Source organism: Artemia franciscana, chromosome 7 (genome assembly GCF_032884065.1).
Source record: "Artemia franciscana chromosome 7, ASM3288406v1, whole genome shotgun sequence".
Lineage (NCBI taxonomy): Eukaryota > Metazoa > Arthropoda > Branchiopoda > Anostraca > Artemiidae > Artemia > Artemia franciscana.
This window is the reverse complement of record NC_088869.1, coordinates 229,775-739,634: the sequence shown is the minus strand read 5'-3', so window position 1 is coordinate 739,634 and position 509,860 is coordinate 229,775. Positions and strand designations below refer to the sequence as shown.

The following is a 509,860-nucleotide window of genomic DNA, read 5'->3' as shown; positions in this document are numbered from 1 at the left end:
TTTGGCAGCTAAATCTCAGTTGCAACATTAAAGTTAGCTCAGTAAAACTTACTGGGAAAGGAATTTTTTTGACTTTTATTTATTGAAGATACAAAAAAAGAAAGAAAAAATACAATAAACCGCACTAAAACACGGGGTATTTTACGCACAATAAAAGGTGTTTCTCTAAATCTTGGATGGGGGTAACTCCTTCCTCCTCCTAATCAGTGCCACTTCGTTGTATGTATGCAATTGGATTTTGTGTCTTACAGAAGTTTTCAGACTGATTTGCCAGACAGGAGAACAAAAGTTTCAAAAAACCCTTTGGGATTAGGCCTTTAGAGAAAAAAAAGCAATAAAATTAGGTTTTATTCCATATATCACACAGCCTACTACTGTTGGTTTTTATATTGGTATCTTACTTTGACTTAGGTCTTCCCACGCCGGCTGGCTCGTAAGGCGACAACGATGCCCTCTTTATGACGACCTCTCTTGCGCTTTTGGCAATAGTTCTTCGAGTGACAACCTCAACAGCACGGGATCCTTCTGAGTGCATTTGCCTAGTGCTGTTTTCTGTCGCTGGCGTATTCTGATACTGGGAGGAATCCAATACCAAACATCGTGGGGTAGGCGGCCCTCACCCATCCACACCATGTCACCCCAACAACACTATAGGTCAGTCATAATTCTATTGATCACGTGTGGCTGCTTTGTCTTTCCACGTATAAAGGCGCTATTGATCTTGTTAGTCCACTGGATACCAAGGATGCGCCGAAGACAGATGTTCTCAAAACCCAAGTTTCGCATCCGTGCATTAGTACGGAGAGGACGTTAATATTGAAGAGCCGGAGCTTGAGCTTTAGGGAGTATGCTGCATTCCTCTACACATTTCTTAGTTTATTAAAGGTACTTCCTGCGCTCGCAATGCGCGTGGTAACTTCCCGCTCAAGGTTTCCGTCACATTTGACGAGACTACCAAGGTACTTGATCTCTTCAACCTCCTCTAGTGCATCGGATCAGACTTTGAGTGGTGGGACAGTTATGGCATCGATGTTGTTTTGCATGACTTTTGCAGTTTTTTGAGCTGTTTCTCACCTGTGAAGTTATGTATTTGAAGTATATAGTCAACGAATATAGCGGATAGCACTGGGACAGGATACATCCTTGGCGAACACCAGACTCCACACAGAATCATTCTGTAAGTTCGCCATCATCAGTTTGCACAGGTCATAACAGATTCTCTTTTAACGTGACAATCATACAGAGAATCGTGTCGGAGAATCGAAAATACCGTAGTATTCTCCATAGTGAGTCTCTTTGGACTGAGTTAAACGCCTTCAAAAAGTCAATGAAGGAGTATCAAAACAGCTCACGATCTCCCTGGTCGAAACCTATGCTGCTCATATCTTAGAAATGCGTGGACTTCTGACTGAACGCGGTTAAATAGTACTTGACAGAAGATTTTACTCCTGTAGACTTTAGAGTGATGCCTCGCCAGTTATTGCAGTCCTTAGTTCTGCCTTTTTTTTTTTAAAGATCTTGACAATAACCCCTTTTCTCCAGTCGATGGGAAGATTTCCTCAGTTTTCTATATCTGAGGAAGAACCTGGTGAAGGGGCTCGGTGAGGACTTCAGCTCCATACTTCAAGAGTTCAGGCTTTAAGTAGTCAGATCCTGCAGCTTTGCCATTCTTAAGATAAAAAAAAGATCCAGCAATTTTAGGCCATATCAAATTAACCCTAAGTCTCGGAACGTTGAGGGATCTAAGTCCCCTTGCGTCCAATGTTCTTTTGAAATAAAGCAAAGGCTTTTAGATCCTTCATTTGCTGTTAGGTAACGACAGAAGTAGAAATAGTGGGTTATCCCAGATTTTATCACAAGTTCGAGTAGTTGAAGCCTTAGCTATCCCGACGTCTTTCCAGACCTGCTGGCGAGTCTGCCTATTTTTGGTATGATCATTTCTAAGACCATTACCTCTTCCGCTGTTAATTATTAAGAAATGGAATCAAACTCGCGTTGATAGAACCTAAAGAATCCTAAACGAGCCTTAAACGGTCTCAGATTACCTTCTTTATATATTTACTCGTCCTTCTCTAGAGAAAGTACCCTACGCTGTAGCGAAATTTCTGCCTTTGTCGCGCTGACTCACCTAATACATCTATAAAAGCATTATCGTCCTCCCCCTTCCATTAATATTGTTTATTGAAAAAAAGACGAAATTTCATTCCCATTGAGAATGCATAAAAAATTAAAAACACCCCTTGAACTTTTCCCGTTTGCCCCCCTCTCTATATTCTTAATCATCCTTCTTTAGAGCTCACGGCCTACGCTGGAACGAGCCTCGACTCTTTTTCAAGTGAGTGACCTATTTATCTTCAAAACCATACCTCCCCGTCGATTGTTTGAAAAAAATGAAACCTTGTTCACATGGAAGATACATAAAGAATCATAAGAACACCTTAAACATTCTGATTGCCCCCATCTTACATTTTTAATCATCCATTTCTAGAGCATATACCTTACGGCGAAAACCTTACGGAGGGACGAGAGCAATTATGTGATATACAAAAGTGAAGGACACTTTGCTTAAAGCAAAGAAAAATGTCGAAATTCAAGAGTTTATTTTGCTCCAGGATAACTGTTATAAATTCTTTCTTGTTTCAAGGCAAAATCTCTTCTCTGGATAAGTTTAAAAGAAGAGGGGAGCCATTTAATGGAACTGGACGTCAAGGAAATTACAAAAGAAATTCAAAAGTCATCGGCTAAAATGTTTTTCAGAAAACTATTTTGGAAATTGAAAAGTATAAATAAGGTATTTTAGGCATGAATAAAAGGCAAGAAGTAATAGTTGTTCCAGCGCTTCCAACAATAACAGTAAATCACAAAAAGAAATTCTGAATTCAGTGGCAATTTTTTTTTTCCGAATGCTGTTTTGAAAATCCAAAGCAGCTATTTTAGGCAACAAACAAAAATGAAAGAAGGAATAGTAATTGTAGAACTCAAGGAATAATAATAATGAAAAAGATGTATGTAAGGGATCCTAAGGACCCAGGCTTTTCCTGCCTAAATCTTAAATTTTCCTGAATTTTTGGGCACTTCTTATTCATACTATCAAGAACAGTTTATTTTTATCTACCCCCCTCCTCCTCCTTAAAAGAAAATCTGTGCATATACTTGTTCAACCGCATCTGTAGGTTTGTTTATAATAAAGTAAGTATAGTCGTTAACGAAACCGATACTTTACTGTTTAAGTTAGTCTTATTGGGACACTTTGAAGTAATCAAGATTGGAAAAAGAGGATAGGGGCTAGGAAGGTAAACTACAGACAATCAAGATGTGTTTCCTGAGATTCAATATATTTGCCCCAAACAATACGCAATGCCCAAAAACTAATTCATCGTCTTCTTCTATGATAACTAGTCTGTATTGTAAGTTCGAGTACTCTTAAAACTACGTTACTTCTTCAAGAGAATGCGAGCCAACATTAGACCATGAATTCTTATTTTTTTCAGAATAAAATAGAAATTATAACTCTTTAAGGGAGAATGAGAAAATCAGAGTAGTCATAAATTTTATACTCCAGCAATAAGACAGGCGTTGAGGTGACACTTTCATCCCCTACCCTCCAATTATGAATTTTTAATAATTTAATGTTTTAATTATTGTTTATAATTTCTTCAATTATAATATATTTTCTAATGTATAATGTGCTCTATAATCTGGTCTTATTAGCATAAATACTTATTTTATGAATTATTAGTTTAACTACATATTTTTCCTCATTATTTTTATCTTATTTGATATTACTTTGCTCTGTAAACTCAGCCAGTGACCTATTCTAAATGGGTACCTGAAGAAAACTGGGGAAGGTAAACAGGAAGGGTGTGCGAAAGCACAGGATGGCTAGCCCCCTTCCCCCTCCCATTGCTTTCCTGGCTTAAGAGCCCCATGAAACGGAGACCAACACTGCAAGTAGGGACTCTGAAGTCCAATGCCGTATTCTTTACCTTAATCTTTACTTTTATTTATTACTATTTTCAGGACTGTGGAGTAGGAGTTTTAGTAAATTTTTGCTGAATGGAGCCGGAGTTGGAATCGGTGTTTTGAAACTGTGTGGAGTTGGAGCTGGAGCCGGTTGTTATTTATAAAATTTGGTTAAATGATGCTTTAAAACAGGGCTTTGGAGTTGGTATCGGAGATTTAGTAAATTTTTGTTGAGTGAAGTTGGAATTTGAGTCGGTGCTTTGGAAATGTCTAGAGTCGGAGTTTGAGTCAGAGTTGGTTTTTTTATAACCTACTTCACAGTCCTGTTGTTTTCTAATAATAATCTGTTCTCTCTCTTTTAATGTACTCACTTCTGAACCTTTTTTTTCTAGAGTTTGATTGAGAAGAGGATTCGACCGTGGATAAACAAAAAAATCGTTGAGTATATTGGAGAGCCAGAACCAGTCTTAGTCGAGTTTATCTGCACGAAAATTATGGGCCACAGTTCAGCCCAAAGCATTCTTGACGATGTTCAAATGGTAAGCTTTTTAAATATTTTATTCTCTATGCATCATAAGTTTAATATATCCTTTCCGACGCCAAAATAACCAAGTCCTCATTTTTTTGTTATTGTGTCGTTCTTTTACTATAGCACTCAATGGATTGCTATCCAACAAGTCCATACTGAATAGTTTTTAATAATATTATCGGTTATGCATTGGTTTGTCTGTTTCATAACTGTGGAGTACAGTTCAGTCCAAATTATATCTTTAGCGACGTTTGAATGATAAGGCTACCAGTACTTTATTTCTTTATACGCCCTAATTCTGTTATCAAATTTCAGACGTCAATATGACCCAGTTTATTATATGACCCAGTTTTCTTATTCTGAGAATTAGTGTTAAAGTGTTTCATGTGTTTGCATCTTTAAATAATAATAAATTTTATTTAAAAATTATTAATAATTTTATTTAAATTATTAATAATTTTATTTAAATAAATAATACTTTAAATAATTTTTTGGAAGGCATTTTTAATAGTTCCTCGTTTCAAAGTTTTGAAGACATCTTTGGTTGTCTGTTAGTCTATTTGTTCGGAAACTGTGGCCCACAGTTTAGCCCAAAACACATTTTTGATGACGTTCAAATAGTAAGTCTCACCAGTACTTAATTCCTTTGTACACTTTGAATTTATTTATTTATTAAATTAAATTTATTTACTCTTAAATTTCGAGTGTCAATATGACCAAGCCGACCTTTTCTTAATTTTGAGAAAATTGACGTATTGACGTTTTTTGACGTAAAAAAAACAAAGTATTTGACGTTTTTGCATCGAACGTTTAATAACTTTTTAGAAGTCAGTTTTAATAATCCTATACGGCAAAGTTTTTAAGAATATTTTTTATAATCTGTCCGTTTATCTGTTCAAAGACTGTGGGCCACAATTCAGACCAAAATACAGTCTTGACGACGTTCAAATAGCAAGCCTCGCTAGTGGTTTATTCCTTTGTATACTTTGAGTACCAAAGTTTAGACGCCAAAATGACGTGTTTGCATGGAACGTTCAATAATTTTTAGAAGTCATTTTTAATGATTCTATGTGGCAAAGTTTTTAAGAATATTTTTATTAACTGTTAGTTTATCTGTTCGAAAACTGTGGGCCATAGTTTAACCCAAAATGACCAAACAGACTTTTCTTAATTTTCAGGGTTTGGTTTTGACGCACTGGTATCAAATATAAAACAATCTTTTAGAAGATTACATAAAAAAAACTAGTTTTTTTAACTGAAAGTAAGGAGCGACATTAAAACTTAAAACGAACAGAAATTACTCCGTATATGAAATGGGTTGTCCCCTCCGCAATCCCTCGCTCTTTACGCTAAAGCTTTTAATTGTATTAAAAAGAAGAATTGTGGCAAAGAGTCAAACTTTAGCGTAAAGAGCGAGGGATTGCGGAGGGGACAACCCATTTCATATACGGAGTAATTTCTGTTCGTTTTAAGTTTTAATGTCGCTCCTTACTTTCAGTTAAAAAAACTAGTTTTTTTTATGTAATTTCTGAACGTTTTTAAATTAATGCATGTTTGATTTTGGCTCTCCACACATAAATTATTAAAATTAAATTTGCATATTAATTCCTTTTTTGGCTAAATGGCTTTCTCTTAGTTTTGATCAGACGATTTTGAGAAATAAGGGATGGGAAAGGAGGCCTAGTTGCCATGCAATTTTTCGGTTACATAAAAAGGCATCTATAAATTTTTATTTTTAACGAATTTTTCTATTAGTAAAAAATATACGTAACTTAAGAATTATCTTACGTAACAAACTTTAATATTCTTTAATTTTTATTATGTATATGAGAGGGTTTGTACCCTCGTCAATACCTCGTTCTTTACACTAAATCGCAAGTTTTGTCCCAATTCTTTAAGAATGACCCCTGAATCAGAAAGGCCGTAGAATGAATAGTTGAAATTACTAAAAATACTATAGCATAAAGAGCGAGGTATTTATCTCTTCCTAAATACCTCGCTCTTTATGCTAAAGTATTTTTAGAACCCCTCACATGCGTAATAATCTCTGTTCGTTTTAAGTTTCAATGCTACTCTTTACTTTCAATTGAAAAAAAATTTTCCATGTTTACTTTTTCATTGTTTTTTTATAGTAATTTTAGAAAATCCTGCGCCCTTTTCATTGAATTTCTGTTCCCCCATGACACATTTCTCCATGGAAAGATCCTCCCACATAGCCCCCTCCCCTCAAACCCACCCCCAAAACCAAAAAAAAATCCCCTGAAACCGACTGTACACTTCCCAATAACCATTATTATATGTAAACACTGGTCGAAGTTTGTAAGTTGCAGCCCCACCCCCAGGGACTTTGGGGGAGTAGGTCATTCCCAAAGACATAGTTATTATGGTTTTTGACTATGCGGAACAAAATGGCTATCTCAAAATTTTGATCTGTTGACCTTGGAGAAAAAATGAGCGTGGGAGGGGGCCTAGGTGCCCTCCAATTTTTTTGGTCACTTAAAAAGGGCACTAGAACTTTTCATTTCCGTTAGAATGAGCCCTCTTGCGACATTCTAGGACCACTTGGTCGATACGATGACCCCTGGGGAAAAGAAAAAAAAAAAAAACAAAAAAAAAAACAAACAAATAAACACGCACCCGTGATTTGTCTTCTGGCAAAAAATACAAAATTCCACATTTTTGTAGATAGGAGCTTGAAACTTCTACAGTAGGGTTCTCTGATACGCTGAATCTGATGGTGTCATTTTCGTTAAGATCCTACGACTTTTAGGGGGTGTTTCCCCCTATTTTCCTAAATAAGGCAAATTTTCTCAGGCTCGTAACTTTTGATGGGTAAGACTAAACTTTATGAAACTTATATATTTAAAATCAGCATTAAAATGCGATTCTTTTGATGTAGCTATTGATATCAAAATTCAATTTTTTAGAGTTTTGGTTACTATTGAGCCGGATCGCTCCTTACTACAGTTCGTTACCACGAACTGTTTGATATTTTTCATAAATCTACCTTAATTATCCTCGAAACTACAGTTTGTAATAATTACCGAGGATATTGTATGAATTTTGCTTTCGGATGATTGTTGCGTATAAATCAGACATAATAATGGCCTTTCCTCAGTTTTCTTCGTAGTTTATTTTATAGACGTCATAAAAATGATGTCTGAAGTGTTTCAAAGGCGATGAGTTTGTCTGGTTATGTTTTTATCAAAGATTGAAAATCTGTCCACTCTTTGACCGGTTGATACCTTTAACACATGCTAGTTTATGTTCCAATTATATTTTTTTTGTGTGTCAAAAATGAAAAAAAAACAAGAATTTATATTTTCATTTTATACAAGATATGTTAATTGCCTTTAAGCAGGATAAAATAAATGAAAAAGGGCATCAGAAATAATTTTAATATTTATTTATCAACAATGTGTAATTGCAGCACGCCCTCATTCAGACCAATAGTTCTTCGATGTTTAATTTCAAAATATACTGGACATGGGACGTTCTTTCGTGGGAAACGGGGGAAAGTATAAAATGCAGTGTCTGTTGCAAAGTCAGGCAGTTCTTAAAAAAAATAATAATGATTGACGTCCTCATAAACGTCATTAATTTATTAAATTTATATTTTATAAATTTAGTAAATCGACTGGTCCGCTTTAACAATATGTACGATAACATAATATTTGGTTATAACATAATAGTACTGTTAATAGTAATTATAGCGTTATAGTAACTATTTTTTAATAACAATGTTATTCGTGTGTAGCAATAACATAGTATTATAGTTAATTTTTTAATTATTAAAATATAATTGTGTACGTCCTCATAAGCATTGTTTATGTTTTAAATTTTTTTTTAATAGTATAATATTTTAAAATAATATTACAGCAACTACAAGGTTTGAAATTTGTTTACGGTTAAGTAGCAAGGTAAATCGGAAGACACTTTAATCAGCCAGGTTGTCAAAATAGCGTATCTGTAAGATTTCATGACGGCTTGGGGGATCAACTCGAAGCTATTTTTTTTTTTTTTATAAAAGTTAAATATTTATTGTGAAAACAGGTATTTCATCGTATCAATCAGGATAACCTGGCAGTAGGGGTTCGTGCTTGAGTGTAAGTAATTTTTGTACGATGCAATATTACAGTTATAAACCAAGTTACAATTTTTTATGGTAGGAGGGGGTGCGAATAGATGGTCAAATGGAAAACTGATTAGGATTGTCTAGAATATAGTTAACCAAGATGTACAAGGGAATAAAAAGGCCATAAGTATTTCAAATTTGACTACCAAAAAGAATTCGAATATGAATCCTGACGACCTCATCTCCAGCTGTGGCATTATCTGAGAGCTGGGCTGATAAACATTATTTATCGTCTTAGTATAGGCATTTCCCCTTTAATTTTGCTGATCTAGTTCAGAATTGTATTTGCCTAATTTGCATTGATCAAGAGATAAACTTGTGTTTGTCATGAGCTGGTATCTCTACTCCAAAATTAACTCGCATAGTCTATGATTGTAGCTGCATATGGGGAATGGGAAAACTCTAGAAAAACTTCATCGGTTTGGTTCATAGAAAATATTGGATTAAAAATATGCCAAATTAAAAGTATTTTTGAGATGTTTAACCCTCTTCCTTTGAAACTGTGTCTCCTCCTTTTCTAAAAGACGAGCACAAATGAGACGTTCAAAAGCCATTCTGATCAAAGCTTTATATATCTATATATATAAAAATAAGTTGTCTGTCTGTGGATGGATGGATGGATGGATCAGGTGACGTCACCTGAAAAAACTGGATCAGGTGACGTCAAAACTGAAAAAACTACAAAAAAAACTAAAAACTAATAAAAAAATAAAAAAGCTAAAAAACTAAAAAAACTATAAAGGTAAAAACCAATAAAAAACTAAAAAAAAAACTGAAAAAACTAAAAAAAGGCAAAAACTACAAAAAAAAACTAAAAACTAATAAAAAAAGTAAAAAAGCTAAAAAACTAAAAAAACTAAAAAAACTAAAAAAAGGTAAAAAACTAAAAAAAATAAAAAATAAAAAAAAACTAAAAAAAAGGAAAAAACTGAAAAATAAGCTAAAATAAAGGTAAAAACCAATAAAAAACTAAAAAAAAAAGGAAAAAACTAATAAATGACGACACTCAAAGAGAAAGCGACCAGGACAAAAGGAATGTTCGATTAGCAATCAACAAAGCACCGGGACACAGGGAGTATAAATGACGACCAGGACATAAGTAAAAAAAAAAAAAACTATCTATATATATAAAAATAAGTTGTCTGTGGATCTGTGGATCGTGGATCAGGTGACGTCACCTGAAAAAACTGGATCAGGTGACGTCAAAACTGAAAAAACTAAAAAAAGGCAAAAACTACAAAAAAAACTAAAAACTAATAAAAAAAATAAAAAAGCTAAAAAACTAAAAAAACTAAAAAAAGGCAAAAACTACAAAAAAAACTAAAAACTAATAAAAAAGCTAAAAAACTAAAAAAACTAAAAAAAAGGCAAAAACTACAAAAAAACTAAAAACTAATAAAAAAAATAAAAAAGCTAAAAAACTAAAAAAACTAAAAAAACTAAAAAAAGGTAAAAAACTAAAAAAACTAAAAACTAAAAAAAACTAAAAAAGGTAAAAACTAAAAGAACTAAAAAAGAAAAAAATAAATGACGACACTCAAAGAGAAAGCGACCAGGACAAAAGGAATGTTCGATTAGCAATCAACAAAGCACCGGGACACAGGGAGTATAAATGACGACCAGGACACAAGTAAAAAAAAAAATTAACAAAACTAAAAAGAAGGTAAAAACTACAAAAAACTAAAAAGAAAAAAAAACTAAAAACTAATAAAAAAACTAAAAAATCTAAAAATCTAAATAAACTAAAAAAGAAAAAAAAAGGAAAAAAATAAAGGAGAAAAACAAAACTAAAAAACGAATGTATATACAGACCGGTACACCGGGATACAAATGACGACCGGGACACAGGGAATATAAATGACGACCGGGACACAGGGACACAACTACAACGGGGACACCGGGGGAAACAGGGGGATATAAATGACGACCGGGACAAAAAAACTAAAAAGAAAAAAAAACTAAAAACTAATAAAAAAACTAAAAAATCTAAAAATCTAAATAAGCTAAAAAAGAAAAAAAAAGGAAAAAAATAAAGGAGAAAAACAAAACTAAAAAACGAATGTATATACAGACCGGGACACCGGGATACATGACGACCGGGACCCGGGACACAGGGAATATAAATGACGACCGGGACACAGGGACACAACTACAACGGGGACACCGGGGGAAACAGGGGGATGTAAATGACGACCGGGACACCGGGACAGGGAATGGTCGATTAGCAATCACCATCAACAAAGCTCAAGGGCAATCATTAGAATCATGAGGTATAGATCTGAATACAGATTGTTTTCCCATGGACCATTATATGTTGCATGTTCAAGAGTCGGTAAACCTGACAATCTATTTATATGCAAAGACAATGGGACAGCAAAGAATGTTGTATATTCGCAAGTTTTACGTAGTTAAAACCATATATATATATCTATCTATATTCACAGGTGGGACATAGGGACACAACTACAATGGCGCGTAACTATTATGGCGCGTAACGACTTACGCGCGCGGGGGGGCTTGGGGGGGGCGCGAAGCGCCCCCACCAACTAGGTGTTGGGGTGGCGCGAAGCGCCACCCCAACAGCTAGTATATATATATATATATATATATATATATATATATATATATATATATATATATATATATATATATATATATATATATATATATATATATATATATATATATATATATATATATATATATATATATATATATATATATATATATATATATATATATATATATATATATATATATATATATATATATATATATATATATATATATATATATATATATATATATATATATATATATATATATATATATATATATATATATATATATATATATATATATATATATATATATATATATATATATATATATATATATATATATATATATATATATATATATATATATATATATATATATATATATATATATATATATATATATATATATATATATATATATATATATATATATATATATATATATATATATATATATATATATATATATATATATATATATATATATATATATATATATATATATATATATATATATATATATATATATATATATATATATATATATATATATATATATATATATATATATTAGGGTTTGGGACTAAGCACTGAATTGACCCTTATTTTTATGCAGTCACATGGATATTACCTAAAATTAAGGAATTATTCTAATAAAAATGTTGTAAACTAAATTATTATTTTTGTTTTACAAGCCAATTAACGAGGCTCATTCAAAAATGGGACTAAGAAATTCTCTATTTTCGAGCTTCTTCCTCCGTTTAGGTAAATTGAAATGTTTATTATCATATTATTCATTTTGAAATAAAGTATTCTACTATATTCTTCCACTCAATAAGAGAATAATCAAAGGAAAGCACCAACAATATACTTTAAAACCGCACTCCCTCTCTTACAGTAGTGTCAATTGTGGGGGGGGGGCATAAGCCCCATTGAATTTTTCACGCATTTCAATCCTAGATTTTGAAACATACATTTTCTAGTATTCTCACTGAAAAATACCTTTTTAAGTATTTTTATTATTAAAGTAAAGAATTCCCCCACCCCCTAGATCAAAAGAAACATTTTGTCCTCTTACGTTTTCATAAATTTACGCCTCAAACGGTTTGTGTGTTAAAATCTAAACCAGTCATGAATCTACTTTTTGAATTTTATCTCATTAATTCATCTTTTTTTTCTTATAAATGTTTGGAAATTACACTCAAAACGGTGCATATGTCTGTAACATATGTCTAGCTTATTCTATAAAGCAGAAGTTCTTAGCCACTGGGTTTGTATTAGATTATTTGTAGTAGTGGAAACTTAACCCATCCTTAAGGTCCATTCATACCTAATGGGAAAAAGACAAAAAATGATTTAATTTACGAAATTATTCCTTTAAAATTGTTCATGATGGATGGAAGAATTTTCAAGTAGGATTTTTTTTTATTCGTGTTAAGTCTGGACTCGGAGATTGGAAAGGATGAAAGGAAATATCATATTTATGAAAAAGTAGTTTTACTCTGGTTATATCCTCTGAAACGACTACGTTCTTAGAATTTCCATTTCAAATCATGCTGATAAAAATTTGGGTGTCAGAGGTGCACAAACGACAGTTATATATTGTATGAAACTTCAGATAGAAAACTTCAAATGCACCCAACCACAAAATAATTTTTGTTGCCTAAATATATTTAAATTGTATAATATCTGCATTTCGACAAGTTTTTTTTTTCAACTTTTAAGGATTTTGCTTAAAACTGCTTCTGTGTCTGAATTGAACTGTTATATACTTAAAATATGTATATTTGATTAAATATACTTGAGTTATAGTATACTCGTTATAAATTAAACTAGTTCATGCAATAACTTAAAATATATAATGAAAAAATATGACACATAAAAATATGTATGAAATATAATAAAAACCTTAAAAACAGTAAAATAAGTAATATATAATCTAGTAATTTAAATATATTTGTGTTATATACCTCAACGTAGTTTTTTCCTTCGGCCCTTTCTCTTCTGATTTGTTTTATACACGTTTACCAAAGTCTGGGAATGAAATTAGTGAAATACTAAGTAGAGCAATGGCTTCCAAAATGGTAGACAACTTCGAATACCACACTGCCTTTCCATGACGAAAATATAACAGTTCAAAATAGGGATGAAACCTTTTAATTGACTGTGGAACAAATTAACTTTTTAACAAATTGATTTTTGTTTCACTGTCAAAAGGAACTGTTATATTTCCTTCCAAAGTGGGTGCTGCCTGCCCTGTGGTGGGTGCTGGAGTGATTCAGGGAGGTTATGATGGTCAAAGGTGCATTACAGCGATGGCATTTACTGCACACAGATCCCTTGATAATAGTATATTGTGGTGATTTAAGATAATAGCTAGCTGACAGCAGTAAAGCCGAGGATCATCAAATTAAGGGTAGTACACCAGGGTTGATGCTGTACACCATGCAGCACATCAGCATTAGATTTAATGCAGCACTTGTGCAGCATTCCTTTCAATAAGATTCTTTCGGATGTTGGAATTTTTTATTGTACTACCTTTCTATTCTGAGTTTGACAAATACTTTCATAATTTCAAACATCTATGTTTATTTCTTTGCTATATTTTAAGAACAAGGTAGAAACATTAATGCGTATATCTTTCTATGAATTGCTATTAAGATCTGAAAACAAAGAATTTCCCGGGACGCTGGGTAAAAAGTTTTCTGGAAGGGGGGGTAGTAATCATGTCAATCGTTACATAATGTTTTTTGTGAACATGGTGTTGTTTAATTTGATAAAATCAGGTTTTGTTTTGAAATCGATTCTCTTTTGCAGTGTTGCCGAAGTTAGGTTTTTAAAATCGATTCTCTTTTGCAGTATTGCCGAAGTTAGGTTTTTAAAATCGATTCTCTTTTGCAGTATTGCAGAAGTTAGGTTTTTAAAATCGATTCTCTTTTGCAGTATTGCCGAAGTTAGGTTTTTAAAATCGATTCTCTTTTGCAGTATTGCCGAAGTTAGGTTTTTAAAATCGATTCTCTTTTGCAGTATTGCCGAAGTTAGGTTTTTAAAATCGATTCTCTTTTGCAGTGTTGCCGAACTTAGGTTGTGCGCAAAAAAAAATTACTCTAGAAGACGACAGTAGCACTAGCTGATTAATTGAGATTAGTTCCCCGTTTCTTCAAAGGCTTAGAAATGAAACTTTATACTTTGTGACAACTGGTGAAAAGGAAATATAGTTTTGTCTTAGAAAAGTTGAAAGAAATATCGATTATAGATTTCCTACACACAAAAAAAGAATAACTATAGTAAAATTTGGAAAAGCATATTATTAAATTGAATTAATAATTTGAATTTCAAATGGCCCATACAACTAGTGGATTAATTTGTGATTGTTTCCCAATTTCTTCACTATTGTCAGCAAGTACACAAGGTTTAATAATAAAAGTTTGCATGTTGCAAACTTGTTTGCACGTTGCAAAAATGGTAAGATGAAAATCTAATCCCTGTTTCGGAAGAGTCATTTAAAAAGTATTTTATAGTGTGTGACCAGTGGTGGAATACGTAGTATAAGTTTGGGAGAGGGGGCTCGTCTCCCCATTCGAGATCTCAACATTTACGTAATGTTTGCGATACATGCTTGTATGTTTCATATAAACCGACAATTGTTGCTTTTTTTCAAATTTCTACCCCCTTTTCCTGAAATATATTCATCAGAATGTACATGTAATCAGTGTTCAATAGAGAATAAATCCTCACTAATGCGCGTGTCTGATACTTTGGTAGAACAAGGCTAATAAATCAATTCGTCATACTTTTAAAATATGGAACTAACCTTTCAATTGTCAAGTGCTGCTTATTTAGTAGGATGATGTATTCTTCTTTTTCTAGGTTCTTGATGAAGAAGCGGAGGTTTTTGTTGTGAAAATGTGGAGACTTTTAATTTATGAGATGGAAGCAAGAAGAGTCACCCATTCTAAATAGTCTTATATGTATGGTGTTATATTTGGAGCTAAATAAAGCTTTTTTCTTTTTTTATAGCAAAATTCTTTTTCCAGTCATTTTTTACTATCCCAATTTTTAAATCTGATTAGGAAATTTTTTTATTTTTTTAGAGCATCAACCTCACCGTCTTTGTCCAAATTTTTCCTTTTTATGAGCTAATATTGTTTTTTTTTTAATTTAAATTTTATACCTTCTATTCTATTGAGATACATTTTTTTAAATTTCCTTTCTTTCGTATTTGATGCTCACCTCTAGTATTTGTTTCTATGTCTTTTTTGTCTTTTTTTCCTTTTTCCCTTTTCGTCCTCGTAGCTCAAACTTGGTAATCACTGGAAAGGTCATGAACAAATACAGAACTTACTGCGGCATTCACGCCCTACTTTAGAGTTGTTTTTCAAGGTTGTGTGTTCAAAACGTCCTGTTCAAGATTTAGAATAGTAATTAGAATCATAAATCCTTTTAGAATAGTAAATCCTGTTCAAGGCTATAGAACATGAACAATCGATTTGGTGTGTCAGAAAATTGTCTTTTCTAGATTTTTTCGTTTTGCCAAAATGTAACTTTCTGTGACACAGAACAGTAGAAAAAGTCACTTTCCTATTGCAAGATCTCTTCTGTTACTTGAAAAAGATACTAGATATGGTGATATCTTTTCAAATGAGCCCCTACCAACATTCTACGACGTCTGGTTCTTTATAAACATCCTTGGGAAAAACAAGAAAGGAAATAAAGAAGGCATATAAATTTGATTGGATTCGTATCTTGTAGAATAAACAGCTGAATACCCAGAGACACGAAAAGGCGAAGCGTGAAATAGGACAACGTGGACAAACAGAATTGTGCTGCACATATGAGTTCCAAATCTTGATATATTGGCAATTATATCTGAAACATTTTTCTTAGATATTTCGGCATGAGGATCAGAGTAAAAATGTAATTTATGAATACATTTGTCTAATGTAAAAGAAGCCCAAGCAGACCTATATGACTTCTATCGAACACAATGGACATGCAAGAATAATATTGAACTGTATATTAGAAAGATTTATTTATTTTCAGAACACACCATGCTCTCGCTACGACCGAGTGAAGGCCATGCTCGTGTTTTTGTTCCTCCCAAATGAGTAATATGTTTGATTGAAGCCTATTGGTCGTCCTCATTCGTATTATCGACATGATTTTCATTTTGCGTTCCTGGACAGCATCTTATTAAACGAGCAATAACTGTATATATTTAAATTTCCCAAAAAGGGTACGAAAAAAAATTGGCATATTACCATTTTCTGGTGTAGGAAAACGAAACGATTTAGATAGGTCACGACTTTGGGAAAATTAGTTTAAGGCCTTTATTAGTTTTTAGAATTTTTCATATGAATGACGTTATTTTTCATATGAATGACGTCACAAGTACCGAGGCGCCCAATATCCTGATGATTTTATTTTCTACAACGATTAAATTGAATTGGAGCTGTTTTTGAAAGAGATGAAAAACGCGTATCGTTTTACTGATCCCTTGGTACAAATCATTATACTTGTATTTTCATGAATTTTGTTCTTCTAGTAAGGAATTTGCAGAAACAAAGCACTACAGTCTAAAACCATGTGCTTGTGTCTTGAATTTTCGACATAGTAGTCACTTTCTGGTTATTCCCCGAGAATTATTCACCGCATCGCACAGTTAAACGGGTACTTTTCGACTGTTCTTAGAAAGTTGGTTACTGACGTCCCATTTAATAGTTCGTGTGCAATTATAAGCTGATGTATGTATAAACTAATGGTATATATATGTAAGTATAAACTAATGCTATATATATTCTTGTATGTATTTTTTTTCGAAAACAGCTCCGTATTTTTGCATATGAATGACGCTACATTAGTATGCATTTGAAGATCAACTTTCATAATTTTCTCTAGGGGTGATTGTATCATTTTTAGTTGTGAAATTCCATGGTGTTTTGCAAAAAGGACCTAATTCATTTTTTTCCGAAAATGGATTACAATTTCGTGGATTACGTTACGCGGAAATATGGTTCGAAAGAATTCGACGAGATCTATCAATTGGTCTATTCAAAATGGGCTTATCTTTAATTCTGATCGAGTTATAAATTGTTCCAAAAATGTGTAAAAAATAGCAGAAGTCCCTTATCTTCTAAGTAATTTGAACATTTACAGCGAATTCCGATCGAAAAGTTAACTAGGAATCAGTCTTTAAAGTGTCCAGTTTCTTCAATTCTGATTTCTGATAAAGATATTTTCATTATGCGTTTTTATTTTCATTTTGTTTCCTGTAAAATTAGGAAAAGTGGACCTCGACACTTTTATAAAATCTAGGGAGAAAGGGGGCAAAAATCGTATTTCTCAAAATTCTAGGGGAAAGCAGTTCCATTTTTTTTTTAAATTCTTAAAAAACATTTTTCAATTGTTTTTTTTTAAGTTTTTGATACGGAGATACAGGATAGTAATATCTCGTTTTCCCTTTATACAATGTTGCTTAGTTGATAAATAACCCCGATGCTTATTGATGTCAAGTCACGGAAATGTAAAGGGATGGGGAAAAATGTATTTGTGAAAGTCTAGGAAAAGGTAATTTTGTAGATTGTTTTATTGAAAAGAAAAAAAATTGGTTTTCAATGAAAATGCTCAAAAAAGTTTTCGAAAATCTAGATGGTCGAGAAAATATTTGGGAGAGGGGAATGCCATCCATCCCCTCCACCTTTAATACTACTGCTGAGGCGGTGCCACTTATGTTTGCCTTCATATGCTGGAACTGTAAAAAAAAACTAAGAATTCGAACGAGAGCAACTGATTATAATTATTGCTTGTTATCTTTGGAAGAGGTTTCAATCCTCACAAGTGCTCATTTTTGGAAGTCAAGGGTCGATCTATTTCCCTGGGAACACGAATTTTTTGTGGTGTTATCAAAACTTTTTCACCACAGTCAGCAGGTGATTACTTAGGTATGCTTTGCCTAGTAACAAAGTGAGGGAACGTATTTTAACTTTTCCCAAGGTTAGCAGACTTGCTTGATTTGATATTTCCAAGTTGATCATAATTTGAGCAGATAGAATTAGTGTCTTGTTAGTAAACTCAGGCAATACTAACTTTAAGGAAAGATAATGGTCGACGCTACATCGTATTCTAGAAAAATAGGCAACAAATCAATTACCCTCATCAATTACTCTCAACATAATAAAGAATGAATTGTTTATTGTTTTTGCGATCAAAGTCTCCACAATTACAGAATTATCACTGTTACAGACCTATTCTGATTTATTATATTTCTGAAAATTTTAGCTATAAGGGATGTACGGGGCTATTCAAACATTGTACCCGCAGTCTTTGATATCATAATGAATGGATAATGCACCATGAGGCTAAAAAAGCAATATATATCCAGCCCTCGGCGTAATAATGAAGCATTGTTTACGGTTTTCACGACCAAAGTGTTGCAGTTGCAGAATTAGAGTATATATCATTTTAGTTTATACCATTTCCTAGAGTTATGGCCATAAAAGCTATGGCAACGCTGCATTTGTATCCCTCTTCCCAAAATGAATGCACAGTTGTTTTTTGTTATCAAATTCTCTACAGTTACAGAATTATTGAATTTTGATTTTGTATTATTTCTGAAAATAAATGTTTCTAATACAAAATAAATTATTTCTGGAAATAACTGTATTATTTCTGGGGTTTTCTCTACCGGTAATTTGTTCTATGTGGCCTTTATAAAAGATGCATCGGGCTATATAAACGCTGTATCCTGGCCCCGTGAAATCGTAATGAATGCATAACGCAGCGTGGTGCTAGAGACAACAATGTATTTAATTTATATTATTTCCATAAGTTTTGGCCATAGACGATGCAGGGACTATACAAATGCTGCAACCGTAGCTGTGAACATCAGAATGTACGAATAGTTTGCTATTTATATGACCAAAATTTTAGTGGTTGCAAAATTATCGTATTTTGAATTGATTCTATTTTTTAACGTTTTAGCCACAAGGGAATGTAAAATTGCATCTATGTAAAATTTGCATCTGCAAACCAGAGCATTTTAATGAATGGATAATGTTGCGTGGTACCAAATGAAGTGTGTCCGCATCCCTTAACATCATAAGGAATGCATTATTTGTTGTTTATGTGACCAAAATTGCCAGATTTGCAGAATTTTATTATTTTGAATTCATATTATTCTGAAAGTCTTGCCCATAAAGGATGCGTGGGCCATAGGACACTGCACCTGAAGCCATGAAAACCATATGAAATGTATAGTGATGTGTGGTAATAAAAAGATCAATGCATCTGCAGTCCTCAATATAACAATGAATGCATTGTTTGCTTTTTATGCGACCAAAATTACCACATTCATATTGAATGTCATGTTGTTCTTATTGTTCATATTGAATTCATATTGTTCTGAAAGTCTTGCCCATAAAGGCTGCTTGGGTTATACGGACTCTGCTCTTGAAGCCATGTATCTGCAGTCATGGAATCAAATGGGGAGAAAAAATTTCCTGGACTTGGATTATGCTGATGATTTAAGCATCCTACATGAAAGTGTGAGCAAAACGAGTGAACTTTTAGAGGTTTTGCGAATTCAGGGTGCTAGAATAGGTTTGGAAATTAATGTATGAAAGACTAAGTCACTAAGGCTAGGAATAAGTGAAGATGAAAAGACGCTAGGTAACGAAAATATTGATCAGGTTGGCAGCTTCACTTACCATGGTAGCATTATTAGTAAAGATGGAGGGAGCCGTGAAGATTTTATAAGTAAACTAGCCAAGGCTCCGGATGTGTTTATCAGAATTAATAAAAGTTTGGAAGAATAGGAAGATAAGTCTGCAAGCCAGGATTAGGATATTGGAAGGTACAGTGATGACAGTGGTCAAATATGACTTTGAAGCATGAGCGCTCCGAAAAGTGAGTGAAGATTTAATGCATGTTTTCCAGAGAAATTACCTATGGATCGTTCTGGGTACCTGGCTGACTGATCGTATTTCAAACAGAAGACTACACAGAAAGTGTGGTTCAATCCCGCTTTCCAGGGTTAAAATGAAAGAAAGACTAAAATGGTTTTGGCACGTTCTGTGGATGAAAGATGACATATTGCCGAAGATTGTCCTTTTTGGTCAACCGTCAAGGGCTAAACGAAAAGCAGGTCGTCCTCGTCTGGGGTGGGAGGATGTCATAAAGAAAGATTTAAAGAAAATGGGAAATTCTTGGGAGGGTGTAAAGAGAAAGGACTGGAACAGATTGGGATGGAGGGGGAGCGTGCGTAGCTGTGTTGGCCTCAGGCGGCTTGGTGCTGCAGTGAGTTGTTAGTAATAGTAGTAGTAAATGCCTAAAAGTTTGTCTTGAGATTCATCTTAGGCACCAATCTTTCAAGTTTTGTAGCACAAATAAAGTGTAGATCGGAAGATGATTTCGGGTAAATTATGGCATTAGAGAAAATTAAGAAGTATAATTGGAGCCGAGGAGGAGAAAGGGTTGAGGGGTTTTCCTAGTTAGGGTTTTTTATTTAAAACAATTATTTTATAATTTAAAAACATTAATATAACAATAAATATAAAAATAAGATTTATATCTGGTACACAATGTAAAACAGTTTGTGGTAGCGAAATGTAAGTAAGGAGCGATTTGACCCAATAAAAAAAAGAATTTTGATAACAATAGTTACATCAAAAGAATATTTTTTTATTCATTCCAAATCTATTAAGCTTATTGGGGTTAAATTTACCCATCAACAGCTATGACCCTGAGAAAATTAACTGAATTTTTGACAAAGGGGAAAACACCCCAAAAAGCTATATACTCTTAATAAAAATCACACCATCAGGCTCAGCTTATTAGAGAGTCCTACTCTGATACACGGATGTGTTTCTATTTGTTTGTTTGTTGTTTTTACCCCAAGGGGTGATCGCATCGAACCAATGGTCACACAAGATCGAGAGAGGGATCATTTGAATGGAAAATACTAATTTTAGTACCATTTCTTAGTGACCAAACGGATGGGAGAGTAATTATGCCCCTCTAGCCGTCTTTTCCCCTCAAATTAATTTGATCAAAATTTTATGGTAGCCATTTTGTTCAGCATTGTTGAAAATTCCTTTTTTTTACAGACCTCACGGATCCCTCACAGACGATGATCTACCACTAGTCCTGGTAATTATCTCATTTTCCAATACTGTGGTATTTGTTATACCTTCTCTTGAACGCGTCAAGGGATGTATTTTCTGGGATTTTCTGTGTCGGCAATCTGTTCTATGTGGCAACCGATCGCCGGGCAAAACTCGTTTTCAGATATTCTTGGCGGGGAGTACCCTACTCAAGGTTGTCCTGACGAGCTGTACTTCGGGGAGGTGATCGCAAGGGCTTTGTTCTATCAGGAACGAGCTTCGATAGCTCCTCTGATGAAGGGTTATACATGTACTTGTAGGAAACCGACACGGAGGCCACGTTGAGGCGTTCCTGAATCAACTATTGGGTTTTAGCTTTCGTGCTGTCAGAGGTTGCTGCACGAACTGCTTTATTTGGAATGTGTTAAAGCTGAGCGGTGTGGCTCTTAGGTGCACCAGTGAAGAGAGGACGTGCATATTCTGTGACAATCAGATGCAAAAAATGAAAAATGACAGAAAAGACTCATCAGGGAGAAGACTTTTTCATCTTAGGATAACTCTTAGCTTCTTGGAGCAAGAGGATCTAATTTTACTGAGATGCTCAGTCCACGAGAGATCCAAAGAGAAATTAACTCTATGTAGACGCAGTGTATCAACTCGCGTTATTGCCTCTCCTTTGTAGACGAAATCAAGATGAACCCTCATAGTACATGCCTTAGAAATTAGAAGTTCTTTTGTTTTTGATTCGTTAAAATCTACAAGCCAAGCATCTTACCACGCTTCAATTATTTCCAGGTCAGCCTGAAGCTCTTTGTGGGGTTCGCCGGAATCTTCGTCTTTTGCAATTGATGTTTTTGTTGTGTCATCAGCAAAGTCGTGAGGTTTCTTCATAAAATTGTCCCTTAGGTCGTTTATGAACACCAAGAAAAGAGTTGGCGCAAGAATTCTTCCTTGGGGTACTCCTGATATGACTGGGTGTTATTTCTATATGAAGCCATCGAGAAAAACTTGCAACGATAGTTGACGAAGAAAGTCAGCAAGTACCTCAAATGTTCGACCATCAATTCCGTAGGCTTTCAGTTTACAAAGAAGTCCCTTGTGCCATACACGAACGAAGGCTTTTGCGATGTCAAGGGAGAGAAGGCGAATATCGTGTTCCTGAGAAGGAGCTCAACCCACTCTTGATACTGCGTAATCAGACTAATATGGACCGTTTTCCACGAAAACTGTATTGGGTATCTGGATACACAACAGACGTGTTTCAAGGTATTGGTAAAGGGTCTTATCAATGGCGTATCTATAAACTTTACCTACGGAGGAAAGTAGACTTATTGGACGATACGATCCTAAATTAGTAAGGTTGAACTCTACCTTTGGAACAAGGACCATATATGCAGTTTTCCAGGTTTTTGGGAATGATTCCGCTGCAAAGAATTTTCTGTACAGATCAGAAAGAGGACCAGCAAGTTCAAGGGTACATCTTTTAAGGGTGAGATTGGGAATCGTTTCAGGTCCAGAGGCTTTGGTGACACCCAACTGGCTTAGTGTTCTGAGCACCTTACTAACAGTTATGTTAACGCTGGTGATTTTTGCATCGGTTTGTGGTGGAAAGGGGGAGGGGAGACTCCGTCTTCATCGAGTTGGGAGAACTTTGAAAAGGCCTGTGCAAGAGCATTTGCCTTTTCCTGGCTTGACTGGATCATCGTCCCTTCAACATGAAGTGAGGGAATTGATGTTGATTTAGATGACAATAGAGCTTCTTTGACGACTCTCTACCACTTCCTAGCTGGAGCACTTTTCATTTTATTTACAAACTTGCGTTTATAATTAGCTCTAGCTTGACGTGCAGCTTTAACAGACTCGTTTCGAGTGCAAAATAAAAGCAGTCTGGTCCTCGTCAAATTCAGTCGAACAATATTTCTCATGAGTCTTTTTTCTGGCCCTGGTTGCCTTTTTACAACCAGCATTGAACCAATGTTTGTCTCGAGATGAGGCTTTTACTGTTTTTAATGGGAAGAATTGCTCGATGGCCTCTGTAGTCGCTTTTTTGTAATGTTCCACCATTGTCGACCACCAAAAGTCGAGCTTCTCGGGTTTTTGCGATCCAGCCTTAGCAGAGTGTACCCAGGAGTGTTGATCCCACTATCCACGACGCTATTATTCAGGTTGGTCTCGGATACACACATGAAAGAAAGGGAGACCTCATTTATCATATGCTGTAGGTGATCCAAATTGGATCGGAGATCACGTACATTGCAGTGGGTAACAATAAACATATCTTAAAGAATTGTACTGGGACGCGCATTTGGTTGTCTACTGGAAAGAAGCCCGATACGAGGCTGTTTTTTTATTTGAAAACATAGTAAATACCAGCTGAATAGGGAGTTGTCCAAAACAGCAGGCAAAAGGAACTCCTAAGACAGACATTGCCTCATAAGATAAGGAGTGGTCATAAGACCTCATAAATTAACCTCAACAAGGGTGGTGGTGACCCCAATAGGGGCATGAGTCAGCATCTTGCGATACTTACCACTCCCAAGCTCTTTGGGCAGGGCCGCCAATCCCTGAGTGGTTTGCCAGAGCATATCACTGCATAATCAACAAGCAGAGGCCGTTGTCCAAACCTGGATCTTCTGCCCTATTCTGCAGTTGTCCTCCCGAAGAGGATCCTCCCACTATGGTATCCTGCATCACCATACAATTTAACCCATTGCTGGAAGAAGGTGTGCACCTAACAGGGCATGTCCACAAGTAGCTGGGTCCTGCTCAATGTGCATCAGAAGGGCCTTCTTACTCCTCCACCTGCATTTATTGCACCTAGGCAAGGGTACCACAGTTTCTATTTATGGACCCTCAGGGGCTAGGTGCTCTCTTGGTCTGCGCCTCCCTTCATGGGAGGTATCCTACATATAAGTAGGGCGTTCCCCTACACGCCACCTGAGGACGCACCGAGTGGCCTGGAGAGGGCCCCTACTGAAAAGGTGACTCATTAGGTACTCAGAAATAGCTAAGCCTTGGGGATGACATGACCCCTTGCAGGCCCTGGGGAAAAGGCTGTCAGTTCTAAGGTTGCCCATGATTACACATAGCATTTGTTATTGGGAAGTATGCAGATATTTTTCAAATGGAATGAACATTGTGAAAGATAATTCTTATACATGGGCAGAATTTTCTATGGGGAAGAAAGTTTCTGAGGAATAAACTTTAACAAGTAATTTTGCACGGAGGGAATTTGCCAGAGTTACTATAAGAGATTTTTTGTACTTTTTCTGACTTTTTTTTTGCGACTCAATTTTACATGCACAGATGTTCCAGGAAATTACCCGGGGGAAATTTTCAGCGTGGTTGAAATTTGTCCGTGAGGGGGAAGATTTTCTACAGGAGAAATTCTTCATGGGTGAATTTTACACGGGAGAAACTTTCAATTGGAGGGGACTTTCCGGATAAAAATATCCATGGAGAGGAGATTTCTGGCATGATTTGAAAAACAATGAAAAATTAAATTTAAAAAAGTTTTTTTTTTCAAATGAAAGTCGATAAACGGTAATCTTCCAGCGGAATTCTACTCAGAAATCTTTTAAGGGGGAATTTTCAGCGAGAATTGGATTATTGTGGGGGGAGGATACATACAAAAATATGTATACAAACTTGCAATCAAGCTGAGAAATTGTGACTAAAATCTTTACGGCATAACTATTTTGCACAAGAATTGGTTCTTGAGATATACTCATGTGAAAATTCCTGGGGACTGACAACTCTTTTGGCGTGTATACACCAAAAATAAACTTGATAATGACCCATGCTAAAAAAATGAGCTAAGAAGGCATTATACTGGTAATTTTCAGAGGTTATTTCTATTTCTTCGGCCTCTAGTTTGTTTGGAACTTATGGGGGAGGTAATTTTAGGAAAAAGAAATAAAGTGGATAAGTTTGCAGACCCTTTCACCATGTCTCAACCACCAACCTTCTACACTGTAGTCTCCAGATTTACTTGACATCTGGAAGAGGATACTTACATTCAAGGAGACTTTAATAAGTAATTTTAGACCGTTAGTCTTTGCAGTCAATATTCCAGCAGTCTACGAAGTTTCTCTGTTCGGGAATTTTTCCTCTATCACGATGAGTGACTTGGAAGCTAGGATTGTTAAATTTGTTCACCCTAGCTAATGATGGGCTACATACTTGTTCTAACTATATATCTTATACTTGTTTTCGATCTATTTTGGGTTAGAAAACATATCTTAATGCAAGTATTTATGAAACGATTGCAAATAATACAGTCACTGACGTAGCTTTGGAATTATTAGTAAAGTGCTCTTAAGGCATTCACTTGGTGGTAGACAATGTTTTAAATAAAACAAATTGTTTTTATCGTCGGTAACATACGACACAATCAATATATATTATCTTTTGAGGCAAAGCAACTTTGCCTTCATACATTTCGAGAATGCAGAAATAAAAACATGTATTGTGTTAGGTTTAATTTTCGTGGCAGAATAAAAGGGGCCTACATTTTAGTACCTAATGAGTAATCTTCTCAGTAGAAGCCTAGCCCAGGCCACTCAGCACCTCCTCAGGTGGTGGATAGGGGATCGTCCAACAGATATGTTGTGTACCTCCACTAGGAGGCACGGACCAAGGAGGGACCTAGTCCCAATGGGTCTATATTAGATAAAGAAAGAACAGATATTCTCCACAAGACGAATCATCGAGAAAGCGAACGAGTTCCTCCAGGTGTTCATTGCTTATGTCGATTCCAAGGTAGCATTCGACTCAGTTGATAGAGATTGTCTATGTAATATCATTTCATATACTGACCTCCCGTAAGAATATGTCCACCTACTCAGTGCCATGCATCAAGATACTGAGAACTGTGTGCAAGTGAACGATAGACGTAGCAGGTCATTTATAGTAAGAACATGACTCAGGCAAGGTATCTCAGTTTCTCCTTATCTATTTAACTGTATTATAGGTCATTTTATGACCTGCACAACCCGAAAGTTCAGCTTTGGAATCAATTATGGGGACCGAGTTGTCAGCGATTGTGACTTTGCTGGTGATATAGCACTAGTCACCAACTCCAAGTCACAGTTGTTCATGGCTCTAAACACGCTTTTGGGAGAAGCTGCCAGGATCGGACTATCCATTAACTGGAAGAAGATGAAAGTTATGGTAGTGCATCTAAATTCTGACGCCGACAATTCTAATTGCTTGGTCCCCGGGAACCAAATCGAATTGCTTGACCATTTCTCTTATCTTGATTCTATAATATCATCTGATAGCTGCATCGACCATGAAGCTGTTGCCCATGAGGCCTCTGCTGTTTTCGGTAGACTGGACCATATTTGGAAGAAGCCAATGATCAAATGAGCCAGGAAAATGAAGATCCGCGGAGAGTCAGTGTATTTGATCCTCCTGTACGGAGCTGAAACTTGGCCTGCAACTGCAACTGTCCAGCGCTGTCTCGACACCCTTCAGTCTAAGTGGCGTCGGACAATTGAGGAAACCTGATAGACAGACTTTGTCAGCAATGACCGCCAACTAAGTATGACTTTCAAGTCACACTTGTCACACCTGGTTTTCAAACAGACACTTCGCTGGTTCAGATATCTTTTGCGACTGCCTGCCAGTACTCGTGCTCCGATTGTTTACGCTCGGTCCTTAAAAAAAAACAACAAAAAAACACTATGTTATGTATACTAACATGCCCCCCAAAAATATATAAAATAGGAAAAAAATATACAAAAAAAGATATTACAGTCTCCTCAATAAATTTTCTGAATGGATTCAAAGAGACTGAAATTCTCATATAAATCCTTATCAGGTAAATTAAAAATTACATTTACATTCTTAGGGCAATGTGAGGTTTTACAATAGCCTTTGGTAGGCTCAACCAACAAAACTTTGATAAAGTTTAAAACAGTCATAAAACAAACCGTGTTCTGAAACCTTCTTTCTCTATTTCCTAACACCTAATCTATGTTTTTAGTTTTAAAATACACCATGTCTGTAATGTAATTACTTACTTAATGTTCATGCCGGAGTGGTTTTGAAAGCTTCGTCAGCCATCTCTATGTGGGGCAGTCTGTAACAAGGGCCTCTGAATCAGAAAGTAAAGTTCTATCCTGATCCAGGAATTTCCCAAAACTATCATTCCACCTGAACTTGGGTCTTCCTCTTGGACGTTTCCAGCCTCTACTGGTTCATTCAAAGTCGTTAGTGAACATAACACGGGATTGTTTAATAAAAGGTTATAGATATGCCAATTGTGCCCTTTTCCACGTGGGCTGTCGGAGGATTTTTTCATTGGTTCTAACGTAAAGCGAAACTAAGAAAATCCAATAAAAAAAAATAGACACCGTTAATATTTTGTTTAAATTTGAATGATAAACTTTATGGTTTTGCTTAGCACCGCTGTATAGCATAAGTTGTTTTTTTTTCTCTGAGACTAATTAGAATTTCCACTATTTTAAGGTTCCCCTACTCTTTATGTCAAATGTATTTTCTAAGAACTAATTTGAAAATTATTTTAATGCGGCAAAGTAACCTACAAGTCTAAAGAAGAAGATGAAATCCAAATTTGAATGCCGTTAGGATAGGAAAATTTCTATACGAGACTGAAATACTTTGTTCTGCTAATATTAATTAAGATCTTTATAATATGCAGACCGTCAATGACCAATTTGACCTTTGACGTTATCCATGGTGGTCTTTTTGAAAAATTTTAAAGGGATAATTCTTACCAAATGTAAGAAAAATACATTGGAACGCCCACAAAACATGATTGTCAAAGCACTTTCAAGAAAGTTCTAGAGTTTAAATATTTAATTCATCTTTGAAAATGTTGGAATGTGTTACTAGGTCAATTTTAATTTGACCTAAAATTACATTTGGACAAAAATCTAAATCAGTAACGAATTGATTATGTCAGGGACGAAGTGTTTGTGATTAAATTGGTTAAGAACGTTATTTCCAGTGATTTCTTGAGTACCGACAATATTTCATAATAGCTATGTCATAATAATTGTAATAACTATGGCTCAGACTGATCTAAAGCAATTTTAGTGGCAGCTTTTCTTGATAATAAAAAAAAAACGAAACAAAATAAAAAAAACATAATAAAAAAAAACGAAAACATAGACAAAACACGTACAAAGTAAGTATTTACCTAAGTATCTATAAAGCAAAAAGTAGGCAACTTCTAGAATTGAATTTAAATTTTTAATTCTCCTTTGAATATGTCAATAGGCGTTACTACATAAATTCATATTTGAGCTAAAACTAGATTTGGAATAAATCGAAAAAATGAGGATATGCTAAAATTAAGGAAACGCTGTGTTTATGATCACAATGGTTAAAAAACAATGTTTCTTGATTACCAACGATGATTTCTATTTAGCTTTTTAAGTCTTTATTAGTTCTTAGACGTCCATTGCACTAAGTAAAGAGATGTTGGATAAATTTCAAAAATCATTATATCCTGTTATAAACGAACAGGAAGAACAGGATAAAACGTGGGTATATAAAGTTTTATATCGAATAAATTGTAGCTGAACATAAAATATATGTAATAGAATCAATTGTAATATTAATGTCCTGGGACATAAATGTTTATTGGTTCATTTCTCAGGAGCAACATTTACTTAGGAACTTCTTTTTATTATTTAATGAAATGATTATTGTTTATTCTATTATCATTAGTATTTAGTACTTATTATTTATTAATGTATATTGAATGATTTATTATTTAATGTTCATTATTTGAATAATCATTATTTAAGGTATGATATAACTCATAATTAATTAGATTTTATTTGCATAGGTTTTCAGAACGCTGATGATGGGGCTAGTAAGGCTAAGAAGTTTTTTCCCCCTATTTTCTCAAGTTTTAAATTTCACTATATATTTTCATTATTTTAATATTAATTAGTTCCAAGAGTTTTTCTAATAATTAATTTAGAATTAGAGACGGACAATTTTTAGCTAGACTTTGATTGGTATTAGCTTAAATTGCAGTTTAATATATATGCAGTTATATATTAATTATATATTAATGCACTATATATATATATATCCTTATATATATATATATATATATATATATATATATATATATATATATATATATATATATATATATATATATATATATATATATATATATATCCTTATATATATATATATATATATATATATATATATATATATATATATATATATATATATATATATATATATATATATATATATATATATATATATATATATATATATATATATATATATATATATATATATATATATATGTATATAATGAAATTTAATGAAGTCTTATATATATATATATATATATATATATATATATATATATATATATATATATATATATATATATATATATATATATATATATATATATATATATATATATATATATATATATATATATATATATATATATATATATGTATATAATGAAATTTAATGAAGTCTTTCGTCAATTTTCGATTTTTAGTAGTAGTTGAGTTTCATAATGATTTGTCTTCTACAGGCTTCCGTAGTTTCTCTGACAAGAATATTTAGGGATCTTTTCCAGGGAATACTAAGCTCAGTTTCATTTTACCAGTTAGCAGTTTGAAGGGCTCCCAATAGAAGGGACCCCCTTTGTATTTTTCTGACAATTTGTGTCTTATTTAAGCCTTAGCATAAGAAAACATTAAATGTAAAAAGCATGTTTCTGCATTCGTCTAAAATATGAAAATCGGAGGTTTCATTTTTAGCAAAATGATAGTTGCTTTTGATTATTAAGCAATTTACACTATTTCTTATTTATCTTTGCGACAGTCGACTGATTTGTTTTATTGAGGCCTTCGAGTTTATTTTAAACGATATTAAGGGATTCTAAAAAGAATATTCAGCAAAAATTTATTTATAATACTCAAGGATATGAAGGGTTTAGCATTCAAAGGGTCAAAGGGGTGGCACAAGGGGCCAAAGGAAATATTTACATATTTTTATGATTTGTGGCTGGCTTATGCTTCCTTTTTGCACAAAGAACATTTTTGCGAAAAAAGGAACTTCTTGTCTTCCCGTAAAATTTTAAAATCCTGACTTTTCTTCTGACATCTGGGCTCGTTTATAAAAATAAAAGCTTTCATAATTAAAATAAAAAAAATACATAATTAAATGAGATTAATTAGTTATATAATTAATAATATATATATATATATATATATATATATATATATATATATATATATATATATTAAAAATATATAAAATATAGATTTCAAATTATAACTGAAAATTTTATAATTAAAAAAATACATCAATATCATATTTATTGATAATAAAAATAGTATTCCAGATTGTTAAATGTATTCCATATATTTTTGGAATTGAGGACATCGGCTTTTTTGAAATTTTAACTTTGAAATTTCTAACCTTTAGGTACAACACCTTTAATTTCATTCAATCTGCGAAATTACTTCTTTGTGAGCTTCAGTTAAACACTTCTATTGTTTATTGCTATTTTTCTTGTACGAACTTTTATCCTTAAAAACTGGCTATTCTATACGTCTTATAGTGAAATTGAGTAGAAATTCTATTTTAATATGTATTTTTAAATACTTACTTTTATTGCAGTTTGAAATTGCAAAGGCAACTATCATTTATTAAAAACAAGAATATTCTGTAAAAGAAATGGGAAGCATCTAGAAGTACCTATTAGGGGGGGGGGGATTCGCCCTTTTTACTCAATTTTCAGTAGTATTAATAAACACTAGGAAGGACCTCAGCCCCCCCCCCCCATCCGGAGACCAAACTTTTATCAGCTCCTTCCTGCACCTAGTCTCCTTTTGAATAAGTTCTGTATGTGCCTTACCGATTAGATGTAACTTTCACTGAGTATTCACAATTACAATAATAATTAAGAGGGGTCTTAAACCCCCGCCAAAAGAAGATCTGTCTGTATATACTTGTTTGCAACAAAATTAATAAATGAAAAAAGAAAAAACCTTGTAGTTTAAGAAGAAAATGGACTACCCTAGTTTACTAAATCAAAACTTTAATATCTAGGATAGAAATAATAAATGTTGGGAAGGAAATAATGAAGACCTGCATAATTGAGAAAATCTAGAGAAATAACTCATATTAAGCCTTTGATCGATTATCTTTGAACACGTGAGTGAAACAGGAGAGGCTGATTGGGGTGAAGCCCTACAAAGGCAATAAATAGCTTCCTCTTTTTTTGTCAAATTTGTACTCGCTTGAATTTGGAGTTTTGCAGAAAGAATATATATTTAGAGCGAAAATCAAAATTACGAAAATTTCAAATAGAATTAGGAATTTTAAATTAATTTAGAAAGAGAAATAATTTATGTGAAATACCAAAATTTGAATAATTATAAAATACTAATTTAAAAAATTCTAAATTCACTTAATATTTGATTTTTGTTTCAACTTTTTATTTCATAGCATGTACATATTTGCATATTGATTAAGTAGCTGTGTTGTAAATATAATTATTTATTCAATTTACTAATTATGCAAACATACTAATTTTAGAAAAACTTACTTTTATTTGCACTATTTGAAGTATCTATTTAAAATAATTTTACTTTATGCTTTGTCAGGGTTCTCCCTCCTCTGGTTTGTTTTCTTGGTTTTGCTAGTTTTGCCAATATTTTTCTTTGAAGTTCAGTGGCCCAATGTCCCGTTACCTGATATTTATTTTTTATATTTTTGTTGTCTTTATTGTTGAGTTCAGCTTTGGTTGTTTCATATAAGTAATTCTTGTTATAGTATCACCGGTTTCTGGTTTTATTGTTACCAGTTTATGGAGTTTCTTGTTTATTATACATTAGTAATTTAACATATTTTAATAATATTATTTATATGTAAATAATTGGAATATTTAGTGTCCTGTTTTTGGTTACTTCTATTTTTAAAAAAATACAATTTTGTCTTTATCCTTTTTACCTCTTATTTTTTTCCTTATGTTATTTTGTAGGTACCCATTCCCACGTATACTACTGTAAATCAATTTGTAAATATAATTAAATTGTACTAATCTGGCCTGTTTGTAAAATAAAAAGCAAATTATGATTGGTAGATAATGATCATGACGTTAATGTCAAGTTGAGCAAGCATGTAAATTGGACAAACTAGAAAGATGGGCTATCATGTTCCTTAGCCTCGTCTTAATTGATGCGATGCCTATTCCCAATCAGCAATTATTACCTAGACCCTTCAAATCTAGGCAATAACGTGAATAAGTTAAATAACACTAATGATACTAGAGTAGTACACTGTCTTAATATTGAAGCAATGCCCTGTTACAGGTTCAAAATTGCTGTTGGCTGGGAAAGGGAATAGGGTTGGCTGCTTATAATCTTCTTATATCTACTAATAAGGAAACAAATAGAAGAAACAGAGGCGGGGTCTCAACTAATCTCTTATAAAATTGAGACAAAGCGAAAAATACTCTCCACAATTTGTGTATAAGCTTCCTAAGGTGTAAAAGCCTTATGACATAAATTGCACTAATTAAGACGGGGCTTTAACCTTGATCTGAATATTTGATTATTCTGTTCTATTCATATACCAGTTTTAAAGTAAGAGAATCTCGTTGGTAATCAGAAAAATGTTTCTAAAAGACAAAATGATTGTAAGCTTGTGCAATAATAAAGCGTAAAATGTTGACAAATGCTGGTATTATCACTTTCTAGAAAGCTAGGAGGAAGAATGATATTTTAAATAGATAATACCTTTCATCTAAAATTTTGAGATTTCTAATTGAAAGCTAGAAAAATCTCAAGATAGTGCGTAAGAAAATGAAATGAAATAAAACTTGGATGAAATAAAACTTATATTTCGCCTAAATTATTTTAGGCGAACAAGCTGTAATAACTTATCGAAGGATATTGAAATCAGTAATGATTGTTCTAGGAGCTATAAAAACATATTAATTATTTGTTAACAACAGTTTTTTTTTAAACACAATTTCAGTTTAAAAAAAGGAGATAGGGGTCTGAAATACTGACAATATCTTTCTGGTCCCAATTTAGAAAATCAAGGATGAAGCAGCTAAACAAGAAATTTTTGCTATTTTAGGATTCCCCTCACACATGGCCGTATCCAGGATTTTTCTTTGGGGGGCTACTTTTTCGGGGGGAAGGGTTACACAAAAACTTTAAAAAACACATCAAAAATTTATTTGTATGCATTTTTGTTACGTTTTCACGAGTTAAGAAAAAATTTCACCACCCTAAATACCTTGCCCCATCCCTTTTATCCTATGTCAGATTAGCATATAAATGTAATCTATCATTTCAGACCCGAAATTTTTTTCTCAATAAGTGTGGGGCTTTTATCTTTGAGCATAAATATTGCACGCTTAGTCAAAATATATTCCTCCAAATAATGGGAAGCTTCATAAGTTTAGCAAATAATAATCTTGCTTTCTTTAATAATAATTATATCAGCATTCGTAACAGTAAAATACTTTCTTACATGATAAATTTGAAAGAAAATTACGATTTCTTGATAAATTGAAAAAAACCGCGGTGAGATAAAGGCACAGTAAGACGATCGATAAAATCGAAACCATAAAATAGAGTTAACAAGATTTACATTTCGTTGAAACATTTGTTTGTTTCTCCTTGTCAAAGTTTCTACTAAAAAATAAAAAACTAGTTATATAATAACTTAACTATTTAAATATAATAACATACCCTAAATAAATAACAAGAAATAAACTTGACTATTTTTGGTGTCAAGAAAATCCATAAAAAGTCAAACTGCAAATCTTAGGTAATGAACTTTTTGCACCGGCACCATCTTATTGGCGTCTTTTAACATCAGCTATCAATAAATGCTTAGTTATCATACTATTTTTGGGGTTTCAGTAGTGGCTGGCAAGCGGTTCGATGAGAAAAATCCTTATTGGGGCTACTGATAATCAAATGATGTTTACAAGGGTACTATTGATCATCAAAATATATAGCGTGTGAACTTTGCAATGACATATGATTCTTAAAATATAAAAGACTTTTAAGTAAAATGGCCCTTTTTTAAAAGCTAAAATATGTTTTCCAGTGACGGTAACTAGTATATACCCTCCTTTGGCAATGTCTTAATAATAGTACATTATTTGGAAACCATGAAATAGGGGAACCAATTTATCAAAATATAGATGGGGAAAGGAATTATTACAATTTTTTTTAATGAAGATGCAAAAATGTACTTTTCCAAATTTAAGAGGGGGGGGGGGTTGTTAGTTTTTTGATGGAAATACAAGAAACTTGTTTTTGAAGATCTGAGGGGGGGATGTCCCCTCAATCCACACTCCGATCAAGAATAGCAAAATAAGTAAACCAAAACGCGCAGAAACATGTTACAATTAGATTATCCACGAGAAGAGAGACCCCCCATTGAGTACTTAAAACATCTTTCTGAGACGTTGCACATCCATTGGGAATGAAGGTGCTGAAGACAGTGACCCCTGAAAACAAATTTGTTGACTCCTATAAAAGGAATTTGAAGAGATAAAATTCTGGGTCTAAAACCTAGGTAAATTATATACTTATGATATGACTGGCCTATAGTTTTAGCAGCCTGCCACCATGTAACTGGTCATAAAAATAGTCTTCGATCTTAAATCTTTTTTCAAAAGTATGTCGACATAAGTAAGACCTGGAGGAGTAGCATAAAATCAAGTAACTATATTTGTGTTCTAGAGTAAGTCACAGAATATGTATGATCTTATCGCGGTTCAAAAGTCCTTTCACACTAGGCGAACGTAAAGATCGATGAAACCTTATAATCATTATTTAAAATCATCACAATTGTTATATGCAAACTATTCAAAAAAAATAAAAGGGGAATGGAGATGGATATTCGAGCTCTGATTAAGCACGAAAGGCAACGGATTGTAAAGCCTTAACTAATTTTAGTGTGAAAGGCTCTACCGGCGTGGTGTGAAAGAGCCATAATTCAGTATACACAGAACATACAAAAACTAAAACCTATTTTCCGATGTTCTGTGTGTTCTGCGTGCTTTGCCTTGCATAAATAAATGTATTATTGTTTAGGTGCGGTATCATCTCTGATTTAATGCATTTTTTATTTCGTAACTTTGAAAATGGTTGGGCATATAACATTAAATTTTTCATTTATTTTCATTTAATGAAATAAAGGAAATGACAGAAAGAGGGTTTAGCAAGAAGGAAGTTTTTAGGGACTATATCAACGGATCTCATGTCGTATATTCTGAAAAAAAGAAACGAGGGGAAGAATAGATTAGAAAATGATTAAAAAGCTAAGCCAAAAAAACAACATACAAAAATTAAAAAATATGGAGAACTAAATGGAAAAATAAACAAAAGAAATGAAAATAACTAATGACTTGCTTCATAATAGTAGACGTTTAAGTCAAACTTGATTTATGTAATCAAATGTCAATGATTTAAACAGTTTTATGCGTTTCGTCGAACATGTGTCGTATCGAATATGCTGAAAAAAGAAAAGAAAAAAATACTTAAAAATAGACAAAGAGCAAAAAAAACTCATGCATGTTTTGAATTTTCTTGACTAGGAAAAAATATCAAGTGATATTGAACTATATTGACATAGATTCCCTAATGAGTTATTTGTTATCGGTTTAAGTTATAATTCTGACAGAAGACGGTGAATTCCGTCATGTCGAATTTGAAATTAAAGTGAGGCGGATACTATTTCATACGAAGACACTTTTTTCTCCGGGTGCCAAAGCGAAATTCATCTCCAGTCAGAACCTAGCTTAATAATTCTCCAATTCACCAATTTCGTTTTATATTATTATATGTTATTATTCACCAATTTTAAAAATTTGGTTTCACTTATAACTTAATTGTAGTGAGTATTATCATTTAAAAACACCAGGAATAACCGGGAAGTTTGAAACGTATTAAAAATATAAAAGAATATTTGTACCAAAACACTTAAAAAGAAATAAACACAAAACAACGTGAGATCACAAATCTTCACTGAATTCAGTTTTAATGGCGCAGTCCGAGTCTTTAGCTTCGGATTTTTTAACTGCCGAACTGGATCGCGACTTTTTTCCATGGCGGCAGTGGCGAGATTTTGAAGCTTCTTCAGGTTTCTTTTCATTAGTTTCACTGAGTTTCACTAAAACTTTCTCAAGTAAACACTCAAGTCTGCCCATTCTATTATTCAACCGGGATATATCATTCCGAATGTCAGGGTGTTCACAAGTATTTTCACTTTTTGTATTTTCCCTTGCATCTGCTGGAGGTGGTTCACTATTTATTCCTAAGTTTTTGTTCTCAGTATCTGCTTGTAATATATCACTAACTTTGTTATTATTCAATTGAGGAAAGACCTTATTACCGAAACCAGGAATAGTCCTATCTGGAGCTGATATTGGTCTATCATCATCTGGTTTTATAAGTTTTCCCCACCTGCTTTTTGGAGCAGAGCGCTGCACTTTGTCACTCTCATTTGATAATAGCTTTTGCATCACATCATGAACGTCCGGCCCTTTCTCTAAGTCTCTTTCGTTACATGGTGCCACCTCTGTAATTGTGGGAACATTAACAGGTGAGGAGAAGCTAACAAGTGATGCTCTATCATTCACCATGTTGCTGTTGGAGTTGGCTTTTCGGAAACGAGAAAAAATTTTCCTCACAAGATGGTCCTGATTTGCATCTAATTGAGGTTCATTCTTGGTTCTCTCAGCTAGTTCCCTTTCTCGCCGCACATCAGAAACCTTGCGAAATATTAGCTGAAAATAGAGAATCGAGGTCAGTCCAATTAATTTTTACTCATCAAAAACATTTGCCATCATAATTTGAATCGTTTTTACTGTTAATTTTTAAATCTTAACGTGCTGTTTAGTATTCTTAAATATTGTTATGTAAAATATTGAATATTATTTTCCCAAGTAATAATTGAATTTGAGAAAAGTGAAAAATGGAAAAAAATTTTTACCAGGTGTGTATGTGCGTGCACCTTATCCTTTTCACAAAAAAAGCTAAGCTATTTAGGTAAAATATTACATATACATGTTAACAATATATCTAATCATAAAGGATTCCAAAGAATGTCCCAATTACTATTTGAATTTGCCAGAAGTAAAAAATAAAATCAATACTTTTATAAAGTATGTGTGCCTTTTCCTTTCCCTCAGAAAATCAGCTAATCTAACAAAGCTAAAAACACGAATATTTATGCAGTGTCATTTTAGAACCACAAACAAAACCTAAAACTGCAATTTGACATCATCAAACAGTTCGTGGTAACGAACTGTAGTAAGGAGCGACCCGGCTCAATAGTAACCAAAACTCTAAAAAATGGAATTTTGATACCAATAGCTACATCAAAAGAATCGCATTTTAATGCTGGTTTTAAATATATAAGTTTCATCAAGTTAAGTCCTACCCATCAAAAGTTACAAGCCTAAGAAAATTTGCGTTATTTTAGAAAATAGGGGGAAACACCCCCTAAAAGTCATAGAATCTTAACGAAAATCACACCATCAGATTCAGCGTATCAGAGAACCCTACTGTAGCAGTTTCGAGCTCCTATCTACAAAAATGTGGAATTTTGCATTTTTTTTCCAGAAGGCAGATCACGGATGCATGTTTATTTGTTTTTTCGTTTTTTTTTTGTTTTTTTTTTTCCCATGGGTGATCGTATAGACCCAGTTGTCCTAGAATGTTGCAAGAGGGCTCATTCTAGCGGACAAGAAAAGTTCTAGTGCCCTTTTTAAGTGACCAAAAAATTGGAGGGCACCTAGGCCCCCTCCCACGCTAATTATTTTCCCAAAGTCAACGGATCAAAATTCTGAGATAGCCATTTTATTCAGCGTAGTCGAAAAACTTTATAACTATGTCTTTGGGGACGACTTACTCCCCCACAGTCCCCATGGGAGGGGCAACAAGTTACAAACTTTGACCTGTGCTTACATATAGTAATGGTTATTGGGAAGTATACAGGTGCTTTCAGGAGGATTTTTTTGGTTGGGGGGAGGGGTTGAGAAGAGGGGGATACGCTGGGGGAACTTTCCATCGAGAATTTGTCATGGGAGAAGAAAATTTCCATGAAGGGAGAGCAGGATTTACTAGCATTATTAAAAAAAAAACAATTAAAAAATAAATGTGAAAAAGCTTTTTCAGCTGGAAGTAAGGAACAGCAATAAAACTTAAAACAAACAGAAATCATTACCCATATGAGGGGCTCACCTCCTTCTAATACCTCGCTCTTTACGCTAAAGTATTTTTAGTAATTTCAACTATTTATTCTACGGCTTTTGTGATTCAGGGGTCATTCTTAATGAATTGGGATAAAATTTAAGCTTTAGTGTAAAGAGCGAGGTACTGACGATGGGGCGAATCCCCTCATATATGTAATAAAAACATGAGAATACAAAAGTTCTTTACGTAAGCTAATTTATAAGTTACGTAAATCTTTTACCAATAAAAAGAGTCGTAAAAAATTAAAAGTTCTAGTTGCCTTTTTAATTAACCAAAAAATCGGAGGGCAACTAGGCTTCGTCCCCCGCTCCTTTTTTTCTCAAAATCATTCGATCAAAATTATGAGAAAGCCATTGAGCCAAAAAAAAAAATATGCAAATTTTGTTTTGATTATTCCTCTGCGGAGAACCAAAATCAAAACATGCATTGATTCAAAAACGTTCAGAAATTAAATAAAAAAAAAAAATTAAATTTGTAAGATTAAATAAAAAAAACAAGTTTTTTTTAACTGAAAGTAAGGAGCGACATTAAAACTTAAAACGCACAGAAATTACTTCGTATATGTAAGAGGCTGCTTCCTCATCAACGCCCCGCTCTTTACGCTAAAGTTTTTTACTGTTTTAAAAAGAAGAATTGAGAGAAAGAGTCAAACTTTAGCGTAAAGAGCGGGGCGTTGATGAGGAAGCAGCCTCCTTCATATACGAAGTAATTTCTGTGCGTTTTAAGTTTTAATGTCGCTCCTTACTTTCAGTTGAAAAAATTTGTTTTTTTATTTAATAATATCAAAGGAACCAATATTACAGACTTGGTTTAAAAATATTCCTAGGAAAGAAGCCATATTAGATAGGAAGATTTTTCTTAGCCCGTCCTTCTTCTATATTCATCTTAAAGCTCGATAAAATTTAGAAAATTTGGGCCTAAAAATTCAATTTTTGAGGTTTAAGACAAACCCCCCCTCCCCACAGAAAGATTCAGTAAAAATACTTTCCAATAGTTGATACGTAGCTAATTTACGCTATACCTAATTTATGAAACTACAAAAGAATCAACTAAGTTAAAAGAAGCTAAGGAATAGTTGTCCGTGATAACCCTTCTTTTTATGTGGACCATGAAGCCCGCATAAAGAGCTCACATTCTATCTTCAAGAAAGAGTGGCCATCATGGCCATCCTAGGCCATCCTGGTACATTATGGCCTCTTGGACTGGAAGCTGCATTGATAGGTTTTTGACAATTCTAAATTGATTGCCTATCTAACAATTTTCAATTTAGAATAGTTAAGCCCTCTTCGAGTTAAAATTTTTAACTCACGCCACATAATAGCACAAAACACCGTTTAATTGTGGTACAATCTCTATTACCACTTCGAAAGGACGCTAGAACTTTGAGCTTCCATCCGAACGAGCCCTTTCCCAACATTTTAGGACCACATTTTGATACGATCTCCTTTAGAAAAATAAGCAACATAAAAAAAGAAAGCACTATCCGTTACTATATTCATGCAAGAATAATAAAATTAAAATTTTGGTTAGGAGTTGCTCTTTAATAATTAGTTATTACGGACAGTTTTAAAATTATTATAGCCTATTCGAACTAATATTTTACTAATACCGATATTTAGCTGCCGCTAATTGGTTCACTAAATTTTGCCCATCAAATTTTGCCTATCAGATTTTGCCCATCAGAATTTGTCGTAGACTATTTTAAATCAATTAGAAGGTGAAAAATCAGATTGGCAAAAATTGGCACTAACAGTTCTCGGTGGTTTAAAATCTCATTGCGCACGGACCTTTACAATTGCATATAAAGAAATAGCTGTCATATTGTCAAAAATTTAAATTGTATTATATCTCGAAATGGAGGTACGAAACGGTCAAGTTAGAAAGAAACATATTCTTTTTCTTTGTACTGAATACTAGACATTAAAAGCAATCATTAAGCTCTTAATTCATTTCCTCTTCTACTATTATTCATTTATCATCCTATCATCCTTTCTATTCTACCATCATCCTTTCTACTATTATTCATTTCCTCTTCTACTAAAATTATTCGCTCGTTTCTTCTTCTGCAACTCATAAAAAAGTCCAATTTTTACAAGACTTCTTAGTTACACGTTGTCGTAGCATTTCTAGAAGAATGACTTCAAAAGGAAAAAGTTTAACTCTCTAAATGGTTTGAAAGGAAGTTCTGTTAAAAAATTGTACAACTTTCCAAAGTTCATACCTTTTTGAAAGTTTTCATAAGACTCTTAGGAGATAGAAAGAGTGATGGATAAAAGAGGCTGTGGCATATGTGAAATTTCAAATTTCATGATGTTTTTACAAATCAAAACGTTTAAAAATAATTTCAAAAGTTTTAATTTCTAGAAGTTTTTAGAATTTTTATAGTTTTTTCCATAAATTTTCTGATATTGTTTCATAAGAAAAAAGTACATAAAAATTTCATAATTTCAAAATGTTTCAAAAAGTCAATGTTTTTAAACTTTTCATTAGACTTTTAGAAGCTAGAAATAGTGATGAATAGAAGAGGTCCTGACAAATGGTACGACAGGTATTGACTAGAAGAAAAACCTATGAATTTTCAAATTTCATGGTGTTTTTACAAATCAAAACGTTTAAAAATAATTTCAAAAGTTTTAATTTCTAAAAGTTTTCTAGAATTTTTATAGTTTTTTTCCATAAATTTTCTGATATTGTTTCATAAGAAAAAAGTAAATGAAAGTTTCATAATTTCAAAATGTTTCAAAAAGTCAATGTTTTTAAACTTTTCATTAGACTTTTAAAAGCTAGAAAAAGTGATGGATAGAAGAGGTCCTGACAAATGGTACGACAGGTATTGACTAGAAGAAAAACCAATGAATTTTCAAATTTCAGGGTGTTTTTACAAATCAAAACGTTTAAAAATAATTTCAAAAGTTTTAATTTCTAAAAGTTTTCTAGAATTTTTATAGTTTTTTTCCATAAATTTTCTGATATAGTTTCATAAGAAAAAAGTAAATGAAAGTTTCATAATTTCAAAATGTTTCAAAAAGTCAATGTTTTTAAACTTTTCATTAGACTTTTAAAAGCTAGAAAAAGTGATGGATAGAAGAGGTCCTGACAAATGGTACGACAGGTATTGACTAGAAGAAAAACCAATGAATTTTCAAATTTCATGGTGTTTTTACAAATCAAAACGTTTAAAAATAATTTCAAAAGTTTTAATTTCTAAAGTTTCTAGAATTTTTATAGTTTTTTCCATAAATTTTCTGATGTTGTTTCATAAGAAAAAAGTAAATAAAAATTTCATAATTTAAAAGTGTTTCAAAAAGTCAATGTTTTTAAACTTTTCATTAAACTTTTAGAAGCTAGAAATAGTGATGGATAGAAGAGGTCCTGACAAATGGTACGACAGGTATTGACTAGAAGAAAAACCTATGAATTTTCAAATTTCATGGTATTTTTACAAATCAAAACGTTTAAAGGTAATTTCAAAAGTTTTAATTTCTAAAAGTTCTTAGAATTTTATAATTTTTTTCCTCAAATTTTCTGATATTGTTTCATAAGAAAAAAGTAAATAAAAATTTCATAATTTCAAAATGTTTCAAAAAGTCAATGTTTTTAAACTTTTCATTAGACTTTTAGAAGCTAGAAATAGTGATGGATAGAAGAGGTCCTGACAAATGTTACGACAGGTATTGACCAGAAGTTAAACCTATGAATTTTCAAATTTCATGATGTTATTACAAATCAAACGCTTAAAAAATTTTCATAATTTCGAAAGTTTTAATTTTAAAAGCTTTATGATTTTTATAATTTTTTCCCCTATATTATCTGATATTGTTTCTTAAGAAAAAAGTAAATAAAAATTTCATAATTTCAAAAATATTTTAGTTTTAAAAGTTTTATAATTTTTTTAATTTTTTCCCCTAAATTATCTGATATTGTTTCTTAAGAAAAAAGTAAATAAAAATTTCATAGTTTCAAAATGTTTTAAAAAGTTCATTTTTTTAAAACTTTTCATCCGACTCCCAGAAGCTAGGAATAGTGATGGACAAATTTCTTGGAGTTTTCAAAAATCAAAACATTTTAAAAGTTTCCATAATTTCAAAAGCTATAATTTCAAAAGTTTTACTAATTCCCTAATTTGTTTTTTCCCTAAATGATCTGATTTTGTTTCTTAAAAATTTTCATAAGTTTCAAAAGTTTTTCAAAGTTCATACATTTTTATAAGTTTTCCTCAGACTCTAAGGAGCTAAAAATAGTGATGGATAGAAGAGGTTCTGCAAATGTTACGACAGGTATTGGCTAGCCAAAAACTTACGAATTTTCAAATCGCATCAAGGTTTTACTGATCAAAACCTTTTAATAGTTTTCGTAATTTCAAAAGTTAATTTCTTAAAGTTGTTATAATCTTCATAATTTGTTTTTCCCTAAAATACCTGATATTGTTACTTAAGAAAAGTAAAAAAAATTATTATATCAAAAAGTGTTTTTGAAACTTTGGTGTTTTTTCCCTAAATTACCTGATAGGCCTATTGTTACTTAAAAAAAGAAATAAAACTTTATAATTTTTCAAAAAAATTATTATTTTTCAAAAAAAGTTTTCAAAAGCCCATGTTTTTCAAAAGTTTTCATTAGACCCTCAGGAGCTTGAAATACTGATAGATAGAAGAGGTTATGACATAATTACAACATGCATTGTCTAGAAGAAAAACGTATGCATTTTCAAATTTTTGTGAGTTTAAAAAAAAACATTTTAAAAGTTTTCATAATTTGAAAAACTTAATCTCAAAAAGTTTTTATAGTTTCCCTAACTTGTTTTTTCCCCCTAAATTATCTGATTTGTTTCATAAAAAAATCATAATTTGAAAATTCTTCCAAAAGTTCTTACCTTTTTAAAAGTTTTCATAATACTTTTTTTTAAGGAGCTAGAAAGAGTGATGGATAGAAGAGGTTGTGACACATGTTACAACAGGTATTGGCTAGTCAAAAGCGTATGAATTTTCCGATCTCATCAAATTTTTATAAAATCAAAACATTTTAAAAGTTTTTATAATTTCAAAATTTTCATTTCAAAAAGTTTTCATAATATCCCGAATTTTTTTTTCTTTAAACTAAATAAAAGAAACCTTTTCCGCAAAATAAGTTTTGAAGAAAAAAAAGAGCTCCATTAAACCAAAAATGAGCAAATATAGAATCAAATAATCTACCAAGCGTAAAACTACCACAAATTGGCATCAATGAATAAATGAAACCAAAAACGAACATAAATTACAATAAATAACCGATTGAAACTCCAAACGAGCAGAAATTAAAATGATTAGGGCTCACAATCCTTAAGCCTTCTCAAGGCTAGAACATAATTTGCACTTTACTGAAAAAAATAGTGTTGAATGTGTATAGTCAGTTTAATATACATATGCTCATGTTTATTCTTTGAAATATTAATAGTTTTTGATTTATTTAAGCTATAGAAATTAAAACATTTTAACTTTTTTTTGGCCTTGAAAACAATAGGGGTTGTAAGCCCGAATCATTTTAATTTCTGCTCGTCCTGAGTCTGACTCGGTTATTTACTGTAATTTTTATTCATTTTGAGTTTCATTTATTTGTTGATGCTGATTTGTGGTAGTTTTACGCTAAACTAAAATGTGTGCTGGAGGGGGGGCAAATGCTCTCTGATCACCTCAACTCTTAAAAAGGGACTAGTACTTCTGATCACCAATCCAATTAGTCCCCTCCAAAGTTTATACGACCACCCTTTCTATAAAAAAATCTTATATGCCACCTGGGCAAAACTTTCAACCCATGTTCCGAGGACTGTAGGGGGGGGGGGTTATCCTTAAAAATATAATTTCAACTACGCTGAACAAAACAGCTATCTAAAAATTTTAATTGGAGGTGTTGGGGGAAATAACGGGCGTGGGGGCTGGTTGCCATCCAATCACTTTTGACTATTAAAAAGGGCACTAGCCCTTTCAATTTCCTATCGAATGAGCCCTTTTTGAAGTTTCTACTACAACTCCTTCTATACAAAGAGTCCTGGTTTAAACAACCCCCCCCCAAAAAAAAATAATACAAAAAATACATTGTCCCAATATCGTTCTTTACTTAGGCATCGCTATTACATTGCCTATAATAATCTGATTTTGTTTCTTTAAAAAAAAAAAAAAAAAAAAAAAAAAAAAAAAAATCAACTTCATAATTTCAAAAAGTTCATAACTTTTTTAGGTTTTCGTTACTCTCTTAGGAGCTAGAAAGTGTGATGGATTGAAGAGGTTGACAGATGTTACGGCAGATATTTGACTGGCAGAAAAAAGTTCGGATTTTTGAAGTTTCTTTTTTGAAGCCCTTTTTGAAGTTTCTACTACAACTCCTTCTATACAAAGAGTCCTGGTTTAAACACCCCCCCCCAAAAAAAATCTTATATGCCACCTGGGCAAAACTTTCAACCCATGTTCCGAGGACTGTAAGGGGGGGGGGGTTATCCTTAAAAATATAATTTCAACTACGCTGAACAAAACAGCTATCTAAAAATTTTAATTGGAGGTGTTGGGGGAAATAACGGGCGTGGGGGCTGGTTGCCATCCAATCAATTTTGACTATTAAAAAGGGCACTAGCCCTTTCAATTTCCTATCGAATGAGCCCTTTTTGAAGTTTCTACTACAACTCCTTCTATACAAAGAGTCCTGGTTTAAACAACCCCCCCCCCCTAAAAAAAATAATACAAAAAATACATTGTCCCAACATCGTTCTTTACTTAGGCATCGCTATTACATTGCCTATAATAATCTGATTTTGTTTCTTTAAAAAAAAAAAAAAAAAAAAAAAAAAAAAAAAAAAAAAAAAAAAAAAAAAAAAAAAAAAAAGAAAAAAAAAATCAATTTCATAATTTCAAAAAGTTCATAACTTTTTTAGGTTTTCGTTACTCTCTTAGGAGCTAGAAAGTGTGATGGATTGAAGAGGTTGACAGATGTTACGGCAGATATTTGACTGGCAGAAAAACGTTCGGATTTTTAAATTTCATGAAGCTTATACAAATCAAAATATTTGGGAATTGAAATGGTTTGCTAGAATTGTGAACTTTATAATTTTTTTTTGTGAACTTTTTATTTTATAGGGACCCACAACACCTCCCTATCCTGTAAAACCTAGGAAATACATTATGATAGGCCAAAGTAAGGCCATAACAAATCAAACAGTTCATGGTAACGAACTGTAGTAAGGAGCGACCCGGCTCAATAGTAACCGAAACTCTAAAAAATGGAATTTTGATACCAATATTTACATCAAAAGACTTGCATTCTCCGGCTCGTAACTTTTGATGGGTAAGACTAAACTTGATGAAATTTATATATTTAAAATCAGCATTAAAAAAATTTGCCTTATTTTAGAAAATTGGGGGAAACACCCCCTAAAAGTTTTACAATCTTTAAGAAAATCATACCATCAGATTCAGCATATCAAGTTTCAAGCTCCTGTCTACAAAATGCGGTATTTTGCGTTTTTTGCCAGAAGAAACATCACGGATGCGTGTTTATTTGTTGATTTGATTTTTTCCCCAGGGGTGATCTTATTGACTCAGTGGTTCTAGAATGTCGCGAGAGTGCTCATTATAACGGAAATTAAAAGTTCTAGTTCCCTTTTTAAGTGACCAAAAAATTGGAGGGCCCCTAGGCCCCCTCCCACGCTCATTTTTCCTCAAAGTTACCGGATCGAAATTTTGAGATAGTCATTTTATTGACTGTAGTAAAAAACCTAATAACTATGTCTTTGGGGACGACTTACTCCTCCACAGTCCCCATGGGAGGGGCTGCAAGTTACTACCTTTGACCAGTGTTTACATAAAGTAATGGTTATTGGGAAGTGAAAAAGACGTTTTCAGGGATTTTTTTTGTTTTTTTTTTTTTGGGGGGGGAAGCTTAAAAGAGGGGTACATGGAAGGCAGATATTTGACTGGCAGAAAAACGTTCGGATTTTTAAATTTCATGAAGCTTATACAAATCAAAATATTTGGGAATTGAAATGGTTTGCTAGAATTGTGAACTTTATAATTTTTTTTTGTGAACTTTTTATTTTATAGGGACCCACAACACCTCCCTATCCTGTAAAACCTAGGAAATACATTATGATAGGCCAATATAATATAAATATATTTATATAATATATATAATATATTATATAATATATATATATATATTAATATAATATATAATATAATATATATAATATAATATAATATATATAATATAAATATATAATATAATAAAATTATGATAGGCCGCATATAAGGGGTTCACCTCCACGAAATACCAAGCTCCTTAGGCAAAAAGTATTTTTAGTAATTTCAACTATTTATTCTACGGCCTTTGTGATTCAGGGGTCATTCTTAAGGAATTGGGACAAAATTTAAGCTTTAATGTAAAGAGCGAGGTATTGAAGAAGGGGTTAATTGGTAAGTTACGTATATTTCTTACTAATGAAAACGTTCGTAAAATTTTTAAAAGTTTTAGTTACCTTTTAAGTAATCAACAAATTTGAGGGCAACTAGGCCTCCTCCCCCGCTCCTTTTTTCTCAAAATCTTCCGATTAAAACTGTGAGAATACTATTTAGCTAAACAAAATTAATATGAAAATTTCATTTTATTTATTTATGTTCGGAGAGCCGAAATCAAAACGTGCATAAATTCAAAAACGTTCAGAAATTAAATAAAAAAAAAAAAAACAGCATTTTTACCTGAAAGTAATGAGCGACATTAAAACTTAAAACGAACAGAAATTACTCCGTATATGAAAGGGGCTTTTCCTCCTCAACGCCCCGCTCTTTACGCTAAAGTTTTTTACTGTTTTAAAAAGTAGTTAAGAGAAAGAGTCAAACTTTAGCGTAAAGAGTGGGGCGTTGAGGAGGAAAAGCCCCTTTCATGTTCGGAGCAATTTCTGCTCGTTTTAAGTTTTAATGTCGCTCCCTACTTTCAGGTAAAAAAAAACTTGTTTTTTTAATTTAATAATAATAAGAAATCGTATGTGCATTGAACAACTTAAATCTCGGAGATGACTATATGCTATCGCATATCGACTGTGCTAAAGCCAACCTTTATTTTTCAGTTATTTTAGAAAATTCCAAAATGATAGTTCTTGTCATTTTTGGAACCGGAGAAATGAATGAAGATACATAATTTAGTCAATTGATACTCGAAATCCGTTTTCTTCGGATTTTTGCCACCCCATTTTCCACTGGACTTTGTCATTATTACAGATTTTGTAATTCTAATATACCAATTGTTAGGGTCATTGGCCCAAATAGGACACTGGGAACAAAGACGAATGAAATATTTTTTTTGCTCTTTTGATGCTAGATCGTATCTTAGAAAGTATAGATGTTTATACTCTAGATGTATCTTAGAAATTCTCACTGTACCATTCGATTTCCGGTGTAGAGACTAGGGGCGATTTATCCTTAAATAAAAATTAGATTTTTATGCAGAGAAGAGCTGAAGTCGCAGCAGCAGTGGATAATTCAATATTATTTGGGATAATTCAATATTTTTAGATACTCCTACTTTTTATCCACTGTTTGATTTAAAGTCGATTTGAAATAAATAAATAAACGAAATGATATAAAAAAATAAATAGAAACTTACTCTATGCCTTAAATTATATGTTAGGACCAAATTTCTCGCGAATGAGTTAGCAAATGCATGGTAAAAATCTAACACTTACCAACTGTTAGGGTCATTGGCCCAAATAGGATACTGGGAACAACTACGAACGAAATTTTTTTTGCTCTTTTGATACTAGATCGTATCTTAGAAAGTATAGGTGTTTATACTCTAGATGTATCTTAGAAATTCTGACTACCATTCGATTACCGGTGTAGAGACTAAGGTGATTGGTCCTTAATTACAAATTGAATTTTTATGCAGAGAAGAGCTGAAGTCGCAGCAGCAGTGGATAATTCAATATTATTATATACTCCTACTTTTTATCCACTTTTTTGATTTAAAATCGATTTGAAGTAAATAAATAAACGAAATAAAATAAATAAATAGAAACTTACTCTATGCCTTAAATTATATGTTAGGACCAAATTTCTCGCGAATGAGTTGGCAAACGCATGGTAAAAATCTAACACTTCTAATAATTTATCCCGCTTGATTGAATGTAAATCACAGTATGTAAGAGCCCTAACATTGGCTACTGATTGTCCGATAGTTGTGTCTTTCCAAAAAGTGTCTCCGAATACATCACCTTTGCCTAAAAAGTAAAGAAAATAATGAATCAGTGTAGAAATTTCATTGAATTGAATAAATTGTGTATTCAAAAAAGTAACTAAAACAGTGGCATCAATTGGAGGGAAAGGCAGGGATAGCTGTGCTCCTTTGATTTTTTGGTCACTCATCTATTTGAAAAATACTCCTTTCGGGATATTTTCATGGAAAAATACTTTTTTTGGGATATTTCTTATTAAAAAAAAACAAAACATATTTCTATTTCATTTTATTCTTGGAAAAACGACAAGTTTGGCCCCCATATATATTAAAAATACATGACAACTTAAGGGGAATTGACGCAACTTAATTAAAAAAATGCCTGTCTGATCTAGGAAATAAATGAAGAGATCAGTTAAAGCAAAATGAATGAAATGGAACAATTGTGCTTTTCCTGGCAGCAAATGTTGCCATTGTCTAGAAAAAGAAAAAAAAAAAAAATGAATGAGTATAGAAATAAATATCTGATTGAATGAATTATGTTTCTTCAAAAAAATATCTAAAAAATGTCTCCTTGGTGTTGGAACATAAGGAACGAATAAGACCAGAATGAATGAAATGAAACAATTGTGCCTTTCTCAACTTCTACTCCAATTAAATCCCCCTTGGTTGGAAAATAAAGAAACAGAGGATAGATTGCAAATATAATGATTGAATTAATAAATTATATTTTCCGAAAAAGCATCTACGAAATATCTCTTTAGTAGATGAAATAAGTGAAGGAAGATGAAAATTGTGACTTTTCAAACAGCCTCCCTAAATATGTTTCATTTGCCTAGGAAATGAAAAAATAAATAAATGAATGTAGAAAAATTAATTGAATTAAGTGAATTACTATTTTTGAAAAAGCATTTCCAAAATTTCTGATTGGTTGAAAACAGACTAAGGAATGGATTAAAATAGAATGAATGAAGTGCAACAATTGTGCATTTCCAAATACTTTTACCAAATATTCATCCTTTGCTTGGAAAATGAAGAAATAAATGAAAGAATTTCGAAAGAATGATCAAATTGAATAAATTTAGGCGTTACAAAAAGCATATTTCAACATGTCTTCTCTGTCTAGTAAAAAAATATGCAAGTAGATGAGTATAAGGAGACGGAATGATATAAAAAAGTTTGTTTTTCCAAAATTATTCCCAAAATGTTTTCTTTGCCTAGAAAATTACTGAAGGAATTAATCGAGTTTTATCGAGAAATACGCCTTGTAGTAAGATAATTGTCCTGGGTGATCACCGAAAAGCAAATCACCAAAATTAAACAGTTCGTGGCAACTAACTGTAAGTAAGGAGCGATCCGGCTCAATAGTAACCAAATCTCTAAATAAACATAATTTTTATACCAATATATATATATATATATATATATATATATATATATATATATATATATATATATATATATATATATATATATATATATATATATCAAAGGAATTGAATATCTGCCTTATATAAGTTTCATTAAGTTTAGTCCTACCCATCAAAGGTTATGAGCCTGAAAAAATTTACCTGATTTTTGAAAAAGGGATAAACAGCCTCTAAAAGCCATATAATCTTAATAAAAATTACACCATTAGATTCATCGTATTAGGGAATTCTATTTAGAATATTCAAGCTCCTGTCTGCAAAAATATGGAATTTTGTATTTCTGCCAGAAGAAAGATCACGGATGCGTGTTTATTTGTTTTTTTTTCCGAGGGGTCATCATATTGACCCATTGAACCATAGGGAGCATAGGGAGAGGGCTCATTCTTACGGAAATTAAAAGTTATAGTGCTCTTTTTAAGTGACCAAAAATTGGAGAGTAATTGGGCCCCCTTCCACACCATTTCCCCCAAAATCTTCCTATCAAAATTCTGAGATTGCTATTTTGTTTAGCATAGTTGAAATGCCTATTAATAATGTCTTTGGAGATAGCAATACCCCCCCCCCATCCCATGGGGAAAATTTTTCAAGGTATAAAAAAATTATATTTGTTCATGTATATTTTGTTCGTGTATATTTCGTGTATATTTGTTCATGGTTTGTAAGGTTTGTTCATTTGCTATTGGGAAGTTATTGGGATCCATACATTTTTCGGGTGGGGAGGGATTTTTCGCTGGAGAGACTTTGGACGGGGAGAATTTCCCACGGAGAGGGAAGTTTCTAGGGGGTGAACTTTTCAGGGAAAATTGTATGCCGGGGAATTTGTCAGAATTCGTATACGAAATTTCTTTATACGTCTTGCTCTCTCCTTACCGACTGAATTTTACGCGTGGAAGTGTTAAGGGTAATTATCTGGGATAAATTTTCACCAGGATTGAATTGTCCAGAGGATATTATTATGGAGAAGGGGATTTTTCTGTAGAGTTGGGGCCAGATTTCCTGCGTTGTTTAAGAACGATCACAAATTAAATAAAAAAAAATTTCAACTGAAAGGAAAGGAGTAACATTAAAACTTAAAACGATCAAAAATTATTAGGTATAGGCGTTGAAAGAGGATGCCCCCTCCTCAACGCCTCACTCTTTACACTAAAGTTTAAATTCGGTCCCAGTTTTTTAAAACCGACTCCTGAAACACAAGGGTTGTTTAAATAGAACAATAAGTAACCTTTTCAAAAGTGCCAAAAAAGAAGAGTGAGGTGACACCTATTAATTTCGATTCAAAGGCAGAGGGTAAAATGGAGGTATTGCAGAAAATAAGTGGGCAATTAAGCATACATCAGCTTTCGTATGTATGCCTAAGTCTAAGCTGGATTCACTGATGAGCTTTGTATTAGACTCCAAAGATAGTTTGACGCCACCCCCCAAAAATATTATGACCAAAAATATTACAAATCTTGTGTTTTTGATTCGTTTTATTAATGACCTTTTTAGTTTCTCTATCTTTTTATTTTTCGTTTAAGTTTCTGTTTTACCCATATAAGTGCTAGAGAAAAAATTGCGGCTAGGTAACTTGTCCCCAGAAAAAAATGTTCCTAGGACATTTATCGAGAGATAAGCATTCTAATAGGATAATTTTCCTGGATGATCATCCAAAATCAGCTGAATTAAATAGTTCGTGGTACGAACTTTAAGTAAGGAGTGATGCAGCTCAATAGTGACCGAAAACCGAAGAAACAGCGTCTTGATAACAATAGATACATCAAAAGAATCGAATTCTAATGATTATTCCAAATATGTAAAATTCATCAATTTTAATGGTTCCCATAAGAAGTTACGAGCCTAAGAAAATTTTTAATTTTTTGGAAAAGGGGGGAAACACCCCAAAAACATTAAACAATCGTAATGAAAATCACCCCATCAGATACAGCATTCCAGAGAACCCTACTATAAAGGTTTCAAGCTCATATGTACAAAAATGTGGAATTTTGCATTTTTTGCCAGAAGAAAGATCACGGATGCGTGTTTATTATTATGTTTTTTTCTCCAGGGGTGATCGTATTGAGCCAGTGATCTTAGAAGTTCAGGAGAGGGCTCATTTGATCGGAAATCAAAGGTTTTAGTGCCCCTTTTAAGTGAGGAAATATATTGGAGGTTAGATAGCCCCCCTCCCACCTTCAGTTGTCCCCCAAAGTAACCCAATCAAAAATTTGTGATAGCCATTTTTTTGGCATAGTCAAAGAATCTAGTCTTTGAAAATAACTTAACCCCTCAGTCCCCAGGGGAAGGTATGGAAGTTATGAACTTTGCCCATTGTTTACATGTGGTACTTGTTATTTGCCGTTATTTGTTTTCGGGGGGTTTGGGAGGGGGAGGGTATGTGGGAAGATCTTCCCATGGAAGAAGGGAATTTCCTATGGAGGGGGAGCCAGATATGCCAGCATAATTTAAAAACGATCTAAAATTGAATAAAAAAATCAAGTTTTTTTTTCTGCTGAAAGTAAGGAGCAACATTAAAAATATGATGAACAGAAATTATTACTTATATGAGGAGGGTCGCTCCCTCGTCAATACCTTTCTTTTTACGCTAAAGTTTCTTTTTAGTACTTGTAAATGGGCTTTCTATTTTAATTAAACAGCCTTTGTGACTCATGAGTCATTCTTAACCCTTAATTGGTAGGGTGAAAAAAGTTACACTAACTGCAGGGTGGGGGTCTGCGGGACTTCACGTTTTAAAAATTCAAGATAAATACTGTTGTAACTTTATCGCCACTTCGCTTACAACACATTCAGATATACTAGTTGAAAACACAAAAACACAACACACTTTCCACTTTTCGCATTTGGGGCACATGAACTTTGTATGTTCCATAAATACACTTTTTGGCACAAAGTGTAGGTATACCTGGGTTTTTTGTCTTCGCTTAGGGAGCAAATGATGCAACGATCTTTTCAGTCATTGGGTTCTGACGAAAAAGCCTGGGGAACATTCTCCAATGAAATTCATGTGTAGTTGTCCATCAAATTCTGCATTGCTCGTGGTATCCTTTGGAGGGTTGCTCTGATTCTACGTTGCAATTCGATGAGGGATCGTCCTAACTCTATCAGCATTTTTCTTTGGGCAAAGTCTTTTTCTTTGGGTATTGACCAGATCAGAATGACATTGGCCTTGAACCTATTTATGTTCATGATCATATGCCACAGCTCCTTGGACTATATTTTCGTGTGGCGGCTAGTCATGTAAGTGGCCCAATTTTTGGTTAAAGAGTCCACGTCAGTTTTGTTTTGTTGTATATCGTGGTGATCTCAGGTTTACCACTCTCATGTCCAATTTCTGCTGAACAAGTGGATTGACAAAGCAAGAATAACTGTATTTATTTCTTCGGAATATCCGACACCCGGTTTAGATGGTCTCGAACTCTGAAGATGGACGAGTTGGTTTTCATTGTGTCTACGATGGTCATTCTAAAGTGTCTGGGCATTTCAATAAGCTCTATAAACGTGAACCACTGTCCGGCAGATATTTTGGGATTCGAATCTTTTGAATAATTTACAAGGTTCATATTTGCGTTTGAATTAAAGCATTGTGGATTTCAACCAGAGGTATTTCCTTTCCAGTGTACACAAAGACATTAAATAGATAAAATGTCTTCAAGACCACTAGACATTAAATCTTGATTCCATATTTGTTCGGCTTAGAATAAATGTACTTCTTGAATTAGAACTGTCCTCTAAATAGAACTAGCATTTTATCAATTGTCAATTAGTCGCCTGGTTAGTAATTTACTATGCAGTTTCTGGTCAAGAGGTTAAATATCTCTTCGATTGGAGCAGAATATATACCTCTTCGGTGACGTGTGTGTCTATCATTAGACAGAAGACTTCCAGATAATGGAATTGCTTCAGGCTCAATGAAGCGTGGAAAATGTCCAGCCCAGTTCCATCAGCTGCAAAGAGACCTTTGCAATCTTCACTGCCCGACTCGAATCCTCCAGAGAGATACAGAAGTCTTAAAAAGATTCACGTCTCTATGACGTCGACTGGTTTCAAGTACGTTTGCTTATCTACAATTTTAAAGTCATAATGTAGGCGGTACTCGTCAATCTTGGCATTGGTGTGAAGGACAATCCTCTCAAGGATCTCGGCTGTGAGGAAAAGGTCAAATGCCTTTCAAGGGGGTTTTAGGTCTTTGTTCTCTCGCGTGTCCTTTGAGACCTGAAAAGTGTATAATAAGATAACAGGTTCTCGTGCCTCCTTTGTAAGTTCTTCGGTTTGTTAGTAGCCTTGCTCCGGTCTGTCAATTGTTTCATAGAAGAACATATTCTAGCTATAAATGGTATTTTCCAGCTCTGATAACCAAATAAAGATGGATTTATCCAAAGAAATAAAGTAAAAAGGTTTCAGTAAAAACAAAATCTTTCCCTCTCGTATGTAAGACACTTAAACAAGTTGAAATGAAAATAATTGCTCTCTAAAAGGCTCGAAAAAACTTATATTAAGAAAAAATTAACTTATATCAGGGTTGGGTCTGTCAGACCCCAGAGCCCTGTATCTGAGCACCTTCAAGTATTTTCAAGATGTTCTCTACCTGAGGTTTATAACCCAATTTGTCCAAAAAAATAAAAGAGATATCAGCCTCCTAGCATAGCCAAGAATCCGTTTTGGAGAAACTTTGGCGTTGGGGTCTGACAGACCCCACCCTGCCTGTTAAGGGTTGAAGAATTTGGAAAAAATTCGAACTTTAGCGTAAAGAACGAGGTATTGACGAAGGGGTGACCCTCCTCATATACGTAATAATTTTTGTTGCTTTTTACTTTCAGTTGAAAAATCATGTATTTTTATTTAATAAGAAATTGCAATGCACTTGGAAACAGTTTATGTTTAAGGTTCCACTTTACCCATCTAACTGCTATGAAAAATGCTTTCCCCTGGGAAACTTGCACCATAGGAAAAGTTATACCCACGTAAGACTTTACAATATAATACTTATCCCCCCAAAAATTGCTTGTAGAAAGTTTTATCAATAGCTGTGGGATAATAACCCTTGAGAATCACTCAAAAGCAACTAAATACAGTGTATTTAGAAATATTTTTGTTTAATCCTCAGTTTTATCCGTTTAAGTGGTAGGAAAACTACTTACTCCTGGGGAAATTGCACCAAAGAAAACAGCAAACTTGCTCCCAGGCAATATTTAGAGAGATAAGCTTGGCTTTGGAATAAGCATCCTCGAGAATCACCCAAAAGTAATTGGATAGGAAATTCCAATACATTTGTAAATAATCTCTTATTCATAAATGAATCTCATAGGAATTGGCGCTTGGTCTATTAGAGGGTACGGGAAGGCAAAATTCGTATCACCGGACCTTTTTCTATTTGTAGATATTGCAGTCTGCATATGCACGGTACAGGTATATATTTATGTTCAGAGTAAGTGACTGTTCTGGAAGCAGGAAAAGCGGAGAGATGAACTTGGAAACACTTTCCAATGCTTCAATTTTCAATTTAGTGTGTTTTCAAAAACCTTATTTGCATAGCAGGACAAAACAAAAAAACTGATTTCCCAGGAAAATTCAAGACAAAACAGGGATTTTAAACTAAAGAACTGACATATGAGACCAGGAGTAGTGAAAGAAATCAGTCAAACATTTCGTACCGATGTTAAGGGTACCACTTCAGCTTAGGAAAAATAAAACAATACCGAGCCCGTATGTTCAGGCACATGAGGCCAGGAATAGCAAAAGAAATCAGGGAGATATTTCTTACCGATGTTTAGGGTACCATTTCTGCTTCGGAAAAACAAAAACGAAAGGTATGCCAGAACAACTAAAAACATGACTTTATAAAAAATCATAACATAAAACAGAAGAAGATTATTAGCTAAAGATATAAACCATCACTTAAATTTACAATTTAAGTTAAAACATGATTGAGGTACTTATTTTAACCTAAAGATGGCAAAAAAAATCTCAGTAAAAATATCATTTAGCTTCTTTCAGCTTGAATATACGTTTTGTTACCAAATAAAGAATCAATAGCTATCGATTTTAACTTCATTAGAATCGAAAACTTTTCCCCACATTCTGTACACTTTCCTCTAAAGCTGTTTAGTATCTAACGAAGGCAATATATGCCTTGATATTCCCATTGTTTCCCCCCTAAGGACCAAAGAGAGAAATTACAATATCCCGAAGTCCATCCTTAACCATCACACCTGACAAGGTCAACATCGCAAAATATGAAAATTGCTTCCCTGGAGGAAGCAAATCACTAAAGGAACAAAAGAGATGGATACAGTACGAGCATCGTTAGTTAAGAATTTTCTCACAGAACCTTTTCAAATAAAGGTCAAAATGATATTCCTCCTGGGAAAATGTTTAGGGCAGGTTTGAATGAAGTGTACATTAATGCATCGTAATATAGTTGATATCTTTATTTATTCATAGACGGATCAATATAGTTCACGGTGGTTTTATGTCTTATTAACAGTCAATAAGGAGCCTGGGATTGGTGTAAGAGTCATAGAGCTAAGATAAATACAGCGAACATTTTATGCAACACAGCAAACAGCACGTGTCTATGAAAGCTCCTTGCACTTTTTTACTGCCATCTTTCTAGATGGTAGCCAACAGTTGAAGCAGCAGTAAATAGGTTGTGCTCCAGAGGAAAATGTTTAGGGTTGGTTTGATTGAAGGCTATATTAATGTATCTTAATATAGTTGATGTCTTTATCAACTTTATTTGTAGACGGATCGATGCAATACATCGGTGGTTTTATGTATTATTAACAGTCAATAAGGAGCCTGGGATTGGTGCTAGAGTCATAGAGCTATGATAAATACACCGAAGATTTTATGCAACACAACAAACAGCAAGTGTTTTTAAAAACTTCTTGCGCTTTTTTCAGTGCTACCAGCAAGGCCATCTTTCCAGGTGGTAGCCAACAGTTGAAGCAGCCGCAAATACATTGTGCTCCAGGGAAAAATGTTTAGGGTAGGTGTAGTTGATGCCTTTATTTATTCATAGACGGATCAATATAGTTCAACAGCGAATTTACGTCTTATTAACAATCGAAAAGAGCCTGGGATTGGTGCTATAGTTATAGAGCTATGATAAATACACCGCCGATTTTATGCAACACAACAAAATGCACGTGTTTTCATAAACTTCTTGCGCTTTTTTCACTGCCACTAGCATGACCATCTTTCCAGGTTGTAGCCGACAGTTAAAGCAGCAGCAAATAAATTGTGATCCAGGGAAAAATATTTAGGGTAGGTGTAGCTGATGCCTTTATTTATTCATAGACGGATCAATAAGTTCAACGCGGTTTTATGTCTTATTAAGAATCGATAAGGAACCTGTGATTAACGCTAGGGTTTTAGAACTATCATAAATACACCGAAGGTTTTATGCAAGATTACAGACAACATGTGGCTTTGAGAGAACCTTGCGCTTTTTAGCTGCAGCCTAGGCCATTTTCCCAGGTGCTAGCTAACAGTTGAAGCAGCAGCTAATACTTTGTGCTCCAGAAAAAAAGGTTTAGCATAAATTTAATTGAGGGTTAACATTAACATATCTTAATATAGTTGATATATTTACTTTCTCATAGACAGATAAATACAAATCATTGGCAGTTTTATGTATTATTGACATTCAATAAGGAGCCTGGAATTGGTGCTGCAGTCATAGAGATATGATAAATACACTGAAAAGTTTATGCAGCACAACAAACAGCACGTGTTTTTGAAAGCTTCTTGCGTTTATTTCACTACTGCCAGCTAGGCTGTCTTTCTGGCTGGTAGTCAACAGTAGAAGCAGCAGCAAATAAATTGTGCTCCAGGGAAAAATGTTTAGGGTAGGTGTAATTGATGCCCTTATTTATTCATAGACGGATCAATACAGTTCAACGGCGGTATTAAGTCTTATTAACAATCAATAAGGAGCCTATGGTTGACGCAAGAGTTATTGAACTATCATACATACACCGACGGTCTTATACAAAACTACAGACAACATGTGGCTTTGAGAGTTCCTTGCACCTTTTAGCTACAGCCTAAGCTATCTTTTAGCCTAGGCCATCAGGTGTACGCTAACAGTTGAAGCAGCAGCTAATACTTTGTGCTCCAGAAAGAAAGGTTTAACATAGATTTAATTGAAGACTAAAACTAACACATCTTAATATAGTTGATATACTTTTTTACTCATAGACGGATCAATACAATATATTGACAGTTTTATGTATTATTAACAGTCAATAAAGAGCCTGGGATTGGTGCTATAGTCATAGAATTATGATAAATACACCGGAAGTTTTATGCGACACAGCAAACAGAACGTGTCTTTGAAAGCACATTGGGCTTTTTACTGCCACCAGTAACGCCATCTTTCCAGGTGGTAGCTAACAGTTCAAGCAACAGCAAATACATTGTGCCCCAAGAGGAAAATGTTTAGGGTATGTATAGTCGATATATTTGCTTATTCATAGACGGATGGATACAGTTCGACGGCGGTTTTATGTCTTATTAACAGTCGATGAGGAGTCCGGGTTTGACACTAGAGTAATATAACTATCATAAATAACCCGATGGTCTTACGCAACACTACAAAAAACATATAGCTTTGAGAGCTCCTTGCGCTTTTTTCTGCAGTCTAGACCATATTCCAAGGTCTTAGCCAACAGCTGAAGCAGCAGCAAATACTTTTCGCTCTAGAAAAGAATGCTTAGCACAGATTTGATTGAAGCCTGCATTAACACATCTTAATATAATCAATATCTTTATTTATTCTTAGACGGATCAAAACAGTTCACCGGTGGTTTTATGTATAATTAACAGTCGATAAGGACCCTGGGATTGGCTCTATATTCATAGAGCTATGATAAATACACCGAAAATTTAATTGACACGACAGACAACATGCGTCTTCGAGAGCTACTTGCGCTTCATTGCTTTCGCCAGCAAGGTCATCTTTCCATATGTTTGCCAAAAAATGAAGCAAGAGCAAATAAATTGTCTGCTTCTGCTTGAGTAAGTTCTTGCAGCAATACTTGGAATTTCCAACAATCTCAAATTTTATTACTACAAATAATTAAAGCCAGCTTGAATCAAAATTTTGGACATTCATCAAAGTTCATTTCACAAACTAAGAAAAAAATCGCTAAGACTAAGAAAGGATAGCTTATCGTAAAGTTCGTGGTAATGAAATGGAAATAAGGAGTTGCCCGGCTCAATAGTAACTGAAACTCTAAGAAACAAAATGTTGATACCAATAGATATGTCAAAACAATTGGAGTTTTCTGTTGATTTCAAATGTGTAAATATCATTTAGTTTTATATTACCCACTAAAGGCTAGAACCCTGGGAAAATTTGCCTGATTTTTGAAAAAAGTGGAAACACTCCCTAAAAGCAATAGAATCTTAATGAAAATCAAGCCCTTAGATTAAGCTTATCAGAGAACACTACTGTAGAGGTTTCAAGCGCCTATCTAAAAAAAATGCGGAATTTTGTATTTTTTGGCGGAAGAACGATCACGGGTGCGTGTTTATTTTTTTATGTTTTTTTTTTTTTTTAAGGTGTGATCTTATCGACCCAGTCTTCCTAGAAAAGTGTGAGAGGGCTCATTTGAATGAAAATTAAAGTTCTATTGCCCCTTTAAAGTGACCGAAAAATTGGAGGGCAACTTGGCCCCCTCCCACACCTTTTTTCCTCAAAGTCGTCCGACCAAAACTTTAAGATAACCATTTAGTTCAGAATAGATGAAAGGCCGAATAACTTTACCTTTAGGGCTATCATGACCATCCCACAGTCTTATTAAGTTCTAAAATTTGCCCATTGTTTACGTATAGTGCTTGTTGTTGGCAAGTATGCTTACATTTTTTGGACAAGGTGGTGGAATTATCTATTGGTGGGATTTTCCTGGGGATAACTTTCCATGGAGAGGAGAGTTTCCAGGGAGCAAATTTTTCAGGGGAATTTTAAACTGGAGGAGTTATCCTGAATTCCTTTACGAAATTCTTCTTATCTCTTGCTTTCTAATTGCCAACTCAATTTGTGCATGAAGATTTTAAGGGCAGTTATCCGAGACAAATTTTCACCAGGATTAAATTGACCAGAGATTCTTGGAGAGGAGAGATTTTTCTGTAGAGGAGTAGCCAGATACCCAGGAATTATTTAGAAAATGATAAGAAATTAAATAAAAAAAGAAATTTTTTCAACTAAAAGTAAGGAGCATTAGACTTAGCAGCATTAAAAATTAAAACAAACAGAAATTGTTTCGTATATGAGTGGGGCTACACCTCAAAAACACTTTGCTCTTTACGCTTAAGTTTGAATTCTGTCTCAATTCTATAAGAGCGACTCCTAAAGTACTTTGTTTTTGATAAGTATTAAAAAGCTTTATGCTTGTGGATCTGATTTAAACATTGTCTTCTTCATATCTGACCGGAAGCACTGATGTCAACGCAATTACTAAAATAGGGACCAGCCTTTGGGTAAATATCATTTCGTATTAACTCGTGTCTGATACTCTTGCAGGTTATTAATGTGAATAATCGTCTTTTCTGTCAGATACCATTTTCTCAACTAGAAATTCCACCTGAGGAATTTCTCCTCAGGTGGCCCCCATTCTTGCTAGACGCGTCGCTGATGTTCAGCTGCTTGCTTTTTGTAATACTTTTTACATATTATCTGCAAGACATTATCCAAGAGGAGAGGATACCAGGTTTCAGTCCGCCCCCAAAAAAATGGCCCGATTCGAAAAAACTCAACTTTTCGTTGTCTTTCTAAACTTTTGGTATAACCCCTTTAAGGCCCCCAGATGAAAATATTGGACAAGACCTTGATTATCTGGTACCTGTTTCAGTAATGAATCTAAAAGAATCCAGCCATAGTTTTTTCGGATATGTGGCTAAAAATACAGCGACGACTAAGCAGATTTAGAATATGTGCCTTAAAATTCATGTTACTCAAATGCAGGTGGTATTTCTCTTGCCACAAAAATCCTGATGATTTTAGTACTACTTTATTAATACCTTTAACTATTCCTTGAATTTGCTCTTTTTCCGGTTTTTATTAATTTTGGCTACTTCAGAAAGAAGTTTCCGTGTAAGAGCCTGCTCGCAACATTGAAAAGGAAGAATTGTGTTAGCAAGGTTCAGTAGCTCTGGAATAAGAAAAAGAGATGGGATACGGGGGGGGATCGCCTATTTAGCATCCGAATGAAACTTGCTGATGCAAAGTTTATAATCGAAATTTGTTCCAACAAGTCTATGAAAAAAGACTAATTTTCGGTATTTAAGCAACAGAAATATTTTTGGCACCAAAATGCTCTGAAAAATTTGTCGAATAACAAATCCAAAAGTGGCCTTAGTCGTGTAGGGGACAATACTCCGAACTAAACACTTAATTTGAGACTACATCTTCCATATACTACATGACTAACACCCATATTTGATCTATGAAGCATACCTATAATCCAGAGGTCATACCACATACTTGTTCTGGTTAAATGTCAGATAGACTGAAGTTGAAAAAAAAAATTCTGGAAGTTGTTCAGTGACATATTTCTTTTGTATATATACTGGTTGCTTATACGGTAACAGCATCAGTTTTGAAACAGATTTCCAAATGAGCAAGCGATTTTGAAATGTAAGTGATTAAGAATTATATATATCTTACCTATTTTAGTTTTATCCTCGAAAAAATATCCAAATTTTACATTGATCACATTCACATTAAAAAACATTCGCAAGATATATGAATACTAAACTAATTTGCCGGGTTTGAACTTATCTATCTAATTTGTCAATCTGAAGGTCTTAGGTCGAATAAACCGGGGCAATTAATCTTAAAGTTTATACGGCTAGTTTATTGTATATTGTATTTAAGTTTTCTTTGAGAAAATATTTCCCTTTGAACAGATAACTCTAAGAAATCCACAGATAAATCATGTAAAATCAAACTTTTTTCCAAAATCATAAGATTCTGCATAATTTGTTGTTTTTCAAATTCATCCATTTTTAAATCCGAACACTCTCATAGCTGACTACAGACTAACTAAGCTTCTTAATACTTTAAGAGTACTCCTAAAGGAACGGTAACCTACTAAAAGTATCTAAAAAAAAATTCGTTTTAGAAACATTTTGATTACATAATTACAACAACAATATATATCACCCATTTTTCACTTATTGATTCAACTTATTGTCCTCAGTATATTTTACTATTGCATTTAAAGCAGTTTGAAGTCTCTTTATCGGCATTATATAATGTTTTGCTACTAAACATAACTGCTCCTCCAATTTGAATTTGCTCAATGATATCATATATCATGCAGAGGCTTAGTCGAGATCCTTTTGTAATCATTGCTGTTTTTTGTATCATTGTTTTTGTACCAGCTCCACTGTCAATTTCTAACAGTGTAAATAAACCACTGATTTTTCTAATATGTATTGTCAAATATAAACTTGGTGAAAGGAGCATATTCAAACTGTTCGCTCTCTGAATTCTACTTTCTTACTGATATGAATTACATTGAAAATCCAGCCTTAAATTGGATCTGATTGCTATGGCTCGTTGCTAGGACCTCACAGATACATGCAAATGAGATTCTTATGGATGTATGCAAAAGGGATGTGCCCTCCGTAGTTTCATCTGACATTTATATAGGACAAGCCTCCAGCGTAGAGTCTGTAGTAAAGGCAAACTATAGTGCCCAAATAAGGGTGTAAGTTTAGAAGTGTAAAGAAGATTTAGTGCCAAAATAAGAGTGTAAAGTCCATAATATTGTCCCCTACACTACTGGTCTTGCAAAAATACCATTAATTTCAAGGAAAGGAGGAAAACAGGGGAAATCTCGAATTTAAATATTGCGTAGATTTAAATATGATATTCCTCCCTCCCTTTCTCTGAACAATGGGATATTTTTGTAGGTACTGTTTTGGATATGCTATTCAGCTAATATTTCTGAGCTCAAATGACGAGTCAAAACTGTATTTTTACTGGAAAAATTCGTTATCTATAGTTTTGGTTTCAGTTTAAAAAGAGGTGCTCATCTTATACAGTTTGTTTCCCCAAAGTGTTACACCAAGGCTCTCTTAGATGTGCAGGGGCTGCTAATTCCTCCTTGAAGATCGTTTTTTAGGTCCCTATAGTTCCTATAGTCGTTAGTCGTATAGACTAACGACTATAGTCCCTCTAGTTGTATAGTCCCTAAGACGACTATAGTCCCTATAGTCGTTTTTAAAAGTCCCTATCATCTTCTATAGGAATGATCCAAATAGGCAATGGTAGAGGGGCCAGGGGGAAATACCCTTCTTGAAGCAAAAATGCATTAAACAGTTTATTAAAATATGAAAATGATAAATACTACGTTTTAAATCTCCTGGTTTCACTTGCTCCCTCCTCCCTTCCCGAGATAAGGAACATTCGTTCGATAGCGCACACTATGTTTCTCACCTCTCCACTTTTCTTGCCGCAAAGTATGTGATATGGTTCCTTTACTAACACAAAAAAACATTGTCTGCAATAAGAGGGGGTGCTATTATCCCACAGCACTAAAGTTTTATGTATAGTCAAGAAATATTCCCAGGAGTCAAGGGGAACTAGAGCTTAATTTTTACCCTTTCTCCCGGAACCTCCTAATATATATACTTGAAGATCCACAAGGGTTAGAAAATCTGAGCTTTTCACCATCTTTTTTTTTCCAGTGGCCCTCCTTCATAATGACCATTACATGCGGTTTTATCCTCACAAAGGAATAAACTTAGTGAAATGAAGCATTGAAATAAATAATGATTTCGATTATTTTATATAAACTAGGTGTATCTTTAGGGGCAAATACGCTGGTACGTGGCATTGCTATCTCTGATATTGGAAACTCAACATTTAGCTTTTCAACAATTTAAAATCGACTGTATTGGATTTTCATTCAATAGATTTTCGGCAGCCTTTGGGCTAAATTTGTCGTTTTATGACACGATATGCACATTTCGCCACTTAAAAAGGCCACTGGAACTTACAATTTACTTTCTAACGAGCCTCCTCCTAATGATTTGTACCAATGGTTCGATACGGTGACCTCAGGGTGAAAAAAATGAACAAGCCCTGATCTTGGTCTTAAAAAAGCCTGAATTTCGCGAAGGCAGATATGACCTAGATTTAGCAGTTAGGGGCTTGTGACTTGCACAATGGGGCAACATAGAATAATGAAATTGATAAAGAATTTTTCACCATGATCACTCTCCCTTTTGTGGATTTTTCCCCTTTTTCGAAAAGCAGGCCTAATTTATCAGATCCTCAATTTTTGTTGGATCTGTTTCAATTTTTGAAAAAATTTCAATTTTTTGTATAACAATTTTTATATGTTTGCAATTACCATTAGAACCTGAATTTTTTTTTTTCCTATTACATTGTTATCAAGACGCCTTAATAGTTTCGGTTACTATTAACACGGATCACTCCTTTCTGGGAGTTTGTTACGACGAACTGTTTGATGACTATTAATGCATAGAGCTCTTTTTTTTTAATGTTTCAATTGACTTTTTTTCGCACTATACCGCTATTCAAAGCGCGGAACACAGCAGGGCCTTCAGTCTGTCCGCGATTTTATAGAAATGATTCTTTGGGGTATTTTTCATCTACCACAGGACTATTATTATTTTGTTCGTTAACTATATCTTGCTACGTTGCTAGCTACCGCTGCAACCCGGATGTAGTTTTTTGATGATACAACGTTAATATAATAATTCAACATAACTATACCTTAATTTATAAGCAACGAATAGACAAGTAAGAATAATGACGGTGATAGTGTCTGATAGACTCAAAATGCGGATCGAAGTGGAAGGGGAAGGGTTTAAGGCTCTCTTCGATTAAAAAGGATTAAAGAGAGGGGTTTCTGATAAAAAATTAACGATTTCAAAAATAGTATGCCCTTTTTGCCAAAGACAGTCCAAGCCAAAGGAGAAAATGGGAAAATCAAAGCCGGCCTCGCACTAATGGATGACTTGAAATTCAAGGGTAGTATCTTAATAAGTCATTAAACAAATAAGTATATATAGATATATTTATACATTATAGAGTATATTTATACTCTATATATATAGTATATATATATATAGTATATATAGTATACTATATACTATATATACTATATATATTATACTCTATATATAATACTAGCTGTTGGTGTGGCGCATTGCGCCATACCAACACCAAGTTGGTAGGGGTGCTTCGCGACACCCCATCCCCCCGCACGCGTAAGTCATATTAGTTACGCGCCATTGCAGTTGTGTCCCTGTGTCCCACCTGTGAATACATATATATATATATATATATATATATATATATATATATATATATATATATATATATATATATATATATATATATATATATATATGTTTTTAACTACGTAAAACTTGTGCGAATATACAGCATTCTTCGCTGTCCCATTGTCTGTGTATATAAATAGAATGTCAGGTTTACCGACTCTTGATCATGCAACATATAATTGTCCATGGGAAAAACAATCGTACTCAGATCTATACCGCATTTTTCTAATGATTGCCCTTGAGCTTTGTTGATGGTTATTGATAATCGAATATTCCCTGTGTCCCCATCGTCATTTATATATCCCCCCTGTCCCCCCCGGCGTCCCCGTTGTAGTTGTGTCCCTGTGTCCCGGTCGTCATTTGTGTCCCGGTCTATAATTTCTCTTTGAGCGTCCCGGTCGTCATTTATATTCCCTGTGTCGCCCCCTAATATAATCATAATGACGTCATATACAAAGCCTTATATACTTATAATGACGTCATATGCGAACAAACAAACAAACATACAACTTATTTATATATATATATATATATATATATATATATATATATATATATATATATATATATATATATATATATATATATATATACATATATATATATATATATATATATATATATATATATATATATATATATATATATATATATATATATATATATATATAGATATACCCCCGCGTTCGTAAGTCGTTACGCGCCATATTAGTTACGCGCCATTGTAGTTGTGTCCCTGTGTCCCACCTGCGGATATATATATATATATCTATATATATAAAAATAAGTTGTCTGTGTGTGGATCTGTGGATCAGGTGACGTCATGTTTGTTCGCATATGACGTCTGAATTATTTCACACTAATACAAAAGAAGAAAAAAACTAAAAAAGGTAAAAACTACAAAAAAAACTAAAAAGAAAAAAAACTAAAAAGCTAAAAAACTAAAAAAAAACTAAAAAAAGGTAAAAATCTAATAACTAAAAAAAACTGAAAAAAATAAAAAAAGGCAAAAACTACAAAAAAAAATAAAAACTAATAAAAAAACTAAAAAAGCTAAAAAACTAAAAAAACTAAAAAAAAACTAAAAAAAGGTAAAAAACTAAAAAAAACTAGAAACTAAAAAAGAAAAAAACTAAAAAAAAAGAAAAAACTGAAAAATAAAAGAGAAAAAGAAAACTAAAAAAATATGAATAAATATATATAAAAATAAGTTGTTTGTGGGTTATGTCTGTCTGTCTGTCTGTCGAGTGACGTCGTGTTTGTCCGCATATGACGTCTGAATTATTTCACACTAATACAAAAGAAGAAAAAAAACTAAAAAAGGTAAAAACTACAAAAAAAACAAAAAAGAAAAAAAACTAAAAAAGCTAAAAAACTAAAAAAAACTAAAAAAAGGTAAAAAACTAAAAACTATAAAAAACTGAAAAAACTAAAAAAAGGCAAAAACTAAAAAAAAACTAAAAACTAATAAAAAAACTAAAAAAGCTAAAAAACCAAAAAAACTAAAAAAACTAAAAAAAGGTAAAAAAACAAAAAAAAACTAAAGACTAAAAAAAAGGAAAAAAACTGAAAAATAAGAGAAAAAGTAAACTAAAAAAATATTAATAAATATAAAAAATATAAATATAAATATAATATAAATTAGCAATCAACAAAGCACCGAGACACAAATGACGACCGGGACACAGGGAGTATAAATGACGACCAGGACATAAGTAAAACAAAAAAACTAAAAAAACTAAAAAAATGGTAAAAACTACAAAAAAACTAAAAACTAATAAAAAACTAAAAAATCTAAAAATCTAAATAAACTAAAAAAGAAAAAAAAGAAAAAAGGAAAAAAATAAAGGAGAAAAACAAAACTAAAAAACGAATGTATATACAGACCGGGACACCGGGATACAAATTACGACCGGGACACAGGGAATATAAATGACGACCGGGACACAGGGACACAACTACAATGGGGACGCCAGGGGGCACACGGGGATATAAATGACGACCGGGACACCGGGACACAAGGAATATAAATGACGCCCGGGACACTCAAAGAGAAATCACAGACTGGAACACCGGGACACAAATGACGACCGGGACACAGGGAATATAAATGACGACCGGGACACAGGGACATAACTACAAAGGGGACGCCGGGGTGCACAGGGGGATATATAAATGACGATGGCGACACAGGGAATGGTCGATTAGCAATCACCATCAACAAAGCTCAAGGGCAATCATTAGAATCATGAGGTATAGATCTGAATACGGATTGTTTTCCCATGGACCATTATATGTTGCATGTTCAAGATTCGGTAAACCTGACAATCTATTTATATGCACAGACAATGGGACAGCAAAGAATGTTGTATATTCGCAAGTTCTACGTAGTTAAAAACATATATATTTATATATATATATATATATATATATATATATATATATATATATATATATATATCTATATTCACAGGTGGGACATAGGGAAACAACTACAATGGCGCGTAACTAATATGGCGCGTAACGACTTAAGCGCGCGGGGGGGCTTGGGGGGGGGGGCGCGAAGCGCCCCCACCAACTAGGTGTTGGGGTGGCGCTTCGCGCCACCCCAACAGCTAGTATATATATATATATATATATCTATATATATAAAAATAAGTTGTCTGTCTGTCTTTGGGTCTGTGGATCTGTGGATCAGGTCACGTCATGTTTCGGCTGACGTCATGAAATTAGTTGCCGTCATTTTTGTTATGACGATGCTTAGTATATTGTAAAACACATTAATTTGGTTAATAATATACCATTTAAAACACCAAAATGAACATGCTGGAGTAGTCACTCGGTGAGAGAGGGTGTCAGAACGGAGAATGAAGGTCCCAGGTTCAAATCCTGGTTAGGCTAAAAAAGGTAAAAAACTAAAAACTAAAAAAAAACTGAAAAAACTAAAAAAAGGCAAAAACTACAAAAAAAAAACTAAAAACTAATAAAAAATAAAAAAGCCGAAAAACTAAAAAAACTAAAGAAACTAAAAAAAGGAAAAAACTTAAAAAACTAAAAACTAAAAAAAACTAAAAAAAAGGAAAAATGAAAAATAGAAGAGAAAAAGAATACTAATAAAATTAAAAAAAAAAATAAAAAAAAAAATAAAAAAGATAAAAAGCTAAAAAAAGGTAAAAACCAATAAAAAACTAAAAAGAAAAAAAGGTAAAAAACTAAAAAAAAAATTCATCTAAAAAACTAAAAAAAAACTAAAAAACGTAAAAACTAAAAGAACTAAAAAAGTAAAAAAAAAACTAAAGAAAGGAAAAAACTGAAAAATAAGCGGGATATAAAACAGGGGGATATAAATGACGACCGGGACACCGGGACATAAGGAATATAAATGAATCAGAAAATACAACTCATGTTTCCAAATGACGTCATTTGGAGCCCAAATTGAAAATCCAGATCAATTTATGTCTACTTTCAAAGTAAAAGGGCAAATTTATCATAGAGCAGGGTCTCTACTACCATTCTCAGGCGAGAATCATAAATTTTTACGATTGTACTTCATCAGTGATAGAAATTCTGAATTGAATGCACGTTGCGAAATTTCTCCCAACATTGAAAGGACAATCGTTTCCCAATTACAACATCTTTTCCACGAAAATAATAATTTAGTGCGTCTGTTCAAAACAGCCATCGATTTGATGCCTACTTATACGCATAAAATTGTTATTTCCGCTGACAAAACGCCTCCTGGCCAACATGTGCGTAGGTACAATGCTCCAACTATCGACGAAGTGGCCATCGTTATGGTCGGTGATCAGTTTTTACCTCGAGATATTATTCTCAGGGTTTCCACCACACGTGCTACAACTAAAAATAGGCCTACCAATAATACTTTTAAGAAATGGAAAACCTAATAGAGGCCACAATCTTGGCAGGGCCTTTGAGGGTGAGGCTGTTCCTATTCCTCGCATTCCCAAGATTCCAACGGATCTGCCTTTTCAATTTAAAAGATTGCAATTCCCAATTCGATTAGCATTTGCAATCACCATTAACAAAGCTCAAGGTCAATCATTAGAAAAATGTGGTATAGATCTTAATACTGATTGTTTTTCCCATTGACAATTGTACGTTGCATGTTCGAGGGTCGGTAAACCTGACAATCTATTTATATGCAGCGACAATTGGACAGCGAAGAATGTTGTATATTCGCAAGTTTTACGCAGTTAATTTGTATTTTATCTATCTATCTATCTATCTATCTATATAAAAACGAGTTGTATGTATGCATGTTTGTTTGTTTGTAAAAAGAGCGTTTGCATATGATGTCATTATTAGTACATACGGCTTTGTATATGCAGAGACAATGGAAAGCCAAGAATGTTGTATATTCGCAATTTTTACGTAGTTTAACTCCTGCAGACGAAATGAATGCTTGCCTAAAAAATTCTAATTTATAGGCACACGTAAAAATATTAAAATTAACTACAAATATGCGTGTCCGATTGCAAAACGATGACTCTGGTCAAACAGTAGACTCAATTTCAGGACGTATACAACTACCTGCTGATTTCTGTAATTTAGTGACGTCCAAAAATGAATTGATTGAAAAAGTATTTCCGAATATTCTAAAAAATTATAAAAATAATAAATGGCTAAGTGAAAGAGCGATTCTCGCACCCAAAAATATAGACGTCCACGAAATCAACAATATTGTTTTGAACAAGATTCGAGACCAGGCAGTCCTTTACAAGTCAGTCGACACAGTTTTGGAACCAAATGAAGCGGTTAATTATCCATCTGAATTTTTAAATTCCATAGATCCTTCAGGGTTTCCACCACACGTGCTACAACTAAAAATAGGCGTACCAATAATACTTTTAAGAAATATCAACCCACCAAAGCTTTGCAATGGCACGCGACTTGCCGTAAAAAAAAAAAAAAACAGTGGAAAACCTAATAGAGGCCACAATCTTGACAGGGCCTTATGAGGGTGAGGCTGTTCTTATTCCTCGCATTCCTATGATTCCAACGGATCTGCTTTTTCAATTTAAAAGATTGCAATTCCCAATTCGATTAGTATTTGCAATCACCATTAACAAAGCTCAAGGTCAATCATTAGAAAAATGTGGTATAGATCTTAATCCTGATTGTTTTTCCCATGGACAATTGTACGTTGCATGTTCGAGGGTCGGTAAACCTGACAATGTATTTATATGCAGCGACAATTGGACAGCGAAGAATGTTGTTTATTCGCAAGTTTTACGCAGTTAATTTGTATTGTATCTATCTATATAAAAACGAGTTATGTGGATGCATGTTTGTTTGTTTGTAAAAAGAGCGTTTGTATATGACGTCATTATTAGTACATACGGCTTTGCATATGCACAGACAATGGGAAAGCCAAGAATGTTGTTTATTCGCAATTTTTGCGTAGTTTGAAACACATATATAAATCTATCTATATTCACAGGTGGGACACAGGGACACAACTACAATGGCGCATAACTAATATGGCGCGTAACAAATTAGGCGCGCGGGGGGGCTTGGGGGGCGCGAAGCGCCCCACCAACTAGGTGTTGGGGTGGCGCGAAGCGCCACCCCAACAGCTAGTATATATATATATATATATATCCACAGGTGGGACACAGGGACACAACTACAATGGCGCGTAACTAATATGGCGCGTAACGACTTACGAACGTGGGGGTATATATATATATACTACTACTACTACTACTAACTCACTGCAGCACCAAGCCGCCTGAGGCCAACACAGCTACGCACGCTCCTCCTCCAACCTAATCTATTTAAAGCCTCCCTCTTTACACCCTCCCAGGAAGTTCCCATTTCCTTTAAATCCTTATTTATGACATCCTCCCAACCCAGACAAGGACGACCTGCTTTCCGTGTAGCCCCAGACGGTTGGCCAAAAAGGACAATCTTCGGTAATCTGTCATCCTTCATCCGTAGAACGTGGCCTAGCCATCTCAACCTTTCTTTCATTATAGCCCCAGAAAGCGGGATTGAACCACACTTATCGTACAACCTACTGTTTGAAATACGGTCAGTCAGCCGGGTACCCAGAACAATCCGTAGGCAATTTCTCTGGAAAACATCTAGTAAATTTTCATCTGCTTTTCGGAGTGTCCATGCTTCAGAGCCATATTTGACCACTGTCATCACTGTAGCTTCCAATATTCTAATCTTGGTTTGTAGGCTTATCTTTCTATTCTTCCAAACTTTTTTTAACTGTGAAAAAACACCCTGAGCTTTAGCTATTCTACTTTTAACATCTTCACTGCTCCCACCATCTTTACTAATAATACTACCAAGGTAACTGAAGCTCCCAACCTGATCAATCTTTTCGTTACCTAAGGTCACCTGTTCATCTTCACTTATTCCTAACCTTAGTGACTTAGTCTTCTTAACATTAATTTTCAAGCCTATTTTAGCACCCTGAACTCGTAAAACCTCTAAAAATTCATTCATTTTGCTCACACTTTCATCTAATATGCTTAAATCATCAGCATAATCTAAGTCCAGGAGCGTTCTTCCTCCCCATTTGATTCCATGGTCTCCAATTGCCTTTCCTGTGCTCCTTAAGACGAAGTCCATCAAAATGATCCATATAAAGGGGGATAGAACACAACCCTGCTTAACTCCTGATTTAATACAAAACCAGTTGCTAACCTCATTTCCTACCTTAACCGCAGCAGTATTATTCTCGTACATAGCGCAAATCACTTTAATGTATTTTTCTGGTATACCATATAACGATAAGACCTTTGTTAACGCTGTTCTATCAACAGAATCGAAAGCTTGCTCATAATCGATAAAACTAAGGACCAAAGGTGTTTGACAACGAAGGGACTTCTCAATTATTAACCTAAGAGTGAAAACATGGTCGACACATCCTCTACCTTTTCTAAAACCGCATTGTTCTTCCCTTAAAACTTTGTCTACCGCATGTCTCAGTCTAAAAAGTATCATATTACTCAGTAATTTGCTACCTACAGATACCAGACTAATGCCTCGATAATTCCGACATTCACTCTTGTCACCTTTCTTATACAGTGGTTTAATTAAGGTTTTCCTAAAATCATTGGGTACTTCCCCTTTTTCAAAAATCATGTTCATAATCTTCAGTAGCTTATTCCTAACCTCAGAGCCACCATATTTAAGGAGCTCATTAATCATACTATCAGCACCCGGGGCCTTATTATTTTTTAATCCTTCTAGTACTGTCGCTAATTCTTCCTCACTAAACAAATCTTCCTTCACATCCAAGGTATCACAAACTTTTTCATTTTCATCTATATCTTTTCCTGCAACTGTATCTCGGTTTAGCACATTTTCAAAATGTTCCACCCATCTTTCTTTAACTTTTTCCTTATCACTAATTGTGACCCCATTTCTATCTTTAACTGGGACTAGTCCGGATCGGCTACTCCCTTTCAATTTATTAACATGCCAGTATAATATTTTACTATTATGCCGTCTAGCCGCATCTTCCAGATCCTCAGCAATTTTATCCATCGCCTCCATTTCACATCTCCTTAGTTCATATTTTAATGCTTTCTCCACTTTCTTTACATTCCTTTTGTTTTCATACGACCTATCGCTCAGATAATTCTTATACAAACCCCTTCTACTCTCTATTAAACCTAAAGCTTTTTCACTAATATTCCTAGTTGCTGTCTTAGCACTCTTCCCTAGGACACCATCAGCAACTTCACAAATTGTTTTTCTGAAATTATTCCATCCATCTTCCACATTGTCAAATTTTAAACCCTCAAGTTTAGTACTCAACTGTTCCTGGAATTTTTTTCTCAAATTTTCATCCTGAAGTCTACCAACATCATAACTTTCCGGGAGGGAGTTACTCTTCCGAAATTTCAGCTTTAAATTAACCTTAGACACTACTAGATGGTGATCTTTACTTTTAACATCAATAACGGCACTCCTATACACCCTAGTATCTTGTATTGATCCTGCTAGTCTTCTGTTTACAATAACATAATCAATAAGGTTTGCTGTCTTACCATCACGTGAATACCATGTCAACTTATGGGCCATTTTGTGACCAAACACCGTATTGGTTATAACTAGGTTGTTATACCTACAAAATTGCAAAAGCCTATAGCCATTACTGTTTTCTTTTCCTACACCAAAATTACCTAGGCTAGGATACCATCTATCCCTATTTCTACCAACCTGGGCATTAAAATCTCCTAGCAAAAACACCATATTTCTACCTGGTACCCTGTCTATTTGCTCCTGTAACTGTAAGTAAAATTCATCTGAGTCACTAGTATCTCCATCAGTTGGTTCAATGGGGGCATATACTACTATAACTGATACCCTAAACTTTTTAGTCATAAAATGAGCAATTAGTATTCTATTATTAATACCTTCCCAGCCTAAACAAGACTTAGCAGCTTCCTTATTCATCATGAGCCCTACTCCCTGTCTATGTACCCCATCCTTCCTTCCTGAGTAAACAAATTCTATGTCACCTAATTTCATGCTTCCTACCCCTGGGATACAAAGCTCAAGGGCAATCATTAGAAAAATGCGGTATAGATCTGAGTACGATTGTTTTTCCCATGGACAATTATATGTTGCATGATCAAGAGTCGGTAAACCTGACATTCTATTTATATACACAGACAATGGGACAGCGAAGAATGCTGTATATTCGCACAAGTTTTACGTAGTTAAAAACACACACATATATATATATATATATATATATATATATATATATATATATATATATATATATATATGTATTCACAGGTGGGACACAGGGACACAACTGCAATGGCGCGTAACTAATATGACTTACGCGTGCGGGGGGATGGGGTGTCGCGAAGCACCCCTACCAACTTGGTGTTGGTATGGCGCAATGCGCCACACCAACAGCTAGTACTATATATAGAGTATAATATATATAGTATATATAGTATATAGTATACTATATATACTATATATATATATATACTATATATATAGAGTATAAATATACTCTATAATGTATAAATATATCTATATATACTTATTTTTTTAATGACTTATTAAGATACTACCCTTGAATTTCAAGTCATCCATTAGTGCGAGGCCGGCTTTGATTTTCCCATTTTCTCCTTTGGCTTGGACTGTCTTTGGCAAAAAGGGCATACTATTTTTGAAATCGTTAATTTTTTATCAGAAACCCCTCTCTTTAATCCTTTTTAATCGAAGAGAGCCTTAAACCCTTCCCCTTCCACTTCGATCCGCATTTTGAGTCTATCAGACACTATCACCGTCATTATTCTTTCTTGTCTATTCGTTGCTTATAAATTAAGGTATAGTTATGTTGAATTATTATATTAACGTTGTATCATCAAAAAACTACATCCGGGTTGCAGCGGTAGCTAGCAACGTAGCAAGATATAGTTAACGAACAAAATAATAATAGTCCTGTGGTAGATGAAAAATACCCCAAAGAATCATTTCTATAAAATCGCGGACAGACTGAAGGCCCTGCTGTGTTCCGCGCTTTGAATAGCGGTATAGTGCGAAAAAAAGTCAATTGAAACATTAAAAAAAAGAGCTCTATGCATTAATAGTCATCAAACAGTTCGTCGTAACAAACTCCCAGAAAGGAGTGATCCGTGTTAATAGTAACCGAAACTATTAAGGCGTCTTGATAACAATGTAATAGGAAAAAAAAATTCAGGTTCTAATGGTAATTGCAAAAATATAAAAATTGTTATACAAAAAATAGAAATTTTTTCAAAAATTGAAACAGATCCAACAAAAATTGAGGATCTGATAAATTAGGCCTGCTTTTCGAAAAAGGGGAAAAATCCACAAAAGGGAGAGTGATCATGGTGAAAAATACTTTATCAATTTCATTATTCTATGTTGCCCCATTGTGCAAGTCACAAGCCCCTAACTGCTAAATCTAGGTCATATCTGCCTTCGCGAAATTCAGGCTTTTTTAAGACCAAGATCAGGGCTTGTTCATTTTTTTCACCCTGAGGTCACCGTATCGAACCATTGCTACAAATCATTAGGAGGAGGCTCGTTAGAAATTAAATTGTAAGTTCCAGTGGCCTTTTAAGTGGCAAAATGTGCATATTGTGTCATAAAACGACAAATTTAGCCCAAAGGCTGCCGAAAATCTATTGAATGAAAATCCAATACAGTCGATTTTAAATTGTTGAAAAGCTAAATGTTGAGTTTCCAATATCAGAGATAGCAATGCCAAGTGCCAGCGTATTTGTCCCTAAAGATACACCTAGTTTATATAAAATAATCGAAATCATTATTTATTTCAATGCTTCATTTCACTAAGTTTATTCCTTTGTGAGGATAAAAACGCATGTAATGGTCATTATGAAGGAGGGCCACTGGAAAAAAAAAGATGGTGAAAAGCTCAGATTTTCTAACCCTTGTGGATCTTCAAGTATATATATTAGGAGGTTCCGGGAGACAGGGTAAAAATTAAGCTCTAGTTCCCCTTGACTCCTGGGAATATTTCTTGACTATACATAAAACTTTAGTGCGGTGGGATAATAGCACCCCCTCTTATTGCAGACAATGTTTTTTTGTGTTAGTAAAGGGACCACATCACATACTTTGCGGCAAGAAAAGTGAAGAGGTGAGAAAAATAGTGTGCGCTATCGAGCGAATGTTCCTTATCTCGGGAAGGGAGGAGGGAGCAAGTGAAACCAGGAGATTTAAATGTAGTATTTATCATTTTCATATTTTAATAAACTGTTTAATGCATTTTTGCTTCACGAAGGGTATTTCCCCCTGGCCCCTCTACCATTGCCTATTTGGATCATTCCTATAGAAGATGATAGGGACTTTTAAAAACGACTATAGGGTTTATAGTCATTTTAGGGACTATACATCTATAGGGACTATAGTCGTTAGTCTATACGACTAACGACTATAGGGACAATAGGGACCTAAAAAACGATCTTCAAGAAGGAATTAGCAGCCCCTGCACATCTAAGAGAGCCTTGGTCTAACACTTTGGGGAAACAAACTGTATAAGATGAGCACCTCTTTTTAAACTGAAACCAAAACTATAGATAACGAATTTTTCCAGTAGAAATACAGTTTTGACTCGTCATTTGAGCTCAGAAATATTAGCTGAATAGCATATCCAAAACAGTACCTACAAAAATATCCCATTGTTCAGAGAAAGGGAGGGAGGGATATCATATTTAAATCTACGCAACATTTAAATTCGAGATTTCCCCTGTTTTCCTCCTTTCCTTGAAATTAAGGGTATTTTTGCAAGACCAGTAGTGTAGGGGACAATATTATGGACTTTACACTCTTATTTTGGCACTAAATCTTCTTTACACTTCTAAACTTACACCCTTATTTGGGCACTATAGTTTGCCTTTACTACAGACTCTACGCTGGAGGCTTGTCCTACATAAATGTCAGATGAAACTACGGAGGGCACATCCCTTTTGCATACATTCATAAGAATCTCATTTGCATGTATCTGTGAGGTCCTAGCAACGAGCCATAGCAATCAGATCCAATTTAAGGCTGGATTTTCAATGTAATTCATATCAGTAAGAAAGTAGAATTCAGAGAGCGAACAGTTTGAATATGCTCCTTTCACCAAGTTTATATTTGACAATACATATTAGAAAAATCAGTGGTTTATTTACACTGTTAGAAATTGACAGTGGAGCTGGTACAAAAACAATGATAAAAAAAACAGCAATGATTACAAAAGGATCTCGACTGAGCCTCTGCATGATATATAATATCATTGAGCAAATTCAAATTGGAGGAGCAGTTATGTTTAGTAGCAAAACATTATATAATGCCGATAAAGAGACTTCAAACTGCTTTAAATGCAATAGTAAAATATACTGAGGACAATAAGTTGAATCAATAAGTGAAAAATGGGTGATATATATTGTTGTTGTAATTATGTAACCAAATGTTTCTAAAACGAATTTTTTTTTTAGATACTTTTAGTAGGTTACCGTTCCTTTAGGAGTACTCTTAAAGTATTAAGAAGCTTAGTTAGTCTGTAGTCAGCTATGAGAGTGTTCGGATTTAAAAATGGATGAATTTGAAAAACAACAAATTATGCAGAATCTTATGATTTTGGAAAAAAGTTTGATTCTACATGATTTATCTGTGGATTTCTTAGAGTTATCTGTTCAAAGGGAAATATTTTCTCAAAGAAAACTTAAATACAATATACAATAAACTAGCCATATAAACTTTAAGAATAATTGCCCCGGTTTATTCGACCTAAGACCTTCAGATTGACAAATTAGATAGATAAGTTCAAACCCGGCAAATTAGTTTAGTATTCATATATCTTGCGAATGTTTTTTAATGTGAATGTGATCAATGTAAAATTTGGATATTTTTTCGAGGATAAAACTAAAATAGGTAAGATATATATAATTCTTAATCACTTACATTTCAAAATCGCTTGGTCATTTGGAAATCTGTTTCAAAACTGATGCTGTTACCGTATAAGCAACCAGTATATATACAAAAGAAATATGTCACTGAACAACTTCCAGAATTTTTTTTTTCAACTTCAGTCTATCTGACATTTAACCAGAACAAGTATGTGGTATGACCTCTGGATTATAGGTATGCTTCATAGATCAAATATGGGTGTTAGTCATGTAGTATATGGAAGATGTAGTCTCAAATTAAGTGTTTAGTTCGGAGTATTGTCCCCTACACGACTAAGGCCACTTTTGGATTTGTTATTCGACAAATTTTTCAGAGCATTTTGGTGCCAAAAATATTTCTGTTGCTTAAATACCGAAAATTAGTCTTTTTTCATAGACTTGTTGGAACAAATTTCGATTATAAACTTTGCATCAGCAAGTTTCATTCGGATGCTAAATAGGCGATCCCCCCCCCCGGTATCTCATCTCTTTTTCTTATTCCAGAGCTACAGAACCTTGCTAACACAATTCTTCCTTTTCAATGTTGCGAGCAGGCTCTTACACGGAAACTTCTTTCTGAAGTAGCCAAAATTAATAAAACCAGGAAAAAGAGCAAATTCAAGGAATAGTTAAAGGTATTAATAAAGTAGTACTAAAATCATCAGGATTTTTGTGGCAAGAGAAATACCACCTGCATTTGAGCAACATGAATTTTAAGGCACATATTCTAAATCTGCTTAGTCGTCGCTGTATTTTTAGCCACATATCCGAAAAAACTATGGCTGGATTTTTTTAGATTCATTACTGAAACAGGTACCAGATAATCAAGGTCTTGTCCAATATTTTCATCTGGGGGCCTTAAAGGGGTTATACCAAAAGTTTAGAAAGACAACAAAAATTTTCTGTATGCATTTTCGTTGAGTTTTTTCGAATCGGGCCATTTTTTTGGGGGCGGGACTGAAACCTGGTATCCTCTCCTCTTGGATAATGTCTTGCAGATAATATGTAAAAAGTATTACAAAAAGCAAGCAGCTGAACATCAGCGACGCGTCTAGCAAGAATGGGGGCCACCTGAGGAGAAAATCCTCAGGTGGAATTTCTAGTTGAGAAAATGGTATCTGACAGAAAAGACGATTATTCACATTAATAACCTGCAAGAGTATCAGACACGAGTTAATACGAAATGATATTTACCCAAAGGCTGGTCCCTATTTTAGTAATTGCGTTGACATCAGTGCTTCCGGTCAGATATGAAGAAGACAATGTTTAAATCAGATCCACAAGCATAAAGCTTTTTAATACTTATCAAAAACAAAGTACTTTAGGAGTCGCTCTTATAGAATTGAGACAGAATTCAAACTTAAGCGTAAAGAGCAAAGTGTTTTTGAGGTGTAGCCCCACTCATATACGAAACAATTTCTGTTTGTTTTAATTTTTAATGCTGCTAAGTCTAATGCTCCTTACTTTTAGTTGAAAAAATTTCTTTTTTTTATTTAATTTCTTATCATTTTCTAAATAATTCCTGGGTGTCTGGCTACTCCTCTACAGAAAAATCTCTCCTCTCCAAGAATCTCTGGTCAATTTAATCCTGGTGAAAATTTGCCTCAGATAACTGCCCTTAAAATCTTCATGCACAAATTGAGTTGGCAATTAGAAAGCAAGAGATAAGAAGAATTTCGTAAAGGAATTCAGGATAACTCCTCCAGTTTAAAATTCCCCTGAAAAATTTGCTCCCTGGAAACTCTCCTCTCCATGGAAAGTTATCCCCAGGAAAATCCCACCAATAGATAATTCCACCACCTTGTCCAAAAAATGTAAGCATACTTGCCAACAACAAGCACTATACGTAAATAATGGGCAAATTTTAGAACTTAATAAGACTGTGGGATGGTCATGATAGCCCTAAAGGTAAAGTTATTCGGCCTTTCATCTATTCTGAACTAAATGGTTATCTTAAAGTTTTGGTCGGACGACTCCAATTTAAAAATAAGTTGTCTGTGTGTGTGTGTGTTTCGAGTGACGTCATGTTTGTGTGTCGACTGACGTCATGTTTGTCGACTGAAAAAAAAAGGAGAAAAACGAAACTAAAAAAAATGAAAATAAAAATAAAAAAAAACTAAAAAGATAAAAACTACAAAAAAAACTAAAAAGAAAAAAGAAAAAAAAACTTAAAAAACTAAAAAAAGTAAAAACAAAAAAAAAAACTAAAAAGAAAAAAAGTGGAAAAACACAAAAATTTATTTCATCATATACCAATTCAAAAACGAATGTATATACAGACCGGGACACCGGGACACAAATGACGACCGGGACACAGGGAATATAAATGACGACCGGGACACAGGGACACAACTACAACGGGGACGCCGGGGGGCACAGGGGGATATATAAATGACGACGGGGACACAGGGAATGTTCGATTAGCAATCACCATCAACAAAGCTCAAGGGCAATCATTAGAATCATGAGGTATAACTAAAAAACTAAAAAAAAGGTAAAAAACTAAAAACTAAAAAAAAGACCAATTCAAAAACGAATGTATATACAGACCGGGACACTGGGACACAAATGATGACCGGGACACCGGGACACAAGGAATATAAATGACGACCGGGACACTCAAAGGGAAATTACAGACTGGGACACCGGGCCACCAATGACGACCGGGACACAGGGAATATAAATGACGACCGGGAAACAGGGACACAATTACAAAGGGGACGCCGGGGGGCAGAGGGGGATATATAAATGACGACGGCGACACAGGGAATGGTCGATTAGCAATCACCATCAACAAAGCTCAAGGGCAATCATTAGAATCACAGGGACACAACTACAATGGCGCGTAGCTAATAAGGCGCGTAACGACTTAAGCGCGCGGGGAGGCTTGGGGGGGGGGCGCGAAGTGCCACCCCAACAGCTAGTATATATATAAAAATAAGTTGTCTGTGTGTGTGTGTGTGTATGTGTGTCGAGTGACGTCATGTTTGTCAACTGACGTCATTATAAGGATTGAGCTGTATGCGTCATGAAGTTGTTTGTCGACTGACGTCATGTTTGTCAACTGATGAAATTACATACCGGGACACAAATGACCACCGGGACACAGGGAATATAAATGACGACCGGGAACCTCAAAGAGAAATTACAGACTGGGACACCCGGACACAAATCACGACCGGGACACAGGGAATATAAATGACGACCGGGACACAGGAACACAACTACAACGGGGACGCCGGGGGCACAGGCGGGATATATAAATGACGGCCGGGACACAGGGATTGTTCGAATAGAAATTACAGACCGGGACACAAATGACGACCGGGACACAGGGAATATAAATGACGACCGGGACACTCAAAGAGATATTACAAACTGGAATACCGGGACACAAATGACGACCGGGACACAGGGAATATAAATGATGACCGGGACACAGTGACACATCATTAGAATAATGAGGCCACCCCAACAGCTAGTTTTTATATATTCCCTATGTCCCGGTGTCCCAGTCGTCATTTGTGTCCCGATGTCCTGGTCTGTAATTTCGTCAGTCGACAAACATGACGTCAGTCGACATACAAACATTTTGTCCGTTTTTTCCTTTTTTTAGTTTTTTTTTCTTTTTCAGTTTTTAGTTTTTCGAGTTTTTTATTAGTTTTTAGTTTTTTCTTTTTAGTTTTTTTTGTAGTTTTTACCTTTTTTAGTTTTTTTTTAGTTTTTATTTACTTTTTTAGTTTTTAGTTTTTTACCCTTTTTTTAGTTTTTTTTAATTTTTAGCTTTTTTAGCATTTTCTTTTTAGTTTTTTTGTAGTTTTTATCTTTTTTAGTTTTTTTTTCTTCTTTTGTATTAATACTAAAGCCAAGGTTCGAACCTGGGACCTAGAACCTGGAACATAACGCTTTACCAACTGAGCTACTGTATTTGTATTTGTATCGGATTAACGACGCTTCTTGACTACTAAGGTAATAACTGAGCTACTTCGGCTTGAATACATTCGTTTTTGAGTTGGTATGTGATGAAATAATTCAGACGTCATATGTGGACAGTGACGTCACTCGACACATAGACACACAAACAACTTATTTATATATATATAGATGTCTATATATAGTTTATATATATAGTCTGTATATAGTATATGTATATTTATGCATTATGTATTATATTTATACAGATACATTATAGCTTTACAAACTATTAATTTTCAATCAAACAAACTCAATTTGTCAGTGAAGTTAAAAAAAAGGGAAAAACAACAAGAAACTTTTAGTGTTTTTGTATATTCATTAGTGCTAAATAATCTAATTAATAGTTGACGATTTCCTAAATTGCTTCTTATGTTTGAAAGAGACTCAGCTAATTTAGTTCTTCAAAAACGAATATCTCATAAGATTTGATAAATGATATTAACAACAGTTCGGCTCGCTAAGTTATAACACAATTTACCTTTCAAACAGTTCGTGATAACAAACTCTACTAAGGAGGATTTACCGTATCAGAGAACCCTACAGTAGAAGTTTCAAGCTCCTATCTACAAAAGTGTGGAATTTTGTATTTTTGCCACAGGACAGATCACGGACAGACGTTTTCAGGGGGATTTTTTGGTTGGTGGGAGGGGTTTAGGGGAGGAAGTTATGTGAAGGGAACTTACCATGAAGGAATTTGTCATGGGAGAAGAGAATTTCCATGAAGGGGCGCAGTATTTTCTAGCATTATTACAAAAAATGAAAAGCTAAATATGAAAAAGTTTTTTTAACTGAAAGTAAGGAGCAGCATTAAAACTTAACACGAATATAAATCATTACGTATGTAAGGGTTCACCTCCTCCTAATATATTGCTCTTTACGCTAAAGTATTTTAAGTAATTTCAACTATTTATCCTACGGCCTTTGTGATTCAGGGGTCATTCTTAAGGAATTGGGAAAAAATTTAAACTTTAATGTAAAGAGTGAGGTATTGGCGAGGGGGCAAACCCTCTCATATACGCAGTAAAAATATAAGAATATAGAAGTTCGTTGCGTAAGTTAATTCGTAAGTTACATATATATAACTAATAAAAACGTATAAAACTAATATATATATAACTAATATATATAAATATATAATTATAATAAATATATAAATATATAATTAGTTATATAATAAATATATAACTAATAAAAACTAATAATATATATAACTAATAATAAAAACTAATAAAATATAAATAAATAATAAAAACGTTCGTAAGAAATTAAAAGCTCTAGCTGCCTTTTTAAGTAACCACAAAACTGGAGGGTAACTAGGCCTCCTATTTTCTCAAAATTGTTCGACCAGAACTATGAGAAAGCCATTTAGCCAAAAAAAATAAATTAATATGCAAATTTCGAAATATGCAATAGAAACATTTTTCTTTTAACTGAAAGTAAGGAGCGACAATAAAACTTAAAACGAACAGAAATTAATCCGTATATGAAAGGGGCTGTTCCCTCCTCGACACCTCGCTCTTTATCTAAAGTTTTTTACTGTTTCAAAAAGTAGAGTTGAGAGAAAGATGTCAAACTTTAGCGTAAAGAGCAGGGTGATGAGGAGGAAAGGCCCCTTTCATATACGAAGTAATTTCTATTCGATTTAAGTTTTAACGTCGCTCCTTACTTTCAGTTAAAAATAATTTTTTTTTGTTTAATTCTGTAAAGAGCCATCATACTGAAATAATTTACCATTAACCATTTCGAAAGCATGTACTCAATGCCGTATGCCAATGTCAATGCTCAATCCGTATCCAGGGAAGAGTTAATGAGTTTGACCCCTCCCCCGAAATGTGTGTTCAAGTCGTAATAACGCAACAAAATTAATTTGAAAAATTGGGGGGGGGGGGTTATTTTTCTAGTTCTTTACCCCCCCCCCCCACCGCCACACAGAAAAATTCTTTTGTAAAACTCCCCCCCCAAAAACAAAAATCCTGGATACGGTCCAGCGTGTACTCCACCAAATTTACTGTGAAATAAAGTGTCCGTAAAACTATTCTTTTAAATTTCCGATATCTATTCGCCTCAGTCAGACACATGTCATTCCCCAAAAGCAAGTTCAGGAAAACCATCGGAAGAATGAAAATGCATTCAAACTAGTTGTATAGATTAGACGCACCAATAGTTCGGTTGAACTGGATAGATTAATCAGATGAAAATATAAAAGCAACTTGATCAAGTCTAGAATGCATGGATGGCTATTATCTTTTCTCTGGATTTATAGGAAAAGAGCAGTACAAAGGTTGTCAGTCTTTACTCAGAAACGAATCTTTTAAAATGAACAAAATATTAGTTGTCAGGTGGTAAAAGAAATAAGACATAAGAAGGATTTCTGTTAAACTATTTTGGCGTTGTTTATCAGGTCACCGAATCATTACTATTAGTTTCTTATGCAATCACACGCCAATTGATAAGCTTAAGAAGTGTAAACGACGACAACCGGGGTTGCCACCATGATCAGTTTCTAAAGTGCTACAATTGCCAAAACTTGCGTGCTACACAGCAATTTCTGGTCAATTAATGGCAAAAAAAGTTTTGCGTGTGGCGTGGCTTGCGCTGCGAATGGTACGTTTTAGTGTAGATAGTTTTAATAATGTAAAGGAATTAGAATCTATCCTGATCAGAGCATTGAATGGGAAAATTTATGCGCATACGCATATTCCGTATTTAAATGTATTTAGATTATTGTCATAAAACAATGCTCTTCCATATACTTTGACCTAGGACACATTATATAATTGCATTTTATGTGCCTACATTTTCAATTTGGTCATATAAGAGAAAAAACGCTAAATTCACTATAACACGCGCTACAGTGCTACATATAATGAAATATTGCTGAAATAGCACTTTTATTCTACAGGTGGCAGCCCTGACGATTACCGGATCATCACCCTTTAGTGAATTTACCCAAACAGCCTTTTTTACCATGTTAAACTACGATCCACCTCACAGCCTCGCCCCTCCCCCAAAAAGAAAAATTGATTCGGTCTTGTAAAACATGAGATGTAATTTATATGTTACCGTGAATGTTCGATATTCGTGAATGTTGACGTTCACCAGTAAACGTCTGAAATACCGTCTCTTCTCCTGGGAAAAAAAAAAAAAAAAAAATCAAACTGAAAGTCAGAAGCGACACAAAAACCTAAAACGAATAGACATTATTCCGTATGTGAAAGAGGTGGTGTAATCCTCAACATATCGCTCTTTACGCTAAAGTTTTTATTGCTTTAAAAACTAGAGTTACGACAAAGAGTCAAACATTAGCGAAAAGAGCGCGGTGTTGAGGAGCGGACATCCACTTTTACATACGGAAAAATTTCTGCTCGTTTTAAGTCTTATTGTCACTCCTTGCTTTCAGTTAAGAAATTTTTTTTCATTTACTTTTTTGAACGTTTCTCAACTAATACATGTTCGAATTTGGCTCGACATGCATACGACATTAAAACAAAAATTGCCTACTAATTTTGGCAGACTTCCGTATATGAATGGTTGCCCCTTCCTCAATACCTTACGCTTTACGCTAAAGTTGTTAGCAATTTTCAAAAAGCTTCCTTTTTTAATCAAACGGCCCCGTGTTTCAGTAGCCACTCTTAAGAAATTGGAACAAACAGTTTAACTTTAGCGCAAAGAGCAAGGTATTGAGGAGGAGGCGACCCTTCATATATTGTATCATGTCTGTTCGTTTTTCCAATACTGCCTGTAAATCTGGCTCACTCTCAATGAAATATACCCCACCACCTCACAAAACACTCCTCCGTAGAAATCTTATCCAGCGTAAAGTGCACCCCCCTTTAAATTTCATCCAGACAGTTCTATCCTCGATGAGAATCCTCTCTCTCTGTAAAATTGCTTGCGGACGATTCAGCCTGAAAAATTCTCCTTAGCATCCTTTCATTTGAACTCATAAAAAAATCGAAAAAGAAGTTTTCTGCTACTACATCTATTACTACTACTACTAACAATTCACCGCAGAACCAAGCCACCTGAGGATAACACAGCTACGCACGCTCCTCCTCCATCTCAATCTATTCAAAGCCTCCTTCTTTACGCCCCCAAGAAGTTATTATTTCATTTAATCTTTATTTATGATATCCTCCCACCCCAGACGAGGACACCTTGCTTTTCGCTTATCCCTAGACGGTTGGCCAAAAAGGAAACAATCTTCGGCAATCTGTCATCCTTCGCCCGCAGAACTTGCCCTAGCCATTTCAACCTTTTTTTTCATTATAGCCCTTGAAAGCCAGATTGTACCATACTTTTTGTACAGCCTACTGTTTGAGATTGTATTAATGCACTATAAATCTAGATGTAATGTTTTAAAATTTCTCCTCGAGAATTTGTGGTGAATAGGAAATCCAAAGATGCTTTATGAAAATTCTTATAAATTAGAACTATGAATCTTATGTTTCCTCTCTATTTCTCTTAATACACTAAGTTTATGCTGTTATTATAAAAATATAAATCAAATGACTAGACATTAAGATAAGCTAATTAAATTTTTTTATAAGAAAAATTAGGCTAATGCCGAAGAGTGACCTTTAGATTGTCACTTTCCTTTATTTGTTTTTCGGTCATTTTAAATACAGTGAACAGTTTTTCACGTTGCTTGAGGTCGGGCTCTCCATTAAAGAAGTCCTAGACGGTCAATCCTTTAATCAAAAGCTTCCGTCAATCGATTGACTCAAGCATGATTGAATAGGAGCCTGTTTTTTTACCCGTTTAGCTCAGGAAGTAATGACTTATATTTCCTCTAGACAACAGGAAATCCAGAATCACCAAAATAGTTGTAGCCAGAATGAAGATCACCGTTAACTCTTGACTCAAGCGTCAAAAAGGTTCCAATTCAGTCATGCTTGAGTCAATCGATTGACAGAAGCTTTTGATTAAAGGATTGACCGTCCAGGGGCCTCTTTAATCGAGATCCCGACCTTAAGCAACGTGAAAAACAGTTCATTGTATTAACAATGACCGAATAACAAGTAAAGGAAAATGACAATCTAAAGGTCACTCTTTGGCATTAGCCTAACTTTTTTATAAAATAATTTAATTAGCTTATCTTAATATCTAGTTATTTGATTTATATTTCTATAATAAGAGCATAAACTCAGTGTATTAAGAGAAATAGAGAGCAAACATTAGATTCATAGTTTTAATTTATAAGAATTTTCATGAAGCATCTTTGGATTTCCTATTCACCACAAATTCTCGAGGAGAAATTTTAAAACATTACATCTAGATTTATAGTGCATTAATACAATCTCAAACAGTAGGCTGTACAAAAAGTATGGTACATTCTGGCTTTCAAGGGCTATAATGAAAAAAAAGATTGAAATGGCTAGGGCAGGTTCTGCGGGCGAAGGATGACAAATTGCCGAAGATTGTTTCCTTTTTGGCCAACCGTCTAGGGATAAGCGAAAAGCAAGGTGTACTCGTCTGGGGAGGGAGGATATCATAAATAAAGATTAAATGAAATAATAACTTCTTGGGGGTGTAAAGAAGGAGGCTTTGAATAGATTGAGATAGAGGAGGAGCGTGCGTAGCTGTGTTATCCTCAGGTGGCTTGGTGCTGCGGTGAATTGTTAGTAGTAGTAGTAATAGATGTAGTAGCAGAAAACTTTTTTTTCGAATTTTTTTTTATGAGTTCACATGAAAGGATGCAAAGGAGAATTTTTCAGGCTGAATCGTCCGCAAGCAATTTTACAGAGAGAGAGAGAGGATTCTCATCATATATATATATATATATATATATATATATATATATATATATATATATATATATATATATATATATATATATATATATATATATATATATATATATATATATATATATATATATATATATATATATATATATATATATATATATATATATATATATATATATATATATGTATATATATATATATATGTGTGTGTGTATATATATATATATTTATATATATATATATATATATATATATATATATATATATATATATATATATATATATATATATATATATATATATATATATATATATATATATATATATATATATATATATATATATATATATATATATATATATATATATATATATATATATATATATATATATATATATATATATATATATATATATATATATATATATATATATATATATATATATATATATATTGATATTAAAATTCTGTTTCCAGAGTTTCGGTTACTATTGAACCGTTACCACAACCTGTTTGATATCATAGATAAAAAGCTAAGGCAAATATATATCAGCACGCGCATTACCAAAATAGAATTTCACATTCGGTTCTGATCGACACTAGGCATAGACTTAAGCCGTATCCGCTAATCCGGGTTTCAGTATAAAGAAGACGAATTAAAAATATGCTCTAGCACCGACAAGTTGAGTGAGATACGACATTAAATAAGCAAGATAATAAATCATTCTCATCCCCTTACATTGGTTTGGTATGAAAGACTATTGTTTTAAACATTTGAATCAGAGGGGAGGGAATGACTATGAATTTTTATTCATTATTGAAAAAAAAAATCAAAAATCCTTGTTCATATGTAATTTCTCAAGATCTGTGTTTAAAAAGGTTAACTGCTTTTGCTCTAACAGAGAATAAGTAAAAAATAATAAAAATTCTAAAATAGGGCAAATTTTCTCAGGCTCGTAACTTTTGATGGTTAAGACTAATTTTGATGAAACTTATATATTTAAAATCAGCATAGAAATCCAATTCTTTCGATGTATCTATTAAATCAAAATTTCATTTTTTTTAGAGTTTCGTTTACTATTGAGCCGGGTCGCTCCTTACTACAGTTCGTTACCACGAACTGTTTGGTATATATGAAACAAACAAAACTGAAAACAACAACAAGAACAAAATCGATTTACTATGAAGACTAGACTGATGTGTTTTATATAAGACGTTCATCTTGTAACCAAGGGATACAATGGAGAGAAAATTCTTAGAAACACAGTACATAATTATTTGAGTGATATAGATTTTCATTTAAGATCGGAAAATGACTTGGTTCACATGAACATTACCTAATGGATTAGAGAAATGTTTTGGTAGATTTCTAAAAACAGAAGAAATTGTTCTTAAGATCGCGATTTGATTACAGGTTTGATAACATGATTGAAACAGGAAAAACAGGGATAAAATTGTAAACTTAAAATAAAGCTATGACAATTGTAACTGCAGCGAGCAAAAACAAAAAAGTTAATTTTCGGGGCTCAGTTTTTTAATTTTCCCTGAAGAGGGGTCCGTTGGGACAATACTTGGGGGAGTTTTCTATATTCCTTTTCTGTAAAGGTATGCCGGATATGGAAAGGAATGAAACAGTAAAGATGTCACTAGTGTACCTAGAACTGGAATATGGTGTACCATATTGGATGTACCATATGTAATAAAAATAATGTTAAAATATTTAGCGTATGCACATTCCCCTCGGTAGGCACTGGGGGCATGACCACACCCTAAGAAGTGTAGCCCTTGTGCGACAATTATTTTCTCTTATTTTATTTTGCACTTCGTAGCGCCCAAACAATCGAGTGTCCAGTACACAACTAGCCCCCGACCTATTTTGACGACAAGACTTTTTCATCCACTTGGCTCAAAGGAAGTGGTAGATTGCATTGAGGTGGTATAACCCTCATGGAGATTGATGTGCAGTGCTGGACACTGGACACTGTGGTTTTACGTTTAGGCACCTCCTCTCTCTGGTAATAGGAGTGACCTGTATCTGTATCCTAAAGCATTTGCCTTGTAGACTAGGCAAGTGGAGACAAAATGATAGAAGCATTGTATAAGGAGCTGACTGAATGCACTTGTATATGACGGTCATTGACGGCCCATTAAATCTTCTGTTGAAATACACCAGGTGATTAGAAGTGGTGCTAAATTATTCCACTACTATGTCCTGCAAAACTACCTTACCAAGCCTAACCTGTCACCATCAAATCTTGCATAGAACTGAAAAGTTGACAGGCAACACTGACTATATCCAAGGAGAAAAAATAAATTGTGTACATTCACCAATTTTGGATATTCACGGTAACAGATACGCAGCTATGCAACCTCAATCGTCATTGGTGTTGTCTCCACAAGAAGTTTCAGCCCTTGTATAGGAATTCCACTATTCGAAATTTTCGGGTTGAAGTTGCCCTTACTGATAAACATCAGGTCGAGTTTCAAGTGAGTTCACGAAATGTACGAACTGATAAAAATTCGAGTCGAGACAACGCAAAGGTTGGAAAGGGTAAAAAATATTGTGGCCATATTCAGTAAAAAAGCGGTAACCATCATAAAAAATACATGAAGCTAACAGTAGATGGTATGAGCGGAATATCAAGGCAGGAACCAAGGCAGACAAGGAAGGCTGTGACCAAGGCAGCAACTAATATGGGTAAGGCCTGAGCAGTAAATATGAGTAAAAAGCTCAGTAAATTTAAACCAAGTTATTGCTGAAGCACAACGGGCATACAGGAAAGGCCATTTACATTTGTATTTTTTCATGTTAGTAAATGCATGACCAGGGGCGGATACAGAATTAACGTTTGGGGTATGAAACAATGATGCTTAGGAAATACCTTTCGTATTAGTTTCCCTTCTACTCCTATGGTCAGTGCAATATTCGATGTACTTAAGAGGGAGCACGTGCCCCGAAAATCATCGCCGGATTTGCCTCTGGATATGGTAAACAGTGAAACTTTTCGATATCCTAAACTAAATTTTGCAGTTGAAAACTGAACAGATCTTATTATGAAAAGCATCATAATCTTTCATCTGATTAAAAGTGATATTGCATTATCGGACTATTGCTACTAGTTATTTTTATTTTCAGTGTAATAACTTTATACAATTTTATTACATATACGAATAGTCGACTAAAATGCGAAAGGAAGCTAAAGACGTTCGTTCTTATAGCAACATGAAATAGTTTGATAGAATTAATTTGAATCATTTGGAAAAATATCTAACATCATTGTTAGAGGAATCATTTCCTGCTCAGAACTGATACAAAACACAAGCACTTGTATAACTAGCAATAAGACGGCATTGGTATAACTAAACACAATTTGGTAAGTGGCCCGAGAAAGGTCCAAAAAAACTCCCTCCCCATCAGAATTTTGAAAATATGTCCTTCTTTGGCAAAAGCCTAAGAACACTGAAAATAGTCGGGGCTATAATAAAATTAAAAACCAAATTTTAATTAATGATTGAGCTGATTTTAATGATTTTAATTGTTGCTCAGTTTGGGTTATTAAAATATTTGTCAGAGAAAGACAGTATGTTACGAGAGAACTGTTGCTGATTCAGATGAAGTGCATTTGCGCATGTTCCGTGGAACATTCTTCTTTCAAATTTCGTTGGCAAAATCACAGGTTGGTCGGGATGGTTTTGCGTTCCAATCAGTGTAATTCGATCATAGACTTCAGCAGTTTGTATTGATACTGTGCCAGCATATCCTGTGGCACATCATGTCTCTTATTTTGTAGCAGAAAAACTAGATTATCTCTAAAAATGATATTCAGAGCATGCGCAAAGAGCCAACTGAGCTGCCGTTAAATTTAAATACCGAACATTGCTGTAACCAGACTGGCTATAGAATTGAGCTATGCCTCTATCAGACGAAAATAAAGGCGGCCAAAATCACTTGAGGCAGCCATACTGAAGGCAGCCGATTACGCTACAGATCATTCAAGCCAATAAGGTAGCCAATTGCTGATTGCTTAAAGACTTTAAATATGAAAAATATTACATTGTCCATCTCCTAATTTGCATCAAAATAGACAGTTTCAGGCCATGGGAACATATTTCAGATGGATTTAACTTAAGAAACAGGGTAAATTACGGGGTACGAAATGGAACAACATAAACTTTAGGCCCCTATGTGCCGGAAATAGTATATTTCTTTTGCTGCTTAGCCTATGTCGAATAAACATTGTATATTACCAATTTTCAGAAAAATCTTACATATTTGGTTAAAGTTTTGGCTGGTTAACATCAGCCATTCCACCAAATTATTTTAGTCTTATAACGACATGGATGGTGGTTATGGAGATGAGTGCTGAAGTAGTGTAAGGAAGGTAGGCAGGACGACATAAAATTGGAAGAACTAAGGGAAATAATGTTGAATATGAAGACAGTGATGTTACTAAGATTAATTAATAAGTACTAAGGAATCATACATCAGCAGCAACAAGATTATTACTAATATTACTAAAAAGCTATGGCAATTAATTCATTGCCGATCTCATAGTTATAAATAAATGTACTTATAAGGGAATATTAACAGATTATAAGAGTTTTTTTAAGTAGTTAAGCATAAATGACTTGGTTTAAATAATACATAATTTTAAAGTTTTTCTTCTGCACGAAAATATAGAACAGAAATGTTTCTATTAAAAAAAATTGACTAAATACAAAAATTTAAAAGATTTTCAGGGAGAAGTAATGCACAATATTAAAGCTTTAGTGACCAGAAATTAACTCATATAAGGAACTCAAAGTTAAAACAACATATGCTAATATGAAGGAAAAAATTGATTAGTAATACAGGGAATAATGAAGTCAACTCAAAGTAAACAGAAATTGCCAAAGTATCGTGTTGATTTGTGCTTTTCCTTCCAGTCCCTCTGAAAGGTCGTCTGTAATCGACCCTTTACTAAAAACTAAAGAGATTACTTCAAATCAAGCCAATTAAAGCCATTTTTAAAGTTTTATTTATCAATTGATTTTCCACACATATGAATGGGATTCATTTAAAACGAAGAAAAGTGAGAAAAAAAGTTCTTTTTCACTATTACTTTTAAAGTTAAGGTATTTTTAGAAGTGTGGGTTACCTATATCATGAAAAACATTTTTTTGTTAAAAACCTTATTTTTGTACAATATAATAAAATAAAACGAACATTTTCCAAAAACGGGGTCTTAAGGAGGTCAGCGTCAAAACCCGGATTTAGATCGACAAAACCTTATTGTTTGACGTACATCACTCTTTACTAAAGCATAAATGGTATTTTAGCGTTCAAAACAGTTAGAAGGGGGTGTTTACCTATCACATATTCGTGGTAATATAATTCGTTCTAATATTTATTTCTTTATGTGATTTAAATTCCGGTATTTTTGAATTTTAATTTAATTCCACACTTTTCCTTGAACACTTTTTTTTTTAATTTGACTCCGTCTTTGATAAAGGATAATTATATGGAAACTTTATAATGACATTTACATTTTAACTTGCTTTTCCTTAAAAGGCAAACTGTTCTATTCAATGTTGTTTTGCTGAAAAAACAATTTTTTTGCAACTGCTTAGTTGAAATTTTGCGTGTATCCGCTTTTACTTTTCCATTTTGTATATTTTTAGAGTTGAGAAATTTTAATACAGGCTTTTGAACTTTAGTTAACTTTAATGCTTCATATTTTTAAAGCAGATAATTATAGACCTACTTTTTTGGCATTTAAATCTATAAAATAGGGAATTATTTATTTATTTAACCCTTCTAATTTCAAAAGATAATTTTGAGTGAGGATAAACAAGTTCCAGGCTTTTAGCATTATACGGTGAAAATATCAGAAGAATCAGATATATATTCAGACCATATTTGAGGACTTTTTTCCGAGAGAAGAGGACGCAAACCAAGACTTCTACTCACTAGGATTTTTAATCTACATTCAGGTTATTCGTATTTATTAAACTAGGTTCCGTCTAATTTCTAATGTTTTGATCAGCATAATGTTGTTTTCTTATGTTTTCTATAATCGTTAAAGTAAATGATTGAACAACAGTTAAAATCATTAAAATTAGTATAATCATTAATTAAAATTTGGTTTTTAATTTAATTATAGCCCCTACTATTTTCAGTATTTTTAGGCTTTTGCCAAAGAAGGATATATTTTCAAAATTCTGATGGGGAGGGAGGTTTTTGGACCTTTCTCGGGCTACTTACCAAATTGTGTTTATTTATACCAATGCTGTGTTATTGCCAGTTATACCAGTGCTTGTGTTTTATTCAGTTCTGAGCAGGAAATGATTCCTCTAGCAATGATGTTAGAATGTTTTTCCAAATGATCCAAATTAATTATATCAAACTATTTCATGTTGCTATAAGAACGAACATCTTTAGCTCCATTTACTAACATGAAAAATGAAAAAATGTAAATGGCCTTTCCTGTATACCCGTTTTGCATCAGCGATAACTTGGTTTAGATTTACTGAGCTTTTTACTCATATTTACTGCTTAGGCCTTACCCATATTAATTGGTGCCTTGGTCACACAGTTGATATTCCGCTCATACCATCTAGCGTTAGCTTCATGTATTTTTTACGATGGTTACCACTCTGTTGCTGAATATGGCCACAATATTTTTTACCCTTTCCAGCCTTTGCTATATGCGTTGTCTCGACTTGAATTTTTATCAGTTCGTACATTTCGTGAACTCACTTGAAACTCGACCTGATGTTTATCAGTAAGCGCAACTTCAACCCGAAAATTTCGAATAGTGAAATTCCTATACAAGTGCTGAAACTTCTTGTGGAGACAAAACCAATGACGATTGAGGTTGCATAGCTGCGTATCTGTTATTGTTAATATCCAAAATTGGTGAATGTGCACAATATATTTTTTCTCCTTGGATTTAGTCAGTGTTGCCTGACAATTTTTCAGTTCTATGCAAGATTTGATGGTGACAGGTTAGGCTTGGTTAGGTTAGTTTAACAGGACATAGTAGTGGCATAATTTAGCACCACTTCTATTCACCTGGTGTATTTCAACAGAAGATTTTATGGGCTGTCAATGATCGTCATATGTAAGTGTCAATCACCTCCTTATAACAATGCTTCTATCATTTTGTCTCCACTTGCCAAGTCTACGAGGCAAATACTTTAGGATACAGATACAGGTTTCTCCTATTACCAGAGAGAGGAGGTGCCTAAATGTAATGTTTTAAGTAAGGCAATTCGTTCAATCCTTCCACATAGTATTTGTTATTGAAAAAGGTATGCATATTTGAAGTTTATTTTCCAAAAAGATGAAGGGCATTCAGGTGAGCTGTTCAGAGAATTTTGGAGGAGTGTTGGACAAATTCAAAACATTTTATGTGCATACGGATTGTCAAAAGGGTGTAACACAGTAATTACTGAGCATATTAATTTGGAAAATTAAGGGAATGATAGGGAAGATGATCAAAAAGGCAATATTTGCATTCTACCAATATTACTGCAACTACAGCCACTACCACCTACTACTACCAGACTATGTCATTTAGAGTATTGAGGGGAAATTTGAGAAAAAAAAATCAAAAAGACATTATGTGCATGCACATTGTCAAAATAGTGTATCTCAAGAACTGATTTGTGTATCAAGTTGGAACACTAAGAAAATACTTAAAGGGAAAGATCAACTCACCAAAAAGGAATATGTGCATATTACTGCTAATTCTACTGCTACTGCTACATTTACTACTGCTACTACTACTACTAATGCTGCTGTTACTTCTATTGCAATTCCTCTTAGGGCTAGGAGCATTGAGATGAAAACTGCAAAAAGTATATGAACGTAGAGGTTATCAAAAGGATATAAAAGCATTGTCTTAGCAATGGCTAATTGCAATAAGTTAAAACTTCCAAGAATAAGTTAAAATAACTTATTCATAAGTTAAAACTTCCAACTATTACAGCAATATCAAACAGTTTGTGGTAACAAACTGTAAATAGGGAGTGACCCAGCTAAATAGTAACCAGAACTCTAGAAAATGAAATTTTTATACCAATAGATACATCAAAAGAATTGGCTTATGTTGTTGATTTCAAATATATAAGTTTCATTTAGGTTCAGAATCAGAGGATTGCAGCCGTCCTACATCATACTGTTTGAGCCTTCCCCGGGCGGTTGTTTGTATGCATAGTTCTTGTAATCATACTGTTAAAAAAGCAAGTCAATTCAAGTCATTACAAATATCCAGAATAGTGTGGAATAAAACCCACCAGGTCCCAATAGGTTTCTTCTTGGGCCGAAGAAGAAGAAAGAGAAATTAAGAAGAGGAACCTACATGTTGTTGAAGTTCGAATCCTGCAATGATTAATAAGGTACATAGAATAAAAGCCCTACACGGGACCCAGCTAATCTCCCCCCCCGCGACTTGCGTACACAGACATGTTATAACTCTTTCAAATCAGCATAAATAGCTTTTTGGACGTATTCAGGCCTAAATTCTTGCTTTATTGAACACAATTGCTGATATCAGTACTTTGATGCGGTACGATCTATTTTGCAACTGAATAACGCCCTAGCACTTTAAAGTTTATTTGATAGTATCCTCTTTCGATTCTCTTCAACCACTGGCTGTACACGATTATTCCTGGGAGGCAAAAAATCAAAACAAAAAAACCCGCATTCATGACCATTTATCTCAGGAAAACACTAGATTCCATACTTTTATATATAGGGGCTTGTAGCGTCATATTTAGGGCCCTCAGATGTGATAAATTGGATGGTATACTTTTTATCAAAATTGGCTTCCCTTTCAGAGGTATTAATTCCCCTCTTCCTTAAATTACCTCTTGCTAATAAGTTTTAATGGTAACCTTAAGCCCAATGAACTTCGAATATTTTGAATAAGAATTAAAATTAAACACTGTCTATGTATATAAGATAAGATTTAATCATCATAAAATACACATAACGAATAAAATACATGCATACATAACTAATAAATAAAACACAGATACACTTTACTATTCCCCCAAAGTCTGAATGTACTTAAATATCCCTTCAATATTCCCTGGCATTTTTATATTCGTACCCTTAGCCTGGGTAGTGGTAGTATTAGCCATAATAGTAGTATTAGAAGTAGTAGTATTAGTAGTAGTAGTAGTATGCACTCATTACCTTTTGGTCTGTTGAAAATCCTCGTCATTGTGTCCTGGAAGTTTCAAATTGATACACTAATCCTTTTCTAAGATATTTCTGATGCACCCTTCTGGCAACCTATATGTACGTAGTGTGTTTTGATTTAGTTCAACTCCCCCCAACATTTCTTGAGCTTTCCAATTAATACCCTTGGTCTTGGGTCAAAGATTCCCCATTTCACAACGATGAATACTATGTGTAAACAATGGGCAAATTTCATAAATTACAATCCCTAAGCCAAGAGCTGTGAGGGGGGGGGATTTGATACCCCGTCCAGCACAGCCATTGTACCCTTAAATATGCTTAACTCAAATATTGGACCTCAACTATGCTTAACCAAATGGCTATCCAAAAGTTTGGTTGGATGTCTTTGAGAGAGAAAGAGTCTCGGGAGGGAAGGCTGATCGCCCTCCAGTCACTTTTGACTCGTATAAGGCCACTACGAATCATTAATTAAATAAACCCATTACAAAGAGCCCATTACAAGAGCCTACATGCCCATTACAAGCCCATTACAAGAGCCTACAAGGCCATTACAAGAGCCTACATGCACATTACAAGAGCCTACAAGCCCATTACAAGAGCCTACAAAGAGCCCATTTAGCACTTTAATTAGGCTGCGTTATTGGGCTACTTATAAAAAAATAATGTAGCAAGGAGCTGTAAGTAAGGACTGGCTCGCATTTAGAGTAATCCCAACTTACTGGTAGCAATATATATATATTAAAAAAGTTGGATTTTTATAGTAACTCCAATTATTTAAAATTTGTTAAGTATAAAGCAACCAAACAAAAGTTACGAGCCTGAGAAAATCGTATCCATTTACGAAAAAAGGGAGAAACACTTTCGCTACTATGTTCTTTTATTCGCAAATTGAACTCAATTTAAATTTTTTCTGGCTAATCTTCCCCCATCAACTTTTAAGTAAATTTGATCCCTTTAGTCACTTGTTACTACAGAAAAGAAATTGAGTGCCAGAAAAATTGTACTAATCCTCAAGTTTTTACACTACCAATCTAGGACGCTACCGAGTAATTTACAAATTTTTGTTTATATAATTTATCAACACGCAGTGGAGGGAAGGCGTATAGGGCGCTTCACCACCATCATGTCTTGGAAAGGCACTTGAATTTTGAGCATTTTAGAGTATGCTCAGAATGTGATGAGTAATTCAGCTATGTAGTGGAGTTACCTTTTTAGGCTTTTCGGTTTGTCTTTTAAAGCTTTTCAGTAAATTTGTCCATAACAGGGTTTTTAGAGCAAACTAAGAATGGTCTGAAGATGTATGTTTAATGGCTCCACAAACTTCACATGCAGGGACAATAGCTGATAAAAATGATTTTTATTTAAAGTGAAAATATATAAGGACACCGAAATTTAAGTCATGGTGCGATTATAACATTTTTCTGTTGTATATAGACAACATAGACCTTAGAACATATAGAACATAGACCTTATAGAACATAGACAACATAGACAACATGTCCATAGACCTTCAGGGCACCCTTCTCTACAATGTGAGAACAGACACCATCACACTTCCATGATCATTAAAAAATACCAACGCATTCTTGTACCATGACAGCCCATCGTCTTCAAAATTTTCCATTTTTATGGGCATTAGGAGAAAAACTGTTTTTGCTTTTTAGTACATTTGGAGATGAGACCACGCCTTCCTGTTCTTCAAAAGATTCACTAGCCACACCACTAGCTTAGACAGATAATCAGCGTCAACGCAGTTATCAGAGTCAATGAAGTACCTTGGATTTTATGTTATGCTCCGATGCAGGAATGAGGTTTGGCCCGCAAGATTTGGCATTTCTTCGCAAGATTAAGCGGATTAGCGGACAATGTTAAAAAAATACCACTCACCTAAAATTGCAACTACTTCGTCATCTTGGATCACCTCAAATGACCCAGTCACAATGAAACAAAGAGCATCAATGGATTCTCCTGTATGATACAGCAGATCTCCCGGGGCACTGTGTGACATAGTAAAATGCATAGCTAAGGCTCGCAGACATCCATCACTGGCTAAACGGAAGGCAGGATGCTCATTAAACACTTTACGATTCAAGTGAACGCAAATATCTGCTTTCATGTCTTTTGGACAATAATTTAGAACCTGAAAATAAAAAAAATGTATAAAAACAATTTGGGGTCGGCTCTTCGATTCTGTGGCGGCTCTATTAATGGTGGGACTCTAAGGCCCAGTTCTTAGAAGTGCGTTGTCGGGATGAAAACCCCAAAACACAGATTTCCGGATTATGATAACATTGTGTTAAAATAATTGAGCTATTAAATTTTCTGGTAACATCCTCACGAGGAGGGTAAAAATACCTCCTCCTGGCAACACTGGGTCTTTAAAAAAAAAAAAAAAAACTTAAAAGTGAAAAACAGAACCTCGTCGAATCTAACTTTATTTGGACTTCAGAAGAATTAGGGCTGTATCACCTCAACTCGGCATTGAAGGCGGTGGACATTACAATTGCTGTTTTTTATGCGGACAAGTGGAAAACCTATCGCGATACCTTGCGACAGCTTGGATCGAGTTCCAGGGCCCGTCTTGCCAACCAGATTGTCAATTGCATTGCCAACCGCATTGTCAATCAATCCATTGTCCTCTAATAGGTAGAAAGTGGTCATAAGAAAAGGTTCAAGGGAAGTAAGAACTTTAATGGATGGAATAAAGAGTGAAGTATTGATCAGGGTAAGGTGGATGAGGAGCTCATGCTTTTGTGTTAGCGTCAGGTGGCTTGATGCTGTGATGAGTTGTCAGTGGCAATATGTAGCGGCAGAGAGATGGGCAGAACATTTTGAGAATGTGCTAAACCGAGATAAAGTTACAGAAAAAGATGAAAATGAAAAAGTTTGTGGTACCTTGGATGTGAAGGAAGATTTGTTTTGTGCGTAGGAATTAGCGATAGTACTAAAAGGATTCAAAAATAATAAGGCTCCAGGTGCTGATAGTGTGATATATGAGTTTCTTAAATATGGCGACTCTGAGGTTAGAAATAAGCTACTGAAGATTATGAATATGACTTTAGAAAAAGGGGAAGTACCAAAAGATTTTAGGAAAACCTTAATTAAACCACTGCATAAGAAAGGTGACAAAAGTGAGTGTCCTAACTATCGAGGCATTAGTCTGGTTTCTGTAGATAGCAAATTACTTAGTAATATGATACTTTTTAGACTGAGAGATAGTGTAGACGAAGTTTTAAGAGGAAAACAGTACGGTTTTAGAAATGGTAGAGGATGAGGGTCGACCAAGTTTTCATTCTTAGGCTAGTAATTGAGAAGTCCCTTCGTTGTCAAACACCTTTGGTCCTCAGTTTCATAGATTATGTGCAAGCGTTCGATTCTGTTGATAGAAGAGCTCTAGCAAAGATCTTATCCTTATTTGGTATACCAGACAAATACATTAAAGTGATTTGCGCTATGTACTAGAATAATACTGCTGCGGTTAAAATAAGAAATGAAATTAGCACCTGGTTTTGTATTAAATCAGGGATTAAGCAGGGTTGTGTTCTATCCCCCTTTATATGTATCATTTTGATGGACTTTGTCTTAAGGAGCACAGAAAAGGCAATTGAAGACTACGGAATGGAATGGAGAGGAAAAACTCTCATGGACTTAGATTATGCTGATCATTTAATTATATTAGATGAAAGTGTGATAAAAATGAACGATTTTTTAGAGGTTTTGAAGGTTCAGGCTGCTAGAATAGGTTTGAAATAAGTGAAGATGAAAAAGTGACATTAGGTAACAAAAAAATTGATCAGATGGGCAGATTCACTTACCTTGGTAGCATTATTAGTAAAGACGGTGGGAGCATTAAAGATGTTAAAAGTAGAATGGCCAAGGCTCAGGGTATTTTTTCAGAGTTAAAAAAAGTTTGGAAGAATGGGAAGATAGGTATGCAAACCAAAATTATAACATTGGAAGCTACAGTGATGACAGTAATCAAATAAGGCTCTGAATCATGGATGCTCCGAAAAGCGGATGAAAATTTACTAGATATTTTTCCAGAGAAATTTCTTAAGGATTTTTCTGGGTACCCAGCTGACTGACTGTATTTCAAACAGTAGGCTGTATGAAAAATGGGGTTCAATCCCGCTTTCTACGGCTATAATGAAAGAAAGGTTGAGGTGGCTAGGCCACGTTCTGCGCATGAAAGATGACAGATAGCTGAAGATTGTCCTTTTTGGCCAACCGTCTGGGGCTAAACGGAAAGCAGGTCCTCATTGTCTGGGGTGGGAGGATTTTATAAATACAAATCTAAAGGAAATGGGAACTTCCTAGGAGGATGTAAAGAGGGAGGCCTTGAATAGAATGGGTTGGAAGAGAAGCATGCGTAGTAGTGTTGGCCTCAGGCGGCTAGGTCCTACGGTGAGTTATTATAAGTAGTAGTAGTAAATGTTAGAGGTACGGGTGAGGAGTTTAGAATCGGAAAATGTTTATTTTCAAGCCAATATTCTTTGTGGAAGTCCCTTGGTCAATGTTAAGGGGCGTTTCCAACTTCAAATTCTGAAATTAAAGAATCTAAGATATGCAAAAAGAGCGTAGGTTCAAGATATTTGGAGTAGTTTTCTAAATTACGGTTCAATTGTGGTTCATATATAGTATATTTAGATGAGTTAGAACCTTTTTAGTTACGGAGGTAACATGTAAAATTCCATTTTTTCGAAACAACTTTTATGGTAGGATTGGAACTTTGTTGGATCAATGTGGAGGAATTCCCACCGATATGTGTGTCCATTTATTGTTTTAGGTGAACGCAAATGTCTGCTTTCTTGTTCTCGGACCACAAAAATAATACCCAAAAGCTACTGGTGCTCTGAATTTGAACTGGCTTTTTGGAAGTCTGAGACTACCACTACTACTATAAAGCTCACTGCAGCACCAAACCCTTTCGAGGCCAACGCAACTATGCATACCCTTTCTCCATGACAATTTATTCAAAGCATTCCTCTTTACACCGTCCTAAGAAGTTCGAATTCTGTTAAATCTTTCTTTACGACATCCCGCCACCCCTTTTTGAGACGAACTGCTTCTCGTTTTGCCTAGATGCTTGGACAACAAGAACAATCTTTGGCAATCTATCATTCTAGAAAGTGTCCTAGACATCTCAACTTTTCTCTCATTATAGTCCTGGAAAGCGGGATTGAGCCGCATTTTTTGTAAAGTCTATTGTTTGAAATGCGGTCGTCCATACGGATAACCATCACATCCCTTAGACAATTTCTCTAGGAAACACCAAACAAATCCTCCCCCGTCTTTCGGAGCACCCCTACTTCTGAACCATACTTGACCCCCATCATCACTGTTGCTACTAATATCTTAATCTTGTTTCCGAGACAGATTCATAGTCTAGGCTTAGGGCATATATTTTAATATAATGCTTGATTACGTTCACGTTAAGTTCCACTATCTGGATAAATTTGTGTTAGTCCTTCCCCTTTTTTTCATAGTCCCTACTTTGAAAAGATTTCCATTATTAATTGATGCACTCAGAAATAAATTTTTTATAGGTGAAATTGTTAAAATTAATTTTTGTAACATGCAAAACAAACTTTAATTTCATCTCTTGAAGAATTAATTAAAATTTTGCGATTACTAGTTGAGGAAATGGATGAGTCATCTAAGCTAACCTCAAAGTGGCATAAACCTAATTCAAGCTCAAGTGACCAGAAAAAATGATTTTATATTGGTTTATTGTTGCCACCAATTTTTGTAAGATATAGAGGACGCGTTTTGTTATCGACAGGTTACAATGATTCTCCCTATAAATTATCGGAAGCTATTTCACTCGATGACAGAACAGTGGGTAACGATGCATCTTGAAAATCTGGGGAAAATGAAAAATCAGCTTTTCATTGGTGAAATTGGTAAAATTAATATTTGTAACATACAAAACAAACTTCATTTCTTGAAGAATTGATTAAAATTTTGCAATTACTAAATTAGGGAATCGATGAGTCATCTAAGCTAACCTCAAAGTGGCATAAATCTAATTCAAGCTCAAGTGATCTGAAAAACGATTTTATATCGGTTTATTATTGCCACTATTTTTTATAAAATATGTGGGACACATTTTGTTATAGACAGGTTTCAAGGAATCTCCCTATAAATTGTCAGAAGTGTGTCAAGCTATATTACTCGGTGACAGAACAGGGGACAACGCAGCATCTGGAACCTCTAGGAACTCTGGAAGTAGGGCGGCTATGTGCTAGAATGAATTGATTGGTCGTGTGGATTCGAAGTAGATAAGACCACATATAGAAACTTTTGGAACTGACATTCAGGTTTTCCTAGGGTAAGACCTTCTTCGCAAAGCAGTGACAATATTTCCATTGTGAATTATGTAAAAATATAAGAATTTATTTACTAGTGGTTTTTAGAGGGGACCTAATAAAAAACCATTGGGTGATTTATACATTGATTGAAATTTTAAGTGTCTTCTCGGTAATCCGAAGATACATATACCCCCTCCTTAAAAAAATTTAACTGTATGTTAGGCTTCTCTGAATAATCAACTGAACTTTAGATATAGCTAATTTTTTAGGTCCAATTTGCTATTCAAAAACTTAAGTTCTTTACCACACCAGTACTTTTATTTTGCATTGGTTGTGAATTTTGTATAAAATTAAATAAAAAAAACTATTTTTTTTGTAACTGAAAGTAAGGAGCGACATTAAAACTTAAAACGAACAGAAATTAATCCGTATATGAAATGGGTTGTCCCCTCCGCAATCCCTCGCTCTTTACGCTAAAGTTTTTAATTGTTTTAAAAAGTAGAATTGTGGCAAAGAGTCAAACTTTAGTGTAAAGAGCGAGGGATTGCGGAGGGGACAGCCCATTTCATATACAGAGTATTTTCTGTTCGTTTTTATTTTTAATGTCGCTCCTTACTTTCAGTTAAAAAAACTAACTTTTTTTATTTAATTTCAAAACGTTTATGAATTAATGTATGTTTGATTTTGGCTCTCCACACATAAATTATTAAAATGAAATTTGCATATTAATTCTTTTTTTTTTGGCTAAATGGTTTTCTCTTAGTTTTGATCAGATGATTTTGAGAAATAAGGAGTGGGGAAGGAGGCTTAGTTGCCCTCTAATTTTTCGGTTACTTAAAAAGGCAACTAGAACTTTTAATTTTTAACGAACGTTTTTATTAGAAAAAAATATACGTAACTTAAGAATTAACTTACGTAACAAACTTTTATATTCTTGTGTTTCTATTATGTATACGAGTGGGTTTGTACCCTCGCTAATACCTCGCTCTTTACACTAAATCATAAGTTTTGTCCCAATTCTTTAAGAATGACCCCTGAATCAGAAAGGCCGTAGAATAAATAATTGCAATTACTAAAAATACTTTAGCATAAAGAGCGAGGCATTTTCTCCCTCCTAAATACATCGCTCTTTATACTAAAGTAATTTTAGTACCCCTCATATGCGTAATAATCTCTGTTCGTTTTAAGTTTCAGTGCTACTCCTTACTTTCAATTGAAAAAACGTTTTCATGTTTATTTTTTCATTGTTTTTTTATTGTAATGCTAGAAAATCCTGCGCCCACCTTCCTTTCCTCCAAGGAAATCCTTTCCTCCAAGGAAAGATCCTGCCACATGGCCCCCTCCCCTCAACCCCACCCCTCAAACCAAAAAATCCCCCTGAAAACGTCTGTACACTTCTCAATAACTATTACTGTATGTAAACACTGGTCAAAGTTTGTAACTTGCAGCCCCTCCTTTGGGGATTGTGGGGGTAAAGTCATTCCCAAAGACATAGTTATTATAGTTTTCGACTATGCGGAAAAAATGGCTATCTCAAAATTTTGATCCGTCGACTTTGGGAAAAAATGAGCGTTGGAGGGGGCCTAGGTGCCCTCTAATTTTTTTGGTCACTTAAAAAAGGCACTAGAACTTTTCATTTCCGTGAGAATAAGCCCTCTTGCAACATTCTAGGACCTTTCGGTCGATACGATTGGTCGAAAAAAAAAACAAAAAAAAACAAATAAACACGCACCCGTGATTTGTCTTCTGGCAAAAAAATTACGAAATTCCACATTTTTATAGATAGGGACTTGAAATTTTTTCTATAGGGTTCTCTGATACGCCGAATGCGATGGTGTGATTTTCGTTAAGAATTTATGAATTTTAGGGGGTGTTTTGCCCTATTTTCCAAAATGAGGCAAATTTTCTCAGGCCCGTAACTTTTGACGACAAAGACTAAATTTGATGAAACTTATATATTTCAAATCAGCATGAAAATTCGATTCTTTTGATGTATCTTTTAGGATCAAAATTCCGTTTCTTAGTTTCGTTTACTATTGAGCAGGGTCGCTCCTTACTTATCAGGCTTTTTCCGTAGCTATATTTTTGGCTATGGGCTACACTTCCCAATGGTGATATTCTTTTATATTTTCATCAAAAATATAAGAAATATTTTATCAATATGTTGATATTATTATTTTTTTTGTTGATATTCACTTTCATCTCTTGTTATTAAAATGGCTTTCTTTTTTTTTAGAATTTGCCAAGAAGAAAAAATAGCTTTTCAAATAGTTATCTGTCAATTCTTCTTCATATTTAGGCGATTAAAAAGTTGTATAAATAATGGACTGTCAAAACCAATATCCTCAAAAGGGTAAATAAACGATCTTTAAAGTAATATCCGCGAAGGGAAATTCAAAACCAGAGTTCCAAGACTAAGCTATTTATTTCAGATTTCCAGCAATTCAATACACAACAGACAAGGAAAATAGACTCGATCTCGATATAATGTTCAAGCGTCATAAGAAAAGTGTTCGAGGAAAGAAACTGTGAATATACTACGAATATTATAAAAATACACTCGAACCCGATCTAATGTTCGAGCATCATTATTAATATCCATGAAGGAAAATTGAAAACCAGAGTTCCAAAAACTAAGCAATTTATTTCAGCTTTCCAGCAATTCAATAGAAAACAGACAAGGAAAATAGACTCGATCTCGGTATAATGTTCAGGCGTCATAAGAAAAGAGCTTTGGGAAAGAAGCTATGAATGTACTACGAAAATTAGAAAAATACACTCAAACCCGACCTAATGTTCGTGCATCATGATTAATATCCACGAAGGAAAAGTCAAAACAAGGGTTCCAAAGCTAACCTTTTTGTTTCCTCTTTCCCAATAATTTAATACAAAATGAACAGGGAAAATTAACTTGATTTTGATATATTTTTCAAGCATCGTATGAATAGTATTTCGGCTTTTAAATTAATTTTACTTTTTTAGAATAGCTGGATACCATAATGGCAAGCTCAGACATAATGGGAAAACAATTACCTAGTATGTAAAATAATTGCACTGTCTGGACGAAAATTTTAGTTTAGCACTTTTGATGGCATATTTAGACATTCTTTATCTATTTACTTATTTATAACCTACAAGTAGAAAAAAAGAGAAAATAGTAAAATGCATAGTTGAGTGGCAAAAAGGGAAAAAAAGAGACGAACTACAAACAAAAGACACACGATATGAGCAAACTAACAGCAACAAAAAATAAACTATATCATTACCAAAGCAGAAAAACTGATGCACAGGCGCATTAGAAGTAAGTATACAGGCTACCTTTTCTAACACAGCACTCACCAGGCCCGGAAGTCTCAAAGACCCAGTTGGATCAGGTTTAGGAAGTTGAGGTGGAAAATAATCAACAGCTGATCAAAAGTAATTCCTGGCGACTCGCCGAGCTTTGACTTGGGTCTTTTGATCACTTTCCAAATGAAATCAAATTCAGTGTTGGCCTTATTTAATAACTTGACCTGTTGTTGTTTAAAACCTTGGACAAATGGTGCTTCGTTTTTAGCTGAATCAGATTTATCATCTGTCAGATCTCATACCAAGATTTGAAAATAAACTTGCAATTGACACAGGAATCAAACAGGTAAGGATTACTGGAATAGCCACATTTTTTAGGTCCTATGTGGGCTTGGCGAACGGGAGAACTATTAAACTTGGCCACACATAAAGCAAGCAATATTTTTGCTTAGTACATCAGGAATTATTTCTCTGCCAAAAAGAAGGACGATTTGTGGGAGAGTAGCAGGAAAGACACTTTAGTCTTTCTCGGACTAGAATCATATATAACATGGAAGTAAATTTATCGACGCTAGCCTAAAGTTTTCCTTTTGTCAATTATTATTGTTACGTTGACAGGAGGCATATGACGTGATAGGTCTGACAGGGACTACATTGCTGATTGGCATATGGTCTAAAACGTGGAGATAACTCTATATTTGGAATATGGCTTAGCAATAGTTGAATATGTAAAAACTCCAAAGAGGAAGTACTTCCAGACAACTGTGGCAGTACGAGATATTCTCTAATGCCACGAACTGATGGCCCATACTGCCTATAATACTTGCACAGTTGCTATTGTTCTTAAAAACTTGCCTAGTCAGTAGTGTTTTGTGTGCTAATTATTGTTATTTCCTTGACTGGAGTCATATGAAGTAATAGGGTTGACTGGGTATATTGCTGATTGGTAGATGATCTGAAGTTTGGAAATAACTGTATATTCGGATTATGTCTTAAAATTATTGGAACACATAAAAAACGCCAAAGAGGAAGTACTTCCAGAGAATAGTTGTGTGTGAAGTATGAGACATTAAGTATGAAGCCTAAGTATGAAGTATGAGACTGGAGGCATATGACGTGATAGGCCTGACGGCAAATATACTGCTGATTGGCATATGGTCCGAGATATGGAAATTAAACTGTATATGTAGAGTCAGGGTTAACAACAGTGGAACATGTAAAAAATGCCAAACAGGAAGTGCTTCCAAAGGAATAGGTGTGTGTGTGAAACATGAGACATTTTCCAATGCGACGAATCCAATGTGACTTTACTGGTTACAATGCTTAAACGCTATTGCTATCAAAAAGGTTGCAATTTACGTCACCAGGAGGAATTACTACTAATTTGAGAACTTCACAATCTGAAACGATAGACTTCATTAAACAGTAAGCTCTATCAAATAGGCTTTCTGAGGTAGTGTTACGATGGTCTATAATTAAATATACGCAGCTAACCACAAACCTTAACTGCTGCAAAACAATTACGCTCATGAGAAAGTCCGAACATGAGGACTCCTAGCAAGAATAGTAGTATAACCGCTCGATTACCAGCTCTGGCGTGTCTAGCAGCACGAAAAGTCACTACATAGAGCTATCAATGTTCAACAAATTTAAACTTTCATCAGTGAATAAGTGCTCGAAAAAGTAGATAACGTCATTCCTGTCACAAAGAGTTTGGATTATCGGTAATGTAGCTGGTAAACTTCCATTAGTATCCTATATTATAACTCACAGATCAGTTTTCATTTCGCCTAATGTATTAGTTTGTGAGCAACAGGACACTAATAACTGAGTAAGGGATGGTAGGTAAGGGCAAAGAGTGAAAAATTCATTTTATTTTAGCACGGAGCACTTTTCTTATTGGAATATCTTGTCTACCCACAACACCAGCAACGAGTAGGAGCTTTGTAATTTTGCACAATGTGTCAATAGCCTGGAATGTTGAACCTTGGAGGTAGTGTCCAATTCCTCAATCTTGTCTACCCACAACACCAGCAACGAGTAGGAGCTTTGTAATTTTCCACAATGTGTCAATAGCCTGGAATGTTGGAATATCTTGTCTACCCACAACACCAGCAATGAGTAGGAGCTTTGTAATTTCGCACAATGTGTCAATAGCCTGGAATGTTGAACCTTGGAGGTAGTGTCCAATTCCTCAATATCTTGTCTACCCACAACACCAGCAACGAGTAGGAGCTTTGTAATTTTCCACAATGTGTCAATAGCCTGGAATGTTGGAATATCTTGTCTACCCACAACACCAGCAATGAGTAGGAGCTTTGTAATTTCGCACAATGTGTCAATAGTTAGGAATGTTGAACCTTGGAGGTAGTGTCCAATTCCTCAATATCTTGTCTACCCACAACACCAGCAACAAGTAGGAGCTTTGTAATTTTCCACAATGTGTCAATAGCCTGGAATGTTGGAATATCTTGTCTACCCACAACACCAGCAATGAGTAGGAGCTTTGTAATTTCGCACAATGTGTCAATAGCCTGGAATGTTGAACCTTGGAGGTAGTGTCCAATTCCTCAATCTTGTCTACCCACAACACCAGCAACGAGTAGGAGCTTTGTAATTTTCCACAATGTGTCAATAGCCTGGAATGTTGGAATATCTTGTCTACCCACAACACCAGCAATGAGTAGGAGCTTTGTAATTTCGCACAATGTGTCAATAGTTAGGAATGTTGAACCTTGGAGGTAGTGTCCAATTCCTCAATATCTTGTCTACCCACAACACCAGCAACGAGTAGGAGCTTTGTAATTTTCCACAATGTGTCAATAGCCTGGAATGTTGGAATATCTTGTCTACCCACAACACCAGCAATGAGTAGGAGCTTTGTAATTTCGCACAATGTGTCAATAGCCTGGAATGTTGAACCTTGGAGGTAGTGTCCAATTCCTCAATTGCTCGCATTTAATCGGCACTGTTGCGAAAATGACAGCTAATAAGTCACCTCGGCGAGAATACCGTACCTTGTAAGATCTGATTTTTTTTTTGAAGTGAGAGACTTGGAACAGTTGGTTTCCAAGCTCCGTAGCTAAATATAATATAAACTCCCTGAAAAAAAAAAAACAGGTAATTCCGTAATGCAAATTGTTTAACTGAGGCATTAGAAACCATTCCCTATTCTTGATCGTATATCTTATCCTTGATTTTCCAACAATGGATTTTTGCGTGATCCATTAAATTCCCTCCGTTATTACGTCTGTTAAAAGACAATATCTCTTTAAGAATATATATAAATATATATATATATATATATATATATATATATATATATATATATATATATATATATATATATATATATATATATATATATATATATACATATATATATATGCACAGATTATAAAAACAAAGGTTGTTACAAATGTTGTGTTGAACTTCTAGCTAAAATGGAGACAAGATGCCTAAAATACTCATGCCAAGCCACATACTAATAAATATACAACTTCATTATTATTAAAAAAAATAATGTTTAATAAATTATTTTTGAACCAGTTTATTTGACCCGGTTTATTTGACCCAGGTCAAATAAACGAAAAGTGTTAGGAAGCTGGTGTTTTCAGAATTTTTGAAATGTTAGGTTAAATCTTGATTTAAGATATTGACCAACAAGATTGAATTTTATTGGATATTTCTTTTTGCTGTACTGTTAAAGCTGTATTGTTAAAGCAAGGTATATTAAGCACATGGAAAGTTCAACGTCAATGTTAAACAGTCAATCATTGGGTCAATCATTTTCCTAAGTTGCTTATTATAGACATTTTTGCTCTCATGGTAATGCCAAACCATAGTTTTTTTCATCACTTCAAATTGGCTGTCATGTTAATGTGGTACGGCCAGACTCAATTATTCAATTGAAAGTACTTATGCTGAATCGGTTGGTGTAATATAAAAAGCGTTTTTTTTTTTTTTTTTTTTTTTTTTTTTTTTAAGTTCCTTTATCAAACTGTCTTTACTCGTGAGAGAGGATTATACAACTCACTTTGGAAACAACAAATTTCGAATTATCTTGGGAATCAAATAATATTGGTACCAACAAATTAATGCAAATGAACTGAGTTTAAGAAAGCTGGCTACATATCGGCATTTGACAAAATATCACGCAACCCTTTAAAACCTATTTCCAAAATGATAATATTTAAATTCAGTTTTGTCATACAGAGGACTTAGAACCAAAAGAAGAAGCCCCCCCCGGAAAAAAACAGAAATTATTTTACTATAGTTTCACAATAAAAAATGTGCTTTAGCTTCATTGGTTTACGTTTGTAACGTATTTTCGTGAACCAATCACATTGTTAATCAAGTAACAAAGGCAATTGACATTTTGAAAACCAGCGTTCCTATACTAAATTAAATAAAAAAAAAAAAGTTTTTTTTTAACTGAAAGTAAGGAGCGACATTAAAAAAACCAAGAGAAATTACTCCGTGTATGAAAGGGACTGTTCCCTCCTGAACAACCCGCTCTTTACGCTAAAAGTTTGAATCTTTCTCTTAATTCTACTTTATAAACAGTAAATGACTTTAGCGTAAAGAGCGGGGCGTTGAGGAGGGAACAGCCCCTTTAATACACGGAGTAATTTCAGTTCGTTTTAAGTTTTAATGTCGTTCCTTACTTTCAGTTAAAAAAAAAATGTTTTTCTTAATTAATTTATGAACGTTTTTGAATTAATGCATGTTTGATTCTGGCTCTCCGCAAATGAATAATTAAATTTTGCGCATTAATTTTTTTTGCTAAATGGCTTTCTCTTAGTTTTGATCAGATGATTTGAGAAAAAGGTGGGGAAGGAGGCCTAGTTGCCCTCCAATTTTTCGGTTACTTAAAAAGGCAACTAGAATTTTTAACGAATGTTTTTATTAGTAAAAATATACGTAACTTACAAATTAACTTACGTAACGAACTTACTCGTAAATTTTTATTATGTATATGAGGGGGTTTGCCCACTCGTTAATACCTCTCTATTTACAATAAAGCTTTAATTATGTCCCAATTCTTTAAGAATAACCCCTAAATCACAAAGGCTGTAGAATAAACAGTTGCAATTACTAAAAATACTTTAGCGTAAAGAGCGAGGTATTTCGGAGGAAATGAACCCCCCTACGGGTAATAATCTCTTTTCGTTTTAAGTTTTAATGCTGGTCCTTACTTTCAGTTGAAAAAACCTTTTCATATTTATTTTTTCAATATTTTTTTTTTAATAATGGCAGAAAATCCTGCGCCCCCTTCATGGAATTTCTTTTCTCCCATGACAAATTCCTCCAAGGGCAAGTTGCTACCACGTAGACCCCTCCCCTCAACTCCCCTCCAACCAAAAAAAAACTGAAAAGATTTGTACACTTCCCAATAACCATTGCTGTATGTAAACACTGGTTAAAGTTTGTAACTTGCCGCCCCTCCCCCGGGGACTGTGGGGGAGTAAGTCAGCCCAAAACACATAGCTATTATGTTTTTCGACTATGTTGAACAAAATGGCTATCTCAAAATTTTAATCCGTTGACTTTGAGGAATAAATGAGCGTGGGAGGGGGCCTAGGTGTCCTCCAATTTTTTGGTCACTTAAAAAGGGCACTAGAACTATTAATTTCCATTAGAATGAGCCCTCTCGCGACACTCTAGAACTTCTTGGTGGATAGGATCACCCCTGGGAAAAAAAACAAACAAACAAATAAACACGCATCCGCGATTGGTCTTCTGGCAAAAAAAATACTAAGTTCCACATTTTTGTAGATAGGTGCTTGAAACTTCTACAGTAGGGTTCTCTGATACGTTGAATGCGATGTTGCGATTTTTGTTAAAATCCTATCACTTTTAGGGGGTGTTTCTCCCTATTTTCCAAAACAAGGTAACTTTTCTCTGGCTCTTAACTTTTCATGAGTAAGACTAAATTTGATGAAATTTTAATATGAAAAATTAGCACAAAAATCCGATTCTTTTGATGTATCTATTATTATTATCAAAGGTCCGTTTTTTGAATTTTGTTTACTATTGAGCCGGGTCGCTCCTTACTACAGTTCGTTACTACAAAATGTTTGATTCTCAGCCAGTAAAAAGAACGAAGCGTCTGAGTTCTGTCTGATTGGTTCTTCTAAGGGAAATTCTAAGCCAGTCAAAGTACAAAAATCCTTTTAAGTCAAATTTTTTGCAAGTAGTCCGTATCTTTCTCTGCTGTTTCATGGTATGCTGTAACTTGTCGAAAATGAAATCAAAGAGGGGCTTTCACGGTAGGCGACTTAACCTCAATGACTAGCATATGTTGAGTACAAGTATCAATGGAAAAGGGATGAGTCTTACAAAATGAAAATGGCACAAGTCAGCATTGCAGCTTTCTGCTAAGAACGAATGCTGATCAGATCAAACATAATTTTTATTTGTCACTTCTATCTCATTTTGAGATGCTAAAGCTTTTAGCATCGTTTCATGGGATGTTGAAATCACAAACGTAGATTCTGGTCAATAATGAATATGCATTTCAGAGATCAAAATTAAAATTTGAGCCTTAATGGCCCTCCCCCATTGAAATTGAAAAAAAAACACAGGAAAAGAACAATTGCAAAGATTTAGAACCAATATAAATACTCGGTAAAATTAATCTTTAAAACTGCCTGTCACAAGGCCTTTTCACTCACAGAAGGTATTGTATTAGCTTGAAGAAAACACAGTTCTGGGCCACGAACACAGTTGCACAGTTAGTTGTTAGTAGTAGTACTTTCAACCGTAATTATTTCGTAATTTCAGGCTTAACGTTCTAGGTTGTAAAAATCTTTCTATTTATGATCCTTAAAATTAAAAAAACGGGCAGTTAAATATCACCATAATCATCGTTGATATCCCTATGGTTGTAGCTTTGTTATCACTATACCACTATTTCAAATATTATAAAACGATATATTTTAACTATTATAACATGTAACTACCGTGTTCAGGCTTATAATTTTATGTTGTTGTCTACTTTTACCCTTTATATAGCTTTGTAAATCAATTTATTTACAAAACAAAAAATTTGAAAGAAATCACTATTGTGCTATAGTTATATGTCACTTTAACAACAGTTTTAGTTCTTTAATTATGGTTTTTGTTATAACAATGTAGGCGTAACATTGAAATAACTATTGTTACAGGTTTGAAAAAACACAAGTCTGGGTCATAAATATAGTTGAAAAATAATTAGGCAACATTAGTAATAGTAGCGTAAACTTGCGTTTGTCTATTGCAGTTCAAAGTATTTTCGTTTGTATTGATTTTCCAATTTCAGGATTAAGGTTGTATCATTTTGTCTAGTTCTGCACCTTTTTTTTATATTTGATAAATCAATTTTTTTATCAATCAATTTCTTTATGAAGCTTAAAATTTTTAAAAGAAATCACTATCGTGCTAATTACTCTACTATATGTCAAGCTCAAAATTTAGAGAACATTTTAAATTTAGGGAACAAAAAAATTTTAAATTTAAATTTGAAAATTAAAATTTAAAATTTAGGGAACAAAATTTAGTTTCATTGTTGGTTATTTTCTCATGCACTGCTTTAATTTCAAAAGCATAAAATCTGTGTTTTACGCTTTTTATTTTTTTCCATTGGTTTTACAATTTCAGGATTAATTTTGTTTAATGTTACTTACTTCTACACTTTTTTATATTTTATCAATCAATTTCTTTACGAAGCTTAAAATTTTTAAAAGAAATTACTATTGTGCTACCTACTCTACTATATGTCATGCTCAAAATTTAGGGAACTAAGTTTCAGTGCTGGTTATTTTCCCATGCAGTGATTTAATTCCAAAAGCGTAAAATCTGGGTTTTAGAGTTTTCCGGGTTTTATAATAATTTGGGGAACAGTCATAATGGTAGCATAAATTTGCGTTTGGTTATACAGTTCAAAGTATTTTCCTTTGCATTGATTTTCCAATTTCAGGATTAATGTTGTTTAATGTTAACCTACTACTACACTTTTTTTTATATTCTATCAATAAATTTCATTATGGAGCTTAAAATTTTTAAAAGAAATCACTATTGTGCTAACTACTCTACTATATCTTAAGCTCAAAATTTAGGTAACTGCGTTTCAGTGCTATTTATTTTCTCATGCACGGATTTAATGCAAACGTGTAAAATCGGGGTTGAATGCAAAAGGGAATATTTCACCTTATTTCGGCATAATTACTCACAGTTGAGTCTCTCACCTTCGTGGTGTCCAGCCCTTTTGTCATTGCCCAAGTAGAAACAACATAGTCCATAACTCTTTCTGAAAGGGCCTTAGGAACCTCGTGAAGTTTCATAAATTCTCGCACGTTGTTCAGCATATCATGGTACTTTGCAGTGGCAGACGTCATTTGCTGAATGATTGTCGTTACGTGGCCAAATATGGTGGCATATAAAAGGGCTAGAGGAAAAATAGCTTTAATAAATCATCCTATTTTACAGCGGGAGTGGAGAGGCTCTGAGTCCCCTTAAATAACGTGAAAAATATTTCAAATTTAAATAGCTGAACATACAGTAGCGAAACGTTTCTCTAAACATGACACACATTTCATAGCGTGTAATTGATAAGTTGACGAACCGTCAGCAGAAGTGTTTACGTCAGAGCCATAGCTTCAGTTGCTACTTGGTTTTCAATCAAAAACATTTGGCCAAACTTTTGGCTCGGAGAGGCTCTGAGCCCCTCGAATTACGCGACAAATTTGTCAAATTTATATAATTTAACTAGAAATATATTTGCGAAATAAAACCTATATAGGGTCATGTTGTTTGAATACACCCTTCTTTAGCACAGTGAAGGTTAAATACAGTAACGAAAAGTTTCTCCAAACATGAAAGACATTTCATAGCGCCAAGACTAAGTCACTAAGGCTAGGAATAAGTGAAGATGAACAGTTGACATTAGGTAACGAAAAGATTGATCAGGTTGGGAGCTTCAGTTACCTTGGTAGTATTATTAGTAAAGATGGTGGGAGCAGTGAAGATGTTAAAAGTAGAATAGCTAAGGGTCAAGGTGTTTTTTCACAGTTAAAAAAAGTTTGGAAGAATAGAAGGATAAGTCTGCAAACCAAAATTAGAATATTGGAAGCTATAGTTATGACAGTGGTCAAATATGGTTCTGAAGCATGGGCGCTTCGAAAAGCAGGTGAAAATTTAATAGATGTTTTCCAGAGAAATTGCCTACAGATTGTTCTGGTTACCCGGCTGACTGACTGTATTTCATACAGTAGGTTGTACAAAAAATGTGGTTCAATCCCGCTTTCTAGGGCTATAATAAAAGAAAGGTTGAGATGGCTAGGCCACGTTCTACGGATGAAGGATGACAAATTACCGAAGATTGTCCTTTTTGGCCAACCGTCTGAGGCTACACAGAAAGCAGGTCGTCCTTGTCTGGGTTGGGAGGATTTCATAAATAAAGATTTAAAGGAAATAGGAACTTCCTGGGAGAGTGTAAAGAGGGAGGCTTTAAATAGATTGGGTTGGAGGAGGAGCGTGCGTAGCTGTGTTGGCCTCAGCCGGCTTGATGCTGCAGTGAGTTATTAGTAGTAGTAGTATTAGTAGTAATTAGGTAAATTGACGGACCGTCAGCAGAAGTGTATGCGTCAGAGCCATAGCTTTAGTTGCTGCTAGGTTTTCCGTCGGAAACATTTGGTCCAATAAAAAAGCTATACAGGGTCATGTTGTTTATATATACCTTCTTTCACTTTTCATGTACGCTGTTCAGTATTTCGTAGTACTTTTGCAGTGACGGCTGTCATTTGCATCACACTATGTCCAAATATTTTGGCATATAGGAGTGGTAAAGGATAAATTGAGTTTTTACAGGAATTGATATACAATTTTTTTCGGAAAAGGGGAAAAGAGTTCCAGGCCTTAAAATCCTCCTGCTAAAAAGAAAAATATTAGTTGCAAATATTCTGATTTAGATTAGTTGCACGTTTTAAGTATTTTTGTTTAAGGTCTTGTATTGAATATAGTTTATGTATTTGCCAGGTCTATTAAGATTATAACAATTATGTAATTATACATATGTTTGTTCTTGTTAACTCTTTTTTTCTTGCTTTTATCTTTTAGACTTTTTAGAAGGAATTTATTGCATATTGTAGCAACAGAAGCTAGTTATAGCTTAATGACTAACTATTTTTCAATTTTGTTCCTCATTTTTTCTTCTAGTAGATAAAATATATGTCTCTAAAATGCATGAGAAAGATTGAAAGTAACATCAGCAACTAAAATGAAAAACTATCTGGGGAATGTTTGTCATATACACACTACTTCGGTAAACCAATTCGGTTAATTTATTAGGTTAATCTCCAAATCTCTAGTCTTTAAAATAAACTGCTCTAAAAGCCACTTAAAATGTCTTACCCCTCTGTTTTCTTGAAAACACTTTATCTTTTTGAAATCACTATAATTATGCAATGGAAAATATATCTAGCTTACATGCTCCTGGCAGGGCTTTAGCCCATGGGTTATCTTTTATTGAAAGATCGTTTGAAACACAGTCTGTACTGGATTTAAAAGCCGAACTGAGCAGACCTTTTAAGTTAGTTTATTTTAAATAAGAGACAACTGAACAATGAATGCACTTAACCAATGTATGCGTCAAAATGTTGGAAAATTGAATTTTTTAGCATTTATCAAACTTCAAAAGTTTGAAAATTTAATCATTACCATAAACATAGCCATTAACACCCTAAGTAGTCTACCAAAGCATATAACCGAAATACCATAAGCACATAAGTACCCGTAACATTGCAATACAACTATTTTCTCTGTCGTCTTTCTCATTTACGAATAAAACGATTATTTTGCATAGGTATTATCTATACTTTCTATGGAATAGGACACTGAGATTTTCCAACTTTGGAGAGACTTGGACTCAAACTAAGTTTACAAACTTTCAAAAGACCAAGTTTAATCAAATGCAGTGAATTGTTTTGCATACTAATCGCCATACTAGCGAAGTCTTGTCTTACAGAAATTCTACGAACTTGTGCTTAGAATGAGAGGAAAAAGGGAAAACAGGAGCGTGATTTTGTCCTTGAAAAATCCAGCTTTAATCTAGCGGCGGAGTACACCTGACACTCGGTGATAATTTACTGCACCCCTTGACATTGTGCGCCCCTAGGCCCAGGCCTAGTTGGCCTATTGGTAAATCTGGGCCTGTATACTAGCAAAGCCTTGTCTTGCAGAAATGGCATGAACTTATGCTTAAAATGGCGATATTAAAGGGAAAAATCCAGTTTCTATCTACGTAGTGCTACATTTGTAGCATTGCAGGGCTCCAGTTGCAAAATTTCCTCGTTCCTAAATGCGGATTCTTTAAATAGTAATCGACTGGTTATTACTGAGAAGGAGGAAGTGGTTCAATGACAATGATGCTTATTGGATGGCAATAAGGGGATATTCAGTGCGAAAGAGAAAGCAAATATTATTTGGAGGCTAGTAGGTTTTATTCTTTGACCGGTACTTGTCTGCTATAGCGCCTATGTATATAGAAGCTAAGTAACAAGTAAAACCTGTGTTTCTGATGATCATTCCTAATAAAATATCACAAAATATACTTAAAAACTTCACACTATCCGATTTTTTACACCCCCCCCCCCAAGGAAGTAAGTAAGTATGACAGCACTAGACACTCAAGATCCAAACCGGTGGTGCTGATCTCCATTTCGTGGCCCTTCAGCCAGGAAGTGCAATGGGGGGCTGGGGGCTAGCCATCCTGTGCTTTCGCACACCCTTCCTGCTTATCTTCCCCGATTTTCTCCAGGTACCCATTTAAGGCTGGGTCGACTCTTGCTGAGCTATTAAAATCACGCCTAACCTTCATCCCAAATTAAACAACTGGCTACGATAGGGATCGGGCCCTTATCCCTTTGACAAAAAATTCTCAAACCAGTAAGCCAGCCACTTAGCTAGGACCCCCCCCCCCCCAGGATCGAACCCTAGAAAAGACGAAAATTAATAAATTAGGTGGAACAGAGAAAGAAAATACGCAGCAATAATGGGCCAAAATAATCTTTCTAGGCAAACATAAATCTAAAAACAAAAAGCACTGCTTCTTTTATTAAATTTACAATAAAGGTGCAATTGAATTAGGCCATACCTTGACAAGATCGTCTTGCAACAAAGAAAGCAGGCAAAAACGAATTCAATATCTTCGGAACTGCAGAGGTTGGGAAAATAGGTGATTAATTAATATAAATTTTCAACAAAAGGTGTATTTAGCACCATCCACAGAAAAGAATATCACATCAGAAAAGAAAATCTTAGTATTTTACGAATCGGGGCAGCTGTTTTGAAATATGTAGTGCAATATTTATTATGAGAGTTGCAGGGACTCCCCGGCAAGATTATTCCCCCCATGAAAGAATATTGAAGAATTGCAGAATCATATATTTTTGGGATGAAACTAAAATGCATATATAAGTTTGTTTTGGTGCAGGTTGAAATCTGAAAAATTTAGACTGGCGAAAGTGGACGAATGGGCACAATTTATTACAAAATGTGTTGCGCAACAAAAGGAGCCACAGTAAAAATCCTAAGGATGGACATCGATATTTTTTGAAAAGGAATTTTTAAATCTTTCAAATTAGAGACACATCATTGATTCACTATTGCTCAAAATTTAGCATAGTTTTGCTAGATTTTTGCTAAATGTAGTTGTATGCCTATCATGGCTGGTAGGGGCGAAGGCAGAGTAAATGTTTTGGAGAGGACAAACAAAACTTGGGCTCTCCAACTGTTTTTTTCACCCAAACATCCTTGTAATTAGTGTGCCTTTTAGCGTTTTCAGGGGTTATGCAATCCTCCAAAAAGACAACCCTATCCCTCATTGTTTATGGCTGTTATATTTTAGTCGTATAGGCAAGAAGAACTGAAACATTCTATGTGGGGAAATGAAGCCTACGCTTCAAATTGTTTCTAAGGTTGTTATCGCTTATCATATTTGCTTGACATTCTGAAGATCAATGGCTTTCTGGAAAAGCCATATTTTTTTTCTAAAAATAGGTAGAAACAGCTCAATCTTCTAAGAACTGTATCTTATAACAGTTTTCCCGAAATAAAATTTCTAATATTTCCAGGAAGTAAAACGTGCTTTTCGGCAACCCAAATTGCAATCCTCTTGGTTTTTGTGAACACTTTAATGACTTTTCAAGGATATTCGGTAATCACAACCAATTTTATGTATTCATGATGCAAGTAATCAAAAAGAGACTTTTTTGGATGCAGAAATTTATAAAAAGAAAACCACAAAAATAATTTAAACTACAAATTCACTAAAACGTAAAAAATAGATCTGTTTTCTTCTGATTACTTATGAAATCCGCCACAGGGCTCCTTTGCATTTAATTTTACTCTAAAAATAAATAGAATCACAGGTAGTGGGAAACAGACCTTTTTATATTTTAGTGCAATGGATATGAATGAATCTTTTCAAATATTTTTCTTTTTTAGTATTTCTATTTCACCCTTTTTAGTCTTTTGAGAGTCTTTTAACGCAGAAAAGTAAATCAATTCAAATTTTATGCTTTAAAGCCTTGTTTACAAGGTTTCATGCGATACAACACCCTTGTTTCACCCATAGACCATTTATGATTGCTAGACCAGAGGTGGAATGCACGTGTGGACAGAGGGGGCACTTGCCATAGACGCAAAGACTTTAGGAGGCAAAATTTCAGATGAATAATCTAACAGTTACAATCGTTTTAATACTTGAAATTTTATTTTTATTAAAGCGAAGCGCAGAGTTAGTGGTAAGTATAACCAAATAGAATATGATATTGTCATTTTCCCATATCTTTATCACCATTTCTTGAAAACAAAAGTAAGTAGCAATAAAAGTAAGATATTGCAATTATCTAGACCCCATTTAGTTGCACCACGAACTCCAAGATATGAAAAAAAAATTCAAAACCGACAAATTTCTTTAAAAAAAAACCTATAGATCTGTTTTAATTTATTGTGTAATACGGAGATGAAAAGGTCATAGCAAACGTAAGGGTTGCCTATCAAATATTATTAGCGATTGCTGTGTCGATGGCCATGTTGTGTCAGGAAATGCCACAGTTAGTGATAAGTATAAGCAAATTGAATATGATATTGTCATTTTTCCCATATCTTCATCACCATTTCTTGAAAATAAAAGTAAGTAGTAATAAAAGTAAAATATTGCAATGATTTAAATCCCATTTAGTTGTTCCACGAACTCCAAGATATGAAAAAAAAAATAATTCAAAGCCAATACATTTCTTTAATACAACCTATTGAGGTGTTTGAATTAATTGTGATATATAGAGATGATGGGGTCATCGCAAACGTAAGAATTGCCTGTCAAATACTATTAGCGATTGCTGTGTCGGTGACCAGTAATGATCAGTCGTTTATATTAGACCTTAGATCCCTCAGAGCCAGGAATGGTGCAGAGGGCGTCTAAAAAACCTGACCAGACATCATGGAGTTGAGCTGCAGCCGTAATATTCTCCCACTGTGATGGAAGAGACATCTTCCTCTACTCAGCTTATGTTCATATCGCTATTCAGGGCACCATTTATAAAATTTACATGGGAGTCGATCCTCTGGCATACGAAGGACGTAGCCAAGGTGCGTCCATTTCCTACATTTAAGAAGGTCAGTAACTTATGGTTGGCCAATTCACCGGCCAACTTCTATGTTCGTAACCTTTTCCTACCACGATATGTTCAGTATTATTGCAAAAATATAATACTGTTAGGCATCTTAAATGAATAAAAACTCATCAAAATATATCAAACTAATAAACTTATCAAAAATATCTAGGAACAGCTAAGGTTATTAAGCTGGAAACTTTCGGTATATTGAGGATGGTTCTGAAGAGTGATCAGAGGGAAACATGCCCCCTTTAGGTTCCCCTTCCTCTCAATACTGATTGAAACTATGAAACCGATGTGGATTTGATTATGTCAATTTATTCTTTCGAAGGCCCATGTTTTCGAAGGCTAGGACACGTTTTTCTAGTTGGATAATTAGTATCCAGTATTCACTTGTATAGAGGTGAACAGACATTAAATTACAATGTAAGAGGCAGAGTTTGAAGTGCATTTCTTCTGCACCAGATTGGTTTCAACTTATTAAAAGCCAGTGCAGCTTGTCCAGTAATTCTCTTGATTTTATTGGCTATTTACCGTGATTATCAGTCCAACTGCTGACACTTAGATTCATTGACCTGTTTAATTGCTTTATCTTTGCATTTCATTGTCAGTTGAGAGTCAGATATAGCCATGCTCTGTATTTTACTAAAATTCTCTGTAAGCCCCAGTTTTTTTGTTTTGTACCATTGTGTTGAGTAGCATCTGTAATCGCTGTTTCACTTCTTCAAGAAGAAAAACATTGTCAGCAGAGTCCAGGTCAGGAATCCATTGTCTGCAAATCTTCACTCAAGAGCCTGAAGACTACCTTAGAATGCAGTCCATAACGACAACAAATAGGAATGGGGATAGGACACATCCCTGTTTGAAACCCGACATTATCTTGAAGAAATGCGTATCCCAATATTCTTTGCGCACACAACATTCACTATCTTTAAAAAACGCAATTATCATTTTGAATAGTGTAGTGCGTACTCTATAATAATTCAAAATCTTCCCTAAAATCTTTTGATCGACAGATTCGTATGCCTGTTCAAAGTTCACGAGAGACCTCCTTGGACTATCTATATATTAATGTTGCTAGTGGCTGCTGTTTAGATGACTGTGGCTAGTGTTTTGCTACACAGATGTTAAGTTGTTACCTCTGCAGCTGTCACAGATCAGTATATCACCCTTCTTTGAGAGTTTGACCATTATGCCCCTGGTCCTATCTTTTGGAATTGTTTCGTTATTCCAGTTGAATAAAAATACAGCAGTCCAAACAGTTATGCAGGTTCAAAGGGATGTTTTAAGCATCTCAGCCATGATCCTATCGACTGAAGATACACGTCCGTTTTTCAATTTTTTCACAGCTGTCCTCACTTCTTCGGTACTAGGATGTCAGAACTTAAGTCAATTAGTAAGTGGGGTATAGTCAGATCAACCTTGGGCTAGGAGAGACTAAATAATATATAGTATAGTCAATCTAAACTAATTTTAGGGGTTACCTCAAACAAATTACAAAAATTTCGATTTTGATATCATTTGAACCAGAAAAAAATCTATACAATACGTAAAATATCGGCCGAAATCAGTCGAGATGAAACTGTTCTTCTTATTTACTTCTAATGTAACGACTTTAAAAAAATAGCTTGCATTTTTATAAATTCGGCTATAAGAAAATCTGGTACATAGATCACGAATATGGACTCACAGTTCCGTGTTTTGACAATCCCTCGGTCGTCCCCCCTCTAAATACACGCACACACTTACACACATGAGAGAAAGCGCACATTAATATACGTAGGATATTACATGAATTTGGATCTACACGGTGAAAATTACACTTCCTAAATCAAAATGCTAGGAAATTTCGTGTCCTAGTGTCTTGCAAATCCTCCCTCCCCCTCACACCAAATCAAATAAATGGTTTTGCGCGTATCTCAAAATTGTCTCTCATCTGCAATGTTCTTCAACGCTCTTGGTGAGAAATTATTCGGTACATGCGGTGATGCGCAAGAACCAGCTGATCCATTTTGCCGACATATGAGTTTGAAAGAATGTTTAAACAGTCCACTTACTGATCAGTTTTGGCTTCTAGTTTACTTTTTAATTACATTCAAGATTCAAGGTGGATTTTGACAAGCTGAAATCCGAACCTAGCTAAATAGTGAAAGAAAGTGATGGGAATGTTTTTACTATGAGTCATCAAAAGTAAGGACATATTTTATTGTCAATAAATGCTGTTTCGTTAGTAGAATGATTGAGATGTACGGAGGATAGCTGCAACTTTAAAATTATTCTTACGTTATGATAGGAATATCCTGTGAAGCTGTCAAGAGCATCTAAAGAGGTTGGTTTCTCATACTCTGAAGCAATTAGCTTCTAATGCATATGAAACCCGGATTTACATAGAGAAGTTTGGTGTTGAGCCAGACAGTCTCAATTAATCAAACATAGTTTGGTGAAAAATCCAACAAAAATTAGTAAGAGTGCCATCTAACCTTCATGTCTTAAGGAAGAATTCCTCGTTTGGTTGATTGATCCTTTCAAAAGTCAAACTTCAAAAACTAGTTTAGGTGGGGCGGTTTTGAGATTTGAGAAAACTTTTGCGATTTATTATGGAATTGAGCTGCAAGGAATTACTTCTGACTGTTTGGTCCAGCACGTGGCAGATAACGTTTATTACAGCATGTGTATTCTCGATGGTAGAAACATCCTCCATGGCATGGCTATTACTGCTGCTGTAGCCCCAGGGCTAAAAGTCTCCTTAAAAAATTTCCTTAGGTGAGAGGTTACAGCTGAAAAGATAAGCGCAGCTTGAAGAATATGAATCGTCCGTAGAAAGTCAAACGATTCTGTTCTTTTGATAATGCTTTATGATTTTCTTCCTTCAGGATTCGTAGAAGATAAGATTTTAGACTTCGATGTTTTTTGGCTTACCTCATGACATTTCAAGCACCTTGTGCCAGATTGGACTGGAACCATGAAATTAGTAGTGGTTGGAGATCATCCCAGTAGTGCCAAAGTTCTTTTTCTTCCTATGCTCGATCTTTCCTCAAACGACGAGAATTGTATCCTTTATACACAGATATGCATTGAACGACAAAGATGTACTCCGGTCGTAACCTTTGACCAGCCGTTGTGGTAGAAGTCTATAAAGATTATTGCTGCAGAAGAACCTGGAAGTACCATTGCAAAAGTAGTGGTTAAGCCAGGAGGATTCTAAACGCTCATAGGTTTTTTCAATGCCATTGGATCTTTGATGGATGGATCTGGACTGAAAGAAATCTTTGAATTGATGTACGGATCCAATATAGTTCCTCATCTTCTAAGTGGTAAGGCTATATCTCGAGCAGTGCGAGTCCATATCATTGAAAACGCAGCACCTCACTCAATTCTGATAAAGGAAATTGTAGACGAGGATTAATATGCAGAACTTGAATTGACTACAGAACTTGAATTGACTACAGACCTTGCATTGAATGCGATTGAGCTTAGTAAAACCAAAGACAAATTCGAAAAAGTGGATGGATGAGCTTTTCTTTACTATATCTCCCAGTCTTCAAGTCTCTTGAAAGTCAAAGCTTCTCTGTTGGCTATGAAATCAGAAAAAAAGTTACGATACCCGAATAGGAGAACTATGGATGCGGTAGTTGGACATGGCTGCCATTCTTTAATATTTCCTCAGAGATGAAAGTCAGGTCAATGGAAACTTCATTTGCAATCAATTTCTGAAATGCTTCCTTACCTCGCAACAGCTTGTCAAAACAACTACACGATGTCAGCAAGGCTGTATCTACAGCAGATGAACTGACTTGAACATACAAACCCAGTAGTTGTTCAGTTTATCAAAAAAGGCTTGCATGTTGTGAGAAGATTGGGCAGATTTTCGGCCGGTTTATCTACAAATTAGATTGAGCAGATTTTCGGCCGGTTTATCTACAAATTAGCTTATAGAAAAAACTGATGATAAGTTGGAAAACAGTGACTGGATTGACTAGAAGAAGAGGAATGACAGAAGTACAGAGATTTTAGTAGGCAATGGGACATCTAGCCTGTGCTAACGTTAATCTTCTGATGCAAAAACTGACGAATGTTTCAAATCACACAAGCAACTAACAAAACGAGTCTAGCATTTCAAGGCAGCAGAGGGACTTTAAAGACACACAAGTAGCTATTGACTTTGTCAAGAAATCGTCTCCTTTAGAGGGTGATCCACTATCGTCTCGAAGCCTGACTAGTGGCATGACTGCTACAGAAAACGTAAATGCCGACAAAGAAGGAGAATTTCAGGAAGAAAATTGTTGATGTAATGGTAGAGAAATCTCTGAAGAAATCATCTTTTGATCCAAATCAAAAATGAAGAAGAGATCTTATTAATAAAAATAAATCTTATGAATGTCCAATTCTTTTGCAGTTTCAAATTATCTGTGATTTTTTTATTCAAATTAAAATCAACAATTTAGCTTGTTGTGAGAAGTTGACTTTTAGATTCTGAAATTTTGGGGTGGTCACGGTTAGGGTGAAGGGTGGGGGTTAGTAAACTGACAGGGTCACAACTTATTTTCTGTATTAGCTGCCCAATTTTTTCTGTATGAATTCAACTTCGGGTTATGTTTTTCTCATGTCGGTCTGGGGTATTACAAATAAATCTCTTCTCTGCTCACTTCAAAAAGCCCAAAACAGGGCAATGAAGGCTAGTTTTCTTCCCCCTCAGCTTTACCCTTTTTCTGATCTTTATAATGACACTGGAATAGCTTTGCTGAATCGTATTGTCGGTAAAAGTAATCTTTATGTAGCGTATTCTGCTTTTCTAGGTATATTTCCACCGCGTAGTTCTTCCCGCAAATTTAATCAAACAATCATCTCAAGCAGCCCAGAGGTCTGCTTGAGATTTCTTTCTGCAAGTTTTTCCTCGGGTCTTTCCAGTTTATTAATTTCTCTTTTTCCTTTGTATATTTTCCCTGTTTTCTCTTTTCCTAGTGTTTATCCTTATTGGAATTCTTTTCCAACTGATATATCTCTCTGCTATGTTTATAAAAATTATTTTCAAGAATCTTCCTAACTTTTAAAGTCCTTGTCTTTTTGTCTTCTTTTTCTTTTTTTTTTGTCTCATGTTCTTACGTCAACTTGGTCTATCCTGTTTCTCTACTTTCTTGGTTTCTATTTATTGCTAAACCTTAGATTGACTGTACTATTAGTTTTTTTCTTTTTTATTGCAGGATACAAAGAATTAGAAGCAACCCATTGGGACAAGATAATATATAATTTTGCAGAGGCTAAAGTAAGAAAAGTCAGTTTCAAATAAATGGAAAATAATTTTTATTAAACAAAAATTTTCGTTAAAATTTGGCCTGAAAATTTTGGGAGACAGTGTGAGGGCGCCAATCAAGATTTTGCCCTGGGCGCAAGAGGCGCCAGAGCTACTACTGAGCTAGACTACTTGTATACCTTGGTTGTCAAGTCCATAAAAGTATTTTGATATTTTTTTGTAGTATTTGATCTTATATTTCATTCTCTAAACAGACAAAGTTAAGTGTCAAAATGCTAATATTCAGTGCGTCTGATTTTTCATGGTTCTTGCACGTTGAACATGTTTCTGAAGCTGTCTAATTCCACAGAAAACGACTTAGTGAAATGAGACAAACAAAATGGTTGTCTTTGAGACATTGAGCACATTTGTTGCTCCGCAACTTTGAAGTATTAGTAGCATTGCTTCATTTCAAGCGCCTCGGGATCAGTCGTCTAGCTTATTGAAGTTCAAAAATTTTGAATTTTCTAAAAAAAAAATGGACCCTAGGGTATCTGGGCAAACTCAGCTATAAAAACTGTACTCAAGTAACAGATAGAAATATAATTTGACTTCAATCCGTAAGATAAGCCTTTCGGGTTTAAAAACACTGTTTAGGTTTTGTGCTTTTGGTACGAACATAGAAATAAAGGTCAATGCAATGTCTTTAAGGTCCTTGATTTTGAAAAAGGTTGTCGGCAATGTTAAAGTTCTGAAGATACGACTTCTAGATTAAGTAAGACACCATAGTCACAAGCTTTTGGGAAATAAAATAGTATAATAAATGTTTCATACACATAGAAGGCTCCCTCTATGAGGGGGGTCACAGAGGGGTCAACAAACTTGATAAACTTTTACAAAGTGTAAGCCGCAAAGTTTGTCCTGCTCATGCAAGAATTTTAGTGTTTGGACTTAACAGTCGTTTTTTTTAGTAAATAGTTTGAAGTATTCGAGAATTGAGACATAACGAATTGAAATAATTTAATATAAATAAAGAATTTCCTGTGTTATAGGGAATCAATTGAAAAACTGACGAATCGCAAATTTTTTTAATACTTTTAAATCTGTCTCAAATTAAAACTTTTGTTAAAGTCCAACACTAACTTATTCCTCAGAACTCTTTTACTATTAGTTAAAATTATAAGGATATGCACAGCTGTTCATGAAGTTAATAAACCAGTTTCTATTGTAAATGCTAAAGGGTAAAGCTGGGTTTTCTATCTCACTTCGTTTCAGCTATTTCAACTTCCCGATTTCAAACGAAATAATTAACCTTGACGGAGCATTTCTTCCTATACATCCTGCATGCTACATATACGTCTATATATAAATATATATATACTATGTATGCAATCTCTAAAAAACAAATGGCTAATCAAGCCATTATATTTAAGCTTCATTCAACCGAGTTTATTCATTTCAGGCTTCATAATATCTTGGTTTGCAACAGTAGTTAATACCTAATAAAGAGCAAACCATATTCCACGAGAGCATAAATAAAGAAAAAATGCTGGGTTTGTGCTGACTTTCTTGGAAGATTTAGAACGAGTTTAACCTTTTTCAGAGTTGAATTAAGCAGACAAAGTCGTATGAGGAATTTATTAGCCCTGTTAACAACAATTTTAACTTTACTAACAACGTTAGAGCTCGCATTAGAAATCGAACTTAAGCGTCTTTCATACTAACTTCTTTTCTGTTAAGATAACAGAATTGTGTTATCCAAAACAAGCTCCGCTACGTGAAGTATAAGTTTTCGCACTTAAAGAAATCCTTTACCACTAGGCAAATGTAAATTTTTAAAACATTATCAGGGTTATATTTTAAAATCATGATTTCATTGTAGGGAAACTACTCAAGAATGCAAAATGAAGTTAAAGATTCGAGTCCTGGTGATAATTTTATGGTTATTGCAGCTGGGCGGCTTGTGATTGAATTTCGGTGTAAAAACGCTTTCTAAGAAATTTTACGATTTCCTTTCAAAATTTGTTAATTACTTAATTACGTTAATTACGCGTCATTTCGTTGCTGCTATGTTGACTTTTACACAACGCAATATAAAACTTATACCCCATAAAGTCCTATGTAGACCCCGAGTTTATTTAGCATTGCCTGTGTCACTATTAAAAATTTTGCTTCATAAGATTATACCACGTGACGCAAAACCTTGAGTTATATTGGTATGAAACGTTCTGCTGCATAGTGTAACAGCTAAACGTCCAAGCTATTCAAAAGAAGTATACTTACACCCAATGATCATCATACATGTTGTGAAAATTTTTTCGTTGTCTGTTTCTGCTGCAACATTCCCAAAACCAACGCTAGTCATACATGTCATTGTGAAGTAGAGAGCTGTAACGTACATAGTCTTTCTCGAAGGTCCGTTGATAAGCTCACCCATCCCTGTTTGGTTTGACCATACAATGTTATACGGACTATGAGTTACATTGCCAAGCTTCCAAAGCCATGAATACACTAATCCTGAAAAAACATACGTCAGTAAAGAAGGGCTTCCACTAACAAAATGAAAAGAAAACGTTGATGCACTATATATCCAATACTATAGTTTCCAGAATCTGTTCTTCAATTGTTAGTAAAATGCTCAAATTATATTTGCTTTACTATTTTGTTTTCCAATGTCCTGAGTGCGTCGTATAGACTAGATTTATTTTCGTATCTTTAAGTGGATTCAATACCTTAAAATTCCTTTTGTGGGTCTCATCGTCGGCTGACCAAATACCATGGGCCCATTAGCGAATTTTTCTAGCACTACAGGGAACTCCCGAACCGATTTTGGCGAAAATGACTAGGGGATCTTCAATTCGATTCAGTTTGTTCAAATAAAACTAAAATATAACACCAATAATAATAAAGATCGTGGAAGCCAACTTGTTGAGGACCATAACCACAAAAAATTGAAAATGAAGAAGAGAAAAAAAAGAAAAGAGAAAATATGGGTAACTAAAGCAAATTGAATAAGAATTTAGAGAGTTATAATATCAAAATTTTAGTACATTGTTATACAGCGTGCGAAAACTTGTGGATAGCTCGACACTGGAGGGTACTAAATTCCATTGAAGTATAGATTTATAAATGGGGGATCGCTGGGCGGAACTAGAGACACACTTGGGGACAATGAAGGAACGGTTGGATGAACGGAGACAGAGGCCTTCAGAATTATTAATATTAAAATAAGATTATAATTGAGGAGGGAGATTTTTATGGTAAGCGGAGTATGCAAGGTATAAATTTAATTTTTTATGGTTTGTTCAAAAGGGATAATACCAAAATCGGAGTACAAGTCCTAGGTGGGATATAGTCGGGACAGCCGAAAAACTGCTTTGATGGCACGGTTTTGGGCAGATTTTAATTTATTGGTAACTGAAGGAAAAGTGTTGCCCCAAACAGATCCACAGTATGAGATATATGGGTAAATAAAAGAGTAATAAAGGGTGACAATGATATCGGAAGGAAGAAAATAATTCGCACGATTAATCATACTTACCTGTCGCAAAATTATGGCTCTGATGTAGGACACGTGTGTTGCAAATGATAGGGAGGAGACTATGTGGACACCAAGAAACTTGGCAACTTTGACCTGTGGGAGGAGATTGGTAGAATATTTTAGGCCAAGTGCTTGCTGTGCTTAATTTTTTTTGTAAGGGGTTCGAAATAATACAACCTGACTTTTCTTGATGTTAATGGTCATGCAGTTAACTAGACACCACTCCTGTACTCTATTTAGAAGGGTTTGAGTAGAGGCGATGACGGATGGTAAATTAGGACTGGTGATGAAAAAGTTGCTATCGTCAGCAAAAAGTACTGGGTGCACTGATGGACCCAGGTCCGTAAACAAATCATTAATATAAAGGGGAAAGAGTATTGGACCAAGAACAGAGCCTTGTGGGACGCCCCTTCGGACAGGTAAGGGATGTGAAGTCAACCCGCCCAGACTCACACTCTGTACTCTACCAGAGAGATAGGAGCCAAACCATGAGAAAGGAACTCCACGAATCCCTAAGTTGTTGAGTTTACTTAATAGAACACTGTGATTAACCATATCAACAGCCTTAGAAAAGTCCAGAAATAAGCCCAATACAGTATTTTTAAGGTCAAGTTGGGAACGTATAAACTGTGTTTTGTCTATTAGTGCATGAGCAGTTGAAAATTTGGAACGGAAACCATATTGATGAGGAGAAATCAACGAATCTGAAGAATGAATCCCAAATAAAAAGGGAGAAAGACATCGGAATATAATTCTCTCGAGCACTTTAGATATAACTGGGAGGAGTGAAATTGGACGATAATTACTTATCTCAGACGGATCGCCTTTATCGGGATAACAATTGCTGATTTAAATATTTTTGGGAAGACTCCATTGGTCATAGACAAGTTTGCTATGTGCACAATGGGTTCACAAACATAGGAAGATACGGTCCTAAGAAGCTTATTACTTATGCCAAAGAAGTCAGGTGTACTACTATTAGAGAGACATTTGATAACTTGAAGCACCTCTTTACGATCAGTTGGAGAGAAAAACATGGATCCAGGATTCGTACTAGGTTGTACTGACTGGGAGAAGGAACAGGAGTCAGCATTTGGAATATTAGTGAAATAATTATTAAAAGCATCCGGTACTGAACTTGGGTCAATTAATCTGCTGATGTCCTTAAGGTTAAGAGGTACAGATCTTGAATTTCTTTTTTTTGAAAGAATTTCATTTATTGTGGACCAAATTTTTTGCAAGTTCCCTTTGCAATGAGGGATTTTTAAATAATAATATTTTTTTTTGCATCCCGGACAAGTTTGGTATATAAATTTTTGTATTTTTTATAATTAGTCAGGTCAATAACGTTACTGGTTTCGCAAGCTAACTTATATAGGTCATTTTTTCGGTATGAAGAGATTATCAGGCTATTAGTCATCCAGGGGCGTATATGGGTAGTTTTTCGGTTTGATTTACGAACTGGAAAGGTTGAACTGATAAGATCACTCAGTCCCTGTGTAAAACCATTTGTGGCTGAATTAACATCCTGACAATCCAAAACCATGGACCAGTCGAAGGATTTCAAACGATCCGTGAACGTGTTCATATTCACAGTATTATATATTCTATTATACGTAGGGGTTTTAGTTCTAGAGGGTTGAGTAGCTGGTACGGAGGGTAGCGAGAGATAGATTGGAAAGTGATCTGACAGGTCAGAAAATATTATTTTGGAGAACAGGTGGTTTCCCAGGGAAGTGGATACAAAAATGTTGTCAATTACAGTAGCTGTAGACCTCACAGGATCAACTCTAGTAGGAAAAAGGATTGTGGGAAGAAGACCACTTGAGGTGAATGTTTCAAAAAAGGTATCACAATCACTATTATTGCTAACATTTAGTAAATTACAAGTGAAGTCCCCAAAAACTATTGCCTTCTTTTGTGGTAAATTAATAAAACTAGAAAAATCATCAAACAGGTTACAAAAGAAAGGGGTCAGAAATGAGGGGGGCTTATGAAATAATGAAAAAATAAAAGAATTCTCGTCAACACTTTTGTCTACGATTATTGAATAAATGCATCTATTATTTATAGGTTGCGAGAATTAGGATTCACAGTCTAATAGCCTGGTGAATTTCAGACTTGACCGGATGTAAAGAGAAATGCCGCCAGAGGACTTGGTTAATTTTCTTTCAATATGAATAGCTTGAAAACCAGGGAGGGGAAATTCATTCTTATCATCAATTTCTGAAAGCCACGTTTCCGTTATTCCAATTATGTCGAAAGGGCAGTAACCATTAATTAAAATTAATTCTTTAAAATTAGCCCACTTATCCCGTATACTTCTGATGTTAAAGCAAATTACATTAAGTTTGGTCTCTTCCATTAGCTTAGGTTTCACATTCTTCACAAAATCCAAAGTGTCGAGATATTCACAGTTAATTTGGTTTAAAGGGCTATCGGGGCTAGCTAAGGGGCTGGTGGGCAAATTATTTTGGTCATCGTAATAGTTAAAAACAACATTATTACACAGTGATAAATTCGCGAGAAACTTAAAATCTTGTACAGTGCACATTTAAACATCCATTGTGGTCTGAGTTTCATCATCTCCTTGATTAGAATATCGGAAATCTTCTTCAGCCGACGAAATATCATTGGTGGTAATTTTGGACTGGGATGGAAAGTTTGCCGTTTTTTTCTTAGATTTCTTGCCTTTGACTAGGGTAGTGGCATCGACTACTGTCTTGGGAGTTGTGGCAATTTCAGAGCCTGCATTGATTTGATTTGCAGTTGAGTCTACAGGCTTAACTATCCTTGGTGTGGAATCTATGTCCTTTTTCATGGAGGATAATTGAGCCATAGCTGTTTCTAATATGTCATCACCTAGGAGTTTAGTGATAGCTTTCTTCTTGAGAATATTTTTGGTTTCCTCAGCTTCATTACTAGCCTCAATTAAGTGACTGACTGTGAGATAAGTGGCAAACCGTTGCCATTCTTGGCTATTTTTAAAATGAATCTTTTGGAGGGCAGGATGTTGAAGTAAACTTAGGTAAAGGATGGGGGGAATGACTAGAACCTTGAGTATGAATATTATTTACCTCTTTTGGAAATGATACTGTCTTTGCATCTGCTACAGCAACTGTTGCTTGGCTTCTACTGGGCCGATGGGGTGTGGGTTGCCAAGGGATTCTTGCAGCTACAACTGAGTAGGGTAGGTTCATTTTATCAGATGTTCTAAGGATTACAACTCGCTTTTGGTGAGCTGGGCAAGATTGTTTTTGGAGGGCTGTGTGTCCCTTACGGTTACAATTTCTGCAGATAGGTTCTGACTCAGGGCATTCACTAATTGCATGGCCTGTTTTCCCACACTTAAGGCAAGACGGATGGGACTGTTTGCAGTGTTTTTCGCTGTGGCCGTGGGCCAGACAAGTGGAGCATTGTAGGGGCTTAGGCTTATAAATCTTGTAAAAAAGGGACATACCGTACAAGAATATTTCTCCACTTAGCTCAACTTTGCAAGAAATGAGGATTGAACGGCTAGGGTGAAGAAAACATTCTTTGTTTAAACTTAGCCTTATAGTAGCTGAAGGATTGATGAGAAAACCTGAAGAATCTATTAGTTCAGTTTGTATTTCCTCCACTATTACACTGGTATCAACACCATACGGCACATACTTGTGTAACTTTTCCACATCTTTTTTTGTGGCTAAAATTTTTGAGCCATCAAGAATTATTTCTTTGGATTTTGACAGGACATGGTCTGCCTCCTGAGAAGACGTAAAGTAAATATCAATAGACTCGTCCTGCTTGAAAACAAGTTCAAAATTTACCTTGGTGATCAGAAAGACAGCTTTCCTAATTTGCATTATTCGATCTTTTGAAAAGGGTTGGCCATTGGTTTTCTTGATTGAGACAGTATAATAATTCGGGTGATCGTTAGCACTTGTTTCTGGGACACTTGAAGAGAGGGGTTGCACTATCGTTGGTGAACGAGTTTCATCCTTTTTCCTCTTTTTGCCAGGCGTCTCACCTCTTTCATTAGAGTTATTTTCGGCTAAGGCCTGAATCCCTGACAAGTGGCTAACAGTTTTGGATCGCGTAGTTGGGGGGGGGGGGTTATAGGAAGAGTTTTACAGGTAGGTTGGAATGGCAACCGGCGAAGGGTTTCAGTGGGAGCATCCTTCTCGGGTGGTAGCCTTAGGGGCTTTTTTCCCGTCATTTATTCCGACGAGATACTGCAGATTCACAAACTGTTAGTCAGTCTTAATCACAGTTTTTAATCAGCGATAACACCAATATATTCAATTATACACTAATGATAACTCACTTTGTATGAAGTGAGCAATCCCTCACAATTAAGTCCGCAAGTTAATTGCGCAATCTAACACAATACAGTACAAAAAGTAATCCGATTAGGTTCATAAGCTAGTTCCTTTTAGTTCAGATTAAATTAAAAAAAACAAGCTTTTTAACTGGAAGTAAGGAGCGACATTAAAACTTAAAACGCACAGAAATTACTTCGTATATGAAAGAGGCTGCTACCTCATCAACGCCCCGTTCTTTACGCTAAAGTTTGACTCTGTCTCTCAATTCTTCTTTTTAAAACAGTAAAAAATTTTAGCGTAAAGAGCGGGGCGTTGATGAGGTAGCAGCCTCTTTCATATACGAAGTAATTTCTGTGCGTTTTAAGTTTTAATGTCGCTCCTTACTTCCAGTTAAAAAAACTTGTTTTTTTTTTAAATTTAATTTCTGAACGTTTTAGAATCAATGCATGTTTTGATTTTGGCTCTCCGCAGAGGAATAATCAAAACGAAATTTGCATATTTATTTTTTGCTAAATAGCTTTCTCGTAATTTTGATCGAATGATTTTGAGAAAAAAAGAGCGGGGGACGAAGCCTAGTTGCCCTCCGATTTTTTGGTTAATTAAAAAAGCAACTAGAACTTTTAATTTTTTACGAATATTTTTATTGGTAAAAGATTTACGTAACTTATAAATTAGCTTACGTAAAGAACTTTTGTATTCTCATGTTTTTATTACATATATGAGGGGATTCGCCCCATCGTCAGTACCTCGCTCTTTACACTAAAGCTTAAATTTATCCCAATTCATTAAGAATGACCCCTGAATCACAAAAGCCGTAGAATAAATAGTTGAAATTACTAAAAATACTTTAGCGTAAAGAGCGAGGTATTAGAAGGAGGTGAGCCCCTCATATGGGTAATAATTTCTGTTTGTTTTAAGTTTTATTGCTGTTCCTTACTTCCAGCTGAAAAAGCTTTTTCACATTTATTTTTTAATTGTTTTTTTTTTTAAATAATGCTATTAAATCCTGCTCTCCCTTCATGTAAATTTTCTTCTCCCATGACAAATTCTCGATGGAAAGTTCCCCCAGCATATCCCTCTCTTCTCAACCCCTCCCCCAACCAAAAAAATCCTCCTGAAAACGCCTGTATACTTCCCAATAACCATTACTATATGTAAGCACAGGTCAAATTTTGTAACTTGTTGCCCCTCCCACGGGGACTGTGGGGGAGTAATTCGTCCCCAAAGACATAGTTATAAGGTTTTTCGACTACACTGAATGAAATGGCTATCTCAGAATTTTGATCCGTTGACTTTGGGAAAATAATTAGCGTGGGAGGGGGCCTAGGTGCCCTCCAATTTTTTTGGTCAATTAAAAAGGGCACTAGAACTTTTTATTTCCGTTAGAACGAGCCCTCTTGTAACACTCTAGGACAACTGGGTCGATACGATCACCCCTGGGAAAAAAAACAAAAAAAAAACAAAAAAACAAATAAACACGCATCCGTGATCTGCCTTGTGGCAAAAAATGCAAAATTCCACATTTTTGTAGATAGGAGCTCGAAACTTCTACAATAGGGTTCTCTGATACACTGAATCTGATTGTGTGATTTTCGTTAAGATTCCATGACTTTTAGGGGGTGTTTCCCCCTATTTTCTAAAATAACGCAAATTTTCTCAGGCTCGTAACTTTTTATGGGTAAGACTAAACTTGATGTTGAAACTTATATATTTAAAACCAGCATTAAAATACGATTCTTTTGATGTAGCTATTGGTATCAATATTCCATTTTTTAGAGTTTTGGTTACTATTGAGCCGGGTCGCTCCTTACTACACTTCGTTACCACGAACTGTTTGACAGATACTAAACTCATACTGAAAATGAAAACACATCTTAAATCAGTCAACAGTTTAAGAAGCTAACGGCAGACTAGTTTAAAATAAAAACACGTGTAACCTCTTACTAGTTAAGTCCTGTTTATTCAATGTACATACAGCATAAATAATTATGCATCCTGTGCCGGCAAGGCTTTCAATCAAGGAAGGAGCACAAAAAGGCTCCCAAGCTTGTCACAATATTAAAATTACAGGAAATAAAAGTAAGGAGTCAAGTGACTCCTAACTTTGAGCTAAGAAAACTTGTTTTCTTATTTAATTTCTGGTCGCTTTTTTAATACTAGTGGGAAAACCGGCTACTCCTCCATGGAAAATTCCCTCCCTTCACAAAAATTCACTCCATTGAAAGGTCATACCGCGTAAATCCTCCTCTCTGTCAGGAAAATTCCCCCCATACAATTCCATTCTTGCTGAAATGCCCCATCCCTACCCTGGAAAATTTCTGTGAAGGATTCCGCTTCATTTGAGCTGACTTTCAATATCTTCCAAGCAGGTATGCTAGAGTGTTTCTGCCAATTCCTGAACTTAAAAAAGAAAACTCTGCTCTTTTCAAATGAAAAAGCAAAATTTACATTTACCAATGATATAAGTTACATTAAATCTGAATTTCTCTATCTTCGGCACGAAACGGTAAAAGTTAACTAGTTTTTCAAAGGTTTCCGGGAAAGTAGAGTGTCAGATTTTAATTTTTCTATCGTTGATTCGGATGTGTTATCCGATCTCTACAGGCTATGGCCACCAACCCAGAATAGTTCTAAATAGCTTGGCCACACAAACTAAAAAAGCCTATATTGGGCGAGATAGGGTGTTCATTTAAGGTTTCGAATTCACTTAACTTAATTTGTGTTTTCGCTGTAAGCCATATATTGAATTGAATGCCAAAAAAAGTGCAAAAACGAAAAAAGAAGAAGATAGTTACTATTCATAGCAGATTTGTTTCATAGTTAACATTGTAAAATCATAAAGCCAGAATTTCCAGTTTTCCCTTTGGATAAAATTAGGGACGACGAATAAATTACACAAGCGACAGGGAATTTAAGTTTGGCAATTTAGCTACAAATTAACCTTAATATTCATTTAGCTATAAATTGTGCATAAAATAACATTAAAGTTACTCCTTTTTCCATCATATCCCGGTTTTTTGTCAATTCGTTAAGTGCTCAAAATACAGCTTCTATGGCCCAAGACATCAAAAATTAAAAAAAAATTGCCCCCAGAATCAGTCCTAAAGTCTAATCATACCTGACAACCCATATTTCTTAGATTTTTCATTTGTTTGTTTCAAATTATGAATGGTAGTACCACGTTTTCGTCAGTGTTGTTATGTTTAACATGGAAACAAATAGGCAAAACTACATAGTTTTTTTCACATTTTTTTTTTCTGTAAAAAAAAAGTAGCATTTTTTTTTTTATTCCCAAAAACTTTTATACCTTCAAAGAAAAGCTACATCCTCTTAAGATGTTTGGTGCCGTGTGTTCTCGGATTACTTTTTGTTGATTTTCCCTTTGTTGATTTGTTGATTTTCTTTAGTTCTTTTATTTTTAATTTGGCACCTGCTGCTACCAAAATCCGCATAACTGCACATGAAGGTTTTTTCATTAAAATTGGAATTTCCGATTTTTAATAATTTTTTGATGCGTAAGTAGTTGTGTAAATCTCTATTTAAACATTTCAAACAATCAAATTTTGTTTTCAGTGTTTTTGGTACTTTTAGTCAAGTAAAACTACAAAAAATTCTGATGTCATTTTCAGTCTCTTCGGGCTTGGATTAATAAGAAACAACCTTTCAATTGGAAAAATATTGCAGAAAATTGAATTCAAGGTTTTTCCTCTTTCCCCCCTCTTTCTCCGATAAAAGAGATATTTCTACATGGGCGATTTTAGCCGCTTTTGTATAGGTTACTGAGTAATTTTTTTTTAGCATTTTCGTACCAAAAAAATTATGTTACTCAAATGTCGGGTCTAAACCGTAATTTTACTAGACTCTTGTATAAATCGTTTTCCTATGCGTAAGGGTAACATGACACACCAGATTCATTAATCAGGGCATCAGAATTTATAATACAGAATCAGAGCACACCAAAACGTCATCAGATTTAGTCCCTGGAATCAAAAGACAACAGAAAGACCACTTCAAAAACCAAACATCACTTTCTACTAATCTTAGAGTATTTTCCCCTATGTCTTTTTTCCTTTTTTTTCTGTCGATTCTTTCTGCCAAAGAAAAACACAGGTACTCATAGCATTGAGCAAAGACTTATTTTCTTTAACAGGAAGATACCGGCATTCTTTATATTAGGAACTATTTAATTAATGCCCAAATAATTACCCCATTTCCCCAATTTATCCTTGTTTCCCCTTCTCCCTTGAAATGTAAAGATCGCATGATAGCCAGCCATTCATTTAATTTCTCAGGTAAGGGGAACAAGTTGCCTCTAAAAAGTGTCATTCAGGGAAATACGTATGACAGCATTTTTCCATTTTTAAGTTTGGCCCTTTTCTATATGAATGAAACAAACGAGTCTTTTTTTAACTGCAAGTAAGGAGCAACATTAAAACTTAAAACGAACCGACATTACTCTATATATGAAAGGGGTTATCCCCTCCTCAACGCCCCGCTCTTTACGCTAAAGTTTGACTCTTTGTCACAACTCTACTTTTTAAAACAATAAAAACACTTTAGCGTAAAGAGCGAGTCTTGAGGAGGGGAAAATCTCTTTCATAGACGGAATAATTTCTGTTTGTTATAAGTTTTAATGTCGCTCCTTACTTGCTGTTAAAAACTCGTTTTTTTTTAATTTAATTTCTAAACGTTTTTGAATTAATGCATGTTTTGATTTTGGCTCACCGCACATAAATAAATAAAACGGAATTTGAATATCGTCAATACCTCGCTCTTTACACTAAAGCTTGAATTTTTCCTAAATCTTTAAGAATGACCCCTAAATCAAAAAGGCTGTAGAACAAATAGTTGAAATTACTAAAAATACTTAAACGAGAATTACTAAAATAAAGAACGAGAATTTTTTTTATAAAATATGGATCTAACTGACCTAAAACATATTTAAAAGCAAAATATTCAATCTCTTGCCATATTCACCTGTTCACAGGTATGGATACATTTTTGAAGATCTATGCATATTATCTAGACAGTTGGCTGAGATACTGAACCCCCTCCCCTAAACTAAAGTCTAGCATTTGCATATGTCAAAAAGTGGGTTGGCACGCCTATTTGTAAGTGGTACATTTTTTTCTTGATTCATGCTACACTTTTAATAGTACTGACTGAAGAATAACAGTACCAATGATATCAAAATAAGAGTATTTATTTTCCCCTGGACCTATATTAGGTTAATTCATACCTAAAAACTGAGATTCTCTAAGGTTTTTCTTCCGGTTGTATCAAAATTTTAATTTATTAGGGTAGAATCAGATTTTTGCCAGCGTGAACCGTAAAAATACAAGCGAAACTAATTAGTTAAATTTGAGAACGATTTTTGTCTTTAAAATTTCAAATCTGTTGATTCTTAAAGAGAGTTATACCTACAAAGAAAAGCTAGGTCGTTTGGTGCATTGTAGCTTGGTTTTTTCTGCTTATTCAAACACATATCGTTTTTTTTTTTTTTATTTCCCGTCTGCTACTACCAACAACGGCATAGCTGAAGGTTGAAACTTTTTGATTAATATTGTTTTTTTTTAATTTAATTAAACACATATAGTTCTGTAAGATTCTAATTAACCAGCTTAAGTTATCCAATTTAATTTCCTCTGTCCTTGGTACTTGAAGGTATTCTAGTTCCATTTGAGTAGGAATTAGTCAACTCATACCATTGTCAGCATCGCTTCGACCGATTGAATACCAGATACATGCTAACCAATGAGCAACCAGCATGTAGAAGCACAGGAGCAGTATTAGCATCGCTGCTCCGTACTCCAGGTACCGGTCTAGTTTTCGCACTACCCTTCCAAGGCGTAACAATCGTACAACTTTGAGAGCGCTAAACAGACTGCCAATTCCCTAAAAGATAAAAATGGATTTAATACCTTACTTGTAGATTGTTGGAAGAGATTCCGATCAAATAGAATTAGCACAATGGGACTCCCAGAGAGATTTATGCAAAAAATACCGTTTATAAAGATTTTGGATCCTTGGAAAAATGCAAAAACTTCATCTTGATTTTTTTTTCTTTTTTAATGGAATCACATTTAAAATTGGTACTTGCGTATCATTCAGAACACACTCAATAGCCCAAACTTTTGATAGAGCTAATGGAATAAAACAAAATATGATGGAAATATAATACTTTATTAGGAAAATTGTAAAATTACAACTTAGAATTATGTACCCAGAACGCAGAAATGTCGTTAAGAATCGCGTTAAAAGGAGGTTTTCCTTTCTGCCTTTACTGCCGCCCGCCACATCTACTCTACTAAGTATAATTGTAAATGATGGCGGGATGTACCTCGGTGCCGTTTATTACGCCACTTTATCCCTTATTACCCCATATCCTGGAAAAATATAATTGCCTCTTTTTCAGTCTTTGGCAAATCCAAAATCTTCTTTTCAAAATCCATATTCAGACACTATCTTCTATCACTATGCGCAGCAAACTAAATTGAGTTTTGTCTTTGTGGCTATAAAACTGGATTTTCTCATAAAATATACCTGCATCGTAGTTTGTTTCACGAAAGAATCAAACTTCACTTATTGAGTGTGTTCTGAATAATACACAAGTAGCTTAAAATTCTTCTCTTTATGAACATAATCAACAATCTAATGAATATTCATATGCATATATATACTTTTACTGATTGTAAAAAGTTAGAATAAAAGTTAAAATGAGTTACAGTTACTCTGAACAATACGGGGTCCGCCATACCCTCAGGTGTCTTTGTAAATAGTATGTTAAAATGAACCCTTAACAAAAAACATAAAATGCTCGATGCATATAAATGACTTGCTTAGAATACAGTATTTGAATTTCTATTTTCTCATTTAGGATATATAACAATGTAAGCAATTGAAAGAGACAACATTCTGTACGAGAATGTTTCTCTCCTCATTTTCTCTCCTCATTTCACCTCAAAGCTCTGTGGGAAAAAAAGTATTTAATGACACAAAAAAAAAGTATGTTAAACCATCATTAGAAAGTTACTTAACTATTCAAAAAAAAATCGAATGAGCCTTTACCTAACTTTCTAAAATCATCAGTGTTAAAGAATCGTCATAAAAAAGAAGAAAGAAAAGATACAGGTTCTATTCGAAGTACATGAACTACTTCCCAAAGGAATATCTTTCGGTTAGTAGCTTCGATCAAACCGATGAGTCTAGATAGATAGAGAAACAGACGGACTGTATGTAGAAAACCCTGCGTCTCAAAAACTATTTGTTCTTTTTTACTGGCTTTACGACTAATCAGAAGCCAGTCGCGGGAAGCTTGAATTCATGTTCTTTTTACTGCCTTTATTGCTTAGGAGAGCGAATTTTGTTCTAAAAAGTTGGTGCTACTCGTCTTTCCAGAAATGGCGAAAAATTCAAGACAGCTTCTGCGCGCCTATCCCCTCACCACCGTCTTATCCGTTTTTTTCGTTGACTATGTGTGCGTATTTGTTTTTCTCTTTGTTTTTTTTTTGTATTTATTCTTACTCCACCATATTTACTTTATTTATCGTGTGGGTCAAAAATAAAATTAATTAATTAATTAATATAAATTGGCTTACGTAAACACATCATAGGCGCAAATCAGTCTCGTTTTTCGGCTTTAATCATGGTTGTTCAGTTTGAGATTCAATTTATTTTAATTGATTTTGTGGCTTGCACATTTGAAACTAGTAGAAAAAACAATCAGGGTCTCATATTTTCTTCAAAATTCATAAAAAATTTCAATTTACGAAGTTTGCGCAATTATTTTAGATAATTAAAAATAGAACCTTCACTATCGGTCAATCTCTGCCTCTGTCTTACTAACTCTGAAGTAAAGTTTTAATATATAACGTGTCATATTAGTACCCTTTGTGAAAATTGATACCCATGTACATTGATAATATTAGAGAGGGGAGGAAAGAATACTAAATGAACCCAGATCTATGGAAACCTTGCGCATTATATGGTGCACGTACTGTTCAATTTGAAAATAGTCAGTACACTTTAAATTTTTGAAAGATTGCTTTCAAAATCAAAAGATGCGAAAAAGACATTTTCAATTTCAAAGCTTTCATAAGCTATATTTCAGCAAATAAATGAAGTTCCGGTGTATCTTGTAAATGAAAATTATTGTTAAGAAGATTAATTAGCTAACCCTGGGAATAAGCGAAGGTAAAGAGGGTATGTTCGGGAACTTGAAGATCAATCAAATGGACAGCTTCCCTTACTGGGTATTAGAATTAGTGAATACTGTGGTTGCAGCAAAGATTTTAAAAATAGAATAGCGAAGGCCCAAGATGTTTTTTTTTTCTCAGTTGAAATAAGTTTGGATGAATATGAAGGTAAACTTGCGAACCAAGATTGAAATACCATATGGTTCTGAGGCATGGACGCTCCGAAAAACGAAGGAGGAATCACTAGATGTTTTCGGGATGGAGAGGGAGCCTACGTAACTGTGTTGGCCTCAGGTGGCTTGGTGCTGAAACCAGTTGTTAGTAGTAGTAGTAGTAGTATTTTCCACGGGTAATTATAAGGATTTCCTGAAGTTAGCAGTAAAAAGCTTTGAATAACTGGTATAATAAGCAACCTTTGACTTGTCTTTAAAAGATGAATTGTACTAGAACTTGGGAGAAAATCAGAGGGTCGGGGTGTTTCAAACAGTTTTTAACGTGCTACGTGACATCCATCGTCAAGTACGTCTTTTAAGTAATCCGCCTGTGTTTGTTTGAAGTTAGAATCTCTTTCACCATATATTAAAGTTCGTCAAGAAACAAGGCAAGTGCCAAGAAATACACTCAATTTACGCTCTAGGCCTTTTAATACTTGCGTTTGCTGGTAAAAGATGGAGGTTGAAATGCAAATGAAGCCACTTTTCAACACCAAATCAAACTACCGAATGTTTTCAAAGCATCATAATTCCTCGAGATGGCTGTTGTAAGCTAAGAATAACTGGTGTATAAATATATGATTGCAGATAGAGATACCTCGTTTCGCAAAGAAGGTAGCAGACATAAGCGGCACCGCTAAATCGTGGCGATCCCGTGCATATTTTGCGTATGATATTTGCAGAAAAATCTGCTTAAGGTTCCTTTAATAGGCAGGTTCTCAAACTGTTTTGAATGAAAAGGCTAAAACAAGTTCCTTAGATTTAGTGTAAAGTATAATCTCAAAAGGGTGTCCTGAAAAGGCGCTACCTAAAAGATATAGCTAACAAGTTAAAAATAATTCTGGAAGAGTCAAATTTTACAAAGAGGTTAGCCAAACTTCGCATGTGTCATTTTTGGCAAAATTTATTTAAGGTTTCCTCCATATGCACTTCTTTATGATACGTTGTATGGTTCAAGTGCAAGAAACTCCCTTGATTTCATGATTAAGATATCCTCAAAACGATACTCAAAAAAGGTGTTTCCTAAGGATACCTCCTCGTTTTTTTGTAAAGGGAGACAGCAGGCAAAGATTGGTACCAAAATACTGTGGCTCTCGCGTGCAAACCTCGTATTTGACATTTCTGGTATAATATATTTAAAATTTCCTCCAAGTGCTGAATTTTAAGCTGCATTCAATAGTACAGCTAAAAATACTCTTGATTTCGTTAAAAAAATGTACTCAAAAAGGGTATCTGGAAAAGGTTGTTTCTTTCTTAAAAGTTAAAAAGAAAGGCCTATCCCCAAATTCACTTTTATAAAGAAATTGGCAGAGAAGGAACATCCCTCCCTCTACAAACCTCGCATATAATATTTTGGGCAAAATTTATTCAAGTTTTCCTCCATATGCAGTTTTTTCAGTTTTCTAAATGATAGAGCTAAAAAAAAATCTTGATTTCTTTAAAAAGGTATTCTCAAAGGGTATTGCCCGAATTTTCTTTTGTTAAATCGAAGAAGTTTTTAACGTCTTGTTTGTGATAATCCACAGGAATCTTTTTACAATGTATAATAAATAGCTTTCAATATTCTGATTTGTATACAAGTTGTTCTATGGTGTGCCCTTCCTCATCTAAAACTATAGAAAAAAAGCAAATGTTTATAGTGAAACCATGGGTTTCTCTCCTCTGCACAATCGTTGTATAAATGGGAATCTATTAAAAGTGAAAATTATATTTACTTAAACAAAAGAAAAGAAGCTCACTAGACCCCAGGTCCATCACCCACAAAGAAGTATTACAAGTGAATAAACAAATTCATGAATTATAAATTGAACAGATTTTTTCGTTTGCTACTTTAGCTGCAGCCCGTCGACTTCTCACAGTATTGACCTTACTTTGACTTTCGTTCGCAAGGTTATCGCTTGTTTCAGGACAATTATGTAAATCACTACTCTTTGAAGTTTTTACCTGGTCTTTAATTAAACTATTGTAAATTGAATTTATTTTAAAATCCCCTTCATCTCTATTAATACTAATATCCCAACAGATATTTTTTTTTCTATAATTTCCCTTAAACTTTGTAAAAATCCTACTGGCATATCAACAATTTTTGTCTGATCGAATAAAATATTGTAATGAGGAAAACTATACACGTGTTCCGCTATAGTGGAATCAAATGTTTCAGGTTTTTTATTATGTCTTAGCGAGCAATCTATGGTATTTTTGTGTTGCTCTAGCCTATTTTTTAAATTCTGCTGTGTCCTACCTAGATAAAATTTACCACAAGAGCATGGAATTTTGTCTACCCCCTTTTGTATGTGTGTATTTTTTTTGTTTTTTTTTTAGTTGACCCAATTTCTGCTAATATTACAGGTTCCATTAACTTTTTTTCCTTTTTTCAATTATTTGAGAAATCATATTTTAGGGATATACATTTCCTACTCACAAATGATCGAAAAAAATGAAAAAAAAAGTTAATGGAACCTGTAATATTAGAAGAAAATGTGCTATGTTTTAAATTTTTTTTTCTTCTTTTTTTGTCGTTTGTATTTTTTTTTTCCACTGAGAAAGGCTCTCGAACGATGGGTCAAAATATTTGGAATATTTTTATATTTTTAGTTAAAGTGTAGTTTTGTTTTTATTTTTTGCTCACTGCTTTTTCGAAATTAAAACCTGGTTTATCTAGCTTAATTTTTCGTACTGGAGTTTTTCATTCCAAATCGAATGATTCTCCTCCAAGGTTTATACGATCACTCCTTACATAAAACCTTATAAGTTAAAAATGAACAACTCGCGTAACTTACAGCCCTTGTCCTGGGGACTGTAGAGGTTTTTTTCCACCCAGAAGGCATGGCTATTTGATCTTTGGACTATTTTGAACAAAACAGGCATGTCAAAGTTTTGATCTGATGCAGTTGGGGAAATATGGCGTTGGGGGGCTAAATACCGTTTGATCACTTTAGACTCGTTAAAAGGGCACTGGAACTTAGCATTCCCAGTCGAATGAGCTCCCTTCGAAGTTTTTATGGCCATCCCTTCAATATAAATTTCAAAAGTTAACAATGGGAAACTAGCATAACTTATAACCCTTGCCTTAGGGTTTGGGGGGAGGGGGTGACATTCCAAAGATTTAATTACCGGAACTTTCAACTATGCTGAAGAATGGCTATCTCAAAATTTTAATGGGATATGTTTGATGGGTGTAGGGGGCTGGTTGCCTTCAAATTATTTTTATTCTTAAAAATAGCACTGAAACTTTTTATTTCCAATCCTACTTTCAAAGGTTCTACGACAACTCATTTTATAGAAAGTGCCCTGGTAAAAAAAAGAATAATACATTGTGCCTACATCGCTCTTTACTTAGGCAACACTATTGCGCTGCCTTTTGTCACAGAATGGGTGGGAAGAGATCATTAGGAAGGATTTAAAGGAAAGTAGAAGTTGCTCTGAGGGGTAAAGATTGAAGCTTTGTATATATTTGGGTAGAAAAGGAGCGTGCGCGACTCTGTTGGCCTCAGGAGGCTTGGTGTTCCATTGAGGCCTTAGAAGTAGTAGTAGTAGTATTTGCAATGGGACAAAAACGATTAACCCTATGGTTTTTTTTTATACCGTTGAAGACCTCTGTTGTATGCGGGCGAAATATTTGTTTGATTGTTTTTCCTTTTTTTTTTCATACTGGCCATAAACCCTTCGACATTTATTTCTTTTTTATATCTAAGAACATCTTCTTTATTTCTTTTCTAAATGCCAAATCCTTCGAAATTAGTCAAGTGCCTTTTCTCTCTAAGAAATGTTCAATGGAAAAGTGTTTTCATCCTGTTGTAAATCATATTGCCAATCACTTCCAAGAACCTGTTGATACTTTCTTCCTTTTGATTGGAGCGCAAGCGGTTTTAAGACAAAAATTTTTATGAAGAGGCTATTTTTAAGAAAAATAAAAGTGATAAAAGTCGTAAATGACATTTCAATGACAATACATGTCATATAAAATAAGTAAAAGCAAAAAAAGCTAACCTAAAACTTGAAAAGGAACAACTTCATAAATAATAACAGAACTGAGTCTTACAGTTGCCAAGTTCGTCTGAAAAAATTCAGACGAAGAAAAAAGATTATTACTACTACTACTACTACTACTAAACATTCACACCAGCATCAAGCCACCTGAGGCCAAAACAGCTACGCAAGCTCCTCCTCCAACCTAATATATTCAAGGCCTCCCTCTTTACACCCTCCCAGGAAGTTCCCATTTCCTTTAAATCTTTATTTATGACATCCTCCCAACCCAGACAAGGATGACCTGCTTTCCGTGTAGCCCCAAACTGTTGGCCAAAAAGGACAATCTTCGGCAATCTGTAATCTTTCATCCGCAGAGCGTGGCATAGCCATCTCAACCTTTCTTTCATTGTAGCCCTAGAAAGCGGCATTGAACCACGCTCTTCCTACAACCTACTGTTTGAAATACGGTCAGTCTGCCGGGTACCCAGAACAATGCGTAGGCAATTTCTCTTGAAAACATCTAGTAAATTTTCGTCTGCTTTTTGGAGCACCCATGCTTCAGAGCCATATTGACCAGTCCTGTCCTTATTGTACTTTTTGATGATTTAGCGGGAAAAATCCTTTGACTGGAATTTTTGGCTTTTGCTTATAATTATGAATACATAAAGCTTGTCCGGAAAATAATTCTCGTGCGTGTCTAGTCAATGTAGCTTCAATAAAAAAAAATATTGAAAGACTAATTTTATTGTTTGCAAGTTATTATCCCTTGCATTCCAATAATAGGATTAATTTCGAAAGATCAAAACAAATCAAATCAAACAATCAAGACAAAGTTAGAAACCAAGTTATAAACCATATATACATATATGGATAGGTTTATATTAAATTGCTTAGAGAGCAAAAAAAATGTTGATTGCAAAAGTATTTGCATATGTTTTGAAAAGGGATTAAACAATTCAAAAACATTAAAAAAGAAAACAAAATGTTTGAAGTTTAGTAGAAATCATTGCTAGAAATTGGACTTGTGGTAATAATCAAATATCTTTGAATAGATCTTTAGTATGAAAAGATGTTAAAATTGCGTTAAGAGCAACAATTGGTAATTATAAAGATATTCCTATATATTTTAACAAGGGCTTAGAGCAATTCAAAAACGTTTAGAAAGAAAACCAAAAGTTTGAAGCTTAGAAGGAATCGCTATTAGAAAAACCTCATTACCGAATTTCTTTTCTTATAAGTATAAGCAATGTCTTTTAAAGAAACGGAAAAAATCTGGAAAAAAAAAATCAAGTTTAGTTCAGAATCAATAAACCTTGTATGTAAACTGCAAAAATATATACGATGCCAATAGTTTTAATATTTTTATTTAAGCTAGAAAAATATCTGAAAATAAAAACTAGTTTGTTTTTTGTTAGATTAAATCCGCTCGCTAAGTGATTAAGCTTACAAGTTTGAACGCAACCGGTTATATAAGGTCAGCAGGAAGACTATACGCAAATTTACAATTATTACAAATGATGATGCAATATTCTGACAAGGGATTACAACAATTCAAAAACCTTAAAAAAGAAAACCAAAAGTTTCAAGCTTAGTACATTTTGTTGTTAAAAATCGGACTAGCTTCACTAATCAAATATTTTCGAAAAGAGTGTGTAGCATGAAAAGACATTAAATTGTGTAAACAGCAAAAACTGGTAATCGTAAAAATATTTGTATATATTTTAACTAATTCAAAAACCATAAAAAAAGCCTTTTTAAACGCAGCCAGTATAATAATGTCAGCAGGACGGCCCTAAAAACAAAAATTAGCAATTATTACAAATGATGAATCTCTATTTTGACAAGAGATTACAAAAATTCAAAAACCTCAAAAAAGAAAACCAAAAGTTTGAAGCTTTTTAGGCTGCACATTGTTGTTAGAAATCAGACTAGCTACAAGAATCAAATGTCTTTGATTAGACACCAGTGTGAAAAAACATTAAATTGCTTAGAGGCAAAAACTGGTAATTGTAAAAACATTTTATATAATTTAACAAGGGATTACAACAATTCAAAAACCTCAAAAAAGAAAACCAAAAGTTTGAAGCTTTGTAGGCTACATATTGTTGTTAGAAATCAAACTAGCTACAAGTAGAATCAAATGTCTTTGATCAGACGTCAGTGTGAAAAAACATTAAATTGCTTAGAGGCAAAAACTGGTAATTGTTAAAATATTTGTAATTTAATAAGGGATTAGAACAATTCAAAAATCTTAAAAAAGAAAAGCAAAAGTTTGAAGCATAGTAGAAATCGTTGTTAGGGATTGGACTTACTTTTATAATCAAATATCCTTGATAAAATAAAGTAAGAAAAGATATTAAATTGTGTAAAGAGAAAAGACTGGTATTTGCAAAAATATTTGTATTTCTTTTAACAAGGGATTACAAAAATTCGAAAACCAAAAGTTTGAAGCTTATTGGATACCGCTAAAGCTCCTGAATGAGGGCTATATCTTACACATCCTGTCGATTTTTCATATACAGGATGTCCCGAAAGAGAACAGCGAATTTGAGTCTAATATAAATCCATTTTATTTATTTGAAACATACAAAAACAACAATAACAACAACAACAACACACCAGTATCTTCAGGGGATGTTGCAATTATGCGTGAAACGCAACATTGGGCATAGGGCTCTAATACTAGCCCTGCAGGCACTTATTCTGTCCATGAAATTTAGCCCGAGAAAATTTGCCTGATTTTCTATAAAGCGGGAAACACCCCCAAATAGTCATGGAGTTTTAATGAAAATCACACCATCATATTCAGCGTATCAAAAAATCCTAGATTTAAGGTTTCAATCTCCCATCTGCGAAAAAATAAATTATTAGTATCTAAGAATTAACGATGCTTCTTGACTACTAAGGTCCCTGCGTCGGCCCTGCAGTGCATTCATGCAGCGTGATTCGATCTCTGGGTCCCGTATTACCAAGCTAAGTTCAAATCCCCTGCGCCACCACAGGACGCGAAAAAATAAATAAATCTGATTTATAGTAGATTTAAATCTGGCGGTCTTTTTGGGACATCCTGTTTACTGTTTGATATTGGGTAATGGACTGATTTTTTTAGGTGGAGATTTTCAACGAGAAAAATTTTCTGTGGAGATATAAGTTCCCAGGAATTGATTCTCCAAGTGAAATTTTTCATGGCGGGGGGGGGGATTTCTTGGCGTGATTTGAAAGACAGTCCAAAATTAGATGAAAAAAAAACAATTTTTTCAACTGAAAGTAAGGAACAACATTAAAAATTTAAAAGAAGAGAAATCATACAATATATGAGGGGATTGATTCCCCCATAGCATGGCTTTAGAAAGAACCAGAAAAGAATAAAAATAAGTTTTTCCCTGGCCGCTTCGTATGGAAAGGGTAGTCGAAGGAACTTCAGAGGAGGTTCGATTTTTACTAGAATGAGAATTTTTAAGACATGTTATGAAGGCATTTTGGACTACGGCTTTTAAAAGTCAGAGAATGATTTTCGGCTTGGGGGGGGGGCATGGCATTTGCGAAGGGTTTTTTGTTTCTCTTTTTTATTTTTCAAAATTTTTCAAGGTTTCACAAATGATTATTCGTACTGTGTTAGCTTCATAAGGTTAAAGAAAGTTGTGAGCGATGTAATTTTTATTTTGCTAAATAGACTTCTTATTTTTCATTATTTTTTTTTTATTAACCTTGATGACGAACCAAACTCGTGTCCGCACTTGCAAAACAAATGTATTCATAGGCGTACTAATTCAAAAGTTGTCAGAAAAATCATCCTTAATTTTTGACCTCATCTGAGAATACGAATCGAAGGATTAGAGAAGACATAAATTTCTGCTAGTTTTGAAGAATTTATCCAAAAGATTATAAAAAAGTCTCTTCTAATAGATAATCTTGGGGTAAATTGACGAGATCATAATTTGCCCTGGTCTGAAAGAATTTATATTAAATCTTTTGAAAAGAGGTATATAACAGGAGACGGATGCTATGGTTGACCATAGCCATAAACCAAGGTCGTGTACAGCGTGAGTGACCCTAGTCTTGTACAAAATATATATATCGTGCAAGGTCGTGCAAACTGTGCACATGAAAAGTGGGTGTTCTGCACTCTGTATCGATTGTTTTATAACAGAAAAAGCTCAACCTTGTTGGTAAAATGAAGGGTGCCACACAGTATATTACCCTGCTATCATAATAAACAAAAAAGGAACACAATTGCAGGTTCTCTAAACCCTTATTCTAGCAAATACGAGAAGAAGTTTTTCGAGGTGAATAGACTTTCAGCCTTTTTATTTACTAGTCTCATCTGTTTATTCTTTTAAGGGAAAAAGTCTGAATGATAAATCATTTTCACGTCAAATATAATAGAGGCTAGACTGTCCATTGGTCTCCTGTCATGTTTGATTACCTGAGACCAGAGGCACCGAGTCAGCTAAAGTGCTGGACCAGATGGGAGAAACTCATTAATAGAAAATTCAACCTGATTGAAAAAAATGAATTGGAATTCCTCGGGAGAACTAATTTTTGATGATTAGAAGTGGAGATACGGACACGCCGCTTATGTTGACAAATAAATTTTTTAGAGAACTGCTTTTGGTCCAAAACTTAGAGTGAATTGAAAATGATTTTCCTTGTCAGTAACTTTTAGTGAAACTTCAAAGCAGAAGAGTACATCACTCGTGGACAACAAAAGCTTGTATCTATAGCCTTAAAATCGCTCAGAAGAGCAAAAGAACATTCAGATAATTACGGAAAAATTCATAAGCCGATGTTATTAGGGTCAAATAGCTTTTAACCTATGGTGGCTACCATGGTAATTTTTGTACCAAGATTTGTTGGCCAATGTCGACAATGTATATTTGCATCGGAGTAATTTTATCAATGAAATAAATTGGAAAAAAGAGGTTCTTCCCCAACCAATGGGGAAATACATATGCTTCTTATAGGTGAAGTATGATAAAATTTTGGCTATTTTTAGAAACAAAGGAGTTTTGAATATATTCCGCGTATTTTGGAACTGCAAAAGGCTGCTGTTCATTAAGGTAAATGGTGCTGAGTTTTCAGTAGCAGAGGGCTATACAAGAAAGGAAGAAATTGGTTTAACACTACGGAGTTTTAAGTTTTAAAACCTAAGGTAAAAGAGAAAGTGTATAACGCATATTTCGTAATAAAACGTCGTTAATTTTGATATTTCTTAAAAAGGGGAAACAAAAACAAGGACACAAGTATAGAAGTGACACAGAATACAGAAGTAAAAAGCCTCAGAAGTGAGACGAGGAAGATATAGATCCTTAATAAAACGAAAACTTTAAATATGTTGACATACAAAAAACACTGTAACATAGACACAAAAGATAAAAGTAACGTAATAAAGACTTTGAAAGATAGATTTAGCAAAACAAGAATACCATATAGACTCTCTCACTTACTGTCCATTGTCAATTACAAAGGAAATGCACAAGGATATTGCTGACTTAATTATATCAGATGATATGAAGTCAACTCTGAGTGACTTTCGATTTTTCATTTTCTTTGTTGCTTCTTTAATATTACTGGATTTGAATATCAAGAGCATCTCAAGAGCGTAATGCAAGTCATTTTGAAAAATATGATGACCAGGGAGTCGTTGTTGGAGAATAAACGCATCCTTGTTTTTGTTCTTATATTAGATGGCCTATTTGTTCTGTTTGTCTTTGGGGCTCCTGCTAGTGTCCATGGTCGATTTAGCTGCTTCGTAGTAATGTTTATGACGATTTCACATATTGTTTAAAATTCAGCTTCCTCGAGCAAGGATAGATCTTCAAATCTTTAATGTTCCTTCATTGTAAAATCTCCTTTTACTATCCTCTCTAGAGGTTCCTCAGAGCCAAAAACAGGGTTGGGGGGTATTTTTTTGTGACCCATATTTTCAACTTCAGATGAGATTTTCACTACTTTCCATCTGTCTGCTCCTCATGAGGTTGGCACCTTTGGAGGCTCAATTACTATTTACTGCTTATGAGACAATTATTAATCTGGTGCTTTGTCGCTCTATATGGGTGATGTCCACGAGTATTTGTGCAGTTCTCCATGAGAAAACAGACACCCATTAATTATAAGTTCATTCATAAGGGCAAAATCAATCAGAAGCTCTCAATTTTCGTTTGTTTGTTCCAAACCAAGTTGGCAAAGAGCATGTGGTCTTGAGGTTCGGTCATTCCCTACTCCGGAGCTAAAGTCTCTAAGAAAGCACACAACATATAGACTTTATATATCCCAGCCTAAAGCTAGAAGTAATGACCCTTTTTTTCATCAGTGGCTTCATTTGTAGAGACCTAGCAAACAACAAATGGCAATTTATCATGCGTTCCCTTATACCTTATATTTAATATTCTTCGGGAAACAGTTGTCCATTTCTGGAACGATTTTTGACTCTGATTTGACATCATTCTGGAAACTATGGCTTCTGGCATATTTTCTGGTTTGCTCTGTAATAGGGTTTGGTCGGCAGTTAGGTTCCTCATTCATGATCCAGTCCACTCGTTCTTCTGACATTGCTAATAATGCTCAATGGTAATCGGCCACAAGACCGTTATGTTCATAATCACTAAATGGTCTTCACCAAACTAGGTCCAACTGGTCGCCATGACGAAGAAAAGGACTTGGCTTGTTTAACTAAGGTCTCCTACGCTGGATGCTGCTTGGCGTAGAAATATTTCTCGGCCTCCTCTATTCGCTTCGGTCCATGACAAGCGTTTGCACTTTTCTTGGTCTGATGCTTGCCACCGCCAGGAACTCGGATAGACTGTCATATCATCATTTCTTCGGTCGGCCGTGAGGTAGCAGGGACTTCTGTCTTTTTTTCTTTAAACTTCAATTTCAATTCATAATACTACTACTTTTTCTCCTACAACCACTACTGCTGCTGCAATTATTATTAATTTTACTATTACTACTGCTACTACCGATAAGACTACAACTATTAATCCATCTGCTACCACTACTACTACTATTACTAAGAACTCACCACAACACCAAGCCGTCTGAGGCAGACACAGCTACGTAAACTCCTCCTCCCTTCCAATAAATTCGAGCCCTTCCTCTTTATACCCTCCCAGGAAGCTCCCATTTCCTTTTACTCTTTACTTATGACATCTTCCCACCTCAAATACGGACGACCTGCTTTCCGTTTAGCCCTTGACATAAGCTCTAGAAAAGGTCAATATTCGTCAATCTGCCATCATTCATCCGCAAAACTTGCCCCAGCCATCTCTATCTTTCTCTCATTCTAGACCTGGACAGCCCAACTAAACCACACTTTTAGTGTATCCTACTGTTTAAAATACGGCCAGTCAGCCGTGTGCCCAGAACAATCCGTAGGCAATTTCTTTGGAAAATATCTAGCAAATCCTAATCCACTTTTTGAGTGCCCATGCTTCAGAGCAATATTTGACCACTGTCATCACTTTAGTTTCCAAAATTCTAATCTTGTTGTGCAAGCTTTAATTCCTATTCTTAAGATTTTTTTTTTAATTGTGAAAAAATACGTGAAGAACCAGCGCAAAAAGCAAGGTACTAAGGTGAGGGCAATCCCCTCATATACGTGATAATTTCTGTTCATTTTTAGTTTTAAGGTTGTTCCTTACTTTCAGTTGAAAAACTTGTTTTTTAATGTAATTTCTGATTATTTTTTAATTAATGCAGAGAATCCCAGCTCCTTCTCCCATAGAAAACTCTCTTCTTCCACGAAATTTCCTCCATGGGAAGATTCTTCCACGCAAGCAGCCTCACCACGAAAATATCCCCCCCCCCCCGAAAATATCTTTATACTTTCCAATAGCCAATTCTATAAGTAGGCAATAGTAGTATCTCTTCAATGGGTACAAGCAGGCACACATACCATTCCTTTAAGCGGGGTCATATCCTAGTACTTTAAGCGGGCCCATATGCTACTTTGCTATTGGAGACATTAGCTCAGTCAAGCATCTGATATTACGTAATTGTTCCTGGTTAATAAGGACATTTCTGGAACCATTATTATCTGAGTTTTGTTTGCAACTATATTGTTCAATAATTGAAGTAAGCCACCAGTGAAATGATGTCTAACAAACGAAGTTTTGATATGGATTCTAATGTACAATAGGATGAGATCTTATTGTACTCTAATGTTATCGAATCAGTTATTAATTATTGACAATTGATTATGGATACAGCCGGCCAGCTACCATTTTTCATGGTTCTGAGTTTTTCATTTTTCCAGCGTAATTTCATGGTTCTGAGCATACTCGTTTCGTATTACCGGACTGGCTCATGTGTTTGGGTTCCCAATGACCCATCCAGGGTCCATACCCCCTTCAGGTCTCGGTTCTGTATATACTGCTGACAAAATTTTTTGTGAGAACACAAAATTACACAGGAATTTTTTTCTCTAGAATGAATTCATTGATAATGTTGACGTGAGCATTTTAATAAACTTTTTGCACACATAACCACTGAGATAAACACATGATTGTCCATTCAGTATGACGTCTTTGATGAGAAAATTACCCAGAACCTAAAGTACGACGTTTCTTACAAATCTCGCGTTCAAAAGGTATTCCTACAGCGTTATTTGATTATCGAAAGTTGGTTATCGAAAGTAGTTAGTTTATTGTATTTTTCGATAAATATTAATTTTGCACTGGAAGGATAAACACGGGAAGGCTGAAACCATGTTAAACGCCGTGTATTCTAGTCATTCTAACTGGTACTTGAAAACAAACATTCCTTAAATATAAAATTTGTCCCCTGTGTATTTGTCATAAATCGTCTGTTAACTTGTTAATCGTAACAAGTTAATTGTACAGTCAATATTCTCTATTGAAGTTGGATTTCTGGTAAATACTACCAGCGATTCGTTAATAAAATCCTAAGTTTCTTAAGTGGTAAAATATACGCGTTTCATATCACCGTGCTTGCGCATGAGTTTGGGTTCCCGATTACCCATCCAGGGCCCAAACCCCCTTCAGAGCTCCATGCCCCCACCAGGGCTCTGATGCCCCGTAACAGTTAATTGCTTAACCATAACTTGTTAATCGTAACAAGTTAATTGTACTGTCAATTTTCTCTATTGGAGTTGGATTTCTGGTAAATACTGCCAACGATTTGTTTCTGGGCACCTTTTTTGGCATCATACCAAGAATAAGCAAACCGGCTAACGAAACTTCCCAGAATTTTAAGAATGATACAGCTAGTAGGGAATATAAATGACGACCGGGACACTCAAAGAGAAAGCGACCGGGACACAAGGAATGTTCGATTAGCAATCACCATCAACAAAGCACCGGGACACAAATGATGACCGGGACACAGGGAATATAAATGACGACCAGGACACTCAAAGAGAAATTACAGACCGGGACACCGGAACACAAATGACGACCGGGACAAAAATGACGACCGGGACACAGGGAATATAAATGACGACCGCGGCACTCAAAGAGAAATTACAGACTGGGACACCGGGACACAAATGACGACCGGGACACAAGGAAACAACAACAACGGGGACGCCGGGGGGGCACAGGGGGATATATAAATGACGACGGGGACACGGGGAGTGTTCGATTAGCAATCACCATCAACAAAACTCAAGGGCAATCATTAGAATAATGAGGTATAGATCTGAATACAGATTGTTTTTCCCATGGACAATTATATGTTGCATGTTCAAGAGTCGGTAAACCTGACAATCTATTTATATGCACAGACAATGGGACAGCCAAGAATGTTGTATATTCGCAAGTTTTAAGTAGTTATATATATATATATATATATATATATATATATATATATATATATATATATATATATATATATATATATATATATATATATATATATATATATATATATCTATATTCACAGGTGGGACAAAGGGACACAACTACAATGGCGCGTAACTAATATGGTACGTAACGACTTACGCGCGCGGGGGGGGGGGGGCTTAGGGGGTGGGGGGCGAAGTGCCCCCACCAACTAAGTGTTGGGGTGGCCAAAGCCTAAAAAGAAAAAAATATATATAAAAAATAAAAAAATAAATAAAGAAGAAAAAACTAAAAAATAATACAAATTAAAAAAGAGAAGATACTAAAAAAAAATAAAAAATAAAATAACAGAAGAACTGAAAAAAACATCAAAAATCTAAAAAAAAAAGAAAATAAAGACTAAAAAATCAAAAAACTAAAAAAAGAAAAAAATAAAAAGAAAAAACTAATAAAGAAAAAAACTAAAAAACAAAAAAAAATAAGAAAAACTAAAAAATAAAAAAAAATAAAAAAGACAAAAACTAAAGAAAAAGAAAGAAAAAATAAAAAACTTTTGAATAATAAGTATTCAAAAAATTTGTGGCTCTTTCAATTTTATTAAATTGTTTAAAATGTAAAAAACTGGGAATTGCACAAATATTTCAAAATATTTTGACAACAGATTAAAGTAATTCGAAAACCTCAAAACAGATACCCAAAATATTGAGGTTTAATATAAATTGTTGAGCTTTAGCATGCTTGGCACGTAAAGATTTTTCCAAGTGTCAATGCTAGAATGAACATTGACAAATTGAAAAACATTGAAAAAGATAGAATGTCACCAAAAAGCAAAACCAGGCTTGCGGTTCAAAGAGAAAGGGCCAGATTAGGAATGAAAAAAAGTAAAAAAACAAGGTGTGCCGAGGAATCACCAGAGCAATGCGTAACCAGACTATATGTGTTTGTTTGTCATATGACGCATATACCGTCTGAAAAATAAAGAAGAAAAAGAAAACTAAAAAAAGAAAAAAAGAAAAAAAAGAAAAAAAGAAAAAAGAAAAAAACTTAAAAAGAAAAAAAAATAAAAAGCTAAAAAAGCCTAAAAACTAAAAAAAAGAAAAAAAGGAAATTAAAAAAAGCTAAAAAAAGGTAAAACACTTAAAAGAAAAAAGCTAAAAAAACTAAAAAAGCTAAAAAAACTAAAAATGCTAAAAAAAGAAAAAACCTAAAAAGAAAAAAACTAAAAAAAAAATTACAGACTGGGACACCGGGACACAAATGACGACCGGGACACAGGGACACAACTACAACGGGGACGCCGGGGGGCACAGGAGATGTTCGATTAGCAATCACCATCAACAAAGCTCAATGGCAATCATTAGAATAATGAGGTATAAAATACGGATTGTGTTTCCCATGGATAATTATATGTTGAATGTCCAAGAGTCGGTAAACCTGACAATCTATTTGTATGCACAGACAATGGGACAGCGAAGAATGTTGTATATTCGCAAGTTTTACGTAGTTAAAAACATATATATATATATATATATATATATATATATATATATATATATATATATATATATATATATATATATATATATATATATATATATATATATATATATATATTCACAGGTGGGACGCAGGGACACAACTACAATGGCGCGTAACTAATATGGCGCGTAACGACTTACGCGCGCGGGGGGGCTTGGTGGGGGGGGGCGAAGCGCCCCCACCAGCCAAGTGTTGGGTTGGCGCGACGCGCCACCCCAACAGCTAGTGATTACATAAAACCAGATACTCGACAGACCCGATGTCTTCAATAGCACTTTAGGATATGGGCCCACTTAAAGCAATGGGATATGGGCCCACTTAAAGTAATAGGATACGGGCCCGCTTGTACCCATTGAAAGGACACTATCAGAAATATACAAAGTTCATGATTTACAGCCCTTCCCGGAGGTTGTTGGGGGTCAGGTCATCCTCAAAGACATAGTTACTTGATCTTTTTATCATGCTGAAGAAAATGGTCATCTCAAAATTTTGATCGGACAATTTTGGGTAATAAGGTAGGGGTGGGAGGGGAGTAGCTGCATTCCAATATTTTTCACTTAAAGTTTTTCACTTTGCTTCTATGATCAGAAATCAAAAGCACTTTTTGATTTCTGATATGAGCCTTCTTCCAAATTGTAGGGTCATTGGTTTGATCGAACAAAAAAACAACAACAAAGAAATAAACACGCATCCGTGATCTTTCTTCTAGTGAAAACTCAAAAATTCCACATTTTTGTATATAGGAGCTGGAAACCTCCACAGTAGAATTTTCTGAAATCCTGAATCTTATTGTGCGATTTTTATTATGATCCCTTAATTTCCCCATATTCCAAAAATTAGGCAAATTTTCTCAGGACTAAAACTTTTGAAGGGTAACATTAAACTTCATCCATTTTATGTATTTTGAATAAGCATCCGAATTAGATTCTTGTGATGTATCCATTAGTATCAAGAATCTGTTTCTTCCAGTGTCGGTTTCTATTGAGCAGCATCGCTCGTTATTTACAGTTTGTTACTACGGACCGTCTGACAATAGATTTACCAAAAATAACTTTATGACTTGAAATCAGAAATACATAAATTTGTTTGTCTTTGCTGTAAAATTGTAATAGCCAAAACAAAACAACTCCTGTTGTTGACAACAGTAATAAACGTATTGTATTATTAATCGTAAGCTTATTAAATAGTTCCAAAAAAAGTCGCTACTGCAACCTCTAGGGCCATTTTTCCACTTCATAATTCAAAGAAAATGATTAGTTATCGATTCCGATAAGTGGCGTAAAAGCGATGTATTGAAGAGGGGGTGAACCTCTCCTATAAGTACTAATTTTTGTTCGTTTTCAATTTTGATGTTACTTCTCACTTTCAGTTGAAAAAATATTAAAAAAAAATTTAACATCGATGGTTTTTAAATAATGCCAGGAAATCTGGCTCCCCTTTCATAGAAAATTCCTTACCGTTATGTATAATCCATTCATATAAAGTTCTTCCCACGAAAAATGCCCCCAGGCCAGATAAATTCCCTAAGGCAATTCAATTCTCCACGTAAAAATTATTAAGTGTATGAAGGGGATTACCCCTTCCACATCACTCTCACTCATTGCGCTCAGGAAAAAAGCTTCCTATTGTTTTGTTGGAACGACTCTTGCGTTTCAGGAATTATTCTTGAAGAGTTGGGACAAAATTAAAACTTTAGCGTGAAGAGTGAGGTGTTGGGAATCATTCCCCAGCCTCCTATGAAGGGGACAATCCCTTTCATACACGTAATAATCTCTGTTCGTTTTAAGTTTTAATGTTGCTCTTTACTCTCAGTATAATATTTTTAATTTAATTTTCAATAGTTTTTAAATGATGCATAGAAATCTGGCACCACCTCCATGGAGAAATCACCCTCCCCACGGAGATATTCTCTAGACAATTAAATTTCGGTGAAAATTTACCCCGGATTATTACAATTAACAACTTCGCACGCAAAATTGAGACGGAAAAGAGAAAGCAAAACATTCAAGAGAATTTTTTTATAGGAATTATGGCACATTCTCTCTCCTGTGGTGGCGCAGTGGGTTTAACCTTAGCTTGGTAATACGGGACCCAGAGATCGAATCATACTGCAGGAATGCACTGCAGGGCCGACGCAGGGACCTTAGTAGTCAAGAAGCGTCGTTAATCCGATACAATACAATATGGCACATTCTCCCAGTTCATAATCTCCGCTAATAAGCTCACCCCCTGTAAATTTCCATCTCCATAGAAAATTTCCCTGTGGAAAAACCCCCAGAAGAACTTTCACCCTCCCCGATTTAAGATTTATACATACTTCATAATAACAGATATTATGTGTGAAAATGAAAAATTATTATGACTTAAACACCGTTACCCTGGGGCTGTAGCGGGCATGTTATAAACAAAGGCATAGTTATTGGGCCTTTCAACTATGATGAGCAAAATTGCTATCTCAAAATTTTGATCGGGCAGCTTTGAGAAAAGGGGGCGGAGGAGGGGGCCCGATTGCCCTCTAATATTTTTGGTCACTTAAAAAGGGCACTAGAACTTTTAATTTCCGTTTGAACGAGACCTCTCATGATAGTCTAGGACCACTGGGTCGATACAATCACCCTTGAGAAAAAAAAAACAACAAATAAACATACAACCGTGATCTTTCTTCTGGCAAAAAATTCAAAATTCCATATTTTTACAGATAGGAGCTTGAAACCACTACAGTAGGATTCTATAATACACTGAATCTGGTGGGGTGACTTTAGTTAAGATTCTAATACTTTTAGGGGCGTTTCCCCCTTTCTTCGAAAATCAGGCAAATTTTTAGCCGTGTCGTGTCGCTCTATTTAGCCGTGTCGCTCCTTACTTACATTTCGTTAAAAACGAACCGTTTGAACTCTGGTTTTGGACTCAAAGAGATTTCAAGAGCCTGAATGACTTTACTCTTAAGAACTAAATGTTTTGCCACTTCCAAAATTTTTTGAAAAGAAAAGATTCTTTTTTAATAAAACGAAGCCTTAAAAATCGTTTTTTCCTCGCAACCAGAAAAATTTAATCCCCTTAAAACTAAACATGTAAGTGTTAATACTTTCATTCTTTGCAGTTAAAAACTTAATTTTTGTAGTAACAAATATTTGAACTACTTTATTGAATTATTACTAATAATATTTCTAAGTAGGGAAAACTGGATATTTTTTCTACCAAAGTTCGGTATCTCTATTGTATTTGGCATTTCAGGTTATTAAAATACATTATAAAGTAAGTTTTGATATTTTAAAGCCTTTATTTGTATCTGCTTATCATTTTGAGACCACAAAGTCAATGTGCTTAATGGCTTTCCCAAACACAAAATTAAATCCAGGGGAAAGAACTGTAATCCTTTAAGAGAATAGCCAAAGGAGGAAAATCTTAGTTTTCGCAACGTGAGTAGTTATATTTCCGGTTTTCAGACGCGATTCAAGTGTCTCCTAACAGAGAAAAAGCGAGAGAGAGAGAGAGAGGGGGGGGGAGAGGGAGAGAGGGAGAGAGAAAGAGAGAGTAAAATACAAAAAAGGATAAAGAAATAAATAAAGAGAGAGAAAGTAAATTATAGAACATCAGGAGAACGAGAGAAAAATTAAGAGAGAGAGAGAGAGAGAGAGAGAGAGAGAGAGAGAGAGAGAGAGAGAGAGAGAGAGAGAGAGAGAGAGAGAGAGAGAGGAGAGAGAGAGAGAGAGAGAGAGAGAGAGAGAGAGAGAGAGGGGCTGCAAGTTACAAATTTTAACAGATGTTTACATATAGTAATAGCTATCGGGAAGTGTAGAGACGTTTTTAGGTGGACTTCCTGACAAGGGGTTGGGGGAGAAGATTCAAGATTTAGTTTAAAGAGTGAGGTATTGACGAGGGTGCGGACCCCCTCCTATAGGTAATAATTGTATTTAAAAATAGTCGTATAGTTGTATTAAAATTTTCTAGTTGTGTTTTTTAGCAACCAAAAATCGGAGGGCAACTAGGCCTCCTCCCCCACCCCTTTTTTCAAAATATATTGATCAAATCAATGAAAACCCCATTTAGCCAAAGAAAATATAAATAATATGTAACTTTCGTTTTAAAGATTCATGTGCAGTGAGGCAAAATCAAACATGCATTAATTCAAAAGCATTCAGAAGTTAAATAAAGAAAACAAATCTTTTTTTAACTGCAAATAAAGAGCAATATTAAAACTTAAAACAAACAGAAATTATAACGTATGTGAAAGGGGTTGTCCCCTACTCAACACCTCATTCTTCACGTTAATTTCTTTTTATCGAACAGTTCGTGGTAACGAACTGTAGTAAGGAGCGACCCGGCTCAATAGTAACCAAAACTCTAAAAAATGGAATTTTGATACCAATAGCTAAATTAAAAGAATCGCATTTTAATGCTGATTTTAAATATATAAGTTTCATCAAGTTTAGTCTTACCCATCAAAAACTACGAGCCTGAGAAAATTTGCGTTATTTTAGAAAATAGGAAACACCCCCTAAAAGTCATAGAATCTTAACGAAAATCACACCATCAGATTCAGCGTATCAGAGAACCCTATTGTAGAAGTTTCAAGCTTCTATCTACAAAAACGTGGAATTTTGCATTTTTTGCCAGAAGGCAGATCACGGATGCGTGTTTATTTGTTTTTTGTTTTTTTGTTGTTTATTTTTCCAGGGGTGATCGTATCGACCCAGTTGCCCTAGAATGTTGCAAGAGGGCTCATTCTAACGGAAATGAAAAGTTCTAGTGTCCTTTTTAAGTGACCAAAAAAATTGGAGGGCACCTAGGCCCCCTCCCACGCTAATTATTTTCCCAAAGTCAACGGATCAAAATTCTGAGATAGCCATGTTATTCAGCGTAGTCGAAAAACCTTATAACTATGTCTATGGGGACGACTTACTCCCCCAGAGTCCCCGTGGGAGGGGCAACAAGTTACAAACTTTGACCAGTGCTTACATGTAGTAATGGTTATAGGGAAGTGTACAGGCGTTTTCAGGAGGATTTGCTTGGTTGGGGGGAAGGGTTGAGAAGAGAGGGATATGCTGGGGGAACTTTCCATCGAGAATTTGTCATGGGAGAAGAAAATTTCCATGAAGGGAGAGGAGGATTTACTAGCATTATTTAAAAAAAAAGAATTAAAAATAAATATGAAAAAGTTTTTTCAGCTGGAAGTAAGGAACAGCATTGAAACTTAAAACAAACAGAAATTATTACCCATATGAGGGGCTCACCTCCTTCTAATACCTCGCTCTTTACGCTAAAGTATTTTTAGTAATTTCAGCTATTTATTCTACGGCTTTTGTGATTCAGGGGTCATTCTTAATGGATTGGGACAAAATTTAAGCTTTAGTGCAAAGAGCGAGGTACTGACGAGGGGGCGAACCCCCTCATATATGTAATAAAAACATGAGAATATAAAAGTTCTTTGCGTAAGCTAATTTATAAGTTACGTAAATCTTTTACTAATAAAAAGATTCGTAAAAAATTAAAACTTCTAGTTGTCTTTTTAATTAACCAAAAAATCGGGGGGCAACTAGGCTTCCTCCCCCGCTCATTTTTTCTCAAAATCATTCGATCAAAATTATGAGAAAGCCATTTTAGCCAAAAAAAAAAAAAAAAAAAAAAAAAAAAAAAAAAAAATGGAAATTTCATTTTGATTATTCCTCTGCGGAGAGCCAAAATCAAATCTTGCATTGATTCAAAAACGTTCAGAAATTTAAAAAAAAACAAGTTTTTTTAACTGTAAGTAAGGAGCGACATTAAAACTTAAAACGAACAGAAATTACTTCGTATATGAAAGAGGCTGCTTCCTCATCAACGCCCCGCTCTTTACGCTAAAGTTTTTTACTGTTTTAAAAAGAAGAATTGAGAGAAAGAGTCAAACTTTAGCGTCAAGAGTGGAGCGTTGATGAGGAAGCAGCCTCTTTCATATACGAAGTAATTTCTGTTCGTTTTAAGTTTTAATGTCGCTCCTTACTTTCAGTTAAAAAACTTGTTTTTTTATTTAATTGTTTTAAAAAGTAGAGTTGTGAGAAAGAGTCAAACTTTAGCGTAAAGAGCGAGGTTTTGAGGAGGGGACAACCCTTTTCATATACGTAATAATTTCTGTTTGTTTTACGTTTTAATGTCGCTCCTTTCTTGCAGTTGAAAAAACTTGTTTTTTATTTATTTATTTTTTTCAGGGATTATCGTATCAAACTAATAGTCTCAGGTTTCAGTCAAATGGGAATTTAAAGTTCTATTAACCCTTTTAAGTGGACGAAAAGTTTGAAGGCCAACTGCTCACGCCTATGCCCTCTTTTCCATAAGGACATCCAATTAAAATTTGGAGATAGCCAATTAGTTCAATATAGTTCGAAGGTCCAGTAACTACGCCTTCTGGGTTGACCTGAACCCCCATAGCCCTCGGGGAAAGGGATGTATGTGAAATTTGCCTATTGTTTAGACATAGAATTTGTTTTTGGGAGAAGACAGAAATTTTTTGGAGGGGGGAATTTTCTGCGGGGGGATTTTCCTCACAGATGAATTTTCATGGGAAGTAAATTTTCCTTGGGAATTTTCCAGAGTAAGTCTTACGCGAGGGGGGGGGGAGAGGTAGACTTTCGAAGGCCCAGTAACTACGGATTGAATATATTATATTCAATGACAACTCAATTATTTTGATCTACACAGCCCTAATAGTCTCTGTTTGAGAATAGCTTAGCAAACTGAGAAGTGTGAACATGTCAGATACAACCTTACATTTAGAATTTATTTTTATTTATAGCAAATTTAAAGGTTTATTTATAGCATGTTGGAACTGTTTTTATTTATAGCAAAATGATGATGAAACAGAATTTTTTTTTTATTGTTGGTATAATGACAGGCTGAGACTGATCATATTTCCTTTGTTTTAGGTAATTTTTTCAATCAGCCCAATTACCTAATAAAAAAAGTATCCCAATATAAATGTACCAAAAATATACCAAAAAAATAAAAAAATTACCAATAAACTACCAGAAATTTGCACCACTATTTTACCGACTCAAATTTTACTGACTTACTGTAAACATTGGGGAGAGGGACTTCCTTCATCCCCTTGATATGGTCACAGCTCTAAAAGTTGCCACTTAGTGCACAAATGGCAGTACAATTTTATATAAACATATATATATATATATATATATATATATATATATATATATATATATATATATATATATATATACAAGCATTCTAATTTCTACTCTCTGTAGACGAGCAACTGTGTATGAATGACTTCAAGACCATGGATTCCCGGCAACGAAATATATGCATACATTTTTTCTTGGAAACTGCTCCATATTTTCATTTTTTTTTTAATTTCTACCTTGGGATATTCTTCAATAAAAAAGATCTAGATAGGTCACAAGTTTGAGAAAATTTGTTTATAGCCTTAATTTTCGACCAAAATTTATGTAAGTTATGTCTCATTTATGTGCATTCCAAGAGCAAAAATTACAGATTTCCCCCCAGGAGTGGGCGTATCGTTTTTAGTATCTGTAATGCATGCAAAATTATTCAAGATGACCAATTACTCTTACCGGCTGAAATAAAAAGCCAAGGAGTAAGAAACAGCAAAAATTACATCGAACCGTAAAAGAAAATGTTGCAAAACGAAATATGCGATTAGTAAACAGAACAAAAATACAATCATGGTTGCAGCTGTAGCTGCAACCTAGTAAAGAGCAAACTACTGGCCGTAGTGAAAAAAGAAAAAAAAACTCCTTTCGAAAAGACCTAGTAAAGAGCAAACTACTGCCCGTTGTGACAAAAGGAAAAAAAAGTCCTTTCGAAAAGACTGACTAAGAAAAAAAAATCCCATCTGACAGTGACTCAGGAATGGTAACATTATTTCGGTTTGTCTTATAAGTAATTAAATAAAAAAAAAACTAATTTTTTTAGCTGAAAGTAAGGAGCGACATTAAAACTTAAAACGAACAGAGATTAATCCGTATATGAAATGAGTTGTCCCCTCCGCAATCCCTTGCTCTTATTTTTAGAACCCCTCATATGCGTAATAATCTCTGTTCGTTTTAAGTTTCAATGCTACTTCTTCCTTTCATTTGAAAAAACGTTTTTAATGTTTATTTTTCATTGTTTTCTTATAGTAATGCTAGAGAATCCTGCACCCTTGTCATTGAATTTTTCTTCCCCCATGACAGATTCCTCCAAGGAAAGATCCTCCAACATAGCCCCCTCTCCTCAGCCCCACCCCCAAACAAAATAAAATCCCCCTGAAAACGTCTGTACGCTTCCCAATAACCATTACTATATGTAAACACTGGTCAAAGTTTGTAACTTGCAGCCCCTCCCCAGGGATTGTGGGGGAGTAAGTCATCCGCAAAGACATAGTTATTGTGGTTTTCGACTATGTTGAACAAAATGGCTATCTCAAAATTTTGATCCGTTGACTTTGGGAAAAAAATGAGCGTGGGAAGGGGCCTAGATGGCCTCCAATTTTTGCGGTTACTTAAAAAGGGCACTAGAACTTTTTATTTCCGTTAGAATGAGCCCTCTTGCGACATTCTAGGACCACTTGGTCGATACGATGACCCCTGGAAAAAAAAAACAAAACAAAACAAACAAACAAATAAACACGCACCCGTGATTTGTCTTCTGGCAAAAAATACAAAATTCCACATTTTTGTAGATAGGAGCTTGAAACTTCTAGAGTAGGGTTCTCTGATACGCTGAATCTGATGGTGTCATTTTCGTTAAGATCCTACGACTTTTAGGGGGTGTTTCCCCCTATTTTCCTAAATAAGGCAAATTTTCTCAGGGCCGTAACTTTTGATGGGTAAGACTAAACTTGATGAAACTTATGTATTTAAAATCAGCATTAAAATGCAATTCTTTTGATGTAGCTATTGATATCAAAATTTGATTTTTTAGAGTTTTGGTTACTATTGAGCCGGGTCGCTCCTTACTACAGTTCGTTACCACGAACTGTTTGAAAGTTTATTGCAAAAAGAAATTTACGGTGATTTTGAAAAAAAGTCTGAAACCCCTCCAAAACCGCGTCAGATGAAAATTATAAGTATACTATTGGAATTAGCATGGTCGAAAAACTTGTTCAGCGAAACTACAGTCCCCCCCCCTTGAACAACATAGAAAATCACTTTTTTGTATCGTTAGCACTGAGCTGTCTCTCGTTTTTTTCTTTCTTTTTTCAGCAGGTCTAGTTGACTACCAAAACATCATAAAGAGATGCTTATTGGCTCTTTCAAAGGCTATTTCTCATATCTAAGTGCTTTTTATAAATTCCGCCATCTGCAAGTGCCATATGGCACTAAATAAGACACTTTTTGTGCTATTCCTAAAGGGGTAGGGATGGCGGGCTACCAAACCATCGTAGGCAGATTTTGTACAGCTCATATAAAAGAAATTGTTCATATATACGTTTTCCTTATAAAATTCACCGACTGCAAGTGTTAAATGACACTAATGGTGCCATGTCTCAAGTAGAAAAGCTGCGGCTAGTGGGCATCCAGAACACCTCAGAGAGATGTTTAATGGCTAATTTGAAAGCTAGTGCTCATATTCACGTGCTTTTTATCAATTTCGCCATCCGTAAGTTCCATAAAGCACTAAAAACTGCCCTTTTTGTGTCACTTCTTAACTGGACAAGCTTGGAAGTATAAAACAGCACCATTGTAATATTTATGGTCTAAAACCTTAACTGGAGATTTACAATAACCCCTCCCGTAAACTCCCCCTCCCAGCCCCCTTACTAAGTCAAATTAGTCCGTTGGTTAAATACACTATGAACTCTTTGACACGATCAGCCGACGCTGGGGCTCGCAAAACGATTTTAAAATATCAAATGTTCTTCAGAGGAAGAAATTCATAGAAGAAAAAATAATTGAATCTCAAAATTCTAAATTACTATTCTTTTGCGTACCCCCTCTCCTCCTTCTGTTCGCAAAAGTTGAGCTTTGTCAAATACAGTTTAATGCTCTCACTCTTAATAACAGAAGCTTTTAGTAACTCAGTGTTTGATAATAGCTAATTACAAAGGTATTTGCCGAATGAGGTCTAATAACTGTGCTTTTGGTGATGATGTAACCCTCCATAGTCTTTGAGAATAGGGCTGTCCACAAGTTGGTCCTACAAGAACAAGAAGATTGAATTTGATCATCAGCCGCCGTAGGTCAGTTACTACAGCATTGGACTTTGAGTCAGAATGGCAAGGATTAAGTTCCTTAATCTTGCATTCTGATTTCAATCATGGTTTTTTGCCTTATATATGAAACAAAAAACAAATAAACACGTATCCGTCATCTGTCTTCTGGCAAAAAAGCGCAATTCCACATTTTTGTAGATAGGAGCTTGAAACTTCTACAATAGGGTTCTCTGGTACGCTGAATCTGATGGTGTAATTTTTGTTAAGATTGTAAGAATTTTAAGGGGTTTTCCCCCCTGTTTTCTAAAATGAAGCAAATTTTCTCAGGCTCGTAAATCTTGATGGGTAGAACTAATCTTGATGAAACTTATATACCTAAAATCAGCATTGAAATACAATTCTTTTGATGTAACTATTGGTATCAAAAGTCCATTTTTTAGAGTTTCGGTTACTATTGAGCCGGGTCGCTCCTTACTACAGTTAGTTACCACGAACTGTTTGATTATTTTTCAGTTATTTACTATTTTTGCTGTTTTTTTTTGTGAATTATGAACCGTTCCATACACTGTTTTTGGAATAAATTACGCCCTGGGCCCCAACCCCTTGCCTCTTCTGGGTTGGAGAAGTGTAGGTATATAGTTCGGGAACCACTTAAAGTTGTATATTAAAAGGAGGATTACTTATGTATATTTATTTATTTATATTATTTCATTTTTTGATATTTAATAGACAGAATAAAAGTATTTCTAATGTATATAGAAAAGTCATAGCACTAAGAACCTATTAGCCTTTTTGTTTTTTTCTGTGATATTTTTCTGGTTGTCAGGTTACTTTTCAACTTTTTCTTGTTTATTGCTATTCCACACCTGTATGTTTAACATTTTTTGGTGTTTATCAGGAGGGGGGTAGTGGTAAAGTGGAATAAATTAGACGTACTAAAATTTTGCTTAAGTTTTGGAAATCTTGAAAATCTGTTTTAGAAAAATAGTTACTCTCTCCTAACTGTCGAGCTAAGCCACCTAACTGTAATTAGTACAAAAAGTACACAATTTTGTGTAGCATGGATTTCTTGGCATTATTTGAAAATCTATCAGCAATTGAATAGTTTTTTTTTCAACTGAAAGTAAGGAGCGACATTAAAACTTTAAGCGAACAGATATTACTCTATATAAGAGGGTGCTGTCCCCCACAAGAAAAAATTGAAAAGATCATTGCAGTGCTGCCTCTGCATAAAAATTTAAATTAAAAACAGGCAAAGATTAATTTTAAAAAAACAATTTTTTTTTAGCGAAATAAAGAGCAAAGTTGAGACTAAAACTGAACTAAAGTATTGCTTCACAGTCTATCTAACATATATGAATAAAGCTAGTACAAATAAAACAAATAACCAAATTATTATATGTTTGCAGGATTATAGAAACCTAGTGCTTTACTAAAAACGCAAAATAACATAGGAGATTTGGTACAGTAAAAGTAAACCGATTAAGGCCACTTTTTACATTATAAAATTAATGTTTTTTTTTTTAGTAATTCTAAAGTGTATTTGTTACAGTTTAAGATTGTTTATTCCTCACTATTGGTATTATAGTTGGTGAGTCCAAATTGTCACCTGATAAATGAATCCAATATTTCTGCATGCTGTTCATTACTCTTCGGTTATTAAAAAGTATTTATTTTTATGCTTAGTTTTTGAAGGTAATTTTCAATGTATACTAGGAGTTACTGATATCACAGCTGGTGTAAGACTATGAAAAGCTTTACAGATTAGTTTGCTGTTTTCAGGCTACGTACTCACTTCTAACTCATAAATTAAATTCTTATTTTTATACTTTATTTCTGTGTTTTCAGTAAAGCACTAGTTTTCTATAGTCCTGCAAATTTAGGGAAAAAATATTATTTGGTTTATTTTTTTTAGCTTTATTGATATATGTTAGATATTCTGTGAAGCAGTAATTTTTGTTCGTTTTATGTCTCAAATTCACTCTTTACTTATTTCAAAAAACTGTGTCTTTTTAAATTGATTTAATAAAGAAACTTTTTAATTTAGGCTGCGTGAGTCTGTGAGGGATAAGCAGGAAGGAGGAATTGAGTTCACGTCTGCAAAGGTACACAGGAAGGAGAAGATGGATTCAGACCTGCATTTCCTAACCACTCTAGAATGGAATGAAGCTATTTTGGCGTCTGTGAAGCATAAACAGAAAAGAGGTTGAATTGATGCCAGAAAAATCATGTGAGTGACGTCACATTTTTATACATTAAAAGAAAAAAAATGACACCATTTTTATCCAAGGATGGTAACACAGTCGTATCCAGAATTATTTTACGGGGGGGGGGATAAAAATGATTTTATATTCATTTGAATTAATTGGATTTAATTAAACAAATGTCAAAAATTTGTTTATATTCGAGTTTGTTACGTTTTTAATAGTTAGACTAGCATTTCGGTGGAGGGGGTTCAAACCCCTAGCCCCTCCCTCCCCCCATGAATACAGCCTTGGATGGTCGTATCGTTCTTAGTATCTATGGTGAATGCTAAAATAAAACATATGACAAATCAGTCAAAACAGTTAAAGAAAAAGGCATGGAAAAAACAGAAAAAATTGCATTGAATCAAAATTGCTGATTTAACACCTCATGATTTAAAACTCAAGAATAACGCGATGATTATGGTAATGCATGATTACAGAATCAAATATCTACAAGCCTGTCACAAGCCGAGTGCCGGGGTCCACGCAAAGCCCGGGCTTTGTACACATATATCCAGTTAATTTGGGCCGTTCTCTCGGTCCTATAACGGTTGATAGTTGAGGTAGTTACAATCATTAGTAATAATTGCAAACTTTAGATTTTTAAGCCTTCCTAGTGGCATTGTACACCTTGTTGCGCTCACTGGTTGCGCTCCACGTAGCGAGTTGCTTTTATTTAACAAAAAAAACTAATTTAAAAATTTTCAGGTATTTTTCATATTTAAACTAAAGCATTAAAATTATTGTTCAGGTACCATAAATATTTTTGCAGCTTACATAATAACTTTAGCGATTCTGAATTGACGTATGCTGCGTGGTTTTTTTTTCTTTTAGAATAAAAACATTTTTAGACATGTTTTACTTCGAAATTTTTTCAAGGAATTTGAGATGAACTAACGTCAACTAAGCTTCATACTTTCGGTTTTCTCTTTTAATATATTTGAATTATTGTAATCACTTGTCAAAATATATACAATTTTTGCAATTGCCATTTTTTAAGCAAATTAATTTAAACTTTTCCATGCCTGAAAATCTTCAATTTTCCAGATAGGTGTGACAAGTATGACAACATCACTGCAATACTGATGTATATAATTATGACTTCACTCATATAATTTTTTCTTCAAAAATTAAGGCTCTTAACGAATTTTCTCAATTTTCTGTCCTGTTTACATTATTCTTAGACCAGGATATCCCAGGATACCAATTTTCCCGCTTTTTTCATTACAGGGTTGACAGACGTGGAGAATGTAAGACGTAAGTTGTATTATTTAAAATAGGTGAAAAGAAAAGCAAACTTTATACTCACATCCTCGTCATGATCGAAGGCATTGAAAACATCATACGGGAGACAACTCAGCAAGTCAATAATAAACCATGATCGCAGATAATTCATACGGATCACTCTGGGATCTGACACCACTTCTCCACCAGTTTCCAACAAATGTCGTGTGAAAATTAAGCACTATGTCGATAAAAAAAATGACGTCTACAATGGAGTCTACTACGAGTAAACTAACATCTTCTGATGTCTTGTTTTTGAAAGCAACATTATATGGCACCATTATGGCTGTATAAAAAGTTAAGCACAGAATCACCCAATCCCAAATGGCTTTGAATGCACAATAGTGTAACAGAATGTGTGGAGGTGTCTTTGGAGCTTCTTGGCGATACTGAGGTAGAATTTCTGCGTTCAAACTGATCATCTGCAAAGGAAATTTTATATATCTTTGTCCTAGGCTTAGATAGAATGTTAAGCATTTCTTAAAGGTTATACCTTTCGAAATAAATTTACTGTGTGATTCGAACCTATTCCTTAAAAAACACTTCTTTAAAACTTTCTCTGTGGAGTATTTGACATTCTACTGTTCATTTTATAGTCCTGATTTTTACTGCACTAACTATAGTCAGCTCAGATTCTCTATGATATATAATATATTTCCATACTTTTATAGCATATATCTATAAAAAAAGCTTTAATATACTTATCATGATGTTTTTTCCGTATGTTTTTGTGGAGTTGTGAGAAGCAGAGCCATATAAGGCAAACTTAAAAAAAACACTTGCTAAAGATATGAGTTGTTCTTTCTCTATTTAAATTGTATTTATTTTAAGTTTTGCCTAAGATAAAATAAAACAGCACTTTTTCAAAAAGGCCACAATATTCATAGACCAATTTTCAAATATTTTTTATTATTTATATGGGTTTAATCGCCAGATATTTCACCCGAGTTTCTTTGTTCCATTGACCAGCTTGTTCTTATTAAATTAGCACATTAAATATCTACAAAGAAAAATGCTGGGATAACATTACAAACCAAAACAATATTAAAGCAATGCATGTGATGAAAGATCTTGGTTCACATAACGTGGAGCCGAAAACAGTTTTTTTTTCTCTCTATACCAAGTATAATACCAGACAGGGTTGCCACCAGCATTGCGTTCGTACCATTTTCGGTACGTTTTAAGTAAAAGGTTACTTTTTACGTTACGGTCCTAAAAATAATACATTTTTGTTATATTTTTGAATTTATGTTACAGTTACGTTACGTTTTGAATAATGAATAATTTGCGCGTTTCCCGAGTAATCTATTTTTCCTGTGAAACAAATTGTGTTTTCCCCGGTTTAAGTACAATGACATGTTTGTCGACGCTTTTTCACAGAGCGATCATTTAATATTATTAAATAAAAAAAACAAGTTTTTTCAACTGAAAGTAAGGAGCGACATTAAAACTAAAAACGAACAGAAATTACTTCGTATATGAAAGGGGCTGCTTCCTCATCAACTTCCGGCTCTTTACGCTAAAGTTTGACTCTTTCTCTCAACTCTTCTTTTTAAAACAGTAAAAAACTTTAGCGTAAAGAGCGGGGCGTTGATGAAGAAGTAGCCCCTTTCATATACGAAGTAATTTCTGTAGTTTTAATGCCGCTCCTTACTTTCAGTTGAAAAAACTTGTTTTTTTTATTTAATTTCTGAACGTTTTTGAATCAATGCATGTTTTGATTTTGGCTCTCCGCAAAGGAAAAATTAAAACGAAATTTGCTTATTTTTTTTTTTTTTTTTGCTAAATGGCTTTCTCATAATTTTGATCGAATTATTTAGAAAAAAAGAGCGGGGGAGGAAGCCTAGTTGCACTCCAATTTTTTGGTTAATTAAAAAGGCAACTAGAACTTTTAATTTTTTACGAATCTTTTATTAGTAAAAAGATATACACAACTTATAAATTAGCTTACGTACTCTCATGTTTTACTCTCATTTTCTTATTACATATATAAGAGGGTTCGCCCCCCTCGTCGGTACCTCTCTCTTTACATTAAATATTAAATTTTGTCCTAATTCATTAGGAATGACCCCTGAATCACAAAAGCCGTAGAATAAATAGATGACATTACTGAAAATACTTTAGCGTAATGAGCGAGGTATTAGGAGGAGGTGAGCCCCATGGGTAATAATTTCTGTTCGTTTTAAGTTTTAATGCTGCTCCTTACTTCCAGCTGAAAAAAACTTTTTCATATTTATTTTTTCATTGTTCTTTTTTAGATAATGCTAGTAAACCCTGCGCTGTCTCATGGAAATTTTCTTCCCCCATGACGAATTCGTCGACGGAAAGTTCCCCCAGCATATCCCCCTCTTCTCAACCCCTCCCTCTAACCAAAAGATCCTCTTGAAAACGCCTGTACACTTCCACATATCCATTACTATATGTAAGCACTGGTAAAATTTTGTAACTTGTAGCCCCTCCCACGGGGACTGTGGAGGAGTAAGTCGTCCCTAAAGACATAGTTATAAGGTTTTTCAACTACGCTGAATAAAATGGCTGTCTCAAAATTTTGATCTGTTGACTTTGGGAAAATAATTAGCCTGGGAGGGGGCCTAGGTGCCCTCCAATTTTTTAGTCACTGAAAAAGGGCACTAGAACTTTTCATTTCCGTCAGAATGAGCCGTTTCGCAACATTCTGGGACAACTGGGTCAATACGATCACCCCTGCGAAAAAAAACAAGAAAAAAAAACAACAAACAAACAAACAAATAAACACGCATTTGTGATCTGCCTTCTGGCAAAAAATACAGAATTCCACATTTTTGTAGATAGGAGCTTGAAACTTCTACAGTAGGGTTCTCTGATACGCAGAATCTGATGGTGTGATTTTCGTTAAGATTCTATGACTTTTAAGGGGCGTTTTCCCCTATATTCTAAAATAACGTAAATTTTCTCAGGCTCGTAACTTTTGATGGGCAAAACTAAGCTTAATGAAACTTATATATTTAAAATTAGCATTAAAATGCGATTATCGTGATGTAGCTATTGGTATAAAAATTCTTATTGGTATCCATTTTTTAGAGTTTTGGTTACTATTGAGCCGGGTCGCTCCTTACTACAGTTCGTTACCCCGAACTGTTTGGTTATGCAAACCTTCAGTTATTAGGATATTAAAATATCCATTTTGCTAAGTCGCATGGTAAGTTAGGATAACATTCTCTTTTGTGAGATTATCATTTGCAATGATGTGCTTTTTGAAAACAGATTTTGCTACACCTACAAAAACTACACCTACAAGAACAAGTTAAATCACGTTAAGTCAAAAGTCATACTGAAATAATATAGAAAAGGAGCAAGCTGAAGTCAGGAAGAAAATGTATTTAATAGAAACATATATAAATAAAAATAGAAGTTTTTTCTTTATAATTTATTTTTTAAATCTGTAATTATAAGAAATAAATGTATTGTTCTTTGGGTAACAACCCCATCTCATCTGTATGGTTGGACATAATATATTTATTTGAAAATCCCTCAACAAAGACCTAGAAAGGACGGAGTGATAAAGCGAAAAGAACAACAAAATATTTACATTAACACAACAATGACAGCAACATATGAGTATAGCTTAAACAAATATAAGGTAAAACATAATAACATATGTTTAACAATATGTTTAAACAACAAAACATAATAAAAACAAAGGGAAAACAAAAATAACAAAACAGAAAGTAAACACCGAGCAATTCCGGTACTTTTACTGCTCATGTCACTCTTAGCAACTTATTTTTAGCTTTCAACTTAGGGTACATTCATTTATTGGACTTCATCGTAAAAATAAAATCTCCGTTTAAATAACATCCCCTGCAAGACATCTTTCTTAATATGCTTTCCTTTGATCTGGGGATAATTGTTTCTTCCAAAAAGCTATGTGTATAGATACATCCATTTACTGTTCTTCGGGAACTTGCGATATAGGAATTAGAAAGGCACCGAGCTAAAAATAATATGAATAATGTTTTATACTGAAGAAACAAATGCTTTCTATAAATTAATAACAATAGAGAAAACTAATCTTGTTAATGCAATCAGACATCGATGCAAAAATGTGATTACTTATTGATAAGAAGACTCCCAATGGCAAAACCTATTTTTGCAAATAAAGCTAGTGAAAGACAATTAGCAGATCAGATTGTTAGTAGATTAGGGAATTAGTAGATTAGATAATTAAATACAACTAGTAAAGTTAGTAATGGACAACTGCGAAATAGGAGGGTTGTAGATTCTTCAAGGTTCAAAATAGTTTCAGTTGTAGACAAACTTTTTCAGTTGTACCAGGTTTAAGTTTAATACAAGACTATTGGTGATATAAAGACGAACGACGCTATGAATTGAGATTGAGATTTTCTCTTACTGACCAGCAGACACCTAGTGGCTAGATTAACACTTTGACGTTCCAACATGCCCAAGTTTAATTATGGGTGACCAAAGAAAACGAAGCATTCCAAATATTATGAACTTTTTTGTCATCAAAGGGTAGAAAAACTGGCTTACAAAAGAGAAGGCTAAGTAGTAGCACACGAGAAGATTTGGACTGTTTTACGTTTTGGTGATAAAATGCTATACGCTACAACTTACTGGGGGCCAGGAGAATCGTAAAGAAAGTTTATTAAGAGCAAGAAATATTTATTTAGGACTTCCAACCAAGAAACAATGCTTAAATTGATGCACATTAAACTCAGAGCAAACCATCCATACTTGTTATGATTTTGGCTGCCTATATTGAGGATGTGGGCCTTTTTTATTTCCACCTGTCAAGACTCTGAACAAGCGACTGACGACGACCAGAAAAACCACAAGGAAGGATCATTTTTCAAACTTCAGCTAGAACTTCAACTTCAGAGTTTGCGTTTAAATCGAAGTGCCTTAAAGTGCCAAGGATAGTGAAAATGACAACTGAGTGTTTTAACTTAATAATGAATTAAAAAATATAAAAGTAATAAATAATAAAAAGTAGTAAGGTAACTAAATATTAAAAACTATAAAAAGTATTGAAATATATTTAAAGGATTGAAAAATATCAAAATATATTAATAAGTTAGGAAAAATCTTGAACCCAGTTTTTACCAAAAAAAACTTTGATACTCAATTGTTCCTTTATCGGTAGTAACGCACACCAAATTTAAAAAGAAAAAGAATAAAAAAACTTACTTAAGCTTAAAGTAAAACTTAAGTTAAAAAAACTTAAAAAACATAAAAAAACTAAAACACATTGTGTTTGAGCTATTTGATGTAGCTATTTTTTGAATGAATAGTTGTCTTTGGATATCAACACATTACTAATGTTTGAATTTACGCGGCAAAACATGTTGCCAAATGCAACTAATTAATTCTGTTTAATTGTTTTCCGAGGTTCAACGTGGCATCAATGATGAAACTGAAACTACCAGAAGGAAAATCATAGATCGTCACCAAATTTGTGTCTCTCAAAAACTTTCAGGCTAAATTTTAACAAATTTAAATTTATTAACAAAATTATTCATTTATTACCAATTATTTCAATTTAATTGTTTTAATTATTGTTATTTAATTATTTTTTATTCCACTTATTAATTAATTAATAATTTCTTAATCGTTTTCATTTATTAACTGCGCCCTCTGCTTTATATCAATAAAAGTAAAATTACAAAATGATTTAAATCGTTGGATTATTTATTTTAAAATTTCCATTCCTAAACTTTTCGCACCTGGGGCAAGTGCCCCCTCTGTCCCCTCTAAAATCATCTCTGGATTGCCATGATTATAAAGTATGAATAGACCTAAGTTGGTTCCAACAGGTAAAAATGCCTTTATTTTGAAGTCCTTGGTACTTTAAGTTTACATCTTAACTATTATTTGACGGACCGTTATTTCGAAACTGCAATAGCCTACTCCTTAACCATAAATATCAACTGAGACTAGTAAGAGACTTCTAAAGGGGGACATTTTTCTTGAGTAATATTCAAGCAAAGAAAGTGATGGCTAGACAAAAATTTTGATCATTTTATTGCTGTTTTATTATAAATACAAGCGTTAAATCAAAACAGTGAATATAGATTCAGCTGAAGAAAAAAAAAAAATCAGCAAGTCAGCTTTTAATCTAAACTGCTTAAGATCTTTTATTTTACAAAATTAATTAGTAAAACAAAACTAGGAAGCCATTCTCTGGTTGATTTTAAAATAAAAATAATATTTTAAATAAATGATAATGTTTTAAGCATAAGTAAGAGCAAACGAAATTTAGCTTAAATTTCATAAATCTGTAACAAAATTTTAAAACCTTATGCCACTGAAAGGAAATGAGAGATTTTTATTAAACAAGAAAAAGGTTCTTGTTTGTTCCCCTCTTAATTTATTTATAGTTGGTCAAAAACTCAACCATACCTGAGACCAAACAAAGTATCAGAAAACCAATTACTTAATAAAGCTGAGGCAAATTAATCATCACCTTGAACAAGATTCTTTCTTTTCAGGCACGTACACAGGGCCTTTTTTTTGGGGGGGGGGCAAAAACTTCAAAACAGAAGATACAAGGCACATTGTATTACGCAAGTAGTGCCGCCGCACTGCTTTCCACGACCCCCCCTAGGAACTACCCTTTCTTGCTTTAATGACGAAGAAGTTTAACGGCAACCCCTCAGGGTAAGGTGCAGGTGCATATTACACCTGCAATAAAAGCCCCAATGTCAGAAGAGGCTGAAGCACAGCAGACTACTACAGGATCAATTATGCGAACCCAACCAGGGACCGGTACGATGAAAATATGGAAGACTCGAACTAGCATGCCGACGGCCATGCCCAAACTATGAAAATGATTACATGGAACGTCCAGGGGCTAAAGAACAAATATAAGCAAGTATCGGAAGATGTGAGTGCATTTGACGTTTTGTGTTTAGCGGAAACTTGGCAAGACCCCAACGAAACGCTACTGTTTGACAGATTTTATTTAGAAAAGTGTCAAGAAAGTTGTCAAACAGAAGATATTACGGGGGTGTTATTGTCCTGCTAAAGTGTAAAAGTGTGTCGAAATACCAGAGATTAAGTAGCAAGTCAGAAAATATAATTTGGGTCAAAGTTCTTTTTTTCTGACAGACGGCAGATAGTGATTGGATCAGTTCACTTACCACCACAGAACAGTTACTACACAAATGAAGATACTTGGGATATTCTGGAAAAAGAGATCGAAGAAATGAAATTTAAATACCATGACCACGGTTTAACGCTATTGGGAGACTTTAACGCGTACACTAGCGTGAAAAGAGAAGTAGTGGAAACAGTGATTTTTGAGGAAGTGGTTCCAGCTCCGAAGGCTTACGGGATTACAAGAAGTAGTATGGATGAAGGTAAGAAGTTGAATATTTGGGGGAAAAGGCTTTTGGTTTTTTGTGGAGAAAATGGGCTAGTTATAGGGAATGGGAGGTTTCGAAAGATAAGGGTAAGGGAGACTTTACGTGTTTTACGGGTGCGAAAGGGAGTGTTATTGAGTATGTACTGGTGGACGTTTCCCTCGTGATGGATGTTAGAAATGTAGAAGTTCTCCCCTTTGTTGGTTCAAACCATTTCCCAGTTTTAAGAGAAATTTTGCAAAAGTTTCCGACGAATGTTCTACAAACACAGCATAGAAGAAATTTCCAGAAAATAGAAATTTTAAAAAGAGAAATGTCGAAATCAGAAATACACAAAATGGAAGAAACATTATTTGATAGGAATGTTCAAGAAGAATTGAAGGTCTTGAAAGAAGGTAAACTACCAGCCGAACAGATGATCGACGGGCTAAACGGAATTATTCATGAAATAACGCCTAAAGTGCCCCTGAGAGCGAGCGAAAGGAATTTTTGGATGATGAATGTTTAGCAAGGAAAAAAAGAATTGATGCAAATAGTAGAAAAAGTGAAGGCCCTCAAAGAGAGCCCCCTAAAAGTGACAGTAGTTCTCCAGATGAAAGCTATGCGCCGAGATTATAAGCGGTTGTTGAAACAGAAAAAAGAGAAGCGGAAATAAGGGATATAAAACAATTATTGGAGAGTTTTAAAATGAATGACAGGAAAGTATTTTGGAGGAAAATTCAAGACCCTGAGAAAAGAAAACATACCCAACAAAAATGTCCGGAACCAGAAAAATGGCCACCATATTTTGAAATAGGAAACGATACAGCACCTCTTGGAATGCTAAATTCTATCCCGACGGAGGGAACTTGTTTCCCGCTCCAAGAGCATGACTACAGTTTGCTGGAGGAAACAACGGAGGAGGAAGTAAAAAACATGTTCAAGAATCAGAAAGGGGGCACAGCGCCAGGGCTGGATAGAATCCCTATTAAGGTTTATAAGAAGTTCGCACTGTCATTCTTTCCCATAATGGTCCTCATCTTCAATACAACTCTTAGCACATGTAAATAGCCCGAAGCATGGGAGACGTCGGTAATTTTGCCGCTTTTCAAAAAGGGAAATGCGGAGGAACATACCAATTACAGACCCATATCCCTAATACCAGCGATGAGTAAAATATTTGAAAAAATCATTGGTATGAAACTGTCAAAATGGCTTGAAGTGTACAAAAAAATTAAAGAAGAGCAAGGAAGCTTCCGGGCCTAATACAATACAGCAGACAGAATGTTTGTACTACATGCCCTTTCTGAAAAATATGGAAGAGGAAAAAATAAACTTTACGTGGCTTTCGTAGACCTCCAAAATGCTTTCGATAGCGTGGATAGGGCACAGCTGGATTTGCACAAGCTGGTAGCTAATATGTATGGAAGTACAAAAACAGTCGTTAGAGTCTTTGGAAAAGAAGTTTCAAGGATATTTGAACAGACAAGAGGGGTAAAACAAGGAAGCGCCCTGTCATCTCAGCTATTCTGAATATCCGTTAACGACATTGTAGAATTCTTGGAGAAAAGATGGGCCCTAACCGTTAAGCTCAGCAACAGAACGATTTCGGCTCTGCTGCTCGCCGATGACATGGCATTAGTAGCGAAAAAAGCTCGTGAACTCCAAATTTTAATTGACCTGATGGCAGAATACCTTGAATCGAAGAAACTACGTCTAAACCTCGGGAAGACGGAGATTATTATCTTCAATAAAGGAGGAATAAGGAATTTAGTTGAGAATGAGAAATTTCGGTTCAAAGAACAAAAGATTAAGGTAGCAGAAGAGGCGAAATATCTGGGATTTACCCTGAAACCCAACTGCAGTTGGAAGGAACATTTGAACAAAATGTCAAAGCGAGGGAAAGCAGCAGTGGGTGCAATATTACGTAATGACCTAGTGAAAAAGTCGAAGTCATTAAAAATGTTTAAGCAAATATTTGATTCGAAAATTAAACCGGCAATCCATTACGTAGCTGAGCTATGGAACCTGGAGGCCGCGGATAAGCTGTAATCTGTCCAGTTTAGATACTACAAAAGACTTTTTGGGCTGCACCGAACAACCTATAACCAGCTAATCAAAGGAGACTTTGGCATCTTCTCACTGAAACTGCACCGGCTTTATCAAGTATTTAATTTTTGGCTGATATTAACCCAACTTCCTGAAGACCGATTGGCCAAACAAGCTTATAATGATTTGCTTCGAATTAATAGGAAAACTACTTGGACCCAACAAATCAAGAACTACAAATTAGGCCTCTCTTATTTGTGGATGGAAGGAAAGGGACCCGGAAACACACAATGCCTTCCAGAAATTATGCAGAAATTGAAAGACCAAGAGATACAAGAGTGGGGTTGTTTAGTACGTTCTTCGGATACACTGAAATAATATAGTAAAGTAAAAGACATTTTTGGGGAAGAATATTACTTTAAGTTGAATTTACCTTTTAAATATTTAAAATCATGGATCCAGTTGAGGGGAAATTGCCTTCCAGTATATAAGGAACAGAGATTTAAGAAAATAAGGGTACAAATGCTAAGTGTGGGTATTGCAGAATTGAGGATAATAAATTAGACCATTTCCTCATGAAGTGCCAGGACCTTGAAAGTCTTAGGGATGAAATTTGGGGGAACCATCGGTTGGTGTTACTTTGTGATATCTTGAGGTCTTCGAAGCCTGGAAGCATATTCAAAATGGCACGATATGTGGAAAAGGCGGGAGAGGCTCAGTCTGAGCCCGAGTGAATGAAAATAAGTATCGTTTTATATTGAATGTGTGTTCTATGCAGTGTTGTATCATTAAACCATGTTGTGTATGGCCGTTTGGCTCAAATAAAATTTTTCTTTCTTCTTTCTATTACATAATAGGGAATATTTTCTAAGAGATGAAGGTGTAAATTACCTTTTAGTTTCTTTGATTGTTTAAAAACCTCGCGAGGACCAATAAAGAACTTCAGCTTTTCTTTGCTTGTTACGTAATAGTTTCTTCGATTCTTTAAAATCCTTTAGGGTCCCGCTAAATCATTTTTTCTGTATTTGTTACATAATGGAGTTTGAGTCTTACCTAATAGTTTCTCTGATTCCTAAAAAAAACTCCATGGACCCCTCCCAAGAAGGAAACCTTCAAGACACCGGTTCCCTACTGGCAACCAATTCCAACGGGGGTCCCAGCATTCAATTGAACCGTGCTCCTAGCAAGAAATACGCCCGGGGGGCAGAGCATCCAATTTCACCAGCCCCCTAGCAACCAATTTCCACGCTGGCCCCAGCGAGCAATTCCATTAGGGCCCTTAGCAACCAATTCCAACGGGGCCCTAACAACCAATTCCATCGGGACCCCCTAGCACCCAATCTCATTGTGGATCTTAGCACTCAACTCCAAAGGGGGCCCTAGCATCTAGTTCCACCGGGGCCCTAGCAAACATTTCCATCGGGGCCTCTTAGTGGGTAATTCAAAGGAAGCCCTAGCATCCAAATCATGCGGGGGCACCCTAGCGAGTAACTCCAATGGGGTCCCGTAGCAACTAATAACAACGCGAGGGGGACCATAGATGTCAATTCAAACAGGGCCACTTGCATCCAGTTTCACCGAACTCCAAAGCAACCAATTGTAATGGAATTCTAACATCCAATTCAAACGTGACCCTTAGCATCCGATTCCGACAGGGGGCCTTAGCAGTCAATGCCAACGGGCGTCCTGAGCATCCAATTCCACCGAGCCCCATAGTGGCCTAGCATCCAATTCCGATTCTGGCACTTGCATCCAATTTTGGCGATTCTCCTAGCAACCAATTCCAACGATGGGTCCATAGCAGTCGATTTCAACGGGACCCCTAGCAACGAATTCATGCGGAGCCCTAGGAAGCAATTCCATGAGGAGTGGTGGTTGTTATTAGAGATCAATTTAAGCAATTTTAAGAGGTTTTTCTGAGAGGTCCTGGTGAAAATGCATAGTTTCTTTGAATGACTGTAACATTTGTTTTAACACCACCCACTTCAACTTTCAGCTGTAGAAAATGTTAGTTCAAGTGATTTTGGCCACCATGGCAATATGTGGCTGGCATGTAGCATTCTTGCGATACAACTTATCCTTCCAAGGGCGTTTTTACCAGTAATTATTGGAATTACTCAAAATTCTATCGAAATTCAACTATAATTCTGTCCAAAGCAACTGATTCTAGTGTCTTAAATGAAGAAAAAAACAAATTATCATTAGAAATGATTGACAGTACTCGAAATTCTACCAAAATTCTTCAGTTATGTTAATTCTATCCAAAGTCCCTGATACAGGTCTTCTAAATGTGACTAGCACACGGCACCCTCAGTCATTCTTCACATTTTAATGGTATTTTTTAGATATTGTCTTGATAAAATTATGCTTAAAGTCTATTGATTCCGTCTTTTGCAAGCTACCCCTCAATATGATAACCTCCACGGCAATTCTCGCCACCAGGGCAATATTTGGCTATCCCGTAACATCCCTAAGATTACTTATTATCTTTTCTAAGACATTTTTCAGATATTTACTAGATAAAATTATACTTAAAATCCACTGATTCATGTTTTTGCAATCCACGACCCAACGTGATACACCATTTCAATTACAACGACCGTCGCAATATGTGGCTGGCCTGTGGCATCCCTATGATACATATTATAGGTCCTAAGACATTTTTCGGATGTTTTCTGGTTAAAAATCATGCATTAAATCAATTGTTTCATATTTTCGCAATCGACTCCCTACGTGATACACCATGTCAAATCACACCGCCGGTCCATTCTATGACCGGCCCTCTGACATCCTCTGGCCCCCTTCATTCCTAAGATATTTTCAGGATATTTTCTTTTTAAAAGTCATGCTTTAAATCTATTGGCTCATGCTTTTGCAAGCGAGCCCTCCGTAATATATCAAGACTTTTCACGCCACCGTGCCACACCATGACTACCTGTCTGGTACCCTCTGGCGCCCTCTGACCCCCAATCATTCCTAAGATATTTCTAGATTTTTTTTTAAAATAAAGTGACATGAAATGCTGCTTCCCTCTCTTCTGAAGGTGGCTACAGCGGTTCGACCTCTGATTTTTCGGGCTTCTATCCCGGTTCAACCGATTCCAGTTCTCACTATGCCGGCTCCGATCCCAATTCCAAGCCCAAATCCGGTCGCATCTGTTTTGGATTCCCCCCTTCTGCCCTCAGATTCCACTATTCTGATCCCACAGATGCCGCTCCAATTTCCTCTGATTCGAAGATTTTGTATTTGGATGCCCCCGTGGTAATCTATGGCTGACAAATAACAACCCTCTCGCGCACATTACCAAGCCTAAAAGTTTTCAAACTTTTTCCCCACAAAATAACTTAATTAACTATAAAAAGGCCATTGCTTTTTATTTGAACAGCGGAAACTTGCCATTCCCTTGCTGGTTTGCAATTTTCCATTGTGATTCCCAGTTAGTGGTACTCAATGACTAGAAAGTGGCACCCACTGGCGTGGATTAATACACTTATAGCTCTTTCAGATATTTTTCTGCAAAAATATCTGTTTATACTGAATCGACCATTTAAACTTAGTGAAAAACCCCCAATAACGTCTCTTCTGATGACTTCTGGCAGTCGAGGCCAGCTTTACGTAATGTACCAGCCCCATAAAAACTTCTGGCACACTTCCTAAGAAAGCACAAATTCTTATTGCAAAATACAAAATGCTTATTACAAAAAAAATAGATTCTTACAAAATAAAAATACATCCTAAAAGATCGCAAATTCTTCTTTCAAAATACAAAATACTTCTTATAAAACAAAAAATAATTCTTACAAAACAAAAAATGAATCTTAAGAAATCACAAATTCTTATTTCAAAACAAAAATACTTCTTACAAAACAGAAAACCATTCTTACAAAACAAAAATACATCCTAAGACATTTTTACGAAAAAAATCTGAGATTGTTCTCTCAAAATGCTAAATACTTCTTGCAAACCAGAAATTGTCTCCTATAAAACAAAAAGATATCCTATTCAATCATAAATTGTGTTTGCAAAATACAAAATACTTGTTACAAAAAAAACACTTCTTAAAAAAACAAAAAGTGGTTCTTGCAGAACAAAATACATATTAAAGATCACAAATTCTTCTCAAAAAATACAGTATACTTCTTACGAAATGAAAATAGTTCTTACAAATAAACATACATCCCAAAAAATCACAAATTCTTCTTACAAAATACAAATACTTCTTACAAAGTAAAGAATAATTCTTACAAAAAAAAACACATCCTAAGCAATCACAAACCATTCTTACAAAACACAAAATACTTGTTACAAAACGAAAGTATATCCTAAACAATCAAAAACTGCTCTTACAAAATACGAATACTCTTACAAAACACAAAATGGTTGTTTTGTTTTGTTTGGAAATGTTTCTTTGATTTCTAGGGACCAAGGTTTAAAGCAAATTTTCAGGAAAACAATCGAAATTAAAAAAGAATATTCAAGATCAATTGCATAAACAGAGATACAGGTGAATTTAGATTGAATTCAGTTTAGGATAATTTACTGAGGTCAAATAAAGTAAGTGTCACTTCACCTAAGAACTGTAACCTCTGTTCATTTGATATATCAGATAAATCTAATGAACCGTAACCAAAAACGTCAAGGAGATTTACTTCCGCTGTTGCATTGAAAAAATAAGAGCAATATACTATATGTAATTAGTTTATTGGGTATAAATTTTGTTTGTTTTTATTGATTTATTTTAGTTTTACTGCTGATGATGAACACTGTAAATGTGTTCGAAATATTAAATTAAAAATTTTAAATCCACTGTCAATTAAAAGGTTTCATCCCTATTTTGAACTGTTATACTTTTTACTAGTTATAAAGCTAAAAACATTCTTATAAAACAAAATGCCTTCTAAAATATCGCAAATTCTTCTTCAAAATACATAATAGTTCTTAAAAATCCAGAATACATCCTAAGAAATCGCAAATACTTATTACAAAACGAAAAATAATTCATAAAAAGCAAATTACACCCTAACCAATAATACATTCTTTTTACAAAACAAAAATACATATTAAAAAATCATTTTTTTCTTACAAAATACTTGTTAAAAACCAAAAATACTTCTTACAAAGCAAAAAATAATTCTTACGAAACAAGATACATCCTGAAAGATCACATATTTTTATTACCCCATACTTCATAGAAAAAAAAATTCTTACAAAATAAAAATACATCCAAAATAACCAAAAACTGTTCTCACAAAATACAACATACTTGTTACAAACAGATATTTTTTAAAGACAAAAATAAATCCTAAGAAACTCCAAATTCTTAGAACTCCAAATAAATACATGATACAAAATACTTCTAATGAACAAAAAAGTTTACAAAACGAAAATAAATCCTAAAAAATCACAAACTGTCCTTAGAAAATACAAACTACTTATTACAAAACAAAAATTTTTCTTTTAAAACCAAAAAAATACTCATACAAAACAAAATATATCTTAAGAAATCTCAAATTCTTATTACAAAACAGAAAACACTTATTACAAAACAAAAAATAATTCTTACAAGACAAAAATACATCCTAACGAACGATATATTCTTCTTAAAAATACAAAATACTTCTTACGAAGCAAAAAAAAAATAATTCTTACAAAACGAAAATCTATCCTATAAGATCGGAGACTGGTCTTACAAAATCTTTCTCTTACAAAACGAACATAATTTTTACAAAGCATATAATAATTGTTAAAAAACAAAAATACATCCTAAGAAATCACAAATTTTCATTGTAAAATACCAAATACTTCTTACGAACAAAAATACATTCCAAAAGATTACAAATTCTCCTTAAAACGTATAAATACTTCTTAAAAAATAATTCTTAAGAAATAAAAATACATCTTAAGAAACTACGAATTCTTATTACAAAAACAAAAACACTTTTTAAAAAGCAAAAAATAATTTTCACAAGACAAAAATGCATCCTAAACAATTACAAATTCTTCTTACAAAGTACAAAATACTTCTTACAAAACATAGGAAATCAGAGATTATTCTTAAAAAATAAAATTACTTGTTACAAAAAAAAATACTTCTTACAAAGCAAAAATAATTAAAAATAAAATATACATCCTAAGAAATCACAAATTCTTATCACATTACACAAAATACTTTTACGACCAAAAAATAACTCTTACAAAACTAAAATACATCCTAAGCAATCTCAAACTGTTCTTACAATATACAAAATATTTATTGCAGAAGAAATACTTCTTACAAAACAAAAAACAATTCATGCAAAACAAATTACGTCCTAAATGATCACAAATTCTTCTTACAGGATGGAAAATGCTTCTTACAATACAAAAATTAATTCTAACAGAACAAAGTTACATCCTAAGAAATCAGAGATTCTTTTTACAAAATACAAAATCCTTCTTAAAAGACAAAAAATACTTCTTACAAAGGAAAAAATAATTCTTACAAAACAAAAATACATCCTGAAAAATCAAAAATTTTTATTAGATAATAAAAAATACCTCTTACGAAACGAAAATAGTTATTTTGCATAAAAAGTAAATGCATTCAATTTAGGTCCATTTAAGGTTGACTTAACGTGCCCATTACACTAAGTGAGCCTAAATGAACCTAATTTGAAAGCAGTGGTTTGAATCTTAATAAATTACCAATTTATTTACATCTACTTGAGATAGTTAAACATGTCGTCATCTCTGAATGGAAATGAATTGATGGCAGCAGTAGGAATATGATATTTTGTAAAAACAGTCTCTGATTTTTTAGGATGTATTTTTGATTTATTAAAAGTATTTTGTTTTGTCATAAGAATTCGTGATTTCTTAGGATGTATTTTTGTTTTGCAATAACTACTTTTTGTAACAAGTATATTGTATTTTGTAAGAAGAATTTGGGATCTTTTAGGATTTATTTTTGTCTTTAATATTTTTTTTCTGTTTGCTAAGAAGTATTTTTGTTTTGTAAGTAGTATATTGTATTTTTTAAGAACAAGTTTGGGATCTCTTAGAATGTATTTTGTTTTGTATAGATTATGTTTTGTTTTGTAAGAAGTATTGTTTTTGTTTTGTAATTAAATAAAAAAAAAACAAGTTTTTTTAACTGAAAGTAAGGAGCGACATTAAAACTTAAAACGAACAGAAATTACTTCGTATATGAAAGGGGCTTCTTCCTCATCAACGCCCCACTCTTTACGCTAAAGTTTGACTCTTTCTCTCAATTTTTCTTTTTAAAACGGTAAAAAATTTATCGTAAAGAGCGGGGCGTTGATGAGGAAGCAGCCTCTTTCATATACGAAGCAATTCGGGGACTGTGAGTAAGTCGTCCCCAAAGACATAGTTATAAGGTTTTTTGACTACGCGAATAAAAGGGCTAACTCAGAATTTTGATCCGTTGACTTTGGGAAAATAATTAGCGTGGGAGGAGGCCTAGCTGCCCTTCAATTTTTTTGGTCACTTAAAAAGGGCACTAGAACTTTTCCTTTCCGTTAGAATGATCCCTCTCGCAACATTCTAGGACAACTGGGTCCTAGTTGTCCTAGAAATTCCACATTTTTGTAGATAGGAACTTGGAACTTCTACAGTAGGGTTCTCTGATACGCTGAATCTGATGGTATGATTTTCGTTAGGGGCGTTGACTTTTAGGGGGTATTTCCCCCTATTTTCTAAAAAAACGCAAATTTTCTCAGGCTCGTAACTTTTGATTGGTAAGAATAAACTTGATGAAACTTATATATTTAAAATCAGCATTAAAATTCAATTCTTTTGATATATCTTTTAGGATCAAAATTCCGTTTCTTGGAGTTTTGGTTACTATTGAGCCGGGTCGCTCCTTACTACAGTTCGTTACCGCGAACTGTTTGATAGGTATTTTGTATTTTATAAGAACAGTTTGCGATTGCTTAGGATGACTTTTTATTTTATGAGAATTATTTTTTTTGTTTTATAAGAAGTATTTCGTGTGATGTAATAAGATTTTGTGATTTCTTAAGAAGTTTTGTAAGAAGTATTTTTTTTTTGTAACAAGTATTTTGTATTTCGTGAGAATAGTTTGTGATTCTTTATGATGTAATTTTATTTTGTAAGAATTATTTTTTTTGGTTTCCTAAGTAGTTTTCAGTGTGATGTAATAATGATGGTGGTTTCTTAGATGAGATTTTTTTACAAGAATTAATTTTGCTTTGCACAACTAGTAGATTGTATTTTGTAAGAAAAATCTATTTTTTGATGTATTTTTGTTTTGTAAGAATTATTTACGATGTACCTTTATTTCGTAAGAATTATTTTTTGTTTTATAAGAAGTATTATTGTTTTTTAATAAAAATTTGTTATATCTTAGAATGCATTTTCTGTTTTGTAAGAATTCTTTTTTGTTTTGTAAGAAGTATTTTGTATTTTGTAAGAAGAATTTGAGATATTCGTGGATGCATTCCTGTTTTGTAATTTTTTTGTTTTGTAATAATAATTTTGTAATTTGCAATAAGAATTTGTGATTTCTTAGGATATGCACTGGAGGGTGTCATAGGAACTGTGCATTGTGTCACTCTGGTCTCAATTGCCAGAAGTCATCAAAAGAGACGTTATTGAGGCTTTCTCATTAAGTTTAAACGATCGATTTTAGAGTCAATTGTTAGTTTTGAAGGAAAATGTCTGCAATTGCTTTAGATGGTATAATGTAGGCCAGAGGGTGCCACGTGCTAGTCATTGAGTGTCACAGACTGGGAAATGTCATTGAAAACTGCAACCTAACAACGAAATGGCAATTTTCCGCTGTTAAAATAAAAACAATGGTCTTTCTCTGTTTTTAAAGTAATTTTGTGGGAAGATGTTTGAAAAACCTTTAAACGTGATAATGTGCACCATAGGAGTGCCATTTGTCAACCGTAGACCGTGGTACGGACCACGTTTGACCACGTTTTGACCATGTGGTACGGAGGCTGGCTCCGTACCACGGAGCCAGCCACACATGAAATCTTTGAATCGACGAGAATTGGAGTGGAGTTGAAGGAATTGGAATTGTGCAATTGGAAGGCAGAAGTTGGGAATCTGGAAAAAACATAACCGCAGCCAGACTTGGAATTGTGTTTTGAGTCGGCATAGGGGAAACCGGAATCGCTTGAAATGGAAGTGGAAGCCAGCAGAACCGGAGATGGAACCGTTATAACGGGGATTAGAAGTGGGGGAAGCAGAATTAAATATTTATGTATTTAAAAAATATCTAAAAGTGTCTCAGAAATGATGGGAGGTGTCTAAGGGTGCCAGGGGGACAGTCATGTTTTGGCACGGTGGCGGAAAATTTCATGGTGTATAACGGAGGGTTGGCTTGTAAAAACATGAACAAATGGATTTAATACAGGGTTTTTAACAAAATAATGTCTGGAAAGTGTGTTAGGAATGACGAGGGGGCCGGAAGGTGTCAGAAGGCCAGTCATAGTGTGGCACGACGGTGTGAATTGACATGGTGTATAACGTTGGTTGCGAAAACATGAGCCAATTAATTTAATGCGTGATTTTTAACAAGAAAACATCTGGAAAATGTCTTAGAAATGATAATATGTATCATAGGGATGCCAATTTCAGCCACATATTGCCAAAGTGGTGTGAATCGGGGGGAGGGTGGTTTATCACGCTGGGGGGTGGCTTGCAAAACATAAATCAATGGACTTTAAGCATAATTTTATCAAGAAGATTTTATCCTGAAGGTTTTTTAAAGAATCAAAGAAACTATTAAGCAACATCCAAACTCTACTATGTAACAACCTCAGAAATCATGATTTGGCGGGACTCTAAGGGCTTTTTAAAGAATCAAAGAAACTGTTACTTTACAAGCAAAGAAAACGTGAAGGTTTTTCTTGGTCCTTGCGGGGTTTTTAAACAATCAAAGAAACTATAAGTTAATTAACACCTGCTTATTTTAGGAAACATTCCCTGTTACGTAACATGCACCTGCATAGCAGCACCTCTGGGCGTTGTAGAAAGCAGTGAGGTATCACCACTTACGTAACATCTACTAGTATCAGAACATTATTGGAAAATAAAAAAAATCGTGAGATTTCAAGGGGTGTGCCTGAAGGCCACCCTGTGTACGTGCCTATTTGTTGCATTTAATTTTTCATTCATTTCAAGCTTTTCTTTCTTCTTTCCTTTCAATTCTTCTAATTTCAAAGTTTCTTCCTTTCATTTCGATGATGTTGCATATAAAATTCTTAAATAAGGAACCATACACAAAAAGACCCAAGCGATTACAAAAATACCTGATACCACACAACGTATTAGAAAATAATTTGTTAATAAAAGTCTAACCATTCAATCATTACCTAATACAAGGTTCATTTTCTTCATTCAAAGTTGTTTTTTTATTCTTTTCAATGTTTATCCCTTCCTCCCTTTTTTTATAAGTTGTTTTTTTCTAATTCATTTTTATTTCCTTATAGCAATATGATGAAGTTGTCTATAGAATTCAAAATAAGCAGCCACGCCCAAAGGAAATTAAAACCACGAATACATGACCCCCCAAAAGATATTAGAAAACAATTATTTAATAAAGGTGTGACAAATTAATTTCATATTAGTAGCCTTAATACAAGGCTCAAATTTCGTCGTCATTTTTGTAATCAATATGGGCTTTCTTAGCTATAATTAATTTACAGATCTTTTGTTTGACTGGAGTATCCGAGTTGTATTATGGGAGGCTATTTGTGAGCTAGCCACCAAACGTGAGTATTGGCTGCCGCGGACGGGGTATAAACGTAAGCTGCCGCGGACGAGTATTTGAAAGAAGGCAAGCATTGGCTAAACTTAGAAAGTGAATTTAAACTTACTAGTGGGATTAGTTTCTGGATAGTAGTTCTTAGTGGCAAAGTCAAATGATTCCACTCGTGTCTTCCGAAAATTGGGGATTTTGACTGTTTTCTTTCTTTATTCAAACAGCTCATGGTAACGAACTATAAGTAAGGAGCAACTCGGCCTCATAGTAACAAGAACTCTAAAAATCGGAATTTTCATAACAATAGATGCATCAAAAGCGTTGGATTTTTATATTAATTCCAAATATAAATCAAAATATTAAGTTTAATATAGACCATCAAAAGCTACGAGCCTGAGTAGATTTGCCAGATTTTCAAAAAAAGAAGTAAAAGACTTTTAAATAATCCAGTAATCTCAATGAAATTCACACCTTTAGATTCAGAACATGTGAGAGCTCTACTCTAGAGGTTTCAAGCTCCTGTCTAAAGAGAAGTGTAATTTTGTTGTTGCTTTTTTGCCAGAAGAAAGATCTCGGATTCGTGCTTATTTTATTTTAATTTTTCTAGGGGTTTTCGAATCGAGCCAACGGTCCAAAAAGATCAGGAGAGGGCTCATTTTAGCGGAGACCAAGACTCCCATTGGCCTTTTTAAGTGACTAAAAATATTGGAGGACAACTAGCCCGCCTCTATCACACACCCATTTTCCCCCAAAGAATCAAAATCTTGGGATATCCATTTGGTTTTGCAAAAACGAAAGGTCCAAAAACTATAATTTAGGTATGACATCTTTTTTTAAGAAAGACTCCTTAACCACAAGGGCGGTTGAATTCAAATGAAAAGTATTTCTAAAGAGCTTTTAGACGTTTCAGAATCAAGACTGGAAACCAATAATCAAATTTAGTTTTTGTCAGCAATTTTCAAATGATTTAAATTTCCGTTCGATTTTCACGATAATTTTCACAGTTATTTACTTGTTTGATTTTGTTTTACTGTTGAGACAAAACTTGCGATTAATAGCCTCTTTATCAGAGCTTTCCACTCCAACTAAATTAATGTGCTAACCAGGGTCTCTAAAAAGTACTACCACGGCGTAAAAAGTACTACCTTCCAAATAATTTCCCGCGTTTTGCGCTAAGGAGCACATCTTATTTGAGCATCATAGTATTTCTCATTGACTTATCATATAAGCCAGAGGTTTTTTTCATTATTATATCTCTATAGCTAGTTTTCTTAACTGACTCCTGATCAAAAAGTTCGCGATAACGAACCTTAATTAACTCTATAAAACAAAATTTTTATACCAATCGATACATAATTTTTTTTTTTTAGCTAATTATACTGATTTAAAACATACAAGATTCATTAAGGTTAGTGCTATTTATCAAAGAATACGAACTGAGGAATTTGCCTGTTTTTTGAAAAGGAGGAAGGACTCCCTAAAAGCCAAAAATTGTAATAAAAGCATCAGATTTAGCGTGTCCGAGAACCATACTGTAGAGGTTTCAAGCTCCTATCTGCAAAAATGTGGGATTTTGTTGTTTTGTTTTTTTGCCAGAAGAAAGATTATGGACGCATGTTTATCTGCTTTTGTTTTTTTTCCAGGGTGATTTTATCGAGCCAATGGTCCTAGAACAAATAGGAAGACCTCACTCAAACAGAAATAAAACGTTAAAAAGCCCTTTTTAACTGACCAAAAAGATTGAAGGACAACTTCACTCGTGCCAAGCCCCCTTTTTTCCCAGAATTGCCCGATCAAAATTTTGAGATGGCCATTTTGTTCAGCATAGGGATAAAGTAAAGGTAAAGGATACGGTGCTAGACCCCTTAGCTTTAAGACTTTAGCTTACAGAGTGAGGGTTGAGCAAGGGGTAGCCTCCTTGCATATGGAATAAGTTTTATTATTAATAGGATAAGATTTATTAAATAACTTAGAGAAATCCAAACCGGAAGTGCTGATCTCCGTTTCAAGGCCCTTCAGGCAGGAAGTACAATGGGGGATGGGCGCCAGCCATCCTGTGATTTAACACACCCTTCCTTCTTGTCTCCCGAGATTTCTCCTGGTACCCATTTAGAGTTGGGTCGACTCTGGCTGAATGTATAGAGTGACGCCACTGACCCCTATTCCAAACCAAATAAATGACCACACCAGGAATCGAACCATAGCCATTTGGGCAAAGGATTCCAAATCCAGTACACCAACCACTCGGCTAGGACGACTCTTTTGTTCAGCATAGTTGAAAGGTCGACAAACTATGTCTTTGGAGGTGGCGTGACCCTCCACAACTCCTTTGAATATGTCATTAAGTTTTAAAATTTGGCAATTGTTCACGTATAGTTTTGTTATTGGGAAGTTTGCATACAATTTTCGAAGGTGGGGGAGGGATAGTGATTTTTTTGCTGGAGGAATTTTCCAAGAGAAAAATTTTCCATGGGAAGGGAATTTTGCAGGGATGAACTTTTCAGGGGAAATTTGACACTGAGGAATTTGTCAAATTTCTTCGAATTTGTTTTATTTGTCTTACTCTCTCATTACCAATTCAATTTTATGTGTAGAGGTCGTAAAGGTACTTGTCCGGGGTAAATTTTTAAGGAGATTGAATTGTTTAGAGAATTTTTTTGTGGAGAGGAGAAGGAATTTCTCCATGGAAGTGGAGCCCAATTTTCCCCATCAGAAATTAAATTAAAAAAAAAAAGTTATTTCAGCTGAAAATAAGGAACGACATTAAAACTTAAAACGAACAGAAATTGTTGCGCAAAAGGAATTAGCCCCTCCTCAACAACCTCACTCCTTACGCTAATGTATTAATTCCGTCGAAATTCCTTAATAATAACTCCTGAAACACAATGGTTGTTTGGAACAATAAGAAGATTTTTTAAATACTAAAAACTTTAGTGTGAAGAGCGGGGTGATAAGGAGAGGGCGACCCGTTGATATACCGAAAAGGGCTCTAAGTTTTGAAGTTTTTCCATATTATTTACACATAATATGAAGCATTTCGTCGTAACAAACTATAGGTAAGGACTGGTGCGGCTCAATAGTAGCCAAAACTCTAAGAAACAGTGTCTTGATAATATAAGATACAACAAAATAATCGAATTTTGATATTTATTCAACATATATAAAATTTGTCAAGTTTAAAGCTACCTGTTAAAAGTTACGAGCCTGAGAAAAGTTGCCCAACTTCAGAAAAAGGGGAGAAACAACCCCGAATCATCAAGTTATCTTAATGAAAATTACACCGTCAGATTCAGAACATCAGAGAGCCCTACTATAAGGGTTTTAAGCTCTTATGTACAAAAATGTGGAATTATGCTTTTTTTTGCGAGAAGTAAGATCACGGATGCGTGTTTGTTCTTGTTCGTTTTTGTTTTTGTTTTTTTCCAGGGTGATCGTATCGAACTAGTGATCCTAGAAGATCGGGAGAGGAATCATTTGATCAGAAATCAAAAGTGCGCTTTTTAAGTGACCAAGAATATTGGAGGGCAGCTAGACCCCCTTCAATTGACTCCCACAGTTCTTGGAGGAAGGGCTGCAAGCTATGAAATTTGCCCATTGTTTACGATGGTATTGGTTATTGGTAAGGATGCAGAAATTTTTCAAGTTGAATTTTTACGGCAGGAAGAGGATGGATTAAGTGGGAACATATTTCCTTGGAGCAATTTTTCATTGGGAAAGGGAATTTGCCTAGAGGAAGAGCCAGATCCTCCATAATTACTTAAGAAACGATCAGAAATTAAATAAAAACAAGTTTTTCAACTAAAAGGAAGGAGCAACAGGAAAACTTAAAACGAACAGAAATTATTGTGTCTGTGAGGGGGTTTCCCCCTCCTCAATACCTTGCTCTTTACGAAAAATCTTTTAGTACTTTAAAAAAGCTTATTGTTCTAATTAAGGAGAAATAGCCGTTGCGTTTCACAAATCATTCTTTAATGGTTGGAGCCAAAACTCAAAGTTTAGCGTAAATAGCAAGGTATTAAGAGGAAGCAACCCCTCTCATATATGTAATAATCTGTTCGTTTTTAACTTTAATGATGCTCCATACTCTCAGTTGAAAAACTTGTTTTCTATTTTATGACAGAGAATATATATCTTATATGGGATGCAAATAAAAACTAAATCGTCTTATATCTAATTTCCGCTTTCAACGGCCCATGATTGCCTAATGTGGTAATACTACCTTCAAACTGTTCATTTTCTAGATAAATGGGACGGAAAACTGGAAGCAGAAAAAGCCGTCAAGATGCAATTTTTTTTTTGAAATGTATATAAACAAGTTTATCGGTGACCCTTAATAAAGCTGTTTTTTTTTCGAGGTAAAATCTAAAAAAAAAAAAAATAAGCATGAATCGCAACATTTACCCCTTTTTTTTGTTGAAACCACACTAAAAAGCTATTTTATTTATTGATTACCGTCTCTTATTTGCATCTTTTTCTAGAAGAAATGTCCATACTAGTGATAATAAATAGTAGTGTTAATTTCCTTCATGATTTTTTTTATCCATTTGCAGTTGAAAGGTTAGATAGTGAGGATATACCGTATATAACGTATACCGTAATGTATATACCGTAGAATTTCTAAATTGTAAGCCACAAGTGACTTTCGTTTGCGGGCAAGGCGAGGGGGATAATTGTAAATAATAAGGTCTGATGATTTGATTAAGAAATCCAAAAAACTCAAAAGTTTGGATTCATCACTTCCCAATAATATATACTATTTTTGAACAATGGATAAGTTGCATAATACAGATTCTTTTCCCCTTGGGAGAGGGTCATTTATTCTTGAAGACATAGTTATTAGACCTTTTGTGTATTTTGGAAAAAAATGACTATTTGAAAGTTTTGAGCATCCAAAAAGGGTTGAGGGATGCTGGTGGTACTAAATCACTTTTGGCTCTTAAAATGGGGCACTAAAACTTTCCATATCAAATCAAACGAGCCCCCTCCCAAGTTTCTATAACAATACTTCCCGATGAAGTGGCCAGGAAAAGGACAATGGACACCACTTCTTATTAATGCACTACATCTTGGCTTTTGTTATCGATGGCTATGACTATAATGTAGTCTAGGCGTAAAAAACAAAAATTCCAGTTAATGATGATGGAATGCCAATTGCATTCCCGCTATGAACTGGTTAGGACTGTAGTTAGAAGCAAGGCTATGATTCCTCAAGTTGTAGCTTACAATAATGAACTTAACAACCTTTTAGTTGTGTTGAAGAGCAGCAATACTGCTTCTGTACTTCCAGGGCCTCTCTGTTATCTTTTTGATGTGATCAGCAGTCTGTGGTTTGTTATAGAAAGTCGTAAATTTTTCCAGTGTGGGATTATGAACAGTAAAGAAAAGTTCCTCTGGGGTTTACAAAATTTCCGCAATTTTCAAAGAAAACCTATTTATAGTCAACTAAATAGTATGAACAAGAAGCAAACGAAATTGGTTTTGCTCCAGAGGTAGATATCTTAGAGACCATACAAACTGAAATAATATAGTGTGTATAATTTTATTTTTGAGACTGGAGATTAAAAATTCTGTATTTCTTCCAGATTCTGGTAACGAATCTGTAAAGGTCAATCCAGACAATTCAAACTTTTATGAGTTTTTCTTTCTTAAATTTTTGAATTTGATCAAATTATCAAGACTTTTTAAGAATATAAAGGTTGGGCCCATAGGCAAACTTAAACAGAAGTTTAAGTTTTTTATATTTAAAATAATTTTTTTTGATATTTTATTTTCAATAATTTTCAGTTTAAAATTTAAACTCATAAATTTTCCGTTTTATAGGTGACTGGAGGCACCATCCTTTCAATAATATAATGTGACCAGGCTGCTAAAAATTATCTTCTAAATTTTTTAATAGTCCTCTCTAAGATTATCTATAAAAAATACCTTTAGAACTTTATTTTAAAGTCAATCACATTATATCTTAAGCGTGGTTCAGAAAGAGAAGCCATGTAATCTAAGTTTTTACACTTTGTTGCATTTACCATTTTTTTTAATGTCAAATTTCATTTGTCATGTTAAACCTGACGTTCATTTCATATGGAATTTCGAGTTAGTGAAAAGAACGAAAAGCCACTGTTCCTGTTTTTTATGTTTTCCCGAAATTAATTGGAAAATTAACGTTCTTAAACGCAAGAACATGAACATAGAAGACAAACCGTTAATTTTTATCTGGGCGGGGCTAAATATCCTAGTTTCAGTTTGGGAAAATTCGAAAAAAAAACACAACATGAATATGCAGGTATATCAAATGCATTTCGTAGAATCAAAGCTCTATCACAAATTGTAAGGTAGTCAGAACAGAGACAGAAAGTAATCTCAATCTATGTGCGGGGCATGCGCTAGGTAAAAGAGAAAAATCACCAAGTCTGTGTGATTCACTTAGCAGCAAGTCCAACTTATTTTTAGCTGACGATTCTATGAACTGGCAGAAACTCAATTAAAAAATCTAAAAAAGGTAAACGAGTTTCTAGGACATGCAAAAAGATACCTTGGAGGTGTTAATGAGTTCTACCATCAGTGCGAGTTTTAGAAAACAGGTTATTTTTATATTTTCCATTCTTTAACGTCATTTCAAAAAGTTTTCAAAAATGTGGGATGAAATTTGCCTCCCATAATATATTCTTTTGAAGCCCTTTATTATAGTTGTTTGGCAATGCTAAAAGCAAACATCCAAAAACATATATCAAAAGATAAATAACTAGTGCAGTATAACTTCTTTAACTCCAATTTTGAAAAATAAAATCTGTTGCTAATGGCAAGTAAGAATTTTTTTTGCAAAATATTTGGCCGAAAAAACAGTTTTTGAACTTCCTTTTCCTAGCATGAAATAGTAAAATCAAAGTTTTTTTCAAATGTCAACAAAGAGCGAAATTAAAAAATGAAACTACGCCAAATTATGAATTGGAAATTATGAATAATTTCATTTAAAATATTATACCTCAAATTTCCCTCTGGTTGGTTGATCATAAGGGTTACGCTTGAAAATTCACTAAAGTTCAATTTCTTGAAATTATACACAGAATACATTATTGACGATAAAGTTGCACTCAGTTTTCGTTTAAACTGCAAGTGTGACTGTATTTGGCCTAGGGTATCAGAGATATGATAGTTCACATGTTTCATGGCTGGAATGCAGCCAGAAAAATACCTCATTTCTTTTCTTAACCAAGCGTCGGTTATTAATGGCGGCCGTCTCTTCTTTATAAAGATATACTGTCCCAAAATGATATCCATCTTAATAATGTGCCGTTTAGAATGAAAAAATCAAAGATTAAATCATTTGCCTTAAGCCCCCTCCCCTTTAACATAATTTTTGAAAAGCTACTATCGTCAAATACTAGTTCCAGACTAAACACAAATTTCTTCTTTTGGTAAATAAATGCGAAATACTGAGCCTCTAGGTCTCTTACTATCGTAAAATAATTTCAGGCCCTCTCCTTAGGGACAAACATTGTCCCAAACCAACAACGGGGAACATTTTCTGATTGGAATGCTTTCTCTTGAGGTTTTGTTTAAGGAGATGAGCTATACTAATCTGAAGATTGTTTTGAAAGTGGAATGTTTTGTCGAAGGACACGTGGATATCAGAGAGAATTATTAAGAACAATATGGTTACCAACACGTTCCATTCTTTGACGAGAAATTCTCTGCTAAAAAATGAAAATAGAGTGGCCGGCTAATTGAACAGCGATAACTTGGGATATAAATCAGTAGATTTGTATATGTGATAAAAAAGGGATGCCTTTGAAGCATCCAAACCTACATGAATTAGACTAAAATATATTTTTGTGTCTCGAATTGCAGGTGTGGGGGAGGTGGATTACGTTTTGGGAATAGTCAGAATGTGTATACAGTGGTAGCTTCCTTATTACTTTTTACAATTATTTGTATAAGTAGTTTTCTGGAGGGAGTATTCTCAGCTATTCCTTTGTTTTACGCTTATTAGTAATTTAACACACCCCCAATACGATCAAACTTTGAAACGTATCTTATAGTTTTTTGCTATCAATTACTTTCTCACGAGACTTTGCAACTGTCCACAGACTTCGCTGTGTCCAGCAAAGACCACAGCCGAAGGTCTATAAAATTTATGGCTAAAGCCAGCAGAAAGATTAAGTCATAAACTCCTTAACAAGTGGTTCAGTTCAGTTCAGTAATTCAGTTTTAATCTCTGAATGAGACAACTCTCCTCCGCCAATCCAGAATCATTGCATTTTGAAACCTTTGACTTCAAAACTTCATGATTTTGAATCTATCACCACTTTAGTATTGAGTAGACCAAACTATTCCAGGGCTCCATCAGCTTCAAGGATACCCCCTTCCAGTGGAAAATACCCAGCATCAAATACATCGTCAAAAATAAGATCTATGGAAAGCTCCCTAATTTTGGTCAGATGACTTTGAGGGGAGGGCAGCTAAAAAGGGCATGTTAGGGGGATGGTTGTCCACTCATCAATTTTAACTCCTAAAAAGCTGCTAAGAATTTCAATTTCCAATTGAATTAGTCCCCAAAAAAGTTTTTACGGCCACCCATTCCACATGGAGTTCCTCTGAAAAAATAATCAACAAATAATGAATGAATAACACACTGAAGCCTTATGTATCTTTACTAGAGGCCTCTGATTGGCAAAATAAAAATATTATGGTAATTTCAGAAAAGATCAGATTGCGGAAAAAAAAAATAATTGGGAGAAGAAAAAGATTGTCCGACAAAACGTAACATTTTGAAGAAAATAGCCTACAATAATTTAATCGGCTAGCTTTGTCTGGTCTTATGGTTTTGGACATCACTACGTAGCAAAAAAAGAAACAATGAAATCACTAGGCGATATCACTATGTGATGAAAAGAACAGCATAAAAAATAAAAAAAAGTTTTGATAAGTACACAAACTTTTACTTGGCTCATAGTGACTAGATTTAGGCCTTTGAACGTCGTTAGTTCATCTTCATCGAATATTTGTCAGAATATTTTAATGAATAAATGGAAAATATTCTACAGGTGCGCTAGCAACGGAATTAAGTTTCCAACATCCAATCAAAATCATGCTTTGTTTGATGATTGATAAACTTCTAAGGGGATGTTTATTTCTAGACGATGTATAAAATTGCCTTTCTAGATTATATGAATGCCTTCCGTACACTCTGTATATGTTTCCTGGGTAAGGGTTTGGTATTTTATTATTCAACTGTTTTATGATTTCAACATAAGACGTTTATTTAGATTTGATAATATAGGTTCAATGCTATCCACCAACCAAATTTAATTTTTAAATTTGTTTTGCAATGTTTTCCTAAGGAATAGAAATACGTTAAAAATTTGTGGAAAATCGTTGAAAAAAGGAAAATTTCCTTACTTTTAAGCAAGTCATTCCAAATCATCATCTTGGAAAAGTTTTGTGAAATACCAAATGTTCCGTCGTAAGGAGCTTTAAATTAAGGAACAACATGGACTAATAGTAATTAAAACTTAAAAAAGGAAGTTTATAATGACAAAAAACATATAAAAATGGCTTTTTATGGTAATTGTGAAGTCAGAAGATTAACTAAATCTTAAAATTAGCCATCAGAAGCTACGCGCCTGAGGATATTTCGCTAATTGCTGAAAAAAGTTGGAACACCCGAATAAGTGCAATGGCAGTCTAGATACAATTATACAATGTGAGTCAGTACATCAGAAAACCGGATTGTAGAGGTTTCAAGCCCTACAAAGATTTGGTATTTTATATTTTTTTTCTCCTGAAGGAAGATCATAGAGTCTTTATTTCTTGATTTTTTTTTTCTGTGTGTTATTGTATCTAGCCCTAGAATATCAGGATCATACTTTATAAGAACATCTTAGAAGTTGTATCGCCTTTATGTGTAGCAAAATAGATTGTAGCACAGCAAAATGGTGTTTTCAGCCATTCTGTTCCGCAAAACGACAATTTTGGCCGAAAGGGTGCCAAAAAGCCACCAAGTAAAAATTTTAAGATAGCCAAGCGAAAGATCGAAATATTTTGGAAATATCGAAAACAATTTATTTAGCTTTACAGTTTCAGAGATAGTAATATCACCTGGTGGCGATTTTTTTCCTTAGAATACACGTAGTCAATACACAAAACAGTTAATGTAGATGTCTATTTCAAAGCCTCATGTTCCTATGTTTATTCATTCCTAATGTTGATTCAAATTGGATAAAAAATTACGCATAATGTTGCTTGATTGCAGATGAGCCATCCTGAAGAAATGCCAGTGGATCTTTTTGAACGAGGGGGCGAGTGTCCTTGAAGCCTAAAAAAGCACAGTTCTATGCTCATATTTCGAAAGGCTCCGAGAGATTTAGGGTAAAAATATAAAGATGCTTGGTTGAGACGGAAGGGGGAATTAATCTCTAGTTTCTCTGAATTTCCGGGTATGCAATACGACAAAACCTGTAAATCTGGTGCTAGGTGAATGATAGAACACATATTATTGTGGCATATCTTTTTCCTTACAACATAAAACATTTCAACCACATGCCTACCACCACAAAGGTGGGGAGGAGAGAAAGGGGACATTCTATCGTCAGGACATTTCTGAAGGTGAGGGGGGGATATGGACAAGGGCTACTAGAATTGTTTTGGTTGAAGTTAAAATTCAACGTCCATGGGAATGTCCCTACAAAAATGTTTTTGTTGAAATAGTTTGTCTTGGAAACCGTGAAAATGACGATTCCATTATTAATGCTTAATATTTCTGACTCCCTCTCCCTTTTCTCAACAAATATTTTATGGGTACATTACATTTTTTCAGGGATCATGACCATTTTTGAAGCATTGTTTAAGAAAATTTAATTTTAAATGATATGAATTTGGCTTAAAAAGGAGTAGTAGCACTCCTTCACATTCAAGAGAACCATGGGTCAAACAGCTCGTTGTAATAAACTCTGTTAATCCACAATGTGTTCTTTTAAGTAATTTAATTTGTTATAGGGAATTTTTTTTTTTAAATGCAACGAAAAATAAAAACACAGAGCTCAAAATAAAAATTATTTTCGTTAAAGGACGAATAACATTCTAATCATAGAAGACCTAGGGGACGTTAGCCCTTCCCTGTTTAAGATAATTTATGTTCATTTTAAGTTAGACTTGGCTATTTATTGTGATTCTTGGTCCTTTTGGGTTCCCTTTATTTCTTGATAATCATTTATGGTCTATTTAAGCTTGAATTATTATTTAGCTTTATTTTTACTCGTCTTTGATTTAACATAGCCCTAAACTGTTCTACGAAAAATTCAATTGTGAAAGAAATAAAAAAAATAATTTATAGAAAAGAGGACAGTTTTCAAAAGCATTAATGAATGATGTAAAGCGTATATGGTGCTTGGAGCACTCATGACGCCTTTGGGGGAGGGTTTGAATTTATGTTAGGGGTTTATAGTTTAAAAAATAACAAACTAAACCAAACTTTGGGTATCTGCGGCAAAGAGGAATACAAAAAAATGTGAGACAATAAAGATAAGATAAACAATTTTGTTTTAATTAAAGCAATTAAAAATCTTACCCTGAATCGAACTAAATATACCAACATGGAAAAAATTTTTTTTAGTATTAATAGACTGAGAATAAAATTTACACTAAGCAAAGAAATTATTACTCCTCTTTGCATTAATACCTTGCAATTGAGCCCAGGCCATACACAGGAGGAGGTTCTCGGAGCCTCCCCGCCCTAAAAATCATAAAATTTTCTAGATTCCAGCGTAATTCTTATTGAAATCATCAATATTTCAGCGATTTGCACACCCAAAAATATTCTCGCGCACATGCCTTGATTTAGCTCTAATAGTCTAAGCTTTGAAATACAACCTGTATTAAAACATAGAATAATCTAAACCTAAAAATTGAGCTATAATAGTTTACAAGCCATTAAAATCTTAACCTGCATCATATTTTTTCACCATTAGCTGCGCAGGCAAGTTTGCACAAGTTTCATTTTAGTTACTAACATCAAAAACAAGAAGAACAATAGGAATTCTTTTTCGTAAGACAGTGAAAATCTAATTTGAATGAATACTTCGGCCCTATGTCCAAGGGCCGATCAAAGCGATACATAAACATACATAAAAAAAAGAAAAATTTACAACAACATACTACCGATAAAACTAAACTGATTTTTTTTTAAACAGTCCCAGCATCTTTACTTCAGGGAAGTTCAGCCAGGACTGATAAATGAAGTCAGATGAAACAAGGCAATTCATTGAAAAGAAAAAAGAATAAACACCAATAAGTTTTTAGTGTTAATCTTCCTTTTTTGGCAGCTAACCTCAAGTGTCTATTTCTGACTGGTTCTATATTAATATCTACTGATTTTTTTTAAAAACTTTGTAAGATCGTTTTTAATTAAATTTGTGCATAGAGCATTTAGTGAATATTCCCCCAAGTCCCTATTTAAAGAAATATTATTATTAATCTTAAGTCTGATTTCAATTACTTGACTTCTGATTGCTTGAAGACTGATTTTAAATAGTGACTTCATCGCTATTTTTCATTTTAGATACTGTGTTAGCTGGCGCAAAGTCATCCGACGCAACCCGTTTTTCAATGTAACGTCCATAAACCAAATTTCTATGACGATACATCTAATTTCTTTACTCTGTACTTTTCCAGTAACTGACCCGGTCACTTTCCATCGGAACAAATCTCCAGTTTGGAACAAATTTAGTCAAATAAGCCAAAACAATAGGAAATAATTTAAAGAAAAAGTGTTTATTTAATTTATGCCATGAAAATTAGGCAAGAAGACATGCAAACTACTATATCTGAAAATGAACTGTATGCTAAAGAAAAAAGTTTACACAATGAACGATTTACGGATGATCTTTAACCGCAGTGAAAACCATTCAGTGTCAATACAGGTAAAACCAAAAACAATGTGAAAACATAAATTGGCGAATACTTCCGTACACACACGATTTATTTCAAAACTTCTTCAACTACATCATAATCCTACAAATAAAAGCCTACAACAATCATAACGCCCGTAAACGTGATAAGTGAGCATACAGGTTTATTTCCCCTGCGATTAAAGTTATATGTTTTTTTGTACCTATGACCCATGTGTAGTAACTACTGCAACACTCCTTGGGGATTTAACATCGGAGGTTCGGTCTTTGCTGTTGTTTAAAGAGTTCAGTGATCACAGGGTGCTGTTGCTTAAACAGTTCTGTGATCACAGGTTTTCAGCATTTTCAAGTTTTTAGACGGCAATAGTTAGTACAGTTTTACAAACAGCTACTAAGTTTAGGTTGTGACTGGAACTTCAGAACAGTGTTACCAGATGTAGCATAATTATGCGGAACGTAGCATAATTAGGAACCAAAAGCATCCAAGCATAATCCTCCTTATGATAGCATAATTGTAGCATAATCTAAGACGATTTAGAGCAACTCACAACGTCAAATCAATGAAACGAACACCAAAGATGGTTTATCGAATTTTTCGACCAAACTAAAGTACAACTTTCGGCACAGTGACAGACTACGAGCCATCTGGTATTTTTTTGGTCTGATCCTGTGGTCTATGATCTATGGCAAAGGAACTTCATAAGGATTATGCAACTTCCAAGTGTGTATCAACATAGTTGCTGGATCCATCCTTGCCATGAACTTCATTAGACTTTCAGCACCCATCCTTACCTATTGCCTCTAGAATGTAGTAGGAACTTACGTGTAGGATAAACGGGAATTTCTCAGATACCGTTTTATTTCATATTCAAATTTACAGTCCCCTTCAACTCTGCTTTAGTGCAATTCTTCCGTCTGAATTTCCGCGACTATATACTCAGAAATATTATTTCAGGCGTGAGACACAGTATAACATATGACATAATTTACTTGAGTCTGTGCTTAGTAGTTCGCAAGTACTCTTAAATAATTGTGGTTTTAAGTACCTAATTATGTTACTTAAGCATTCAGTGATTTAGGAAAGTTGTACTTCAGACCTAATTACTTCGATTTTGCTCTTAAGCAGTACTTAAGCACTTGCTAGTATTGGCTAAAATGCACTTTTTCTTACTTGAGCGCCCCTCCGCCTCACTCTCATGTCAACGTTGCATCGTGTTTATCGATGTCATATATCAATATATGAAAAATGAAAGCATATTTTTTTAACTACACAACATTTTTTTCATAGTATTTTTACTCCCATTCAAATCCTCACAAGTTTTTCTTGTGATACTTATTTTCTGGGACCTGGAAAATCATGGAAGGGTAAGATTTCAGTAAAAAAAAAAAATTGTATCAAGAAGGCATGCTTAATTTTCTTTTTAAAAAGTTTTTCCTACTATCAGGTTTTCCTTTACTTTTTTCCTATTTTGAATTTCTTATTTCTAAATTCTTTGATTAATCAGTCATTTCTATCCAAACAAAGATAATTACGACATTTATGATAGAGAAAGCATAAGTGCCTTTTTCATCCCAAGAATAAAAGAAACCTGACATAGCTTATTAATAAGAAATCCCTAGTTTCCATTACCTATTAATTTTGAATGCTGTATTGGTATTCGTCTGGTTATCCATTCCATTACAGCTTTATCCCCAGCTTTATCTAAAAAAGAATAGTAGCCACAAAATTGCATGTGTTTCATTTTTCTCAGACCAGTAGATTTAATATATTATTTTACTTATTTTCTTTTCTATCACTAAAGGGCTCTTAATTATTATGAGATCCTTTTCTAACGTGAAAAAAGGTATAACAACTTTTCAAATAGCTCCTTTTATTGGCAGGAAAAAGTTTTCAAGTAGCAAAAGGCCTTCAAGTGTTTTTCTTACTTTAAATATGGATATCTAAAACTTGAAAAAAAAATCATATGAGCTTGTCTTTAATGATTGCAAAAAAGAGGAAAAAAATATACTTTATTTAAATTTATATAACTGTATAATTGAATAAAGTTATATTCATATATTTATATAATCACGATCCTTGCTTTCAGTTGAAGATACTTGTTTTTTTTTATTATTTAATTTGACTGCGTTTGACTAATTTTCAATGTAAGGAAAAATAGGCTAACAACTCTTTTTCTTAGGAAACATTCTACCATTGTCAAAAAAAACAAATAAGTACAAACAAAATATTTGATATCCAAATTGAGTAAAGGCGTACATTCTATTTGTATATGAAGATAGAATTATGTAGATTTATAGGAGCATAGGTCTACAGATCATGGGCTGGAAGATATTACTAAGTGAAAAGCCTTACCAAAAGATAATTTGGCAGTTAATTTTAGTCGAACCACTCACCAGAAATCTCAGCAAAATTATTAAACGATTGAATAGATTATGTGGCTGATCACAGTCCAAAATAAAATAACCTTACTAACAAACAAACTTAAAGTCTAACGCCTTAGTTTTGGAAATCTTTGCGGCCAATGCAAGAGCTTATTTCTGATATTCTTTCAAACAAAGATAGATGCTTTGTAAGCTCCCATCTCCTTCTTTGGAGCCTTTTTCGTCCCTGTGTAATGACCTTCATATTCGTTTCTTTACAGAGATTCACTTTTTCTAATGTCTATTTCTTTTTACCTATATCAGCAATTTATGGTAATATTATCGGTAATATTATCTGTCTATCGGAGGACTCATGTTTCAGAACCATACTTAACCACTGTCATCACTGTAGCTTCCACCGACGTAGGCTAACAATGTTGGGCAGGTCAAAGCGAAAATAAAAAAAAAATCCAGTCTTAAAGGCGAGGCCCAAATTCAAAAAACAATGAAAAGCGTTAATGCAGTATATTCAAGGCCGCATCCAGGGAGGAGATCTAGGAGTTTTACCCCCCCCCCTCAAAATTTTTGTTCGACTCGTAAAAGCGTAACAGAATCCATATAAACAATTTTTGATGCTTCTTTAAAGTTTTCTTTTTGTAGCCCCTCACCTCCGAACAAAAATCCTGGATACGGCCCCGAGTATAATATATAGTAGCTACTTACATGAGTGAAATTTGACTGTTTAGTATCCTTAATGGGTACATGTGAGGAAAATTGTGAAACTAGAACTGATCTACTTCTTGTCACTGTCCGGGCCAATTTAGCAAATTTACTTAAGCCTACAAAGAGAAAAGAAACAAACATTACGTATTCAAACTTGTGGAAAAAGAATAAATAACATTTACTCTTTTTGTAGCAAAAAGAAGGTAAGAATAATTTAGAAGAAGGTGGGTATTTGAAAAATTAGCCTAAGCTACTATCTACACTTTAGTTAAAAAAAAAAAAAAACAGAAGAACTTTGGTCCAGGTAAATTCTTTATTAGTCTATTAATTTTATTGTTGTTTAAAATTTGAAAAAAAAGTGTTTGGTGGTAGGTAGTGAAGAACTGATTGAAAGTCATTTGAATACTAAAGTACCGATGACAATAAAAAACCAATTTGATTATTTTAATTGGTTCGACAGAAACTCTAACAACTGTATATATCCTTAAAATTTGTAAAATCAGGAATTTAATTTTTAATGAAAAAAATGCCATGTGCAGTTTGGCCAGCACATAGTCAGTTATAATCTTTGAAAATCTTTTAATCAGGCCCTCCAATAGCCTTCAAATGGCTCATTAAAACTGATAGATTATTTGAACTACCCTTTTTCCATGACTACCTACCTTAGTTCTGCTCTAGGATGAATGATCTATCAACAAATAAAATGAAATAATTTTTAAATGATTCTGAAAAAGGCTTATGCCAGCTTTGCCTCTTATTCAGATTCTCTGTCTTGACTTTTTCTCCAATTAGCAATGACTCTCAACTTTTTCATCACTGTCAACCAACTGGATTTAATTCTGTTTTTTAGTTAGGCCAAAAATATGACAACAAATGCTTTATGACAGTGTAGCTTTCCATAAAAATTCAAATATTTTTTGGAATTAACAGATTGTTAATGATGAAAAGCGTTTTCAAGTTTAGCTTACTAGTTTTCGCTCATTTTTCGCTTATTTTACACTTATTTTTTCCATATTTTTGGCTTTGCATAAGCCCAAAATATGACAACAAACGTCTTATGGAAGGTGTAGCTTTCCTTAGAAAGTTCAATCATTTTTTCAAATCAACAGATTGTTGATGATAAAGAGCATTTTCAAGTTTCGCTATTAGATTTTGCTTATTTTTTGCTTTTTTTAGCTTTTGCATTGGCCAAAAATCAACAAATAGCTGAAGACGTAACTTTCATTAGAAATTTTAGTTATTTTTTTGGAATCAATAGATTGATAAGGATGAAAAGTGTTTTCAAGTTTAGCTTATTAGTTTTCGCTTTTTTTCATATTTTTGGCTTTTGTATAAGCCAAATATATGACAAGAAATAGCTTATAAAGGTGTAAATCTCCCTAAAAAGTTTAATCATTTTTTGGAATCAGCAGATTGTTAATAATGAAAAGTATTTTCAAGTTTAAATTATTAGTTTTCGTTTTTTTTTTACATATTTTTTACTTTTGTACAAGCCAAAAACATGACAACAAGTAGCTTATGAAAGTGTGGCTTTCCTTAGAAACTTCAATCAGTTTTTTGAATCAACATATTGTTAATGATAAAAAGCGTTTTCAGGTTTAGCTTATTAATTTTCGCTTTTTTGCATATTTTTTGCTTTTGCATAAGCCAAAAATATGACAACAAATAGCTTACGAAGGTTTAGCTTTCCTTAGAAAGTTTAATCAGATTTAAAAATCGACTGTTAATGATGAAAAGTATTTTCAAGCCTAACTTATTAGTTTTCACTTATATTTTGAGTATTTAACGTGATAACACTGATAAATAGGCAATACCGCACAGTACACTTTATAATTTTGACAGAAAGAAAATATATTAGAAAATCATGATGTTCCGGTACAAATAGACCTAACATAGGTCAAGGGGGGCAAAAAATGTTTTTATTTTGGTATCCTTGGTAATTTAACAATTGGCAATATATACTTGTAGCAAAAAGGAGCTATATAACCATTCACATTATTTGTCTTTAGATGCTTGAAAAAATTTACAAAATCCAAAACAATTTTTGTTTTGAATCAAATGAGACCTAAATCTTCTCGATATATAAGGTTTCACAACCCCACCATCAAACGATATGATTCTTGTTGTAATTTCATTTTTTTTTTCTCTTTTTAACATGTTTCCAACACCTTCTGTTAAAGCAACTGAGAGAAGTTCAAAGGGAAGACTGATATTTCCAAGCATGTTGTTCGAACTGTTATTCCCTTAATAACTCAAAGGATTCTCATTGTTCACCCTTTTAGGGATAAGTTAATTTTATCTAAAGATACATAAAAGGATTATCGCTCAGTCTTTATACGGGCCAGTATTAAATTGATTAGTTGATGGGAATTTGTATTGTATTCTGGATTCCCTTGATTGCAAAGGTGGAAGGTAAATAGTATCTCAGCTGAAATCCTGCGAGGCCAGAAGCTATAACCAAAATCCTTTTGGAAAAATTGAACATGGCTTTAACTGTAGAGACTCAAAAAAGGCAAAAGCATTCAAAGTTGGTTTTCGTAAGATTGCAAAGGCCGAAGATAAAGAGCATTTCAGCTGAATTCCTGCAAGGCCAAAAACTAGAACTAAAATCGTCTTGGAAATATTGAATATAGTCTTAACTGTAGAGATTCAAATAAAGCAAAAGCATTGGTTTTTGTAAGATTAAATAAAAAAACAAGTTTTTTTAACTGAAAGTAAAGAGCGACATTAAAACTTAAAACGCACAGAAATTACTTCGTATATGAAAGAGGCTGCTTCCTCATCAACGCCCCGCTCTTTACGCTAAAGTTTGACTCTTTCTCTCAATTCTTCTTTTTAAAACAGTAAAAACTTTAGCGTAAAGAGCGGGGTGTTGATGAGGAAGCAGCCTCTTTCATATACGAAGTAATTTCTGTGCGTTTTAAGTTTTAATGTCGCTCCTTACTTTCAGTTAAAAAAACTTGTTTTTTTATTTAATTTCTGAACGTTTTTGAATCAATGCATGTTTTGATTTTGGCTCTCCGTAGAGGAATAATCAAAACAAAATTTGCATATTTTTTTTTTGGCTCAATGGCTTTCTCATAATTTTGATCGAATGATTTTGAGAAAAAAAGAGCGGGGGACGAAGCCTAGTTGCCCCCCGATTTTTTGGTTAATTAAAAAGGCAACTAGAACTTTTGTATTCTCATGTTTTTATTACATATATGAGGGGATTCGCCCCATCGTCAGTACCTCGCTCTTTACACTAAAGCTTAAATTTTATCCCAATTCATTAAGAATGACCCCCTGAATCACAAAACCCGTAGAATAAGTAGTCGAAATTACTGAAAATACTTTAGCGTAAAGAGCGAGGTATTAGAAGGAGGTGAGCCCCTCATATGGGTAATAATTTCTGTTTGTTTTAAGTTTTATTGCTGTTCCTTACTTCCAGCTGAAAAGGCTTTTTCACTTTTATTTTTTAATTGTTTTTTTTTAAATAATGCTAGTAAATCCTGCTCTCCCTTCATGGAAATTTCCTTCTCTCATTACAAATTCTCGAAGGAAAGTTCCCCCAGCATATCCCCCTCTTCTCAACCCCTCCCCCAAACCAAAAAATCCTCCTGAAAACGCCTGTATACTTCCCAATAACCATTACTATATGTAAGCACAGGTCAAAGTTTGTAACTTGTTGCCCCTCCCACGGGGACTGTGGGGGAGTAAGTCGTCCCCAAAGACATAGTTATAAGGTTTTTCGACTACGCTGAATAAAATGGCTATCTCAGAATTTTGATCCGTTGACTTTGGGAAAATAATTAGCGTGGGAGGGGGCCTAGGTGCCCTCCAATTTTTTTGGTCACTTAAAAAGGGCACTAGAACTTTTCATTTTCGTTAGAATGAGCCCTCTTGCAACATTCTAGGACAACTGGGTCGATACGATCACCCCTGGGGAAAAAAAACAACAAAAAAACAAATAAACACGCATTCGTGATCTGCCTTCTGGCAAAAAATGCAAAATTCCACATTTTTGTAGATAGGAGCTCGAAACTTCTACAGTAGGGTTCTCTGATACGCTGAATCTGATGGTGTGATTTTTTTTGTGACTTTTAGGGGGCGTTCCCCCTATTTTCTAAAATAACGCAAATTTTCTCAGGCTCGTAACTTTTGATGGGTAAGACTAAACTTGATGAAACTTATATATTTAAAACTAGCATTAAAATACGATTCTTTTGATGTAGCTATTGGTATCAAAATTCCATTTTTCAGAGTTTTGGTTACTATTGAGCCGGGTCGCTCCTTACTACAGTTCGTTACCACGAACTGTTTGATTGCAAAGACCGAAGGTAAAGAGTATCTTAGCTGAAATACTGCAAGGCGAGAAACTAGAACTAAAATCGTCTTGGAAATATTTAATATAGCCTTAACTGTAGAGACTCAAATAAAGCAAAAGCATTGTAAGTTGGTTTTTGTAAGATTACAAAGGTCGAAGGCAAAGGGTATCTCAGCTGAAATCCTACAAGGCCAAGAACTAGAACCAAAACAGTTTTGGAAAAATTTAATATAAATAAAGGTTTTGGAAAATTGACTAAAAAAGCAAAATCATTGTAAGTTGAAATGCAACTTATTGGAATAGCAATTGTAAAAAAGTAAGGAAAAACCCACAAGTATAAAACAACTGTATGAGGATACAGATTTCAAAAGGGACTTGTACATATATATACATACAGTTGTACATATATATATATATATATACATATGTATATATATATATATATATATATATATATATATATATATATATATATATATATATATATATATATATATATATATATATATATATATATATATATATATATATATATATATATATATATAATGAAAAGAGAAATCACCAGTGCAACAGCACAAACACATATTAAAAAAAAAAAAAAAATGCGTTTCTTATCTTCTGAAGCCATTTTGAACATGTAAATTATTTTTTTTTTCTTCAATAATGCGATAAATAGAAAATGGAATTTTGTTCAACTTTGGAGCTAATTGGCCTTGCTCATATTAATTTGCCTTGCTCACGTTATTGTCAAAAAATTATGGATCTCTGTCATCATTTTCTTATCAATTAAGAAAAACAACAATACCAACTAAGTCTAATTTGTCTTTTTTAATAAAAAGACAAATTAATATGTATCTTGAGTAAGCTTTTTCTTTGTAGGTCACTCAAGCATATACAATCCAGCATGCATATAGACTAAACACCCTATTGGCGTATATCCCTACAAAAACAACAACTGCTATTGAGGAGTCTGGGGGTAAAAAAATTGTCCAACCGAAATTTCTTGGACTTTCAGCTCCCTGAGAGACTTTGAGTCTATTGAAGATGTAGTGAGGAAAATCTAAAATCATTATATTCATCAAAATAGCAGTTCTGTAATATTTTCAGAACAACTACTGGGATTAAGTTAAAACTTTCAGGGGCTGGGAACGCAAGGGACATTCAAACATTATGTTTGGTCAAGGAATAAGAGTGACAAAATATTTTCATACCCTGAATACTGGCTCACCCAAAAAAGTAAAAGATTAAACCTTATCTGTTCCGTAATCTTTTGAGTCAAGGGCGCTCTTGTGCACACAAAAGTTTAAAATTTGTTTTTCTCGAAAATGAGTCCAAAACTTTTCTCCCCCAAGCAAAGAAATTGTTATGCCAAAATATTACATAAAAGGGTTCTTTTGATAAAATCGCCGATTTAGGCCTGTGTATACTCAAGACTGTTCAGAAGATGGAGCTCAAGATAGTCCTTGTGGAACATCAAAATCAAGTATGTTTTCAATTGAATTTAAATTATAGCCCCCTTCATATCCACCCGGAATTTATAGTAAAACAATGATTGCAATTTTATTACACAAAGTTACAACTGATCGAAAAATGTGATTGAATGTTCAAATTTTGACCAAGACTTAAATCATAATCCAGCAAAATAATTCATAAGCATAAAAAAACTTAAAAACCTTGTAAACACCTCGAATATTAGTCTATAATAAAATTTTATCAAATAAAACAAAGATAAGTTACTATTGGGTGATAAATGTAAACAAAAACAAACAGTTATTAAAATGTGTAGTCCTATCCAACATAAAGATAATACACACAACTGTAGACGAATAAAGGAATATTGAATCGAACTGACACTGAGAAGAATAATCGATTAAAACTGAAAGCAAATAGAAATTACAACAAACAGGAATAGGGTTACGGCCATTTAAACCTACTAAAAGCCGGCTTCATTAATTTGCACCTCACTCAAAATAAAACTATTTAGATATATTCTCTTAATTAACTATAGCGCTGACAAATAAAAATTACTCGAACTTTCAGGAATTAATAAAGTTATGAATCAAGCAATCAGTTTGTTTTTACTAGTTCTACCTAGTAAACTTGAGTATCATGGTGATTTTTTTTTCTCTTTTAGCTGATATTTTGACGAATAAAGTCCATGCTCTTCGAAATTCATATCTTTTTCAATAAGACACAGATGACACTCAAGTCATTTAGGAAGTAGCATTGTTGAAAACCCAACGCAAGAAAAATACAGCCCCCTCCTTGAACAAGAAGAAAAATGAAAATCAAGTAGTTGCAGGCATCAAGCCATAGTTTGATTATAGAGAAAGCTAAGACAGATAGTCCGAGTGAGTGAGAGGCAAATCTGGAATAAGTCCTTTTTAGTATTGTATAAAAGTGGTGTCATTTCGCTTGATACAAAACTCACACAACAAAACAGGAATAAAAACAAAAAACAAAATTCTTAAATGGCCCAATGAAAAAAAATATATATTCCCAAAGCTCTCAATGGTCTTGTAGCCATCATGAAGTTAACAAACTTTACTATACGATTTTAACTTTCTATAAAACTTCAGAAACTTAGTTTTCAATAAAGCTCTAGTTATTCATAATTCTACACATACGGGAAAATATTAAGAGCCAGTTTGTTTGGATCAGTTTTTCAAAAATATGTTGTATAAACAGCGCAGCACTAACTGTTCTTCGTTTTAAGTTTCAATTTCACTCTTTACTTTCATCGAAAAATTGTTTTTAATTAATTTTTAGTAAACGCTAATGAGACTCTAGCCTTTACAACATTTAGCGGGTGGTAACCTTATGCCATTTTATGGTAACTTACGTTACCAAAACATGCTTTCGTCCAATTTCAGTGGTTGTCACGGACAACCACTCAAACCAGACATTTACGCACGAATTTCTTTTGGGGGTTGGGGGTAAACAACAAAAATGTATTTTATTTGATAATTTGAGTAGGAAATTTGCAGAAACCTGTAAAATTTAGAATTTCTGGGGGTCCAAACCCCGATCCTCTACCCTCAGCACATTCCTGATATTGGTTATAAAAGCTGTTTAACTCTTTAATTTCAGTTTATTTGACTAGCATAATTTTAAAAGCTTACTTTTTTCCAAAGGTAGTTGCAGAATATCATTATGCAAAACACTTAAATTTCCCTTTGCAAGGACATACAAAAATCGGAAATGAAAAACTAACTTAGTGCCTGGCGTCTTAATTAAAAATATAAACTGGTCTTAACTTTTTGATCGGGTGCCATATGGGTCCAAGAAGTTGAAACAGGAGGCTATATCTACAAAAAGGAAACTAACTAATTTTTCCAGATGATATCTAAACAATGATTGAGTAATAGCTGTCATGTGGTCGGCGCACATTACTACAATTTTGACCTGGTGCCATTGGGCGCCCAAAAGTGTATTTGGGGTCACTCCGATTAGTTTTCACTCAAAAATGCATTACATCTTGCAATTCTTAGAATAACAATTTTCCAAACTTTTTGTAATCATTCATTCTATATGATGAGGCTGGTGAGAAATAATATAATGGAAACAAAATTACTCTTTATTAAGATGACGTTACTATGAAGACTATGGAAAAAAAGTGGATTTAAAGCACAAACCCTAACCAGCGTTAACATGAAATATAAAAATACGTAGTATCACTTACCTCCTTTAACTTCATCCGAATCCAAAGGTTGCTTAAGAGCTGTTATGTCGCGGAATGTGCATAAAAATAGAACAACGATGTCTCGTTCATTTTTTATCGGCGCTATCTGAAGCAGAAGCCATAACGGTGTTTCTAAATGAGACAAAAACTTGTATTACTTTTGTATCATGACTCGTTTGTTTTTGAAAGTACATTATTTGTTTTTGAGAGGTCCTGAAAGTGCATACATTCAGTATTTGTCCTTTTTGTGGCTATTCAAAGGCTGAGAGACAAATTTATTTACAATACTAAAGAAAATGACAGCACCAGCTCCATAGTCATCCTGAGAAGAAGAAAAATTGTTGAAAACGATGGGAGGGGGAAAATTCAGTAATATCGATCATCTATATAAATCCAATAATTAATTTTATTCTAATAGTCCGCCAATGGTTTACTCCTATTTACCAAAGCCTTGCTCAAATCGATTCAATTAGAAAACTATTTTAGTAATAAGTACAGTTTACATTAAGAGTAATTTATGTGAGAAAAAATCTTGAGCAACAAGAAAAATCACTTTTTCACATAGAATGCCGTGACGTGTCCCCAAATTTCTTTCTGTTCTTTTTTCTGTCACCACTAGTGGAGAGCTGAAACATCATAGAAAGATTTTTAGGGATCGTTTGAGAGCAAAATGCTGTATCTTTTGCCTTAAGCCATTGGTACATATAATCAAATAACAAATTCTATTCTAACAGTTCACCAATGATTCACCCCTATTTAGTAAAGCCATGCTCAAATCGATTCAATTAGAAGACTATTTTAGTAATTAGTACGGTTTACGATTAAGAGTAATTTGTGAGAGAATTACAGTCCCCCATCTAGAGCAACAAGAAAAATCACTTTTTCACATCGAATGCAGTGACGTGTCCTCAGGTTTCTTTTCTGTTCTTTTCTTAGCAATATTTTAGTAATAAGTACAGTTCTTTTCTTTTCTTATTAATATTTTAGTAATAAGTACAATTTACGATTAAGAGTAATTAGTGAGAGAATTACAGTCCCCCATCTTGAGCAACAAGAAAAATCGCTTTTTCACATCGAATGCTGTGACGTGTCCCCAAATTTCTTTTCTGTTCTTTTCTCTGTCACCACTAGTGGAGTGTTGAAACATCATAGAAAGATTTTTGTGTTCATCCCTATTTACCAAAGCCTTGCTCAAATTGATTCAATTAGAAAACTATTTTAGTAACAAGTACAGTTTACAGCGAAGAGTAATATGTGAGAGAATTAAAGCCCCCCCCCCCGTCTTGAACAACAAGAAAAATCACTTTTTCACATCGAATGCAGTGACGTGTCTCCAACTTTCTTTTCTGTTCTTTTTTTCTGTCACCGCTAGTGGGGAGCTGAATTATCATAGAGAGACTTTTAGCAGATATTTTGAAAGCAAACTGATGCATCTAGTGCCTTAAGCCATTAGTAAATATAAAGGCCTATCTAATCCCTTTAAAACAAAAACTGGGACATCTCTATTAGTAGGCCATATACAATGGACAGGGGGCAGCTCTATTTACAAATTATAGAAAATATGAAGTTATACCAATATTTTTTTGTATTTGCTTTCTTTAAGTGTGTGTGCTGATAGGACTAATTCGATTGAGGAGCTAAAAATGAACTATGCAGACCTTAATTTTGTAACAAAATAAAGCTATATATAGTTTTTCCAGAAACAGATTTACTGTTGGTGTTTGACAAAAAAATTATTTTTTATATTTATAAATATAACCTAGAATATAATTTCTAGAGTCATCTTTAAAAGTGCCCGTGAGTTTTTCTAGTCTTAAAGGAACTCTTTTCAATTTCATATTGACTAAAAAAAAAATCCCAGCAAGTAATTTTACGTTTTCCTTATATATATATGAAAATCACCTTTAAATTTCTTTTTCCAGAGACCCTGCTTTCAACATAGGAAATTGATTATTTTTAATTAAAATAGTCTGTTTTTCTTTGTCTCAAGAGCTGATGGCATAATATTCTTGTCGAAATTATGTTTAGTCAAGCAGAGACATTTCTAACCAAGTGGAAAACAAATGCAATTCAGAAAATGAACAAAAATTCTCATAGGCGATTTGAACCTGGAAACAGTGCTTTAAGTTTTACAAAATTAAATTCAAACGAGCTCTTGAGAGTAAACAAAAAAAAATCAGCAGGTTAAATTAAACCTAAACTCAAACTGTGTCCGAAAAGACTAGAGGTAAGATTCCAGAGGATCCGAATAACTTCCACGTTCCTAATGTTGCATCCGCAAAGCAGAAAAAGTTTCAAGTTGTTAAGGGTTATAAGGTTCTCAACGCCACGCTTCTTACGCTAAAGTTTGACTCTTTGCCAAAAATCTAATTTTGAAAACAATAAAAACATTAACATAAAGAGTGAGGTGTTGAGGAGGGGACATCCCTATTCATGTACGGACCGATTCGTTATAAGTTCTATTGTCACTCCTTACTTACAGTTTAAAAAAAAACTTGCTTGTTATGTATTTAGTGTCTGAACGTTTTTCAAGCAATGGACGTTCGAATTCGGCCAGCCGTGAATGAAAAATTAAAACAGAACTTGCATTTTAATTTTGGCAGCTTTGTTTCCTTGACAGATTTATGAAGGGCTGCCCCTTCCTCAATACCTTGTTCTTTACGCTAAAGATTTTAGCAGTTTTAAAAAATCATCTACTCCAACTAAACGGCGCCCTTGTTTCAGTAAAAGCTCTTAAAAATTGGGACAAACAGTTAAATTCTAGCGTACAGAGCAAGGTGCATAGGAGGAAGCAAACCATCATATACGGAGCCATTTCTGTCCATTTTTCAAATAAAGCCGGTACATTCGGCTCAACCTCCATGGAATATACCCCTCTCCCTCACGGAGTACTCCTCCTTGGAAATTTCATCCATAGTAAAGGGCACATTGTGTCAAACTTCCTCAAGGCAGTTCAATCCTCGCTGAGAATCCCCCTTCCTGTAAAATTGCTTACGGACTATTCAACTTTGAGTAATTCTTCTTAGCGTTCATTCATTTGAATAAGACCTTAATCTTGAATCGGTTTCTCGATCACTCCAGAAATGTCACCTTCCGTGGAAATTAGTTCACGGAAATCAAACCACACCGAAACAAGCCCCTGGATAACTCCCCCAGAAAATGCACATGAAAAATTTGGCAAAGAGAATTGAAGAAAACTAAGAAGAATTTCGTATAGTAATTCATTTAAATCCCCCGGTGTACCATTTCACCTTGAATATATACCCCCCCCCCCTAGAAAGCTCCCTCCCAAGCAAGATTCTCCCTATAGAAATCCATCCCAAAATATCTGCGTACATCCCAATAATAAATTCTATACGTAAACAATGGGCAAATTTCATAACTTACAGGCCTCACCCCCAGGACTGTGGGGGTTTGTTTTACACATAAAGAAATAATTATTTGATCTTAAACTATACTGAACACAACGACTATCCGACTATCCCAAAATTTTGTTCAGATGATTTGGGAAATGAATGGGTCTGGGAGGGGGCCCAGTTGCCCTCCAGTCTTTTGGTCACTTGAAAGAGGTAAACTTTAAATTTCCGTTCGATTGCACCCTCTCCCGAATTTCTAAGACTATTAATTCGCTACAATCATTCGTGGAAAAAAAGACAAATAAACACGCATTGGTGACCTGTCTTCAGGCTAAAATAGCAAAATTTCATATTTTTGCAGATAGGAGGTTGAAACTTCCACAGTAGGTTCTCTGGTACGTGGAATCTGATAGCATGACTTTCATTAAAAGTTCTTTCATTTTAAGGGGTTGTTTCCCCTTATTTCAAAAATCAGGAAAATTTTCTCAGGTTTGTAACTTTTGATGGGTAACATTAAACTTGATGAATCTATTGATGTACCTGTTGAGATTAAAATTCCATTCCTTAGATTATTGTTGAACCAAGTCGCCCCTTACTTACAGTTATCATGAGCTGTTTGAGATTTCTAAATTCATACTTACTATTTTTCTTATACAGCAATATTTCGAATTGCTCTTGTTCTTGGTTATCTAAAATGTACTCGAGCTTCGCTATGGTGTCTTTTTCAGTATATTCACCATACATGAACTGACAACGGCAAGATTTCTGCATTACCTACAAAAGAGAAGAAACAGGTTAATGGATTGTCAATGTCGTCAGACGGGGTTTATTTATACCAACAGGTTGCTTTTTGAAGCAGGTACTAATTCAATTCTTCGCAATAATACATTTTTAAAGATAATTTTGTTTACACGTTAAGTGTATTTTTACATTTTGGGCAGCAGTATCTTGTATCAGGCCATCTTAAAACAGTATGCCTGCTATATATTGAAATTTTAACGCAAAGAGTATGGGGTAAAGGGTGTGGCAAGTAGTTCTTCTCATGTATGGGATAATTTGTATTCGCTTTAGGTTATAACATCGCTCTTTGATTTCATTAAAAAACAGTCTGATTTTTTTTTTCCATGGTCTTTTTTCCACCCCTTAATTCCATGATCTTCAGTTAAAGTATAACGTCTATGTACCAAATACCAAACTATCTACCAAACTATCTACCTATCTACCAAAATAATAAACACCATGAAAAAAAAATACTTCCTCCTAGAACTTTCCTGGGTGGAGGTCAATTATCGACAATTGTTTTTAGATTTCAGATTTTTAATTTCTAAATTGGGGTAGAGCAGGAATTCTATGGACAATCCTTGCCAATGAAGAATGTCATCTGTCCATTCTTTATCAGGCCCTGTTTACCATGCACTTAAAAAAATTTAAAGTAAGGAGGAAGTTTTTAGTTCTTAAACATCTCTAGAGCTCGCTTTTCTCCAAATATATTCATCCAAATAAGAGGAGATCGATATTCGATTTCCGTTCAAAATTGGTCTGATGAAAGGTCTAAAAACTTTTGCCTAAAAATACATTTTTGAAACTTGAGGACTGAAAACATGCTTCGGGCCATGCAGTATTTTGGCCACTGAAAGTCGGAGGCTCTATAAACAGCTTTGTGTGCGTCAAGATTTCGAATTTCTGAATTTTTCTTATCCACTAGGCTCTTAGTGCCCGCTGAAGTGAACTTTTTTTTTCTAGTTACAATATAATACAATATAAACAACCAATAGTAACCGATCACATGTCAAGAACTGAATACACATCTAGAAATAAACGGCTCGATATGTGGGATTTTGCAATCAGTATTTTAAAGGTCACATAAATGGCTTTCTAGTACGTCAAGATATATTGAATATCTCCAAATTTTTGCTTAATAACATTTTTATCAGGGCCCGGCAATAAAAAGGCAGAAATAGCACGTAGCTATTGCATATTATCTTCGGTTGCTTCAATAGAGCACTTGAATTTTAAAATTGCGTTTGAATAATCCCTCCATTGATACTTTGTGACTATTGGTCTAACACTATGACCGAGTAGCTACTGGGTCATCTTCTCAGTAGGGGCCGACCCCAGGACACAAATCCAGGTATACCCAGGTGGTAGATAGGAGAAAGCCTTGAAGATATGCAGGGCACCTCCAGTGGTTATGGAGGTACGGACCAAAGGAGGACCCGGTCCCTGGGGGCCTTAAAATATAACTGGGATACCCTCACCTGGGGGACATAAATTCAGGTGAAGGAGGAAGAAGGCCCCATTGATATAGACTGAGCTGAACCCACCGGCGTGTGGACATGTCTCGTCAGCCTCAAACCTTCTCCCAGCAATCGGTAAAATCGTATGGTATGGCATATTATCATCGTGGGAGGATCCTCCTCAGGAGGACATACTCGAAAGGGCGGATGATTCAGAGTCCAACAACGGCTTCTACAAGTTGACCGATAGGAGTGGCTTATCACCGTCTCCTAACCAGCCTTGAAACCTTTTATTTTTTAACCAGTGAATTATGGGCTCTATGAATAAAAAAAAAAATTACTACAGAGTCTGAGGAAACTGATAAACTTAGCGATTAGACTTTAGATTAGAAAAGAAGCGATTAGATTAGAATAAGACTTTAGCGATCATGCTGATGGCGAATTGAAGTAATTTTGGACTTGCTACTGTGTAAAAGGAAGCCAACGATCATAATATTGAACATTCTACCGTGTACAGGGAAGACGAAGAAAATAATAGGCCTATGACGACCCTGAGACGGGATGAGGATACCCTGCAACACATCTCTTCTTAAACTGTACTCAAAATAGGAACACTCAACACCAAGGCATCAATCAAACCGGGAAAATAGGATCTACTACTGAGCAAACTAAACCGATACAAGTGAAACTTTGTCGAGCTATCTGAGACACACTTCCCCCAAATCGGTGAAGAAACTATATCTAGAATCACCCTCCTACTCTCGGGACGCAACGATGGCACTCACAGACAGGGTGTTGTATTCATCCTCTCACTAACTACAAAAAAGGCACCGATCTCCTTCACACCTATATCAGAAAGGATAGCAACCATTAAACGAAGGGGATATGTATTAAATTTTACCATCATCCAGGTATATGCTCCTGATTCTGCTCGAAGCGATGAAGAATGTGATCAGTTCTCATTTAGACTTCAAAATGTCACCAACCAAACACCAAAGAAAGACATGTTATTCGTCATGGGCGACTTCAATGCTATCACGGGCAACGATCAAATCGATCATAGGGTTAAAATGGGGCCGCACAACCATGGCCGATTGAACGGAAGAGGTGAAAGACTAATTAGTTTCTGTAGAGATAACAACCTGTTTATAATTAACACCACCTTTAAACACAGAACACCACCGTAAGGTTACCTGGAGGTCCCCCGACGGAGTAACTGAAAACACGATAGACTATCTGCTGATATCTAAACGCTGAAAGCCCTCAATAATGGATATTGTATCCCTTCCTTTTGAAGACTTTCATTCAGATCACTCACTCTTTATGTTCAAACACAAGCCAAGACTGAAACGACTCCCTAAAATGGCAAAAATCCCTAGGTTTCCATACAGAGCTGCTTTGCCACCCCATAAAAAACGGTACCTATACCACCAGCCTATCGTCAAACTTCCGGGCTATCATAGAGAACTTCACGTTTGGAGAACTTCCCAACATCCTAAACTCCTTCCCCATTAATGATTGAGAACCTCCAGAACCACCTTAAAAATCAGAAACTGAGGCAGCGATGAGATCCCTGAAACAAGGGAAGGCCCTAGGGCCGGACGGTATCACTGCTGAACTAATATACATTGACTCAGAGGACGTCATCAAATTGTACCACAAAGTTGTGTCAGCCGCATGGTTAACGGGCCACAATCCACAGCTATGGTGTAAGACAGCAGTCGTCCCAATCCACAAAAAAAGGTTCAAGAAGGGAGTGTGAGAACTACCGCCCGATCGGCCTGACCAGTCATCAAACCAATATAATGACCAAAATTCTCCTACGCAGAATCGTCAGCTCATGGAACACTTTGCCGATTTCAACAGAGATCTGTGTCATCTCTTTATTTACTTTTGACAAGCATTCGGTTTAATCTGGAGGAAAGGTCTCAAGACACTACGGTATCCCTAACCAAATCGTCACGATCATTGAGAATATATAAACCCAATCCAGAAGTCTCACCTATTCAACCTGTTTCTTCATGTCATTCTGTCACTGATACCAGAAGAACGTGAAACCGAAATAGTTGGAGTCCTAGTCAACAAGCTTGCCTATGCAGATGACATTGATTAGTTCACTACAACAGCCGCTGATCTCCAAAGACAAGCAGATTGTCTCAAAGAAGCCACAAAAACCTTTCGCCGCCTATTTTTGGCAAGACTGCTTCAAGTTTGGGGACTGCTTTCCTCCTTTCTAAAATTACGCAAATATCCTTATTCCAAGAGCTTTTTATGGGTAAAATTAAGCTTGCTGAAGTCTGCATAACGGAATCAAACAGTTTGTGGTAACCAACTGTAGTAAGGAGCGAGCCGGCTCAATAGTAACCGAAACACTAAAAATTTGAATTTTGATACAAATGTAAACACTAAATAAATTAGATTTTAACGCTGAGTTTGAATATAAACGAACAGAAATTATTCCGTGTATGAAAGGAGCTGCCCCCTCCTCAACGCCCTGCTCTTTACGCTAAAGTTTTTTATTGTTTTAAAAAGTAGAACTGTAGTAAAGAGTCAAACTTTAGAGTAAAGAGCAGGGCGTTGATGAGGGGACAGCCCCTTTCCTATACGGAGTAATTTCTGTTCGTTTTAAGTTTGAATGTTGCTCCTTACTTTTAGTAATTTTTTTTTTTTTTTATCGCATAAGAACACTTTTAAGGTGTATAATTTTATTAAGGTTATACTTTTTTTAAGTTTCTACTGACGAAGGGCACTCCAAACTTACCGACCGTTATCATGAACGTTGTTTTAACAAAAATTTCCTAAATGTTGCTTTTTTTTTAATTGGAAAGTTGTTTATCTGTATATATGTGACAATCGATAGAAACACTGTTTTTCAATATGAAAATTCTGACCCTACTCAGTGTATATCTGAAAACGACATCAAATTATTCGACGTAGCGAGCGGCAAAGGGAGATCAAGCCTTTCCAACAGTATGCAAAACTGAAAGAAAGAGAAATTTAAAAGCAATTAATACACTAAGAGGATCTTTCAGTTTAAATTTTAAAATTTATTGCATTAAAACCGCGTACCGAAGATTATTTTTGGCATAATAAAAGTTGGTAAATCCCAAGGAAGAAATTGGAAAACAATCCAAAAGCAGTGCAATGCTGGCGAAATGTCAAACTTAATATGTATAGTAACCCTAAAATAGAAGTTTATATATGTGCATTCATGTACAACAAAGTGTATATATATATACATATATATATATATATATATATATATATATATATATATATATATATATATATATATATATATATATATATATATATATATATATATATATATCGCAATTCTACTTTTTAAAACAATAAAAAACTTTAGCGTAAAGAGCGGGGCGTCGAGGAGGAAAAGCCCCTTTCATATACGGAGTAATTTCTGTTCTTTTTAAGTTTTAATCTCGCTCCTTACTTTCAGTTAAAAAAAAATTAATTAATTTCTGAATGTTTTGAATTAATGCATGTTTTGATCTTGGCTCTCCGCACACAAGAAAATTGAAACTAAACTTTAATATTAATTTTTTTTTTTTGGCTAAATGGCTTTCTCATAGTTTTAATCGGAAGATGTTAAGAAAAAAGGAGCGAGGGAGGAGGCCTAGTTGCCCTCCAACTTTTTGATTACTTAAAAAGGCAACTAGAACTTTTAATTTCTTACGAACGTTTTCATTAGTAAAAAATATACGTAACTTATGAATTACTTACTTAAGGAACTTCTATATTCGTATGTTTTATTGCGTATATGAGGGGTTCAGCCCTCGTCGATACCTCGCTCTTTACATTAAAGCTTAAACTCTGTTAGCTTTCTACTAGCTTTCTACTTTCTACTAGGGGGGGGGGGATATTTTTGAGAAAAAATTTCTCCAGAGGAAAGAATTTCCGGCATGCTTTTAAAAATGACCAGAAATTAAAGTCTTTAAATGGAAGAGCACTAAGAAAACTTTTTCACTCGGAGTCGTCCGCAAGAAATTTTCCGGGGGGAATTTTTAGCTAGAATGGAATTACTTGGAATGGGGGAGCTATTACATGGGAAAAAATTCTCAAGGATGAATTTTTTGTAAGGGAATGAATTTTTCGTAAAGGGGAGCCAGATTTCCTGGCATTATTTAAAACGATCCCAAATTAAAGAGAAAAAAAGTTTTTTCAACCAAAAGTAGAGAGCAACATCAAAACTTTAACAGGAACAGAAATCATCATGCAGATGAGGGAGTTTGCCTCCTCAATACCTCGGTCTTTACGCTAAAGTTCAACTTATTGTTCCAATTCCTTAAGATTGACTTTTGAAACACAAAGACCGTTTAATTAGAACAACAAGCTTCCATAATATGTCTTATAAAAACGCTAGTGTAAAGAGCGAGGTATTGAAGAGGGGGCAACCCCACTCAGATAGGCAGTAATTTATATTCGTTTTAAGTTTTTATGCTGGTCCTTTCTTTCAGTTGAATTTTTTCTTCATTTAATGGTGAATTATAACAGTTAGAATTACTAAGTGGCTAAGAATAATACACAGTCAAAATGCGACTGGGAAGCACAAGTCAAGCTTTATTATAGAGCGGGGAGAGGCTTTAACGGATATCTGCCCTTTCATATATGAGAGATTTCATCACTGAGTTGTCCTTTAATTTATTTCGTATAAAATTATTTTTGAATAGATTATCCGTTTATTTTACTACTGTATCTGAAGAGAATCTAAATATGGAAAGGGAGGGGCTGCATCCTCCTTTCTTAGATACTACTCAACATACTAACGTTTTAATTTTCCAAAGTCCAGTTTTAACAACGAGGGCTCCTTGGATGTCTTAGACAACAAAATATCATCTTCCAGGGATTTTGGGATCATCCAGGATTTTGGAATCATTGGGAGGCTTCCCGGAATCCGGGATCATGTACCGGTATTTTGGACACCCTGCGTCAAATCTAAGCTCGAACCCATACTCTTATTTTACCTGAGACTTAAAATCAACAAAAATAAAAAATCGACTTAAAAAAATAAAAAAAATATTTTAAAATAAAAAATCAACTTAATCAAAGGCAGCATGAAAATGATTGTGAACAAGGACAGTTCATTTTGCGTCTACTGGTTAGGGGCCTCCACTTATGAAACCTTTCTAGGGTATTCCAGAGCCTTCCCTGTATAAGTCCTGATATATTCCTTTTGAAGGTATGGAGTAAAATTTCTTTATGTCTTGTATGATCGAGCTGATGTGAACAAAAGCCAGGTCTACTAAAGTATGTTACTAAAGTATGTTTTACATACATCCCTTGTATTACAATTTTTAATATTAATTTAAAGTAAAAATTACAGCAAGGGGGCTATATATTCTCTACGCACCTTTCAGCTAGAGAAATAAGTTTGTACTAAGCTTCCAAAAGTTGGTTGGGTGAAAAACAACTCTTTTCTTATTGTGATTCAATAAAAAAAAACAAGTTTTTTAACTGCAAGTAAGGGCGACATTAAAGCTTAAAACAAACAGAGATTATTCCGTATATGAAAGGTGTTTCCCCTCCTCAACGCCTCGCTCTTTACGCTAAAGTTTCATTCTTTCTCACAACTCTAGATTTTAAAACAATGAAAAACTTTAGCGCAAGGAGCGAGACGTTAAGGAGGGGACAACCCCTTTGATATATGGAATATTTTCTGTTCACTTTAAGTTTTAATGTCACTTTTTGCTTGCAGTTTAAAAGTTTTTTTGATTCAATTTCTGAAGCTTTTTAAATTAATACGTATTTTGATTTTGGCTCACCACACAAAAATAATTAAAATGAAATTTACATATTAATTTTTTTGGCTAAATGAATTTCTCATAGTTTTGATCCGACGATTTTGATAAGAAATGGATGGGGGGGGAGGTGTAGCTGTATTCCTATTTTTGGTTAATTAAAAACGCAACTAGAAATTTTTTTAAGAACGTTTTCATTAGTAAAAACTATATGTAACTTCAATACCTCACTCTTTACACTAAAGCTTCAATTTGGTCCCAAGTCTTTAAGAACGACCCCAGAATCACAAAGGTCGAACAATAATATTTTAGCGTAAAGAGTGAGGCATTTTGGAGGCAATGAACCCCCTTATATACTTAAAAAATTCCGTTAGTTTTAGGTTCTAATGCTGCTCCTTACTTCCATCTAAAAAAACCTTTCTTCCCTCATGACAAATTCCTCCATGGAAAGATTCTCCCACGTAACCCCCGACTCCCCTTTAACGTGAAAAAGTCCAACTGAAAAGTCTGTACACGTTTCAATAATCATTACTGTACGTTAATTAAATAAAAAACAAGTTTTTTAACGGAAAGTAAGGAACGACATTAAAACTTAAAATGAACAGAAATTACTTCTTATATGAAAGGGGCTGCTTCCTCATCAACGCCCCGCTCTTTATGCTAAAGTTTGACTCTTTCTCTTAACTCTACTTTTTAAAACAGTAAAAAACTTTACCGTAAAGAGCGGGGCGTTGATGAGGAAGCAGCCCCTTTCGTATACGAAGTAATTTCTGTTCGTTTTAAGTTTTAATGTTGCTCCTTACTTTCCGTTAAAAAAAAACTTGTTTTTTTTTATTTAATTTCTGAACGTTTTGAATCAATGCATGTTTTGATTTTGGCTCTCCGCAGATGAATAATTAAAACGAAATTTGCATGTTTATTTTTTGGATAATTGGCTTTCTCGTAGTTTTGATCGAATAATATTGGGAAAGAAAGGAGCGGAGGAGGAGGCCTTGTTGCCCTCTGATTATTTGGTTACTTAAAAAGACGACTTGAACTTTTAATTTTTTACGAATGTTTTTATTAGTAAAAGATATACGTAACTTACAAATTAGCTTACGTAACAAACTTCTGTATTCTCATGTTTTTATTACGTATATAAAGGGTTCACCCCCTCGTCAGTACCTCGCTATTTACACTAAAGCTTAAATTTTGTCGCAATTTCTTAAGAATGACCCCTGAATCACAAAAGCCGTAAAATAAATAATTGAAATTGCTAAAAATGCTTTAGCGTAAAAAACGAGGTATCAGGAGGAGGTAAGCCCATCATATGCGTTATAATTTCTATTAGTTTTAAAATTAGTGGTATCCTTACTTTCATTTGAAAAAACTTTTTCATATTTATTTTTTCATTGTTCTTTTTTTTTAATAATGCTATAAAATCCTGCGCTCCCTTCATGAAACTTTTCTTCCCCTATGAAAATTCCTCCAAGCAAAGTTCCCCCAACATATCCCCCTCTCCCCCCAAACCTAAAAATCCCCTAGAAAACTTCTGTACACTTCCACATATCCATTATGTAAGCACTTGTAACCTGTGCCCCTCCCACGGGGACTGTGGGAGAGTAAGTCGTCTCCAAAGACATAGTTATAAGGTTATTTGACTGCGCTGAATAAAATGGCTATCTCAGAATTTTGATCCGGTGACTTTGGGAAAATAATTAGCGTGGGAGGGGGCCTAGGTGCCCTCCAATTGTTTTGGTCACTTAAAAGGAGCACTAGAACTTTTGATTTCCGTTAGAATGAGCCATCTCGCAAGATTCTAAGACCACTGGGTTGATACGATCACCCCTGGAAAAAAACAACAAAAAAAAAAAAAAACAAAAAACAAATAAACACGCATCCGTGATCTGCCTTCTGGCAAAAAATACAAAATTCCACATTTTTGTAGATAGGAGCTTGAAATCTCTACAATAAGGTTCTCTGATACGCTGTGATTTTAGGTTCTATGACCTTTAGGGGTTGTTTTCTCCTATTTTCTCAAAACACGGCAAATTTTCTCAGGCTCGTAACTTTTGATGGGTAATATCAAACTTGATGAAACTTATGTATTTAAAATCAGCATTAAAATGCAATTCTTTTGATGCAGCTATTGGTAACAAAATTCCGTTTTTTATAGTTTTGGTTACTATTGAGCCGGGTCGCTCCTTACTACAGTTTGTTACCACGAACTGTTTGACAATGGTCAAAGTTTGTAACTTGCAGCCCCTCCCCCAGGGACTGTGAGGTCAAGTCGTCCTGCAAGACATAGTTATTAGGTTTATCCACTATGCTGAACAAAATTGATATCCCAAAATTTTGATCCAGTGACTTTGGGAAAAAATGAACGTGGGAGGGGGCCTAGGTGCCCTCTAATTTTTTTGGTAACTAAAAAGGTCACTATATCTCTTTGTTTTCGTTAGAATTAGCCCTCTCGTGACATTCTAGGACCACTTGGTCGATACGATCACTCCTGGAAAAAAAAAAATACACGCATCTGATTTGTCTACTGAAAAAAAAAAATACAAAATTCAACATTTTCATAGATAGGAGCTTGAAACATCTACAGTAGGATTTTCCGATACGCTGAATCCGACTCTGTGATTTTTGTTAAGATAATTTGAATTTTAGGAGATGTTTCAGCCTATTTTATAAAATAATTCAAATTTCCTCAGGCTCGTAACTATTGATGGATAAAACTAAACTTGATGAAACTTATATATTTAGAATCAACATAAAAATTCAATTCTTTTGATGTAACTATTGGTGTCGAAATTTCATTTTTTAGAGTTATGGTTACTATTGAGCTGGGTCGCTCCTCACTACAGTTCATTACCACGAACTGTTTAAAAAATTTAACAGAATAGCTAGTTTTTATCTCATCACTGTGATAAAGCGGCTGAATTTTACTATTTTTACTACGTATATTTATATTATTACGAATATTACTACAGTTCGTTGTCACGAACTGTTCGCTACCGCGAAGTGTTTGAAAAATTATGACAGAAAAACTAGTTTTTTTATCTTATCACTGTGATAAAGCTGAATTTTACTATTTTTACTACTTACTACATATATTTTTATATTAATACGAATATTAGTGCAGTTTGTAACCACGAACTGTCTGTTACCGCGAACTGTTCGAAAAATTTTGACAGAAAAGATAGTTTTTATTTATCTTATCACTGTGATAAAACAGCTGAATTTTAGAGATCAGAGTATGGGTCTAAAGTGTGGTGCCTGACACCCACATCCTTCAGAAAATGATATGTTATGGTGTAATGCATCCAAGGAGCCTTCGTTGTCAATATGTGGCTACAATGTTTTGTGGTGTCTGAAAAGAGAGGAATAAAGCCTCACTCATATTTCAATTAATTCTGGAAATAATATTAAAAATGAACGGGAATTTAGTTAAAGTACGGTATTCTACAAAATAAACCAAAGAGCAAATTAAGCACGAAATTTTTTTATGTATGAGAGGGTAACTACTCGTTTACTCCCTCCCCTTTTACACTTCAATGATTTGGTTGTATTCAGGCTAAAAATATTGTTTTGTGGTGCCTTGCCATGGTGTCTCTTCTTTCTTAAAGGGCGCAAGAAATTGCAATTTTCGTTTTAATAAATCATGTCTGATGCCATGATGCCACCGAATTAGATAAGATTATCCCGGAGGAGGAAAAACACACACAAAAAAAATAAAAATAAATGTGTCTTCATGAATATTCTCCTCAAGAAAAATATGAATTTCTTTATCAAGCAGTTCGTTGTAACAAACTGTAAGTAAGGATTGATTCGGCTCAATAGTAACCGAAAGTCTAAAAAATGTAAATTTGATATAAAATGAAAAATCAAAAGAACTAACTTATTTTACTGATTCTAAATACGTAACATACATTAAGTTTAGTATTACCTATCAAAAGAGCCTGAGAAAATTTGCCAGATTTTTGAAATAGGGGAAAACACTCCCTAAAATTCAGAGAAACTTGACGAGAATCCGACCGTCAGGTTTAGTGTATCCAAGAAACCTACTGTAAAATTTCCAAGCTATTAAAATTGTGGAATTTTGTTGTTTTTGACAGAAGAAAGATCACAGTAGCCAGATTATTATTTTTTTTTATGTTGTTGTTTTCAAGGGGTGATCGTATTGAAATAACGGTCCTAGAAAATCAGGAGAGGGCACATTCAAACCCAAATTCAAAGTTCTAGCGCCCTTTTTAAGTGACAAAAAGATGAGGGGTAAATGGTCCTTCCCTTACCTTACCTTAGACCTTAGATCCGGAGACATCCGGATCTAAGGTAGATCCTTAGATCCTCTTGTGCGTCCGGAGACATCCAGAGCATTGACAAAAGGATGCCAGTAGTCCCTCAAATGGTTTACTGCCATAACGTCTAACCAGTAGGGTTGTATGGAAGTATTCGTGTTGATAAAATCCCTCTGGTATATTCAGCGTTGCGTTTTATTTTGTTCTCCCCTTCGCTGTGTTCCTGTTGGTTGCCACTGGAGGATGGAGTTTGGTGTTCGGTCATCTTTCACTAGTACAACATGTCCCAAGTATATCCACTTTTGGGTCCTTATCATAGCAATGGCTGAGGTTGCCCAGTAATTTGGCATATTGTCTGGTTCTAGACGTGTTTGTTCAGTTTATGTTGCGTATTTATCGTAGACAATTGTTCTCAAAGGCTTGGAGTTTCTTCTGTTGTTACTGATTTAACTCCCTGCATTTACTTCCATACAGCATAACCAGGAGGATATTACTGTTCAAGACTCAAAGTGTTAGCCAGTTTGAGAACTTCTGTGAGCGCCAACTGCGTTTAAGCCCGGCAAACAAGGCACCAGCCTGTCCGATACGAGAAAGGATCTCTTTGTCTATTGCTCCTATGTTCTCTACTGTACTTCCTAGATATTGAACTGAAAAACCTGTTCTACATCCTCCTAGCCGAACTTAATATTGAGAGTGGAATCCCGTGATAGCCATACCTTTAGTTTTTGATCTATTCATCTTGAGGCCAAACTGTAGTGTATTTTCTCTCAAAACATCCAAAAACTGTTGGAGTTTCTGCTTGTCTCATTCGAGGAGACTAATATCGTCAGTGAAGTCTATATCACCATTCCTCTTTTCGTTTCTGATTGGGGTTCCATAATTTGTGCATCCGTGGAGAATGTAATTTATTACCAGTATGAAAGAGAAAAAGGGGACATGACACAATCTTGAGTTACTCCAGAGATGATCCTGATATATATCGATTGACCTTCACTTATCTGTACCCAGTACTATGTTCTCTCAAACAGGGTCATGATTAGCGTTACGAATTTGCTAGGGACACCGTAGTACTTGAGAATTTTCCAGAGTGTATCTAGATGGACAGAGTAAAACGTTTTCTTGAGGTCTATGAAAATTAGGTATAACTTCTGTCTCCACTCGTTCGTCTCTTCTAACATCATTCATAATACAAAAATGAGATCTGCACGGGAGCGTTTTGGGCAGAATCCATGTTGTTTGTCCCTTAAATGCTTGTTGGTCATTGGCTGGATATGGTGCAGAATTAAGAGGGCAAGAAGTCTTCTCGGTATAGAGAGCAAACGGATTCCTCTCCAATTGTCACATCAGCATGATATCACCTTTTTTGAACACTTTCACAAGGATACTGAGCATCCACTCTTCCGGGACAACCTCGGCGACCCATATCATACTAAACAGTAGAGTTCAGGTTTTAACACAGGATCTAACAGAAGTTTTTTGCATTTCAGGAGAAATTTTATTGTTTCCTGGAGCTCTTTCGTTCTTCAGCTTCTTTGACGCTAAAATTATCTCAGTATCCGTAGGAGGATTGGTATCGATTTTAAGAATAAGCAAAGGAATCTCCGGTATATTGGGGGAAATGATCGGTTATGGACGGTTTAAGACGCTTTTAAACTGTTTGGCCCAGCCTTCTTCTATCTCTTTCTCATTTGTGGCTATTCTTTCGATTTTGTCCTTGACAGGACCATCAGTTTTTCGCCACTTGCCGATGATCACGCTAGTGATTCTGTAGACCGTCTTGGAATCTCCTTTTTTTTGCTGCCGTCTCTGCTTCCAACACCTTGCGCTCCAGGAGAGTCCTTTTGTCAGACCTCGCACTCCATTCAAATCCCAAACTTTTGAGATAGACATTTGTTTAGCATGTTTAAAAGATCAAATAACTATGTCTTTAAAGGTGAAATGATCTCAGAAAATCCGTGGGAATAGACATGTAAGCTATGAAATTTTTATATTGATTACGTTTAATATTTGTTATTAGAAAGTATACAGACATTTTTTTGGGGGGGGGGCAGGAGGAGATTTTTTGCTTGTGGTGGATTTCCATTGGGAGGATCTTTCTTCGGGAGTAAAATTTTCTGGTGGTGATTGTGAATATTCCAGGAAAAATTTTACACTAAAAAGATTTGACGGAATTCCTATAAGAAATTCCTGTTAATTGTCTTACATTATCTTCCCCAGCTCAATTTTGTATGTGGAGATGTTCCGAGGGAATTATCCAGGGGTTATTTTCCGCGTGTTTTGATTTCCTGGAAAAATTTCTATGGAAGGGGGCATTTCCGGAGTGATCAAGGAACCGATAACGGATTAAAATCTTTTTAAAATAAAAGTACCCTAAGGATAATTTCTCAGGCTGAATCATCCGTAACAAATTTTACGGGGAGGGGAATTTTCAGCTAGGATAGAACTGTGTGAAGGGGACTTGACGGGGGGTACTTTACATTTAATAAAATTTTCATGGAGGATTTTTGTGTGATTGTGTGGGGGGGGTATATTTCATGGAGGATAGGCCCAATTTACCTGTATTATTTGAAAAAAAAAACAGAAATTAAACAAACAAGTTTTTTTAACTGAAAGTAAGGAACAACATTAGAACTCGAAAGCAGCAGAAATTATTCTGACTATGAAAGGTTACCTCTCCTCAATACCTTGCTGTTTCCGCTAAAGTTTGACAGTTTATCAAACAGTTCGTGGTAACGAACTGTAGTAAGGACTGACCCGGCTCAATAGTAACCGAAACCCTAAAAAATGGAATTTTTGTACCAATAGTTACATCAAAAGAATCAAATTTTAATGCTGATTGAAAATATACAAGTTTCATCAAGATTAGTTTTACCCATCAAAAGTTACAAGCCTGAGAAAATTTGCCTCATTTTCGAAAATAGGGAAAACACCCCTTAAAGGTCATACAGTCTTAACGAAAATCACACTATCAAATTCAGCGTATCAAAGAACCTTATTGTAGAAGTTTCAAGCTCCTATCTATAAAAATGTGGAATTTCGCATTTTTTGCCAGAATACAGATCACGGATGAGTGTTTAATTTTATTTGTATTTATTTATTTTTCCAGTGGTGATCGTATCGATCTAGATGTCCTAGAATGTCGTGAGAAGGCTCATTCTAACGGAAATAAAAAGTTTTATTGCCCTTTGTAAGTGACCTTTAAGAGACCAAAAAATTGGAGGGCACCTAGGCCCCCTCCCGTGCTCATTTTTTCCCCAAATCACCGGATCAAAATTCTGAGACAGCTATTTTATTCACCATAGTCGAAAAACCTAAAAACGATGTCTTTGGGATGACTTACTCCCCCGAAGTCCCCGTGGGAGGGGTTTTAAGTTACAAACTTTGACCCGTGTTTCCATATAGTAATGGTTCTTGTGAAGTGTACAGACGTTTTAAATTTTTTCGGTTTGGGAGGGAGATTTGAGGGGGGTTACGTGGGAAGGTATTTCCATGGAAAAAACTTCTCATGGGGGAAGAGACTTTCAATGAAGGGGGTCCAGGATTTTCTAGCATTTAAAAAAAAAATGAAAAAATAAATAAGAAAAGTTTTTTTTTCTACTGAAATTGAGGGGTAGCATTAAAACTTAAAACGAGCAGAAATTATTACGCATATGAGGGGTTTACCTCTTCGTAATACTTCGCTCTTTACGATAAAGTATTTTAGTAATTTCGACTAATTATTCTACGGCCTTTGTGATTCAAGGGTCATTCTTATGAAATTGGGATAAAATTTAAGCTTTAGTGTAAAGACCGAGGTATCAACGAGGGGTGAACCCCCTCATATACGTAATAAAAACATACAAATATAGAAGTTCGTTAAGTAATTTAATTTGTAAATTACGTATATTTTTTACTAATGAAAATGTTCGTAAAAGTTAAAAGTTCTAGTTGCCTTTTTAAATAATCCAAAAACTTGAGGGCAACTAGGCTTCCTCCCTCGCTCCTTTTTCTCAAAATCTTCCGATTAAAACTATGAGAAAGTCATTTAGCCAAAAAAAATTTATTTGCAAATTTCGTTTAAATTATTTATGTGCGGTGAGCCAAGATCAAAACATGCATTAATTAAAAAACGTCCAGAAATTAAATAAAAAATACAAGTCTTTTAAATAAAAGTAAGGAGCGACATTAAAGCTTAAAACGAACAGAAATTACTCCGTATGTGATAAGGGGCTTTCCCTCTTCAACGCCCCGCTCTTTACGCTAAAGTATTTTACTGTTTTAAGAAGTAGAGTTTAGAGAAAGAGTCAAACTTTAGCGCAAAGAGTGAGGCGTTGAGGAGGAAAAGCCCCTTTCATATACGGAGTAATTTCTGTTCGTTTTAAGTTTTAATGTCGCTCCTTACTTTCATTTAAAAAAACTTGTTTTTTATTTAATTTAGCATTTTTAAGAACGGCTACTGAAACAAAAGGACCGTTTGATTAGAATAGCTTTTTAAAAATGCTAATATCCTTAGCGTAAAAAGTAAGGTTTCGAGGAGGGGACAACCCTTCATACATAGAATAATTTCTGTTTATTTTGAGTTTTAATATTTTTTCTTACTTTCAGTTAAAAAAATAGCTTTTTTTTATTTAATTTCAATAGAAGGCCAAACCCTTGATTTTGCGATTCTCAGAAATATAGAATTTCCTGATACTGTTTTCATTGAGATCACCCTGCTTCTTGGATAATGGAGTATTTCATTACCCTCTTTCTTAAAATAATACAAATTTCTTGTGGTAATAACGTTGGTAGTTAAGTTAATGCATTTTACATGTTTGAGCACATAAAAAAAGAGCCTTCTAAGGGATAAACTGTTTTCAAACTTTCGTTTTCAGATTTTTGTCTCTATCAGCAGCCTTATCGCTACTCAATCATTACTATGCTACCCTTTACCATTACCCATTACCAGTCATTACATATTTCTACCCATTTACTACTCATTACTTGTTGAACAGGCCCAAACTCCCCCGAAAAGTAGAACATACTTTAGAAATATAGAAATTGGATGTTGAACAAAGTTGAATGATTGGGTTGATTTATCTATTCAAATCAGTACAATATAACAAAATAATACACCCCAACGGAGAGTTTATCTTGTTTAAAGTTAAAAAACGTCTTTTTTTTTGTCAAGTGCAAACTTTTTGTATCTTAAGAATGAACAGTGTAGCTCATGGACGTATACATATATATATATATATATATATATATATATATATATATATATATATATATATATATATATATATATATATATATATATATATATATATATATATATATATATATTAACTTACGTAACGAACGTAACGAACTTCTTACGAATTAACTTACGTAACGAAATTCTATATTCGTATGTTTTTATTGCGTATATGAGGGGGTTCAACCCTCGTCGATACCTCGCTCTCTTCAATAAAGCTTAAATGTTGTCCCAATTCCTTAAGAATGAGCTCTGAATCACAGAGGCCGTAGAATAAATAGTTGAAATTACTAAAAATACTTTAGCGTAAAGATTGAGGTATAACGAGGAGGTAAACCCCTCATATACGTAATAATTTTTGTTCGTTTTAAGTTTTAAGGCTGCTCCTTACTTTTAGTAGAAAAAAATTTTCATATTTATTTTTGCATTTTTTTAAAGCTAGAAAATCCTCCGCGCCCTTCATTGAAATTCTCTTCCCCCATGAGAAGTTTCTCCATGAAAATATCCTCCCACGTACCCCCCCCCCCCTCAATTCTCCCCCTAAGCCAAAAAATTCCCCTGAAAACGTCTGTACACTTCCCAGTAACCACTCCTATATGAAAACACAGCTCAAAGTTTGTAACTTGCAGCCCGTCCCACGGGGACTGTGGGGAGTAAGTCGTCCCCAAAGACGTAGTTATTAGGTTTTTCGACTATGATGAATAAAATGGCTATCTCATAATTTTAATCCGCTGACTTTGGGGAAAAATGAGCGTGGGAGGGGGTCTTGGGGCCCTCCAATTTTTTTGGTCACTTAAAAAGGCACTAGAACTTTTAATTTGTATTAGAATGAGCACTCTCACGACAATCTAGGACCACTGAGTTAATACGATCGCCCCTGGAAAAAAAAAAACAAAAAACAAAAAAAACGAACACTTATCCTTGATCTGTCTTCTGGCATCCTTGATCTGTCTTCTGGCGAAATTCCACATTTTTGAAGATAGGAGCTTGAAACTTCTAAAAGAAGGTTCTCTGATACGCTGTGATTTTAGGTTCTATGACTTTTAGGGGGTGTTTCCCCCTATTTTCTAAAATGAAGCAAATTTTCTCAGGCTTGTAACTTTTGATGGGTATAACTTATCTTGATGAAACTTATATATTCAAAATCAGCATTAAAATGCAATTCTTTTGATGTAACTGTTGATATCTACTACTACTACTACTACTACTACTACTACTACTACTACTAATAACTCACTGCAGCACCAAGCCGCCTGAGGCCAACACAGCTACGCACGCTCCTCCTCCAACCTAATCTATTTAAAGCCTCCCTCTTTACACCCTCCCAGGAAGTTCCCATTTCCTTTAAATCCTTATTTATGACATCCTCCCAACCCAGACAAGGACGACCTGCTTTCCGTGTAGCCCCAGACGGTTGGCCAAAAAGGACAATCTTCGGTAATCTGTCATCCTTCATCCGTAGAACGTGGCCTAGCCATCTCAACCTTTCTTTCATTATAGCCCCAGAAAGCGGGATTGAACCACACTTTTCGTACAACCTACTGTTTGAAATACGGTCAGTCAGCCGGGTACCCAGAACAATCCGTAGGCAATTTCTCTGGAAAACATCTAGTAAATTTTCATCTGCTTTTCGGAGTGTCCATGCTTCAGAGCCATATTTGACCACTGTCATCACTGTAGCTTCCAATATTCTAATCTTGGTTTGTAGGCTTATCTTTCTATTCTTCCAAACTTTTTTTAACTGTGAAAAAACACCCTGAGCTTTAGCTATTCTACTTTTAACATTTTCACTGCTCCCACCATCTTTACTAATAATACTACCAAGGTAACTGAAGCTCCCAACCTGATCAATCTTTTCGTTACCTAAGGTCACCTGTTCATCTTCACTTATTCCTAACCTTAGTGACTTAGTCTTCTTAACATTAATTTTCAAGCCTATTTTAGCACCCTGAACTCGTAAAACCTCTAAAAATTCATTCATTTTGCTCACACTTTCATCTAATATGCTTAAATCATCAGCATAATCTAAGTCCAGGAGCGTTCTTCCTCCCCATTTGATTCCATGGTCTCCAATTGCCTTTCCTGTGCTCCTTTAGACGAAGTCCATCAAAATGATCCATATAAAGGGGGATAGAACACAACCCTGCTTAACTCCTGATTTAATACAAAACCAGTTGCTAACCTCATTTCCTACCTTAACCGCAGCAGTATTATTCTCGTACATAGCGCAAATCACTTTAATGTATTTTTCTGGTATACCATATAACGATAAGACCTTTGTTAACGCTGTTCTATCAACAGAATCGAAAGCTTGCTCATAATCGATAAAACTAAGGACCAAAGGTGTTTGACAACGAAGGGACTTCTCAATTATTAACCTAAGAGTGAAAACATGGTCGACACATCCTCTACCTTTTCTAAAACCGCATTGTTCTTCCCTTAAAACTTTGTCTACCGCATGTCTCAGTCTAAAAAGTATCATATTACTCAGTAATTTGCTACCTACAGAGACCAGACTAATGCCTCGATAATTCCGACATTCACTCTTGTCACCTTTCTTATACAGTGGTTTAATTAAGGTTTTCCTAAAATCATTGGGTACTTCCCCTTTTTCAAATATCATGTTCATAATCTTCAGTAGCTTATTCCTAACCTCAGAGCCACCATATTTAAGGAACTCATTAATCATACTATCAGCACCTGGGGCCTTATTATTTTTTAATCCTTCTAGTACTGTCGCTAATTCTTCCTCACTAAACAAATCTTCCTTCACATCCAAGGTATCACAAACTTTTTCATTTTCATCTATATCTTTTCCTGCAACTGTATCTCGGTTTAGCACATTTTCAAAATGTTCCACCCATCTTTCTTTAACTTTTTCCTTATCACTAATTGTGACCCCATTCCTATTTTTAACTGGGACTAGTCCGGATCGGCTACTCCCTTTCAATTTATTAACATGCCAGTATAATATTTTACTATTATGCCGTCTAGCCGCATCTTCCAGATCCTCAGCAATTTTATCCATCGCCTCCATTTCACATCTCCTTAGTTCATATTTTAATGCTTTCTCCACTTTCTTTACATTCCTTTTGTTTTCATACGACCTATCGCTCAGATAATTCTTATACAAACCCCTTCTACTCTCTATTAAACCTAAAGCTTTTTCACTAATATTCCTAGTTGCTGTCTTAGCACTCTTCCCTAGGACACCATCAGCAACTTCACAAATTGTTTTTCTGAAATTATTCCATCCATCTTCCACATTGTCAAATTTTAAACCCTCAAGTTTAGTACTCAACTGTTCCTGGAATTTTTTTCTCAAAAATTCAATTTTTTAGAGTTTTGGTTACTATTGAGCCGGGTCGCTCCTTAATACAGTTCGTTACCACGAACTGTTTGATATATATATGCTGTGCTCATGTACCAAAATGCAAGTGAACTAAATTCTGCCCGTTTTAACTGGTAGCGTGACTCTTTACTTCTGTTCGGAAACCTTAAATTTCCTGACATTCCACAAAGAAAATTTTGTGATGAAAAATGAACTATACGTATACTTGGTATACGTCCTGGAGTGCCACTTGTTTCTGCCAAGTATTATTCAATTCCACCATGCCACGCCTCTCTATATCGCAAATGACAAACTTTGCAGATGACCCTCGCCACTGGGTTTACACTAGGGATGTAATTTGCAATGGTGCAGGAGGGACAATTACCCCCTCCAAATCCAAGTTTGCCCTCCCATTTAGCAGTGTACCCTTCCTCCAGCCGAAAGTTTGATTTTGGCGAAAATCGTGTCAAAACTAAAAAAAGCCTTCATAATTCAAGTATCCAGAGAAAAAGTCAGTTTTCTTTAGTGCATCTTTGCCTTTATAGTAAAATAAGGATCATGTTTCAATTCACTGTCAATTTCACATGATTCGGGAAAATTGGTTCCAACTTTGCCACCACCCCCCAGGATATTGACGAAATTACGCTACTGGTCTACACTATTTTAAAAATCTAAGTGACCCCTCTCTGTTTCATCTTCTTCTTCCCAAACATCAGTAGATATTTAGAATAATAAACGATGATTCTTAATTGCTGAACATAACGAAGTACTTCACATTTTTGAGGACAAAGAACAAAAAATGCAATACTGGGAGCAAATGCAGTACTTTAAAGACGTACTTAATGAGACATATTTTCTTTTTACTTGTCAAGTATGTTCATTTGTCCTTCGAATTGAAGTATATTGAGGAATTTATAGGAAACTGGGTTCGGCGATATAAGCCGATGCTTTAGACGAGCAGAAGGTATTATTTAGCTGTTTTTATGACATCGAAGAAGAGGAATTTTCTATCTCAGGCATTCAATTCTGGAAGAGTAGAAAATACATTATATTAAGCATCAATTCTACTTGTCTAAGACTGATGGTATTGCCCATTAGTGTAATTACTTGATTGGAAATGCAAGCCTCTGATAAGAAAATAAGATAAATTCTTCGAAAAAAAAAATCAACATCCTTAAACAAATACAAGACATGGATCCTGACAAAGACTAGAAAGGGAGGTATACATACTTTTTAAACACGAGTTATTAAGGGATAAATATAATTTAAAGAGGGAGAGGGAGAGAGGGAATGAGAGAGAGAGAGAGAGAGAGAGAGAGAGAGAGTGGGAAACACTTGTCTAGTTTATAGGAATTTATTTTGCGACACCATCTTCTAGGCCTCAAATATGACTTAATACATAACATGTTCTCCTGTAATGCTTTGCTAATTGGAATCTTCGTACCTGATCCTAGTATATTGATTCTGAATACGGCTGAAACATTTTGTTTATTTTTTAGCATTAGTTACATACTTTTGACACAGTGGCTACTTTCTATATCATAGCTTTCACTGTACATATGCAATGTTATGTACATGTACATGTTATGTACATAATGTTATGTACAATGTTACATATTTTTAGTACAGTGGTTACTTTCCCTACGACAGCTTTCACTGTACATATGCAATGTTATGTACATGTACATGTTATGTACATAATGTTATGTACAATGTTACATACTTTTAGTACAGTGGTTACTTTCCCTACGACAGCTTTCACTGTGCATGTACAATGTTATGTACATGTACATGTTATGTACAATGTTACATACTTTTAGTACAGTGGCTACTTTCGCTACGACAGCTTTCACTGTACATGTACAATGTTATGTACATGTACATGTTATGTACAATGTTACATACTTTTAGTACAGTGGCTACTTTCCCTACGACAGCTTTCACTGTACATGTACAATGTTATGTACATAATGTTATGTACAATGTTACATAGGCTACTTTTAGTACAGTGGTTACTTTCCCTACGACAGCTTTCACTGTGCATGTACAATGTTATGTACATGTACATGTTATGTACAATGTTACATACTTTTAGTACAGTGGCTACTTTCCCTACGACAGCTTTCACTGTACATGTACAATGTTATGTACATAATGTTATGTACAATGTTACATACTTTTAGCACAGTGGCTACTTTCCCTACGACAGCTTTCATTGTACAAGGTTTCTATAAACTTATCCTTTGAAATGTAATAGGTCATTCAGTTCCATAGGTACAAATAGAAATGTGCCGAATGAAATTTTTTTAAAGGAATCTACGAACGAATAAACTAAATAAAATTCCGATGAGTGGCGAATAGTGTGATAATCATGGCAATTAATTCAAGATAAGAATTCCTTCTCAGAGAGGGATAGGAAAACGAAATTCAAAGTATATCCAGCCAATACCATCTCAAGCTCTCTCTTCCTTAAAAAAAACCATTAGTCTCCTTCTTCCAAAATACACCTGTGATGCAATTTAAAAAATGTCGAGGATTTTGAGGTTTGACGTAATGTCGTAGACTTGTTAAATAGCAGTGCAAGGGCACCTATTCTTTGGGATCATTTTCCCTGCCTTATGGCACAGAACAGATGTGTGTAGCTGGTAGTAGTAGTGCTCATTTGGTCAAAATCAAAAAGATCTTGTGGTCTTACAGTGCTGAAACTAAACAGAGAGCAACCAAACACCCTTAAGAGGGATAAAAAGGAGCATTTACATCAAAGCGGTAATAACGTCCAGAAAATGAGCAAACCGATATCTTGTAAAAAAAATACTTCAGAATCCGTATTTGATTTCCTGCAACTTTGGCATGGAAGTATTTCTGAGACTTTGATTGCAAATTTAAAATACAGGTTTGAAAATTTGCGAATTTTACAATTAAAAAGCTTTAGCGTAAAGAGTGAGGCGTTGCGGAGGGGACAACCCCTTTCATATACGGAGTAATTTCTGTTCGTTTTAAGTTTTAATGTCTCTCCTTACTTACAGTTAAAAAAACTAGTTTTTTTATATTTAATTTTTGAACATTTTTGAATTAATATATGTTTTGATTTTGGCTCACCGCATATGAATAATTAAAACAAAATTTGTATATAAATTTTGTTTTTGCTAAATGGCTTTCTCATAGTTTTGATCAGATTATTTTTATAAAATAGGGGCGGGGGAGGAGGCCTAGTTGCCCTCCACCTTTTCCTACTTAAAAATGCGACTAGATTTTTTTTTTATTTTTTGTACGAACGTTTTAGTTAGTAATAAACATACGTACCTTACGAATTAACTTACTAACGAACTTCTATATTTGTGTATTTTTATGACACATATGAGGGGGTTTGTCCCCTCGTCAATACATCGCTCTTTACACTAAAGCTTGAATTTTACCCCGAATCTTTAAGAATGACCCCTGAATCACAAAGGCCGTAGAATAATTAGTTGAAATTACTAAAAATACTTTAGTGTAAAGAGCAAGGTATAGTGTTGGGGACGAGCCCACTTATAAACGTAATATTTTATTTTCGTTTTAAATTTTAATGCTACTCATTACTTCCAGGTCAATTTTATTTTTATTTAGTTTCTCATTGTTTTTTTTAAATAATGCTGGAAAATCATGTGCCCCCTTCATGGAAATTCTCTTCCCTCATGGTACATTCCTCCATGGAAAGGTCTTACCACGTAAGCCCCTCCCCCGACAAAATCCCACCCCAACGTGAAAAAGTCCCCCTGAAAACGCCTTTGCACTTCATAATAACCATTACTATATGTTAACAATGGTCAAAGCTTGTAGCTTGCAGCCCTTCCCCTAGGGACTGTGGGGGATTAAATCGTCCCCAAAGACATAGTTATTAGGTTTATGACTAGGCTGAACAGAATAGCTATTTCAAAATTATAATCCAGTGGTTTTGGGGAAAAAATGTGCGTGAGAGGAGGCCTATGTGTTCTCCAATTTTTTTTCACTTAAAAGGGCGCTAGAACTTTTAATTTCCGTTAGAATGAGCTCTCTCGCAACATTCTAGGATCACAGGGCCGATACGATCATCCCTGGAAAAAAAAAACAAAAAAAAAACAAATAAACACGCATCCGTGATCTGGCTTTTGGTAAAAAATACAAAATTCCATATTTTTGGAGATTGGGGCTTAAAACTTGAATATCAGGGTTCTCTGGTACACTGAATCTGATGATGGGATTTTCGTTAAGGTTTTATTGTGATTCTATAGCTTTTAGGGGGTTTTTACCACTATTTTCTAAAATAAGGCGAATTTTCTCAGGATCTTAACTTTTGATGGGTAAGAATAAACTTTATGAAACTTATATGTTTAAAATCTGCATTAAAATGTGATTTTTTTGATGTAACTATTGGAATCAAAATTCCGTTTTTTAGATTTTCGGTTACTATTGAGCAGGGTCACTCTTTACTACAGTTCGTTACCACAAACTGTTTGATTTATATATCATGGATCATAATCTACCTTTATTAAAGGCAAAACCTACAAAAACAGTCGTTTTTATTCTGATGTGATACATGACAGCCTATACAGATGATCAATAAGGCACATACCCAAGAGATAGGAGTGAGGCGTAGATCCCTTCAAATCTCAAATTAATGATTTTTCTCACAGTTTGGTTTTTCATTCATGTGAATTGTGCTTTCAAAAAAAATCTATACCTTCCCTCTGAAAAAATTTACCTGTAGATTTCTATTTTTAGTTATAAATAATTCAAGTGAATCAATACTTTTCGAAAAGTCTTTTTTTGACACTTAAAAATTGTTGTAGCTGATGTCGTGTTTCGTTCTGAAAATATTGTTTATAAATCTTTTTCAACAGTGGAAATTCATAAAAACACAATTTCAAGCTCTTGCGAATTTTTTGTGAAAAGCCTGTATTTTGATCTAGATGAAGAGTTAAATTCCAACTCTTTAAAATAATTTATAACCAAAAAAAAGAACGAAAATGTTTGAAAGTAAGACTTGTCAGTATTACTTTCAAGAAACTACTTTCTTACTTCAAGAAAATAATTAAAAAAGTTTATTAGTGGTCTTTACGGCAGTTAAAGAAAATAATTAAGAAAAAAGAGTGGCATACACCAGTGCCACTCATCCAAAAAAGTGACTTTCCTTGTTGTTCAAGTTGAGTAGAGGGGACACAGTTTTTTGGATAGGTTTTTCAACAATGGCGATGTCAATGGTGTAGTTTTCCTTTCGATCCGGTGCCAGTTTTGAGTTTTCATGCTGTTTTTCAAAATTCACATAAATTTGTTTTCGAGATAACATTTTACTATTACGACAAATCGAAATAATAACTTTCATTCCTAAATCAGCTGCAATTTTTTTCACTAGGAAGTTAATATTTTAAACTAATTTCTAAACTTTTTCTAAAATTTTTAAACATACCGTGATTATGCATTTCTTATCTAAACGCTTGAACCCTTTTATTAGTTGCTTCACAACGTGCAACATGCGACGGGACATGCGATGCACCACACGAGGAAATCTTGCTTTGATCGCCTCTTAATAATGAAGGACATTGTCGGCATTGAGGCAACTTAAGTTCCTCTGTGCCCGTCTATTTATTGTTCTTTGTGACTTGAGGATCGATTCACACCTTTATTTTTGGCAAACGATAATCGTTAGGAGCAAGAATTAAAAGATTTTAAGAGAAAAACAGTGAAAATTGATTATTCAACGAAATGACTCTAAAATTAAAACAGTAAAACGAGTGGTTCAGAAGCTAAACCGATCAAACTGCAGATGTTACATTTTTTCGAGGTTCCAAAATCAAAGCGTCTGTTGAGTCATAGCTACATTTACTATGATTATCTGTTATTAACTCAAAAACTAAAAACAAAAAATTCAGGACATTTTTTTCAACATATGAATGGAACAGTCAAAATGATTGAATAATTTTCTTTTTTTCCCCTTATTTTTCGTTTTATTAAATTAGTCAAATTGGATTCTGAACAGATTCTTTTTTTATTTCATACTCCAGAGAGACAAGCAAATCCTCGCCTCCTCTTATGGAATACTATATGTGCATCATTTAACGTCTAAGGCTCTTCATTTTCAGTTTTCATTTCCTAACACAATCCTAAAAAATAATAGTTTCAAAATAAAACAACATTTGTAACCAAAGAAATCAAATTAAAAACATTGGTCAACCCCTGGCTTCATCTTGGGGTTATTCACATCTGAAAACCAGGGTTTTATTTAACTTTCCTTTTTTATCTCAAAATGTTATGTTTTAGGGCAGTGAAACAATTTCGTCAGTGTTGCCAAGTTGACACGGGAAAATAAATAAGTCAAGCTAATTAAACCAAATTGGTTACTCTTTTTGTCCGTCTAAATTAAGCATCAACAACAATATGTTGATTCCTTAAAAAGCCAAACATTCAAAGCAAAGCTAAGCTTTTGTTTGATGTTTGGTGCCAGACATTTTTAGCTTGTTTTTGCTGATTTTTCACAAACCTTTCTTTTTTACAAATTTGGCAGCCACTGCTATGAAAACCTATGGAACTGCGCATGAAGGTCTTTTTCGTTAAGAATTAAAATCCAGGCTTCCCCTTATTTTTCAATATTTATTATTTTTTCAAGATTCAACATTCAAGATTTTTATTTAAACTTCTGTACAACACACACAATATAAAAAAAGGGTCAAGCCGGAGACACAAGGTCGATTGACAAAGACCCGGTATAACAATAATAGCACACCTTTTTGACAAAAAAACAGAAATGAAAAAAAATTGCATAAAATAAATATAAATAAATCCATGACTCACCATTAGACGGGAACCCACCCACAAAACAACTGACAATCGGCGAATATCAACCAGAAAAACAAAACAAAAACAGTGAGTAAGTGAGGGTAACTGATTATGGCTGTGCAAGTTTAAAATTAACCAATACAAACAATCGGGTTTTAATTTTAGTGTCATAAGTACTTTAAAAGTTAATAATAAAATAAAAACATAAGCAATTTTATACTGGAAAAATAAACGAGATAAGGGATCTTTATTATCTTATAGCTTTAAGGTTTCGAGGGTTTATACATAGCAGAAACCATAATAGCGATTACGCAAGTTTCTATAGGCGTATAGCCTACATTGCGTGGTTTAAAAAAAGAGGTAATAAAGGTAAAGGATACGGCACTAGACCCTTAGATTCCAAACCGGCGGTGCTGATCTCCGTCTCAATGCCCTTCAGCCAGGAAGTGCAATGGGGGGTGAGGGTCAGCCATCCTGTGATTTTCCACACCCTTCCTGTTTACCTTCCCCAGATTTCTCTAGGTACCCATTCAGAGCTGGGTCGACTCTGGCTGAGCTTACATAGTCACCCCACTGACCCCCATCCCGAATCAAAAAACTGGATACACTATGATTCTTACTCTTACCATCTCGGACAAAGGATCCTAAATCCAACGCACCAATCCACTTGGCTAGGTTGGCTAGGACATTGCATGGTTTGCATGAAAAAAGCCTTTAAATCGCAAAATTACTTGGTTAGGGGGCAAATCGCTAATTAATGCTTTTGAGACTGGAGTAGGTCAAAAAGAATATATCTAATTGCTCCAAAGACTTCACAGTCACTAACTGACTCAACGGAAAAAACCCATTGAAATTGTGTTTAATTCAAACCCATAAAAATAACACAGGGTATGCCTCATAAAATAGAGAGAAAGGGAAATAAAATTAACTCACAGGGTCTTTTATAGCAACGAACATTGTACAAAAGTACTAAAGAAAAGCAAAGACGTCCCTTTATAGACCCCCTCCCCTCAAAAAAAATCTTCCAGGGTGGTGCATCGCGGTGCAGTATTGCACTAGACTAACCATCCTTGGTGACATTTTCAAAGTATTATTATCTGGATATGTCCTCGGCATTCAAGCTTGGTTTCGGAAATTGGCCGGAGTATGTCAACAGTTGATAATGGGCTCTTAGAATTTGTGATCTGTTTTCACAAAAACATTAAAGAAAACTTTTTTGATTTGCTTACTGATATCTCCTTCAAAGAAAAAAATTGTATTTGTTATGCTAAAATAGGTGGTATCAACACTTATTGACCTTGCGTGGCTTTAAAGCCATGTTTACATGCGTGTCTAGTTACTTTTACGTATCTAAAAACGTGTATATCCTGACATCATTGCCCAGCCAGTTTCTGTTCGCACGTAATATTTGGGCTTGGCTGCAATAAGTTACAGCTGCAGTTAGAATTTTCATTTTTTGAATTAAAATCAAGTTGCAACCAAGCCATAACTAACTGGAGAAAAAGCCAAGACAGCAGTCTGAGTGAGAGGCAGAGCTTGCATAATCCTTTGTCAGGATTGTATAAATGTAATTTCAATTATTAATAGATAATCTATCATCCATCCATTCATCCTAGGTTAGAACTAAAATTGATATCCATAGAGCTAAGGGAAGATCGGAATTTTTGGTTGACTAATGACGGGCAGTGTCCACTAGACTTGTATGCAAAACAGGGGACTGACTTCTGGGCCCGGTTAATATTTGAGGCTTTGTTGCAATAAGTTACACCTGCGGTCACAATTTTTTTCTTTTTTTCTGTCACATATTTGTAATCTGATCTAAAGAGCGGTTTTTCATGCCCGGACTTTGGTGCCTTGGCAGGTCTGTGAGCCTGTTCATGCAAACACCGCTTAAAGAGTTTGAACTTCAGTTCTGGGAGCTTCTGCTATGTCTTGAACGCTAATTATGTGATCTTGATCCACGTTAATGCTGAGATTTCTCACACACAGTTTGAAAAATCAAGCTACACTTTGATACATGGTTAAAAATTAATTGAACCTTGATCCACGTTAATTTTGAGTCTTCTCACTCATTCTACTTAAGCTCAAGCCACATTCTGATACATGGTTAAAAATTAAGAGAAATTTGATCCACTTTAATGCTGAGGTTTCTCACCCGTTCTTCGAAGACTCAAGCTACACTCTGACACATGGTTAAAAAATAACTGAAACTTGATCCACTTTAATGCTGAGCTTCCTCACTCATTCTACGAAAAATCAAGCTACACTTTGACACATGGTTAAAAATTAATTGAACCTCAATCCACTTTAATGCTGAGCTTTCTCACCCATCTTATGAAAACTCAAGCTAAACTCCGACACATGGTTAAAAACTAATTGAAGCTTGATCCACTTTTATACTGAACTTTCCAATTTTATCTTCAATTATACTTTCTCTAAATTAACATTAGTGTCCAGTTGGTAAGACTCCCAAGCATCCTCTACCCAGTCCTACGAAAATTCAAGCTACATTTTGTGACGTGGTTAAAATTTAATTGAGCTTGGAAAAAACTCACCTCAGCTCTTGAAGATCCTGATACCTTGCAGAAAGACGCGTTACAGTATACAATAAGATAATCTACAGTCTGAGCGTTGGCTAGTAGAAAAATTTAATTGAACTTGGAACTGACTTACCTCAGCTCTTGTGAATCCTGATACCTTGCAGAAAGACTCGTTACAATATACAATAGGATAATCTACAATCTGAGCGTTGGCTAGTAGAAAGCTGCTATCTGCTGCAAAAGAAAATCCATCTCAGACACTAATTACGCGTATATTAAAGTTAAAATTTAAATTATATCAAGCCTTACCTATGTCAGAAGTGTTGCCAGGGTTAACTTAAGATGAGAGGAGAAAGATGCTCTCCTCTTACTCATCAAAAAATATGGTAAGGCTCTGTCTTAAGGTCTCTTCTGAAGGGAACTCCAGAGAAACAAAAGAGCCGCACTATTTGATTCCCCTATCATCACTACTTCCAAATATAATGGTCACTAACGTGAAGGTTGTGCCTCATCGCTCCCCAATAGAGCCATATATATCTAGATAACTTCGAAGACCACACTGCCTTTCCATGACGAAAGTAAAACAGTTAAATATAGGGATGAAACCTTTTAATTGACAGTGAAGAGATATGAAATTATTTAACTGGATATTTCGAACACATATACAGTGTTCATCATCAGCAGTAAAAAAGTTTTACTGCTGGTGATGAACGCTGTATATGTGTTCAAAATATCCAGTTAAATAATTTTATTTCTGTTCACTGTCAATTAAAAGGTTTCATCCCTATTTTGAACTGTTTTACTTTCGTCATATATATCCCTAAATAATATACTTATCCCTGCGGTTTCATTGACTGAATCAGTGAATCTGTTTTTAACTGGCATTTGTATTCATGTTCCTGTCTAAGGGATTGTGTCATTGTGAAATAATCAAAAGATGAAAAATATGTTATTTGATATCGTAGATGAAAATGAAAAAAAAAATTAAATCTGATTAACAGGTACTTTCTGCATATTGTAAACCAAGAATGTCATTATTTAATGTTTTATTGTTGTTTTGTATATAGCACCGAGTTTTTTATTCCATCTGAGGGGTCGCAATTGTCACAGTAACAACCACTACATCTGTAATTAGTGTTAATCAGGGAATTAAATGGCCCTGTTCTTTTACTATTCTAACGAATCCTTTAGAAACGGAGGAAACTCTTCAACTATATAACAAATTTTTGACTAATTGTTTACCTTCATGGTTTTCGTTTTAACAATAGCATCTGTTTGTCAACTATATTAAGCAAGAATTTAAAACCGTTAAACTTTAGCTACGATCAACTTCGGGCATATTTACTCAAGTCAATGAAGTTTGATTACAAAGTGGTTAACTTAGAGTTCAAGTCGTAGTTAGACTGATAGTGACTACGTAAATTTAACAAACATAAATTTTCTAAGCGTTATTTCTTATGTGTTTGAGGGGGCGCAATTGTCATGATAAAAACCACTGCATCTGGAAGTAGTGTTTATTAGGGAATTGAATGACTCTGCTCTTTTGCTATTCTAGCAAATCCTCTCGAAACGGAGGGAACTCTTCAACTATGGGGCCTATAGCAGATTATTGACTAATCTTTATTTATATTTTTTTTTTGTTTCGATGTATAGTCAAAAAGAGACTATAGACTTCACTGTTGCCGTGTTCTTCGTTTCTTCGTATTTTCTCTTCGATGCTAATCTGCTGTAGCTACACAGAATTTTTTTTTTCTTCCTTTCATATTTTGTCTAAAATCCACAAGTCTTAGATAGCGTGAAACATTTGTTTTTTGCCTAAAAGTGACCTACTTTCCTATGCATCATTACTTAACTTTCTGCCGTTAAAAGCAATGTTTTAAGAAGATTTTATTGGATATTTTTGGACCACGTAATTTTGTTTCTAAGACTTCTTTGATTGGAATACATTTAGAATAAAGAGAAAAAAAGAAAACTTTTCTGGCAGAACTTTTCTGTTTTTAAGGGCTCGAGTCAGCCAAACTACCCAAATCTAACGAATTAATCGCTGTACAACTTTAAGTGGGGCCAAAACCTTGTGTACTTCAAATGCATCTACTATGTGATTTGTTTACAAAATAAACTGCTGCTATTTCAACTGTTCCACTTTGAGACGTTTGGTACAGCTGAAATTTCCAGGCTCAAGTTCCCTGGAAAAATCCTAATTTACCCAATTTTTTGTGGTTTCTAATATTTATGCTAAAATTCACTTTTTTCCCTAGTGATAAGTTTGGGCTCCTGCTAAAACCTATCATCCTTTCCCACAATGCACTTTCGGACTTTAAAATGTTTTGGATTTTGAAGTACGAATTGAGTACGAATGTACTTCATTGAATATACTTCTTGAATTAAAATCAAGTAGTTGTGTGCATCATGCTATGGATAACTGTGGAAAAAGCCTGATAGAGAGTCCGATTGATTGAATGCCAAATCTAGCATAAGCCCTTATAAGGATTGCTTAAAAATGGTGTCAGTTCAATTGTTAGTAGACAAGTCTATCTAGCATCCGTCCATGCGTCATTCCTAGGGCAGAACTAAGGTCGATTATCATCGAACTAAGATAGTCGTAGAAACTATAGTTTTCGTATGAATGTACTTTTAAAGTACGAATGACATAATAAAAAGACACCCTTCCCTTGAACTGAAGTTGGGCCTATTTATACCTGAGAAATGTAATTGACTCGGAGTTTTTCTTTAGTTTCTTAAAAATTGAGTGATTAGAGCAGAATCAAATTTACCGTCAGTGTTACCGCGTTGAACTGCGAAAAATAAATGTGCAACAATAACTAGTTAAATTCAACAGCACTTTCGTCTGTAAGAATCAGGCACTAACAATCTGCTGACTCCCAAGCACAACTTCTAAAGTTATTTTGTGCCGCTGCTTTTAGCCCAATCGAAACAATCACATTTCATTTTCAACGCCGTTAGTACTTGAAGCAATTTGTTTACTGTGGCCTATACATTTTTTTTCTGTATATATATGTTATAGCGCCAATGTTTTCTTCATCTAAGGAGAACCTTTTTCTCTGACTAATCCTAATGAAATATCGCAAAATATGATGAAAATTTATTACTTTAGAAACAAATACGGGCTATATATTAGTATATTAGGAGGGTGGGGGTAAAATATAGCGCGTTTGCATGCTAAATATGTTAGGTACAATTATTCTGCATATTAAGAAGTAAGAATTGTTTTCTTACTTCACACTGTCTAAATACTTGAAACCCCGAGCCCCCGAGTTAGCAAATATATAGTCCAAATTATGTATTTCCCATCTAGTCTGTCACTTGTCTTTGTTTGTCTCACACTAAGCTGAAAGAAACTAACGAAGAAACCGGTTCTATAATGTGTGAATGGATGAAGAACTTAAAATGGGCGCTATAACATACAAGTACCTTTTTTATAGTAGGCTTAATCGAAAGAACGAAAAGAACATTTTTGTGCGACTTCTTCCTTTCTTCCTTTTAAAAGACTTCCTTCATTTCTTCCTTTTAAAAGACTTTAGACAGACTACTGCTGCTAATAACGACTCCTAACATTATAAATCTGTCTGAGGCTGACACACCGCCAACTATGCCAATTTCGTGGCTAAATTTTCCTCATGCATAACAACTGCTCAGGAGAAAAGATTTGGCGAAAAATTAAAATTCCCCGATTTGTGTATGCTTCCATGTATGCATGCCTGCTTCAAGCTTTACGTTTCTGGATAATATTTTCAGATGCATAATTAGTAACACAATGATATTCTCTCAAATATCTTTTATTGTAGATAGGCTAAGAGTAAAGGGGTAAAAAATCCTGGTAGAGTATAATCCTTTATTAAACGGCTCCAGACAGATGGCCCGCCAAAAACCAGCAATTCAATAGTCGCACAGCTTTTAAGTGTGGTTACATTCAGAATACTTTTTTGCTCTTAAATTTCGCAAGCGACTTGAATTACACAACAAAGTGTCGCTATTTCCATCATCTCTCTGATGGAAAGATTTATTTTCTATCCTAGTCTTATCCAGCTGTTGTTCCTTCAAATGGAGAGCTCACTCTCAAACCTGTAATACTTCCTATTATGTTCGGCTATTGTATCTGTCCTAGGCAGCAAGAAAAAATTTAATATAGGAGGAACATTAAATTGAAAATTCATATGGGTGGATGGAAAAAAAATAACAAAAAATACACAAAGAAGTGAAATGATATACAAAAACAGATTATGATAAAAACATGGGGTTTGTGTTATATATATAAACATGTATGTATATAAAAAAAAATCTGCTAAAACAACCTGGCTGAATTCAGCTAGAGTAAATCCCACTATTTCATTTGTCTTAGGCCACAGTTGAGAATTTAATATCAGGGGGAGGTCACGTTGAAAATCTCACAGGTAGATCAAAAAACAATCACAAAAAAGAACTCTAGAAAATAGTAAAGGAGTTAGCAAAAATAGAATATGGTAAAAAAGTGGATATGATGACCACGTGTTCAGTAAAAGAATCTGCTAAAAGTTTGGCTAAAATTAAAAACCGGCAAAAATTGGCTAAAATAAAATAAAATAAAATTCGGTTGTTCCGTCTGTCCTTGCTACTAAGGAGGAATTTTACGTCAGAGGAACATTGGATTAAAAATCTTAAGAGTGGATGGAAAAACGATCATAAAAAAAAGAATATATAGAAAGTAGTGAAACAATTAGTAAAAGCAGATTATTGTAAAGACATGAACGTGACGACAATACAATAAAGTCGGTTAAAATCAACTAAAGTTACATATTGGCTAAAATAAGATTCGGCTTTTGCTTCTGTCCTTGACAATAAGAAAAATCTTAATACCAGAAGAAAATTAAATTGAAAACCACATAGCTGGATAAAAAAAAACAAATATAGAAAATTGTGAATCATTTAAAAAATGGATTATGGTAAAAAGGGTGCGGTGACATTATATACAGAATTAGAATCGGCTAAAGTAATTTTATTAAAGTTAGACTTGATATATTTGACCGAAGTATAATAAAATCCAGTTATTGTACCTGTCCCTGATAATAAGGAAAAATTTTAAATCAGAGGAACATTAGATTGAAAATCGTATAAGTGGATGGAAAAAAAAAATTGACAAAGCAAAGAAAATAGTAAAGTGATCCACAAAAATAAAGTGTAGTAAAAACATGTATGTGATGACCGTATATATATATCAATAAAATCGGTTAAAATCACCTAAATTTACAATCCGGCTAAAATTGGCGAAAATAAAATGATTCAGGCACGTTTAGACAATCAGGAAGATATAAGATTGGCAAAAATACTACAAAATTCGGTTACTACACCTGCCATAAACAATAAGGAAAATCAAATATCAAAGTAATATTAAATAAAAAAAATACACAGGTTTGTGAAAAAATAATCACAAAAACACTATAGAAAGCAGAAAAACAGTTAAAAAAATCAGATTATATTAAAACATCGGTGTGATTAGCATATATGCAGTAATAAAATCGGTTCAAATCGACATAAGTTATAAACCGGAAAAATTTAGCTAGAATATAATGTGGCTTTTGCATGCGTCAAACGCTATAAAAAAAAAAAAAAAAAAAAAAAAACAACAAGAGCTAAGAGTTTATATGGCACTTGTGACAAAGTCGGAAGAGGCAAGAGTCAAGAGGTTATATGGTATGAGCTATAGCGAAATTCTAAGAATCAATAGATTGCTTTAAAAGGAAAATTAGAGGCTTAATGCTGGTCAGGATTTAGAATAAGAGCTCTGAGTCATGAGGTACTTCTAAATATCAAAATTCATTAAGATCCGATCACCCACTCGTAAGTTAAAAATACCTCTATTTTTCTAATTTTTCCTCTCCCTTCAGCCCCCCAGATGGTCGAATCGGGGAATACGACTTTATCAAGTCAACTTTTGCTGATCTCTAAAACGCCGACGAATTTTCATTGTCCAAGCACGTCCAGAAGCACCAAACTTGCCAAAGCACTGAGCCCCACCACCTAACTCCCCTAAAGAGAGTGGATCCAGTCCGGTTACGTCAATCACGTATCTACGACATTTATAAGCGTTTTCCAACATTTCTGGTTTTTCCCTCCAATTCCCCCCAATGTCAACAGATCCGGTCGGGATGTGAAATAAAAGCTCTGAGACATGAGTTCCTTCTAAGTGTCGAATTTCATAAAGATCCGATCACTTGTTCTTAACTTAAAAATACCTCAATTTTTCCAAATTAACAACCTCCAGTTCCCCCAAAGAGAACGGATCCGTACCAATTATGTCAATCTCGTATCTAAAACTTGTGCTTATTTTTCCCATCAAGTTTCATCCCGATCTCTCCACTCTATGTGTTTTCCAAGATTTCCGGTTTCCAAGATTTCTGTTTCCCCCTCCGACCATCTATGTCCCCGGATCCAATTCGAATCAAAAATGGGGCATCTGAGACATAAGATTCTTCCATATATCAAGCTTCATTAAGATCCGATCACCCATTCGTAATATGCCTCGATTTTCACGTTTTCCAAGAATTCCAGTTTCCCCCTCCAACTCCCTTCCATGTCACCGGATCTGGTAGAGATTTAAAATAAGATTTCTAAAGCACAAGATCCCTCTAGATTTCAAATTTCAAAAATAAGAAATCTGAGTTTTGAGGTCCTTCTAAATATGAAATTTCATTAATATACGATCATTCTTTCATAAGTCAGAATTACCTCATTTTTTCTATTTTTTAGAATTGACCCTCCCCCCAACTCCCCCAAAGAGAGCAGATCCGTTCCGGTTATGTCAATCACTGACTTGTGGTTATTTTTCCAACCAAGTTTCGTCCCGATCCCTCCACTCTAAGCGTTTTCCAGGATATTAGGCTCCACCCCCACCAGCTTCCCCTTCACCGGGTCCGGTCGGGATTTAAAATAAGAGCCCAGAGACATGACATCCTTCCAAACATTAAATTTCATTAAGATCCGATCACTCCTTCGTAAGTTAAAAATACCTCAATTTTCTAATTTTCAGAATCAATAATCAATAATCTGGCTATTATATCTTTCCTAGGCAATAAGCAAAAATCAAACGGTTCGTGGTAGCGAATTGAAGCGACCCGGCTCAATAGTAACCAAAACTCTAAAAAACGGGATTTTAATACCAATAGTTACATCAAAAGAATTGTATTTTTATGCTGATTTCAATTATGTAGGTTTTTATCAAGTTTAGTCTTACCAATCAAAAGTTACGAGCCTGAGAAAATTTGCCATATTTTAGAAAATAGAGGGACACTCCCCCTAAAAGTCATTGAAAGATAACGAAAATCACACCATCAAATTCAGCGTGTTAGAGATCCGTGCTGCAGAAGTTTCAAGCTCCCAACTACGAGAATGTGGAATTTTGTAGTTTGCCAGAAGACAGACCACGGACGAGTGTTTATTTGTATTTTTGTTTGTTTTCCAGGGTGATCGTATCAACCCAGTGGTCCTGCAGTGTCGCCAGAGGGTCCATTTTAACAGAATTTTTAAGTGACCAAAAATTGGAGGGAACCTAGGCCCCCCCACGCTCTTTGTTTTCTCTAAGTCACCTGATTAAAATTCTGAGGTAACCATTTTGTTCAGAATAGTAGGAAAACCTAATAATTATGTCTTTCTGGACGACTTAATCCCTCATAGTCCCCGGGGGAGGGGCTGCAAGTTCCTAACTTTGACCATTGATTACATATACTAAGGAGTTACTGGGAAGTGTAGAGACGTTTTCAGGGGGACTTTTTTGTGTTGATGGGGGAGAAGTGGGCCGGGGGAGGGGGTTACTTGGGAAGATCTTTCCATAAAGGAATTTATCATGAGGAAGAGAACTTTCATGAAGAGGCAGCAGCATTTTCTAGCATTATTTAAAAAAAAACATGAAAAAAAAATTCAGCTGGAAGTAAGGAGCAACATTAAAACCTAAAAAGAACAAAAATTGTTACGTAAATAAGGGGGTTCATCTCTTATACCAAAACCTCTATCTTTGGGCTAAAGTATTTTTTAGTAATTTTAACTATTATTCAACGACCTTTGTGATTCGGGGTCATTCTTAAAGAATTGGGGCAAAATTCAAGCTTTAGTGTAAAGAGCGTGGTTTTGACGAGGAGGAAAACCCCCTAATATGCATAATTAAGATATTAAAATATTGAAGTTCGTCACCTAAGTTAATTCGTAAGTTATGTAAGTTTGCTTTTTAAGCAAACAAAAATTGGAGGTAAACTAGGCCTCCTCCCCTAGTCTTTTCTTATCGAAATCGTCTTATCAAAACTATGAGTAAGCCATTTAGGCGAAAAAAAATTAATGTGCAAATTTGGTTTTAATTATTCATGTGCGGTGAGCCAAAATCAAAACACACATTAATTCAAAAACACTCCGAAATTAAATGGAAAAAAATAAGCTTTTTAACTGCAAGTAAGGAGCGACATTAAAACTTAAAACTTTTATTGTTTTCGTAGAAGCAGAGTTGTGATAAAGATTCAAACTTTAGCGTAAAGAGCGAGGCCTTGGGGAGAGGAAAACCCCGTTCATATAAGGAATAATTTCTGTTCGTTTTAAGTTTTAATGTCGCTCCTTACTTGCAGTTAAAAAAAAAACTTGGTTTTTAATTAAACTTAACATCAGAGAAACATTAACTTAAAAATTATATTGGTGGATTGAAAACGAAAAATACTATGGATAGAAGTGAAATAGTTAAATAAATCAGTTATAAAAGTTCGTGGTAACGGACTGTAATAAAGTTTCGATTTTTATGCTGATAATATGAAAAAAACTTCGTTTTCTTAAAGAGTTAAAGAGGCAGCGTCCCAAAGTCGAACCTTAAAACGTACAGGAATTAGGAGAGGCAGTTGGGGGGCTGCCGCCCCCCAAACCCCCCGCTTTTAAAGACTCTTTTGTACAGGTTTTTTGTTGTGGGGGGCTACCGCCCCCCTAGACCCCCGCTCTTGGCTTCGGAAAGGCCCTCTTTTAATTAACAAAACAAAAAACCTGTACAAAAGAGTCTTTAAAAGCGGGGGATTTGGGGGGCGGCAGCCCCCCAACTGCCTCTCCTAATTCCTGTACGTTTCAAGGTTCGACTTTGGGACGCAGCCTCTTTAACTCTTTAAGAAAACGAAGTTTTTTTCATATTATTTCCGTACGTTTTTATACAATCCATGGTGGATGTAATTTAATAATTCCTGTACTCCTCGTACAGAAATTAGGACTGCCTCTCCTAATTCCTGTACGTTTTAAGGTTCGACTTTGGGACGCAGCCTCTTTAACTCTTTAAGAAAACGAAGTTTTTTTCATATTTTGTGAAAAAAAAAAACGCCCGATAAGGGACTTGAACCCTTGACCTTAGGATTAAAAGTCCCACGCTCTACCGACTGAGCTAACCGGGTATGTTTGAAGTCGAAATACCTGCATGTGTATAAATATAACTTTTAAGAATTTCAAAAATTAACATGGGCTCTTATGGGGAAATGGGTTTTTCTAAGCTAGAAAATCGGGGGGTTAAGATTTTCCAACGAAACTTTCCAGGAAAATTACTCGGAGAATTCCGCGTCGAATGAGTCTTCGTACACCCAGATCCGATGTCGGCTGTGACCTGTAGGCGTGGCGAAAAAGAAACAGAAGGAGAACATGAACATTAGTGGTTATGGGTGGTTTCTGGAAAACAGGGAAGGAATTATCGAGCTGAAATTTCGCGGATAAGCTTCAGGGTCCTAGGGGACCTTAACTTGTGAATTTCAGCCCGATCGGACAACGTTAAAGGGGGGGGGGGTGGGGTTGGTGGGTCGAAACTTTCGGCTAGATTTTCCCCATGAAGGAAAAGTCGGAGGAGGATGAAATTTGGCAGGTTTCTTAGTTGGAGCTCGGGCTACGAAATGCATCCCTCTCCATCCCTCTGCGATCACTGGAACCGAAGATCGCTTAACATTGTCGTGGTTCGCCTCTTTAAAGAGGCACGAGTGTGCCTCCTTGATTCTAAATATATATAAAATTCATTTAGATTGATGTTACCCATCAAAACGCTACGATTAAACGCTCCATTAATTTTTAATGTTAGATGTCACCCATCAAAAGCTACGAGCCTGATAAAATTTGCTTGATTTTAAAAAAGGGGAAAACACCCCCAAAAGGTCACGGAATCATAACGAAAATCACACCATCAGATTCAGATTATCAAAGAACCCTAAAGTAGTAGCTTTAAGTTCCCATCTGATAAAATGGCAAATTTTGAAGTTTTGCCAAAATTAAGATCACGGTTGCGTATTTATTAGTTTATCTTTTTTCTTTATCCTTCCCAGGGGTGATCAAATCAAACAAATGGTCCTATAGGATCGAGAGAGGGCTCAACTGAAGGGAAATTAGTTCTAGTGCACTTCTTAAGTGATTAAGCAATTGGAGGGCAACTAGCCTCCTCCCGTGCCATTTTCCAAAGTCACCCAATCAAAATTTTGGGATAAATATTTTGTTCAGCATAGTTGAGAGATCCAATAAATTTGCCTTTGGGAATAACATGTTTCCCACAACCCTCGAGGAAATGGCTTCAATTTATGAAATTCGACCATTATCTATATATAATACCCTAGTTGTTATTGGGAAGTATATAGACATTTTTCAGGAGGGATTTTCTACGGGAAGAATTCTTCCCCTAGAAAATCCCGTAGAATTCTACTTGGGTGAAATGAGGGGGGGGAGGCTATTCCGTGGCAGAAATCCTCCAAGGGGAAAATATCAACAAGATAAATTCTCCATATAGAATTTTCCCTGGGAGCACTTTCCATTTGTGGGTGGGAGGAGGATTTTACGGGGGAAACGATTTACATAGGGGGGAGAGGCAATTGGCGAGAAAAAAAGATTAGAAATGAAATAAATAACTGAAATAATCAAACGAAAGTATGCTAAGGAGATTTTTCGGGCAGAATTATAAACACAAAATTTCTGGGGAGGGGGACCATTAGGATGGGATTGTCTGGCATAATTTCCCGGGGGTTAGGGTTTTACGTGAGAGGAAATTTCAATATGGAAGTTTTTTGTAGGGGAGAACAATTTTTCCTTGGAGAGGGAGGTTGAATTCCTGGTATTAATAGAAAAACGATCAAATTATATAAAAAACAGTTTTTTTTCAACTGAAAAATAGGAGCAACGTTTAAATTTAAAGCGAACAGAAATTATACAGTACATAAAGGGGGCTTCCTCCTCATCAATACTCCGCTCTGTACTTTAAAGTTTTAATTTTGTCCCATTACTTTAAGAACGACCCCTGCAGCACAAGGGCCACTCAAATAGAATCAGAAGTTTTTTTTTAAGTACTAAAAATACTTTAGCTAAAGAGGGGGATATTAAGGAGAATGTAGCACTTTTCATATACGGAAAAATTTCTGTTCGTTTTTTATTTTTAACGTTGCTTCTGCCTTCAGTCGAAATTTTTTTTATTTCATCATGGTAAAACATCGATGTATTTAGTATAGGTACAGTAAAAAAGGGGGTCAAAACGGCTAAAATTAAAACTGCATAAAGTTTGGCTACTAGGGAATAATGAAGAATTTTTTTAGCATCAAAGGAACTTTGAATTAAAAGTCATCTAGGTAGATGGAAAAACAATCAAGAAAAAACTATATAAAGTAGTAACAACATATTATAGTAAAAACATGGTCGCGATGACCATATGTACAGTATTAAAATCTGCTAAAAATTTACAAAAACTGAAAACCGACTAAAATTAAATTTCGCCTCATATTGGCATATACTAGATAAAATTCGGTTACCATGTGTCCAATAGAGGCATTGCGTCTCAAATCAAATCTAACAAAAGACAGAAGTAAGCCAAATTGAAGGGTACTCAACTTGCATCTACATAATATAACGATCTACATAACATAAATAAAAATAAAACATGTAACCTTACCACAGTTACAATCATGAAAATTATTTATGTCTAAAACTGTTGGAGTGGGAAAACAAAGCTCTGGGAGTACAATTATATGCAGGGGGGACAAAAAAAGATTTTGAGGGTGTAACTGCCCCTATCCCAAACAAATTTGCGTCCTTGCATATATGCACAGAATATATTAACGTCGTTTTAACGTCGCCTTTACTTTCATTTGAGAAAAAGATTCTTTTTTCTTTGACGGATCCTCAAACATTTTATGACGTGAAGATAAAGTTTGTAAGATTAAGTTAAAGTTTTGCTGAATAAAAGCGTTATGTCCCTGTTTGGCCGAATCCTTTGCATAGTTTCTTAATGTTTAAACATAGGTCTAGGCTCTAACTATTCAAGTTTCCCTGGTGTTTGCCGAGGAGTTTCATTGGGACTAAAACTCGCACGAAATAAATAGACATTTTAAAGGGAAAAGGTTAACAAAAGAGATTTTAAATATACAAGTTATGACAGTCAAAGAGTGCAAATTCACAAAAATGCAGATGGAGGAATGTATTTTTTAAATCTAAGAGGAGGGTTACTTTTTTCTCTTTCGATTTTTTCATTAAAATACCAAAAAAATGTGTTTTTTGACAAAAATAAAAAAAATTATCTGTCAAGGTTTATGGATCTTGAAGAATAAGCAACAAATAAAATAAATAACCGATCTTTTTTCAAAATAAATGTATGCTAAGGAAAATTTTTCAGGAGGAATTTTTCAATTTTCAGGTGGCCGCTTAATTAGAATATGAACCCATTTTAAAAGTACAGAAGCTATTTTCAGAATTATGAAAAAGTAAAAAAAAACTTCAGCATAAAGACTGGGGTATCGAGGAAGAGGCAGTATTTCATATACGGAATAATTTCTGTTCGTTTTAAGTTTTATCGTTACTCCTTACTTTCAGTTGAAAAAAACTTGTCTTTCTTTATTCAATCATGGTAGAAAAAAATATGTGATTACCATATACAGGATATGGTAACAAGGGGAAGGGTAAAATTGGCTAGAATCAAAACGGTCTAAAATGAAATAAACTTCGGCTTTTTGGCCATAATGAAGACTTTATTTGACAATAAAGTTGAAAATCATCTATGGAGATGGAAAAACAATCACCAAAAAAGTGTAGAAAGTAGTGAAATAGTCAAACAGCTCGTGGTAACGAACTGTAGTAAGGAGCGACCCGGCTCAATAGTAACCAAAACTATAAAAAATTGAATTTTGATATCAATAGCTAAATTAAAAGAATCGAATTTTAATGCTGATTTTAAATATATAAGTTTCATCAAGTTTAGTCTTACCCATCAAAAGTTACGAGCCTGAGAAAATTTGCCTTATTTAAGAAAATAGGGAGAAACACCCCCTAAAAGTCGTAGGATCTTAACGAAAATGACACCATCAGATTTAGCGTATCAGAAAACCCTACTTTAGAAGTTTCAAGCTCCTATCTACAAAAATGTGGAATTTTGTATTTTTTTTGCCAGAAGACAAATCATGGGTGCGTGTTTATTTGTTTGTTTTTTTTTTTCTTCTTCTTTTCCCCAGGGGTCATCGTATCGACCAAGTGGTCCTAGAATGTCGCAAGAGGGCTCATTCTAACGGAAATGAAAAGTTCTAGTGCCCTTTCTAAGTGACCAAAAAAATTGGAGGGCATCTAGGCCCCCTCCCACGCTCATTTTTTTCCAAAAGCCAACGGATCAAAATTATGAGATAGCCATTTTGTTCAGCATAGCCAAAAACCATAATAACTATGTCTTTGGGGATGACTTACTCCCCCACAATCCCTGGGGGAGCGGCTGCAAGTTACAAACTTTGACCAGTGTTTACATATAGTAGTGGTTATTGGGAAGTTTACAGACGTTTTCAGGGGGATTTTATTTTGTTTGGGGGTGGGGCTGAGGAGAGGGGGCTATGTTGGAGGATCTTTCCTTGGAGGAATCTGTCATGGGGGAAGAAAAATTCAATGAAAAGGGCGCAGGGTTCTCTAGCATTACTATAAGAAAACAATGAAAAATAAACATGAAAACGTTTTTTCAAATGAAAGGAAGAAGTAGCATTGAAACTTAAAACGAACAGAGATAATTACGCATATGAGGGGTTCTAAAAATACTTTAGCATAAAAAGCGAGGTATTTAGGAGGAGATAAATACCTTGCTCTTTATGCTAAAGTATTTTTAGTAATTTCAACTATTTATTCTACGGCCTTTCTGATTCAGGGGTCATTCTTAAAGAATTGAGACAAAACTTACGATTTAGTGTAAAGAGCGAGGTATTAACGAGGGTACAAACCCCCTCGTATACATAATAAAAATATAAGGTTATGAAAGTTTGTTACGTAAGTTAATTCTTAAGTTACGTGTATTTTTTACTAATAAAAACGTTGATTAAAAATTAAAAGTTGTAGTTGCCTTTTTAAGTAACCGAAAAATTGGAGGGCAACTAGGCCTCCTTCTCCACCCCTTATTTCTCAAAATCGTCTGATCAAAACTAAGAGAAAGCCATTTAGCCAAAAAAAAATTAATATACAAGTTTCATTTTAATAATTTATGTGCGGAGAGCCAAAACCAAACATGCATTAATTCAAAAACGTTCAGAAATTAAATATAAAAAAAAACTAACTTTTTTAGCTGAATGTAAGGAGCGACATTAAAACTTAAAACGAACAGAAATTACTCCGTATATGAAATGGGTTGTCCCCTCGCAATCCCTCGCTCTTTACGCTGAAGTTTGACTCTTTGCCACAATTCTACTTTTTAAAACAATTAAAAGCTTTAGCGTAACGAGCGAGGGATTGCGGAGGGGACAATCCATTTCATATACGGAGTAATTTCTGTTCGTTTTAAGTTTTAATGTCGCTCCTTACTTTCAGCTAAAAAAATTATTTTTTTTTATTTAATTGAAAGAAGGGACTAAATTGACTTTGCAACCAGTTGAACTTAATCTTTTTCAATTGTAGACATCGTGACGGATGAAAACTTGGAACAATATCTTAAATAATCTAGTTGGTATTATAAAGCTATCCGTAACTTTTCAGGATTAAAATACCATAGGTGACACTAATTATTACCAAACTACCTCATTGTTTTACGTTATAATAACAATAATTTATTTATCACCCACTTCACAAAACAGAGGTTAAGCGGAGTAAAATACAAAAGAAAAACAGCAAAAGTAATACAAGAAACAACAATTATTTGTACCCGTTAGATAAACACTAAATCCTGTCAGATTTAAAGAGATCGAATAAAATATACATCAATTTGCACAAATTTCTTGCGCAAAGTGAACAGATTCTTACTTACAAGCCCGCAAACAAATAAATGGGTACATCAACTAGAAAAAGTTGCAAACCCCTCATCACTGAAGATGATTGTAGCGCAATAGCCGATTATTACTTACCAGGCCCCTACTTGTCTTACCACTGGAACCAAATCAGTTTAACCATCAAATGCACCGGAAACAAATAATAGGTGCAACAACTAGCAAAAGTGGCAAACCCCTCATTGCCGAAGATAATTATGAGCTAACAGCCGTTTCTCGCCTAAAGTGAACCGATTCTTACTTATGCGTCCCTCTCCTGTTATAGGCATCACGTTCACCGGAAAAAAATAAATGGGTACACCAACTAGCATAGTTGCAAACCCCTCATCGTTGAAGTTGACTGTAGCCTAACCGCAGATTATTACTTACACGTCCCCTACATGTCTTACCACTGGAACCAAATTGGCTTTACCATCAAATATACTGGAAACAAATAACAGATACATCAACTAGCAAAAGTTGCTAACCGCTCATAGCCGAAGGTGGTTATTACCTAACAGCCGACTGTTGCATACAAGTCCTCTATATGTCTCACAATTTGTATCGGCCTAGATTTCGTTTCAGTGTGTACCTTACTACTGAAGTTGTCAACCCCTTGAAGCTTTCGAACGGGTATACCTCATCAAGGAATTTTTGTACCAAAAAATGGCTGTTATTTACTTTGATTAGCTCATCAAGAGCTTTCGATTGCCGTCGAGAAAAATTATATCTACCTTAGTTCAAAAGTTGATTTTTTTTTGCCGTAGGCGAACTTTCTAACTTCGCCACTTAGAAAGGAGCAGAGGCTAAGCTCCAATTTCATTAGCAATGAGAGAACCTTTAAAGTTTATTAGGCACATCTGATACCATGTCTCTACCGTAATCCCAAGTTCAAAAAACCGAATGATAAACTCAGCTGACATCACGAACAGAAATGGGTAGAAACAATAGATGGCAGCACTTTCGGACCCGAGGGAAAAAGCTACAATTTTACTTCTCTAAATTTTTCTCTTTATCACTCAAAGACGATATATTGGTTGTGGGGCCTGGTAACTGCCGCATATATTTAACACTTATAGATTTTAGTCCATCTTCAATTTGAAAGTGGTGCCTGCCTGCTTGCCTGCTAGAAAGGAGCTTTCCACTCGAAAGCAGAAACATGGTTTAATGAAACAAAAGCTTGGCTGCACAACTTCAGATACTCCTCTCTGACATAGGCTATACAACTCCACTTCACTTCGAACACCATAGGCTCTGGCTCGTGGACAAGCAAAAACCATCCTTTTTGGCCCCAGGCAAGATTTCTGCGGAGCCTTCCAAAATGTAATGTCATATTCATCAATCCAGCCTGAGGTCTACACTTTTCGTAAAAACCGCACAGGTTAGACCCTTACCAGTTTCCAGGAACAAGCAGAGATCAATGGCATAGAAAAAAAAACAAAAAAAAAACAAAGAAACAAAAAAGAACCGGAACAAAACCAAAGTGTTGCTCACGCAACACAATTAGGTGCAGATGGTACAAAACGAGGCATTGTGGATGCAACTGTCCCATGCCCCAAACAAATTTATACCCTGGCACATATGTCCAGCATATATTAACATGAGCTTTTAAAAGGTGGCTTTAGGACTTAGCGTCACATTTACTGTTATTTGAGAAAAGTTTCTCTTTTCATGAAGGATCCGTAAATATTTTATAGCGTAAAGATAAAGTTTCTAAGATAAAATTTGAGTTATACTTAATAAAAGCGACTTGTCCTTTTTTGCAAAGTCACTTAGACTTCCTTATTGTTTAAACATACTTCTAAGCTCTAAACTATACAAACTGCCCTGGTGTTCGCTGAGGAGTTTCATTGCGACTAAAATACGCACGAAGTAAATACTCAATTTAAAGGGAAAGGGCTAGCAAAAGGGATTTTATACATAGAATTTGTGACAGCGAAAGGGTGAAAATTCACGGAAATATAAAAATACACGTAAACATATTTTTTTAAATTGAAGGGGGGGGGTAGTTTTGTTGCTCTTCAATTTTTTCACTAAAATACCAAAAATAGGGGTTCTTGATGAGGAAACCGAAAAAGTATTTAACAAGCTCTGTGGGATATCAAAGGGGCCAATTGCCCCCTCTCCAATTAACGTCTCTCGTAACAGCTTTAAAGAAGGGGATCGTTTTGAATTGATGAATTTCAAAGTTAAATTTGGCATTAGCTTTCAGGAAAACTTTGGTAAACAAATAGAAAAAATACTATTTGAAAATAAGAATGTCTATAATTTGAATATGGTGTTGTCTAGAGAAAGAAGTGTTTTTGGGAAGAAAGAAAATAACATTCTCCAATGAATAGTATGACAAGCACAACCAGGCATTGTCTGACATTGTCAGATTTTTAACGGTGAGAGTTAGAGCAATAATATATCATGGAATTTTCGCATTTCAAAATAGAAGCCTAATATATGCATTAGTTTCAGGGTAAAGCCCTTGTTTCCAAAAATTTATTATTCTTCTAATTGTTTCACATTTCTTCCTGTAATATACTACCCGTTTCAAATTATTTACCCAAAAGGATTCATAATATGTATGTGCTTCTAGAAAATTCCACAGAAGAGAAAGTCAACACAATATAGTAAAATAACTTACAACAGTAGATATATAGTAAGTAAAGTGGTAATAATAAGAAAACAGCACGTAATATTAATGCTATAAAAATGATAAAATAAACATGTTGAAAATATAACTGTAAAACATCATGACGACAATCATAATGTTAAAATAATAAATATTTATAGTAAAATAATAATATTGATCTGCATTTCAATGTCATCGGCATTAAAGTGTGTCCCATGTTTTACACACACCATATACGGTTTCATTTAGCATGACTTATCCTGGTTGAAATAGAAAATCATCAATAATTGAACAATGGATAAGCCTCCAACAAAATAACCACTAAAGGTTGTAAATACATCCAATAAGTAATAATTAATTATTTTACATAATAATTTTTAGATTTAAATTTAATAATTTTAGTTATGTAATAACTCTTTCCTTTTTGTCGAAGATATGTCAGCTTTTTACCAATTACTACGAGGGTGTCCAGAATTTTCGCATGAATTAAAGGAGTTTTATTTACATCATTGTGAATGATGTGCATGTTTTTCATATATTTTTTATTTTGCAATCATGATGCTATTTTTTAATGCAGCACGAAATGACTGTTATCCTTGCTAAATTTTATGGTACATGGCACAATTTTTTTTTTTTTTTTTTTTTTTTTTTTTTTTTTTTTTTTTTTTTTTTTTTTTTTTTTTTTTTTTTTTTTTTTATGTAAGCAAAGTTTATTTCCTGTAAAAGCAGTCACTGTAGTCAGCTTAAGAATATATCAAATTTTGTTAAAAAACATTGATGTAATAATCATACAGTTCTTGGTAGCGAACTGCAGTAAGGAGCGACTCGGCTCAATAGTAACAAAACTCTAAAAAACACTTTCATTTAAACACCTATTTTTGTTTGAGGAGGGATTGTCCCCTCCTTAATGCCTCGCTCTTTACGCTAAAGTGTTTTCATTGTTTTAAACAGTAGACTTGTGACAAAGACTCAAACTTTAGCGTAAAGAGCGGGGCACTGAGGAGGGGACATCCCCTTCCATATACGGAATAATTCCTGTTCGTTTTAAGTTTTAATGTCGCTCCTTACTTGCAGTTAAAAAACTTGTTTTTTTTTCATTAATTCATAGAAGGAACATTCAAAATTAAAAGCCACGCTATGTTGGGTCGGAAAATGAAAAATGTACATGAAATTGCAAATTGAAAAATTGCAAAAATGAAATTGCTAGATCCAGGGACATGTTCGATTAAATGAACAGTTAGATAAATACCGGTAATTCTGCAATTTAGATTATAATGTATTCGTGCCATAATCTTTTTTCTCAGGGGAAAAATTGCATAACTAAATTATAACTATAAATAATTAAATACTTATATAGATTATAATTATATTAAATAATACTATATTATATTTATATAATAATATAAATAATATATATAAATATAAATAATTATTTAAAATAATAAATAAATAATTAACTAGAAATAATTAAATGTAGCACCAAAGCGCCTGAGACCAACCAAGCTACACATTCTCTTCTTCTATCCTAAACTCTCCGGTCGTTACCCCCCCCCACCGTGAAGTTGCAATTTATTTTAAGGATTTACTCATGACCTCTTCTCACCCCGTTCGATGACGGCCAACTTTTGTTGGGCCCAAGATGGACGACCAAAAACTCAATCTTCAGCCATATGTCATCCCTCATCCGTGGAAGGTGCCCTGCTCATCTCAAACTTTCTCTCATTATAACTCTAGAAAGTAGGATTGAACCACACTTTTCGTATAGCCTGCTGTTTGAAATATGGTCAGTCAGTCGGGTACCCAAAATAATCCGTAGGCAATTTCTATGGAGAAGATCTAGCAAATCTTCACCAATTTTTCAGAGCGTACATGCTTCAGACCCATATTTGACCACTGTCATCACTATGTTCACTATTGTTCGTTTAAAGCTTCAACTTCACCCTTTGCTTCCCAAAAAAAACGTTTTTTAGAATTAATTTTTGTTAGTTCTAAGGTTTTAAAAATAAAACACACTACACCTTATAAGAAAATCGTTTAATTTTGGCCCAAGAAATTGAAGAATTTAAAATGCAGTTTATCAAAATAGATCATTAAATTTAGGTTTTACATACATCTTCCCTTCTAAATTTTCCCCAAAAAAAACTTTCCCTAAAAATAACTAAATTTTCCCTAAAGAATAACTTTTGTTCGTTTTAAGCTTCAACTTCACCCTTACTTTCATAAAAAAAAAATATTTTTTTTAGAATTAACTTTTGTTAGTTTTAAGGTTTTAAAAATAAAAGCACACTACACCTTATCATAAAATCATCTAATTTAGGTCGAAGAAATTAAAGAATTTAAAATGTAGTTTATCAAAATAGCTCATTAAATTTAGGTTTTACACACATCCTTCCTTTTAAATTTTCCCTAAAAAACTTTAGCTAAAAAATAACTAAATTTCCCTAAAAAATAACTTTTGTTCGTTTCAAACTTCAACTTTACCCTTTACTTCCATAAAAAAAATGTTTTTAGAGTTAATTTTTGTTAGTTCTAAGGTTTTAAAAATTAAAAACACACTACACCCTTTAAAAAATCGTCTAATTTAGGCCGAAGAAATCAAATAATTTAATATGAACTTTTATCAAAATAGCTCATTAAATTTAGGTTTTACACCATATTTTCACTTCTAAATTTTCCCTTAAAAAAAAAAAAAAAAAAAAAAAAAAAATCTGCGAGCAGGATTTTTAGACCTTAGTTTTAGGGTTTTCGACCGTGGAGATTATTATGGTACCCTTGCATTCTTCTCAGCCTATCCACTCCAGAAATGGCACCGGAAGTGTCCCTTTTGGCTACGTACGGTACTTTATGATGACGTTACCGAAACGAATTTACAAAAACCACGTATATACTAACATTGCCTTTGGTTTGAGCCTTGAAATAGTGCTATAATTTTCCAATGTTTCTCTAATGGTGAAAAACAATAATCAGGTTACTAGAGATCGGGCAAAATTAATCTTTTGTTAACTCCGATCCATATAGCTATATCGCAGCATTCTAGAAAATGAAGCCTCAAAATAGATGACGATTAACATTTTACTATATCAGAACTTTGTTTTAGAGCAGCAATTTCTGGTATATTTAAACTATTTTCCAGCATGTTTTCAGTACTTTAAATTTGAATGTGTTCGCAACAGAGTTGAAAATCGTTGCCATTGAATAGTCATCGCTTGAAAAAATTATTGTATCCGATAATCAAATTGTGTTTGCTTAAAAAGGACAATTTTTATTTCTGGATAGACTAATTAAATAATTACACTATCTAAAAATTCTCCAATACCTTAAATGTTAAACAAATACAACGTAGAGACAATAGGGAAAATTTCAAGACAGTGGAAATTATTTCTGTAGATATTTCGGCCCTATGTCCAAGGGAATGTTTTAATTCTCACAATTTGATGTAAGTTCTTTTATATATATATATATATATATATATATATATATATATATATATATATATATATATATATATATATATATATATATATATATATATATAGTTTCTCTCTTATTCTTGTATTGTGCTGAAGACGGCCCTTGGACATAGGGCCGAAATATCTACAGAAATAATTTCCACTGTCTTGAAATTTGGAACTGTTTCTTAGTGAAAAATGCCCCTCCGTGAAAAAATTCCACATTAAAACCCCTCCGGAGAAAATAAAATCATGCACGAAAAGAACGTCAACATTTTATCCCATGCACAATGTAAAGGTTATGTTATACCTTATAACCAATGCACATTGTCACCAATAACACTTCATTCATTACAAGAAGTTATTAATTTTGTCAAACCACTGAAAGCTCCTGTCTTAGATGGTATTGTTAATGCAGTTATAAAAAAAAATGTCCGTGTCTTAAAATATATAATGCATGTTTTAACATTTATTATTTTCCTAGCGACTGGAAAAATACTAAAATCATAGTAATTCCTAAGTGGGGGAGATCTTATGACAGTTTACCATCTTTTTATCGACCCATTAACTGATTACCAGTTTTTGCAAGATATTCGGAAGAATTTTATCATATGTTTTCAATGATTTAAGCATTAATAAGGACTGAATTTCTGAAAAACAATTTGGATTCGTTAAAAGCAAGTCAACTGTAGACGCATTGGACAAACTTGTCGCAACAGTAGAAGAAATAATAGGATGAAGAGATTCACAATTTGCCTTCTCTTTGATATCAAAGGTGCCTTCGACAATGCATGGCACCCCGGAATTAAAAAAAAAATTAAAATTAGGCTGCCCCACTCCTCTAGTTCGGCTGATTAAATGCTACATATCAGATTGATCAGTTTCTTACGGTGATGAAGCTGATAACATTACTCGTATCCTTCAAAAATCGTGCCCACAACGAACGATACTATCTCCGTCTGTATGATCTATTAATAGGGATCAAATAAAAAAAACTATTTTTTTTAGCTGAAAGTAAGGAGCGACATTAAAACTTAAAACGAACAGAAATTACTCCGTATACAAAATGGGTTGTCTCCTCCGCAATCCCTCGCTCTTTACGCTAAAGCTTTTAATTGTTTTAAAAAGTAGAATTGTGACAAAGAGTCAAACTTTAGCGTAAAGAGCGAGGGATTGCGGAGGAGACAACCCATTTTATATACGGAGTAATTTCTGTTCGTTTTAAGTTTTAATGTTGCTCCTTACTTTCAGCTAAAAAAATTAGCTTTTTTTATTTAATTTCTGAACGTTTTTGAATTAATGCATGTTTGGTTTTGGCTCTCCCCACATAAATTATTAAAATGAAATTTGTATATTAATTCTTTTTTTGGATAAATGGCTTTCTCTTAGTTTTGATCAGACGATTTTGAGAAATAAGGGGTGGAGAAGGAGGCCTAGTTGCCCTCCAATTTTTCGGTTGCTTAAAAAGGCAACTAGAACTTTTAATTTTTAACGAACGTTTTTATTAGTAAAAAATATACGTAACTTATAAATTAGCAACTTACGTAAAAAACATTCATAATCTTATACTTTTAGTATGTATACAAGGGGGTTTGTATCCTCGTTAATACCTCGCTCTTTACACTAAATCTTAAGTTTTGTCCCAATTCTTTAAAAATGACCCCTGAATCAGAAAGGCCGTAGAATAAATACTTGAAATTACTAAAAATACTTTAGCATAAAGAGCGAGGTATTTATCTCCTCCTAAATACCTCGCTCTTTATGCTAAAGTATTTTTAGAACTCCTCATATGCGTAATAATCTCTGTTCGTTTTAAGTTTCAATGCTACTCCTACCTTTCATTTGAAAAAACGTTTTCATGTTTATTTTTCATTGTTTTCTTATAGAAATGCTAGAAAATCATGCGCCCTTTTCCTTGAATTTTTCTTCCCCCATGACAGATTCCTCCAAGGAAAGATCCTCCAACATAGCCCCCTCCCCTCAGCCCCACCCCCCAAACAAAATAAAATCCCCCTGAAAACGTCTGTACACTTCCCAATAACCATTACTATATGTAAACTCTGGTAAAGGTTTGTAACTTGCAGCCCCTCCCCCAGGGATTGTAGGGGAGTAAATCATCCCCAAATACATAGTTATTATGGTTTTCGACTATGTTGAACAAAATGGCTATCTCAAAATTTTGATCCGTTGACTATAGGAAAAAAATGAGTGTGGGAGGGGGCCTAGATGCCCTCCAATTTTTTGGTCACTTAAAAAGGGCACTAGAACTTTTCATTTCCGTTAGAATGAGCCCTCTTGCGACATTCTAGGACCACTTGGTCGATACGATGACCCCTGGGAAAAAAAACAAAAAAAAAACAAAACAAACAAACAAATAAACACGCACCCGTGATTTGTCTTCTGGCAAAAAATACAAAATTCCACATTTTTGTAGATAGGAGCTTGAAACTTCTACAGTAGGGTTCTCTGATACGCTGAATCTGATGGTGTGATTTTCGTTAAGATTCTATGACTTTTAGGGGGTGTTTCCTCCTATTTTCTTAAATAAGGCACATTTTCTCAGGCTCGTAACTTTTGATGGGTAAGACTAAACTTGATGAAACTTATATATTTAAAATCAGCATTAAAATGCAATTCTTTTGATGTAGCTATTGATATCAAAATTCAATTTTTTAGAGGTTTGGTTACTATTGAGCCGGGTCGCTCCCTACTACAGTTCGTTACCACGAACTGTTTGATTATCAGTTTCGTTGAGAGTTCCCGACAGGGTGTACAATACAAGCATATGCTGATTATATCTGTATAAAAATATTTTCTAAAGATGCACATTTCTTAGATCATACAGCTAAAAAAGTATTTACACTATTAGAAAATTGGGCAGATAAAAATAAATACAAACTTTATGTTAATAAATTCGAAGCTATCATCTTTACGAAGAAAAGGGAAATTCCACAGATTAATCTTCAGTTTTTAAGTCAAAAAATACCAATACGTGATAAAGTAAAATATTTAGGCTTAATTTTGAACAGGAAATTACTTTGGAATGACCATGTTGAAAGTAAAGTAAAAATCACCAGAAAATATTCAACAAAATTGTTCTGTGCCGACAAAATTACTTGAGGTCTTAAACCAGTTGCCCTAAAAAATTTATATAAAGCTGCTATTGAATCCACCATTTTATATGCATTACATGTATGGTTGTCAGCGCTGGGTAAAAAGTAAGTTGTAAATAAGTTAGTATCTGTCCAAAGAATTTCTATAGTTTTTATTTCCAAAGTTTTTTTATCCGCTAAAACTGAGGCAATAACGGGTTTAGTAAGATGCCTTCTTTTAGACTTCAGAGCCAAAGATATGCTCTTAACAGATATCTATACAGAGGAAGGCTTGATTATTGGCTACCCCTGAATAATTTAAATAACAACAATTTCAATGAACATACATATAATACTGAACGCGCCAGCAAATTGTGTATTTGGTATTTTTTTTTTTTTACGTCTAATACTATAAATGAATTCAGACCTTTACGCAAAAACCTATATATGAGAAGGTATGAGTTATTCTGCCAAGCTGTTAAGCCCTGGACCCTTAATTTTTACTGATAGTACTGACCTTATCCAAGTTGTAAAACTTCCAATTATAAACTGACACAAATTGTTACTAGTCACTGTAAGTTAGGTTCATTTTTATATGGGATTAATAAAAAAATTGTTCCACTTGTGATTGTGGTTATGATGAGACTTTATATCATTATCTGTTTGGGTGTAAACTTTTTGAAAATGAAAGAACCGAGATGCAATTTAAAATACAAGAGTTTTCTTATTCTGACATTTTTAATATTAATGTTATTTGATTTATTAAATAGGCTCGGTGTGTCGTTTTAGCATATTTGAACCGAACAAAGGGACTGGATATTGGCTGATTTTTTTTTTATATGCTATTTAGTAGATTACATTTTGTAGTTGTATTTGTGATATAATTTACGTGCTGTATTTTGCAGATTAGTTAGTGACATGCTCTGTACGCTATAGTCACTGAATAAAATCATTCATTCATGTTATAACTTTAAAGTTTTTTTGATGATTGATCTATTAGATTAAGGATTTAAGATGCAAATTTTTGAAACTATAAGAAAAAGAAAATTAGAGTAGCAATTTACTTATCTGTATGATGAATGTGATAAAACATGAAATAACTGAAGACTAGCAGACAATACTTTTTAGCTAATTAATATTGATGTAGTATCTTCAGACAAAGTTCTTGCCAATCCAATAGTGCAAGATTGATGCTAAAATAAAAAGGGCACAGAACACGCATTTATTTTGGCTTTTTTTGGGCATAAGCAAACTGTCCCTATAAGAAATACCACCTCCATGAAAAGTTGTCTCGTGACCCAAAAGGAAGTTATATCTATCTTAATTAAATAACTGACCATTTTTGCGGTAAGAGATCCTTCAGACCACTGGGAAAAGTTTTTTTTTGGAAAGTTTTTATTTTATTCTAGTGTATTATCAAGGAGCTCTATACTTTTTTTTAAGTTCATATATCTTTTTTATTTTCCTTTTTTAAACTATGCACAATGGGGCTCAGGGCCCAACCCCTCCATGAATCCTGAATCATACCGATTTTCTGGGCTCAAATAAAATTGTTACTGATTATTATCGGTCCAATCTTAAAAAAAATAGTCGTACTTAAATGCCTTTCAGTGTAAGAAAAGCTGTGATTTTTGTGTCTTTTTTTTAATTTTTCATTCGATTTTTTCCCCTATTTTTACTTCCAAACGGTACTAAGGTAAAGTCGAGTCACATATGTGTGAAACCAAATTTTCACCATCATAGCCAAAATAGAAGGAACTAAGACCTTACTTATTTTTTATTCAAAATCCACCAGAAGAAAGAAGTTCTGGGTCGAACCTTACTCTTTGTCTCATCCAAAATCCCTGAACGTGGAAACAAAACTTCCAATAGTCTTGCAAGGTCTTTTCAATTATGGTTTTACCTTTGCCAAATTAGATAACCTACATAACTTACAGAGAAATCAATCACCCAATCATATTTTGCGTGACTAACTTGCCATTGTTTGATCGATAGCCTGTCTCATGGCCGTCTTACTACTCCATAAACTGCGCGTAAAGGAAAGTTATGACCATGCTAAGTACTACTATTGTTCCAACAGCTAGTTGAGGAACTACTCATTCTTTACCTTCCTGTTACTTAGCAGCTTACACTCTTTTATTTCCATGTTCTAGTTCAATTTAAAGAAAAATGATAATGTTAAAACAATGAAATATATGGTTCATCCGACAGGCTTACTAGAACATTGGAGTTTTCTCTAACGAGAAGAAATAACGAACTATCGCTGTAAGCAAGACTTGAAAGCGAAATAAATGCTAATCTTATTTTTTATGACTGAAGTCATAATAATACCAGTTCATGGTAACGAATTGTAGTAAAGAGTGACCGGCTCAATAGTAACCGATACTCGAAAGAATAGAGTTTGGATACCAATAGTTAAACCAAAAGAATCGCATTTTTATGCTGATTAAATAAAAAAACAAAACAAGCTTTTTTAACTGAAAGTAAGGAGCGACATTAACACTTAAAACGCATAGAAATTACTTCGCATATAAAAGGGGATTTTCCTCCTCAACGCCCCGCTCCCGCTCTTTACGATAAAGTTTGACTCTTTCTCTAAACTCTACTTTTTAAAACAGTAAAAACTTTAGCGTAAAGATCGGGGCGCTGAGGACGAAAAACCCCTATCATATACGAAGTAATTTCTGTTCGTTTTAAGTTTTAATGTTCCTCCTTACTTTCAGTAAAAGAAAAACTTGGTTTTTTTATTTAGTTTCTGGACATTTTCGAATTAATGAATGTTTTGATCTTGGCTCTCCGCACATAAATAATTAAAACGAAATTTGCATATTAATATTTTTTTTTGGCTAAATGGCTTTCTCATAGTTTTAATCGGAAGACTTTGAGAAAAAAAGAGTGAGGGAGGAAGCCTAGTTGCCCTCAAGTTTTTTCCAATTTTTTGATTACTTAAAAAGACAACTAGAACTTTCAATTTCTTACGAACGTTTTCTTTAGTAAAAAATATACGTAACTGACAAATTAACTTACGTAACGAACTTCTTTATTCGTATGTTTTTATTGCCTATATGAGGGGGTTCACCCCCTCGTCGTTACCTCGCTCTTTACACTAAAGCTTAAATTTTGTCCCAATACCTTAAGAATAACCCCTGAATCACAAAGACCGGTATTACGAGCAGGTAAGCTTCTTATATGCGTAATGATTTCTGTTCGTTTTAATGCTGCTCCTTACTTTCAGTTGAATAAACTTTTTGTATTTATTTTTTCATTGTTCTTTTAAAGAATGCTAGAAAATCCTGCGCCCCTTCATTAAAATTCTCTTGCCCCATGACAAATTCCTCCATGGAAAGATCATCCCATGTAACCCCCCTCAACTTCCCCCCCAAACCAAAAAAATCCCCCTGAAAACGTCTGTACACTTCCCAATAACCATTACTATATGTAAACACAGGTCACAGTTTGTAACTTACAGCCCCTCCCACGAGGAGTGTGGGGGATTAAGTCGTCCCCAAAGACATAGTTATTAGGTTTTTTGACTATGATGAATAAAATGGCTATTTCAGAATTTTGATCTGGTGACTTTGGGTGAAAATTGAGAAATTCCAAATTTTTGTAGATAAGAGCTTGAAACTTCTACAATAGGGTACTCTGATACGCTGAATCTGATGGTGTGATTTTCTTTAATTTCTTTTGATTCTTTTAATTGTGTGATTCTATGACTTTTAGGGGATGTTTTCTCTATTTTCTAAAATGAGGCAACTTTTCTCAGGATCGTAACTTTTGATAGGTAAGACTAATCTTGATGAAACTTATATATTTTAAATGAGCAGTAAAATGCAGTTCTTTTGATGTAACTATGGGTATCAAAGTTCTGCTTTCTTAGAGTTTCGGTTACTATTGAGCCGGGTCGCTCCTTACTACAGTTCGCCACCATGAACTGTTTGATTTTCAATATATATAAGTTTCATCAAATTTATTTTTACCCATCAAAATATAAGAGCCTGAGAAAATTTGTCTTATTTTAGAAAACAGGGGGGAAAATTCCATAGAAGTCATAAAATCTTAACGAAAACCACACCATCAGGTTCAGTGTACCAGAGAACCCTACTGTATAAATTTCAAGTTCCTATCTACAACAATATGGAATTTTGTATTTTTTGCCAGAAGACAGATCACAGATGCGTGTTTATTTGCTTTTTTTTGTTTTTTTTGGGGGGGTCGATTCTATCGACCCAGTGGTTCTAGAATGTCATAATAGGGCTCATTCTACGGAAATCGAAAGTTATAGTGCCCTTTTTAGTGACCAATCACAGTGCCCTTTTTATTGACCAAGACAGACCACGGAATCGTGTTTATTGGTTTATTTGTTTATTTGTTGTTTTTTTTTCCAGGGGTGATCTTATCGACCCTGTGGTACCAGAATGTCATGGGAGGGCTCATTCTAATGGAATTAAAAGTTCTAGCACCCTTTTTAAGTGACAGAAAAATTGGAGGGCTCCTAGGCCCCTCCCACGCTCATTTTTCCCCAAAGTCACCGGATCAAAATTTTGAGATTGCTATTTTGTTCAACATAGTCAAAAAACCTAATAATTAAGTCTTTTGGGACGACTTAATCCCCCACAGTCCCCGTGGACGGGCTGCAAGTTACAAACTCTGACCATTGCTTACATATAGTAATGGTTATTGTGATGTGTACCGACATTTCAGAATTAATTTTTTACGTTAAAGGAGAGTCGGGGGGAGGGGTTTACGTGGAAGGATCTTTCCATAGAGGAATTTGTCCTGAAGGAAGAAAATTTCCATGAAGTGGCCAAAGGATTTTAGAGCACTATTTAAAAAAAATAATGAGAAAATAAAAATAAAATATTTTTTCAGCTAGAAGTAAGGAGCAGCATTAGAACCTAAAACGAATACAAATTATTATGTATATAATAGGGTTTGCCTCCTCCACAATACCTTACTCTTTACGCTAAGTTATTTTTAGTAATTGCAACTATTAATTGTACGACCTTTGTAATTCAGGAGTAAATCTTAAAGAACTTGGACAAAATTTGAACTTTAGTGCAAAGAGCAAGGTATTGAAGAGGGGTAAAACCCCCTCATATACGTAATAAAAATATACAAATTTAGAAGTTCGCAATATAAGTTAGTTCGTAACTTACGTATATGTATTACCAAAAAAAACGTTCGTAAAAAAATTAAAAGTTCTAGTTTTTATCAAACAATTCGTAGTAACAAACTGTAGTAAGGAGCGACCCGGCTCAATAGTAACAGAGACTCTAAAAGACGGAATTCCGATACTAATAATTACATTAAAAAATCGCATTTTAATGCTGATTTTAAATATATAGGTTTCATCAAGTTTAGCCTTGCCCATCAAAAGTTACGAGCCTGAAAAAATTTGCCGTTTTTAGAAAATGGGGGGAAACACCCCCTAAAAGTCATAGAATCTTAACGAAAATCACACCATCAGATTCAGCGTATTAGAGAACCCCACATAGAAGTATCAAGCTCCTAGCTACAAAAATGTGGCATTTTGTATTTTTTGCTACAAGACAAAACACGGATGTGTGTTTATTTTTTTTTTTTCCCCGGGGGTGATCATATCGACCCAGTAGTCCTAGAATATCGCAAAATAGGTCATTCTAACAGAAATTAAAAGCTCTAGTGCCTTTTTAAGTGACCAAAAAAATTAGAGGGGACCTAGGCCCTTTCCTATGCCAATTTTTCCCCAAAGTCGCCGGATCAAAATTCTGAGAGAGCCATTTTATTCAGCACAACCGAAAAATGTAATAACTATGTCTTTAGAGGCGACTTATTCCCCCACAACTCCCCTGGGAGGGGCTGAAAGTTACAAATTTTTACCAGTGCTTACATATAGTAATGGTTACTGGGAAGTGTACAGACGTTTTCAGGGTGATTTTTTGGTTGGAGTTTTTAAAAAATTAAAAGTTCTAGTTGCCTTTTTAAGTAACCAAAAAATTAGAGGGTAGCAAGGCCTCCTCACCCGCTCTTTTTTTCAAAATTGTCCAATGGAAACTATGAGAAAGCCATTTAGCCAAAAAAAAAAATTAATATGTAAATTTCAGTCTAATTATTCAAGCGTGGAGAGTCAAAATCAAAACACACACTAATTCAAAAACGTTCAGAAATTAAACAAAAACAAGTTTTTTTTTAACTGAAAATAAGGAGCGACGTTAAAACTTAAAACGAACAGAAATTACTTCGTATTTTAAAGGAGCTCTTCCCTCCTCAACGCCCCACTATTTACGCTAAATTGATCTACTGTTTTAAAAAGCGGAGTTGAGAGAAAGAGTGAAACTTTAGCATGTTGAGGAGGGAACAGCCCCTTTCATATACTGAGTAATTTCTGTTCATTTTCAGTTTTAATGTCGCTCCTTACTTTCAGTTAAAAAATTTGTATTTTTTATTCAGTTGTTTTAAAAAGTAGAGTTGTGAGAAAGAGTCAAACTTTAGCGTAAAGAGCGAGTCGTTTAAGAGGGGGCAACCCCTTTCATATACGGAATGATTTCTGTTCGTTTTAAGTTTTAATGTTGCTCCTTACTTGCAGTTAAAAAAGTAGTTTTTTTTTGTTTTATTGTGTTGCGGAGCAACACTACTGCTTTCGTAGTTTTTTTTTTTTTTTTCACCGTGATCAGCGACCTGTAGCTCCGAAGTGGTAAGAGTTAAAAATTTGAGATTTTTCAGAGGGAAGGGAAACGTGAAACAGAGTAAAAAAGTTCCAGAGAAGTTCCTAAAATTTCTAACAGTTTTCCATAAAAAAAAAATAAAACGGTTTTTTTCTTAGAAACTGTGCGTTCGATGTTTGGCGTCAAGTTAAGACGACCCTAGCTTCGGAAATAAACTTGTTAGAAATACAGTTATGCTGAACTCATGTAGAACTTTCATTTGTCTCTTCGAGAACCGGAGCACAAAATTCCGTAGCTCTTACAGATTTCCCGGAAATAATTCCGGAAAAGTCCATCTCGTTCCGATTTTTTTTGGAATTTTCTCAAATTTTCGATTTTGATGTTTCTTATATTTTTATCGAGTAGTGCTATGAAAAGTATGCAAGAAGAAGTGAAGTGTTCTATATACCATGTTGCTTCGTTCTCTAAGAAATAATTTTCGAAGTTTCGACGTTCTAGAGGTAACTTTTGTTCTGGACCAGCTAGAATTTTTTTTTCCAACGCGGTTCGACAGGTCTCGATCTCCTAACAACTGGAACTTACAATAGTTTCTCCGAAATAAAATTCCTTCTTTGGGTTTTTCTATTTGGAAGTTTTGTCATGCCCTCGGGGCAATTTAAATTTTTTGGTGAATTTGGTTTGTTTTATATTTTCCTAGTTTAGACCATCAAAAGTTAAGCAGAAAACTATAAGACGTTATTCCCGTATCTCTTTCAGATTTCCCGGAAATAGCAACTGTGTCCCGTAGGGCACAGTTGCACGTGTTGCTCCGCAACTGTGCCCTAAGGAACAGGGCACAGTTGCTGCAACACTTCCCGTTGCACAGGCAACGGAGGTCTAGTTTAATCTCTACCAACAAACGGTTAACATTACAACCTTTCAGCGTGAAAATTAATGTGGCGTCAATGGCTGTTTTCTACAAGTACACCCACTACCCTTCATCCAGTAAATATCTGCTTTTGCTGCTGTTCACCAAGCCAATATAGCAAACTCGGAAAAAAATACTACGGTCCAAATACCCACAAGAGGAGACACTCAGCACTGAGAGCCGGAAAATAGGCTCTGGAAGACACTTTCACCTGATTTATAATGGTCTAGCAAGGGATAGTATATCTTCGAGTCCTGTATTGATTTGTTTAAAAGAAAATTCAACAAACAAAGCTCAAAGACAAAATCTAGGTAAATGGTTGAATAGGGGCAAATCAAAGCCCTCAGCTTTTATTGGCGTTGTGGCATGAATTTTGCCATAAAAAACTACCATCTTCGTAACAAAGAAATAGGATCAATCGTTATATGATGATTGTGCAGCTCTGTATCAGAGTTAAAATAGAGACATTGAATACAGGGGTGGTCTTAGGGTAGGAACAGAGGGATTACTTGAACGGGTACAAATTTCAAACAGATTATCTAATGATTATAATCATTTAGTAATTTCTGGAATTTTATTAGCAATTTAGGGGGTATATTTATAAATGGAAATAATTAATGAGTTACTAATTAATCAACAAAACAACAATGAATTTAAAAATAAAAATTATTCAATAATATTACTTAAATAATCAAATTGAAATAATTAATAGTAATTAGGTAACTTAAATAATAAATTTAAAAAGAAATTGTTGATTAGTTAACACATTGAAAATAATTTTATTAATAAATGAAAATTTTGGTAATATTTAGCCTGAAAATTTCGTGAGGGACAGAAGGAGAGTGCTAATCAAGATTTTATCCCAGGTGCAAGAGAGGCCAGAACCACCAATGGTTGAATAAGTAACAGCAATCTTTCTGCATTGCTTAATTGCTTGGTCTTTTTTGCGGCCATTCTATAGTATGAATGGGCTTGGAAGCATGACAATTGCTTCAAAAAAAATTGAAGTATCATATGTCCGTTATAGTGTTTTTAAGAAACTGAGAGGCAACCTGTCTCCTCCCTTGCCTTAGTTCGCTTCCAGGCACCGCTAAAAATATTGCTATTTTTGTAAGAAATTCTTATAAAAATCTAGTTGGCACTAATTTTACAGGTTTGTTTTCGGTGTAAAATTAATATGAAAAATTTGTAAGTTTAACTGATTTTGAAGAAACTTCGTATCGATTTGATGGAATGCTTTTTCTTCCAATTTTTGCATTCATTGTGGCATGTTTTAGCCTATAATTTTGTAAATTCCACTTGCGAAATTGTCATGACCTCAAAACTTCCCAGTAAAAATCTGCAATGTAAGTTTTGATTCTAAGGCTACAGTAACAGCTTTAAGAAAATAAAATTAAGAAAAAAGCTCTGCTTTGGCGAGAAAATTTTACAAGCTATAATAAGGGCGCGGGAGCTACTTGCCCTCAGATCAGTTTTGACTCTTAAAATGAAACTAGAACTTACCATTTATAATCAAATGAGCCCCCTTCGAAGTTTATACGATCATCCCTTCCAGAAAACCTTGCATACCCCCGTGACATAACCTTAAACACTTTCACCTGGGCTCTGGGTGGTTGAGTCGACCTGGATTTTGTGCTACGTGATCTTTGGTCTATTTAGAACAAAATGACTACCTGAAGTTTTTGATCGGATGTATTTGGGGATAAGAAGGCGTAGGGCGGGAGGGCTAACTGCTATCTGATTCCTTTTTACTCTTAAAAAGGGAACTAGAACTTTCAATTTCCAATGAAATTGGGTTCCCTCGAAGTTTATACGACCAGCCCCTCAATGAAAACCTTACATACCCCCGCGGTATGACTTTAAAACTTTTCCACGGGTTCTGGGGGTTTGTGTCAACTCTGGAGCTTTTTTTACATGATTTTTTGTCTATTTTTGACAAAAATGACTATCTCAAAAATTCAATTGGATGCGTTTGGGCCAAAAAAGGGCGTGGGGAATGGGGTTTTGGTCCAAAACCCCATCCCCCTTTGACTCTTTTTAAGAGTCAAAACCATCCAATTGACCTTTACTCTTGAAAAGGGAACTAAAACTTTCAATTTCTAATCATTTGAGCACTCTCTGAAGTTTTTGGGGCCACCTCTGGCATTAAAACCTTACGTGCCCCGGGACAAGACTTAAAATCCTTTCCTCAGGCTCTGGAGGGAGGGGGGGGGGTAGTTTTGACCTTGAAATTTTTTGTTATCTGGTCTTTGGACTATTTTAGACAAAACAGATATCTCTAAATACATTTGGAGAAATTAGGGCTTAGTGGAAGGGTCTAGACCCCTTCTGATCAATTTTACCCTTAAAAAGGAATCTAAAAATTTCAATTTCCTATCAAATGATGAAAATCCCCCTTGAATTTTATATGACCACCCCTTCCTAGGAGCTTTACAGGCCCCTGGCGTAGAACTTACAACACTTGCCCCTTGGATCTGGGGCTTTGTGTCGGATGCATTTTTGGGAAAAGGGCTTGGGGCTTGTTGCCCTCAAATCACTTTTAACTTTTAAAAAAGGCACTAGAGCTTCTTGAAATACTTGTTCCGGTCTCTGGGGGGGGTTACTTCGAGCCCGGAGTCTTTGTTATCTGAACCATTCAAATCTCAAAGTTTTATCCGATGCATTTGAGAAAAAATGGGCGTGGGGAGGAGCTAGATGCTTTCCGATAACTTTTGACTCTTAAGAACGACAATAGAACTTCTGATTTCCAATCCAACGAGTCCCCTCCGAAGTCTATGGCCTTTACTTTAGGTAACGCTATAGTGTTGCCTCTTGGATGTCGAGGTTAGTGGCATAAATGAAACCGAGGTGTTGCTTCCACAGCCCAACTAACACATTTTTTATGGAGAAAATATGCAGATGTGCCATGATTGGTTCTTCAGCTTCATCAGAAGGTTGCAAATGAGATAAGAGTTCAACTTACGTGGCGCTCAAAATCATGGCCATAAGTACAGCCGAAACAGTTTAGCTAACCGTAATATAACGCATTTTTTAGAAATAGGCAAGATTGAGTTTTAAAAACTCAACATGAAAGATTGATTCATTTGAAAGAAAAAACAAATTGTGTTCTGAAGAAAAATCACTTGTCTTGAGAATATTAAGGCAATTTACGGATATTATCAACTTGAATATGTATTTCCATTACTAAATATCTTGATTTTTTCTATTTCACTATTCCTGTTGTCTTCATATAGAATGGATGGTCATAAAAGGTTGTAAAAGGCCTCGTTGAGTAGCAAATTCCAAGTTTGATGTATTTAGAAAGGGCTGAAACCAGTCGGAGTTTATTCATTCCAGTTTTATCTATTTTTTTCGAATGGCGAGAACTTTCTTCTGTGTTTGGTTGTGCCGACACCTTTTGTAAATTTATCTTTCTTTGTGTGGGGTAGAATATTTTGAGTTCTACACCATTTTGTTATAGATAGTCTCTGATAAGAACAGAAGTGGAACAATATCTAGAGTCAATAAAGTAATTGGCGAACCTTCAAATACTGCTGCCTTCAAATGTTCATATTGATTAAGGATGCCACCTTGTTCATGCCATAAGAGAATACGTACACATTCCTAATGTCATAAGAGATGGCAGAAACAGTTTATCAGATTCTCCTTCTTGCTATTACATTTTACCATGGTAAAATTAAAAAAGATATTCCAAATCAATTCATGGTATTAGGTCAATGCCTTCGACACACTTGAAGCAGCCAAGTTCATGACCAATTCGAAAACAAGAAGTGTTTTTTGGCTCAGAATACTGTAAGTAATTTACTATAATGATATTTATTGACTAAAACCAAAAAGAAGTGAATTCACCGACGAGAAATTAATTTGAGACTTTATGAGAGCGGCTTGTTTAAGAGGTTTGTGCTGTCTTTTGTGAGAGTCCCAGTTTGCAGCATTACTACTACTACTTCTAACAACTCACTGCAGCACCCAGAAACCTGAGGCCAACACAGCTACACACACGCCTCCATCCCAATATACTCAAAGCCTCCATTTTTACATTGTCCCACTAAGTTACCATTTGCACTAAATCCTTCCTTACGACCTATCCTTATTCTTGGACGAGCTGCTTTTCGTTTGGCCCTAGATGGTTGGCCGAAAAGGACGATCATTGGAAATCTTTTAGGCTTCATCTGCATAACGTGCCCTAGCCACCTCTACCTTTTTCTCGTCATAGCCCTGGAAAGCGGGATAAAACAACATTGTTTGTACAGCTTACTGTTTCATATACTATCAGTCAGTCAGGTACCCAAAAGAATCCGTAGACAGTGTGTCTGGAAAACATCTAACCAATCACCCTGCGTATTTTGGTGCAACCACGTTTCAGATCCATACTTGATCACTGTCAGTACTGTAACTTCTAATATCCTTATCTTGGTTTGCAGACTTATCTTCCTATTATTCCAAACTTTTTTCAACCGTGAAAAACACCCTGAGCCTTTGTTATTCTACTTTTAACATCTTCACTACACACACCATCTTTACAAATAATGCTACCTAAGTAAGAAAAGCTGTCTGTCTAATTGATATATTTTAACAAGATAATTGATAAACATTGACAAGCAATTCAAAATTAGCCTAAAATAACGTATGACAAGATTTACAATTTTTGGTCAATCTTTTTCAGATTTTTGTCTTGTTTTATATTTGTTTACAACTCCTCAAGAGAGGAAGTAGACATTTTTTGGAAGGGGGATGGTCTAAGGCAAAGGACTTTTTGTTAGTAAAGTATCATGGCCCTTCACAACAATATTAACACGCCGTATGTAATTTGGTCTATCTATAGGGGTATTCATCTCCCTTGTATTTATCATAACCATTCCAAGACAAAAGACATGCAAACACAACAAATAAAAAAAACTAGTGACTTTGCCAAAACAAGGTTAGATATTGTATCTAATGTGTAAGTGGAAGCTTATGACAAATTAAGTTTTAAGTTGGGAAAAAAAACTCTTCAACGTTCAATACATAACGCCCTATTTCATATCGTGAAAAAAATACATAGAGTTTTTTGGTTTTGGAAATTCCCCAAAAACTTATGTAAGGATTTATTTAGGAAGTAGTATGTTTTAGGCAGAGTATACAGTGCAGTAAAGGAATAAAAAATGTCAATTCTCTGTAAGGTAGATGATATCATGAATAAATTTCAAATCGCAATGAGTAAGAGGCTCTTGGACCCCTCCCCCTCGTGAGTGAGTGTGGTGGCCCTCATGGCACTCTCGCTTCCGCTGCATGATTAAGTTTTGTTATAATGCTTGGATATATTCTGCGCTGTAAAAAAAAACAGAATATTTGCTTTTAATGTCTCACCGCATCCATTAACATGTTCAAAAAAGCTATAATTGCGGCACCGATATTATTTAAAACTTAAGTTTTGTTAACTATCCAAAGTTTAATGGATGTCTTTTATTTGTCTATTGTGTTTTTTCTGGTCACCATGGAAGTCGTCTAACAACGAATTTCTCTTATCTGGCTCAATTTCACTCGCATCGATGGAATCAGTATCATCCTAAATTATAGTCTTTTTCATTGACTATCGGACTGTTAAATTGACAAATCGGATCCATATTTTCGATTTTATTTGCAATCCCATTAGACATTTTGGTCTTAATTGGCAATCTTATATTTAGCCTTTCCTTTGAATCCAGAGCCCTATTGGGTATGGCTGATATGCCAAGACATACCAAAAACGATAATTACATCATTTTTGACAAAGCTATGAAAGGCTGTACATAGAAAAAGCCATCATAAGCAAATACATGTGATCGTGGGAACCAATTCACTAAATCAAAGGAGAGAAGGGGAGGGCAATGATTACCTCTATTTCTAATGAATGTGCAAAAAAGTATTTGCTAAATTTTGGGGGTTGGGAGTCGTTTCTTGGATTTTTTTTTTTTTTTTAGGAAAACACCAAGATGTTGTTTTTTTTCAAAATTCGGCCCTCCATCCCCCCTCTAATTGGTATCTCTATATTCGTTGACTTGGAGTTCTTGGGTTAATTTGTTATAAACTGAACCAAACAAAAAAGTGAAGCCCTGTTTTTGTTCGACCACAGATTATTGATGCTGACATAGATTTCTCGCTTCAATATTTTTACAAACCTCAAAAGCCATTCAATCAGATGATTTAGCTTCCTAAAGATTGACGATACCGAACGAAATTGTCCAATCAAATCTAAGCACGGGCGGAGCAGTATCTAAACAAATGGGCTAATTTGGTTAGATAGCCAATGCAATTGAGGAAGACGTCGGCCCATGTATTTTGATAGGAATGATATATCTGGTAGAATCTAATAGATACTCTGTAATTTGACATTTCACGGACTAACCGTAATTAACATCAGCGCATAGAAAATACAAGAATGTTGTTACAAAGTGTAAGGAAACGGGGTTTCCATTTGGGTGATTCACTCGGCATTTTGTCCGTAAAATGCCGAATGAACCATAAAATCTCAATTACTAACATCATGCACTTCATATTAAAAACGTTGTTGATCCTAGTATAAGGTAGTGATTTTCCTCAATGGCTTTTGTATATGCATGCTTATCTCAAAGGTTTCAGACCAAAGAGTAGACTGGTAATATCACCCATATACAAAATATAATGGGTATATAATATATGGGTATATATTATAAATATATGGGTATATGGGTATACAAAATATATGGGTATATAATATACCCATATACAAAAGAGTAGACTGGTAAAAACTGGTAATATCAGAAAACTGGCACTGGTTCTTAGAAAATCGCCAGTATCCTCTAGCGATTAGGATTTTCTGCGAGTGTCTTAAATCTTAGGGGCTTGGAAACGCCTTTTTAGAGCAAAATTTTGACACCAAAAGTACCCTGATAACTTGTTTCTTAATTTGCCAACTTTTCAACAGCTTTGACCTGCAATTCAGCTCTAAAATGTTTCGGGAGCGATCTCAAATCAAGGCGTCTAGACATACTAAGTCTTTTAACCTTAGTTACCTCAAAGTTTGGGAAATGTGTTTTTCCAGGCATAATAAAATGCACAGGGCTTAGAGATAAGCCCAATTTTTTGTCACGATTCCAGCTTGAGGTCAGCTAGTTTCAAGGCCGTATCCAGAGGGGTTGAGTGTTGCGGAGTCTTTACTCCTCTCTTCTCCAAAAAAATATTTGACTCTCAAAAACACAACAGAATGAATGTAAACAAATTTTTGATTCGTTTTTTAAGTTTTTATTGTGCCTCCCCCCCCAAAAAAAACAAAAGTTGTTTTAACAAAACTAATTACATTAAAGCCAAAAGTCGCCGCTCTTCACCGCCAGATATATATTTCGGAGCACTACTTGCTTCACTACCACTTGATGCACTCTTTGTGTTACGTGAGGTATAGCTCCACCAAGCATGGTACGTCCTATTTGGTGTACACAATTTTGAAATGGGGTAGCCCCTTGATTCAATCCTGGTGAGCCAAAAAACGGTAACTCATCGTATTTAAGCTGAAAACTTATTCTTCAAGACATGAACTTCAAAGTCATTCACAAATGACAGAACATTTTATGAAGTTGAACCCTACGAAGACATCATTAAAGGAGCTCAAATAGGCAAAACTTCTTCCAACTTGTTAAAATCCACGTTTTAAACTTCTTTGAAACTTTTGTTCTGGTGTAGGACTTCTTTTACGCAGACAACTCACTGGAATTTCTCATTTCTTTATACTGAATTTTTGCAATCACGTCTCTTGCGCTTTGTTTGTCAAGGTCTAGGATGTTTCGTTTGTCAACACAACTCAAAATGGGACGAGGACTTTGGATACTTAGTTCTATAATTACCAAAAATCCCTTATGGATAAAAAATTTTGGTGACAAGAAGAAATATATAAACAGAAATAATATTTTAGATATGTTTTATTAAAATATTTTATGTTTCAGAAATGTGGAAAAAAATATTTGCATGGAAAATATTGCAAGGTTTTGTTAAAAATATTTGCTTTTAAACATACCGTAAAATGTTAAAAAACACTTTCTTTGATGTATAGAGAATCCTGATAAACCGTTCTTTTCAACCATCCACCTTATAGGGCCAAACAGCATGTTGTTCCTGAATAGGGTGAGAAGAGATCGTATGGAAGGATTTTAAGAACTTTTTTGGTGGGAGGTGTATAAAGAGTGAGAGTTTGAATAGACGGGTGTTAAGAGGGAGTGGGAGCAGCTGTATGCGGCTTGGTGTTGCAATGAGTTGTTAGTAGGAGGAGTAGTAGTATTGTAAATGCTGAAAAAAAATTGCTTAATCAGTTAATTTTAATGGATAATGATAACAAATATTAATACATTGTTGATGAACTAAAAGATATTAGTATAAAATATTTATCAAAATCTAAAGAAAATGATTACAATAAATCCTAAGATTTTTTTTCTTAGAATATTTGTATACTAACAAATCATTTGTGTCAAGTTCATATTAAAAAATTTTACTGTCTGAATTAGTTACGCTACATGTGTGCTTATTAGCGTGTTAAAAGAACGTAAAGATACATATTTTTATTTTCAATCGACAAGACTTAAAAAGTTAAAAATATCAGTTAAAAAATAGCTGAAGTTAAAAAAATAGGCAAGTTAAAAATATTATATATCAAAAGTACATCTTTTTATGTTCGGCTTGTTTCATCATTCTTCTTATAAAAAAGCGTCTACGAGCTACATTGGGTGTGATTTAGGGCCGAATGTTTGTTCTTACAAGTTATGAAATAAAAAAAAAACAAGTTTTTTCAACTGAAAGTAAGGATCAACATTTAAGCTTAAGACGAATAGAAATTACTATGTACATGAAAGGGCTCACCTCCTCGTCAGTATCTTACTCTTTATGCTAAAGTTCGAATTTTGTTCCAATTCTATAAGTGACCCCTGAATCACAAAGGCCGTTTAATTAGAAAAAATAGCACTTTTGAAAATACAAAAAAAAACTTAAGCGTACCCACAGGGCTGTATTCATTAATTTCTTAGCAATACCCCAAGGCCGTATCCAGGATTTTATTTGGGGGGAGGGGTCAAAAGGTCTTTGGGGAAGGGGCACAAAAAAAACTTTAAAAAACGCATCCAAAATTTGTTCATATTCAATTTTGTTATGTCTTTACGAGTAAGACAGATATTTTGGGGTGGGGCTCAAACACCCTAACCCCATTCTGGATACGGCGTTGAATACCCAGTTGTTTTACATTAATGATGCAGGATAAAAGTTTGAGGGTCTTCTTTAAAATTTTCGAAATTAAGAACAAGTTGTTTTAATATCCGGACGATCTGTGACCGTGTTAATTATAGAAGAACTTGAGTTACAGCTACAGAATAGAAAACTTTAGCCACTGACTTTGTTCTTAAAAAAAAATAACAGATAGAAACTGCCCTACCAGAACTTACAAAATACGAGAACGGATGGATTTCATCACTTGTACTCAACAAAGGGGTAGCGAAGGACCATTAAAAATACCTAAATAAAGAAAGATCCCAAGCGGTTTCAAAGGGTCATCACGAATTTTAATTTTTACCTTATTGTTCGTAATATTAGAATGAGATTATTATAACATTGATGGCACGTTCTACGGATGAAGGATGACATATTTCCGAAGATTGTCCTTTTCTGCCAACCATCTAGGGCTAGACAGAAAGCAGTGCGTCCATGGATATGGTGGTAAGATATCGTAAAAAAGATTTAAGGGAAACAGAAACTTCCTGGGAGGGTGTAAAGAGGGAAGCTTTGAATAGATGGGACGTAGTAGGAGCCGGTGTAGCTGTGTTGGCCTCAGGTGGCTTGGTACTGCGGTGAGTTGTTAGTAGTAGCAGTAGTAATAAAGTTATGGTTAATATGGATGATGTTATCAAAACGATGCTAAAATATAACGTTGAGGAATAACAATCTCAGTCATGTGAAAAACTCCTAAAGTTTTGCAAAAATTGTGCCAGAGGCTTATGCTCTTGTGGTATGATTTTGCAAATCATCAAATTGAGCTAAAATATTTCTCAATATGAATTTCTATATGAATGGGGATCCCCAAAGGTCTGATGCAAGAAATTTAGAACGATACAATAGATCTACATACAAAACACTTTTTGAAACCGCATAATAATTTCTAGGCTTCTTTAAGCTTATCCATATAGAAAAACATTAAATGAACTCACGCTGAGAGTTAGATCGTCGAATTATGTTCTCCAAAAATGTATTTTGGGGAGCCACCAGCCCGCGTCGCCCCCCGGGCATGATGGTTGCAGGAACGGTGTGAGACAGTGTAGTTGATATGTTTACACCTTCATGACAAAATTGGCTGATTTAACACCATTTTGAGTAGACCAATTCATTAGCTTAATTTCAGGATATTGGCGTCATTTCTTATTTATTTGACCTGAAAAACAAAACAAATATTTACATGCTAATAAGAAGTGCAGCGTAATTCACCAGAGTGATAACTACAGAAAAGGAATCAAAAAGTGGGCCGTTTAAAATAATTAAACCGGATAGAACAAAAGAACCTTTCGAGAATCTGCTCAACCGAGAGACAGTTGGAGGAAGAGATTTATATGAAAATGAAAAAGTGTGTAATACCTTGGATAAGAAGGAAGATTTGTTTAGTGAGGAAGAATTAGCAATAGTACTAAAAGGATTAAGAAATAATAGGGCTCCAGGATGAAAGTATGAGCAAAATGAATGAAATTTTAGAGGTTTAGCGAGTTCATGGTGCTAGAATAGGTTTGAAAATTAATGTTAAGAAGAAAAAGTCACTAAGGCTAGGAATAACTGAAGACGAAAAGGTGACCATGGGAGACGAATAGATTGATCAGGTGGGCAGCTTCACTTACCTTGATAGTATTATTAGCAAAGACGGTGGGAGCAGCGAAGATGTTAAAACTAGAATAGCCAAGACTTAGGGTGTTTTTTTTTTTTCACGATTAAAAAAAAACTTGGAAGAATAGGAAGATAAGTCTTCAAACCAAGATTAGAATATAGGAAGCTATAGATATGACAGTGTTCAAATATGGGTCTGAAGCATGGGCGCTCCGAAAAAAGGATGCAAATTTACTAGATATTTTCCAGAGAAATTGACTGCTTATTTGGTCCAGTCTGGAAAAATCAAAATACCAGTTGCCTGATCCATTTCTACTTTCTGAAAGCTCTTCAGAAGCAAACTAAATGGGGGAATGCATAGAAGAAATGAGGCTTCCAACTCGCTTCAATTGCATCTGCGAAAAAACATTCTGGATCTGGTTTCCAAGAAACAAATTGTTCAATCTGAAAATTTTAACTAGTTGCAAAAAAATCAATGTCTATCGACTGAGATAGCAAAGAGTTCATAATTTTAAACATTCAATTTCCATCTTTTTCATTATCACCTCTCTTTACCCCGCAAAACCAGCTGCCAAACCTTATTTACGAAATAATCACAAAGCTCAGATTTTGATCCTCTCTTTTTATTTATGCAAGCTACTGTTTTTTCATTGTCTGAACACAGCCGGTGTTTGCATGAATTTGCTAATCTTAACAAAGCTGTTTAATCCTAGATAAACAGCCTTTGTTTCTAAAATATTGACGCCAAATTCCTTTTCTTCTGAGGACCATTTAGCTGTCGACGTTTTCATGGAATATTCATCCACGAATGACCAGCCTCGTTCTGATGCATCACCCACAGCATAATTTTGATGCATCATCACACACAAATTTTGTCTACTAATCTAGGCTTAATTGCTTTAGAAGAATGATTGGGAATATCCAACCACTATTGCAGTTTCAAAATTACATCAGATGTTAGCTTGGTCGCAAACTTGCCAGGCGTGTGTTTTAGTGCTTGAACACTAAATGAATCCGCGTTCCAGTTAAAGGCCCTAATTTCTGAAATAGTTTAGACGGGGAGCCTCGTTTTGCCAGTGGCGATAACGATGGATCCCCTTGCACATTTTTTGACCTTCCAAATGATTCTTCCAAATCCACCATTGATTTGGCTTTGGATGGTGTTTTGGCAACATCTTTGCCAAAAAGAGACTCCGTGACTTTAACTTCATGAAAATATAAAGCTGATGCTACAATGGGATTATGACTCACTTCGAATATCATCGACTGAGGTCTATTTAGACTGAGGTCATAATCGGTGAGGCCAAGCATGAGAACAGTATCTGTTAGGTTTTTAACAACCTTTTCTTCGATATCATGATTTTCAAGCTAAAGAATCGCATTTGCTGCATCTAGAACATAAAAGGTTAAGTGAGCAATAGCCCGCTGCACTTGAAGTGCCTTAGCATCCCTCTGTTTAGCTCGTGATGAGAGAGCAGGCCAAACTTTACTGTTTACCTTGGGAACATCAATTTTATTGGCATTCGCAGGTCTAGTGTAGCGCTCAAATAAATCCTTCTGCCGGAAATAAATCCTATTTCCAGAGGCTCAAAGATAGCTCTGTTTATAAATTAGAGAAGTTTCTTATAGATCATGGGACTGTCCTTGGTACGAGAACGTCCTTACGAAACCTTTTAAATAGAGTGTCAATTGACCTGCTTCGTTTTAATTTTTTGCCTTTGTGCTTTTCCAAAGAAGCCTTCCGTTTTCTGTCATTTCTTTGGGTCATGGATTTCTTATGGGGCTCACAGATCCAGTTCTGGGGGCTCTAGAACCTATTTGTGGGCTCCGAGAGCTAGATATTGTGTTCCTAGAACAAACTTCAGGGCTCCGAGAGCCATATCAAGCACGAGTTCGAAACTCGAGGCTCCGAGAGCAATGGTTTGTTCTTCGACCACTATCCACTGAGGAAGATTGAAACAAGAACGCCTAGAGTTTTGGTCAATTCTTGAATCGTAGTCGATTCTGGACTATGAAGCTTTGAAACGACATCAAAACCTTTTGAATTTTCCTTTCCGGCAAGAAAATAAACATTGATCGAGAATCTAACACAAAACCCAGAACTTCTATTTGTTCACATGAATTTTCCAGTTGAATGACAACCCCTCAGTTCTGAGGGTGATTTCACTATTTCATGAAAACTGTTTTGACTTTCTGAAAATAACCTTCCCAGAAAGGCTGAATCATCCAAGTAAACATCAGACGAATACCCTTTGTCAAAGCAGGGAGAAAACTGGTTTCATGGGTCTTACAAGAGCCCTTGGGGCTCCTGACAACCGATTTGGCACTAAGAACCTAGCAACAATCTTATTCAATCATCAAAATCAACAAGACATGAATAGTAAAAATTGACATGGTCAACAGAGGCCATATAATAATTTTTGTAATTAAGAGAACCTCAGACGCTTTAAAAGGGCGGTATTTAACGCTTTTGTTTAACTCTTTAAGATTCAGAATAAGTCTATAAGAATTATTTTTCATCGGTACCGTAAAAACAGGAGAAATACAAAGTATTTCCCTTGTTCTGAGCTGGAACTTCAACAATAGCATCTTTATGCCATAAAATATCAAATTCTCTCCTTATAACGTGTAATACTTAAAATTAAAATTTTGTTCTTTGTTTTCAATGGTGTTTTCTCAAATTCAATCTTATCAAACAGTTCGTGGTAACGAACTGTAGTAAGGAGCGACCCGGCTCAATAGTAAACGAAACTATAAATAACGGAATTTTGATTCTAAAATATACGTCAAAAAATCGGATTTTCATGCTGATTTTAAATATATAAGTTTCATCAAATTTGGTCTTTGTCATCAAAAGTTACGAGCCTGAGAAAATTTGTCTTATTTTAGAAAATAGGGGAAAACCCCCTAAAAGTCACAGAATCTTAACGAAAGTCACACCATCGCATTCGGCGTATCAGAGAACCTTACAGCGAAATTGTCAAGCTCCTATCTACAAAAATGTGCAATTTCGTATTTTTTGCCAGAAGACAAATCACGGGTGCGTGTTTATTTGTTTGTTTGTTGTTTTTTTTTCTTTTCCCCAGGGGTCACCGTATCGACCGATTGGTCCTAGAATGTTGCAAGAGAGCTCATAATAACGGAAATGAAAAGCTCTAGTGCCCTTTATAAGTGACCAAAATAATTGGAGGGCACCTAGGCCCCCTCCCACGCTCATTTTTTCTCCAAAGTCAACAGATCAAAATTTTGAGATAGCCATTTTGTTTTGCATAGTCAAAAACCATAATAACTATGTCTTTGGGAATGACTTACTCCCCCACAGTCCCTGGGGGAGGGGCTGCAAGTTACAAACTTCGACCAGTGTTTACATATAATAATGGTTATTGGGAAGTGTACAGTCGTTTTCAGGGGATTTTTTTTGGTTTATGGGAGAAGAAAAATTCAACGAAAAGGGCGCAGGATTTTCTAAAATTAGGTAATAGGAATTGTCGGATGATTAGCTTTGGAATTCTCGAATTTACTTTTACTTTTTCTCTCTTGTGAAATTCTGTAAATACGAGGTAGGTTCTTTAGTTATTAGCACGACAATAATCACTACTAGGTAATTCGTTTTCTCAGCAAATGGCCTACTAATGCGGAATTTCTCTAAGCTATTGCAAAACTATATTTATCTGCACTGATTGCGAAACTGATGACAGCCGAACACGAATTGTTAAAAACGTGCGTCAGATAAAAACAGACAAAATGGACCCCAGAAAAGATTACTCGGAAAAGTTTGGGTTGGCCCTAATTTTTAATTCTCAGTTTTTCAATTTTCTTTTCTACATTTTCCTGTTAATGAATGATTAAAAAATATATCCCTAGAAATATAGCCAAACTCCTAGCATAAATTATGAGTGTAAGTGTAATTTGTAAATTACGCAAGGCTTACGAGTAAACTAAGCCAATAGAGAAGATGAACTGAAAGCCATGCGACAGGGATGGGGAAAGGATGGCAAAAATAGGTCCGAGAAAACACTGGTCTGAAACTATGCAAATAGACGATTATCAAACTTCGCCAGTGACCATTGAAATGGAACTATCTAGCTTAATTACTTTTTTGTGTTTCCCATGCCTCTTTTTTGAGATTTTAAAAACTTTTCCATTTATACAACTACAGACCAGAGAATAATGACGACTTTTTTCCCAAGACAGTGAACAAGTAATACCTATTTGAATATTCCAGCCCTATATCTAAGGGAGTCTTCAGCAAAAAAAATAATAAACAATAAAACACTTACAATAAAAGTTTTCGGTTAAAAATCCATTCTTTAAAAAAAAAAAATAGCATTGGTATCATTATTTCTTAACGAAAAGTTCAGCCAAGACTGTGCGAAAAAAGCTAACATTTTACAAGCTAAAAAGGTTCATTCATTGAACTAACTACACTTATTAAAAATTGAAATAATTTCTTATTGCGATATTTGCCTTCTCTGCAGCTAATCTTGTAGTTCTTTTGGGATTGGGCTTGTTTTTATTCGTTCCTATTTTTGTTTTATTTTGAATTAGATTATTTTCTGCAATTAATATCGTGTATATAGGGTTGAGTGTGTAGTCACTCAAGTCTCTATTTAGGGATGTATTATTATTAAAGTTTCGCTTGATTTCGATTGCCTCGCGGACAGTTTGTTTGATTCCTAGGTCATTGCTAATTAGAATTGTTTCTAATTCTCTTCTGTAGTTGTATTATGGAAAGGCAGTGTGGCCTTCGTCATTATTTTCCATTTATTTTCCGGGAGTATTTTCTACGGAGGGGTTCTCCATGGAGGGCATTTTCTCGGGGGTATTTTCCGTGGGAGGCGGCATGTGCTGGAGGGGGGGGGGGTGTTTTCCAGGAGTATTTTACACGGAGGGGATTTCCATAGGGGGCATTTTTGAGGGGGTATTTTCCGGGGGGTGTTTTCTGGGGATATTTTCCACGGAGGGGATTTTCCACAGGAGGTATTTTCTGGGGGGGACATTTTCCACAAGAGGGTGTATTTTTCCAGGGGATTTTCTGGGAAGGTAAACGCCAGCACCCGTTAAAATATGGCCTAATTTTTCACTAATTTTCATTTTGTATGTTAATTTTTATTTAATTTCATTGGCAGCTCTTAATCAATGCATGATATTGGGTTTAAGTCTTCGGGTTTTATAAAGGAAAAACAGAAAAAAAAGGTCATTCATTTCAAAATGCGGTTTTTTGCAAAATTCAGATTGTTAAAGTAAAAAAGTTTTAAAGTAAAAGTTCATAAAATAATTTCAAAGTAAAAAAGTAAAAATTTCATAACTGTAATGCTTTAGAAAAGGAGATGAACTACAGTTTTACCAAAATATTTACAAACAATTCATTAAAACTATGAAACAGGGAAGCTTTGTGTTTGGCACAACACTATTTCCTAGCATTAGGGGGGGGGAAGACTCAAACTAATAATGTGTAAAATAAGTCCACCCTTTGCTGCTTCTTCTAGAGGCTAAGTAAGTAAGTAGTCAGACTAACGACGCTTCTTGACTAGTAAGTCCCTTCGTCAGCCCTGCAGTGTGTTGCTAAGACCGGTTTGATCTCTGGGGTCGTATTACCAAGCTAAGGTCAAACCCACTGCGCCACCATAGAATATATTCCACAGGGTTTCAAGTACAATTATAACTTTTTTAGTCGTGGAATGGACAAGCAAGATCAATACTCTGGTATTCCAGTTTTTTGTGCAACTACGGCTGATTTTCAGGAATTACTGTTATAGGCATCAGAGGTCCAATGGCGTCATTGAGGGGGGGGGCAAGGGGGTGGTTGCAAACCCTCTACCCAATAATTTGATAAAATTATTATTTATTGAGTAGCTTTAAAACTGTTACTCGTTTCAAGCGTCTAACTTACTGTTTACTTTGAACAGACATATATATTTTTTTTAATTAATCCATGCTTGTTTTTAACATAAGATAAATGATAAAAAGGGGGTCATTACACATCACAATTTGTCCCAGATTAATATTTTTCCGAATATACTGCCTTTGAAACCTCATTATCAAGTAGTACGTGAGCCTAGTTAATGGCAAAATTGAAAAATGTCCTATGCTTCCTGTTTGGTCACGTTTCCTAAGGCCAATTTTTCCCCTGACATTTAAGGTGCTTTTACTTCCTAAAAATCTATCACTCCAAGATTAGATTCTCTTTTTATAGCACTTTGTATTAACCAAGTGACATATAGCGATCGCAAATTCTGTCGGTCTGTCGGTCCCGGTTTTGCTACTTTAGGTACTTCCAGGTAAGCTAGGACGATGAAATTTGGCAGGCGTTTTAGGGACTAGACCAGATTAAATTAGAAATAGTCGTTTTCGCAATTTGACCATCTGGGGGGGGGGGGGGGTCGGTTAATTCGGAAAAATAGAAAAATGAAGTATTTTTAACTTACGAATGGGTCATGAGTTCTTTATGAAATTTGAAATTTGGAAGAATATCGTGTCTCAGAGCTTCTATTTTAAATCCCGACCGGATCCGGTGACATTGGAAGTCCAATATACGTGATTGACATAACCGGAATGGATCTGCTCTGTTTGGGGGAGTTTGGGGGGGGGGGGGTAATTCTGAAAATTGGAAAAAATGAGGTATTTTTGAGTTACGAAGGAGCAATCGGATCTTAATGAAATTTGAAGTTTAGAAAAATATCGTGTCTCAGAGCTCTTTTTTGAAATCCCAACTGGATCCGGTAACACTGGGAGGAATTGAGGGGGGAACCTAAAATCTCGGAAAACGCTAAGAGTAGAGGGATCGGGATGAGACTTCGTGGGAAAAATAAGCAAAAGTCCTAGATACGTGATTGACATAACCGGAACGGATCTTCTCTCTTTGGGGGAGTTGGGAGGGGGAGGGAAGGTTAATTCTGAAAAATTAGAAAAAATGAGGCATTTTTAACTTACGAAAGAGTGATCGGATCTTATTTGATTTTTGAAAGGATCTCTTATTATAAATCCCGACTGGATCCGGTGACATTGGGGGAAGTTGGGAGGGGGGACCTAAAATCTTGGAATACGCTTAGAGTGGAGGGATTGGGTTGAAACTTGGAGGTAAAAATGATCGTAAGGCCTAGATACGTGATTCAAATAACCGGAACAGATACGCTCTATTTGGGGGAGTTGGGAGAGGAGGGTTAATTCTGAAAAAATAAAAAACGAGGTATTTTTAACTTATGAAGGAGTGATCGGATCTTAATGAAATTTACAATTTAGAAGGATATCGTGTCTCAAAGCTCGTATTTTAAATCCCGACCGGATCCGGTGAAGGTAAAGTTGGGGGTGGGCAGACTCTAAAATCTGGGAAAACGCTTTGAGTGGAGGAATCGGGATGGAACATGGTTGGAAAAATAAGCACAAGTGCTAGATACGGGATTGTCATAACCAGAACGGATCTGCTCTCTTCGGGGGAGTTGGAGGGAGGGTTAATTCTAAGAAATTAGAAAAAAATGAAGCATTTTTGACTTACGAAACTGATCTTATCTTAATGAAATTTCATATTTAAAGGACCTCGAAACTCAAATGGCTTATTTTAAATCCCGACCGGATCCAGTGACATTAGGGGGGGGACCGGAAATCTTGAAAAACGCTTAAAGTGGAGAAATCAGGATGGAACTTGGTGGGAAGAATAAGTACAAGTCCAAGATAGGTGACTGACATAATCGGACCGGATCCGCTCTCTTTGGTGGAGTTGGAAGGGGGGGGGAGCAATTCGGAAAAATTAGAAAAAATCAGGTATTTGTAACTTACGATCGGGTGATCAGATCTAATGAAGTGTGATATCTAGAAGGATCCTGTGTTTTAAAACTCTCATTTGAAACCTCGACTAAATCCGGTGACATTGAAGGGAGTTGGAGGGGGAAACCGGAATTCTTTGAAAACTTGAAAATCGAGTTTTCTTACGAATGGGTGATCGGAGCTTAATGAAACTTGATATATAGAAGAATCTTATGTTTCAGATGCTCCACTTTCAATTTGAATCGAATCCAGGGACATATAGGGTTGGAGGGGGGAAACAGAAATCTTGGAAACTCTTAGAGTGGAGAGATCGGGATGAAACTTGATGGGAAGAATAAACACAAGTTATAGATACGAGACTGACATAATTTGTTCGGATCCTTTCTCTTTGAGGGAGCTGGGGGTTGTTAATTTGGAAAAATCAGAAAAATTCAGGTATTTTTAACTTAAGAACGGGTGACCGGATCTTAATGAAATTTGATATTTACAAGATATTTTCTCAGAGCTCTTATTTCAAATCCCGACCAGATCTTTTGACCTTGGGGAGAGTTGGAGGGGGAAACCGGAAATCTTACAAAACGCTCATGAATGTCGTAGATACGTGATTGACGTAGCCGGACTGGATCCACTCTCTTTGGTGAAGTTAGGTGGCGGGGTTCAATGCTTTGGCGAGTTTGGTGCTTCTTGACGTGCTAGGACGATGAAAATTGATAGGCGTGTCAGGGAGCTGAACAAATCAGCTCCCCGATTCGACCATCTGGGGGGCTGAAGGGAGAGGAAAAATTAGAAAAATTGAGGTATTTCTAAATTACGAGTGGGTGATTGGATCTTAATGAATTTTGATATTTAGAAGGAATTCGTGACTCAGAGCTCTTGTTTTAAATCCTGACCGGCTTTAAGCTTCTGATTTTCCTTTTCAAGCAATCTATTGATTCTTAGAATTTTGCTAGAGCTCATAACATATGAGCTCTTGGCTCCTCCGACCTCGTCACAAGTGCCATATGAGCTCTTAGCTCTTATTTTTTTAAACTTTCAAAACAGGGATTCATACACCCTCTACATATGCAAATAGGACAGAATGGATTCATTGAAAAATAAGAAGGTAGATTTAGAGTGAATAATATTTCCTGAATGAAAAAGGAATCGTTGATAAAAATATAAAACTTAGTGCCTTTTATAATAATATTCGTGCTACAACTAGATAGGCCAAATTAGTTGTAGTTTGGTCAAATAATTTTGTAGAGGGATATCCGCTCTATTTTTTATTTCCAGTACTTAATTGAAACTCAAATTCTCTCACTTGTCATTTAAATGCCTAATAAGCGGTGATATCGTCCTGTTCCTTACGTTTGGGATTCACATACTAACCCCTAAATGTAGAACTGTCTTTATGTGTATTACCATGGTGAATTCTTATTATTTTCACTTTTCTTAATATTTCTTACATATTAATACTTCTTATTATTGAAACTGAAGTTTGAAAAAAAGGGGGAATGCAGAACTTGTACCGAAATATAAAAAATTATGACAAAGTTTGTTTTGAGTCGAAAAAAACATGAAACTTTTAAAGAAGAATCAAGACCAGTGAAGTTTTCTGAATATTTCTAACCCGTGAATACTTTCAGAGAGGCGGCCAAAGCCGTTAAACAGTGCAACGACTTCATTTCTTGTCAGTTTGAAATGAGCCTTTTCCTTACTTTTCAAGTTGAAAACAGTGGACTCAGGAGCCTCAAAACTGGGAGAAAACAATATTTTTACAGCTGTTCCGAGTCCTTGAATCTGAAGTTTACCCCATAGACGACACTTTTGACACCCAACACAATCCATAATTCTACTGACGTTATAAAAGTGAAGTCTAAAATCGTTTTTCCGTTTTATTGCTTCTTGACCTCCAAAGAACATAGTTGTTTCGTCAAAGTGATGCTCAAAGCTCTTGATAATTCTTAAAATCCCTTGTACAGCTTCTTTAGTTTCGATGTCTTCTTCAGAATTACCAGTATAATAATCAAAAGTCTCAAGATATGGAGCAGCCTTTTCCAGAGCTCTCAGCTCATTAAGATAGAGCAAGTAAAGATTTCTAAGCCACTCTGGTCCATTTCCATTGGTCTTAGTAGGATTGAACCTATTGTGGAACTCTGCAATGTTTGGACCCCAAGTACCAATTGAGTCAATCCTATTACCAGTGACGTTAGATATTTCGGCAGTAGGTTGTAAGTACTTTAAAGACACATGCATACTGATTGAGGTGTGAAGACCAGATATTGCTCTATAAAAAATTCGTTCTTCAAAGCACATACCTTCTACATTCCAAGTATCACTGAATAGACCATGGGTGCGAGGTGTCTTGAAACAATTTCCTTCATAGATAGCCCTCCATATCTTATGTGCTTCGCGACCTATGTAGCCAGTATAACGTTCAGGGTTCAAAGTTAAATCAACGTAAGTCTGGTCATCAGGCTGCTCCTCGTCCATAGCGCAATAACTGCCCATTTTGGCATCGTGTTCCTGCCATGTTGCAATATTCTCCGAAGCGGCTGTGCTGATCGTATCATTAATGGAACTAAGACGTTCTTCTCTGGATGAGGTGCACGGTTCTTCTTTTGCCGGTGGTTTGTAGTTTAATTTCAGGTTATCGTCGACAGCCTTCAGTGCAGCCGGTAGGGAGTCAAGTGGGAATTCTTTGACTGCACAATTTTGAAAGGAGCATTTGCCTTCAGTATCATCCCAGAATGGACATTTTTTGAAAAGATTAACCTTATAAAACCTGAAATAGCTTTTGAATAGAAGGCTAGCTAGTACAGGGAATATTTTTTTATTATTAAAGGAATCTACGTAAGCCACATTACATTCACAGTCACCAATGGGTTCCTCGAGCAGGTTGTCACAGAAGCATTTTTCAGTAATTTCTTTATTCCCATATTTTGATGGGTTTTCTGCCAATTTTCCATTTACAAAAGAAGGAAATGAACTATGACATTTAACTGATTTAGATAACACGAGGATTGTAAAAATTATCCTACATACAACATTAAGCGCAGTGGAATTAACCAACATAATATATATCGCTGAAATATGAACAGCCAGTAATAATTATGCAAAGTTTCATTCAATGTTGGATCATCACTGACGAATTTGGTCTCAAGACTAAAGCTCTAATGTCAAAATTTTTGGACCAAACAGAGGAGCGAAAAATTTCTGCAATTTGTATTTTGGGTTCATTGAGCAAAGGTAGAATCAATATAAGAATCAATTGTAATTGGCGGAACGTTTATATGTATTTGAAGCTGTGAAATAAGTGCGGACAGTGAGCCATCGACATGACATTTTTGAAATAATCAGTAAATGCGATGCCAGACAAAATCAGGTGTGAAATGAAAGAGATGAAACGTCAGAGTATTGAAGGGAGATGTGAATGGAAGGGTGCAGCCCCCTCGATTTTGATGTGTGTCCTTTTGGCATTTTCCTTTAAAACAAAAAAATACCCCCTCCTGCCCCCTGCACTTAAGAGGAAAAATATCTTCATCTTTCAAAAATAAATGAAAAAGGAATCTTGCGTATTCGTAAATTGGCGCCCTTGTAGAAAAACACTGTCATTAATTTTAATTTTTGGCTAAATCAGACTGAGATCTAAGTATTTTTGTAATCAAATTGTACTTTATTTCAAGGCTTATTTCAATTATTCCTCTTTAAACCAACTATCCCCCAGTCTGTTCACAACCAATTGTGACCTCCTCTATTGCAGCAACCAATTCCAACCTCTCAGCACTGATTATACACAATCTATTCCAACCACTTCCTTTTCGGCCTTACTTCTTCAAAAAGTAAAATTCCACCCAAAAGCTTGATAATTGTTAAAAATAAATCTTTTTCTACGTCTCCTTCATTTCAATATAAAATTTTTTATTAAATTTCTATATTTTCAATATCTTGGCTACTTTAATTCAAAAGGTGTTACCTTACAAGACACAATCAAGCATTTGGTTGTACGGCAAAGATTGTTTTGGTTTCAAAAATGTGGTTTAAAAATACTTTTATATTGAAAGGCCAATTGCTTAGCTATATGTAAAAACGAGAAGAGAAGAAGAAAAGTGTTTTTTTTAGAAATGCTGAAACTTCTAAATATCTTGAAAACTAACTAAGATGAAAGCTGACCAAGCCAAATCAATTGAGCATGCCAACTTTAAGAATGTGCATTATAAATCTTCGTTTTACAAAACTAATTATAATTTGTCACAAAACGTTACGTGACACCTTTTAAAATTGCTGCAGCGACCAATGCAGATATAAGTTTTTAAACTCTGTATTTAAGCCCCATAACCGATGGGAAACCGATCAATTTTCAGAGCTTCCCAATGCATCTGAACAGGTTTCAGGGACAGGATTTGTCACTAAAGTACCAAGGGAAGTTAAACCTGATTGTTTGATTTGGTTAAGCGGAAAGACAAAGAGCAGAAACAACAGAAATCATTCCTTGTGGCGTATGGGATTGAACCTGAAAAACTCTGATCAAGAAGCTCAGTCTCTTCCCCTTTGCTGCCACAAGGTGTTAAGCGGGAACTTGCACAACATCATACGTATTTAAAATGATGAGTAATTGGGAAGATAGTTTTTAATGAAGAATACCTCCAAATGTAGTTATACAGTGTTTGGTAGTACCAATGGCCAAATTTGAAATTAAGAGACATATGTGAAAAATCAGGAAAAAAGCTAAAAACATTTTTGCTATTTATTCTAACCTTACATTATGGAACAGTGTGAATCCAGAATAGCGTGAATTTAGATCAACTTTAAAATTTGGCCTAATTTTATTTTTAGGATCTGGTCTCTATTCTTTTTCTTTCTCTAGTTTTAACCGTTAATTTTGGGCTTGGTCATGCATGGAGAATACTTTAGTTGTCGTTCTTGCTCATTAAAATACGTTAAAATCTGAAGTTCATCATTGTTTGTGTTTAAAGAAAGCCTAGACAGTAATTTCATTCTCTTTTGGCTTTTCTTGTCCTCTCAAATATAGACAGGTCTGTAGTCAGAGCAAGAGCTACATAGAGCAATGGTTGTTCTTTGTTCCTTCGCCTTTAATTTGTTTATTATTGTGATTCTTTGTTTATTTCTTTGAATTTACTTTTTTTCTTATCAATATTATTTTATTTCGGCCTTTCTTCCATAGACAAATTTTGTTACAAGTCCTTCATTCTGCTACCAATTTTGGGACGTCGATTGAAAAACATCTTGTAGTAATGACGTCATGACCATAGCAAAGGTCTAACTTGCAACAGCTCACGGTCATAAATCAAACAGTTCGTGGTAACGAACTGTAGTAAGGAGCGACCCGGCTCAATAGTAACCAAAACTCTAAAAAATTGAATTTTGATATCAATAGCTACATCAAAAGAATTGCATTTTAATGCTGATTTTAAATATATAAGTTTCATCAAGTTTAGTCTTACCCATCAAAAGTTACGAGCCTGAGAAAATTTGCCTTATTTAAGAAAATAGGGAGAAACACCCCCTAAAAGTCTTAGGATCTTAACGAAAATGACACCATCAGATTCAGCGTATCAGAGAACCCTACTATAGAAGTTTCAAGCTCCTATCTACAAAAATGTGGAATTTTGTATTTTTGCCAGAAGACAAATCATGGGTGCGTGTTTATTTGTTTGTTTTTTTTTTCTTTTCCCCAGGGGTCATCGTATCGACCAAGTGGTCCTAGAATGTCGCAAGAGGGCTCATTCTAACGGAAATGAAAAGTTCTAGTTCCCTTTTTAAGTGACCAAAAAAATTGGAGGGCATCTATGCCCCCTCCCACGCTCATTTTTTCCCAAAGTCAACGGATCAAAATTTTGAGATAGCCATTTGGTTCAGCATAGTCGAAAACCACAATAACTGTGTCTTTGGGGATGACTTACTCCCCCACAATCCCTGGGGGAGGGGCTGCAAGTTACAAACTTTGACCAGTGTTTACATATAGTAATGGTTATTGGGAAGTGCACAGACGTTTTCAGGGGGATTTTATTTTGTTTGGGGTTGGGGCTGAGGAGAGGGGGCTATGTTGGAGGATCTTTCCTTGGAGGAATTTGTCATGGGGGAAGAAAAATTCAATGAAAAGGGCGCAGGATTCTCTAGCATTGCTATAAGAAAACAATGGAAAATAAACATGAAAACGTTTTTTTCAAATGAAAGGACGAAGTAGCATTGAAACTTAAAACGAACAGAGATTATTACGCATATGAGGGGTTCTAAAAATACTTTAGCATAAAGAGCGAGGTATTTAGGAGGAGATAAATACCTCGCTCTTTATGCTAAAGTATTTTTAGTAATTTCAACTATTTATTCTACGGCCTTTCTGATTCAGGGGTCATTCTTAAAGAATTGGGACAAAACTTACGATTTAGTGTAAAGAACGAGGTATTAACGAGGGTACAAACCCCCTCATATACATAATAATAATTAAAGAATATAAAAGTTTGTTACGTAAGTTAATTCTAAAGTTACGTATATTTTTTGCTAATAAAAAAAATCGTTAAAATTAAAATTAATAGTTGCCTTTTTATGTAACCGAAAAATTGCATAGCAACTAGGCCTCCTTCCCCATCCCATATTTCTCAAAATCGTATGATCAAAACTAAGAGAAAGCCATTTAGCCAAAAAGGAATTAATATGCAAATTTCATTTGAATAGTTTACGTGTGGAGAGTCAAAATCAAACATGCATTAATTCAAAAACGTTCAGAAATTACATTAAAAAAACTAGTTTTTTTTAACTGAAAGTAAGGAGCGACATTAAAACTTGAACAGAAATTACTCCGTATATGAAATGGATTGTTCCCTCCGCTTTCCCTCGCTCTTTACGCTAAAGTTTGACTCTGGAGTTAAAGTTAAAAACTTTGACTCTTGAGGGATTGCGGAGGGAACAATCCATTTCATATACGGAGTAATTTCTGTTCGTTTTAAGTTTTAATGTCGCTCCTTACTTTCAGTTAAAAAAACTAGTTTTTTTTATGTAATAACACCAAAAGAAGTGAGTGAACTGGTCCTTTTACTGTGGAACATACTCCAAAAGAGTTATTCATGCCGCGAACTTTCGTTTTTTCTTGGAATAAAAAGCCTTAATCATGTGGTTACTTTTGTTCATAGTGCATGGACAAATCAAACAGTTCGTGGTAACGACCAGCAAGTATGGAGCAACTAGGCCAAACGCTTAACCAAAACTCTAAAAAGCAGAATTTTTATAACATAGGATACATCAAAAGAATTCGATTTTTGTGCTGATTCCAGATTTGTAATTCATCACATTTAATACTATTTTCGTAAAAATTGGCGAACATCCTTAGAAAGTCAAAAGATGCCAATGAAAATCATACCATCGGAATCAACATAGGTGAAAACTCTACTCTACATTAAACTTGTGCTTTTTGTTACAAGCGAATGAAAACTCCACTCTACATTAAACTTGTACTTTTTGTTACAAGCATTTGCAATCTTTGTCCTTGGAAAAATACGAAGCATCAAATTTTAAGATAAGAGCTCAAAACATCTGTAGTAGAGTTTTCAGCTATGTTGCAGAGATCAGTTTTCAGCGATGGTTTTCGAAATCAACTTTCGAAATCAACTTTCGAAAATTCGAAAATATATCTTACTGCAAAGAGAAAAAAAAAGGTATTATATACTTTTTTGTAGTTATTCTGGAACAGATAAGAGATATTGACTTTACTGTAATTGTCAAGTCAAAATGATGTAAGATCACCTTGCTCTCAAAAGCAACGAGTTTTCGTAGCTTTCGTAAAAAGTGGATTCGACACTACCGGTATTTTCCCCTAGAGCTTTCTAAGGACCCATTTGAAGCTACGTGGACTTTTGGCTTATCTTTATATATAACATCCCCAAAAAGTCAAAAGATGCCAATGAAAATCATACCATCGGAATCAACATAGCTGAAAACTCCACTACAGATGTTTTAAGCTCTTATTTTAAATATGAAAAAAACATCGTTTTCTTAAAGAGTTAAAGAGGCTGCGTCCCAAAGTCGAACCTTAAAACGTACAGGAATTAGGAGAGGCATTTGGGGGGCTGCCGCACCCCAAACCCCCCGCTTTTAAAGACTCTTTTGTACAGGTTTTTTGTTGTGGGGGGACTTCATTGTTACTAATTACTAGTTTCGGCGCAATGGTTCTCCTGTCCTCTTGTGTTTAACATTTTTCGAAGTTATTCCATTATTCATTCATTTCAATTTTTTGTTAATTAAAAGAGGGCCTTTCCGAAGCCAAGAGCGGGGGGTTAGGGGGGCAGCAGCCCCCACAACAAAAAACCTGTACAAAAGAGTATTTAAAAGCGGGGGGTTTGGGGGGCGGCAGCCCCCCAACTGCCTCTCCTAATTCCTGTACGTTTTAAGGTTCGACTTTGGGACGCAGCCTCTTTAACTCTTTAAGAAAACGATGTTTTTTTCATATTATTTCTGTACGTTTTTCTACAATCCATGGTGGATGTAATTTAATAATAATTTTTTTTGTGAAAAAAAAACCGCCCGATAAGGGACTTGAACCCTTGAGCCGAGGATTAAAAGTCCCACGCTCTAACGACTTAGCCAACCACCTGCATGTGTGTAAATATAACTTTAAAATAACTTTTAAAAATTTCAAATTAACATGGGCTCTTATGGAGAAATGGGTTAATTAAGTGGCTAATGCGGGGTTTCTGGAAAACAGGGAAGGAGTTATCGGATCGAGTTGAAATTTCGCAGATAAGCTCCTGGGCCGTAGGGGACCTTAACTTGTGAATTTCAGCCCGATCGGACAACGTTAAAGGGGGGGGGGGAGGGGTTGGGGGGTCGAAACTTTCGGGGGGTTAAGATTTTCCTACGAAACTTTCAAGGGCACTTACTCGGAGAATTCCGCATCGAATGAGTCTTCGTACACCCAGATCCGATGTCAGCTGTGACCTGTAGGCGTCGAGAAAAAAAAAACAAAAGGAGAATATGAACATTAAGTGGCTATGCGTGGTTTCTGGAAAACAGGGAAGGAGTTATCGGATCGAGCTGAAATTTCGCGGATAAGCTCCTGGGCCCTAGGGGACCTTAACTTGGGAATTTCAGCCCGATCGGACAACGTTAAAGGGGGGCTGGGGTTGGTGGGTCGAAATTTTCGGCCAGATTTTCCCCATGAAGGAAAAGTCGGAGGGGGATGAAATTTGGCAGGTTTCTTAGTTGGAGCTCGGGATACGAAATGCATCCCTCCCCATCCCTCTGCGACCACTGGAACCGAAGATCGCTTAACATTGTCGTGGTTCGCCTCTTTATAGAGGCACGAGTGTGCCTCCTTGAAATGTGATGCTTCGTATTTTTGCCAGGACAAAGATTGCAAATGCTTGTTTATCTGTTATTTTCCCACGGATGATTGTACCGAACCAATGGTCCTAGAAGATGGGGATAGGACTCATTTAAACAGAAATTAAAAGTTATTGTGCCCTTTCTAAGTGATCAAAAATATTTCAGAATAACAAGCCCCTTCCAACACTCTTTCTTCCCAAATATATCGGATCAAAATCTTGAGATAACTATTTAATTCAACGTAATTGAAAGGTTCAAAAATATGCCTTTGGTAATGACATGACCCCCATAGACCCTGAAGAAAGGCTGGAAGGTTGTAAGTTGTTATTTGGAAATATGTGGAAGTTTATTAAGAGTGAATGTTCTGCCGAGAGGATTATCCGTGGAGAGAGTTTTCTAAGGGGGGGGGGGTTTCCTGGGGTAATTGTCCAGGGAAAATCTTACAGAGGGGGAGAAGATGATTTCCACGTACGATTTGAAAAATGGTCCGAAATCGAATTAAAAAAGGAAGGTTTATTTTTATAACTGAAAGTTAGGAGCAACATTAAAACTTAAAACTAACAGAAATTATTCCGTGTATCAGAGGGGCTGCCCCTTCCTCAATCCCTCGCTCTTTACGCTGAACTTTGAATTTTCGTCGCATTTCTTTCAGAGAGACTGCTTAAACGCAAGGGCCGTTGAATCTGAATAAGAACTGATTTAAGGACTTTAATACTTTAACGCGAAGAGGGAGGGATTGAGGTGGGGACAGCCTCCCTCATATATAGAATCATTTACGTTCGTTTTAGTTTTTAATGTTGCTCTTTAGTTTCATTTGGAAAAAATTGTTGTTATATTTTTCTTAATATAATACAAACATGTATTAGTTTGTAATCCTTAAGGCAATGCATTACCTTAAAGGCACTTATCTCGTCCATTACAGACTTGCTTACTTCGTGTGGCCAATAAATAAAAGTTCAAATATTAGTAGACAGTGATAAAAACTTTCAGAACAATGCAGATGAGACCTGGCCACTGAAGGTGCTTCATCTTCATAATTTGGAAGTCTTTGACCACTGTTGCTTACAAAAATCTTTAGGATTCGAAATTCCTACAAAATCTCAAATGCTAATGTGCGTCACCGCTGCTTTAACATCCAGCCCACACCCACGATCATAAAACAGAGAAGACTGCCTTGCCTTGGTCATGTCCTGAAAAGACCCAATGACCGCTTCATCAAGCAAGTGCTTCTTGCTGCTCTTCTCTCAGATTGGCACAGAGGAATTGACAATTGAAAAATTGGTGGGCAATTGTCAGAAACGACCTCGATACTATTGGGGGATTTTGGAACTTCGTCCGAAAGTGGGGTAGCTGCTGACTCCGGTTTGCTGAAAAGCTAGCACGAGATCGCGACAAATGGGAGTCAACTATGTGGAGTCCTCTAGATGACAGGTGAGGTGCTCACATTTGGTCCCTCAGCAACTACAAGTAAAATGCATTCCCAAAATATACTGAATATTTCGATCACATGCACAGTGACCGTCATCAGCAGAAATACTCAAAAACACTCAATACGGTCACTGTAAATGTGATTGAAATATCCAGTATATTTTCTGAATGTTATTATCACTATCTAATCAAAGGATTTATTCCTACTCAAACTTTAATTTATCGTCGTGGAAAGGCAATGTAGTCTTCGAAGTTATTGTGTGGCCAAACTATTTAAAATTGATTGAACTTTCTTGCCATAGATTTTGGAGCGTGGATAGGAGATCCGAATAAACGACAAAAAACTGAAAGCTAAAACGTATTTTCCTGGTAATATTAAAAAAGGTCTGCTACAATGACTATCAGTCAAAGAAGCTTGACTTTCAACATACAATGAGATGCGAATCCATTTCAGTTATTGTGATATATCGTAAAAAAGGGCTTAATTTTGATACTTCTGTTACTGTTATATTTTCCGTCTGTGTAAGGTCTCAGGTATCGGGTGCAATTCCACAGCACATCCCTCCTCAGTATATAGAGTAGTGCTCTGCTGGGATCGAGTTTCGATTTTGCTCTTTACTTTCATCCGATTTTTTTAAATGAATTTAAGACAGTTCACGGTCTACGACTTCAGTTATACAAGCACGAGTGTTTTTTTTCTTTCGAAATCCAAAACGAAAATGACATGAAGGTTCCTATGCTTTATCTAACAATATTTACTTTGAATCGGCAATACCTGAGTCTCAGTATTTATTGGCAGTCAAAAGATAATCAAAAGATTTTCCAAAAAAAAAGAAAATCACGAGATATCACTATATTCTGGTAGATACATGTTGACGCTGAAAAAATTGTACATCGGGGCTTTTGATGGAACTGACATTAGTTATGATCTAATGATCCTCCACACAACCAAGACAATATCCCTAAGTAAATATTTAGTTAACTAGTGGCATATCAACGCCTTAGGTTCCTACTGGTCTGGCGTTATGAAGAATTTCAATCACAGAAGAGGGGTCCGAATTCCGCGTATTGCGTGACCCCCAGAAGCTGACAAATACACGCAAACAACCAATTAATTAGAGATTTGCAGAACATGAATGTTTTGTTAATAGTATAATTTCTTATTTGTCTATATCTCACTAAATATATCAAAAGCCTAATTCTGAAGATTTATCAGGTAAATATATTAAATATTACAAGCAAGTGTTTGAGAAAAATATTCAATTTGAAAGGTTATCTCCACAACCCAAACTATAGTCAGAATTTTAGACAAAGAGCCCAATGGATGAAGCATATAACTTAAATTCAAAAGTGGAGCCAAGTGTAACTTTTGTCACTTTTGTTGTGCACAATTCAGTGTTAAAACACAAGCACGTTACATTGAAAGTCTTATGTTTTCTAAATTTGTTTTCATTTTCAGCATGTTTCTCTGAACGTTTTATCTTTGTAAATTCGTCTTTCATTGTCTAAATTCAAAGATAGTACGGTTGTTAGAAACGTCATTCCTTTTCGGACCTCTGGTTTACACGGTTTTCAACATTGTCGGTCACCATAGTAAGTTTACAAGGACCTAACTACGACTTCTTTATTGTATTGAATAGCTTCCATGTTTTAATTTTTGTATACAGATAATGGGTTAAAAGCATGGTTCCAGCCTTTCGGTTCAGGGAGATACCTACAACAAAAGAAAAGAAGAGGGGTGGTAAAAGCTCCCTCAAACGTATTTAGACTGCTGTAACAGGGCAGGTTTTTGGCATTTTATGTCCTCTTTAAAATCAAGTGTGATATTCTTTGTGACCTTGGCCCTGTTTAGTCCACACCCTCCCTTTAAAAGCTTCATATAAAGTTATGCTGTTAAAGCCTTTAGCAATATTGATGAAGACTAACTAAGAATTAATCTTGATACAGGGGCATAGATGGAATCCATTGTCAGTGCCATGGTACCAATTAAAATGAAGAGAGGGAAGAGGTGAACATAAGATGGATCAGTATATATTAATTGTTGGTTCAGATAGCTTTTTATAACTCAGCATGCTTCCAAGTAATTGTTCAGACTTATTAATGATGAACTTTGGACCTTGATTTAATCCTCTTTGGGTACACTAGTGACTTCTTTCTTATCTACATCCGGTGCAAGCCGTACCCAATGCTACTGATGAAGTTTAAGTGTTTTAATTGCCAAATCGTTTCACAAAATATACGATTGAAGAAAAAACAGAGTCAAATCATCTAGTCTAAATTATTCAGTTTTGTATAGCCTACTTTCTTTATAACTGCACACAAAAGAACAAAAAACAAAAACGATTAAAAGCTATACTGAGGGATGTATCAATGATTTTTTTTGTTGGGGGGGTCATAAAAGAATTTTTTTGGGGAGGGATTCACGAAAAAACTTTAAAAACGCATCATAAATGTGTTTATATTCATTTTTGTTACGTTTTTACCATGGATAAGCCCTTGGCTATACTCTCTGGAGTCTGACTAAATCTAGTCAGTTTTGGAAACGTTTAAGTTTGTTTCTGAAAATACTAGTGTTCAAAGGTGATTTTTTGTCATTTGAGGTATTCTTTATGATTTTTGGAGCATTCCCTTAAAATCAGACACCAATTCACGTAAATGCAGGGGGTTAAGGATTTATTTTGAATTTTTGTTTAATGAAGATGTAATAAAAGGAATTTTTTTCAAAATTACGGGAGGGGGGGTGAGAATTTCGCATTGCTCGATTTTTTCTAATGAAAACACCAAGAAAGGTAATTTTCAAAATTTCCTTGGAGGCAATTTCTCAACTGTCTTCCTCAGAGAATGCCCCTGAATCAACTCTTTTGACAATAAAGCCAAACATAAGTTAATCGGTTTAGCTCCTGAATGCCAAATATGAATATAGCTTCTTTGCGGTTCACAGGGGAATAATTGACCTATCGAAATAGAAAATTATTATTGAGTTACCTGTCAAGCTACTGAACATGCAATATCAAAGTAACCTACTCACGCAAAAATAAGAATAAATTAAGCCATGGAAACCAAGGGAAGCTAAGGAAACATAGAAAATATTGGTGGAGACTTGTTTTTACTCTGTTCTGACTTGTTTTGGGAAAGTCAATAGGGGTTGTAATGATTTCGTTTTCCCCTTAAAATATGAAATTTCAAGGAATATTTCAGAGCATAGCCCTAGTACCCCTCAACTATACATACATCAGCCAATTTTTAATTAGATTACAAATCTATAATTTAACGCATTTAATTGTATTATGTATTTGATTTATGCAGGATTTATGTATTTAAATTATATATGTATATGTCCTTTACCAAGGCACCAAGCTTCGGTCGGTTCCTGGTAGTTGGCACGTGGCAGGCTTGTATATATTTGAGTTTCACTGTGGCTTTTCTTTTTACCCCAGATTAATGTGAACTTCTTTCCAAGCTTTTCACAAGTAATTATTTTTGATTTGATCAAGTTGTGGCATAATTCAGTAGCAACCACATGCGTTCCATTACAAAAACCCTCTGAAATATCTTAATCACCCATTTGCATGATTAACATGTTATTATTTAGTATTCAATTCTGGGGTGGTAAATCAGCGATTTCATTTGGGCCAAGAAACTCTGGCATGAAATCAATTCTTCCGTTGTGATTTCCAGAATAAGGCTAAACGTATTTTTCCAAAATCTTGACCTATTTATATCGTTTTTTCAGGCCAAAAATTTTAGTGTGCGAACTTTCAGAAGAAATTGTTGGACCTTTTTTTTTTTATTTGCTTACTTGAAGAGAGTAATTTTAGCACTGGTTAAAACTAGAAACTTCAGCAGCAAATTCCGAGATTAATTTTTCGGCCTAGTATAAAGGCAGATAAATCTAGATATAATATAAAATAAATGATTTATCTTAGAGATACAACAAAACAAAAAGTTTGGAATAAACAACCCCCTAATTACTTTCCTTCTGTTCTTTTTATTAAAGTTGGTTCAAATATATTCAAATAAGCTTATAAACAATGTTTCCAAGGCAATGTTTCGTACATATCTGATGTTTTTACAAAATTCACATTGCTTCCTAGACGATGTTTCACACCAAACAATTGTGTAGCTAGGAGGTTTACAGGGTGTAAACCCATTTCATAGTTTTCAAGGTAGAATAGATTTTACTAGAAACTTTCAATAGCCTTCTCTCCCTCTCTGGGACAAAATTGATATCAAACAGTTCGTAGTAACGAACTGTAGTTAGGAGTGACCCGGCTCAATAGTGACCAAAACTCTAAAAAAACGGAATTTTGATACCAATAGCTATATCAAAAGAATAGTATTTTAATGCTGATTTTAAAAATATAAGTTTCATGAAGTTTAGTCTTACCCATCAGAAGTTAAGAGCTTAAGAAAATTTGCCTTATTTTAGAAAATAGGGTTTAAAAACCCCCCTAAAAGTCACATAATCTTAACAAAAATCACACCATCAGATGCAGCGTTTCAGAGAACACTATTGTAGAAGTTTCGAGCTCCTATCTAGAAAATGTGGAATTTTGATTTTTTGCCAGAAGGCAGATCACGGATGCGTGTTTATTTGTTTTTTTTCCAGGGGTGATCGTATTGACCCATTCGTCCTAGAATGTGGCGAGAGGGCTCATTCTAACGGAAATGAAAAGTTCTAGTGCCATTTTAAATAACCGAAAAAATTGGAGGGCACCCAGGCCCCCTCTCACGCTATTTATTTTCCCAAAGTCATCGGATCAACATTCTTGAGATAGCCATTTTATTCGGAATAGTTGGAAAACTTTATAACTATGTATATGGGGGCAACTTACTCCCCCACAGTCCCCTGGGGAGGGGCTACAAGTTACAAACTTTGACCAGTGCTTACATAATAGTAATGGTTATTGGGAAGTGTACAGACGTTTTCAGGGAAATGTTTTTGGTGGGAGAGGAGGGCTTGAAAAGAGGGGGATATGTTGGGGAATCTTCCATAGAGGAATTTGTCGTGGGGGAAGAAAATTTCCATGAAGGGAGCGGAGGATTTTCTGTCATTATTTGAAAAAAACTGAAAAAATTAATTTGAAAAAGTTTTTTCAACTGAAAGTAAAGAGCAGTATTAAAACTTAAAACGAACAGAAATTATTACACATATGACGGGTTTACCTCTCCTAATACCTCGCTCTTTCCGCTAAAGTATTTTTAGTAATTTCAACTATTTATTCTATGGCCTTTGTGATTCAGGGGGTCATTCTTAAGGAATTGAGACAAAATTCAAGCTTTAGTGTAAAAAGCGAGGTACTGACGAAGGTATGAATCCCCTCATATGCGTAACAAAAACATGCGAATAAAGAAGTTCGTTACGTAAGCTAATTTGCAAGTTACGTATATCTTTTACTAATAAAAACGTTCGTAAAAAATTAAAATTTCTAGTTGCCTTTTTAAGTAACCAAAAAATTGGAGGGCAGCTAGGCCTCCTCCCCCACTCATTTTTCTCAAAATCAATAGATCAAAACTATGAGAAAGCCATTTAGCCAATAAAATAAAAATGAAAATTTCGTTTTAATTATTCATTTGCGGAGAGCCAAAATCAAAATATGCATTAATTCAAAAACGTTTAGAAATTAAGTAAGAAAACAAGTTTTTTTTTTAACTGAAAGTAAGGAGCGACATTAAAACTTAAAACGAACAGAAATCAATTCGCATATGAAAGGGGCTGTTCCTCGTCAACACCCCAATCTTTACGCTATAGTGTTTTACTGTTTTAAAAAGTAGAGTTTGGAGAAAGAATCAAACTTTAGTGTAAAGAACGGGGCGTTGAGGAGGGAGTAGCCCTTTTCATATTCGAAGTAATTTCTTTTCATTTTAATTAATGTCGCTTCTTACTTTCAGTTAAAAAAACTTGTTTTTTATTTAATTTCCACTACAAAATGGCAGAAAACGCCGTTTTTTACGGCACAATCTTTTTTGTTACTTAAAAAGAATGCTAAGAACTTTTAGTTTACATTCAAATGAGTCTTCTGTCGGATTATTGGGATTATTACCTTTAATATGATCACCCATGGGGAACAAAGTCCCACAAATTGCGTACCACTCGTACCACACGTACCACAAATCGTACCACTGCGATCATTTATTTTAAGATGCAAGATTTTGCGTTTTTGAAGAATAAATAAAAAAAACAAGTTTTTTTAACTGAAAGTAAGGAGCGACATTAAAACTTAAAACGAACAGAAATTACTTCGTATATGAAAGAGGCTGCTTCCTCATCAACGCCCCGCTCTTTACGCTAAAGTTTGACTCTGTCTCTCAATTCTTCTTTTTAAAACAGTAAAAAACTTTAGCGTAAAGAGCGGGGCGTTGATGAGGAAGCAGCCTCTTTCATATACGAAGTAATTTCTGTTCGTTTTAAGTTTTAATGTCGCTCCTTACTTTCAGTTAAAAAAACTTGTTTTTTTTATTTAATTTCTGAACGTTTTTGAATCAATGCATGTTTTGATTTTGGCTCTCCGCAGAGGAATAATTAAAACAAAATTTGCATTTTTTTTTGGCTAAATGGCTTTCTCATAATTTTGATCGAATAATTTTGAGAAAAAAAGAGCGGGGGAGGAAGCCTAGTTGCCCTCCGATTTTTTGGTCAATTAAAAAGGCAACTAGAACTTTTAATTTTTTACGAATATTTTTATTAGTAAAAGATTTACGTAACTTATAAATTAGCTTACGTAAAGAACTTTTGTATTCTCATATTTTTATTACATATATGAGGGGGTTCGCCCCCTTGTCAGATCCTCGCTCTTTACACTAAAACTTAAATTTTGTCCCAATTCATTAAGAATGACCCCAGAATCACAAAAGCCGTAGAATAAATAGTTGAAATTACTAAAAATACTTTAACGTTAAGAGCGAGGTATTAGGAGGAGGTGAGCCCCTCAAATGGGTAATAATTTCTGTTTGTTTTAAGTTTTAATGCTGTTCCTTACTTCAAGCTGAAAGAACTTTTTCATATTTATTTTTTCATTGTGTTTTTAAATAATGCTAGTAAATCCTGCGCTCCCTTCATGGAGATTTTCTTCCCCCATGACAAATTATCGATGGAAAGTTCCCCCAGCATATCCCCCTCTTCTCAACCCCTCCCCCAACCAAAAAAATCCTCCTGAAAACGCCTGTACACTTCCCAATAACCATTACTATATGTAAGCATTGGTCAAAGTTTGTAACTTGTTGCCCCTCCCATGGGGACTGTGGGGGAGTAAGTCGTCCCCAAAGACATAGTTATAAGGTTTTTCGACTACGCTGAATAAAATGGCTATCTCAGAATTTTGATCCGTTGACTTTGGTAAAATAATTAGCGTGGGAGGGGGCCTAGGTGCCCTCCAATTTTTTGGTCACTTAAAAAGGGCACTAGAACTTTTCATTTCCGTTAGAATGAGCCCTCTTGCAACATTCTAGGACAACTGGGTCGATACGATCACCCCTGGGAAAAAAAAACAAAAAAAAAAACAAAAAAAAAAATAAACACGCATCCGTGATCTGCCTTCTGGCAAAAAATACAAAATTCCACATTTTTGTAGATAGGAGCTTGAAACTTCTACAGTAGGGTTTTCTGATACGCTGAATCTGATGGTGTGATTTTCGTTAAGATTCTATGACTTTTAGGGGGCGTTTTCCCCTATTTACTAAAATAACGCAAATTTTCTCAGGCTCGTAACTTTTGATGGGTAAGACTAAACTTGATGAAACTTATATATTTAAAATCAGCATTAAAATGCAATTCTTTTGATGTAGGTATTGGTATCAAAATTCCATTTTTTAGAGTTTTGGTTACTATTGAGCCACGTCGCTCCTTACTACAGTTCGTTACCACGAACTGTTTGATAGGGACTTTAAACCTCTAATTTACGGAAGGTAACACTAACTCATACCTACATACGAGGCTATGCCCTCCTCCTTGTCTCCTTTGTAACACTGATACAAATGACGTCCTCCCATAAAATTAAGGGGAAGAAGTTGCAAAAAGTATCCCATGACAATCCACATACCTTGCTCATAAAGCCTTTTTTTGAAGCACCAAAACAATCAGGATAAATTATGGTGAACCACCCTCCCCTCCCATCTTCTATCTATGCATCCAATCATTTACTCGCTAATAGGATAGTGTGGTAATCAAACGTTGATATCATAATTAGCGTTAATTGTCATTAAAATGATTAACTATATAATATATATATATATATATATATATATATATATATATATATATATATATATATATATATATATATATATATATATATATATATATATATATATATATATATATATATATATGTATATATATATATTATGATTAACTATATATTAACATATAAAGTTAATCATTAAAAAGATTAACCATGTATGGATGCATTTTTCATTGTTCGTTGAACAATTAGCATTCCATTAAGGTCAAAGTTTTTTCTTGTGGTCTCTGGTTGTTAATTCCGACCACGAGGAGTGTAACCTCTAGTGTAGAGTTAACCTTGAATAACTTTCGACGGGATGAATGATACTGGTCACTCCGGCCAATTTGTCTTCTACTAAAAGTGTGGTCTACAAGACTTCTACACATTTCTGAGCCTCATCTTGGAAGATAGAGACTTAAAGTACCGATGCCGCTTAAAAAGTCGAAAGTTGGAAAGTTGCAGCATCTGGAAGGTAATGACCTACCATTATTTCTCTCAGGGAGCTGTCTGCCGTTGCTTAGTAGTTTCTATCTAAAACTAAACAAGCAACTAATTATTATTCTATTATATTCCAGAGAGAAATATCTTAATCTCTGGGGCTTGCACATGGTAAGTTAGTTGCATTGGATCAGCTAAAGGGTGGGGGATCAGATCAATCAAGAAATTTAGGGCAAATTTCAGAAGAACGTTAAGGAAGTTCACGCTAATATTGAAAGTTAACTTGGAATGTAGTAACGAAGACTGTAACTTTCGCCAAGATTACTTGTCCTTTTTGTGGCGCTTTTTCCCTTTTCGGGAAAATCAGTATTCCTTTTTCATATAGTTTTGGTTACGGTCAGCACGAGTCACTCTTTACTTAGAATTCGTTATATGAACTATTTGATAATTTCAGGTCATCTGACCGATTGTTCATTGTAATGTCTATTCGTTTTAATTTTACTCTTCAAATTGTTTAAGCACTTTTCGTTTTAAATTTGATTTTTTCACACGTGGTTAAATATATTCTCTTTAAGTTTTACATCCTGTACAACTTATTTTTACGCAATTTCTAAGCTCTAAAATCATCTTATACCCTTTGTTGAGAAAATTTTGTTTTTTTAAGACTTAATTAACATGCAAAAACAACTCATAACGTTTACCTAATGTCTCAATCCCCCCTCCCCAAGTTCCTTAGTCTCTTGGCGCAAAAGATTTTATCTAAATATCATATTTATCAAGATTTTTTCTAATAAGGACTGATTTTCCATTTTTAAGGGCTCAACGTTCTGTCAGGTATAAGAAAATAAAATAACAATGGCTTTCCAGAAAAAAAAAACAATAGTCAGGAAGTGCTTATAATTGGGAATTTATGTCAGTCTGATTTCATTATATCTAAATTACATTTTATCAGAACTAAGAAAATGAAATGGTATTGGTTTTCGAGACGTTTTATGAATTTATAATCAGGCGTCAAGATCATTCTGAAGTATCTACATGTGGATTGCACATTCAAATCTAAGACTTATATTAAAATAAAATAAACAACAAGTTTTTTCAACTGAAAGTAAGGAGAAGAATTATAAATTAAAACGAAAAGAAATTATGAGGGAGCCTTAATTTTATTCAGCCATCCCTCGTTGCGCTAAAGTCTCTTAGTGCTTAAAAAACTTTCGCGTTCCAATTCAGTGACTCTTGTGTTTCAGGAGTCTTTCTCAAAGGGTTGGAGCAAAAAGTAAAATTTTAACGTTAAGAGCAATTAAATGCTACAGACTTTAGGAGAAGCAGAAACGCCCTTCAAAAGAAAGAAGTCACACTCATACCCTATAGTCCCATACCCATACCTCTATGTACTTCTTGCGTTACGGTCTTTGGGAAATATTTTCCAGAAAGGATAACTGCCCTTCCCCCTCTATGAACAGTTCTTCATAGGCAATAAGTGAAATTAGTTACTTAACGCATATATCCGTCAGTTTTACCTATTTCCTTGTCTCTTGTAAAGCGTCCTTTGCGAAATGTCTAATGTGAGGCATCTTTTAGAATAGATAAGTAGGTTATCATTAATAGTTTGTGAACCATCCTTCACAAGCCACAGGTCAGAGTCATGGCTTATAGCACTTTTTCAGATCTTTTCTTCCAAGTTCCTTTCGTAAATGCTCCTTTACGACGTGCTTCTTGTGAAGCACCCTCTTACAAGTGATAAGTGCTCTTGAATTTTCATTGTTCGCAATGCATAGGTTATTTACATGACTTATAACTACTTTTTTAGCCTTGTAAATCCGAGAGGAAGGAATTATTCTTTTTTCAGACAAATTAAATTTTCGTGAAAGAGAAAATTGTTTGTTTACATCTTCAGTTGCTCCTACTACCTCACTTTCTTTGCTCCATTGTCGAGAAACTATTAACACTGACTCTCTTTTTGAATTCTCCGCCATAGATTCCCAGAAATTTTCTAAGATTTTCAAGATATCTCCGTCATTAAGAAACACAGACTAGCTCATATGAGAACAAGGTAATATCTTCATACCCTTGACAAATTTTTTATCTGTATGACCAGGCGCGCATCTAGAATTTTATTTATTTTTTTCAGGGGAGGGGGTACAAAAGATTTTTTTGTGGAGGATTTATAAAAAAAACGCATCAAAAGTTTGGTTATTTTCATTTTTGCTACGTTTTTTATGAGTCTAAAAACAGGTCGGGGGGCTTAAACCCCCTAAGCCTCCTGGATACGGCCTTGTTTATGACTGCTAGTATAGACTTAAAAAGGTATTTAACGTACGTAATGGGTCAGTGCTTACTTGTTCTTGCTAGCTGACATGGGGACTTATTTCCCTCTTTTTTGACATCAAAATGTATTTGATACTTGACGAAAATGTCTACGAGTGTTATCAATGCAAACGTTTATGATAGTTGATAGTTATGAAACTAAACTAGTACCAATTACCGAGACGCTTCGGTCCCATGAAAGACGAAAACCTCCAAAATCTTTGCCTGCTTGTCCCTCTGTACATATATTGTATCTGTATATATCTAATATCTCTATAAAATCTAGCAGTTTCGAATACATTTTAAAATTCGATAACTCAGGCATCGCTGATAGTTTTCCAGGACGCTAAGACACGTCCCTTGGAACTACACTTTTTTCTGTGAGACACTTTCTTAGAAGGTTGAGTCAAATGCACAATTCTTATTTGAAAGCCAAACTTGGAAAACAAATATTATAAAGCAGTGGCTATCAGAGAGGAGGTTGAATAAGTCTATTATGTTGCGGGACCAAAACTTTTTATAAGACTTTTGGATAAAAATGGTAAGACTTTAACTTTACCAATAGCCCTGACTAGAGTAGTAAAAGAGTAAAGGTGAAGAATAACGGAATAGGACTTCAAGCCCCTACCGGCGGTATTGATCTCTATTTTACGGCCCTTCAGCCAGGAATTGCATTGGATATGAGTAGAATGGTAAACGAGCATATTTATTTTGCTGCAGTACCGACACTTTTAGTTTTTCCTTTTTTTTTTCTCTATTCCATTTTTAATTTGTTTATTCCAAGAAACTGGCAAGGGAATATTATTGCTAACCTAGTCTTAGAGAGGAGATGGAGTCCGCCTATTTTGTTGTGGGAGCAACCCTTTGGTGTTGTCTTCATTCCTTCTGTAAGCGGTAAGGGTTCAACCTTACCACTAACCCTGAATTAGTATGGTAAATGACCATATCTACTGTTTTGCTGTATCAATATTTCTATTTCTTTCATTTTTTTTGTTATATCCTGCGAATTTTTGCATATTCCTAGAAACTGGCAAGAGAATCTTATTATCAACATTTTAATAGAGAGTGGACGAGCACTATTATTTTGTCGTGGTTCCAAGCCTTTGGCTCATTTTATTTTTTTTTTCCATGCCATCATTTTTGGTTGCGAGAAAGCAGTGAAGGCCTAACCTTTTCACTAACTCAAATTTACTTACCAACTTACCACTAACACCACGTTTATTGTAGGATAGCTTGCATAAGCCAAAAGGAATTTTCATCCTTTCATTTTCCAAAGAAACTACTTATTTAAGAAAAATGACTCCAAGCAGAATATATATTGGAAAAGGTTACATACCATGTCATCTCTTGTTGGCAAAAAGTAGTTTAATATAAGTGACAAACCGCGGAAAACCCCTCAGTTGAATTGGGAAACTTCCGGGAATATAAAAAGATAAAGTCACAGTGTGATTGGAATGTATTTATATTCCGTGCAAAAATTGTGTTGTTTCCTCGAATGTATGCAGGACTTCGTTTCGAAGGGGACGGGATCTTAAGAAAAACATTTGTATACTATAATTCTGTGTATTTTTGTAAAATGCTGTGAACTTAGCAAATCCAATTTTCAAGTAGTAAAACAAAAGTTTAAGAGGGGTGAGATTTTCTTTTTTTTTAATTTTCACATTAAAAATGCAAAAAAAAGGCAATGTTTAACAAAAATACCTCAAAAATATTTTATTTTCAAAACCTAAAATATATACATAATATGAGAAGACAAATAATAATAGTATTGACATTATTTAGACTAAGGTTACGCTTGAGTCTCTAAAGAAGTTCTATGAAAAAGAGTGCTTATTAGCATATTACAGACGGTACACCTCATTAACGTATTGTAGATGGTAACTCTCATTTGCATATTACAGATGGTACACCAAATTTGCATACTACTGACGGTACACCGCATTAGCATATTACACATGGTAAATATTGCCTGGATTCCAACAGCTACAAAATTTGCATATTCAAACGGGGACACAATGAATATATATTCAACCTTCGTTGAATAAAAGGAATGACAGGTTAAGTAAATCGGTTTATTTGAATTCAAATGGAAAGGGTAGAATCAACGAAATCAGACAAACAATTACTTAAGTAAACCGTTTTATTTTGAACTCGAATTGCATAATAGAATTTATGATATAATATTGAACTTCACTTGACAGAATATATTAACAAAGGCATAGTGTAACAGCTTGTGTCAGAATCTTCATTGGAAAAACCGCTTATATCAAACCTTTTTTGAGAAAGAACTTAAGGGCCCCCCGTTCCCCTCCAGAGCCCCCAATGCCCCTCCGTCATCTTTCTGGCTCCCTCCCTTGTTTTGAAAATAGATTTTTTTTTATTTCAACTTTGAACTTTTTTATTTTTCTTTAACTTCGAGATTTTTCTCAACTTTCTTGGGGGAAGGTTTTCTTGACACATCATAAGATGAAATTAAAAATACTTATAACAAAAGGAATTCACTTGTGATATATATTGTGAAATCGTATTGAAATACGAAACGATGATGTTATTTGATCGCGATTTCTTATTAGAAAAATAATGTTTGTAGTGATATTTTTTCTTTTTTTTACCTTAAAATTTTTGTCATTTTTTTGGAGGGTGACTTGGAAATTTTTCAACAACTTAAATATAACCCCAAAATGGAATAAGTTCCATGCCAAGAGAAAATATAATGAAGTATTTTATGGAATGGATTCAAAACATTCATTTTTATTTTTGTGATGATATGCTACTTATCGTTATTCTTAAGTGATGAAACATTTTTATAAAATCAGACGTACTTTCACCTTATGTTTTCTTATTTCTAAAATCTAAAACCTAAGTTTCTTAAATGTCCAAATATGTTTAATAAAAAAGATGTATTTTAACCATATGTGTTCTTATGTCTGAAAACTAAAACCCAAGTTCTTAAATGCTCAGTTGTATTTTTAGTAAAATAAGATTTATTTTAACCGTGTTCTTTTTTCATGAAAACTGGAACCGTAGCTTCTTGAATGATCAAATATTATTGATAAAATCTGATTTATTCTGAAAACTAACTTCTGAAAACTAAAACCCAAATTTCCTATATGATCAAATATTTTTAATAAAATCAGATGTATTTTAACCATGTGTGTTTTTTTTTATAAAATTTAAAACATTAGTTTCTTAAACCTTCAAATATTTTATTTTATAGAATCAAATAGAATTGAACCGTATGTAACATTATTTGTCATATCAAGTACCCAAGTTTCTTAACTGCTCGAATATTTTCATAAAATGTAATATTTCTAACCGTGTGCGCTCTCTTTGATTGAAACTAAAAGCCAAGTCTCTTAAATCATCAAATATTAGTAATAAAATCAGATGTATTTTAAACATGTATGCTCTTATTTCTGAAAACTAAAACGGTATTTTCTTAAATGTCCAAATATTTTATTTCAAAATAAAATGTATTTTAACATTGTGTGTTCTTTTAATGAAAACTGAACCCCAATTTTCTCAAATGATGAAATATTATTTGTAAAATCACATGTATTTTAAACGTATGTGTTCTTACTTCTGCATTATTAAAACCGAAGTTTTCTTAGATGCTCAAATATGTTTGATAAACTAAGATGTATTTACCCAAGTGCATTAATTTTTTGAAAACTAAAGCCCAAGTTTCATAAATGATCAAGTATTATTAATAAATTAGATTTATTGTAACCGCCTGTTTTCTTATTTCAGAAAACCAAATCTTAGTTTCTTAAATGATCAAATATTTTAATAATATAAGATATATTTCAACCATGTGTTTTTTCATGGAAACTAAACCCCAAGTTTCCTAAATGTTTATTTACTCATAATAATATAAGATGTATTTTCACCGCTTGTGTTCCTTCTTATGAAAACTAAAACCTCAGTTTCCTAAATCGTCTAATATTTTGAATAAAATCACATTTTCATAGCCGAGTGTTTTCTTATTTCTAAAAACTAAAACTTTTGTTCCCTATATTGGCAAATATTTTTAATAGAAAAAGAATTATCTGAAGCGTTTGCCTTCTTTTTATGAAGCCTAAAATATAAATTTCTTAAATGATGAATTATTTTTAACAAACTCAGATGTATTTTAACCGTATGGTTGCTATATTCCGAGTTTTTTGGTTACTGACAGAGTACCAAAAGTTACAAAAGCACTATTGAGTACAACACTCTCACTTGGTAAATTCTGAATGTTTTAGTTACCGAGTGGGTATAAAAAAAATTAATAAAGACACTTTTGAGTACAACAAAGTCAGGTAGTTGGTATATTCTGAGTGTTTTAGTTGCTGATTGAGTAATAAAACTTTAATGGAAACACTTTTGAGTACAACATAGTCAACTGATTGATAAATTGTGTACTTTTTACTTGCTGGCTGAGTACCAAAATTTAATAAAAGTACTTTTGAGTACAACAAACACGACTAGTAGATATATTCCGTGTGTTTTAGTTACCGTCTTTAATATATTTTTTTTAATTTTTAATAAAAGCAGTTTCGACTGTAACAAAATCAGCCACTTGGTATATTCTGAGAGTTCTAGTTGCTGATTGAGTTAAAAAAATGTATAAGAAACAACTTTTGAGTACAACAAACTCAACTAGTTGTATAAATTCGGTATGTTTTAACTGCTCGCTGAATATCAAACATTTTTATAAAAACTATTTGACTAAAACAATCTCAGCTAGTTGATAAATTTGATGTCTCTTAGAAGCCAACTGGGTATAAAAAAGTAATAAAGCCCTTTTGAGTACAACAACCTCAGCTAGTTGATTAATTCCGAGTGCTCGAGTTGCAGATTGAGTGACAAAAATCTAATGAAAGTACTTTGGATGCAACAAACTCAACTAGTTGATGACTGGCTATCAAAAATTTGATAAAAACACTTTTAAGGAACAGCAAACTCAAAAGCTGAGCAACAAAAATTATAAAAAATGCACTTTTAAGTACAACAAGGTCAGCTAGATAATCAATTCTGACTGTTCTAGGTGCTGATTGAGTGAAAACATCTAATGAAACACTTTTTAGTACAACAAACTTAGCAAGATGATGACTGGGTATAAAAAATTTAATAAAAAAACTTTTGTGCACAGTGAACTCAACAGCTGACTACTCAAAATTTAAGAAAAGCATTTTTGAGAGCAACAATTTCAGCAAATTGGTAAATTTTGCGTGTCGTAGTTACTGACTTAGTATCAGATAATTTGATAAAATCATATTTGATTACAATAAACTCAGATACGTGGTATATTTCATGGTGAGTTGAAAACAATCTAATAAAAGCACATTTGAGTACAACAAATTCAACTAATTGATAAATTCCATGTCTTTTTGAAACTGACTGGATATAAAAAATTTAATAAATACACTTTTGAGTACAACAAACTTAGCTAGTCGGCTTATTCAAAGTGTTTTAGTTGCTGGCCTAGTAAAGACAAATTAATGATAACACTTTTGAAAACAACAAACTTGACTAACCGATAAATTACGGATATTTTACTTGCTGCCCAAGTACCAAAAATTTAACAAACGCTCTTTTGAGTACAACAATCTCAGCTAGTTGATAAGTTCCGTGTATTCTAGTTACCGACCGGGTATAAGAAATTTTCATCAAAGCTCTTTTGACTATAACAAACTCAGCTACTTGGTATTTTGTGATTATTCTAGTTCCTGATTGAGTAACAAAAATTTAAAGAAAGCATTTTTGATTAAAAAAATCAACTATTTGATAAATTCCGTGTGTTTTACATGCTTACTGAATATCAAAAATTTAATAAAATTTATTTCGACTACAGCAATCTTAGCTAGTTTATAAATTCAAAGTATTCTACTAACCAACTGGGTGTCAAAAATTTTAAAAAGCACCTTTGAATACAACAAACTCAGCTAGTTCATGAATTCCGAGTGTTTTAATTGATGGCTGAGTATAAAAAATTTAATAAAAGTACTTTTGAGTACAATAAACTTAGTTGGTTGGTAAATTCCAAGTGTTTTAGTTGCTGACTGAGTAACAAAAATTTTATGAAAGCACGCTTGAGTACAAAAATTTCAGCAGGTTGGTGGATTTCGAGTGTTTTAGTTACTTACTGATTATCAGGAAATTCAATAAAAGCACTTTTGAATACAACAAACACAGCCAGTTGGTATATTCTGAGTATTTTAGTTGCTTATTGGGTACCAAAAATTTAATAAAAGCACTTTTGGGTGCAAAAAACTCAGCTAATTGATAAATGATGTGTGTTTTAGTTGCTGGCTGAGTACCAGAATTTAATAAATGGACTTTTCAGTAGAAAATAAACAGCTAGATCATAAATTCCTAATTTTTTAGATACCGACTTGGTATCAAAATATCTGATAAAAGCAATTTTGAGAACAACAAAGGCAAACTAATGAAAGCTGAGTTTTGAACAAAAATGGAATGAAAGCACTTTTGAATACAAAAAGTTCAACTGATTCATAAATTCTGTGTCTTATACCGACGGGGTATACAATAATTCAATAAGAGCAATTTTGATTAAAGTAGACTCTGCTAGCTGGTATAATCCAAGTGTTTTAGTTGCCGACTGGGTATAAAAATTTATTAAACGCTCTTTTGAGTACAACAAACTCAAATAGTTGGTAAATTAGATAGTTGGTAATTGGCCACATGCCACTCAGTGCATCACCAGGTTTATATAGGCTAACATCCTACAGATATGTAGGGTACCTCCATAGGAGGAACGAACCAAGGAGTGACCTCGTCCCTGGGGGATATAATAGAAATTGTGGCACCCTCTTACAGGTTCCTAAATACAGGTGGAGGAGTAAGAAGACTCCTCAAATGTACACTCAACAGGGCCCACTGACGTGTCCACGCATCCCATGGGTCGCAAAACTTCTCCCAGAAATAGGTTAAATTACGTGGTGGCACAGAATACAACCGTGGGAGGATCCTCTATAGGAAGACAACTGTTGCAGGATGTAAGATCCAGATCTATAGACAAAAGCCTCTGCAAATGGCTGCCTCGACTTTTTTGGTGTACCTGCAAAACTGGGGACCTTACGGTTAACTCTATTCCTACTTGAGGAGTGGTGTCCCTCGAGGAAATTATAGCCTTATAAACGACTCAGCATTCACACGGGATTATAATTAATGGATTATTCTTCTGGTCTCGGTCTGTTTTGGGGGCTGTTTTCTGTATGAAAAACCTCTTCCTAGCTAATTTATTTACTCTGAGCTGCCTCCCCGCAGTAGCATAATACTTGTTGGCAAGAATGTACAACGAGTCGGAGGTAATATGCTTGGGAATGTCTGTGCAAGATTTCAACTCTTGTTGATAAAAAGAACAATGCCAAGTGCTGAAAACCGAATTGTGACCTAGATGGTCCCAGGATTGCAAAAAGCCTCAATTCATACTGGAAGTCACAGGAACTAATCCGGTTCATACTGTTGCCCGGTTCTAAGCCGCATTAAGCGCTTCGGTGTAGACTTGAGAAGATATGCTGATCACCGTCCCACACCAGTATCCAAGGTCATTGCTTTTCCTGGGGCCAAAATAATTTCAATGATTTAAAGAACATGAAAATTGGAACTTGTAATGTTACGACGTTAAAATTGACTATCGTATCGACATTTTGACTGACGAATTTAGAAGATTTGAACTGGACCTAAAAGGGGTTTCAGAAAGTCATACCCCTGGGGTAGGAAGCATAAAATTATGGGGTATAGAATTTGTTTACTCAGGCTGGAAGGATGGATACATAGACAGTGAGTAGGGCTCATGATGAATAAGATAGCTAATAAGTCTTGTTTAGGTTGGGCAGGCATTAATAATAGAATATTAATTGCTCATTTTATGACTTAAAAGTTCAGGGTATCAGTTCTAGTAGTATATGCCCCTGTTGAACTGACTGACGGAGCAGTTATAGTAATATATGCCCCTGTTGAACCGACTGACGGATATAGTAGTGACTCAGACGAATTTTACTTAAAGTTACAGGAGAAAACAGACAGGGTCTCAGGTAGAAATATAATGTTTTCATTTGGATATTTTAACAGTCAGGTCGGTAGAAATAGGGATAGATGATATTGCAGCCTGGGTAAATTTGGTGTAGGAAAGGACATCAGTAATAGCTACAGACTTTGTAGGGATAAAGATCTAGTTATAACCAATACGGTGTTTGGTCAGGAAATGGGCATTAAGTTGACTTGATTTTCACGTGATGACAAGACAGCAAACATTATTGATTATGTTATAGTAAACCGAAGATTGGCAGGATCAATATAAGAAGTAAAGATTGAAATCTAGCAGTGTCTATGGTTAATTTAAAGTTGAAATTTTGAAGAGATAATTACCTCCAGGATGTTTGAAGACTCCAGGATGAAAGCTTGAGAAAAACTTTCCAGAAAAAGTTTAATACTAAACATGAAAGCTTAAAATTTGCCAATGTGGAAGATGGTTGGAATAATTTTAGAAAAACAATTTGTAAAGTTGCTGATGTTGTCTTAGGGAAGAAAGTTAATGCTGCAGCTAGGAATATTAGTGAAAAAGCTATTTGTTTAAAAGACAAGAGAAGGGGTTTGTGCAAGAATTATATAAGTGATTGATCATATGAAAACAAAACGAATGTAAAGAAAAGTGGAGAAAGCATTAAAATTTGAACTATGGAGGTGTAAAGTGGAGGCCATGAATAAAAATTGCCGAGGATCTTGAAGATGCCTCTAGACGGCATAATAGTAAAATATTGTAGTGGCCCGTCAATTAATTGAGAGAGAGTACTCAATCCGATTTCCCAATTAGAGACAGTTACGGGGACATCATTAGTGATAAGGAAAGAGTTAAAGAGAGAAGGATGGAACATTTGGAGAATTTGCTAAAGCGAGATATATTTGCAGGGAAGATATAGAGGAAAATGAAAAGGTTCTTGATACGTTGGATGTGAAGGAAGATTTTTTTGTGAGGAAGCATTAGATGCACTACTAAAAGGATTAAAAATTATGAGTTCCAGGTGCTTGGAGTGTAGCAAGTGAGTTTCTCAAATATGGTGGCTCTGAGGTTAGAAATAAGTTAACGAAGATTATGAAAATGATTTTTGAAAAAGGGACATACCTAACAATTTTAGAAAAACCTTAATTAAACCAATGTCAAAGAAAGGTGATAATAGTGAGTGTTGTAATTATTGAGGCATTAGTCTGGTCTCTGTAGGTAACAAATTTCTTAGTAATACGATACTTTTTAGACTGAGAGAGGCTGTAGAAAAAGTTTTAAAAGAATAACAGTAGTTTTTTGGAAAAAGTAGAGAAAGTTTCGACCAAACTTTCACTCTTAGGTTAATAATTGAGAAGTGCATAAATTGTCCAACACCTTCGGTCCTCAGTTTTACAGATTATGAACAAATTTTCGATTCCGTTGATAGAAGAGCTTTAGCAAAGGTCTCATCCCTATATGGTATGCCAGACACATGCATTAATGTGATTAGTGGTATGTGCGAGAAAAATACTGCTACGGTTAAGTTAGGAAATGACATTAGCAGCTGGTTTTGTTTTAAATCAGGAGTTAAACTGGGTTATATTCAATCTCCATTTTTATGGATCATTTTGACGGAATTTGTCTTAAAGAGCTCAGGAAAGGCAATGGGAGAGCACTGAATCAAATGGAGAGAAAAAACTCTCCTGGACTTAGATTTTTCTCATGATTTAAGCTTCTTAGATGAAAGTTTGAAGAAAATGATTGAGCTTTCAGAGGTTTTGCGAGTTAAGGGTGCTAAAATAGATTCGCTAATTAATGTTAAATAGACTAAGTCACTAATGCTAGCAATAAGTGAAGAAGAAAATGAGACGTTGTGTTACGAAAAGATTGATCAGGTAGGTAGCTTCACTTACCTCGGTAGAATTCTTAGTAAGACACTGGGAGCAGTGAAGATATTAAAAGTAGAATAGCCATGGCTAAGGGTGTTTTTTACAGTTAAAAAAAAAGTTTGGAATAATAGGACGATAAGTGTACAGCCCAAGATTGGAAAATTGGAAGGTACAGTGATGAAAGTGATCAAATAAGGTTCTGAAGCATGGGCGCTCCGAAAATTAGATGAAGATTTACTAGATATTTTTGAGAGAACTTGCCCACGGATTTTTCTGGCTACCTGACAATATTTTAAACAGTAGGCTGTATGAAAAATGTGATTCAATCCCGTTTTCTTGGGCTATAATGAAAGAAAGGTTTAGATGGCTAGGGAGCGTTCTGTGGATGAAGGATGACGGATTGCCGAAGGTTGTCCTTTTCGGACAACCGTCTAGGGCTAAACAGATAGCAGGTTGTCCTAGTCTTCTGGGGTGGAAAGATATAATAAAGAAAAATTTAAAGAAATGGGAACTTCCTTGAAGGGCGTAAAGACGGAGGCTTTTAATAAATTTGGATGGAAGAGGAGCGTGCATAGCTGTTTTGGCCTGAGTTCGCTTGCGGCAGTGGTAAGTTGTTAGTAGTAGTGGTAGTATTGCAAATTAAGCTAGTAAATTCCGAGTGTTTTAATAGCTGGCCAAGTACCAAATAGTTTAAGGACAAGGTCTTAGTAAATCATAATCAATTAACTGGTAAATTCCAAGTGTTTTAACTACTGACTGAACATCCAAAATTTAACAAAAGCACTTTTCAATAACAGGAACCTAAGCTAACTGATAAACTTGTGTATTTTAGTTGCAGGCTGAGTGCCAAAAATTTAATAAAAGTACATTTGAGTAGAACGAACTCAGTTGGTTGCAAAATTCCATATATTTTACTTTCAGGAAGAGTATCAAAAACTTAATAAAAACACATTTGAGTGCAACTAACTCAGCTAGCTGGTAAATTCAGAGTAATGTAGTTACCGACTAAATATCACCAAATTTAGTAAAGCCACTTTCGAGTACAACAAACTCAGCTAGTTGATAAATTCCGTGTGGTTTAGCAGCTGGTTGAGTACCAAAAAATTAAATTATAGCACTTTTGTGTACAACAAACCCAACAGTTGGTAAATTTCGAGTTATTTTTAGTTTTTGACTTAATATTAAAAATTTAATAAAATCACTTTTGAGCAAAACAAACTCAGCTTGTAAGTAAATTCTGAGTATTTTAGTTACTGACTGACTAATGAAAAATTGATGGAAGCACTTTTGAGTGGTAAAAAAAGGTAAAGGTAAAGGATACGGCATTAGACTTTACAGTCCGTACCGGCGGTGCTGATCTCCGTTTCTTGGCCCTTCAGCCAGGAAGTATAATGGGGGGTTGGGGGCCAGCTAACCTGTGATTTCACACACCCTTCCTGTTTACCTTCCCCAGATTTCTCCAGGTACCCATTAAGAGCTGGGTCGACTCTGGCTAAGCTTACAGGGTCACGCCACTGACCCCCGTCCCAAACTGAAGAATTGGGTACATTGGGATTCGAACCCGCGTTTTGCAACAATTTCAGGTAGTTGATAAATACTGAATGTTTTATTTACCGACTGGGTGTGAGAAAAATTAATAAAAGCACTTTTGAGTACAACAACCCAGCTAGTTGATAAGTTTTAAGTGTTTTGATTGCTGAATGAGTATCAAAATTTAAATATAGGCACGTTTGAGTACAACAAACTCAGCTAGCTGGTAAATTCCAAATATTTTAGTTGCTGACTGAGTACCAAAAATTAATAAAAGCTCTTTGAGTACAACAAACTTAGCTAGTTGATAAATATCGAACGTATTACTTACTGGCAGGGTATCAAAACCTTGTAGTAAGCTGACCATTTAAGTCAGGAATTGAATTTAATATAGCCAATTAAATGCAACAACGCAAATTATATTAGTTTATAAACAATGGGTTAATACCCCCCCCCTCCCAAAAAATATCTAACTTGTTAAAACGTATCAAAAATTAACAAAACAAATTTTAGATGCGTTTTTTACGGATTTTAAGCTTCCCTTTCCGAGAAATTTTTCCACCAAACAAAAACACTGGATAAGGCCTTTGCTACTGGTAATTTTTCCTAGATTAAATGCAATATTGCATAGAAAACTAAATGAATATTTGTACATTCCCCAAGTTAGGTGTAAATTAAGTTTGTTATGATGGAACGATTAGATGCTGCTAGAAAATTTATAAAAACTCTAGGGTTTGCCAGAGTTTATTTTCACTAAAAAAATACTACAAAATAAATTGCTTTGTCAGCCGGTTTGCTTTCTAATATTAGTAAATCTTTTTTTTAAACAAAACAGAAAAATAAAACTAAGAACTAACCAGACAAGATAACTATGCATACTTTACGCTAAAAATAGAAAAATTCAGTTCACTTCACCCAATATATAATCAAACTTATAAAAAATGTCCTCTCTGCGAAAATAGATTCGTAGTCATTGCTTTCACTCGGAATTCTTAGAATTCCAAGAATTTTTTCAAAATAGGGAACATTTTTGGGGAAAAAAGAGACAGAATTTCGGAGAATTTCCGCGAATGGATAATGCAACCAACTCGTACACGGGTTTCAAGGATTTAAATTTATAGCTTCAAGTGGTCTAATCAACTGAAAATGCTATAATTTGAAGCTTAATACATATTAATTATAATTTTAATGTAAATAGCCCCACTTTCATGCAGCAGTACACGCTACAGCTAAGACTCCTTAATGTGACCGCGTCCACGATTAAGCTTCAATCTGTTCTGATGGAACAGGATCGTCAGCTCAAAAATTCTCAAGAAAAAATTTCATTAGAGTTGCTTCCAATACAGCTCAAATCAGAATTAACTTTTTTTTAGCTACTCCTGGTTTAAATTAAACCATTTTTCACGGGATTCAACAGAGGTTCTGTATCAGTAGTCAGGATAAACAATAAAGATTCTTTAGAACTATTCCTGGTGTTTTGTGCGTGCAGGGATAATTTAGACTTCAAATAACGTAATTAAGTTCAAAGACCACAGAGGCTATGCATGAAGCACGACAAAAAAAAGAACAAAAATAAGTGAAAATGAGTTTTGTTTTTTCATTAAAAAAATAAAACGAAAAAATATATTTGGTAGATTAATAAATAATCAGGCCTAAACAAAGGGATAAATGTGATTCAGGCAAGTGGCCTGGGAAATATTGAGACTTTCGTAATCTTCCCTCCCATATTTTCAGTTAATTTCCCATATTAATCTTTTAGTTCTCTTTTGGTATTTGACCAGTGAACAACTAATTAAATTTAAGCCGGATTAACTCCCTACCTGTTTGGAATAAATAACGAGTGAAATACTTTTGAACTTGTAATTGAAACTAGTTAGATAAATTTATAAACTTATATGTAATTACGGCTTAAGGCTTATTTATGAATTGCGGCTGTGAGTTGGCATTCAGCACAACTATGATCTGAGTCGTGCATTGAAATATTGGAATTACCTGCAATTACTTGCAAATCACTGGATTACTTGCCCCACTTAAAAATAAGTTATTATTTATTCTCATTGCATTCATTCAGTCAGTACGGATCATTTCATAACTGTGCTTATCGAGAACTTCTCTAAGGATATACCTTTTTTGCTTAATTGTCTTTGCACTGATGCCGAGTCGTGAGTGAAATTTGCTTATCATGGACAATTAGAATATCTGTACGCTTTATCATTGCCCAGTTTTAAACTTTGTTTAGCATAATCTCGATGAGGGGTTGGACCATCAGTCGATTGTGAAGTATATTAGTGATTTTTTCCAATATGAAGACGTTCTTGGCGCTAAGAAACTTTTATACAGCAATTGCTTCCCAGATGAGCCTATACCTCGTCGTTCGGGACCCAGTTGTAAGAATAGTTCATTGTTGGACATTATCGCTACTCTTTCTCGCTTCTTTGCAGAAAATATTGATATTCCAGGGTTCGTAATCAAATTCCCCTATGAAGTCCCCAGCATTTCAGCGTCAGCTTATTCTATCCTTACCGCCAAAGTCAACCAGTGTCTTGATCAGCTAAAATCGCTTGCTCACCGCAATAGTCCAGCAACGTCTATAAATAGTTCTTTGGTCTTAGATAATAAGGCTACCAATCGCAAACCCTCGTACGCCGTCGTTCCTCAATATCCGCCTCCAGAACTAAGAGACCCCATTTCTCACAAGGAAAAACTGGATTCTTTCGCCGGATATGACGGAAATATGTCGATAAAAACCTATCCTGTGAAGAAAAGATGGGTTGTTGTCACGCGGGATAAGGTTTCCGCCAATTCTCTTGCTGCTTCTGCAGTTGCGAACAATCCAAATATTCTTGCTAAAGTGATCGATTGCAAACCTCTTGGAGTAATTAGGGGACTTCCTGATAGTGTTTTCTAGCAGTATATTCATCTCCGCTATTCCTGGTCTTGTTGAGGCCACCAAGATCACCTCTTCTCATACATTCTGTTAAGAGTTTTGATTCCTCTGCACTACAATCTGCCATCGCTATCGGTCTGCACTTGGGTTACGTGTCTTTTCGAATATTGCAATCCAAAGAACTGCCCAGACGGTGTCTTAGATGCCAAAGTGTCCATCATTTGCTAGCTCACTGCCCATGTGCCCCGAATGAGATAAAGTGATCTAAATGTTCTGGATGCCATTCGAATACTAAAGACAATCCTTGCTTAGAGGCTCCGAAATGTGCCAACTGTGGCGAAACTCATGTTTCCTATAGTGTGAATTGCCCAGTGATCAAACGCGCTCTGAACTCTGCTCCAAAATGAACCAAGCCACTATTTTAAGTTCTGCTTCTCTCGATATTAGCGGCAAAAAAGACAGACTTGTTAATTAATGAATTATTAGACCATGACATAGTATTCTTGCAAGAACATTTTTTGACCAAATCAAACGTTTCTAGCCTAAAGCGATCTTCTGTAGATCATTTTTTTTCGCAAGAGGCAAAGAAAACTAGAGGCTGCCCTTCCGGTGGTCTAGCAACTTTCTTCCGTTCCCCATAAAAGCTCTCTGTGATTCATTGTGATGACAACATCTTAGCAATTCAATGTATCAGTGCCGCCTTTATAAACGTTTACTTACTTTGCGATTGACGTTCTATAGCATCGTTCACATCTTTCGCTACATGTTGCTCCAGTTTAAAGTCTCTACTCGAAAGCCTACGTCTAAAAGACCTAAATTGGGTTTTATCTGGTTACCTTAACTGTGACATTCTTGGTACCTCCGATAGGTTAATCCTCTTGCTAGAATCACTTCCTAGCGGGTACCACGTCGCAGATAAGAGCCTCGCATTCACGTATATTCATAACAGAGGCTGTGCAAAATCGAACGTGGATCACATGATCACTTCCAGTTCCAGATTATTATCATCGATTGTCAGGGTGGACGAAGAGAAGATTGATGACGATTACCTTATTCTTAGCTGTAACTTGTCCTGTGAGCTATCTGGCAAAACAATTTCGCCTCAGCCAAAGTGGCATATAAAGTTGAACTGAGATCTTTCTAATGTCCCCCTATACCTTTCTAAGCTAACTGCTTTACTGTCGACCATAAAAGTGCCATATCACCTACTTCAAACTTCGGTTTCCTAGCCTTCAAGGGGATTTGACCTAAATTGCTTTTAATATCAAATTGTCTGTTGTCTTATATCAGCTTCCAAAGCTGCAGTGCCTGTGGATAAAGTTTGGATTGGTATTAGAAAGTCTAATTGGAACGTTGATCCTGAAGTAAAACGTGTTATGCCAGAAGCCAAATTTTGGCTACGAATGTGGATATCATGTGACCGACCATCGTCCAGAGCTGTGTTTTCTGTGAAAAAAATGTAAACTTGAATATAAGGCCAGTTTGAAGAGAGCACGCTTGAATACATTGCCAGGCCCCACCGATAAGGCCTCCTGGAATAAGGTTATTAATAGTGAGAAATGCTCCCCGTCTGCCCTAACTTGTCTCCAGCTAGCTAATTTGTTGATCATTATAAGTGTTCAGTGTTCAGTGTATTTAATAGTTTTTTTCAGTCTTTTTATTAAAAGTTTTTTAAGCCACTATTACCATACCGTCTCCTGCAGCCTCACGTCCAGCCTGTAGCAATATCTGAAATTCGCCGGGCTTTAAGAAAAATTAAGTGTTCAAATAGCCTTGATGTTGACGGCATTTCTTACCGATGTTTTGCTTATGATTGTCCTTCTCTACTTAACCATCTACAAATATTTTTTCAGTCTTGCATACCACAGTCGCTTGTTCCTGATAGTTTCCTTTGTAGCTGTGTAACGTCTATTCAAAAGCGAGGCAAGGACCCCACGTCATGTGTAAATTATCTTCCCATTACAATATCATGTTTTTTAAGTAAGTTGCTTGAACATTTGTTACTACCAGAAATTGAGTCGAATTGTGATTTTATACCTTTTCAGTTTGGTTTTCGGATAAGTTTCGCTTGCTCCCATGCACATCATGTTTTAAGCCGACTCATTAAAGATGCCATAAAAACTAAAATGTCTTCATACTGTCTTACTGTTGACATTTTTGAGGCTTTTGAAAATATTTTACACTCTCAGGCTCTATTTTCCCTTGCGTCTTCAGTTGTTAATCCTTCTGTACTGTGTTTATAATTCATGTTTAAGTCTAAAATTCAAGTTACCTGGAATGGCCAAATATCTGACCCGGTTAAAATTAATAAGAGAATTCGGCAAGGTGCCGTGTTTTCTCCTAGTATATTTAAATGTGTGCTTGCATCGTACCTGCGTTCCCTTAAAAGTTCTGTTTTTTACGGTAATATTGGTTTGTCTTCTGTTGCATATGCAGACGACGTTCTTCTTGTTGCCCGGACTCGCCGTGGATTGCTTTCCAATTTTACTATATTAACGAATGAACTATCTAAGATTGGACTATCAGTTAATGCGTCTAAATGCGAGTTTATTTGTTTTAATAGCCATTATGCGGTCGCTCCATTCGTTGCTGGGACTGCAATTCTACCATGCTCTTCTTTAGTTACTTGGCTTGGTCTGTGTTTCGGCTCAACACTTTCCACTACCTGTTAATCCCTAGTGAATCAATACGTGAAAAATCTACGCGTCGCTTACAGAAAAATATCCCCAAACAAAAGCCGTTATAACCGAAATGGTTTGTGCATGATTTATAACGCTTATTGCGCCCCTGTGCTTTTCTTTTATCAGGCATGGCTCACCTGTTTCGTAAGAAAGATCGCCATACTCTACGTGTGGCTTATTTCAGATATTGCAAATTCCTCCTCCGGCTTCCTAGATGGCACCGAAACAAAAAATAATTGCTCGATTTGGTTTAATGGATGTGTCTTCTCGGATTCGGTCTTCCAGTGATGATTTATGTAAAGAGACTATCAACTTTATTCACGTTTATGACCCACTGCAGCCTTTTTTCAATATTGATACTGGTTAATTAGTCCATGTTGTCTTTTGTTAGTTTGAATTTTTTTTCTTCGCTGTTTATCGTTTTTGGTTTTGTTTATTTATAATACTCCGTACTTTATGTTTTTTATACTTTTACGGGTAATAAAGTTCATTCATTCATTCATTCATATACAATATTTCCGTATAATTTGACGACAATTTATGATCGTGAAAAAAACAAAACGTTTTGTTTCGTTTTTTGCGGAAGGTCAAAATATTAAATTTCAAAGAGGTTTCACTGAAGAAATAAAATAATTTTCTTGGAAATTTTTGGGATTATAGTAACCCAATTTTCTTCTGGATAAAATCTTGATATTAAGAGTAATGCCTCAGAAATCTGGAAGAGTGGTTGATAAGAAAGCGGCGTTTTAAATCGCTACAATAGGGCTTTCTAGCATATCTTTCTAGGGCTTTCTTTTTGGGTGCCCCAAAAAGAACGTTGGATTTAAGTCTACTATAAATTGTTTTTTTTTATTTGAAAGAAAAAAACAAAAGGCACTCTTCTCTTCAGAAGATGTTGCAATTATAAGTGAAACACAATATTTAGCGTATGCCCCCCCCCCCCTCCCCTCTTGAAATCCCTCCAGGCAGGTGTTCTGTCCATGAAATTAAGTGCCTGAAAAAGTTTGTCTGGTTTCATATAAAGGAGGGGGAACACCCACAAAAGTTCTTGGATTCCAGCAAAAATATGGATTTTTTTTTTTCTTTTTGCCACAAGAAAGATTACGGTCTCTTTGTTCCGGATATGTTTTGTTTGCTACTTTCAAAGATACAAATACAATTTACAGTAGATTCAAATCCGGCTTCTTTTTAGGATACTGTGTACTGTATTTGAAGATATAGTTTTCATAAAGATAGTTACCAGTTGGGAGAGGATTTCCCACTTTTTGAAAACTAAGGTAATTTTTTTCGGGCTCAAAACTTTTTCTGAGTAACTTAAAGGCAAATGAATTTTACAAATTTCGAATTACACAGAAAGTCAAACTTTATTGATCTGTAAATTGTTATCAAAACTCCTTTTTTGGATTTTCAGTTACTGTTGGCACGAGTTTCTCGTTACTTACAGTTCGTTAACGAAGACTGTTTGACGACCTCTGTGAACTGTTTGGTTTGTTAATAGAACAGAGAGTCAAGTGGGACTTAAGAAATGTTTTTTAATACTCAGGGAAGGAATCCCTAGGGGTCGTCATACGAGAACAAGGTGGGTAAGTTTTCTAGATCCGAGGCTAGACAGTTGAGCTTAGTTGTAGCTAAGGTTTGGGCAGCTCAGTTGTACTAATTGTTATAATGGGGCTATAAATTTTTGAGCTATAAGCGTTTTAACTGTTCTGTCTCTTTCAATCATATTTTATGGTTTTGTACAGAGTGGATTATCTTTGGTTGAATACAACAACCATAATGTTTGAATGGTTGACCCAGTTCTTGAACAGTCAAGTCATAAATTTCTGAGCTCCAAGTGGGTAAATTGTACGATATTTTTTAGTTTCTCTTATTTTTTATTTATAGAATATCCGATCCTTCAAATCTGTATATATATATATATATATATATATATATATATATATATATATATATATATATATATATATATATATATATATATATATATATATATATATATATATATATATATATATATATATATATATATATATATATATGTGTGTGTGTGTGTGTGTTTGTATATATATATATATATATATATATATATATATATATATATATATATATATATATATATATATATATATATATATATATATATATATATATATATATATATATATATATATATATATATATATATATATATATATATATATATATATATATATATATATATATATATATATATATATCAACTCTTATCAACTCCTCCTTTTAAAACAGTAAAAAAATTAGCGTAAAGAGCGGGAAGTTGAAAAGGGAATAACCCCTTTCATATACGGAGTAATTTCTGTTCGTTTTAAGTTTTAATGTCGCTCCTTACTCTAATTTAAAAAAATTGTTTTTTATTTAATTTCAGAGCATTTTTTAATTAATGCATCTTTTTTATTTTGTCTCTCCGCATATGAATGATTAAAACGAAATTTGTATATTATTTTTGCCAAATGGCTTTCTCATAGTTTCGATCAGAAAGTTTTGAGAAAAAAGGAGCGGGGGAGGAGGTCTAGTTACCCTCCAAACTTTTGGTTACTTAAAAAGGCAACTAGAACTTTAACTTTTTACGAACTTTTTTGTCAGTAAAAGTATACGTAACTTACGAATTAACTTACGTAACGAACTTCTACATTTGTATGTTTTTAATACGTATTTGAGGGGGTTCATACCATTCGTCAATACCTCGCTCTTTACACTAGAGCTTAAATTTTGTCCCAATTCCTTAAGAATGACCCCTGAATCACAAAGGCTGTAGAATAAATAGTTGAAATTACTAAAAATATTTTAGCGTAAAGAGCGGGGTATCAGGAGGAGATGAACCCTCATATGCATAACAATTTCTATTCGTTTTATGTTTTAATGCTGCTCCTCACTTTCAGTTGAAAAAACTCGTTCATATTAATTTTTTCATTTTTTAAAATGCTAGGAAATCCTGCGCCATCTTCATGGAAATTCTCTTCCCCCATGACAAATTCCTACAAGAGAATCCCCCCACAAGTCCTCCTCTCCTCAACCCCTTTCGCTCAACCAAAAAAATCCCCCTGAAAACGTCTGTACACTTCCCAATAACCACTACTATATGTAAACACTGGTCAAAGTTTGTAACTTAAAGCCCCTCCCACGGAGACTTTGGGGGAGTAAGTCGTCCTCAAAGACATAGTTATTAGGTTTTTCGACTATGTTAAATACAATGGCAATCTCAGAATTTGGATTCGGTGACTTTGAGAGAAACATGAGCGTGGGAGGGGGCCTACATGACCTCCAATTTTTTGGTCACTTAAAAAGTGCACTAGAACTTTTAATTGCCGTCAGAATGAGCGCTCTTACGAAATTCTAGGACCAGTGGGTTGATAGGATCACCCCTGGAAAAAAAAAATAAAATAAACACGCATCCGTGATCTGTCTTGTGGCAAAAAAATACAAAATTCTAAATTTGTGTATATAGGAGCTTGAAACTTCTAATGTAGTGTTCTCTAGTACGCTGAATCTGATGGTGTCATTTTCGTTAAGATTTCATCACTTTTAAGGGTTGTTTACTCCTATTTCCTAAAACAAGGCAAATTTTCTCAAGCTCGTAACTTTTGATGGGTAATACGAAACTTGATGAAACTTATATATTTAACTTCTGCATTAAAATACCATTCTTTTGATGATACTATTGGTATCAAAAGTTTTGGTTACTATTTTTAGAGTTTCTGTTACTATTGAGCCGGGTCGCTCCTTACTACTGTTTGTTACCACGAAAAGACGAAATCTGGCATCAATTCTGATGACCTACTGAAGAGTGTAAGGTACTGAATTTCACGAACTTCATTTTCTGTTTTTGGAACATTCTTTTTTCTCACTTTTTGAATGAATGACCTTATTTAGTTTTGTTTCAGTGGCTAAAATGCACATCCACGAATACACGTCTCTTGTGTATAAAATCGTTTAAATTACGCCAATGATAAAATCGTTTGCATTATGTTTAGCGATGTTATTAAGTTTTTCATATATATATATATATATATATATATATATATATATATATATATATATATATATATATATATATATATATATATATATATATATATATATATATATATATATATATATATATATATATATATATATATATATATATATATATATATATATATATATATATATATATATATATATATATATATATATATATATATATATATATATATATATATATATATATATATTTTCATTGTACCCAAGAAAATGTCCCAATCCATCACCCAATTTTTTACGAACGTTTTCGTCAGTAAAAGTATACGTAACTTACGAATTAACTTACGCAACGAACTTCTACATTTGTATGTTTTTAATACGTATTTGAGGGGGCTCACCCAATCGTCAATACCTCGCTCTTTACACTAGAGCTTAAATTTTGTCCCAATTCCTTAAGAATGACCCCTGAATCACAAAGGCTGTAGAATAAATAGTTGAAATTACTAAAAATACTTTAGTGTAAAGAGCGAGGTATCAGGAGGAGATGAACCCTCATATGCGTAACAATTTCTATTCGTTTTATGTTTTAATGCTGCTCCTGATTTTCAGTTGAAAAAACTTGTTCATATTTATTTTTTCATTTTACTAAAATGCTAGGAAATCCTGCGCTATCTTCATGAAAATTCTCTTCCCCCATGACAAATTCCTACATGAAAATTCACCCCCCCCCACATATCCCCCTCTCCTCAACCCCTTCCTCTCAACCATAAAAATCCTCCTGAAAACGTCTGTACACTTCCCAATAACCACTACTATATGTAAACACTGGTCAAAGTTTGTAACTTACAGCCCCTCCCACGTAGACTTTGGGGGAGTAAGTCGTCCTCGAAGACATATTTATTAGGTTTTTCGACTATGTTAAATAAAATGGCAATCTCAGAATTTGGATTCCGTGACTTTGAGAGAAGAATGAGCGCGGGAAGGGGCCTACGTGACCTCCAATTTTTTTTTGATCACTTAAAAAGTGCACTAGAACTTTTAATTGCCGTCAGAATGAGCATTCTCACGACATTCTAGGACTACTGGGTTGATAGGATCACCCCTGGAAAAAAAAAACAAAAAACAAAAAAAACAAATAAATACGCATCCGTGATCTGTCTTGTGGCAAAAAAATACAAAATTCTAAATTTGTGTATATAGGAGCTTGAAACTTCTAATATAGTGTTCTCTGGTACGCCGAATCTGATGGTGTGATTTTCGTTAAGATTTCATCACTTTTAACGGTTGTTTCCTCCTATTTCTTGAAACAAGGCAAATTTTCTCAAGCTCATAACTTTTGATGGGTAATACAAAACTTGATGAAACTTATATGTTTAACTTCTGCATTAAAATACCATTCTTTTGATGTTACTTTTGGTATCAAAAGTTTCGGTTACTATTTTTAGAGTTTCGGTTACTATTGAGCCGGGTCGCTCCTTACTACAGTTTGTTACCACGAAAAGGCGAAATCTGGCATCAATTCTGATGACCTACTGAAAAGTGTAAAGTACTGAATTTCACGAACTTCATTTTCCGTTTTTGGAACATTCTTTTTTCTCACTTTTTGAATGAATGACCTTATTTAGTTTTGTTTCAGTGGCTAAAATTCACATCCATGAATACACGTGTCTTGTGTATAAAATCGTTTAAATTACACCAATGATAAAATCGTTTGCATAATGTTTAGCGATGTTATTAAGTTTGTCATATATATATATATATATATATATATATATATATATATATATATATATATATATATATATATATATATATATATATATATATATATATATATATATATATATATATATATATATATATATATATATATATATATATATATATATATATATATATATATATATGTATGTATATATATATATATGTATATATATATATATATATATATATATATATATATATATATATATATATATATATATATATATATATATATATATATATTCATTGTACCCATGAAAATGTCCCAATCCCTCACTCAAAATACCACATAGGTATTTCAAGCTAGTTTGTATTCTATTTGGAAAATTAAGATTCTTACAATTAGATAGTGGTAAAAAAGAGAATTGAAACAAGCTAAAATTAGGTTTTATTTAATTTGCTCGAATTAGTATTTTAATCTGTGGTCCAAGTTTATTTGGATCAATTCTAAAATCATCTTAAGGTAGGCCAATTTTTTGTTTCAAGCTCTTCTTCTGGATCAAACAGTGATAAGGAGCAATACGGCTCAATAGTAACCGAAACTCTAAGAAACAGACTTTTGATAACAATAGATAAATCAAAAGAATCAAGTTTTGATACTTATTTAAAATATATAAAATTACTCGTAAAATATATAAAATCATCACAGAAAATATAAAATTTAATGTTTCCCATCCAAAGTTACGCTGAAATTTCGCATTTTTTGCCAGAAAAAATATCATGGAGGCTTGTTTATTTATTTGTTTGTTGTTGTTTTTTCTCCAGGGATGATCGTATCAAACCAGTGATTCTATAAGATCCGGAGAGGGTTTAATTGGACGAAAATCAAAAGATAATGCCTTTTTTAAGTGACCAAAAATATTGGAGGGCAGCTAGCCCCGCTCCCACGCCCTTTTTCTCCAAAGCCACCAGATCAAAATTTTGAGATAGATGTTTGCTTCTTCATAGTCGAAAGATCCGATAACTATGTCTTTAAGGATGACTCCCTCCCCCACAGTCCTTAGTGCAAGGGATGCAAGCTATGACATTTTCTAATTGTTTACATTTAGCATTGGCTATTCGGGAGTATACAGACATTTTTGGCGGGAGAGCGGAATTACGTGGGAGGATCTTTCCATGGAGCAATTTTTAATGGGGAAAGGTTATTTTTCATGAAGGGGGAGCCGTATTTTCCCGGCGTTATTTTGAAAATCTTCACACTAAAATGTTTTTTTTATAAATTTTGAAAAATTAAACGGCACTTAAAGGGGTTAACAGAGTTTAAAGAGTCATTTAAGAGTTGAGCAAAAATTATTTTTAAGTTTTAAGGTTGCTCCTTGCTTTCAGTTGAAAAAACCAGTATTTTTATTTAATTATTATGAAGTAGGAAAGTTATAGAAGAAAAGCTACACAAATATTCTGGATGAGTTATTTTTATCTGCATGTTGCTTGGTCTTAGTCATGTTCGCTGAAAAAAAAAATTGAATTCAAATGAACTGAAATAGACCTTTTGTACCGTTTTTGGAAAAGTAGGTATTTTATCTAAATTAAAATCTAAAATAGAATTTTAAAAAGGTTACATAAATAAATGCATTTAATTTTCTGATTTCGGTTTTTATACTTAGGAATTTTTGTGAATTTTTGTTAGGAATCAGTTTTTATGAAGTTGGTAAATAGTGATAGATACCATTTGCTGTTTCTTATTTTTTTTATTTTTTTTTTTTGTAGGCAATCTTTGGACAATGTTTTGTATTAACTTACTAGGAGCAGGTCAATTGCGTCAATTTAGGGGGGGGGTACTTGCCCCCCACAAGATATTTCACTTTCTCCTCCTAGGTCTAGAAACATAACTCTTTGTGTTTTCATTGAAAAACATCTTTTTACTATTTTTATTGAAAAAACTTAAAAACAGTAAATTACCCCTTCCCTATGGAAGGGATCGTTTCTGAAACCTCCTCACTAACCTGTTTGAAAAATAATCGAATAAAACGAATATCCTAAGGAAAAAATTAGCCATCTATTACAATCATAAAGATGGTAAAGCTACTGCAGCTATCTGAAGACAATTTCCTACTAAACATCTTCAGAGCAATTATATTTACATGTTTATTTTTGCTTCTTTTTCCATTTTCGCAACTTTATAGCTTAGTTCCATTTTAGCTGCATACAGATGCTACTTTTACAAGGAAATAAATTTGAAAGCTCTTGTCAACAAGAAAATTGTGTCTAACAGAAGATGTAGAACATAGATATGTACACACATCACTTCACGTTCACAAGGGGGAGGGTGTATCATTTAAGTGAGGATATACAATTTCTCAGAACAGGAAAACTAGAGAACAGAAAAGAAAATTATAAGAGATTATTAAGACATAAAAAAATGACTTCAAAAAATGATTGAGGGCATTATCTGTCAGGTAGTTAAATAAGAAAACAAGTTTTTTTCAACTGAAAGTAAAGAGAAACATTAAATTTAAAACGAAGAGAATTTGTTGCGTATATAAAGGGGTTCGTCCCCTTGTCAATACCTTGCTCTTCACGCTAAGGTTCGAATTTTGTTCCAATTCTCTAAGAATTACCCCTGAATCATAAAGATCGTGGAATCAGAATAAATACTAAAAGCCTTTGGCGTAAAGAGAGAGGTATTGACAAGGGGATGAAACACCTCATATACGTAATAATTTCTGCTCGTTTTAAGTTTTGATGTTGCTCCTTACTTTCAATTAAAAATCTTATATTTTTGGTTTAATTTCTGATCATTTTTTAAATAATTATGGGAAATCCTGTGCCCCTTTCATGAAAAATTCTCTTCTCTCCCCATGAAAAGCTCCTCCACGTAAAGATCCTCTCACGTAAAACCCTGCCACCAGAAAAAATCACCCCTGAAAAGGTCTGTATACTTCATAAGACTATATGTAAACAATGGGCAAAGTGCATAGCTTGCAACCTTCCCCCGGGGACCGTGGGGGATTATGTCATTCTCAAAGACAATGTATTTACGTTGTTTGACTATGCTGAACAAAATGGCTATCTCAAAGTGTTGATCAGATTATTTTGGAAAAAAATTAGCGTGGGAGGGGGCCTAGTTACCTTCGAGTTTTAAGGTCATTTAAAAAAGAACTATAACTTTTAATGTCCATTCAAATGAGCCCTCTCGCGTCATGTTAGGACCACTGGGTCGATAAGATCACCCCCAGAAAAAAACACACATCCGTTCAATTCTTTTGATATATCTGTTGGCGTCAAAATTCTGTTTTAAGAGTTTCGGTTACTATTAAGGCGGGTCACTCCTTACTTACAGTTCGTTACCATGAACTGTTCGATGACTAGGAGGATAATCAATTGACCAATAGGGGAATGTTGAGGTACATCAGCACATAGTGTTTGTATCTAGATTGCCAAAAGGAGAAATGAGAATTTTCTCAGGAGTAGCTTGGAGTATTAGGATGAAACTTTCAGAGTCTGATGACAGTGACGTTGCATAGCTAAAGGCACCCTGTGAATACTGCTACTATTACCACTGCTACTACTTTTACAGCTACTACTATTATTGCTACGACTGCTATTACTGAAGCTAAAGGTAGGAAGTTAAAACTTTAGAGAAAGTTTAGGGGGATGTTGAGCCAGATAAAAACATACTCTGTACAAACAGAATGTCAAAAGAGCTGATCAACAGTATTCCATGAATGGTGTAGGGCAGAGGTTCCAAGCTATGGGCCACGACCCACCAACTGTAGCGAGCAAATATTGAGTAGGTCGCGGTCATGAGCATTAATATTGGTAGTGCTCAAATTCTGTAGTGGTGAGTAGGGGAACTTCTTTGAAATAAAATGAAAAAATTTGCAAGTGTTAACATCTCGATCTTTAAGCTAATGTTTGACTTTCTGTCCCAATGCTTTAAGAACAATTGCTGAAACATAAGAGTCATTGTATTAGAAAGAAAAGCCTTTTTTTTATCAATAACCAGCCTTAGCGTAAAGACGAAGGTATTGAGAAGCAGGGCAGCCCCCTTCTCAATTCTTTTTAAATCGTCCCCTCTCTGTTCATGTTAAATTTTAACGATGCTCCTTAATTCCAGTTAAAAAACATCATATTTATTAAATCATCCAAAGATTTACTTTTTTTTACAAAATGTTTTTTTTTAGAAATTTATTTACAAACTAAAACAACTTTCGAACCATAAAACTACGACAAAACACCATCAATAACTCTACCAAACTCATAACAAACAGATATTACAATAAATAATCAAGTCGACCTGAAAATATGCAGGAACTAAAATGAGTAGGGTTGACGCTTCCCATGCTTTCTGAAGATCAGAATTTAATTTTTACTTTACTGAAAACAAATTACGTTTGAAATGTTTTCACTTTTATAACCTTCGTAAATTAGAAATTACTAACACTTTAAGGAATAAATATCATTATATGTATAATAAACTATCAATCCAAATCCATTTGCTGTTTTTTTTTCAGTAATCCTGGTTATCACAGGGTTTTTTTTCGGTATAATGAGAAATAGAAACATTCAACCTGAAATAAGGATTGTTTTTAGTAAAATGTAGATTAGGTTCTGGTCTTTACAAGACACGAGGGGGCGTCATCCCAACTTATTTTGTTTTTGCTCATCTTGATTGGTTTCTCAAAAGGAAGAAATGTGTGGTAAACAAAAGTTATTTATGAAAAAACAGCGATTTTCAGCTGAAATTAAGGAGCACCTTAAAAACTTAGAACGAACAGAGAAGAGGATTGAGAAAGGAGTTAACCCCTTTTTCTTACCTTGCTCTTAATGCTAAATATATTTAGTCTTTTAAAAAAGCTTTATTTTTTAACTAAATGACCCTTATGTTTCAGCATCTATCCTTACAAAAGGGGGACAAAAAGTCAAACTACAGAGTAAAGAGCTAGGTATAGAGGAAGGGGTAACCTCCTCAAATAGTTATTCTGTTCGTTTTAAGTTTTGATGCTGCTCCTGAATTTCAGTTGAATAGGCTCGTTTTATTTATATAAGTTCTGATCGTTTTTCCAAGAAATCTTGTCCTCCTGTAGAAAATTTCAAAAGGAAGACTTACATCCTATGGAGAATCCTCTCCATAGAGGATGAGGGAAATTTTTCCCTCATCCTATGGGAAAAGTTTCTGTATATTTCCCAAATAGCATATGCTATACGAAAATAATTGGCCGACTGCATTGCTCACAACCCTTTCCCCAGAGGCTTCGGGGGGGGGCATGTCATCCCCAGAGGTATAGTCACTGTGCCTTTTAACTCTATAGAACCAAAAGGATGTGTCAAAATTTAGATCGAGCGTCTTTGGGAAAAACAGGGTGGCAGATAGGGGCTAGCTGCCCTCCAATCGTTTCGTCATTCAGAAAGGGCACCAGAGCTTTCAATTTCCGTTTGAATGACCTCCCTCTCGTTCTTTTACGACAAATACTTTGACAAGATCACTCTGGAGAAATCAAAATAAATAAAATAAACACTCATCTGTGATTTTTCTTCTGGCAAAAAACACAATATTCCACATTTTTATGGATAGGACCTTGACACTTCTACAGCAATGTTCTCTGATTTACTGAATCTGCTGGTGTAATTTTTGTTAAGTTTGCTTGATTGTTTTGGGAGGGAGGTTACTATTTCAAAATAAGGCCAATTTTCGTAGACTCATAACTTTTGACGGGAACGTTAAACTTAAAGAGTTTCATATATTTAGAGTCAGCATAAAAAGCCAATTATTTTGATTTATTAATTGTTATCAAATTTCCTTATTTTAGATTTTTATCTACTAGTGGGCGGGTAACTCCTTATTTACAGTTCGTTACCACGAAAAAAATATTTCTTACAGCCACTACACTCAAGAAGTGAAGTTAGGTTAATCCTAAAGAAATATACCAAATTCGGATGAAAATACAATACTTTAGTAACAAAGTTGCGTTTTCTGTTCTACAGCAGAAAATTATTGAAATCAGATCCCCCCCCCCACAGAACGCATTATATTAAATGATTTTGTCCTAACCTTACCAAAATACTAACAAAACTATTTAACTAAAATATACCTATATTGTAGTATATATACGTTCTCTCGCGCTAAGCTGATTATCACCGAGTCAAACAGTTCATGGTAACAAACAATAAGTAAGGAGCAATATGGCTCAATAGTTACTGAAACTGTAAGAACTGCTTATTATACTGACTCCGGATACATAGGTTTCATTGAGTTTAGTATTACCCATTAAAGGTTACGAGCCTGAGAAAATGTGCCTTACTTTTGAAAAAAAGATTGTAACACCCCTTAAAAGTAAAATAATCTTAATGAAAATAACACCATCAGATTCAACGTATCAGAGAACCATATTGTAAAGGTTTCATCTTCCCATCTGCAAAAGTGTGAAATTTTCTTCTTCTTTTTTGCCAGAAGAAAAATCACGGATGTGCGTTTATTTGTTTTATTTCCCGGGGGTGATTGTATCAACTCAGGAGTCCTAGAATATTGGGAGAGGGTTTGCTCAAACAAAATTAAAAGTTCTAATGTCCTTTTTTAAATAACCGACAATATTTTAGGGTAACTAGACCCCTCCAACGTCCTATTCTCCCAAAATAGTGAGATCAAAATCTTGTGATAGTAATTTTGTTCATCACAGTTGAAAGGTTCAATAACCATACCTTTGGATGTAAAACTACCCCCTCCCCCAGCACCAGAGAAAAGGTCTTTATGTAATAAAATTTGTCCGTTGTTTACGCCTAGCATTTGTTATTGGGAAGTATCCATACATTTTCGGGTGGGGGGAGAGACAACTTTTCTGTTCTGCTGGGGCGTTTTTTCACAGGAGAGTTTTCCATAGGGAGGGAAGTTTCCAGGGGGTGAACTTTTCAGGGTAAATTTTGTGGGGAGAACTTGTCATAATTATTATACAAAATTATTTGTGTTTCTTGTTTTCTCTTTTTCCTCTCAATTTTACGCGTGGACATGTTAAGGGCAATTTTCCGGGATAAATTTTCACAGGGATTGAATTGTCTAGAGGATAATTCCGGGAGGAGGGTTAATTCTCCGTAAAGGAGCCGGTTATCCTGGTATTATTTAAAAGAAGATAAGAAATTAAATATAAAAAACAAGCTTTTTCAATGGAAAGTAAGGAGCAACATTAGATCTTAAAACGAGCTGATATTATTGCATATATTAAGAGTGTAATCCCAAGAATTGGGACGGTCCATTAACCGTCCCAATTCTTAATGAACGGTTTATGAAACACACGGATGGTTTAACTGGAACAATAAGAAGCTTTTAACAAAGTACTAAAAAACCTTAGCGTGGAGAGCGAGGTGTTGAGGAGGAGGCAATCCCCTTCATTTACGTAATAATTTTTATCCATTTTAAGTTTTAATGTTGCTCCTCACTTTCATTTGAAAAAAACTTGCTTTTTATTTTGTTTAATAAATACTGAAATATAGAAAGAAACTAGTTCTGTTAGACCAAGAGCTTCAGTGTGGTACCAAAACTGAGTGATAAGTACCGAATTGTGTTGTATAATTTTAATAAAGTAACAAAAAATTCTCCGATTTTAGGATTTCGCGGGCAATCGAGCCCAAACCTCTGGGTTCGTTCCTAATAGTTGTGGCTACAATTATACCCCAAGACCATTTATTCTTTCAATTTTGGGCTGTTCTCCTATGGGTTGTAGAGTCAGTAAGCAAGCCTTTAGAACTCAACAACTTTGTAGTGTAACGTAGAATTTTGGTGATACATAAAACGCACTTTTTGAGAAGGAATTATACAGTAAATTAAATATCCATCGAATAATCCTTGAATCACATTCCTCATTTATTGATTTGGTTTTTCTCATGTTATGCTACGAGAACAAAGATCATAGCAGTTAATTCGGTTGCATGACTTGATTCGGTGGAGGGGGTCAACAATAAGAATCATTATGATTTTATAATTTAAAAAATTCCTAGAAATTCGGGAGAAATATGGATTTTGAGGGTGTCCAGAACCCAAGAACCCCGTCCCCTGGAGAAGTCTTTGATATGAGTAACTACGATCACACCAAAAAACTTACCATTGGTTCATTCGATATCTTAACAGGTCCCTCAGTAGGGATAACTGGAAGTGGCATTTAGCCTCCATTCTGTAGATTTTGAAAAAAAAAATCTTTTTATACCTTTCAATTTCAAAAAATAAACAAAAGGGAAGTTGGGTCGCTATATTTTCAAATATATTTTGCCCCCCCCCCTCCCACCTCTATATTTTCTGGAACTTGTGCCATGTGCTCTTCAACAGTTAGTAGAAGTAGAGAGGCTTTAGAACCCAGGTACTTGACATTATTAGACACTTACAACTTGGCTCTTGACAAAGGAATGTGCAGTAAATGAAAGTTAATCCTTCCACAATAGTCCTCACTTGTTCATTCAGTTTTTCACCTGTTCTGCTATGAGTAGTAGCACTTAACTAATTTGAGGGAAAGCATTTACTTCATCAACAATAGATGGAAACGCAAGCGCAAGACACTCAAAAGCGTAGAGTAATGCAACAAGAGAATATAGCATACACTATGCTTGTTTGTCGAAATATATTGATCCGAACAAGAGACAAAACAGTAAAAAGAGGTGATGGACTTGTAATTAATTTCAGTTCGTAATATTCAGAACTTACATAGCGAAATTGAGGAGCATATAACCAAAGTTTACATGAGTTGGGGGCTACTTTGGTCAATGTTCCTATTACCTGAACAATTGTTTAGGGCCATGAAACTATTGTTAATAGATGCATTTTGACTTTTTGAACATCTTTTCCCTCTTGCAAAACTATCGCAAACTCACCGTTATGGAGCTATTATATATTTGCACATTAGGGGGGGGAGTTGTAAAGCATAGCATATATTAAATACAGCAATGGTTACTTTACGCATTTAATATATGCTATGCTTTACCCCCACCCCCTAATGTGCAAATATATAGCCCAAATTTGTTTCTAAACTATAGCAGATTCGCGATTTCAAATATCCGATCAACGAAAACGGAAATGATTGTAATTCTATAGGCTATGTGTAAATACAAGAATATTTGGGCCGGAACGACTCCATAACGGTGAGTTTGCGGTAGTTATGCAAGAGAGAAAAGATGTTCCAAAAGTCAAAATGCATCTATTAACAATAGTTTCATGACCCTAAACAATTGTTCATTTAATAGGAACATTGACCGCTACTTTTTGTCACACCATGGGTTCGGACAGATGCAATATTTTTGCAAATGGTAGCGATAATTTACCGTACTAGCCAAATGGTTAACACGCTGGACTTGCAATCCTGTGTCTGTAAGACCAGTCATTGAAGTCCAGGTATTAGCAATTATTAGGTTTAGAACGGGGACCAATGATGCGACTGTGTAAACTCAGCCAGAGTCGATTCAGCTCCAAAGGGGCGCTTAAAGAAATCTGGAGCGAAAGAATGAGAGTTGTCGGATGACTTCCCCGAAACCTCGCATTGCACTCCCTACTGAAGGTAGTAAATCAAAATATCAGCACCTGCACAATGTGGACAATGGGTCAGCATGCCAAAAAAATGTTAATTGTTATTTGTCTGGTAAATTGCCAGCCCCAAAAATTTTTCCCAAGCCTCATTTAAATGTAATAGCCTTCTCATAAGAAAACCCTTACAAAGAGGTGTGAAGAATATTTAATTTCAGTTTTTAACTTTCAGAACTTACATAGCGGAACAAAGGTGTACATATCCAAAATTTACAACACTTAGATTTAGCAAATAAGTTGCCTTACCCTGTGTTCATGGGGATTCCATTTTTCTCATATGACAATGTTTTTTTTTTACCAGAGATTAAGTAATTGCGCTTGTGTACGAAATGAAATGGATGCAATTTTGAGAATTATCGTCAAAGTTCATGATTGCCTTCCTCTGTACACCCTCTCTGGAAGTTCCCATTTCCTTTAAATCTTTATTTATGACATCCTCCCAACCCAGACAAGGACAATCTGCTTTCCATGTAGCCCCAGACGGTTGGCCAAGAAGGACAATCTTCGGCAATCTGGCATCCTTCATCCGTAGAACATGGCCTAGCCATCTCAACCTTTTTTTCATTATAGCCCTAGAAAGTGGGATTGAACCACATTTTTTGTACAACATACTGTTTGAAATACGGTCAGTCAGCCGGGTACCCAGAACAATCCGTAGATAATCTCTCTGGAAAACATCTAGTAAATTTTCATCTGCTTTTCGAAGCACCCATGCTTCAGTGCCATATTTGACCACTGTCATCACTGTAGCTTCCAATATTCTAATCTTGGTTTGCACACTTATTTTTTCTATTCTTCCAAACTTTTTTTAACTGTGAAAAAACACCCTGAGCCTCAGCTATTCTGCTTTTAACATCTTCACTGCTCCTTTTCTTTACTGCTCTCACCATCTTTACTAATGATACTACCAAGGTAAGTGAAGCTCCCAACCTGATAAATCTTTTCGTTACCCGATGTCACCTTTTCAACTTCACTTATTCCTAGTCTTAGTGACTTAGTATTCTTAACATTAATTTGCAAGCCTATTTTAGCACCCTGAATTCGTTAAACCTCTAAAAATTCATTCATTTTGTTCACACTTTCATCTAATAAGCTTAAATCATCAGCATAATCTAAGTCCAGGAGCGTTTTTCCTCCCCATTTAATTCCATGGTCTCCAATTGCCTTTCCTGTGCTCCTTAAAACGAAGTCCGTCAAAATGATCCATAAAAAGGGGGATAGAGCACAACCCTGCTTAACTCCTGATTTCATAGAAAACCAGTTGCTAACCTCATTTCCTACCTTAACCACAGCAGTATTATTCTCGTACATAGCGATCACTTTAATGTATTTTTCTGGCGTACCATATAAGGATAAGACCTTTGCTAATACTCTTCTATCAACAGAATCGATAGCTTGCTCATAATCGATAAAACTGAGAACCAAAGGTGTTTGACAACGAAGGGACTTGTCAATTATTTACCTAAGAGTGAAGACTTGGTCGACACGTCCTCTACCTTTTCCAAAACCGCATTGTTCTTCCTGCTGCTACTAATTCTAAGGATATGAGTATTAAATTGCAGCTTTGAGGGAGTTCTTAGGGTGATGGTGAGCTAAATCAAAACACAACATTTGCATGCAGGTTGTCAAAAGGACGAATCAGCAATATCAAACAGTTCGTGGTAACGAACTGTAGTAAGGAGCGATCCGGCTCAATAGTAACCAAAACTCTAAAAAATTGAATTTTGATATCAATAGCTACATCAAAAGAATCGCATTTTAATGCTGATTTTAAATATATAAGTTTCTTCAAGTTTAGTTATACCCATCAAAAGTTACGAGCCTGAGAAGATTTACCTTATTTAGGAAAATAGGGGGAAACACCCCCTAAAAGTCTTTGGATCTTAAAGAAAATGACACCGTTAGATTCAGCGTATCAGAGAACCCTACTGTAGAAGTTTCAAGCTCTTATCTGCAAAAATGTGGAATTTTGTATTTTTTGCCAGAAGACAAATCACGGGTGCGTGTTTATTTGTTTTTGTTTTTTTGGTTTTTTTTTCTTTTCCCCAGGGGTCATCGTATCGACCAAGTGGTCCTAGAATGTCGCAAGAGGGCTCATTCTAACGGAAATGAAAAGTTCTAGTGCCCTTTTTAAGTGACCAAAAAAAATTGGAGGGCATCTAGGCCCCCTCCCACGCTCACTTTTTTCCCAAAGTCGACGGATCAAAATTTTGAGACAGCCGTTTTGTTCAGCATAGTCGAAAACCACAATAACTATGTCTTTGGGGATGCCTTACTCCCCCACAGTCTCTTGGGGAGGGGCTGCAAGTTACAAACTTCGACCAGTGTTCACATATAATAATGGTTATTGGGAAGTGTACAGACGTTTTCAGGGGGATTTTTTTGGTTTTGGGGGTAGGGTTGAGGGGAGGGGGCTATGTGGGAGGATCTTTCCTTGGAGAAATATGTCATGGGGGAAGAAAATTCAATGAAAAGGGTGCAGGGCGAAGGACGAATCTGGTCACGTTAGAAAAAACGTCAAATTCAGAGCTTAATATACAATGCTGGGTATTTGGAGCCTCTCTATTATGGATTATAATTTGAAAATAACACAACTATACGAGCGATAAAACATATATACCACAACCATAACTCAACTAACGAAAGAACTGCTAAGAGATAACACAACTATAAAGCGAAAACAGGTGAAAACTAGCGGGAAAATAAACGAACTAAGAGGTGGAAGGGGCCCAGAGAAAAAATATAATCCTTTTCCAATTTTGAGCCTAACTACCGCAAAGGAGTAATAATGTCAAAAGCCCCGAAATACCGAATTATTTTCTTTTTCCTATAAGACCGGGGTAAATGAAACAGAAACTTACAATAGCGGAAATATAATATAATATAGCCAGATCTTGTCTTTTTTTTCAGGATAGGTGAAATACCAGATAGGAAAAGTATTGAATGGTCGCAAAAACTAGTGTATAGCAATGCAAGCGCTTTTCGATAACAATGACCACGATTAGCTACTATTTTACCATAACCCGCTTTAAGTTTTCTTTAATATGCCGTACAATATTGATCCTAAAAGCTAGTAGATTCCAATAAATATGAATGCTTGACCGCCACAAATCAGAGACACAATGGACGGAGAAGTTAAAACGCGGATTTCAAATGGGCATAGACTTTGCATTAAAGACTAGGTACTCACACTTATCAATATTCAATGACAGACCAACAGTTTTGAAATGTTTTGAAATAGATGATACGGAATTCGAGAGGCTAGATCTAGAAGTATATCATCCGCATATGCAATACAAGAGACATTTACCAAATTACATAAAAGAAAGGGCATAATTTTGTATAACACACTGCGGATACAAATACTGAAAAGATACGGTGAAAGAACACCACCTTGACGCACTTCCAAGCGGGTTGGAATATTCCCATAAAAATTAGAGTGAAACTTAACCGAATATGGGAATCAAACAGTTCGTGGTAACCGAACTGTAGTAAGGAGCGACCCGGCTCGATAGTAAACAAAACTCTAAAAAACGGAATTTCGATGCTAAAAGATAAATCAAAAGAATCGGATTTTTATGCTGATTTTAAATATATACGTTTCATCAAATTTAGTCTTTGTCATCAAAAGTTACGAGCCTGAGAAAATTTGGCTTATTTTGGAAAATAGGGGGTAACACTCCCTAAAAGTCATAGGATCTTAACGAAAACCGCACCATCGCATTCAGCGTATCAGAAAACCCTATTGAAAAAATTTCAAGGTCCAATCTACAAAAATGTGGAATTTCGTATTTTTTGCCAGAAGACAAATCACGGGTGCGTGTTTATTTGTTTTTCTTCCCAGGGGTCATCGTATCGACCAAGTGGTCCTAGAGTGTTGCAAGAGGGCTCATTCTAACGGAAATAAAAAGTTCTAGTGCCCTTTTTAAGTGACCAAAAAAATTGGAGGGCAGCTAGGCCCCCTCCCACGCTCATTTTTTCCCCAAAGTCAACGGATCAAAATTTTGAGATAGCCATTTTGTTCCGCATAGTCGAAAACCATAATAACTATGTCTTTGGGGATGACTTACCTCCCACAGTCCCTGGGAGAGGGGCTTCAAGTTACAAACTTTGACCAATGTTTACATACAGTAATAGTTACTGGGAAGTGTACCGACGTTATCAAGGGGATTTTTTTGGTTTGGGTGTGGGGTTCAGGGGAGGGGGCTATAAGGGAGGATCTTTCCTTGGAGGAATATTTCATGGGGGAAGATAAATTCAATGAAAAGGGCGCAGGACTGTCTATCATTACTATAAAAAAACAATGAAAATATAAACATGAAAAAAAATTTTCAATTGAAAGTAAGGAGAAGCATTAAAACGTAAAACAAACAGAGACTATTACGCATATGAGGGGTTCTAAAAATACTTAGCATAAAGAGCGAGGTATTTAGGAGGAGATAAATACTTCGCTCTTTATGCTAAAAATTTTTTAAGTAATTTCAACTATTTATTCTACGGCCTTTCTGATTCAGGGGTCATTCTTAAAGAATTAGGACAAAACAAGATTTAGTGTGAAGAGTAAGGTATTAACAAGGGGACCAACCCTCTCATATATATAATCAAAAATATAAGAGTATAAAAGTTTGTTACGTAAGTTAATTCTTAAGTTACGTATTTTGTTTACTAATAAAAACGTTCGTTAAAAATTAAAAGATCTAGTTGCCTTTTTAAGTAACCGAAAAATTGGAGGGCAACTAGGCCTCCTTCCCCACCCCTTATTTCTCAAAATCGTCTGATCAAAACTAAGAGAAAGCCATTTAGCCAAAAAAAGAATTAATATGCAAATTTCATTTTAATAATTTATGTACGGAGAGCCAAAATCAGACATGCATTAATTCAAAAACTTTCAGAAATTAAATAAAAAAAAACAAGTTTTTTGAAATGAAAGTAAGGAGCGACATTAAAACTTAAAACGAACAGAAATTACTCCGTATATGAAAGGGGCTTTTCCTCCTCGACACCCCGCTCCTTGCGCTAAAGTTTGATTCTTTCTCGCAACTCTACTTTTTAAAACAATAAAAAACTTTAGCGTAAGGAGCGGGGTGTCGAGGAGGAAAAACCCCTTTCATATACGGAGTAATTTCTGTTCGTTTTAAGTTTTAATGTCGCTCCTTACTTTCATTTCAAAAAACTTGTTTTTTTTTATTTAATCTCAGAAAAGGCCAAGAATATGAATTTTAACTTTAAGGATTGTTTGACTAAACAAAAAGAACTAAGTGCATACTACTATTGCTGCAACTACTGCTGCTACTATTACTGCTAGTACTTCTACTGCTGTTGCTATTTCTGCTCCTACTACCAAATCAAAACATACATTATGTGCATGCAGGATGTTAAAGGAGTGTATCCCCATTGTCTCAGGAGCGTTATAGCCTTAGAGTACTAAGTTGAAGCTTTCAGAATATGTTGCTAGAATTCGTAGTCATAAGTATTTACAGCCACAAGTTGTCAAATTTGATTGTTTTTGCAATCGTATATGCAATTAGTTACAGCCATAGTCAAAAGTATTCGCAGTCATAAGTAGTTTCAATTGTAGTCATTGTCGGAGTCACAAGCAAGTCGTAGTCACAATCGCAAATAGTCAAAGCCGCAATTGCAGGTAGGCGAAGCTACATTGGAATCATTTACAGTTGCAGTCATAGTAGTAAGTAGCAATAGTGGCTCTATATGTCTCAGTTTGATACCCATAGCCACTCCTAAGATATTTTAGATGTGCCCTTTTCATAATCCGGGTGAACAGAATGCCTTTTCATTTAGATTAAAATCCCCTTCAACCTTTACTGGAATTCCCCCTTAATTCCCTTAACCTTTTCAGATACACCCTGGGATCACTCCCCCTTGTGTCCCATTGATAAATCCTGTAGGTAAACAATGTATAAATTGAGTAATTTACAACTCTTTCCCCAGGGACTTTAAGGGTGTGGAATCTCCAGAGCCATAGAGCTTTTCACTATTTTCAACAGGTTGGCTCATTCATAATTTTGATCAGTGTTGAGATGGATGGGACATCTAAAAAGGACGAGGGAGCCCTTTCCTCTCCAAGCACAACATACCCTGATATTTTCAACTTAATACCCTCATCCGTTCCAGAGATAGCGAGGATGTGCCCTTTGACAATCAGAATACAGAAAAAATGTTTTGATTTTATTCAGTATTTAGTTACAGTCACAGGTTGTCAAAGTCGTACATTGTCGCAGTCACAAGTAGTCACAGTCGTAGTTCCAACTAGTCGCGGTTAAAAGCCCAGCAGTATTGCGAGTAGTAGTAAATCTGGAAGTTTCCAGTTAATAACCTTAGCCACTCCTAAAACGTTGCAGGTTCTTCTTTATGATAGTCTGGATGCATTAAGTATCTTTTGGGTTAGTTCAGTAGCCCCTCAACATTCCCTGATGTTCAATTTAGCCCTCCTGGCTTTCCCAGACACACCAGACTCAAACATTTGCCCTTTCCAATGATAAATATTGTATGTAAACTATCGTCAAATTGTACAGTTTGAAACTTTTGCCCTTGAGGCTGCAGAGGGCTTAGCATTCCAGGAGGCATGGTTATTAGACCTCTTGACGATTTTGAACAATAGAATTTTTCAAATTTCGATTAGTGTTTGACAGGAAGCCTTTAAATTAGGCAAGTGATGATGGTCTTCCTGCCTCCGATTACTTTTGAATACCCCTCAAACCCTCTCTGAAAGTTTCTATTTCATACACTCAGCCTTCCTTTAGGAGTCACGGTCACAGTCTGGACAAGTCACAACAACAAGCAATTGTATTTGGAGACACAAGTAGTCATAGTTGCAAGTAGTTGCCGTCACAAGTAATTTTATACATAGTCAAGAATATTCTTAATCAAAGTCGAGAGTAGTCAAAGTTGCAGGCAAAGTAGCGGTAGCAGTAGTAGCTCTAAAAGTTTCAAATTAATACCCTTACCTATTCTTAGGATACTTGTACATACGCATACTTATAGACTTGACGCACATACTGTCTGTTGATTTAGCTAAACACATCCCTCAATATTCTCTGAAATTTCATTTCACCCTTAGTGTTTTTGAACGCTCCCATGATCAAAATTTCCTCCTTTCCCAATGATAAATGCTTCAAGTAAACAATGGCAAATTGCATAATGTACAATGCTTGCCCTGGGGTTATGAGGGTTATAGCATCCACACATGTAAACCTATTAGACCATTTGACTATTCTGAATAATATGACTTTTTCACTTTTTCGATCAGTGTTGAGACGAGGAGGCATTTAAAAAAGGCGAGGGGAATCGTACCTCTCCAGTCACTCTACAGCCTATTCCTCTATATACTCCAGAAGATTCAACTTAATACCGAATCAGGTCGGTACCGAATCAGTACACCCTTTGAAAGCCATTGAAAGCACATAATGTAACTAATTTTTATCGACAGTTCTTTTAAAAATTATGTAAAGTTTCAGCTTTATACCCAAAACCTTTTTGGAGACCCAGGATCAAACATACTGTTTTTTTTTCAATAAAAGAAAAACCTTACAAGTAAAGAATAATCAGCGTGTGTAACTTACAACGCATCCTTGCATAACCTGAAGCGATCTTCAAGGGAAAATGAGCATGAGAGGGTGTTGATTGCGCTCCAAATACATTCAACTCTTAAAAAGACCACTAGAAATTTAAGTTTCTAATCGGATGAGCCCCTTTCAAAGTTTGTACAATCACACCTTCCATATGATGGCTCTTGGGAGAAACAACAATACATTGTATCCTTGTGGGTCTCTACTATGGCAACACAAAAGCCTTGCCTCTGATACGAACCATGTAAGTAAAGCAATCTACTTGATCGACCGCAATATCCAGCATCAGCTCTTAACATTTCTTTATTACCAGTCTAAGCGACCTAGTCTTCTAGACATTGATTTTTAAACCTATTCTTGCACCCAGTCTCTCAGAACCTTCAGAAAATCATTTATTTTGCTAATATTTCACGCTGGACACTCAAATCATGTATGTATCTGGGATACCTTACAAGGGTAGGACTTTCGCCAAAGCTCTCCTATTGCCTGAATGAAACAATTGTTGATAATCTATGAAACTGATGACTAAAAGGGTGAGATGGCTCAAGCACTTCTAACTTATTAATCATAAAGTGGAAACTTGCTTGACGCACTCTCTCCCCATCTTAAAACAGCACTGTTGTCTCTTAAAACTTTATCTACAGCATCTCTAAGTCAAAAAAGAATCATCATACTAAGCTATATGCCTCCTACAGAAACCAAGCTAATGTTTTGGTAATTACCACAATTAATCTTATCATGTTTCTTATAAGGCGGTTAAATTGGAGTTTCTATAAATCGCTAGGAACTTTCTTTTATTATCACTAATTATCACTTTAGAATCACTATATTTTTAAGAATCATTTGCCACACCATCAATTCCCTAAGGGTTTACGATTTTCAATTATTTTAGTAGTGTCTCTAGTTATTTATCACGAAACAAATCTTCCTTTGCTCTTAAATTGACAAAACCGTTTTAATTCTGTATCATTTCTTGTAACTCTATCGCTATTCACCACGTACACAAAGCGTTTTGCTCTTCTCTTGTTAAATCTTTTCTTTCCTTATAGCTAGACGAGACCTTTTTTCTTCATTAGACTTGGAAAAGTCCAAATTGAGTGTTTCCTCTCTTAATTTACAAACTAATGCGGTATTTCACTAGTATACCGCCTGGCTGCATCTCCAAGATCTTTAACAATTTTGCACACGGGCTCCAATTAACACACCTTTAGTTTATATACCAGTGTTTTCTACACTTTCCTTACTTTTATCTTATTCTCATACAATAAATCATTCAAATACTTCTTGAAAAATCCCCTCCTCTTTTTTTCTTTTCTTTGTTTTACTAGAGTTCTACTCATATTTCTAGCTAAGTTTCTAACTTTTGTTTCCCAAGAGACCTGCTAGCTCACAAACTTTATTCCTTAAATTATTAAGTCTAGCTTTTAAGCTGTAAATGTTAAAGCAGTTATATATTCCATTATTACTGGAAAGATCATATTACGTTGTTCATATGAATGAATGAATGTATTTAATACCCATTTATATAAGAACAGATGGGGCACGAAAAAGAAAAACAACATAAGACACTAATTCATCCGACACAAACATTCATTTTTGTTCAAAAATTTAATTGAAAAATGTTTTTTTTTATAAATGTTTCGAACTAATAACTCATCTTTCAAACGTTGAACTCATCGAATTTTGGTTAAGAAAATGACGAAAAGCCAGCTGTTGAATTTTGGTCATTAGCTGGGACATCTAGGACAAACTGCTATTTCTAAAGCTTGCGAACATGCTGTATTCTATGGAAGAAGTAGAAGTAAAAAACATTAAGGCATTAATTTTCGATAATTTTTTTGAGAAAGTAGCCTATTAAAAGAATGGAAATTCATGATGAAAGAAGGTAATCAGTTATTAACTTTTATAAGATTCAGATAACCTTCTCGATAAAGTTATGACTGAGCTGTTTCTTGTGAGGCTGTCTTGGAAAGTAGACCTAGCTGAGTTATGGAATGAAACTTTCTGAAATAAATTCAGATTCTTAAAAATTACTCCAGGAAGGTATTTTGAAGTATCTTGCTCTGTACCTCCCTCCTCTAAAAGACAATAATCCTTTACAATCTTGTATTTTGAAATTGAAGCTTTGAGAAGTAGCCTAGATCTAGGCTAGGCTTCTGCTCAAACAAGGCACAAGGATAGCATTTTGAGCTTCTTGCCTCTTCTCCATCCTGATTGTAAATTTCAAAAATATCTGTTTTAGATTTAGGAAGATTCTGGCTTAGTGAATTGCCTAATTTCTATCTGTGTCAGGCTAGATCCAATGAAAAGACTGAAAGTCCAAAATTAAAGAAGGCCTAGCCTACATAAAGTCTGGTAAAATTTAAGGTAATTGACTTCTTGCTATCTCTGAAAGGGTTTAGGTTAGGTAAATTAAACTTTCAGGGATGAATCTAAAGACTAAAGTATGTCCCAGGAAGGTACTTTGAAGCAACTACAGTAAAATTCTAGTTAATTGACTTCATGCTATCTCAGAAAGGGTTCAGTTTAGGAAAATGAAACTTTCAGGGATGAATCTACAGTCTAAAGGATGTCCCGGGAAGGTATTTTGAAACAACTACCTCCACTCCTTCTCCCTCTAGAGTACCCTGACCTTTGATAACCTTTAAAAATATGTGTCTTATAAAAGTGAAACCTTGCAAAATAGATCTTCTGCTTAATTAAAGTAAACAAAATTGTTTTCAGCTTCATAACTTTGCTCAATTCTATTATATAATGTTTTAGAGATATGCAAATACATTTCCTAAATTTTGAAAAAAAACATTGATATGGCTCAAAATTCTACTTGAATAACAGGAATTGCATTTTCAGAACTAAAGGCAGAGAAAAAGCAACTAGTAACTGAAAATTATGGTAAAATGTTGTTTTGTCAAAATTTCAATAGGTTTATTAACCTGTCATCTGGGCAAATTTCAAGGCCCTCTAAAGGGAGAAGGAGTGGAGGTGGGCACTTTAAAAATACCTTCCCAGGACACACTTTAGTCTGTAGATTCATACCTGAAAGTTTCATTTTCCTAACCTAAACCCTTTCTGAGATAGCAAGAAGTCAATTAACTATAGAATTTTACCACAAAAACTGCTGGGTAGAAAAATATGATTCTCAAATATAAAGGAAGTTGGGACGGATTTGTCATTTCTTTGTATTTTTAAATGAAAATACCAAAAAAGTAAATTCTTTGTTAATATGATTATGTTTCTTATTGGGTAAGGTCTGTATTAATAGACTAGCCTATTCTAGTAGCTAGGAAATGAACTTAGCCTTGGCTACCTCTATTGTCAAAATTGCACCCTGAATCCAAATCTAACATGCATTTGTGTCAGAAATGAACTTTACCCCCACCCCTATAGGCTATATACTAATTCATGGCATATATTTGCACATGAGGGGGGGGGGGGTAAAGTAAGTTCAAACTTGCCTCTATAGTTAGAATTGCATCCTGAAATAAATTTAATGTTCATTTTCATCAGAAATGAACTTTACCCTCACCTCCCTAATTTGTAAATATATACCATGAATTGGTATATATAGGGGTAGGGGTAAAGCTTATTTTTGACACAAACGAATATTAAATTTGGATTCAGGGTGCAATTCTGACTGTTGAGGTAAGTTTATATCTTAGCTACCTAAATAATGTCATAATATAAACCTCACCCTTCTTATTTTTTCAGTGTAACAGTAAAATTCTAGCTTAGTGACTTCTTGCTATCTTGGAAAGGGGTTAGGCTAGGAAAATGAAACTTTCAGGGATGGGTCTACAGGCTAAAATATTTCCTGGGAAGGTATTTTGAAGTACCTACCTATACTCTCTCTCCCTCTACAGGGTCCTGACCTTTGATGACCTTTAAAAGTATGTGTGTTATAAAAATGAAACCTTACAAAATAGATCTTCTGCTTGAATCAAGTATAACAAAATTGTTTTCAGCTTCACAACTTTGCTCAATCCCAATTTATAAGGTTTTAAAGATACGCAAATACATTTCCTAAATTTTGAAAAAAAACAGCAATGATATGGTTCAGAATTCTACTCAAATAACAGGAATTGCATTTTCAGAACTAAGGGCAGAGAAAAAGCAACTGGTAACTGAAAATTAAGGTAAAATATTATTCTGTCAAAATTTCAATAGTTATAGACCTGTCATGTAGGTGAGTTTCAGGGCTCTCTAGAAGGAGAAGGGGTGGTGGTGGGAACTTTAAATACTTTCCCAGGATATACTTTAGCCTGTGGACCCATCCCTGAAAGTTTCAGTTTCCTAACCTAACCTCTTTCTGAAATAGCAAGAAGTCACTCATCTAGAATTTTACTGTAACTAGCTCTGCACCCCCCTCCTCTAAAAGACAATAATCCTTTACACTCTTCTATTTTAAAATTGAAGCTTTGAGAAATAGATCTAGGCTAGGCTACTGCTCATACAAGGCACAAGGAAAGCATTTGGGGTAAAATTGGAGCAAACAGTATTACTGGCTTTCATATAAAGTGGACATACCACTCAATGCCTTTTTTTATGCTCTTTACTAATATAATAATTGCTTCTACCAGAAATTCAGATTTAAGCACTTTTTGACCTCTTAAAAATGACCTAAATATGGGGTCATTACAAATCTGTAATAGTTTTGAAACAAATTTGGGCTATATATTTGCACATCAGGGGGGAGGATGGGGGATGTTTTTAAAGCATAGCATATATTAAAAACGTAAACTAACCATTGCTGTTTTTTTTTATGTGTTTGTGCTGTTGTACTGGTGATTTGTCTTTAACTAGATATAGGGAATGTACACCTATTTACAGATCTTTGAAAAAAAAAACAACAATGGTTAGTTTACATATTTAATATATGCTATGCTTTACCCCCCCCCCCCCCCAGCCCCCCTGATGTGCAAATATTTAGCCCAAATTTATTTCTAAACTATTACAGATTTGTAATGACCCCATATTTAGGTCATTTTTAAGAGGTCAAAAAGTGCTTAAATCTGAATTTCTGGTAGAAGCAATTATTACATTTGTAAAGAGCATTAAAAAAGGCATCAAGTGATATATTCACTTTATATGAAAGCCAGTAATACTGTTTGCTCCAATTTTACCACATTTTGAGCTTCATGCCTTGTATCCATCCTGATTTATAAATTTCAAAAATCTCTGTCTTAGATTTAGGAAGATTCTGAATATGGCTCAGTGAGATAGCCTAGCCTAATCCCTTTCAGTGCCAGGCTAGATCCAATCAAAAGACTGGAAGTCCAAAATTAAAGTAGGCTAGTCTAAAGTTTTTTTGGTAGCTTATCAATTTAGCATTCCCACTCTTCAGGAGGAAAAACAGAATTCTCTAAAATAAAGGAAGTTGAGACAGATTTGTCATTTCAGATTTTATATTTTTAAATGAAAATGCCAAAAAAGTAAATTCTTTGTTAATGTGATTAAGTTTCTTATTGGGTAAGGTCTGTATTAACAGACTATTCAGGTAGCTAGGAAACAAACTTAGCCTTCCTCTATTGTCAAAATTGACCCTGAATCCAAACTTAACATGTATTTGTGTCAGAAACAAACTTTACCCCCCACCCCTAAGTATACTAATTCAAGGCATATATTTGCACATGGGGGGGGGGGGTAAAGTAAGTTCAAGCTTGCCTTTATAGTTAGAGTTGTATCCTGAAACAAATTTAATGTTCATTTGCATCAGAAATGAACTTTACCCCCACCTCCCTAATGCATAAATATATACCATGAACTGGTATATATAGGGTAGGGGTAAAGCTCATTTCTGACTCAAATGAATGTTGAGTTTGGATTCAGGGTGTATTTCTGACTATTGAGGAAAGTTTATATCTTAGCTACCTAAATAGTGTGTTAACATAAACCTCACCCTTCTTATTTTTTAGAAATGAGAATTTTTATAGGAATATTTAAAAAAAAAATGTTATTCTAAACAATGTTTGCAGCTGTCCCTGTACTTTGGCACGCTCCAGAAGAATGACCTACATTCTAAGTAATAAAGATTGCCCTCTAGCCTATAGGCCTATTCTTGGACGAATTCTATTGAATTCTCTAATGGGTAAATATTGAACAATTCAAATAAATGACCTATAAATAAATTAAATAGCCTATACTGATTCATGCCTTTTTTTATGTTCTATCTGAATATGATAACTACTTACATGCAAATTCAATTTTAATCTAACCTAACTGGTAAATTTGTACTGGGTCACATAATTCAACCAAGTTAAAAGTGAAAATGTCATTTCATCCTTTTTTTATGCTCTTTCATAATTTAGTCATATCTTCTGAGACTAATTGCATCTTGAGCCCTTAAAGGGGCCCCAAAGGTATTTCATTTTTGTAATCACACAAAGAAGTAATCAACACTAGTTAAGTTATTGAAAAGTGGTTAAAAACATATTGCAAGTTTATAAATAAGTTGTTCAATATTAATATATTTCATAATGCTGTACTTATTTATGAAAATTCAAACCTCATTTATTAGGCAACTGAAATATTAACTATTTTCCCATTGTTTTGATTTAAGTTTGTATTTTTAGATAATATTGACAAAAAAATAGTGCTAAATTTTACAATTTGAAACTTTGTCATTGACTATAAAATTGAATGTAAACAGAAAAAATTAGAGAAAATAACAGTGTGGTCAGTTTCATTAGCCAAATTATTTTCCAAGCATTCGTCAATCAAATCATGTCTCTTTGTGATGGATGTACAGTTTTGTACCTTGATGCAGCACAAAAAATTTTGAATAATAATGATTCCAGCATTGATTTTTTCAGGTATGTTTGTTTTTTAAGTTCACATTTCTTATTTTTAAATGCAATATTTTGTTGAAATAAATTTTATATATTGGAACTCAGGGTGGGAGGTTTTGTCAATAGAACTAACTGGGCTGGATAAAAGGCAATTAAACCCAATAGGACCCAATGCTGCCATTGAAATATAAGAAAAAGTCTGAAATTCTGAACTATTCTTAATAATTCCAGTAAGCATTGCTTCTGGAGAGGGATCATTTTCCAGCTAAAACTAATAAATCTGTATGATATCAACAATGAATTGTATAAGATTAAGGAGCTTAGCAATTGTGCTTATTGAAACTGAAGACACTAGAAAATCAGATTGTAAAACTTTTTTGAAGAATTTAGTGAACAAATCTTGGAAATATGTAAACTCCTATTTTTTCAATTGAGAGTAGGGCCAGCACACCATAATGGTATTCCTAACAATTTCTTTTCCCTTGTATTAATAAGCAAATATTAAGCAAAGAAGTGTGCATTAACCCACAGCACATACTCTGGAATATGTTTGATGAGTTGAGCCGCCATAATCACCAACTAATGTTTACAGGATTCATCTTTACCATAGGCAAGTTCAAACTTAAGGTAGACATCTGATACCTAGTGAAAGAACAAAGACTCATTGATTGTTTTGGATTGGGACAATGTATACCTTGGCAATGTCTAAAAAAACTGGATAAGGTTTGTCATTGTCATGATAGTCCAGGCATTGGTGATTACATTGAGCATTTCTTGCCAGAGTGTCATAGGTTTGATGATCTGAAGAAGAGTCTTGTTGATACTGTCTCAAAATTAGGGCTTTTGGTTTTGACCCTGTTAGTTCATGAGTTCTTTAGGAAAGACATTCAGTTGAAAGGTAAATGTTAGTATTGCAGGATTCATGAACATATCTCATGCCTGAGTAATTTTGTGGAAGTGAATTCTGTGAATTGACAGAGGCAATTTGATGAAGGGACTCTGGCTACCATTAAGTGACCCAGTGTATGGTACTGTATACAGTGTATGTTAGTATTGAAGGCAACGACTTTGGGTCATAATTGTAACCATACAATTTGATCAGACACCTAGAGAACCATAAAAAAACTACATTAGTATGACAGTATTATACATTAAGAGTTGTAAACAGGTTGCAATGTTTGAGCAGTTGTTTGAGGCAACAAATTATGCATTTGAAGTTGGCTATCATAACAGAATGTGATCACCAAGTTCCACCTTTTTAGTTTTCTGTTGTTTTGAAATGTTAATTGATATTTTTAATTATTCACAGAAGCTTATGACTTATTAATAATTTTTAGTCACTGTCCTGCCAGAAAAGCATCCTCTCCTCCAGTGACACATGATGAGTCTGCTAATTTGCCAGGTTCTCCAGCTGATATGAATGGAAAAGAAGAGAAGCAAGATGTTGAAATGAAAGGATCAGAACCAAGAGATAAACTGAAAGATGTGGATGAGAACAGCAAATCTAGGGATATCAAATATGATCCATTTTCTGATGATGATGAGGACATAAGTCATTCTGACAAGGATCAAGGTTTATAGCTTTTTTTTTTGTTAAGGATCATGATGTATATGTGCATTGCTGGGCTTTCTTTTTCAGTCTTTTGTTTCGAGTCTTTTTCAGTCTTGAGCTTTGAGTCTTTTGTTAAAAAGCAATATAATTTTTTTAAAAGAAAATTCAATTTTTAGGATCAATTATTCACATTTTCTGTGTATTTTTAGACAGAACTAGGTGATGTTTGGCATATAACTTGTTGCTGTCAACTGATTAAGAAATCATGGTTAATTTTCTGTTGAATGTGTTCACATGATTCAACATAAAAAGGATTAAAGATCTAGTGAGTGTATGAAATGTATCAATTAACAAAGAAAAGTTTTGATGCACATTGAGTTAAGAATATTTGAGAATTAAGTCTACCTCTTGCTTTCCCCTAGAAAATTTATGAATATTAACCTGAAAACGTACTTTGTCATGTTTTGACCCTTCTACCTCCCTAATAAACTTTTCTGATCCCTCTCACATTAATGTTGATTCAAGAAAGTGTAAGGGTGGGAGGAGATGGCCAAAATCAATTTTTGAAATTCTTAGGGAGAAATAATTTTTGAAAATTAAAGGTAGAAAGGAAATTTTTTCAATGATAATACCAAAGATGTACTTTCAGTGGAAACATAATACAATATTATCAAAAATCTGAGAAGTAAAAGGTTGGGGGCGCGAAAATAAATCGCCCCCTCCCCTAATAGACTTCTTCCCCTTTCTTAGAGCTATTGTAGCTTACCCATCTTGTAGAACACAAGTCCTGTAGTTCTATGGATCATTCCATAGTTTATCTTGGCTTTTTTTCATTTGTTTGATATTTGTGAGCAATCAGTGGTCCACTTGGTAAATAAAAATTATGCCCTAAGGTGGCAAAGTAAAAAAAAGCACAAGCCTTGGACAGAAATTATGAGAAAGTACTATACTTCTCCTTAGAATGAAGGGGGCCAACTTTTAAATTTTAGATTAGTAAGAAAAAATCACTTAAGGGATGAAAATATGAACTCGTAGATCATTTTTTGGAATTGCATCAATCCTATCCAAAAAACATTAAAATAATTAAAATACTCTACAAAATTCCTATAGAAATATACTGCTACTACTACTAATAATTCACTGCAGCACCAAGCCACCTTGTTGGCCAAAAAGGACAATCTTTGGCAATCTGTCATCCTTCATCTGCAGAACATGGCCTAGCCATCTCAACCTTTCTTTCATTATAGCCCTTGAAAGTGGAGTTGAACCACATTTTCTGTACAACATACTGTTTGGAATACAGTCAGTCAGACAGGTACTCAGAACAATCCGTAGGCAATTTCTCTGGAAAACATCTAGTAAATTTTCATCTGCTTTTCAGAGCGCCCATGCCTCAGAGCTATATTTGACCACTGTCATCACTGTAGCTTCCAATATTCTAATTTTGGTTTGCAGACTTATCTTTCTATTCTTCCAAACTTTTTTTTAACTGTGAAAAAACACCCCGAGCCTTAGCTATTCTACTTTTAGCACTTCACTGCTCCTTTTCTTTACTGCTCCCACCGTCTTTACTAATAATAGTACCAAGGTAAGTGAAGCTCCCAACCTGATCAATCTTTTCGTTACCCAACGTCACCTTTTCATCTTCACTTATTCCTAGCCTTAGCCTTCTTAACATTAATTTTCAAGCCTATTCTAGCACCCAGAACTTGCAAAACCTCTAAAAATTCATTCATTTTGCTCACACTTTCATCTAATATGCTCAAATCATCAGCATAATCTAAGTACAGGAGCGTTTTCCTCCCCATTTGATTCCGTGGTCTCCAATTGCCTTTCCTATGCCCCTTAAGACAAAGTCCATCAAAATGAGCCGATATAAAGGGGGATAGTACACAACCCTGCTTAAAAAGGTAAAGGTAAAGGATACGGCATTAGACTTTACAGTCCGTACCGGCGGTGCTGATCTCCGTTTCTTGGCCCTTCAGCCAGGAAGTGCAACTCCTGATTTAATACAAAACCAGTTACTAACCTTATCTCCTACCTTAACCACAGCAATATTATTCTCGTACATGGCACAAATCACTTTAATGTATTTTTATGGCACTTGGTGACACCAAGTGACATATACCAATGACAAATTCTTTTGCTCTGTCTGTTGGTCTGTTGGTCTGTTTGTCATGGTTTCGCTACTTTAGGTACTTCCAGGTAAGCTAGGACGATGAAATTTGGCATACTTATCAGGAACAAGACCTAATTAAATTAGAAATTGTCGTTTCCCCGATTTGACCATCTGGGGTGGGGGGTGGGGGTACAGTTAAATCAGAAAAATTAGAAAAGGAGGTATTTTTTACTTTTGAACGGGAGATCGGATCTTAATGAAATTTCTCAACCTCTCATTTTAAATCCCGACCGGATCAGGTGACATTGGGGGTTGTGGTGGGGAAACCTAAATTCTTGGAAAACGCTTTGAGTGGAGGGATCGGGATGAAACTTAATGGAAAAATATGCACAAGTCCTAGATACGTGATTGACATAACCGGAAGGGATCGGCTCTCTTTGGGGGAGTTGGGGGGAGGGTTAATTCTGAAAAATTAAAAACATGAGGTATTTTTAACTTATGAAGGAGTAATCGGATCTTATTGAAATTTGATGTTTCGAAGGATATCGTGTCTCAGAGCTCTTATTTTAAATCATGACCGTATCCGGTGACATTGGGGGAGTTGGGGGGGCCTAAAATCTTGGAAAGCACTTAGAGCCGAGGGATCGGGATGAAACTTGGTGAGAAAAAAAATTAAAAGTCCTAGATACGTGATTGACATAACCGGAACGGATCTGCTCTCTTTGGGGGAGCTGGGGGGGAGGGTTAATTCTGAAAAATTAGAAAAAAATGAGGTATTTTTAACTTACAAAGGAGTAATCAGATCTTAATGAAATTTAATGTTTGGAAGGAAGTAATGTCTCAGAGCTTATTTTTGAACCCCGATTGGATGTGGTGAGGTTGGGGGAGGGCACCCTAAAATTTTGGAAAACGTATATAGTGGAGGGATCAGGATGAAACTTGGTGGGAAAAATAAGCACAAGTCCTAGATACGTGATTGAGATAAACGGAACGGATCTGCTCTCTTTGGGGAGTTGGGGGGGGGGGGTAAATTCTAAAACATTAAAAAAATGGGGTATTTTTAACTTATGAAGAAATGATCGGATCTTTATGAAATTTCACATTTAGAAGGACCTCGTAACTCAGATCTTTTATTTTAAATCCCGACCGGATCCAGTGTCATCAGTTGGAGGGGGGGGGCGGAAATCTTAGAAAACGCTTAAAGCGGAGAGATAAGGATGAAACTTGGTGGGAAGAATAAGCACAAATCCAAGATACATGACTGACATAACAGGACCGTATCCGCTCTCTTTGGTTGAGTTTGGGGGAGGGGGGGTAATTTGGAAAAATTAGAAAAATGAGATTTTTGTAACTTACCAATGGGTGATCAGATCTTAGTGAAATTTGATATTTAGAAGGATCTTGTGCTTTATAACTCTCGTTTTAAACCCCGACCAGATCCAGAAACATTCGGGAGAGTTGGAGGGGGAAACCGGAAATCTTGGAAACCGGAAATTTTGGAAAATGCTTAGAGTAGGGAGATCGGGATTAAACTTGATGGGAAGAATAAGCTTAAGTTATAGATACGTGATTGACATAATTGGAACGGATCCGTTCTCTTTGGGGGAGCTGCGGGTTGTTAATTTGGAAAAATTAGAAAAAATTAGGTATTTTTAACTTAAGAACGGGTGATCGGATCTTAATGAAATTTGATATTTAGAAGAAACTCATGTCTCAGAGCTCCCGACCAGATCTTTTGAGATTGGGGGGAGTTGGAGGGGGAAACTAGAAATCTTGGAAAACGCTTATAAATGTTGTAGATTCGTGATTGACTTAACCGGACTGGATCCGCTCTCTTTGGGAGAGTTGGGGGGCGAGATTCAGTGCTTTGGCGAGTTTGGTGCTTCTGGACGTGCTAAGACGATGAAAATCGATAGGTGCGTGTTAGGGAGCTGCACAAATTGAGGTGATAAAGTTGTTTTCCCTGATTCGACCATCTAGGGGGCTGAAGGGAGAGAAAAAATTAGAAAAATTGAGGTGTTTTTAACTCATGAGTGGGTGATCGGATCTTAATGGATTTTGACATTTAAAAGGACCTGATGTCTCAGAGCTCTTATTTTTAATCCCTACTGGCATTAAACCTCTGATTTTCCTTTTAAAACAATCTATTGATTCTTATAATTTTGCTAGAGCTCATGCCCAATGAGCTCTTGGCTCTTCCGACCTCGTCACAAGTGCCATATGAGCTCTTAGCTCTTGTTCTGGTATACCATATAAGGATAAGACCTTTGCTAACGCTCTTCTATCAACAGAATTGAAAGCTTGCTCATAATCGATATTACTGAGGACCAGAGGTGTTTGACAACTAAGGAACTTCTCAATTATTAACCTAAGAGTGAAGACATGGTCGACACATCCTCTACCTTTTCTAAAACTGCACTGTTCTTCCATTAAAACTTTGTCTTCAGCTTCTCTCAGTCTAAAAAGTATCATATTACTAAGTAATTTGCTACCTACAGAGATCAAACTAATGCCTCGATAATTAAGACACTCACTCTTGTCACCTTTCTTATACAGTGGTTTAATTAAGGTTTTCCTAAAATCATTAGGTACTTCCCCCTTTCCAAAATCACATTCATAATCTTCAGTAGCGTATTTCTAGCCTCAGAACCAACATATTTTAGAAACTCATTTATTACACTGTCAGCAACTGGAGCCTTATTATTTTTTAATCTTTTTAGTACTGTCGCTAATTCTTCCTCACAAAACAAATCTTCCTTCACATCCAAGGTATCACAAACTTTTTCATTTTCATCTATATCTTTTCCTGCAACTGTATCTCGGTTTAGCACATTCTAAAAATGTTCCGCCCATCTTTCTTTAACTTTATCCTTATCACTAATTGTGACCCCATTCCTATCTTTAACTGGGACTAGTCCGGGGTGACTACTCCCTTTCAATTTATTAACATGCCAGTATAATATTTTACTATTATGCCGTCTAGCTGCATCTTCCAGATCCTCAGCAATTTTATCCATGGCTTCCACTTCACATCTCCTTAGTTCATATTATAATGCTTTCTCCACTTTTTTTACATTCCTTTTGTTTTCATGCGATCTATCACTCAGATAATCCTTGTACAAACCCCTTCTACTCTCTATTAAACATAAAGCTTTTTCACTAATATTCCTAGTTGCGGTCTTAGCACTCTTCCCTAAGACACCATCAGCAACTTCAAAAATTGTTTTTCTAAAATTATTCCATCCATCTTCCACATTGTCAAATTTTAAACTCTCAAGTTTATTATTCAACTGTTCCTGGAAGGTTTTTCTAAAGTTTTCATCCTGGAGTCTACCAACATCATAGCTTTCTGGGAGGTAGTTACCCTTCCGAAATTTCAGCTTTAAATTAACCTTAGACACTACTAGATAGTGATCTTTACTTTTAACATCAATAACAGTACTTCAATACACCCTAGTATCTTTTATTGGTCCTGTTAATCTTCGGTTTACAATAACATAATTAATAAGGTTTGCTGTCTTAACATCACTTGAATACTATGTCAACTTATGGGCCATTTTGTGACCAAACACTGTATTGGTTATAACTAGGTTGTTATACCTACAAAATTGCAAAAGTCTATTGCCATTACTGTTTTCTTTTCTTACACCAAATTTACCTAGGCTAGGATACCATCTATCCCTATTTCTACCAACCTGGGCGTTAAAATCTCCAAGCAAAACATCATATTACTACCTGGTACCCTGTCTATTTGCTCCTGTAACTGTAAGTAAAATTCATCTGAGTCACTAGTATCTCCGTCAGTTGGTTCAACAGGGGCATATACTACTATAACTGATACCCTGAACTTTTTAGTCATAAAATGAGCAGTTAGTATTCTATTATTAATACCTTCCCTGCCTAAACAAGACTTACCAGCTTCCTTATTCATCATGAGCCCTACTCCCTGTCTATGTACCCCATCCTTCCTGCCTGATTAAACAAATTCTATGTCGCCTAATTTCATGCTTCCTACCCTTAGTATATGAGTTACATAAACTCCTATTAAATCCAGTTTGAACCGTCTTACTTCGTTAGTCAAAATGTAGATACGATAGTCATTTTCTAACGTCGTCACATTCCAAGTTCCAATTTTCACTTTCTTCAAATCTTTGAGATTGTTTTGGCCTCAGGAAAAGCAATGATCCTGGAATACCAGTGCAGGATAGGGACCAACATATCTTCTCAAGTCTACACCGAAGCGCTTAAGCCGGCATAGAACCAGGCAGCAAGAAGTCCCTGGGACCTCCAGTAACTTGGAGGCTTTGTGCAATGCTGGGCCCATCATGGTCACAACATGGTTTTCAGCCCTTGGTGATGCTCTTCTATCAACAAGAGTCGAAATCCTGTACAGACAGTCCCAAGTCTGTTACCTCAGACTCATTATATATTCATGCCTATAAATATTATGCTACTACATGGAGGCAACCCATAGTATATAAATTAGCTAGGAAGAGGTTTTTCAGCCCGAAAACGCCCATCAAAACAAACCAAGACCAGAAAAATATACAATCATCAGAATCCCCTGCAAGTGCTGCGTTGTTTACTAGACTATGATTTCTTTAGGGGGCGCCACTCCTCAAGTGGGAAAAGTCGACCGCAACTATCCCAGTCTTGCAGGTACCCCGAAAGGGTCGAGGCAGCCCTTCACAGAGGCCGTTGTCCATAGCTCTGGATCTTACGCCCTGTCGCCATTGTCCTCCTATAGAGGATCCTCCCACGATGGTGTTCTGTATCACCATGCAATTTAACCCATTATTTGGAGAAGGTTTGTAACTCATGGGACGTTTGGACACGCCAGTGGGCCCTGTTGAGTGTAAATTTGAGGGGCCTTCTTTCTCCTCCACCTGTATTTATGGCCCCAGGAGAGAGTGCCCCAGTTTCTATTATGGACCCCCCAGGGACAAGGTCCTTCTTGGTCTGTGTCACCTATGGAGGTACTCTACATATCTGTAGGGCATTCCCCTATCTGTTGTCTTCTACCAAAACCTAGCATGATTATCTTATAATTAACTAACTAATGCAACTAATATTTAGTTACAGTAAATTGCAACTTTACTTTTAATTTAGACTGTAAAGTAAAGAATAAAGATAACACATAGAAACTCTGTTGTCCTCTGCCTAAACCTAGCATGCCAACTAATCATTAACTAATTAATACAACTAATTAATAGTTGTAATAAATTGCAACTTTCCTTTTAATTTATACCCTAAAATAAAGAAAACACAAAAAAGCTCTATTGTCCTCTATCCAAACCTAGCATGTTAACTAATAATTAACTAATAAATAGCCAATTTGGCCTGATTGAAACATCTCACAAGCCATCCTTATAGGATTTAAATTAAGAGGAATACTTATGAGAAACAATGCTAGTAGACGTAAAAAGCCAATTTGGCCTGTTTGAAACATCTAACATGCCACATCTTATAGAAAACACCTTAGAGAATATAAATTAAGAAGAATACTTATTAGTAAACTATGTTTTTTTATTTACTCAGATTCAAATTGTCCTCAAATTGTCCTTTTTTAAGTATATGTCCCCTTTTCCTTCTCTTCTGGTATGATCTTCTTACCTCTCTTAAATTTTGCTGTGTTGTCTCTCATAATTTCGTCTCTCTTAATTTGTAGTTTCAAATAAATTATCATCAGATTGTTTTTGGTGCCCGTCTTACCAACGGTATTTCAAACAGTGAGGTGTACAAAAAAGGAGTTCAATTCCACTTTATTGGGTTATAATAAGAGAAAGGTTAAGATGGCGAGGACACGTTCTTCAGATGAAGAATGGCATATTGCCAAAGATTGACCAGGTTGAGCAACCATCCAGTGTCAAACAGGTTGAAAAGCAGGTCATTCCTGAATGGGGTGGATGGATGTCATTATGGAAGATCTAAAGAACATTGGAACTTCTTGGGATGGCGCAAAGAGGGATGCTCTAAATAGATTAGGATGGAGGAGGAGTATGTGTAGCTGTCTTGCCCTTAGATGGTGTGGTACTGCAGTGATTTGTTATTAGTTGTAGTAGTTTAAATGAATAAAAGCTGGTTGTAGGTACATAAATTATAATGCGAAATTTCTGATTGATCTTTTCTTCTTTCCTTATGCTTTGGTTGAATGACTTCACTTGTCTGTCAGATCTGTCACTTGTCTCATATTTTGGCTGTATGATTATTTATATGCATTACTTTTGTAGGTCGAAAAAAGAGATCGTCACGACGGAAAAGCTCAGAAAAGGAGCCCGAGAAAGATCCTGTCAGAGCTGTTGATGAATCAAGTCAAGATTCAACTTCGAAAAAAGAGAAAGCCTCTTGGAAAGATGAAATGATCTCCAAACACCCAAAGCTAGTGGACCTTGTGAAGTATTGGAAACCAGTGAAGGCTGATCCATCTGACTTCCAAGGATGGACTTACCTGCTCCAGTATGTGGACCAAGAGGTAAGCATGTGCTCATGTCAAGTTAATTTCCTCCCCCCCCCAAGTCAAAGCAAACACTGGTTTTATTACAATCATCTAAAATCATACTTTGCATTGAGTATCAAAATTGTTTTTTTTTTTCATCCTTTTATACTGATTTCATTATAACCTAAAAACTTTGGGGTTGATATCAGACTTGAATGGAAAAGTTCCAAGTCAAATGAAAAAAAAAAATTCTAGAAAGAACAACACCTGTGAATACTGTGGCAAGATATTTAACAATTGTTTGCAAAAAGCAAAGGGATGCCATAATCCACTTATGAGGGATACCTGCTCCCATATGTGGATCAAGAGGTAAGCATATGCCCAAGTTAAGTCGACTTCCTTCCACTTTTATCTATTTTATTTTATTTATTTCTATCTATATATTTTATATTTTATATATCTATATATTTTATTTATTTTTAATCTATTTTATTTCTACAGACAAAGCAAACAACGGAAAATCGCGAATTTTAGATAACTGTCTTTAATAAAAAAGTTAATTTTACTACAAACATTAAATAAAAATTGTATTGTGGAAATTACACTGAGGAACAAAATTGAAATTTTTTTCCGTTTATTTCATCCATTAAAATTTTTTTTAACCACTTTTTGTATAATAACTCTGCATAGGTAAATCTAACCTTGTTTCGGTTGAATCTTAAGCGTTGCAGGCAGAACAGAACTATAAAATCTATTCCAAAATGTTTATTAAAAACAGGGTTTTGAACACTGTATGAAAGCATTTATTACAATATTAAGACAGGTATTTTGTTCTTGTGTGTTTGTTTCTTCTTTTTTTTTCAAATTTTGTGCAGTTTATTTAATGATTTGCGAATGGAAGACAGGATTCTGTGTCTTTATCAAACCATTCATGGAAGGGAGCTGTGAACGAAGAGTGACCTTTGCCAAGAGTAAACTGAATCCTAAAAAACAAATAGAACTTTAATATTTAAGTAAGAAGAATTTGCTTCTTATGAGGATTCTAAATATGTAAGATCCATCAAGTTTATACCCATCAAAATTTATTACCAAAAAAGTTGGGCATAATTGCATAAAAGGAGAGGAAAAACTTCCTATCAAAAATTGTACAATCGAATTCAGTTTGATCGTTTTCCAGAGAGATTGCGTACGGTAGGTACCCAGCTGACTGACCGTATTTCAAACAGTAAGCTATACGAAAAGTGTGGTTCAAACCCGCTTCTAGGGCTATAATGAGAGAAAGTTTGAGATGGTTAGGGCACGTTCTACGGATGAAGGATGACAGATTGCAGGAGATTGTCCTTTTCTGCCAACCGTCTAGGGCTAAACGCAAAGCAGGTCGTCCTCTTTTGGGTTGGGAAGATGTCACAAAGAAAGATTTAAAGGAAATGTGAACTCCCTGGGAGGGTGTAAGGAGGAAGGCTTTGAAGAGATTGGGATGGAGGAGAAGCGTGCGTAACTGTGTTGGCCTCAGACGGTTTGGTGCTGCGGTGAATTGTAGTAGTATTAAAAACCTTAAACCAGAGGTTCAATTTGTATGGAATGAACAGCAGAGCATTCAAGAACATTTTGCGTATTTTCTTGAGAAGCTTTTTCTTTTAACCAATGGTCAGAGAAATATTACTTACTAAAAGCATGTTTTTAATTATTTAACTCTTAAGGAAAGAAACTATGACTTATATAATTGACTAATATAAGTTTGACTAATTTTTTCGGCCAATTTACGAGTCAAGGAAATATTACTTACTAAAAACATGTATTTAATTATTTAACTCTTTATCAAAGAATCTATGACTAATATAAGTTTGACTAATTTTTTTCGGCCAATTTACGAGTCAGAGAAATATTACCTACTAAAAATATGTCTTTAATTATTTAACTCGTAAGGGAAGAAACTATAACTAAAATACGTGAAATATAACTTATCACGAAGTAACATCAGTCATGAGTAGTTAAATTATTATCAAGAATGGCAAAGTATCTAATTACAATATTCAACAGCTATTTTGGAAGCTTTAGTTATTTTATTTTATTGACTTTCTAGAATGATGTAGAAGCCGCTCAAGAAGTCTATGATAGTTTTTTAAGTCGATATCCATACTGTTATGGATACTGGAAGAAATATGCAGACTATATGAAAAAGAAAGCAATGAAAAAAGACTGCGAAATGGTACGTTCTTTACAAGTACTTATAGTTTTAGCCAACATTGTTACTTTACTTAGTTATCATTAAATGACTAGATTGAATAATCATCAAGTGTCTTTCACCTTTTTATGGCTATTTTGATATTACTTTATGATATTGTTATATTATGTTATTGTTTAATAAAAATTTGTTCAGAACCTTAGGGAATGACACAATGCAGGTGTTCCATATCCCCCCCGAGAATGGGAACTTTACATTTGATAAATATGTACAAATTACAAACATACATCTCTTGTGATGGAACGACCTCGTGTTACATTCTAACCAGCCTACACAATTTTAAGAACGTCTTCGATGTATTGTTACTGATTTTGTTCCTAATCAGGGTGTAGCTGGAAATTTTCTCCTTTACTGTAAACTACGGGAACTTTCTAAAACTGGAATGTTTAATCTTCTGGGACGGAGGACATAACAAAATCGGTAATAATCAGTAACTCTAGAGAAAATCAGTTTGAAGGAAACCAGTTTATTCTTATCTATAAATACACCAAAGTTGCAAAACAATCTACCAAACCCAGCTAGCCCAGTAACTAGGGTAAATGAGAAAGGGCAAGGGGGCACTTGTCCACTATATCTTGTTGCTTCCTTCCCCCAGACTTTGAACAAATGACTTTTTTAGTATTTGCATTGATAAAAGTTAGAAAAAAAACCAATCGCCCTTAGCCCCTATATTTAAAAAAATACCTTTCTTTTGTAACTTCATTAGAAAAAATCCCCTCCCATTGTGCATTTCTATGAATCAGTTCCTCGGATCCCAATATAGGGGTCATAGGTTTGAGCTCAGCTTTGGTTTTTTTTTTCCCGTCAGTAAAAAGTAAATCTGGGTAAACTGTATTTATGTTTGACGAAATCTGCACTTGTGGTGTTAGAACAAAAGCGAAATAAAATTATTTTACGTGTTCAGGTTGATAAAGAATTCATTTAAAAGACGAGGAAGGGAGCTTTTATTGTCAAAAATACGTTTTTTCGATATTGTGGTTTTGATCCTTGTTCTGTCTCGCGGTTAGAGGATCAATTTGAAACTTTCATGGACACTTTTGACGGATTGGGGGGATGGGGGCTAGGAGGCTTTAAATTTTTTGGGAGTACGACAATACAACTTTTCTGATTATCAAAAAAGGTAATTTCTTTTTTACTCATGTTGTTTGACAAGCTTTGTCATTCGTATTAAATAGCACAATTTTTTATTTCATGGTTGTTTTTTTTTAAATAATCACAGGTTTGCAGTCCTCTCTGCCAAACTTTAACCCTTCTTCTTGATTCTGTTTTCATTTGTGGAGTTGTTTTCGTTGGAAATTTATAGCTTGGTTATTGGCTATAGCGGGGGGTGGGGGGGTGGGTGAGGTCCCAGTTGAAACACAGGGAGAACTACCCCAGTCCCAATGAGCAAAACACGCTTAATACAATCACAACATGCAAATACACATGATTATAAATTAAAAAATTCTAGGCTCCTCATTGGATTATTGAATTCTACGGAACTTCAATTGGCCCTTATTTAAAGTTGTTTTGGAAAGGGATGTGTATGGTCATGAGGCGGAAAATGGGCAATTTTAAGCCTAAAATTTAAAATTGGAGATTGGAAGAAATACGGAAATCACGAACCTAGGCGATGAACGTAGATCGCAGGGTTTTGAACGTAATCCAAAATTCTCATTCATGTTGCTCATCACTCTCGTAATTTTGGACCATAATCCTCAACAAAATGGTAATGGAATTACTATTCTAAAAAACTTGATCACAACTTTGGACCACTATTCTTGTGAAATTTTGATTCGTTGGAAATTTCAGTTTTACTGTCCTTGATGCTTTAAGAGCATACCTATGTACGTGTTGATAATACAGTGAGGTTTAAAAGCTCTTCGCTATGTTTTAGACTAGACAGACTACATAGTTTCTCTTACTTCTTGATATGTTTCAATGATCCCTTGCTTTCAGAGAGATGAAGTTCAAGATAATAATCAAGCTACTTGGAGGTAAAATTTCTGAGTAGCTTAATTTTGCTCTCAAAATGAACAACCATGGCGCGGGAATGAGAGCCGTCACGGTGTGGAAACAAATTACTTTGCTATTGCTCAGTTTGGACCCTTATAAACGTGTAACGAGGAAATAGTTGCTGGAAATGCGGACGCAGTTGAAGCAATTAGATCGGAAAAAGTGGACCTGTCAAAATATCATTTCGGAGTCAACAACCCCTAATTCAGGGTCTAAACGTGAGCATCATTGTTGGCTACAAGCATTTAAAAGTGAAAGCCTATAGGCTCCAGGCCTGCCGCTGCATTCGATGCTTATACTACCACATATCTAGGTCACATTTCCTCAAATTGAGAAAAATGTACCCGTTATATTGACTCCCATTCGGATAACAAGGAAAGCCCCTGCCGCGCTTTTGCGAATGTGTCAACTTTAATGATTGGTCCCCATCCCAAACTCAGCTCGTCATACCCTGCTATTATCCGTACTATGGAACAGTCAAGTAAAACACACCCAAGCCATTGAATGGAAGCTTTTTCATTTTTAGCAGCAATATATGTGGTTCATCTGTGCGTAGGCTGAATTTTGTGAATGTATGATTGTATGACATGCTGTGTTAACAGGAATATTTGATCACTGAAGCGAATACGCTTTAAGTGGTCCTGACTAATTTGCCGGACATGCGACGTGAAATAGTGAACTGAGAAGACCGAAAGGAGAATAGCGATAAAGGGTGATGAAAAACTTAGAATAGAGCTTTCTGAAATATGTAATTATTATGTATCCCTCCACATCCCGGAACCGAGTGGCTTCTTTTTAATGTAGGTCTATCTGCTAAATACTTACAGGACTTGGGTGTCTGAGACGAGATTCACAACAACGTGCTCGAGATTAGGGATGCACCAAAAGAAGGGCCGATGCTTAGTGCAACCCGGTGATTTAAATTGCAACCCATCTCTATCTGACATTTCTTGTCTCCTACCTTATGCCCAAATGTAAGAAATCATTAAATTTATCCACAGTACAACACTGAACCTCAAATCTAGACCACTTTTTCACAAACATTCCCTTACCCCTTCCCTTTTTTGGGCGATTGTGAATCAACCTCTAATGATCACTTAGGAACAGGCTTTGCGATCCCTTACTCTCACTTAAGGGCATCTCCTCCACCTACTTGATATATTAAAGGAGACTGGGTCCTCAATATTTAAACTACTATCATTTACGTACACAAGTAGTTGCCATTCCCAAGTCTGTTTGAAATTGATGATTATGGCACGATTGAAAATTTATTTAAAGCGGGTTTTAAATTTTGGTTACTGCAGAATCCGGTTTCTTCTTTACTAGGATTAGTTTTCACTTGGCAGTTTTTTTTTTCGAAACACGTTTCTAGATTTTCAGTTACGTTGGGCTATTGTTCGTTATAACCACATATAGCTAAACATACAGATACACCACAAATGCAGTTTTCTGATAAAAATTGTGTTTTTCTTAGTGACCCAATACGAATTTACAAAAAAACATATATACCAACGTTATTTTTCAAATGAGCCTTTAATCAGTTCTCTACGTCGTTATACACCCTGCTAACGCTCATGGAAAAAGGACACATCAGTGTCCGAGGTTAGGTATAATGATTAGGTATAATGAAGCTATAATGATTTTCTTAAATTTTTAACATGGAGGGTTGAAAATGTCTAGCCTACGGTTTTTGGTTAGGTACAATGAAGCTATAATGATTTTCTTAAATTTTTAACATGGAGGGCTGAAAATGTCTAGCCTACGGTTTTCGGTTAGGTATAATGAAGCTATAATGATTTTCTTAAATTTTTAACATGGAGGGCTGAAAATGTCTAGCCTACGGTTTTCGGTTAGGCATAATGAAGCTATAATGATTTTCTTAAATTTTTAACATGGAGGGCTGAAAATGTCTAGCCTACGGTTTTCGGTGAGGTATAATGAAGCTATAATGATTTTCTTAAATTTTTAACATGGAGGGCTGAAAATGTCTAGCCTACGGTTTTCGGTTAGGTATAATGAAGCTATAATGATTTTCTTAAATTTTTAACATGGAGGGCTGAAAATGTCTAGCCTACGGTTTTCGGCCATCATGTTTGCCTCCTTGCGGGTAAGCTATTAAAGAACAAACCATGGCTAATGCTAACGGAAAAAATGGCTAATGAAGAATTATCATTTAATTACTGCTCTTGAACGAGAATAATTTGGTGTACAAAAAAAAGTAGTAAAAAAAGTTGCTTAGGAGATTGTGAGAGAGTTTCAATAAGAGTCGTGTACTATGTTATCACAATAAATGTCTAGCTTATGGTTTTCGGCCATCATGTTTGCCTCCTTGCGGTTAACCTATTGAAGAACGGACCCTTGCTCATACTAACGGAAAACATAAAAACGCTTTAGATAAAACCTTCAAGTGATTAAGAATTACCATTTAAAACTGGCTGAGAGTGGTAACTAGTATTTCGACTAATCTTAATGATAAAGTTTGCTGTGGAAACAAATTTGTGGGAATTTCCAAAATGGCAAGAAAATCCAGTTAAATACTGTCAGATCGAAATAAAAATTAAAACCATTGGAATTACCATAGCTGAAAAACCCGTTTAGGATAATTGCAGTCCCCCGTCTTGAGCAGCAAACACCTTTTTCACATGGGACGCAGTGATTTTTTTTTGACACTGTTAAAACATCATAGAAAAATGTTTAAAGGCTCATTAAAAAGGAAATTGCTATGTGTACTCGCTTTTTGTAAGTGAAAAAACATTTATATATTAAATATAAAATGCAGTTTCTGACAAAAACTTAGTCTTCACATACAAGATGATGTAATTTACGTATCTTTTGAAAAGTTTCTTTTTTGGGTATGATGTCATATTTGAGAGACTCCTGCTTCCCTGTTGTTTGTTCTTTGCTATTCCAAGTAAGAAAAAGCTGAAATCTTTTTCGTATGTGTAATATATTTATGGTTGCCCCCTTGGGGGCGACCTAGTAAAGAATGGACTCTAATCTAAAGTAACCGAAAATTTGTGAATTCCAAGGGTATACTATTTATTTCTATCCGCAACCGCTTTTGAGGTTTTTTTTTCAAAATTCTGATAATTTTGTTTTCGTGGATATTTTTTACCTTTATATTCAAAATGGATATTTGCTATCCTCTCCGAATCAGTGTCAAATTTTTTCACTTGTACGTGCTGCGAAACCAGACGTGGGCGCCTTATCCGGTATGTAGAAGACTCCGTATGGTTGACTCCCATTTGTTGCGATCTTGTGCCAGACATTTAGCAAACCAGGAGCTAGCACCTCTCCCACTTGCTGCCAAACTTTCGAAATCCACCAATGGTATCGAGGTCGTTTTGGAAAGTTGCCCAACCAATAATTCAATTGATCGCCAGGGCGCGTGTGCCAATCTGGCAAAGGAGCAGCTAGAAGCATTTACTTGATTATGTGGTCATTGGGTCTTCTCAGAACATTATTTAAGAATTAACGACGCTTCTTGACTACTATGTTCTCAGGACATGGTCTAGCCAACGCAGTTTTTAAATCTTCTGCGTTTAGAAATTTATTTAAAAACTCGTTTCTTGACTTTTGTTTACTATGGACTGTGGTTGCTTTTTATTAGATTGCATTGGATCATTGGAGGGTTTTTATCGTTATCGTAAATTGCAGCAATAAATGCAACCTAGTAAGGAATGAAGCAGGGCCATAATAATGTTCTTCGTTGCCACTGTAGTTTAAACTCATATTCTCTGTTTCTGAAGAATAGAATCAATACCCAAAGTAATTTAGAAACTGAAAAAAAAAAAAATGAAAAAGTTTTCCATGCAAAAGAATCTCCATTTGAAGCCGATCAGGAATAGTAACAATTTTTTGGATTACATGTAAAAGTAAAACGTAATTACGAAATCAAATTCTAGTGATTTTGAAAAAAAGAGGTTAAAACCCCCTAAATACTGTGGTGGATCGAAACAAAAATATACCATTAGGATTACCATGATCGAAAACCATTACTATGTTGTGGCTCGTGATCTAGCCTCTTTTTCTTTTTACATTCATGTCTAATCTCTGTGCTTTCAGTCAATGCACTCATAAATGTAAAATGTCCGTCTGGAAGGTAGTAGGATTTATTTCTCCTCCAAGGAAACGTGGTAAGGGGGGATGTTCTAATTTGCTGGCTGGATGGCGTGGAGCATGCCGGATTTCTCCAAGGTTTCAAGGTGTGTAGATCGAGATGTTAACAGATAAAGAAAAGCATAGATGAAATGAGAATTGCCAGGGGCTTCTTTATTTTGTTTATGACAATCGAAATTTTCTGTACGATATTATCATCGGAAACGGATTGTTGCTTTTTTATGCGATCCTGCGCGAAAGCTCTGGATGGCGTTCTTCGACTCACCTCAGCGGAAAAAAAAACCACACAAGGAAGTCAAAAATAAAATTTATACTGGTCATCCTTCTTTCCGCAAAGGACATGTGAAATGAGAGCTATTACTGCTAGATCAAATTGCAAGTGCTACATTCTACATGAAAGGGATTGAAAAACTCAGATGTCCGCGTCCGTCCAGCAATTCTTGGATTTTGAAGGCTTAATGAGGACTAAGTGCCGAGTGGCATTGCATTTGCTGTCATGAACTTTCCGACGGAGCGAGAATGGCATATCACAACTTCCAAGCCTCCTTGCAGCCGCGACTTTGCTCCTTTGGACATTTTCCCCTCCCTTTACCAAAAGATTAGGAAAGCACCGCGACTTGCTCCAGACGATTCTAGAAGCCATGACGGAGGAGATGTAGGACATTCGAAATTCTACATCCTATTGAACCTTCAAAGATTAACAGGGTCTGTGAAACGATATATTTTGAAAATGATTCTTATAGATAATTTTTTGTCTAATTTAGAACTACTGCTTTCCAAACGGACTCTGTAAAAACAACTATTGTCCTAGAAATAAATTGCTTTTACTGTTTGCCAAATTTTTCCTATACAGTTTGTATGGTGACTGATATCGTATCTTACCTAGTTGAATATAATATTTTTTTTTCGTGGTATAACCAGGCACTTGCAAAGGGAAGAGAAGCGGAACTTAAAAAGCAATGTGACAAATCATAATCCTCCTGCCCTCCCCCGTGTGTGTGCCTGATTACATTTAAGAAAGGGTATATTTTGTTTCTTTCATTTAAAAAGGTGTATTTTGTCATATAATTTCGTTTCCTTTTTTTCAGCTAGCAGAACGTCCAAAGGACTTTGAACTTAGAAGTTTAAATTTGTTACTTTATTACTGTGTTTGTGATACAACATTCTATGTTTTTATTGTTTTGTACTATTTTTTCTATTCTTATTTTTGTAAAAGAAGAGATGGCTTTCCAAATTTGGCTAGACGAAGGTATTTCCTCTATTTTAGGTTTATTTGAATGTCAGACAGGCATGAATCCCCCTTCGTTCATCCCAATCATCTTTTTAACATTAGAAAACTTAAAAAATTTATATGCTATATTTCGCCGGAAAAGTATAGCTTTAAGAGATGATGCTGAAAAGTAGGACAATAGTAATAATATTCAATTAGTACAATAATAAATAAAAAATAAAATATAATAGCCCAAGTGTACTTTTAAAAATATGATGAAAATATTTATATTTTTTTGAAACGGTGGTGTTTCTGCCATAAAAGGTTGTTGAGAAAGCGGTTAAATAAAAAGATAAAATAAACCAGCAAAATCACTAACTTGTGTTCTGATCGCTAATTTGATGACTGAGCTAAGTGTAAACGTCGTTATTTGTTAATACTTCATGACTTCTTTGGCTGTTCTTATACTGTCTCTGCTTCTCTTTTGCATTTTCACATAGAGAGAAACAGACTGTCGGAGACTGTCAGAGTCCAAGAGTATAAAATAGATCCCTTGGCGAGATCACTCATCAATGACTCATGCAGTGTCTTATTGTTATTGATGGCAATCCGCGTAATTTATTTTGAACAAAAAATGATTTATATTTCAATTGTTTTAGTGGAATTACTTCCATTGGCAGTAATTAGCCAATGTTTACCCCCAAGTTTCCCCCCACACATCCCCCAGATTTTGAAAAATAATTTTATATATTTTCACTAAGAATTATTTTTTTGACATTCTCATTCGAAAATATGAAAAAAATGTCCTCCTTGATTTTGAAAAATGCTGTTTCCCCCCTTCCCCTCTCTCTCAATTCTGTGAATCGATGCCACTGGTCAGTCCCCTCTATCCTTGCTCTGACAACAGGTATCCTTGGTAATGTTAGCAATAGAAGACCAATCAAAGTCTTGATTATTACCTTAACCCCCTCCCAATTATTGACTTTAGTTGGCATATACCATGTGCATGTTGACTTATTGAGACTCAGCTGAGTTAGTGAATAATAAACTAAAAATCACATTTTAAAAGAAGTTTAACGTCAGATACGTTAATTGCTACTTTTCTTAAGTTTTATGCCTACTCGGCTTAGAAACTTGAAGTATCTTTAATATAAAGTTTTTTTTTGTACTTAAATTTAGTTCTGTCTTTGAATGAAAAAAAAAAGAGTTTAATCTTTTCCTCCTTTTCTTTTTGTGCGACAGAGTCTAGGCTTAGTATATTAGCAACTACTCAAGGCTGAAATTTAATATTTGGGAATTATTAAAGTAAATAAAAAGCATTTTAATTATTAAAAAATAATAAACATGAATCCACTTAAACTAGAATTTAAAATCAGTTGGCTTGTTACTTAAAAGAAGCTTAACTGTGAAGCCTGTTTGAATTTCTAATTTCTTAATTAGTCCGATAAGACATCCCCAGTATATAAGAATAATATTTTATTGATGGTTAAAGGTTGAAGTGGTTGTGAATATAGGTCTGAACTTTGAGGGCAAGAGTTAGTCAGGTCATTTTTCCTGGGGTGGGAGAGAGGGTCTTAAAACTTTAAGAATGGATTCAAGCCCGTGTTTCATTTTTTTGTAGTGGGGAGAAAACCTTTCAGATCAGTTCTTTCTAAAGAGAAGAGATTTCCCGCTGTATGCAGATAGAGCAATATATTTCTTATGTTCTTGGTAAAATACTTGTGTATTCTTAACAAGACTAATTTTTCAATGTTTTGGTACACAAAACGTCTTAAAGATTATCAGGGTAAGTTTTAACTGTTTTTGTATGATTAGACATCCTTTATGACAAAATATATTTCTAATATTGAATCCCTAGTGAGGAGAGTGTTGTTGGTTTACCTCCCTCAGACAGGAGAAAAATTGGGAGAACTAGCAGAGAGGCATAAAAGGTGCCCCCTCCGTTCTGAAATACCAAAATGTTACGATATCCTCTGCATTTTTATTGAAATTATATAAAAAACAATTTTTATCGTTTGACAGGCAAAAAAAAAAAAATTTTGCGTACGCGTCTGATTCCCAGATCTGTGTTTTCTGAAACAGACAGTCGGTGCAAGCGGCGAAGCTCGAATTGCACCCTCGAATTAATACTTACTCCAGATTTTTTAGCAATTTTATTACATTTGCCCTTTTATTGTGAGTTCGGCGAATCTGCACTTTCCTCGAAAATCCCCGCGTGTATCTGGATTCCCATAAGACTTGCTTAATCGTGTTGTTTGTATTTGTAGGCTTATTCATATGCTATGTTTTTTTTTTGTTTCAAATGATCAACCACTATGTAAGCCACTCTTAATTACTTGGCTGTTTATACATAGATGGATAGAAACACGGAATTTATGTTGGTGACATGCGTATTTCACGCCTATTGTCTATTTCTTGGACAGTTTCCAATTTAGATGTGATTTACTGAAATGCATTATAGTTATTTTCCCTTCCTTAAAATAAAAACAAGTTAAAAGGAACCATGGAATTAATTTCGCTTCCTACTGTCTTAAAAAATACGGTTTCTACTTATAATAGCAACGACTTTCGTTTTATAAAATAGCTAAGATTTTGATAGAATATCTGGAATCCTTCAAATTTCTCTCCTATCAAGAAATATATTATGTTTTGTTCTTTAAAACCATAAAAATATGGTTCAAAGCCAAAAAGATATTAGTTCAAATAAATCTTATAAAAGTAAACGCTGCATAACACTAATTTTACAAGAGAGTGGAAAAACTGGCTGTTGATAATTTGGTAATTTTCCTTCGATTACCCTGAAGACGTTAGGTACTTGTCGATTATTGGAAACACCCAAAAAGTGAAGTTAACCTAATGAAAAATAACAAAACATGATGATAAAATATTACCTTAGAAACAAAATTATGGAAACCTAACGTAACCTAACCCCACCCCCTAATGTGTAAATATGTATCATCCATCACTTGTTTTTGTAGCTATGAAACCGATTTTCTCAGATGTAACCTAAACGTAGTTCTTGAATGTGTTTCTAATAACCGAAAGTACCGACGTTATAAAGTTACGCTTCCTTTAATGAGAAAGAAAGCACTTGCAGTTTACTATCTTTTGTCCTTGAAATTGAGCTTTTTTCGAGTATCTTAAAATTGAGCTTTCTTCTTTTTATAGCTATGAATTTCGAATCTTACGTGAAATATATTATATACTGCTCCATAAAGTATTAAAAGACGTGGGCTGATGACCAAAATGTTCTATATTTATATTTTCTAATATAAATATAAATTATTTATATTTATATTATATATAATATAATATAACACAATATAATATATAATATAACATGTTTGTATTTTTTATTATACTAATTATTTATATTTATATTATATTTATAAATTATTTATATTTTCTAATAGGAAGTGTTGCACAATATTAATTTACGGAAGAGTGAAAAAAACTGTCTGCTGTTGTTTGAAAATTCAGCTCCAATAAACCAAAAGGCAGAAGCGGTTGTTTTTTTGTTTTTTTTTGGGGGGGGGGTAGAAAATTTTGGGGTGCAAAATTTCGAATAAATAATGTAACGAGTATAATCATTTTTGTAATTTTTGAACTTTATTTATTTTTTCTTGATAAAGTAGAGGGCGCAAGTAAATTATAATAATTAATAAAAATTACATGACTTAAATGGGAAATAATAAAAAAAACTAAACCATTAATTAATTAATAAATTGAAAATAATTTTGTCAATAAATAAAAATTTCGTTAAGATTTAACCTGAAAATTTCGTGGGAAACGGGGGTGGCGAATCAAGATTTTGGCCCGGGAGAAAGAGAGACCAGGACCACCACTGCCAAAAGGCAAGACAAATCTTAAGGGCCATAATCTGTCTTAATTTCTGGTAAAGATTAATTCATATTATACAAATTTAAATCTACTAGCGGATTAGTTCGAATATTTTCACCTTTTCGCCATTATCATTAGAAATTATAGAAAAAAGCTTGCAATCAAATATTATATTTCATATTAAATAGTAAGAAAAGAATTGATTCTTCTTAACAATTATGATTCGTTCTTCATTTTCAAAAAGTAAAGTGTTACTTAGAAAAAATAAATGAACTATAAAAGCTATACAATCAGCGATGACAGTTCTAAATAACTTGTGAGCCAAATAAGGTACAATGAAGCGAATTGAACGCAATGGTGTCAATTCACAAAAATTTTGGGAAACGTATTTTTCAATATCTACGGGAGTAAATTTGGCGTTTAAAAACAATTAAAATTTCAAAAAATGTATTTTTTTTCTCCATAGGTGAAGCCACGAATTGAGCTTGCTTAGTTCAGTGGTGCTTTGGGTAAATTTAAACCTTACGAAAATTCCCCCTAACGGCTTTTGATTTGCCATAGCAAAATCGACCGTCGTCCTTTGAAAAAAAAAATCCTTAAGTATGTTTCTTTACTGTTTGTGTTCGTGTAAAATTGATGAATGTAGGCGCTTCAAGTTCTTTTTAGACTTAAATACTGGTGAAAACCACAATGTCTTTCCTTAAAAAACAAATACAACTAAAAAACAGCCCTAGCATCCTTTCATCACCGAAGTTCAACCAGAACTGAAGTCCTGGATCTATTTATCAGTCCTGGTTGAACTTATTTGAAGTAAGCATGCTAGGGTTGTTTAAAAAGTTTTTTAAAAATATTTTTAGTTTTAATGCTCGCATTTAGTGTTAAGTTTATATAAATATATTATTTTTTTGTGTTGTGCTGAAGACGGCCCTTAGACACAGAGCCGAGATATTCATTGAATTGAATTCCATCATCTTGGGAAAAATTTCCCTATTATTTCTACGTTGTGCTTCTTTGTCTGTTTGTACTAAGATTCTGGGGCAAATCATTTTGGGGCAAAAACAACGGGCAAAGGCTTCATTTTGGGGGCAAAAACAACGACGTTACAGTTTTACTTTTTTATTTTAAAGCAAGAAGTAACTTGTTGGCCATTGTAGCTATTCTTTTTTTAATTTCCAAATTTCAAGCTCAGTTTTAGAAGCCCCTTTATTAAACTTTCGTCTGCCGATCCAAGTTCTTTATTTTTGGAGTTCAGAGAGAAAATAGTAACATATCAAAAGTCGCATAACATGCATATTGTTGAAAATTTGAATATAAATCTTGGCTACCAGAAGTATTTTTAAAGAAAATTAAAAAAAATTACTTAGTATGGAACTAATCTTTTCGAAAAAAAAATGACTGGCTCTGGCTAGTTTGAAGCTAACTAGACAACTGGGTAACCTGTTGGAAAAATATGTCGTCTAGCATGGCTTACTAAGATAATCTTAGTAGTTTGTAGCAACAAACCCCTAATAAAAAGGGGAATGCATTAAAGTTCTCTTAATCAAAGACAAAACCATCACCTGTGACTAGCTTGAAACTAAGAATTGAAACTGGATTGCCTGTCGGAAAAACTGGTCACCCAACTGAGTATTACCTAAAGGAAACTTTCTAGGGGGGGGGGGGATTTGAGTGGAATTATTTATTATTTTCCCCTTTTTACAAATTTTTTAGATCTCCTCTTGTTTCCTGGGGGGGGGGATCAGAAGATGTGGGACAGGGTTCAGACCTTGGTTTGGCCAGGGTTCAGACCTTGGTTTGGCCAGGGTTCAGACCTGGATTATGCCCAGGCATAATCCAGCCCCATTTCTCTTTTTTTTGCAATTTCTAGAAATTTCACACCCAAACACTTTTTGTGATTATATTTTTATTACCGATTATGCCAGTGTTTCATGTTTTATACCTTGTTGTCAATACAATAAAAAGTGCCTATTCATCAGTTGGTGGCTAGTTTTCGGCTAGCTCATCCAACTTTGGGCTGTTTATTTGAAAATAAGTTTACCTTCTCATGTTTTTTTTTATGCCAGTAGGGCTATCCTTCTTCCCATGGCCGTGCCAAAAGGGGGATACCGTGCTCTGGGTTATCTACATGGAACGATTAGCAAAGGCATGTAGTGTGTATTGACTCCGTTGAGTGTCTGCGCCAGTCACTATTGAATTTGAGTGGCTGACAAACAGAAGCATAAATGCAGCATGAAAATTGCTGGGCTTTCAGTCTTTGATCAAGGAGAAACAACGCGTGATATAAAAGTGGAAGATCAAGAATAGGGATAGTCGTGGAAGCTTCTGGAGTACGTGTTCATGATGGAAAAACTATATCAGGTTTGCAGTGTACGATGTATTTCAATATTGTTTTGTGATTATATTATTCAATACGTGTTTCAATTTTCTTTCATTCAATATTTGTTTCAAGTTTTGAATTAACATTTATATATATTTTGTATTTGTAATAAACTTTTTGTTTAGGTTTTCAATAAAGGGCTGAAAGCCATTCCTCTCAGTGTTGATTTGTGGCTGCACTATTTGAATTATTGTAAGGCTCATCACGCTCCACGTGAAAGTTTTGTTCGAGATACTTTTGAGGATGCTATTAATACGTGTGGATTGGAGTTCAGGTCAGATCGTCTCTGGGAGTTATACATAAACTGGGAATTGGAGAAAGATAGATTAGATAGGGTTTTTGCCATTTATGATCGATTGATAAGGATTCCTACCCAGTTCCATAAAACACACTGGGAAAAGTAAGTTTTATCTTCATTCTGTATTTTAGATTTATGCCATTTGTAAAAGAGTGACGCTTAACGCGAAAAAAATTATAAGCAGGTACATAGGCCTATGCAGCTATGCAGTTAAATAGAAAATTACAAATATATTTAAAAAAAATTCAATTTTTAATGAAATAAAACGAATTTATCTGAAATATGCTAAAAGATAGTTTTATGGTGAACGCATCTGCTTGTACATCATTCAACGTGTCCAGTGAGTATCTCAATGGTTATTATTATTATTTTTCTTTTTTAATTCCTCAGTTCGAGGTGGCATAATTGAATATCTGATTTGCTACTAGTCTGTTATCGAGGTTTTAGATGACTGTTGACCCTTCATTGAAAGGGTCAACTGAGAAACTATTAGGGATTACTTGTCCAGTAAGATCATCCCAGAACGAAGTTAAACTTCGAGTGAAGCTGGCAAAGCTCTCATTAATTTTTTGCTTAAACGTCTTTGCCTTATGGTTGAGTTAGGTTCGATTGTTTTTTGGAATTTGGGGGATTTTTTTTGTGTTTCATCACAAGTTCATGTTAAATTGTCGTTGATTGACTAGGCATGCACCACGACTTTACTGTGTTTGAAGCGAGGGATTCAAATTGAATAAATGCCAATGAGCACTTGTGAGCTCTTTGAAAAATAAAGCCGGTTACTGGGAAAAATATTTCGGGGTGGAAGCTTATAATTGGTCGAGTCGAGTTTTTACTTGCTTAGTGAGTTGTGGCAACCGGAACTAGAGCGTTCAGGCATCAGTAAAATCTGATTTGTATGCTGTTTCCAATTATGCAATTTTTTTCATTTAAAATTTAGCCGTAAAAAGTTATTAAGCGTTATTACCTATTTTTCTCAGAAGGAAAATTCTTTTTTATCAGGAAAAGTCCTTAAAATGTCATGAGAGGGATAATGGGAGTAGACTCAATCGAAGAGAAATTTCTAGTATAGTTGTCAAGTAAGAGAGATGAAGCACCAACGGAGCAGCAATTTTCTGTCGCATAACAATTTGGACCGAAGAGAGCCAAAATGCTATTGTGTAAACATGCTAAGATAGCCAACTAATTTGTGAATACTTGCACACTATTTATGTAACCTCCTATTTACCACTGCTCAGTGGCACATTCGTCTCTAAACATGCAGTTGGTACAAATCAGTTACGGTTTTTATTTACTATTCTATTTTGATTCTATTCTATTCTGTTCTATTTTTATATTCTATTTTGATATTCTATTCTATTTTGAAGCTTCATTTGACTAAGTCGACTCTTCTGTTTTTTCTCCAATTTATGCATAGTTCGCAAAGGGCATTGCTAGGGTAAATTTTCGGATTTCCTTCAGTCAGAAAGTTCTTAAAATCAATATTGAGTTAAGACTTTTAGCTGGACTGAGCTACCTTGACATAGAAGTAAATCCCAAAAACAGCGGGTTTATGCCCTATAGGAAGCAAAAAAAAAGAACAGCCAAACTATAGTTTTGATCACAAGAATCACAGCAAAGCGTCCTCACGAAAAATCACAAATAAGAACGATCACAATAATGCGGTCTCAGCATCAAAAAGGAACAAAACTTAACCCAAAAACAAAAAAAAAATAAAATAAAAATAAAAAATCAAGCCAATATGTCTGATGTTACTCAATGTAAAAATTAAGAAAGTAGAAAATACAATAAATGATCTACTCTTATCACAATACAGAAGCAAATAATAATAATATAAGAAAGAGAATTAAAAGGGTACTTAATTATTCTATCAAAAATAATTCCTTTATTGGCATCCAATGCAGCTTTTTGTCTGTGTTTCTATGTAAATCAGTTCCTTCTTGATTTTCCATGGCCGAGATGCAATTTTTAGCGATACGTCCATTTTTTTTTTTTTTAGATAATATCATAGGTTGAAAAAAGTTTTTAAACTACCTCCAGTTCCATTTATCCCCAAATCGAGAAGAATGTGCTTTATATTCAATGACCTCCCTAACCCATTGCGTAAAACCTTTAGTTTTAGAAATAACTATCGCCTCCTCAAACTCTAAAATTGGTCAGGATAAACAAAATATGCTCTGCCAAAACAGAAAAAGAAAGATTTCAGGAGCCAGTAGTCCTTAATTCTAGGGCTTGTATGGAATTGCCGTGCTCTATAAATTGTTCTTAAGAATTATTGGTGATTCCTGCTAATCTAGAACTTACTGCAAACAAGGAATACTGTATACTCCATTCCCTAGATTGCCGCAAATTTTATATTTCCAAAAGTAATTTATTACCAGAGTTGCTCTAGGAAAAATAAAACTCGCGGAATCTAGGAATAGAGAATTAGAGTTCCTTGCCTTTGCGGCAAGTTATAGCAAAAATACGTATTTTCAGTGATACAGGTAGTTTATGTATTGACTTCAAGAATTTGTATAATTTTCTTTTATGACAATCCTCTGTTTAGTTTTGAATTTTATATTAATATTCCTTTTTACTGATTTGCAGCCTGAAAGTTTCTTATTATTGTTAAAGAGAATTAAACAGTGAATAGTTTACTCTATTAAAGAGAATTTAATTGATGCTATTTGAAGAAAACATTTAAAAAAGAAGATAAAGCTTGTGTTAATTATTAGAGTTTTGAGGAAGGGCCAGAGTATTTGGATAAAAAAGTAATTTTCATAATTTAGATTGCAACACCCTAGTCTCCCCTGATAAATCTATCTACCTTATTTTCTTTTGTAAACGTTATACTTCTCAGAAATAATTTAAAATAAACATTAAAACACGATGTGTTGCTACATATTTACCAGATAGCTTTGATGAAATTCTCGTAACCGCAAATTAGAGCCTTTTAAGCCCCCCTCCCATCCATGATGTTCAATACAAGTTTTGAGGGAGTTTTATTATTCAGAATTGTCAAAAATCAAATTTTGAGCAAATTGAACACCCAAGATCAGATATACCCTTCTTTTTTTTTACTATGAAACCAATCTGTGAAAAAATCAACATATATATATTGTCAAGAGTAATTTATTACCAGAGTTGCTCGAGGAAAAATAAAACTCACCGAATCTAGGAATAGAGAATAAGCGTTCCTTGCTTTTGCGGCAAGTTATAGCAAAAATACATATTTTCAGAGATACAGGTTCAATCTACCTTATTTTCTTTTGTAAACGCTATAATTTAAAATAAACATAAAAACACGATGTGTGCTACATTTTTACCAGTTAGCTTTAATGAATTGCTCGTAACCGAAAATTAGAGCCTTTTAAGCCCCCCATGATGTTCAACGAAAGATTTGAGGGAATTTTATTATTCAGAATTGTCAAAAATCAAATAAATATGAATGGAATGCCCTCTCTCCTGCCACAGTCAGTAAGGTAAGGGCTATAAACGATGCCAATTTTTTGGGCATTAAATACCATCACAGAAAATTAGAATTTCTTAGAATACGGGTTTTTGACTCAAAAGAGCTGTTCTGCAGTTTGAGCTTTTCTTTGCAGTTTTGAAGACCTTGTCAAGCAGCATAATCCAAAAGAGTTGCTTTTACCTAGTGAACTTTTATCTTTTCGAATGTCTTTGCATGATGAAAAGAAACTATTAGCTGAAACAGAAGGAGATGCTCCTCCAGGTGACGAAGCAGAGGCTCCTGGTAGTGACACAAGCAAAAAGATGACGGATGAAGAAATAGATGCAATTAAACGAAAAATTAGAGAGTCAAGGAAGGAAGTACATAAGAAAACGGAAACAATGATCAGTGAGAGATTTGCTTTTGAAGAAGCAGTACGTTGTATTTTATTATTGTTATTTTTTTTGCATTTGAGAATCACATTTTAATATCTTCTCTCATTTTGTTTTGTTCTGTTTATTTTCTTGTGCGTTTTCACGATAAAAATATACCCAATTTTTTTTTTTATTTTTTGCCAAATAAGCTTTATCGAAGGTAGGCTATGACCCTGCCTTTAGGAAAGAGTCATGTGCGTCACGTGTAAATTTTTTCCTTGACCACAATGTATACTATTGGTGTTCGTAGAAACTTTGAGGGGGGCTGATTTCATTATAAATTAATGTTTTTTTTTAATGTTTAAAAGCCATTGGAAGTTAACCATCGTCTCCTGTGCCTATTTTGCCACCCGGCCTCATAAGCCCCCCCCATGGGGGGGGGGGCTTAAAATCTTCGGATCAAAGATTTTTGATAGTTGTGTTATTCAGAATTGTCGAAAAAATCAAACAAATATGACTCCTGGAGCGGCATGTCCCCTTCCCCTCTCCATAGTCCCTGGGGTAAGGGATGTCATTTATGTCAATTTTTGGGGACTGTATATGTCAGTTTTTTCACAGATTGGTTTCACAGTATAAAAAAGAGGGATGTGTCTGACCTTGGGTGTTTAGTTTGTCCAAAAAAGGATCGCAATTGCTGGGAAGGAAAAGTGTGTTAGGGGTCCTGAAATGAGCAAAAAAACTGCTTGTTCCAGATCAGTTTGAAACTTGTAGGTGCAAGTCTTGGGGCCAAGAAGAGTACAATGCTCAAAAATAATTTCTTAGCCCCCCTACCCCCCCCACAAAAAAGGGGGCTAATAAACTTTTATCTGATCAACTCGAAATATGTATCATTCCGATTTAGGCCATGAGGACCCAAATGCAGAGGGGGTTAAATATTGCGTCCGTTTGAACGGGGCTCAAAAAATGTCCGAAAAAGAGCCAATGAACTGATTTGAACGGGTTTGAACCTAAAACTGTAAGTTCCTGGTCAAGGAGGCCCTGATGAACAAATGTAATTTTGGTTTGGAGGGAATAGGCCTCCAAAAATAGTGGTCCAAAACAGGTCAAGTTGTTTAAAATCGGCTTGAAATTTATATCAATAGCATCGGTTGAGAATAATATTTGATTGCCTCAGAAATAGGGAAGGAAAGTGGCTAAAAATCTTTTCAGTTGGGGATGTGCCCACGCGATATGACGCCTGGAAATTGCTTCGAAAACTTGAAGATTTTAGGTATTGCTACATGGGCTAAGGGACCAAACGTTTTTGGGAGCGAGAAGGGTGTTAAAGGCGCAGAAATGGAACATAAATTTTTCTATCCCTGATTATTTTGAAAATTACAGGCGTATGTCCCTGAGCCAAGGGGAACCTAGTGTAAAAAAAATTGCCCCCTGCCAAAAAGTTGGCTCAGTTTTTTTTTTAGGTAGGTTCTCCTTCGCTCAGGGACTTACGGCTGTAACTGTCAAACTGTTAAGGGACAAAAAAAAATGTCCCATTTCTTTGCTCCCTAACACCCTTCATGCTCCCGAAAAAAGTTTGGTCCCTTAGCCTTTTGATTGTTCCCTTAAAACTTTTATTTTAGGCTGGCTCAAAACTTCCATCCTTAAGACCTCTAATCATGAGGACCCCAATACACAAGGAAAACAGAGAAGAAAATATTGTCTCCCTCTGAAAATGGCCCAAAAATCTTTTTTCTATTCGGCATCTGTAAGCTCCTGACTCAGGAGAGCCTTTGTGCACAAAAAAAAGATCAGCGATATGGATACCCGAAAACGGGTTCCCGAAACGTTTTATTACCCAATTTTAATACCCAAAATTTTATTACCCAAAGGGATTTTCCACTTGGTTTAGATTAAAATACTTGCTTCAAGCAAGGAAGCCCAGGAATATAATTTATTTAATTAATTATTTAATTTATATAATTTAATAATATATTTAATTAATATAATATAAATAATCTAATTTATTTAATTAATATAATCTAAATATAGTAAGCCCAGTATAATTTATGAAAGAGCTACCCTGACCTTCGTGTCTTGTCTGAAACCAAATATTTCAGTCAATGGGCGTTAATTTGATATCTTAGGCTGTTGATATGTGGGGGAGGGGGGGGGCAAGGAACTGGGTCTAAGACCCCGTAGGAGTTGTTTTTAGTTTAACGGATTCTTGAGCTTTTTTTTAATGAATTGATTGCGAAAATATGAGTGAAAACTGCACCCATATCAAGATTGGGTATTGCCTCTCAAATTGGAAAAAATATTTGTTCCGCTTTTGGTTATGCTATAAAAATTACATTCATTTTAGAGATTCATTTTGAAACATTGAGAAAAATTGAAACGATTCAGGTCAGGCAAGTAAGCTAGAGAAGGCCTTCTTGTCCGCTGGTGCTCCTCCTCTCACCCCGCCTAACCTGAAATCTGTAGATTTTGGTAATTTTTTCTATTATTTGGTATAGTTTTCCGCTTATGTTCTCAGTCGAAAGTGTGTCCTCCAATGTCCTCCCCAAACAATACTACCAGTTACTATGATGTAGTTTATTTGTCATATAAGAAATTTAGTTTTTTTTCTTTTAAAATTCCTGCGCACCTCTCTTATACACCTAACAGTTAAAGATTTATATACATTATGTGTTATATATATTATTTAATAGCTGCCGCGTGAACAAAACTCGATGTGCCAAGACGTTTTATGCTGCAAATACTATCTAAAAATAAATAAAATAGGATTTACGTTCTTGTATGAGACTGAGACTTGTATGGTCCTTGATCTGAGACTAAAAAGCCTTGAGGCTCTTTCAATTATTATATTTATTGATATTTTTTTCCGGCTAATAAAATTGTCAAGGATCTGTTAAGCCCTCTTCTGTTAATATATATAATTCCTTTGTCGTGAAAAGAGGTCCGCCTCTATTGTGTCTTGTCCTTTTCCTGAAGTCTTTAGTAAATAATATCTTATATTCTGATTATGTTACCCAGACTTTTTTTTTACTATATATATATATATATATATATATATATATATATATATATATATATATATATATATATATATATATATATATATATATATATATATATATATATATATATATATATATATATATATATATATATATATATATATGTATTCATATATTATATATATATATATATATATATATATATATATATATATATATATATATATATATATATATATATATATATATATATATATATATATATATGTATATATATATATATATTTAATCTGCTTAAATCCTCTACAGTTAGCCACCAGTGCTATAGTTTGTAGTTTAATTGGTATTTTTAATGCGTGTTAGAAGATCTAATTTTGCATTTTTACAGATCAAACGTCCCTATTTCCACGTAAAGCCTCTTGAGCGTGGACAACTAAAAAACTGGCGAGAATACCTTGACTTTGAAATATCTTTTCGGGGATATTTAGGGGACGAAGAACGAATCAGGATACTTTTCGAAAGATGTTTGATTGCCTGTGCTCTTTATGAGGAATTTTGGATTAAGGTTTGATTCATTTCCTTTTTGTAGTTTATGTATTCTATAAATCAACAGTAGGTATACAATCTATACAATCAAAGTATAAATTTATAAATCTACAGTATAAAATCTATAAGTCTATAAATCTACTGTATATAATCTATAAATCTATACATCTACAGTTCTATGAATCTATAAATCTACAATATTCTATAAATTTTATAAATTTACTCCAATAAATCTACAGTTTATTCTATAAATCTACAATATTCTATAAATTCACTACTAAATATATACAGTTTATTCTATAAATTTACAGTTTATTCTATAAATCTACAGTATACAATCTATAAATCTATACATCTACAGTTCTATGAATCTATAAATCTACAGTATTCTGTAAATTTAATACTATAAATCTACAGTTTATTCTATAAATTTACAGTTTATTCTATAAATCTACAGTATAAATCACATTAGGTTTTTAGGTAATTGCCTAGATACCTCACTGGATATAAGGAAACATGTTAAGAAAACAATTCTTACTTCATAAAATGTAGAATAATTATAGTTAACACATTTTGCATGAAGCTGAACTTTATCTTCACATCTTTCATTTTCTACACTTTGGTCAACGAAATTTCTGAAAAAAGCATGGATTTTATGTGCTTTTTTTTCAAACTCGTGCTGAAGCAAATGTCACCAAATTTCTGGAAAAAAGCATGAACTTTTTAAGCATTTATTTTTTTTCAAACTCGTCCTGAAACAAATGCCACCAAATTTCTGAAAAAGTATGCATTTTTTAGCATTTTCATTCGTTTTCAAACTCGTGCTGAAACAAATGCTACCAAATTTCTAAAAACAAATCATGTATTTTTTGAGCATTTTTTTCGTTTTCATACTCGTGCTGAAATGCCATCTATAAAACTGTTTATAGACGCAACTATAGAAACCGCAGTGGCAATTTAAAAAAAATGGCCAAAATTAATGGCGATTTTGAGAAAAACTATCGGAAACTCGACATTTAACAGAAACAGCCAGGATCATTGCCGTCTATATACAATGAAAGAAATGAAGGTAATGGTTAGCTTCATGCATAATGTTTTAACTATGATTGTTCTGCGTATTATTAAGTAAGAATTGTTTTCTTAACATGTTTTCTCATGTCCAGTGAGGTATCTAGGTAATTACCGATTTCTAGATTTACTGATAAAGTCTTCAATGCCACAACGCTCTACCGGAAACGAATATTTAAAAACTTGTTTTTTTAATTTAATTTTCGATACGTAAGAAATAAAATGTTTTCATGTCTTTAACTCAAAAACTAAATAAGGATTGCATAGATGCAGCGTTCGAAATCAAAGGTTAAGAGGATGAATGTTGATTGAAATTAAATTTATAATCAAATAAGATTAAAATTTTATCAAAATGAAATAAAATTTTGAAAAACAAATAAAATAAAACCTAGGCAAAAGTATCGTCTGTATGGCTAATAGCCGTCTTCAGTGAAAGGAAAGAAAAAAAAAAAAGGAAAAACTAAAGTGCAGGGACCCATTTTGAGCGAACTAACTTGCTAAAAAAGACTTCGATTTAAACATGGAAAAACAAAAATCAAGAAGTCGTGGGTGCGAATGCTGATTGAAATTAATTTTATCAAAGTTTTATGTCTATTATAATTAAATAAGATAAAATTGATTAAAATTAAATAAAAATCAAATAATTAAAGTAAATCTAAGTAGCAAAGGAAAAGGAGTACTAGCGAAAGGAAAGGAAAAGGAAATGTAACAAGGAAAATTTAGAACAGAGACCAATAAGAACTAACTTGCTCAAAAAAGTCTTCGGTTAAAACAAGGAAATTAAGGAAAGCAAAAATCAAGAAGTTGTATGGACGAATCGAGATTGAAATCAATTTTTATCAAGGTTTCATTTTTATTATAATTAAATCAGGCTAAAATTTTATTGAAACTAAATACAATTAAAAAAAAATAATTAAAGTAAATCTGAGTAGCGAAGAAAAGGAAAGTCTTCAGCGAAAGGAAAGGAAAATAAAATGTAATAAGAAAAAACCAAGATAAAGAGACCAATAAAAACTAGCTCGCTCAAAAAACCCTTTGGTTAAAACAAGGAAATCAAGGAAAGCGAAAATCAAGAAGTTTTGAGGACAAATCCAGATTGAAATTCATTTTTATCAAGGTTTTATTTTTATTATAATCAAATCAGCTTAAAGTTTTATTGGAACTAAATACAATTAGAACAAAAAAATAATTGAAGTAAATTTGAGTAGCGAAGAAAAAGAAAGTCTTCAGCAAAACGAAAGGAAAATAAAATGTAAAAAAGAAGAACCAAGACAAAGAGACCAATAAGAACTAACTCGATCAAAAAAGCCTTCGGTTAAAACACAGAACTTAAAGAAAGTGAAAAGTTGTGAAGACGAATCCAGATTGAAATTAATTTTTATCAAGGTTTTATTTTTATTATAATTAAATCAGACTAAAATTTTATTGAAATTAAATACAATTAAAAAAAATTTATTAAAGTAAATCTAAGTAGCGAAGAAAAAGAAAATTCTTCAGCCAAAGAAAATGAAAATCAAATGTAAAGAGGAAAAACCAAGACAAAGAGACCAATAAGAACTAACTCGCTCAAAAAAGCCATCGGTTAAAACAAGGAAATCAAGGAAAGCAAAGACCAAGAAGCTTTGAGGACGAATCCGGATTTTAATTGATTTTTATCAAAGTTTTATTTTTATTATAAATAAATCAGATTAAATTTTATTGAAACTAAATACAATTAAAAAGAATATTTAAAGTAAATCTAAGTAGTGAAGAAAAGGAAAGTCTTAAGCGAAAGGAAAGGAAAATAAATCTAAAAAGGAAAAAACCAAGACAAAGATACCAGTAAGAACTAAGTCGCTCAAAAAAGCCTTCAGTTGAAGCAAGGAAGTTAAGGGAAGCGAAAATAAAGAAGTTGTGAGGACGAATCCGGATTGAAATTAATTTTTATCAAGGTTTTATTTTTATTATTCCGATTAAAATTTTATTGAAACTAAATACAATTAAAAAAATAACTAAAGTAAATCTAAGTAGCAAAGAAAAGAAAAGTCTTCAGCGAAAGAAAAGGAAAATAAAATTTAAAAAGGAAAAACCAAGACAAAGAGACCAATAAGAACTAACACGCTCTAGAAAGCCTTCGGTTAAAACAAGGAAATCAAGGAAAGCGAAAATCAAGAAGTTTTGAGGACGAATCCGAATAGAAATTAATCTTTATCAAGGTTTTATTTTTATTATAATTAAATCAGATTAAAATTTACTTTGAGGCTAAACACAATTAAAAATATATAAGTAAAATAAATCTAAGTAGCAAAGAAAAGAAAAGTCTTCAGCGAAAGGAAAGGAAAATAAAATGAAAAAGGAAAAACCAAAATACACGCCCCTAGGCGTCTTCTCAGGAAAAATCTCTTGCTATCAGAAACTTGTAATCCTAAGACTGTTTGATGTCTTTGATTTTTTTTTCCCAGTTGTCCTTAAATGCTTAATTACATTAATTGTCATAATGAAATTTTGTAAAATTTACAAGTTTTTAAAATCTGGCTTTGAAAATCTTATAATCCTTAAACTATTTGATGTCTTTCATGTTTTTGCGCTTTTGTTCATTAAGTGTCCTTAAATGCCATAACTACCTTAAACGCAATGTTGTGGGAAATACTTTTAAAATTTAGTTAATCACGCATACAAGTTACTCATACCCTAAAGTAATTAATTAGTAATTGAAAATGCATTACCAGGGAAGTAATTTGTATTTAATTACCGAGTATGTATTTAAAATACAAATTACTCTAACTACACAACACCTTTTACTCAAAGCGCACCATTTATGACGAAAATTCTTACACAATTCACTATCAAAATTTGGAATTTGCTTTTAACGAAAATTTTTTTCAAACAACTTATCTCCAAGCTGACTGCTTTGCACTGAAAACCAAACCCCCAACAGAAGGTTCGACCATCTGGGGTGGGGGTGGGGTACGGTTAATTTAGAAAAATAAAAAAAGAGGTATTGTTAACTTACGAATGGGTGATCGGATCTTATGTCTCATAAAAAAGGTCTCATGTTCCAGATGATCCATTTTCAATTTGGGACATAGGGAGTGGAGGGGGGAAACGGAAATCTTGGAAAACTCTTAGAGTGAAGGGATCGAGGCGACTCTTGATGGGAAGAAAAAGCACAAGTTCTTGATACGTGATTGACATAACCGGACTAGATTCGCTCTCTCTATGGAAATTGAGGGGATTTTTAGTACTTTGGCGAGTTCGAGAATAAATACAAGTTACAAATACGTGATTGACATAAGCGGACCGGACCCGATCTCTTTGGGGGAATTGGAGGGATCTCTAGTGCTTTGGTGAGTTTGGTGCTTCTGGACATGCTAGGATTATGAAAACGATAACTCTAGTACCGAGTCTGATTCTAGGTTCCGACCTCGTCACAAGTGCCATTTGAGCTGTTGTTATCATCCATGAAGCTCAATAACTGACTAAGTTTCCTGTTAAAGTCAAAAGAAGAATCCGTGCTCCTCCCAACACCATCACTGTCAAAAGTAAAAAAGTCTTGGGAATCGATCGACAACGCATTGCAATGCTCAGCATCACAATCAGTCAACTGATCATCAGCTTTGGCTAGCAAAATATGTTTCATCTCGTCACAAATCACATCAATGATTTGGTCACGGATATCTTCTGGCATTCATGTCCCTTGAACCAGAGTGGTTTCCTCTAGCCATTGCTAGCTCCTTGAAACGATGTTTACTTAGTTACATTGTTAAAGCGTGTGCAGGTCCGTTCTCTAAACCGCTTCCACGAGATTGCTTCCACAAGAGCTTGTGCATGCTTGATAGAGTGGTTTTGTTTCATGGCAGTCATTTTTTTCTTAGTGTAATCAACGTGGGCATCAGCGTTCCCAGAAATCAGTTCTTGTCCCCTTGTAGTATATCAAGTGCCCTGGCGACAGGCTCAGCTAACTCAGTTGCAGGATCAGGCATACTCCTCGAGAAACAGAAGCTCAATCGCTTTCAACTTTGGTAGGTTTAGTTCGTTACAAACCTGCCAAATCTTCTCCCGCACTTTGACAATCCTTTTCACACCATTATGTCGGAAATTCTTCAACACCTGCCTAATTATACAAATTACAACACCTTTTTCATCATCAACAATATTTTTTATCCTGAAGAACTTTCTGTTCAGAGCAAGTGGAATGGTTTGCCCTTCAATACCGCCATTTTTGATTGTATTGTATCGGATTAACGACGCTTCTTGACTACTAAGATCCTTGCGTCGGCCCTGCAGTGCATTCCTGCAGCATGATTCGATCTCTGGGTCCCGTATTACCAAGCTAAGGTCAAACCCACTGCGCCACCACAGGACATCGTAAGGTAAATATTTGGTGCCTGTGGCAGGAACCGAACGATTTATCTAGGTTTAATAGTCAGCAAATTTCCTTACAATAGTAAGGATTGAACCCGACAACTTGCATTTTATTGACGTGCTCTCATCCACTTGACTATCGTAAGGTGAGTCAGCAAATTACGATAGTCAAGTGGATGAGAGCACGTCAATAAAATGCAAGTTGTCGGGTTCAATCCCTACTATTGTCTGGAAATGGTTACAATGGAAAATGGATATTGTAAGGATGATGATGATGACTTTATTTTTGAAAATTTTGCCACTTCAAAATTTTCAATTGCCCTGGCGACAGGCTCAGTTACCTCAGTCCAGAGCAAATGGAATGGTTTGCCCTTCAATACCTGACATTTTTGATGGTGATGATGACCTTATTTTTGAAAATTTTGCCACTTCAAAATTATCGTCTCAAAATCCCTCGGAAAAAAACTGAATACTCTCGAAAATTGTGTTCGATAGACAAAAGTATTGAGGAATGTTGGGACTTTTTGAATCTCGAGTAAGGTGCAAAAAGAGCGGAGAAATCTTGGAGGCGGAGGAAGTGGAAGAGCGGAGGCTTGAACTAAGCTCACATCGCCAACTGTTTTCATCATAGCACAAAAAAAACAGGCCATGTTTCCAGTGTAATTAGTCAAATATTAAACATGAACCAAACAAAGATAGTCTCTGAAAGTTAATTAAGGCAATTAATCTTTATTGAGGCTTTATCTCATTATTTGCGGCAATGGTCGATAAGTAAAAAAAAAAGAATCGAAAATACCACAAAACTGCATTCCTTCAAGTTTTTGAAAAAAGTTAATTTTTTATATCCTCATGAATAATATTAAAAAATCCTTGCATTTTGTGTGCCTTAAATCTGGTAACTTTTGTAAATTTCTCTAACTGTGTAAAATTTCTTCAATATTTTAATATTGGCTGCTGAACTGAAAGAAATATTAGGCTATTAGAAATGATAAGATATTAAGAGTTCAAAAGTACTAACCCGAATAATTCTTGGTTTAGCGAAATTCAGAAAATTCTAGAGTTTTAGTCTGGGGTAAGATTGAGATGAAAGCAAAGGTTTAGATGTGTTAACTGGCATGTTTTAAGAATTTCTGGGTTGAGAATTTTAGACATGTCAAGAAAATTAAGTGGAATCTTCAAAAATTTATTGCTGGGTCAAAGAGACTTGCTAGCCGGACTAGCTATGGTTGGACTCCTTTAGTGCAGGCATGGGTCTAGTTGAAAACTAGTAATTGATCTTGCTTTTTATGTTAATTGAATATTTTGATTAGATGTATTCAGAAATATGGTGATTGCGTGTTAGACAGTAAGAGGTAGCTTGGAAGATTCCTTAACGTAAGTATGGGTCTAGTTGAAAACTGCAGTAAATGATTTAAGTTTCTATGTTAATTTAATAATTTTGGCTAGATATATTTTAAGATATCTTGTTGATTACGTTTCTAACCCTATTAGGTAGCTTGGAAGATCCTTAAAGTATGGGTCAAGTTCAAAACTGCAGTAAATGATTTAAGTTTATATGTTAATTTAATAATTTTGGCTAGATATATTTTAAGATATCTTGTTGATAAAGTTTCTCACCCTATTAGGTAGCTTGGAAGATCCTTAACGTATGGGTCAAGTTGAAAACTGTGGTAAATTTTTAGTTTTCATGTTAAATTAATCATGTTGGTTGGATGTAAATTTTTTTTCTGTTTCTTTTTAAACTAAATATCAAACATTGGGTTTAATGAATGTGTATTTCTAGTACGCGAAATATACAGAGACTAAGGACACATACACAGTTGACTATACAAGAAGTATATATGATCGAGCTTGTAACATCCATTTACAGAAAAGGCCTGGGATTCACCTTCAGTGGGCAGCTTTCGAAGAGAAGCATGGTTTGTAAATTCCTGGCTATTTCTTCTTTCCTTTTTCTTTTTATTCTTTTCTCCTTCTTTAATTTTTTTATTTCTTTCTTTCATTCGTTCTTTCCTTCTCCTTTTTATTTTTTTCCTTCTTTTATTCTTTTCTTTCTTTCTTTCTTTCTTCTTACTCTTTTTTCTCTTTTATTCTTTTCTTTCTTTCCTTCTTTCCCTCTTCCTTTTATTCTTTCTCCTTCTATCATACTTTTCTTTATTTTCGTCTTTCCGTCGTCTTTTTATACTTTTTACTTTCTTTTATTCTTTTCTCTCTTTCCTTCTCCTTTTTATTCTTTTTTCTTCTTTTTTATTTTCTTTTTTTTCTTCGTTTTATTAATGTTGGCTTTTAATTTTATTTTTCGTTCAGAATTATTTTTGACGAAGGAGATGAGGCGTTGGTTTCTTATAATTTGAAGGGAAACTGGTCAAAAAAACGATAAATACGTTTCCATGACAATTATTTTATGGATAAAAATGCAAAATTTTGTAATTTTGTGCATTAGGGCTTGAAACCCAGGGGAAAGGGTTTTTGGATCTCCTGAATACGACGTAGTAATTTTCTGGTTACCATGAATTAGCATGAATGGCTCTTTATTCTCCATAAGAGTCTAGAACAACAACCACAATCTACACCAAACAATTTTTTTCATCACTGGAGCATCACAAGGATGGAAAATCCTTATATCGCTCCAAGCTGCGATTTAAGGTAATTTATGTACAGCTCCTTACCATGAATGTGTTATAATGTTAGGAATTATTTTTAATAATAATCGAATTAAAAATTTGTAATAATTTTAGTTTAGACACAAAATATAGGGTCGAGATTGATAAAAGCGAATAATAAATGTTTCCTGAATAACTCCTATTTAGAATTTTTTTCATCACTGGAGCATCACAAGGATGGAAAATCCTTTTATCGCTTCAAGCTGCGATTTAAGGTAATTTATTTACAGTTCTTTACCATGAATGTGTTATAATGTTAGGAATTATTTTTAATAATAATCGAATTAAAAATTTGTAATAATTTTAGTTTAGACACAAAATATAGGGTCGAGATGATAATAGCGAATAATAAATGTTTCCTGAATAACTCCTATTTAGAAATGAAAATGAACTAAAATTGTTGCTATATGACTTTTGTTTTGCTACAAAAGGAATTCCAGATACTGAGTTTTGTAAGGGCATCTGGTAGTTTATTAATTTATTGTAGTTATAAATTAAGAAATTATTGTAGTTTATTATTAATGATTAGCCAAGGAGCCAGTCTTACGACAGGTATAAAAAAAATATATATAGCTCACATTTTTTTTTTGCAAGGTCGAAAGAACCAATACTTTGCCTTTTCCCCAACACGAAATTATAAGCCCTTTTACTTCCCTGCAAAAACAACTTTTTCTGAAAGTTTGAACTCGATCTTCCAGCTCCTATATGAAACAAGGAGCTCTATTTTGATGATCAGAAACTAGCTGGACAATAGTTTAAAAGTCTGGAGAAATATTGGCTTTCGCTGCCTGTCGTATAGCCGGACATGATTTGCGGACGCAAGTTGTACTGACGTCATTTATATAAATTAGAATCATTTTCAAGTAGCCTACTATCACATTTGACTATATACTAAGGTTGTCTGAAATAAAACATGTATTACATGCTGCGTTCGATTGCCTTTACGCATTGCGTTTTCTTATTTTTTTTTTTTTTTTTCTGATCTTAACCTAGATTTAACATTCGCAGAAAGGGGCCTGTATCGTCCGTGATAATAGGATTTTGTTAATTAGCCTACAAGCCAACATCTTTTGTGGCGACTAATAGTTTTTGCAAATAATGTTTTTGGAAGCAGTATTTTCCTGAATTTTTTTTAAGGAAAATATAGATATGTTAATTCAAAAGTAAATAAGAGATGAAATGAACACATTTACACCTTATGAAAATCTAGTTGATTCCCAAAAATTTTTCAAGTGAACGAATTTGTGTTCCCTTGTAAATTTGTCATTGTTTGACTTGATAGTGGGATTACTTTGAGCACCCCTTTGGGAAGGGTAGTGCTTCCCCCAAAAGCTGAAGAACTGACTAAGCATTTTTTAAGTACTTAAAACGTCTTATAGGGCTTTTTTGCCCATACTTATCAAGATTTTAAATTCAAATTTCTGACCTTATTTCTAGGCCTTTCTTTCAATTTCTAGGCTATTTAGCTTCAATGTTTGAAGGCATGAACTTTTTAATATGAACATTTAAAAAAAATTAAATAAATAAACTTCTTTACTCGTACAGATGTGATATGTTTAGCTTCTTATCAGACTTGTAATTTTTAGTTAATTTTAAGTGAGGCAAATATCTTTAGTTCAGTAATCTTGTAGCTTTTGAAATATACGTCCTACGTAGATTATTCCTAATGAAGTAAATCTGTCACATTTACTTAGAAAAATATTTTCTAAGCAAAAACCTATTTCTTTGTTGGATTGTCATTGTCACCAATCCAAGGTGAAATCTGCTCGCCAGAAAAGTTGGATTTGGTTAAGTGTTTATGGCAAAACCTATTCTTTGTAGATTTGTCATTGTCATCAATCCAAGGTGAAATCTGCTCGCCAGAAAAGTTGGACTTGGTTAAGTGTTTATGGCAAATCCTATTCTTTGTAGATTTGTCATTGTCATCAATCCAAGGTGAAATCTGCTCACCAGAAAAGTTGGACTTGGTTAAGTGTTTATGGCAAAACCTATTCTTTGTAGATTTGTCATTGTCATCAATCCAAGGTGAAATCTGCTCGCCAGAAAAGTTGGACTTGGTTAAGTGTTTATGGCAAATCCTATTCTTTGTAGATTTGTCATTGTCATCAATCCAAGGTGAAATCTGCTCACCAGAAAAGTTGGACTTGGTTAAGTGTTTATGGCAAAACCTATTCTTTGTAGATTTGTCATTGTCATCAATCCAAGGTGAAATCTGCTCGCCAGAAAAGTTGGACTTGGTTAAGTGTTTATGGCAAATCCTATTCTTTGTAGATTTGTCATTGTCATCAATCCAAGGTGAAATCTGCTCACCAGAAAAGTTGGACTTGGTTAAGTGTTTATGGCAAAACCTATTCTTTGTAGATTTGTCATTGTCATCAATCCAAGGTGAAATCTGCTCGCCAGAAAAGTTGGACTTGGTTAAGTGTTTATGGCAAAACCTATTCTTTGTAGATTTGTCATTGTCATCAATCCAAGGTGAAATCTGCTCGCCAGAAAAGTTGGACTTGGTTAAGTGTTTATGGCAAAACCTATTCTTTGTAGATTTGTCAATTTCATCAATCCAAGGTGAAATCTGCTCGCCAGAAAAGTTGGACTTGGTTAAGTGTTTATGGCAAAACCTATTCTTTGTAGATTTGTCATTGTCATCAATCCAAGGTGAAATCTGCTCGCCAGAAAAGTTGAACTTGGTTAAGTGTTTATGGCAAAACCTATTCTTTGTAGATTTGTCATTGTCATCAATCCAAGGTGAAATCTGCTCACCAGAAAAGTTGGACTTGGTTAAGTGTTTATGGCAAAACCTATTCTTTGTAGATTTGTCATTGTCATCAATCCAAGGTGAAATCTGCTCGCCAGAAAAGTTGAACTTGGTTAAGTGTTTATGGCAAAACCTATTCTTTGTAGATTTGTCATTGTCATCAATCCAAGGTGAAATCTGCTCGCCAGAAAAGTTGAACTTGGTTAAGTGTTTATGGCAAAACCTATTCTTTGTAGATTTGTCATTGTCATCAATCCAAGGTGAAATCTGCTCGCCAGAAAAGTTGGACTTGGTTAAGTGTTTATGGCAAAACCTATTCTTTGTAGATCTGTCATTGTCATCAATCCAAGGTGAAATCTGCTCGCCAGAAAAGTTGAACTTGGTTAAGTGTTTATGGCAAAACCTATTCTTTGTAGATCTGTCATTGTCATCAATCCAACGTGAAATCTGCTCGCCAGAAAAGTTGGACTTGGTTAAGTGTTTATGGCAAAACCTATTCTTTGTAGATTTGTCATTGTCATCAATCCAAGGTGAAATCTGCTCGCCAGAAAAGTTGAACTTGGTTAAGTGTTTATGGCAAAACCTATTCTTTGTAGATCTGTCATTGTCATCAATCCAAGGTGAAATCTGCTCACCATAAATGTTCGACTTGATTAAGTGTTTATGGATGCTTAAGTAACTTCGTGGAACATTTTTTTTTTCTTCAACGCTTATCATTTGTTTTTTACTCTGTTACTCATCCAATTTCCACCCCTAAGTACTTCATATTTGATGTCTTAGTACTTCTGATGTAAATATTATTGAACAAAGGTTTTTGTCTGCAAGATAAATTTTATTTCTCGTGTAGAACTGAGAAAGTAAAAATAAAATAAAAATAAATGGTAATTTTTGTAGAATCAGTGGGATAACCAATACAGCTTTTACAAAAGGTAGACAGAGATGTAGAGCTCTATGCGGCTCTTTTATCGCAAAAAAAGAAACCGGAAAAAACACGCACTTCTCAAAAAGAGAAAGAAGAAGAGGACAAAAAAGTAACTTTAGAAAATAAAAAAAATAATAGGGAAAAGTTATCTCAATTGTTTTTTTTATCCCTAAAGTTTACGGATAAAAATAGGGATTATAATGTTACAAAGTTTAGAATAGTACGCTATTGTAAGCTTAAAGAACCCTCTTCTTTAAATTCCTTTTTTACAACAGCGACGATAATTCACTTACTAACTCAGACAAGTTGTGTTCATTCTATGTGAGACTTTACTCTTGGATCACGTAGAAATAAAATTGCTGTGATAGACAAAATCAATCGCATCAATGGGCAGTGTTGGCTTCCGTTTTCTTCACTAAGAATTTTTGTGTCTCCCTTTTCCGGGTAAAATGTTCGAAGTTGAAAGAGCGTTGTTGAAATGGATCTGGATGATGGGTTACTCACATCCTTTCTAGACTTAAATCATTTTTGGGTATGAAGTTATTGTGTCCCATTTTCCCTTTTTTCATAAACAATTTCGATGAAATAGGGATCCAAAATCAGCGTTTCTATCATATCGTTTTCAGTACCAATTACGTCTTCCATATCTGTTGCTGTTGTGTTTAAACAGTTGCTCGGAAAATCACTTACTCACATCTTTTTTTGACTTAAATCATTTTTAGGTATGAAGTTATTGTGTCCCATTTTCCCTTTTTTCGTAAGCAATTTTGACGAACTAGGGATCCAAAATCAGCGTTTCTATCATATCGTTTTCAATACTAATTACGTCTTCCCTATCTGTTGCTGTTGTGTTTAAACAGTTGCTCGGAAAATCACTTACTCACATCTTTTTGACTTCAATCATTTTTGGGTATGAAGTTATTGTGTCCCATTTTCCTTTTTTTCGTAAGCAATTTTGATGAACTGGGGATCCAAAATCAGCGTTTCTATTATATCGTTTTCAATATTAGTTGCGTCTTCCTTATCTGTTGCTGTTGTGTTTAAACAGTTGCTCGGTAAATCACTTACATCTTTTTTTGACTTAAATCATTTTTGGGTATGAAGTTATTGTGTCCCATTTTCCCTTTTTTCGTAAGCTATTTTGATGAACTAGGGATCCAAAATCAGTGTTCTATCATGTCCTTTTCAATATTAATTGCGTCTTCCATATCTGTTGCTGTTGTGTTTAAACAGTTGCTCGGAAAATCACTTACTCACATCTTTTTTGACTTTAATCATTTTTGGGTATGAAGTTATTGTGTCCCATTTTCCCTTTTCTCGTAAGCTATTTTGATGAACTAGGGATCCAAAATCAGCGTTTCTATCATATAGTTTTCAATACTAATTGTGTCTTCCATATCTGTTGCTGTTATGTTTAAACAGTTGCTTGGAAAATCACTTACTCACATCATTTTTGGGTATGAAACTATTGTGGCCCATTTGCCCTTTTGTCGTAAAAATTTTTGTGGAACTAGCAAGCTAAACCAGCGTTTCTATTATATCATTTTCAAAACTAATTTCGTCTTCCATATTTGTTGCTCGAAAAATCAGTCAGTTGGCAGACATAAGTTGGAAGTTTTTCTTCTTGATAAATTGCTTGACAGACACAATTAACATCGACAAAATTGGCAACTAAATTGTGAGAAGGAGCGATTGTTTCTTCTCTGTGAACCTTAATCACGGTTAAACTCAATTGCCATCTACTACTACTACTACTACTAATTACTCACTGCAGCACCAATCCGCCTGAGGCCAACACAGCTACGCACACTCCTCCTCAAACCTAATCTATTTAAAGCCTCCCTCTTTACACCCTCCCAGGAAGTTCCCATTTCCTTTAAATCTTTATTTATGACATCCTCCCAACCCAGACAAGGACGACCTGCTTTCCGTGTAGCCCCAGACGGTTGGCCAAAAAGGACAATATTCGGTAATCTGTCATCCTTCATCCGTAGAACGTGGCCTAGCCATCTCAACCTTTCTTTCATTATAGCCCTAGAAAGCAGGATTGAACCACATTTTTCGTACAACCTACTGTTTGAAATACGGTCAGTCTGCCGGGTACCCAGAACAATCCGTAGGCAATTTCTCCGGAAAACATCTAGTAAAATTTCATCTGCTTTTCGGAGTGCCCATGCTTCAGAGACATATTTGATCAATGTCATCACTGTAGCTTCCAGTATTCTAATCTTGGTTTGCAGACTTATCTTTCTATTCTTTTTTCCAAACTTTTTTTAACTGTGAAAAAAACACCCTGAGCCTTAGCTATTCTACTTTTAACATCTTCACTCCCGCCATCCCTCATTCTTAAGATAGGCTCCTTCTGAAATAAGGGGTTTTACGACAAGTCATCACTTTTAACTCCTGTTTTAACTGCAGTCTTAATGAAAATCGTCATAATTTTTACTGACATTTTTAATGTCAACGCCGCCCAAATCAGCAAAAAAGTGTCACTCCTTGAACATCTATACAAAATTGTGTAAACGTTCTCATTTCTATATTCCTTCTCAACAAGTTGGAAATGTACGTTTGCTCTATTTATTGCGCATGACTCTTAGCTCTAATGGGCATCGGTGAGTAATTAGTAGTGGGCATTTTTTTTTCTTTATATAATAAGTTTTAAGGACCTAAGTTTTAACAGCAGTTTTAAATGGCCTTAGTAACTTTTCCAAAATGACAAGTTACTTATGTCATTGAATTCATTAGTTTCAGATCTATCCGTTCAGTGAGCCATAATTTTGCAATTACTATTACTATTTATTGCTATTACAATTTTTTTACGATTCATTACTATTTTTATTACTATTACTATTTTAAACTATTACTATTTATTATTACTATTGCTATACTAGCAATGACATTTGAGATTACTTCGATTTTGTTTTGGAGAAAAATTTAAATTTGCTTAAAAATAAGCTAATTGTCCCATCTTAAGCAATTTTTAACTATTAGTGGATTTTCAATTTAAAAGACCATACACACCAAATTTCAAAAAACTAATAGGATAGATGGCCTCTGCTATGGAATGATAGCAAACTAGTTGTCTTTCGTTAATATATTAAAACCGTTTATTATTAAATTAATATCAAATTTATTAATATTCATTATTTTCATTATAAATTTATTAAATCAATGCTAAATTTGCTACTATTCGTTAAAATTTTTAAATATAAATTTATTATTAAATATAAACTATGAATATATTGATATTCTATTAAATCTATCATAAAAATATTAAACCTAAATTAAATTTATGACACATTATAAATTTATTGCATTAGTATTAAATTTATTATTGTACATTAAATTTATTATAAAATTATTGAATCTAAATCGAATTTATTACGTATTGTAAATTTACTAAATTAATATTAAATTTATTAATATTCATTAAGTTAATTATAAATTTATTATATTATTTTAAAACCATACCAAAAATTGCGCATGAAGTGTTAACCTTAACAAGCCAAAAAATAAACTTGTTCTCAGCTCCTAATAAGTGAAAATGTGTATTTTCATCAAAAATATCCGTCCATTCAAAAAATGATCTTAATGTTGGATTTTAAGAAAATTATATTCCTGACTTAAACCAAAAATTTGTCCTGAATTAAGGATATCTAGGAATGTAAAGATGTATTAGTTTCAGATAATTTTTTAGTCTTCCTAGGGTGTGCTAAAAAAAAGGTCACAAATTTTTATTTATTTTGAATAACTTTTACAAAAAAATAAATGCAAATTAATGCAGCTTTTATTCCGAGCGACTTCTGATCGATTTGAATTTGACATTGTGAGTGTCGTTTTTGTCTTGTAGTTCGGATTAGCAATTTTTTTAAAGTGAGGTTATAAAGTTTTTAGGAAGCTTCTTAAAAGCTGACGGATTTTGCATTTGCATTTGCAATAAAAGAATGTTTGAAGAACAATGAAATACGATGTTTACACTCAGTATGGTAGCATTGCCCCAGTTATAGTGTAAATAAAATGTTTTGTATATAAATATATACGTATTTTTAGGAAACGAAGAAAAATCTGCTGAAATACTTAATAAAATGGTCGGACTATTTCCTAGTTTAGAGATTGTTCTCCTTCGAAGAATCAACTTAGAGCGCCGAAGAGGGCATCTCAACAGCGCCCTGGCTTTTTACAAAAAGGCAATTATTACTGCTGGAAGCACCTCAACTGGTTCAAATTTGTCGATTCGTGCTGCAAGATTTGCATCTAAGGTAAATTACCGTTTGTAGATCTCTCTTCATTTCATTCTCTCTTTCTCTCTTCCTTCATTCTCTCTTCACTTCTCTCTCGTTTCTCTTCATTATGGAAATCTTTTTCTCTTTGTCATGAGAAAACGATGTGCTCATTTACCTTCCTAATAACATACTAAATGACTTTTAAATATATTAATGACGGGCTTGAGAATCTGAGACGTACGTGGTGAAGGGGCTATGGGATAGGATCCCCTCCTCCAGAATCCTATTTTTTTGTCATCATAGTTGTGTTCATTTAGCTAAATGACTCAGTTGTGGAAAATGACTTTTTTAAATGCATGAATGACGTTCCTATGAATCTTAGACGGATGAAGGAAAAGGGGCTTGTGGTCTTACCATCCCCTCAGTATTTTTGTCCTTATCAGTTGTACTCATTTACCGTGCTAAATGACTCTTTGAAATATATTAATCAAAGTAATATGAATCTGTGACATACGCAGGGAAGGGAGCGTTGGGGCACGACCTCTCCCCTCCCTTTCTCAGATCCTTTTTTTCTTCATCGGTTGTGCTTATTTACCATGCTTATAGCCCGCTAAATGTCTTGTTGAAATATATGGATGACGGTATTATGAATCTGAGACGTATGAAGGGGAGGGGGGCAAATGGAACCCGAGCTAAAGCTCCAAACACCCTTTTATCCCTCTCTCTCTCTCTCTCTTTTTCTGTCTTTCTCTCTCTCTTTCTCTTTCTCTAGAAAAAGTTATAGTTTAAGCAACCCCAAAAGTTAAAATAATTTTTAAAGCCTTTTCAAAGCTGAAAAAATTTAGCTTGCGACTCTACCAAAGAAGTTTAATGGATTATAGATTCTACCAAGGAAGAGTTAATGACTAAGGTCCTTATTGAGACATAGGCTCTTTTGTGTGTAACCTCCTCTGTCCTCGAATTTATTTAAACCCAAGTCATTTTCCTTTTAATAAAGATATTACTATCTATTAACATATTTAAAGTGCTTTTATTTAATGCTGTCACATCCATGCATTGGAAAATTACTCCTCCCCTTCCATTGGGAAAGTTTGCTGGGTGCGTCCTTAATATGAATATTCTATTAGAGAAGTATCTTTTTTCTTTTTCTTGTTTTCTTAGACTAGTTGAATTCCTGGTCAAAGTCTAAAAATCCTTGAGATGCCCCACCAAAATCTTTAGATAGCCCCATAAAAATAGCCCTTTTAAAATATTTGTCTATTTTCTTTGTAAATTTACTCTTATTATGACATTTTAGGTTTTGGGAAACGCTAGTGAAGCCGAAGAAATATTATCCACTGCCGTTGAAAAAGATCCTAAAAATCCTCGCCTATATCTACAGTTGACTGACCTTTATATGCATCAGGTTCCTTTTGATTTCACTGCAGTTCTAAAAGCTCTCAATAAAGCTCTGTCGGCTCCTTTGGATCTTCAAGACAAATTGCGTTTTGCTCAAAGAAAATTGCAATTTGTTGAAGATTTTGCGCCGTTCGTGACTGACCTTCACGAGGCTGAAAAGGAATATAGTGATTTGGCTAGAGAGGTTCGTGAAAAGATGCCAAAACGCGAAGCTGAACCACAAAGTCTGAAAGGTGAACCGGATACTAAAAAGGTAAAAATGTTTATTAGTATTAATCCCTAAGAGCATAGGAAACTATTTCTGGCACTAATACTGAAAACAAACTATCAGCGCCAGCCGATGTTTGGTGATTTTTTTACCATGTTAGTTCTATTCTAAACTGCTGCATACGTTGTCTTTTCATTTTTTTGAAAAGCAGGGATGGTAAAGAAGCAGAATTCTATCGCTAGTAGGCCTATCAGTTTGAAGTTGATAAGGCTGCTTAACCTACCAAGCTTTCCCAAACTACCCCGGGCTCGTTTTCTGCAGGATGGTCTTCACTTATAAATAATACTTGAAAACAAAAACCTCATTGATTATTGCCTGCAGAGATATCTATGCTTTAACCCTACCATACTGAAGATTAATTACATCTTCAGATTTCTTTAAATTTTTTCCTTTTTTAAATAAATTCACCCGGATCTACACCAAGAGGCGCTAATAACTTCAAATTATTTTCATCCCCATTTTACATCGCCGCGTATCCAACTCCTATAAGTTTTCTATTTTCTTCGAACAATCCGTATCCTTTAATAAATATCACTGACTTTTAGCCAAAATACTTTTAGCCAGAAAGGAGACATGATTTTTTTTTAGGAAACCAGCAAAGACTACAGCTAAAAGTAATGCTGCAACAGCAACCCTTACAAGCCCAAGAACTACTACGTATAATAAAGCGATCCAATCTCCGTTGTTTTGGTGAAGACTTGGGATTTAAGTAATAATTTATCGTACGATAACAGTTGTATGTGTTAAAACCAGCAATGACTACAGCTAAACAAATGCTGCAACAGCAATTCTTACAAGCCCAAGAACTTCTACGTCTAATAAAGCGATCCAATCTTCGTCTTTTTGCTGAAGACTTGGGATTTAACTAATAGTTTATTGTACGATAACAGTTGTATGTGTTAAAACCAGCTACGACTACAGCTAAAAGTAATGCTGCAACAGCAACCCTTACAAGCCCAAGAACTACTACGTCTAATAAAGCGATCCAATCTTCGTTGTTTTGGTGAAGACTTGGGACTTAAGTAATAATTTATCGTACGATAACAGTTGTATGTGTTAAAACCAGCAAAGACTACAGCTAAAACTAATGCTGCAACAGCAACCCTTACAAGCCCAAGAACTTCTACGTCTAATAAAGCGATCCAATCTTCGTCTTTTTGCTGAAGACTTGGGATTTAACTAATAGTTTATCGTACGATAACAGTTGTATGTGTTAAAACCAGCAATGACTATAGCTAAAAGTAATGCTGCAACAGCAACCCTTACAAGCCCAAGAACTACTAGGTCTAATAAAGCGATCCAATCTTAATCTTTTTGCTGAAGACTTGGGATTTAAATAATAGTTTATCGTACGATAACAGTTGTATGTGTTAAAACCAGCAAAGACTACAGCTAAAAGTAATGCTGCAACAGCAACCCTTACAAGCCCAAGAACTACTAGGTCTAATAAAGCGATCCAATCTTCGTCTTTTTGCTGAAGACTTGGGATTTAAATAAAAGTTTATCGTACGATAACAGTTGTATGTGTTAAAACCAGCAAAGACTACAGCTAAAAGTAATGCTGCAACAGCAACCCTTACAAGCCCAAGAACTACTAGGTCTAATAAAGCGATCCAATCTTCGTCTTTTTGCTGAAGACTTGGGATTTAAATAATAGTTTATTGTACGATAACAGTTGTATGTGTTAAAACCAGCAATGACTACAGCTAAAAGTAATACTACAAACACAACCCTTACAAGCCCAAGAACTACTGCGTCTACTGAAGCGATCAGATATTCGTCGTGTTGGTGAAGACTTGGGATTTAACTAATAGTTTTTCGTAGGATAACAGTTGTTTGTGGTAAAACCAGCAATGACTACAGCTAAAAGTAATACTACAAACACAACCCTTACAAGCCCAAGAACTACTGCCTCTACTGAAGCGATCAGATATTTGTCGTGTTGGTAAAGACTTGGGATTTAACTAATAGTTTATCCTAGGATAATAGTTGTTTGTGTTAAAACCAGAAATGACTACAGCTAAAAGTAATACTATAAACACAACCCTTACAAGCCCAAGAACTACTGCGTCTACTGAAGCGATCAGATATTCGTCGTGTTGGTGAAGACTTGGGATTTAACTAATAGTTTATTGTACGATAACAGTTGTATGTGTTAAAACCAGCAAAGACTATAGCTAAAAGTAATACTACAAACGCAACCCTTACAAGCCCAAGAACTACTGCGTCTACTGAAGCGATCAGATATTCGTCGTGTTGGTGAAGACTTGGGATTTAACCAATAGTTAATCCTACGATAACAGTTGTATGTGTTAAAACCAGCAATGACTATAGTTAAAACTAATGCTGCAACAGCAACCCTTATAAGTCCAAGAACTACTGCGTCTACTGAAGCGATCAGATATTTGTCGTGTTGGTGAAGACTTGGGATTTAACTAATAGTTTTTCGTAGGATAACAGTTGTTTGTGTTAAAACCAGCAATGACTACAGCTAAAAGTAATACTACAAACACAACCCTTACAAGCCCAAGAACTACTGCCTCTACTGAAGCGATCAGATATTCGTCGTGTTGGTGAAGACTTGGGATTTAACTAATAGTTTTTCGTAGGATAACAGTTGTTTTTGTTAAAACCAGCAATGACTACAGCTAAAAGTAATACTAAAACCACAACCCTTACAAGCCCAAGAACTACTGCGTCTACTGAAGCGATCAGATATTCGTCGTGTTGGTGAAGACTTGGGATTTAACCAATAGTTTATCCTACGATAACAGTTGTATGTGTTAAAACCAGCAATGACTACAGTTAAAACTTATGCTGCAACAGCAACCCTTACAAGCCCAAGAACTACTGCGTCTACTGAAGCGATCAGATATTTGTCGTGTTGGTGAAGACTTGGGATTTAACTAATAGTTTTTTGTAGGATAACAGTTGTTTGTGTTAACACCAGCAATGACTACAGCTAAAAGTAATACTACAAACACAACCCTTACAAGCCCAAGAACTACTGCGTCTACTGAAGCGATCAGATATTCGTCGTGTTGGGGAAGACTTGGGATTTAACTAATAGTTTTTAGTAGGATAACAGTTGTTTGTGTTAAAACCAGCAATGACTACAGCTAAAAGTAATACTACAAACACAACCCTTACAAGCCCAAGAACTACTGCGTCTACTGAAGCGATCAGATATTCGTCGTGTTGGTGAAGACTTGGGATTTAACCAATAGTTTATCCTACGATAACAGTTGTAATTGTTAAAACCAGCAATGACTACAGTTAAAACTAATGCTGCAACAGCAACCCTTACAAGTCCAAGAACTACTGCGTCTACTGAAGCGATCAGATATTTTTCGTGTTGGTGAAGACTTGGGATTTAACTAATAGTCTTTCGTAGGATAACAGTTGTTTGTGTTAAAACCAGCAATGACTACAGCTAAAAGTAATACTACAAACACAACCCTTACAAGCCCAAGAACTACTGCCTCTACTGAAGCGATCAGATATTCGTCGTGTTGGTAAAGACTTGGGATTTAACTAATAGTTTATCCTAGGATAATAGTTGTTTGTGTTAAAACCAGAAATGACTACAGCTAAAAGTAATACTACAAACACAACCCTTACAAGCCCAAGAACTACTGCGTCTACCGAAGCGATCAGATATTCGTCGTGTTAGTGAAGACTTGGGATTTAACTAATAGTTTATTGTACGATAACAGTTGTATGTGTTAAAACCAGCAAAGACTATAGCTAAAAGTAATACTACAAACGCAACCCTTACAAGCCCAATAACTACTGCGTCTACTGAAGCGATAAGATATTCGTCGTGTTGGTGAAGACTTGGGATTTAACTAATAGTTTTTCGTAGGATAACAGTTGTTTTTGTTAAAAACCAGCAATGACTACAGCTAAAAGTAATACTAAAACCACAACCCTTACAAGCCCAAGAACTACTGCGTCTACTGAAGCGATCAGATATTCGTCGTGTTGGTGAAGACTTGGGATTTAACCAATAGTTTATCCTACGATAACAGTTGTATGTGTTAAAACCAGCAATGACTACAGTTAAAACTTATGCTGCAACAGCAACCCTTACAAGCCCAAGAACTACTGCGTCTACTGAAGCGATCAGATATTTGTCGTGTTGGCGAAGACAGCAACCGTTACAAACCCAAGAACTACTAAGTCTAATAAAGCGATCCAATCTTCGTCGTTTTGGTTAAGACTTGGGATTTAACTAATAGTTTATCGAACGATAAGAATTGTATTTTTTAAAACAGCAACGACTACAGCCAAAAGTAATGCTGCACCAGCAATCCTTACATGCCCTAGAACTACTACGTATACTGAAGTGATTAAATCTTCGTCGTGTTGGCGAAGACTTGGGATTTAACTAATATTTTATCGTACGATAACAGTTGTATGTGTCAAAACCAGCAACGACTACAGCTAAAATTAATGCTGCAACAGCAACCCTTAGGAGCCCAAGAACTATTTCGTCTACTGAAGCGATCGAATCTTCGTCGTGCTGGTAAAGACTTGGGATTAAGTTAATAGTTTATCGTACTATAAGAGTTGTATATATTAAAACAAGCAACGACTACAGCTATAAGTAACACTGTAATAGCAACCCTTACACGCCCTAGAACTACTACGTCTACTTAAGCGATTAAATCTTCGTCGTGTTGGTGAAGACTTGGGATTTACCTAATAGTTATTCGTACGATAACAGTTGTATATGTCAAAACCAGCAACTAGTATAGTTAAAATTAATACTGCAACAGCAACCCTTACAAGCCCTAGAACTATTACGCCTTCTGAAGTGATCGAATCTCCGTCGGGATATTGAAGACTTGGGATTTATTAAATAGTTTATCGTACTATAAGAGTCGTATGTATTAAAACAAGCAACGACTACAGCTAAAAGTAATACTGCAACGTACGTATTAAAACCAGTAATGCCCCGTGCACCATGCCCTTTAAGCCCAACACAGATACACACGCATCACCTTTATCGCAATCTATTCAAAGCCTCCTTTACATCGTCCCACCCCACTCGGGACGACTGCGCCCAACCCTGGGTATTCTATTGCTAGTTATATTCTTATGCCCGCAAAAAAAATCATCTTGCACCTTGGCTACGCTGATTTGTGCATCTTTAATGTATCCGCTGCCTATACCAACTATACACTATACCATCTATATAACATCTATATGCTAACCCGGTAATGCTAAATATCTGTTATTTTTTGAAAGATATGCTTGTTATTTGCCACTGAACTCTAAACACAGTAGTTCGAAATTACAGTAAATGTTAGTAAAATTTATATGCAAATTTATATTAATATTAAAATTAATATTAAAATTTTATATTAATATAAAATTTATATTAAAATTCTTATGCAATACCACTTAACTAGTTGTTACACATTCTTGTAATAAATTACACAGATCCGTTCAAACGATAATTGTAGTTGAATTCTAAAATGATATGCCTATAATTTAGTTAATAATTCCTTCTTTAATCCGTAGTATTTCTGTTTGTATGTTTTGCTTCTTTTTTTTTATGGGTTACTTACTGTATATTTTATATGTTCGGTTTCATTCACAAATATATTCACAAATATTCACATAATTCGCATTCACAAATATAGCACCTTTTCGCCATTAGTATTTTAAATTTGTTTCTAAGACAACATTTTTCAGGCTCGGGAAGCATATACGCCAGCTCTGCCGACAACAGCATATTCTACATCTGCTGCTACTCCATATACTAGTGCCAGCTACACAAATCAGTACAATTATGGGTCCTCATATGGGACCAATTATGCAGGCAGTACCTACAATCCAGCAACTTATCAACAGGGAAGTACTTGGTATAATCAGGGTAGTTATGGATACGGATATGGTAACTATCCCTATACCGGGTATTGATACCCTATCTGAAGTCCAGTGTTTAAAGTTGGTTTAGATTTTTGTTTATTAAAAATTAAAGGTTTTTTTACTCAGAATTTTCTTGTGTTTTATTTCTGACTCCTAAAATTTTGAAAAATAAAGCTGGTTAAGCACTTTTATTATAATCTGGATGTTTTGACAGTTTAGGTTAAAAATATGCTAGTTGTGTTCCAAAAACTACCTTAAGATAGAACTAGGTACGTATGCTGGAGGGTCTTCCAGTCGTTGCCCTTCTCTTTAAATCCCAAAACGCATTTGTTAATTGTCATGCAATTTCTCCCACTTTCCACGGAATCTACCCGTTTTGATTTTTACGAAGATGTCCCGCCTAGTGTTGCTATTGCTGGTAGATATTAAATGATTTCTTAGACCACACTGCTTTTCCATTTACGAAAAGTTAAGAGAGAGAAATGGGTTTAATTTAAACAAAACAGTAATTTAATCAGAGGCAACGCTCTAGTGTCATGTAAAGGCCATAAGGCTTCAATGGTTTATTATTTATTTATTATATTTTTTCCAGAGGCACTTCATATGGAAGGGATGGTCGTATAAACTTCGGAGGGGGCGCATTCGATTGGAAATCGGAAGTTCTAGTGCCCTTGTCAATAGTCAAAAGTGATCAGAGGGCAGCTACCCCTTCCCCCACGCCCTTTTTTAAGGTAGCTGTTTTGTTAAAAGTAGTTAAAAGGTGAAATAGCGAAAGCTCTGGTGTCGACCCCCTCCCCCTAGGGCCCGGGGGCATGTAGCATAAGTTACACCCTAGGGGCATCTATGGTTCTTATGGAAGGGATGTTTGTATAAACTTTAGAGAGGACTCATTTCATTGAAAAATGGAAGTTCTAGCTCATTTTTTAAGAGTAAAAGACATCCGAGGGCAATTAGCTCCCCCACGCCCTTTTTTACCTAAACCCATATCATCAAAATTTTGAAATAGCCATTTTTTTAAATAGTTCAAATATCAGAAAACAAAATCTCCGGTGTCGACACAACTCCCCTCCTTGGACCTAGGAGGCAGGCGTTATAAATTATACCCTGGAGGTATATATGGTTCTTATGAAAGGGATGCCCGTATAAACTTCAAGAGGGCTCATTTGTTTGGAAAGTGAAAGTTCTAATTGATTTTTAAAGAGTCAAAAGCGATTGAAGGGCAACTAGACCCCCCCCCCCACGCCCTTTTTTCCCCAAATGCATCCAATAAAAGTTTTGAGATAGCCATTTTATTAAGAATAGTTCTTCAACAAAATTGCTGCACAAAATTCTGGTTTGATACATTTTGGGAATAAAGGGCCTTGGGGGTATGTTGCCCTCCGATCACTCTTGACTCTTCAAAAAGGAATAAAAACTTACAGTTTCTAATCATTTGAATCACCTCCGAGGTTTTTACCACCACTTCTTTCATACAAGTTTTAAGTACACCCAGGGCACAAGTTACGACCCTTCTCCTGGACTCTGGAGAGAGTCTATGTTGACCTCGAATTTTTGTCATCTGATTGTTAGACTATATAAAAAAACTGACTATCTAGAAATTTTGATCAAACGTATTTGGAGAAACAAAGCTGTGTATGCAGGGCGGGGGTATATGCTCTCTGATCCCCTTTGATGCATAAGGATGCAGCTAGCACTTTGGATTTCAATTAAATGAGCCACCTCTGAAGTTTATACGACCAACCATTGTATAAAAACGTTATTTCCCCCCGGAGCACAACTTAAAACACTTGCCCCCAGGCTCTAAGTTGTTGAGCCAACCCCGGAGTTTTTGCTGTCTAATGTTTCAACTATTTTTAATAAAATGACTATCTAAAAATTTTCGGATGGGTTTGGGGAAGAAAAGATATGAAAGGGGGAGGGGGGTTGGGTCGTTGCCCTCTGATCTATTTGGACTCTTAAAAATTGAAATAGAAAATTAAATTTCAAATCAAATGAGCCCACTCTGAAGTTTATACGAGCATCTTCTCCATAAGAAGCATATGAACCCCCAGGATATAGCTAACAACGCCTATCCCCGGGCCCTGGAGGTATGTGTTGACACCGGAGTTTTTGTTATCTGATCTTTGAACTATTTTTAACAAAATACTACTTTTACTACTACTAAGAACTCACTGCAGTACCAAGCCGCCTGAGGCCAACACAGCTACGCACGCTCCTCCAACCAAATCTATTCAAAGCCTCCCTCTTTACACCCTCCCAGGAAGTTCCCATTTCCTTTAAATATTTATTTATGACATCCTCCCAACCCAGACAAGGACGACCTGCTTTCCACGTAGCCCCAGACGGTTGACCAAAGAGGACAATCTTTGGTAATCTGTCATCCGCAGAACGTGCTAGCCATCTCAACCTTTCTTTCATTATAGCAATAGAAAGCGAAAACGAACCACATTTTTCGTGCAATCTACTGTTTGAAATACGGTCAGCCAGCCGGGTACCAAGAAAAGTCCGTAAGCAATTTCTCTGGAAAACATCTAGTTAATTTTCATCTGCTTTTCGGAGCGCCCATGCTTCTGAGCCATATTTGACCACACTCATTACTGTAGCTTCTAATATTCTAATCTTGGTTTGCAGACTTATCTTTCTATTCTTCCAATTTTTTTTTAACTGTGAAAAAAATACCCTGAGCCTTAGCTATTCTGCTTTTAACATCTTCACTGCTCCCACCATCTTTACTAATAACACTACCAAGGTAAGTGAAGCTCCCAACCTGATCAATCTTTTCGTTACCCAATGTCACCTTGTCATCTTCACTTATTCCTAGCCTTAGTGACTTTGTCTTCTTAGCATTAATTTCCAAGCCTATTTTAGCACCCGGAACTCGCAAAACCTCTAAAAATTCATTCATTTTGCTCACACTTTCATCTAATAGGCTTAAATAATCAGCATAATCTAAGTCCAGGAGAGTTTTTCCTCCCCATTTATTCCGTGGTCTCCAATTGCCTTTCCTGTGCTCCTTAAGACAAAGTCCATCAAAATGATCCATATAAAGGGGATAGAACACAACCCTGCTTAACTCCTGATTTAATACAAAACCAGTTGCTAACTTCATGTCCTACCTTAACCACAGTAGTATTATTCTTGTACATAGCTCAAATCACTTTAATGTATTTTTCTGGTATACCATGTAACGATAAGACCTTTGCTAACGCTCTTCTATCAACAGAATCGAAAACTTGGTCATAATTGATAAAACTGAGGACCAAAGGTGTTTGACAACGAAGGGACTTCTCAACTATTAACCTAAGAGTGAAAATTTGGTCAACACATCCTCTACCTTTTCTAAAATCGCATTGTTCTTCCCTTAAGACTTTGTCTACAGCATCTCTCAGTCTAAAAAATATCATATTACTCAGTAATTTGCTACCTACAGAGACCAGACTAATGCCTCGATAATTACGACACTCACTCTTTTCACCTTTCTTACACAGTGGTTTAATTAAGGTTTTCCTAAAATCATTGGGTACTTCCCCTTTTTCAAAAATCATGTTCATAATCTTTAGTAGCTTAATCCTAACCTCAGAGCCACCATATTTATGAAACTCATTAATCACACTATCAGCACCTGGAGCCTTATTATTTTTTAATCCTTTTAGTACTGTCGCTAATTCTTCCTCACTAAACAAAACGTCCTTCACATCCAAGGTATCACAAACTTTTTAATTTCATCTATATCTTTTTCTGCAACTGTATCTCGGTTTAGCACATTCTCAAAATGTTCCACCCATCACCCATCTTTCTTTAACCTTTTCCTTATCACTAATTGTGGCCCCATTTCTATCTTTAACTGGGACTAGTCCGGACTGGTTACTCCCTTTCAATTTATTAACATGCCAGAATAGTATTTTACTATTATGCCGTCTAGCCACATCTTCCAGATCCTCAGCAATTTTATCCATGGCCTCCACTTGACATCTCCATAGTTCATATTTTAAAGGTTTCTTCACTTTCTTTACATTCCTTTTGTTTTCATACGACCTATCACTCAGATAATTCTTGTACAAACCCCTTCTACTAAAGCTTTTTTGCTAATATTCCTAGTTGCAGTCTTAGCACTCTGCCCTAAGACACCATCAGCAACTTCACAAATTGTTTTTCTGAAATTTTGAAGTTTTTCTGAAATTCTTTTATTCTATCCATCTGCCACATTGTCAAATTTTAAACTCTCAAGACTATCTTAAATTTTATCGGATGGGTTTGGGGAAGAAAAAGCTTGGGGGGTGGCTTGTTGCCCTCCGACCTCTTTTCACTTTTAAAAATTGAACTAGAACTTTCAATTTCCAATCAAATGAGGCTTCTCTGAATTCTATTCAAACATCCCTTCCATAAGAACCGTAAATACCCCCAGGACATAACTTACAACGCCTATGCCCGGGCCCTGGAGGGATGAATCGGCACATAAGTTTTTGTTCTCTGATCTTTGAACTTTTTTTTAACCAAATGACAATCTCAAAACTTTATCAGATGCTTATCAGGAGAAAAGAGCGTAGGAGGGGGACTAGTTGCCCTATGATCCCTTTTTACTTTTAAAAAGGGCACTAGAATATCTGTTTTCCAGTCGAATGAGCCCCCTCTGAAGTTGATACGAACGCCCCTTTCGTGAAGTGCCTCTGGGGAAAAAAAATAGAAAACAATGGAGCCGTATGGCCTTACTACAGGCAACGCTTTAGCGTATCCTCTGAACATTTATGCATGCACCCTCCTAGTTTCTGAGGCCATGCTGTGACATGGTGTCGTATTTGTACCTCAAAATATGTACAGTTAATACGCAATGAAGGGTAATTGTATATAACGTGGCGGCAATACTAGCTACTAACAACTCACCGCTGCACTACGCCTCCAAAGGCCAACACAGCTGCGCGTGCTCCACCTCCATCCCAATCTATTCAAAGCTTTCCTTTTTTCACCCTCCCAGGAAGTTTCTATTCCCTCAAATCTTTTTTATGACATCCTGCCACCCGAACCGCGACTACCTGCTTTCTGTTTAGCCCTAGAAGATCGGCCAAAAATTACAATATTTGGCATATCTGTTGTCCTTCATCCGCAGAGCGGGCCCTAGCCATCTCAACCTTTCTCTCATTATAGCCATAGAAAGCGGAATTGAACCACACTTCATACAGCCTATTGTTTGAAATATGGCCAGAGTATCCAAAACAATCCGTATGTAATTTCTCTGGAAAACATATAGTAAATCTTCATCCGCTTTTTGCAGTGCCCATGCTTCAGAACCATGTTTTATATCTGTCATTAGTGTAGCTTCCATTTTAATCTTGGCTCACAGGCTTATCTTCCTATTCTTCCAAACTTTTTTCACTTCTTCAGTTCGTACAGAAAAAAAGCTGTATTTCTCTCATCAAATTAATGAGTGCAGGGGGAATTTGCACAAGGTTTGGACTGTAGTTAATGAAGCTTTTCCCGCAAGAAACTCAAACGGTCTTCCCCGTGTTTTTACAGGGAAGCTGGTAGATCCATTGTGGACAAAAAAGACATTAACGACTGCCTCCAATTCGTATTTACACCACACTTCCTTCAGTTCTCATTCCACCCTGGAGTAGAGTAAGGTGTGTTCCCTTAGCAGAAATTTTTTTTTCCTTTCCCCATGAAGTGGTTATGAGCTTTCTAGTATTATTTCTCAACTTCCAAGCTGCCGTTCAGTTGATCGTTTTGGTTTGAGTAATTATGTGTTTAAAAAATCGGTCAGTTTGCTTCTAACCCCGCCTCACACATAACTAACCTTTCTCTTTCTTCTGGCGTTCTTCTTCATTTTAAGTTGCTACTGTTGCAACTTTGCAATAAAAAGGGATTCATCTGTAATTTAAAACTATCTCTTCTTCCCGTCTTAGGACGGGGATGGGAAGAAGTACCTGAAGCACGGTACTAAAGAAGGTACTTTTTACCTTTTACTGTTGTTAGGCTGTTAAAAAAAGTACCTGCTCTAGACCATTCTTTCTTGAAGAATAAGTGAGAAAAAAAAAAAAAAACTCAAAGTTGTGCACCTGATCAATTTTTTTGTTACCCAGCGTAGCCTTTTCATTTTTTTTTATTCTTATCCTTGGCAATTTAGTCTTCTTAACATTAATTTTCAAAGCTATTGTAGCACCCTAAACTCGTAAAACCTTTGAAAGTTCTTTCATTTTGCTCACACTTTCATCTAGGATGCTTAAATCATTAGCATAATTTATGTCCATGAAAATATTTCGTCCCCACTTAGTTCATTGTTCCCATTGCCTTTAATGTGCTCCTTAATACGAAGTCAGTCAAAATAGTCCATATAAGGGGGGGGGGATAGAACACAACCCTGCTTAACTCTTGATTTAATGCGAAACCAGGTACTAACCTCATTCCTACCTCAATCGGAGCAGTGTTATTCTCGTACATCGCACTAACCACTTTAATGTGTTTGTCTAGTATACCATGCAAGGATATGACCTTCACTAAAGCTCTTCTATCAACAGAATCGAATGCTTGCTCATAATCCGTAAAACTGAGGACCAAAGGTGTTCGATAACTCAGGTACTTCTCAGTTACTAACCTGAGAATGAAAATTTGGTCGACACCATTTCTAAAACCGTGCTGTTCTTCTCTTGTAACTTTGTCTTCATTATCTTTCAGTCTAAAATTCCTTTGTCTGAGAGAACGCGGGTTCGAATTCCAGTGTACCCAATTCTTCAGTTTGGGACGGGGGTCAGTGGCGTGACTCTGTAAGCTTAGCCAGAGTCGACCCAGCACTAAATGGGTACCTGGACAAATTTGGGGAAGGTAAACAGGAAGGGTGTGCAAAAGCACAGGATGGCTGGCCCCCAACCCCTCATTGCACTTCCTGGCTGAAGGGCCAAGAAACGGAGATCAGTACCGCCGGTACGGACTGTAAAGTCTATTGCCGTATCCTTTACCTTTTTTTTACTGAGACCAGTCTAATGGTTATATAATATTATTTAGTTGAATATCAACTATTCGGAGGGTGGCTAGTATGGCTTATTGTGAAAAGGAGGCCTGGTGCCAGAAGTTTAATGTGAAAACAAATCCTTGGGAATTTTGAATCTAACTCAGAATCGTCAAAGCTGCATATAACAATTTCTAATTACCAACAGCCATAGATAGGTGGATGTGCATTTGGGGAACTTAATATTATACAAATACCCACAAAACATCAGAATTTCAGCTGTTAGTTGGGGCAAACAGCGTCTGGTTTTGCTTCGGACTGGATAGATGCTTTACCTGTGACGGAGCTGAAAATCAAGCCGTTCCCTATAGTAAATAAAATAGTACATAGTAAATAACTGCAGTAAATAATATACACTACATTAATAATAACTACAGTAAGGAGAACAACTACACTAAATAGTACATAAAAGGCAACAAAACATATAAGCGCAGCGAAACATTTAGATCAAGAAACTATGGAAAAAAGAAGAAACTACGACTAAATTATAAACACATCATGATTTGAGTTTAAATCTATTGATATTTTGACTAGGCAGGATGTAAATCACCTCTCTCTACCCTTTGTGGCCCTCATTTCCCTCACCGAGCAGGCTCGGGTATTCACCCTTAGGTCTTCCCCAATAAAGGACTTGGACCTTCAAAACAGCCTTCTCCTATCTCGATAATTTCATCAAGATATACTTGAATTACCTATTAGGCGATTTATTTTTATTTTATTATTAACCATTTTCCTCAACTCACTGACTTCTTTGTGGTTTTTTTTTTACATTAACAGTTAAATCTGAATATCCTTTTACTTCCTTTTTAATTTCCTTTCACTTTCTAATTTCATTTTTCCTTTTTCTAATATCCTTTTACTTCCTAATTTTCTTTTTCCTTTCCTAATTTCCTTTTATTTTCTTTTGATTACTTTTACTCCCAAATTTTGTCAATTTATGGACTACAAATGACACTGCAAAAATAAAACATCAAAATTTTTTATTTGTACTTACTTAATTTATCCGTCAACAGCAGCCTGTTCAGCAATCTTCAGCCAGTCCTAATCCCAACAATGTTCGTGTCGACATTATTGAATGTCTGCCAGAGATTCTTTCTTTGGTCGCCTGGTCTACTTTTCCAAGTTGGAAGAGGATTAAATGTGAGGACACCGCGGGATATGGTTTCAGCTGACCTTCGTAGTGTGTATCCTAGGAATTTCAGTCACATTATCAAGAGAAGGGCCTTCTGGGTACAACACCTTCGAACCTCAGCGTTTGCAATATGAGACCATCGACTGACCCCCGTTATAAGTCTCATACAGTGATGATCGAATACTTCTAGTGAACGTGTGTCTTCGGCCTTTAAAGGCCAAGTTTTAGAGGCGTACACCAGGATCGATCGAACAGCTGCCTTGTTGACGTTCATCTTTGTTCTGATGCTGATTTCATGTCTACTCCAAAGAAACTTCTTCATGCATGTGAAGACACCCCACGCCTTTTCTATTTGAGCTCTAACGTCACCTTCTGCGCCTCCATTTGGAGCTAGGATAGAACCAAGGTAGAAGAACTCTTCAACAGTCTCAATGGTTTTGCCCTCGAGTTGGATATCTGGGTGGTTTGGGACATTTGCTTTCAGTATTTTTGTTTCAGACTTGCTGATCATGAGGCCAGCTTTCTTTGATGTACAGGAGAAGTCGTTAACCATCTTTTGGAACTCAGCCGAAGAGCTTCTTATGAGACCCAAATCGTCTGTGAAGTCAAGCAAGACTAATGTTTTACCGGTCCTTTGATTTGATTTATTAAAGTGCCCTGATGCTAAACGCCTTAGGTCGTATCATTTATGCCTTTCAAGTCCTTGTTTTACCCACATCGATCGTGTTTTACCAAATCGAAATCTGAGCTTACTTGTACTTTGGTGAGGACGCAAGCAATGTAGCCCTCCCTGGTGACAGCATCTCATTGACTCTTGACTCCTACAAGTTATGGCCTGTATTTTATAATTATTAATATAATTGATAAAGAACGATACATATAGTTATATAGAACGCGTAAAGATCATCCCTGTTTGCCAACCATCTAGGGCCAAATGAGAAGCAGGTCGTCCCCGAATATGCTGGGACATTTTAGCATAGAAAGATTTAAGGAAAATGGGAGCTTTTCGAGAGGGTGTAAAAAGGGGGTTTTGAGTCGATTGGGATAAAAGGGGAGCGTATGTAGTTCTGTTGGTTTCGAACCATTTGGTACTGCAGTGAGTTGTTAATAGTAGTGGTAGTATGTGCAGTACCACGAACGGCTATGCAATAGCTGTTACGCTCCTACTAGGAGTGTAATTAGTGGGTCTTGTAGTCGTCCAATCTCAAGCTAATATTTTACTTTCATCTACCTAATCTTCAAGAACGAGAGGTCTAGAGCAATGTGACATAAATTTGGTTTATTTTTCACATTGTGTCTAGAATGGAAGATTATATTATATTATGTTATTACTATATTAATTTGAAAAAAGCAAACCGTTAAAAAAAGAAAAGGATAAAAATTTACAGACCTCAAATAAAAAATAATGTTTAAGAATAGAATACTGGACTTTAAAAGCCCCAGTTGGCGGTGCTAATTTCCGTTTCCAGGCCCTGTAGCCAGAAAGTGCCATGTGGGTTAGAGGAGCCATCTTTTGCTTTTGAAACCCTTCCTGTTTACCTTCCCCCGATTTCTCTAGGTTCCAATTTAGAGCTGGGACGACTTTAGATAGGTTCACAGAGTCACACCCATAACACCCTTCCAAACCAAATAACCAGCAAAACCAGAACTCAACCTCCTGTCCTCATGGACAAAGAATTTCAAGTCTAGCGTTCCAGACCTCAAATATGTTAGCTTAAATCATTAGAAAACAGAACGAATAATCCGTAGATAGGTAAAACTATCATGAAGAATATATTTAATACCACTAGTTTTAACAGACATTAAAAAGAAAAGGGTATTTCTTCAATCCATTTTCATCAGGTTTATTGAGTGGGAGAACAGCTTGTATTTATTTTATAATCACCGGAAATTCCAAACACATGTCAAACTCTTCATCAGGGCTTTTCATAATCCACCTTACCATTGCCATCATCTAAAAAAGAAGAAATAGTAAAACACAATAATCTAATATTTTGAGCAATAATGTTGATAGTAGAAACCATAGATGATACCAGGGATCGGCCAGGAGGGAGTATAGAGAAAGAAGGACATAAGCGCAATTCAGTTTTAGATCTACCCATAAGTTAATTCCTCTCACTTTGTCCTCAGATATATTTAAAATCACGTCTTTTTTATTTTAATGAAGATACTATTGCTTATTAACGAATTCAAAGGGCCTTGATTACCACCACAACTATTCTTTGGAAAATTGCCTTCCTCCCCCTTCCCTCAGCAAAACTTCATCGTGGCGTCCTTAATAATAGCAGTATGAGGTACTAGTCTCCTAAAATTAGCTCGGTAGAATTAATAATAGAGAAAAATAATAGAGAAGTTGCACTGCTAGTTTTGTTAAATTGTTAGGGGAGTCGGGAACTAATTTTTTTTTACGATTTAATATGGTGACTGTGTTTAAGTCAACGTGATTATTATAATATTGTCAAATAAAAGAAATATTTCTGTTCAATTAAACATTTCTTGTTTTGTTTTAATTTAGGGTACTAGGCTTTGTTGTCAGATAATTTCACTTCAACATACAAATCTAAAAGTAAGTCAACTGCCTCCACTATATAATTTTCAATAATTCTACAAACGGAGAAATAGGCTTGTAAAAAAAAAAGAGACAAAGATTCTCCAGAGCCATTGCTGGCGTATGAGGTGTCAAATTGACGTTTTAGTTGCACATGGGAATGCTTTGTATGGATAAGACGAAGGAGATGGCGGGGTACAGAGGAGACAATTTTCCGGACTCTAATATCCTGTAAAAGGCTCAAAAGAAGTGTGTCACCCAGATCCAGTTGCAGTTCTCAGTGATTTTGTACTTGGGCCTGTTGACTAATAAAGAGCCCAGCTAGATGGAAAATAAAACAGTTTGTTTCGGACATTTTTATTGATCTTGACTTGAGGGAGGGGGAGAAGAAAATGATCTTAAAGTGTGGTATCTAATCTGTTTAAAGTATTTGGTGTAACGAGCCCCTGTTTGACTTGAATATATTGGCAGCAAAGAGATTATACAATCTAGGTTATCAAAGAACATGTCGGTTAAAATTTGGGAGTTATTTGGGAGGATTGAGCTGTGACTTTCAAGAGTAAAATTGGAGGGGTAAGGGGACTTCATATTTCACGTTTAAAGGGAGGACGTATGCAGTGCAGAAAATGGGTCTTTAATCTGCGTAAAAGCTTTGCCGCTATTAGTGGGTCTTGCAATTTATTCACAGTGAAACAAATGAAAAGACAGCAGATCCATCTAGATTATGAAAATAGCATGTCTTTAATATCTCCAGAGTAACATAGGGAATGATTAAAACTTTAGAGAGTCTTTGGGATGAATAACGGAACTGGAAACACTAGGCTTAGGGAAAGGGATAAGAGTAAGAAAACATTTTTGTTGCCAAAACATTGGCTCGTCTAGACAGGACCATAATTTTCTCAGGGGCTTTAAATTTATATCCGTACGTTATAGGGTTAAAAGAATCTTTATGCAAAGAAAAGAGAACTTTTAAAAAATAGTTTTCCCGTAAATACACTCCAAATCTTTTTTTTTCTGATTAGCTTGGCCTTGCAACACTTTTATTCAGCCTTTCAGATTCAATACTCTCATATCCTTGGAAAAGAGAATTTGCTTTCCCTGGCCCCTGGTACACTACCACTTCGACTGCAGCTGTCCTTAGTGTGATGTTCAGTAACCTCATTGAACCCAAAATTTATGAACCCTGCAAGAAAGGCCAATTACGCACCGCGATCCTTAACCGCATTGTGTCGATTCGGGTTTTCTATAAAGCAATTAAGCCTGCTTCTTGAATGCGCTTATCAGGTTTGGCGACCATAAGTGCATAACATCGATTACCTCAACGATAAAACAGAAAAAAAAACATAGTATTAAAAATCATCCAAGGAACCAAGTATGCTACTCACAAACATGGCCTCAAAGCTTTACGAATCCCAATTCTTAAAGAACATAAGTATCATCTGATGTGAAAGTAAGGACACTCCGTGCTTTTGAGTGATCAATATCGCTTCCTACTACTCCTCGCCACCGATCTACCGAAACATACACCCCAAGATAAATCTTAAACCTGTGCACTGCAGAGGTAATCGTTTCAGTAATTCATTACTATTTTTTTCATAGTGTAAATCATACTTAGTGCTTAATCAAAGGCAGCGCAATAGTGCTCCCTAAAAAAAGAGCGACGTGGGCACAGTGTAGTATTTATTTTTTTTTGTCTTAGATCAGGAGACTTCGTATCGAAGGAGTGGTCGTGAAAATTTAAAAAAAGGCTCATTCGACCAGAAACTGAAAGGGTTAGCGCTCTTTTTAATAAACGAAAGTGATTGGAGGGCAACTAACCCCCTTCCCACACGCATTATTTCTCCAAACACATCCAATCAAATTTTGAGATAGTCATTTTGCTCAACGTAATTTAAAGGTCCAGAAATTGTCTTCGAGGATGACAACCCCTCAAGAGTCTCAAAGCAAGGGTTTTAAGTTACGCCCTGGATCATAAAAGGTTTATACAGAAAGGGTGATCGTATAAACTTCAGAGGCGGCTAATTGGATTTACAATCATAATTCTAGTGCCTTTTTCAAGATTAAGAGCCTCTCAACACCTCTTATTTTCCCAAAATGCATCTCTTATAAATTTTTAGATGACCATTTGTTGTCGTAGAAACTTCAAAAAAGGTTATTTCGATTGGAAATTGAAAGGCTAGTGCCCTTTTTAATAGTCAAAAGTGAATTGAAGGCAACAAGTCCCCCCCCAGAAATCCCCAAAACACATCTAATCACAATTTTTAAAAAGCCGTTTTGTTCTGCCTTGTTGAAAGGTCTAGAAATTATGTCTTGAAGATGACACCCCCCCCCCACAGCCCTCAGCGCAAGGAGCTTAAAGGTTTATTTGGAAAGTGTGGTTTTAAAATTCTAGAGGGGGCTCATTTGATTGGATATCAGATGTTCTAGTGCCCTTTTTTATGAGTCAAAGTGCTTGGAAGCAGCCCCCCACGTCGTATTTTCCACAAATGCATCTCATAGAACTCTTGAGAGAGCCGAAAGTTCAAAAATAGTCCAAAGATTATATAATAATGCCTTTCTGATTGACAATTATGTTAATACAGCTAATGCTAGTGGTACTAACGCTATTCAATACTAAAAACATCAATACTACTACTGTGACCAATATTGCAACTATGCATAAGGCTATAAAGGCGAAATTTTCAAGGACTTTAAGGGAGGAAGGTGAACTGAATCACTAAACGCCGTCCGTATGAAGGTTGTCGAAAGGGTCTAACAGTAATATCTTAGGAACAGTTCGCATGCAAAGTTTAAAATAATAGGGCTTTTTGTCAGGGTAATTGAAGTAGCCAAAAGAAAACATTTGCATCCTAATGCTCATGCTTATACACATGCTACTGCTGTTACTGTTACTGTATGCTGCTACTGCTATTAAAACAAAGGATAATAAGGCGAAAAAATTAGAATATATAGAAACTGTATGGAAATAATTTGAAATGCACTAGGCCAACATAGGTTGTCAAGCAGACGCATCAGAAATACTTCAGGAATGGTTAACGGTAATAAGCTGAAATATTCAGCGTGTGTTGAAGGGGATGTTGAAGAAACCAAAGATGCTATGCGTATACTGCTACTAATGCTGCTACTTTTATTGCGACTACCTAAAGAAAAGGGTATTAAGGTGAAGCTTTTAAGGAGTATTTAGGTAGGTGTTGAAATAAAACAATTTGAACTTGACCACGTGGACTTACAAAAAGGTGACAAAGCAGTATCTGAAGAAAAAATGTATTATTAAAGTTATACTTTTAAGGTTAAGTTGCGGGAAATTTAGAACTAGCCAGAAGGGACTATGTATCTAATTATTAATGCTACTACTACAGTTACTGAAACTAAAAACGCTCAGGGTATTATGGCAAAACTCCTAGGGAATATTTAGGAGGATTTTCAATTGAATGAAAAGATTGTATGCATGCAGGATTTCTGGAGGGGCCCAATTTCAACCACGTAATTGGTCCCTAAATGGCCTGTTTTTGGTCCCTAAATAAGCTGCAAAATGCGAACCCCAAAGGTAGTACGGTACCTAAAGGCATGTTCGAAAATTTTAAAATTTTTAAGGCTGGATGGGGGCCCAAAATCGATTTTTGGCCCCCCCCTAAGGTTTTCTGAAATGGCGCCACTGCTACCCTGGTTCTGGTTTTATAAGCTCGACTACCCTCATTTATCAATTCGGTTTAGTAACACAGCAATGTCTGTAGTTCGCTCTTAATATAGCATAAAAGCTACGTAATTTACAATATATTTTTAAAATTCCAATTACATATAGCTTAGTTTACAAAGTGCCACGTTAAAGCTCTAGGCATGCTTTTATTCTCAACTTTGTATTTTCTTCGCGGCCCTGCAAAATTCTCAGTCGGTGTTAGAGCAGTTGACTGAAATTGCTTTACAGTTGCTGACATTCTCATAAAAACAATAAGTAGAATCAGATGGCATACCTACATAAAAGTGGATTGGGAGATTCTCCTAGAATGTCTTCAAATGGATAAAAAAAAGGTTTTTGTCCCAATTTAGGCCAGGTTTTGGATGCTACTGGCTGACAGATCGCTCTTACAAGGCCTTAACTTGTAAATACTAGCTTTGAATAGAACACAACACCATACTTTAAACCTGTTCTTATCGAGTCACTGATTTATGAAGTTGGAGGTAGAAGAAGTTTCGCTTTGGGGGCGTGCTTCTACATCCTTCACACGAAAGAACCCTTCCGTACGAACTGCATGGACTTGAGTTATTTTCAGACATGTATAATGCAATATTACCATCATAATCTAATTTATTAAACTGCAACTATTTATTAGTTGCATTAGTTAGTAAAATTATTAGATAATCATGCTAGATTTTTATGGAGGACAACAGATAGGGGAAAGCCCTATAGATAGGTAGAGTAGCTCCATAGGAGGCTTAGACCAAGTAGGACTTTGTCCCAGTGGGGCCCATAATAGAAACTGGGGAACCCTCCCCTGGGGGTCATAATTTCAGGTGGAGGAGGAAGAAGGCCCCTCAAATGTACACTCAGCAGGGCCAACTGCCGTGTTCACGCGTCAGATGAGTTACAAACCTTCTCCCAGTAATGGGTTAAATTGCATGGTGAAGCAGAACACCATCGTGGGAGGATCCTCTATAGGAGGACAACTGCGGCAGGGCGTAAGATCCAGATTTATGGACAACGGCCTCTGTAAAGGGCTGCCTCGACCCTTTCGGGGTACCTGCAAGACTGGGAAACTTGCGGTCAATTTTTCCCACTTGAGGAGTGGCGCCCCTCGAGGAAATTATAGCCTAGTAAACAACACAGCACTCGTACGGGATTCTGATTATTGGATAATTTTCTGGGCTTGGTTTGTTTTGATGGGCGTTTTCGGGCTGAAAAACCTCTTCCTAGCTAATTTATCTACTATGGGCTGCCTCCCCGTAGTAGCATAATATTTGTAGGCATGAATATATAATGAGTCGGAGGTAATAGGCTTGGGACTGTCTGTGCAGGATTTCGACTCTTGTTGATAGAAGAGCATCGCCAAGTGCTGAAAACCATGTTGTGACCAAGATGGGCCCAGGATTGCACAAAGCCTCCAACTTACTGGAGGTCCCAGGGACTTCTTGCTGTCCGGTTCTAAGCCGGCTTAAGCGCTTCGGTGTAGACTTGAGAAGATATGTTGGTCCCCATCCTGCACTGGTATCCGGGATCACTGCTTTTCTTGAGGCCAAAATAATTTCAAAGATTTAAAGAACATGAAAATTGGAACTTGGAATGTTACGACGTTAAAAAATGACTATCGCATCGACATTTTGACTGACGAATTCAGACGGTTTGAACTGGATTTATTAGGAGTTTCAGAAACTCATATCCCAGGGGTAGGAAGCATGAAATTAGGTGACATAGAATTTGTTTACTCAGGAAGGAAGGATGGGGTACATAGACAGGGAGTAGGGCTCATGATGAATAAGGAAGCTGCTAAGTCTTGTTTAGGCTGGGAAGGTATTAATAATAGAATACTAATTGCTCATTTTATGACTAAAAAGTTGAGGGTATCAGTTATAGTAGTATATGCCCCCATTGAACCAACTGATGGAGATACTAGTGACTCAGATGAATTTTACTTACAGTTACAGGAGCAAATAGACAGGGTACCAGGTAGAAATATGGTGTTTTTGCTAGGAGATTTTAATGCCCAGGTTGGTAGAAATAGGGATAGATGGTATCCTAGCCTAGGTAATTTTGGTGTAGGAAAAGAAAACAGTAATGGCTATAGGCTTTTGCAATTTTGTAGGTATAACAACCTAGTTATAACCAATACGGTGTTTGGTCACAAAATGGCCCATAAGTTGACATGGTATTCACGTGATGGTAAGACAGCAAACCTTATTGATTATGTTATTGTAAACAGAAGACTAGCAGGATCAATACAAGATACTAGGGTGTATAGGAGTGCCGTTATTGATGTTAAAAGTAAAGATCACCATCTAGTAGTGTCTAAGGTTAATTTAAAACTTAAATTTCGGAAGAGTAACTCCCTCCCGGAAAGTTATGATGTTGGTAGACTTCAGGATGAAAATTTGAGAAAAAAATTCCAGGAACAGTTGAGTACTAAACTTGAGGGTTTAAAATTTGACAATGTGGAAGATGGATGGAATAATTTCAGAAAAACAATTTGTGAAGTTGCTGATGGTGTCCTAGGGAAGAGTGCTAAGACAGCAACTAGGAATATTAGTGAAAAAGCTTTAGGTTTAATAGAGAGTAGAAGGGGTTTGTATAAGAATTATCTGAGCGATAGGTCGTATGAAAACAAAAGGAATGTAAAGAAAGTGGAGAAAGCATTAAAATATGAACTAAGGAGATGTGAAATGGAGGCGATGGGTAAAATTGTTGAGGATCTGGAAGATGCGGCTAGACGGCATAATAGTAAAATATTATACTGGCATGTTAATAAATTGAAAGGGAGTAGCCGATCCGGACTAGTCCCAGTTAAAGATAGAAATGGGGCCACAATTAGTGATAAGGAAAAAGTTAAAGAAAGATGGGTGGAACATTTTGAGAATGTGCTAAACCGAGATACAGTTGCAGGAAAAGATATAGATGAAAATGAAAAAGTTTGTGATACCTTGGATGTGAAGGAAGATTTGTTTAGTGAGGAAGAATTAGCGACAGTACTAGAAGGATTAAAAAATAATAAGGCCCAAGGTGCTGATAGTATGATTAATGAGTTCCTTAAATATGGTGGCTCTGAGGTTAGGAATAAGCTACTGAAGATTATGAACATGATTTTTGAAAAAGGGGAAGTACCCAATGATTTTAGGAAAACCTTAATTAAACCACTGTATAAGAAAGGTGACAAGAGTGAATGTCGGAATTATCGAGGCATTAGTCTGGTCTCTGTAGGTAGCAAATTACTGAGTAATATGATACTTTTTAGACTGAGACATGCTGTAGACAAAGTTTTAAGGGAAGAACAATGCGGTTTTAGAAAAGGTAGAGGATGTGTCGACCATGTTTTTACTCTTAGGTTGATAATTGAGAAGTCCCTTCGTTGTCAAACACCTTTGGTCCTTAGTTTTATCGATTATGAGCAAGCTTTCGATTCTGTTGATAGAACAGCGTTAACAAAGGTCTTATCGTTATATGGTATACCAGAAAAATACATTAAAGTGATTTGCGCTATGTACGAGAATAATACTGCTGCGGTTAAGGTAGGAAATGTAGTTAGCAACTGGTTTTGTATTAAATCAGGAGTTAAGCAGGGTTGTGTTCTATCCCCCTTTATATGGATCATTTTGATGGACTTCGTCTTAAGGAGCACAGGAAAGGCAATTGGAGACCATGGAATCAAATGGGGAGGAAGAACGCTCCTGGACTTAGATTATGCTGATGATTTAAGCATATTAGATGAAAGTGTGAGCAAAATGAATGAATTTTTAGAGGTTTTACGAGTTCAGGGTGCTAAAATAGGCTTGAAAATTAATGTTAAGAAGACTAAGTCACTAAGGTTAGGAATAAGTGAAGATGAACAGGTGATCTTAGGTAACGAAAAGATTGATCAGGTTGGGAGCTTCAGTTACCTTGGTAGTATTATTAGTAAAGATGGTGGGAGCAGTGAAGATGTTAAAAGTAGAATAGCTAAAGCTCAGGGTGTTTTTTCACAGTTAAAAAAAGTTTGGAAGAATAGAAAGATAAGCCTACAAACCAAGATTAGAATATTGGAAGCTACAGTGATGACAGTGGTCAAATATGGCTCTGAAGCATGGACACTCCGAAAAGCAGATGAAAATTTACTAGATGTTTTCCAGAGAAATTGCCTACGGATTGTTCTGGGTACCCGGCTGACTGACCGTATTTCAAACAGTAGGTTGTACGAAAAGTGTGGTTCAATCCCGCTTTCTGGGGCTATAATGAAAGAAAGGTTGAGATGGCTAGGCCACGTTCTACGGATGAAGGATGACAGATTACCGAAGATTGTCCTTTTTGGCCAACCGTCTGGGGCTACACGGAAAGCAGGTCGTCCTTGTCTGGGTTGGGAGGATGTCATAAATAAGGATTTAAAGGAAATGGGAACTTCCTGGGAGGGTGTAAAGAGGGAGGCTTTAAATAGATTAGGTTGGAGGAGGAGCGTGCGTAGCTGTGTTGGCCTCAGGCGGCTTGGTGCTGCAGTGAGTTATTAGTAGTAGTAGTAGTAGGTTTTCAAAAGAATATATGATCAATATCATGAGTAGCACCACTCTCTAATTACTAGAAATACCACTGAAACTTAAATATCATTCGAAATTAAGTGCGGAACTGGCCGTAACTACGACGGCTGTTACGGCTAGTAACGGTTGTATCAAGAATTAAAAATTCTTGATACAGATTTACCTCTATAATACCTAAAACTTTACACTTAATAGATTATTAACATATATTTTTACCTCTACAATTCTTGCTCAAACAAAAAAAAAACGTCCAATTGTAACCCAGTAATGGGGGAAACTGCATGATGACGACGATCGCGGGAGGATTCAATAGGAGGACAACTGCGGCAGGGCGTAAGATCCAGATCTATGGACAACGACCTCTGCAAACGGCTGCCTAGACCCTTTCTGGGTATTTGCAAGACTGAAGACCTTGCAGTCAACTCTACTCCCACTTTAGAAGCGCTGCCCTTCGTAGAAATTATAGCCTAGTTAACGACACAGCATTCACAAGGGATTCTGATTAATGGATAATTTCTCTGGGCTTGATCTGGGCTTGATCTAGTATATGCCCCTGTTGAACCGTCTGACTAAGATACTAGTGACTCAGATGAATTTTACTTACAGCTACGGGGGCAAATAGACAGGGTACCAGGTACAAAATATGGTGATTTTAATCGCAAATTTCAACACCAATGTTGGTAGAAATAGGGATAGATGGTATCCTAGCCTAAGTAAATTTGATATAGGAAAAGAAAAAAGTAATGGCTATAGACTTTTGCAATTTTGTAGGTATAACAATCTAATTATAACCAATACGGTGTTTGGTCATAAAATAGCCCTTAGGTTGACATGGTAGGCACACCTTGTTGATTATGTTGTAGTAGGCCGAAGACTGGCAAGATCAATACAAGAAACTAGAATATATATGAGTGCTGTTATCGATGTTAAAAGTAAAGATCACCATTTAGTAGTGTCTAGAGCTAATTTAAAGCTGATATATCAGAAGGATAACTACCTCCCGGGAAGCTATGATGTTGGTAGACTCCAAGATGAGAATTTGATAGAAAATTTCCAGGGGCAGTTGAATACTAAACTTGAGTTTATTCCCTTTATTTATTAATTTATTTTTCCTTACCTTTCTTATTGCTGCTCTGTCTGGCGTAGTGCTAATAAATCTCTTCTCTCCTCACTTCAAGAAGCCCGAAATAAGGCAGTGAAGGCTACTTTTCTTCCCCCTTAGCTTTACCCTTCATCTGGTCTTTATAATGATACTGGAAAAGCTCCGCTGGATCCTATTGTGGGTAAAAGTAATCTTTGTTTAGTGCATTCTGCTTTTCTAGGTACGCTTCCACCACCTCTGCAGAAGTTTTTTCACGGATAGGCTCAGGTAAGTACTCTTATTTTCTACTTAGTTCTGCTCGCAGATTTATTTTAGCCAAACGATCATCTTCAGCGGCCCAGAGGTCTCCTGTTTATCAATCAAGTATATTATGGAACTCCATCCCTCCGGATGTTCCTCCCTTTCTTTCTGCATAGGTAATTTTACGTCGGGTCTTTCCAGCTTAGTAATTCCGCTTTCTCCTTTGTTTATATCCTTGTTTACTCTTTTCCTATTGTTTCTACTTTTTAGAATTCTTTCCCAATTGATATATCTCTCTCCTATTCTTTTTAAAATTATTTCCAGGAACCTTCTTAACTTTTAAAGTCCTTGTTTATTTTTCATTTTTTTTTTGTTTTATTTTTCTGATGTTTTAATGTCAATTTGGACTTTCTTGTTTCTCTACTTTCTTGGTTTCTATTTATTTCTATTATTACAATTACTACCAGTTTTTCTTACTGTATGCTAGTGTTTATTCTCCTTCATCTTTATTCAAATGTATTGTTTGAGTTAGGGTATTATATATGGCTCTCTTAGTGCTTTATTATTGTGCTGTATAGCCCATAACAAGCGAAGCTTCTTCGGCTGAATAACTTTTTTATGTTTGTGATAGTATTTTAGTATTAATAAAATTATTGATAATTTAGAGTTTGACAATGTGAAAGATGGTTGGAATAATTTTAGAAAAACAATGTGTGAAGTTGCTGATGGTGTCTTAGGGCAAAAATTTAAGACTGCAGGTATGAATATTAGTGAAAAAGATTTATGTTTAATAGACGGGAGAATGGGTTGGTTCAAGAAATATCTATGTGATAAATCATATGAAAACAAAAGAAATGTAAAGAAAGTGGAGAAGACATTAGAATCTGAACTAAGGAGGCATAAAATGGAGGCCATGGGTAAAATTGCCAAAGATCTAGAAGATGCAGCTACACGGCATATTAGTAAAGTATTGTACTGGTACGTTGATAAATTGAGAGGGAGTAGTCTATCCGAACTTGTCCCAGTTAAAGATGGAACCGGGGACATAATTAGTGATAAGAAAGAGTTAAAGAGAGATGGGTGGAATATTTTGAGAATGTGCTAAACGAGATAAAAAAGTTGGTGATACCTTGGATGTGAAGCAAGATTTTTTTGTAAGGAAGAAATAGTGATTGTACTAAAAGAGCTATAAAATAATAAGGCTCCAGGTACTGATAGTGTGGTAAATGAGTTTCTTAAATATGGTTGCTCCGAGGTTAGAAATTAGTTACTGAAGATTATGAATATGAATTTTGAAAAAGGGGAAGTACCTAACGGATTTACGAAAACCGTAGTTAAACCACTGTATAGGAAAGGTGATAAGAGTCATGTCATAATTATCGAGACATTAATCTGGTCTCTATAGGTAGGAAATTGCTTAGTAATATGATAATTTTTAGACTGAAAGATGCTGTAGACAAAGTTTTAAGAGAAGAACAGTGCGGTTTTAGAAAAAGGTAGAGGATTTTGTTGACCCAATTTTTACTCTTAGGTTAATAATTGAGAAGTGACTTAATTGTCAAATACCTTTTGTCCTTAGTTTATAAATTATGAGCAAGAATTCGATTCTATTGATAGAAGAGCTTTTTTAAAAGTCTTATCCTGATGGCATTCCAGACAAATACACTAAAGTGATTCGAATACTATTGCTATGGTTTAGGTAGGCAAGAGGTTAGTAGCTTGTTTTGTATTAAATAAGGAATAAACCAGGGTTGTGTTCTATCCCTTTTTAAATGGATCATTTTGATGGTCTTTGTCTTAAAGAGCAAAGGAAAGGCAATGGGATACCCCAGAATCAAATAAGGAGGAAAAAATCTCCTTGACTTAGATTATGCTGATGATTCGAGCATCCCAGATGGAAGTGTGAGAAAAACAAATGAACTTTAGAGGTTTTGCGAGTTCGGGGTGGTAGAATAGGTTTGAAAATTAATGTTAAGAAGAGTAAGTCACTATGGCTAGGAATAAGTGAAGATGAAAAGGTGACGTTGGGTAGGGAAAAGATTGATCAGGTGGGCAGCTTCACTTACCTTGGTAGTGTTATTAGTAAAGACGGCGGGAGCAGTGAAGATGTTAAAAGTAGAATAGCCAAGGCCCAGGGTGTCTTTTCAGAATTAAAAAAGGTTTGGAAAAATAGGAAGATAAGTCTACAAACCAAGATTAGAATATTGGAAGCTACAGTGATGGCAGTTATCAAATATGGCTCTGAAGCATGGGCGCTCTGAAAAGCAGATGAAAATTTACTAGATGTTTTCCAGATAAAATGCCAACGGATTTTTCTGGGTACCCAGCTGACTGATCGTATTTCAAACAGTAGGCTGTCTTAAGAGTGTGGTTCAATCCCACCTTCTAGGGCTATAGTGAAAGAATGGCTAAGATGGTTAGGGCACGTTCTGTGGATGAAGGATGACAGATTGCCGAAGAGTGTCCATTTCGGCCAACTGTCTAGGGCTAAAAGGACGCAAGGTCGTTCTCGTCTGGGGTGGGAAGTTGGCATAAAAATTTAAAGGAAATTGGAATTTTTTTGGAGGATGTAAAGAGGGAGATTTTGAATAGATTAAGATTGAGGAGGAGCATTTGTTGCTGTGTTGGCCTTAGGTGGCTTTGTGCTGCGGTGATTTGTTAGTAGTAGCATCTTCGATTTGTGATTGTTCATATTTTTCTTCGACTAAAGATTTCTGGCCGTCGTTCGGAAGTAGTGCATAGGTCTTTGGGGATATGTAATTCTTTGATCAAACAGTTCGTGGTAACGAACTGTAGTAAGGAGCGACCCGGCTCAATAGTAACCAAAACTCTAAAAAATTGAATTTTGATATCAATAGCTACGTCAAAAGAATCGTATTTTAATGCTGATTTTAAATATATAAGTTTTATCAAGTTTAGTGTTACCCATCAAAAGTTACGAGCCTGAGAAAATTTGCCTTATTTAGGAAAATAGGGGGAAACACCCCCTAAAAGTCGTAGGATCTTAACGAAAATGACACCATCAGATTCAGCGCATCCGAGAACCCTACTGTAGAAGTTTCAAGCTCCTATCTACAAAAATGTGGAATTTTGTATTTTTTGCCAGAAGGCAAATCACGGGTGCGTGTTTATTTGTTTTTTTTTGTTTTTTTTTCTTTTCCCCAGGGGTCATCGTATCGACCAAGTGGTCCTAAAATGTCGCAAGAGGACTCATTCTAACGGAAATGAAAAGTTCTAGTGCCCTTTTTAAGTAACCAAAAAAATTGGAGGCCATCTAGGCCCCCTCCCACGCTCATTTTTTTCCGAAAGTCAGCGGATCAAAATTTTGAGATAGCCATTTTGTTCAGCATAGTCGAAAACCATAATAACTATGTCTTTGGGGATGACTTACTCCCCCACAATCCCTGGGGGAGGGGCTGCAAGTTACAAACTTTGACCAGTGTTTACATGTAGTAATGGTTATTGGGAAGTGTACAGACGTTTTCAGGTGGATTTTATTTTGTTTGGGGGTGGGGCTGAGGAGAGGAGGCTATGTTAGAGGATCTTTCCTTGGAGGAATCTGTCATGGGGAAAGAAAAATTCAATGACAAGGGCGCAGGATTCTTTAGCATTACTATAAGAAAACAATGAAAAATAAACATGAAACGTTTCTTCAAATGAAAGGAAGAAGTAGCATTGAAACTTAAAATGAACAGAGATTATTACGCATATGAGGGGTTCTAAAAATACTTTAGCATAAAGAGCGAGGTATTTAGGAGGATATAAATACCTTGCTCTTTATGCTAAAGTATTTTTAGTAATTTCAACTATTTATTCTACGGCATTTCTGATTCAGGGGTCATTCTTCAAGAATTGGGACAAAACTTAGGATTTAGTGTAAAGAGCGAGGTATTAACGAGGGTACAAACACCCTCGTATACATAATAAAAATATAAGGTTATAAAAGTTTGTTACGTAAGTTAATTCTTAAGTTACGTATATTTTTTACTAATAAAAACGTTCGTTAAAAACTAAAAGTTCTAGTTGCCTTTTTAAGTAACCGAAAAATTGGAGGGCAACTAGGCCTCCTTCTCCACCTCTTATTTCTCAATATCGTCTGATCAAAACTAAGAGAAAGCCATTTAGCCAAAAAAAGAATTAATATACAAATTTCATTTTAATAATATATGTGCGGAGAGCTAAAACCAAACATGCATTAATTCAAAAACGTTCAGAAATTAAATAAAAAAAAACTAATTTTTTTAGCTGAAAGTAAGGAGCGACATTAAAACTTAAAACGAACAAAAATTAATCCTTACATGAAATGAGTGGTCCCCTCCGCAATCCCTCGCTCTTTACGCTAAAGTTTGAGTCTTTGCCACAATACTACTTTTTAAAACAATTAAAAGCTTTAGCGTAAAGAGCGAGGGATTGCGGAGGGGACAACTCATTTCATGTACGGATTAATTTTTGTTCGTTTTAAGTTTTAATGTCGCTCCTTACTTTCAGCTAAAAAAATTAGTTTTTTTTTTATTTAATAAAAGTTAAGAGCCAAAGCTAGCCCATTAAAAGAAAAGGAGAAAAATATAAACTTACAGAAGGAGCAATTATCGGTATTCTTAGTTTGAAAGTGTAGACAACAGGCTTGTTGTTTTCTAAGGGGCAGGTGGCAAAATCACATCCATTAGTCTTCATATTTGGAATAAGAAAATCTGAGTTTTTTCTCACCCAAAAACCTTTCGCAGTAAACCGTTGAACTGGCTCTATTTCGGAAATAAATAAAAAATTTATTAGTGACAAAAAAATTTCAAATTACCCAAATAGCATTATAATAAATTGAATACGAGTGGCTGATAATCATCTTTATTGAGAAAGGAACAGATACAAAGTACTCTTCTTGCATTCAGAAAAATTAGTGTAAGCCACAATATTTTAAGGATAAATCAAATATTTGTTCACTCCATTTTTTTTATTATTACCACTTTTTTAAAGGCTCAATTGAGAGCTCAAAAACAAACTTCTATGCACAAGCCAAATTATAAAATCCAAAATACTTTCAGTCATATTTTTTCAAGAAATACTATTTGATGCGCCCATTCAAATTTTTTTTATCCTTTTAGAGTCGAAATTAAAGTTTTGGATGTTAAATCCTTCTGCGTTTTAAACTGTTGACCTATTTCTTCCAACGGGGGCAATTTGGAATTTGGTTCCCATCCTACTAGCTATAAATAAATTCATTAAGCAATTAAACCCAAAAGGAATATTTCACTTAAATAAATCAATTATAAACTTTCAAGACAGACGAAATGAATAAGATACAGAAAGCGGAATAGTATATAAAAAAAAAACTAAAAATAACATCTATGAGCTAAATTGTATATAAAGTCAAACATTAAAACGCCTAATTCGTAAAAAGAAATTCATAGATAAGTTACAGACATTTGAATTGTACCATATCAAACAGTTAGTGGTAACGAACTGTAGTACTGAGCAGCCCGGCTCAATAGTGACCAAAACTCTAAACAATGGAATTTAGATACCAATAGCCAAATCAAAAGAATCGCATTTTAATGCTGATTTTAAATATATAAGTTTTATCAAGTTTAATCTTACCTATTCAAAGTTATGAGCCTGAGAAAATTTGCGTTAATTTAGAAAATAGGGGGAAACACCCCCTAAATGTCATATGACGGATCTGGTCATGGATGCGTGTTTATTTGTTTTTTTTTTTTTTTTTTTTTTCCCAGGAGTGATCGTATAGACCCAGGTGTCCTAGAATGTTACGAGAGGGCTCATTCTAACGGAAATGAAAAGTTCTAGTGTCCTTTTTAAGTGACCTAAAAATTGGAGGGCACTTAGGCTCCCTCCCATGCTAATTATTCTCCCAATGTCAACGGATCTAAATTCTGAGATAGACATTTTATTCAGCGTAGTCGAAAAACCTTATAACTATGTCTTTGGGGACGACTTACTCCCCCACAGTCCCCGTGGGAGGGGCTACAAGTTACAAACTTTGACCAGTGCTTACATATAGTAATGGTTATTGGGAAGTGTACATGCGTTTTCAGGAGTTTTTTTTGGTTGGGGGGAGGGGTTGAGAAGAGGGTATATGCTGGGAGAACTTTCCATCGAGGAATTTGTCATGGGGGAAGAAAATTTCCATTAAGGGAGCGCAGGATTTACTAGCATTATTTAAAAAAAAAACAATGAAAAAATAAATATTAAAAAGTTTTTTTCAGCTGGAAGTAAGGAGCAGCATTAAAACTTAAAACGAACAGAAATTATTAACCATATGAGGGTCTCACCTCCTCCTAATACCCCGCTCTTTACGCTAAAGTATTTTTGGTAATTTCAACTATTTATTCTGCGGCTTTTGTGATTCGGGGGTCATTCTTATTGAATTGGGACAAAATTAAAGATTTAGTGTAAAGAGCGAGGTACTGACGATGGGGCAAACCCCCTCATATATGTAATAAAACATGAGAATACAAAAGTTCTTTACGTAAGCTAATTTATAAGTTATGTATTTCTTTTACTAATAAAAAGATTGGTAAAAAATTAAAAGTTCTAGTTGCCTTTTTAATTAACCAAAAAATCGGAGGGCAACTAGGCTTCCTCCCTCGCTCTTTTTTTCTCAGAATAATTCGATCAAAATTACGAGAAAGCCATTTAGCCAAAATAAAATAAATATGCAAATTTCGTTTTAATTATTCCTCTGCGGAGAGCCAAAATCAAAACATGCATTGATTCAAAAACGTTCAGAAATTAAATAAAAAAGAACAAGTTTTTTCAACTGAAAGTCAGGAGCTACATTAAAACTTAAAACGAACAGAAATTACTTCGTATATGAAAGGGGCTGCTTCCTCATCAACGCCCCACTCTTTACGTTAAAGTTTTTTACTGTTTTAAAAAGAAAAGTTAAGAGACAGAGTCAAACTTAACGTAAAGAGCGGGGCGTTAATGAGGAAGCAGCCCCTTTCATATACGAAGTAATTTCTGTTCGTTTTAAGTTTTAATGTAGCTCCTTACTTTCAGTTGAAAAAACTTGTTCTTTTTTATTTATGATACTTAGATCAAAAGATAAATCACAAAGATAGTAACTCAGATTTAGGGTTAGAGCCAATTTAGGACCTAGGCACATGTGATATTCAAATAATATGTTCTCTACTGTTCCTTCAACACCAAATATACAATTTAGGGATTTAAAATTTGATATTTTGCCCACTATCTATTACTGCAGCCATTTTCAGATAGTCGATTGAAGCCACCACAGTTTGCCGACGGTTGGCCGAAGAGAACAATCTTAAATTATTCTAGATATTATTCTACAATAAAGATAACTATTTTTCATCATTAAATGCAGTTTAGCATCAAAAAGAAATTCTTACAAAAAAAAATCCACTAACCCATTGAAACGAACTCAAATTGTTAGCTTTACTAATAGACAGGTATTTCAAGAATCTTCTATTTCTAAAAGGACAAACTGAAGCTCATTGAGCTCTGAATCTCAACAAGCCAATAATTGACTTTAGATTGAGCAAACAATAGATTTTTTACTAAGGGCTTCTAAACGCCATTCAATAATTGCAATGGGCTATTAAACACACACAAAAAAACAAGTGCTATAAGTTTAATAAATCCGGGGATAGCTTACTGCGACCGACTGCTATTGATTTTGTCCCTGAAAACCATGCTCTTTACCCTCCATAACTGCTTTCAATAAACTTACCCAGTGTGTGTCATTGCAATTGATTTTGCAATCATACCTTGTTTGTGCTCGCTGCTTTGTTAAGCCTATAATAACCATACCACGCTATTGTCACACATACCGATATATAAGACAAAAATTCGGTTATGTGGTAATACTATACCTTCCATCAGATAGGAAAACTGCAGTCAAGAGTTTAACCTACTGAATTTCAAAGAATCTAACGGCAAGTTACACTTTAATTGGTCAATCAGAAACTTTGTTTGGAAATTTTACATACCACAACTCAAGAGATTATACAAAATCTATTACCTTATTGTAAAAGTAACACTTCCGTTTTCTGCTTTTTTTTTGTCTACATATAGATTTCCTAGCCTATGATCAATAAAGTCATATTTTTTTAATTTTTAGCCTGTAACTTCAGAAACATATTGAATTGCTTATTTGCTTATAGTGCTAAATAAGCTACATTTCCTCGTTTTACGGATTGGAGATTCTTAGTATTTGTCAGCACAAGCCAGTATAGGTATTAGATAAAAAAAAACTAATTTTTTTTAACTGAAAGTAAGGAGCGACATTAAAACTTAAAACGAAGAGAAATTACTCCGTATATGAAATGGATTTTTCCCTCCTCAACGCCTCGCTCTTTACGCTAAAGTTTTTAATTGTTTTAAAAATCAGACTTGTGGCAAAGAGTCAAACTTTAGCGTAAAGAGCGAGGGATTGCGGAGGGGAAAACCCATTTCATATACGGAGTAATTTCTGTTCGTTTTAAGTTTTAATGTCGCTCCTTACTTTCAGTTAAAAAAAAACTTGTTTTTTTTTATTTAATTTCTGAACGTTTTTGAAATAATGCATGTTTGATTTTGGCTCTCCGCAAATAAATTATTAAAATGAAATTTGCATACTAATTCTTTTTTTAGCTAAATAGCTTTCTCTTAATTTTGATCAGACGATTTTGAGAAATAAGGAGTGGGGAAGGAGGCGTAGTTGCCCTCCAATTTTTCGGTTACTTAAAAGGGCAACTAGAACTTTTAATTTTTAACGAACGTTTCTATTAGTGAAAAATATACGTAACTTAAGAATTAACTTACGTAACAAACTTTTATATTCTTTTACTCTTATTATGCATATGAAGGGGTTTGTCCCCTCGTTAATACCTCGCTCTTTCTACTAAATCTAAAGTTTTGTCCCAATTCTTTAAGAATGACCCCTGAATCAGAAAGGCCGTAGAATAAGTAGTAGAAATTACTAAAAATACTTTAGCATGAAGAGCGATGTATTTATCTCCTCCTAAATACCTCGCTCTTTATGCTAAAGTATTTTTAGAACCCCTCATATGCTTAATAGTCTTTGTTTGTTTTAAGTTTTAATGCTACTCCTTACTTTCAATTGAAAATTTTTTTTTCATGTTTATATTTCATTGTTTTTTTTTATTATAATGCTAGAAAATCCTGTGCCCTTTTCATTGAGTTTGTCTTCCCCCATGACATATTCTTCCAAGGAAAGATCTTCCCACATATCCCCCTCCCCTCAACCCAACCCCCCAAACCAAAAGAATCCCCCTGAAAACGTCTGTACACTTCCCAATAACCATTACTGTATGTAAACACTGGTCAAAGTTTGTAACTTGCAGCCTCTCCTGCAGGGATTCTGGGGGAGTAAGTCATTCCCAAAGACATAGTTATTATGGTTTTCGACTATGCGGAATAAAATGATTATCTCAAAATTTTGATCCGTTGACTTTGGGAACAAAATGAGCGTGGGAGGGGGCCTAGGTGCCCTCCAATTTTTTTGGTCGCTTAAAAAGGGCACTAGAACTTTTCATTTCCATTAGAATGAGCCTTCTTGCGACATTCTAGGACCACTTGGTCGATACGATGACCCCTGGGAAAAAGAAGAAAAAACAAACAAACAAATAAACACGCACCTGTGATATATCTTCTGTCAAAAAATATGAAATTCCACATTTTTGTTGAGGGGAGCTTGAAATTTTCGCTATAGGGTTCTCTAATACGCTGAATGCGATGGTGTGATTTTCGTTAAGATTCTATGACTTTTAGGGGGTATTTCCCCCTATTTTCCAAAATAAGGTAAATTTTCTCAGGCTCGTAACTTTTGATGACAAAGACTAAATTTGATGAAACTTATATATTTACAATCAGCATGAAAATACGATTCTTTTGATGTATCTTTTGGCATCAAAATTCCATTTTTTAGAGTTTCATTTACTATTGAGCCGGGTCGCTCTTCACTACAGTTCGTTGCCACGAACTGTTTGATATACAGTAGAATCATTCTCTATTTCAGCCATTATACAAAACCGGACCGAGATACAAATACTTCGGAGAACATAAAAACATAAGCGACATTAGATTTTTTCACGGATAGACAAGTCAGATTTCTCTTGCACGCGAAACCTAGCATCACCTTTGTAACACTAAATTTTAAAGAATCTAAATTTAAATTAGTTTATTCCAATTCATGTATACATATCGGTAATTAGTAGTACAATGTTATTGTTTTGCGAGAGCAACACTTTGTTTTGTCCCGTTTTTTTTCCTATGCCACCGATGTCGGCTTATTCCTGGGAACTGGTAAGGGTCTAACCTGTGCCGTTTTTACGAAAAATGTGGACCTCAGGCCGGATTGATGAATACGGCATTACATTTTGGAAAGCTCCGCAGAACTCTTGCCTGGGGCCAAAAAGGATGGTTTTTGCTTTTCCACGAGCCAGAGCCTACTGTGTGCGAAGTGAAGTGGAGTTATATAGCCTATGTCAGAGAGGAGTATCTGAGGTTGTGCAGCCAAGCTTTCGTTTCATCAAACCATGCTTCTGCTTTCGAGTGGAAAGCTCCGTTCTAGCAGGCAAGCAGGCAGGCACCACTTTCAAATTGAAGATGGACTAAAATCTATAAGTGTTAAATATATGTGGCAGTTACCCTGCCCCACTGTCAATATATCTTCTTTGAGTGATAAATAGAAAAATTTACAGAAGCAAAAAAGCGGCATTTTCCCTCGGGTCCGAAAGTGCTGACGTGATTTTGCTGGGTTACCATTTGTTTTTTCGGACTTGAGACTGAGGTAGAGAAATGTTATCAGATGTACCTCTTAAACTTCAAAATCTCTATCATTGCTAAGGAGATTGGAGCTTATCCTTTGCTCCTTTCTAAGTGGTGACGTTAGAAGGTTGGCCTACAGCAAAAAAAAAACAACTTTTGAACTAAGACAGATAGAATTTTTTTTCGACGGCAATCGATAGCTCTTGATGAGCTGATCAAAGTATATGTCATCCATTTTTTGGTACAAACATTCCTTCATGAGATATACTAGTTTGAAAGTTTCAAGGGGTTAATAACGTCAGTAGTAGGGTACATACTGAAACCAAAAATAAGCCGATATCAATTGTGAGACATGTAAGGAACTTGTAAGGAAAGGTCGGCTTTTAGCTCATAATCATCTTCGGCAGTGAGGGATTTGCAAATTTTGCTATTTGGTCTACCTATTATTTGTTTCCAGTGTATTTGATGGTAAGACCGATTTAGTTCCAGTGGTAAGACATGTAGGGGACTTGTAAGTAATAACCGTCTATTAGGCTACAATCATCTTTAGTGAAGAGGGGTTTGTGACTTTTGCTAGTTGGTGTAGCCTACCCATACTCACTGTAACCTAGAATTAAGTGTTCACGCAACGGGTACAAACGATAACGTAAAACAACGAGGCAGTTTCGTAATAATTAATAGAGTGTCATCTATGGTATTTTGATCCCGAAGACTTACGGATAGCTTTATAATACCAACTAGATTATATAAGATATTGTTCCAAGTTTTCATCCGTCACGATGTTTACGATTGAAAAGGATAAATTTCAACTGGCTGCAAATTCAATTTAGTCCCTTCTTTCCATACTATTTTGTTGTTGTTTTTTCAACGCTGAGGAATAGCCTTTGATTATGCGATTACTGATCGATAGCGAAGAAACAAAACCAAAGTGTTGGTCTTGCAACACTTTAGCCGGCGAAGCCGGACAAAGGTTGTCACAACACTTCACGTTGCTCAGGCAACATAGGTCTAGTTATTAGATGTTTTTAGAATTTACAAGTAGGTTGCAAACTTTCGAGTTGGTTTCAAAGGCATTTTGAGAAAGTTTCTGCCAAAATACTTGTTCCAGTGTAATATACACTGGAACGCGGCAGATCAAATTAGAAGAGCTGTTTGTATGTACGAGTATATAGGCGGATCTCTTATACGCGCCAGGACTATAGTAGACAAATACTACTGAGTCGTGATTATACTGTATATAATTTCTATACAGTGGCTAAAGCTATAAAATTTTTAGTTAATTTCAAAGATTATATGGGGTTGTAAGGTTATTTTGACAACAGTTTCTTTAATTCAATAAGTAATTACAATTAATTGCAATTAGCGCTGTGTTGAACGTTAAGTTAAGTAGTTCTTTGGGGTGTTGGACATGATAACTCTAAACTTATTAAATAAAAAACAAGTTTTACATCGAAATGAGGAGCAACATTAAAACTTAAAGCGAACAGAAATTATCACGTATATGAGGGGATGCGCCCCTCATCAATACCTTGCTCTTTATGCTAAAGTTCAAATTGTGTTCCAAATTTTTAAGAATGACCGAGGCTGTTTAATTAGAATAAATAGCTCTTTTGAAAGTACTAAAAAAAACTTTTGCGTAAACAGCCAGGTGTTGACAAGGGGGCGTACACCCTCATATACGTATTAATTTCTGTTATTTTTAATGTTGCTCTTTAATTTTAGTTGATTTTTTTTTATTGAATTTCTGATCGTTTTTTAAATAATGCTGGGAAATCCGGAGTCTCCTTCATAAAAAATTCTCTTATTCCTCCATGAAAACATCTTCCAACGTTACCCTCTCCCCCCAACCCTCACCAGAAAAATCCCCCTGAAAACGTCTGTATGCTTCTCAATAACCAATACTATGCATAAACAATGGGCAAAAGTTCATAACTTGCAGCCTTTCCCCCGGGGACTATGTGGGTTGAAGTCGTCCTCAAAGACATAGCTACTAGGTTTATCGACTATTTTAAACAAAATAACAATCTAAAAATTTTGATTGTGTGACCTTGGGAAAAAATTAGCGTCGGAGGGGGCCTAGCTGCCCTAAAATTTTTTGGTCACTTAAAAATGACACTAGTACTTTTAATTTTCGTTCGAATGAGTCCTCTTGCAACATTTTAGGACGACTGGGTCGATTCGATCAGCCCTGAGAAAAACAAAAAACAAATAAACTCGTATCCATGATCAGTCTTTGGGCAAAAAATTCAATACATTTTTGCAGATAGGAGCTAAAAACCTCTATAGTAGGGCTCTCTGATATGCTGAATCTGATGGTGTGATTTCCATTAAGATTTTATGAATTTTAGGCGATGTTTCTCCACTGTTTCGAAAGTAAGGTAAATTTTCTCAGAGCTCGTAACTTTTGATGAGTAGAACTAAACTTGATGAAACTTATATATTTAAAATCAGAATAATAATCTAATTCTTTTGATATAACTATTGGTATAAGAATTCCGTTTTTTAAGTGTTTCGACCACTATTGAGCCTCCTGGTCATTCCTGGTACTTACAGTTCTTTACCACGAACTGTTTGAACATATAAACCAAAATAATTGTTTTTTAATTGAATTTTAGATACGTAGAATTAATTTAATTTAAAATAATGCCTCAAAAGTTACGATATTTTGCCTGATTCTCCAAAAACGAGAAAACATCCTCACAAATGAAAATGATCTTGAAAAATATAAAACCATCAAATTAATCGTATTAGCAAATCCTACTGCAGAGGTTTCAAGTTAATATCAACAAAAATGCGAAACTTTATATTTTTCTCAAGGAGAAATGGGCACGGAACCGAGTTTCGTTTTTGCGTTTCTGTTTTTCAGGGTGATCGTTTCAAACCAATGGTCCTAGAATTTCGGGAGAGGCTTCTTTAGAATAGAAATTAAAATTTCTGATTTGGTTGTTAATCAACCAAAGAGATTACGCCAAGCATAGTGCCATTTTCCACTATTTTGCAACATAGTAAATATTCTGAAACAACTCATCGATTTAAAACTATTAAACAAGTATAAATTAATCTTTTTACTTAATGCCACGTGGAGGAGGATTCGGTTATAAGGACACAAGCAGTCTACACAAAATACACATTTAGCATAGACAATTTTAGACGATGAAAAAAAAATAGTAATGGAGCTCTATTGTGCTCCACGATATACGTATATATCGTGTAGACGTATATAGGTATATATCGTGTATACGATATCTACGATACGATACCGTGTATATCTATCGTATATCTATCGTATATCGTATATGTATATAGTAGACGTATCGTGTAGACACGATATACGATAGACGTATAGGGCCGCCAGTATTGGTTAAATGCCGCTAATTTTTATCTTCAAAACGACTGAAACAAAATTTATTGATGTAATATATTATATTTGAATAAAAATTTGAAATGAATTTAAATAAATAGTTTACAAAATTAGTTGTCTTTAGATAAATATCAACATAATCAAGGTCATATCCAGTGGCTTTAGAGGCTCGTACAATTGCATTAAAGCTTCATTTAACTGATTTAATTCATTTGAAAATTACTAAACGTATTCACAATGGTGCATAATTTTAAATATGCAGAATGTTGGTCTCAAGTTGGCGAAGAAAACATTATGTGGAATCAAATTCCCTTAGTAAATACAGAAGTGGTCTCCCTGCAATTTTTTTATTTTTTTTTTTTTAGATTCCAACTACTTTGTAAAGAAAGCGAGATCGTAGACACTTATAAGAGAGCTTTTTAAATTCGAAAATGAAGGTTCAAGTGCTCTTTCTAAGAGTAAAAAATCATACATAGAAGGAGATAATCTATTTATAAAGAATATGTTTTTCAAAATGTTTAATCTGTTCAGTTGCTGCAGACTTCATAAATAAAAGCCAATCAGGTTTTGAATAAAGTGCGTTTATCGTGCGTACAAAATGACTGTGATGTGCGTTAACAGCTTAATGCAGATTGAGGACAGCGGAGGCATAAAGAATAGGGTGTACAAAAATTTGTCACAAAAACAAACCAATGAAATTAAAGGACATATTTGAAGATGGAAATTTATGACAGAAATTTTTTGTTTCGCATTGTGATTAACATAGGTGCGCTTAGGTACTACTTACTAGAAATTTTTGGTGTAAAGCCAATTTCTAGGACTGCTGTGTCACCGCGCTTTACTGCACAGGGCTCATCCCCTCGGTTTTTGGAACATGGATTGATCCTAATGAAATCAATCCCTGCTGTTCCAAATGCTAAAAAAGAAGAAAGTATCGTGAGAATTGATTTTTTCATTTACCAACTAAGTAAGGAATGGAGGGAAATTCAAAAGCAGCAAAGGCTAGTTGTTTCAAAATGCTGAATTCGTTAGAATAGCAGCTTGGTGAAAAACAATGTGATCATTTAGCTATAATTTACTTTGCGTTGTAAGCATTCACAGCATGTGGGCAATAAAAGGTTTTGTTTTATCTCCACCGTTCGCTCCTATCTGAAAATGTTAGTTTTTGGTCAAAAGCTGGTTCAATTTCAGTTAATGTCCAGTCTTCTCTTTTTTTTGCAATAGCCAAGCACAGGATAATATAAGGCGGTATGGCCTAGTTCAAAACAGTACGAAGTAAACGAACTGTTAGTTAGGAATGACCCGGCTCAATACTGACTGAAATCTTAAAACCGGAATTTCGATATTAATTGATATATCAAAAAAATTGGCTTATTATACTGATTTCAAATACATAAGTTTCATTAAGCTTAGTCTTACCCATTAAGAGCTACGAGCCTGAGAAAACTTGCCTGATTTTCAAAAAAAAGTAGAAACACTCCCAAAAGGTCTTAGAATCTTAATAAAAACCATAACATCAGATTAAGCGTATCAGCAAATCCTATTGTTGAATTTTCAAGCCCAATATTGTCTTTTTTTACTTTTTTTCCTTTCATTTTTTCCTTATACCTGTGGTCTGGTGGGTTTGGTCGTGGGGAGGAACTGCCATCCGCCATTAGTAAATCGACGATTTCTGTTATTGGCCTGGTTGGTATCAACTCTTTGGGGGAACATTTACTTGAATTACAAAATAATCCTTTAAATATTGAAAATATAATTAATAATTCAATTAGAAGTAGAAATCAGAAGAATAATAATTCTAATTCGGCTTTTAAAAGTAAGCATGTTTCGAAATTAAATGGTTCTGTCTCCTCTAAACGAGAAGATATTTTCTCTGTGTTTCATTTTAACATTCAGGGACTTTGCTCGTCTTGTAATGAGCTGAAACGGATTGTTAGTGGTGGAGTGGTGGAACTTCTGATGTTATAGGATTATGTGAAACTTTCCTGGATTCAAGAAAGGGTATTCTTTTAGATATTCCAGAATATAGGATGGAGAGGCTGAATCGGAAACAGATGAAGAGAGGTGGCCTTGTCCTTTATATTGCTGATCGTCTTGTATATAATGTCCGAAGTGATTTGAGCAGAAATGAGGAAGGAATCTTTGAACCTCTTTTTATTGAGATTAAATCAATGCGATAGTATTTGGCTGTGGGTTTGGTTTATAGGTCCCCCGGTGGATCTATTCCTTTGTTTATGAAAATTCTTGAAGAAGTTTTTGACTCAGTCCAAAAACATCCCTATGAACTAATCCTTATGAGTGATTTTAACCTCAACCTGATGGATCAAAATTCTGCTTCAGCAATTGATTTCTTGTCGATGATGCTCTCTTCGGGTACTCTACCTTCAGTTGAACACCAATCCGAGTTACTGACACGCATGTGTCTCCTATTGATAATATTTTTTTGTCGCTAGATGTCTTAGATAATTTGGTACTGGTTAGTGATATTTCTGATCATTTTCCCGCTATTGTCACCATTGACTAAGCTTGTCAATCTGTCTTTCGAGAAAGAAATTTTCCCTGAGTCTCTCAAGCAAGCTAAGGCTATAGTGCTGTATAAAGGTGGTTCTCGGAGTGATCCTGCTAATTATAGGCCAATTTCTCTCCTATCTGTTTTCAGCAAAATTTTTGAGAAGGATGTGCTATCCAGGTTTCTTAGTTTTCTGGATGCAAAAGAATTTTTGCATGATTTCCAGTTCGGATTCCGAGCAAGGCACTCTACGGAGCAGGCTTGCGCAGATTTCTCGAATTTCATTTATTCGGCAATAGATTCTGGTCATAACCCGGCAGCTTTATTTTTGGATGTTCGTAAAGCTTTTGATTCCTTGACTCATCGGATTCTCATTTGTAAACTATCGCATATTGGTATAAGATCAAACGCTTTTTCTTGGTTTGATTCATATCTTTCTGGTAGGCTTATTTCAATTGATTCGCTTTTTCGGAGCCCTTCTGAATTATATTATGGCGTCCCTCAGGGATCTATACTTGGTCCCGTTTTATTTCTGATTTATGTTAATGATCTGATTTCGGCGGTGAAAAAACCAGGCCTCTGGCATGCTGTGAGCTGTGTCATCCTGATGCCCGATCGTGTTCCAATACTACTTCTAACGAAGATTTTCTTGTTACTTTTGCTGATGATACCATTCTTGGGACCATTAGGAAGACGGAATGTTATATCAAGTCTACTCTTGTGGCGTTATTCGAGAGAGTTATTTCATGGTTTAATGCGAATTACTCGGTCTTGAATGGTGGTAAGTAGCATTTTCTAATTTTTTCTCGAATTGGTCTTGCTTTCCCTCAGCTTACACACCTTCAGGTGTCACAAGGCTCCTTGTGTAGACAAGAGAATTATCTGGTCCGGTGTTTTGGTATCCTATTTGATGAGAATGTTTTCTTCAGAAACCATATAGCCATGATTAGGATTAAGGTCTCATGGAGTTTGGGTATCATTCGAAAACTTAGACACACATTTCCTGGATCTATTCTGAAAATTCTTTTTTTCTGTCTTGTCCAGTCATATGTTTCATATTGCCTCATTGTACGGATGTCTACTTTTCCTTCAACGATGTGATCACTTTCTGTCATGTATAATAAAGCACGGCATCTGGCTATGGACACAAACCGTTCCTCACCAGAACCGCTCTTACGCCTACGATCTATTTATATTATTTCTTGTGGTTCTTTTGTCTTTCATCAGCTTCACGGTAACTTTCCAAATCTCTTCCGAAAACTCCTGTGTTGATTTCTGATGTACCTCCATATAGCCTTCGTTCTTCCAATGATATCTACATTCTGGCTACCCCTACTATTCGCTCAGATTTCAATCCCATCATTGCTTGTCAACAGGTAGGGAATTCAGTACCTTCTTCAGTACAGAGATTCCACTCGCTTGGGACTTTTGAAAGGCTTCTTAAGGATAATTCAATAAGGAATAAAATAAAATTCTTTTTTCCTCTGAGAAGTTGATGTCCCCTGTGTTTTTTAATGGTGTGTGGTTGTCTTCTCTGCGTTTGAATCCCATGCCTCAGGTATGTTCTCTTTTTTTCTTTCTTTCTAGTTGTTGCTTATATTGTACCCCCTTATATATATATTGCTTATATTGTAGTTGTTGCTAGTATTTTTTTCTTATCGCCCTTGTATCCCTTGCCATGGAGCCTTTCGACGGGAATTAAGTCCATTGTAGTAAGTGTAATGTAATTCAATTTTGAATTATATTTTGTATTGTCTTGTATTTAGTAATACAATTCTTGCTCCCTCTCTCTCTCTCCCTCTCTCTTGCTCTCACTATCTGCAAAATGGTGGAATTTTTGTTTTTGCTAGAAGAACGATCACGGATGTGTGATTATTTGTTTTTTTTTATTTTCAGGGATGATCGTATCGGCCCGGGTCAGGGTCCTATTTTATTTTAGGGTCCTATTTTAGTTTATTTTCAGGGTCCTAGAACATCGTGAGAGGGCTCATTCAAATGAAAATTAAAAGTTCTAGTGCCCTTATTAAGCGACCAAAAACATTGGAGGGCAACTAGGCCCCCTCCCCCACCATCCTTTTCCCCAAAATCGTCTGATCAAAATTTTAAGATAGCCATTCTGTTCATCATAATAGAAAGACGCAATAACTATGCCTTTGGATTTAAAATGACCCCACTACAGCCCCAGAGCAAAGAACTTTAAGCTATACATTTTGGTTTGGGGGGGGGGGCGAGGATGAATTTTTTTCTGTTTGTTTTTTCCACGGGGGAATTATCCATGGGGAGGAGAGTCCCCAGGGTGTGAACTTATCAGGGGAAATCATGCAATGGGGAATTAGTCGAAATTACAAAACAAAATTCTTTTTATGTGTATTGCTTTCTCTTTTCGTCTCAATTTTACGCGTTGATTTGTAAAGGGTAATTGCCAGGGGTAAATTTTAACAGGGATTGAGTTATAGAGGACTTTTCCATGGGGAGGAGATTTCTCCGTTGAAGTGGGCCAAGATTTCCTGGCATTTTTAAAAAACGATTAGAAATTAAATAACAAAGACAAGCTTTTGCAACTGAAAGTAAGGAATAACAATAAAAATTAAAACGAACAGAAATTATTACATATATGAGTGGAATTATCCCCTCCTCAACACCTCATTCTTTACACTAAAGTTTGAATCGTGTCCAAATTCTTTAAGAGCAGTTCTTAAAACAGAAGGATTGTTTAATTAGAAAATTAAGAAGCATTTTCAAAAGTAGCAAAAAACTCAAGCATGAAGAGCAAGGTGTTGAGGAGGGGTAATTACCTTCATATACGAATAATTTCTGTTCTTTTTAAGCTTTATTGTTAGTCCTTACTGTCAGTGAAAAAACTTTTTTTTTATCTAATCACAGATGAAAGACGATAGAAGTACAAATGCTAACAGTAATTCATTGTAGTACCGAATTTATGCCAAAGTAAAAGCAGGGCACACTCATATAGGTGGGGAGGGACAAGAATCCATGAATAAAGATTTAAATGTGAGAACTTCATGAGAGAAATTTCGTGCTTAGAGCTTTGTCAGGCACGAAGTTGTCAATAATAATATTCGTTCAGAATTATTAATTTTTGATGCTTCAGCACAAATCAGACATGACGTGGACCTTTTTCAGAAGTTGGACAATGGTTCAAAATAAGTTGGCAGAGGAAGCTTGGGATATATATTGGACGGAGGGTAGGTCCTTTTGGAAAATCCATTGTCCCGTCCCCTTTCAAAAATCCATAAGAGCTATTCAATAGCTATTTTTGAAAAAAAAAGTATGTTAATGCTCCCATCTCATTGATAGCATTCATCCCCACTATCTGATGAAGAACCTAAGCCCATGGGTAGGCTACTAGATGCTGTAACACGGAGTGGCAAGAAAAAAACTTTTCTAGATAATTTGTGGAGCACTGTTTTGAGGAAAATCAAGTTTTTTTCTTATGTTTTAACTTCTGTATGGGGTTCCTGTATCCGAAGCCAAGGGATATAAAGACCTTAAAGGTTTGATTCAATCAACCTAGGTCTTAGTAATTATATAATAAATTGGTGACGGATTTTTAGTAAGTTGATGATGAACTAAAGGTTTTTTAATGTTTTAGCTAAGTATAAAGGAGATAACTAAAAACTATAGTGAAAGCTGGACTTATACTCAATTACGTTAAAAAAAAAAATGAAAAAAAAGCGGTAACATCAAGTTTAAGTTCAGCAATACCTTTCAAAGATTTTTAAAACTACCAGGGTGATTTAAGCACCTCTCTGATTACTCTTTGGTCACATTTTTCGACTTTGGCTTGCAGACTACGGGTTCCATGTTCCCAGCAATGCACCGTATATTGGTTAGTCTAAGAAGACATAAGAAGTCTATGTTTCCAAGAGATGTACGATAGGTGAAAGTTTTGTCTCTTTATGTGGGATCAAAAGCAAACATTTTAGTTTGGCTAACTTCCAATCGACTTTGGTGGGTATTAAATAAAAAAAACAAGTTTTTTGAAATGAAAGTAAGGAGCGACATTAAAACTTAAAACTAACAGAAATTACTCCTTATATGAAAGGGGTTTTTCCTCCTCGACGCCCCGCTCCTTGCGCTAAAGTTTTTTATTGTTTTTAAAAGTAGAGTTGCGAGAAATAATCAAACTTTAGCGCAAGGAGCGGGGCGTCGAGGAGGAAAAACCCCTTTCATATAAGGAGTAATTTCTGTTCGTTTTAAGTTTTAATGTTGCTCCTTACTTTCATTTCAAAAAACTTGTTTTTTTTATTTAATTTCTGAAAGTTTTTGAATTAATGCATGTCTGATTTTGGCTCTCCGTACATAAATTATTAAAATGAAATTTGCATATTAATTCTTTTTTTGGTTAAATGGCTTTCTCTTAGTTTTGATCAGACGATTTTGAGAAATAAGGGGTGGGGAAGGAGGCCTAGTTGTCCTCCAATTTTTCGGTTACTTAAAAAGGCAACTAGATCTTTTAATTTTTAACAAACGTTTTTATTAGTAAAAAAATACGCAACTTAAGAATTAACTTACGTAACAAACTTTTATATTCTTATATTTTTGATTATATATATGAGGGGGTTGGTCCCCTCGTTAATACCTCGCTCTTCACACCAAATCTTGTTTTGTCCCAATTCTTTAAGAATGATCCCTGAATCAGAAAGGCCGTAGAATAAATAGTTGAAATTACTTAAAAAATTTTTAGCAGAAAGAGTGAAGTATTTATCTCCTCCTAAATACCTCGCTCTTTATGCTAAAGTATTTTTAGAACCCCTCATATGCGTAATAATCTCTGTTCGTTTTAAGTTTTGATGCTTCTCGTTACTTTCAATTGAAAAAAACTTTTTCATGTTTATATTTTCATTGTTTGTTTTTTTATAGTAATGCTAGAAAGTCCTGCGCCCTTTTGATTGAATTTCTCTTCCCCCATGAAATATTCCTCCAAGAAAAGATCCTCCCATATAGCCCCCTCCCCTGAACCCCACACCCAAACCAAAAAAATCCCCCTGATAACGTCGGTACACTTCCCAGTAACCATTACTGTATGTAAACATTGGCCAAAGTTTGTAACTTGAAGCCCCTCTCCCAGGGACTGTGGGGGGTACGTCATCCCCAAAGACATAGTTATTATGGTTTTAGACTATGCGGAACAAAATGGCTATCTCAAAATTTTGATCCGTTGACTTTTGTAAGAAAATGAGCGTGGGAGGGGGCCTAGGTGCCCTCCAATTTTTTTGGTCACTTAAAAAGGGCACTAGAACTTTTCATTTCCGTTAGAATGAGTCCTCTTGCGACATTCTAGGACCACTTGGTCGATACGATGACCCCTGGAAAAAAAAAAAAAAAAAACAAATAAACACGCACCCGTGATTTGTCTTCTGGCAAAAAATACGAAATTCCACATTTTTGTAGATTGGACCTTAAAATTTTTTCTATAGGGTTCTCTGATACGCTGAATCTGATGGTGCGATTTTTGTTAAGATCCTATGACTTTTAGGGGGTGTTACCCCTATTTTCTAAAATAAGGCAAATTTTCTCAGGCTCGTAACTTCTGATGACAAAGACTAAATTTGATGAAACTTATATATTTAAAATTAGCATAAAAATCTGATTCTTTTGATATATCTTTTAGCATTGAAATTCCGTTTTTTAGAGTTCCGTTTACTATTGAGCCGGGTCGCTCCTTACTACAGTTCGTTACCACGAACTGTTTGAAAGGAATTCCTTTTCTTTAAAGACAACAAGCTCGTCTTAATTGGCAAGTAAAGACCTTTTTAATTTGAAAGAAGTAGTACTAAGATAACATATCTATGAATTTTGTTCTAAAAATGAAAGATTTTAATCTATAATAAGATCTATAATTGTTCTTTTTGAGTAGGAATATATAGTTTACAGTTTGTTTATTCAGTAAAACAATTTTTTGGTACTTTAATGTGGTTGGTCCAAAATTTATTCAAGACATGGCACTCTCAGCCCTTACCTGGAAGATTTTAGTGCTAGGATTGAGTGTTACCATTAGGTCTCTCTTATTTTTGGTACAAGTTGCAAGAAAATCAGAGCTACACATCATAGCCGCCTGAGCCCAAGACAGCTTACCCTCTTCCCTGAAGTTCCAATTTGATTTTTATCTTTCTTTATGACGTCTTTACACCCAATTCAGGGATGACCTGCTTTTCGTTTGGCCCCAGATGAATTGCCAAAAAGCACACTGTTAAGGAATATATCATCTTTAATCCGTGAAACATGTCCTATCCATCTTAAAGAAGCCATATTACCAATTCTAAGAACCATCATTCTAAGGTCCTATCCGGGAGGTTAACACGCTAAATTTTAATTCCCTTATCCTTAAGGACCAGGTTTCAAGCCCTGGTATCGCTAGTTATTTAGTTTGGATTGAGGGTCAGCAGTGTGATTCTGTAAGCTCAGCCACAGTCAACCCAGGTCTAAATGGGTACCTGGAGAAATCTGAAGAAACTTTAAACCACAACAGAAGTATCAAAATTAAGCCCTTTCTTACGATATGCCTCAATAACTGAAATGGTTTTGCATCTTATTGTAAGTTGGAAGTCGAGTTTCCATGATTGATCGTCATTTTAGCTCACCTCTCAGTTGTCTCGTAATAGATTTATGTCATTCCAAATTCATTGTCATTCCAAATTCAAATTGCCACCATTCATTCGTGGGCTAAAAATGGTTTAAGATTTAAAATTAAATTTAAGATTTTAAATTGAAATTTGTTGGACTGAGAAAGTAAAGAATCTACCCATTACTTCACATTTCCGATATTCATTTTATTTACTGACATATTTATGAGGATTTGGAACCCTAAAATCAGTAAATAATGTTGGGAAATCCGGCGCATCCTTCATGGGAAATTCCCTTCCCCCACAAAAAATTCCTCCATGGAAATATACTCCCACGTAACCCTTTTCCCTGAGTCTTCTAACCAGACAAAAATCCCCCCTGAAAATGTCTGTATACTTTTCAAAACCAAATACTAAATGTAAACTATGGGCGAAGTTCATAACTTATAGCCCCTCCCCCGGAGAGTCTGGGAGATTATGTCATCTTCAAAGAAGTAGTTATTAGCTTCGCTTCTTAACTTCTCCAAGGAAGTTCCCAAATGGTTTATATCTTTCCCTATGACATCTTTCCACCCCATTTAGGGATGACTTGCTTTTCGTTTGGCTCCAAATGAACGGCCAAAAAGCACACTGTTAAGGAATGTGTCATCATTCATGCGTGAAACATTTCTTAGCCATCTTAAAGAAGCCATTTCTTAGCCATCTTAGCCATCTATTACAAATTTTAAAGATCATCATTCTAAGGTCCTATCCGGGTGGTTGTCACGCTAAATTTTAAATCCTTTGTCCTTAAGGATCAGGTTTCGAGCCCTGGTGTCATTAGTTATTTGGTTTGGAACGAGGGCCAGCAGCGTGACTTGTAAGCCCAGCCAGAGTCAACCCAGGTCTAAATTTGTACCTGGAGAAATCTGTGGAAGGTAAACAGAAAAGGTATGCAAAAGCTCAGGGTGGCTTGGATCCAGCCCCCCATTACACTTCCTTGTTGAATGTCCATGAAACAGGGATCAGCAACACCGGTAGGGACTGTAAAGTCCTATTCCGTTTTCTTTACCTTAATCTTTGTCGTGCGTATCCCTGGAGAAAACATACCAAACTTCGATTTGAAACTTTCTTTTCTCACAGCAAACAAATTTAGATTGTGTTTTCTAACTTGTAGGCTTTTGTTCAAGTTTCTGCTTTTTTTTAGAAAATAATTTTTTAGTTTGACTGATCAATGCGTTCCACAAGGCTTCCGTCGTCTGTTTTTCTAATAGCCCATTTTGCTCAGAAAAACTTTCATTGATACTCTATACAGTCCAAGTAATTCAATTTATTTTTGCAGCTCCATTCTTTACTGTGTCTTTTTAAGGGGTGAAAAGGGAAATTAAGCACATAGAAAGTTGTTGTCTTTGGGAAAATTTCAGTCTAATGATAGAAATCTTTCGATCTTTGAAAGCGTGCTATCTTTAATGGTACGACACCTCGCCAGCTTCGTCTGAACAAGCCATTATGAAGACAAGCCACAGCTCAGAAGTTTACTGAATCGCGAATCTAAGCTGTATCTTTCTGAATCTATGGCGATGAAAGTCGAATCATGGAACTCAATTTCGAATAAATTAGTTATAAGTCAGGCACATGCGCATGGATTTACTTTTGAGGGAGAAGTTTTAACAGGGAAGGGAATTTGGAGGTTCTAATTCAGGCAAAGAGTACGGAAAGCAGAAAAAAATGATAAGAAAAATTGCGTAAATCCTTCCATTTTAAGGAGGTAAGGGTTCAAAGGTACCACTATATTACATTATATACATATAGGAATAAACCTTTCAATTGTAGAGAATCTGTGGCTTTATGTCAATGTGCTTCAGAATATTAATGACTTAGGGGAAGAGCTCTTCAATTATGGTCTGTTCTTGGTGAAACCATTTTAACAACTTTAAAATTAAACACGGATAAAAAATAGAATTAAACTTACATCGAGTTTTACCACATTGCTTGAATAGCTTGAGCTCATCACATATTATGGGTGTAAAAAGAACAACACAAATAAGTTTTACGTGCATTTTAGCAACTAATGTTTGGAACTATTGCTCCAGATGTTTTTCCTCTATACAGTAAATTGACAGATGTTTCTGGGTACTTAATTCTTTTAAAACTGTGAATAGGGACAAATATGTACGACAGAGATACAAGCTGAGTTGGGTAGAGGCATCATATTGAAGTGTGTTATTGGAATTTTAATTATTATATTGATTGTCACATTGATAGCCACAAAATCAATTAATTAATGGAAACTTAAATGCGAACTAACAAAAAGAAATTCATCTTAATGTTTGCAGAAGTCTTATGACTAGTTACGACATCTTCCACCGCTCTTATCGCCAATTTCTCAGCAGATCGTTCAGTTCGCAGCATCATGTTTAAACCTAAATAGTGTAGAGATTTTCAATTTTTGTAATTGGAAACTAAAAGTGGCCTACGAGCACTCTTTTTCAAACAGCTTGTCAAAAACGTGGTAACGAACTGTAGTAAAGAGCGACCCGGCTAAATAGTGAACGATACTCTAAAAAACGGACGCTAAAGTTTGAATCTTTCTATCAATTTTTTTTTTAAACATTAAAACACTTTAGCGTAACGAGCTGGGCGTTGATGAGGAAGCAGCCCCTTTCATATAAGTAGTAATTTCTGTTCGTTTTAAGTTTTAATATCGCTCCTTACTTTCAGTTAAAAAAACTTGTTTTTTTTATTTAATTTCTGATCGTTTTTGAATCAATGCATGTTTTGAGTTTGGCTCTCCGCAGAGGAATAACCAAAACGAAATTTGTGTACTTTTTTTTGGCTAAATGGCTTTCTCATAATTTTGATCGAATGATTTTGAGACAAAAAGAGCGTGGGAGGAAGCCTAGTTGCCCTCCGATTTTTTGGTTAATTAAAAAGGCAACTGGAACTTTTAATTTTTTACGAATCTTTTTATTAGTAAAAGATTTACGTAACTTATAAATTAGCTTATGTAAAGAACTTTTGTATTCTCATGTTTTTATTACATATATGAGGGGGTTCGCCCCCTCGTCAGTACCTCGCTCTTTACACTAAAGCTTAAATTTTCCCCCAATTCATTAAGAATGACCCCTAAATCACAAAAGCCGCAGAATAAATAGTTGAAATTACAAAAAATACTTTAGCGTAAAGAGCGAGGTATTAGGAGGAGGTGAGCCCCTCATATGGGTAATAATTTCTGTTTGTTTTAAGTTTTAATGCTGCTCCTTACTTCCAACTGAAAAAACTTTTTCATATTTATTTTTTCATTTTTTTTTAAATAATGCTAGTAAATCCTGCGCTCCCTTCATGGAAATATTCTTCCCCCATGACAAATTCTCGATGGAAAGTTCCCCAAGCATATTTTATTTATTCTTTTTATAGTATTCTCTATGGATCTTTTTATTTCTGAACCTGTTTCAACAGCTAAGAAGAGTTGCCAATTTCTACTTCGCTTGTGTCGTCATTATTACGGTGAGTATGCCTTTTCCCCTTCCTTTTTACTCAAACAACAGAAAAACTGAAAATGTCTTGCGCTTAAAGTTGGATCACAGAGGAGACTACTTATAAACAGATTTCGAGGTTAAAAATCCCCCTCTTCTCAACAATTCCCAACAACCAAACAAATCCTCCTGAAAACGCCTGTACACTCTCCAACAACCATTACTATATGTAAGCACTGGTCAAAGTTTGTAACTTGTTTCCCCAACCACGGGGATTGTGGGGGAGTAAGTCGTCCCCAAAGACATAGTTATAAGGTTTTTCGACTACACTGAATAAAATGGCTATCTCAGAATTTTGATCCGTTGAATTTGGGAAAATAATTAGCGTGGGAGGGGGCCTAGGTGCCCTCCAATTTTTTTGGTCACTTTAAAAGGGCACTAAAACTTTTCATTTCCGTTAGAATGAGCCTTCTTGCAAAATCCTAGGACAACTGGGTCGATACGATCACCCCTGGGAAAAAAACAAAACAAAAAAACAAACAAACAAATAAACACGCATCCGTGATCTGCCTTCAGGCAAAATACAAAATTCCACATTTTTGTAGCGTTACCACGAACTGTTTGATTCATTGGTCCACGAGAGTTGCGGGCAGCAGGGCGAGGTCGGTATTTATATTTATCTAATAAACCTCTTTTGAAGTTTTTTTAAGCTTTATCATTCTTTGTTGAATAAATATATAATACAGACCTCACTCTAGTGCCCGCGGGGCTCATGGACTATTACACTTCGCTCTATAGGTAATGTTACCTGTAAGCAAAGCCACTTTATGGATTTTTAGTTTCATTGGAGGGGGGTTTTAGAAAGCTAAAAAATGGATGCACTTCTCTAACAATGACAAAGAAACGATATGTGAAAATCAGAATCTTGCTATATGCAGTAATACGCACTTTAGAGCACTTAGAACAAAAGTAAACATTTACCGAAAGAATAATGAAAAGTTAAAACATTAGAATCCTAATCTTTACACGACAAGCTAAGATAGAATAAAAAAATTAATAATTTTAAAGAACGCTAGAAAAAAGAGCATATGATATTTCAACCCTCAAGATCATCTTATGCAATCAATTAAATAAAAAGAAAAAGAGTTTTTTTTTTTAACTGAAAGTAAGGAGCCATATAAAACTTAAAACGAACAGAAATTAATTCGTATATGAAAGAGACTATCCCCTCCTCAAAACCCTGCTCTTTACGTTAAATTTGTTGATTGTTTTAAAAAGTAGGACTGTGACAAAGAGTCCAACTTTATTGTAAAGAGCGGTTGTTGAGGAGGGGATAGCCCCTTTCATATGCAGATAATTTCTGTTCATTTTAAGTTGTAATATAGCTCCTTCCTTTCAGTTAAAAAACTAATGCAGGTTTCGATTTTGGCTCACCGTATATGAATCATTAAAATGAAATTCGAATCTTAATTTTTGCCTTTTTTGCTAAATGGCTTTTTCAAAGTTTTGATCAGATGATTCTGAGAAAAACAGCCGGGGGAGTGGGCCTATTTGACCTCCAATTTCTTGGCTTCTGAAAAAAGCCACTGGAACTTTTAATTTTATTTACGAACGCTCTTTTTAGTAATAAATATACGTTACTTGCATAACAAACTTCTATATTTGTATATTTTTATTAATATACAATCACAGTATTTTTTATATGAGGGGGTTTGCTCCCTCGACAATGCCTCGCTCTTTACACTGAAGCTTGAATTTTGCTTCAATTCTTTAAGAATGACCCCTTAATCACAGAGACCGTTCAATCAGAATAAATAGGTCTTTTGAAATGGTTGGTTCCCAAGTTCACCACGATCCTTTTGCCCACGCTCACAATGCCCGCGCTCAGAATGCCCACGGTTCAAAATGCCCACTAACTGAAAATGCCCACGACTCGAAATTCCCACGTTTCAGGATGAACACCTGTAATTGGTATAGTTAGAAATGCCGGCGGCTTAAAACGCCGACAGTTTCGGATGCCGACAGTTCAAACTGGTCACATGGGATATCAACATCATCCTAGTTTACGATGCCGACTGCCAAAACCGTCCACAGGGGAAGCCAAAATCATCCTGGGACAGCGAACTATGAGATTTTAAGTGATAGGCTTAACCAAGAAAAAGGTCTGAAAAATAATTGTTTTATGTGTCTCTTAATCAGTTTAGAATTGTTTGCGTTCAAGTAAAGAAGCAATATCGTATAAAATTGTGCCAACACAGAAAGCGAAACCAGGAGATTACAAATCCACCAGTTTCTCGCATCATCCCCCCAGCACCTTCCATTTTTGCCTTTTTTTACCCTGTCTAGGATGAAGTAGCACCCTCCCAGCACCGACACCTGGTGTACACGGGTCTTGGGAGTGAGCAACCCCTCGTCTCATCCCCAATTAGGGACTGAAACCTAAAATTTATCCAATCGTGGGCATTTTCAGTAGTGGGCATTTTGAGCCGTGGGCATTTAGATTCGTGAGCATTTTGACTTATTGGCATTTTTCGTGGGCATTTTGAGTGTTAGCCTTTGAAATTACTAAAAATAATTTAGCGTAAGGAACGAGGCACTAAGGAGGGGACGAACCCCCTCATATAACTAATAATTCCCGGTTGTTTTAAGTTTTGATTTTACTCCTTAGTTTAAGTTGAAAAAACTGTTTTTTTTTCTTTTAATTTTTCATTGTTTTCAAATTATGCTTAGAAAATCCAGCCCCCCTTCACCTTCATGGAAATTCTCTTCCACCCTGATAAATTCCTCTATGTAGAGATCCTACCACGTAAACCCTCCCACCGGTCCCTCCACCAGATCAAATCCAACCCTCCTGAAAACATCTCTCTCTCCATGAAATATAAATCGAATTTCTGGTGTAGAGTATCTTTAGTATATATCACCATAAGGACAAATATTTACTAAAAATCTGACCTATTTCTACTTTAATTATACAGGCTCAACTTAGTTTCGACAAGATTTTTTGCAGAAACTAAATTTCAGCTGGGGGAAGGGTAAACTGAGGTCTGAGGGGAATGCTTGGGTCTTGAGGTAGCAGTTTCCCCCATTCCCAACATTAAATTGGGTTTTGAGCTCTACATTATGTCATTTACCATCCCAAAACATACTCCCTGAGCCCCCCCCCCCCCCCCTGGGAATTACCTCCCAGAAAATACCCCCGCGTAAAAATACACGACCCTCCAAGTAAATACCCCCCCCCCCCAGAAAATACCCCTTGTGGAAAACAAGGCTTTTCAAATTCGAGAATTCTGTTGGAGTTTTTTTTTGTAGGGGGAAAGAATTTCGGTACCCTTGCATTATAGGCCACTCACTCAAGTTTACGCTCTATAAAAATCGAGCAAACATACCGGTTTCTTAGTTCATTTCTTTTAGCTTTACGTGAGACAAGACAACGACAAGTGATAGAATAGATAGGAAATATATATAATTTGGGCTATACATTTGCAAATAATGAGGTTCGGGTAAAGTATTTGGACAGTTCGAAGACAGAAAACAGCTCTTACTTCATAATATGCAAAATAATTGTACCAAACCCATTTTACACGCATATGTGCCATACTTTACCCCCTCCCCTTAATGTGCAAATATGTAGCCCAAATTTGTTTCTAAAGTAATGATAAAAACTAACGAAGAAATCGTTTGTTGTTGAGTTTCACACATCGTTAACGGTGCTTGTGCCTTATATGCCACTCACTCAAGTTTACGATTTAAAAGTTTTATAGTTTGAGACAGTTTCAAAAGTTTACAAGTTTTACACAGTGTAAACTTGAGTGAGTGGTAATATAAGAAACAAGTACCAAAATCCCTTCCCCTGGGGAAAATAAATCAATAAGTCATATAAAACTTCAAATTTCGAAAACCTTATTTTCCCTAGAGGGGTACTTACCTAGGGTATATTCCGGAGGGGGGGGGTATTTTCCGCTGGGGAAGAGAAATTTTCCATGGGGGTTATTTTCTAGGGGGGGATATTTTTCGGGAGTTATTCTGTGGGGGTCAATATTCCTGGGGATAGTTTCAACGGGGACTATTTTCCGCAGGAGGGTAAGTGCAAGGGATATTTTCTGTGTGAGTGAGGGGGGTAAACACCAGCCACCGGTTCACCCTGCTTCGCTTTCAAGGAAAAAAAAAAACATTTTACTTGATCCGCCAAATTTCCTTTGTTTTTAGTAGCATTACTGCAATTAGGCCTGGTTCCAAGATTTCGATATCTTATTTGGGTGATTGCAAGTTTCGAAATCTCTAGGGGGAACTGTTGGAAACAGAAAGTTTTTATTTGTCTTTTCACTGGGTTGAAATAACGACTTGAAAACAAGTTTGAAAACTAAACAAGGTTGAATTGAGATTTGTTCTACAATAAAACTCAGAGAGGCAACATATTTTATAAGATTGTTAAACTTTGTATTTTGTATACTGTTCGGAGTCTGGAATATTGTATTACTAAAAGTTCTTGTAAGTGTCTGTTAGTCACATAAAACAATTAGGCCTACTTCTGAGAAGACTTGTGTTTTCAGTAAATGTTAGGAGGGAGGCTTAGCCCAAAAAGCATTTTTTATCTAATGATTTGTCAAGTTTCTTATAATGTATCAAAATAAGTAGGTCTGGATTTTCAACTTCACCATGAGAGCTAATACCGGACTCCAAACTCGTGATAATTTCTGAAAATTATGTTTGTCTGAGCCATTGCAAATTATGATCCTCTTGATAGAATACTTAGCTCCTTGGGTGTGAAAACCCTGAAGGATTGATTTTCCAAAGAAGGGCCAGGACAAAATTGAGGTAGGAAAATCAGTGTTTGTTGAAAATGTTGAATTCGAGTTTTGGAAGCTTTTCTGATAAGCGAGTTTTCGCTAAATTGAAAACGTGTTGGAAAGACCTTTGTGAGATATTTAAAATTTTGAGAAAAGCTGGAACGGATAAAGTCTGATGTAAAAAGAAAATTGAAATTAGATGTTTTGTTGCTAAGGAAATATCTTTTGAGTATTTGGTATTCTAAGATATGTCTTGGAGTTTTGAAACTCTTTCTCTGGCTTTTTGGCCAGAACCAATTTGGCCATTCATCTACATTGTCTATTTTTAGGGAATCATTTCAATGTAGCTTGATTAAATTCTCACATTGTAGGCTATATTTTATTTAGGACCTGAGTAGGTTATTAGGGATTTACTTCTTCCCTGTCCAATATAATTAGCATCATTTTAGTATGAGTATACTTGCTACTTCTATATATGTATATATATATATATATATATATATATATATATATATATATATATATATATATATATATATATATATATAAACTACGTAAAACTTGCCAATATACAACATTCTTCGATGTCCCATTGTCTGTGCATATAATTAGATTGTCAGGTTTACCGACTCTTGAACATGCAACATAAAATTGTCCATGGGAAAAACAATCAGTATTCAGATCTACACCTGATTATTCTAATGATTGCCCTTGAGCTTAGATTGTCAGGTTTACCGACTCTTGAACATGCAACATAAAATTGTCCATGGGAAAAACAATCAGTATTCAGATCTACACCTGATTATTCTAATGATTGCCCTTGAGCTTTGTTGATGGTGATTGCTAATCGAACATTCATTGTGTCCCCGTCGTCATTTATATATCCCCCTGTTCCCCCGGCATCCCCCTTGTAGTTGTGTCCCAGTATCCCGGTCGTCATTTGTGTCCCAGTGTCCCAGTCTGAACTTTCTCTTTGAGCGTCCCAATCGTCATTTATATTCCCTGTGTCCCGGTGTCCCGGTCGTCATTTTTTTCCCGGTGTCCCAGTCTGTAATTTATCTTTGAGTGTCCCGGTCGTCATTTATATCTCCCGGTCGTTATTTGTGTCCCAGTGTCCCAGTCTGTAATTTCTCTTTGAGTGTCCCGGTAGTCTTTTATATTCCCTGTGTCCCGGTTTTTAGTTTTCTTTTTTCTTTATTTTTCAGTTTTTTTAATTTTTTTTTATTTTTTTTTCTTTTTCAGTTTTTAGTTTTTTAGTTTTTTTATTAGTTTTTTTTCTTCTTTTTTTTTGTGGTTTTTACCTTTTTTTAGTCTTTTTTTAGTTTTTTTTTCTTTTTTAGTTTTTAGTTTTCTTCTTTTTTAGTTTTTTACCTTTTTTTAGTTTTTTTTTAGTTTTTTTAGTTTTATGGTATTTTCTTTTTAATTTTTTGTAGTTTTTACTTTTTTTATTTTTTTCTTCTTTTGTATTAATGCTAAAGCCAAGGTTCGAACCTGGAACCTCTCGGACCTGGAACCTGGAACATAACGCTTTACCAACTCAGCTAATTCGGCTTGAATACATTCGTTTTTGAATTGGTATATGATGAAATAATTCAGACGTCATATAATGACGTCACTGGACAGACAGACACACAGACAACTTATTTATATATATATACTAGCTTCGCTAGGTGGGGGCGCTTCGCGCCCCCAAGCCCCCCGCGTGCGTAAGTCGTTAAGCGCCATATTAGTTACGCACCATTGTAGTTGTGTCCCTGTGTACCACCTATGAATATAGATAGATTTATATATGTGTTTTGAACTACGTAAAACTTGCGAATATACAACATTCTTGGCTTTCCCATTGTCTGTGCATATACAAAGCCTTATGTACTTATAATGACGTCATATGCAAAAGCTCTTTTTACAAACAAGCAAACATGCATACACACAACTCGTTTTTATATATATTAAATAAAAAAAACAAGTTTTTTCAACTGATAGTAAGGAGTGACATCAAAACTTAAAACGCACAGAAATTACTTCGTATATGAAAGAGGCTGCTTCCTCATCAACGCCCCGCTCTTTACGCTAAAGTTTGACTCTTTCTCTCAATTCTTCTTTCTAAAACAGTAAAAAACTTTAGCGTCAAGAGCGGGGCATTGATGAGGAAGCAGCCTCTTTCATATACGAAGTAATTTTTGTGCGTTTTAAGTTTTGATGTCACTCCTTACTATCAGTTGAAAAAACTTGTTTTTTTTATTTAATTTCTGAACGTTTTTGAATCAATGCATGTTTTGATTTTGGCTCTCCGCAGAGGAATAATCAAAACGAAATTTGCATATTTTTTTTTTTGGCTCAATGGCCTTCTCATAATTTTGATCGAATGATTATGAGAAAAAAAGAGTGGGGGACGAAGCCTAGTTGCCCCCCGATTTTTTGGTTAATTAAAAAGGCAACTAGAACTTTTAATTTTTTACGAATCTTTTTATTGGTAAAAGATTTACGTAACTTATAAATTAGCTTACGTAAAGAACTTTTGTATTCTCATGTTTTTATTACATATATGAGGGGATTCGCCCCATCGTCAGTACCTCGCTCTTTACACTAAAGCTTAAATTTTATCCCAATTCATTAAGAATGACCCCCTGAATCACAAAAGCCGTAGAATAAGTAGTTGAAATTACCGAAAATACTTTAGCGTAAAGAGCGAGGTATTAGAAGGAGGTGAACCCCTCATATGGGTAATAATTTCTGTTTGTTTTAAGTTTTATTGCTGTTCCTTACTTCCAGCTGAAAAAGCTTTTTCACTTTTATTTTTTAATTGTTTTTTTTTTAATAATGCTAGTAAATCCTGCTCTCCCTTCATGGAAATTTTCTTCTCCCATTACAAATTCTCGAAGGAAAGTTCCCCCAGCATATCCCCCTCTTCTCAACCCCTCCCCCAAACCAAAAAAATCCTCTTGAAAACGCCTGTATACTTCCCAATAACCATTATTATATGTAAGCACAGGTCAAAGTTTGTAACTTGTTGCCCCTCCCACGGGGACTGTGGGGGAGTAAGTCGTCCCCAAAGACATAGTTATAAGGTTTTTCGACTACGCTGAATAAAATGGCTATCTCAGAATTTTGATCCGTTGACTTTGGGAAAATAATTAGCGTGGGAGGGGGCCTAGGGGCCCTCCAATTTTTTTGGTCACTTAAAAAGGGCACTAGAACTTTTCATTTCCGTTAGAATGAGCCCTCTTGCAACATTCTAGGACAACTGGGTCGATACGATCACCCCTGGGAAAAAAAACAAAAAAAAACAACAAAAAAACAAATAAACTCGCATCCGTGACCTGCCTTCTGGCAAAAAATGCAAAATTCCACATTTTTGTAGATAGGAGCTCGAAACTTCTACAATAGGGTTCTCTGATACGCTGAATCTGATGGTGTGATTTTCGTTAAGATTCTATGACTTTTAGGGGGCGTTTCCCCCTATTTTCTAAAATAACGCAAATTTTCTCAGGCTCGTAACTTTTGATGGGTAAGACTAAACTTGATGAAACTTATATATTTAAAACCAGCATTAAAATGCGATTCTTTTGATGTAGCTATTGGTATCAAAATTCCATTTTTTAGAGTTTTGGTTACTATTGAGCCGGGTCGCTCCTTACTACAGTTCGTTACCACGAACTGTTTGATAGATAGATAGATAGATACAATACAAATTAACTGCGTAAAACTTGCGAATATACAACATTCTTCGCTGTCCAATTGTTGCTGCATATAAATAGATTGTCAGGTTTACCGACCCTCGAACATGCAACGCGTAATTGTCCATGAGAAAAACAATCGGTATTAAGATCTATACCACATATTTCTAATGATTGACCTTGAGCTTTGTTGATGGTGATGGCAAAAGCTAATCGAATTGGGAATTGAAATCTTTTAAATTGAAAAGGCAGATCCGTTGGAATCATGGAAATGCGAGGAATAAGAACAGCCTCACCCTCAAAAGACCCTGTCAAGATTGTGGCCTCTATTACGTTTTCCATTGTTTTTTTTAGGCAAGTCACGTGCCCTTGCAAAGCTTTGGTGGGTTGATATTTCTTAACAGCATTATTGGTACGCCTATTTTTAATTGTAGCACGTGTGGTGGAAACCCTGAAAGATCCACGGAATTAAAAAATTCAGATGGATAATTAACCGCCTCATTTGGTTCCAAAACTGTATCGACTGACTTGTAAAGGACTGCCTGGTCTCGAATCTTGGTCAAAACAATATTGTTGATTTCGTTGACGTCTTTATTTTTGGGTGCAAGAATCACTCTTTCACTTAGCCATTTATTATTTTTATAATTGTTTAGAATATTCGGAAATACTTTTTCAATAAATTCATTTTTGGACGTCACTAAATTACAGAATTCGGCAGGTAGTTGTATACGTCCTGAAATTGAGTCTACTGGGAGCTTTCCGTTTCTAATAGCCAGCAATTGATCTGAAAATGTTTTGACCAGAGTCATCGTTTTGCAATCGGACACGCATATTTGTAGTTAATTTTAATGTTTTTACGTGTGCCCATAAATTAGAATTGTTCAGGCAAGCATTCATTTCGTCTGCAGGGGTCGATCTATATATATATATATATATATATATATATATATATATATATATATATATATATATATATATATATATATATATATATATATATATATATATATATATATATATATATGTTTTTAACTACGTAAAACTTGCGAATATACAACATTCTTCGCTGTCCCATTGTCTATACATATAAATAGATTGTCAGGTTTACCGACTCTTGAACATGCAACATATAATTATCCATGGGAAAAACAATCCGTTTTCAGATTTATACCTCATTATTCTAATGATTGCCCTTGAGCTTTGTTGATGGTGATTCCCAATCGAACATTCCCTGTGTCCCTGTCGTCATTTATATATCCTACTGTGCCCCTCGGCGTCCCCGTTGTTGTTGTTTCCCTGTGTCCCGGTCGTCATTCGTGTCCCGGTGTCCCAGTCTGTAATTTCTCTTTGAGTATCGCGGTCACCATTTATATTCCCTGTGTACCGGTGTCCCTGTCGTAATTTTTGTCCCGGTTGTCATTTGTGTTCCGGTGTCCCGGTCTGTAATTTCTCTTTTAGTGTCCTGGTCGTCATTTATATTCCCTGTGTCCCCGTCGTCATTTGTGTCCCGGTGCTTTGTTGATGGTGATTGCTAATCGTACATTCCTTGTGTCCCGGTCGCTTTCTCTTTGAGTGTCCCGGTCGTCATTTATATTCCCTATGTCCCAGTGTCCCGGTCGTCATTTTTGTCCCGATCTCTAATTTCGTCAGTCGACACAAAAACATGCCGCCACTCGACAGACACACTGACAACTTATTTTTATATATATAGATAGATATACTAGCTGTTGGGGTGGCGCTTCGTGCCACCCCAACACCTAATTGGTGGGGGTGCTTCATACCCCCCTCCCTAAGCCCCCCGCGCGCGTAAGTCGTTACGCGCCATATTAGTTACGTGCCATTGTAGTTGTGTCCCTGTGTCCCACCTCTGAATATATATATATATATATATATATATATATATATATATATATATATATATATATATATATATATATATATATATATATATATATATATATATATATATATATATATATATATATATATATATATATATATATATATATATGTGTGTGTGTGTATTTATATATGTTTTTAACTACGTAAAACTTGCGAATATAAAACATTCTTCGCTGTCCTATTGTCTGTGCATATAAATAAATTGTCAGGTTTACCGACTCTTGAACATGCAACATAGAATTGTCCATGGGAAAAACAATCCATATTCAGATCTATTCCTCATGATTCTAATGATTGCCCTTGAGCTTTGTTGATTGCTAATCGAACATTCCCTGTGTCGCCGTCGTTTTTTTTATATCCCCCTGTGCCCCCCGGCGTCCCCGTTGCAGTTGTGTCCATATGTCCCGGTCGTCATTTATATTCCCTGTGTCCCGGTCGTCATTTGTGTCCCGGTCTGTATTTACATTCGTTTTTGAATTGATATATGATGAAATAAATTTTTGTGTTTTTCCCCTTTTTTTCTTTTTAGTTTTTTTTTTGGTTTTTATCTTTTTTTTAATTTTTTTCTTTTTCTTTTTAGTTTTTTTGTAGTTTTTACCTTTTTAGTTTTTTGTTTTTTTTTTTAGTTTTCTACCTTTTTTTAGTTATGCCTCATGATTCTAATGATTGCCCTTGAGCTTTATTGATGGTGATTGCTAATCGAAAATTCCCTGTGTCCCTGTCGTCATTTATATATTTTATTTTTATATTTTTTTTTATTTTTTTTTCTCTTTTAGTTTTTTAGCTTTTTTTAGTTTTTTTCTTTTTAGGTTTTTTTTTTGTAGTTTTTACCTTTTTTTTAGTTTTTTGTTTTTTATTTTTATTTTTTTTGTAGTTTTTACCTAGCCTAGTTTTTACCTGCAACCTCTCGGACCTAGAACCTGGAACATAACTTGTTACCAACTCAGCTACTTCGGACTTGAATACATCCGTTTTTGAATTTGAACATGCAGACAGACAGACAGACAGACATACATAACACATATTTTCACCTTCCTCGGCTGTGCCATTGTAGGTTCTTCAGTCATTTTACAATTAAACATTTTTCCTTCCACGATCCTCTTACAATTAAAAATTTGTCTTTGAACGATTTTCTTAAATACTTTTAATGACGTCATCGTCAAAACAAACATGACGACAACTAATTTCATGAAGACATAACGACATGATGACATGACGTCACTGGACAGACATGACACGTACAACTTATTTTTTTATATATAAAAATAAGTTGTTTGTGTGTCTGTAGACTGACGTCATGTTTTTGTGTCGACTGACACAAAAACTTTGAAAGTAGGTTAGATACATAATTAAGTTCTCAAGTTCTGTCAATTGACCGTATCCTAGATAATTATGTTATTATTATAGATTTTGAATATTTGCAGTAATTACTCTAAGTTGACAGATCAAAGTAGGTCAGTTCCTGGCAAATTTTTCAATGTTTGTTTCCTTGTTTTTTTGAATATAAGCTACCGTTTTCAATTACTCGAGTCTATTTTTTTTGTTATCACGAGTTTGTCAGGAGCTCAAAAGCATAAATTGGCAGCCTTGAAGAAGAAGAAAGAGGCAGAAAATCAGAAAAAAAAGTCTTCTCTGAGTAGATGGATTAAAAAACAAAAATCGTCACCATGTGAACCGGTTCAGCGAGTAAGTGCAAGTTTGTGTTACTGTTCTTTTGGGTTTCAATTTTCTGTGCCAATCACAATTTCGCGGACTGAAAGAGCTGAATTTGGGCGGAAAAGGATTATCTGTGTTTTTATGGCACTTGGTATCTACCAAGTGACATATAGCGATCGCAAATTCTGTCGGCCTGTCGGTATGTCCCGGTTTTGCTACCTTAGGCACTTCCAGGTCAGCTAGGACGATGAAATTTGCCAGGCGTATTAGAAACCAGACCAGATTAAATTAAATTGTATTTTCCCCGATTCGACCATCTGGGAGAGGGAGTTGGGGGGGGGGGGGTGTTTACGGACAAATTAGAAAAAATGAGGCATTTTAACTTACGAACGGGTGATCGAATCTTAATTAAATTTGATTTTTGGAAGGATATAGTGTCTCAGAGCTCTTATTTTAAATCCTGACCGGATCCAGTGACATTTGGAGAAGCTGGTTGGGAGACCTAAAATCTTGGAAAACTCTTAGAGTGGAGGGATTGGGATAAAACTTGGTGGGAAAAATAAGCACAAGTCCTAGATGCGTGATTGACATAACCGGAACGTATCCGCTCTCTTTAGAGAGTAGGCGGGGAAGGGTTAATTCCAAAAAATTAGAAAAAATGAAGTATTTTCATTATTTATGAAGTATTTCATTATTTATGAATTATTATTTATGATTATAATTTATAAAGAGCATCGCCGGTCCAGCGGCACTACGGACATTTCTTTTTCCTCTCTCGATCCACCATCCCAACCAAAACTAGTAAAATACCCTGCGCAAGTGACGGCAAACGGCAAGCTGAAACGGTCATTCAATGCTTCATATTATGGAAAGCACCCGTGGCTGGAGTACTCCGTCCAGGATGATTCTGTTTACTGCTTCTACTGCAGACACTTTGGCGGCACATCTAATCTTCCTGGGCAGAGGTACGGGTCTAGACCTTTTATAGACGTCGGCGTGAGAAGATGGAAAGACATCTCTAACTTCATCGAAAAGCACACTAGAAGTGACCGCCACAAAGACAGTGCAGTTTCATTGATGAAGTTCAAAGCCATACAAACCAAGGAGTTGCAACCAATTGCGTCTGTTTTAATGACAGACAGAGACAATGAAATCAAGGAGAACAGAGAGCACGTAAAAGCCTTATTAAAAGTAACAGCTCTATTGGGGCGACTCGGCACTGCCTTTAGGGGGCACGACAAAACAGAATCCTCGACGAACAAGGGAAATTTCGTCGAGACGTGCAATCTTCTCGCAGATTAATCTCCCACGCTCTTCAACGAGCTACAGAGACGGTACGGTCACTACACATCCCATGAATACCAGAACGATCTTATTTCGGTGATCGGTTCCAGGCTTCAGCGCACGATAGTGCAAAAATTAAAAAGCGCCAAATACTTTGTCGTTCTGGTCGACGAAACGAAAGACAACACGAAGAAAGAGCAGTTCGCCATTCTTATTAGGTACTTCTACGAAGGAAAAGTAAAAGAAAAGCCGATCGGATGCTATCACATGAAGAGCCTGGATGCTGAAAGTCTAGCAAATTTCATTCATGACACAGTGACACAAGAATTGGACACGATTGGAACTACTGTGTCGCGCAGTGCTACGACGGAGCAAGCGCAATGAGCGGACCATTCTCCGGCGTTCAATCTCGTTTGAGAGTGAAATCGCCACAGGCATTCTACATTCATTGCTATGCACATAAGCTAAATTTGGTCATTGCGAGCTGCGTTGAATCTGTCGGCACTGTTGGTTCTTTTTTCTCTCTGGTCCAGACTCTATGCACATTTCCAACACAATGTGTACGTGTGTATATACACATATACACATTTCATTGCCAACAGCAACACTCGGCATTAGTTGTTTGTTGAGGGCCAGAAAACTGCCGAGCTGCAAGTTCTGGAGCTGGAAAAAAGTGCAGCCACACGATGGTCATACTGGTATTGATCTATATCGAAAGTTAGACTCTGATGTGAATGCATTTTAGCTGTACTGTCTGCTTTAAGCGAGGGAGCTGACCACGAAGCACGGGCAGAGGCACCTGGGCTCCAGAAGAAGATGGAATCGTTTCTTGTTATATTCCAATTGCACTACGTAGAAGCAATTATGCGAGTGACGAACTCGCTGTCTCAGCATCTCCTGGCCGTCGAGTCGGTTATTTCTCAATCACGCACCCTGATTCAGGCCACAAGAAGCGAACTCACCGACCTGCGTTCAGATGCTTCATTCATATCGCTTTTCGAGAAGGCTAAAGAGTTTGCAACAGAACTCGAAATCGAAGTACCTGCTGTGAATGAACCCGCGACTAGACCCTCCTCTGTTGGTTAGAAAGGAAGACCTCGAAGAACTCAAAAGATAACCAAGCATCTGAAACAATTTGTGACAACTTTGACGCTAGGAAAGAATTTCATCGAATCTGGAAATCGGATACTACTTTGGCGGATGAAATGAAGCGAGAATACTTCGAAACTTTTGACTGTCTACTAGCCGAATTTGACAGAAGGGTCACAGATAACTTGCCAGTGCTGAGTACACTCGAAGCCTTGGATCCAAGCTCAACCAAGTTTATGGACACAGAGCTGCTCAAGCGTTTCTCTGCTCTTTACGGCGAGCTGGATATCGACGACATTCTTCTTGAATCTCAAACTGGTATTGCCAAGTGTTTCACGCTAGATGAGGAGAAAAAGCTGGGAGAACTTCCTAGACATTGTCGTCCATCTTCAGGCATTACCAGTGGCTTACTCAGAAGTAATTAAAGTACTTCGTATTGCTGCCACACTTCCTATGACAACAGCGAGCAATGAGCGTTTTTTTCTAGCCTAGAAATAGTGAAAAACTACCTGCGGTCTATAACAGGAGATGATCGTCTCAGTCACCTTCTTTTGATATTTGCAGAGAAGGACGTAGTAAAAAATTTGGACTACGACCAGCTTGTTGATGATTTTGCAAAAACGAAACCCCGGCGGTTCCCCTTGTTACCTTGAGTGTTGTAATATCTTTTTATCTTGTTATGTTTTTGCTTTTTGTAAATATATTTGATCTGGAAGATTTCTGCTGAAGGAAAACCGAGATTTTGGTTACAATCTTGTAATTTTGGTTACATAGCAATGAATATTACTTTCACCGACGAATTGTTTACTTAAATAAGAAAGTTTCTCGCTGAGGAATGCCAGCCTGTAGTCTGGTTGAATTTTCCACTTTTAGTTTAATCACTTAACCTCGTTGATTGTATTCTTCGTTGTTATAATTAATCTTAGAGGTTAGTGTGGCTGAGTTCCACCTTCGGTTACAGTACATTTCCAAGCAACACACGGGTGCTGAAAATGCGTTTTTACTTAGAATATTTGATCTATGTCCTGCTAAAACCCGCATTTTTCTTACGTGACACGAAGTGAATCGGGGGGGGGGGCGGATGGAGTTCATGCCCACCCCAAGATTATGCCCAAATGGCACCTTTGGTCAATGTCTATTCTTATATCTATGTCTATGTCTGTATCTATGTTTATATCTAGGTCTTGTTCCATGTCTATGTCAATGTCTATTCTTATGTCTTAGTCTATGTTTATGTATTTGTAAACTTTGTGTCTTTGTAAACATTTATGTTTTTATCTTGTTTCTTTTTCTTATGTCTTAGTAAACTTTACTGCAAGAACAAGAGTAAATGATGAGGAGAAAGAAGTACCTATTGGACAACTTCTATTCAAAATGGAAGAATTGGATCCCACAAGAAAAAGAGATGTGAGTAATACCCAGTTTAGACCCAAATATTGATAAATGCTGCTCGAACTGCTTGGTTTGTTGAATGATAGATCATCGTATCCAGACCCCATCCAGAATCTCACCAGACCTTTGACCATTGCTCTTTCAAATATCTTAGAGAACACTGGCAAAAAGAGAGAACGGCCAGTAGTTTCCATTTAAGTTATTTTTTTTGTCTATGTCTGTGTCTATTCTAATCCCATGACTATGACTATATCTATGTCTATATCCATTATTTTGTCTATGTCTAAATCTACTTCTATTTCTATGTTTACTTCTACTTCTATGTCTAAACTATCTTTAAGTCTATGTCTATGTTTATTTATGTCTATTTCCATGTTTATGTCAATGTCTATGTCTCAGTCAATGTCCATCATTTTTTTATATCTCTAGGTCTACTTCTATTTTTATGCCCATACTATGTCTAAGTCTATGTCTCTGTTTATGTCTATATCTATGTTGATATCTATGTCGATGTCTATGTTTATGCTTATCTTTATGTTCTTGTCTTTGTATTTGCCCAGGTCAATGTCTATGTCTAAGTTTATGTCCATGTCTATGTCCATTTTTGTATTTACGTCTATTCCTATGTCTAATTGTTATGTCTATGTCTATGTGTAAGTGTATGTCTTTGCCTTTGTTTTTGTCTGTGTCTATAATTTTACCTCTCGTCTATACTTGGAGCTTAAAGAGCCTTCAATTTACGCCATATTAATGTTGCAAGGGCTCTGATGCCAAAAAAAGGTACAACCTACTTAATGTTCACATCACTAGACTTCCGTAATGGTATCCAGAAATGCCACCACTATTACTAATGCATCGGAGTTCCAAGTTGCCTACGGCTAATGCAGTTGGAAACTGTGTCAGTTCCCTACCTTTCTCTCCACTCATTGAGGGAGAAGGTGTGCGACAGGCATGTTTTAACCGCAGTCCCCCGGGTTTCCATCTGTGCATTTGTCTGTTGCATTGTCACAAGGAATGGTATTCCAGTGACAGATGACATCACAGAAAGAGTTTTCCAGAGAGGTGACGTAAAATTCTAGAAACATCAAAACTAAAATACACATTTCTGATATAATTTACTTAATCGCCTCTTCATCTTTAGGGCAAATGGCAGAACAGAGTTTCCTCTTTTATTCTTGTTCAGGGGCGTAGCGTAGAAGAAGAATAAGGGCAATCAGAGACCTTGGATCTGAAATGATGCTGTACTATCTGTTCAGGTTTTCGAAAAAAAGAATCCGTTAGGGGAAAAAACAGTAAAAAGGAATTTGACAAGTAACCCATTTTTCTTTAAAAACAGATTTGATTTCCTTTCCTAGTTACGCTGGTAACTCTGTTGGGAGCTAGGCATAAGCAGGGGGCGTCAACCATTGTTAAGACTAACTTCACTTAATCGATAGATAAATGGATAAGTGAATCTTGAGCCAAAGGGCCATAGCAGAAATACATATTCTGAAATTAGAATGCACTGTTGCGCTCTCAATAATGTGGAGAAAATAATTATATAAAAAACTATATATACCATGCCCTTAACTATCTGGATATGGACCCCTCTTGCCCCTCCCAACAAAAATGCCGGAGATTCACCCCTGGGGCTATGGATTTCAATATATACAGAATTAGCACATTATATTCTGAAACAAATGTTGCCTAAGAGATTGGATCTCTTAGCATCAGGGTTGCCATTGCTGATGTCTATACAAAGTGTAAATCAAAAAGAGAGACTTTTGCTCAAAATGAGTGCAAGTCAAAAAATCTGCGCACATCCCTTCTGAGGTAAAAGAAAAAGAGTACATTTAACACGAAAAGTGTGCAAGTTCGCAATCCTGTTCCTATGGCTAAATGTGCTTCTGACGAAGTTGCCAACAACTAACATTTGTAATGAATGAAAACTGACATTCAAGACGAGTTATTTTCACTCTTCGCATCCCTTCTTAGATAGATAAGAGTGAAATTCATACGAAAAGTGTTCATGTTGGCAATCCTGCCTGATATGTGCACCAAAAATGGCACATATCGTATCGTAATGTATCTCTGCATTAACAGCTGTGAATATAATTTACGTTCTTTGTTATTAAAGTGCGTCCCGAGTACATGTTTATAAACAGGTCTACGAAAGTAAGGTTTTTTCAACTATGTAACTACCAGGAAGTTCCTATTTATTTCTGAAGTAAAAAATCGACAAAAAAATATCTATTCCTGTCCCTATATGCTACGTTTCTGGGAAAACGAATCTGGGAAAACGACTTTATCAAGTCAATTTGTGTAGCTCCCTGACACGCCTACCTAGTTTCATCGTCCTAGCACGTCCAGAAGCACCAAACTAGCCAAATCACTAAACCCCTCCCCCCAACCCCCCAAAGAGGGTGAATCCAGTATGATTACGTCAATCACGTATCAAGAACATTTGCTTATTCTATCCACCAAGCTTCATCCCGATTCCTTCACTCCAAGTGTTTTCCAAGATTTCCCCCTTCAACTCCCCCAATATCGAAAGATCTGGTCGGGATTTGAAATAAGAGCTCTGAGAAATTAATTCCTTCTAAATATCAAATTTCATTAAGATCCGGTCACCTATTCGTAAGATAAAAATACCCCAATTTTCCCGTTTTCCAAGAATTCCGGTTTCCCAATCCAACTCCCCCAATGTCACAGGATCTGGTCGGAATTTAAAATAGAGCTTTAAAGCACAAGATCCTTCTAAATATCAAATTTCATTCAGATCTGGTCACTCTTTCGTAAGTTACAAATACCTCAACTTTCAAAATTACCCTCCCCCCCAAACTCCAACAAAGAGAGCATATCTGGTCCGTTTATGTCAGTCACGTATCTTAGACAGGTTTTTATTCTTCCCATCCAGTTTCATCCTGATCTCTCCGCTTTAAGTATTTTCTAAGATTTCCGGTCCCCCCCCCCAACTGCCCCCGTCCAATGACGCTGGATTCGGTTGAGATTTAAAATAAGAAATCTAAGTTACGAGGTCCTTCTAAATATGAATTCCATGAAGATCCAATCACTCCTTCGTAAGTCAAAAATACGTCATTTTTCCCAATTTTTCAGCATTAATCCCCCCCAATAGAGTGGATCCATTCCAATTATGTAAATCACGTATATAAGATTTCTGCTTATTCTCCCCACCAAGTTTCATCCCGATCCCTCCAATAAAAGCACTTTCCATGATTTTAGGGTCCCCCACCCCAACCCAACCCCCTATGTCACCAGATCCAGTCAGGATTTAAAATAAGAGCTTTGAGACACGATATCCTTCTAAATTTCAAATTTCCTTGAGATTCGATCACCCTTTCGTAATTTAAAATACCTCATTTTTTCTAATTTTCCAGAATTACCCCCCCCCCGACTACCCCAAAGAGAGCGAATCCAATCTGGTTATGTCAATCATGTATCTAGGACTTGTGCTTATTTTCTCCACCAAGTTTCATCCCGAACCCTCCAATCTAAGTGTTTTCCAATATTTTAGGTTCCCCCCCCAACGTCACCAGATCTGGTCGGGATTTAAAATAACAGCTCTGAGACACGATATCCTTCCAAACATCAAATTTCATTAAGATCTGATCAACCGTTCGTAATTTAAAAATACTTCAATTTTTCTATTTTTTCCGAATTAACGGGCCCCCACTCCCTCCCCCCAAATGGTCAAATCGGGAAAGGGACTATTTCTAATTTAATTTGGTCCGCTCCCTGATACGCCTGCCAAATTTCATCGTCCTAGCTTTCCTGAAAGTGCCCAAAGTAGCAAAACCGGGACCGACAGACAGACAGACCGACAGAATTTGCGATTGCTATACGTCACTTGGTTAATACCAAGTGCCATAAAAACCTGACTTTCTTAGACCTGTTTATAAACATATACTCGGGACGTAATTTATTAACAAAGAGCGTAAATAACATTCACAGCTGTTAATACTGAGATACATAATGATATGATATGTGCCATTTTCTTGTAAACATGTGAGGCAGGATTGCCAACATGAACACTTTTCATGTGAATTGCAGTCTTTTCTATCTCAGAAGGGATGCGGAAGAGTGAAAATCATTCTTTTTGGGTGTTTGATATCATTCGTTAAAATGTCAGCAGTTTGTTACTTCATCAAAAGCACATTTAGCCAAAGGAACATGGTTGCCAACTTGAACACTTTTCGTGTTTAATACACTCTTTTTTTTACCTCAGAAGGGATGCGTGCAGATTTTTGACTTGCATTCTTTTTTAGCAAAAACCACTCTTTTTTGCTTTGATTTTCACTTGTTTTAGACATCAGAAGTTGGCAGCCCTGATGCTAAGAGATCCAATCTCTAAGGGGAAATTTGTTACATAACATAAATGTGCTAATTCCGGATATATTGAAATGCATAACCCCCAGGAGGGAATCTCCACCAGTCTTATAGGGAGGGGGAAAGAGGGGTCCATATTCAGATAATGTAGGGGTATAGACTATATAATATTTGTTTTCTCCACATTATTGAGGGGGCAACAGTGCATTCTACTGTCAGCATATGTATTTGTGTTATGGCCCTTTGGCTTAAAATTCACTTATCCATTTATCTATCGAATAAGTGAAGTTAATCTTAACGGTGATTGACGCCCCATGCTTATGCATAGTTCCTAACCGTGCAGCCAGTCTAAGTAGGAAAGGAAAGCAAATTTGTTTTTAAAACACAATGGGTTACTTGTCAAGTTCCTTTTTACTGGTTTTTTCCCCTAACACAGGGCTTCTTAAACTTTTGTAATTCCAGACTCCATTTATGATTGCGAGTTTCTTAACGACCCCAATAAATATAAAAGAAAAATAAATTAATATTTTTTGATGATATATTTATTAGGTAACAATATACATATGCATATGAAAATATATAAATTTAGAATTCGTTTTGAAAATATGTTTAGAATTCGTTAGATATAAAAATCTAGAATTGAAATTTGCACAAAATGTTATAGAAATGTTTTTATTATAGTTTCAAAAAAAGTGGATTCTGACCGTCTTAATTCTTTCGAATATATCCAAGTAGTTGAGTTGCAAGTATGAATTTAAAATCATGGAAAAAATTTAATGACATGGACATACCTGTTTTTTATTACGTAACAAATCAAATCTTGGTGTAATGTTTGAAACTGCTGGACGTAAGACCTCTTCAAAATTTCTTATCGCTGAACGATATTGGGATTTAATATGCGTTAAAGCTGAGAAAGTAATTTCACATAAGTATGCGGTGTTGAATGGCAGAAGTACATTTAACGCCATATTGGCGATTGTGGGAAATTCAGTTCTAGTTCCGATCCAGAATTCAGTCTAGGGCTTTTTTTGGAATTGTGCTGCGAATGCAACACTTTGGTTTTGTCCCGTTTTTTTCCTATGCCGCCGTTGTCGGCTTATTCTTGGAAACTGGTAAGGGTCTCTAACATGTGCGGTTTTTACGGAACATGTGGACCTCAGGGCCGGACTGATGAATATGGCATTACGTTTTGGAAAGCTCCGCAAAACTCTTGCCTGGGGCCAAAAAGGATGGTTTTTGCTTGTCCACTAGCCAGAGCCTATGGTGTGCAAAAGTGAAGTGGAGTTATGTAGCTTATGTCAGAGAGGAGTATCTGAAGTTGTGCAGCCAACCTTTCGTTTCATCAAACCATGTTTCTGCTTTCGATTGGAAAGCTCCGTTCTAGCAGGCAAGCAGGCAGGCACCACTTATAAATTGAAGATCGACTAAAATCTATAAGTGTCAAATATATGCGGCAGTTACCCGGCCCCACAGCCAATATATCTTCTTTGAGTGGTAAATAGAAAAATTAACAGAAGCAAAAAAGTGGCATTTTCCCACGGGTCCGTAAGTGCTGCCGTGATTTTGCTGGGTTACCATTTGTTTTTTTCGGACTTGGGACTGAGGTAGAGAAATGTTATCAGATGTACCTCTTAAACTTTAAAAGTTCTGTCATCGCTAAAGAAATTGGAGCCTATCCTTTGCTCCTTTCTAAGTGGTGACGTTAGAAAGTTGGCCTACGGCAAAAAAATCAACTTTTGAACTAAGACAGACAGATTTTTTTTCGACGGCAATCGATAGCTCTTGATGAGCTGATCAAAGTATGTGTCATCCATTTTTTAGTACAAAAATTCCTTCATGAGATATACCAGTATGCAAGTTTCAATGGGTTAACAACCTCAGTAGTAGGGTACACACTGAAACCAAAAATAAGCCGATACCAATTTTGAGACATGTAGGGGACTTGTAAGGAAAGGTCGGCTGTTAGCTCATAATCATCTTCGGCCATGAGGGGTTTGCAAATTTTGCTATTTGGTGTACCTATTATTTTGTTTCCAGTGTATTTGATTGTAAGACCAAGTTGGTTCCAGTGGTAACACATGTAGGGGACTTGTAAGTAATAATCGTCTGTTAGGCTACAATCATCTTTAGTGAAGAGGGGTTTGTAACTTTTGCTAGTTGGTGTAACCTACCCATACTCACTGTAACCTAGAATTAAGTGTTTACGCAACGGGTACAAACGATAACGTAAAACAACGAGGCAGTTTCGTAATAATTAATAGAGTGTCATCTATGGTATTTTGATCCTGAAAAATTACAGATAGCTTTATAATACAAACTAGATTATATAAGATACTAGCTGTTGGGGTGGCGCTTCGCGCCACCCCAACACCTAGTTGGTGGGGCGCTTCGCGCCCCCCCAAGCCCCCCCGCGCGCGTAAGTCATTACGCGCCATATTAGTTACGCGCCATATTAGTTACGCGCCATTGTAGTTGTTTCCCTGTGTCCCACCTGTGAATATAGATAGATTTATATATGTTTTTCAAACTACGTAAAAATTGCGAATATACAACATTCTTGGCTTTCCCATTGTCTGTCCATATACAAAGCCGTATGTACTAATAATGACGTCATATGCAAACGCTCTTTTTACAAACAAACAAACATGCATACACACAACTCGTTTTTATATAGATAGATAGATAGATAGATACAATACAAATTAACTACGTAAAACTTGTGAATACACAACAGTCTTCGCTGTCCCATTGTCTGTGCGTATAAATAGATTGTCAGGTTTACCGACCCTCAAAGATGCAACATACAATTGTACATTGGTAAAGCAATCTGTATTAAGATCTATACCGCATTTTTCTAGTGATTGCCCTTGAGCTTTGTTGATGGTGGTTGCAAATGCTAATCGAATTGGGAATTGCAATCTTTTAAATTGAAAAAGCAGATCCGTTGCAATCATGGGAATGCGAGGAATAAGAACAGCCTCACCCTCATAAGGCCCTGTCAAGATTGTGGCATCTATTAGGTTTTCCATTGTTTTTTTTTACGGCAAGTCGCGTGCTTTTTTTTACGGCAAGTCGAGTGCCATTGCAAAGCTTTGGTGGGTTTATATTTCTTAAAAGTATTATTGGTACGCCTATTTTTAGCAGGTAGTTGTATACGTCCTGAAATTGAGTCTACTGGGAGCTTTCCGTTTCCCATTGCCAGCAATTGATCTGAAAATGTTTGACCAGAGTCATAGTTTTGCAATCGGACACGCATATTTGTAGTTAATTTTAATGTTTTTACGTGTGCCCATAAATTAGAATTTTTCAGGCAAGCATTCATTTCGTCTGCAGGAGTTGATCTAGGTATTATAGGTAATGTAAGCCTGTTTCCCTGCTGGTCTTTTGATTCCTCGGCACGCCTTCTTTTTTCACTTTCTCTTTTAGCAGCAAGTCTGCTTCTGCGTTGCTCTGGTAGTTCCTCGGCATGCTTTCTGTTCTTTCTTTCTCTATCAGCCTCAAGCCTGTTTCCCTGCTGGTTTTTTGATTCCTCGGCACGCCTTCTTTTTTCACTTTCTTTTTTAGCAGCAAGTCTGCTTCTGCGTTGCTCTGGTAGTTCCTCGGCATGCTTTTTGTTCTTTCTTTCTCTATCAGCCTCAAGCCTGTTTCCCTGCTGGTCTTTTGATTCCTCGGCACGCCTTCTTTTTTCACTTTCTCTTTTAGCAGCAAGTCTGCTTTCGCGTTGCTCTGGTAGTTCCTCGGCACGCTTTCTTTTCTGACTTTCTCTATCAGCAGCAAGTTTTTTGGCATAGACTCTTTGAGCATCTTCATCAGTCATTGTAAACTTAAACATTAATAGAATTCTACGCGAACATATGTCTTATATAACTTGAATGACGTCACCTTCAAAGCAAAAATGATGGCAACTAATTTCATGACGTCAGCCGAAACATGACGTCACCTGATCCACAGATCCACAGACAACTTATTTTTATATATATAGATTGTTCCAAGTCTTGATCCGTCACGATGTCTTAGATTTATATGGATAAATTTCAACTGGCTGCAAAGTCAATTTAGTCTCTTCTTCCGATATTCTTTTGTTATTGTTGTTTTTTCAACGGTGAGGAATAGCCTTTGATCATGTGATTACTGATCGCTTTCTTCTTTGAACATAACGTTTTAAAAGCTTCGATAGGCTGACAACTTCAGCGTTTAACCAATAGCAAAGAAACAAAACCAAAGTGTTGCTCTTGCAACACTTTATTCGGCGAAGCCATACAAAGGTTGCCGCAATACTTCACGTTGCTCAGGCAACGTAGGTCTAGTTTCCTTTAAAATGAGCTATAAACAGCTCACTATGATGTTAAAGTGCCCAGCTAGCTGCAGAGACGAAAAAAAAGGAAAAACATGCTTCCAATGGAGAATTTAGTTGTTGCTGCCGCTTCCTTGTTTTTCAAGACATCGGATGTACCTCGTTGTTCAAGCCAAGGGACTGTAAGTTTTCTGCTTTGGGATTTGGTCGAGGTGGTTCCCAGGAGTGCAAAAAGATCTGAAGTTACTAGTAGTACAATTCCAAATGCTACCGACACTTTAGCAGCACAACCTGAGCTTTGACAGCTTTACTTTCAAATATGTAAAATTTACAAAAAATTAACTAATATAACTTAGTATAGCTTGCAGTTAGAAATATAAATAGTTTTTTGAATCACAATTAACAATGTCATCTAATTCAATGGGAAGACATGCAATTGCCATAAATGTATGTTTGTATGTATTTACTCATAACTGATCATACAAAAGAACGAAGTGATGGAATACATTGAAAAAAAAATCATACTCCATAATTTTATGTGTACCATTTTATCAAAAGCACTGTATCATATTTTCTGTAATACTGCTAATGGAGTATATTATTCAAAGTGTGAGGCATACTGTTTATATCTTACTGTTATTATTTTATGGATGGATTTGTACACTACAATGCTATTGGTGTCAAAGAAATAATACATACCCAACTGCATACTTGAAGCTGCCGGGATGTTAGTTTTACCCTAATCTAATCCCCAAAATAAATAGAAATCGCTGCCCCATCGTAGTTTGGCTATTTTACGCCACTAATCTTCCACGTTCCAGTTTCAAGAAGCAAAATTCAACAAAATTTTAAATGATGAAGATTCATGGCAAAAAGACAAACTCCTTGAATCGGTCCTTTTTATTGTACCGCCAACACTCAAGTGAAGTTTGGTTAATTCTAAAGTCAAATACCAAAACGTAATGAAATAATATTTTATAAACAAATTTGGGCTATATATTCGCAAATTAGTGGGAGGGGGATCCTGACATAAGCTAACCTAACCGAAGGGCATGTTCATCTAATTCATAGCTCGATCACGAAATACCCTCTCTCCACCTCTCAAAATAGGTAGCATGCCTTCCCTTTTTAACTTTAGGATAATTTTTCAGTCTAACTTTCTAATATTTTCAGACCTTCGAAAATTAAACAGAATAGCAAGAGAAAACAAAATTAAAACTCAAGGTCCAGCTGTCTAAAATAACCCTCTTTCATCGATGCTCAAAATTACACTGCACGTACACGTGTTCACAAAAAAATTCTTTACCACTAATTACAACAGAATATTTGATTAACGGGTATAGTCTTATAAACTTTATGCTTTTACTAGCATAGGAAGAAAGATCAGTAATTCAATGATCTGTGTCTGGTTTTTGGTGTGTAGTAAGCACTTGAGACAAAAACTGTAGAAAGTAGTGAAAAAGTTAAGTGAAAGTGATTGTTACTAAGGTCAGGTTATACTAGTGATAAATCACTGCATGTGGCAGCCCTGAACGAAGGAGAAATTTTGGGGGGCAAATTCTTTTTTTTGAGACGACAGATTTTTGGAGAAATCTCAAAAAATTCAAAGATAGTGGAAGACAAAAATACGAAATAGAAATTCTGAAACTGTATAATTTAGAAGATAAATAGAATAATTGTATCAAAATATTTGGTGAAGTTCGGAATGAAAGTTCGCTTTAAGCTTGTCAGAAGACAGGATGGGCTCGTACAAGAGGTATTCGAGTGATAAGCCCTATGAAAATTCAACTGCTAAGGTGACGTGACTTGGCACCCTTTTATCTTGGTAAATAAAAGGAAACCCTAAAGTCCAAACCGGGTTTGCTGATCTCCGTTTCAAGGTCCTTCAGCCAAGAAGTACAATAAGACTTTGATACATGTTAGGTTTGGTTTTACTAGAAATTCATTTAGAGTTGTAACCTACGAGTATGACGCCATTAATAATCTTTACTACAAAGAAACAGTTGTTTTCAATAAAAGAACTTTATTGTTAACCTAATGGTTTGTTAGCTCAAAAACCACGTAGATATAGCAATTTACTTTAAAATGAGTCCTGAAAGATTTTGAGCTAACAAATCATTAGGAAACATTTATGAAGATCATAAAATGAGCCTAATGTTTTGTTAGCTCAAAAAACTCTCTATGATCTTCTGGTGCACTGCCAACAGTGGAGGAAACAAAGTACAAAATTAGAAGAAGAATTTAGTGCTCCTCATGCCGACAGAGTTATTTTTATTTTTGCTCATGGCAAGGGAAAAAGTTTCTTCAATGGAAATTTTAGTGAAGGAAATTCTAATGGAGTATTCTTTGGTTTAGTATGATGCAAATTCTTAAAGGTTTCGCGTTATTTTTCAAAATTTCCTTAAGTGAGACTTCAAATGACATTTTAATATCAGGATTGAGCTAGATTATTGTTACCATTTGTTAATCCACTACAAAGGTAATTTCCTCACTTGCTGGTTATTTTTTTTAACACGTTTTTTAATTTTTGGTTACTATGGGTCGTAGTTCGTCCGTTAATAAATTGCAACAGTCGCCACAACTACTATAAGAGGAAAGTAAGTGCAATGGAACCGTATTAAAATGTGAATAAATTGAAACTGAAGTGGATTCCATAAATAAAATCGCCCAAAATCGGGAAGATGTAGCCCGAAGAGACAATAGTAAAGTATTATATTGACTTGTTAGATAATTAAGAGGAAGCATTCAGTTTGGACTTGTCCAAGTTAAAGTTAGATATTGAGCTTCAATTAAGACAAGTGCTGAAGAGAGAGCAGAAGGAGAGAAGAGCAGAAGAAGAGAGAACAGAAGGCAGAACATTTTGAGAATGTGTAAAACTATGATAAATGTTTAAGAATTATGCTTGCTTTCGTGTTGGTACTTGTCTTAAATGGTACCTTTACTGTACTTCACAATTATTTATTAATTATAGATCTTTTTCAAAAAAAGTATAGTTTATGAAATGCCAAACTGGTACCAAACAAAGATATTTACACTTAAAAAAGCCTTAGATTAACCAGTGAATATTCACAAGCCATAGGTAAAGAGCAACTTATTTCCATGCTATAAAAGGCGAAGTTTTGATTCCAATATTTGGAGTAACAAAATATATTGAATCTATTGTTTTTGCACATTTTAAAACTACAAGGAGTATAGATTTTTAGGTTTTCCATCATTGTTGTTAGTTCATGAAAAATTCAGTAAGGCACAAATGGCACTTAAATCTTTTGAAGGAGTAGTCTTATTTTTGTCTGTGATAATTAATATTTGACTTGCTTATGCATAAAAATTTCTGGTCTTTTTTTATCTTATTTAGTTGTTAATAAAGATTTATGTTCGTTTTAAGTTCAATTTCTTATTGAATTTTATTTCGTCAGCAAATTTGTTTTTATCTAAATCATGAAAGAAAATCGTTTAAGCTTTATTTTACTTTTATAGAAGTAAATAATGTTAGGAATATTTCTGTTTTTCATAAGTTTGACTCGATTATTTATTTTTATTGATGTTAGTATGGTATATATGATTTTGTTATTATGGCTTTGTAATTTACAGTTTTGGTTTTATGTTTCTATTGACAGTGACTAATTTTCGTATGAAGCTTAAATTATTGATTGACTCTACTTTTGCTAATGTCTGGTTTGCTGTGTTTACTCTTTACTGTTCGTTTGAAAGCTACTTTCGTGGATATTTTTTTTTTTCAGATTATCACAATTTCGACACCCAGTTACATGAGCAAAAAAAGGAAGAAATAATCGCGGCGTCTTCTCAGCTCGTACAGCTAGTAAATGAAGCATTTTCGTAGTTACAGAAACTCAATATTGTGTTTTGCTTTAGGTAGCAAAGGCTAGGAAGTGAAATAAACTTGTTTTTGGTCTTTTCTGATAAATCAAAAAGTATTTCCAGTCAAATTTATAGGTCAAGAAACAAGGAATTGATCGTATCTTTCTATTTTAAATTTTAGTTTAACGTCAAAGATTTAACTGGAGATTTAACTGTTTTAAATGCAATCATGTCAGATATTTTAAAATAATAATGCGAAAAATACGTGATGATAAAATAATAATTGCGATGTCAGTTATGATAAAAATAATGAGAGCTGAGCTCAAAAAGCTCAGGCCAAAAAACGCGTATATTGAAGTACATAAAAACAATATACAGGTAGGTGAAACTGGATTGGATAGCCGCGGACCCACTCCCTTTTGGAATCGCAACTTTCTCATTGATTTTAAGGAAGAGGACCGGATCAAACTTATACTCAAAGATAAAAATAAAAAAATTGGAGAATGTACTATCGAAATGGATGATATACGTAAAGTTCATCCTACAATAAGATTCAATAAGGACTTAATCAGTGCAGATGGTGAATGTCCTGGTCAGTTGGTAGTAGAAACAATTCTTAGAATTTTATATTCTAAGGAAAACAAAGAGGATCATAAACCAAATGAAAAAAATGATGCAAAAGAGCAACAAAGCGCTGGAAGTGAATATAATAAACCCATAGCAGACAAAAAAGGAACTGAACAATCTGAAAGAATCGAAGATAAGCAAAATGACAAAAATGTAAAAGAAGCAGGAGAAAATTATATAGTCAGAGAAGATCCAATTGAACAAGATGAAAGTGTAATTAAAATGTCCGAAACTAGATTCAAGCAGCAGACTGAAAAATCTGCAGAAGAGTTTCAAAGCATTAAAAGAGAATATAATAAACCCGTAGCAGACAAAAAAGGAACTGAACAATCTGAAAGAATCGAAGATAAGCAAAATGACAAAAATGTAAAAGAAGCAGGAGAAAATCATATAGTCACAGAAGATCCGATTGAACAAGATGAAAGTGTAGTTAATATGTCCGAAACTAGGTTCAAGCAGCAGACTGAAAAATCTGCAGAAGAGTTTCAAAGCACTAAAAGAGAATATAATAAACCCGCAACAGACGAAAAAAGAACTGAACCAAAACAATCCAAAACAATCGAAGATAAGCAAATTGTCGAAAACTTAAAAGAAGCAGGAAAAAATTATATAGTCAGAGAAGATACAATTGAACAAGATAAAAGTGTAGTTAATATTTCAGAAACTACGTTCAAGCAGCTAAATTCTGCAGAAGAGTGTCAAAGCACTGAAAGCGAATGTAATAAGACCGCAGGAGACAAAAAAGGAAGTGAACCAGAGCAATCCGAAACAATCGAAGATAAGCAGAATGGCAAACACTTAAAAGAAGAAGGGGAAAATTATGTAGTTTCAGAAGATCCTGTTTTAGCAACGAAACAGAAGTCTTGCAGCTACTGTATATATTTTGTACTTTTTCTGATTTTACTTTTAATAGTTCTGCTATTTATTCCATCTCTATATTAAACTAGCTGTTGGGGTGGCACTTCGCCCCCCCCCCCCAAGCACCCCCTACGCGCTTAAGTCGTTACGCGCCATTGTAGTTGTGTCCCTGTGTCCCACCTGCGAATATAGATATATACATATATATATATATATATATATATATATATATATATATATATATATATATATATATATATATATATATATATATATACTAGCTGTTGGGGTGGCGCTTCGCGCCACCCCAACACCTAGTTGGTGGGGGCGCTTCGCGCCCCCCCCAAGCCCCCCCGCGCGCGTAAGTCGTTACGCGCCATAATAGTTACGCGCCATTGTAGTTGTGTCCCTATGTCCCACCTGTGAATATAGATAGATATATATATATGGTTTTGACTACGTAAAACTTGCGAATATACAACATTCTTTGCTGTCCCATTGTCTTTGCATATAAATAGATTGTCAGGTTTACCGACTCTTGAACATGCAACATATAATGGTCCATGGGAAAACAATCTGTATTCAGATCTATACCTCATGATTCTAATGATTGCCCTTGAGCTTTGTTGATGGTGATTGCTAATCGACCATTCCCTGTCCCGGTGTCCCGGTCGTCATTTACATCCCCCTGTTTCCCCCGGTGTCCCCGTTGTAGTTGTGTCCCTGTGTCCCGGTCGTCATTTATATTCCCTGTGTCCCGGGTCCCGGTCGTCATTTGTATCCCGGTGTCCCGGTCTGTATATACATTCGTTTTTTAGTTTTGTTTTTCTCCTTTATTTTTTTCCTTTTTTTTTCTTTTTTAGCTTATTTAGATTTTTAGATTTTTTAGTTTTTTTATTAGTTTTTAGTTTTTTTTTCTTTTTAGTTTTTTTGTCCCGGTCGTCATTTATATCCCCCTGTTTCCCCCGGTGTCCCCGTTGTAGTTGTGTCCCTGTGTCCCGGTCGTCATTTATATTCCCTGTGTCCCGGTCGTCATTTTAATCGAACATTCCTTTTGTCCTGGTCGCTTTCTCTTTGAGTGTCGTCATTTATTTTTTTCTTTTTTAGCTCTTTTAGTTTTTACCTTTTTTAGTTTTTTTAGTTTTTTACCTTTTTTTAGTTTTTTTAGTTTTTTAGCTTTTTTATTTTTTTTATTAGTTTTTAGTTTTTTTGTAGTTTTTGCCTTTTTTTTAGTTTTTTTAGTTTTTTAGCTTTTTTATTAGTTTTTAGTTTTTTTTGCCTTTTTTTAGTTTTTTTAGTTTTTTAGCTTTTTTATTTTTTTTATTAGTTTTTAGTTTTTTTTGTAGTTTTTGCCTTTTTTTAGTTTTTTCAGTTTTGACGTCACCTGATCCAGTTTTTTCAGGTGACGTCACCTGATCCACGATCCACAGATCCACAGACAACTTATTTTTATATATATAGATAGTTTTTTTTTTTTTTTACTTATGTCCTGGTCGTCATTTATACTCCCTGTGTCCCGGTGCTTTGTTGATTGCTAATCGAACATTCCTTTTGTCCTGGTCGCTTTCTCTTTGAGTGTCGTCATTTATTAGTTTTTTCCTTTTTTTTTTTAGTTTTTTATTGGTTTTTACCTTTATTTTAGCTTATTTTTCAGTTTTTTCCTTTTTTTTAGTTTTTTTTTATTTTTTATTTTTTTTAGTTTTTTACCTTTTTTAGTTTTTTTAGTTTTTTTAGTTTTTTAGCTTTTTTACTTTTTTTATTAGTTTTTAGTTTTTTTTTGTAGTTTTTGCCTTTTTTTAGTTTTTTCAGTTTTTTTTTAGTTTTTTATTGGTTTTTACCTTTATAGTTTTTTTAGTTTTTTAGCTTTTTTATTTTTTTTATTAGTTTTTAGTTTTTTTTGTAGTTTTTGCCTTTTTTTAGTTTTTTCAGTTTTGACGTCACCTGATCCAGTTTTTTCAGGTGACGTCACCTGATCCATCCATCCATCCATCCATCCATCCATCCACAGACAGACAACTTATTTTTATATATATAGATATATATATCTATATATATATATATATGTTTTTAACTACGTAAAACTTGCGAATATACGACATTCTTCGATGTCCCATTGTCTGTGCATATAAAAAGATTGTCAGGTTTACTGACTCTTGAACATGCAAAATAAAATTGTCCTTGGGAACAACAATCCGTATTCAGATCTATACCTCATTATTCTAATGATTGCCCTTGAACTTTGTTGATGGTGATTGCTAATCGAACATTCCCTGTGTCCCCGTCGTCATTTATACATCCCCCTATGTCCCCGGCGTCCCTGTTGTTGTTATGTCAATGTGTCCAGGTCGTCATTTGTATTCCCAGTATCCCGGTCGTCAACTGTGTCCCAGTGTCCCAGTCTGTAATTTCTCTTTGAGCGTCCCGGTCGTCATTTATATTCCCGGTGTCCCGGTCGTCATTTGTGTCCCGGTGTCCCGGTCTTCCGGCCTATCTTTAGTTGTAGCACGTGTGGTGGAAACCGTGGGAAATCCAGGGAATTTGAAAATTTAGATGGATAATTAACCGCCTCATTTGGTTCCAGAACTTTGTCGACTGACTCTTAAAGGACTGCCTGGTCTCTTGGTCAAAACAATATTGTCGATTTTTTGGACGTCTTTATTCCTGGCTGCCAGAATCGCTCGTTTTTTTAACCATTTATGATTTTTATAATCAGTTAGAATATTCGGAAATACTTTTTCAACCAATTCATTTTTGGATGTCATTAAATTACAGAATTCAGCAAGCTATTGTATACGTCCTGAAATTGAGTGTACTGGGATTTCCGTTTCCGATTGCCAGCAATTGATCTGAAAATGTTTGACCAGAGTCATTGTTTTGCAATCGGACACGCGTATTTGTAGCTAATTTTAATATCTTTACGTGTGACCATAAATTAGAATTTTTTAGGCAAGCATTCACTTCGTCAGCAAGGGTTGATCTAGGTTATTATAGGTAATGTTTGCCTGAAATCTCCCGCAAGCAATATTAATGGGCTACCAAGGGTTTCGAATTCCCTCGCAAATCTCTCAATGATTGATCCAGAGCAGCTAGCGATTTTTCGTGGCCCATTGTGCACTTGTCCCAAATAATGAGTTTGCATTGCTGCAATACTTTACCCATCCCAGATGATTTGGAAATATTGCACGTGGGAGTTTCTGTAGAATGAAAATTCAGAGGCAATTTCAAAGCGGAATGAGCATTTCTTCCACCAGGCAGCATCGTTGCGGCTATTCCAGACGACGCAATTGCCAACGCTATAGATCAATAGAATGAATATACAGATAATTACAGATTTAACTCCTGACCCTGTGCCCTCCGGCGTCCCCGTTGTAGTTGTGTCCCTCTGTCCCGGTCTTCATTTATATTCCCTATGTCCCGGTCGTCATTTGTGTCCCGGTCTGTAATTTCTCTTTGAGTGTCTCGGTCGTCATTTATATTCCCTGTGTCCCGGTCGTCATTTGTGTCCTGGTGTCCCGGTCTGTAGATTCATCTTATAACGACGTCATATGCAAACCCACAGACAAACAAACATGCATACATACAACTTATTTTTATATATATAGATAGATAGAGTTGATTTTTTAGTTTTTTCTTTTTTAGTTTTTTCTTTTCTTATTTTTTTTCTTTTTTTCTTTTTCTTTTTTTAGTTTCTTATTTTTATTGATTTTCCTTTTCTAGTTTTTTCTTATTTTTTAGTTTTTTATTTTTTTCTTTTTGTTTTAGTTTTTCTTTTTTTTTTCTTTTAGTGTTTCCTGTTTTTTAGTATTTTCTATTTTTTCTTTTTTTCTTTTTTAGTTTCTCTTTATTTTATTTTCGTAGCTTATTTATATATATATATCTTCTATATATAAAAATAAGTTGTTTGTTTGTGTGTCGACTGACGTCATGTTTGTCAACTGTCGTCAATATAAGGATTGAGCATTGAATGTTTGCCTGAAATTTCCCGCAAGCAATATTAATATGCTGCCAGAGGGTTTCGAATTTCTTCGCAAATCTCGCAATGATTGCTCCAGAGCCTCGAGCGATATTTTGTGTTCCATTCTGCACTCCTCCCCACAACCCAGATGATTTGGAAATATTGCACGTGGGAGTTTCTGTAGAATGCAAATTCAGAGGCAATTTCAAGGCAGCATGAGCAGTTCTTCCACCAGGCAGAAACGTTGCGGCTATTCCGGATGACACAATTGCCAACGCTATATCATTTTTGGATCAAATTGATGTCAGAATCAGTTTTATCGCAAAAGTTTTACTAGTACCACCTGGCATATATTAGAAGAAGATTTCTAGAACGTTGTTATCGACACAATGCATTATCGTATCTTAAATATCTTTTTGCTCAGACGTTAACTTAGAAATGTTATTTTGCACATGCAACAATAGATCACTCGTGCTGTAACTTTGTTCACGGTCCAATTCTACACATGTTGAAACAGCAGCGTTACGATTAGGTGAAGGCATTCCCAAATCCTGAAGAGGTTTGTTTGCCATACATACGCATAAAACTTCGATAATAACTAAAGTGTCGTTATAAATTTCTGATTCAGCAATTTCCAATTTATATTTTTCCCATAATTCCGTAGGAGCTGAAGGAGAGCAAGTTGTTAGTAGGATTCAAAATAATGCACGAATTTGACTTGGAGTTGACGTTTCGCACGCGTCATTGATGCAGTTATCCCAGTGTTGGTCATTCTCCAATAAATTCAGAGCTTGGCATGCACTACGGTAAGTGTGATGTATAAATGCGTTTACAGTTCTCAAATACTCAAAGGAAGTTGGACCGGGTACATTCACCAAAAGCAGGCGGAGAAAGCATTCATGTTGATTGAAGTGAATGGTGTAGAGTCTTCCTATCGTGGTATCTTTGAAGATGGTTGGTTGGCCGTCGACTGTCTTACCCTGTTTTCGACGTTCAAATACTTTATTTTTAGCATTCCACGCGTAATACGAAGGCACTTCAGTATACAGCAGTTTTTTGCAGAAGAATCATTTTCACATAACGAAAAGAAAGCAGTTAAAGTTGTATCCAGTGGATTGAGGGTTCTTTGTCGCAAGTAGGATTCTGAAAAACAAACACGTTGTCCATTCTGTAAATGTACTGCTAAGTGAACAACAGCCGGACTTCGTTTATGTATCGGAAATGAAAGAATTCGCCAAACAGCTTCATTACTGCCAATGTATCTTCTGATTCAACTTTTACATACATATCAACGATGTATTGGTGAAACAATTGACGGCATTTTAAAATATAATTGTCTTCATCCTGCCGAATCATTAGTCTATGGGAATAATAATGCATTGTGCTTCATTTCTTATCCGTTTGTTTGTTAGTGGATGGATCTTGCAATTTATTTTGAAACTGATAGCCATCGGCTCCATCCCAAAAAATGATAGGATATTGTAGGGCATCGTAGCATCGATGAATTCCAGCAATTATTACCAACTGAGCGTTTCGCTTATGAAGAATAATATCTCGAGGTAAATCTGATCACCGACCATAACGATTGCCACTTCGTCGATAGTTGGAGCATTGTATCTACACATATGTTGACCAGGAGGCGTTTTGTCAGCGGAAGTAACAATTTTAGGCGTATCAGTAGGCATCAAATCGATGGCTGTTTTGAACAGACGCACTAAATTGTTATTTTAGTGGAAAAGATGTCGCAATTGGGAAACGATAGTCCTTTCAATGTCGGGAGAAATTTCGCAACTTGCATTCAGTTCAGAATTTCTATCACTGATGAAATACAGTTGTAAAAATTTATGATTCTCGACTGAGAATGCTAGAAGGGACCCTGCTCTATGATAAATTTGCCCTTTTACTTTGAAAGTAGGCATAAATTGATCTGGATTTTTGATTTGGGCACCAAACGACGTCATTTGGAAACATGAGTTATATTTTCTGATCTTTGTTAAAAAAAAACGCTTAGATTCTAACGTAGTTCCAGTAAGCAAAGTCTTCAATGGCTCTGGTGGTGCAGCCAGTAGAGGAAGTTTAGCTTTTCCTGAGGCGCAACATATTCCCATTGTTTCACCATTAAATTTCAAGGCCTTGTAATAGGGACAAATTTTAGACATAGTCCCGATTTGAACACATCTACTCAAGCTATAATCATCTACTGGGCTGTACCCGAATGCCAGGTGAAAATTTTCAGGTTGCTCTTGTGATTCCTCGGCACGCTTTCTTTTGGTTATTAAATAAAAAAAACAAGTTTTTTTAAATGAAAGTAAGGAGCGACATTAAAACTTAAAACGAACAGAAATTACTCCGTATATGAAAGGGGCTTTTCCTCCTCGACACCCCGCTCCTTACGCTAAAGTTTTTTATTGTTTAAAAAAGTAGATTTGCGAGAAAGAATCAAACTTTAGCGCAAGGAGCGGGGTGTCGAGGAGGAAAAGCCCCTTTCATATACGGAGTAATTTCTGTTCGTTTTAAGTTTTAATGTCGCTCCTTACTTTCATTTAAAAAAACTTGTTTTTTTTTATTTAATTTCTGAAAGTTTTTTAATTAATGCATGTCTGATTTTGGCTCTCCGTACATAAATTATTAAAATGAAATTTGCATATTAATTCATTTTTTGGCTAAATGGCTTTCTCTTAGTTTTGATCAGACGATTTTGAGAAATAAGGGGTGGGGAAGGAGGTGTTGTTGCCCTCCAATTTTTCGGTTACTTAAAAAGGCACCTAGATCTTTTATTCTTAACGAACGTTTTTATTAGTAAAAAAAAAAATGCGTAACTTAAGAATTAACTTACGTAACAAACTTTTATATTCTTATATTTTTGATTATATATATGAGGGGGCTGGTCCCCTCGTTAATACCTCGCTCTTCACACTAAATCTTGTTTTATCCCAATTCTTTAAGAATGACCCCTGAATCAGAAAGGCCGTAGAATAAATAGTTGAAATTATTAAAAAAAATTTTAGCATAAAGAGTGAAGTGTTTATCTCCTCCTAAATACCTCGCTCTTTATGCTAAAGTATTTTTAGAACCCCTCATATGCGTAATAATCTCTGTTCCTTTTTAAGTTTTAATGCTTCTCCTTACTTTCGATTAAAAAAACTTTTTCATGTTTATATTTTCATTGTTTTTTTTTATAGTAATGCTAGAAAGTCCTGCGCCCTTTTAATTGAATTTCTCTTCCCCCATGAAATATTCCTCCAAGGAAAGATCCTCCCATATAGCCCCCTCCCCTGAACCCGACACCCAAACCAAAAAAATCCCCCTGATAACGTCGGTACACTTCCCAGTAACCATTACTGTATGTAAACATTGGTCAAAGTTTGTAACTTGCAGCCCCTCCCCCAGGGACTGTGGGGGGTAAGTCAACCCCAAAGACATAGTTATTATGGTTTTCGACTATGCGGAACAAGATGGCTATCTCAAAATTTTGATCCGTTGACTTTGGGAAAAAAATGAGCTTGGGAGGGGGCCTAGGTGCCCTCCAATTTTTTTGGTCACTTAAAAAGGGCATTAGAACTTTTCATTTCCGTTAGAATGAGCCCTCTTGCAACACTCTAGGACTACTTGGTCGATACGATGACCCCTGGGAAAAAAAAACAAAAAAAAACAAAAAAACAAATAAACACGCACCCGTGATTTGTCTTCTGGCAAAAAATACGAAATTCCACATTTTTGTAGATTGGACCTTGAAATTTTTTCTATAGGGTTCTCTGATACGCTGAATGCGATGGTGTAATTTTCGTTAAGATCCTATGACTTTTAGGGGGTGTTACCCCCTATTTTCCAAAATAAGGCAAATTTTCTCAGGCTCGTAACTTTTGATGACAAAGACTAAATTTGGTGAAACTTATATATTTGAAATCAGCATAAAAATCTGATTCTTTTGATATATCTTTTAGCATCGAAATTCCGTTTTTTAGAATTTCGTTTACTATTGAGCCGGGTCGCTCCTTACTACAGTTCGTTGCCACGAACTGTTTGATTTCTCTTTGAGACGCAAGCCTGTTTTCACGCTGTTGTTTTGATTCTTTGGCACACTTTCTTTTGGTGATTTCTCTTTGAGACCCAAGCCTGTTTTCACGCTGTTGTTGTGGTTCCTCAGCACGCTTTCTTTTCATACTTTCTGGCTCCTCGGCACTCTTTCTTTTCTTACTTTCTCTATCAGC

At 35.0% G+C, this 509,860-nt stretch overlaps 6 protein-coding genes and 1 long non-coding RNA gene across 11 annotated transcripts in view; 4 read left to right on the top strand and 3 right to left on the bottom strand.

Annotated features, from left to right (window-relative positions):
• Positions 1-15,213, top strand: part of LOC136028701 (RNA-binding protein 25-like) — a 110,739-nt gene extending 95,526 nt beyond the window's left edge. For all 5 annotated transcript variants that reach the window (XM_065706532.1, XM_065706533.1, XM_065706536.1 and 2 more), the window contains 2 exons: positions 4,356-4,502; positions 15,059-15,213. In XM_065706532.1, the coding sequence (XP_065562604.1) occupies positions 4,356-4,502; positions 15,059-15,151 (240 nt within the window). In that variant the 3' untranslated portion in view covers positions 15,152-15,213. The remainder of the gene's footprint in view (positions 1-4,355; positions 4,503-15,058) is intronic.
• Positions 15,214-30,544: 15,331 nt separating this feature from the next.
• On the bottom strand, positions 30,545-352,597 carry LOC136028698 (potassium voltage-gated channel protein eag-like). The gene is given in 14 exon segments (XM_065706529.1): positions 30,545-37,075; positions 48,584-48,780; positions 98,723-98,975; positions 114,663-114,862; positions 128,605-128,838; positions 139,872-140,061; positions 171,590-171,715; positions 171,717-171,986; positions 207,675-207,790; positions 215,666-215,797; positions 219,663-219,795; positions 249,306-249,406; positions 291,287-291,507; positions 352,475-352,597. Coding segments are annotated over 13 exon segments (2,805 nt in total). The 5' UTR covers positions 291,366-291,507; positions 352,475-352,597; the 3' UTR covers positions 30,545-36,301.
• On the top strand, positions 66,246-68,468 carry LOC136028591 (uncharacterized). Its single transcript, XR_010617841.1, has 2 exons — positions 66,246-66,883; positions 68,396-68,468. It is a non-coding gene; the product is annotated as an uncharacterized LOC136028591 (long non-coding RNA).
• On the bottom strand, positions 301,287-302,765 carry LOC136028660 (ero1-like protein). Its single transcript, XM_065706485.1, has one exon. It carries the CDS (start codon positions 302,763-302,765, stop codon positions 301,287-301,289), a length of 1,479 nt encoding a protein of 492 aa, XP_065562557.1.
• A 10,441-nt stretch (positions 352,598-363,038) lies between the features above and the next one.
• Positions 363,039-425,220, top strand: LOC136028697 (pre-mRNA-processing factor 39-like). Its single transcript, XM_065706528.1, has 11 exons — positions 363,039-363,134; positions 369,372-369,607; positions 377,936-378,177; positions 380,225-380,350; positions 394,053-394,327; positions 397,810-398,089; positions 401,414-401,590; positions 408,767-408,902; positions 417,374-417,582; positions 418,844-419,197; positions 424,916-425,220. The coding sequence occupies exons 1-11, from the start codon at positions 363,112-363,114 to the stop codon at positions 425,141-425,143; spliced, it is 2,286 nt and encodes a 761-aa protein (XP_065562600.1). The 5' UTR covers positions 363,039-363,111; the 3' UTR covers positions 425,144-425,220.
• Positions 425,221-434,963: 9,743 nt separating this feature from the next.
• LOC136028696 (mite group 2 allergen Gly d 2.02-like) lies at positions 434,964-470,639 on the bottom strand. Its single transcript, XM_065706527.1, has 4 exons — positions 470,480-470,639; positions 460,223-460,351; positions 449,901-450,067; positions 434,964-435,178 (listed from the first exon to the last, which is right to left on the bottom strand). The coding sequence occupies exons 1-4, from the start codon at positions 470,565-470,567 to the stop codon at positions 435,095-435,097; spliced, it is 468 nt and encodes a 155-aa protein (XP_065562599.1). The 5' UTR covers positions 470,568-470,639; the 3' UTR covers positions 434,964-435,094.
• Positions 470,640-484,716: 14,077 nt separating this feature from the next.
• Positions 484,717-485,307, top strand: LOC136028659 (zinc finger MYM-type protein 5-like). The gene has a single exon (XM_065706484.1). The coding sequence runs from the start codon at positions 484,717-484,719 to the stop codon at positions 485,305-485,307; it is 591 nt and encodes a 196-aa protein (XP_065562556.1).
• The last annotated feature ends 24,553 nt before the right edge of the window (positions 485,308-509,860 follow it).

Coding starts and splice junctions, on each gene's coding strand:
- LOC136028660 (XM_065706485.1), bottom strand. CDS start 302,765: ATGTTGGTTAATTCCACTGCGCTTAATGTTGTATGTAGGATAATTTTT.
- LOC136028697 (XM_065706528.1), top strand. CDS start 363,112: ATGGAAATTCATGATGAAAGAAG. Junction 394,328..397,809: donor CATAAAACACACTGGGAAAA/GTAAGTTTTATC, acceptor TTTTCTTTGCAG/TTTTGAAGACCTTGTCAAGC. Junction 398,090..401,413: donor GATTTGCTTTTGAAGAAGCA/GTACGTTGTATT, acceptor GCATTTTTACAG/ATCAAACGTCCCTATTTCCA.
- LOC136028696 (XM_065706527.1), bottom strand. CDS start 470,567: ATGCACGTAAAACTTATTTGTGTTGTTCTTTTTACACCCATAATATGT. Junction 460,352..470,479: donor GCAATGTGGTAAAACTCGAT/GTAAGTTTAATT, acceptor CTTCTTTTTTAG/CATTTGGAACAGCAGGGATT. Junction 450,068..460,222: donor CTTTACACCAAAAATTTCTA/GTAAGTAGTACC, acceptor TTTCCGAAATAG/AGCCAGTTCAACGGTTTACT.
- LOC136028659 (XM_065706484.1), top strand. CDS start 484,717: ATGATTATAATTTATAAAGAGCATCGCCGGTCCAGCGGCACTACGGAC.